The sequence below is a fragment of the Schistocerca cancellata genome, chromosome 10, assembly GCF_023864275.1.
Source record: "Schistocerca cancellata isolate TAMUIC-IGC-003103 chromosome 10, iqSchCanc2.1, whole genome shotgun sequence".
NCBI lineage: Eukaryota > Metazoa > Arthropoda > Insecta > Orthoptera > Acrididae > Schistocerca > Schistocerca cancellata.
The window spans coordinates 175,887,584-176,341,315 of NC_064635.1; the positions used below are offsets into that span (position 1 = coordinate 175,887,584).

Genomic DNA, 453,732 nt, shown 5'->3' on the forward strand with positions numbered 1-453,732 from the left:
AGTGTGTCAGCAGTGCACAAGTGGCAGCATTACTGCATTTACTAGGCAATCTTGTATTTTAATAACCGTTTAAATTTTGTGTCGATTTGTTTGCGCTCTCTGTAGATTAGTTCAGACGTTCTTTGCACAACAGTTTTTAGCATGGATAGGGACTGCAACTGCTGTGTTCGGATGCAGGCTGAGTTGGCATCCCTTCGCTCCCAGCTTCAGGCAGTGTTGGCTTCGGTCACACAGCTTGAGGCTGTTGCCAATGGTCATCACTGTGGGGGTCCGGATGGGGGTTTGTCGGGGACAGCCAGCTCGTCCCACACATCCCCCGATCGGACTACGACTGTGGTTGCCCGGGATACTGCCCACATTGAGGCTGATCCCTCACCTGTGGTAGAGTGGGAGGTCGTCTCAGGGTGTGGCAGGGGGCGAAAGACATTCCGGAGGGCTGAGCGGAAGGCCTCTCCAGTTTGTCTGACGAACCGGTTTCAGGCTCTGTCTCAGGCTGATACTGATCTTCGGCCTGACATGGCTGCTTGTCCTGCTCCAGAGGTTGCCCCTCAGTCTGCAAGATCCGGGCGGTCGCAGAGGGTGGGCTTACTGGTAGTTGGGGGCTCCAACGTCAGGCGCGTAATGGGGCCCCTTAAGGATATGGCAGCAAGGGAGGGGAAGAAAACCAAAGTGCACTCCGTGTGCATACCGGGGGGAGTCATTCCAGATGTGGAAAGGGTCCTTCCGGATGCCATGAAGAGTACAGGGTGCACCCATCTGCAGGTGGTCACTCATGTCGGCACCAATGATGTGTGTCGCTATGGATCGGAGGAAATCCTCTCTGGCTTCCAGCGGCTATCTGATTTGGTGAAGACTGCCAGTCTCGCTAGCGGGATGAAAGCAGAGCTCACCATCTGCAGCATCGTCGACAGGACTGACTGCGGACCTTTGGTACAGAGCCGAGTGGAGGGTCTGAATCAGAGGCTGAGACGGTTCTGAGACCGTGTGGGCTGCAGATTCCTCGACTTGCGCCATAGGGTGGTGGGGTTTCGGGTTCCGCTGGATAGGTCAGGAGTCCACTACACGCAACAAGCGGCTACACGGGTAGCAGGGGTTGTGTGGCGTGGGCTGGGCGGTTTTTTAGGTTAGATGGCCTCGGGCAAGTACAGAAAGGGCAACAGCCTCAACGGGTGCGAGGCAAAGTCAGGACATGCGGGGACCAAGCAGCAATCGGTATTGTAATTGTAAACTGTCGAAGCTGCGTTGGTAAAGTACCGGAACTTCAAGCGCTGATAGAAAGCACCGAAGCTGAAATCGTTATAGGTACAGAAAGCTGGCTGAAGCCAGAGATAAATTCTGCCGAAATTTTTACAAATGTACAGACGGTGTTTAGAAAGGATAGATTGCATGCAACCGGTGGTGGAGTGTTCGTTGCTGTTAGTAGTAGTTTATCCTGTAGTGAAGTAGAAGTGGATAGTTCCTGTGAATTATTATGGGTGGAAGTTACACTCAACAACCGAGCTAGGTTAATAATTGGCTCCTTTTACCGACCCCCCGACTCAGAAGCATTAGTGGCAGAACAGCTGAGAGAAAATTTGGAATACATTTCACATAAATTTTCTCAGCATGTTATAGTCTTCGGTGGAGATTTCAATTTACCAGATATAGACTGGGACACTCAGATGTTTAGGACGGGTGGTAGGGACAGAGCATCGAGTGACATTATACTGAGTGCACTATCCGAAAATTACCTCGAGCAATTAAATAGAGAACCGACTCGTGGAGATAACATCTTGGACCTACTGATAACAAACAGACCCGAACTTTTCGATTCTGTAAGCGCAGAACAGGGAATCAGTGATCATAAGGCCGTTGCAGCATCCCTGAATATGGAAGTTAATAGGAATATAAAAAAAGGGAGGAAGGTTTATCTGTTTAGCAAGAGTAATAGAAGGCAGATTTCAGGCTACCTAACAGATCAAAACGAAAATTTCTGTTCCGACACTGACAATGTTGAGTGTTTATGGAAAAAGTTCAAGGCAATCGTAAAATGCGTTTTAGACAGGTACGTGCCGAGTAAAACTGTGAGGGGCGGGAAAAACCCACCGTGGTACAACAACAAAGTTAGGAAATTAATGCGAAAGCAAAGAGAGCTTCACTCCAAATTTAAACGCAGCCAAAACCTCTCAGACAAACAGAAGCTAAACGATGTCAAAGTTAGCGTAAGGAGGGCTATGCGTGAAGCGTTTAGTGAATTCGAAAGTAAAATACTAGGTACCGACTTGACAGAAAATCCTAGGAAGTTCTGGTCTTACGTTAAATCAGTAAGTGGCTCGAAACAGCATGTCCAGACACTCCGGGATGATGATGGCATTGAAACAGAGGATGACAAGCGTAAAGCTGAAATACTAAACACCTTTTTCCAAAGCTGTTTCACAGAGGAAGACCGCACTGCAGTTCCTTCTCTAAATCCTCGCACAAACGAAAAAATGGCTGACATCGAAATAAGGGTCCAAGGAATAGAAAAGCAACTGGAATCACTCAACAGAGGAAAGTCCACTGGACCTGACGGGATACCAATTCGATTCTACACAGAGTACATGAAAGAACTTGCCCCCCTTCTAACAGCCGTGTACCGCAAGTCTCTAGAGGAACGGAAGGTTCCAAATGATTGGAAAAGAGCACAGGTAGTCCCAGTCTTCAAGAAGGGTCGTCGAGCAGATGCGCAAAACTATAGACCTATATCTCTGACGTCGATCTGTTGTAGAATTTTAGAACATGTTTTTTGCTCGAGTATCATGTCGTTTTTGGAAACTCAGAATCTACTATGTAGGAATCAACATGGATTCCGGAAACAGAGATCGTGTGGGACCCAACTCGCTCTATTTGTTCATGAGACCCAGAAAATATTAGATACAGGCTCCCAGGTAGATGCTATTTTTCTTGACTTCCGGAAGGCGTTCGATACAGTTCCGCACTGTCGCCTGATAAACAAAGTAAGAGCCTACGGAATATCAGACCAGCTGTGTGGCTGGATTGAAGAGTTTTTAGCAAACAGAACACAGCGTGTTGTTATCAACGGAGAGACGTCTACAGACGTTAAAGTAACCTCTGGTGTGCCACAGGGGAGTGTTATGGGACCATTGCTTTTCACAATATATGTAAATGACCTAGTAGATAGTGTCGGAAGTTCCATGCGGCTTTTCGCGGATGATGCTGTAGTATACAGAGAAGTTGCAGCATTAGAAAGTTGTAGCGAAATGCAGGAAGATCTGCAGCGGATAGGCACTTGGTGCAGGGAGTGGCAACTGATCCTTAACATAGACAAATGTAATGTATTGAGAATACATAGAAAGAAGGATCCTTTATTGTATGATTATATGATAGCGGAACAAACACTGGTAGCAGTTACTTCTGTAAAATATCTGGGAGTATGCGTGCGGAACGATTTGAAGTGGAATGATCATATAAAATTAATTGTTGGTAAAGCGGGTACCAGGTTGAGATTCATTGGGAGAGTCCTTAGAAAATGTAGTCCATCAACAAAGGAGGTGGCTTACAAAAAACTCGTTAGACCTATACTTGAGTATTGCTCATCAGTGTGGGATCCGCACCAGATCGGGTTGACGGAGGAGGTAGAGAAGATCCAAAGAAGAGCGGCGCGTTTCGTCACAGGGTTATTTGGTAACCGTGATAGCGTTACGGAGATGTTTAACAAACTCAAGTGGCAGACTCTGCAAGAGAGGCGCTCTGCATCGCGGTGTAGCTTGCTCGCCAGGTTTCGAGACGGTGCGTTTCTGGATGAGGTATCGAATATATTGCTTCCCCCTACTTATACCTCCCGAGGAGATCACGAATGTAAAATTAGAGAGATTAGAGCGCGCACAGAGGCTTTCAGACAGTCGTTCTTCGCGCGAACCATACGCGACTGGAACAGGAAAGGGAGGTAATGACAGTGGCACGTAAAGTGCCCTCCGCCACACACCGTTGAGTGGCTTGCGGAGTATAAATGTAGAAATGTAGATGTAGAAGTTTCAGACACATTGGTCTATTTCTTTGTGTTTGGCATTCGTGTGAATCAAGGAATTCGAGTGATTGTCAAAAAATGGGCGAAAAAAAATTTCGTGTGGTGATTAAACATTACTTTAACGCCTCAGGATACTAAAGAGAAGCTTGATAAACATTACAGTGACTCTGCACCTTCGATTAGAACACTATACAGGATTTCAAAATTTTCGGACTGGCCATATGGGCACAGGTGATGCTGAACGTTCTGGACGCCCAGAAATCATTAATAAAATCCGTGATATGGTGATGTATGACAGAAGAGTTAAGGTGTGTGAGATTGCTAGTGTTGTGGGCATCTCGAATGAATGGGTACATAATATTTTGCATAAACATTTGGATATGAGAAAGCTATCAGCAAGATGGGTTCTGCGATTGCTCACGCTTGACCAAAAACGGAATCGTGTGAAGTGTTGCAAGGATCGTTTGCAGCTGTTCAGGAGGAATCTGCAGGACTTTACAGGTCGTTTCGTCACTGTGGGTGAAACTTGGATACATTACTATACTCCTGAGACCAAACAACAATCTAAACAACGGGTTACCAAGGAGAATCTGCACCAAAAAAGGCAAAGACCATTCCATTCGGCCGGAAAGGTTATGGCGACTGTCTTTTGGGATTCGCAAGGGATAATCCTCATCGACTATCTGAAAAAGGGTAAAACTATTACAGGTGTATATTACTCATCGTTATTGGATAGTTTGAAAACCGAGCTGCAAGAAAAACGCCAGCGATTGTACCGCAAAAAAGTCCTTTTCCATCACAACAATGCACCAGCACACACCTCAGCAGTTGTGGTCGCATAATTAATGGAAACAGGATTCCAACTCATTTCACATCCCCCCTATTCTCCAGATATGGCTCCCTCGGACTACTATTTGTTCCCCAATTTGAAGAAATAGCTGGCAGGACAAAGATTTTATTCAAACAAGGAGTTTATTGCAGTAACTAAAAGCTATTTTGCAGACTTGGGCAGTTCCTATTGTTCGCAAGGGATCAACAAATTAGAACAACGTTGGATGAAGTGTATAAGTCTAAAAGGAGACTATGTCAAAAAATAAAAAAGTTTACCCCAAACACGTAAGTAGTTTTTATTTTTGCACGGACTTTTCAAACGCCCCTCGTATTCTCACTCTCTCTCTCTCTCTCTCTCTCTCTCTCTCTCTCTCTCTCTCTCTCATGTGCCACATGCTTTCGCTTGCCACTGCCAGTCCTGCACGTGCTGTCGGTTGCGGTTGAACAGGACAGCAAACAAAACAGCATTAACCTGGAAAATCCCCACCTGTAGATGTCTTGGAAATATTTCCTCAATCTATCAGATTGATCGACTAATTATTCAACCTATTGCTCTATTTTGATTGACAATTCCTTTGTTATACACGCGCGCGCATATTGAGAAGCGGTAAACACTATGTATGTAATCCTCGTTCCTTTCTGTGGTAGTAGTTGTCACAGCTAGACATCGGAGATGGCAGATGACATTCGATGCGCCCATGCCCCAATGTCCACTGGAGAGGACTGCGTGTTGGTTGGTTTGAGGAAGGAGACCAGACAGCGTGGTCATCGGTCTCATCGGATTAGGGAAGGATTGGGAAGGAAGTCGGCCGTGCCCTTTCAGAGGAACCATCCCGGCATTTGCCTGGAGCGATTTAGGGAAATCACGGAAAACCTAAATCAGGATGGCCGGACGCGGGATTGAACCGTCGTCCTCCCGAATGCGAGTCCAGTGTCTAACCACTGCGCCACCCCGCTCTGTAGAGGACTGGCCACCAGTCGCGGGTGTCCAGGTATGATTTGAATGTTAGGAATGCGGACGTCCAGTACCAACACTTGTTAGTGATTGATACTGAATGATCTCCAATATCCACATAAAAATCAGAGAATTTTCGCAACACACGCAATCACAAAGGCTGCCAAACCTGTATTGCATATTAGGTCTCTATTCAACTATCCAGAGGGCACCACTGCTGGGACTTGCGTTTGCATCTATGGGCAAGAACCGACTAGCCGGCTGGACAAAACTTTTCCTTGTACCCACTGCTTGGGAGGCCTTAAGCTGGAAATCCCAGTCGTTCCAACCACAGGCTATCTCCGCCACTTGCCATGCATCCCAAGTGGTGTTGTCCTAGGAAACCAGCCATATATTTGTCACTGTAATTGCAATTGCAGCCTCAAACTGATGACTTCAACAATGAGCAAAATATCGGAAATATCTCCTCCTGACAGCACAGGCTCTGGAAATATCGATATGTACATCTACTTTATGACTGGACATAATTTTCCACATAAAATCCTTCACCCCTCTTAAGGCTATCGGTGTGCTGAAATCGCAGTCTCCCACTTCAAATCCATACCCCCCCTTACGATCAGATATTGTCATTTTCTTTGAACATGTTGGAAAAATGATCATAGTAACTTTACACACCAACACAAACTTTATGATTCAGCAAATCACAGTGAATCCATCAGACATTCCCTACTAGATATAATACCTCACCAATAACTGAACGCTGGTGGCACCAAACAGTACTGAACAAAAATCCACTATGGATGGACGTGACTCATTTTTCACGTAAATTGTTCCAGTGTGTTTTAGGAAGAGAGACATATTCGTCTCATAAGTGACCAGCTGTTAAAAACACGATCGCAACGACCATGTTACTGCCGCCCCGCATAAAAAGCCGCCTCTGTTCTATAGGTACACACAAGTATCGTTAATGATATTCGGGTTAAAACATGTACATGCTTTATAAATCAAGGTATGGAATTACCTCCGATTGAAGTAGGCTTCCACGTAAATACCACGACATTCAACACACAGTGTTGAAATCACATCGTTTTCTTAGGAATGACTGAGGAAAACATTTCACACACACTGCCGCCAGAATTGGCACGAGAATGTCTCTGGAGGTGGCATAAAGGGCGTCAGTGAAACAACCCATTCCCTTGGAACATTTATTTACACACATTTCATGATGGAAAATAACAGTTTGCAATGTGATATACAACAGAATGACGTTCTTGTAAACCTGTACCGCTTCTGCCATCCTCTGGAAGAATCAACATTTCTACACTCCTGGAAATGGAAAAAAGAACACATTGACACCGGTGTGTCAGACCCACCATACTTGCTCCGGACACTGCGAGAGGGCTGTACAAGCAATGATCACACGCACGACACAGCGGACACACCAGGAACCGCGGTGTTGGCCGTCGAATGGCGCTAGCTGCGCAGCATTTGTGCACCGCCGCCGTCAGTGTCAGCCAGTTTGCCGTGGCATACGGAGCTCCATCGCAGTCTTTAACACTGGTAGCATGCCGCGACAGCGTGGACGTGAACCGTTTGTGCAGTTGACGGACTTTGAGCGAGGGCGTATAGTGGGCATGCGGGAGGCCGGGTGGACGTACCGCCGAATTGCTCAACACGTGGGGCGTGAGGTCTCCACAGTACATCGATGTTGTCGCCAGTGGTCGGCGGAAGGTGCACGTGCCCGTCGACCTGGGACCGGACCGCAGCGACGCACGGATGCACGCCAAGACCGTAGGATCCTACGCAGTGCCGTAGGGGACCGCACCGCCACTTCCCAGCAAATTAGGGACACTGTTGCTCCTGGGGTATCGGCGAGGACCATTCGCAACCGTCTCCATGAAGCTGGGCTACGGTCCCGCACACCGTTAGGCCGTCTTCCGCTCACGCCCCAACATCGTGCAGCCCGCCTCCAGTGGTGTCGCGACAGGCGTGAATGGAGGGACGAATGGAGACGTGTCGTCTTCAGCGATGAGAGTCGCTTCTGCCTCGGTGCCAATGATGGTCGTATGCGTGTTTGGCGCCGTGCAGGTGAGCGCCACAATCAGGACTGCATACGACCGAGGCACACAGGGCCAACACCCGGCATCATGGTGTGGGGAGCGATCTCCTAACTGGCCGTACACCACTGGTGATCGTCGAGGGGACACTGAATAGTGCACAGTACATCCAAACCGTCATCGAACCCATCGTTCTACCATTCCTAGACCGGCAAGGGAACTTGCTGTTCCAACAGGACAATGCACGTCCGCATGTATCCCGTGCCAACCAACGTGCTCTAGAAGGTGTAAGTCAACTACCCTGGCCAGCAAGATCTCCGGATCTGTCCCCCATTGAGCATGTTTGGGACTGGATGAAGCGTCGTCTCACGCGGTCTGCACGTCCAGCACGAACGCTGGTCCAACTGAGGCGCCAGGTGGAAATGGCATGGCAAGCCGTTCCACAGGACTACATCCAGCATCTCTACGATCGTCTCCATGGGAGAATAGCAGCCTGCATTGCTGCGAAAGGTGGATATACACTGTACTAGTGCCGACATTGTGCATGCTCTGTTGCCTGTGTCTATGTGCCTGTGGTTCTGTCAGTGTGATCATGTGATGTATCTGACCCCAGGAATGTGTCAATAAAGTTTCCCCTTCCTGGGACAATGAATTCACGGTGTTCTTATTTCAATTTCCAGGAGTGTATAAGGACATTGAGGAGCTGCAACCACATTGGCCGGTCAGGGTGGCCAAGCGGTTTAAAGGCGCTATAGTCTGGAACCGCGCGACCGCTACGGTCGCAGGTTCCAATCCTGCCTCGGGCATGGATGTGTGTGATGTCCTTAGGTTAGTTAGGTTTAAGTAGTTCTAAGATCTAGGGGACTGGTGACTTTAGAAGTTAAGTCCCATAGTGCTCAGAGCCATTTGAACCATTTTGCAACCACATTGAACATGCTCCGACACCTTTGGAGGGTAGTGTGACCACAATTTTTGTTCTGGTATTCGTGGTGGAACCACTAGGGACCGTACGGCAAGTGAGCCAAACGTGCAATGCAGAATTGATTTCCCATAAGTGTCGGATGATCATAATGGTGTTTGTAGTAACAGACCGAAAGTGCGGGTGCACATCATCAGCAGTGTAAGCTTGTAATAAAATCACCCTAATCACCAAATTTAGAAAGTGGTTCGGCTAATGAACATTGTATTAAGCCGATATTTGCAACTCCCTCGTGCCGTTTCTAGATATTTGCCACACTAACATACAGTATTTGTAACATTCTATCGCGATGCCAAGTAGACAGTGTAACAGGGGTTCTGTGATGTATCTACGGGCTGTAGGCAACGGAGGACGATGGTTGATTGAGAATTATCACATACAGTATATGGTGTGCTATGTAAGGAATCACTTACAAATGCAACTCTAGATCAAAGTCATAAGAAATGTTCAAAATCCTCTGATCAATAGATTGGCCTTTCAGATCCATAGTTTTCTGCTTTCCGGTAGAAACACTATTTGTAATATGGAATCAAGTCTCTATTCAACCACATACTTGCGTTGGATCGTATGGAGATGTCTTTTATTGATTATAGCCATAGATTAATCATACACTCCTGGAAATTGAAATAAGAACACCGTGAATTCATTGTCCCAGGAAAGGGAAACTTTATTGACACATTCCTGGGGTCAGATACATCACATGATCACACTGACAGAACCACAGGCACATAGACACAGGCAACAGAGCATGCACAATGTCGGCACTAGTACAGTGTATATCCACCTTTCGCAGCAATGCAGGCTGCTATTCTCCCATGGAGACGATCGTAGAGATGCTGGATGTAGTCCTGTGGAACGGCTTGCCATGCCATTTCCACCTGGCGCCTCAGTTGGACCAGCGTTCGTGCTGGACGTGCAGACCGCGTGAGACGACGCTTCATCCAGTCCCAAACATGCTCAATGGGGGACAGATCCGGAGATCTTGCTGGCCAGGGTAGTTGACTTACACCTTCTAGAGCACGTTGGGTGGCACGGGATACATGCGGACGTGCATTGTCCTGTTGGAACAGCAAGTTCCCTTGCCGGTCTAGGAATGGTAGAACGATGGCTTCGATGACGGTTTGGATGTACCGTGCACTATTCAGTGTCCCCTCGACGATCACCAGTGGTGTACGGCCAGTGTAGGAGATCGCTCCCCACACCATGATGCCGGGTGTTGGCCCTGTGTGCCTCGGTCGTATGCAGTCCTGATTGTGGCGCTCACCTGCACGGCGCCAAACACGCATACGACCATCATTGGCACCAAGGCAGAAGCGACTCTCATCGCTGAAGACGACACGTCTCCATTCGTCCCTCCATTCACGCCTGTCGCGACACCACTGGAGGCGGGCTGCACGATGTTGGGGCGTGAGCGGAAGACGGTCTAACGGTATGCGGGACCGTAGCCCAGCTTCATGGAGACGGTTGCGAATGGTCCTCGCCGATACCCCAGGAGCAACAGTGTCCCTAATTTGCTGGGAAGTGGCGGTGCGGTCCCCTACGGCACTGCGTAGGATCCTACGGTCTTGGCGTGCATCCGTGCGTCGCTGCAGTCCGGTCCCAGGTCGACGGGCACGTGCACCTTCCGCCGACCACTGGCGACAACATCGATGTACTGTGGAGACCTCACGCCCCACGTGTTGAGCAATTCGGCGGTACATCCACCCGGCCTCCCGCATGCCCACTATACGCCCTCGCTCAAAGTCCGTCAACTGCACATACGGTTCACGTCCACGCTGTCGCGGCATGCTACCAGTGTTAAAGACTGCGATGGAGCTCCGTATGCCACGGCAAACTGGCTGACACTGACGGCGGCGGTGCACAAATGCTGCGCAGCTAGCGCCATTCGACTGTCAACACCGCGGTTCCTGGTGTGTCCGCTGTGCCGTGCGTGTGATCATTGCTTGTACAGCCCTCTCGCAGTGTCCGGAGCAAGTATGGTGGGTCTGACACACCGGTGTCAATGTGTTCTTTTTTCCATTTCCAGGAGTGTATTTGTGGATCTCTCGTATCTTGAAACGAGTCACCTATTTCGAACCTGTCTGCTAAGAACCCCAAAGAGCTAAACTCCAACGTGGCTTTAGACAGTGCCTCTGCATCTTGTACTGTTCCTAAGGCTCTTCCCCACCCTCCCTGCAGCTTTGTCCATATGACCACCACAACTTTAAGTCTGGACTGAGTGAAAGTCAGAGAGCGCTATATCTACCACCTTCCGCATTCCATTGAGAAACAGGGTGAGCCGAGTTAATGCGACAGGACTGTGTTTTGACCACTTGTTGGAAATAAGAATATGTTGTCGTAGCTCTGGCAACCGTGTACAGTGTGTACTGCCAGCACAAATTATGCCTTCTCCTGCCACGTGACATAGTAGAAAAGACGGTATGATCAGTTACGGTGGTGTTTCTTATTGGCAAAATAGGAAGACTCCACATCATACAGGAACTGGAAGGAGGATGAGGTTTTTGCTAATGCATTGCAATGTGTTTCCAAACTACATATAGGTACAACTGTCCAAAGGAGATCTGCGTCCATGAGGGTGCATTCATGTCTGTCACCAAAACTTCCGGTCTATCCTCATTATTTGGAACCGTCCACCAGAGAAAAACTACGAACTATAAAAACACCACCAATGTCACATGATAAGGAACTCGATAAGATGTTACCACGTCCCTCTCATCCAATACGTTGAAAACAAAATACTATCTGTGTGCCAGCATCGAGCATACGTGGCGATCCTATTAAACATACACGTATTGGTCCATTGGAGCAGGGGGTCAGTGATTGTATTCACTTTCACAGACCAGAGTAAAGTTTCATTGGCCGTACTGTAGGAGGACCATACCCCAGAGACCATCAGTTGCAAGAGAGAGTCCCTGTGTTGTTCTTCCATAAGTAGTTTGATACATTGTTTTCCTATTGTAACGCATCCAAGCAGAATATGATTACAGCCTTGTACACCACCATACATTTTGTTTTTCCACCACGACTTTGAGGTCTGTATCAGATGCTAAACCGACATTAACATTTTTCCATCCATGTTGTTGTGGTCTTCAGTCCTGAGACTGGTTTGATGCAGCTCTCCATGCTACTCTATCCTGTGCAAGCTTCTTCATCTCCCAGTACCTACTGCAACCTACATCCTTCTGAATCTGCTTAGTGTATTGATCTCTTGGTCTCCCTCTACGATTTTTACCCTCCACGCTGCCCTCCAATGCTAAACTTGTGATCCCTCGATGCCTCAGAACATGTCCTACCAACCGATCCCTTCTTCTAGTCAAGTTGTGCCACAAACATCTCTTCTCCCCAATCCTATTCAATACCTCCTCATTAGTTACGTGATCTACCCACCTTATCTTCAGCATTCTTCTGTAGCACCACATTTCGAAAGCTTCTATTCTCTTCTTTTCCAAACTAGTTATCGTCCATGTCTCACTTCCACACATGGCTACACTCCATACAAATACTTTCAGAAACGACTTCCTGACACCTAAATCTATATTCGATGTTAACAAATTTCTCTTCTTGAGAAACGCTTTCCTTGCCATTGCCAGTCTACATTTTATATCCTCTCTACTTCGACCATCATCGGTTATTTTACTCCCTAAATAGCAAAACTCCTTTACTACTTTAAGTGTCTCATTTCCTAATCTAATTCCCTCAGCATCACCCGACTTAATTTGACTACATTCCATTATCCTCGTTTTGCTTTTGTTGATGTTCATCTTATATCCTCTTTTCAAGCCACTGTCCATTCCGTTCAACTGCTCTTCCAAGTCCTTTGCTGTCTCTGACAGAATTACAATGTCATCGGCGAACCTCAAAGTTTTTACTTCTTCTCCATGAATTTTAATACCTACTCCGAATTTTTCTTTTGTTTCCTGTACTGCTTGCACAATATACAGATTGAATAACATCGGGGAGAGGCTACAACCCTGTCTCACTCCTTTCCCAACCACTGCTTCCCTTTCATGCCCCTCGACTCTTATAACTGCCATCTGGTTTCTGTACAAATTGTAAATAGCCTTTCGCTCCCTGTATTTTACCCCTGCCACCTTCAAAATTTGAAAGAGAGTATTCCAGTCAACATTGTCAAAAGCTTTCTCTAAGTCTACAAATGCTAGAAACGTAGGTTTGCCTTTTCTTAATCTTTCTTCCAAGATAAGTCGTAAGGTCAGTATTGCCTCACGTGTTCCAACATTTCTACGGAATCCAAACTGATCTTCCCCGAGGTCGGCTTCTACCAGTTTTTCCATTCGTCTGTAAAGAATTCGCGTTAGTATTTTGCAGCTGTGACTTATTAAACTGATAGTTCGGTAACTTTCACATCTGTCAACACCTGCTTTCTTTGGGATTGGAATTATTATATTCTTCTTAAAGTCTGAGGGTATTTCGCCTGTCTCATACATCGTGCTCACCAGATGGTAGAGTTTTGTCATGACTGGCTCTCCTGAGGCCATCAGTAGTTCTAATGGAATGTTGTCTACTCCCGGGGCCTTGTTTTGACTCAGGTCTTTCAGTGCTCTGTCAAACTCTTCACGCAGTATCTTATCTCCCATTTCATCTTCATCTACATCCTCTTCCATTTCCATAATATTGTCCTCAAGTACATCGCCCTTGTATAAACCCTGTATATACTCCTTCCACCTTTCTGCTTTCCCTTCTTTGCTTAGAACTGGGTTGCCATCTGAGCTCTTGATATTCATACAAGTGGTTCTCTTCTCTCCAAAGGTCTCTTTAATTTTCCTGTAGGCAGTATCTATCTTACCCCTAGTGAGACAAGCCTCTACATCCTTACATTTGTCCTCTAGCCATCCCTGCTTAGCCATTTTGCACTTCCTGTCGATTTCATTTTTGAGACGGTTGTATTCCTTTTTGCCTGCTTCATTTACTGCATTTTTATATTTTCTCCTTTCATCAATTAAATTCAATATTTCTTCTGTTACCCAAGGATTTCTATTAGCCCGCGTCTTTTTACCTACTTGATCGTCTGCTGCCTTCACCACTTCATACCTCAGAGCTACCCATTCTTCTTCTACTGTATTTCTTTCCCCCATTCCTGTCAATTGTTCCCTAATGCTCTCCCTGAAACTCTCTACAACCTCTGGTTCTTTCAGTTTATCCAGGTCCCATCTCCTTAAATTCCCACCTTTTTGCAGTTTCTTCAGTTTCAATCTGCAGTTCATAACCAATAGATTGTGGTCAGAATCTACATCTGCCCCTGGAAATGTCTTACAATTTAAAACCTGGTTCCTAAATCTCTGTCTTACCATTATATAATCTATCTGAAACCTGTCAGTATCTCCAGGCTTCTTCCATGTATACAGCCTCCTTTCATGATTCTTGAACCAAGTGTTAGCTATGATTAAGTTATGCTCTGTGCAAAATTCTACAAGGCGGCTTCCTCTTTCATTCCTTCCCCCCAATCCATATTCACCTACTATGTTACCTTCTCTCCCTTTGCCTACTGACGAATTCCAGTCACCCATGACTATTAAATTTTCGTCTCCCTTCACTACCTGAATAATTTCTTTTATCTCGTCATACATTTCATCTATTTCTTCATCATCTGCAGAGCTAGTTGGCATATAAACTTGTACTACTGTAGTAGGCATGGGCTTTGTGTCTATCTTGGCCACAATAATGCGTTCACTATGCTGTTTTGTAGTAGCTAACCCGCACTCCTATTTTTTTATTCATTATTAAACCTACTCCTGCATTACCCCTATTTGATTTTGTATTTATAACCCTGCAATCACCTGACCAAAAGTCTTGTTCCTCCTGCCACCGAACTTCACTAATTCCCACTATATCTAACTTTAACCTATCCATCTCCCTTTTTAAATTTTCTAACCTACCTGCCCGATTAAGTGATCTGACATTCCACGCTCTGATCTGTAGAACGCCAGTTTTCTTTCTCCTGATAACGACGTCCTCTTGAATAGTCCCCGCCCGGAGATCCGAATGGGGGACTATTTTACCTCCGGAATATTTTACCCAAGAGGACGCCATCATCATTTAATCATACAGTAGAGCTGCATGTCCTCGGGAAAAATTACGGCTGTAGTTTCCCCTTGCTTTCAGCCGTTCGCAGTACCAGCACAGCAAGGCCGTTTTGGTTAGTGTTACAAGGCCAGATCAGTCAATCATCCAGACTGTTGCCCCTGCAACTACTGAAAAGGCTGCTACCCCTCTTCAGGAACCACATGTTTGTCTGGCCTCTCAACAGATACCCCTCCGTTGTGGTTGCACCTACGGTACGGCCATCTGTATCGCTGAGGCACGCAAGCCTCCCCACCAACGGCAAGGTCCATGGTTTATGGGGGGGTTTCCATCCATATGCTCTCACAAAAGAAGCAGGACATCACATGGTGTCAACTATACTGCCCCCATAAGACACAGGTTGGTTGAAATAAAAGACAGAGGTGATGTTTCTTATTGACAAAATTGCAGAAGATGTTGCAACCTATGGAAACTACAAGAGTTTGCACCACTGTGGAGCATTTCCAAACAGCTGCCCAGAGGTGATGACCTGTACGTTTAATCTCATCTTTCAGACTGACAGGGTAGTAGATTGGTAGGTGTTCCATTTTGAAGAGACCAAGAGCATAGTTCCTTATATTGCACCAATGTATGTAGTTACATTTTCGGTGCTGTCCATCCCCAAATGTTGTTGCTTGTTGCTTCCACTAAGACACACCCCATCTCAAAGAAGTGATATCAATCAATCATTATGTGGTAATCGATAGTGTACCAGTGGATGGGCGGGTGGAAGATACACCATCAATATGGGATAATGTACTGTAATAAGCATCACAGTTGATAGTGCGACCAATTTTAGCACTTTTACCAGATTTTTGGTAATTTCAATGACACAACAGCATTCTTCCCAGTTTCTGTATTATCATTAAACCACTCCATTGCTACTTTGTGTGTACCATATACTAGACTGCAAATGTAGATAGATGACTGTGCAGTACATCCATTCATGGTTAATTATCGAACATATACACCAAAGCATACGAGACAGTGCCCTATTCGATGCAGTTAGGTTACCTACATATTTCTAGCACTTCGATGATTGTGTGTAATTTACGATTGCTCATCTTTCCCTATGTGGAAGGGAGTCACAGAGCATTCTTGCATTCTTACGATAAAGTTGGAGATAGAAAGATCTTTGCGCATTGTCTTTGATCAACCCTCCACACAACACTGTCATTGATTCAATTTTCATCTGACCAGAAGTAGAAGGGTACTATACCCACTACAGTTCATGTCTTGTGTACGAACGGAGTGAGCTGAGTCCGTAACTGCTATTAAGCAAAGACTGTCTGCAACAGTCTTACTTACGGCCCCATCTCCCCAGATGCACGCATGTCAAGGAGGTTAGCACCACTTGTTGGTGTATAGTAGATATGAGAGTGTTGTGATGATATAACAGACAGTTAAGAACAAACATGTCTGAAGTATTGTTCTAGTGTCTGGCGTCAGTACCAAGAAGATTCTGGTTAGAGATAAATGATCAGAGAACATAAACACATGCAGTGCTAAGGCTACACGGTTGTGCACTTAAACACACTATGGTGTTAAGGCCATGTGATTTACAAAAATTAGTCGTGTGGAGTATAAAGCTCTTAATACTCTAATGCAGGATGTATAACGTCCACCATCTGAGATACATTCATCCTACAAGTTCTCTATCTCACTCACTACAGAGACAAACTTTAAGATGCTAAAACTACTTCCTTCTACACCAGAGAGAAACACAGAGTCTTTGTGATACATGCACAGTATAGCTTTCTGGAGGTTTCAGCACCCAATGTTCACATCCGATTATGGTTCAGAAATTATACTATCCTCTCCTCAGTCCTATAAAATGATTGTCAGCAATGGAGACTGCATCGTAGAAGGAAACAGACAAATGAATAGCAGCGGTGTCTGACGTGTAAAATTACGTGCCATGGTGCACTAACCTCATAAACACTACAACAGTCAAGCAGATGTATACATAGGTTTTGCAGTACTTCACAAACAGCTGTCACTAACTTAAAATCGCTAGAGTTATGAAACTGAAGACTCAATTTATGTCCAAGATGCGGCAGAGAAATGGAGTACTTCGCATACATCTTCATTCGTCTAGAGGAGGGTGTTGAAATAGGTTTTCCATAGATGGACATCATTCATCACACATGTGTTGGAAGCCCTCTGTTAACTATGGTATGGACACATTTACTGTTAACGATTGCAGGTAAATAGCGCTCTAAGTCACACAAAGAAACCGCAATTGTATGTGAGTCAAATGCAGGTAACACCACCCAACTTAAGTACTTTGAGAGAACAACGGAAAAAATGGTTAAATGCGTGATAAATGACCTGGAGCAGCATCTCCCTCTCTCTGGTTTACCATTGAATGATACCTCGTTACAAACCTTGTCGACCAATTGCTCCAATCACCTTCTGTCATCCTTTAATGCAGATCCATGTCAATTTAGAAGCAGATGGTTCTCTTTTCCAAAAAAGTATCAAAGGCAGCAGTCAACTTTTGTGTATGCTTGTGATCCAAGATACATAAATTCATTACTCTACATTCAGTGGTCATCCATGTTAAACATTCTATTCAAGCTGTCTTAGTGTTGTCGACGAAAAACTACTGTTTTTCTGGTTCCCGATGCTTCCGTGTCAATGTTTTCTTGTATTCCTCTTGGTGTCACATATTCGTCCCAAGTACAAGGATTTTCCTGCACCAAGCAGAAGAAATGCAAGTACTCCTTCATCCTCCCTCCCCCAATTTCCCCGCATTTTACCGTATTTACCCTCAATTTATATGTATTTTCCGTCAATTTTCGTAATTTCATCGACTTTATGTCACTTCTGCCCATGAAATCATGACATCACTTCTCGCCATGAATTCTGAAATTCTTGTAAAAGCAGTACAGTTGTCAACACTTAGCGCAAATGCATTACTTTTTCGGTCAGGCGGTTTAGTATAGCACTATATTCAAATGCATCCAGTCACCTCCAACCACATATTCTACAGTTGCAGTGCATTTGCTCTGTTTTCAGTATGTTTGTGTCTGTGTGTATGTTGCATCTACATCTACATCTACATCTACATTCACAGTAGATGGCTCCCATGACTCAGAGCAGACCCGGAGTAGTGTTCAAGTGTCAATCCACCACGCGTTATATCTGGAGCGATGTTCGCATGCAGATCCTAGCTCCATGCTTATATTGCAGAACCTCTGTTACACTGTCTATGTGGTATTGAGGTAGAATGTGTTACAAATACTGTTTGTTAGCGTGGAAATATCTAACAGCGGCATGAGGGAGTTGCAAATATAGGCTTAATTCCACATTCCTTAGCCAAATCACGTTCTAAATTTTATTATGAGGCTACACCGCTGGCGACGTGCACCTGCACTTTGTCTGCTAATACACATCCTGCGATCACCATGTATATTGAAATTCACAGTATTTATGTGGAAGATCACTTCATTCAGAAGCAGTGCGGTATCTTGATACATAAAGCGCATATACCTGTGTGTACCTGTAGAACAGAGACTGCTTTTTATGTGGGGTGACAGTAACATGGTCGTTGCGATCTTGGGGCCTGTAAGGTTACTGTGGTCACTATTCCAAAATGTGCAAAAAAAATGACAATGTCTGGTCATAAGGGGGGGAGGGTATAGATTTGATGTGGGAGATTGCACCAGTAGTCTTAAGGGAGATGAAGGATTGTCCATGGAAAATTATGTCCAGTCATAAGAAGGATATTGATATAGAAATTGTAGTTCCAGAACTACAGCTGTCAGAAGGACGTATTTCCAGTACTTTGCTCATTGTCAAATGACATCAGATTGATGTTGCATTCTTAATTACAGTGATGTATATGTGCCTGGTTTCTTAGAACGGCACCGTTTGGCGTGCAGGTTGCATGGCGGAGGTAGTATGTGGCTGGAAAAAATGGGCATTTCCAGCGTACGACTCTCGTGAGTGGCAGATAACAAAGAAAAGTCTGTCCAGCCAGCTAGTCAGTTCTTGCTCACAGTTGCATGGGGAAGTCCTGCTGCTGGTGCCCTCTGGATAGCTGAAATGATAGACAAATACGCGGTATGGGTTGGGCAGCCCCTGTGAGTGTGTGTGTTCTGAGTACTCCTTGAGTTTTATGTGGATATTTGAGAAGATTCAATATCGATCACTGACAAGTGTTAGGACTGGTATTCATTTATTTATTTAACCTGATCAGATTAGGGCCATCAGGCCCTCTCTTACATCGGACCAGTGTTCCACACATGCAGCATTTCACACATCAGAGTTACATCATGACAATACTTTAAATAAGAAAATTAGATTACTCTAGTGACAATATGAATAAAGATTAATGACTAAGACCTAATAAAGTAAGTACTGGCAGTAGTTTTACAACAGGTGCTATACATACAAATTATAATAAAAGCAATAATAGTAACAGTAAAAAAATCAAATAATTATGATAAAAATGAGAAAAATTGGCGATAGTAATGAAGATTTGTGCAGATTGTAATGGTCGCCTGGTCGTAGATATTGCTAATTGCTATAATCGCACTATTTCACTCCCATTTACGGAGCTTGTTAGCACTTGATGTTAGGTTGGCACCATTAAAATGCATTGTAGTAATCACTGCTGCTTGCTGGATCGCTGCTGTGTCTCGATGTTGATGCTGGCTCTAAATCTGGTTGTCTAGGGTTAAAAACATGAGGTCCCGTGTTTTTTATGTGCTTGTGATGATAAAGAATGAACGAAACCAACAAATATGTAAACTTCAAATATTTTTTTCTCTGGTGGCCATCTTAATTCCACTGCCCACCAAAGACTATGACACAACACTACTTCCTTTACATGTTCTTTGCCTTGTTTATCCACCTCAAACAATAACACACAAACACACTGTACCAAAGTGACATTCTGACTGCTTCTCGACCCTTCTTGCTGCTCGTATTTATAACATTGTCAAAGAACTACTAAAAAGAGATATAGTTTACAAGTCACATGTACATCTGTTATCATAATTTGTGCAGAAAAGTTATTGATTTGCATCAAGTGACATAATTTAACATGTTATTAAAATGACAGACAGATTTGTTGACTTGACAGAATAATTCTTTGTTACAAAAAGTCCGTTTTTTAGAAGTTTGTCAATTGACTTCTCTAATTTGCATAAATAAGTAATTAACATGAATTATTAAGAAATACATTGGTTTTCGTCTAAAACAGGATTGATTTCGTGAATACTAAGTGAAACCGCTCCTAGTGAACAAATAGGTTTCACTGGGTGATTTTTATTTAAGGAGATCCAAAATACCTAAGTTGTACACTATTTTTCGTACTTCATATTAATTATTTAAGATGAATTCAGTGTTTTTACATGATGACATTTGCTGTATCAGTGATCAAGTGATATTAACTTTTGTGTGGGTTAGTAATTCAGTATAATTTAATGGGTTGACTGTTTATGGAGACATGTTACGCAATCATTGTTAACATACACAATAACTTTTCTATAATCATAAATACTCGTTAAACTGGTTGAATTTGGAGGGTATCGCATACTTCGGTACAGTAAAGCCTTTAATATGTTCCGTTACAAGATGTACATTAATATCTTGGTGTTCATAGATGTTTACTAGTATAGCGAGTTTTGGGGAAGGGAGATTTAAGGAGGGGGAAAGAGGGAAGTAATGAGGTGAAGTGCATTCATGTACAGAGGAAGGCATTACTGTTGCTTAAGTAGATACGTCATTAACTGTTTTTTGAAGCCGGACATGTTTTTAAGTTCTCTAACATATCGAGGGAGGTTATTCCAGAGTCGGGTTCCCGCTACTGTAAAGGACTTGGAGAAGGTGACTGAGCGATGCAGTGGAACGGAGAGGATTTTATTATAATGGGAACGTGTGTTTCTGTCATGTTGTTCCGACATGAGCGTTAGGGACGAGGAGAGATATGAGGTACGGTGTACATTTATAAGGCAGTAGATGAGACAGAGTGTATGGAAATCTCTGCGTTTGTCTGCACGCAGCCAGGACAATTTAGCATATGCTGGTGAAATGTGATCAGAAAGTCGAAAGTCACAGATATATCAGACGCAGGCATTCATGACCAATTCCAGACGTCACGAGTTTTCCTGAGAGAGGCCTTGTAGGACAATATCGCTGTAGTCAATGATTGGGAGTGTAAGTGTTTGTACTAATTTCTTTTTCAGATCGAAAGGGAAGAGTTTTTTATATTTTTGTAGGACATGAAGGGATGCTGATGCTTTTTTGCACACTGCAGTTACGTGCTCTGTCCAATTTAGATTTTCATCTATTATTACTCCCAAACTCTTTGCTGAGGGAGAGAAGTTAATATTTGTTCAATTTAGGATAAGAGATGGTACAGATTCCCAATGTTTTGAGCTGATGAGCTTAGAGTGACCAACAAGTACTGCTTGGGTTTTAGATGGGTTTAGTTTTAGTCCTATGTCCTGTGCTCATTTTGATAGTGCATCGAGATCAGTATTGATTTTTCAATAGCTTTCTTAAGATGGCTTGGTTTCGCACTTAGATACAACTGAAGGTCATCAGCATACATATGATATTTGCAATAAGTCAGAACCGATGACACATCATTGACATACAGAGAGGAGAGTATGGGACCTGGTACTGAGCCTTGGGGAACGCCTGACACTACCTGCCGCCGTTGTGATTTTATATCCCCAGACAGGACACGTTGCTGACGAGACGTCATGTATGAGCGAAACCATGGCACTGCACTTCGTGGGAAATTTAGACCGCTAAGTTTGGCTAGTAAGATGTCAAAGTCGACAGTATCAAATGCTTTGCTGAAATCTAAGAAGCAAATGATAGTCGCTTCTTGTCTGTCCATGGCAAGTTTCAGGTCATCTGTCACCTTTATCAGTGCGGATGTTGTGCTTCGATGTTTACGGAAACCTGATTGGCATTCGTCTAGTAGGTTGTTAGTTGTTAGGTAGTTGGTGAGCTGGTTATGAACTATATATTCTAAGGCCTTTGATAGTGCAGGAAGAAGGCAGATGGGGCGGTAGTCAGAGGATACTGTGGCGATGTCCTTTTTAGGCAGTGGCTTAATTTGTCCCAGTTTCCAGGCGTCGGGGAAAACACTTGTGATTAATGAATCGTTGAAAATGTCTGTTATAGCGGGCAGTAGTTGATCAATAGTAAGTTTTACCATCTGGATAGTGATACCATCATGTCCAGTAGATGCTGATCTAATCCGCATTATGGCTTTCTTGACAGTACTTCAAGTGACGTGCTGTAGATAGAATTTTTCTTTGCTACAGTTGTTCATCCCTATGAAGTAATCAATGATTCTCTGAATCTCAGCTCTGAGATTCATGAGCTGTTTTAGTTCATCAGTCAGCCAAGGTGCAGGTTTCCTTTTTACTTTTTTGGTCTTTATTGGAGCGTATTTGTCATATAGTTGAGTAATTTTGTTAGTGAAATCTTGGAGCTCTTCGTTTATGTCCATGAGGGGAGTAGAGGTCATCTCCCAAACTATTTTTTGTGCCTCAGATTCGAGTTCAGGCAAATTTATGCGTTTGAAGTCTCGGTATGTAGACAGTATTTGTTTCTTTCTAGGACATTCTAGTGAATACGTCATGAAAATGATGTCATGGGCAGACATGCCAGGCGCTGATATTTGAGAGGTGCGGATTATTCTGTTTGGAGTTTCGTTGCAAATATATTTATAAAAGTGTGACTGGTAGTCGTGTGATGAGTAGGTGCCAGCTGAAGCAGCGTCATATTTGAGGAAGAAAGCATCCTCTTAAATTTCCCAGTGGAAGGACTATTGCGCAGAAAATTAATGTTAGTGTCACCTGCTATAACTACATGTTCATATGACGATTCGAGACTAGAGAGAGCAGTTTCGAAGAGGGCGAACCCACCTACAAGGCTATTACAAATGATTGAAGCGATTTCATAAATTCACCGTAGCTCCATTCATTGACATATGGTCACGACACACTACAGATACGTAGAAAAACTCATAAAGTTTGGTTCGGCTGAAGCCGCACTTCAGGTTTCTGCCGCCAGAGCGCTCGAGAGCGCAGTGAGACAAAATGGCGACAGGAGCCGAGAAAGTGTATGTCGTGCTTGAAATGCTCTCACATCAGTCAGTCATAACAGTGCAACGACACTTCAGGACGAAGTTCAACAAAGATCCACCAACTGCTAACTCCATTCGGCGATGGTATGCGCAGTTTAAAGCTTCTGGATGCCTCTGTAAGGGGAAATCAATGGGTCGGCCTGCAGTGAGCGAAGAAACGGTTGAACGCGTGCGGGAAAGTTTCACGCGTAGCCCGCAGAAGTCGACGAATAAAGCAAGCAAACCACAGCCGACGGTTTGGAAAATCTTATGGAATAGGCTAAAGCAGAAGCCTTACCGTTTACAATTGCTACAAGCCCTGACACCCGATGACAAAGTCAAACGCTTTGAATTTTCGGCGCGGTTGTAACAGCTCATGGAAGAGGATGCGTTCAGTGCGAAACTTGTTTTCAGTGATGAAGCAACATTTTTTCTTAATGGTGAAGTGAACAGACACAATGTGCGAATCTGGGCGGTAGAGAATCCTCACGCATTCGTGCAGCAAATTCGCAATTCACCAAAAGTTAACGTGTTTTGTGCAACCTCGCGGTTTAAAGTTTACGACCCCTTTTTCTTCTGCGAAAAAAACGTTACAGGACACGTGTATCTGGACATGCTGGAAAATTGGCTCATGCCACAACTGGAGACCGACAGCGCCGACTTCATCTTTCAACGGGGTGGTGGTCCACCGCACTTCCATCATGATGTTCAGCATTTCTTAAACAGGAGATTGGAAAACGGATGGATCGCTCGTGGTGGAGATCATGATCAGCAATTCATGTCATGGCCTCCACGCTCTCCCAACTTTCTTTCTGTGGGGTTATGTGAAAAATTCAGTGTTTAAACGGATGGATCGCTCGTGGTGGAGATCATGATCAGCAATTCATGTCATGGCCTCCACGCTCTCCCAACTTTCTTTCTGTGGGGTTATGTGAAAAATTCAGTGTTTAAACCACCTCTACCAAGAAACGTGCCAGAACTGCGAGCTCGCATCGACGATGCTTTTGTACTCATTGATGGGGACATGCTGCGCCGAGTGCGGGAGGAACTTGATTATCGGCTTGATGTCTGCTGAATCACTAAAGGGGCACATATCGAACATTTGTGAATGCCTAAAAAAACTTTTTTAGTTTTTGTATGTGTGTGCAAAGCATTGTGAAAATATCTCAAATAATAAAGTTATTGTAGAGCTGTGAAATCGCTTCAATCATTTGTAATAACCCTGTACTTTAGGAGGTTTGTAAAGGACACATATTAAGCACTTTCGGTTAAGGGATTTGATCTCTATGAACATATACAGATATCATCAAAATTCTTACCACTCCAATCATCCCCGGACACAGTCCATGACCAGGCAGTCCCCTATGGTGGGCCAAGCCTGTCTGATGACCTGGCACGATCACTGAGACACGCGTACAGTGCGGCAACTATCACTGCACATTTCCCTGGCCTAGGTGGCGCTTGTAGACATTGAAACATGAGTGCAAGGGACGTACGAATATTTCAGCAATCTCTGATGTCTAGTTGCGACAACTACTACTGTGGAACGGAACGAGGATTAAGTGTGTGGTGTTCACTGCTTCTCAATATAGTCCCGTGGAAACTGTCTTGCAGTTATATTTGTTGTTGTTACTATCTCATCACGTGGTAGAACCTTCATCTTTCTCCTCCTCGTGCTAATTCTTCGTCCAGGTGTAGCTAAGAGAACCAACTTTGGGGTTATATAGTGTTTTAAAAACCCAGTCGCAACATCAAATTCCAGATTTATCAATTTATTGTCTCCAATAGTGGAATTGCGAGCACACAGACATCAGTGCAATGACTCCACAGATTGTTTAAAGTCATAGCACGCGACTGAGCTGAAAATTGAAATATTTCAGCTACCTCCAACGTAACGGACTTCCTACCAAATGACCTAACTGTTCCAGTATCCACCGATAGGAGGCCCCAGTAGGAATTGGAAATCGGGTGTTTGCAGGGTTGAATCCCCCCAAATATCCCAATCCTTGTAAGCACCAGTAGGAAGCAAGGAAAACTGTCCCACACAAAGTACGTCGATTTAATTAATAGTCAACCAGCCTGATAGAGTGAGGGAATATTTCCAAGACATCTACAGCTCGGGTTTTACCAGGTTACCCCTGCTTTGTTTGCTGTCCGGTCTGACCACAACCGACGGCACATGCAGGTTCGGCAGTCGCATCTGACAGGACGTCGGCACTTGAGATAGAGAGAGAGAGAGGCCATGTGTTTCGACAGGAATTTCTCAGGTATCAAATATTAAAGTGTTGCCACCACCTGAAGCTTTTGTTTGAGGGATTAGTGCTACTTCAGTGAAATGACATACGGCCAGGAGAGTGGACATGCCCCTCCATATCTGCATCCAGTAACGCTTATGTGCTGAGGGTGACGCGGCGGCCGGTCGGTTCTATTTGGCCCTCATGGCCTGTTTGGCCGGAGTTTAGTTTTAGTTTTTTAGTTTCCTCGAGGTGATGTTCCTGGCGGCAACCTTTTGACAGGTCTTCTCTCAATGACATTTGTATGCTAGTGATCTGCCCAGATTGACACCTGGCTATGCTGATTTGTTTGTATGTTCTAGATTGCTGCTGTTCCATGTCGCATTCAGCTTTCTGCTTGCCTGTTTCGAGCAAAGGTGGAAAATGCTAACTTGTTTCTTCGTGGGATTTGGTTTGAGGGAATTGGTTGCCAATATTCGGATATAATGTTTAATGTGTTTTCCAGTTTACTTTCTACTTCCTCAAAGCTCTTTCTTAGTGCAGTAATAGCTGTAACAGTGGCAGACAAGAAATTCATAATATGGTCTGGTGTTGGTTGATTATTTCTGTACAGATTAAATAAAAGCGGGGCTAGGACATTGCCCTTTGCAAGACCTTCTTTTGTCAATGCCATCGGCTTTTCCTACCCTCGAGTGTTGTATAAAACTGTCTGTTTTGTAACAGAGATTCAACTATTTTTGTGATATGATGGTCTGTAAATGTCTTACAGAGTTTTTCACGAGCATTCTACGGTCTACGGTGTTATACGCAGAGCTCAAGTGTACCAGAACTGCATCTGTGTTTGTTTGTTTTCAAACCCTTCCTCTACGTGTTCTGTGAGGGACAGGATTTGATTGGTGTACCATTATCCAGGTTTTGATCCATACTATTGGGGAACGAGGTTTCGACGTGTGATTCTTTCCTACTCATATGCATTAACTTACATTTTTCAAGCTACCTTTCACCACTGCAACTAGAAACTCTGTCTGAGTCATCCTGCATCATCCTACAGTCGCACAATGATGACTCCTTCCCACACACCACAGAGCCATCAGCAGATAATCACAGAATGCTGATCACCCTGTCCGCTAGATCATTTATGCATACAGAGAATAAGAGTAGTCCCATCACACGTTCCGGGGTCACTCCAGACGATACCCTTGTCTCTGACGAACACTCGCCGTCATGGACAACGTACTGGGTTCTGTTACTTAAAAAGTCTTTGTGCCACTCAGAAATCTGGGAACCCAATCCATGTGATCGTACCCTTGTTAACAGTATACTGTGGGCTACTGGCAGTTCTAGCCTAACGTGGATGGTGAAACACTATGGTTCAGCAATCGATACACAATTTACACTATCTTATCAAAACGATAAGGATACTCCTACGTAGTGCAGAACTGACCACTCGATGCACGAGAGGCGGACCCACCGGCATAACAGGACACGGAGGGTTCTGTGATGTCAATGGAGAAACAGTAACAGCAGAATAGGGCTGTCAAGAAAGTCTATTGACTATGTACGTGGAATAGTCACTGTTGTTGTTGTTGTTGTGGTCTTCAGTCCTGAGACTGGTTTGATGCAGCTCTCCATGCTACTCTATCCTGTGCAAGCTTCTTCATCTCCCAGTACCTACTGCAACCTACATCCTTCTGAATCTGCTTAGTATATTCATCTCTTGGTCTCCCCCTACGATTTTTACCCTCCACGCTGCCCTCCAATACTAAATTGGTGATCCCTTGATGCCTCAGAACATGTCCTACCAACCGATCCCTTCTTCTGGTCAAGTTGTGCCACAAACTTCTCTTCTCCCCAATCCTATTCAATACTTCCTCATTAGTTATGTGATCTACCCATCTAATCTTCAGCATTCTTCTGTAGCACCACATTTCGAAAGCCTCTATTCTTTTCTTGTCCAAACTATTTACCGTCCATGTTTCACTTCCATACATGGCTACACTCCATACAAATACTTTCAGAAATGACTTCCTGACACTTAAATCTATACTCGATGTTAACAAATTTCTCTTCTTCAGAAACGCTTTCCTTGCCATTGCCAGTCTACATTTTATATCCTCTCTACTTCGACCATCATCAGTTATTTTGCTCCCCAAATAGCAAAACTCCTTTACTACTTTAAGTGTCTCATTTCCTAATCTAATACCCTCAACATCACCCGACTTAATTCGACTACATTCCATTATCCTCGTTTTGCTTTTGTTGATGTTCATCTTATATACTCCCTTCAAGACACCATCTATTCCATTCAACTGCTCTTCCAAGTCCTTTGCTGTCTCTGACAGAATTACAATGTCATTGACGAACCTCATAGTTTTTATTTCTTCTCCATGGATTTTAATACCTACTCCGAATTTTTCTTTTGTTTCCTTTACTGCTTGTTCAATATACAGATTGAATAACATCGGGGATAGGTTACAACCCTGACTTACTCCCATCCCAACCACTGCTTCCCTTTCATGTCCCTCGACTCTTATAACTGCCACCTGGTTTCTGTACAAATTGTAAATAGCCTTTCGCTCCCTGTATTTTACCCCTGCCACCTTTAGAATTTGAAAGAGAGTATTCCAGTCAACATTGTCAAAAGCTTTCTCTAAGTCTACAAATGCTAGAAACGTAGGTTTGCCTTTCCTTAATCTTTCTTCTAAGATAAGTCGTAAGGTCAGTATTGCCTCACGTGTTCCAGTATTTCTACGGAATCCAAACTGATCTTCCCCAAGGTCGGCTTCTACTAGTTTTTCCATTCGTCTGTAAAGAATTCGTGTTAGTATTTTGCAGCTGTGGCTTCTTAAACTGATTCTTCGGTAATTTTCACATCTGTCAGCACCTGCTTTCTTTGGGATTGGAATTATTATATTCTTCTTGAAGTCTGAGGGTATTTCGCCTGTTTCATACATCTTGCTCACCAGATGGTAGAGTTTTGTCAGGACTTGCTCTCCCAAGGCCGTCAGTAGTTCCAATGGAATGTTGTCTACTCCGGGGGCCTTGTTTCGACTCAGGTCTTTCAGTGCTCTGTCAAACTCTTCACGCAGTATCGTATCTCCCATTTCATCTTGATCTACATCCTCTTCCATTTCCATAATATTGTCATCAAGTACATCGCCCTTGTATAGACCCTCTATATACTCCTTCCACCTTTCTGCTTTCCCTTTTTTGCTTAGAACGAATAGTCACTATGAGTAACAAATCCATCAGGGACGTTTCAGTCCTTTGAAAGTTGCCCACGTAGACTGTGATGGTGATGCGACTACGAAGTGGTAAAACTAAGGAACAACCACATATAAATCAAGACCAGAGAGACATCATATATTGACAGACAGAGACCATCGAGCACGACGATGGGTGACTGTAAAAAATAGGATGAAATCAGCCGAAGGAACCACTCAAGAGTTCCAAAGTTTTACCAGCAGTCCAAACAACACAATGGCTGTGCATGAGGGGGTGGGGGGGGGGGGGGGTTAAAAAAAGAATGGGGTATGTGATCCAAACATTTCTATAGTCAGTGCTAAGTGATACCATTAGACAGTGGATGACTGGAAACGAGTGATTTGGAATGACGAATCACGCCATACGCTATGACAATCTGATGGAAACGTCTGGATTTGACAAATGCCCGCAGGAAGCTACCTGCCATCGTATGCAATGCCGAAGTGAAGTATGGAAGTGATGGTGCTATGGTATGGGGTTCTTTTATGTGGTCATTTGTTCCCTTACTAAGCTAAAGAAAACGCTGAAGAATATGAACACATTTTGGGGCACTGTGTACTGTGTACAGTAGAGGATTGGTTTGGAGACGATGTCTGTTTATATCAGCATAACAGTCCACCCTATCATGGAATAGAGACACGAGGTCAAGTTTTGTGGACAATAACGTACCTGAAACGGATTGGACTGCTTAGAGTCCTGATCTGAAGCGAATGGAACACGTTTGGGATGAATTACGACGTCGATTTCGCTTCAGACCCCCAACATCCAACATCACTACCTTCCCTGTTTTCAGCTCTTGAGGAAGATTGTGTAGCCATTCCTTCAAAGACATTTAAACACCCTACTGGAAGTGTCCTCAGCAGAGTTCAAGGCATAAGGTTGACAACCTGTATCAGTGTCCACTAGGATGTATCCAGATACTTTTGATCGAATAGTGTATGTTTATTTTGCTGTCATACTGTTAACGTGAAGCATGCAGTTTCCTTCGACACAGTTGGGTTTTTGCTCTGACCTACATTCAAGGCAGACTTCAACCTTTGCAGGAAACCTAAAACGGGCCAAACACAGTTCCGATATGTCCATTCTCATGCGTTTTTGATCCAGTGTCAACAGTCGCGACACTCATCTTGCAGATAAATTTTTCATTTATAATTCTTCAGTTAAAATGTGATATACCCTTTCAGATGACATCTGGCAAGCGTGAACAATTTCACGCACTTTCAATCGGCGATCCTCCATGACCTTTTTGTGCACGTTTCCAATGAATTCTGCAGTAGTGACACACCTCGATCGACCACTGCGCGGATCGTCATCTAAGGTCTACCATCCAAATTTAAATTCCTTTGTCCACTTGGCAACCGTTGAATATCAAGGAGCAGTCTCCCCCCTCCCCCCCCCCCCCCAATGTATTCTGGAAATCAGCATTAATGTCCTTTGCTTTCATACCTTTCCTTATGAAGTACTTAATCACTGCTCGAATCGGGATTTTTTTCCATCTTCGCAAATCACTACGCGGGAACAACTACATAGCCTCGTCACCGCCACAGCGTTCTTCCAAGAACACGTGTTTACAGATAAATGGTTCAAATGGCTCTAAGCACTATGGGACTTAACATCTGAGGTCAACAGTCCCCTGGACTGAGAACTACTGAAACCTAACTAACCTAAGGACATCACACACATCGATGCCCGAGGCAGGATTCGAACCTGCGACTGTAGTAGCAGCGCGGTTCCAGACTGAAGCGCCTAGAACCGCCTTTTTTGTGTGTTTGGTCTGGGCGGACGCCACAGGACATCCGTTCAAGTTGATCGTTGATTCCTTTACTCAGTTTTTTTTAAAGAGGGCGAGCAGCCCTCTGGCCGAACACGCTGAGCTACCGTGCCGGCGAACTGCTCGGCCACAGCGGCCGGCTACAGGCGACAGGCCAATGAATATCACGCGAACAACTCGTGGTGCTAGCGCTGACCTCTCGTGGTGATTCCAAGAACTTTTCGAACCACTCTCGTATATGATTTGAGGAAAAAAAGAACTTAGATCTTGCTGTTAATTGTTTTGTGTTACCTAGACTTCTGTCAAGAGCACAAACAGTTGCTTTTTACGCCTTATGGACCCTTGAATGGGGTATCATTGCGTCCTCTGATTACACTACAAAATATACTTACCTTTACAGTGTGAGTCTATTGCACGGAAGTGAGCTATAGGGAACGACCGGTAATATGTAATACGAGGGCAGTTCAATAAGTAATGCAACACATTTTTTTTCTGAAACAGGGGTTGTTTTATTCAGCATTGAAATACACCAGGTTATTCCCCAATCTTTTAGCTACACAACACTATTTTTCAACGTAATCTCCATTCAATGCTACGGCCTTACGCCACCTTGAAATGAGGGCCTGTATGCCTGCGCGGTACCATTCCACTGGTCGATGTCGGAGCCAACGTCGTACTGCATCAATAACTTCTTCATCATCCGCGTAGTGCTTCCCACGGATTGCGTCCTTCATTGGGCCAAACATATGGAATTTCCGACGGTGCGAGATCGGGGCTGTAGGGTGCATGAGGTAGAACTGTCCACTGAAGTTTTGTGAGCTCCTCTCGGGTGCGAAGACTTGTGTGAGGTCTTGCGTTGTCATGAAGAAGGAGAAGTTCGTTCAGATTTTTGTGCCTACGAACACGCTGAAGTCGTTTCTTCAATTTCTGAAGAGTAGCACAATACACTTCAGAGTTGATCGTTTGACCAAGGGGAAGGACATCGAACAGAATAACCCCTTCAGCGTCCCAGAAGACTATAACCATGACTTTACCGGCTGAGGGTATGGCTTTAAACTTTTTCTTGGTAGGGGAGTGGGTGTGGCGCCACTCCATTGATTGCCGTTTTGTTTCAGGTTCGAAGTGATGAACCCATGTTTCATCGCCTGTAACAATCTTTGACAAGAAATTGTCACCCTCAGCCACATGACGAGCAAGCAATTCCGCACAGATGGTGCTCCTTTGCTCTTTATGGTGTTCGGTTAGACAACGAGGGACCCAGCGGGAACAAACCTTTGAATATCCCAACTGGTGAACAATTGTGACAGCACTACCAACAGAGATGTCAAGTTGAGCACTGAGTTGTTTGATGGTGATCCGTCGATCATCTCGAACGAGTGTGTTCGCACGCTCCACCATTGCAGGAGTCACAGCTGTGCACGGCCGGCCCGCACGCGAGAGATCAGACAGTCTTGCTTGACCTTGCGGCGATGATGACACACGCTTTGCCCAACGACTCACCGTGCTTTTGTCCACTGCCAGATCACCGTAGACATTCTGCAAGCGCCTATGAATATCTGAGATGCCCTGGTTTTCCGCCAAAAGAAACTCGATCACTGCCCGTTGTTTGCAACGCACATCCGTTACAGACGCCATTTTAACAGCTCCGTACAGCGCTGCCACCTGTCGGAAGTCAATGAAACTATACGAGACGAAGCGGGAATGTTTGAAAATATTCCACAAGAAATTTCCGGTTTTTTCAACCAAAATTGGCCGAGAAAAAAAATGTGTTGCATTACTTATTGAACTGCCCTCGTATGTACAATAACCATGAGGGGCAGTTGGAACGGAAGTCCAAGAACGATGTGGTTTAAGACAAGGATGTAGTCTTTCGCCCCTACTGGTCAATCTATACATCGAGAAAGCAGGGTTCAGAAGTGAGCTTAAAGGATATTAACGATGAGATTTGCCGATAAGATTGCTATCCTAAGTGAAAATGAGAAGAATTTCATGAACAGTCGAATGAAAAGAAATATCTACTAAGCATACACGTGGATTGAGAAAATACAGAAGAAAGAGGAAAGTAATGAGGAGCAGCGGAAACGAGGCCAGCGATAAACTTAACGTCAAAATCGGTGAGCACGAAATAGTCGAAGAGAAAGAATTCTGCTACTTTGGAAGCAAAATAACGCGTGATGTACGAGGTAAGAAGGCTGTAACAAGAAGAATAGCACAGGCAAAAAGAGCGTTCCTGACCAGGAGAAGTCTGCTAGTATCAAACCAGTACAGCCCGATACTTTAAACAATCGAACACACATGTATAAAACTGCTTCAAACTTCTGACGGCAGAATGTGTTAAATATTTGCTTTAGCATGTAAGCGAGAAAAAGTTTAGGAAAGGTTTGAAATTACGCGCAATGTTTCTTAGAAGTCGGAAAGTGCTGTGATTATGAACCACTGGAATATAAACCGGGTAATTTGCGCTGTATTTTAAGCAAAGGCTACTTTATCGCCCATCTCAATGTTTATGGCGTCATATCTCCTAAACTGTGTGTCATAAAGAAATATAATTCTGCAGGTACACTCAGTGATATACGTAAATAATGTATGCAAAGGTTGTTGCGGACAGAGTTAGTTGTAAGGAAGTAATAAATTAAAACGTCATGATCGATAGAGTTTTACTGCGCGCCATTTCGCGCAAACGCTACTTTTTCACGCATCTTCATGAACATCTACATCTATACTTCGCAAAGTGAGGTACATGGCAGATGGTGTGTCCCATTGTGCCAGTGATTAGGATTTCTTTCTGTTCCATTCACGTACGGAGCGAAGCAAGAATGATTGTTTGAATGCGTGTAGTAATGATTCTACACTACTGGCCATTAAAATTGCTACACCACGGAGATGACGTGCTACAGACGCGAAAGTTAACCGACAGGAAGAAGATGCTGTGATATGCAAATGATTAGCTTTTCATAGCATTCACACAAGGTTGGCACCGGTGGCGACACCTACAACGTGCTGACATGAGGAAAGTTCCCAACCGATTTCTCTTACACAAACAGCAGTTGACCGGCGTTGCCTGGTGAAACGGTGGGTTCAGGAGGGTAATACGGAACGCCGCGCTGGATCCCAACAGCCTGGTATCACTTGCAATCGAGATGACAGGCATCTTATCCACATGGCTGTAACGGATCGTGCAGCCACGTCTGGATCCCTGAGTCAACAAATGGGGACATCTGCAAGACAACAACCATCTGCACGAATAGTTCGACGACGTTTGCAGCAGCATGGACTATCAGCTCGGAGACCCTGGCTACGGTTACCCTTGACGCTGCATCACAAACAGGAGCGCCTGCGATGGTGTACTCAACGTCAAACCAGGGTGCACGAATGGCAAAACGTCATTTCTTCGGATGAATCCAGGTTCTGTTTACAGCATCATGATGGTCGCATCCGTGTTTGGCGACATCGCGGTGAACGCACATTGGAAGCGTGCATTCGTCATCGCCATACTGGCGTATCACCCGGCGTGATGGTATGGGGTGCCATTTATTACACGTCTAGGTCACCTCTTGTTCGCATTGACGGCACTTTGAACAGTGGACGTTACGTTTCAGATGTGTTACGACCCGTGGCTCTACCCTTCATTCGATCCGTGCGAAACACAACAATTCAGCAGGATAATGCACGACCGCATGTTGCAGGTCCTGTACGGGCCTTTCTGGATACAGAAAATGTTCGACTGCTGCCCTGGCCAGCACATTCTTCAGATCTCTCACCAATTGAAAATGTCTGGTCAATGGTGGCCGAGCCACAGGCTCGTCACAATACGCCAGTCACTACTCTTGATGAACTATGGTATCGTGTTGAAGCTGCATGGGCAGCTGTACCTGTACACGCCATCCAAGCTCTGTCTGACTCAATGCCCAGGCGTATCAAGGCCGTTATTACGGCCAGAGGTGGTTGTTCTGGGTACTGATTTCTCAGGATCTATGCACCCAAATTGTGTGAAAATGTAATTACATGTCAGATCTAGTATAATATATTTGTCCAATGGACACCCGTGTATCATGTGCATTTCTTCTTGGTGTAGCAGTTTTAATGGACAGTAGTGTAATCTTGTTCTCACGATCCCTATGTGAGCGATAAGTAGCGGACTTAGTATATTCCTACAGCAATAGTTCAAAGCCGGTTCTTGAATCTTTGTTAATAGGCTTCCTCGGGATAGTTTACGTCTGTCTTCAGTATTCTGCCAGTTCAGTTCCTTCAGTATCTCTGTAACACTCTGTCGCGGATCAAACCTGTGACCATTCGTTCTGCCCTTCTCTGTATACGTTCAATATCCCCCGTTAGTCCTTTCTGGTACAGGTCGCACACACTTGAGCAATATCCGAGAACTGGTCACACGAAAGATTTGTAAGCAGTCTCCTTTGTAGACTGACTGCACTTCCCGAGTATTCTATCAGCAAACCAAAGTCTACCACCTGCTTTAGCCACGACTGAGCATAAGCCTATGTTGTCATCCCAGTTCATTGCCCTGTAAAGTATAACACCCAGCTGTTTGTATGAGACGGCCGATTCCAGCAGTGATACATTGATATTACAGTCACATGTATAGTCATAGAGTACTATTTTTTCGATTTGTGAAGTGCACAAGTTTACAGTTTTGAACATTTAAAGCAAATCGCCAATCTTTGCACCACTTTGAAAACTTATCAAGATCTGACTGAATATTTATGCAGCTTCTCTTCATTATACACTTCTGGAAATTGAAATAAGAACACCGTGAATTCATTGTCCCAGGAAGGGGAAACTTTATTGACACATTCCTGGGGTCAGATACATCACATGATCACACTGACAGAACCACAGGCACATAGACACAAGCAACAGAGCATGCACAATGTCGGCACTAGTACAGTGTATATCCACCTTTCGCAGCAATGCAGGCTGCTATTCTCCCATGGAGACGATCGTAGAGATGCTGGATGTAGTCCTGTGGAACGGCTTGCCATGCCATTTCCACCTGGCGCCTCAGTTGGACCAGCGTTCGTGCTGGACGTGCAGACCGCGTGAGACGACGCTTCATCCAGTCCCAAACATGCTCAATGGGGGACAGATCCGGAGATCTCGCTGGCCAGGGTAGTTGACTTACACCTTCTAGAGCACGTTGGGTGGCACGGGATACATGCGGACGTGCATTGTCCTGTTGGAACAGCAAGTTCCCTTGCCGGTCTAGGAATGGTAGAACGATGGGTTCGATGACGGTTTGGATGTACCGTGCACTATTCAGTGTCCCCTCGACGATCACCAGTGGTGTACGGCCAGTGTAGGAGATCGCTCCCCACACCATGATGCCGGGTGTTGGCCCTGTGTGCCTCGGTCGTATGCAGTCCTGATTGTGGCGCTCACCTGCACGGCGCCAAACACGCATACGACCATCATTGGCACCAAGGCAGAAGCGACTCTCATCGCTGAAGACGACACGTCTCCATTCGTCCCTCCATTCACGCCTGTCGCGACACCACTGGAGGCGGGCTGCACGATGTTGGGGCGTGAGCGGAAGACGGCCTAACGGTGTGCGGGACCGTAGCCCAGCTTCATGGAGACGGTTGCGAATGGTCCTCGCCGATACCCCAGGAGCAACAGTGTCCCTAATTTGCTGGCAAGTGGCGGTGCGGTCCCCTACGGCACTGCGTAGGATCCTACGGTCTTGGCGTGCATCCGTGCGTCGCTGCGGTCCGGTCCCAGGTCGACGGGCACGTGCACCTTCCGCCGACCACTGGCGACAACATCGATGTACTGTGGAGACCTCACGCCCCACGTGTTGAGCAATTCGGCGGTACGTCCACCCGGCCTCCCGCATGCCCACTATACGCCCTCGCTCAAAGTCCGTCAACTGCACATACGGTTCACGTCCACGCTGTCGCGGCATGCTACCAGTGTTAAAGACTGCGATGGAGCTCCGTATGCCACGGCAAACTGGCTGACACTGACGGCGGCGGTGCACAAATGCTGCGCAGCTAGCGCCATTCGACGGCCAACACCGCGGTTCCTGGTGTGTCCGCTGTGCCGTGCGTGTGATCATTGCTTGTACAGCCCTCTCGCAGTGTCCGGAGCAAGTATGGTGGGTGTGACAGACCGGTGTCAATGTGTTCTTTTTTCCATTTCCAGGAGTGTAGATATCTGCAAAAACCCTGATTATGCTATTAATATTGTCAGCAAGGTCATTAATACACAACATGAAGAACAAGGGTCCCAACACAGTTCCCTGGGACACCCCGGAAGTTACTTCCGCATCTGACGATTACTCTCCATCCAAGATAACATGCTGTGTCCTCACTACCAAAAAGTCCTCAATCAAGTTACAAATTTCACTGGCTACCTCTTTTGATCGTACTTTTGACAGTAAGCGAAGGTGTGCTACTGAGTGAAATGCTTTTAGGAAATTGCGAAATACTGCATTACCTGGTTGCTTTGATCGAAAGCTTTGAGTATGTCGTCTAAATTTGTGTGGATGCATATCTCGTGCACTACTTATCGCACAATGTGGATTGTGTCTGCAATCTCTGTTACGAATAGGGTTAGTACTAAAGACGTTATAAATTAAAACGTTATGCCTGATGCTGTTGCTTTATTGCACGAACAGCAGAAATGTAGTAAGCGGTAAACTTTTCTCTCTTCATCATTTTGTGGGAGGTGCCAGAGAAAAAAAGTTCCGAAAAGATTTGAAATTGTGTGTAAAGTCTGTTGGGAGTCGCCAAGTCCCCTCATTCTCCAATACTGGATGAATAAAGTTCTGGCATTTGCGCGCCGTCCGTTATGTTACCTCGAGACAAACACACAGTAGTTATACGAGGGCGGTTCAGAAAGTAACCTCCGATCGGTCACAGTGCGGGTTGTGGGGGGAGTAGCGACGCCATCTGTGCGTTCACGCACTCAACAGGTCAGTCGGCATCAAGCCGTGGTCGAGTGAACGTCGTACCTGCGCTAGTTTAGTTTTTGTGGCAGTTTGAAATGTGTGCTGCAATATAAAACCCCGCCAAATGTGAAGTGCGTGCTGTCATAAGGTTTTTTACAGCCAAAGGATATTCTGCAGCAGCTATTCATCGTGAGCTTTGTGCCGTGTACGGACCGAGAGTTATGAGTGAAGGAGTTGTCCGTGAATGGGTACGTTTATTTAAAAGTGGACGAGAAAACGTTCATGATGAAGAGAGGAGTGGTAGACCATCATTGGTGACTGACGAACTCGTTCAGACAGTTGATGCAAAAGTTCGTGAAAATCGACGTTTCTCAATGTCGGAGTTATCTACTGGTTTTCCACAGATTTCTAAGACTCTCTTGTACGAGATAGTGACAGCAAGATTGGGTTACCGTAAGTTCTGTGCACGATGGGTGCCCAAAATTCTTACCGACCACCACAAAACTCAAAGAATGGCCTCTGCATTAGACTTTCTGTCACGTTATGAGGACGAAGGAGAACCATTGTTAAACCGAATCGTGACCGGTGACGAAACCTGGATTAAGTACGTGAACCCTGAGACAAAAGAACAATCAAAGATGTGGGCACATTCAAATTCGCCTACCAAACCAAGAAAAGCCTCGCAAGATTTTTCTGCCAGAAAACTGATGGCAACGGTGTTTTGGGATGCCAAAGGGGTGTTGTTGGTTGAATTCATGGAACGTGGTACGACCATTAATCAAGACGTGTACTGTGAAACAATAAAAAAGTTACGACGGGCTATACAGAACAATCGCCGTGGTACTCGTATGCTCACTTCCGGTATCGTTTTTTTGCACGATAACGCCCGTCCTCACTTTGCTCGCAGAACAACGGCCCTTCTTGAGTCCTTCAAGTGGGACGTTATCAACCATCCACCTTACAGCCCAGACCTGGCGCCAAGTGATTATCACCTCTTCATGCATTTGAAGAAATGGCTCGGGTCACAGCGGTTTGATGACGACGAAGAGCTCAAAGATGCGGTCACAGGCTGGCTCCAGGCACAAGCGGGTGATTTTTATGCAGAAGGAATTTCAAAGCTTGTGAAGAGATACGATAAGTGCCTCAATCGCTATGGAGACTAAGAAGAAAAATAGTGCAAAGATGTAGTTGTAAGATGTATATATTAAAATATTTTTATTTAACTTGGTGTATTTTTTTAAATCAACCGGAGGTTACTTTCTGAACGGCCCTCGTATTATTGTGTTAAACTTTTCACGTAAGATTATCATAATACACTATGTGATCGAAAGTATCCGGACACCCCCAAAAACATACGTTTTTCATATTAGGTGCATTGTGCTGCCACTTGCTGCGAGGTACTCCATATTTGCGACCTCAGTTGCCATTAGGCATCGTGAGAGACCAGAATGAGGTGCTCCGCGGAACTCACGGACTTCGAACGTGGTCAGGTGACCGGGTGTCATTTGTATCATACGCCTGTACGCGAGATTTCCACACTCCTAAACATCCCTGGGTCCACTGTTTCCGATGTGGTAGTGAAGTGGAAACGTGAAGGGACACGTACAGCACAAAAGCGTACACGCCGACCTTGTCTATTTACTGGCAGAGACCACTGAGAGCTGGAAGAGGGTCGTCATGTGTAATAAGCAGACTTCTATTCAGATCATCACACAGGAATTCCAAACTGCATCAGAATCCACTGCAAGTACTATGACATGTAGGCGAGAGGTGAGAAAACTTGGATTTCGTGGTCAAACTGCTGTTCAGAAGCCACACATCACGCCGGTAAATGACAAACGACGCCTCACATGGTGTAAGGAGCGTAAACATTGGACGATTGAACAGTGGAAAAACTTCGCGTGGAGTGACGAATCACGGTACACAATGTCGCAATTCGGTGGCAGGGTGCGGGTGTGGCGAATGCCCGGTGAACGTCGTCTGCTGGCGTTTGTAGTGCCAACAGTAAAATTCGGAGGCGGTGGTGTTATGTTGTGGTCGTGTATTTCATTGAGGGGGCTTACACCACTTGTTGTTTCGCGTGGCACTATCACAGCACCGACCTACATTGCTGTCTGGAGCACCTTCTTGCTTCCCACTGTTGAAGAGCAATTCGGAGATAGTGATTGAATCTTTCAACACGATCGAGCACCTGTTCATAATGCACGGTCTGTGGCGGAGTGCTTACACGACAGTAACATCCCTGTAATGGACTGGCCTGCACAGAGTCCTGACCTGAATCCTATACAACACCTTTGGGATGTTTTGGAACGCCGACTTCGTGCCCGGCCTCGCCGAGCGACATCGATACCTCTCGTCAGTGCAGCACGTGAAGAATGGGCTGCCATTCCCCAAGAAACCTACCAGCACCTGATTGAACGTATGCCTGCGAGAGTGGAAGCTCTCATCAAGGCTAAGGATAGATCAACACCGTACTGAATTCCAGCATTAACGATGGAGGGCGCCACGAACTTGTAAATCATTTTCAGCCAGGTATCCGGATACTTTTGATCGCATAGTGTATTAATACGTCAACACGAAAACTGAAGTACCGATTTTTAATGTTAATTATACAAAGAGGCCAATTAAACTTACATAATTCGAAAGATATTTTGCCACAGATGTGCCCAAAGAAAAAAAAAATCACGTGTTTACCGGGCCGTTAAGAGCGGTAAAAGGAAGTAGATCCTTTCATATCATAACTCGGTTGGTATCTTCTCTACCACGCATTAAAATCTCCAGTACCTGAATATCGAAAGTGGAAGTGAACTTCTGCACTGCATACCGATCAGGTGTTTGGTAGAAATGATATTCGAAAGTAAGAACGTTCCGTGAAATCGCATTCTATGGACGTTCATGTTTACCAGGTTCCTTTGCAGTAACACTTGCAAACCGGGCAGCTATAATGCGACGACTGCTAGGTCGATGTTGTCAGCAGCGGATATCAAAATATCATTATAACGAAATAACGCCTTATACTGGCGCCATTAATTTATTATGATGATAGTTTCTCCCTGTGTAGGTAGGCGTCAACAAAATATTTCGCTTTCGGGGGTGAAAGTGGGTGACTGAAATTTCATGAGAAGATTTCGCCGCAACCATAAACTCCTTTGTTTTAACGGTGTCCGTCGCAAATCCTGTCTCACGTCCGTGACACTATCTCCTCTATTTCGCGATAATACAAAACGTGTTTCTCTTCTCTGATCTCTCTCGATACACTCCGTTATTCCTTTGTGGTACGGATCCCAGACAGCGCAGCAGTACGTCAAAGAGGACGGAAAAGCGCGGTGTAGGTAGTCTCTTTAGCAGACCTGTCACATTTTCCAAGTGTTCTGCCTATAAAACGCAGTCTTTGGTTTGCTTTCCCCACAACACTTTCTACATGTTCTTTCGAATATAAGTTGTTCGTAACTGTAATCCCTAGGTATTTAGTTGAATGTACGGCCTTTAGATTTGACTGGTTTATCGTGCAACCGAAGTTTAACGGATTCCTTCTAGCATTCTTGTGGATGACCTCACACTTTTCATTATTTAGGGTCAAATGGTTCAAATGGCTTTGAGTACTATGGGACTTATCATCTGAGGTAATCAGTCCCCTTAGTCTTAGAGCTACTTAAACCTAAGGACAACACACACACCCATGCCCAAGGCAGGATTCGAACCTGCGACCGTAGCAGTCGCGCGGTTCCAGATAAAGCGCCTAGAACCGCTCGGCCACCGCGGCCGGCATTTAGGGTCAATTGGCAATTTTAGCACCATACAGATATCTTTTCTAAATCGTTTCGCAATTTGTTTTGAACTTCTGCAACAGTACTCTGGTCAGTTTTGTGTACCAAGGGGGATCAGCTCCGTCGGTTGTTAATTTATTCGGCATAAATCGCTCAATTGCTGTCGAAACTACATCTTTCAATTCAAGGCACATCTGGTCTACACTTACATTGTTAATTTGGAAGGAGTGGAGATTGTCTCCCAGGAAGGCGTCAAGCGACTTTTTTTTTTTTTTGCTTTTTTGAATAGTTATATTTTTTGTCTACTTTTGCAGGATTTGGGGGTTACAATATTCAATCTTGCCACGACAACCCTGTGTTCACTAATCGCTGCATCCGCTTTGATGTTCGTTATTAGTTGGCTCTGAGCACTGTGGGACTTAACATCTGCGGTAATCAGTCCCCTAGAACTTACAACTACTTAAACCTAACTAACCTAGGGACATCACACACACCCATGCCCGAGGCAGGATTTGAACCTGCGACGGTAGCGGTCGCGCGGTTCCAGACTGTAGCGCCTAGAACCGCTCGGCCCGTTATTAGTTCAGGATTATTTGCTGCTAAGATGTCAAGTGTGCTTTCACAACCGTTTACTATTCGCGTGGACTCGTGAACTAACTGCTCGAAATGATTTTCAGAGAATGGAAAAAATTGGAAATTTGTGGTAAGGTCTTATGGGGCCAAATTGCTGAGGTCACCGGTCCCTGAACTTACGCACTACTTAATCTAAAACTTACGCTAAGGACAACACACACACCCATGACCGAGGGAGGACTCGTACCTCCGAGGGGGGAGGGATCGGGGAGGGGGGGGGGGACCCGCCGGACCGTGACACGGCGCCCTAGACCACACGGCTACCCCGCGCATCTTTTCAGAGAACGCATTTAGCAGAATTTCCGATGATGTGTTATGCCTACCTCCGGATTTAAACATGTATTTTCGCCAGTATATCGAGGATAAATTAAAGTCACCACCGACTATAATTGTAACAGTTGGGTACGTGTTTGAAATTAAACACAAGTTTTCTTTGAACCTTTTAGCAACTGCATCGACAGAGTTGGGAGGTCGGTAAAAGGATCCAATTATTATTTTATTCAGTTTGCCTAGAATGAGCTCTGCCCATACCAACTCATGGAAACTATTTCAGTTTCGCTACAAGATAAACTATTTGTAACAGTAAGAAACAAGCCACTGCCAACTGAACACCGTTAGGTTCTCCGCAAAAATTTCGGCTGAACGTATCTCCGCCTTTAGCCAGTTTTCAGCGCCCATAACGATTTGAGCAGTAGCGCTTTTATTAGCTCTTGGAGCTCTGACACTTTCCATCACAGCTACGACAATTTACAACTGTTATATCGAAGGTTCCTGGATCCACGTTCTTATTGTTTTCGACTTGCATCCTTTGAGATTGAAACGCTTTTTGTATTTCCCCGATACCCTCTGACGTAAAAATCCGCTCAGTCCACGCCCACAGCCCCTGTTACCCACGTAGCCGCCTCCTGCGTGTAGTGGACTCCTGACCTACTTTCAGCAGTATCCGAAACCCAACCATCCTATGGCGCAAATCGAGGAATCTGCACCTTACACGGTCGCAGAACCGTCGGAGCCTCTGATTCAGACCCTCCACTCAGCTCTGTACCAGTCGTCCGCGATCGGTGCAGTTGACTATGCTGTAAATCGTCAGCTCTGCTTGAAAGCAGGACTGGCAGCCTTTACCACTTCTGTTAGCCGCTCGAAACTAGAATATCTTCCAGTCCAAAGTGACGCACATCATTGGTACCGATGTGAGCCACCACCTGCAGTTGGCTGCACCCTGTGCTCTTCATGGCATCCACAAGGACCCTTTCCATGACTCCACCCGATATGCACATGGAGTGGACGCTGGCTTTCTTCCTGTCCTTGACAGCCATGTCCCTAAGGGGCCCCATAAGGCGCCTAACATTGGAGCTCCGAACTAGCAATAAATCCCACCCTCTGTAATTGCCCAGATCTTGCAGGCTGAGAGGTTTCCTCTGAAACAGGACAGGCAAGTGCATGTGGCTGAGCGACAGTGTCAGCCACAGACAGCAACTGGAACCTGTTTATCAGACTCAGGGAGGGCCCTGGGAAGTCTTCCGCCACCTGTCACGCCCCAAGGCTACCTCCCACTCGACCACAGGTGAGTGGTCAAACTCAGTGTGAGCAGGAACTGGACTGAAACTTCCTGGCAGATTAAAACTGTGTGCCGGACCGAGACTCGAACTCGGGACCTTTGCCTTTCGCGGGCAAGTGCTCTACTGGCGGAAGTAAAGCTGTGAGGACAGGGCGTGAGTCGGGCTTGGGTAGCTCAGTTGGTAGAGCACTTGCCCGCGAAAGGCAAAGGTCCCGAGTTCGAGTCTCGCTCCGGCACACAGTTTTAATCTGCCAGGAAGTTTCATATCAGCGCACACTTCGCTGCAGAGTGAAAATCTCATTCAGGAACTGGACTGGTCACTGGTGAGGGCCGATCAGCGGACTCAGACGTGCCGGACGTCCGTCGGATCTGCACAGCTGGCCGACAACAGTAATGCCCATTCACTGCAGCTTCAAGTAGTGCAAACGAAGCCATCACAGCCTGGAGCTGAGCGCAAAGTGTCACCAACTCGGGTCACATCTGCACACAGCCATCACAGTCCCCATCCGTACTAAAGACTGTGGAAAACTATAGTACACTGACAAAGGACAATTGACACGTGCTACGGAACTGTACTGTGGACACGGAGAAAAACGCAAGAGCTGTGTCCAGTAAATTAGATTAACATACAGCGATTCAAAAACTGAATTGCCAAAGCACTCAGGTATGACTAAATAATGTGCTCCTGATAAGGAAGTTGTAATATGTCACAAAATCGATTTACTTTCCGACACAAACGAAAACGTGAGAACTGTGGCTATTAGATATTAAAGTAACATGTAGACACTCAAGAAACTAGACTACCAAAGAACACAGATGATACTACACAATTCACTCCTGGTTAGGAACTCGTAAAATGTCACAAAATCTGTTACTTCCCTGTGGCTGCTTGTGTCTCGGCCGGTTGCTGCTGCCTGACTAGCTGACTAACGGCAACAAGCGGTCACTAGCTTCCAAAACAAACGAAGAAACGACTATTGACACGCGCTGTGATGCTCCATTGTAGACAAGAAGGAAAATGCAAGAGCTGTATTAGTCTTTTTGAGCGGCTGAAAAGTGGATGCCTCTAGTCCACAACAGAAGTCAATGCGTTTGATATTGGTAGGGTGATGAAACAGAAAAGAAAATCAAGGCTCAAAGCTGGGCAGTGTTCAAAATCGTGAAAAGTTAGAAAATTCTACTCATACAAAACTTGCTTACTTTACTTAAAACGAATGTTTGGAAGTTTTTTAAGAGTACCATATGTACAACACTTACTTGCGGTTACATATAATATATTAAGTTGGTACATAAGTTCCGATTGCCATGGGATTATTTATCGATTGTCAATTTTTGTATGTCCAACATCATCATCATCAAAATGGTTTCCTCATTTCGAGGATGATGATTTTGACATTAGTAACTCTCCACATTCGGGAAGACTTTCATGGTTTGACGATGGTCGTTTAAACACATTAATCCACAATGATCCATGTCAGAGTACTCGAGAAGTGGCAAATGTGATGATCTGCAATCAATTCCACCATCAGGCGACATTTGCGTGCAAAGAGAAAAGTTCAAAAATCAGGTGTACAGGTACGGCCAAAATCACAAAAATCAGTGGGTAGCCATACGTTCATTCTGCTTGCTCGTCATTAATTGGATCTTGAACAATACTGACCATTCCTATCCTGTATCGTTACTGGTGATGGGAAATGCTGCCTTTATACTAAAATAAAGAAAAGAAAGGAATGGTTGGGTCCAAACAAAGCAGCAACTCCCTGTATAATGACCTGTGTGCATCCGCAGAAGGCAATGTTACACATCTGATGGAACAGTGACGGCATGAGTAGGGGTGCGAAGATGGTATCAGTGTATTTTGTTAGTGCAGGTTAGATATATTGAGGGGCAAACTGGATTGATTTTTAACGCTTTTCCCCTTCCCTCAACCTATTGTACTGTTAATTGATTTATGACCCCATGGAAGTTGGTCTGTGACCACTCTGAGGAATCTGTCCTTTTGAGAACCGCCACTGGTTCCCCCTTTCCCTCCTCTCGCGCCACTCCGGTAATACTCCTTGCTGATACAGGCAGGCACATCTTTGATGTCAAATCAATTGACCAATTAACAAAATCGATAAATTAATTAAACTCTTCCCCTACTGTTAAATCCCCCCACCCTCCATCCAACCTGTCCACTCCCTTCTCTCCTTCCCCACCTGAAAAATGGTGGGAAAAGGACTCAGTTTCTGCTGAAGAGGAAGGATCCCATGACAGGAAATTCAAATCAATGTCAGTTACATTGCAAACGATATACTGTTTATTTACCGAAATCAGTTCACAGGGATTTGATCTCTCTTTCATTTGATGGGAAAAGCTCATCAGTCTCTGCTGTTTGGCAAGTTGCAGGTCTTGTACAATCCGTCAAAAGAAGTAATTAAAGAGATGGCTTTTTTTCTAATCAGCCAAGGAATACCATCACAAAATTGACGTCAAGATAACTCACCACATGTAATTAGACCGTTAAAAAATTTTCCAATCCTATCTTCACACTCACCACAGGGCAGACGCGCTGGGAGCCATGCTCACCGGGATTTTGCGCTTCCAAGTGCCAGCCACCTCACATGTTACCATACATACAGTGCTGGCTCTTGTGGTGCACAGACTGGAAATCATACCAACCCTCAAGCAAAGCATCAGCTGACAGCAACTCTTTGTGCAGCTGTACCAAAAGGTAAGAGATGGTAGGAAGCACTAGCTTTCTGCTGCCACAAACGATGCCCTGCTCCGATTACAGAGCTACAGATTGGCGGTAGGAATAACATATCATGAAAAAAAACCAGCTTAACACATATACCGTAAATAAACTCTATAAAACATGCACCCCTACAGTTCTGAGTAAATGCACAGTGCTAGAAAAGTGACTCCTCTACTACGCTTCACTTGGACTGTCGGGACAACATGGCTGCTTCCCACGGTGTCTGGAAGCCTTGTGCCCGGGCCCGTGGACAACTAGCGAGTGATCCAGGCATCTGTGGGAACTACTCACTGGTGGTCGCATCACAAAGAGTGACGTCATCCACTCGCACGTGTGCAGACAGACCAGAGCAACTCAAGCAATTAAATTTCAAGAACACTAGACATATATCAGGGGTCTTAAATGCAGAGATGTTTGAGAACACAAGTACACTCCTCCATGTGCTGCCCGGAATCCGTGTGGTTGCGAAGGTAGCCAAACGCATAGTGAACAGCAGTTCACTATTCCTCGAACGTCGCCAACCGGACAGCCCACCGACCTAAGAGCAGAAGTCTGCGTCCTTTAGATATTTGATACCTGGGAAACCACTTCTGCTCTCTCTCTCAGGTGGTTGCGTCCTGTCTGTGCGCGCGCGCGCGCGCGCGCGTGTATGTGTGTGTGTGTGTGTGTGTGTGTGTGTGTGTGTGTGTGTGTGAGTGTGCGTATGTGAACTAACCTGTTGACCAACGTATCCCCAAACACTGCAATCTGGTTGGTTCCCACCAAATTAGTGGGTATTCCACCTATATAAACCCCGCCCTCTCCACCCCCCGCCACATTCTGCTATTGTTCACAGGTCTTCTTGTCTTCTTGCTCATGTGTGTACTAGGAATTTATTTGGAAAAATTTATTTTTTAAAATTTGCCAGTAAGCTTAAGACCCATGTAAACATGCTCTTATTCTCCTATGAGTAAAAAGAGAATTATCTTTATGTTTGGATCAAAGACATGTCCCTCCTCTCACCTCCCAGATGAGTAAACATGGACATTAACAGCGTATTTGCATAATACGTCTGAATTACTTTTCCTGAGACAAGTTATTAGCAGCGTATCTAGTAAATTGCGCTTACAAGGATCCGGTACATATTATTGTGTCTTCTGGGGAAGACAAATTCATAAAGTTTAAAAATGCTCACCATCAACAGCGATGCCCATTTGTGGTGTGCACTAACTTTGAATGTATCCTCGCTCCTGTGACCTGCTGTGAAGATGACCCCAAAGCCTCACTGACCATCTTCACAGAGAAACACTTGCCATACGTGGCAGTGTACCAAATCGTATCGTCCTATGATTCAACTCTCAACCACTATAAACCTTATGCCACATGCATTCCTGCAGTTTAGCTTCTCAATGAGCTTGAAAAACTTTCATGGGATGTTGATAAGCTTTGCAGCGACAACATTCCCACGACCAAATCAAAGGAGAATGAAGATTTATACAATAACATGGTTGACTGTCATATTTGTGGGCTGCTGTTAGATAGAAAAGCGGAAACTCTCGTAGGAAACACCATCGCCTTAAGGAGACGTACTGTAACTCAGCTCATAATACGTGGATTTTCAAGTACCAGTCAGCAAGGCATGTACCCATTTTCTTCCATAATTTAAGTGGGTATGACGCTCAATTTCTTGTTGAGCACTAGGCCGATTATTTCCTCATGGAGAAAGACCAAGCCAGTTTTCTACTTGAGAACATTGAGATATGTGTTCCATTCTCCAACTGAATGACGCTGAGAATTACGCTCTGCCTCCTTCTCACACTACGTTTAATGCAGGCACCACTCCAGAAAGTTGCTGAAACTCTACCTTGGGAGGATATGCGTATCACTCGAGCTGCATCTCCCGATGAGGAAAAATTTCAACTTGTGACTAGAAAGAGGATTTTCCCATATGAGTATCTGGATAGTACGGCAAAACTCAACGAAATCCGGCTACCTGACAACTGCAAAGCGGATGCAGAGTGTGAGCATGTCGTGAATGTCTGGCGGGACTTCAACATCTCCACTTTAGGAGAGAATGCGTGGCCTTACATGGACGCAGACGTGCACTTGCTTGCGGACGTTTTCGAGAAATTCCAGAGTCTGTACATCACCACATACCGTAGCACCTGGGTTGTCCTGGGACATAATGCTCAAGAAAACAAAGTGTAGCATTGAATTATTGACCGATGATGACACGCTTCTTTTCTTTGAGCAAGGGATCCATGGGGGACTTTGCTAATGTGTCAATAGGCACGACAAGGCATCAGCCCATGGATGGCAGGTTCAACACATCCCTTGATTCGAGTTACATCATGTACTTGATTGTAAATAATCTGTATAGCCATGCTATGCAACAATCAGTGCCAGTTGGTAAGTTTCGATGAGTGCCCAAAGACAAATACAAGGGATTATGTGGAAAAACAGCGAGGCTATGGTGGCTGATTCTGATTTAGAGTATGTGGTGGAGACAGAACTCACATATCCTATTAATTTGCATGATACACACGACGATTTGCCATTGTGTCCAGAGCAACTAGTTCCACGAGGAGGTTCCACTCCAGAACTGATGACAAAAAAATGGTTCAAATGGCTCTGAGCACTATGGGACTTAACATCGACGATCATCAGTCCCCTAGAACTTAGAACTACTTAAACCTAACTAACCTAAAGACATCACACAACACACAGTCATCACGAGGCAGAGAAAATCCCTGACCCCGCCGGGAATCGAACCCGGGAACCCGGGCGTGGGATGTGAGAACGCTACCACCAACTGATGACAACGCCAGGGAATAAGCAGAGATATATTATTCATTATCATAATCTCCAGCAGTATCTCAGCTTGGGGATGGAGCTGGTTAGAATCGCCCAGGCTGTCTCCTTTAAGAACTCTCGCTGGTTGAAGGAGTATATTGATTTGAATACGAGGCAGAGAGCTTCCGCGATGTGTGACTTTGAGAAATATTTTTATAAATTAATGAATAATTAAATTTTCGGTAAAACAATGGAGGATTTGAGGGAACGACGTGAAATTTTGATTGAGACCGAATGGGATGGGCGTTATGGCGCAGGAAAATGCATCACCAGACCACATTTTAAGTGGGTCACCATGAAAAAAAAATTTGAATACGTCTTCAGTCCTGAGACTGGTTTGATGCAGCTCTCCATGCTGCTCTATCCTGTGCAAACTTCTTCATCTCCCAGTACCTACTGCAGCCTACATCCTTCTGAATCTGCTTAATGTATTCATCTCTTGCTCTCCCTCTACGATTTTTACCCTCCACGCTGCCCTTCAGTACTAAATTGGTGATCCCTCGATGTCTCAGAACATGCCCTACCAACCCATCCCTTCTTCTAGTCAAGTGTGCCACAAGCTCCACTTCTCCCCAATTCTATTCAATACCTCCTCATTAGTTATGTGATCTACCAATATAATCTACAGCATTCTTCTGTAGCACCACATTTCGAAAGCTTCTATTCTTTTCTTCTCCAAACTATTTATCGTCCACGTTTCACTTCCATACATGGCTACACACCATACAAATACTTACAGAAACGACTTCCTGACACTTAAATCTATACTCGATGTTAACAAATTTCTCTTCTTCAGAAATGCTTTCCTTGCCATTGCCAGTCTACATTTTATATTCTCTCTACTTCGACCATCATCAGTTATTTTGCTCCCCAGTCCGCAGCTCGTGGTCGTGCGGTAGCGTTCTCGCTTCCCACGCCCGGGTTCCCGGGTTCGATTCCCGACGGGGTCAGGGATTTTCTCTACCTCGTGATGACTGGGTGTTGTGTGATGTCCTTAGGTTAGTTAGGTTTAAGTAGTTCTAAGTTCTAGGGGACTGATGACCATAGATGTTAAGTCCCATAGTGCTCAGAGCCATTTGAACCATTTTTTTTTGCTCCCCAAATAACAAAACTCCTTTACTACTTTAAGTGTCTCATTTGCTAATCTAATTCCCTCAGCATCACCCGACTTAATTCGACTACATTCCATTATCCTCGTTTTGCTTCTGTTCATGTCCATCTTATACCCTCCTTTCAAGACACTGTCCATTCCGTTCAACTGCTCTTCCAAGTCTGACAGAATTACAATGTCATCGGCGAACCTCAAAGTTTTTATTTCTTCTCCATGGATTTTAATACCTACTCCGAACTTTTCTTTTGTTTCCTTTACTGCTTGCTCAATATACATATTGAATAACATCGGGGAGAGGCTACAACCCTGTCTTACTCCCTTCCCAACCACTGCTTCCCTTTCATACCCCTCGACTCTTATAACTGCCATCTGCTTTCTGTACAGATTATAAATAACCTTTCGCCCTCTGTATTTTACCCGTGTCACCTTCAGAATTTGAAAGAGAGTATTCCAGTCAACATTGTCAAAAGCTTTCTCTAAGTCTACAAATGCTAGAAACGTAGCTTTGCCTTTCCTTAATCTTTCTTCTAAGATAAGTCGTAGGGTCAGTATTGCCTCATGTGTTCCAACATTTCTACGGAATCCAAACTGATTTTCCCCGAGGTCGGTTTCTATCAGCTTTCCGTTCGTCTGTAAAGAATTCGTGTTAGTATTTTGCAGCTGTGACTTATTACACTGATAGTTCGGCAATTTTCGCATCTGTCAACACCTGCCTTCTTTGGGATTGGAATTATTATATTCTTCTTGAAGTCTGAGGGTATTTCGCCTGTCTCATACACCTTGCTCACCAGATGGTAGAGTTTTGTAATGACTGGCTCTCCCAAGGCTGTCAGTAGTTCTAATGGTATGTTGTCTACTCCCAGGGCCTTGTTTCGATTCAGGTCTTTCAGTGCTCTGTCAAACTCTTCAAGCAGTATCTTATCTCCCATTTCGTCTTCATCTACATCCTCTTCCATTTCCATAATATTGTCCTCAAGTACATCGACCTTGTATAAACCCTCTATATACTCCTTCCACCTTTCTGCCTTCCCTTCTTTGCTTAGAACTGGGTTTCCATCTGAGCTCTTGATATTCATACAAGTGGTTCTCTTCTCTCCAAAGGTCTCTTTAATTTTCCTGTAGGCAGTATCAATCTTACCCCTAGTGAGATAAGCCTCTACATCCTTACATTTGTCCTCTAGCCATTCCTATTCAATAAGAACTTTGTTCCTGTGGGGATGGTGAAGACTGAAGTAGAGTTTATGAAACCTATTTATGTGGGGATGTGCGTACCAGACCTATCCAAACTCCACATGTACTTTTTTCATTATGAGTTTGCAAAAATTCATTTCACAGATTACTTTACATGGGTAGAGATAGCTTCATGTATTGGGTGGAGAACTGTGATCCTTGTGAAGTAATGAGGTACCACAGAAGTGAATTCGACACGTTCTTATACATGACCGATAATCCTTATGGTATTTTTTCACAGAGCAAAAAGGTTATCGGCCTTACGAAAGACGAAGCAAATGGATTGCTGATTGTGGAGTTTGTAGGTCTACAATCAAAAATGTATGAGTATGGCAAATTGAAAGGTGCCACCCAGATGTGAGCTAAGGGCGTGCATCTTGTGGCATCGAGAGCCCTCTCTAACAAACACTATTTGCGGCGCCTGTACAGTGGTGTTCATGGCTCTGCACGGCAGCCACCGCATATGGTACGGCAAACTAGTATTAGGTCTACCGTGCTGCAGCCTAAAATCAGTATGACAAAAGGGTCATTTGTGATGACGAGATTGAAACTCGTCTACACTCACGCTATGCACTTGTAGGGGGAGTAGGCATGGGGGACTAATGATTGAGTGAGAGGGAGAGAATGAGAGAGAGAGAGAGATAGAGAGCTGTGAAAAAAAGTAAAAAAAAATAAAATGTAAAAAGGATAAACAATTATTTGTCATCTAAATATTTATTTATTCATGCCCAAAGTATGTGTACTATGTACACACATGTGAATATATCTATGCACCATCTGCCGAATGTAAACAGAATAGTTTTTAAGTTTCATACGCCGCTAGCTGTCGGAGACTGATAGTTTTTTAAGTGTGCATAGTTCATAGCCCATCGAAATTATTGTTCAGCTAATGCTACTGGGACTGTGGAATTGTAATAAAAAATATCTCTGCATTAGTCTTTTTAGTGTATATTTATAAAACATGTAAATATTCTCATCGAGTGCTACTGGAAAAAAAATGTAAAAAATATTCTCAACCAGTGTTACTGTTGCAAGGTTCTTTTCATTTTCCCTGTTATTAGTAATATCTTAGTAATTGAAACAAAAGAAAAATTCGTAGTAGGTATTAAAATCCATGGAGAAGAAATAAAAACTTTGAGGTTCGCCGATGACATTGTAATTCTGTCAGAGACAGCAAAGGACTTGGAAGAGCAGTTGAACGGAATGGACAGTGTCTTGAAAGGAGGGTATAAGATGAACATCAACAAAAGCAAAACGAGGATAATGGACTGTAGTCGAATTAAGTCGGGTGATGCTGAGGGAATTAGATTAGCAAATGAGACACTTAAAGTAGTAAAGGAGTTTTGCTATTTAGGGAGTAAAATAACCGATGATGGTCGAAGTAGAGAGGATATAAATTGTAGACTGGCACTGGCAAGGAAAGCGTTTCTGAAGAAGAGAAATTTGTTAACATCGAGTATAGATTTAAGTGTCAGGAAGTCATTTCTGAAAGTGTATGGAGTGTAGCCATGTATGGAAGTGAAATGTGGATGATAAATAGTTTGGACCAGAAGAGAATAGAAGCTTTCGAAATGTGGTGCAACAGAAGAATGCTGAAGATTAGATGGGTAGATCACATAACTAATGAGGAGGTATTGAATAGAATGGGGAGAAGAGGAGTTTGTGGCACAACTTGACTACAGGAAGGGATCGCTTGGTAGGACATGTTCTGAGGCATCAAGAGATCACCAATTTAGTAATGGAGGGCAGCGTGGAGGGTAAAAATCGTAGAGGGAGACCAAGAGATGAATCTACTAAACAGATTCAGAAGGATGTAGGCTGCAGTAGGTACTGGGAGATGAAGAAGCTTCCACAGGATAGAGTAGCATAGAGAGCTGCATCAAACCAGTCTCAAGACTGAAGACCACAACAACAACAATCCAAATGAAACCAGATTTCATCGCTAAATTTTATCATATTCACATCAAAGTCCTGTTCCTCAATCCTGTGGACAATAGTGTTGGCGAAACACAACCACTGTTCCATGGCCCTGGTACTTAATGGCTGATGGGTTTGAATTTTGTGTGGGAAGAGACGCAGGTCTTCAACAGCAATTTGTCACAGTGTCTCCTGGTTCATTCCCACCTCTTGTGCAGCTCTTCTGATCGATTTCCTTGGGTTGGTATGAAACACAGCGCTTGTCTTCTCGATGATTTCAGGCGTTTTCACCCTTTTTGGACGACCGACATTGCCAACACTGTCATCACGAACGCTATCCATTCTCTCAAACGTGTGAATCAAATTTGGATTGCTAGCATATTTGAACAGGTTGTCTTCAGCTTGAACTCGGTGGCAAACTTCATTTGAGCCGCAGTTGTGCTGTTATTGCTCGCAAGGTAGGCCTCCACGTGGAATTTTCACGTGCAAGTGGCCAACAACAAGAAGGCGCATGCGCATGTGCATACTAATTCCCATCATGCCCTGCGGCCAACTGTGCAGTTTGAACGTCCTAACGCAAACCGTTCAGAAGTTAGACGATTTTGTTTCATATAGGTCAATAACTGCCAACCTGTATATGAAACTCGTGCATGGGAGTGTTAAAGCGTCTTGGTTTTGGATGACAATCCTAATTCCATCGTTCTTGTTAAATGAGGTTGATGCATAAGGTTTATGCGAGAAGTGTTCCTGGCGTACTATATACTCGTCGTCTTCCAGCAACATATATCGAACGACACCACTGCGTGGCTTCAGACCTACTGACTTCAGAAACTTGTAGTTTGGGCGTGTTGTGTCCTTTTTGTTCTGTTGCGCAGTGCCACAATGTGCACTTTGGTTTTATACCTCACGCCCATCCTGTCTTCATTGACAATACAGGACTGCTGCGATTCCTCACTAGCTGAAGCTCATCGCCGACACTTCCGGTCTGGCAAGTTAAAGGTCATTGAGTCTGCCTCCAACAGGTCCCAGTTGGTAGAAGACTGCCATTACTTCTGAGTCGCTGTACGTACAAGGTCACTGCTGGTTCCGCTTTAGATGTAACCTTAGAATGATTTACTCACTGCAAAAATCAACAAGTTGATTATCCTGTTCCACAATATGCAGCTCCAGATAGACTAAAGCCTGAACTGTTACTGGAAGGTAAATAGCGTCGGTGGGTGTCTCAACGACCTTACACCCTGTTCCCACTGATGGAAAGAATTCGTAAATTGTATGAATCAATCTGTTGTTGAGATATGAGTTCGTTGCAATGTTACGCTCGATATAGAGTGTACTGACGTGGACTATATCCACTGGCTAGTCGGATCTGTAGAATTTATTGGGACCCTTCTTCAAAAGCCGTCCTTTCCTGAAAGCTAGTAGCTGTCCTATTGATCGTTTCTGGTTAAAGTCAGTCGCTACACTCTCTGTCTTCATTTCAGATTTAAGTGTATTGATGTTTGCACATAGCGCAATCCCTTTTCTAGACCGTTTCCAGACTTCGTTTAAGTCGTCAGTATCGTGTGCACCACGTTCTATTTCCACAATTTCTTTTCCACTACTAATTTGCAGAAGAAGTTGATTATTAGCCTCTGTAACATTCGGAATGCTGTTGTAAGTAACCAGGCCAATCACCACAATACTGCACTCCCCGTTGCATAAATAAATCGGTGGAAAGTAATTCACGCATAATACTGACGATCATTCTTTTAAAGTCAGAATATAAAACACTGCATCTGAACCATCACTGATGGGTGAATGTTTAATGCATCTCCTTATATATATATATATATATATATATATATATATATATATATATATATATATATATATATATATATATATAGTGTTACAAAAAGGTACGCCCAAACTTTCAGGAAACATTCCTCACACACAAATAAAGAAAAGATGTTATGTGGACATGTGTCCGGAAACGCTTAATTTCTATGTTAGAGCTCAATTTAGTTTCGTCAGTATATACTGTACTTCCTCGATTCACCGCCAGTTGGCCCAATTGAAGGAAGGTAATGTTGACTTCGGTGCTTGTGTTGACATGCGACTCATTGCTCTACAGTACTAGCATCAAGCACATCAGTACGTAGCATCAACAGGTTAGTGTTAATCACGAACGTGGTTTTGCAGTCAGTGCAATGTTTACAAATGCGGAGTTGGCAGATGCCCATTTGATGTATGGATTAGCACAGGGCAATAGCCGTGGCGCGGTACGTTTGTATCGAGACAGATTTCCAGAACGAAGGTGTCCCGACAGGAAGACGTTCGAAGCAATTGATCGGCGTGTTAGGGAGCACGGAACATTCCATCCTATGACTCGCGACTGAGGAAGACCTAGAACGACGAGGACACCTGCAATGGACGAGGCAATTCTTTGTGCAGTTGACGATAATCCTAATGTCAGCGTCAGAGAAGTTGCAGCTGTACAAGGTAACGTTGACCACGTCACTGTATGGAGAGTGCTACGGGAGAACCAGTTGTTTCCGTACCATGTACAGCGTGTGCAGGCACTGTCAGCAGCTGATTGGCCTCCAGGGTACACTTCTGCGAATGGTTCATCCAATAATGTGTCAATCCTCATTTCAGTGCAAATGTTCTCTTTACGGATGAGGGCTTTATTCCAACGTGATCAAATTGTAAATTTTCACAATCAACATGTGTGGGCTGACGAGAATCCTCATGCAATTGTGCAATCACATCATGAACACAGATTTTCTGTGAACGTTTGGGCAGGCATTGTTGGTGATGTCTTGATTGGGCCTCATGTTCTTCCACCTACGCTCAATGGAGCACGTTATCACGATTTGATACGGGATACACTACCTGCGCTGCTAGAAAAAAATGGCTCTGAGCACTATGGGACTCAACATCTGAGATCATCAGTCCCCTATAACATAGAACTACTTAAACCTAACTAACCTAAGGACATCACACACACCCATGCCCGAGGCAGGATTCGAACCTGCGACCGTAGCAGTCGCGCGGTTCCGGACTGCACGCCTAGAACTGCGAGACCACCGTGTGCTGCTAGAACATGTGTCTTTACAAGTACGACACAACATGTGGTTCATGCACGATGGAGCTCCTGCACATTTCAGTCGAAGTGTTCGTACTCTTCTCAACAACAGAATCGGTGACCGATGGATTAGTAGAGGCGGACCAATTCCATGGCCTCCACGCTCTCCTGTCCTCAACCCTCTTGACTTTCATTTATGGGGGCATTTGAAAGCTCTTGTCTACGCAACCCGGTACCAAATGAAGAGATTCTTGGTGCTCGTATTGTGGACGGCTGTGATACAACACGCCGTTCTCCAGGGCTGCACCAGCGCATCAGGGATTCCATACGACGGAGGGTGGATGCATGTATCCTAGCTGTTGCTGTGTGTTTCCATTCCATGACTAATGTGATTTGAAGAGAAGTAATAAAATGAGCTCTAACATGGAAAGTACGCGTTTCCAGACACATGTCCACATAACATATTTTCTTTCTTTGTGTGTGAGGAATGTTTCCTGAAAGTTTGGCCGTACCTTTTTGTAACACCCTGTATATATATGGCAACGACCTTGCCGCAGTGGGTACCCCTGTTCCCGTCAGATCACTGGAGTTAAGCGCTGTCGGGCGTCGCCGGCACTTGGATGGGTGTCCATCCGGGCGGCCATCTGCTGTTGCCGGTTTTCGGGGTGCACTCAGCCTCGTGATGCCAATTGAGGAGCTACTCGACCGAATAGTAGCGGCTCTGGTCAAAGAAAACCATCATAACGTCCGGGAGAGCGGTGTGCTGACCAAGCGCCCCTCCTATCCGCATCCTCTGCTGAGGATGGCACGGCGGTCGGATGGTCCCGATGGGTTAGGACGAATATGATGCACAAATGCCCACATAAGTAGGTTTTAAAGTCTTGGTAGCGACGAAAATTGTATAACACACGTCTTCTGTTGGTGAAGTATGTTTGTAACTCTTCTTGCGGCTGAAAGTCTCCAAATGAGTCGAAATAGTAGACGTTATTTGTATTTTTCTTAACACACACCACCCAGTGGGTTCCTGGTCCTCCAGCAGCATCTACATTCACAATTCCACATTGACTGGATTTCCACATAGACTTCAGTAATGTATCCTGAATAAACTCACCACAGAATCTTGAAACGCTGAATTTTTTCCTGACAGAATTGAGCTGATCTGTATCTGTAAGCAGTCTATCCAGTAGGATAGGTAATGAATGGGCTTTTCTTTTATTCATGAAGAGGCCTAGCTCTTTGTTGTATGGCTTCAGGTATAGTCCTTTCCTGGTGGCAGACATGCAAGGGCAGGAATGGGGAATGGGGTAATTCCACCTGAAGTCTTGGGAACCAGCAGAACCCTGGGTGCTGTAATTGGGCCTTTATACTTCAGGGTACCTTTAGCTGCACACTTCGCTGTCAGGATACAATTTTATACACACCACTGCCCCGGCTTTTTCATCGCTGTCTTATTCTTCAGTGGACTATGTGCAGTGTTCATAACATGCTTGAAATTCACACCCAAGCCCAACTTAATTTTACCACGCATGGTTTTATCAACCACAAATGCTGCAATGCCCAGTCCTATACCAATATCCTTTCTTGCACATATTGCCTTTGTTTTATAAGCTAAAATTCGTGACGTCCTGGAAGATATTTATACTTTGCATATACTGTGTCGTGTTCCAAACACCCATCATCAAGCAGGTTAATCCCCTTATCACCATTAGCCAAACGTTTTTGAAGCTTTCTATCAGATCCACAGTAATAGTACCCTGGAATGTGCAGTTTGACAAGAAGTTTGTCGAGAATACCACCACCTCCGGAGCCGCGCTGCTGCTACGGTCGCAGGTTCGAATCCTGCCTCGGGCATGGATGTGTGTGATGTCCTTAGGTTAGTTAGGTTTAATTAGTTCTAAGTTCTAGGGGACTGATGACCACAGCAGTTGAGTCCCATAGTGCTCAGAGCCATTTGAACCATTTGAGCCACCACCTCCTATTACACAGCTCCTATCGTGCATGTTATGCTACTGTGCTTGTTGTGCTCTGTGCACCGCATTATACAGCAAATCGTCAGCGTGAATCTAGCTGCTTTGTGTTGCTGGAAAACTAAGCCATTTAACTAGTGCTCTATTCCCTTGACATCATATGACACACTCTGTTCAGAAAAATGTGTGGTTCTGAGCTCTTCTGCATTTCCTCGGTGTAAAAGTATCCTGTAATTTGAGTGCCGTTGCTATACTTTAAGACATAAGTTCTATGATTTGTTCTCTGCACTTCAGAAACTCTGAATATGATGTCACTCGACCAGTTTGGGAGTGTGACTTCTCAAATGCTGTCTTGTGTTTTGAGATCTGTACCAAATCACTACATAAAATTTCTATTTACATGGATACAGCATATTAACACGATAGTACACCATATCCATGATTCCATTATCATGATAATCGATTGGTCTCATTTTTATTGTGCTATGTATGATCTGATTACACTGTGCAATTATTTCTGGGACGATATCTGTCGATTTCTATGAACTGTGAAGATTGAAACCCATCCACATTTGAACTTCTTTTGTTCTGTTAAGACGTTCCATGATACTCGCCTTTAGGTGGTTAAATGTTGAGTAGTGATGTATTTCATACCGCTGCATCACTTCCTTGAAATACCTATTGTAAAATTCTCCACCATAATTGGTTTGGAGGTTGTCTGTGCATCAATTCGGCCCTATCTGCAACAAACGCACAAGCACATCGACATTTCTCACAATTTTTATTTCAACCGATAGTGCTGAGTCAAATTTGAAGTATGTATCAATACCCATTAAAATATATTTGAATCCATTATTCTCATGTGAGTATTCTCTCATATCTGCAAGATCAGTCTGTCGTAAGTCATCCAAACCTTCAATCATAATGTGCTGACGAGGATATGTTTTATGTGCTGGTTTGTGCAGTTCTTGAACTACTTGTTTGATGGTACCTCTCTCTCTAATATCTGAAATTATTGAGACAACTTCATACGAATGAATGGTATTGCTGGCAGCAGCTGGTGCAATAAGCAGTCATAGTCAATGTATTATCTCATTGGGTTCGTCATAGTATATATATTGAAGAGGCTGATTGCTGACTCTTATGCTAAATGTCAATACCATCATCACTACTACTATACTGGCCATCTAATAATAATGGTTTTATAATGTCTCTATATTTCGGACTGCAATGGTGTCTTGCTTTCCTAAGTACACTGGTCAATGGTAGTATTTTTCCAGATCCTTTGGTGAAAATTTTAATGTTTTTGAGGATTTTAGAAAAATGAGGTTCAGTAGACCTGGTGCTCTTTGAAATTGCCTATACCTTATCTGTATTGTTTTCTTCATCTAAAGTAGTAGGCTGTGTAGTTTTTCACCACTGACACCAAATGTTTTGTCTATCCAAGCAGTGTGATGGTTAATGAAACTGAAACAGCATCATCGTCATCATATAATTTTGCTGAGAGTTCATTGAGAGATTCAGTAACTGATTTAAACATTTCTCACGGTGTATGCTCTCGATCCAAATGTGCTAACTTTAGCAACTGTAACTTCTCTCGAATGCCCTTCTGTGCAGTGATGACCTCATGCTTAGTTGACATCTTGCTATATACTAAGCGGGCTGCTTCATACGCTCCAACTTACATGCATTTCCCTCAGTTTTTGCAGTTAGGTCATGTACTTTCTTTTCAAATCCACCAATCTTTACAATGAGTCGTCCAGTTTCCTTCTCAGAACAATGCAGGTGTACATCTCTAGTTCCCTAACACTAGCATCTAATTCGTTGATCAGTCTCAGAAGGGTCTGGGCATACATCTCTAGCTTCATAACTTTATGTCTGAGAGACTGAAATTTTCCATGTACGTACAGACGCATTCTCTGTCTATGCACATCTATCCTCTCAGGCTGAATGCCTGACATACATGCAAACTTGTCCATGGTGTTATGTATACTAACATTCTCATCACTTTATACATAGAAACTCCTGGAAGTTCTGTCTATACCTACTGTCATTCAGTTTTCTTGATTTATTAATAACAAAAAGCCCATACTGTGTGTAATTCCAGCAATCGGCACATATCTTTACAAAATCATTGAATAACATTTCAGCTCCTACATGTACGTGGTAAATCGGTTTTAGACTGAAATTGTCTTGTCTGAAAGCTATAACGAGATCTGCATTATCCCTCACCAACTGTTTCAGGATTATGAAATATGTCTGACTGAAATAAAATATGTCAATAACGATGTGACGACTAAAACAGAAATATTGTAGAATTTATGTTGGTTTTCCACAGCAACATAATCAAATACAAACATTATATTTGGCTTTACTTTTTCTGGCAGAGAGATCTCACTACTGTGACTGAATATCATGTATGTTCCACCACCAGCACTCTGCAGTATCTTTAGTAGTAGCTGACACTTGAGTTGAAACAGCAATTTTGGAAATACATATGCAAGCTCAAAGTGGACTGCATCTGGGTGTGTTAGGAGTGACATGAGAACATTTGCCTTGCCACCGTTGGGTGGACCTACAGTTATTGCTCTTATGTTATTGGGTAGGAGTAGCCAAAGCTTCTTCTTCTGCACCATCACAGTACTAGTCACTTACAACAAAGTCCTGTGTTTCATCCAGCTGGCCATCATACTGACTACATCAGATTTCGATGTGTAATGGGCTCTTATAGAAAAATGAATGCTTGTAATAATAATATATGCATCCACTATAGCACAATCATCTTACCAACTGGGCTAAAATGGCTACATCCTATATTGTATAATGAGGGGATAGTTAAGTGAGGAAAACAACAAAGATTTGCAATTTTATGTATATCTTATTTACATTTCGTCACTGATACAAATGCTGCATTACATCAACAACAGAAACAACTGATTAATGTTTTACAATATTTCCTGAGTAACTGTTTCTTGTATACAGTAAATTCAGCATGTATTTCTCTCAAAATGATGAGTGTTCCTTTAGTTTCTTCTTTTGACATCATATTAATGCACTGTCCTAAATCATGCGTGTGCATACTGTATGTACAGAGATAGTTCACAATGTCTTTATACATACTCTGAATACATGGCAGCCCATGGTTCAATCTTTCTGCAACAAGGAATGACACCATCCATAGGCTAAACAAGTTTGTAACGGTGGGCTGTTTCAGATAAATGGATCGACCTCCAGGTCTCACCATGAGTGTCATGCCATCATACAATAATGTTATAGATAGCATCAGGCTAGCACAGTAAATGTCCAGAAATGGTGAATACTGGAGGGCATCTGTTGGTTGATGTAGTGTTCTGCACGACACAGTTCACTCCATTCTAATTCCATAAATGGCACTTCAACACTTCTTGCTGCATTTTCAATCTCTGATACAACATCCAGTCACTGTCCTCTGATGCTTCTACACTAGTATTTAAGTGCTTTGGACCTACATCTGTTAAATTATAAGTTGAGTGAAAAGCAGTAGAGCACTGGGAGGCATGGGCAGCCTCTCATCCATTGCATGAACACTCTGCACTTGCAGTAACATGAAAATGTTCTGAGATGGTGTGAATGTCAGAGACCAATACCGGCCTGCACCGTGTGGTGTAGGGCCCCAAGCAAAGTTCTTCTGAGAGTCACAGACTTGCTGGGTGTCTTCATTACACAAATCAATGTGCAGGATCGGTAATAGCAACTTGTTGTCCTGCTCCAACATGCTGGTCATGTGCGCAGCAGGTCCCATGGTGCTGCTGTCACTGCCAGTCCTGACAGGTCAGAGTTTGCTGCAGATCCTGATCAGCCAATGGTAGCTGCTGCTACCACAGATACTCTGGATGTTGCTACAGTTCTGGGCATGCCAGTTGTTGCTGATCAAAGAAGAAGAATAAGCAGAAGAAGAAACAATAAGCATCCAAGACAATGACATGGAGTTGAAAAAAGAAAGGACACTTGACAAAGAAGAGGAGGAGGAATCACTACTGCGGTAATAGTAGCAATGACATGTAATGAGTACTTCCTTTTACACTTCTGTGATGGAGAGGCAGATCTTGGCTGCTACTGATACTTCACGGTTCATCTTCTTCCAGAGACTGACTGTGACTGAGATCGGTGAGCTACCGCACCTGCCTTATATCCTTTCCTTCATCATTACATGACTGGAAATTATTAGTAAATCAATTTATTGACTTCGGCAGTATTTCTGAATCGATTCCCTCTCAGGTATTTGTCTTGGGATGAGTTCTGGCATGTCCTCGTATCCTGCAGCAGAGGGTTTGGAGGTTTCCCAGGTAAACACTGCTTTGTTTCTGGTGGCACACTGCAGGAAGTGGGCAGTTGAGAGATAGAGAGGGAGAGAGAAGGAGAGATGGAGTCAGAGAGAGAGAGAGAGAAAGAGAGAGAGAGAGAGAGAGAGAGAGGGAGAGAGTGTAATGGTACTTGAATTACGTAACCATTACGACACCTCACCTCAACCTCTCGACACCAGCAATATTCTACTGTGTTTCTGTAAAATAGTTAACATATTTCTGTGACAACATTCAGATTTGATTTCATTAATGTAGAGGTACTTCGATACATCGATATGTATATTTTGCAAGGATATTATTCTTATGTGTATTCTTTCTTTTGTCACTATGATCTTTGACGTGCTTGTAACTCTGATTTTTGGGCGCGTAAGCGGTAATTAGAGAGTTAAGCTTTGGTCGTCATGTTAAAAAGACGCAAATTGTAGGCAGTTTATGAAATGTGAACTTAAACAGTGAGGAAGATATTTTCAAGTACATTTTACATTTTGAAGTGATGTTTTGGAACGAGTTACGTGATATTGCAATAAAAGTAATAAAAAAGAAGTGTAACTTAAATTCGAAGTGCTGATTACTTTTTTTACATCACCATTGTCCTAACTTGCAAAAGTTTAAACTTCAAGAATGGTTTACGAAACACATCTATAAAACTTTTAAATATCGCAGAATAACACCTAGGCCTATTTGCATCCGAGCTTGGAATCATCACTACCTAAATTTTCGACGATTGAGCCATGAGGTCACAACGAGACCAGCGTGGAAAACACGGAAAGATGAGTGCCTAGTTTATCCATTATTTCAAGAAATGACTTTATTAACTGTGCTCTAATGACACCTGCCACATAATACAACCTTGTTGTTGCCCGAAAGTGCAATATTTAGCAGCATGAGCAACACTACAATCATCATTAATTTTTGACCTTTGTTGTGGTAGGGTTGTTAGAAGAGGGAGAGAGAAAGCACGTGTTTTGACAGCAACTTCTCAAATATAAACATTAATATCAAATGGTTGCCATAACCTGGCACTTTGTTTGGGGATAGCACGACTGCCCTAAGCTTAGTGCAAAGAGAGGATCAGAAAATTATTTAACAGTGTAATTACATGTGATGAATTATGTTGACATCGATTTTGTGACAGTATTCCTTGTGCAATTAGCAGAAAACAATCTACTTAATTACTTCTTTTTTATGTATTTTACAAGACCTGCATCTTCTCAAACAGCAGAGATTGACGAACTTTTACCACCAAATAAAAGAGGAATCCAACCCCTGTGCACTGAATTTTATAAATAAACAGTATATCGTTTGCTATGTAATTGACATTGATTTGAATTTCTTTCTGTCATGAGATCATTCCTCTCCAGCACAGACCGAGTCCTTTTCCCACCATTTTTCAGATGGGGATGGGAGGAGTGAGTAGGGTGGGGGTGAGTGAGGATGAGGGTGGAGAGCTGGGAGATTTCCCAGAGGGCGAGGGGTTAATTAATTTAAAATTTAATTAATTAGTCAGTTAATTTGATATCAAAATTGTGCTTGTAGCAGTGATGGGATTTCCCAGAGGGGTGGGAGTGGAAGAGGAGGAGAAAGAAGAGAAGGAGGAGGAGAAGGAGGAGGAGGAAGTGGGGAGGACAGATTACACCCAGAGGGTCATAAATCAACCCCCAGGTTGTCATAAGTAAATTAACAGAATTATAGGTTGGGGAGAGGGAGGTGTTTGCCCCTGAATGTATGGAAGTGGCATTAACAAAATGCACTGATCCTGGCTTTGCCCATCTACTAGCATGTGCTACTAATTGCTTCCCCAAGGTGTAGCCTCACTGCTGACATTTATTGTCAACCACTGACACGTCTTGCAGATGCAGTCGAAGAACAACAATCAGGAAGACTGTGTGAAGTGATGCTTCTCCATAATAAGCCCACCTGGATTCTGATAATCTGTCAAAAAAGATGTATACATAGGCTGGGTTGGGAAATCATCCTGCATGCACCGTATTCACCTGATCTTCTACACTGTGAAATTTTCGCCATTTCTGTTCTCTATCAAACTACCTTCAATGAACTTCCTTTTCAGATGAAAATGCGCTCGAACATGGTTTGGTGAGCCCTTCACCCTGAAACTATGTAATTTATACAGTCACGGAATCGAAAAGTTATCACAGCATGGCAGACTTGTAAATTGTGAAGGGGAATATATTATTGATGACTAAGGTCTCTGTTATGTGTATCTCTTGTGTTTATTTAACTTATGGAAAAATGCAATTAACTAATGCTCCAATCCAATATAAGTATACACAAGGTAGGCATCTGTAGGATCTTCTCATTGTGCCACGTCTTATTTACTGACTCCAGAACCATTGGATGGACTTTTTCAGCGATTATCCGTCTAGTTTAACTATTAAATAAATACACATTGCAATAAAGTATTCATATCATAAGAAATTACTGTTACAAATAGATCTGTGTTATGGTTCTTTTATATTTCCGTCTACATTTCAGAGAAAAGCTGTTATCCATTTCCCTTAAGTATGAAACTTCAATTGCTTGAAGAAATAAATCTCTTCATTATGTTCTTTGATCGACATAGTGAAGTCACTTATCATCATTAAATCGCTTAGGCTCAATCCTACTGCATGGTGACCAAGTAGCGCACTCAATACAACAGTGTTAGTGTTTAAATCATCCTACAGCCATTATTTACATAATTACATTCAACTCCTAACACAGTTAATACTCCAAGCAGAGCAATGTTTAAGCAAATAGAGCAGTTTGTATGTATAATGTGGAATTAGGAGTGGTGTTTGCTTAACCTTCATTACCCAAAACTTTCTCCTCGAACGTTGAGCTACTTCCAGTATGAACATCTCAAATCTTTCCTTAGTTATTGTTGTGTCAGTGAGGTGGAACTGCATCACGTTGGAAAATGAAGTCATCAGAGTCATCCTGAAGTTGTGGAAAGAGCCTGTTTTGCAGCATTTGAAGATAGCTCATTCCAGTTACTGTGCTTCCCTTAAAAAATGAAAATGGATCCACACCCTTATTCACGGGATACTGGAACAAAAAACGTTCGCTTTCGGTGAGTCTCTCTCGTGCTCAGTAATGTCAAGAGGGTTCTGGACTCCCAGTTTACTTTACTGCTAACATGGAATGCTTCATCACTGAGAATTAACTGTGTTAAAAATGTATCTTCTTCTATGTCCTCTAGCAGAGCATTGCTAAAGTCAACCTGTTTCCTTTTATCGGCAGCCGAAAGAGTTTGCACTAATTGTAGTCTGAATGGTTTATGGACCAAACTCTCGCCAGACAGCCATACTAAGCATTGCCAGTTCTCTGCTTGCGCAGCGAGTAGACTTTCGTGGACTCGGCTCGAGCGTCTGCCGTATTCTTTCCAATGTGTCTTCAGAAGTGCGAAACCGACCTGGACTCTCAGCTTTGCACAAGCATTCTGTGTCTTCAGACTGACAATACCAGCGATGAATGTTTTTGGGATCAGGTGGATCAATGCCAAAACGCCGATGAAAAGCACACTTGGACCGAAATCACTGACTCGCTCTTTGTGAACTGCAGCACACAAAACCCTTTTTGTTGAGCAGACACCATTTTACCTCTGACGGACTGCAGACTGAGAAGACGCATTCACTGACATCTAACGGCGATTTTCTGGAACTCTAGACCACATCCGCTCGAACAACACGCTTTTCCTTGCCAACACATCCTGTGTTTCGTAATTATTACCATCCAAAATCAGGTCATTCTGTATTATCAATTTTCGTACCATTAACAATTCCTAATCCAGATTTAACTGTTAATTAACAGTTACACAAAGTACTAAACATCTATCACAAACCGAAAAATGTTGTCCAACTAAAACATTCATATTTCTTTACGTACTACACGAATATGTAATAAAATGGGAGTTCCTTTTTGAAAAATGCAGTTGATATCCGTTTGACCTATGGCAGCGCCATCTAGCGGGCCAAGCATAACGCCATCTGGTTCCCCCTTCAAGCTAGACGAGTTTCGTTCTTTGTAGTTTTTTCGTTTGATCCTTATTTCGTGAGATATTTGGCCCGGTCACTATCAATGGACCACCCTGTATATATACAGGGTGTCCCACTTATCTTGACCACCCTAAATAACTGTTTGCCTAGGTGCAAAATGTTTCAAGCAAATGTTCTTTAGTCGTCAGGGGGACATCAATCAGTATGATTGCCTTCGTTGTAGCTTTGTTTTTTTACCAAGATATGAACAACGGTATGACTTTTTAAAATTGCAATCTGTATTTTTTATTCAGTGATTCATTTTCTCTCCTAAAGACCTATTTAAATTGGATCACAGTGTACCATTCACTGATTCACAACGTTATTAATTATATAACAGTCCTGGACTGTGCGGCTGATCCCGGCGGAGGTTCGAGTCCTCCCTCGGGCATGGGTGTGTGTGTTTGTCCTTAGGATAATTTGGGTTAAGTAGTGTGTAAGCTTAGGGACTGATGACCTTAGCAGTTAAGTCCCATAAGATTTCACACACATTTGACTCGGTGTAATTGAACACATCCACGTGCCGACGTTTACAGAGAACAAATGTAAACATAAGTGGAATGCACACCCGTCATTCCGTCAACCATCGTCAGGTGAAGAGTTGTGAGAGTAGAATGTACACCAACGAAGAGAAGGTAGAAATGCTATTCATCTGTGGGGGATGTAAGTTAGCAGAACAGTAATTGCCATAGTGTTTTCTTACGCACAGGTACATTTCGTATACTAGTTCAGTCCTTTTAAATACTGTTTTGTAGAGCAGGTATACAGTAAAGGCTGTCCTTCCTACAAACTGCATCGACATAACGTTTCTTTTATTGTTGTTGTTGTTGTTGAAGGTAGGCGAAATGCTACGCAGGCAGCGGAACTGTACGGAGAGCGATATCCTGACAAGAACCCACCTTCCCGACGGATGTTTTCTCGTCTTGTTGCGACACTTCAGGAAACGGCAAATTTCATCCCACGACAACGCAATCTTCGTAGCGCTCGCACAGACGAAGCTGCCGAAGTTACTGTTCTCACTTCTGTTGCTATGAATCCACATGTGAGCACACGACAGCTTGAACAGGAGATTGGCATTCCTAAAACCAGAGTACATTGTATTCTTACACGTCACCGGTTCCATCACTGCCAGGTACACCTACATCAAGAATTGCATGTGTATGATTTCCAGAATCGTGTACAGTTCTGTCAGTGGGCACAGCAGCAAATCCTTGCCAATCCAAACTTCTTCTCCATTATTCTATTTACCGATGAATGTTCCTTCTCAAACAAAGGACAGGTAAAAACAAGGAACATGCATCGTTGGCCCAGCGACAACCCACAATGGCTTAGACAGATGGAACATCAGCAGCAATTGAGAGTTAACGTCTGGTGTGGGATGCTCGGTTCTACAATTATTGGCCCTTTTTCATCAGTGGTAGTCTACACGGCACAGCATTTGCCAGCTTCCTCAGACGAATTCTTCCTCCTCTTCTGGATGAAGTGCCTCTAAGAACCAGAATGCTTATGTGGTATCAACACGATGGATGTCCAGCACATAATGCCTTGCGTGCACATTGTGTTCTGAACCGAAGGTATCCTGCCAGATGGATTGGTCGAGGAGGAACAGTTACTTGGCGTGCTAAGTCTCCTGATTTAAATCCACTGGACTTTTATCTTTGGAGATGCATTAAAGACGTTGTCTATCGCGATCTTCCAACAACTCCAGACGACATGCAGGAATGTGTCGTGCTTGCTTGTAAATCTCTTTAGCAGGCAACACAGGAAGCAGTAAATAATTCTTTCATTCACTGAGTGCACCAGTGTTATCTATGTCCTGAGACACCACTTTGAGCACCTTTGAATGATCTACTCCTGGGCCATGGTACAGGAGAGTCAATATAAATTTTGTTATGTTTTTAATTGGTTTCATTTGTTTTCTGACAACTCCAGCAAGTGGATGAGTTTGGGATCCCGGGCTCAAAGTCAATGTTGAGTTATGTAATTAATAACGTTGTGTTTCAGTGAATAGTACACTGTGATACATTTTTGAATAGGTCTTTAGGAGAGGAAATGAATCACCAAATAAAAAATACAGGTTGCCACTTAAAAAAGTCATACCACTGTTCATATCTTGGTAAAAAACAAAGCTACAACGAAAGCAGTCATGCTGATTGATGTCCCCCTGACGGCTAAAGAACATTTGCTTGAAACATTTTGTAATTTGCATCTGGACAAACAATTATTTAGGGTGGTCAAGAAAATGGGACACCTGAATATCATATATATATATATATATATATATATATATATATGATCAAGTTACTCTTCATGGGTTATATATATACATAAAACCCATGAAGAGTAACTTGATCATTCATTTTTGTGAATAACTGGTGTAGCATTGAAAAATAATGATATTAATAAACATAATACTTTGACTATAATATATAATATATAATATATAATATATATATATATATATATATATATATATATATATATATATATATATATATATATATATATATATATATATATATATATAAATAATCTCAAATGGTGTTTGTGTTTTATTTCATACCTCTCTCATTATAGTCAAAGTATTACACTTATTAATGTCATTATTTTTCAATGCTACACCAGTTATTCACAAAAATGAATGATATAAATAAATTATATATATTATATATATATATATATATATATATATATATATATATATATATATATAATTTATTTAAATATCATACATAGGATGCAGTATTTCAAGAAAATCATTAGATTCTTTCTTTATCTTCTTCTTCGTACCTGTACAGTATTTCCCAAACAAAGCTTTTTTACATGCAATAAATATGGCGCGTATCTCCCTCAAGCCAGTGGATGCCTCCCAGTACCTGAGGTTTTTCATATGCACATTTAATCTGTTTCACTTTCGGTTCAACATTCACGTGCAAACAAAGTTACTTCTTCAAATCATCAACATGTATACTATGCACATGTAGAAAGTTTACAACATCATTGTATGCAGAGTCTATACTCGGCAACCAGCGGTTCAATCTCTCCAAAACAAGACGTAGCGCAGTATCCAGATCGTGTAACTTCAGAACTGAGGCGTGCATTAGAGAGACACAGTTGTCACCCAATTGCACAGTCATCATACACTGTTGTAATAGATAGTGTCACACCAATAAGTTGAATATCTGGGGAAGAATGAGTTGGATAATACTCTGTAGTGATCTGCTGATTGATGTAGCGCTCTGCATGACACCTTTCGTCCCAGTTGAACACAGAAATTGGCACTTTAACACCCTTAGATGCATTTTCAATTTCTATTCTCGCATGCAAGCCCCAGAGATGATGTGCTTCTATGCCAACGTTTACATGGTTCGTTCCACTGGGAGTTAAATTGTATGTGGAACCGAAAAGCATGGGTACACTCGATGCCTTCTGATCCACAGCATCTGCATGCTGTGGTTGCATTGGCACAGGGATGTTCTGCTGGAATGGGTCATATGTTGGTGTTGAGTACTGTCCTCCATCTTGCTGTTGTTTAGGACCACTAACAGCATTCAATGTGTTGGAAGCAGATCGCGTGTCTTCATCACACAAATCGATGAGTGGGACAGACACCAACAACTCCTTGTCCTACTCAAGCAAGTGAGCTACGTGTGTTCCAGGATCCCACATAGTCGCTACAGGTTCAGACAGGCTGGAGGTTGTTGCTGCTGAAAGTCCAGAGGTCAGTGCAGGTCTCAACAAGATGGCAGCCGAAGTTGCTACAGGTCTGGAAGTGGTAGAGATTGGCATGCTGGCGTTCGACCCTGCAGGCTTGGATGCATCGAGGGCTACTGCTGAACGAAGACGAGGAAGCATTACACACAGACTGAGATGCGAAAATAATAATAATCATAATGCTAACCACATAGAAAGATGTGATATGGGATACTTACTTTTCAACTTCTTCCTGTCCTGCAGGGCTGCAGTGGATTTCGACTGCTGTTGACGCTTCACAGTCCTTCTCCTTCTGCTGCTGCTGTGTGAGTGAGGTCCCAGAGCTGCTGAGCCTACCCTACAGCCCCTCTACTGGTTGAAGAGCCATTTGAACCATTTTTGGCAGTAGTGCCCTAATTGTTTAAATAAAGACTCAAAATAAAGACTTATGTCCTATCCAGCACAGGCCGCGTCCTTTTCCCGCCAATTCCTACGAAGAGGTGGCAGTCGGATAACTTAGGTTAGTGGAGGTAGCCCAAGTGCCCTTTTTCCCCGCCATTTTCTTAGGTTAGTAGAGGTAGCCATGGTGTGTTACATTGTCCTGATGGAATTCGAACTTTCAGTCATTTTCTGGGGGAGGGGAGTGGAGGGGGGAGGAGAGGGGGTTAGGTTAGTGAAGGTATCCCAATTGACCTATCTTCCCACCAAAATTAGAACTTCCTGTCATGACGTCATTGCGACATTACCATCTCTATCGCCCCGATCTTGGATCCGCTATCATGAATAATTTGGCAACAATTACCTAATGTTTGAAACTTCCTGGCAGGTAAAAACTGTGTGCCAGACCGAGACTCGAACTCGGGACCTTTGCTTTTCGCTGGTAAGTGCTCTACCAACTGAGCTACCCAAGCACGACTAACGCCCGTCCTTATAGCTGTACTTCTGCCAGTATCTCGTCTCCTACCTTCTAAACTTTACAGAAGCTGTCCTGCGAACCTTGCAGAAGAGCTTCTGTTAAGTTTGGAAGGTAGGAGACGAGATACTGGCAGAAGTAAAGCTGTGAGGACGGGGCGTTAGTCGTGCTTGGGTAGCTCAGTTAGTAGAGGACTTGCCCGCGAAAGGCAAAGTTCCCGAGTTCGAGTCTCGGTCCGGCACACAGTTTTAATCTGCCAGGAAGTTTCATATCAGCGCACACTCCGCTGCAGAGTGAAAATCTCATTCTACTTAATGTTTACTTACAAATGTATGAACGTAGTTTAATTATAAATGTCTCAGTTTTGCTTTTTGCACTATATCAATAGTAGTGCAACCAGAAATATTGCCCATCATTAAGCTTTCTGTTTGTCCAACGTCAACAGATTGTGTAGGTATGCCTCTGGTACACTGTGTTTTTGTCCTAAGAAATGTTACTCTCGAAACCTGGCAGTGTTTATCATGCTCCAACTTGGTTTTTAACAAAGGTAGTATGATTTTCTGGCCACCAGCGTTCGAAGTACATGTCCCCATACAGAAGTCGGTAATTGCATACTTGTCGTGTAAGAAATCTATGCCCACATGGTGACAATATATTCTACCACCAGTTAACTCATTAGGAGAGGACATTTTACTTCTCTTTTTCCTACATTCACCTCCACTTGGGCCTGCATCTTGCCATTTTGTGATGATGATGATGTCTGACTTCTGGTGTGCTCTACTGTGCAGTCATCAGCGCCTGTACGCAGTCCCAATTTTTACACAGTCCAATCTGGCCGCTGTCACGAATGATGGTGAAATGATGAGTACAACACAAACATCCAGTCCCCAGGCAGAGAAAATCCCAACCCGGCCGGGAATCGAATTTGGGACCCTGTGATCCAGAGGCAGCAATGCTAGCCACTAGAACACGAGCTGCGGACTTGCCGTTTTGTGATTTCACTTCAATCGTCCTACAATTTTGATTAGATAGGTTGGTACTTCACTAATCTCACATATGTTATTAAAGAAATTAGGTGATAAAACACTCACCATAGCACTGGTATCTAGTGCGACTGTCACCATTCCACTCGCTACTGCATGGACTGTGGCGTGTACAACGTTTTTGTTAAGATTACGACATTTGAAATGGTTTGCGATTAATTCTTCTCAGAGGTCCACATCATCATTTTAAGGTAACAAATTCACTTGAGCGTCTTGGTAGTCCTTCCCTCTGTTTATTACTTCTTACTATACTTATTGTTGTGAGAGGTGGTTACTTCGCCGTTTCATTTTAAAAGTTGCCACTTCATATAGATTTCTAAATAGTTGTCGGTTATTTATACAGAGTGAAAAGTATTTAAACCGACAAACTCTGGGAGGTTGTAGGGGACATCAAAACAAATATTTTTCCCTAATGTCATTTTTTCGTATGAGGAGTATTTAAACCGGTAGAGGAAGATTTCTCTGGTCGCAAATTAATCAAACCAACAAATACTTTTCCATTTTTTTATGACCAAGAGACAACACATTAACACAACCCAATTTCAGTTACATTAGATTTTCAAAAATGCCTCCATTGACACGTAAACAAAGGCTACACCGTTCGATCATGTTCTGTCTGACACGGGCAAAAACCCCAGGAGTATCCTGAATTGTTCCTGCTGCTGCTACTATCCGGACAACCGGATCCTCTTCTGATGCAACAGGAGTTACGTAAACAGGATTGCGCAACTAGCACCACACAAAGAAGTCCACAGGGGACATATCTGGGGATCGAACAGGCCATGGTACGGGACCACCTCTGCCAATCCACGTCTCTGGGAACCGTCGGTCCAGGAATCGACGCACACGACGACTGAAATGTGCCGGCGCCCCGTCATGTTGGAACCACATGCGTTGTCTTGTAGGGAGCGGGACGTCTTCCAGGAATTCTGGCAATGCTCTGGCGAGAAAATTGTGATAGTGCCTGCCATTTAATGGCCTAGGTAGCAGATACGGCCCAATTAAACAGTCCCCAACAACACCGACCCACACATTAACGAAGAACCGCACTGACTGAAGGATCCCGCTCCACATGCTGCAAGGCAGCTTCCTCAAATTGCAGCGTTCTTACCCTGCGACAATGTCCTTGTCCAGGTAATCTGCTAAATGACCCGGTCTCACGCAGACGTTGGTACACAGCAGCAAAGGTCGTATGATGCGGGATACGGCGATTAGGATATTGTTGTTGATAAACCGGCTGTGCAGCTCGTCCGTTGTGGTGCGCTACGTAGTACGCACCAACCATATCAGTGTACTCACTCCAGGTGTATCGCTCCATTAGTGAACAGAGACAATGCACTACTACACTGGTGGACAGCAGTTGCCTACAACTGAAGAGCGTAATACGCCCTCTAACAAGCGAAGAGCGTAATACGGCATCCACCGGTTTAAATAATCCTCTTAGGAAAAAATGACATTAGGGTAAAATATTTGTTTTGATGTCCCCTACAACCTCCCAGAGTTTGTCAGTTTAAATAATTTTCACCCTGTATTTTGGTTTGTGTTTGTGTCATGATCAGAATAAGGTGTAAATCCGGGATGACAGTAACCGTTTGGGTTTCTGTCACAATAGACTTTCATAAAAACTGGCGGACTTCGCTCAGCATCACGCACGTAACACAGCGGAAACATCTCGGTAGCGTCTACAGATTCACGTTCATGTCTCGTGGCCGTGAAGTTTGAGGCGCCATGTCACGGATTGCACGGCCCCTCCCGCCGTAGGTTCTAATCCTTCCCCGGGCGTGGGAGTGTGTGTTGTTCTTAGCATAAGTTAGTTTAAGTAGTGTGTAAGTCTAGGGACCTATGACCTCAGCACTTTGGTCCCTTGGGAATTCACACACATTTGATACATTTCTTTTTTCCTTTCGTGATGTACCGCGACAACAAAATTTTAAGCGTGGCGGAGAGGAATGTTCTGTGCCGCTATTATTGTTGCAGTTCTTGATGTTGTTATTGATTCTGTCTGTCATGAACACCAGCAATTGTCCTTTGTCAAACAAGTAATCAAAAATGGTTCAAATGGCTCTGAGCACTATGGGACTCAACTGCTGTGGTCATAAGTCCCCTAGAACTTAGAACTACTTAAACCTAACTAACCTAAGGACAGCACACAACACCCAGTCATCACGAGGCAGAGAAAATCCCTGACCCCGCCGGGAATCGAACCCGGGAACCCGGGCGTGGGAAGCGAGAACGCTACCGCACGACCACGAGCTGCGGACCCACTGCGGCAAGGCCGTTGGCTTGTCAAACAAGTAATGACGGATTAAAATTGAATGCAAATATGGTACTGCACTATAGAACTTAGGTTTGGGTAACAGTCTTTTTCCGTCTTGCTACTGAATGTATTACCATAGAATACTACCAACATCTCCATTACGCGGGGTAGCGGTAGATGACAGTGTGTCTTGTGTTGTATCACGGTATAAGTGTATATTTTTTATTTTGATAATTATATATTTTATGATTTTGGATGGGGTGGCTTTAAATATTGTGGGCTAGCATGAGACTTTTAATTAACTTATACCGCGATAACACTCGTACGGACATCGGCTGCCCCGAAGTACGCACGATACAATATTTTTTAAACACAGCGCGCGACTCACCGTCTTCTAATAAATAGTGTGCGTGAGCGCTGCTATTTAGAAAAGAAAATAAGCGTATTCTTACGCAAACTGTAATTATTAATATGGGTCTCAGGGGCTACTGGTCATTTATGTACAAAATTACACAAAGATTAACTGAGATATTGCGTAATGTAATGATTTTTTAATCTTTCTTTTTCGTTATTTGCAAGGCAAAACTGGAGAGAATCTCGTCTGCCGTTAGGCGGCCAAAATCAAACATACTTAACTCACTCAGTATTCTAAATATTAATAAACGAAATCTATTTTGACTCTTTTTAACTTTGAAATTAATGAAGGATCAAAATTGAGAAGTCGCTCGCATTTAAATTTAATATTATGACATGATATTTTAATTAAATAATACAGTCAGCGTAATACAAATCCTGCTAGGGGAGATGAGCTCCCTGTACTGCGAATTTCTGTAAAAACTTTGTTAATTATAATTAATGGTTGCGATCATGAGAGGTGACACTTTCTAATGACAATTTCTATTATATTTTTCAAAATACCGATAAAACTTACGTTAATTATCAGACAGCACTACAATGGCGGCCTACCGCTAGACGAAACAAAACAGGAGAGTTAGTTCAATCAAAGCATTGTCTCTGATCTTCATGGCCTATGTTACACAGAGATTATACAAAAAAACTGTTTTGTTAATTACATCGATATTTGCGTTTTGATAATAATAACTTACGTTCTTTACTATTTGTTATACATCGCGCACACGTACACAGTCTTGAAATAATTTATAATTCACACGTCTCATAACAAAAACTTCCATTCCCTTTCTCCAAATGTCCATTTTATGTGACGTACCGTCATAGTTGCTAGTCTTACATCATATTACTCCAGCTGCACATTGCTGATTCGTGTTGTGTCTTTACGATTGTCTGATGTTTCTAATAAAATTTTGCTCAATACACACTCAGGAACTACTACAAAATCTTCGGGAAACAACTACAACAGTATGAACCCCCGACGCTAATACTGAAAGATGAAGATGGAAGAATGGCACGCAGCAACAACGAAACTGCTGAAATCATGGCAAAAGCATTTAATAAACTTTTGAATTGTGCAGAATCCAAATAACTCCTACAAATCGACGTAATTACCCCAAAACCGAACCTAACACAGTAGCGCACCCCCCCCCCCCCAACTTTCCAAGAAGTAGAAAGAGTCCAAAAAGGACAAAAAATAATAAGGCATGTTGAGAAGATCAGGTTTTTGTTGAAATATGGAAATAGTAAAGTGACACGGTCAAGACCTCCTTACAAAAGTTTCTAATACAAATTTGTACAAGATAACAATTCCCTGAACATTGGATCATGGCCATCATACTTCCACTACACAAGAAAGGGGATAATAGAAATCCAGACAACTATAGAGGACTCTCTCTCCTCGACTGCACATATAATATTTTATCCAATATCCTATATGGAAGAATCAAGGAACAACTAGAACAGGAGGTAGGGGAATACCAGGGGGAAGCTGTGCAGCATATCATTGGTTTAAAATTGACTATGGCATCTACATGAAACGGAACAAACCTCTTGCAATAACATTTGTAGATTTTAAGAAGGTTTATGACTGCAGCCATAGACCTTCAGTACTAAAAACTTTAAGAAATCTGGGATTCCATCCAAAAATAATTAAATTGATAGCACTTACTCTAATCAACACCAAATAGAAAGTTAAGTTTAGAGGAGACATTTCTGAACCACTCCTTATAAAAACAAGTTTAAGACTGTCTATCGTCATTACTGTTCAACTATGCTGTGGAATACATAATGAGAGAATGGTACAAGGATAACCCCCAAAACATAAGAAATGGAACTGTTAAAAATAAGTCTGACCTGCTTGAGACTTGCTGACGATCTTGCTCTCCTGATCAAGAAACGAGGTAAAAAGTTAAATCACTACAAGAAAAGTACAGAAAATTGGCCTGAGAATATCATTTGAAAAACAGAGATTTTGCTAACTGACCCACCATTTGCAAACAAAATTACAATAAGAGAACAAGAAATCCAAATTGTTGATAATCCTAACTTACAGTCTAAATGAGCAATCATAATGGCAGAATAGAATAAAAAGTGAACAAAGCAAATTACTTTACCAAAGCACATACAAAAAAAGCCTGTCCATAGATCAAAATTAAAACAGCTACACAACTAGAAATAACTTACGCAGCTGACAGCATCTTCAAAACAACTAATATAGCAGAAATTGACAAAATATTGTAGACAAATCGAAGAATAATTAGGACATGCATAAATTAACAATAGTTAATGGATGGGCATTGGAGAATAGTTTCAAATGAAACAGTGTACAAAAAACTAGAACCAGTAATGAGCGCGATCAGGAAGAAGTACATCTCATTCTTTGGACATGGTGATGAGAACACCAGAAAACAGAATCAGCAAAGGAATAGCAGAAAAATTGTGGAATAGTAAGAGTAACATTAAATGAATCTAAAAAATTAAGGAAGATATAAGACAACTCCAAATTACAGCAGATGACTTAAAAAACAAAATAGAGAAAACCAGAATACTTTAAGACATACAAATCAGGCTACAAATGAGATCAATAACACGGCTACAGGAAGAGTGATCTCAGACGAAGAAAGAAAGGAAATATCTGAAAGAATGAAGAACTACTTGTCAGACAGAAGAATAAAACACCCTTCATATAACAATAAATTATAACAATCCTTGTGTAACCACTATTCTCTTGAACTGTCTTATAGAATACCTGTATAAACTTTTGGATACGTAACTAGAGTGATCCAACGAAGATCGTAAAATTAAAATAAATAAGAGACTCAGATAGATCCACTTCAAGTTCAATGACCTTTTTCGAAACGTTATTTTGAAATGCAGGCAGAACTGTGGAAGGTTTTACTATGAGTGTTGGTTTTCTCTTTACTACTGTTAATTGGCGCGTTGATTCTTAACTGCTCCTCAGGTAAGCCCTTATATCCTTAATTCGAAGCGGTGACGTCAGTGGCTAACGTGCCATAAGGTAGAGTTAAGTCTGACTCTGTAGTAATCACGTTGGAAATCTGTCTGAGAAGAAGTCTCGTTATGTAAGTCTGTGATTTCACCTTTTCATTACGTAAGCTAGAAATTTCAACTCGTATTTCAGATGAAATGTGCTTTAACATTTCCGCTGAACTATTAAGTGTTCCAGTAGTTGAAACTTGTATTTGGGTAGTGTGCGACTAACAACTCGCTTTTAGTGTGCAATTTGGGTTTGCAAGCTGAAGTGTCTGTATCAGCGGTCGTCAAACTGAGGCCGACCCAATGTAGTTTTTCTTGAATTCTGAATATTTTAACACTGAAATTGGTGTTTTAATGAATTGCAAGATTTTACTATGGGCTAACATTATTGTATATTATTAATACATTGTCACAACAATAAAATGGAATTTTTGTTATTAAGTAATAGCCACATGCCAGTTACAAATGATGAGTTGTACAATAATGAAATTAACATTTTGTGTCCAAAGTAACTAAATTGAAATAACTAAGGCTACAACAACAAAAATGTGTTGTATGTACAGGAATTAATATTTTGTGTCCAAAGTAACTGAATTGAAATAACTAAGGCTACAACAACCAAAATGTGTTTTATGTACAGACGGTACTTCAGCATACTCATTATCCAAAAAAACATTTTCACGATGCATCATCTAATTTCTCCTTATTGACACAATTCTTTTCTCCATTTAGTCGTTCCATTTTTACCCAGATAATAACTATCACTAACTTCATCTTGAACATTTTCATCTCCTTCCTGTTCTGATGTGTCGTGATCACTGGCAATAACATCATCTACTTCATCTCCACCATTTTAGTCAACTGGCCCAAGTACATCATAAGCCAGTGTTAGCATTTGGCGCCCATCAACTCCATAGGGGTCAAACTATATCAATATTTTCTCTTAATTATGGTATCAAACATGATACGTTATGCAAAATACGCACAAAAATGCTATTAAATACCCACCTTGACTTTTTCGTCTTCAGAGAAGAGAGAGGTGTGTTTCAGTTTCTCAAGCTCCAGCAAGCTCAAACTTGTTTGAGCAGCACTTCACTTAATCCTACGCACAACTTAAGTTACAAAGGCATACTCGTAGCAGCTATTTGGAACTACAAAACAGTGTGACATACCATCTATCATTTAATTATAGAAATTTGTCATAAGGGGAATTACACAGCCCCACACACCACTGATGGATTAAGTATTCGTGCGGCCTGCGATTCTCATCCGTATTTCATAACAATATGTCTTTAGCAGCTAACAGCCGAATCTAAAAATCGTCAACTAATGTCAAGAGCTTCTTAAGAGAGTAGTTTCCTACTCAGTAACAAACAAAAATACTTAGAGAGACATTAATATTTTAAGATGTAGTTAATTTTAATTGACGATGGTGAACTCGTCCATGAGCTAATAAAACTGGCCGCCTACCTCAGGGGCAGAGGGGCAAGTAGCACGGCCATTGCCAGGTTACGAGACATGAGAGAGGGAGTTTGTTTGTCTTCCATTCTTGACAAGGTTAGTTAGGTTAGTGTTGTTTAACGTCCCGGCGACAACGAGGTCATTAGAGACGGAGCGCAAGCTCGGGTTAGGGAAGGATGGGGAAGGAAATCGGCCGTGCCCTTTCAAAGGAACCATCCCGGCATTTGCCTGAAACGATTTAGGGAAATCGCGGAAAACCTAAATCAGGATGGCTGGAGACGGGATTGAACCGTCGTCCTCCCGAATGCGAGTCCAGTGATTCTTGACAACTCACAAGCGTGTGCGACTCATACCGACCAGTTACTACTGTATAAATTTTGACACGGAACTAACATGGAGATGGCCATCTTCAAATGCGGTACTTATTTGTAACAAATAACATTGAATTAATTATGGAAGTTGTAATACAATGCAGTGAGTAGCAAAAACTGGTATTTCATTCGTCGGACTTTATAAGGACAACTGCTACGATGACGAAAAAAGTCGCAACATCGAGAAGTAGTTGTGCGACATAAACGAAAGTAGGTAGGCGTGTTGCTACGTCTGCAAGATGATGTCTATTCAAACTTCGAGGCAGTCGCATAGCAGTGGAGCTCGTACCGCAACTTCGAGGATGCATTTGCTTTAAATAACTGTGTAACGGTCGTGAGCCTCAGTTACCTTTGAGATAGGATGTGGCACGTTGATGTTAGTCAAGAATGCCTTTAAGACGACAAAGAAGCCATTATCAGCTCTCACCGAGCTGTGTTTAGTGTATCTGGGGTTTTAAAACAATTAATATCCTTAGACTCCAGAAAGGCATCTGGCCCAGACGGTATCCCCGTCAGACTATATGTTGACTATGCTACAAATATAGCACCATTCTTATCCATTATCTATCAGAAATCATTGGAACATCGGGAAGTTCCACGGTATTTGAAGAAGGCCCAGGTCATAGCAATCTATAAGAAGGGGACAAAATCGAATGCATACAGGCTGTTACAAAAAGGTACGGCCAAACTTTCAGGAAACATTCCTCACATACAAATAAAGAAAAGATGTTATGTGGTCATGTGTCCGGAAACGTTTAATTTCCCTGTTAGAGCTCATTTTAGTTTCGTCAGTATGTACTGTACTTCCTCGATTCACCGCCAGTTGGCCCAATTGAAGGAAGGTAATGTTGACTTCGGTGCTTGTGTTGACATGCGACTCATTGCTCTACAGCACTAGCATCAAGCACATCAGTACGTAGCATCAACAGGTTAGTGTTCATCACGAACGTGGTTTTGCAGTCAGTGCAATGTTTACAAATGCGGAGTTGGCAGATGCCCATTTGATGTATGGATTAGCACGGGGCAATAGCCGTGGAGCGGTACGTTTGTATCGAGACACATTTCCAGAACGAAGGTGTCCCGACAGGAAGACGTTCGAAGCAATTGATCGACGTCTTAGGGAGCACGGAACATTCCATCCTATGACTCGCGACTGGGGAAGACCTAGAACGACGAGGACACCTGCAATGGACGAGGCAATTCTTCGTGCAGTTGACGATAACCCTAATGTCAGCGTCAGAGAAGTTGCTGCTGTACAAGGTAACGTTGACCACGTCACTGTATGGAGAGTGCTACGGGAGAACCAGTTGTTTCCGTACCATATACAGCGTGTGCAGGCACTATCAGCAGCTGATAGGCCTCCACGGGTACACTTCTGCGAATGGTTCATCCAACAATGTGTCAATCCTCATTTCAGTGCAAATGTTCTCTTTACGGATGAGGCTTCGTTCCAACGTGATCAAATTGTAAATTTTCACAATCAACATGTGTGGGCTGACGAGAATCCGCACGCAATTGTGCAATCACGTCATCAACACAGATTTTCTGTGAACGTTTGGGCAGGCATTGTTGGTGATGTCTTGATTGGGCCCCATGTTCTTCCACTTACGCTCAATGGAGCACGTTATCATGATTTCATACTGGATACTTTACCTGTGCTGCTAGAACATGTGCCTTTACAAGTACGACACAACATGTGGTTCATGCACGATGGAGCTCCTGCACATTTCAGTCGAAGTGTTCGTACTCTTCTCAACAACAGATTCGGTGACCGATGGATTGGTAGAGGCGGACCAATTCCACGGCCTCCACGCTCTCCTGACCTCAACTCTGTTGACTTTCATTTATGGGGGCTCTTGTCTAGCAACCCCGGTACGAAATGTAGAGACTCTTGGTGCTCGTATTGTGGACGGCTGTGATACAATACGCCATTCTCCAGGGCTGCATCATCGCATCTGGGATTCCATGCGACGGAGGGTGGATGCATGTATCGTCGCTAACGGAGGACATTTTGAACATTTCCTGTAACAAAGTGTTTGAAGTCACGCTGGTACGTTCTGTTGCTGTGTGTCTCCATATTTGAAGAGAAGTAATAAAATGAGCTGTAACATGGAAAGTAAGCGTTTCCTGACACATGTCCACATAACATATTTTCTTTCTTTGTGTGTGAGGAATGTTTCCTGAAAGTTTGGCCGTACCTTTTTGTAACACCCTGTACATCCATCAGCTCGATACAATTTGAAACGAGACTCGTCCGACCAGGCAACATGTTTCTAGTCAGGCCAATGTTGGTGTTGACGGGCCCGGGCACGGCATACAGTTTCGTGTCGTGCAGTCATCAAGAGTAAACGAGAGGGCCTTCGGCTCCTGAAGCCCATATCGATGATGATTCGTTGAAGGTTTCGCACGCTGACACTTTTTGATGGCCCAGCATTGAAATATGCAGCAATTTGCGGATGGGTTGCACTTTGTCACGATAAACGATTCTCTTCAGTCGTTGTATGTCCCGATCTTGTAGGATCTTTTTCCGGCCGCAGCGATGTCGGAGATATCATGTTTTATCAGATTCCTGATATTCACGATACGGTCTTGAAATGGTAATACGGGAAAATCCCCGCTTCATCGCTACCTCGGAGATGCTCGTGCGCCGACTATAGCAGCACGTTCAAGCTCACTTAAATCTTGTAACCTGTCATTGTATCAGGGGTAACAGATCCAACGACTGCACCATAAACTTGTTGTCTTACATAGGCGTTACCGACCGCAGCGCCGTATTCTGCCTGTTTACACATCTGTGTATTTGAATACGAATGCCTAGACCAGTTTCTTTGATGCTTTAGTGTATTTATAACAACACATAAGAAATTAAGGCTGCTGTAATACGACGCACTGAGTTGAAGAAAAATGACATTCAAAACATTTATCTAATATTGATGATGTGTCTTCTATTCTATAATGAATTTAAATATAAATACAGTTACTGTTATTAACCAGTTAATCATCCGCTCAAACAGACAACACATTGTCGGGCAATTACAGTGTCACTCCTTTAGGGTCGCTCAAGGTGACAGCAATGTGAAGTAGAGAACAGCTGACACGAAGTGTTCCGAATTGATTTCTAAGGACCGTACTTGGGGACCAGGGGCCAACTTATTGCGCCGTTACTATAGTTGGCGTATTGGGGGCTCGTAACATACTAATTGATGTAGGCTGCAAACCCCCAAGCTGTTTGTAATGTACTCGTATGACATATGCATGTGTGGTTCCTTAATGTTGTCTCCGCGATGGAATTGGCTCTGAGCACTATGGGACTTCACTGCTGTGGTCATCAGTCCCCTAGAACTTAGAACTACTTAAACCTAACTAACCTAAGGACATCACACACATCCATGCCCGAGGCAGGATTAGAACCTGCGACCGTAGCGGTCACGCGGTTCCAGACTGTAGCGCCTAGAACCACACGGCCACTCCGGCCGGCGCGATAGAATTCTCACGACGACAAATGACTAAAACGACCCTGCCATTGACGTCCCACACCTGGGGCTTTCTATAAAATGAAGTCGTGTTGTGCTTTTACGTCACTTCACCTAAGCAAATCAAACCAATTATTATTATTGGGATGGGAGTAGAATGAAACACAACTTGGACACCGCAATTACACTGGTGTCCAATATAAACTTGTGATTGCTTTAGTGTTTACTTTACGTAGGTTTTCCTGGAGTTGATTTACTCATGACTTGTGTTCCTCCCACATCTGATTTACCTGAGCACTGATATTTTTGACGTCCGTCCTCGTCTCGTTATTATCTCGTACTAGCTGCATTTGCTTTAGTCCATCACTTTTCTTCTTCATTCCCATTCAGAATGCCACCAGATTGAAGCCCTCTTCCTTTTCCTCAGTATAGTGATCCACCGAACTCATACTTGATTTCTGCGATGTTGTTTCCACATCACTGCGTTCTATTACCTTCCTGTCTTCTCCGTCTGGATTTCTAATAATCACCTCTGCTTCAATATGTTGTGGTATGCTCAAATCTTCCATCACTTGCGATCTGACACTGTCTGTCCCTTCAAGGTAAACCATATCTGTTTGTTCGCTAGCCAGGAACAGAAGTTGGATCAACTATTTTTATATAGAGAAGTATTTAAATGTGTGTCAGTCTCCACAGAGAGATAACAAATCGTCACTTGAATAAAGACAATGACAACTCCGTTCATGGAGAAACGACTTCAGTTCTGAAAATGTAAACGCTTGGTTTCCCACTGTGGCTCTCGCCTGTGAAGTCTCTAGGTTGATCCCCGGAGAGAAGTGTCTTCACTCGATCCCTGTAGGTAAGTCTGTAAGTAGGCTGTTTAGGTTTTTATATTGGTAACGCCACGTAGCGCTCTGTATCAAAATCACTGGCTGTGTTGTGTGCAGTCTGTGGCTGGATGGCATTGTTAGAATAGTGTTGGGCAGTTGGCTGTTAACAGCGCGTAGCGTTGCGCAGTTGAAGGTGAGCCGCCAGCAGTGGTGGATGTGGGACAGAGATGGCGGAGTTTTGAGAACGGATGATCTGGAAGTGTGTCCATCAGAGACAGTAAATTTGTAAGACTGGATGTCATGAACTGATATATATATTACGACTTTTGAACACTATTAAGGTAAATACATTGTTTGTTCTCTATCAAAATCTTTCATTTGCTAACTATGTCTATCAGTAGGTAGTGCCTTCAGTAGTTAGAATCTTTTATTCAGCTGGCAGTATTGGCGCACGCTATATTGCAGTAGTTTAAGTAACGAATATTTTTTTGAGGTAAGTGATTCATGAAAGGTATAGGTTATTGTTAATCAGGGCCATTCTTTTGTAGGGATTTTTGAAGTCAGATTGCGTTGCGCAAAAAATATTGTGTCTCAGTTTAGTGTTGATCAGAATAGGTAAAGAGCGAAATGTCTGAGTACGTTCAGTTCTGCTCAGCTGTTTGAAAATCAAATAATGTAAGAGGTTTGTGAGCACAGTAATTCATTAAGTTTTTTAAGGAGACGTTTCAAGAAACTCCACACCATACGCCCGCTCCCTCCTGGATACATGGCCCTACGTTTATGCCCAGCTAATGAATCCGAGCAGACGTTTCAAAACCATTACCTCCCACTACATGGGTTACGAATCAGCCAGCCACTCACCTGAAGCTCATACTCCTTTCAGAAGATTTTCTGGAAGTTTCCATTTCCCCTGCTACATCCTTAGCACTTCGCCAATCAAATACGCATCTCTGCTTTTCTGTGCGAAGTGTGCCCCGGCAGTCCCCACGAGAAGATTCCACAAAGGCCAGCTCGCGACCATAGTTTGTGACCCTGCGTATTCCTTTGCACTGAAAAGGATGTCCTTTCACCTTTTTCCGCCCCTGACGCTCTTCTGCCAGATAGGCTATTCTGAATTTTTTTTCGGCCCACCAGAGTGCAACCTCTCGCCCGCACCATCCTCACCACGGCTGTTCTGCGGCTAAGCGCCGCCTCCTCACTCCCTTCTCTCACTGGGCAGTAAACATTCGCCCCTGGAGAACAAGACACTTCTCGTCCAAGCCCGTCTTCAGCTGACGGCGGCGTCTAAGAAACGTGTTGCCCATATCGTCCTCTGTCAGCACGCGGCTGTAATCAATTCTCAGCCATGCAGTGCTTCATAAATTGTTAGGGCATGGTGCTGGTCAGTATCAGCCAATGAAACGGTTAATAATCCGATTCCAGAATGAGATTTTCACTCTGCAGCGGAGTGTGCGCTGATATGAAACTTCCTGGCAGATTAAAACTGTGTGCCGGACCGAGACTCGAACTCAGGACCTTTGCCTTTCGCGGGCAAGTGCTCTACCAACTGAGCTACCCAAGCACGACTCACGCCCCGTTCTCACAGCTTTACTTCTGCCAGTACCTCGTCTCCTACCTTCCAAACTTTACAGAAGCTCTCCTGCGAACGTTGTAGAACTGCTGTGCCTAAGCTATGTCTCCGCAATATCCTTTCTTTCGGGAGTGCTAGTTCTGCAAGGTTCGCAGGAGAGCTTCTGTTAAGTTTTGAAGGTAGGATGGTTCAAATGGCTCTGAGCACTATGGGACTCAACTGCTGAGGTCATTAGTCCCCTAGAACTTAGAACTAGTTAAACCTAACTAACCTAAAGACATCACAAACATCCATGCCCGAGGCAGGATTCGAACCTGCGACCGTAGCGGCCTTGCGGTTCCAGACTGCAGCGCCTTTAACCGCACGGCCACTTCGGCCGGCTGAAGGTAGGATACGAGGTACTGGCAGAAGTAAAGCTGTGAGGACGGGGCGTGAGTCGTGCTTGGGTAGCTCAGTTGGTAGAGCACTTGCCCACGAAAGGCAAAGGTCCCGAGTTCGAGTCTCGGTCCGGCACACAGTTTTAATCTGCCAGGAAGTTTCAATAATTCGATTGTGCATCGTAAACAATGATCTAATATAAATATAAATCGAAACAATTTTAAGAATGTTATATCTGTTGGGCAAAATCTTGCTGCCTTACAAGGTTGTCAATTAACAACAAGAGCACAATGTTTACCGTCCGAGGTACCACTCTACAGTGTCACTATTAGCTCTTGAAAACAGAAGTTTTACGACTAATGTTACATGCAGAATGCGGTATCGGCAGATGTTGCTGCTGATGTAAGACGATGTCAAAACCGCCGCTGCGGCCCAAGCTGTACAGGTCCAGCAGAGCCTGTACTTCGGCCACCAGTATTTCCTGACGTCAACAGACAAAAATTACTAAACCTGTTAACAGACCATACATGGGAATTACATCCTCCCAGCATCTTCTACAACTATAAAAGACCTATCCAATCCATCCTCATCTCTGTCCAGTCTCGGCACATAGTTTTAATCTGCCAAGAATAGATCAGCACACACACTGCTGCAGTGTGAAAATTCATTTTGGAAACCGTCAATATACAGGGTGAAAAGTATTTAAACCGACAAACTCTGGGAGGTTGTAGGGGACATCAAAACAAATATTTCATTTTTTCCTATGAGGAGTATTTAAACTGGCAGAGGAAGATTTCTCTGGCGACAAATTAATTAAACCAACAAACACTTTTACATTTTTTTATAACCAAGAGACAACAACTAGATAGCAGATACGGCCCAATTAAACAAACACCGATCCACACATTAACGAAGAACCGCACTTGATGAGCGCTACTAACTGTGGCATGTAGGTTATCCTCACTCCAAACATGCGAATTGTCCATGTTGAAGACTCCGTCATGCCCGAAAGTTGCTTCATCGGTAAACAACACAGAGGATAGAAATCTAGGATGTATTTCACACTATTCCAGTTACCACTGCGAAAACTGTGCTCTGGGTGGATAATCAACTAGTCCCAGGTTGTGGACACGCTGTACGTGAAATGGACGTAACAGTTGCTCTCGAAGGACTGTTCTTACAGTCGTCTGATTCGTCCCCATGTGACGTGCAATTTCACGAGTGCTGATTGAAGGATCCCGCTCCACATGCTGCAAGACGGCTTCCTCAAATTGCAGCGTTCTTACCGTGCGACGGCAACCCGGTCCAGGTAATCTGCTAAATGACCCGGTGTCACGCAGACGTTGGTACACAGCATCAAATGTCGTATGATGCTGGATACGGTGATTAGGATATTGTTGTTGATAAACCAGCTGTGCAGCTCGTCCGTCGTGGTGCGCTACGTAGTACGCACCAACCATATCAGTGTACTCACTCCAGGTGTATCGCTCCATTAGTAAACAGAGACAATGCACTACTGCACTGGTGGACAGCAGTTGCCTGCAAATGAAGAGCGTAATACGCCCTCCAACAACTGAAGATCGTAATACGGCCTCTATCAACTGAAGAGCGTAATACGGCCTCCAACAGTTTAAATAATCCTCGTAGGAAAAAATGACAGTAGGGAAAAATATTTGTTTTGATGTCCCCTACAACCTCCCAGAGTTTGCGGGTTAAATACTTTTCAGCCTGTATAAAAAGAAACGTATGTACAGTACGTCACATGGTTCATTCTGAATATGGCTGGATGTGCCACAAGAAGCGGTTTGGTACCAGTCCTAGAACTTCATGGATCAATAAATAACAGTTGTACATAAATTATATTTTAAGAAAAACACATTGAAATAAGCTCAAAACAAGTGTATCGCCTCCCATGAGTATCATTACATTCTCAGTGACTGTTAGCTTCGGCTACTGTGAACTATACGCTGAGGTGACCAAACTGATACCATAGCGGTATGCTAATATACAGATGGCGATAGTATCACGTACACAAGCTACAGAAAGAGCAGTGCATTGGCGGAGCTATCATTTGTACTCAGGTGACACATGCGAAAAGATTTCCGACGTCATTTGGCCGTACGACGGGAATTAACAGACTTTGAACGCGGAATGGTAGTTGGAGACTAACGCATGGGACAATCCAATTCGAAAACCGTTGTTGTTCTTGTTGTGGTCTTCAGTCCTGAGACTGGTTTGATGCAGCTCTCCATGCTACTCTATCCTGTGCAAGCTGCTTCATCTCCCAGTACCTACTGCAAACTACATCCTTCTGAATCTGCTTGGTGTATTCATCTCTTGGTCTCCCTCTACGATTTTTACCCTCCACGCTGCCCTCCAACGCTAAATTTGTGATTCCTTGATGCCTCAGAATATGTCCTACCAACCGATCCCTTCTTCTAGTCAACGTGTGCCACAAACTCCACTTCTCCCCTATTCTATTCAATACCTCCTCATTAGTTATGTGATCTACCCATCTAATCTTCAGCATTCTTCTGTAGCACCACATTTCGAAAGCTTCTATTCTCTTGTTGTCTAAAGTATTTATCACCCATGTTTCACTTACATACATAGTTACACTCCATACAAATACTTTCAGAGACGACTTTCTGACACTTAAATCAATACTCGATGTTAACAAATTTCTCTTCTTCAGAAACGCTTTGCTTGCCATTGCCAGTCTACATTTTATATCGTCTCTACTTCGACCATCATCAGTTATTTTGCTCCCCATATAGCAAAACTCCTTTACTAATTTAAGCGTCTCATTTCCTAATCTAATTCCCGCAGCATCACCCGACTTAATTCGACTACATTCCATTATCCTCGTTTTGCTTTCGTTCATGTTCATCTTATACCCTCCTTTCAAGACACTGTCCATGCCGTTCAACTGCTCTTCCAAGTCCTTTGCTGTCTCTGACAGAATTACAATGTCATCGGCGAACCTCAAAGTTTTTATTTCTTCTCCGTAGATTTTAATACATACTCCGAACTTTCCTTTTGTTTCCTTTACTGCTTGCTCAATATACAGATTGAATAGCATCGGGGAGAGGCTACAATCCTGTCCCTCGACTCTTATAACTGCCATCTGGTTTCTGTACAAATTGTAAATAGCCTTTCTCTGCCTGTATTTTACCCCTGCCACCTTCAGAATTTGAAAGAGAGTATTCCAGTCAACATTGTCAAAAGCTTTCTCTACAAATGCTTTTCCTTAATCTTTCTTCTAAGATAAGTCGGAAACCGTTAGGGAATTCAATATTCCGAGAGCCACATGTCAAAAGTGTGCCGAGAACATCAAATTTCAGGCATTGCCTCTCACCACACACAACGCAGAAGCCGACAGTCTTCATTTAACGACCGAGAGCAGCGTAGTTTGCGTAGAGCTGTCAGTGTTAACAGACAAGCAACACTGTTGCAGTAAGGGCAGAAATCAATGTAGGACGTACGACGAACGTACTCGTTACGACAGTGCGGCGAAATTTGGTGTTAACCGAGACCGACGCGAGTGCCTTTGCTAACAGCACGGCATCGCCTGCAGCGCCTCTCCTAGGCTCGTGGCCACATCTGTTGGACCTTGTACGACTGGAAAACCGTGGCCAGGTCAGATGTCTCCAGCTGGTGGTGGCTCCACAATGGTGTGCGCTGTTTTTACATGGGATGGACTTAGCCCTCTGGCCCAACTGAGTCGATCATTGACTGGAATTTGTAACGTTTGGCTACTTGGAGACCATTTGCTGCCATTCATAGACTTAATGTTCCCAAACAACGATAGAATTGTTATGGAAGACAATGCGCCATGTCATCGGACCACGATTGTTCGTGATTGGTTTGAAGAACATTCTTCACAATTCGAGCGAATGATTTTTCCACCCAGATCGCCCGACATGAATCTCATCCAACATTTATGGGACATAATCGAGAAGACAGTTCGTGCACGAAATCCTCCATCAGCGACACTTTCGCAGTTATGGACGGCTATAGAGGCAGCGTGGCTCAATATTTCTGCAGGAACTTTCGACGACGTGTTGAGTCCACACCACGTCAAGATGCTAAGCCGGACGAAAGGACCTCAGACTTGATATTAGGAAGTGCCCCATGACTTTTGCCACTTCAGTGGGTACTGAACGTATTATCGTAGCCAAAATAGACACGAATCCAACACTTTTGAAAAACATGATGTTTGTAAGTAGGCTGTTTAGGTTTTTATATTGGAACATGAAAGGGAAGCAGTTGTTGGAAAGGGAGTAAGACAGGGTTGTAGCCTCTCCCCGATGTTATTCAATGTGTATATTGAGCAAGCAGTAAAGGAAACAAAAGAAAAATTCGGAGTAGGTATTAAAATCCATGGAGAAGAAATAAAAACTTTGAGGTTCGCAGATGACATTGTAATTCTGTCAGAGACAGAAAAGGACTTGGAAGAGCAGTTGAAAGGAATGGATGGTGTCTTGAAAGGAGGGTATAAGATGAACATCAACAAAAGCAAAACGAGGATCATGGAATGTAGTCGAATTAAGTCGGGTGATGCTCAGGGAATTAGATTAGGAAATGAGACACTTAAAGTAGTAAAGGAGTTTTGCTATTTGGGGGGGCAAAATAACTGATGATGGTCGAAGTAGAGAGGATATAAAATGTAGACTGGCAATGGCAAGGAAAGCGTTTCTGGAGAAGAGAAATTTATTAACATCGAGTGTAGATTTAAGTGTCAGAAAGTCGTCTCTGAAAGTATTTGTATGGAGTGTAGCCATGTATGGAAGTGAAACATGGACGATAAATAGTTTGGACCAGAAGAGAGTAGAAGCTTTCTAAATGTGGTGCTACAGAAGAATGCTGAAGACTAATGAGGAAGTATTGAATAGGATTGGGGAGAAGAGAAGTTCGTTTCACAACTTGACCAGAAGAAGGGATCGGTTGGTAGGACATGTTGTGAGGCATCAAGGGATCACCAATTTAGTATTGGAGGGCAGCGTGGAGGGTAAAAATCGTAGAGGGAGACCAAGAGATGAATACACTAAGCAGATTCAGAAGGATGTAGGTTGCAGTAGGTACTGGGAGATGAAGAAGCTTGCACAAGATAGAGTAGCATGGAGAGCTGCATCAAACCAGTCTCAGGACTGAAGACCACAACAACAACGCTACATAGCGCTCTGTATGATAATCACTAACTGTGCTGTGTGCAGTCTGTGATTTTTTTCCATCGTGTCTAACTGTTGCTGTGTTTGTCTCTGATTTTGTTTCATTTGTTGCATTAATTGCAATAATAATGTATTAGTGTCTGGAATCTGTTCCTCTACACATTTCGGCAGTGCATTTGCACCGGCAACATTCACATTTTGACAAGCAAAAAATGTGTCTTGACTCATTTGAGAAAACGGTGAGGACCCAAAACCTGAATCTGCAATGTTTGCAAAATTGTGTCTTATCATTTCGGATTCCTGAGGCGAGCTGTTGCCGACCGATCGATCGATAATGCTTCCCTGTTCACTAATTGTCTTACTGTCTACGCCATTATTTGCCGCCCGCTCCATTTCCTTATGCGCAATTACCAAATTACTAGTTTGAACATTAGTTAATTCATTACACGGTGGCGCTAACACACTGCTTTAGTCTTCATTGTCATTTCTCAGTTTACTTTGGAGCCTAGTATTACGTTTTTCACATGCCATAATTATCACAATATTTCACACGATAACACAGAAAAGCACAATTTGAAGAGCAAAAATAAGAAAACACATTAACATAGCACTGAAAATAATATCTAGTTAATTGCAAGCGCAGCTGCGAAATACTTGGTGCAAATCTACATGCATGCCACAACTGTTTTACTGTGCAACAATGAAAGACTGCAACTGCAAAGGAGATTCTCTGTACAATTACGCGCTAGCAATAAACAAAAGCTACACTAATTACACAAACTACAAGAAAAAATCAGAAGATTCCAGTGAGGTATCCTCGGCAAAGGGTCGACATATGAAACGTCCCCTTAGAAAAATTATAAATGACTGTGCTGAAAAACCTCTTACATTATTTGCTTTTCAAAAAGCTGAGCAAAACTGAACGTACTCAGACATTGCTCTCTTTACTTATTCTGACCAACACTAAACTCACACACAATATTTTTAGCGCAACGCAATCTGAATTTCAATAATCCCTACAAACGAGTGGCCCTGACTAACAATAACCTATACCTTTCATGAATCACTTACCTCACAAAAATCTTCGTTACTCAAACTACTGCAATACAGCGAGCGCCACTACTGCCAGCTGAATAAAAGATTCAAACTACTGAAGGCACTAAGTACTGATAGGCATAGTTAGCAAATGAAAGATTTTGATAGAGAACAAACAATGTATTTACCTTAGTAGTGTTCAAAAGTCATAATATATATATATATATATATATATCAGTTCATGACATCCAGTCTTACAAATTTACTATCTCTGATGGACACACGTCCAGATCATCCGCTCTCAAAACTCCGCCATCTCTCTCCCCACATCCACCATTGCTGGCGGCTCACCTCCAACTGCGCAATGCTACGCGCTGTTAACAGCCAACTGCCCAACACTACAATAGCGACTGTTCGAACAATACCACCCAGCCACAGACTGCACATAGCACAGTCAGTGATTTTCATACAGAGCGCTACGTGGCGTTACCAATATAAAAACCTAAACAGCCTACTTACATGTTTTACCTCGCCGCGCGGGATTAGCCGAGCGGTCTACGGCGCTGCAGTCATGGACTGTGCGGCTAGTCCAGGCGGAGGTTCGAGTCCTCCCTCGGGCATGGGTGTGTGTGTCTGTGCATAGGATAATTTAGGTTAACTAGTGTGTAAGCTTAGGGACTAATGACCTTAGCAGTTAAGTCCCATAAGATTTCACGCACACTTGAAAATTTTGTTTTACCTCCAAGAGGTGCTGATAAATATTCTCTATTGAGCAACCATTTTCGGTCCGAGGACCATCATCAGGTTCATAAAACACTTTCAGCATACTAGGCGATATAAAATGAATGGCATCAAATAGTAAAATCCATGTATTCGTCACTGTTGTCAAATAGTAATACAAATTACATCGTCTGTCATAAAAATCTGCCAAGCAGTGCACTGATTCATATTATACAAACAGTCAACATTAACGTTACTGTGGCATTCTACATACTCTAATATTGACAATATCATGTATTTCATTATTTGACGCTATTGATCGCCAGGATGAACAAACGTTACGAATTCTGTATAACTTCCAACAAGAAGTTGTACCAAAGAACGGATTATTGTAAAGGAGCCTGAATTAGGGGCGGTTCTAGAAGTTGGTCAAGGGGGGGGGGGCTAACTGGGGGAGGGAGGGTATTGGGGAAGTGGAATATCACCTAACAAAAGGAGAGTTGGGGTCCTCCGCCGACAAACTGGTAAAGTTTGGTGTTGCTTAAAGTAGTTTTGGAGTTCAACGTAAAAGAAACTTATTTTCACATGGGAGATTTTAAAATTACGTAAACCATGAAAAAGGCCGACTTACAACAAATACGTTTCCATTAATTTTCTGGATACAGAACGTGACATGAATGTAGAAACTTGAACTTGACATGAATATAAAAAAAATCTGCAACAAAATTCACTGTATATTTCAGTCTTCTGCCCAATTTGTCATGCTCATTCGCCTCTGTTTCTTTTTACTGAATATGTCAATGAGATTTTCAATTTCCAAATCTCTTTCTTTATGGATATTTGCAAGAGACAATCCATTTAGTCTCACCTGCCCCATTGTGTTACGCAAATAAGTCTTTATTCGTCTCAAAGTAGAGAAGCTTCGTTCAGGAGTGCTTGTGGTGACAGGAATAGTCCCAAATATTTTGAGTAAAACATATACATTTGGGAAAAACTGCTTGTCACAGTTCTTTAATGCTTCAGTTATTGTTTCAGGTCTTTTACTTTCATCAACCCATTTTTTCTTCCATAGTTTCAGTTCTCCTTTCATTAAAAGCGAAGAACTCTCCAAAAACTGTTCATATTTCTCGGATGCCTGGATCACTTCATCCTCACTGTATTTTAAACAGTATGCAGGAATAAGTCCTTCAAGTGGTAATATGGTGCGAAAATCTTGGTGAAATCTTGTTTCTAACTCGGCAATAAAACGATCAACAGGTAAAAATACTGTTCGCCCGAAGTATTCCTCGGCGTTAGAAGCAGGAACGTTGTCTCTTTTGGTTTGTGTTGAAATAGTTATTGGCATTGCTATTACACTTCCAATATCTTCTGCCAGTTTAACAGCGTCTTCAAAAATACTTCCGAATTCTATTTCCGAATCCGTCCTTATATTGTTGAACACCTCAAGCACATAACTGACATGATTTAAGGCAGTTGTTAAATCCATTTTAGGACTTTGGAGCTGTTCGCTTAGTCTTAGAGTTAAAGAGAAGCTATATGCTGCAGTTGCTAACGCTACTACGAAGTCTCCTCTTCGGACAGCAGAACTAAACATGCAAGCTTTACTAGCCGTTTCTGCGTTGGTTTCACGACTACTTGAAAGTTCATCAAGCAAGGTCACGACTGAGACAAATAGCTCCTTGAAAGTAATAAGGGTATCGTGTCTTTCCACCCATCTTGTTGGACACATTGCCTTCAACTTTGTTTTCTTTGACTCCGTGAACGGTACTCGTGATATAACTTCCTCTAGGGAACTTTTTCTGTTTGCAGAGACAGACGAGAACGCTGAAACTGGTTCTACAATTCCCATCATATTGCTAACTATTGGAGTATCACAAGACTTAGAAATGCACAAGTTCAAAGAGTAGCTAAAACAGTGGGTATAAACAGCCAACGGTTGTTTACTTAAAATAAGAACTTGAACTCCTTTAAATCTCCCAGCCATGTCTGAGCCGCCATCATAGCCCTGTCCACAAAGATATTGATAGCTCAGCCCCAGTGTCTTGAGTTCTTCATCGATGGCTTCTGCAATCGAAGTGCCAGTAGCTGATTTAAGCTCAGTAAAACCCAGAAAGTCTTCTTTCGTAACAAAGGTCTCTATGTCAATGTACCTAACACAAAATATCATCTGCTCCTTACAAGGGAACCTCCCCATCGCACCCCACTGAGATTTAGTTATAAGTTGGCACAGTGGATAGGCCTTGAAAAACGGAACACAGATCAATCGAGAAAACAGGAAGAAGTTGTGTGGAACTATGAAAAAAGTAAGCAAAATTCACAAACTGAGTAGTCCAAGCGCAAGATAAGCAATATCAAGAGCGATGTGAGCTAAGGAGTGCCGTGGTCCCGTGGTTAGCGTGAGCGGCTGCGAAACCAGAAGTCCTTGGTTCAAGTCTTCCCTCAAGTTAAAAGTTATTTTTTCTATTTTCAGGCAATTATTATCTGTCCGTCCGTTATGTTTTCATCACTTTTTTGGGAGAAACATAAATCGGGCAATGTAGAAGAATCTTTTTACCCATTCGCCAAGTCTACAAGTTAGGTGGATCAACAACATATTCCTGTCATGTGGCGCACATGCCGTCAGCAGTGTCGTATAGAATATATGAGACGTTTTTTTTCCTGTGGAGGAATCGGTTGACCTATGACCTTGCGATCAAATGTTTTCAGTTCCCATTGGAGAGGCACGTCCTTTCGTCTACTAATCGCACGGTTTTGCGGTGCGGTCGCAAAACACAGACACTAAACTTATTACAGTGAATAGAGACGTCAATGAACGAACGGACAGATCATAACTTTGCGAAGATAAAGAAAGTAAAATTTTCACTCCAGGGAGGACTTGAACCAAGGAACTCTCGGTCCGCAGCCGCTCACGCTAACCACGGGACCACGGCGCTCATCAGCTCACCCTGTCCTTGATGTTGCTTATCTTGCCCATGGACTACTCAGTTTGTATATTTTACTAATTTTTTTCATAGTTCCACACAACTTCTTCCTGTTTTCTCCACTGATCTGTGTTCAGTTTTTCAAGGCCTATCCACTGTGCCAACTTATAACTAAATCTGAGGGGGGGGTGCGATGGGGAGGTTCCCTTGTTAGTGGTGACATCAGTTGTTTCATCACATATAATGCTAAAAAATTTAGCCTTTTTCACATCCCTCGATATTGAGGAGCGAATAGCGTCACCAATGCAATGTATGACTTCGCTTTGGACTGCGTTACTTATCATAGAACTGTTTCTGCCACATGTACTGAAATGATGTTTTAAATCTTCATCTCCAGCATCCATACGAAAAGCCAAAAGCCTCTGAAACACTCCATGTTTACCCTCTAGAAGATCATCAGTTTTTTCTTCTTTTAGCTGGGGAATTAAACCATGATCACGATGTCCTCATAAAAGTAGGTTATTTCTAGCACACGGACTATAGTCTTTATAATAGGCCTCAAGCGTTTCCGGTTTTCTTCAATAACTGAAGATTTCTTGGTATCGAGGACAACGGTAATACTTTTTTACTTGATTCCATAGACTTTGTGAACTCTATAGCCTTCTCCATGGAAAATTTGTGATATTTTGTGTTTTCATGGTGACGAGGATCTTCCGTAGCCTTCTTGTATTTGACCAATGGTTCTTTTACCAGTGTTTTCAACGCCTATAAAAATAAATTAAAAATGTCTTAGGTAAAGAATTAAGTAAAGAAAAAATAGCGCGAACACCAAACCTTGCAAGCACTCGAAATGTTAGCAACATAGAAATTTTTGCTGAGAAAGCAAGCCTGAAAACCATTTGAATAATTATATTTTTGTATCTGAAGTGTTTCCATTTAAAAACGACACCTCCAAGTTATTTACGTTTTTTATCAAGCCAGTTAAAGGTTTCAGTTATTTAGAATAATCGGAAGCTGTAATAAGTACCTGCAGCAGAAACCAGAACACATGCAGTATAAAATGCACCACGCAACATTTTACTGTATGAAAGCCAGTAGTACTGGCTCATCCATTCATGCTTAAATCTGCGGTTTTGCTTCCCTTCTAATTGAGTAGGAAAAGAAAAGTGTGCAGGAGGCTTCCAAGTATTCTTTAAAAACTTAAGCTTCTCATCATCACGTAAAGCGCCTTTAACAGCTCTTCCTATGTCATATGGGTCATAATATGTTTCAGTCCTTTCTTATCTTTCTTCCTGTGAATTAAATATGCTTTAAATGTCAGTATTACGTACAAGTGGCTCAACACAAAAGTATCACTCATGATGTGTTTACCAGGAGATCCAGCACAAGATTGTCTGGATTATCTGGTTGCCTTTAGTGCTAGTTCATTTAGCGTTACCCAGGGTGCACGTGTAGTATTCTACTACGGACGCGAACTAGCCTTACGAACTGTTGCACAGCTTAGACGCAGCTCGACGGGAAAAATGGATGGACACCGTGGAGAATCTAGATTTCACTAAATCCAGTAGGCAAGCACCCTACTTCGTAACCTGGGAGGCAGTAAACGTAAAATAAAAGACACCCACCCGATAACTCCTAACAATGTGGCCGCACACATAGTTAGAACCTCAAGAGCACCAAGGGACAGAACACACACCACGACCGTCAAACGTGAATTACGATCCTTAAAACGAAGGGCATCGCCTACCTCCGAATTTTCCCAGCCTATCACAGCGGAAGAAGTTGCAGCAGCCTTGTCAAAAATCAAAAGTGGCAAGGCTCCCGGCTTCGATGGCATCCACCCGGAATTCCTACTTCACTGTGGAAAATATACTAGAACATGGCTCGCAAACTTCTTAACAGATATTTTAGAATCGGGTAATATCCCACACCAGCTTAAACGAGCAAAGATTACAGCGATACTAAAGCCAGGCAAACCTAATGACATGCCCCAAAACTACCGCCCTATCGCTCTGCTGAACTGTGTCTATAAGCTGCTGGAACGTATCATCTACAACAGAATAAGCGAAAAAATTCTTGAAGTGGTACCGATTGAACAGGCAGGTTTTCGACCCAACCGCAGTTGCACCGACCAGATCCTCTCCCTAGCAACTCACATAGAGGCGAGCTTTCAGAAAAAACTCAAAACATCAGTAGCCTTTATTGACCTATCAGCCGCTTATGATACCGTTTGGCGACAAGGCCTGATATTTAAGTTGCTGCGGGTCGTACCATGTAACAAGCTGGCCAACCTCATTGATAACGTGCTCACAGATAGAAGCTTCAGAGTCATAATGGGCGACTTAAAAAGTGACCAAATGAAGTTCAACAATGGTTTACCACAAGGCTCCGTTCTGGCGCCATTGATGTTTAACCTCTACATATCTGACTTACCTGAAACCACTTCTCAAAAATTCGGATATGCCGACGACTGGGCAATAGCTGCAAGAGGCAGATCAATGGAGGCAACAGAAAACACATTAACTGCGGATCTAACAAAGCTGGGAGATTACTTCCGAAGGTGGAGATTACGGCCAAACGCGACAAAAACGGAGGTGACATACTTTCACCTCGCCAATGCCCAAGCAAAAAGAAAGCTCAACGTTCATTTCGAAAACAGGCTGCTAAACCATAATAATTACCCCAGATATCTAGGCGTCACCTTTGATAGAACCCTAACATTCAAGGAACACCTACGTAATACAGCCGCAAAACTTAAAACTCGAAATAATATCATACAGAAGCTATGTGGGACTACGTGGGGCTCTTCCGCGGCTGTACTGAGATCTTCGGCTCTGGGACTTGTCTACACAACAGCAGAATATGCCGCACCGGTATGGCTAAACAGTAAACACACAGGCCTGATCGATGCTCAACTAAACTACACAACGAGGATGATATCAGGAACAATAAAGCCAACGCCTTTACACTGGCTACCTATACTGAGCAACATTCCCCCACCGGACCTGCGCAGAGAGAACGCTCTCTTACGCGAGTATGGAAAAGTGCTGAACAACGAGAAACTGCCAATCCATAAGGATGTTCCTGCCCTGGAGATGAACAGATTGCGCTCCAGACACCCCTCTTTAAAAAAGGCAAAAAATACGCATCCTCTCAACCCGGATTATGGCAACCTCTGGAAAACGCGGTGGAGAGAATCTGTGCCCCAAAACCTGCAGAATATGCCATGTATCAATGTCCAACCACCAGGATTCCATTTGCCAAGGAAAACTTGGACGACCTTGAATCGAATTCGGACAAATAACGGCAGATGTGCAGACAGCCTCCACAGGTGGGGTAAAATCACCACCCCGAGATGTGACGGCGGTGCGAACCGGCAGACGATTCGTCACATCGTGGAAGATTGCCCTCTGAGATGTTTTGCAGGAGACCCCAATGAGTTTCTGACCGCGACTGAAAGTGCAATAGATTATGTCACAAATCTGGATGTTTGTTTGTGAACTTTTGTTTGTTATATACACTATTTTAAACACTTTACAACTATATGTTATACACTGTGACTACTCTTTATTTCTGTGTCTTATGATTTTTATGTCTTTTTTTATATGATGTGTTACATGCCATAAACTAAATAAAACACAAAAGCATATAGCGTGCCGGCCGCGGTGGTCTAGCGGTTCTGGCGCTGCAGTCCGGAACCGCGGGACTGCTACGGTCGCAGGTTCGAATCCTGCCTCGGGCATGGGTGTGTGTGATGTCCTTAGGTTAGTTAGGTTTAAGTAGTTCTAAGTTAAAGGGGACTGATGACCTAAGCTGTTGAGTCCCATAGTGCTCAGAGCCATTTTTTTATACAGCGTTATTTACACATATAAAAAATTTAAATTTATTATGACCACTAAAAAGTCACCATTTGTCTTCCAAAACATTAACATTACCCCATATCCCTCGGTCTTGCTCCCTCCCCCTACAAAAATTCGTATGGTCGCCCTCGGTAAACAGTATTGAAATGGTCTTGTGTATTGACATGCTTAATGAAGGTACTAACTCCAGCAATTCCGTACAAGGAAAAAAGACACAGAACAGTGAAGCAGTAAAGAGTAAGAAAGCAGACAACCATGGCTTCTTCAGACAGTGTTTCAACTACCTAATGTTACCAGCAGCCCGGAACAAGTGACTGCCATCACCTGACTTTTACCAATTCAGGACTGTCAAGATACAGTTTACACACTGTAACTCTTATTTGTTTGTGACTCAGGTCTGTGAACGGTATTTATGAGTCCAAAGATACATAAAATCTAAGTTTCTCTTAATTTAGTGGTCTCTGCCTGGAAGTTTTGTTTGCAAATGTTCCTACAGAAAGGCTTCAAAATTTAGCACGACATTAGCGATCTATGTCAGAGAAGGTCGTTGGTTGGTTCCGCCCTGTGTCATCAGTCGGTCACAGTCAGATTAATAACAGCGAAACCACGAAAGATTCCGCATCACATTATTGACTGCGGGCCTATAAGCTTTCTTCTAGTAGTTTGAAAAGCTTTTTAGAAACTTCAGAAATGCTCTCACAAGTTTATAGACTATTACTGAAAGTTGGTAGATCTTGTTGAGAAAGAAAGCTTCGAATAATTTGTAAGGTGACAGAATAAATGAAGGTCAATTTAGCACCTTACATAAGAGCTTTATATATCGTAGAAGGTGAATATGACACCTAACTTAATTTGGCGGTAATGAGCAAATTGGCCTGTAAGTATGTAATGCAAAAGGGATGACACTCAATCGACGGTATTAACACACCGATCGTGTAATGCATGTCTATGAGCAGAAGGTGAGACAAGCGGCGAGGAAAAACGTTTCGATTTGGAAGCAATCGCGAGGAGAGGCGAAGGCCACACCACAGGGGGTACCACGGAAAGCACTTACGGCGCGACCCAAGGCGGGTCAACGACCGACCGACCAGGGGACTCTGACCCTATTGATCGAAGAAAGCCGTGACACGGAGAATGAAAGAACCCAGGTGTGGAGACAGTTCGGCTACGAGAAAGACAAGACGGAAATTTTCGAGGACTCTTCTCTGACCAGGCGCCAAGTGCAAAACGGGGAGCATAACGCTCTGTACGACGCAGAGGTGAAATTCGTGTGAACACTGCGTTCACAGCGGCTGACGTCCAGCTGGGAATTAGCTCCAACAGCGGAGAAGCGAACCAGACAGTTAGTTAATTGTTCTTGAGAGTACTGAGAGGGGATTATAATATGCAAGCTGCTCCAGCCATGCGCGTGTATATTGCCATATTCCAGAACTAGGGATGAGTACTTATTTGACTGCTACGGTCGCAGGTTCGAATCCTGCCTCGGGCATGGATGTGTGTGATATCCTTAGGTTAGTTAGGTTTAAGTAGTTCCAAGTTCTAGGGGACTGATGACCACAGATGTTAAGTCCCATAGTGCTCAGAGCCATTTGAACCATTTCTGAGTACTTATTTTCTCGCATAACGAGAAACTTAGGGAAAAATACAGCAAACGTTTAATAAGCTTTTATAGGAATTTCAGAGGCAGAGAGCGGCCATGCATATGATAGCTCATCACAGCTGAAGGTAAATACCGCGTGCAGAGGCGTAAACTTGTTGGTTCACCAGCTTGTGTTCACTGTAAACTCGAGCGACCTTGGGTAATCTTTTGCTCAATTTGTCGCAAAACCATCCTCCGTAAACTTGATTTTCATCCTAAATAGAACCGAACTTTGAAACGGAATCGGATATTTTATCGTTGTACTAACCGACATCATAACGTAATTGTAAGAATAGTTTTGTAAAGAAACTTCTAGTTAAAATGTAATATTGTTGTGTTTAGGATTAGTTAAATTTCAGAGGACAAGATGCGTCATTTTCACAACTGTCTTAACATTGTCACATTGTAAACTGTGTAAAAGCGTGTATATCGCTGAAAAGTTCGCAACATTAAGCAAATGTCATTACAGCATACACAGATGTGTCCTCAGTCATAGAATGAACAACCACTATATCACATCTTACACATTTTGTCGATATTATTAATACCAAAAATACCCATGGCCAGCTGTAGTAAAAAAATACAACAATAAAGTGTTATTTTTCAGTGAAATGAAATGAAGTCCCATGCTTCTTTACAGAGCGCAGGGGAACGATGCGGGAGACCCGCACCGCCTTACTAGGCAAGGTCCTAATGGAGGTGGTTTGCCGTTGCCTTCCTCCGACCGTAATGGGGATGAATGATGATGAAGTACAAAATAATTAAATAATGCTGGTTTGTGCAGAAAATATTTTACCTCCTTATAGACGAACGGCGTCTTTAAAAATTGACCTCACTTTTTATGTTTTCAAGCAGTCGTATTCTTATCATTAGTTATCGATTAAACATAATAGCGCTAATCCTACATAATTAAACTAATAACTACTACTAAACAATTTCAGTAACATGAAGGAAGTGTTATTTAAAATTAAAAAGATATAACTCTTACCAACTGTTTTGTGTTGTCGAAATTGTAAATGTAAGTACAATTATTGTTACTGATATCGCCCATGGTCGAAACTCCCTTATAACACAATGTGAATGTCGTTATATCGAGTACAGTAACGTCAGATGCGAAATTATTTGCATTACAAAATCATCAAATGGCAATTAAAACTTTCAAAATTATCCGGAATTACGTGCGGTGAACATTTCAGTTTATCTTTCAGTGCAACAATAGAATTATCATCATACTTTGTCTACACAAAAATTGTATCTCTTTAGCTCTTCGTCTTTCAGTGTGACTCATTAGTGCTCTTCTTCGAGGTACAGCCTCAAACAAATATTGTTTCCGTATGACAAGGAAAGTTGTAGTTATTAAGAGTGAAGGAACTGAAAATTAGAAACACTTTAAATGTTGTGGTAACTGCGGCAAACGAACACAAAGTTAGTTCCGTTTACTCTTAGACGAATGTAAGTAAAAACGGGACGTTAATAAACAGCGCGTTTGCTGCCCCGGACGACTTCGTTACTGAGTTTCATATTCCACTGCTGACAGCATCGGTCAGTAAATTGTATTGTAGCATTGTAGGCACCATGTATGCATGAGTTACTGCAAATGAACTTCTGCAACATTTAAACATGAACGTCCCTAAAATGTGATTTGACGGACCTTTGTTACTTTCGTATTTCATTCTACCGTAGCACCTGATCGGTGTTGGTACCACTGTTTAGCAATGTGGAACGAAGAAAAACTTTTCTCATGTATGTCTACTTCCTTTTACCTCTCATATTGGCTATGTACACAAGATTTTTTCTTATTCTTGCATGGCGAAGTTCCTTACGAGCTATATAAGTCTCATCGGCCTCCTTGTATAATTAATTTTAGAAATCGGTACTTCAATTTTCGATTTTCACTTTTTAATATTATTACAGTTCAATAAAACAGTAGCATTATCATTATGAATGTACACATTTCTATTACTTTCTCTATTCAAAAATTGCGTCTGTATAGTTCTGTGTCTTTCATTCAGAATTATTAGTGTTCTCCTTGTAGGCATAGTCTAAAACAACCATGGTTTCCGTAAAATAAAGGAAGTTCGAAGTCATACATATTCAAAATGAAGAAATCAAAAATTAGGAACTTAATTCAAATATTCTGGTAACGGCGGTAAATGACCGCAAAGTTACTCTCACAGAAAAGTAAGTTATATAACGACGGCAATATACTACGCTACTTTACAGAATTCGTCACTACGATATTTTGATTCCCACCGTGGAAACGTGATAGACCTAGCAGTTGTTGCACTGTAGCTGCCTGGTATGCCCGTGTCATTGCAAACGAATCAAGGAAACATGAACGTCCCTAGGTGGCGATTTCATGAAACGTTGTTACTTCCACGTGTCATTTCTACCATAGCGCCTGATCGATATGCAGGGCAGACGTTGGTAGCACTTCAATTTTCGATGTTCACTTACTAGAGATTTTGATGCCCTATTGAGAAGGTGTTACCAGAGCTATGAATATGAAAGCATCTACTTCGTTTTACCAATCTTAATGGCTAGGTATATACATAAATGTTTCTTTCTGCACATTTATGGCAAAGTGTCTTTCGAATCATATTATTCATTGGCCTCCTTGTGTAATTCATATTAAAAATCGGTACTTCAATTTTCGTGTTCACGTATTAATATTTTGATTAATCAGTTAATCATCTGCTGGCACAGGCAACACAGAAACACTTTGTCAGACAGTTACAGTGTCACAGCTTTGGGTGGCCAAATGTAGCAGCAATCTGAAACAGAACAGTTGATACGAAGTGTTCCGAATTGTGCCGACTTTTAACGATCAGTACTCGAGAGCCAGTGACCAATATATTGTAATCTCACTATAGCAAGTCTATTTGGGGTTCGTAACATGCTAATTAATGCAGGTCAGCTCTTTAACAGTGAAGAGTGACGACGACCAGTCTACCTCTTGTTCAACCACGCCAGTATTTTCACTCTCATCATTAAATTGTATCTCCTGTAAATATTCGGGCTCCATCTTAAATAACTACCTTATCTTTACCATAAAACTTACAATCTAACTGAAGTCATATACAGGGTGAGTCACGAAGATATGCAAATATTTTAATATATTATTCTACAAGAAAATCTAAGGAAAAAAGTTCATATAAGACATAGGTCTGCAACTGTTTAGTTGGCAACTTCGCTGATATGAAGCCATCGCAAAACTGTATGAGGTTAAAGTAAAACACAATTCCCATTTATTTTATTGTTATTGGTCTGTTGGATCTAATATAACATGTCCCAGACGTGTCCTCAGAGAACCTGTCTCCCGTAACATTCGAAATATTCCACTAATGGTTCGTGCATTCGGAATCCTGCGAATTGGATAACGTACGCGATATTTGTTAACTGGAGCCGTAGCATTATCATCACATTTGCCACCAATAAACACCATATCGGCGTATTCCTCTGTCGTAAATTTGAATGGCATCCCTTTTTCACTAACTATCTACAAACTACAACAGTTACCATGTGGTTTCACTTAAATACGCTGTTGTTATTACGTTTATTCACTGAACTAGACTTGGCCACTGTTTCTATGTTTCGATACAGTGTACCGATACGTGGAACTGTTTCAGTGTTTCGGAACGGCTGTGGTCCACTGTTTCGAAACAGTGGTTTTTCATTCCGCCCCTGTCTCGCGTAACCGGACCAGATTCGATCTCGAGCCAGACACAGAAACTGTATCGTTGTTCCAAAATAAGGCTGTTTCAGTCCACCTCTGCTTGGAACGGACTAATTGTATCGAAACAGTGATGTTTCATTCCGCGCTGTGTCGGACGAGATTCGGGCTCGGCATAGGTACTGAAACTCAACATACCGCTTCGTGAAACACTTTCAAGAGTGTCGAAATCTTTTTGACAAGCAATAGCATGAAGCTTAAGATATCCGAAAATAAAGCTTCGTTTCTATCTGACTGTCCTATTCTGAAATGGCGTAACATCTGCTTTATAAACACTAACCAAACAATAAAACAACGCATACTATTCACATTCAAAATAATAAATATGTGAAAATCATTCAGTTAAATTAAACTTTTTTTTTACAACATACGTTTCTCTAGTCATGTACAGTAATCATATTAAGAAACGCAAGTAGACCTACAACATTTTGAATAAAAAAAAGCGTAGAGTGACAGTTATTAGACATATACATAAATTTGATGTAGGTATAATTGCAAGCAATCTGTTTGACATAGTGTAAGGGTGAACGGGAAGGGCTAGGAAGCATGGTGAATTTATAGTAACGGTTCGAAACACCTTAAAAGACAAAATTTTCTTCTGTTATATTTTGTTATTTATTCGAATTATTTGGCATTATTTGTGAGTCTATAGTCACGGTGCCTATTATCCACAATGATTCCCTTTGTGTGCATGGAAATTAGCAAGATGGGTATATTACCCATACTAACGGAATGTGGGAATCCCAGTAGCATATCCATTGTTTCTGCAGTTTGCTCCCACCTCCAGTTCCGTTAGTGGTGGTTCTTCTGTCTTCAGCTATGGCTGTCCTCAGCCAATTGAAAAGTATGAAAGTCACACGACACGAAAGCAGCGCATTTGTTTCAGGAAATACGAAACTGCCAAGACGCCTAAGTGATAGTTTCATACTTTCTGCTATATGATTAGCGCTCTCGCACCTTATTTATGTTTATATGGACATACTTATACAGTAGACATTCAAGATGATAAAATGTGTAGGTTTATTAGATTACAAAACACAAACTGTTTCACTGTTTCGAAACATCGTATCGAAACATTACATTGTACTGTTTCATTTGTTTCGAAACAGTTACGTGTTTCAGTTTGCCCATCTCTACACTGAACAATACAGAGAACTAACACGTTTCAAGGTTAGGAAACGACTGAAACAACTCACTGACGGTTGCCAACAATGAAATTAACGTTTCTATATTCTTAACAGTAAATTAACAAATTTACTTATACAGGGTGAAAAGTATTTAAACCGACAAACTCTGGGAGGTTGTAGGGGACATAAAAACAAATATTTTTCCATAATGTCATTTTTTCCTATGAGGAGTTTTTAAACCGGTAGAGGAAGATTTCTCTGGCGGCAAATTAATTAAACCGAGAAACACTTTTCCATTTTTTTATGACCAAGAGACAACACATTAAGACAGCCCAATTTCAATTACAGTAGATTTTCTAAAATGCCTTCATTGACACGTAAACAAAGTTTACACCGTCGGATCATGTTCTGTCTGACACGGGCAAAAACCCCAGGAGTATCCTGAATTGTTACTGCTGCTGCTACTATCCCGGCAACCACATCCTTTTGTGATGCAACAGGAGTTGCGTAAACAAGGTTGCGCATCTCCCCCCACACAAAAAGTCCAGAGTGGACATATCTGGAGATCGAGCAGGCCATGGTACAGGACCACCTCTGCCAGTACACGTTTCTGGGAACCGCCGGTCCTGGAATCGATGCACACGACGACTGAAATGTGCCGGCGCCCCGTCATGTTGGAACCACATGCGTTGTCTTGTAGGGAGCGGGACGTCTTCCAGCAATTCTGGCAATGCTCTGGCGAGAAAATTGTAATAGTGCCTGCCATTTAATGGCCTAGGAAGCAGATACGGCCCAGTTAAACAGTCTCCAACAACACCGACCCACACACTAATAACGAAGAACCGCACTTGGCGAGCGCTACTAACTGTGGCATGTGGGTTACCCTCACTCCAAACATGGGAATTGTGCATGTTGAAGACTCCATCACGCCCGAACGTTGCTTCATCGGTAAACAACACACAGGATAGAAATGTAGGATGCATTTCACACTGTTCCAGGTACCACTGCGAAAACTGTGCTCTGGTGGATAATCAACTGGTTCCAGGTTGTGGACACGCTGTAAGTGAAATGGACGTAACAATTGCTCTCGAAGGACTGTTCTTACATTCGTCTGATTCGTCCCCATGTTACGTGCAATTGCACGAGTTCTGATTGAAGGATCCCGCTCCACATGTTGCAAGACAGCTTCCTCAAATTGCAGCGTTCTTACCGTGCGACGGCGTCCCTGTCCAGGTAATCTGCTAAATGACCCGGTCTCACGCAGACGTTGGTACACAGCAGCAAAGGTCGTATGATGCGGGATACGGCGATTCGGATATTGTTGTTGATAAACCCACTGTGCTGCTCGTCCGTTGTGGTGCGCTACGTAGTACGCACCAACCATATCAGTGTACTCACTCCAGGTGTATCGCTCCATTAGTAAACGGAGACAATGCACTACTACACTGGTGGACAGCAGTTGCCTACAACTGCAGATCGTAATACGGCCTCTAACAACTGAAGAGCGTAATACGGCCTCCACCAGTTTAAATAAGCCTCATAGGAAAAAATGACATTAGGGGAAAATATTTGTTTTGATGTCCCCTACAACCTCCCAGAGTTTGTCGGTTTAAATACTTTTCACCCTGTATAATAATGTTTGCTTCTCTTGATGTTCCGGAAAACTACCGCAGATACACGTCTGGGACATGTTTTATTAGATTCGCCTGACCAATAACAACAAAATAAATGGAAATGTTGCTTTACTGTAACCTCCTACAGTATTTCGATGGTTTCATGTTAGCGAAGTTGCTAAATTTCAAGCACCGTAACCAATCATTTGCGGACCTATGTTTATATGGACTTTTTTGTTTAATTTTACTTGTAGAATAACATATTAAAATATTTGCATATCTTCGTGAATCACCATGTATTTGATTTTGGGTATTAAGAAACCTCTTCAGCTGTATTTAATTCTTTATTATTTAATCACAACCGGTTTCGTGGCATTAAAAGCCTCATCTTCAGGTGAACACCTAATAACAACAAATCCAAAAGGAATAACAACCCTGAGATATACACTGGCATGTAAATTGTTTTAAGATTTAAAAAAATTAAAAATATTAAAAACTTTTACACGAGAAAATCAAAAAGTTTGAACTCACATTACTAAAACGTTACAGCGGAAAAGGTCAGAAGTTTGTACCCAACATTCGTTGTCTGTCAGGACAAAACTTCGCTAAAAGGTGGTACCAGAATGAAGCAGCCAGATTCCAATATAGTGGATGGGTCCTGAACAAATCACGCGATAGTGATACATTGATATGATGAAAATAAGTGAAAAACTATTAATACCTAATTTTGGGCCAGAATGAAAAACCAAGAAGTGGTTGCCACGAAAAGTAGGTATGTTCTACCTGGGTCAATCGCGTCAAGTAAACAGCTAGTGACTGAAAACTAGAACATGAAACCGCACTTACTGCTTTTATTTATTTGGCCCTCCGAGCAGCAACTCAATTTAGCCATCAGTTAGACGTAGTTACAATGTACATAGAACTGAATATAAATGTAGAGAAATGTCAAACCCTCGTAGCTGTATCCACTATATTTTTTCAACAATTGGATTGAAAGGTACTTAAAATTGTGTTGAGTTACAGTTCACACCATTCCTGAAATACTTTCAGAAGCAAGACAGAAAAATAGAATATCTACACCAGCCGCTTCTCCGATCTGTACGGAATCGTCATTCTGACGGCAGAAAACAAATAAACAGCTTGCCTGTGGACGGTCCACGCATGCGCTGAGGATATATGGGCTCGACCGAGTTGTTGGTGAATTTACGTAAACAAAATTATGGCGATACACAATTGCAAAAGCAAGTAAAACTAGAATGTTTTCGAATACGGCTTCAACAAAATGCAACAGTCGACCGTAGCTATGTATTTACGCATGTTTGCGCTAATGATTTCAGCTAGGGTGACCAGATGCAATTGTTTAAAAAGGAGGACAAACAGCTTCAAAAAGGAAGACAAAGGAAGAAAAAAGAGGACACATCAAACGGGTCAATTGCAGATGAGGATACCACCCGTCAGCTTTGGACAAGTCACGTGACTGCCGGGAATTACCAGTAAAACTAGTAGTTAATTGTTACTGATGGTCAGGTGGTGGTTAACTGAGCAGTATAAAAAAAGTAAAAACATTGTGGTGACAGTGTGGCGTCAATTGTTTTTTTATGGCAACAACACGGAATTGTTTACAAAGCGGAAGACATAAGACCATTCACCTCCCTTCATTCGACGCACCGCCAAGTCAAGCAGCAGCTGACGACATGTAAATTGCACTTTAACCTTCCGAATACAAATAAACTGAATGACAATGAAATAAAACCAAGACAGTTAATCTGTCGAGTTATTTCTTACCTTTATTCGCCACTGAGACGTACGTTCCAGCTCCACATATCTTACATTCCGCTTCAGATTCGTTTCTCCCTTTCTTAAAGTCGGATATTTGCAGGAAAGGACATCAGAAAATGTATACTTTCGTTTACGCATAGCCAAATATTTTACGTAATTCACTCGGTTAAAAATTATACTCACAAATGACATGTGCACTACAGGAAGCCAAGCCAATACAAAGCGAAGATACGAAACGAAAATTTTAAATAATCAATATTTGCATTCGCTTATAAGTAGATCAACAATAACATCGACAATCCTGGTGCTACCTACTAACACCGCCTTCGTGCGTGTTTATCACGAAGGCTGTGCCAATAGTTAAAGTATTTAAGAAATGAGCAATAGAACGGGACGAATTGTAAATTTAACTGTATTACGCTCAACTACGCGAAAAATCCGGACACTGTAAAAATCCGCCCGGACCCTGGACAAACAGCTAAAAAGGAGGACATGTCCGGATTAATCCGGACGTCTGGTCATCCTAATTTCAGCCCGCTTGCTCAACTAAGCTGCTGGTTATTGTTAAGTCTAAATACTACTAAAAAAATTTAAAGCAGAACCCCAACCCTGTACGAGTACTCCACACTCGGAAGAGAAGAGGAGGAAAACTCTATACTCAAGCAAAATAATAGACTAAGTCTTTCTTATCTGCTATTTTATAGCGACATATGGACATCGATAATTTTTCTAGTTTTATATTTATGATTCTAATCCAGTACTTCAGATCTTTTGTTTTTGTATATTTATTATTTTTATATTCTTTTTTAATGAATATATACTCTTATCTTTGTCGCAATCGATGTATTGTTTCCATCAAAAGAAATAAAGAATAATTATAGCAATGTGACAGACACAATCATGTAATAATTCCAATGCAGGTGATGACGGGTGTGAATATTACCGAGCTATCAGTTTAATCAGCCATGTTTGCAAAACACTAACAAGAATTCTTTAGAGAAAATGGAAAAACTGGTACAAGCCGACCTCGGGGAAGATCAGTTTGGATTCCGTAGAAAGTAGGAACAAGAGAGGCAATACTGACCCTACGACTTACCTTAGATGGTAGGGGAAGGAAAGGGAAACCTCAGTTTATAGTATTTGTAGGCTCCGAAGAAACTTTTGACAATGTTGACTAGAATATGCTCTTTGAAATTCTGAAGGTAGCAGAGGTAAATGACAGAGAGCGAAATACCATTTACAACTTGTACAGAAACAAACTCATGTTATAAGTGTCAAGGGGCATGAAAGGGAAGCAGTGGTTGAGTAGAGAGTGAGAGAAGGTTGTAGCCTAATCGCCTTGATTATTTAGTTTGTACACTGAGCAACCAGTAGAGGAAACAAAAGAAAAATTTGGAGTAGGAATTAAAGTTCAGCGAGGAGAAATAAAAACTGTGAGGTTTGCCGATGACATCGTAATTCTGTCAGAGACAGAAAAGAACTTATAAGAGCAGTTGGACAGGATCGACAGTGTCTTGAAAGGAGGATATAAGAAGAGCATCAACAAAAGCAAAACAAGGATAATGCAATACTGTAGAATTAAATCTGGGGATGCTGAGGGAATTAGATTAGGAAACGAGACACTTAAAGTAGTAGATGAGTTTTGTTATTTGGGCAGAAAAGTAACTGTAACTGATGGTGGTCGAAGTAGGGAGGATATAACATGTAGACTAGCAATGGCAAGAAAATCGTTTCTGAAGAAGAGAAATTTATTCACCTCGAGTATAGATTTTAGTGTCATGGAAGTTCTTTCTGAAAGTATTTGTATGGAGTGTAGTCATGTATGTAAGTGAAACATGGACGATAAACAGTTTAGACATACACAAAATAGAAGCGTTTGAAATGTGGTGTTACAGAAGAGTGCTGAAGATTAGATGGGTAGATCACGTCACTAATGCCGACATACGGAATAGAATTGGGGAGAAGAGGAATTTGTGGAGCAACTTGACTAGAAGAAGGGATCTGTTGGGAGAACACATTCTGAGGCATCAAGGTATCACAGAGTCAGTATTGTAGGGAAGTGTGGTGGGTAAAACTTGTAAAGGAAGATCAATAGACGAATACAGCAAGCAGATTCAGAGGGATGAAAGTTGCAAAAGTTATTCGGAGATGAAGAAGCTTGCATGGGAGAGAGATGCACGGAGAGCTTATAATGGTACTTCAATTACGTAACCATTACGGCACCTCACCTCAACCTCTCGATACCAGCAATATTCTACTGTGTTTCTGTAAAATAGTTAACATATTTCTGTGACAACATCCAGATTTGATTTCATTAATGTAGAGGTACTTCGATACATCGATATGTATATATTGCTATGATATTATTCTTGTGTGTATCCTTTCTTCTGTCACTATGATCATTGACGAACTTATAACTCTGATTTTTGGGCCCGTAAGCGGTTATTAGAGAGTCAAGCTTTGGTCGTCATGTTAAAAAGACGCAAATTGTAGTTAGTTTATGAAATGTGAACTTTAACAGTGAGGAAAATATTTTCATGTATGTTTTATATTGTGAAGTGATGTATTGGAATGAGTTACGTGATATTGCAATAAAAGTAATATAGAAGAAGTGTAACTTAAATTCGGAGTGCTGATTACTTTTTTACATCACCATTGTCCTAACTTGCAAAAGTTTAATCTTCAAGAATGGTTTATGAAATACATCTATCAAACTTTTGAATATCGCAGAATAACACCTAGGCCTCTTTGCATGCGAGCTTGGAATCATCACTACCTAGGTTTTCGACGATTAAGCCATGAGTTCACGACGAGACCAGCGTGGAAAACACGAAAAGATGAGTGCCCAGTTTATCCATTATTTCAAGAAATGACTTTATTAACTGTGCTCTAATGACACCTGCCACATAATATAACTTTGTTGCTGCCCGAAAATGCTATATTTAGCAGCGTGAGCAACACTACAATCATAATTAATTTTTGAGCTTTGTTGTGGTAGGGTTGTTAGAAGCCGCACCAAACCGATCTTTGCTCTGAAGTCAACAACAGCATCATACATGTGGTCCTGTTAAAAGAAGTCCTGTCTAAGTATGCCCCAGTCTATCTCACCCGATAAAAAGGGGAGAGAGGGAGTGGGAAGGAGAGAAGGAGGGAGAGAGAGAGAGAGTAGCTAAAATGTTTTTCTTTTGTTAAATAACACGAATCGAAGTTCGTTTAATAAATTTAGATTGCAAAGGTTCAACTTTTCTGTAGTGTGCAAATCAGCACAAAATTGCGCGTGGTTTGCGCGCAAATAGACAGCTCATCAAACTGCTCTCCCTCCAACTTCAGTTATGCTAAAATAGAGAAAGTTTTTATATCATTAGTGACAAAAGATAACAACAATGATCTACAAATGAAACATGGACGAAAGTAATGATTACTACTGTTGTTACCAAAGTTCATGCTAAGCTCATCATTATCATCATCATCATCATGATTCATGCTAAGCTGCTGCATGAGGGAAAGAGAGAGGGAGAGGGAGAGAGAGAGAGAGGGAGAGATTTAAAAAAGAATGTCGTACTTCGCATGAGGGATTGCTGTGGAAATGTAACAGCAACACCTTAGGTTTACTTTCCTATCGAAATATTTACTTACAGTATCACAATGTATAGGGATATGAAGTGGAACGATGACAGAGGCTCAGTCGTGCGTGCGGGAGGTGCAGGGTTCGGTTCATTGGCAGGTTAGTGGGGAAAAGCAGACAGTCTACAAAGAGACTGCTTACGAGTCACTCGCGCATCCCGTCTTACAATGTTGTTCAAGTGAGTGGGACCCGTATCGAGTGGATTTAGCAAGTGATACCGAACACATACAGAGGTGGGCGCCGCAAATGGTCACCGGTTTGCTTGACAAATTGGAGAGTGTCACGGAAATGCTGAAAAACTTGAAGTAACATATGTTTGATGATTAGACGCTGGTTATACCGCGAAAGAGTACTTACGAGGGGCGTTTGAAAAGTCCGTGCAAAGTCCAAGAAATGGCACCAAAGGCGCGTATCGAGGGCATGTTTAGTTTGTAGTCTAGAAGCCAATTAAAAAAAAAGTTAATAGCATCTTTGGAAAGAACGCACACCAAATTTCAGCCATATTGGTCTATTTCTTTGTGTCTGGCATTCGTGTGAATCAAGGAAGTCGAGTGATTGTCAAAAAATGGACGAAGAAGAATATCGTGTTGGTGATTAAACATTTCTTTACGAAAGGCAAAACGCCTCAGGAGACTAAAGAGAAGCTTGATAAACATTACGGTGACTCTGCATCTTCGATTAGAAAAGCTTGTAAGTGGTTTCAAAATTTTCAGAGTGGCCATATGGGCACTAGTGATGATGAACGTTCTGGACGCCGTGTGGAGGTTACGACTCCAGAAATCATTGATAAAATCCATGGTATGGTGATGGATGACAGAAGAGAAAAGGTGTGTGAGATTGCTAGTGCTGTGGGCATCTCGAATGGACGGGTACATAATATTTTGCATAAACATTTGGACATGAGAAAGCTATCCACAAGATGGGTTCCGCGATTGCTCACGCTTGACCAAAAACGGAATCGCGTGAAGTGAAGTGTTGCAAGAATGGTTTGCAGCTGTTCAGGAAGAATCCGCAGGGCTTTAAGCGTCGTTTCGTCACTATGGATGAACCATGGATACATTACTGTACTTCTGAGACCAAACAACAATCTAAACAATGGGTTACCAAGGGAGAATCTGCACCAAAGAAGGAGAAGACCAGTCCTTCGGCCGGAAAGGTTATGGTGACTGTCTTTTGGGATTCGCAAGGGATAATCCTCATCGACTATCTGGAAAAGGGTAAAACTATTACAGGTACATATTATTCATCGTTATTGGACCGTTAGAAAACCGAGCTGCAAGAAAAACGCCGGCGATTGGACCGAAAAAAAAAGTCCTTTTCCATCACGACAATGCACCAGCACACACCTCAGCAGTTGTGGTTGCAAAATTAATGGAAATAGGATTCCAACTAGTTTCACTCCCCCCTGTTCTCCAGACTTGGCTCCCTCATACTACTATTTGTTCCCCAATTTGAAGAAATGGCTGGCAGGATAAAGGTTTTATTCAAACGAGGAGGTGATTGCAGCAACTAATAGCTATTTAGCAGACTTGGAAAATTCCTATTATTCGGAAGGGATCAACAAATTAGAACAGCGTTGGACGAATTGTATAGGTCTAAAAGGAGACTATGTCGAAAAATAAAAAAGGTTTACCCCAAACACGTAAGTAGTTTTTATTTTTGCACAGACTTTTCAAACGCCCCTCGTACAAAGTTTCTTCATGCGTGGATCCAAAGGCTCGACGTAATTTCTGAATGATAAAACTGTTTTGAGGGGGTAGAAGGATGACGCTCGATTTTAGAACCGATAATCGTGATTTTTTTTCAATGAAATAACAAACTAATTACAAAACTGACTTTAGAGCTTTATTGTACACCCTTAAGAATGTATTATGTGCTTTATAAGCAAATAACCACCCATAGGGCACTACAGGACGTCGACGAAAGGGCTTCGCGGAGTGCGATGGCGTTTGATGGGAGCTCTGAACGCGACGATTTTCAACCAGGGAACAAAATTTCAAAATCTGCTTTGAAACTGATGATATGGTCTAACGTTCTACATGGGGATTTTTTTTTAAAAAATGGTTTTCAACAAGATGGCGACACTGAAATAACAGCCAATTTTTTCGACAAAAAAGTCGACATAAAAACGTGCACCAAAAATCGAAATTAAAATATATCGCATAAATCCTAAGTACTACAGTAGGGAAAACGCTGACTCACGTGTTTTTGTTATAGAGTAATTGCACGTGTATTTCATGAGTTATGGCTCCTGCCAACTCGAAAAATGTTGATTTGAAAAAAAAAAAAAAACAAGACTTTAAAGTTTCACCTTGTGTTTTTTAATATTCAGATTTAACAAACCGCCGCGCGGAATGGGTGTGTGTGTGTTGTTCACAGCGTTAAGTTGGTTTAAGTTAGATTAAGTAGTGTGTAGGCTTAGGGACGGATGACCTTAGCGGTTTGGTCCCATAAGACCTTACCACAAATTTCAATTTAACAAACCTTTTGTCGGAAATGCCAACATCGTACAGTTTCCGCTTTTTCGACGATGGCGAAACAGTCTCATTTTGACGAAATTATATCAATTGTCTTTCTTTCCCCAACCAAAGCGTTTTTTGCACGACTGGAATTACTTTTTCGAATCTTTTCTATCCGTGTAAATAAGCTTGTTCGTCATTTTTGAGCACTCTCGTTTTACTTCGTATAAAGAACAAGCTAAATGACAAGTTAAGCAGACGCGTGACAGTCACGTGCTTTCAGACTGTTTACCATAAAGTATTGTTGAGAATAGTATTTTGGTTGATAGTAATGCCCTCTGTGATACTGTCCAAAATTGACAGGAGCCCATTACAGTATTACATTTGTTGCATTCTGGCACTCGGATGCGCCACATCTCCATGCAGTAAATCGCGGCCTTAACATATTTTGACATTTGTTTCGAAACTCTTGAAATGTGCTACGCAAGATTGCTGAAGATTAAGTGGTTAGATTATGAAATTAATGAGGAGGTACTGAATAGAACTGGGAAGAAAAGAAATTTATGGTGCAACCTGAGTAGAAGAAAGGACATCAAGGGATCACCAATTTAGCAGCTGCTGAAAGAAAGTGGCGTGGGGGGGGGGGGGGGGACAAGGCACTCATCTTTTCGTGTTTCCCACGCTGGTCTCGTTGTGAACTCATGGCTTAATCGTCGAAAATCTAGGTAGTGATGATTCCAAGCTCGGATGCAAAGAGGCCTAGGTGTTATTCTGCGATATTCAAAAGTTTCATAGATGTGTTTCATAAACCATTCTTGAAGATTAAACTTTTGCAAGTTAGGATAATGGTGATGTAAAAAAGTAATCAGCACTCCGAATTTAAGTTACACTTCTTTTTTATTACTTTTGTTGCAATATCAGGTAACTCGTTCCAAAACATCACTTCACAATATAAAACATACTTGAAAATATCTTCCTCACTGTTAAAGTTCACATTTCATAAACTGATTACAATTTGCGAAACATGACGACCAAAGCTTGACTCTCTAATAACCGCTTACGCGCCCAAAAATGCGAGTTACAAGTACGTCAAAGATCATAGTGACGAAAGAAAGAATACACATAAGAATAATATCATTGCAATATATACATATCGATGTATCGAAGTACCTCTACATTAATGAAATCAAATCTGAATGTTGTCACAGAAATATGTTAACTATTTTACAGAAACACAGTAGAATATTGCTGGTATCGAGAGGTTGAGGTGAGGTGCCCTAATGGTTACGTAATTCAAGTACCATTACAAGCTGCATCAAACTAATCCTCGAACTGAGGACCATATGTAGCGTTTCTCAACAAAAAATAAATTATTTTATACTATTGTTGGTTAGATAGATATCAATGAATTAATTAAAATTTAAAGTTAATAGATTTTATTTCTGCTAGTAAACATGACATTTAAGAAAGCATTGAATAATTGGGTAAGTACTGGTTGAGAACACTACAGTAATGTTCCTTGCTTTGCTGGAAGCAATACTACTGAAATGATAACACATGGCACAGAAAAAAATTTACTCCCTTTTCTAATTAAGCCGAACTCTGCCTTCCAGCTTCGTCATTACATCAGACAGGCGAATGCGTTGGTACACGACACTGTTTGGAGGCCAATGACTGATATGAATATTACGCGGTTCGCGTAACTACATTGCCCGGATTATGAGAGAAAATGATCGGTAAAAATGATCTCAGGGACGTATGAATTGTGATCTGACGGATTAAACGGCGAATGAACAACAACAAAAGAAAAAGTGTTCGGCTGGGATCTCCAAACAATGCGCCAGCACCTTCTCTTCGATGCAGCCTGAAACTGGAGTAAAATAATGCATAATAAAATCACATATAACATGAAATTAACGTAATTATTCATCAAAAATGTACAAGTAACACATACACAGGTTATCTCGGTAGCGGAGGGCGAAAGAGGGAGTGCGAAGTCGCGTCCCTCTTTTTTATATCGTTAGACAAACGGATGTACCTATAACATTTTGTTTCACCGAGTTCTTTACACATTTTAAAGCACAGACACTTCTTTACAAAATAATTCATGAATGATTAAAAATAAATCATCTCATTAGTATACTGTTTCATTCTATTAATATACAGATTTATTTATATATGTAAAATTATTTATTATATTTTCAGGGGTTAATTAAAATTGAGGCTACTTTTTTACACATTTATAAGATAATATTTCACACAACAAACAAAACTTGACCTACTTTGTAGACGTGAATCTCAGAAATAGACTCTCTAAGTAACACTTAAAGCCAATAAAAAAAATTAGGTTAAAAAAATTCTGCCCTGGTCCACTCCCTTCAAATGTCCACCGGAAGCTGCCAGATATTTTTAATGCAGATAAATTTTATTGCATTACGTACAGTATTGCATTACTGGCCTGTTTTTGCCCGTGGCCATTTTCAGATTTAGCTGCGTCGGCGAAATGTGTCTCATAGCACTAAATAGTTTTTTAATGACTGTCACAGCACTAAATAGTTTTTAAACATGACACATGTATCGCCAATGCAACGAATCTGAAAATGACAACATGCCGAAGCTCCTCAGTAGTGTAATACATGGTGCGATAAAGTTCATATGTATAAAAAAATATCTGAATGTCTCTGGTGGATATTTAAAACGGGTTTATCTGTTTACAAAGTTTCGAGAAGCAATGTTAAGTGAAGAATTTTAAGATGTACGTATTGACCCCGTAGAGACCAAGATGACAATATTAAATTACGACACGAATGTTGACATTTAAATAGTCAGTGATCCTTCCCGAGGTCCATACTCAAATGGAACGAACTAAATGCTATCATACTTTCTGGTAGTGGACCATGCGCATCACCGCCAGGGGTGGGGTGGGGGTGGAGAAACGTGTCTTCCCCCCACTCCGCTAATATTTGGTGGAATAAAATTACAAATTTTTGAGTCTTAGTTGACAAAAAATGACACCTCTGAACGTATAAATCCATGCTTAACTAATTATCCATACTAAGAGCTCTTGTGCAGTCAGAATTAAGGGTTGTAGGATATGCTAACGCGTCAGTAAATCAAATCCGCTTATATTATTCACTAAAGCGACAATATTCGAAATTTTAATTAATTGTGTTCGTAAGGCCACGAGTGACGAAGGAACGAGGTATGTAAGCAATAATCTGATTACTTTTGCTATGTGTAGTAATGGTGGCCAGACGGCTAACAATCATACGCTCCATGACAACCACTCACAGTTAGACATGGGCAAACTGAAACACGTAACTGTTTCGAAACAAATGAAACAGTACAGCGTTTCGAAACAGTGAAACAGTTTGTCTTTTGTAATTGTATAGGCCTACACATTATATCATATTGTCTACTGTATAAATATTGTCATACAAACACAAATGAGGTGCGAGAGCGCCAATCATATCGCAGAAAGTATGAAAATTTCACTTAGGTGCCTTGGAAGTTTCGTATTTCCTGCAGCAAATGCGCTGCTTTCATGTCATGTGACTTTCATATTTTCCAATTGGCTGTTTTTTTGACATAACAGATTTTGCCAAACTCGTTTCCCTGTATTCCAGTGCCTAATTCTGATAGGTTTCATGAGTGATGATCTGTATGTGCTCTTGAAAAGGCATATCATGGGATATAATTTACTGAGATAGCATGCTGGGAAGTGAGGCAGTGAATTAACATTGACTGTGCCACTCACACTTTTCTTACTCACAGCTAAATTTTCCGTTGTTTTCGGTATGTTTCCTTGAAGTATAAAATCCAGACTAAAATTTAAAGCAATTCATACAGTGTAATGCCTTTGTGATGCGTATATCACGGCGCAGATCTGGCTCTACAACACTTACAATTTTTGTTAAGGAAGTTTGTTCGATGTACAGGTACATGGAGTGCCCTCAAGTACTCACAGCAAGCAGATATATTATCATTTTATTACAAACTTCCACAGGAAATCAGGGATAAAGTTAAGTTGCTGTTGAAATTCAATTTTTATCACAGTATCTGAAAGTCAAAAATGAAAGTATCAAAGTACCGTTCGAAAAGTAAAAATGGCAGCATTAAGCCTTTGAACAAGATCCTGAACGTGGGGTTTCCACGACAGTTTACTATCTATTTGAACACCCAGAAATTTGAACTGCTCGGTTTTACTAATCATAAGCTTATTCTGTGAAATTGAAACGTCAGGTTTTGATGAATTGTGAGTCAGAAATTGCAAAAACTGGGTCTTTCTGTGATTTAGCGTCAGTTTATTTTCTGCAAGCCATGTACTTATGCCATGAACTGCACTATTTGAAATCGAGTCAATGTTGCAGACAACATCCTCTACTACCAAGCTAGTGTAATCAGCAAACAGAAATATTTTAGAGTTGCCTGCAATACCAGAGGGCCCCAACACTGATCCCTGGGGCGCCCCCACGTGACTGTACCCCACTCAGATCCCACATCACAGGCATTCCCAACATTGTAGATAATGACCTTTTGCTGTCTGTTGCTAAAGTAAGAGGTGAACCAACTGTGAGCTGATCCCCGTATTTCGTAATGATCCAACTTCTAGAGCAATATATTGTGATCAACACAATCAGACGTCATAGTTAAATCAAAAAATATGCCTAGCGTTCGAAACATTTTGTTTAACCCATCCAGTACCTCATAGAGAAAATAGAATATAGCATTTACAGCTGTTAAACGACAACTGAAGCCGAACTGTACATGTGATAGCAAATCGTGTGATATAAAATGATCAATTATCCTTAAATACATAGACTTTTCAACAAATTTAGCAAACTGATGGCATAGAAATATGTCTAAAATTGTCTACATTATCTCTCTATCTTTTTTTTATAAAGCGGCTTTACTACTGAGTACTTTAATCTTCAGGAAACTGACCATTCCTAAAGAAAAAATTACAAATATGGCTAAATACAGGGCTAATATGTGTAGCACAGTACCTTAATATTCTGCTAAGCACTCCGTCATAGACTAGAGATCCCGTTGAAAAAAGTTGAAAAACTGAAACCTAACACCACTTTCTAGCATTCTGGTTGTCTCAGACCATATATTTCAATGGCACTAAAAATTCCTAAAGCATACCAATTTTCTGGCCTGGTTAAAATATTTTGTGATTACCGAGTTTAAAAAAGTTACATAATGTTAAGATTTAAATTTCTCGGCGGAATGTGTCCGATTGTTACGTACTATGTCACAAACAACCGTGGAACCTATTTCAAACAAAACTTTTTCAAACTAAATTCTGCCTGATTTTTATTGGAAATGTGGACATTAAGTCTATTACATACACGATTTTATTTATTTCATTCTTCAAATATAAAAAATACATTTAAAATCATAAACGGAAAACCATGAGAACTAGGAATAAAACTGTAAGCAGAAAAAAGGCAGAAACGGAAATTAAGTGCTTCGTCAAGAGCATAAAATAAACGCAATGTTCATTCTATGGTGTTCCAAACACATTTCTCCTGTTAATTAACTGTGATTCCATAGACTGTAAGGAAGGAGACGCACACAGCGGCCAGTCGCAATCCCATTATTTCAGCTGTAGATAGCCATTTTCCATGCGTTTACGTTACTGTTACCGCCGTGTTGAATTGTAACGAAAATGCACTGAATGTAGCTATTTATAAACGAAATCTAGATCTGCAAGAATAATAAAAGATAATGGGAGTGCGACTGACTTGCTACGAGCCTCTCCTGTTGTCAAAACTGGATGTAAATATTTTTGCAACATTTCTAAAGTCTGTTTGATCCAACAACAAGTCGCGCACACTGAAAACTGCTACACGATTGAGCCATTGCTGTCTCATTGTTGAACGCAAATTGTTCCTCTGTTGCCGCACAGCAGTAAAATATTAGTGTTCTGTGAGTAAAACTGCGTTTTGCTTCGCACTTTGAAGCTGGGCACAAAAGCGTAAGTTTTACCAGTCCTTCAGCAGTAGCAAATAATTACGGGCTTTCTTTTTCATAGCAACCAAAACGTCTTCTGCATCTTTCAGGGCCGGCCGCGGTGGTCTAGCGGTTCTAGGCGCTCAGTCCGGAACCGCGCGACTGCTACGGTCGCAGGTTCGAATCCTGCCTCGGGCATGGATGTGTGTGATGTCCTTAGGTTAGTTAGGTTTAAGTAGTTTTAAAGGTGCGTTTACACTGGGATTTGTATCGGCACATGTATGAGATACATGTATATGCGACTTTGCGACATGTATCGCGATTTGTATGAGTTGACAAGTATCAACCTCATACATGTATGAGCGTGCGTTTACACTGGTTGATATGTATCACTGTGCGATAGCTTTCGACGACGATTTGGAAGATTTCACATTTTTATGTGCTGGTACACTTGCTCTTTTGGAAGATGATAGGAAGAAATGGCGGAGGAAGCGTAGATGCTGGCAGAGAGAGTTTCTCGCGATTTAACGCGAAAGGATGGCGCATATTTTAGAAATTATGTTAGGATGAGTATGGAGGATTTCCGCGGTTTGTTATCACTTGTGGCTCCTCTTGTGTCCAAAACCAACAAAAACTTTCGGGAAGCGATTCCACCAGAGGATCAGTTGGCAGTAACACTCCGTTTTTTGGCCACTGGGGATTCCTCCTGAAACGAAGATTTCATTGCAAAACATTTGCATTGTCGCGCGATTGCTAATGCCAACGTCTCACACACGATTGTCGGCATCCGTTGTCAACATTATCACGCGAGGCCGCCGGAATAATAGCAAAAAATTGATATACGTGCCAGATGCATGAAAAAATTATAGAATGTATTACATACTCTGATATATATAAAACTTTTACCTTCACTTCTTGGAATAAAACTTGCACAATGGCCTCGCAAACACGAAGAATAATGTTGCATATGGCACTTTTTGATGTTCTATCCAGATACATTAACGTCGAAACGATAGTCGGCACCTCCAAAACTCAAACAGCCGCCAAAGAGCCTGGTACTAAGCATGCGCTAATCGTCAAAATAAGCGGCAGGCGACAAGACGACAGGAAATGGTAGTACTGCGCATGCGCGAGTGCAAATGTCGCTCATACATGTCGCGTATATGGCCAAAAAGCGATATACAAAATGTATACGCGACATGTATGAGCTCGAGGATCCGCATACAAGTTCCGTGAATTTTTGTATGAGGTGATGTATCGCGACATGTCAAATTGACATGTCGCTCATACATGTCGCGATACATGTATCCCAGTGTAACCGTACCTTAAGTTCTAGGGGACTGATGACCACAGATGTTAAGTCCCATAGTGCTCAGAGCCATTTGAACCATCTTTCAGGGATCTTACGTTGTATCCTACATGAAAAAGTTCAAGGTCCGTTTTCAAAAATCGAATATTGGTTTTCGTGTATGGAGCTACTATATCCTGTCGTTTTTTCTGCAACAATAATTTTTCCAATGAAACCTATTTCTTCATGCCAGGTTGGCCAAGTATTCCATGCCTAACTACTTGGACAGCCATTTCAGAATATTCTTGCCTGTAAAGTTCTTCAAGCGACGGAAATTCATATGGAACCATGCCTTCGGACAACCGCTTAGTATCTCCTGTTTTGGTTAATTCCTATAAACCAGGTGTTATACTACACTGAAGAGGCAAAACGAGTAAATTGGAATATATTTTATAATATATATTTACTTACCACCTGTCCTTTGCCTTTTAAAGCTAGACAGTACTGATGAAGTGCCTTGGAACTCTCTTCATAGCTTTCGTTCTTGACAAGTGCAGTATAACACAGGACTGTGAGTAGACTTGGCCATTGTTTCGATACAGTGTATCGATACGTGGAACTGTTTTAGTGTTTCGAAACGGCTGTTTCACTGTTTCGAAACAGTGGTGTCTCGGATACCGGGATCAGATTCGATCTCTTGCCAGACACAGTAGAGCACTTGCCCGCGAAAGGCAAAGGTCCCGAGTTCGAGTCTCGGTCCGGCACACGGTTTTAATCTGCCAGGTAGTTTCATATCAGCGCACACTCCGCTGCAGAGTGAAAATCTCATTCTGTTGTATTGTTGACTGAAATTGCTTAAACTTATGGCTTGACCTTTTTCGGGTTCATAAACATTTTATTTTTATCTGTTATTACTTTCATGTCGTAATTTAATGTACTGACACGTTCCATGACCTTGGAGATTTGCTCCTCAATTTGGTCCTATGGAACTTGACGTGTAAGTAACATAAAAATAATAAGAAACCCTTGTTATCCATACCTTATCTATCGAATCGTCGTCCCCAATAATTTAGTGCTGGTGACGCCCGTGGGTAGCACTCTCTGCCGTGCATTTCACAGTCGTTTGCAATCAAGTACACTTTTCCGCAAAAGCGCTTTTCCCCGAAGCTGAAGTCCCTGTCGCTTTCGAGGCACGCCTGCCGTTTCATGCAAATGCCGGCGCGCGAGCGTTGTTTTCCCTCTCTGTCCCCCCACCACTCGCCAGCCCCCACCCCACTTAACTGTGACGTCGCTGGCTTGCCAGACCTCGGTCTCGTGAAAACGGCTAGCGGCAGTCGGTGAGAGAGAGAAGCCGAGTGAGGAGATTGTCAGTTGCCCGTGTTTCAGCGCTGTGCAGTGCAACCTTGTCAGCTTCTAGCATTATTCATCCGGAAACCAGTTCTACCTCCTTCTAAGGTACGTAACATGACGACGTCATTAAACAATCGATCGCGTCGAGATAATCCTAGGAAAGACAGTACGTTCTTTGACTGTAATATCTTTGTGGGTTTGATATTTCAAACCGTATAGTTGTGAAGTTCAAGACGGCTGTGGTGTCGTTTGTTGCAGAGATGCGCTGATTAATAACAAATGCAGCTGGGGAAAGATATTCAATTGTTCTCCTATTAAGGCCTGTATGCTAGGATGTGTGCATGTGACGGGGAAATATTGATTTGCTGATGTGTGCGTGGGCGAGCTGAAAGGAATATATTGTGAGGTACCGGCAGTTTTGTTTTCATGACATGACTTGTAGTTTTGTTTACACCTTTAGTGTATTATATTTTAGTACCGTGGCTGTGACAGCATGGAACTGTGAACGTGAAATCAAAACTTTTTGTAGCCGTCCGCTGTCACGCTTTTCCGTTCGTAAACGTGGAAATGTTTTACGATAGAAATGTGAGAGTACATTCAGCAGGAAGAAGTATTGAGAAAGTTTATCGGTTGCATGTCCTTGACATAATGTAGGATATTTGCTTATGTACGGATGGACCTGTTTTGGTAGAAATGGGTTCATATTACGTTCTTATAATGGTTAATAGTCTAATAAATTGCGTATTACATTCATTATGAAAGCTCGCCTCCGCGACCGTAAACGGTTGTCTGTTCATTGTCATCAGTACTACAAACAAGAAGCAGAAAATATCGCTTGAATTTAATTGTCCCTTGCTGCAGATTCTTGTTCTACAGCATTCCCATGCAAGTTAATCTTTCTGAACTCCCACGTCATTTTACGTGGAATGAATCAGCCAGTAAAGACGTGTGTGTGTGTGTGTGTGTGTGTGTGTGTGTGTGTGTGATGCTGTGGAAGAATTCGAGTAATGGAGTTTTAACTGTGGTGCCTAAGATTATTCATTGCAACAGAACTTCTTTGAATAGCAGTGCAATCAGTGTCACTGTTTTGCCTCCCGTCTAGGCAAATCGCCTTTGCATATTAGCAGGCTGTAGGAGAAACGTCCAGTTCTGAAGCTCGTTTCATGGCTAAAATTTGTATCTTATTATTAACGTTTGACGGTGTTTAGCAAACACTTGCTTACTGCTTCAGCTGTACTTTATTTTGAAAATGCAGTCGGAAAAATGACATACAAACTTGAATAGTACCACATCAGAAGTCTGTTCGTAGGCAGGTAGAACCAAAATCAGAGCATTACGAAATTTGTTATGTACGCGAATGCCTCTCCCTCCTTCCCCATGAGAAAGAGGGTAAGAAGGGGATGGGTGGTGAGACCCCCCCATTACGTATACGGTACACATCAAATGTCGTGTTGTTCCCTTGATTTTGCCTGTTTGTAAGCACGCTTCTGATACTACTGTTAAATGATATGCCCTCTCTTATTTCATTTCAGTTTGTTTACAAAATCTTTCAGATCGCTTCACAGGTTGTAAAGAACTCCGCCTGTTACCATGTATTATGCACAGGACGGTTTTATTTATAAAAGCTTAGGTGTTGTAACTTTTAGTTATTGCTCTTATCAGCCAGTATCTCCTTGCAAGATCTAGTTGATTCCCCTACATCTTGCCGATAATCCAAATCTTTTTAGTTTTCCCTCTAGCGTAACAATGACACCCCCACCCCTCCAAAAAAAAAAAAAAAAAAAAAAATCTTATAAGTTTCGATGCCAGACTGGTAGCTCGAGGTGGTTGCAACATCAGTTCCACTGTGCCCTTTTTGAAAATCCAAAATCTTGAAGTAAATTCAATGACCCTGTATTTAAAGAATCTTCGCTTATTTTGTAGAATATTACGCGCGACATTGAACATAAGGTCGATACAAGGAGGCATTGCATTTCATTGGGCTACTTTTCACTGGTAAACGTTTAGACTTCGGTTTTTCTCTTAACAGTTTCTTGGGAAATGTTCGCTTTGCTCACAACTACACAAATGATTCCGTCGTTTGAATTTTGTATATATTGTCACTCACCCCCAGCAGAAGTCTCACCACCCATTAAAATATGTGATATGAATCTTAGTGTAGTGCTAGATATAAAGTATTCCTCGCGAAAGACAAAATAAATTTTAAAGTGTCACAGTTATTCACTGGCGCCGGCCGGATTGGCCGAGCGGTTCTAGGCGCTTCAGCCTGGAACCGCGCGACCGCTACGGTCGCAGGTTCGAATCCTGCCTCGGGCATGGATATGGGTGATGTCCTTAGGTTAGTTAGGTTTAAGTAGTTCTGAGTTGTAGGGGACTAATGACCTCCGCTGTTAAGTCCCATAGTGCTCGGAGCCATTTGAACCTTTTTTTTTTTTTTTCACTGGCAGACAAACCCTACCGGCTCATTAATATACAGGAGGTGAAATGGCTAAATATCTTAAATTACACTTCCTCTACTTTTCGGTGAAAATTAAATTTTGTGGTATGTTCCTGTGGTACCAAACTGCTAAGGTCACCGGTCCCTAGGCTTACACACTACTTAATCTAACTTACGCCAAGGACAACACTGGCAGCCGTGCCCGAGGGAGGACTCGAAACGTGGCAAGCCGCCTAAGACCGCACAGCTACCCCGCGCGTCTGCAAATTAAAGGATAAGTGCGGTCTCTTAATGTGTCTTGGGTAGCACTGACTTATTTTTTTATTTATTTACCCTTTGACCATTTAACACAACAATTACATACATTACATATATAATTTATACATATATAAAAGACACACAAACTTAGGTCGAATCTGGCAATGATGGGGCAGGAGGCAGGCCATAGTCTTTTCAGTGAAGTCATAGGAAATAAGTCAGGGGTTCTAACTTCTTGCGGTTGAAAGTCCAGTGCCGAACACTACCTTAGCAACCTCGATCGCTATATGATTTGGGAAGAACGCTGTTCTGTTAGTAGAACCACGTGAATTTAATCCACTGTCAGCTTACACCATACCCAAGGGGTACAAAGAATACCATTACTAGAACACTAAACTCTGATGTATTACACACACGAATGCCTACCAACAGTACGTCCTTCACAATTCTACTATTCAGACACCTATTTCTGGCTATTGATATGGAGTGTGTCCACACTTCGCCTTTATGATGAACTCTGCTGAGAAAACTTTCAAAGCGGTGTCGGAATGCCTGTGGAGGAAGAGCAGTGCATTCCTCCTGAAGAGCCGAAACCGGAGGAGGTACTGATGTTGGATGCTCTGTAGTGAAATCGACGTTGTGACTCATTCCAAGGGTACTCATTGGGTTCAGGTTGGAACTCAGGGCAGGCTAGTCCACAAACCATTGCCTCGCAGATTATGCTTTATGACAGGGTGCATTGTTATGCTGATACAATTATCGTCTCCGGCTGTTCCTATACCGTACAAAGCACACGATGCCGTAACATGTGTTCATATCCTTCCACATCTTCTTAAGGACAATAAAGGGACAACATCCTAAACACCTCTATAGCACACCCAAGTGCTCCGCACTTCATTGCTGGCACTACACATGATGGCAGGTAACGTTCTCCACGCATTTGCCAAACCGAAACTGGAGCGAAATCGACATTCTGGGTCATTCCAAGGGTACTCATTGGGTTCGGGTTGGTACTCAGGGCGGGCCAGTCCATTTCATTTCAGGGATATTATTGTCCACAAACTATTGCCTCGGGGAGCGGTCTTGCCGCAGTGAATACTCCAGTTCCCGTGAGATCACTGCAGTTAAGCGTTGTCGGGTGTGGTTGGCACTTGGATGGGTGACCATCCTGGCCACCATGCGCTGTTGCCATTTTTCGGGGTGCACTCAGCCTCGTGATGCCAATTGAGGAGCTACTCGACCGAATAGTAGCGGCTTCGGTCAAGAATACCAACATAACGGTCGGGAGAGCGGTGTGCTGAACCCACGCCCCTCCTATCAGCATCCTCCACGGAGGATGACCCGGCGGTCGGATGGTCCCGGTAGGCCACTCGTGGCCTGAAGACGGAGTGCTTTTTTACAAACCGTTGCCTCACATATTATGCTTTATGACAGGGTGCATTGTTATGTTCATACAATCATAGTCTCCAAACCGTTCCTCTACTGTAAACAGTACACGACGTTGTAAAATGTGTTCATATCCTTCCCCACATTGCGTTGTCTTGAGGATAATGCAGGGACAACATTCTAACACGAAAAATACCTCCTTAGCACACCCATGTGCTCCGCACTTCACCTCATTGCTGGCACTACAATTATGGCAGGTAATGTTCTCGAGGCATTCGCGAAACTCAAACCCTTCCATCGGATTGACACATAGTGTGATCAATCACTCACTGTCTAGTGGCGTCACCTTATCAAGCACCACTTAGCATTGACTACAAAATAGTACCGCCTAGGAGCATCTGTTCGACCATTGTACTCCATTCTTTTCAACTCACCATGCACTAGATCGTTCGTAGCACTTTGGAACTCAAGTGTGATTCCTTCCGCTGATTCCATGACATTTTTGTACAACCACCCTCCGCAGTACTCGATGGTCCCCGTCCGTCAGGACACGCGGTCTGCTTGGTGACGTCACCACAGCGACCTGGGCAGCTTTAGAAGTGGTGAAATGTCCCTGACTGATTTGTGACTTACTGACGTCCAGCGACTAGTTCACATGCTCCTGGCCCACGCACTCTGCTGTTCCTCGTGCTCTACTTCAAACATAATACTCCCTGCCACCCTTGGCACTTCCAGATCCGTCCCTCATGACATCGAGTCGTCAGCTCCGCATTACATATGGCTGTCCGGATTCTTTTGATCAGGGAAAACCGACTTTTCTGGCATTTGTAGACTCAGAGGAACAATTTGTACAGAAACCAGATGGCAGTTATAAGAGTCGAGGGGCATGAAAGGAAAGCAGTGGTTGCGAAGGGAGTGAGACTGTTGTAGCCTCTCCCTGATGTTATTCAATCTCTATATTGAGCAAGCAGTGAAGGAATCAAAAGAAAAATTCGGAGTAGGTATTAAAATCCATGGAGAAGAAATAAAAACTTTGAGGTTCGCCGATGACATTTTAATTCTGTCAGAGACAGCAAAGGACTTGGAAGAGCAGTTGAACGGAATGGACAGTGTCTTCAAAGGAGGGTATAAGATAAACATCAACAAAAGCAAAACGAGGATAATGGAGTGTAGTGGAATTAAGTCGGGTGATGCTAAGGGAATTAGATTAGGAAATGAGACACTTAAAAGTGGTAAAGGAGTTTTGCTATTTAGGGACCAAAATGACAGATCATGGTCGAAGTAGAGAGGATATCAAATGTAGACTGGCAATGGCAAGGAAAGCGTTTCTGAAGAAGAGAAATTTGTTAACATCGAGTATTGATTTAAGTGTCAGGAAGTCGTTTCTGAAAGTATTTGTATGGAGTGTAGCCATGTATGGAAGTGAAACATGGACGATAAATAGTTTAGACAAGAAGAGAATAGAAGCTTTCGAAATGTGGTGTTACAGAAGAATGCTGAAGATTAGATGGGTAGATCACGTAACTAATGAGGAGGTATTGAATAGAATTGGGGAGGAGTTTGTGGCACAACTTGACTAGAAGAAGCGATTAGTTGATAGGACATGTTCTGAGGCATCAAGGAATCACCAATTTAGTACTGGAGGGCAGCGTGGAGGGTAGAAATCGTAGAGGAAGACCAAGAGATGAATACACTAAACAGATTCAGAAGGATGTAGGCTGCAGTAGGTACTGGGAGATGAAGAATCTTGACAAGGATAGAGTAGCATGGAGAGCTGTATCAAACGAGTCTCAGGACTGAAGACCACAACAACAACAACATTTTATACCATGTCTGCTTCGACCATCGTCAGCTACTTTGGTGCCCAAATAGCTAACACCACACTTATGTATGCAAAGGTACTCTATAGGTTTGCTACTTTCAACTAACGAAGCGAAAGCAGACTGCCAAAAGAACTTCGCTAACAACTCTCACACGTCATTGTACATGGCAGAAAAATGTTTTCCCACATAAAAATTTCATGCGTAATCTGTTAAAGAAAAAATCGCCATCAGCGGGTTGCGAACTCGTCACCTTTTTTACGAGGATCCGACGCTCTACCACGTCACCTAGCAGAGATGTTCGCAATTAGAGCTCACAGAGAGCGTTTACCTATACTACGTAGTTCTCGTGTAACTTTTTATTATCGTTTTCGCATCTTCTACTGGGCGACGGCACACAGCACGAATTAAATCGGTGTTTTGGTTGGTGCTCTATCGCCACACAAGGTTTGGTGCCAGTGTGAGTGCCTGACATCTGGAGGTTTGGGTGTCAGAGATTTAAACGGTAACATGAGACATGATTTTAAATGTTTAATAAACACACTGACTGAAAATAATCGCAACAGCAAAAAATAATTAAATAGGGCAATGAAATTTCCGGAATATATTTGACTTTGTAACATACGAGCGTTCGAACTTTAATAGTGGCAACTATTTAGTTACAGCTTGTACAGATACGGATTTCAAAGTTTTACTGACCTTCAGAGTAGTCACCAGCATTGTGTATAACCCGTTACCAGCGATGTTGAAGTCGTAGGATACTCTTAGCAGTGCCAGTTGTGTTCACGGTTCGAGCGGAGCGGTCTATTGCCCGACGAATTTGTAGCAGTACTGAAGTGAATGCCGTGAAGTGTTTCCTTCAGTTTAGAAATCTACTTGAACTTACGAGGGCTTACGTCAGAGGAGTGCAGTAGGTGGTATAGCACTTAGCAACCCCATCAGTTAAACTAATCAGTAACAGCTGGCACTGTACGTGCTTGAGCATTATCCTGCAAACTGATGGTCAGGTCCTGCAGAAAGTGTCATCACTTCTGTCCTTATGCTGTTCATTTCTGGAACACGACCTATGACCATCTTAGTGACGGAAGTGATGACACTTTCTGGAGGACCTGAGCATCATTTTGCTAGACAATGCTCAAACACGTACAGTGCAAGCTGTTACTGATTTGTTTGACAGATGGGGCTGCTAAGTGCTATACCACCTACTGCACTCCCCTGACTTAAGCCCTCCTGAGTTCAACTCGATTTCTAAACTGAAGGAAACACTTCACGGCATTTGCTTCAGAACTGCTACAAATTCGTCGGGCAATAGACCGCGCCGCTCGAACTGTCAACACAGCTGGCACTGCTAACAAGGGAACCTCCCCATCGCACCCCCCTCAGATTTGGATAAGTGGATAAGCCATGAAAAACTGAACACAGATCAGTCGAGAAAACAGGAAGAAGTTGTGTGTAAGTATGAAAAAAATAAGCAAAATATACAAACTGAGTAGTCCATGCGGAATATAAACAACATGAAAGATAATGTGAGCTCAAGAGCGCCGTGGTCCCGTGGTTAGCGTGACCAGCTGCGGAAGGAGAGGCCCTTGATTTAAGTCTTCCCTCGAGTGAAAAGTTTACTTCCTTTATTTTCGCAAAGTTGTGATCTGTCCGTTCGTTCATTGACGTCTCTGGGCACTGTAATAAGTTTAGTGTCTGTGTTTTGCGGCCGCACCGCAAAACCGTGCGATTAGTAGACGAAAGGACGTGCCTCTCCAATGGGAACCGAAAACATTTGATCGCAAGGTCATAGGTCAACCGATTCCTCCACAGGAAAACACGTCTGATATATTCTATACGACACTGGTGACGGCATGTGCGTCACATGACAGGAATATGTTGTCTACCCACCTAACTTGTACACTTGGCGAATGGGTAAAAAGATTCTTCTACCTTGCCCGATTTAGGTTTTCTTGTGGATGTGATAATCACTCCCAAAAAAGTGATCGCATCTACCCACCTAACTTGTACACTTGGCGAATGGGTAAAAAGATTCTTCTACCTTGCCCGATTTAGGTTTTCTTGTGGATGTGATAATCACTCCCAAAAAAGTGATCGCATCGGACGGACGGACGGACAGATAATAATTGTCTGGAAATAAAAAAATAAACTTTTCACTCGAGGGGAGACTTGAACCAAGGACCTCTCGTTCCGCAGCTGCTCACGCTAACCACGGGACCACGGCGCTCCTGAGGTCACATTATCCTTGATGTTGCCTATCTTGCGCTTGGACTACTCAGATTGTATATTTTGCTTATTTTTCTCATAGTTCCACACAAATTCTTCCTGTTTTCTCGATTGATCTGTGTTCAGTTTTTCAAGGCCTATCCACTGTTCCAACTTATAAGTAAATCTGAGGGGGGTGCGATGGGGAGGTTCCCTTTGAAGAGTATCCTACGACTTCCCCATCGCTGGCAACGGGTTATACACAATGCTGGTGACTACTCTCAAGGTTAGTAAAACTTTGAAACGCGTATCTATTTTTTACGAGCTGTAAATAAATAGTTGCCACTATTAAAAGTCCAACCCTCGTATTTAAGTTATTAATATTGCAAGATCACAGTTTAATGTGAGAACGAGATAAACCATTGTAAATATGAAATGGTGGTAAGTTAATAACTTGTCCAACTGCCAGAATGTTGAATATATGCATGCAAACAAGCACGGATTGGGTTTTACAGGTGCAGAATGTCCGTTTGTGCGATGTAGTTCCATGCCTGTTGCACGTAAATGCTGTTTGTGGATGATGCTAGAGTTTTTGAGCGATGATTTGCCAATGTACTTGATTGGAGACCGATCTGGCCGAGGCTACACGCTGACACTCTTTAGAGCATGTTGGGCTACAACAGTGGTATGTGGGCGAGCGTTATCTTGTTGGAAGACACCCCCCCCCTATTATCCTGTTGGAAGACACCCCCCTAGAATGTTGTTTGTGAATGGCAGCACAACAGGTCGAATCGCGAGATTGACGTACAGATTTGCAGTCAGGGTGCGTGGAGTAACCACGAGAGTGGTCCTGCTGTCATACGAAATCGCACCCCAGAACGTTGACTCCGGGTGTAGGGCTAGTGGGTGTAGGCCGCCGACAGGTTGGTTGCAAGCGCTCACCTGGCCCCTTCCTAACCAGCATACTGCTGTCACTGGCACCGAGGCAGAACCAGCTTTCAACAGAAAACACATCAGACCTCCAGTGAGCTCTCGCTTGACATCACCGAGGTAGCAAACAGCGGTGGTTTGGGGTCAGTGGGACGTACGCTACAGGGCGTCTCGCTCGGGGCTGTCCTTGAATTAACCCTTCTGTAACAGTTCGTTCTGCCACTGTGGCGCGAACTGCTGCTCGAATTGCTTCTGCAGACGTAGCACTGTACGAGGCAGGTCTTCCTTCTCGGTAGTGCCACATGACCGACCAGAACCCTGTCTTCTTGTGACCATACCGTCTCATGACCTATTTTTTTGGATGGGGCCCCTCCACGCCCACACCAACGTGGTGACCAAACCAAAAGTTCTACTGTCACCTCCGTATAACAGTTAGTTTTTGAATCAGGAGTCACAGGAAGCGGGCTGTGATGTTATCCGTGCGTCTGGGTAAGATTACTCATTAACATGGTCCATCAGGAGATAGAAAGTGGACGAAAGCGATCGAAGGGTAGCGGCTGTAAGGGCAGAGGAAAGAAAGCGCCAAGGCAAGCGCCAAGGGAAAAAAACCTCTGCGACAGTAGGACGGGTAGGAAGGGCAGTAGCGGCTTGCTATCTGCGACAGTGCATTCAACGTGTGGTTATTTTAGTGCGAGGTATCGTGCATCGTTACCTTTGTCGTTGCTGGAGCTCGTTGCGGGGCTTGCTGCAGTTGCTGCGTCCCTGCAACAGTTCAAGGTCGTTGTGCATTAGTGGGCGGTCGGTCATAGATCGGCTCACAGACAGTGTAGGGGGTGTGTGTGGTTAGTTTGCGTGCTGTGTACAGTACGGTTTCCCTGCGGTTGCCTGTTTTTCGGCGGGTCGTGCATCTGGGGTTACCAGTAGTAGCTGTGTTGCAGCGGCCCGCCAGTACTGTCTTGTTAGCGTGCTGTGGACCATAGCTGTTTAGTTCCTAGCCAGTAGTCTCTTTGGTCTGTTATGTTTCCATCTATGATTGTGGTCGTAGTTACCCAGGGAAAGGATAAACGGGTTGCGCGAGTGTCTCGTGTTAGTGTACAGTCGTGTGGAGAGTTTTTGGAATACCTGCAAGATGGTATCTAGCCGGTATTCCCGGTGAAGGTCCGCGATGCGTGTGTAGCGCGGAGCGTTGCTTATGATTCTGAGTACTTTGTTTTGTATGAGCTGCAGACGGCGCAGGCGAGTGGGCGCAGCGTATCCCCAGACAGGGGCTGCGTACGTCATCAGGGGTCGAATAAGTGTCATGTACATGGACCTAGGCACCCTCCTATTCAGTGTGCTACGCCTGTTAAGCATAGGGTAGAGTTGTTTGAGCCTCGCGTTTGCTTTGTTGGTCACGTGTTGAATGTGGTCTCCCCCCAGAGTAGTTTCCTGTCCAGCCAGACACCGAGGTATTGGGCGTGTGTGTAGTGTTATTGGGTTGCAGTGCTGATCTTTGCGCAGTTTCTTCGGTCTTCTAGTGAACAGAACGGCTTCGCACTTGTCGACGTTTACTCTAACACGCCATTTCACCAGCCAAGGCTCCTCCGTTCTGAGTGCACTCTGTAGTCGTGAATTAATGTTAGACGTCTTCCAATCTTGCGCAAGGATGGCGGTGTCATCCGCGTAGATTGCTACCGTCGTGTTGTGTGTAGCTGGGAGGTCGTTAATGTAGAGGTTAAACAGTATGGGCCCTAGGATGCTTCCTTGGGGTACTCCTGCCTGGATACCATGTCGTGTCGATTGTTTGCCCTGCACGTCGGTGTTGAAACTCCTGTCCGTGAGATATGAGTGCATGAGACGTATGGGCTCGTCGGGGAACCCTGCGTCGCTGAATTTGCTTATTAGGCCGTTGTGCCATAGACGATCGAAAGCCTTTTCGATGTCCAGGAAAACCGCCCCAGTCGCTTCGTTTGTGTTGTATCCGTGTGTTATGTATTCAACGACGCGGAGGAGTTGTTGTGTTGTTGAGTGGTGATTCCTGAAAGCGAATTGCTCCGGTCTCAGGGTGTCGTTTGTGATACAGTGCCTGGTGAGTCGTTTTAGTATTACCTTCTCAACGATCTTGCTGACCGCGCTCAGCAGACTGATGGGTCGGTAATTTTGTACCGCCGCTGCCCTCGCTCATGCACGATGCCTACATTCTTGTCAAGTCTTTCTGCAGTATCACGGAAGGAATATCCACCTTCTCGTAGGTCTGTTACACGACCTCGTTCAAACTTAGCGAGTTCGTGATAATGGAGTCTTCTTCGTCTTACAGGAATTTTTGACGAACATCAACTCACTGCGTCCGATCTTACAAAGAACTAACGCTCACGACCGTTACAGCGCGTAATGAAAGCAAATCTGATTTGAATCCTCATAGTGGCGCTGCTAACGCCACTGCTTCGACCATAGATACTAGTAGACTGGCCTTGCTGTGCAGAAGCTATAGAGCCGGTGTGGCTCCAACATAAACCACGTGACTGTTGGCAAAACGTGGCGTGATTTCAAATCAGCGGTCTGCCATCCTATGTTTGTATCGTATTTTGCCCACATTTCTCAATTGACTGCCAAACGCTTCTAACAAAAATTACTTTTTTATTTGGGAAAAATTAGCCAGAACTACATTTGACCTGGATTTGTTCACAGCAACATTTATAAAATCTAACAAATACATCGAGCGCCACTCTGGTGGGCAGCGGGACGAAATTACTATAAACTATCAATTAATCCCAATATTTTTAACTTCCTCTCTGTTAGTACATTGTCATTTCTTCCATTTTTCCATTGAGGGTTAATATATTAAGGAGAGAACCCCTCAGAGTGGTAGAAAGTTTGACTTATTTAGGGAGTGAAATATCTAGGGATGGAAGAATAACTAACGAAATTAATAGGAGGTTACAGTAGGGAGGCAATTTCTACCAAACAATAAAACACCTGATTTGGAATAATGAAGTTTCAGAAAGAGCAAAACTCCTTATGTATAAGAATTATTACATCACTATTTTCACCTATGGTGGAGAAACGTGGACAATGACAGAGAGGGACTGGAGCAGACTGCAAGCAGGGGAAATGAAATTTCTCAGAGCAGTTAAGGGAAAAACAAGAGTGGACAGAGTAAGGAATGTAGAGACTAGAAAGGTCCTCAAACAAGAAAGTATGAGAGAAGAAATGGAAAGAAAGAGATTAAGATGGTATGGGCATGTTAAGAGGATGCATGGGCAGAGACTCCCCAAAATTATGGAAGAACTAAAGATGGATGGGAAAAGACCTAGAGGGCACCCAAGAACACGGTGGAAAATGGCAGTGAGAATATCTGTTGAAAGGAGAGGTGTGACCTGGCAGCAAGTGGAGGAAGAAAAGTGGTGGGAGGACCGAGACAAATGGAGAGGACTCATCAGCACCCAGACCCGGCAGTAGCTGGAGCCGGATTCGGAGATATATATCAATTAAAGTAAAATGTCGTTAAAATTCTTTTAAACAGTAAGAGTGGGCTCGTGTCAAAACTTTAAACATTCTATTCGCCGCGTTTTGAGCTCTAGTCACTTATAAAAGAAAATGGGATATGAGAATTATGTCAACTATAGGTGCCAAAATTGTCGACTTCAGGAGCACGTCCATTTTAGAGTATCAACTTTAGGTGCACTTCAAAGGTTCAGTTTCCACTATTTTTACAAAAGTTTAAACTATCAGTTTTTAAAAAAAATGATATTTTAGATGAAAAGTGAGACTTTGAAGTTTTTCCGTTTCAGGGCCTGTATCCCAAGCTGCCTTCGGTTTTTTTCATCCTTAGGGAACCTATGAGTAGGAACGAGGAACAGTTATACTTACTTCTGTAACTGAATTATCACAGATACTTTCCAAAATGTAATATGAGTCTGACTTTACAGGCATCACTTTCAACACTTTAATTTACGTGATACTCTATTTCAAGTGTCAAAAACATATAAAAGTCGCTTCAGCAGATTTCAATTAACGCATCTGCACTATCATAGAAACACTTACACGTGAAATGTAATGCCGTTTCCCCCGACAAAACGTGGCCGTGCGGTTCTAGGCACTGCAGTCTGGAACCGCGCGACCGCTGCGGTCGCAGGTTCGAATCCTGCCTCGGGCATGGATGTGTGTGATATCCTTATGTTAGTTAGGTTTAAGTAGTTCTAAGTTCTAGGCGACTGATGCTCTGAGAAGTTAAGTCCCATAGTGCTCAGAGCCATTTGAACCATTTTAACCCGACAAAACGCTGAGTACAGCGATAAGCGCAACACGAAACAACCATGTTTTGCGAACATTTACGTGACTTTAGCCCAGAGATGTTGGAGCCACGAAAATGACGTCAGGGCCAGTCTATTATATTTATGGTCGAAGCGCCACTGTTATATGACAAGCGTGAAATCCGAAAAGACGTGATCTGTCAGATGTAGAAACACGCCTACCAACTTTCTCTTATCTTGCACAGCTTCTGTTTGCTGTTGGGATTATTTTTTTTCTGTCAGTGTGTTACAACTGACTGAATTTGAGCTCATATTCATTAATACAAATAAGTACTTCATTTGAACATGAATGTCTGCATAATGCCCTTTCACAAATCCATGTTACTTTTGTGTGTATTTTACATCATAGCTGCTGATGGGTGCGAAGCTCGCGTGTCCTGACGTTTTCAGGACTGAAGCCGAAACGAAGAAAGATCTCTCTGTCCTGTGCTCTCTCCCTGCGGTGAACGCTGATCTTCGGCGTAAGTATCGTCGACAGACTGTTTGTTCCGGCGAAACAATCCGACTTGACCCAAAGGTCCAGGGCTATCGAAGTCTTTGTTTGGGGTCCACAGCACAGTATAAATATCTATGGAGTGAGCATTCGGATGCGCAGAACGAGAATCCTACCCGCAGCATCTCCTGCAGTAAAGTCACGTGTTTTAGGGACGGCCCCTATTGCGCTTAGAGTATTTTGAGTGTTATTATTTCGCTGATATAGATAAATCACTTTCAGAAGTGCAGCGAAACTTTGTAAGCGTGTATTATAGACATCTTTACAGTTTGATACTTGGAACTTGAAGCTACACTATGTGATCAAAAGTATGGGACACCCCCCTGCAGTGTGCTGCCAGGTACTCCATATCAGCGACAATCAGTAGTCATTATTGTGAGAGAGCCGAATGGGGCGCTCCGCAGAAATGACGGACTTTGAACGTGGTCAGGTGATTGGGTGTCACTTGTGCCATACGTCTGTACGCGAGATTTCCACACTCCTAAACATACGTAGGTCCACTGTTCCGATGTGATAGTGCAATGGAAACGTGAAGAGACACGTACAGCACAGAAGCGTACAAGTCGACCTCGTCTGTTGACTGACAGAGACCGCCGACAGCTGAAGAGGGTCGTAATGTGTAAGACATCTGTCCAGGCCATTCCGAACTCTATCAGGATCAACTGCAAGTACTATGACATTTAGGCGGGAGGTGAGAAAAATTGGATTTCATGGTCATAAGCCACACATCACGCCAGTAAATGCCAAACGACGCCTCGCTTGGTGTAAGGAGACTAAACATTGGACGATTGGACAGTGGAAAAACGTTGTGAGGAGTGACGAATCACGGTACACAATGTGGCGATCCGATGGCAGGGTCTGGGTATGGCGAATGCCCGCTGAACGTCATCTGCCAGCGTGTGTAGTGCCAACAGTAAAATTCGGAGGCGGTGGTGTTATGGTGTTTTTATGGAGGGGGCTTGTACCCCTTGTTGTTTTGCGTGGCACTATCACAGCACAGGCCTACGCTGATGTTTTAACCATCTTCTTCTTTCCCACTGTTGAAGAGCAATTCGGGGATGGCGATTGCATCTTTCAACACGATCGAGCACCTGTTCATAACGCACTGTCTGTGGCGGATTGGTTACACGACAATAACATCCCTGTTATGGAGTGGCCTGCACAGAGTCCTGACCTGAATCCTGTAGAACACCTTTGGGATGTTTTGGAACGCCTACTTCGTACCAGGCCACACCAACCGACAATGTTACCTCTCCTCAGTGCAGCACTCCGTGAAGAATGGACTGCCAATCCGCAAGAAACCTTCCACCTGATTGAATGTATACCTGCAAGAGTGGCAGCTGTCATCAAGGCTAAGGGTGGGCCAACACCATATTGAAGTCCAGCATTATCGATGGAGGGCGCCACGAACGTGTGAGTCATTTTCAGCCAGGTGTCCGGATACTTTTGATCACTTAGTGTAGCATAAATATGTGAGCACAGGAGTATTGTGCTATTTTGCCACAATGTCATAGCTCAGTTTCCACTTTATTTGCGTTTATTTCGGTTACGGAAATATGTGACCTCCAACAATAGCTTCTTACTTTTTCTATTTCACTTATTCAAATTGTCGAAACTCTGTTCTAATTAATTACGTTACAGTAACACTGTATAGGGCACCGAAGTATCACGAAGAAAGAACGCATTTGGAACTGTAAAATTGTTAGAGTTAATAAGCTGACCACACCACCTCTTTGTCCGTTGTTATTTTGAATTTTGGACTCATTGTTCATCATCCGGGAAACTAGAATCCAAAAAAGCCAGTAATGTAGAAAACATGTAGACTACTTCGATACACACAACTGCCTAAGAACCTACATAAATTGGAGGAAATTAATCAGATTGCCACGTATAAATTTTATCAAAATGTTCAAATGTGTGTGAAATCTTATGGGACTTAACTGCTAAGGTTATCAGTCCCTAAGCTTACACACTACTTAACCTAAATTATCCTAAGGACAAACACACACACCAATGCCCGTGGGAGGACTCGCCCGAGGGAGGACTCGAACCTCCGCCGGGACCAGCCGCACAGTCCATGACTGCAGCGCCTTAAACCGCTCGCCTAATCCCGCGCGGCATAAATTTTATCAGCATATGAACATACCGTGAATATTTATACACTGACTGGCATTTTATTCAAAAGCGCCTTTAAAATTCGTCTAGCAATTGTCTCGTAACCACATGGCCAAAAAATCGCAGAAATTCTTTCTACAGAACCAGACATGATAATACTGTTTTTTCAACATATAAAGTGCCGCATATCAAATGGCTCTGAGCACTATGGGGCTTAACATCTGAGGTCATCAGTCCCCTAGAACTTAGAACTACTTAAATCTAACTAACCTAAGGACATCACACACATCCCTGGCTGAGGCAGGATTCGAACCTGCGACCGTAGCGGTCACGCGGTTCCAAACTAAAGCTCCTAGAACCGCTCGGCCACTCCGGCCGACCGCATATCAATATGAAACAATTTTACATTTCTTGTAGTTACCTTTGAAAGGCTTCTCCATGCACATACTTTTTACATCCGTAGCAATAACAATATCGCACCATAGCTGTTACTAATACTCAGACATGCAGAAACGAATATGAAACAAGGTGTGTACGTGTAATATCCAAGTTCCGCTACTACCGCAAAGTGTAGACAAACAGCTTCGTCCCAAATACACGTGACCAGCCCGGTTTAATGTTTAAAACATGCGCAGCAGGCCATGCTCACTCCGTAGAAATATGTGCACTATTGTCGGCAGCTTACGTGATAGTAGGCCTAATCAGGGAAGCAAGGTCACTCGTAGATATGTTTCGTCCTTGAGACTTTGTGACTCGTCCCACGAGGTGGCCGCCGATAGTCCCCACCCGTACGTTGGCAGTCTGAAGCATCTACGCCTAGGTGATTACTCTGCTATTCACAGTAATGTGCCTGGCAGAGATTTCAATGAACCACCTTCAAGCTGTCTCTCTACCGTTACACTGTCCGACGGCGCGCGGGAAAAACGAGCACTTAAGTTTTTCTGTGCAAGCCCTTATTTCTCTTATTTCATCGTGGTGATCATCTCTCCCTATGTAGGTGGGTGCCAACTATAAAAACTCAGTACTGCTACCTGCACCTAAAATGTAGAGAGAGTTATTATATACACTCCTGGAAATTGAAATAAGAACACCGTGAATTCATTGTCCCAGGAAGGGGAAACTTTATTGACACATTCCTGGGGTCAGATACATCACATGATCACACTGACAGAACCACAGGCACATAGACACAGGCAACAGAGCATGCACAATGTCGGCACTAGTACAGTGTATATCCACCTTTCGCAGCAATGCAGGCTGCTATTCTCCCATGGAGACGATCGTAGAGATGCTGGATGTAGTCCTGTGGAACGGCTTGCCATGCCATTTCCACCTGGCGCCTCAGTTGGACCAGCGTTCGTGCTGGACGTGCAGACCGCGTGAGACGACGCTTCATCCAGTCCCAAACATGCTCAATGGGGGACAGATCCGGAGATCTTGCTGGCCAGGGTAGTTGACTTACACCTTCTAGAGCACGTTGGGTGGCACGGGATACATGCGGACGTGCATTGTCCTGTTGGAACAGGAATGGTAGAACGATGGGTTCGATGACGGTTTGGATGTACCGTGCACTATTCAGTTTCCCCTCGACGATCACCAGTGGTGTACGGCCAGTGTAGAGATCGCTCCCCACACCATGATGCCGGGTGTTGGCCCTGTGTGCCTCGGTCGTATGCAGTCCTGATTGTGGCGCTCACCTGCACGGCGCCAAACACGCATACGACCATCATTGGCACCAAGGCAGAAGCGACTCTCATCGCTGAAGACGACACGCCTCCATTCGTCCCTCCGTTCACGCCTGTCGCGACACCACTGGAGGCGGGCTGCACGATGTTGGGGCGTGAGCGGAAGACGGCCTAACGGTGTGCGGGACCGTAGCCCAGCTTCATGGAGACGGTTGCGAATGGTCCTCGCCGAAACCCCAGGAGCAACAGTGCCCCTAATTTGCTGGGAAGTGGCGGTGCGGTCCCCTACGGCACTGTGTAGGATCCTACGGTCTTGGCGTGCATCCGTGCGTCGCTGCGGTCCGGTCCCAGGTCGACGGGTACGTGCACCTTCCGCCGACCACTGGCGACAACATCGATGTACTGTGGAGACCTCACGCCCCACGTGTTGAGCAATTCGGCGGTACGTCCACCCGGCCTCCCGCATGCCCACTATACGCCCTCGCTCAAAGTCCGTCAACTGCACATACGGTTCACGTCCACGCTGTCGCGGCATGCTACCAGTGTTAAAGACTGCGATGGAGCTCCGTATGCCACGGCAAAGTGGCTGACACTGACGGCGGCGGTGCACAAATGCTGCGCAGCTAGCGCCATTCGACGGCCAACACCGCGGTTCCCGGTGTGTCCGCTGTGCCGTGCGTGTGATCATTGCTTGTACAGCCCTCTCGCAGTGTCCGGAGCAAGTATGGTGGGTCTGACACACCGGTGTCAATGTGTTCTTTTTTCCATTTCCAGGAGTATATATATATATATATATATATATATATATATCCTCTGACAGCTTATACACGCCCTTGTCAAGTGCATGTGAAATGTTTAGCTGTCATCTACTACAGCTAGGTAGCAAGCAGAAAGTTCACTAAAGCTACTTATTGAGTTTCCATTAAATTTTTCAAGGATAACTTAAAATTGTCTTCTACGAAGGAAATGTTTCTGTCTGAGCTGAATAATCAGATTTTGAAATGAGGCTCGTTACAGGTGTTTCAGTGGGCTAAGTGCAGAGGCAAAGGAGGTTATTCGCAAGTTTTAGTCCTGTTGTTGTAACAGCTTTTACTAGTAGAAATATTCTTTGTTTTTAGTGTAGCAAGCCCAGTAAATTTATGTTAAATCTTGTGTTTTTCTGAATTACTGCACTGTTCAACAAACCAGCAGAAAATATTTTCAGTAACAGTGGTGACTGTCACTATTTTTACACTACTGGCCATCAAAATTGCTACACCACGAAGATGACGTGCTGCAGACGCGAAATTTAACCGACAGGAAGAAGACGCTGTGATATGCAAATGATTAGTTTTTCAGAGCATTCGCACAAGGTTGGCGCCGGTGGCGACACCTACAACGTGCTGACATGACATGAGGAAAGTTTCCAACCGATTTCTCATACACAAACAGCAGTTGACCGGCGTTGCCTGGTGAAACGTTGTTGTGATGCCTCGTGTAAGGAGGAGAAATGCGTACCATCACGTTTCCGACGTTGATAAAGGTCGGATTGTAGCCTATCGCGATTGCGGTTTATCGTATCGCGACATTGCTGCTCGCGTTGGTCGAGATCCAATGACTGTTAGCAGAATATAGAATCGGTGGGTTCAGGAGGGTAATACGGAACGCCGTGCTGGATCCCAACGGCCTCGTATCACTAGCAGTCGAGATGAAAGGAATCTTATCCGGATGGCTGTAACGGATCGTGCAGCCACGTCTCGATCCCTGAGTCAGCAGATGGGGACGTTAACAAGACAACCATCTGCACGAACAGTTCGGCGACGTTTGCAGCAGCACGGACTATCAGCTCGGAGACCACGGCTGCGGTTACCCTTGACGCTGCATCACAGACTGCGATGGTGTACTCAACGACGAACCTGGGTGCACGAATAGCAAAACGTCATTTTTTCGGACGAATCCTGGTTCTATTTACAGCATCATGATGGTCGCATCCGTGTTTGGCGACATCGCGGTGAACGCACATTGGAAGCGTGTATTCGTCATCGCCATACTGGCGTATCACCCTGCGTGATGGTATGGGGTGCCATTGGTTACACGTCTCTGTCACCTCTTGTTCGCATTGACGGCAATTTCAACAGTGGACGTTACAGTTCAGATGTGTTACGACCCGTGGCTCTACCCTTCATTCGATCCCTGCGAAACCCTACATTTCAGCAGGATAATGCACGACCGCATATTGCAGGCGCTGTACGGGCCTTTCTAGATACAAAAAATGTTCGACTGCTGCCCTGGCCAGCACATTTTCCAGATCTCTCACCAATTGAAAACGTTTGGTCAATGGTGGCCTAGCAACTGGCTCGTCACAGTACGCCAGTCAATACTCATGATTGACTGTGGTAGCGTAATGAAGCTGCATGGGCAGCTGAACCTGGACACGGCATCCAAGCTGTGTTTGACTCAATGCCCAGGCGTATCAAGGCCGTTATTACGGCCAGAGGTGGTTGTTCTGGGTACTGATTTCTCAGGATCAATGCACCCAAATTGCGTGAAAATGTATTCACATGTCAGTTCTGGTATAATTTATTTGTCCAATGAATACCCATTTATCATGTGCATTTCTTCTTGGTGTAGCAATTTTAATGGCCACTAGTGTAATTCATTGAAGTGATAGATGCTGAACAATTAGTGTATACATTAATCTTCAGTCTACTCTGCAGTATGGCAGTGAAATGTTTTCAAGGACATGGTTTCGTAAAACTTACTGGTGGGTGTTACGAACATTGATGGTACCGCCCCTCTTAAACGTAGCCTTATCTGTAAATAGGATGAATGACAGAAAATCCAGCATCCTGGTGGCCTGTGCGACGTACCGACGACAAAGTCGCCTCCGCGGAGGCACGTCTGTAGGTAATAAAGCCTGCACGTGTTGCTAAGTGATACGGATAGCAGCAGTTGTGCAGGACGTTCTTCACTGTCGTCTGGCTTAGGCCCGCCTCACACTGTGCGCAGCGGAGGCAGAACAGAGGCAGCGCGGGTTTTAAGGCATGCTTTCCAATAAGGCAGGGCACACTGGACGCAGAGCAGTTTACTTCTGTCCCGGTGTTGTAAATTGGCGAGCTAGGTTCAAAACAGTACAGACTACGTCTACCAGTCATACGGACATACTACTGCGCGCTTCTCGAATCCGTACTTATGTTCGCTGCTAGCACTTGAACACAGACTGAACGCGGTTACCGACAAGCATCAGTGAGACGAAGGCAGAGAAGTGTCCTACTTCGGCTATCTGGAGCCTTTGGGACCACATCAATGGATGCACTATATGTGGAACTCGGAATATGCCACATAGGTATCGCGATCAAATACAGAGCTGCAAGGTACTGATTAAATTTGTTTATTTGCAGGTGGGGATATTCAGCTGCTAAGTAATTGTTAAAATTCATGGTGAAACCTTCGGCTGTCATTTATTTTGCACAATTCGCTACTTGTTTCGGTCAGTGACCATCATCAACTGTAGCGTAAAACGAATAAATCAAACCATTAGAGATTACACAGTTTACAGGCACAGTGAGGTTAAATAGTATTTCACTTACTGGCATTAATGGCAGGAAAGTGATGCCGTAATTTGAACAAAACTAATTTGCTCTCTTAAGCCCCACCATGGTACGTAAAAAAATGTTCACCATAATAACTGTTCAAAATGGCTCTGAGCACTATGGGACTTAACTTCTGAGGTCATCAGTCCCCTAGAACTTAGAACTACTTAAACCTAACTAACCTAAGGACAGCACACACATCCATGCCCGAGGCAGGATTCGAACCTGCGACCGTAGCGGTCACGCGGTTCCAGACTGTAGCGCCTAGAACCTCTCAGCCACTTCGGCCGGCAATAATAATGTGTACAATAATTTTCCTCAAGAAACAAGTCAACATTGACACCTAGTAACACACTCCCAGAACAACAAGAAAAGAAAAGCGGAATTCCGGTGTTACAAGAGGGAAATACAGACGGGTAGCAGCGCCCCTAGTGGTATGGAGATGAACTAAAAAAGGGTAAACATTGCGGGTTTCATCCCTCCTAGCTTATGTACGTTGTTGTCTTTTTTTTTCTTATCTCAGTTTTCTTCCATGCTTTGTAATTATTTTAGCTGGCATCATAGTAAAATAATTTAAACACAGCTACAACACATTGGAATACAACAGTGACATAACTATTATTCAGCAATATTTGTAGTTCAATTTAGCTGCAACAATTTTATTTAGCTTCAGTTATTAAAACTACAGGCTTGTATCGACTTGTTGTCAGTTTCAAGTCTTGCGTCTTTAAGACGCACAAAACATCCTGGAGCTTTTATATGTTCATAGAAACCAATATAAGTGTGTCACCTCACAAGTCTATTTTTGAAGTTTGCTTCTGACACTCGCTGCTCCCATGATGTTTTCTTCAGCAGAAACTGTCAGGTGTAAACTTCAAGAATAGGCTTGCAAACTGACACACTTCTTTTGATTTCTATCAGCATACAGACATCGAAAAAAGTTTTGCATCCCCCAGGTTCCCAGAACGCCTGAAGATGGATGTTGACTGTGGATATTGTATCACAGACGCAGTTCCTTTGACTGTTATGTCACTAAACCCGCCCAAAAACGTAAACAACCATGCATGAGCAGCGCCTACTAGACGGACGGGGTCCGACAGCCGATCAGTTCCAGTCATTCCACCGGCAAGGAGGTACACGGCTCGTGTTGTCTGCAGTTCACCCATGCCTAGACGGTCAATACCGCGGTTCGATTGCCTCCGCGTTGCTACTCTGTGCCAGGAAGGGCTCTCAACAAGGAATGTGTCCAGGCGTCTAGGGGTGAACCAGAGCGATGTTGTTCGGACATGGAGGAGATACAGAGAGACAGGAACTGCCGATGGCATGCCTCGCTCAGGCCGCCCAATGGCTACTAATGCAGTGGATCACCGCTACCTGCGGATTATGGCCCGGAGGAACCCTGACAGCAACGCCACCATGTGGAATAAGGCTTTTCGTGCAGCCACAGGACGTCGTTTTACGACTCAAACTGTGCGCAGTAGGCTGCATGATGCGCAATTTCGCTCTCAACGCCCATGGCGAGATCCGTCTTTGCAACCACGACACCATGCAGCGCGGTACAGATGGGCCCAACAACATGCCATATGGACCGCTCAAGATGAGTGTCGCAGATGCCTTCAATCAGACAATCGTCGGAGACATGTTTAGAGACAACCCGATGAAGCTGAACGCTTTAGACACACTGTCCAGTGAGTGTAGCAAGGTGGCATTATGTGGGACCGACGTACGCCGCTGGTGGTCATGGAAGGCGCCGTAACGGCTGTATGATAATGTGAATACCACCTTTCGACTTCCTGAGGCATTCGTCTTGATGAACGACAATTCGCCCCCACATCGTGCACATCATGTGAATGACTTCCTTCAGGATAACGACGTCGCTCGACTAGAGTGGCCATTATGTTCTCCAGACATGACCCTATCGAACATGCCTGGGATAGATTTAAAAGGGCTGTTTATGGACGACGTGACCCACCAACCACTCTGAGGGATCTACGCCTAATCGTCGTTGAGGAGTGGAACAATCTGGGCCAACAGTGTCTTGATGAACTTCTGGGTAGTATGCCACCACGAACACAAGCATGCATGAATGCAAGAGGACGTGCTACTGGGTATTAGAGATACCGGTGTGTACAGCGATCTGGACCACCACGTCTGATGGTCTTGCTGTATGGTGGCACCACATGCAATCTGTGGTTTTCATGAGCAATAAAAAGGGTGGAAATGACGTTTATATTTATCTGTATTCCAATTTTCTGTACAAGTTCGTGAACTCTCGGAACCGAGGTGGTGCAAAACCTTTTTGATGTGTGTATGAAAGCTCCAGGACGTTTTTTCGCGTTATAATAACTAGACGCAACACTTGAAACTGACAGTAAGTCGAAACAAGCTTGTAGCCTATATAACTATCACAAGCTAAATAAAAATTGTAGCAGCTGAATTGGACTACAAATATTCCCGAATAATGTCATACTTTGACCTCATACAAGCTGCGGCGTCAATGGAGGAAAAAAAAAACCTATTGTTAAGAGAATAATCGGCAGTTAAATAGGTTCAGTTAAGAAATCTTTATCACAGTGTTATATTAATGAAGAATTCTAAAATTTGTTACAACTGTGTTTCAGGACCATAATTTCTGAGTAATTGTCCAGGAAACTTGGACTACTGACCATTAATTTCTTAAAAAATTTCCTATGTCTTAAGATTGTAAATGCTTCAACACAAAAAAGAAGACATCAATACTAAGTACCAAAAATAAGAAAGGTGGATAAAAGTAGTGTAATGAAAACAAAACGTGCTTTTTATGCCTCAAGCACACACAATAAAAATTTCATTATTAACAAATTTCACCTGCTTCACTGATGACATTAGAAATTTCGCCGGAATACCTGCCACCTGTTAAGGAAACACAAAAAAATGGTTCAAATGGCTCTAAGCATTATGGGACTTATCTGAGGTCATCAGTCCCCTAAACTTAGAACTACTTAAATCTAACTAACGTAAGGACATCACACCCATCCATGCCCGAGGCAGGATTCGAACCTCCGACCGTAGCGGTCGCGTGCTTCCGGACTGAAGTGCCTAGAACCGCTCGGCCACCGCGGCCGGCTAGGAAACACACGCCTGTTTAGCGCATGCCTAGTTTTATTCATAAAATCTTCTTCGAAAAAATTATCTTCACAAACGAAATAAGCAGCACAGGTCACATCAGCTGACAGTTTACAAACACTTTTCCACTTCAGAAGCAACGCTTGAGGTTGTTTTGGAAACCTGTAGAAATGCTTGTTGCTAACTTCCTCTGTTGAATCCATGTAATATCCAGATGAGTTGCCAGGGAATTTACAGGAGTATTTCAACGTCAATTTGTTGTGTTGAATATTCCGAAAAAACGTAAAATTCTTCATTATATAAAACTGCTACTGACATATCAAAGTTATTTAAATAAACAAACGGAAACCACATAGCTCTTAATTCATGGTAGGCTCCGAGATTATTTACAGTAAATTAAATGTGTTACCTTAAGATTCATTGCAGACATTTTTTCAGCAGGAAATCTGTTCAGTTCCAAGGTGAACATTATGAAATTTAAAGTAAAAAACCTTCTTATAATGAAGAGCAGTGGTATGTAAATTTCAAACGAATATGAAGACGACTGTAACCGTACACTGCAGTACAGCGCAAGACGATACAATATCAACAATCTCCATTGGACAGTTCTCATTGGTTAATTCCAGCTTCGATTGAACCCTAGTGCCTCTATTGGTCTGGAAGGAACTACGTGGTTTGTTGCACCTTCTACCGTATAGCTTTCACCCCCGTGAACACACTGACAGATGTAACTAGGCCGCAGCGTCAAGGGTACAGTCACAGACAAGGCCATGTCAAAGATAAACCTATAGTACATGCTACCAATTGTAGTGTCAGTTTACTAAGAGCTATATTGTAAACTTTGGTTCCAAGTAAACACTGTACATTAAAGTGAGCTAGATCGTGAAATTCCATAAACACAAACATAATACATCGTAACTGTCGAAAATAAATCAGCTTAAACCATAGAAAACTAATTAATGACAACAATACACATTTGCGAAACTTTGTGTAGAACAATGTGAACTGATTTACATGGAAAAAAAATTACTTTCAATCTTGTGTTGCACAGCATCTCGTCGACGTCTCCAGTACATATATTGAACAAATTGTGTAAGCGGCGTTTCATAACATCAAAATTACACCTTTCTCACTTGTTTAGCCTTTACCGCCCACATCCCTTCTTTAACCCATTACATACGGAAACATTTCTATATGTCTTCGTTGCATCCACAATGCCAGATTTGCGCCTGGGGAGCAAAATTTAAACTAAATTTTTTCTAAGGTAAATCGTTTCTACATTAACGCATTACAATATCTACCAAGTTTCGTTGTCACAAGAAAATTTTGACAGCCGACACAGGATCTGTGTGAGTAGTTACAATTACAACCACGCGGCAGTCGGCCAGTCGATACACTCTAAGGCCAATCCCTGATTGGTGTTACGTTTACATTTAACAGTTTGAAACGTTGATGATGGAATTCGGGTTCGCCCAGTATATTGTACAGATCATTGTGAACTGTGTGCCAGAGGGTACTTCTGTCGTACCGTGTATAAAGGTTCCCTCAGGTTACAATCACGTATGAATGACAGTTTGTATCCTCTATGCGAATTGTCGTTTCTGTAATTTTATCTGCACAATCGCTACGTTATACTTGCATAAGGGATTGAAAAATATTTCCAGTTTCTGCCCTGAAAGATAATTTTTGAAATTTGCGAAGATTCTCGCAAGATGTTCGGTGTCTTTATGTTGAAGCCATCTATTCCCCTGTCGTCCTACATCCCTTTCCTACTGGTTTATAATTGTGTATTTAATCCTGTATTACAAAAACTGGGTGTGGAATTCCAACATTGGGGTGGCAGAAGGGCTAGCAACATTATTTAACGTTGCTATAGGGTGTCCATAAAGAATACAACTTTCGAAATGCGCGCCATTGCTCATGTCGAAAGTTGACAGCACTGAACGTGGCACGATTTTCATCTGTTTTCTTTGGATAGGTGACGGAGCGATTCACGACGAAGCAGCGAGCTGCCATAATGAAAACTTGCCACATAAATTGTATGGTGAGTGTTGTGCAAATTTTGAGAATGTTTTGGTCGACATAATACACCGAGTAAGTCGACTGTGGCGAGTCCGTATGATAAAAATGAAAAAAACCGTTTCCACTGTGGACGTTCCTTGGGGGGTGTCCGCGGGAAACATCGTCATCGTGAGTGATAAAGTTTTTGTAAATCCTATGAAATCTATTCACCGACGTTGACGACAATTGGATTTTATCAGAACCAGTATGCAACGAATTTTAAAAGATGATCTCTACCTTTGGTCTATAAAATCTGACACAAGATCTGAAGCCTTACGACCACGAAAGCCGCCGAGCATTTAAGCATTGCGTTGTTGCGAAACAAAGAGCGGATGACAATTTCATCACGAAAACAATGTTCACTGGTAACACGGACTTTCTGTTAAATGGCTTCGGGAACAAGAAAATTACAGGATTTTGGGGCACAGGAAACACTAGAGTAGTTACGAAGAACCCATTACATCGACAACGAGTGACTGCGTGATGCGACTTTTAGGCCGAGAGCGTAATTGAGTTGTAATTCTTCGAAGATGGCACCAGAAAATCATTAACAGTGGACTGCGAACGCTACAGCAATAACGTAGGAGAGTCTTTTTGGTCTGAATTGGATCGTATGAAGGCGGAAGACGTATGGTTTCAACAAGATAGCGCAACCTGTCACAAATAGATGTCAACAATATAAAGGGTGATTTATCGCAAATGTGACGTAAACTGGCCTCCTAGATATCGTGATTTGATTCCATATGACTTCTTTATGTGGGGGAAAATGGGAGTGCCCGCCAAGAAACTACGATCATTTAGAGAGCTTAAGGCCGAGATTTAGCGTGTGATTTCAGAATTGATGGTGCAAGCGTACCACAAAGTTGTGCAGAATTTCGTCGATTGATGAGGGCTTGCCTGGAGAGTCCTGGAGGGCATTTGAATAATCATATTTTGTACATGTAACACACTCTTCAATAATACGTAAATTACTAAGGTTCATCAACAAATTTGTTATGACGCACTCGAAAGTTGCGTTCTTTATGGGACACCCATTATTTCTGTAATTTTCCGTCGTAGCTGCATTTAGATATGAATTGATGGTGACTAGTTTCAAACGTATTTATAGCTGTACGTACTACTTCTCATCTGAACTTTTAAAATGTGAACTGCTGAGAACAGCTCGAAATAAATAAATGTTATACAATGAAATTAATGAAATGATCACTTAAGAACGATTCAGGTAGTGGTTTGAAAGTGTACAAACACGTTCGATATTAGTCACTTTAACTCAAATGTGAACGCAAATATGGCAGAATACTAAGAAGTAATCAGAAGAAAAGGGTCAACTGAACCTATCGATACTGGATGTCGCTTTTGACCCCTGACGTTGTTGTCGCAATTTAGTTCATACGTCCGTTAACAGAAAGAGAACATCTCACTGACAATATTTATTTCGCGTATTGTGGAACACAGTTTGTGGCGACAGTCTGATCTGTAACGTAGCCCGAAGTCTAGGTTACACTTAAAGTCGGCAGTTTGATTGTGAGTTGGCAAAGTGCACTAACATGTCACGATAATTATAATTCCTGTTATGGTGCTACGTGAGACATATTTGATTTCAATGAGTCGGTTATCTCCGCTATTTGGATGACGTTGTCGATTAAAACCGACAGCCAGTTTTGAAGGCTTCAATTATCCTTACTCGTTCCATGTAATTTTGATAAAAAAAAATCTTGCGGAAGATGTAGCCAATTAGTTGATTACGAGCGAGCCCACATAGGTGTGCACAGTGTTCCAGCAAAGTTCTTTGTGAGCAGTCTGTCTGGTTGACAGATTGTAATTTTACCAGTTTGTTAACAATGTAACGAAATCTGCCGTCTGCTTTTCCAAATGCCGAGTCTGTGTGACAGGTCCATCTCACATTTCGTTACAATTTTTAGACGATACCAACACCAGTAACACTTTTTACAACCCATAATTAAAGTCTTGCTCACTGTGCACAGGGAGTGGCTGCAACCTTGCCTCACTCCCATCTCAACTACTGCTTCCCATTCCATGTCACTGGAGTGTTGTTACTGCAGTCTGGATTCTATAGGATTTGTAGAGAAACTTCCTGTATTTTGGATGTGCTACGTTCACAGTTATAAAGAGTGTATTCCAGTCAAGATTGTCAAAACCGTTATTAAAATCTACAAATACTATGAACGTAGGGTTGCCTTTATTAAGTCTGTTTGACAAATGGTTCAAATGGCTCTGAGCACTATGCGACTTAACTTCTGAGGTCATCAGTCGCCTAGAACTTAGAACTAATGTAACCTAAGTAACCTAAGGACATCACACACATCCATGCCCGAGGCAGCATTCGAACCTGCGGCCGTAGCGGTCGCCCGGTTCCAGACTGTAGCGCCTAGAACCGCACGGCAACTCCGGCCGGCCTGTTTTACAAGATAAGTTGCATTCGGAACTCAGAATGATCTTCCCAGATGTCAGCTTCTACCAGTTTTCGCATTCTTGTGTCAATAACCCGAACCAGTATTTAGCATCCATGAAATATTAAACTGATGGTGTCAGCATCTTCTTTCTTTGCAGTTGGAATTATTACATGCTTTTCTCAAAGTCTGAGGGTATTTCGCCTGTCTCACGTATGTTGAGTAGAACACGGAATCGTTTTGACACGGATGACTGTCCCAAGTATCTCAGTAATTAAGATATATCTATTATGCGTGTTTCGAGTTAGGTCTCTCAGTGCTCTGTCATATTCGTCTCGCAGTATCATATCCACCATTTCATCTTCCTCTACTTCCTCCTCTCATCTCATAATATTATCGTCTAGTTTGTTTCCCTTGTTTATAGCCTCAGTATGTTCCTTCCCCCTTTCAGCCGTAGCTCTTTTGTTAAGTACGAGTTTTCCTTACGAGTCGTTAACAGTCATACACGTGTTTCTCTTTTCTCTAAATGCCTCTTAAATTTTTCTATAAGGGGCGTCTGTCTCTCCCCTAGTTGTACATGTTTCTACAGCCTTGCATTTCTCGCCTAGCCGTTCCTGTTTCGCCAATTTTCACTTGCTGTCAATTACGTTTTTAGTGTTTATATTTCCATCCAACAGCTTCATTTTTATTTCTCTTGTCGGCAGGTAAATTCCATATATGGTATCCTGAATTATCACTGGTCTCTACAAGGCCTTCTCTTTTTCACACTGAAGTGTATTCAAATACAGACATATGTAAACATGCAGAATACGGCGCTGCGGTCGGCAACGCCTATATAAGACAATAAGTGTCGGGCGAAGCTGCTAGATCGGTTAATGCGGCTACAATGGCAGGTTGTCAAGATTTAAGTGAGTTATAGTCGCCGCACGAGCAATGGGACTCAGCATCTCCGAGGTAGCCGTGAAGTGGGGATTTTTCCTTACAACCATTTCACAAGTGTACCGTGAATATCAGGAATGCTGTAAAATATCAAATCTCCAACATCGCTACGGGCGGAAAAAGATGCTGCAAGAACGGGACCAACGACTGAAGAGAATCGTTCAACGTGGCAGGAGTGCAACCCTTCTGCAAATTGCTGCAGATTTCAATGCCGGGCCATCAACGTCAGCGAGCGAACCATTCAGGTAATCATCGATATGGGTTTTCAGAGCAGAAGGTCCACTTGTATACCCTTGATGACTACTCGACGCAAACCTTCACGCCTCGCCTGGGCCCGTCCAACACCGTCATTGGACTGTTGATGACTGGAAACATGTTGACTGATCGCACGAGTCTCGTTTCAGATAGTACCGATCTGATGGACGTATACGGGTATGGAGACAGCCTCATGAATCCATAGATCCTGCATGTTGGCAGAAGACTGTTCAATGTGATGGAGGCCTTGTAATGGTGTGGGGAGTGTACAGTTGGAATGATATGGGTCCCCTGTTACATCTAGATACGACTCTGACAGCTGACACGCACTAAGCATCGTGTCTGATCATCTGCATTCATTCATGTCCATTGTGCATTCCGACGAACTTGAGTAATTCAAGCAGAACAAGGCGACACCCCACATCTCCAGAATTGCTACAGAGTGGTTCCAGGAACACTCTTCTGAGTTTAAACACTTCCGCTGGCCACCAAACTCCCCAGTCATGAACACTATTGAGCATATCTGGGATGCCTTGCAACGTGCTGTTCAGAAGAGATCTCCACACCATCGTACTCTTACGGATTTATGGACAGTCCTGCAGGATTCATGGTGTCCAGCACTACTTCAGACATTAGTCGATTCCATGCCACGTCGTGTTGCGGCACTTCTGCGTGCTCGCGGGGACCCTACAGGATATTAGGCAGATGTACCAGTTTCTCTGGCTCTTCAGTGTACCTACTGGAACTTTGGTAAGGGGGTTGAAGTTCAGCGAGAACAAATAAAAACTTTAAGGTTTGGCTAAAATTGGTTCAAATGGCACTGAGCACTATGGGACTTAACGTCTGAGGTCATCAATCCCCTAGAACTTAGAACTACTTAAACCTAGCTAACCTAAGGACATCACACACATCCATGCCCGAGGCAGGATTGGAACCTGCGATCGTAGCGGTCGCGCGGTTCCAGACTGTAGCGCCATTAAGGTTTGCCGATGTAATTCCATCACAGACGTCAAAGGACTTGCAAAGGTGACTGAACGGAGTGGATGGTGTTTTGAAAAGAGGTTGTAAGATGAACATCAACAAAAGAAAGACAGCGGTAATGTTGGTAAAAAGCTCAGCTTTCCAGCCAGGTTGCAGTGTTAAAGTACCATGACGTTTCGACGATTGTCGTAGTCATTATCTACTGGCGAAGCGGTGACGATGTTGAAATGTCGCAGTATTTTAACACTGCAACTACACACATAAAAAAATTTTTGCATCACTTTGATTCTGAGAGTTCCGGAACACGTACGGAAAATTAGAATAGATATCAACATAGACATCATTTTCGCCTTTTTTATTGCTCATAAAAACCACACATTGCATGTTGTACCACCACACAGCGAGACATTCAGAGGTGGTGGTCCAGATTGCTGTACACACCGGTATTTCTAATACCCAGTAGCACGTCCTCTTGCATTGGTGCATGCCTGTATTCGTCGTGACATACTATCCAGAAGTTCATCAAGGCACTGTTGATCCAGATTGTCCCACTCCTCAACGGCGATTTGGCGTAGATCCCTCAGATTGGTTGGTGGCTCACGTCGTCCATAAATAGCCTCTTTCAATCTATCCCAGGCATGTTCGATAGGGTTCATGTCTCGAGAACATGCTGGCCACAGCGATGTCTTTATCCTGAAGGAAATCATTCATAACATGTGCACGATGGGGCGCGCGAATTGTCGTCCATGAAGACGAATGCCTCGCCAGTATGCTGCCGAAATGGTTGCACTATCGGTGGGAGGATGGCATTCACGTTACTGTCCAGCCTTTACGGCGCCTTCCGTGACCACCAGCGGCGTACGTCGGTCCCACGTAATGCCATCCCAAAACAGCACGGAACCGTCACCTTGCTGCACTAGCTGGACAATGTGTCTAAGGCGTTCAGCCTGACCTGGTTGTTTCTAAACATGTCCCCGACAATTGTCTGGTTGAAGGCATATGGGACACTCATCGGTGAAGAGAACGTGATGTCAGTCTTGAGCGGTCCATTCGGCATGTTGTTGGGCTCATTTGTAGCGCACTGCATGGTGTCGTGGTTGCAAGGATGGAACTCGCCATGGTCGTTGGGAGTGAAGTTGCGCATTATGCAGCCGATTGTGCCCAGTTTGAGTTGTGACACGACGCCCTGTGGATGCACGAAAAGCATTCTTCAACATGGTGGCGTTGCTGTCAGGGTTCCTGCGAACCATAATCCGTAGGTAGCGGTCATCCACTGCAGTAGTAGCCCTTGGGCTGTCTGAGCGAGGCATGTCAGCGACAGTTCCTGTCTCTCTGTATCTCTTCCTTGTCCGAACAACATCGCTTTAGTTCACTCCGAGACCCCTGGACACTTCCCTTATTGAGAGCTCTTCCTGGTACAAAGTAACAATGCGGGCGCGATCAAACCGCGTAATTGACTGCCTAGGCATGGTTGAACTAGACAACAAGAGCTGTGTACCTCCTTCCTGGTGGAATGACGAACTGATCGGTTGTCGGACCCTCTCCGTCTAATAGGCGCTGCTCATTGTTGTTTACATCTTTGGGCGGGTTCAGTGACATCTCTGAACAGTCAAAGGGACTGTGTCTGTGATACAATATCCACAGTCAACGTCTATGTTCAGAAGTTCTGGGAACTGGTGTGATGCAAAACTTTTTTTTGATGTGTGATGTGTGCATTAGAGCTTCATGAGCGGAACGGCAATGGCTGCATTGGGCGCAGTAAGCATGCTCACAGACTCCAAGATGGTGGCTGGTCCCGAACTCAGGACCGTCGTAACTGCTCACTCCGTTCAACCTCGATCAGCTAGTCACAACTGGGCGATTATCCCTCGTCAGTCCTGTGACCGGGGAAGCTCCGATACAGTAAGCCTCCCAGCACGGATTTAGAAACATTGTTCTTGTGAAACCCAACTTCACCACTAGCTATGTACCCACAGGAAGTATTGAGTGCTATTGAGAAGGGATTTCAAATTGATTCCGTATATCTAGATTTCCAGAAGGCTATTGAGACTGTACCACACTAACGGCTCGCAGTGAAATTGCGTGCTTATCGAAAACCGTTTCAGTTAAGTGACTGGACTCGAGATTTCCCGTCAGAGACGTCACAGTTGGTAGTAATTGACGGAAAGTCATCGGGTAAAACAGAGGTGATTTCTGGCGTCCCTCAAGGTAGTGTTATAGGCCCTTTGCTGTTCCTTAGGCAGTTAAACGTTTTGGGACACAACCAGAGCAGCCATCTTAGGTTGTTTGCAGATGACGCTGTAGTTTACCGTCTAGTGAAGTCATTAGGAGATTTAAAACAGTTGCAGAATGATTTAGGTAAAATATCTGTAAAGTCCGAAAACTGGCAATTGACACCAAATAATGAAAAGTGTGAGGTCATCCTCGTGAGTGCTAAAAAGAATCCATTAAACTGCGGTTACACAATAAATCAGTCAAATATAAAGGCCCTCAATTCAACTAAATGCAGAGTATCAAGTAGGTAAAAAGACGAGGGCTAGTAGAAATCCTTGAGTAACAGAAGAAATATTGAATTTAATTGATGAAAGGAGAAAATATAAAAATGCAGTAAGTGAAGCAGGCAAAAAGGAATACAAACGTCTCAAAAAAGAGATCGACAGGAAGTGTATATTGGTTAAGCAGGGATTGCTAGAGGATAAATGTAAGGATGTAGAGGGTTATCTCACTAGGGGTCAGATAGATACTGACTACAGGAAAATTAAAGAGACATTGGAGAAAAGAGAACCACTTGAATGAATATGAAAAGCTCACATGGAAGCCCAGTTCTAAGCAAAGAAGGGAAAGGAGAAAGGTGGAAGGAGTATATAGGGGGTCTATACGAGGGCGATGTACTTGAGGACAATATTCTGGAAATGGAAGCGGATGTAGATGAAGATGAAATGGGAGATATGATACTGCGTGAAGAGTTTGACAGAGCAGTGAAAGACCTGAGTCGAAACAAGACTCCGGGAGTAGAAAACATTCCAATAGCACTACTGATAGCCTTTGGAGAGCCAGACTTGACAAAACTCTACCATCTGGTGAGCAATATATATGAGACAGGGGAAATACCCTCAGACTTCAAGAAGAATATCCCAAAGAAAGCAGGTGTTGACAGATGTGAAAATTACCGAACTATCAGTTTAATAAATCACAGTTGCAAAATACTAACGCGAATTCTTTACAGACGAATGGAAAACCTAATAGAAGCTGACCTCGGGGAAGATCAGCTTGGATTCCGTAGAAATATCGGAAAACATGAGGCAATACTGACCCTACGACTTATCTTAGAAGAAAGATTAAGGAAAGGCAAACCTACGTTTCTAGCATTTGTAGACTTAGAGAAAGCTTTTGACAATGTTGACTGGAATACTCTCTTTCAAATTCTGAAGGTGGTAGATGTAAAATACAGGGAGCGAAACGATATTTACAATTTGCACAGTTATGAGTCGAGGGACATGAAAGGGGTAGCAGTGGTTGGGAAGGAAGTGAGACAGGGTTGTAGTCTCTCCCCGATGCTATTCAATCTGTATATTGAGCAAGCAGTAAAGGAAAGAAAAGAAATGTAGGTATTAAAACCCATGGAGAAGAAATAAAAACTTTGAGGTTCGCCGATGACATTGTAATTCTGTCAGAGACAGCAAAGGACTTGGAAGAGCAGTTGAACGGAATGGATAGTTTCTTGAAAGGAGGATATAAGATGAGCATCAACAAAAGCAAAACGAGGATAACGGAATGTAGTCGAATTAAGTAGGGTTATGCTGAGGGAATTAGAATAGGAAATGAGACACTTAAAGTAGTAAAGGAGTTTTGCTATTTGGGGAGCTAAATAACTGATGATGGTCGAAGTAGAAAGGATATAAAATGTAGACTGGCAATGGCAGGAAAAGCGTTTTTGAAGAAGAGAAATTTGTTAACATCGAGTATAAATGTGTCAGGAAGTCGTTTCTGAAAGTATGTGTATGGAGTGTAGCCATGTATGGAGGTGAAACATGGACGATAAATAGTTTAGACAAGAAGAGAATAGAAGCTTTCGAAATGTGGTGATACAGAAGTATGCTGAAGATTAGATGGGTAGATCATATAACTAATGAGGTACTGAATAGGATTGGGGAGAAGAGAAGTTTGTGGCACAACTTGACTAGAAGAAGGGATCGGTTGGTAGGACATGTTCTGAGGCATCAAGGGATCACCAATTTAGTATTGGAGGGCAGCGTGGAGGGTAAAACTCGTAGAGGAGGACAAAGAGATGAATCTACTAAGCAGATTCAGAAGGATGTAGGTTTCGGTAGGTACTGGGAGATGAAGGAGCTTGCGCAATATAGAGTAGCATGGAGATCTGCATCAAACCAGTCTCAGAACTGAAGACCACAGCAACAATAACGTAGAAATTACAATTACGAACAACTTAACACATGGAAAATGTTGTGGGGAAGGCAAAACGAAGACTGCGTTTTACTTGCAGAACACTTAGAAAATGTAACAGATCTACTAAAGGGACTTCCTACACTACGCTTGTCCGTCCTCTTTTGGAGTAATGCTACGCGCTCGGGGATCCCTACTAGATAGAAATAACGGAGTACATCGAGAAAGTTCAAAGAAGAGCAGCATGTTTTGTATTACCGCGAAATAGGGGAGAGTGTGTCACGGGTGTGATACAATATTTGAGATGGACACCACTAAAACAAAAGTGGTTTTCCTTGCGGCGGAATCTGCTCAAGACATTTCAGTCACCAACTTTCTCCTCCGAACCCGGAAATATTTTGTTGACACCGACCTACATAGGCAGGAACGATCATTATAATAAAATAAGGGAAATGGCTGGTTCAAATGGCTCTGAGCACTATGGGACTTAACATCTGTGGTCATCAGTCCCCTAGAACTTAGAACTACTTAAACCTAACTAACCTAAGGACATCACACACATCCATGCCCGAGGCAGGATTCGAACCTGCGACCGTAGCAGTCGCGCGGTTCCGGACTGCGCGCCTAGAACCACTAGACCACAGCGGCCGGCGAAAATAAGGGAAATCAGAACTCACAGGGAGAGATATAGGTGTTCGTTTTTTCCACGCCGTTCGAAGTTGGAATAATAGAGACTTATTGTGAAGGTGGTTCGACGAACCCTCTGCCACGCCTTGAGTGTGGTTCGCAGAGTATTGATGTAGATGTAGAGCAGAAGAGAACCGTACAGCCATGGCCAACCAAACTATGGCTGCTGTTACCGTTAGCTGGCCGTGCCGCGGTCAGTGCCCGCTGCGGAATACTGGAGAGGCGGCGACTCCGTGGGTTCGGCGGACACTCCCGCGTCCCTCCGCGGCAAGAAGCCACGGCCTGAATTGGGCACTATGGGTGGCTAGCCTCTCCCAGTATTCTCTGTCTTGCGGTATTGTAGAATTAATCAAATAGTTGTAGAGGAAGCTAAAATCAACTAGCACTTACTTGTTGTTGTTGTTGTTGTTGTTGTTGTTGTTGTGACCTTTAGCCCAGAGACTGGTTTGATGCAGCTCTCCATGCTACTCTATCCTGTGCAGGCTTCTTCATCTCCCAGTACCTAATGCAGCCTACATCCCCCTGAATTTGCTTAGTGTATTCATCTCTTGGTCTCCCTCTACGATTTTTACCCTCCAGGCTGCCCACCAATACTAAATTGGTGATCCCTCGATGCCTCAAAATATGCTTTACCAACCGATCCGTTGTCAAGTTGTGCCACAAATTTCTCTTCTCCCCAATTCTATTCAATATCTCCTCATTAGTTATGTGATCTACCCATCTAGTCTTCAGCAATCTTCTGTAGCACCATATTTTGAAAGCTTCTATTCTCTTCTTGTCTAAACTATTTATCGTCCATGTTTCACTTCCATACATGGCTACACTCCATACAAATACTTTCAGAAACGACTTCCTGACACTTAAATCTATACTCGATGTTTACAAATTTCTCTTCTTAAGAAACGCCTTCCTTGCCATTGCCAGTCTACATTTTATTTTATATCCTCTCTACTTCGACCATCATCAGTTATTTTGCCCCCCAAATAGCTAAACTCCTTTACTACTTTAAACGTCTCATTTCCTAATCTAATTCCCACAGCATCACCCGATTTAATTCGGCTACAGTCCATTATCCTAGTTTTGCTTTTGTTGATGTTATATCCTCCTTTTAAGACATTGTCCATTCCGTTCAGCTGCTCTTCCAGGTTCTTTGCTGTCTCTAGTAGAATTACAATGTCATCGGCAAACCTCAAAGTTTTTATTTCTTCTCCGTGGATTTTAATTCCTACTCCGAATTTTTCTTTTGTTTCCTTTACTGCTTGCTCAATGTACAGGTTGAATAACATCGGGGAGAGGTTACAACCCTGTCTCACTCCCTTCCCTTTCCTTTCATGCCCCTCGACTCTTATAACTGCCATCTGGTTTCTGTACAAATTGTAAATAGCCTTTCGCTCCCTGTGTTTTATTCCTGCCATCTTTAGAATTTGAAAAGAGAGTATTCCAGTCTACATTGTCAAAAGCTTTCTATAAGTCTACAAATGCTAGAAATGTAAGTTTGCCTTTCCTTAATCTATTTTCTAAGACAAGTCGTAGCGTCAGTATTGCTTCACGTGTTCCAACATTTCTACGGAATCCAAACTGATCTTCGCCGAGGTCGGCTTCTACCAGTTTTTCCATTCGCCTGTACACAATTCTTGTCAGTATTTGGCAGCCGTGACTTATTAAACTGATAGTTCAGTAATTTTCACATTTGTCAACACCTGCTTTCTTTGGGATTGGAATTATTATATTCTTCTTGAAGTCTGAGGGTATTTCGCCTGTCTCATACATCTTAGCACTTAGATACATGTATAAATTGAGTAACAGTAGACTAGACATCCCTGTGAAGGTATAGTATTATGCCTCTACTCTACCTCTACTGTTAGAAGTTAAGCTGCAGAAATGTAAAATAATATGAAATTAGGATCCACTAATTTACTTAGGTAGTGGGCTGATATGTACAATTATACAAAAATGAATAAAGATTAAAAAAAAAAAAAGAAAAGAATAAAGTCCCACAAAATTCGTCCGCCTCCACGACGTCATAGTTCGCTGGTTAGGCAATCCGATGGTGATCTCAGATCATCGGGGAAAAATAGTCTGATAGCGAATAAGTAAACATTTATTATGACCATAATTTGGAATAACAATTTAAGCAACCCGAGATCCATGTCAGACGAAAGGTAATTTTCTGAGTAACATGAATCTGATGGCAAAGAAATTGATTTAGTTTACTTACATCCCCCTCAGATTTAGTAGTAAGAGGGTCCAGTGAACAGGCTGTCATAAACTGGACACAGATCAAGCGTGAAAACAGGAAAACGGTGTACTGAACTGTGGAAACAAAAAGGCAAAATAGAAACTGTGAAAGGTCCAAGCAAAGGAAGTCTGGTACAGCTAAGGCGATGTAGTTAAGTGATCAAAGCTCACTCACGCCGACTTTTTTCCCCCGCTGTTCGCTATATTCAAATTTGTCTCTGTGTCGTGCTGTAACGTCCGTTTGCAACAGCGAGGTGTAAGGAAGGGACCTATAATGAAAGTTGATTCTGCACAACTACTCTATTAGCAGCCGAAAGGACACTGCATTCGAATGGAAACCGCAAACATCCTCCACCGAAAAACACTTCTGGTGTCTCATGCATTGCATTGGTGAGAGTACGTGTGTTACGTTATACACTGAAGCGCCAAAGAAACTGGTATAAATATATAAACAAGCAGAATACGGCGCTCCGCTCGGCAACGTCTATGTAAGACAAGAAGTGTCTGACGCAGTTGTTGGATCGGTTATTGCTGCTAAAATGGCAGGTTACCAAGATTTAAGTGAGTGCTGCTATAGTCGGCGCATGAGCGATGGGACACAGCGTCCTAGAGGTAGCGATGAATTGGGGATTTTCACGTACGACCATTTCACGAGTGTACCGTCAATATCAGGAATCTGCTAAAACATCAAGTCTCCGACAGCGCTGCGGCCGGGAAAAGACCCTGCAAGAACGGGACCGACGACGACTGAAGAGAATCGTCCAACGTGACAGAAGTGCAACCCTTCCCAACGTGACAGAAGTGCAACCCTTCCGCAAATTGCTGTAGATTTCAGTGCTGCGTCATCAACAGTAGTAGCGTGCGAACTATTCAACGAAACATCATCGATACTCGTGTACCCTAGATGACTGCACGACGCAGATCTTTACGCCTCGTCTGGGCCCGTCAACACCGACATTGGACTGTTGATGACTGGAAAAGTTGCCTGGAACGTGTACGGTTGTGGATACAACCTCAATGAATCCATGTATCCTGCATGTCAGGCGTGTGCAGTTGGGGTGATACGCCTAGATACAACTCTGACATGTGACACGAACATAAACATGCTGTCTGGTCACCTGCGTCCTATCACGTGCATTGTGCGTTCCGTGGAACTTGGGCGATTCCAGCAGGACAATGCCACACCCCACACCTCCAGAATTGCTACAGAGTGGTTCCAAGGACACTTTTTTTTAATGTTATGGGACGTAACTGCTAAGGTCATCAAAACCTAAATTATCCTAAGGACAAACACACCCACCCATGCCCGAGGGAGGACTCGAACCTCCGCCGGGACCAGCCGCACAGTCCATGACTGCAGCGCAGGAACACTCTTCTGAGTTTAAACACTTCCGCTGAGCACCCAACTCCCCAGACTTAAATAGTATTGAGCATTCAGAATGAGATTTTCACTCTGCAGCGGAATGTGTGCTGATATGAAACTTCCTGGCAGATTAAAACTGTGTGCCGGACCGAGACTCGAACTCCGGACCTTTGACTTTCGCGGGCAAGTGCTCTAACAACTGAGCTACCCAAGCACGACTGACGCCCCGTCCTAACAGCTTTACTTCTGCCAGTACCTCGTCTCCTACCTTCCAAACTTTACAGAAGCTCTCCTGCGAACCTGCAGAACTAGCACTCCTGAAAGAAAGGATATTGCGGAGACATGGTTTAGCCACAGCCTGGGTGATGTTTCCAGAATGAGATTTTCACTCTGCAGCGGAGTGTGCGCTGATATGAAACTTCCTCAGATGGTAGAGCACTCTCTTTCTATACATGTATATGCTATTTCAAACTCCCAATAAGATCTTTTCTTTTAATCTAGTGCCAAGCAATTCAGCTTTTTCTTTCGTTAAGCCCATATCCCTAAACAAATCATTAAGCTCGGTATGAGTACACGATTTGGGATCTAAACGTTCTGTATTACAGTGGAATTCATCATCATCTGGTTCATCTAAATCAGACTGTACATCAGAATATACTTCTGTTGGAATAGAATTTAAATCATCTAGTGGTTCGGGAACCGTTAAATCTACACCATGGCCTACTGGTCGGATGACTGGCGGAAGCTTTTTTTTTTTTTTGGTCATCAGTCTGCTGACTGGTTTGATGCGGCCCGCCACGAATTCCTTTCCTGTGCTAACCTCTTCATCTTAGAGTAGCACTTGCAACCTACGTCCTCAATTATTTGCTTGACGTATTCCAATCTCTGTCTTCCTCTACAGTTTTTTCCCTCTACAGCACCCTCTAGTACCATGGAAGTCATTCCCTCATGTCTTAGCAGATGTCCTATCATCCTGTCCCTTCTCCTTATCAGTGTTTTCCACATATTCCTTTCCTCTCCGATTCTGCGTAGAACCTCCTCATTCGTTACCTTATCAGTCCACCTAATTTTCAACATTCGTCTATAGCACCACATCTCAAATGCTTCGATTCTCTTCTGCTCCGGTTTTCCCACAGTCCATGTTTCACTACCATACAATGCTGTACTCCAGACGTACATCCTCAGAAGTTTCTTCCTCAAATTAAGGCCGGTATTTGATATTAGTAGACTTCTCTCGGCCAGAAATGCCTTTTTTGCCATAGCGAGTCTGCTTTTGATGTCCTCCTTGCTCCGTCCGTCATTGGTTATTTTACTGCCAAGGTAGCAGAATTCCTTAACTTCATTGACTTCGTGACCATCAATCCTGATGTTAAGTTTTTCGCTGTTCTCATTTCTACTACTTCTCATTACCTTCGTCTTTCTCCGATTTACTCTCAAACCATACTGTGTACTCATTAGACTGTTCATTCCGTTCAGCAGATCATTTAATTCTTCTTCACTTCCACTCAGGATAGCAATGTCATCAGCGAATCGTATCATTGATATCCTTTCACCTTGTATTTTAATTCCATTCCTGAACCTTTCTTTTATTTCCATCATTGCTTCCTAGATGTACACGTTGAAGAGTAGGGGCGAAAGGCTACAGCCTTGTCTTCCACCCTTCTTAATACGAGCACTTCGTTCTTGATCGTCCACTCTCATTATTCCCTCTTGGTTGTTGTACATATTGTATATGACCCATCTCTCCCTATAGCTTACCCCTACTTTTTTCAGAATCTCGAACAGCTTGCGCCATTTTATATTGTCGAACGCTTTTTTCAGGTCGACAAATCCTATGAAAGTGTCTTGATTTTTCTTTAGCCTTGCTTCCATTATTAGCCGTAACGTCAGAATTGCCTCTCTCGTCCCTTTACTTTTCCTAAAGCCAAACTGATCGTCACCTAGCGCATTCTCAATTTTCTTTTCCATTCTTCTGTATATTATTCTTGTAAGCAGCTTCGATGCATGAGCTGTTAAGCTGATTGTGCGATAATTCTCCCACTTGTCAGCTCTTGCCGTTTTGGGAATTGTGTGGATGATGCTTTTCCGAAAGTCAGATGGTATATCGCCAGACTCATATATTCTACACACCAACGTGAATAGTCGTTTTGTTGCCACTTCCCCCAATGATTTTAGAAATTCTGATGGAATGTTATCTATCCCTTCTGCCTTATTTGACCGTAAGTCCACCAAAGCTCTTTTAAATTCCGATTCTAATACTGGATCCCCTATCTCTTCTAAATCGACTCCTGTTTCTTCTTCAATCACATCAGACAAATCTTCACCCTCATAGAGGCTTTCAATGTATTCTTTCCACCTATCTGCTCTCTCCTCTGCATTTAACAGTGGAATTCCCGATGCACGATTAATGTTACCACCGTTGCTTTTAATGTCACCAAAGGTTGTTTTGACTTTCCTGTATGCTGAGTCTGTCATTTCGACAATCATATCTTTTTCGATGTCTTCACATTTTTCCTGCAGCCATTTCGTCTTAGCTTCCCTGCACTTCCTATTTATTTCATTCCTCAGCGACTTGTATTTCTGTATTCCTGATTTTCCAGGAACATGTTTGTACTTCCTCCTTTCATCAATCAACTGAAGTATTTCTTCTGTTACCCATGGTTTCTTCGCAGCTACCTTCTTTGTACCTACGTTTTCCTTCCCAACTTCTGTAATGGCCCTTTTTAGAGATGTCCATTTCTCTTCAACTGTACTGCCTACTGCGCTATTCCTTATTGCTGTATCTATAGCGTTAGAGAACTTCAAACGTTTCTCGGCATTCCTTAGTACTTCCGTATCCCACTTCTTTGCGTATTGATTCTTCCTGACTAATGTCTTGAACTTCAGCCTACTCTTCATCACTACTATATTGTGATCTGAGTCTATATCTGCTCCTGGGTACGCCTTACAATCTAGTATCTGATTTCGGAATCTCTGTCTGACCATGATGTAATCTAATTGAAATCTTCCCGTATCTCCCGGCCTGTTCCAAGTATACCTCCTCCTCTTGTGATTCTTGAACAGGGTATTCGCTATTACTAGCTGAAACTTGTTACAGAACTCAATTAGTCTTTCTCCTCTTTCATTCCTTGTCCCAAGCCCATATTCTCCTGTAACCTTTTCTTCTACTCCTTCCCCTACAACTGCATTCCAGTCGCCCATGACGGAAGCTTATGGTAGCTTATTACCTTCTTGTTTTTCGAATTATAACCAGTAATGTCAATACTGCAAAAGTAGCAATGATCGGAATGATTTCTTGGCTCCCTCCATATCATATGAACAGCAAATCAAAAGGCTTTTTTCTCCTCTTTGGACAATTATCTCAGATCTTCAACACACACGTAACATACCTTATGCGGCGCCCAAGATTCATCTTGATCACTAAGTTTAGATCCAAAGTATGATAGATAAATCTTTTTCACAAAGTCTAATGTTTCTTGGTGTTGTTTTAATCACAAATTTAACAAAAATTATCAGCAGAAATTTTGCAACCACGATTAGACATTGTACTGAGCACATTTCAGGAAACGGGAAAGTGATGTTAGGCTGACAGTAAACAGAACACCATCTCCAGAATGATATTTTCATTCTGCAGCAGAGTGTGCGCTGATATGAAACTTCCCGGCTGATTAAAACTGTGTGTCGGACCGAGACTCGAACTCGGGAGCTTTGCCTTTCGCGGGCAAGTGCTCTGTCGACTAAGCTACCCAAGCACGACTCACGCCCCGTCCCGAGTTCGAGTCTCGGTCCGGCACACAGTTTTAATCTGCCAGGAAGTTTCATATCAGCGCACACTTCGCTGCAGAGTGAAAATCTCATTCTGGAAACTTCCCCCAGCCTGTGGCTAAGCCATGTCTCCGCATATCCTTTCTTTCAGGAGTGCTAGTTCTGCAAGGTTCGCAGGAGAGCTTCTGTAAAGTTTGGAAAGTAGGAGACGAGGTACTGGCAGAAGTAAAGCTGTGAGGACGGGGCGTGAGTCGTGCTTGGGTAGCTCAGTTGGTAGGGCACTTGCCCGCGAAAGGCAAAGGTCCCGAGTTCGAGTCTCGGTCCGGCACACAGTTTTAATCTGCCAGGAAGTTTCAAATCCATTTTCCATCGCCAGTAACAATTAGATGCAAAACTGATTTTCTTTCATGTCTTTGAAGCAAAATTAGACAAACGGTTTTTCGGTTTCCCATCTGTCTTTCATTCAATTCATGTGGCACCCATTTTCCACACTTTTGGATCTTTCCCATAGCTTTCAAACGGTCAGAAATTGTTTGTTGTGCAACATTTAGCATTGCTGCTATTTGCTTCTGACTCAAAGTATCATCTTCATCCAATATTGCTTTTTGGTGGTCTTCCACGTTCTTCTTCTCTTACATCAAAATCATTATTTCTGAACCGTTGAAATCATCTTTTGCATGTTGCTTCTGATAGAGCATGATCACCATATGCCTCGACAAGCATTCGATACGACTCTGCAGCACTTTTTTAAAAATGAAAACAAAAAATTAATGCTTTTCGCAAATCATCACTTTCTGGTACAAAATTCGACATTGTTAACACGATGAAAACATATGATGTTGTTTGTTCCATGACTCGATGTATACTAAATATCTTTGACAGATGTCATACCAACCAAACAAAAAAAAATTAAGGCTCGTTCACAACAAATGTTCCCTATCGACACATTTGTATCTTAACGCTAATTTCATACCGGTACACCTGGTGCAATATTACATCAAAATATTACGCCACACTGTATAAAACAGCAGAGAATCCAAATGAAATAGATATTGTAGAAATTCACGTGAAATATAACAAAAAATGTCATCAGATACGGCCACAGCAGATGTTATATATACGTCAGGACAACGTAGACGTAAGTATCCCTCTTACTTGCATAATTTATGAACATAAAAATTAATTAGGATGTAGTTGTTTGTTTATTGGTGATAATGAAAATGACTGCAATTTCAGTTGTACCTCAATAGATCACCAAATTCTTCGCTTGTAAAAAAATTAAGTCCAAAATTTCTATAGAATTGAATTCTCAAACTTTGTGTACGCAGTCAGTTGAAAATGTCAATCTTCCGAAACAGCTGTCTCAATCGTCAATGGGCGTTTTAAGCAGTGATACTGGAACCATACTTACAATGTCCTTTCAAGTTACGTATTTCACTGCAGGCCCAATCATCAAGAAACCAAAACAGACATGTAAGAGAGAGCCGATTCCTTAACACAAGTCTTTCTTTATTGGAACGTGATTCCGCGTCCCGAGAACACTTGCAGTATTTGGCGCCGTAGTTCCCGGTACACTTTCAGTGTTCTGCGCCGTAGTTTCTGCCTGTGCCGCTGTTTGTGCGCACGAGGGCGGCGGCTGACACGCCCACGCCCACACGCGGCCGCAGGTCGCTTCCACAGAAATCGATGCTCGTCCGCTGCGCATTACCGCCCCCGACGTGCGACGTATCTGAGTTGGCTGCTCGCCCCTCAGACCTTCACCATCACTTTAAATGACCCAGTCGGCAGAGTGAAATTGTCAAATATGAGTATTTTTTGCTCTCGAGAAAGACACAGGTGGCAGCCTTTGACTGTTGTTGTCCCGCTTTCCTAGCACTTCCCCGCCTTTGCAGCTAGTGCCGATTGCAGCAAGACAGCCACAGTGCGTCCTCTTAGACCAGATTTTTCGTGGACTGGTTCCTAGCTGTGCCTGCAGTCTCTACTACCGCATGGTCCAACTCACAAGCGAAATTTTCCATCCTCCCCCCCCCCCCCCCCGTCAGTCGATAGCCCGTCAAAAACTGAGTACGGATCAAGCATGAAATCAGGAATAACTGAGGAAAAGAAAGCAAAATAGAAACAGTGAACGGTCTAACATGAACAAGTGGAACACAGCGTAATGCAATAGCCATGGCATCGAGGTTAAGTAGTCGCGGTGTTGGACTGCAAAGTGAACGAGCCGCGTTGTAAACTCTCTCGTGCCACTTCTTTTCACAACATTTTCCAATCATTGAAACATCTGTTCTCTTTCTGTAGTCTTCGCAGCTGTCCTACTATTATACTGATTATACAGGCCAACGATGGAAAAACTTTTTGCTGAAAATACCTTGTGCTTACGTTTTTTAGGGTGGGAAAGCCAAATATGATACTTAAACTATTAGCCACCATTTCTTCACATTTTACAGTTAAAGTTATTAAATTAAGCGATTTTTAAAGAATTTAACAGCTTTTATATAGTTAAAATAATTTAAAAAGGTGTAATGAATGTAGATGACTGCTGAAAAACATTTGCTGGCAAAACAAGGTCGATTCTATTTTTGTGTTAACAGATGGTGTTCTGAAACTTCCTGGCAGGTTAAAACTGTGTGCCGGACCGAGACTCGAACTCGGGACCTTTGCCTTTCGCGGGCAAGTGCTCTAACAACTGAGCTACCCAAGCACGATTCACGCCCCGTCCTCACAGCTTTACTTCTGCCAGTACCTCGTCTCTTACCTTCCAAATTTTACAGAAGCTCTCCTGCGAACCTTGCAGAACTAGCACTCCTGAAAGAAAGGATATTGCGGAGACATGGCTTAGCCACAGCAGTTCTACAACGTTCGCAGGAGAGCTTCTGTAAAGTTTGGAAGGTAGGAGACGAGGTACTGGCAGAAGTAAAGCTTTGCAGAAAAGAGAAGCAGCTGTATGACCACCAAGCTAGAACTGCCCAAATGGAGGCGGGCCTCTGAATGCGAGAAGAATGTAATAATACCAATTCCAAAGAGGGTAGGCCAGGATCGTCTACATCTACATCTACATACGTACTCCGCAATCCACCCTACGGTGCGTGGCGGAGGGTACCTCGTACCACAACTAGCACCTTCTCTCCCTGTTCCATTCCCAAACAGAACGAGGGAAAAATGACTGCCTATATGCCTCTGTACGAGCCCTAATCTCTATTATCTCATCTTTATGGTCTTTCCGCGAAATGTAAGTTGGCGGCAGTAAAATTGTACTCCAGTCAGCCTCAAATGCTGGTTCTCCAAATTTCCTCAGTAGCGATTCACCAGAAGAACGCCTCCTTTCCTCTAGAGACTCCCACCCGAGTTCCTGAAGCATTTCCGTAACACTCGCGTGATGATCAAACCTACCAGTAACAAATCTAGCAGCCCGCCTGTGAATTGCTTCTATGTCGTCCCTCAATCCGACCTGATAGGGATCCCAAACGCTCGAGCAGTACTCAAGAATAGGTCGTATTAGTGTTTTATAAGCGGTCTCCTTTGCAGATGAACGACATCTCCCCAAAATCTACCAATGAATCGAAGACGACTATCCGCCTTCCCCACAACTGCCATTACATGCTTGTCCCACTTCATATCGCTCTACAATGTTACGCCCAAATATTTTCAGTCTGTATATTGAGCAAGCAGTAAAGGAAACAAAAGAAAAATTCGGAGTAGGTATTAAAATCCATGGAGAAGAAATAAAAACTTTGAGGTTCGCCGATGACTTTGTAATTCTGTCAGAGACATTAAAGGACTTGGAAGAGCAGTTGAACGGAATGGACAGTGTCTTGAAAGGAGGATATAAGATGAACATCAACAAAAGCAAAACGAGTATAATGGAATGTAATCGAATTAAGTTGGGTGATGCTGAGGGAATTAGATTAGGAAATGAGAGACTTAAAATAGTAAAGGAGTTTTGCTATTTGGGGAGCAAAATAACTGATCATGGTCGAAGTACAGAGGATATAATATGTAGAATGGCAATGGCAAGGAAAGCGTTTCTGAAGAAGATATATTTGTTAACATCGAGTATAGATTTAAGTGTCAGGAAGTCGTTTCTGAAAGTATTTGTATGGAGTATAGCCATGTACGGAAGTGAAACTTGGACGATAAATAGTTTGGACAAGAAGAGAATAGAAGCTTTCGAAATGTGGTGCTACAGAAGAATGCTAAAGATTATATGGGTAGTTCACATAACTAATGAGGAGGTACCGAATAGGATATGGGAGAAGAGGAGTTTGTGGCACAACTTGACCAGAAGAAGGGATCGGTTGGTAGGACATGCTCTGAGGCATCAAGGGATCACCAATTTAGTATTGGAGGGCAGCGTGGAGGGTAAAAATCGTAGAGGGAGACCAAGAGATGAATACACTAAGCAAATTCAGGGGGATGTAGGTTGCAGTAGGTACTGGGAGATGAAGAAGTTTGCACAGGATAGGGTAGCATGGAGAGCTGCATCAAACCAGTCTCAGGACTGAAGACCACAACAACAACAATAATAATCATCATCATCGAAGGAGGAATGGCGCGCCGTGGCCTTCAGCGATGATAGGAGAGTCTGGCTGCACGCAAGTGGTGGTCGTTTGCGCCTACGGCGTACACCTGATGATGGCTGTCTCGTAGAGTGCGTTCGTCCAGGACAGACTGGCCCCACCTCAGGCCTCGTGAGTTGGGGTGCGAGAAACTGCAACACTCGTCACCTTTGGTGTTTATCGAGGGGAAGCTAATCAGCGCTCGGTACGTGCAGAGTGTTGGTAGAAGCGTTCTTTTGACGTTCTTGCAACAGGAAGATGTGTGGTCGCATCGAGGTAATGCTCACTCACACACTCTGCTCCTGAAACTCAACGTGCAGCAACTTCCCAGGGCAGCACGACCTCCGGACTTGTCTCCAGTTGAGCAAGTTTGGGATTTGATGCGATCTGAAGTGACTCTTGCTGCTCGTCAACAAGTACTCTTACAGAACTACGTGAACAGTTCGAGCAGACGTGGCATAACGTAACCCAGGACAGTATTCACCATCTGTACGGTCTGTGCCGGATGCCAGTCAACACCTGAATTGACGCGAATGGATTCTACACCACGTCCTCGGCTGATACTCGTATTCGAGTTTTCATTTCTCTCCTGAGATTTCCTTCGCCACGGTTTAGGCGTGGAAGTGTTGTTGATGGCTTAGCAATCCAATCCTAGCGTGGAACGGGCGGCCACAGACATTACAGCTGATGGAAGGTGGATGACGTGGCTGAGCCTGGAGGAGTTTACGTCTCTGGCGTTTGTCATTCTCCATTCTTCGACGTTCCAGCTCAAAGTTTTGAAGAGCATTTGAGGTAACTGAGCGCCAGCGACTTCGGTCTTCTGCTATTGTGGACCAGTTACTCGGATCGATGTTCAGTTTTTCAGATTTTTCTCGTACTGATCCTTATAACGTTTGAGAGGGGCACCTCGTGGCCTTTTACCTGTGCTCACTTCGCTGTACTGCATTTGGCGTGGAAGTCTGTCATTTTTCATCCGCTGGACATGTCCGACCCATCTGAGTTGATGCCCAATGATAAGAGCTTCCGTGCTATACATTTTTGCTTTCTCAAGAACAGCCGTGTTGGATATGAAGTCATCCCATTTCAGGTTCATGATATATCTTAGCTTCTGTTCTTCAGATCACAGCAATATAACGTCAAGGTTTTGCAACTATATATCAGGGTGGAAATGACTACAGCTTTGTACACCATCAGTTTGGTGTACAGTGTTAGGACTTTATATTCAGGAAGACACGCTTTGTAAGACGTCAAAATGCTACATGGGCAGCACGTAATCTATTCTCCACATCTTTTCCAGGTGAGCAGTTAGATGACAGTATGCTTCCTAGGTAGAGGAAATGGTCCACTTGTTCCAAGGGTGTATCATAAATGGATATGGTGAAGTCAGGAACGGAGGAGCCAGGAGTTGGCTGCGCCATCACCTTTGTCTCTCGAATATTGATGGAGAGACCAAATCGTTCGTACGCCCTGCTGAAGGAATCAACTGACAGCTGCAACTCTGCAGGTGAATGAGCTGGAGAAGCATTGTCATCAGCATACTGCAGCTCTGTCACACGAGTGGTACTGGTGAACCTTTTTGAATGGAGTCTAGACTGGTTGAATAATCCTCCATCGAACCTGTACTTTAGTTCTATTCCTGCATTGTTAACGGATGTCTCGTAAAGCACCTTGTACTAATACACGATACCTATGTTTCAACATGGGTCGATACCTGGAACCTCAGAACCGCTTGTGCTACTGATCTGTAAATGTAATCGTGTACTCCATATGCACTGTTGCAACAGTAAATTTTCAGTGAATTGGAAACCTATAAAAGGGTGTACTAATTTGTTTTTTGGAAATTTAGCTTTTGAAATGTAATGCTGCAGCAGAATCTCGAATTCTAAATTGATAGATAAATCGCATAACTACTGTCCCGAATTGGGAGAAACTAAATTCATGGTACGTGTTGTCTAAAAGAAGGTATGGGTTGACAGAACAGGTCCTGAGGTATCAAGGCACTTTAAATTTCGCAGTGGAGAAATGCATGGGGAGGACGTAAAAATAGCACAGGGAGATTATGGCTTGAATACAGTAAGCAGTTTCAAAAGGATGTAAGTTGCACTAGTTATTGGGAGATGAAGAGACTTGCACAGGATAGAGTAGCATGCTACATCAAACCAGTCTTCGGACTGAAGACAACAACTACAACAACACGATAAATATGAGGGTCCATAAAATGAAAAAGAGACAGATGAAAAAAAGCGAGTAAAATGTTTATTATTTTAGAAGTAATCGCCAAAACTGTTAACACATTTATCCTATTGTGAGACAAGACAGGTCAGTGCCTTCATGGTAAAATGTGCCTTTTCGTCCGAAGCAAATCGGCGCCCGCAAACGTCTTTCTTGCGGGCTCCAAAACTACGGAAATCGCATAGGGAGAGTTCGGGACTATACGGAGGATGTGTAAGGGCTTCCCAGCGAAACTTCTGTAGCGTGGCCGATACCTTTGCAACCTGTGGACCCACCACAGTTTACTTTCTGTTTTTCCCATCTGTCTCGTTTACATTTAACTGACCTTTATATAATGTGTGAGTGAAGGAAACTTTTTAATCCGAAAATTTCTATTAAGATATGGCGCAACAAGCATGATCAATGGATTTTTAAAAAAAGCTTTCCAATTAAGCTGCAGCTATTCTAGTCATGTTACGGCTGCTGGCGTGCGTTATCGTCACTGGCGGTGTGCCATCTCAGTGTGTTCCTTCCAAATATCGCTGCCTGAGCATTGCAGTCAAATAAACGGAACAAAACTTCGTAGTGTTTGCGGACAACTTTCTGTACCCTTCCTTATCATAGCCGAATAGTCTAGTGAACCATAAAAACTTCTATGAGAGCTTACAAACCACGTTCTTTTCTGATTATATCGTTTTAGAAGTCCGCAAAGGACAGTTCAGTTTTAGCGTCTAGTAAACATACCTCCTAGCTCTCGAGTATCTACATCTGTATCTATACACTGTAAACCACTGTGAAGTGTATGGAGGAGAATAATTCCCGTTCTACCACGTAGTGGAGTATTTCTTTCAGTAGTCCGCGTCTGGAGCGTCGGAGGAATGACTGCTTAAGCTTGTCGCAATTGCATGTCGAAGTTAGCGGTGGTGCCCACTCTATATCACTAGACATCACAAACCTATATTAAAATATCCCTGTTAAAGAAGCTATGGACGTAATAAAGAACAACTTACTAGAGCACAAAAAGTGTTCACAAGCTGAAATTATTGAAGTTGTAGAATTACTTGAAATAATTCTCAACTACAACTACTTTGGATTCATTTATCAACAACAAGATGGACTAGCCATGGGTTTATCCATATCTAACACAATAGCAGACATTTTTATAAACCACGTAGAACAGAAAATACTGAGCACCCAGGAACACTGCTTAAAAAAACATTGTATGCTACAAAAGATATGTAGATTATACCTAAATTTTACTCAAAGGAGACCCCAAAGACACCAAGATCATCATAAATTTGTTTAATAATGTATACAAGAAAACAAATTTCACACCTGAATACCAAAAAAGCATTAATTTTCTAGATCTGTGCATAGAAACAAAAACAGCTTGCACAATTTTAGGACATCCAAAAAAAGACAACCTCCAGCAAGACAATCCCTGGCACATCATGTCGCCCACATGTACACAAGAAAGCGGCACACACAACGAAGATACACAGAGGAAAAAAATGAACAAAGAGAACAGGAAGAAAGAACTAGACATCATCCAGGATATTGCAGTGGTCAATGACTTCCCCAGCTCAGTGATAGGCAGTATGCAGAGAAAAAATAAAAAACAAGAAGAAATTCCTAGCTATTCAGAAGGAGCCAATAATGCAATCAAACGTATGGCTGGCAAACCTTACGTAGGTAACATTTCTTAAAAAATAGCAAACCTACTTAGATCACATGAAGTGAAAGTACCTTTCTCCACAAACAACAAGAAACAATAGAAACTAGTCCACATCTTAAACAATAAAAAAGGTAAATTCTCAGACTCAGGAATATACAAAATAACGTGTGAAACTTACTCAAGCTACTACATAGGATAAACTGGCAGGCGTTTTCAAATTAGATACAATGAACTTAATTGTTACGTGCATAACAATTTACAAATTCAGCAATAGCAACACACACAAAAAACACTGGACTCCCATCCTAAAACGTAGAAGATATTAAGATACTCCAACACTTCCAAAAATGGCATGCAGTCGATTTAATGGAGGAGCTCGAAATTTTTGAACACCAGAAAAAGTCCTCAGTGACAAACTAGATATTTCTTCATATGTTTTTTTCTGCATATGATAACAGTAACAATTATTATAAGTATGTACGTTCCCTCATTAGAAAAAAATGCAATCGATAATTCAGTAGTCAATAGTGGTTAAACACGTTTTATAATTGGCAATATAATCCAAAACCCGCCATGGTAGCCGAGAGGGCTAATTCGTTGTTTCCTGGACTGAGGTAGGTGTGCCAGCCCCGGATCGAATCCGGTCGGCGGATTGCCGACGAGGCCCGGTATGCCAGCCAGCCTGGATTTGGTTTTTAGGCGGTTTTCCATATCCCGCTAGGTGAATACCGGGCTGGTCCCTACCTCCGTTACACGACTCGCAGACATTTGAAAACGTTCGTACTATTCCATGGCTTACACTAGACGCAGGCAGCTGGGGTGCACTCATTCCGCCCCTTTGGATTCGGGGTGGCGGCAGGAAGGGTATCCGGCTACCCTCTGCAACTAACACTACCACATCAATACTAACAAGGCCGACCCCGCGTTGCAGCGGGACAGTGAGTTCAAGAAAGAAAGAAAAGACAGAAACATTATATAATCCAAAAACACTGTAACACTTCAGACTGTGTACAAACTCTTTGTGAACCATAGTGACGAATCTTTTACAGCATGATTTGTAAACATAGTGTATGTGATGATTTGCGTCTTCGTGATATTCTGTATAATGGAGGAGGCACAATACCTGCAAGTAGTCAAACAAAAATGCTGTTACCAACATAAGCGTTTAAAAACACTCAATGATTCATTTTGTTCAATGTTCCAATTGCAGTCAACTTCAAAAAGACGCAAGAGCACACATGCAAGCATCACCAATCATTCATGTAAACAAATGTACTTGACAGTGAGAATAAATTCTCGAAACGGTTTCTGCCAAGCATCAACAAATAAGTAACTGGTGTGCAGTTTTAATCATTTAAATCATGAATGAAATATGTTTCAGCTTTTTTTGGAAATTCGAGCACTAAAAGGGTAAATAAGTGGGCGAAAGTGGTTTTGAAAATAAATCGTTATTAAAGAACTACTAAAGCATTTTTAAAGCTACGTTTATGAAAATTGGTGCTTCTCGGTTACGAGGGTGGTTCGAAAAGTTCTCAGAATCACGACGAGAGGTCAGCGCTAGCGCAACGAGTTGTTCACTTGGTATTCATAAACACGTGCCACGTCAGTGCTTTTGGAAGAGAGCTGTGCCGGTGACGTGGTTCTGTTGTTCCCGCGTAGTGATCTGCTAAGATGAAAAAATCGCGATTCGAACAGTGATTAAGTACTTCATAAAGAAAGGTGTGAAAGCAAAGGACATACATGCCGATTTCCAGAACACACGAGGGGACTCTGCTCCTTCATATTCAACTGTTGCCAAGTGGACAAATGAATTTAAGTTTGGTCGGGAGAGCTTAGATGCTGATCCGCGCAGTGGTCGGCCAATATGTGTCACCACTCCAGGAATCATTGCAGAAGTGCACAAAATGGTGATGGAAAATCGCCGATTGAAAGTGCGTGAAATTTCTCACGCTTTCCAGATGTCATCTGAAAGGATATATCACATTTTAACTGAAGAATTAGAAATGGCAAAAAATTATCTGCAAGATGGGTGCCACGACTCTTGATCCTGGATCAAAAACGCACGAGAATGGACATACCGGGACAATGTTTGGCCAGTTTTAGGAGAAACGAACAAGATTTTTTGCGCCGGTTTGTGTCCACAGATGAAACTTGGCGCACTTCTATACCCCACAGACAAAACAACAGTCAGAGCAGTGGAAACATGCTGATTCTTCGCCACCAAAGAAAGCAAAACGGTTCCTTCGGCGGGGAAACTCATGGGATCAGTGTTATGGGACGCGAAGCGGATTCTGTTTGTAAATTATCTTCTCACTGGGCAAACAATTACTAGAGAATACTATGCCTAATTCCTGGACAAATTGCAACAAAAGACACGCGAAAAAAGGCGAGGTTTAGCAAGGAAGAAAGTAATCTTCCATCAAGACAATGCGCACCCGCACACTTGTGCCGTCGCCATGGTAAAATTACACGAACTAAGGCATAAATAATTGTTGCCACACTCGCCTTGTTCATCTGGTATGACTCCGTCAGACTTGCATCTCTTCCCAAAACTGAAAATTTTTCTTGGTACACGAATATTCACTTCAAACGAAGAATTGATAGCAGGAGTTGACAACTATTTTTCAGGCCTGGAGGAAACTTATTTTCGAGATGGGCTGAAGGCACTGGAACATCATTGGACCAAGTGCATTAATCTACTAGGAGACTACATTGAAAAATAAAAAATAGTTTCAGGGATGTAAGTACTTTTTTTCTCTTCCGTTCCGAGAACTTTTCAAACCACCCTCGTAGGAATAAAGAAATACTTGTTTCGGAGTTTTTGGAAATTCAACCCCCGAAGGGAATGAAGTGGGGATGAAAAGTTTTGCGAATTTTTTTCATTATGAAAGCATTTTCAAAGGTAAGTCTGAGAAAATTTGTATTGGCTTCTGTAGGAAATTAAAAAAAAAATGTTTCACTGTTTTTGGAAATACAATGCCTAAGGGGGTGAAATGTTGTTGTTGTTGTTGTTGTTGTTGTTGTTGTGGTGGTGGTGGTGGTGGTCCTCAGTCCTGAGACTGGTTTGATGCAGCTCTCCATGCTACTCTATCTTGTGCAAACTTCTTCATCTCCCGGTACCTACTGCAGCCTACATCCTTCTGAATCTGCGTAGTGTATTCATCTCTTGGTCTCCGTCTACGATTTTTACCCTCCACGCTGCCCTCCAATACTAAATTGGTGATCCCTCGGTGTCTCAGAACATGTCCTACCAACCGATCCCTTCTTCTCGTCAAGTTGTGCCACAAACTCCTCTTCTCTCCTATTCTCCTCAATACTTCCTCATTAGTTATGTGATCGACCCATCAAATAGGGGACGAAAATTTTTAGGGAGATATTTCGTTACATTAAAAAAAAATCGAAGTTAAATCTGAGAATGTGGTATTTCACTTCTCGGTTAGATGCAAAGGAATATGTGTTAGGAAGATGAAAGTTTCTATGGAAATGCCACCTCAAGAACGGAAAAGGCCATGTTTCTATGGCCTTAATTAACGTGAAAAGTTTAGAAGGCACTGCAGTTTGTGAACAAAATAAAAATTTTATTAGAGAAAAACAAAAAATCTGTGCAGACCATACACACTACGCGAGCGAAGCAGGGGGCGCTAAGCTTATTTTTGTAAGTATGGAGTCTGTAAAAAGCCAGAGGTTACTGTTGTGTAGTGAGCCAGTCGCTAATGGAAAGAAATGAAATGATCGTGTGGCCTTCGTGGCCAGGAGGCCCCATCTGGGGAAGAGTTCGGCCGCCGAATTGCGGGTCTTATTTCAGGTGACGCCACATTGGGCGACTTGCGTGTCAGTGGTGACGAAATGATAACACAACAGCCAGTCCGCAAGCAGGAATTGAACTCGGGCTCCCTGCATGGTGGGCAAACACGCTACCGCTCAGCTAAGCAGGCGGTCAGATCGCTAAAATACAACATGAACAGCAAGAATGCCACCGGGGAACACCTGAATTTACTTCTGCTTTTGTCGGTGACTCTCTAGCGAAGATACTATAATGCGTCATTTCTACCAAGAAATCCTCCATCTAATCACAAATTTGGATTGATACCACATACGACAGTATTTTCGGTAGTGGAAATGCCGTGTGGCTAGAGCCTCCCGTCGGGTAGACCGTTCGCCTGGTGCAAGTCTTTCGAGCTGACGCCACTTCGGCGACTTGCGTGTCGATGGGGTTGAAATGATGATGATAAGGACAACACAACACCCAGACCCTGAGCGTAGAAAAATCTCCGACCCAGCCGGGACTCGAACCCGGGCCGTTAGGTGTGACATTCCGTCACGCTGACCACTCAGCTACCAGGGGCGGACTGTTCGGTAATGAGCGTTCTTGTGGTATTGAGTCAAATGCCTTTGGGAAACCATGAAATACTGCGAATCTGAGTGCCCTGACTCATGGTTTTCAGGATGCCATGTGAGAAAAGCCCGAGATGGTTTTCGCACGACTGATGTTTCCAGACTTCATGCTTTGCGAGATACCTCATTGTGTTTGAATTCGGAATATATTCTAAGACTCTACAACAGAAGTCAGTGATGTTGGACTGCGGTTTTGTTGATCACTGTCTCCCTCACTGCAGATGGAAGTGACGTGTTTCCATGCAACTACTGGGTAGAGCTTTCTTTAGTTAGAGAACGCCACGTTATGTTCAGTAAGAGCTAATATTTCATAAACTGAATTTCTTTTCATAGTATTTGAGCACGCCTTTCAATATTGGTCGCTTCTTAAGAATGCTCAGTGAGACAGGGTACAGCAACAAATACACTCCCTGGCTAAAATTGAAACATGCAGAAGACACAGCTGTCAGCGTAACTTCGTACACAAACAAATCGTCAAGCGAGTATCTAAATGACATCAAGTGAGAATCTGAATGATTGCAGTTCTCTGAGAAACGTACAACGGCCACGAGAGTGCATTACTGTTGCTCGAGTTTAGTGTTGATATCAGGCTTGGTAGAGTGCGTGAAGAGCGTCAGATTTTGAGTGATGACTGAAATACACGGGGATGCAGTGTACTCGTGTGAGGCAGCATTATCAGCTCCTGACAGAGTTTTAACGGGGCCTCACTGTGGGTCTCCATTTCGCCGGCTGGTCGAACTGCAAGGTATCCAGATTTGAGGAGCATCCTCATGTGACAGTGACGCTACGTTGGACTTCACGGGAACGTGAGGGGCCGGCCGCTGTGGCCGAGCGGTTCTAGGCACTTCAGTCCGGGGCCATGCTGCTGCTACGGTCGCAGGTTCGAATCCTCCCTCGGGCATGGATGCGTATGATCAAAAATGGTTCAAATAGCTCTGAGCACTATGGGACTTAACTTCTAAGGTCATCAGTCCCCTAGAACTTAGAACTGCTTAAACCTAACTAACCTAAGGACATCACACACATCCATGCCCGAGGCAGGATTCGAACCTGCGACCGTAGCGGTCGCGCGGTTCCAGACTGTAGCGCCTAGAACCGCTCGGCAATCCCGGCCGCCTATGTGTGTGATGTCCTTAGTTAGGTTTAAGTAATTCTAAGTCTAGGGGCCTGATGACTTCAGATGTTAAGTCCCATAGTGCTTAGAGCCATTTGAACCATTTTTAACGTGTAGGGAGGTGTACTCGTCTTCAAGGTTCCGTGACAACGTCTCACCACCGCAAGGGGGGGGGGGGGGGGAGGGGATTCCCGTATTTTGCTCAAGCATATCTTAACCCCTCTACATCTACGCCTGCCATCCGAGAACGAGGAATGGACTATCTGCAACATCCCCCCCCCCCCCCTCCAATTGGTCGGTACTAGTAAATGGCTGATTTCATATTCCTAGATTTCCGGAAGGCGTTTCACAAGTTGCCTCATTATACAGGGTGAAAAGTATTTAAACCGACAAACTCTGGGAGGTTGTAGCAGACATAAGAACAAATATTTTTCCCTAATGTTATTTTTTCCTATGAGGATTATTTAAACCGATGGAGGCCGTATTACGATCTTCAGTTGTTAGAGGGCGTATTACGAACTTCAGTTGTAGGCAACTGCTGTCCACCAGTGTAGTAGTGCACTGTCTCTGTTCACTAATGGAGCGATACACCTGGAGTGAGTACACTGATATGGTTGGTGCGTACTACGTAGCGCACCACAACGGACGAGCTGCACAGCGGGTTTATCAACAACAATATCCGAATCGCCGTATCCCGCATCATGCAACCATGCTGCTGTGTACCAACGTCTGCGTGAGACCGGGTCATTTAGTAGATTACCTGGACAGGGACGCCGTCGCACGGTAAGAACGCTGCAATTTGAGGAGGCTGTCTTGCAGCATGTGGAGCGGGATCCTTCAATCAGAACTCGTGCAATTGCACGTAACATGGGGACGAATCAGACCAATGTAAGAACAGTCCTTCGAGAGCAATTGTTACGTCCATTTCACTTACAGCGTGTCTATAACCTGGAACCAGTTGATTATCCACCCAGAGCCCAGTTTTCGCAGTGGTACCTGGAACAGTGTGAAATGCATCCTACATTTCCATCCTCTGTGTTGTTTACCGATGAAGCAACGCTGGGGCGTGATGGAGTCTTCAACATGCACATTTCGCATGTTTGGAGTGAGGATAACCCACATGCCACAGTTACTAGCGCTCATCAAGTGCGGTTCTTCGTTAATGTGTGGGTCGGTGTTGCTGCGGACTGTTTAATTGGGCCGTATCTGCTACCTAGGCCATTAAATGGCAGGCACTATTACAATTTTCTCGCCAGAGCATTGCCAGAATTGCTGGAAGACGTCCCGCTCACTAAGAGACAACGCAGTGGTTCCAACATGACGGGGTGCCGGCACATTTCAGTCGTCGTGAGCGTCGATTCCTGGACCGACGGCTCCCAGACACGTGGATTGGCAGAGGTGGTCCTGTACCATGGCCTGCTCGATCCCCAGATATGTCCACTCTGAACTTTTTTGTGTGGGGAGAGATGCGCAACCTTGTTTACGGAACTCCTGTTGCATCAGAAGAGGATCTGGTTGCCCGGATAGTAGCAGCAGCAGGAACAATTCAGGATACTCCTGGGGTTTTTGCCCGTGTCAGACAGAACATGATCCGACGGTGTAACCTTTGTTTACGTGTCAATGAAGGCATTTTAGAAAATCTACTGTAATTGAAATTGGGCTGTCTTAATGTGTTGTCTCTTGGTCATAAAAATGGAGAAGTGTTTGTTGGTTTAATTAATTTAAGGCCAGAGAAATCTTCCTCTACCGGTTTAAATATTCCTCACAGGAAAAAATGACATTAGGGAAAAATATTTGTTTTGATGTCCCCTCCAATCTGCCAGAGTTTGTCGGTTTAAGTACTTTTCACCCTGTAGATTGTTGAAGATCAGAGCACACGGGGTAGGTAGGTTTTCAGATGTGGATAGCTCGAAGACATTTTAAGAAATAGGGCCCACACGTTGTCGTCGACGGCGAGTGTTCCATCAGGGTATCGGCAGAAGTGCTCCAGGAAAGTGTGATAGGACCGCCATTATATTCTGTATACATAAATGATCTGACGGACAGGTTAAGCAGCAGTCTAAGGCTGTTTGCTGATGCTAGGGCGTACAGGAAGCTGTCGACTGACTGTGGGAGGACACAAGATGATTCAGACAAAATTTCCAGGTGATGTGATGAATTGCAGCTTGCTCTGAGTGTAGAAAAATTATAAGTTAATGCGGATGAGTAGGAAAAATAATCCTACAACGTTCGAATGCAGCATTTGTAGGCTGAGGCTGGACACAGTTTCTTTGATTAAATACCTAGGCAAAGCGATATTAAATTAAATGAACACGTTAGGTTGGTAGTAGGGGAGGGGAACGCTCGACTTCTTTCGCTGTAGATTTGACTCGGTTCTGTACTCACCGAAATAACAGCACATACCCTCCCAGCTACTGAAGTTTTATGTCATTTCCTCTTCTTGTTTGTGTTTCACTTCGTTTGTCAGACTGTGTACAGGTTATTCTAAGGCTTGCGTGATAGGTCTATGCACCTCATGTTCCGCGCATGCGGGAGAGTTGCGTGTATGTCCAGATATCTTACTTCAGAATCATCGTGAGAAATACATGCAAGGCACGTTTCTTCGTTTACTGGCGTAGCGAAGGGAACTGTTGAGCTTTTAAGAAGGAGAGTATCAACTAACTTTCGTACTTGCAGGGTTTATTAGCCCCATTACAGAGGTCTGCAAAAGATATTTTTTGAAAGTTGTTTGAAATTTAATAACTGACTATGTACTTTTCAACGCTGATTTCAAAAATGCAATCCATTTTTTTCTATCACGTCAGGTTTTCTCACAAAAAAGGGAGTATTTTTGGGTATAATAACAAAATTTAAGCAATTTATCACATTCCTCCCAACGTTATAAAATTTTATTTTATTTATAAATCATGTTCCTAACTACATTTCCAGTACACTTCTATTTCTATTTAAGCTCATAAGTCCTTATAATAACGCTTTCGCTTTCTGCCCAAGCTTCTTTCATTGCTTTTCCGGCTGTGGACTCGATGAGGATCATCTCTTTTTATCATCCAGCAGTAGTCCGCTATCATGTTGACGTTCCATTTCTTTGATGTCTCGGTGGAATCTTTCGCCCTGCTCTGCACTTAAATCACCAAGGTTTCCAGGGAAGTAGTCAAGATGTGAGTGGAGAAAATGAACTTTAATGCTCATGTTACAGCCCAGCTTGTTAAAGTTGTCGAGCTTGTCTGCGACGATTGTCTTGTAGTTTGGATCTCTTTTGTTTTCTAGGAAACTGCTAACAACTAACTGAAGCGCCTAGAACCGCTCGGCCACACCGGCCGGCAATTTAGATTCTAAAACCTCTGCCGATTCTTTAGAAAGGCCTAGGTCTCTAACTAAATCATTCAGTTGACATTCTGAGAATGGAATGGCATCGGTTGTGCCAGGGTCGTAGCAGTCTCTGTCTTCTTCACTAACGCCTTGCTGAGCCAATGGCTCGTGATCGTCTGTATCATCCAAATAATCTGGAGCAGAGGGTATTGGTACTACAGGTCTATGAGAAACAGGGCGAATGGCTGATTGAATGCTAGGGTAAGAAATATCCTTTTTGTTTTTCAAATTGAAACCTCGTATGTTGCAAGAACAAAAACAGCAGTCACTACTATGATTTTTGGTCACCCTCCAAACCATTGTTGTTCCAAAACGTAAGGACTGCTTTTTGCGTTGAAACCATCGGCTCAGTTCTTCAACACACACTGGACAAACTTTCTGTGGGGCCCTAAGGCTTATCTTGATCGCCTAACTTTGTACCAATTTAGGCGAAATATGCTTTTTCAACAAAATCGGAAATGTTTCTTTGTTGCTTTTTGACGGTATAGTTACCACAAATGTAGCAGAAGCAATCTGGCGAGTTCATACATCCTCTGGTAGCCATTGTCCATAAAACAACGTCACAACACAAGAAAACAGTCACTACTTTAAAGCACCAGTAACAACACGTGAACAGCACAGAGAGAAGAGGTACTGTGAACTGAAGGACAACTGCAGAAGCTCACTGCTTGGTGATGGCGGGGGAAGGGACAACACTACAGACAGGCACTGACATGAAAATACTGCTGTTTTCTCCAAATTACTCTTCATTTTACGTGTATCTCTGATGATGGTCGAAGTAGAGAGGATATAAAATGTAGACTGGCAATGGCAAGGAAAGCGTCTCTAAAGAAGAGAAATTTGTTAACATTGAGTATAGATTTAAGTGTCAAGAAGTCATTTCTGAAAGTATTTGTATGGAGTGTAGCCATGTATGGAAGTGAAACATGGACGATAAATAGTTTGGACAAGAAGGGAATAGAAGCTTTCGAAATGTGGTGCTACAGAAGAATGCTGGAGATTAGATGGACAGATCACATAACTAATGAGGAAGTATTGAATAGGATTGGGGAGAAGAGAAGTTTGTGGCACAACTTGACCAGAAGAAGGGATCGGTTGGTAGGACATGTTCTGAGGCATCAAGGGATCACCAATTTGGTATTGGAGGGCAGCGTGGAGGGTAAAAATCGTAGAGGGAGACCAAGAGATGAATACATTAGGCAGATTCAGAAGGATGTAAGTTGCACTAGGTACTGGGAGATAAAGAAACTCCCACAGGATAGAGTAGCATGGAGACATGCATCAATCCAGTCTCAGGACTGAAGACCACAACAACAACAACAACAACAACAACAACAACAGTATAAAAACGGCTAAATAACAGTTTATGGAGATCCTAAAAACCAAAATTCAAACTCACTAGAGTGCTGAAATATCGAAAAAGCTATAAATAGACAAGCAGTTTGTGAAATAACTATACGTGGTGGATTTTTTCAATATTTTTCGGAAATCAGCGTTGAAAACACTATAAAATCACTTGATAAGTTTGAAACAATTTTTATGTCGCAGACGTGTGTTATTAATCGAATGGAGAGCCAAGGGAGAAGTGCTCGGATTTGACATGCCGTAAAGCGAGGATGCAGTCTTTCTCCCAAGCTGTTCATCACGTACATCGAAGAAGCGATGATGGAAATCAGGCAGGTTCAGGAGTCGGGTCTAAGTCCGAGGTGAAAGGACATCCTTGATAAGATTCGGTGATGATCCTGGTTTCCCCAATGAAGGTGCGAAAGTATGGCAGGACTAGGTGAATGGAATGTACAATCTAACGAGCACACATTGTAGGTTGAGAGTCAACCGAAGAAAGACGAAGTCTTGAGGAGTAGCATCAGTAACACTTGCAATAAACTTAACAACAAAACAATGCAGTTGATAAAATGAATTAATTCTGGCATCGTTCTCAATTAGAGGCAAAAATTTCTGAGATTTTATCTTTTGGAGCACAGCACTGTACTATATGGGAGTGAATCACGGACTGTGACAAAAAAACGAAAGAGAATAGAAGCAATTGAGATGCGGTTCTACAGCTTGTGACGAAAATTAGGTGGACTGATAAGATAAGGAATGAGATCCTTACTAGAATAGTTGAGGATAGGAATATGTGGAATCAAGTGACTAGGAAAAGGGTTAGGATCATAGAACATGGGTTAATACGCCCGCAAGCGCCAAAGAAACTGATATAGGCAAGCGTATTCAATTTTCGAAAGTAGACGCACGCCTCACTGCAACTAGGACTTCCATTAAGAAATTAACAGCAGTTATGGAACCTGGAACCATACATAATAGAATTATATTAATACCTTCAGATGCTAACGGGCGTTGATATAAGGTATTAATATAATTCAGATTTCGTTCTAGACGGCTGCAGGTCATCAATGGTGTCTGTTCTTTCGGACATGTCCATATAATCATATAGTTCTGGCAATACCGGCCATGACCTCCTTCTTCTGTGCAGATGCACACGTATTACCCGAACTCTTACGGGACTTGGTAAGAATGTCTTCCACGAGTAAAGAGTGTGTTGGGTAGGGACACTACGAATATACTGTGTGGACATATAAGGTGAAAATGTGAACTCGCAGGAGGCGTGCGCGAGATAGTACCTGCAGTCGCACTATCCTCTGTGTCCTCGGTGGCTCAGATGGATAGAGCGTCTGCCATGTAAGCAGGAGATCCCGGGTTCGAGTCCCGGTGGGGGCACACATTTTCACCTGTCCCCGTTGATATATATAAACGCCCGTTAGCAGCTGAAGGTATTAATATAATTCTAATACATAATAAAGGCTACATGGAACCATGACTAGTAGGCCCAGTGCTGTGTTCAGATCAACCTCCGGGTTGATGACGGCAGGAGTACATTTGTTTTTAATGAAGTTTTGATTACACCTGTCATTTCCTGCCAGCGCGTATTCTGTTAGCTAGGCATCACTTTGGAAGGGTTCCGCCATCTGCAGCCTTCCGGTACCGTGATTTCCTAACTACATCCTCCCCGCTCGCACAATGGGAGTGCCAAACTGCGCACACTGCGTTCCGGCCTATAGGTTAACAACAACAACACCTGCTCTCGCCAGACGCAAACATTTCTGCATCTGCCGTATACTTTTAAGTGTAGTAACCTGTGCTGCTATGCTTCCGCATTATCGGTAGCAATGTTTGTTCTTCTCTGATCGATCACTCACGTACAGTTCATCCGTAAATAATCCACTAACACAGAATGAATATTTCACTATGAAACTTCCTACCTGTCTAAAACTGTGCTGGGTGGGGACTCACACACGGATCCTAGCTTTTCCACACTGTACTCGCATTCGGGAGGACGACGGTTCAAACCCTGTCCAGCCATCCTGATTTAGGTTTTCCGTGATTTCTACCCATCCTTCCCTAAAAGGATGGAATCGATGACCTCACTGTTTGGTCCCCTTCCCGAAATCAGCCAACCAACCTCCGTTTTCGCGAGGAACTCTCCGCCGGCTGACTTACTCAAATGGTTCAAATGGCTCTGAGCACTATGGCACTTAACTTTTGAGGTCATCGGTCTCCTACAACTTAGAACTACTTAAACCTAACTAACCTAAGGACATCACACACATCCATGCCTGAGGCAGGATTCGAACCTGCGACCTTAGCGGTCACGCGGTTCCACACTGTAGCGCCTAGAACCGCTCGGTCACCCCGGCGGGCTGACTTACTCAGGCACCAGCCACTGGGCTGTCAGAGGCGACTTGAACCTACCGAGTTCAGACAGGGACGTATGGGATTCAATGCAGAGGGAACGGACAGGCAGTCTGATGAATCACCTCGAAGGGAACGATCTATTGGATACGTAATCAGCTTGGTTTCAGAAAACATCGTTCTTGTGCAACGCAGCTAACTCTTTATTCGCACGAAGTAATGGCCGCTATCAACAGGGGATCTCAAGTTGATTCCGTATTTCTAGATTTCCGGAAAGCTTTTGCCACCGTTCCTCACAAGCGACTTCCAATCAGGCTGCGGGCCTATGGGGTATCGTCTCAGTTGTGCCACTGGATTCGTGATTTCCTGTCAGGAAGGTCGCAGTTCGTAATAGACGGCAAATCATGGAGTAAATTTGAAGTGATATCAGGTGTTCCCCAGGGAAGCGTCCTGGGACCTCTGCTGTTCCTGATCTATATAAATGACCTGGGTGACAATCTGAGCAGTTCTCTTAGGTTGTTCGCAGATGATGCTGTAATTTACCGTCTAGTAAGGTCATCCGAAGACCAGTATCAGTTGCAAAGCGATTTAGAAAAGATTGCTGTATGGTGTGGCAGGTGGCAGTTGACGCTAAATAACGAAAAGTGTGAGGTGATCCACATCAGTTCCAAAAGAAATCCGTTGGAATTCGAGTACTCGATAAATAGTACAATTCTCAAGGCTGTCAATTCAGCTAAGTACCAGGGTGTTAAAATTACGAACAACTTCAGTTGGAAAGACCACATAGATAATATTGTGGGGAAGGCGAGCCAAAGGTTGCGTTTCATTGGCAGGACACTTAGAAGATGCAAAAAGTCCACTAAAGAGTCACCTTACACTACACTCGTTCGTCCTTTGTTACAATATTGCTGCGCGGTGTGGGATCCTTACCAGGTGGGATTGACGGACGACATCGAAAGGGTGCAAAAAAGGGCAGCTCGTTTTGTATTGTCACGTAATAGGGGGGAGAGTGTGGCATATATGATACGCGAGTTGGGATGGAAGTCATTAAAGCGAAGACGTTTTTCGTCGCGGCGAGATCTATTTACGAAATTTCAGTCACCAACTTTCTCTTACGAATGCGAAAATGTTTTGTTGAGCCCAACCTACATAGGTAGGAACGATCATCAAAATAAAATAAGAGAAATCGGAGCTCGAACAGAAAGGGTTAGGTGTTCGTTTTTCCCGAGCGCTGTTCGGGAGTAGAATGGTAGAGAGATAGTATGATTGTGGTTCGATGAACCTTGTGCCAAGCACTTAAATGTGAATTGCAGAGTAATCATGTAGATGTAGATGTAGAAGTACCGTTGCCCACGTTTTCAGTAAACTGTAGACGGCTTGTTCAACAACCCAAACACGCTGGTAATATTTCAGACATTGGAATTACAAACAGGCCTGACCTTTTCGACGGAGTCAGTATAGAACAGGGATCAATGAGAATGAAGTCTTCGTGGGGACGATGGTTACTAAAATTGTCTCGCATTTTACTAACCACTGCACAGTGTGGATTTAGAGCGCGCTGTTCTGCAGTTATCTCGTCACTTTATCCACCCATCTCATGAATGGTTTTCTGCAGAGATCCCAGCCTGTGGTCGTGTTCTTCGATTTGGAGAAGGCCTACGGCACCTGCTGGAAAACTGGTATTCTCCATACTCTTTACACGTGGGAATTCCGTGGCCACCTGCCCTGTTTCCTTCAGGAATGTTTAGAAGACCTTGTTTTCAAGGTACGTGTGGGTTCTGTGTCGGACACCTTTATCCCGGAAAACGGTGTTTCTCAGGCTTCCGTCCTGAGCGTTGTCCTCCTTGCTGTCGCCATTAACCCTATACTCGCCAGTCTCCCGCCGGGCATCTCCGGCTCCCTCTTTGTTGACTATTTTGCCATCTATTGCAGTCCTCCACCGACTTGTCTCACTGAGCGGCGTCCTCAGCGATGTCTCGATCGCCTTCACTCGTGATGCATCGACATAAGCTTTCGTCTTTCCACTGACAAAACCGTTTGCATGAGTTTCTGGCGGCGCAATTGGTTTCTTCCATCGTCTTTGCATCTTGGGCCTGTTGCTCTTCCGTTCGTTGAAACTACGAAATTCCTGGGGCTCATGCTCGATAGGAAATTTTCTTGGTCCTCCCACGTGTCTTTCTTGGCAGCCCGCTGTATGCAGTCCCTCAATGTCCTACGTGTCCTCAGTGGTACTTCCTGGAGACCAGATCGTACCACCCTTCTCCGTTTGTATTCGTTCCTTGTCCGTCCTAAACAACACTTTGGGTGTTTCGTTTCGAATCTGCACGTCCGCGCCTCTTACGCTGTCTCAATACAATCCACCATCGTGGCATCCCTTTGCTCATTGGCGCCTTTAACACCAGCACGGTTGAAAATCCGTATCCAGAAGCTGCCTGCCGAATTACCGCTGTCCGACCACCGTGACTTTCTCCTCAGCAGGTATGCACGCCGTTTGTCTGTCATGCCTGGCCACCCATTCTACGAGGGGCATTAGAAAAGTCCGTGCACAGTCCGAAAGATGGCACCACCGGAGGTCATGTTTAGTTAGTAGCATGTTTCGAAAGCACGCACATAAAGTTTCAGCCTCATTGGTCTATTTCGTGTGGTGATTAAACTTTACTTTATGAAAGGCAAAAGACCTCAGGAGAAAAGAGAAGCTTGATAAACGTTCGGTGACTCTGCACCTTCGATTAGAACGATTTATAAGTGGTTTCAAAATTTTCGGAGTGACCATGTGGGCACAGGTGATGCTGAACGTTCTGGACGCCCTGTGGAGGTTACGACTCAAGAAATCATTGATAAAATCCACGATATGGTGATGGATGACAGAAGAGAAAAGGTGGGTGAGATTGCTAGTGCTGTGGGCATCTCGAATGAAAGGGTACACAATATTTTGCATAAACATTAGGACATGAGAAAGCTATCCGCAAGATGGGTCCCGTGAGGGCTAACGCTTGACCAAAAACGGAATCGTGTGAAGTGTTACAAGGATGGTTCGCAGCTGTTCAGGAAAAATCCGCAGGACTTTAAGCGTCGTTTGGATGAAACATGAATACATTACTATACTCCTGAGACCAAACAACAATCTAAACAATGGTTTACCAAGGGATAATCTGCACCAAAAAAGGCGAAGACCATTCTTTCGGTCGGAAAGGTTATGGCGACTGTCTTTTGGAATTCGTGAGGGATAATCCTCATCGAATATCTGGAAAAGGGTAAAACTATTACAGGTGCATATTATTCATCGTTATTGGACCATTTAAAAACCGAGCTGCAAGATAAACGCCGGCGATTGGACCGGAAAAAAGTCCTTTTCCATGACGACAATGCATCAGCACACACCTCAGCAGTTGTGATCGTAAAATTAATGGAAATAGGATTCCAACTCATTTCACATCCCCCCCCCCCCCCCCACCTATTCACCAGACTTGGCTCCCTCTGCTAGTATTTGTTCCTCGATTTGAAGAAATGGCTGGTGGGACAAAGATTTTATTCAAACGAGGATGTGATTGCAGCAACTAATAGCTATTTTACAGACTTGGACAATTACTATTATTCGGAAGGGGTCAACAAATTGGAACAGCGTTGGACGAAGAGTATAAGTCTAAAAGAAGACTGTCGGAAAAACACATAAGTAGTTTTTATTTTTGCACGGACTTTTCAGACGCCCCTCGTATGCCTCCTCCTTCAGTCACTCCTTTGATCGTCATTTCGTGGCGCGTCCCTCTTCTGTTACCTCCTGGAGTCCGCTTACGGGGCTCTTGCTCCTTCAGCTTAACTTCACGTTACCAGCCACTTTCCCGGTGGGTGTGAACCCTTCACCACCTTGGCTTCGTGCGGTGGCCCGTGTTCACCTTGGCCTTCATTCGCTTCCTAAGGGCACTACTCCAGCCTCGCTCTATCGCCTTCAGTTTCAGGACCTTCACGCGGAACTTTTCGATAGTACCTTTGTGTACACTGATGGCCCTCGGACTGACCGTCGTGTCGTGTGTGCCTTCGTCATTGGCATCGACGTTTTTCGATATCGGCCTCCGAAACACTGCTCAGTGTTTAGAGCGGAGCTCTTCGCCCTGTATCACGCCACGCAGTACATCGGCGGCAAAGGGTTTTCAATTGCGTCATCTTCTCTCTGTGCCCTTCAAAGCCTCTGTGTGCTGTACACCGTCCATCCGTTAGTGCAACACGTCGAGGAAAGTATTACTTGGTCGTTCTTGATGGAGCCACTGTGATGTTTATGTGGGTTCCTGGCCACGTCGGTCTGACAGGAAACGAGGTTGCTGACGCTGCTGTCAAGGCAATAGTCCTCCTACCTCAGCCCACTAGTTCTTCCATTCCCTCCGATGATCTCTGTGTTGCCGTCTGTCAGCAGGAGGTGTCGCTTTGTCATCACCACTGGTCCTCCCTTCACGGGAACAGACTCAATAACCCTGAGCTTCTCCCAGCGGCTTGGACGGGCTTCTCTCGGTTTAGCTAGGTTGCGCATCGGGCACTGTCTTCTTAGTCATCGCCATTTGTTAAGTGGTGCTCCTCCACCAATTCGTGCTCGTTGCGGTCAACCTTTGACGGCCCGCCATTTCCTGATGGAATGCCCTGTTTTTAACCACACGTTCTCGTTTGTGTTTCTACATCTACATTGACATACTCCACAATCCACCATACGGTGCGTGGCGGAGGGTACCTCGTACCACAACTAGCATCTTCGCTCCCTGTTTCACTCCCATACAGAACGAGGGAAAAATGACTGCCTATATGCCCCTGTACGAGCCCTAATCTCTCTTATCTTTGTGGTCTTTCCGCGAAATGTATGTTGGCGGCAGTAAAATTGTACTGCAGTCAGCCCCAAATGCTGGTTCTCTAAATTTCCTCAGTAGCGATTCACGAAAAGAACACCTCCTTTCCTCTAGAGACTCCCACCCGAGTTCCTGAAGCATTTCCGTAACAGTCGCGTGATGATCAAACCTACCAGTAACAAATCTAGCAGCCCGCCTCCGAATTGCCTCTATGTCCTCCCTCAATCCGACCTGATAGGAATCCCAAACGCTCGAGCAGTACTCAAGAATAGGTCGTATTAGTGTTCTATAAGCGGTCTCCTTTACAGATGAACCACATCTTCCCAGAATTCTACCAATGAACCGAAGACAACTATCCGCCTTCCCCACAACTGCCATTACATGCTTGTCCCACTTCATATCGCTCTGCAATGTTACGCCCAAATATTTAATCGACGTGACTGTATCAAGCGCTACACTACTAATGGAGTATTCAAACATTACGGGATTCTTTTTCCAATTCATCTGCATTAATTTACATTTATCTATATTCAGAGTTAGCTGCCATTCTTTACACCAATCACAAATCGTGTCCAAGTCATCTTGTATCCTCCTACAGTCACTCAACGACGACACCTTCCCGTACACCACAGCATCATCAGCAAACAGCCGCACATTGCTATCCACCCTATCCAAAAAATCATTTGTGTAGATAGAAAACAACAGCGGACATACCACACTTACCTGGGGCACCCCAGATGATACCCTCACCTCCGATGAACACTCACCATCGAGGACAACGTACTGGGTTCTGTTTGACGTCTGAGTTACCATTTTAGCGAATGACGCGCGGACTGTCGACCGCGTTTTCCTTTTTATCCGTCGTATAAGTATGGCGAAGGCCATTTAATTTTTAGTTCAGGATCTCCGTCTCTCTATAGCGTATTTTATAGACGTTTCTCTACGTCCAAGGTTTTAGCTGTCTTCTCTTCCGTCATTTAGGATTAACGTGTAGTCCTTTTTGACGCCTCTCTTTGTCTTCGTGTTCTACAGTTCCGAAAGGGGGCGTACGACCCTAGTTATTTTTGCGCCCTAAAACAAAACAAACAAAACTCAAATTAATAAACCCATCAAGCAGGCTAGGAGAGTATACAAGCTAGAAAAAGCATATAAGCAGTTATTAGAATCTCAGACAATGAATGAATATGATTTAGCGCCAAGATGGCGGACGTAGAGGAATTACGTGCAAAGTTTAAAGTGATTGTAAGTAGGGCTCTGGAGACGCATGTGCGAAGTAAGTGGATTAAGAATGGGAAGAACCCTCTGTGGTTTAATAATCAACTTTAGAATATACCGAGGAAACAGTGTGTTGCTCTGTCGACTCAAAAAAAGAACGCACAAATGTAGAGAAGCAAAAGTTAGTAGATAATTGTGCGTACGTAGGGAGATCAATGCCCAAAGCGCACACTGGACTCGCATTCGGGAGGACGACGGTTCAATCCCGCATCCGGGCTTCCCGATACAGGTTTTCCGTGATTTCCCTAAATCGCTCCAGGCAAATGCCGGGATGGTTCCTTTGAAAGGGCAAGGCCAACTTCCTTCCCCGTCCTCCCCAATCCGATGAGACCGATGACCTCGCTGTCTGGGCTCCTCCCCCAAACAACCCAACCCAACCCAAAACGCACAGTTACTTCCGCCGTCATACCATAGCGCAAGACCTTGTCGAGAAGCCGAGAAAATTCTTGTCCCTCGTAAAATCGTTAAGCTGGTGGAAGGCTTCTATCCAGTTAGCCGCCGACCAGTCTAGCGTGGCTATAAAATCAGGAAAGCTGGTTTTAAATTTCACGTTTAAGTCGTCGTTCTACATCTACATCTACATCCATACTCCGCAAGCCACCTGACGGTGTGTGGCGGAGGGTACCTTGAGTACCTCTATCGGTTCTCCCTTCTATTCCAGTCTCGTATTGTTCGTGGAAAGAAGGATTGTCGGTTTGCCTCTGTGTGGGCTCTAATCTCTCTGATTTTATCCTCATGGTCTCTTCGCGAGATATACGTAGGAGGGAGCAATATACTGCTTGACTCTTCGGGTAAGGTATGTTCTCGAAACTTCAACGAAAGCCCGTACCGAGCTTCTGAGCGTCTCTCCTGCAGAGTCTTCCACTGGAGTTTATCTATCATCTTTCGCCATTACTAAATGATCCTGTAACGAAGCGCGCTGCTTTCCGTTGGATTTTCTCTATCTCTTGTATCAACCCTATCTGGTACGGATCCCACACTGCTGAGCAGTATTCAAGCAGGGGGGCGAACAAGCGTACTGTAACCTACTTCCTTTGTTTTCGGATTGCATTTCCTTAGGATTCTTCCAATGAATCTGTCTGGCATCTGCTTTACCGACGATCAACTTTATATGATCATTCCATTTTAAATCACTCCTAATGCGTACTCCCAGATAATGTATGGAATTAACTGCTTCCAGTTGCTGACCTGCTATATTGTAGCTAAAAGATAATGGATCTTTCTTTCTATGTATTCGCAGCACATTACACTTGTCTACATTGAGATTCAATTGCCATTCCCTGCACCATGCGTCAGTTCGCTGCAGATCCTCCTGCATTTCAGTACAATTTTCCATTGTTACAACCTCTCTATATACCACAGAATCATCCGCAAAAAGCCTCGGTGAACTTCCGATGTCATCCACAAGGTCATTTATGTATATTGTGAATAGCAACGGTCCTACGACACTCCCCTGCGGCACACCTGAAATCACTCTTACTTCGGAAGATCTCTCCATTGAGAATGACATGCTGCGTTCGCGCAAGACAACTGTACAAACACACCATCGGTTGACTGTCGCACAGACTCCTGCATAGACGACATAGAAATTGGAATCCGTTACATAGGGAGGCACCTGAAAGAGTTGTCCATGTTGATTCCATGTCGAGATGGAATCCCAGTTCGGTTTTACAGAGAGTACGCTGGGGCATCGACCCCATACTTAGCTTGCATTTATAGCGAATCTCTCGCCCAGTGCAGGTGACCCCTGCGTATCAGAAAGGTGAAAGAGTGGACCCCGAAAATTACAGACCAGTATCCCTAACATCGGTGTGCTGCAGAACTCTTGAACAAATTCTGAGTTTGAAGATAATAAATTTGATCCGGAAAAGCTTCTATCCAAAAATCAGCTCGAATTTAGAAAGCATCGCTCGTGCGAAACTCAGCTTGCCCTTTTCTCACATGATATTCTACAAACTATCGATGGAGGGCAACCGGCTTGTTCCACATTCCTAGAGTTCCCAAAAGTGCTTGACACTGTGCCCCACTGCAGACTGTTCACTAAGGTCCGAAAACCCAGTTTAGGTTCCCAGATATAAGACTAGCTCGAAGAATTTAAGTAATACAACGCAGTACGTTGTCCTCGACGGCGAGTGTTCAGAGACAGGGTACTGTTGGGAGCGCCGCGGGGAAGAATAGGACCATAGGACCGCTCTTGTTCTCTGCAGGCATAAATCGTTCTGGCGTAACCACAAACGCCGGAACGAAGATACAGAACGCAAGAGCAGAGAAAACAGTGAGGAAATGGCGGCCAATGATGCGCGGAATTGGATCATGCCGCGCCAGGCGCGCCCCCTGCGAGACGTGAATAAAAGCGATGCCCCTGCTAACCTCAGCCGCTCAGATAGGCCCGAGTCTGCAACGTGATTAGTGCTGCGCTGTCAGATTTTCGTGATCCGTATAGTGCTGCACTGTCAGATTGTTGTGATCCTTATAGTGCTGCATGTCGTGATCCGTATAGTGCTGCACTGTCAGATTGACGTGATCCATATTGTGCTGCGCTGTCAGATTGTCGTGATCCGTATAGTGCTGCATGTCGTTATCCGTATAGTGCTGCACTGTCAGATTGTCGTGATCCGTATAGTGCTGCACTGTCAGATTGTCGTGATCCGTATAGTGCTGCACTGTCAGATTGTCGTGATCCGTATAGTGCTGCACTGTCAGATTGTCGTGATCCGTATAGTGCTGCACTGTCAGATTGTCATGATCCGTGTAGTGCTGTGCTGTCAGATTGTCGTGATCCATATAGTGCTGTGCTGTCAGATTGTCGTGATCCGTGTAGTGCTGTGCTGTCAGATTGTCGTGATCCGTGTAGTGCTGCACTGTCAGATTGTCATGGTCCGTATAGTGCTCCATGTCATGATCCGTATAGTGCTGCACTGTCAGATTGTTGTGATCCGTGTAGTGCTGCGCTGTCAGATTGTCGGGATTCGTATAGTGCTGCGCTGTCAGATTGTTGTGATCCCTGTAGTGCTGAGCTGTCAGATTGTCGGGATTCATATAGTGCTGCACTGTCAGATTGTCGTGATCCATATAGTGCTGCGCTGTCAGATTGTCGTGATCTGTATAGTGCTGCGCTGTCAGATTGTCGTGATCTGTATAGTGCTGCGCTGTCAGATTGTTGTGATCTGTATAGTGCTGCGCTGTCAGATTGTTGTGAGCCGCATCAAGTGTTTCCTTTGACTCGCTGTGTATAGCAAGAAATGTACCGTTTTCATGTCACCTCTCGCTAACGACATTTGCTGTAGTAAAGTTAAGTATTGCAAATCTCCTTTCTGGAAATAAAACTACTAATGTTATTTGTTTGAGTTGTTGTATAGCATTCCTAGAGGGTGAGTCAGGGTGAGCGGCAGTCTGCAGATGTTTGCTGATGATGTTGTGCTGTACGGGAAGGTGTCGAAGTTGAGTGATGGATGGATGATGCAAAATAGACAAAATTTCTAGTTGGCAAATGGCTCTAAGCACTATGGGACTTAACATCTGAGGTTCAAATGGCTCTGAGCACTGTGCGACTTAACTTCTGTGGGCATCAGTCGCCTAGAACTTAGAACTCTTTAAACATAACTAACCTAAGGACATCACACACAGCCATGCCTGAGGCAGGATTCGAAACTGTGACCGTAGCGGTCGCCCAGTTCCAGACTATAGCGCCTAGAACCGCACGGCCTCTCCGGCTGACTAACATCTGAGGTCATCAGTCCCTTAGACTTAGAACTACTTAAACCTAACTAGCATAAGGACATCACACACATCCATGCCCTAGGGAGGATTCAAGCCTGCGACTGAAGCAGCAGTGCAGTTCCAGACTGATGCGCCCAGAACCGCTCGGCCACAGCAGCCATCATTTCTAGTTGGTGTGACGAATGGCAGTTAACTTTGAATGTAGAATAATGTAAATTAATGCAGATGATTAGGAAATGTTCGAATACAGCAATAGTGGCCTGTTAATTGACACAATCACATGGATTAAATATCCAGGTGCAACGGTACAAAGCGACATGAAATGGAACGAGAATGTAGGGAGTGTAATATAGAAGGCGAATGGTCGTTTTCGGCTTATATGCAGAATTTTGGGAAAGTGTGGTTCGCTTGTAAACGAGAACGTATATAGGACACTAGTGCGATCCATTCTTGAGTACTACTCCAGTGTTTGGGACCCGCAATAGGTCCGACTAAAGGAAGACAATACAGCAGTTCCGGTATATTCTAACATCACACCAGTGTGTAAGAGATGCTTCGTGAACTGAAATGGAAATCCGTGGAGGAACTCTGACGACGTTCTTTTCTCGGAAAAATATAGAGATCCATCAAAATTGAAGGTGAGTGCAGGACGCTTCTTCAAGGTGTGACGAAAATGTACGGCACAAATTGCAAGACACAGTCCCCACACGTAGACGAAGAAATTACATGAACATGTGTCTAGAAACGCTTTGTTTTCACGTCAAAACTCATTTTCCCCACCTCATTAATCATGGGAAATACACACGAATAGAACCACCAGCGTACCACATGCAACCCTTTCTCAGAGGAGATGTTTAGTATACCCTCCATCGTGAGGATTGATACCCGCATCAAACGGCCGTCGTAATGAATCACTGATGCGCTGATGTATGTTTCTCTAATACGGGCACGGAAACTCGAAGAACATCTCTTACTGGGGTTCAATACCCAAGAGCTTTTGATTGGCAACTGTTTCCATACACCGTATTAGGCATGTTAATTTGTTTGGTTTTACCACATTTTCGTGCCTCTCTCACAGACACACTATGTGATCAAAAGTATCCGGACATCCCAAAAACATACGTTTTTCATATTAGGTACATTGTGCTGACAACTACTGCCAGGTGCTCCATATCAGCGTGCTCAGTAGTCATTAGACATCGTGAAAGAGCAGAATGGGGCGCTCCGCGGAACTCACGGACTTCGAATGTGGTCAGGTAATTGGGCACCACTTGCGTCATACGTCTATGCGCGAGATTTTCACTCTGCTAAACATCCTTAGGTCCACTGCTTCCGATGTGATAGGAAGTGAAACGTGAAGGGACACGTACAGCAGAAAAGTGTACAGGCCGACCTCTCTGTTGACTGACAGAGACTGCCGACAGTTGTAGGGGGTTCGTAATGTGTAATAGGCAGACATCTATCCAGACCACCACACAGGAATTCCAAACTGCATCAGGATCCACTGCAAGTACTGTGGCATTTAGGCGGGAGGTGAGAAAACTCGGATTTCATGGTCGAGCGACTGCTCATAAGCTACACATCATGCTGGCAAATGCCAAACGACGCCTCGCTTGGTGTAAGGTGCATAAAAACTGGACAACTGAACAGTGGAAGAACTTTGTGTGGAGTGACGAATCACGGAACACAATGTGGCTACCCAATGGCAGGGTGTGGGTAAGGCGAATGCCTGGTGAAAGTCATCTGCCAGCGCGTGTAGTGCCAACAGTAAAATTCGGAGGCGGTGGTGTTATGGTGTGGTCGTGTTTTTCATGGATAGGCTTGCACTCCTTGTTGTTTTGCGTGGCACTATCACAGCACAGGCCTACATTGATGTTTTAAGCGCCTTCTTGCTTCCCACTGTTGAGGAGGGGGATGGCGATTGCATCTTTCAGCACTATCGAGCACCTGTTCATAATGCACGGCCTATGGCGCAGTGGTTACACGACAATAACATCCCTGTAATAGACTGGTCTGCACACAGACCTGACCTGAACCCTATAGAACACTTTTGGAATGTTTTGGAACGCCGATTTCGCGCCAGGGGCCCTATTCTGTATCGTTCATATCGATCGGTGTAGTAGGTTAGTTTCGGTAGTGACGTCATTTTCGGTTCTTTATCGAAATATCCCATTCAGTAAGCTTCTGAGACCTGTTACGAACCGGTTCTCCCACCGATTTTATGACAATTGTACCGAGAGGTTTTGGATTTCGGTGTGGCGCTGTCGATCGGTGAGCTGTGGTTTATATATTGGAAAACTTCGTAACTATCACGCATTTATGACTTACGCAGCACCGTTTGGCAACGAAGTCGGACTACGTTCCTCGAAGCAATAGTAAGAGATTTTGAGCATTATGATTTTGTTGTTTGGCGTGGCCAAGTGGTTAGCGCCAGAGAATGCGACACGAAACGACTCGGGCTCGCGCACGGATGGGTACAAAAATATTTTTTTTTTCCTCTTCATATATGCAACACGTTCTGAGACATTGTTATTCGTGTAAGTTAAGATTTTTCTGCAATATTCTTTATTCCTTACATGTAAGAGCGCACTTTCTCCGTAACGATTTCGTGATTTCTGTGTGTTTAACAAACGAAATAGGAAATTGCTGGAGAAGGAATTGCTGTGAGTGAAACAACCGACAGTGACCTTTATATTTTTTCTTGTCAGAAATAATTCACCATTTCTTCCGAATATGTAGCGATTTTCGAGTATGCGGTCAGTCAGGAATCTAAGAGCACAACTTAAATTACTGGGAATGTAACTAGCAACAGTCATCTTCATAATCTTGCTGGTGACAAGTATTTATCTGCGATCGAATCCTCAACAGCAGTAGACAGAGATGAAAGAGCTCCGCCATAATATTTTTAGACTGTAGCACCATGTACGGAACATTTTCATTCGTGAGATGCATGTTATAAACTTCGACGAACTGCAGGTGCTCTCGAAAATGCGTTTTTTCGGTTTAGTTTTTAAGACCCAAATTGTTAACGTATTGTATAGGGAAGTGGGCTACCTTATCATTTGGATCTCTAGGAGCGAGTCATAACCACATTCTGTTTATCTTCTTAATCTTTGAAACTCTCAGAGTCAATTTTTCGTGTGTTTTTATAGATGTATTAGTACAATGTTGTACTACACACTATTCCTAATTAATTTTCCGACACGTAAAATCCAAAACACGATATCAGTGTGAATGAGAATAAGATGACATAGTGCGGCATTTACGACAATCTGCAGAATACAATCAAATACGCTGTCGTTATTATGCATGCATGGAAACATGCAGTCAGGCAAACTAAAAATTTCTATGCATTCCAGGTGAGAATCATGGAAATGGATGTACTGCGCCTGATACTGTTAAGGAGGAGGCAAGAGCGATGAAGGCGGGCACGTCAGCTCGATGGAATGCGGTGTCATGCGTTATGGAAACGTAAACGCAATTTTCGGTACAATAACGCGCCTGTGTCGCCTGCTAGCCGTCTTGTGTTCGTGGCGCTGTGGGCGCAGCAGTGCGCATGCGCGGATCTGCGGCAGCTTGCTTTTGATCGGCTTGGGCGACCCGAACAGTATCGCTACCGAAATGCATACTGAATAATGCTGGGGCTCTCATTCGAGTACCAGACCTTTCGGTGCTCTTGAGTACCGAAACAATCGGCACAATAGCGGAAAGATACAGAATAGGCACCCTGGCCTCACAGACCGAAATCGCTACCGCTCCTCAGTGGAGCAATCCGTGAAGAACGGGCTGCCATTGCCCAAGAAACCTTCCGGCACCTGATGGAACGTATGCCTGCGAGAGTAGAAAATGTCGTCAAGGCTAAGAGTGGGCCAACAGCATGTTGAATTCCAGCATTACGGATGGAGGGCGCCACGAATTTGTAAATCATTTTCAGTCTGGTGTCCTGGTACTTTTGATGACATAGTCTATGGTGAAACATGGATAGGCAGAGTACGGCTTGTGCCATGGCTTTCAAGGTCACCTGTTCTCAGGATCTTGCTGTCTGAAGTCATCGCAGAAGTGTACAGTGCTCCCGTTGATACGGTAAAAGAACTGGAGCAGTCTTGTCAATACTTAGGAAATGAGACGTCGATGTTTTGAGGAATTTCTAACACATTCCAGAGAAGAGTGCAGTACTGCATTTAAATGCGGGGACGACACGGGGAACACATTCTTGTAGCATGGCAGTGTACAGTAACAGCCGCACGGAGTGGCTGCACGGTTTGAGGCGCCATGTCACGGATTGCGAGGCCACTCCCGCCGGAGGTTCGAGTCCTCTGTCGGTGTGTGTGTGTGTGTGTGTGTGTGTGTGTGTGTGTGTGTGTGTGTGTGTGTGTATTCTTAAGATAAGTTAGTTTAAGTAGTGTGTAAGTAGAGAGTCCGATGACCTCAGCAGTTTTGTCCCTTAGGAATTCACACAAATTTGACTATTTTATTTTGTACAGTAACATGAGGAATTTCCAAGAATCGTTACCTATCGAACGCACGGACAGCGAACGATATATATCGAATGACGAAATACGTCGAACGCAGATATGGAAAGCGTTCAGTGCGTTGTCAAGGGTGTATCGTGTAACGTTTAGCGTTGTGAATAGCAATGAGTTGCGCTTTTCCAGTTTCGATTCCCCATACTCTTATCTGACGAAATTTAATTCTTGTTATTTGGATTTCTGTTGGGAATATAGCTTGCTGCCAAATGACATTTTCAGCAATTGTGTGAATTTTCATGGCGACCACTGTGCGAAACGTCGTAAGAAATACGCCAATGCTGATTTCCCTTTTCAGTTGTACTGCGCGCCTTGTCAGAAAAGGACATGGTTCGATAGTTGTAAGCTGCCCATCGAAAAGCGTATTACTTTAGTCTCATCTTGGGTAAGAAAAGCGACCCCTTCCGAAACTGACAAACACCGTTTGTGACTACTGCAGGCTCTGTCGAAGAATCTGCTACGTGATAATCACGAATGATAGTGTGCGTGTCAGCGGAAGGAAACAAGATAGTTGTAACAGACGGATCACATATGGCCACTCCGAAATACAAGACAGAACGACCACTAAAAGATCATACTGAATACTTAAGGGTCTTCGGAGACACTGAAAGGAAATCCCGGAAGGCCTTCATAGTTAGAATATATTCGAGAGGCAGGAAAACTAGGTGTTTCTTTTAATACATTTTGTGTGGGATCTAAAATTTAAAAACCTCTGTCACACCGGCCTGATTTAGCTTCACTGATCAGGATAGTAAAAACATGCGTATATTAAGGTAATTTTCATGACAAAGTAGGCTTATCACATTCACACAGTTCAATACTGTTCTATCCTGATTAAATTGAGGTTAAATTCCATAAGGCAGTGAAGCAATTTCGAAGTCTCGGTGCGACGAAAATTGTTAGTCGATCTCCTGGAAACATTTGTAATAATTATTAACTTTCGGTGATCACATGGGGAAGACCGGAGATCTGCTGGTAAGACCGTGTTAGCCTATTTATTTGAAGTAACTGGATATCTTGAGCATACAAATCGGCAGGTTCGTCCAGTGTAAATCAGACGTTCCCCACTGATCCCGTGCAACACAGCGTAGTAAGCAGACACTGTCAATAATAATCAGTTAAATAATACGCGAACACACTTACTTTACTTTAGTTTAGTTCATGTATTAAATTCCTTCTCATACAGAATCTCATCAAGATGGCGATTAGCTCAACAATACGTACATATACATCCTCCTTCTTTCACGACTCATCGGCAAGAAGTCCTTCCTTCTTTTCATAAGAGAAAACATAGATAGCAGAGCAGCTATTCCATGGAGTAAATGAACGCTCCAAGGAATAATTGAGCTTGAAACTACTTTGCATTGATAATCGGTAAGATAAGAAGAGATATTTCGAGATATGTACTGAGTTATATAATTTATAAAATTTCTGAAAATATCGTGGAGAGACCGCTGTATGAGACATTACATTCTCATAAAGCACTTCGTTTTGCCAGGGGCTAAAGTTAAAACTGCCGGCATTAGGTCCTACAACACCTAGAGGAAGGAGTCCAACATGAATTTGTGAATTCAGTGGAATTTGTCTCTTCGGACAGTCCATCTGCCTCCACACAGAATATATAGAGCGCTTGTGGAAATCTGTCTAAACGCCGAGTAAAAGAGAGGGCCGATTGGGAGACGGGGACGAACTGTTCCTCTTCCAGTACCTGTACTTCCACAATTTGCGGTTTACATGGGAAGATTCAACCTTCTGAGACTCTCCAAATATTTCTCCGAGACACGTGTAGAGTGTGTTCGATTTACGGGAAACAACGATTGCTTCTGGCGATGTATGCAACCCACGGAATAGTCTGCAGAGAAGATGTGGCTGACGAGCAGAGGAAGACAAATTACTAGTTCCCTTTGTAATTAGTGTTCATTTAATAAACGTTCGCCATCTATCGTTGCCCTAGTCACAACAATAAACATTATCCACGCGCGGCTCTCGTCGCGACGACAGTCGCGCGGTCGATATATATACACACATCAAAAAAAGTTTTGCATCACCTCGGTTCCCAGAACTCCTGAAGATAGACGTTGACTATGAATATTATATCCCTTTGATTGTTCAGAGATGTCACTAAACCCGCCCAAAGATCTAAACAGCCATGCATGAACAGCGCCTATTAGACGGAGTGGGTCCGATAGCCGATCAATTCCAATCATTCCACCAGGAAGGTGGTACACGGCTCGTGTTGTCTGTAGTTCAACGATGCCTAGACGGTCAATACCGCGGTTTGATCGCGACCGCATTGTTTCTTTCTGCCAGGTAAGGCTTCTCAACAAAGGAAGTGTCCAGGCATCTCGGAGTGAACCAAAGCGATGTTGTTCGGACATGGAGGAGATACAGGGAGGCAGGAACTGTCGATGACATGCCTCGCTCAGACAGCCCGAGGGTTACTGCTGCACTGGATGACCGCTACCTACGGATTATGGCTCGGAGGAACCCTGACAGCAACGCCACCATGTTGAATAATGCTTTTCGTGCAGCCACAGGACGTCGTTTTACGACTCAAACTGTGCGCAATAGGCTGCACGATGCGCAATTTCGCTCCCGACGTCCATGGCGAGGTCCGTCTTTGCAACCAAGACACCATGCAGCGCAGTAGAAGGGCCCAACAACATGCCGAATGGACCGCTCAGGATTGGCATCACGTTCTCTTCTCCAATGAGTGTCGCATATGGCTTCAACCAAACAATCGTCGGAGACGTGTTGAGAAGCAACCCGGTCAGGCTGAACGCCCTAGACACACTGTCCAGCAAGTGCAGCAAGGTGGAGGTTTTATACTATTTTGGGGCGGCATTGTGGGGCCGACGTACGGCGCTGGTGGTCATGGAAGGCGCCGTAACGGCTGTACGATACGTGAATGCCATCCTCCGACCGATAGTGCAACCATATCGGCAGCATATTGGTGATCAATTCGTCTTCATGGACGTCAATTCACGCCCCCATCATGCGCATCTTCTGAATGACTTCCTTCACGATAGCGACATCGCTCGACTAGAGTGGCCAGCATGTTATCCAGACACGAACCCTATCGAACATGCCTGGGATAGATTGAAAAGGGCTTTTTATGGACGACGTGACCCACCAACCACTCTGAGGGATCTACGCCGAATCGCCGTTGAGGAGTGGGATAATCTGGAGCAACAGTGCATTGATGATGTTGTGGATAGTATGCCACGACAAATCTATGCAAGAGAACGTGCTACTGGGTATTAGAGGTACCGGTGTGTACAGCAATCTGGACCACCCCCTCTGAAGGTCTCGTTGTATGGTGGTACAACATGCAATGTGTGGTTTTTATGAGCAATAAAAAGGGCGAAAATGATATTTATGTTGATCTCTATTCCAATTTTCTGTATAGGTTCGGGAACTCTCGGAACCGAGGTGATGCAAAACATTTTTTGATGTGTGTATATAGTTTGGAGATAGCGCGTTCGATAGGCAACGCTTCTCGGAAATTACCCTAATACTGCCTGAAAAACCGCACAAGAGACAGCACCTAGCACTACAATGGACATTAACTGTTGTTGACAATATGTTCTGTGAGTGAATAGAACAACTTTGTTTCTGAACAAGACTCACAGCGCATAACGTCGGTCTGCAGATATTTTCAGTGCAGTACAGATACAGATCATATCAAACGAAATGCAATTAGTCAGTAACGAGCCACCGAAGATCATTGGCGCCTTGTACCAAAATACATAGAAAATATCCCGGAACCACCTCCGAAATTTTGTCTGTAATGTTCGGACTCAATCAATAGCCGCGAAGGTTGAATGTAAGTACACCTGCAGATAGCTCCGCAGGATTCGAAATTCATCGTACAACACGACGGACGTGAATATTTGTAACGGAATATATCGTTTATTGTGTTCCCTTTGCAGTTATTTAGGCAACTGGTACTCATCGCTAACTCCAACCCGGAAGGCTCAGCGCAGTGTTATTACACGCCGTATCCTGCAATAACGAAGGCCTACTTCTCTTGGGGAGGGGGAGGCTGAAGGGAGATCAAATTATAGTGATTTGGCGAGACGCGGATCTTGGCCTGGTACAAAAAGGTAATGAGACTGCGCATCGAGCAGTTACGCCTGTGGTAAGGGTGACGCGGGGATTGCAGGAAATCCTTGAGATAAGTGGTACTGTGGACACCGCCAAGAACTGGTTCTGTCCGGTCCGTAGTTAACCTGTCGAAGCGTCGGAGAAACTAACGCAAATTCGAAATCCGCAGAGAAAAATATTTTCTCCTGAATGGTAATTTTACTTGCATAAATGTTCATCCTGTAGAATTCTTTTTGCTAAGTACTTCACTTAATCCAGTGATGTGAAAATTAACTTTGTTAGCGTAAAGCTCAAACGGAAATCATACCTGCTTGTTACCTCTTTCTGCTACAGAGAAGTGTATCTAAATGTGTAGTATTATAGTGCATGAGAGAGAGAGAGAGAGAGAGAGAGGGGGGGGGGGGAGAAAGGTGGGATCCCTAATAGCGTTAAATGTAAATCACCATAAAGAAAAGCTGTCATCGAATCGAAAGTTGGTCCGAATACCACGGCGCTACGCTAAACGACGATGTTTGGTTTGTGGGGCGCTCAACTGTGCGGCCATCAGCGCCCGTACGAAGTCCCAATTTCTAGACGGTCCAATTTTTTTACACAATCCAATCTAGCCACTGTCACAAATGATGATGATGATGATGATGATGACACAAATACCCATTCCTCGGGCAGAGAAAACCTCCAACCCGGTAGGGACTCGAACCTGGGACCCTGTGATCCAGGCACTAGATGTAGTCCCACTGTAAGTGATTAGTCCTAACTTTCGTCTACCCTTTTTTTTTTTTAAATTTATTGGATCTCGGGACGTGTTCGCACATCCGTGTCACTTATGGAATGTCAGTTCGCACGATAAGAACGTGAGGACAACCCCCAGTCCCCGAGCGAAGAAAAACTCCCACTTTACCGCGCAGCTACATAAGCGGACATTCATCTGACCTTTGAACTGTCTTACCCAGACAGTTTTGGGGTGACCTGCACTTCAAAGAGGGCACCAGACCGCGGTACAAAAACAGTAGCTTACGATTGATGTAAAGCGCGGTCAAGTGCACTCTACCGTCAAAAGTGTTCGGACACTTATCAGTGGTCGTTAATATGGGGTTCCCCCACCCCCCACCCCCACCCTTCCCTCCTTCATGACGGCTTAAACTGTTCTGAGGACACTCTCAATGAGGTGGCTGAATGTCTGTGGAGGAGTGGCAATCCATTCTTCCTCAAGAGTCGATGAATCGACACCACAAAAGGTAACGGTGTTCGATATTGGATGTGGAGCGAAGTCGACTTTCTGACTCCACCCAACAGGTCGTGACTATGGGCAGGCCACTCCGTTCCACGCGGCTTTCGAAGGTTATTCCTTGGAACGAACAGCTATGAATTAAAATAAAATATTGACTAAATTGTTGATAAAACAAAAATTTCCGTCTGCAGATTGTATTTTCAGGAGGCTAACGTCACCACACAAGTCACCCTGAATAATCTTGGCGTACGTCGGTTCGGTGACTCATTGTGTAAGTGCCAGTCTGTAGTTCAAAAGGCATGTCGTTAGATTCCTGGTGAGTCCGAGCAGTTTTTCATTCTCTTATCACTTCTTTCACTTCAGGCATCGATTTAGTAATGAGAAAATTGCTAAGATTCACTATGGGCTAGAGTCCATGTTAAACTGTACGTCTGAGTAAGTCAGTTCAAAGATTGGAGGGAGGCTAGGCGTATCTTCTCCAATAGTATCTTGTATAGTATAACACCCATAATATTCAAACCAACCTTCGGCTTGACGACAGCTCTATTTGATTAGGAGTGTAAGCTAATGTCAACAATATATGTGGAAACAACGTATATTAATGCAAGAAATGAGTGGGAAAAATAATCCTGTGATGCTCGTTTAGAGCAGGGGTCTCCAAACTTTTTAGTTCGCGGGCCGCATTGACTCCTCCAAGAAGTCATAAGGGCCAAGATCTACCTAGTGGGATTAAAGCACCCTAGCACTCCATGATCACCATAATGTAAGGCTAAAGAAAAGATGAAATCGCAAAAATCTAAGGTCGTGGGAATAGCTAGCACTGAAACGAACTACGATTTTTATTTAATTACATAATTTTGATTGGTGGACGTACCTGACAAATTCTGGCGTATTTTATTCTGGCGAATTTCACCGACAAAAAAGTATGTCGGTGCACATTCTTCACGAAAGCGTCCTGCAATGTTAACGAAATCTCAAAATCATTGTTAGCAACACTATTACTGCAAGACGTAACAGAGGTAGAGTATGTCAACGCATTGTTATTTCAAGCGGCGCAACAATTAGTTATGTAGTCTTGTAGCGAGTAGTAGAGCCAATGTCGCGGTGTATTGGTCGCGATAGGCCTCGAAACTCAATTGCTGGCAGTATAGGCACCACCTCAAACATTTGGCGGGGCGGATACCGGGGATATCCGGCCAGCTAACGCGGGCCGGTTTGCCGGCCCTCGCGGGCCCGTTTCGGCCCGCGGGCCGTAGTTTGGAGATCCCTGCTTTAGAGCATTAGTAGTGTGGTGGTTGACACAGACATGTCGGCTAAGTACCTAGTGGTAACGTTGCAAAGTCCAATAAAACGTAAGGTCGGTAGTAGGGAAGGGTAATGGTACATTGGAATAGCTGTAGGAAAATTGTAGTTCATTTTTATAAAGGTTGTGCGACCCATTCTTGAGTAATGTTAGAGTATTTTGTTAAAGGAAGACATGAAGACAATTCAGAGGCGTATTGCTGGGTTACCAGTAGATTCGATCAATATGCTGTTATTACAGATACTTCGCGAGGTTAAAACTCGAATCCTTGGAGGGAATATGTTCTTTTCGCGAACCGACATTTGCGACATACTGCCTAACGATGCTACTGTCACTAACTTACATCTCGCGTAATAACAACGAAAACTAGAGAAATTACGGCAAGTACCGAAGCATACACACCGTCGTTCATATCTCGCTCAGTTTCCGAGTGGACCCGGAAGGAAAATGGCTATAAGTGGTGCAAGATATCGTCAGCCATGTTCAGTGTTGTGGCTTGCGGAGTATGTATTTAGATGTAGAATGTATAGTAAAGAACATTTTGTATTTCAAAGTATGAAAACTGTGTTACGCGACTCTAACGTAAACAAAATAATGTACAGTGTAAGTTAATATGTTGTTTAACATCAGCAGGTGTCTGCTTACGTGTGAAAATTGTAGAAAGTATTAATAGTAACAGCTGTAAGCTATGCGCGTGGATGTATACCATGTGATCAAAAGTATCCGGACACCTGGCTGAAAGTGACTTAAGAGTTCGTTTCACTGTCCATCGGTAATGCTGGAATTCAATATGATGTTGGCCCTCCCTTAGCCTTGATGACAGCTTCCACTCTCGCAGGCATAAGTTCAATCAGGTGCTGGAAGGTTTCTTGGGCAGTCCATTCTTCACGGAGTGCTGCACTGAGGAGAGGTATCGATGTCTGTCGGCGAGGCCTGGCATGAAGTCAGCGTTCCAAAACATCCCAAGGTGGTTCTATAGGATTTAGGTCAGGACTCTGTGTAGGCCAGTCCATTACAGGGATGTTACTGCCGTGTAACCACTCCGCCACAGACGGTGCATTATGAACAGGTGCTCGATCGTGTTGAAAGATGCAATCGCCATCCCCGAATTAATCTTCAACAATGGGAAGCAAGAAGGTGCTTCAAACATCAGTGTAGGCCTGTGCTGTGATAGTGGCACGCAAAACAAGGGGTGCAAGCTCCCTCCATGAAAAACACGACTACAGCATAACACCACCGCCTCCGAATTTTACTGTTGGCACTACACACACTGGCAGATGACGTTCCCCGGGCATTCGCCATACCCACACTGTGCCATCAGATCGCCACACTGTGTACCGTGATTTGTCGCACCATACAACGTTTTTCTGAGCTCCCGCCTGTCATAGTACTTGCAGTGGATCCTGAAGCAGTTTGGAATTGCCGTGTGATGGTCTGGATAGCTGTCTGCCTATTACACATTACGACCCTCTTCTACTGTCGGTGCTCAGACGAGGTCGTCCTGTACACTTTTCTGCTGTACGTGTCCCTTGACGTTTCCACTTCACTATCACATCGGAAACAGTGGACCTATGGAGGTTTAGGAGTATGAAAATCTCGCGCACAGACGTATGAAACAAGTGACACCCAATCACCTGACCACGTTCGAGGTCTGTGGATTCCGCGGAGCGCCCCATTCTGCTCTCTCACGATGTCTAATGCCTATAGAGATCGCTGATGTGGAGTACCTGGCAGTAGGTGGCAGCACAATGCACCTAATATGAAAAAAAGTATGTTTTTGCGGTGTCCGGACACTTTTGATCACATAGTGTATGTACTCGATTTCGAGTGCCATATAAATAAATAAAAAATTAGCTGGTTTTGTTTTGAGTGAATAAATCCATGTTATTTTGGTGTCAGTGTACTCCGTATTCAACAACATCACAGCATTATATCCCATATGAAATTTTGGCAGAGACGTCGACGTTGCTCATGCATGTCGAAAGGAACAGGCACTGCGGCGACTACAGCCATTATTAAATACAGTAAATGTATTCGCACTTATGAATAAGGACAAACATCAGCTGTGGAATGGAATGATGATAATGAAAATTTGTGGCTGAGCGGAACTCGAACCCGGATTTCCCGCTTACGGCTATCCGTGAACGGCTCACCGCGAGATCCAAACTTCCATGTACGTCAGCCATGCGTCTACGACCTGTACTCGTGCGTCCATTATGTATACTCCCGTGCAGGTCAGACGTTGTACTTGAAAGTCTCTTGCCCGGTATCGGCAGACAAATGCGATATTGCAGTACCTTTATGGAACTTTGGGTGTGACCGTGAGTCGTGCTCGGATTCCCAAATGGTAAGGCCGCTCGCCATAAGCGGGAAATCCGGGTTCGATTCCCGCTCATGCCCTTGTCTTCATGGCAAGTCATCCTGGTCTTACATTTCAGCAAGATAATAACCGGCCGCTCATCTCTTGGTCTCCCTCTACGATTTTTACCCTCCACACTGCCCTCCAATGCTAAATTTGTGATCCCCTGATGCCTCAGAACATGCCCTACCAACCGATCCCTTCTTCTGGTCAAAGTTGTGTCACAAACTCTTCTTTTCCCCAATTCTATTCAGTACCTCCTCAATAGTTATGTGATCTACCCATCTAATCTTCAGCATTCTCCTGTAGCACCACATTTCGAAAGCTTCTATTCCCTTCTTGTCCAAACTATTTATCGTCAATGTTTCACTTCCATACATGGCTACACTCCATACAAATACTTTCAGAAACGATTTCCTTACACTTAAATCTATACTCGATGTTAACAAATTTCTCTTCTTCAGAAACGCTTTCCTTGCCATTGTCAGTCTACATTTTATATTCTCTCTACTTCGACCAGCATCAGTTATTTTGCTTCCCAAATAGCTAAACTCGTTTACTACATTAAGTGTCTCATTTCCTAATCTAATTCCCTCAGCATCACCAGACTTAATTCGACTACATTCCATTATCCTCGTTTTGCTTCTGTTGATGTTCATCTTATATCCTCCTTTCAAGACACTGTCCATTCCGTTCAACTGCTCTTCCAAGTCCTTTGCTGTCTCTGACGGAATTACAATGTCATCGGCGAACCCTACAGTTGCCAGCACAGTCGCCAGATCTCTCCCCAACTGATAACGTTTGGAGTATTACGGGCAGGGCCTTCCAACAACTCGGGATTTTGACGCTCTAACACGCCAGTTGGACAGAATTTGGTACGATATGCATCAGGAGGGCATCCAACAACTGTGTCAACTAATACCAGGCTTACATACGGGCCGGAAGTCGATCAACGATTTATTGACTTACTCAATTTGCTCTTTCTCTTGAAGAAATCATCCATTTGTCCGAAATTGTAGTCGTTTATTTGTACCTGTACATCACGTCTACCGATTTCCGTCCAATTCGGATAATTCATTCGTGGTGTGTGTGTGTGTGTGTTTCTTTCTCAGTGTATGGTGTTTCCGTTCTTTGATATTAGCACACGACATTTTATTTCTATCGTATCGGAAATTGACCACGAAGAATCGTTGTAACGCTTTTTTCCAACTTTGCCATGAAAATCTTATGTTATGAGCTGCTTGTTGTTGTTGTTTTTTTAAATTTTCATTGGAGGCTTATTGTTCGTCCTTATTCTGTGTCAGGTCAGTATGCAGCTACTGGCTCCTGTGTAAAGAATTGTGGTTGTCGTGCCTGGGTAACCTTACGCTTAGTTTGAAACTCGTGTTGGAGATTCAGCATTCTGCTGCAGTCAGCTGGGTAAGTGGAGTTTACTGGTGCAAGATAATTTGTAACGTAATTATTCATGTCGGTGTCTTGATAATTTTTACTTTGTGGAGCGTCTAATTACAACTCAATGAAACTATTTCTGTGCCATACGTGTTCCGCCTTTGCTCTTTGCAAGGCACCTTCAGTGGCATAGAATATCTACATACTTTTGCTTATACTATTTATTTTACATTAAGGACAATACAAACAGTTGGGGCACGTTTTGCTTTTCTATGATGCAGTAATAATTTAAAGCTCTACTTGGGAGATTTCATGAATGTTGGTTTACATGTTGTGTTTTTGTTCCTTTGCTGCCACTGTTCTGCTTATTATATGCACCATTTGAAATTTTGTTTCCACGCTTCACAGCATAGGAACTGAACACTCGTTTTAATGTCATGTTTTGGTTGGTGTTGCCAACAGTTGAATGTTATTGCCTACTATCGACTGTGTTTTTCGGTTGGGTTCAAAAATGGTTCAAATAGTTCTGAGCACTATGGGACTTAACTTCTGAGGTCATCAGTCCCCTAGAACTTAGAACTACTTAAACCTAACTAACCTAAGGATATCACACACACGTCGATGCCCGAGGCAGGATTCGAACCTGCGACCGTAGCGGTCGCGCGGTTCCAGACTGTAGCGCCTAGAACCGCTCGGACACCTCGGCCGCCTTTTGGGTTGGGTTGTTGCCTTACTATTGACTGTGTTTTTGGGTTGGGTTGCTTTTTTTTTGGGAGGGGGGGGGGGGGAAGACGCGAGGTCTTCGGTCTCTTGGATTAGGGAAGGACAGGAAAGGAAGTCGGCCGTGCCCTTTCAAAGGAACCATCCCGATATTTGCCCAGAGCGATTTAGGGAAATCATGGAAACCCTAAATCAGGATGCGAGTCCAGTGTGCTACTACTGCGTGTGTGTGTGTGTGTGTGTGTGTGTGTGTGTGTGTGTGCGCGCGCGCGTCCGCGCGCATGTAATGATATTTGTTTTAGGGGGGAAAATATGGTCACCTAATCATTTAAAAAAACCATTACACACACACACACACACACACACACACACACACACACAGAGAGAGAGAGAGAGAGAGAGAGAGAGAGAGAGAGAGAGACCACAAAAAGACATTCGGTAATTGGCAATAAAATTCAATACAAAAGAAAACATCAAAACAAGCGTTCAGGTTCTAAAGCTGCTAAGTCGAAAAACAAAATTTAAAATGACAGGTGTAAGGAGCAGAGCAGCGATAACAAAGGAAAAAAAACACAGTATGTAGATCAACAACCATGAAACCTGTAAGTAGAGCTTTAAAATATTACTGTGCTATATAAAAGCAGAAAGTACCAGAACTGTTTGTAACAACGTCCTAAATGTAAGCTAAATAGTATAAACAAAAATATGTAGATATTCTAGACGACAGAAGATAGTTGTAAACAATAAAGACGAAACGCGTATGGCACAAAAAAAGTTCCATTCAATTGTAATTAGGCGGTCCACAATGTAAAAATTATCTACGTACTATAATATTACTCGCAACTGAGGACGACAGGACAATAAAAGTTGCTGTAATCATTCATCTTTCCGCGGTAGTAGCTGAGAATTCGTATTTTGATGTGATTCATTAATTAGTATGGTGACCTGTCGTTTATCAGAGGGCCGAACAGCCGCGTTTTCTTTCCTGTCTCTTCTTAGATGTTAGCGGTTTTATTTATGTATTATATCTCCTGAACTGTGTGTCGCACAGTGATATAATTTTGCAGTGACATTGATTGCTATTTGTGGATACCGTCTGCAGTCTGTGTTGCGAATAGAGTAATAAATTAAGACTTTGTCTCACGCTAAATGCACTCTTTCTCAAATAGTCCGGATTAATTGCGCGCGATGAGTTGAGATGCCTCAAGACGTATATACAGTTTCTAACTTACATACTTGTATTATTCTGTGGAGTCCTTAACGTAAAGTTGGACCACTTATAGACTACATTTTGACAGCATTTCAAATTTGGTCAATTAATTACTATGTGAAATAATGAAGGCAGCAGAGGATCAAGCAGGTAAAAAGACGAGGACTAGTAAAAATCCTTGGGTAATAGAAGAGATACTGAATGTAATTGAGGAAAGAAGGCAATACAAAAATGCAGCAAGTGAAGCAGGCAAAAAGGAATACAAACGTCTCTACAGGAAGCGCAAAATGGCTAAGCAGGGAGGGCTAGAGGACAAATGTAAGGATGTAGAGGCTTATGTCACGAGGGGTGCACTAAGCAGATTCAGAAGGATGTAGGCTGCAGTAGGTACTGGGAGATGAAGAAGCTTGCACAGGATAGAGTTGCATGGAGGGCACAGTTATTAAAATGCGGCGTCTAGTCTTTTGGAGACAGCACAGTTCGACTGAACATACCGCCCACTAATAGCATCTAAATTACGTGGAAAACTTTGACGGTCGTTTTCTCGGAAACAGTTGAGTATCTACAGATAACCCGAGACCGTGCTCGCTTGTTTTGGCTCCGCTTCCACTTGCCGTGCTATCCTCGCTAGGAGGAAGCAATATATCAGTTGAGTCTTCTAGGAACGCACGCTCTCCGAACTTGAGCAGTGCTAACCGCGCCGTGATGCACAGCGTCTCTATTGTAAACTGCCACTGCAGTTGGCCGAGCACCTCGTGAGGCTTTCGCGCTCACTAAAACGAACCTGTCATGAAACGCGCTGCTCTTCTTTGGATCTTCTGTACTTCATGTATCAGTCCTGTGCGTTAAGGTTCAAAGTCTGTTAAGTCCCGTCGTGGGGCCGTAGTCACGTCAGAAAGCTTTTCATACGAATCACCTGGGTACAAATGACAGTTCCGCCAATGCACTGCCCTTCTATATCTTGTGTACGCGATACAACCGCCGCTATGCGGGTACATGTCGCTATCCCACGAGGTGTCATCCCAGTGTACTTTTATGGCATTAATAACAGAGTACGCGAATGTGTTACACACGCCAAGACGGAAAAAAGAACATTACAACATAACAGGTCCCGGACCATAAACTTTTACTTTCCGATTGTAGAGGTCTGGAACAGTTCCAAGTAATTCGGCTGTTTCTTTACCACATAGTGTTCTTTTGCGATATACTGTAGGTATTTCTGCGTTGTTGCTGTAGGATAAAGACTACCGGGTGATCAAAAAGTCAGTATAAATTTGAAAACTGAATAAATCACGGAATAATGTAGATAGAGAGGTACAAATTGACACACATGCTTGGAATGACATGGGGTTTTATTAGAACCAAAAAAATACAAAAGTTAAAAAAATGTCCGACAGATGGCGCTTCATCTGATCAGAATAGCAATAATTAGCATAACAAAGTAAGACAAAGCAAAGATGATGTTCTTTACAGGAAATGCTCAATATGTCCACCATCATTCCTCAACAATAGCTGTAGTCGAGGAATAATGTTGTGAACAGCACTGTAAAGCATGTCCGGAGTTATGGTGAGGCATTGGCGTCGGATGTTGTCTTTAAGCATCCCTAGAGATGTCGGCGATCACGATACACTTGCGACTTCAGGTAACCCAAAGCCAATAATCGCACGGACTGAGGTCTGGGGACCTGGGAGACCAAACATGACGAAAGTGGCGGCTGAGCACACGATCATCACCAAACTACGCACGCAAGAGATGTTTCACGCGTCTAGCAATATGGGGTGGAGCGCCATTCTGCATAAACATCGTACGTTCCAGCAGGTGTTTATCAGCCAGGCTACGGATGATGCGGTTCTGTAACACATCGGCGTATCTCTCACCCGTCACGGTAGCAGTCACAAAAACAGAATCACGCATTTCCTCGAAGAAAAATGGCCCGATAACGGTAGATGTGGTAAATCCAACCCATACCGTGAGTTTCTCGTTGTGCAATGGAGTTTCTACGACAGTTCTAGGATTTTCGGTACCCCAAATTCTGCAGTTGTGGGCGTTGACAGACCCTCGGAGCGTGAAATGAGCTTCGTCGGTCCACAACACGTGACTCAAACAATCGTCGTCTTCCGCCATCTTTTGAAACGCCCACACCGCAAATGCCTTCCGCTTCACTAAATCGTCAGGTAACAGTTCATGATGCCGATGGATTTTGTACGGATAGCATCGGAGGGTACGCCTCAGTGCCAACCGAACAGTAGTGTATGGAATGCCGGTGCGACGTGCGACTGCACGAGCGCTGACTTCCCAGTGCATAGACGAACCCGCTACAGTCTCCATTTCTTCCTGAACTGTCTCAGCAGCATTACGCCTTCCACGTACGTTTCTTGCCGTTTTAAGTTCATGGTACATACGTACGCAGCGTGATCCGAATATATACTGGGCCATAACTCTATTTGGAGGACGTGTGTTTTCAGGTCGCCTTGTGCTCGGTCGGCCACGACGGGGTCTATCGTCCAAACAACCCGTGGCTTCGAAATCATTCTCGCCACAGCTGCATTTGTCAACGGACCTTTGTCCGTTCGAATCCCTTTCCTATGGCGATAGGATCGTAAAGCTGAACTAGCACTTTCCGCATTCTGATAATACAGCTTCACTAAAAGCGCCTTTTCAGGTAACGTGAACATGCTGCGACTGCTGGCGCATCTGATTCTCTCTCTCTCATTACAGCTCCTTTTATACACGATTGTAATGCGCAGTCACTGACGTTTTGCTGTCCAGCGCCATCTGTCGGACAATTTGTGAACTTTTTTTTTTTTTTTTTTGTTCTAATAAAACTCCGTGTCATTCCAAGCATGTGTGTCAAATTGTACCTCTCTAGCTACATTATTCCGTGATTTATTAAGTTTTCAAATTTATACTGACTTCTTGATCACCCGGTACATATTCTCGTAAGAGTCATATCGTGCTGCTGTTCTTCGCTACCGGGTAGTAATTCCACACTGGTCGGATTACATCGTTTAAATGGATTGCGTTTTCGCGCGTCCAATTGATAATGGCCACGAGATGCGGAAAAACACACACACACACACACACACACACACACACACAGAGTCCGTAATTAGCTGAACGAGCTAAAACTGACCGACTCACTGGGTGACTAATTGTCCGGTTGACGTCCTTGGCAGCTCTCTGACGCTCGCCGTACTTTGTGATGACTGTGTGTGGCACGTCATCTCTGCCTCGGCGGGATACACGTTACCGGTTTCAAAGATTATGAAGAAAGCGGGGAGGAAGTTTAGCCAATTGTCCTGCTAGAAGTGCCACGGCGTTCGGCGAAGCAAGTAGGCAGGCAGAAGCTTTTTCACTTCCGTCGCCACACTGCCGCGTCTTGATTCTGAATTTCTTCACTTCTCATGTACACAGGATATTCAGTATTTGAGGATATGACAGGAACGATCATTCGAAACAAAGATGTACAGCAATCATAGACTCTAAAATACCTAAACCCTAGAAAACTACACTGAGGTGACAAGTCATGAGATACCGATATGCACAAACACTATGTGACCAAAAGTATCCGGACGCTCCAAAAAACATACGTTTTTCACATTACGTGAATTCTGCTGCCACCTGCTGCCAGGTACTCAATATCAGCGACATCAGTAATCATTACACATCGTGAGAAAGTATAATGGGCCGCTCTGTGGAACTCACGGACTTCGAACGTGGTCAGGTGATTGGGTGTCACTTGTCATACGTCTGTACGCGAGATTTTCACACTCCTAACAAGAGGCCGCCGACAGTTGAAGAGGGTCGTAATGTGTAATAGGCAGACATCTATCCAGACCAGCACACAGGAATTCCAAACTGCATCACAATTCACTGCAAGTACTACGACAGTTAGGCGGGAGGCGAGAAAACGTAGATATCATGGTCGAGCGGCTGTTCATAAGCCACGCATCACGCTGGTAAATGCCAAACGACGCCTCGCTTGGTGCAAGGAGCGTAAACATTGGACGACTGAACAGTGGAAAAACGTTGTGTGGAGTGACGAATCACGGTACACAATGTGGCCATCCCATGCCCGGTGAACGTCATCTGACAGCGTGTGTAGTGCCGTCAGTATAATTTGAGGGCTGTGGTGTTGTGGTGTGGTCGTGTTTTCATGGACGAGGCTTGCACCCCTTGTTGTATTGCGTGGCTATCACACCTTAGGCCTACATTGATGTTTTAAGCACCTTCTCGCTTCCCACTGTTGAAGAGCAATTCGGGGATGATTGCATCTTTCAGCACTATCGAGCACCTGTTCATAATGCACGGCCTGTGGTGGTTACACAACAACATCCCTGTTATGGACTGGCCTGCACGGAGTCCTGACCTGAATCCTATAGAACACCTTTGGGATGTTTTGGAACGCCGACTTCGTGCCAGGCCTCACCGACCGACATAGATACCTCTCCTCAGTGTAGCACTCCGTGAAGAATGGGCTGTCATTCCGTAAGAAACCTTCCAGCACTTGATTGAACGTATGCCTGCGAGATAGGAAGCTTTCATCAAGGCTAAGGGTGGGCCAACACCATACTGAATTCCAGCATTAACCGATGGAGGCAACCACGAACTTGTAAGTCAATTTCAGCAAGGTGTCCGGATACTTTTGATCACATAGTGTATACAGATGGCGGTAGCCTTGCGTAGACGAGGGATAATAGGGCAGTGCGGTGGCGGAGCCGTCCTTTGTACTCAGATGATTCAGGTGAAAAATTTTCCGATGTAATTATGGCGCCGGCCGCTGTGCCCGAGCGGTTCTAGGCGCTTAAGTCTGGAACCGCGCGACCGATATGGTCGCATGTTCGAATCCTGCCTCGGGCATGGATGTGTGTGATGTCCTTAGGTTAGTTAGGTTTAAGTAGTTCTAAGTTCTAGGGGACTGATAACCATAGATGTTAAGTCCCATAGTGCTCAGAGCCATTTGAACCATTTTTGGACTGGGTACTAGAGGTATCGGTGTGTACAGCAATCTGGACCATCACGTCTGAAGGTTTCGCTGTATGGTGGTACAATATGCAATGTGTGGTTTTCATGAGCAGTAAAAAGGGCGGAAGTGATTTGTTGATCTCTATTCCAGATTTCTGTACGGATTCCGGAACCGATGTGATGGAAAACTTTTTTTGATGTGTGTATATCTACCAAATTTCGCAGCTGTATCATACTTAGAGCCCACACTGGGCGTCCGTGAGTAGCTGCATTTCGACCACCGTGATGATGAACGAGTTCAGTGATGATGTTTGAAGGAGGAAACCCTTTAGAAGCACTTCTTTAAGCTGGCCGTTTCCACAGGCCGCTAGTGGGCAGAGTCGATGTCCTTGCGTTCGCCGAGTCAAGGTAGTGAAAGCTGAAGGTTTCCGCTAACGCGACGTGCCTGCGAAACAGATCGGCGTTGCCCTGTTTAGTACTTCGTGAGACACTCACTGCTCACATAATTTTACACAAGTGGCAACAAGAGAATCAAATAAATTAGTCTAATATCTTGGTTATTGCGATGCAGGCACGATTAGTGAACTCCGTAGACAGCGAGAGTGAACTAGGATTGTTTGTGTGCCTTATTGCGAGCAGACAAGTTTCGTGATTATGTACACAGGTAGGACGAACCAAAGCAAGACAAAAAGGTGGACTGCAAAATGCATACCTCAAGAGCTAGGAGTATTTATTTATCTTCGCAACTCTGAAGTACTTCTTCTGCAAGCTATTTGATATTACGAGTATTCTCAGAACACAGAAACAATAAGCCTCCTTTGACTTAATGTTGCGTCATACTGCAAAACTTTCCTAGTACCGTTTATTTCTAATAGAAGCAGGTTGTGCTATGTTTAGCTTATGGACTCCTTTGGATTGTAGTCTTTTTTATTTTTACACTTACCATCATAATGGGAACCTGTTATCACATGGGAATGATCTGTGATGGTGTGGCAAATGGAACCAACCGTCTAGCCCGTGTACCGTATACTGAAAAATATCCAGAACGCACAATTATGCAGCCGTCTCTTCCAGAGACTAACAGATTCCAGCTCCGTAGCTCTCACATCGGCAGATCGTCGCGGACCTCGCACCTTGCGTGTTCCTGTTGTGGAGGAGCGAATGTTGCAGTGTGGGAGAAGATCCTGGATCTGTAGTCCGATCCACTAACGATGGCTGTTCGCGCACATCGAGGCACGGACGGGGATTGCATTGTTGACAATTCCAAGCGACAGGTGTCGTCTGCTTGAAGAAAGCGTATGTCCTGCAAATTGTGTCTGTCGCTTGCTTATACAGAATGTATCACTTACCCCACAATCAGCGATGACATCTCGCAACAAATAGAGTCGAAATCCATTAATCAACTCGCTACGATCACGTTTAATACTCGCATTACTTACGGGACTCAGAGCAGAGCGCTCAGAACATGCTGAACGCTCATTGGCTGTCGGAGAATGCGTGACGTAGATTCGCAGGACAAGCCTAAACTCGACCGCCATCGTTCGTGACTCCAGCTATAGTGCATCTAGAATTACAGCATCTAGCCTGGGCATACTGAATGAGCACTTGCTATACTCAAATTATATACAGCGTGTTAAAGCTCTTTGGCCACAAGATCAGCCTGGCAGAATGGAGTTCTGCCAGTGGCTGTTGTAGAGATGTGGTGAAGATCCACTTTTCACAACAAAGATATTACTACCAGACGAGGCTGGTTTCATGCGAGACGAGATTGTCAGTCTTGACAAGCAACATGTGTGCTGATGCAAATCCACACGCAGGTGAAGAAGCAAGCTATCAGCTCAGATTTTCAATTAATTCGTGCACAGAAATTATTGACGGTACACATAGGATAGAAGGCCGATGATTGCGCACATCGCAAGAGCCTGCTCAACTGTTTAAGGGAGTTTGGCATAGCAGAGAAACTCATCAATCTGATGAAGATCTGTCTGAACGAAACACGTGCAAAGGTGAAGATGAGAAATCGCGTAACTGAGGAGTTTGAAATTGTGACAGGACTTAGGCAAGGAGATGGGTTGTACTCTATGCTGTCGAACTTTGCCCTCGAGAAGATCGTACGCGAGACCTTCCAAGAGAACGAAGGGATTGAAATCTAAGGAAAGAGACTGGCATACTTAGCCTATGCAGACGACATCTGTTTAATCTCTAGGTCGGAAGAGGAGTTGGAGCAAATGACCAAAGCACGAAAGGAGGCTGCCAGCAAATCTGGGCTAAACATAAACGAAGCCAAGACATAGTACCTCGTTATGACACGTGGCCATTGTCAGACTGCTGATCATCTACAATCACTGCGGGTTGGGGACCATTCCTACAAGAGAGTGCAAGAATTCAAATACCTAGGGGCACTTTTCACTGAGAACTCGTCATGTGAAGCAGAGATCGATGCCAGAATACAAGCAGGAAACCGATCTTACCACAGCCTAGCACAACTGCTTCGGTCCAGATCTCTCTCCAGACAGTTCAAGATTCGACTCTACAAAACCCTGATCCAGCCTGTTGTTCTATATCGCTGTGAGACATGGAGTATCCGGAAACAGGACTTCCATAAGCTCCTTGTTTTCGAGAGAAAAGTGCTTCGGAAGATCTTCAGTCCGGTTCTGGATGCAGATACAGGAACGGAGGATCAGATACGAGGTGCATTCCAAGTTCTAAGGCCTCCGATTTTTTTTTCTAATTAACTACTCACCCGAAATCGATGAAACTGGCGTTACTTCTCGACGTAATCGCCCTGCAGACGTACACATTTTTCACAGCGCTGACGCCATGATTCCATGGCAGCGGCGAAGGCTTCTTTAGGAGTGTTTTGACCACTGGAAAATCGCTGAGGCAATAGCAGCACGGCTGGTGAATGTGCGGCCACGGAGAGTGTCTTTCGTTGTTGGAAAAAGCCAGAAGTCACTAGGAGCCAGGTCAGGTGAGTAGGGAGCATGAGGAATCACTTCAAAGTACTTATCACGAAGAAACTGTTGCGTAACGTTAGCTCGATGTGCGAGTGCGTTGTCTTGGTGAAACAGCACACGCGCAGCCCTTCCCGGACGGTTTTGTTGCAGTGCAGGAAGGAATTTGTTCTTCAAAACATTTTCGTAGGATGCACGTGTTACCTTAGTGCCCTTTGGAACGCAATGGGTAAGGATTACGCCCTCGCTGTCCCAGAACATCATCATTTTTGCAGCACTGGCGGTTACCCGAAATTTTTTTGGTGGCGGTGAATCTGTGTGCTTCCATTGAGCTGACTGGCGCTTTGTTTCTGGATTGAAAAATGGCATCCACGTCTCATCCATTGTCACAACCGACGAAAAGAAAGTCCCATTCATGCTGTTGTTGCGCGTCAACATTGCTCGGCAACATGCCACACGGGCAGCCATGTGGTCGTCCGTCAGCATTCGTGGCACCCACCTGGATGACACTTTTCGCATTTTCAGGTCGTCATGCAGGATTGTGTGCACAGAACCCACAGAAATGCCAACTCTGGAGGCGATCTGTTCAACAGTCATTCGGCGATCCCCCAAAACAATTCTCTCCACTTTCTCGATCATGTCGTCAGACTGGCTTGTGCGAGCCCGAGGTTGTTTCGGTTTGTTGTCACACGATGTTCTGCCTTCATTAAACTGTCGCACCCACGAACGCACTTTCGACACATCCATAACTCCATCACCACATGTCTCCTCCAACTGTCAATGAATTTCAATTGGTTTCACACCACGCAAATTCAGAAAACGAATGATTGCACGCTGTTCAAGTAAGGAAAACGTCGCCATTTTAAGTATTTAAAACAGTTCTCATTCTCGCCGCTGGCTGTAAAATTCCATCTGCCGTACGGCGCTGCCATCTATGGGACGTATTGACAATGAATGCGGCCTCATTTTAAAACAATGCGCATGTTTCTATCTCTTTCCAGTCCGGAGAAAAAAAATCGGAGGCCTTAGAACTTGAATGCACCTTGTACAACCAAGAGCTTGAGGTACAATACCAGCAGCCCAACATAGCAGGAACTGTCAAAGCCAAACGAATGCAGTAGGCTGGCCATGTGGCCCAGATGGAGGATCACAGATGGCCTCGGAAGCTCCTGGATTTCACACCTACAGGAAAGAGACCGCCAGGGAAACCCAAGAAGCGTTGGAGGGATGGACTCCATGAAGATTTAAACAAAGTGTCAATAGATGTGGACGAATGGCGGATAGCAGCAATGGACAGAATACAGTGGAGGAGGAAACTTGTAGATGCGTGCGGTCCACTGGGCCTGATCACGTAGTAGTAGTAGTAGTAGTAGTAGTAGTAGTAGTAGGCTGATAGGGCGTGACGTACTACCAAACACGCAGACTGGTGCAGCGTATCGACAGTTCCAATCAGACCGACTTGTGCTTGTTGTGCTAGAGGAGGGCCCATTCCAGCAACAGCTGGAGATGTTTATGTACCTGCCGATTTCCTCCGAAATGCCCGCGAACACCTCACACAGACATGCGACTGCCTTTAAAAACTTCCATATTGAAATTGTTTACGCATTGGCACAGTCGTACGAAATTTCGACTTAGGTTACATGTTCCCGTCGTCATAGGTCATCTTCAGATTTGGAAGAAACAACTGCGAATGAGGCTTAACAAGATACGTCATAATAGAAATATGTGAAATGTAATGATAAAAAACGATACAGAAAAATTATATGAGGCCCTACAATTTAACATGGACCTCGAAGTACCGTGCAGCTCGGCAGTTTTCGCGTTAGCAAACATTGCGATAGATGGAAGACGTGGTAAACGACTTAAAACAGGCGACAGGGCTCCTTAGATTGAGAATTTAGGCATAAAGAACCGGTGACCAGAAATTAATATTTTTGTTGTTTATTTTGTGACAAAAAGAAGAACAATCATCTGTGATATACATATGTAGACTGAAACGACGAGTGAAATGTGTACCAAGGCCGGGATTCGAACCCGGGTCTCCTGCTCACTGCGGCACCCCGGCGCCGTGGCTTTGCACAACTGCACGGACTAGCCTAACACTCGTCCCTTTCAAATTTCCTTTCACGCCTCAGCCCACTTGGTTTTTCCCAATATGTGTGAGACTTGAAAAGCTCTCTTTAATAACAACATAGTTCCATTTTATTAAAGTATATATCCTTGGGTTTCGGGCGTGATCACCCCGTTTCTTTCGATGCTGAGGTTCTGTTCCAATTCAGTGGCACTGCCAACAATGCTGTTAGAGTTTAAGGGCAATACAAAGTGGGCTGGCAAGTGAATGGAAATTTGGATTGGGGAGGGAGGCGTGCTGTAGCAGTCCGTGCCCTTCAACGAAGCCACTTTGTGAGGATGACGTAGTGGTTAGCACACCTGGGCCAGTGAGCAGGAGACCCGGTTTCGAACCCGACCTTGGTACAATTTTTTCATTCGTTTCTTCAGTCTACACATGTACATCAAAGATGATTGAGATTTGGAAACGTCTTTGGAACTCTATCGTTTCATGTGATCTATATTTTAAAAAAAGAACAGTTTACACGTTACGCTTACAGCAACAACCTGAGCTCGTAGCAATCGTTGCAAGTTACGAGCTCCAATCTCTATGCACATGTTACAGCATGATCCAGTGGCAGTACTGAGCTGTGCATTCAGTAGTACTCTCTGCCACACGCCTTACACTAATAAGAAGAGATCCTCCAGTAGTGTGATCGACTTTTGAAACTATCTATGTCGTGATGTAGACTAAGATTCCATGTAAGGCACGCTGCAGTTGTTCACCCTGGTGGACCCTCGTTTGTGAGTAATTGGCGGAAAAACAATTGAGAATTTTACGTGACAATCAGTAGCCTTAAAGTTGCACTGTATGGGCCGATTGTGTGGTGTAATGGATATGGTCGCAGCTTCGCATCCTGAAAGTTGTGGTTTGGAATCTTGTCACGAGATGAAATTGCTTTTTATTTTTCAATCTTTATCGAAATGGCATTGAAAACCACTTTTATTCAATTAATTGATTAAATGTGATTTTTTTTTAATTCCATTTCTTTGTCACATAATTTTAATCATGGTATCAGCTTTTTCAATTGCTCTCATTTTTCTTCCTATCATTCTTTTGTGTTGTCTCGTTGTCACCGTAGGCAAGCAAGGAGACTATTTTGATTGGTGGCTGGTATCCTCTTTCTTTAACACAAACTCCTTGCATATATTAACTGGGTTCTTTATTCATAAGAATATAAAAAATGGTTCAAATGGCTCCGAGCACTATGGGACTTAACTGCTGAGGTCATCAGTCCCCTAGAACTTAGAACTACTTAAACACTACTTAACACATCCACTACTTAAACACATCCATGCCCGAGGCAGGATTCGAACCTGCGACCGTAGCGGTCATGCGGTTCCAGACTGAAGTGCCATAAGAATAGAAAAGTATTTAACTGAAGATAGCGCAGGTGTTGTGCTATAAGCTCTCTGTAATAGTCCACGTTAGTAGCCTCACTGCTGGTGAAGTACAAGTCCGCTATGTGCTGCCAGTCTCTGAGCCAGAGGCTCAGCTAACTGCGACTGCGACTCCCACTGGGCTGCGACTGATGACTCTACTCATTGACTCACTGGGTGACTGACTGGAACTGGCCGGGGGGGTCTCCGGTCTGCGGCAGCGATCTAAATACTGGCGGCCGAGAGGGCGTTGGCGGCGCGTTTCCTGCGAGTCTGTCTTTGGCGTCCATCGCTCTTCTTGCAACCTCCTTGCTGCGTGCTGTGCTGGCGCCAGCTTACATTCTTTCTCCATTTGAAATCATTATTTATGTATTAATTTCGATTTAAATTCTACTGTTTTATCACCCTGTTGTCCACCGTGGTAGCTGAGTGGTCAGCGTGACAGAATGTCAGTCCGAAGGGCCCGGGTTCGATTCCTGGCTGGGTTGGAGATTTTCTCCACTCGGGGACTGGGTGTTGTGTTGTCCTAATCGTCATCATTTCATCCCCATCGACATGCAAGTCACCGAAGTGGCGTCAAATCAAAGGACTTGCATGGTTTACCCAGCGGGAGGCCCTAGTCGCAACTACGATCACCCTGAATGAGATTTTCACTCTGCAGCGGGGTGTGCGCTGATATGAAACTTCCTGGCAGATTAAAACTGTGTGCCGGACCGAGACTCGAACTCAGACCTTTGCCTTTCGCGTGCAAGTGCTCTACCAACTGAGCTACCCAAGCACGACTCACACCCCTTATGATCACCCTGTTTCTTCGTCCAAATTATAGCGTTCATTATATGTTTCTCATTTTGCTCGAATTTCGTATTATTTATAAACCTGTCTTTCATTTAAATTTTCATCTGTGTTATTTTGTCCTTTGTGCGATAGGTATTTAGGCCATATTTGAAATTGTTTGACGATTACTGCGTAAAAAACTTGCACATCTGGTGAAAAAATACATTTTTCACACCATTGCACAAATATGAGTAGATTATTTCGTCTTTTGTTTTATGACTGACAGATCGGAATTTTTAAATAATTGAATATTATAATAGATACTTATAATTAAATTCATATTTCCAAAAAATCCGGTTGGAAATAGAATGATCTAAAGAAAAAAAATGAAAAAGTTCATTTGGTGAATAAAATGATGTGTTAGAGGAATAGAAATGAAAAATTACATTTAAACCAATTAACTGGATAAAAATGATGCTCAAAGTCCTTATGATAAAGATTTAAAAATAAATTGTTTTTGCACCTCGTGTGATTGGAACCCGCCTCCTCCTGCATGCGACACTGTTATCCTATCCATCTTTTCCTTTTTTTTAAAAAAAAATATCTCATTTTGTCGGACAATGTTGTTTGTTGCATTTGTTCGGGGCGGACGACCCGTGATGCCCATTCGAGTTCGCTGTTGGTCCTTTCATTCAGGTTTTGATTACATAGGGTAGCTAACCCTCTGACTGAACACGCTGAGCTACCTTTTTTTAGTCTCATTTTGTTCGCTTTTGTCCGTTGCATCTGCTCGGTGCGGACGTCGCAAGACACCCGTTCCAGTTCCTCGTTGATCCATTAACTCATTTTTTTTTTTTTTTTTGTTACATATGCAGCTAACCCTCTGACCGAACACGCTGAGCTACCGTGCCGGCAATAATGAGATTTTCACTCTACTGAGCTACAGCTACAGTATATTAGAGGCCTTTTAGAAAGCTATTATCGCACAAAATTACGAATTTTTTTTCCGCCAATTACTCGCAACGAAGGTCCACCAGGGTGAATGACTGCAGTGTGTGATGTACGAGATCTTAACCTGTATTACCGCATAGATAGTTTCGAAAAGTCGGTCGCGCCGCTGGGGACCTCTCCTTGCAAGTTGCTGACAAGGGAACCTCCCCATCGAACCCCCCTCAGATTTACTTATAAGTTGGCACAGTGGATAGGCCTTGAAAAACTGAACACAGATCAATCGAGAAAACAGGAAGAAGTTATGTGCAACTATGAAAAAAAAGCAAAATATACAAACTGAGTAGTCCATGCGCAAGACAGGCAACATCAAGGAGAATGTGAGGTCAGGAGCGCAGTGGTCCCGTGGTTAGCGTGAGCAGCTGCGGAACGACAGGTCCTCGGTTCAAGTCTTCGCTCGAGTGAAAAGTTTACTTTTTTATTTTCACCTAGTTATGATCTGTCCGTTCCTTCATTGACGTAGACAAAAGGACGTGCCTCTCCAATGGGAACCGAATACATTTGATCGCAAGGTCATAGGTCAACCGATTCCTCCACAGGAAAACACGTCTGATATATTCTATACGACACTGGTGACGACAGCATGTGCGTCACATGACAGGAATATGTTGCCCATCCACCTAACTTGTACTCTTGGCGAATGGGTAAAAAGATTCTTCTACCTTGCCCGATTTAGGTTTTGTTGTGGATGTAATAATCACTACCAAAAATGTGATGAAAATATAAGAGATTGTCGCATAAACTGCAACAAATGAATGCAAGTTTCACAGTCACATTTTCCCTGTGCTCTGTCAAAACGTATGTTTTTAACGTTTTCAAATTTTTCCGTGTGTAGACTGTCAAATCCTGCATATGTCCAAGCAAATCTGAACATATCCTGAGGTCGCAGGTTCGAATCCTGCCTCGAGCATGGGTGTGTGTGATGTCCTTAGGTTAGTTAGGTTTAAGTAGTTCTTAAAGTTCTAGGGGACTTACGACCTAAGATGTTGAGTCCCATAGTGCTCAAAGCCATTTTGAACATATCCTGAAAATAAAAAATTTTCACTCGAGGGAAGACTTGAACCATGGACCTCTCGCCCCGCAGCTGCTCACGCTAACCACAGGACCACAGCTCTCCTAAACTCAAATTGTTCTTGATATTGCTTGTCTTCCACATGGACTACTCAGTTTTGTGTATTTTGCTTATTTTTTCATAGTTCCACACAACTTCTTCCTGTTGTCTCGATTGGTCTGTGTTCAGTTTTGCAAGGCCTATCCACTGTACCAACATAACTAAATCTGACGGGGGTGCGATGGGGAGATTCCTTTGTGAGTACGCCTGTAGCTGCAGGTGCGGCGCACAGCCATTTCTGTTACTCCCCTCCTCCCCCCCCCCCCCCCACTTTTCTGCATTCTACGCTCCACAGCACTGGTCGAGCTGAAGGGCTGCTTTGAAAAAGGGAAAACGGGTTGAAGACACGTGGCACGTCGCGTCCTTGGCGTATGGCGCCGAGTGAGAAGGCGCGAAGGGGATTGCGTAAAACGCGGGCTCGCTTCCAGACGCGGATGCACTGGCTACATCAAACGCCGACGGCTGCAGAAATAGCCTGGCGCCAGCCGGTTCCTATCCTCTCCCACTACTCCAGTTCTCGAGACACAGCTGTGAGCCCATCCCCACTCGTAAACTTGACATGGTTCAGTCAGTCAATTAAACACACACACACACACACACACACACACACACACACACTCCGTAACCAACTCCAGTGATCACCTTCATTTCCACTTATCGCAGACTTCTACTAGAGGCAGTCATAAAGTTTTGATTATATCTTCGAAACATTATTTTCTTTATTTACTCGTCAAGTTCCGTAGGACCAAATCTCCAAGGTCATGGAACGTGTCAGTACATGAAATTACATCGTAAACGTAATGTTGTTGTTGTTGTGGTCTTCAGTCCTGAGACAGGTTTGATGCAGCTCTCCATGCTACTCTATCCTGTGCAAGCTTCTTCATCTCCCAGTACCTACTGCAACCTACATCCTTCTGAATCTGCTTAGTGTATTCATCTCTTCGTCTCCCTTTACGATTTTTACCCTCCACGCTGCCCTCCAGTACTCCAGAAACGACTTCCTGACACTTAAATCTATACTCGATGTTAAAAATTTCTCTTCTTCAGAAACGCTTTCCTTGCCATTGCCAGTCTACATTTTATATCCTCTCTACTTCGACCATCATCCGTTATTTTGCTCCCCAAATAGCAAAACTCCTTTACTACTTTAAGTGTCTCATTTCCTGATCTAATTCCCTCAGCATCAGCCGACTTAATTCGACTACATTCCATTATCCTCGTTTTGCTTTTGTTGGTGTTCATCTTATACCCTTCTTTCAAAACACTGTCCATTCCGTTCAACTGCTCTTCCAACTCCTTTGCTGTCTCTGACAGAATTACAATGTCATCGGCGAACCTCAAAGTTTTTATTTCTTCTCCATGGATTTCAATACCTACTCCGAACTTTTCTTTTGTTTCTTTCACTGCTTGCTCAATATACAGATTGAATAGCATCGGGGAGAGGTTACAACCCTGTCTCACTCCCTTCCCAACCACTGCTTCCCTTTCATGTCCCTCGACTCTTATAACTGCCATGTGCTTTCTGTACAAATTGTAAATATCCTTTCGCTCCCTGTATTTTACCCCTGCCACCTTCAGAATTTGAAAGAGAGTACTCCAGTCAACATTGTCCTTAATTTAGCTTCTAAAATAAGTCGTAGAGTCAGTATTGCCTCACGTGTTCCAATATTTCTACGGAATCCAAACTGATCTTCCCCCAGGTCGGCTTCTTCTAGTTTTTCCATTAGTCTGTAAATAATTCGCGTTAGTATTTTGCAGTTGTGACTTATTAAAATGTTAGTTCGGTAATTTCAACATCTGTCAACACCTGCTTTCTTTGGGATCGGAATTATTATATTCTTCTTGAAGTCTGAGGGTATTTCGCCTGTCTCGTACATCTTGCTCACCAGATGGCAGAGTTTTGTCAGGACTGGCTCTCCCAAGGCTGTCAGTAGTTCTAATGGAATGTTGTCCACTCCCAGGGTCTTGTTTCGACTGAAGTCTTACAGTGCTCTGTCAAACTCTTCACGCAGTATCATATTTCCCATTTCATTTTCATCTACATCCTCTTCCATTTCCATAATATTGTCCTCAAGTACATCGCCCTTGTATAGACCCTCTATATACTACTTAGACCTTTCTGCTTTCCCTTCTTTGCTTAGAACTGGGATTCCATCTGAGCTCTTGATATTCATACAAGTTGTTCTCTTGTCTCCAAAGGTCTCTTTAATTTTCCTCTAGGCAGTATCTATCTTACCCCTAGTGAGATAAGCCTCTACATCCTTACATTTGTCCTCCAGCCATCCGTGCTTAGCCATTTTGCACTTCCTGTCGATCTCATTTTTGAGACATTTGTATTCCTTTTTGTCTACTTCATTTACTGTATTTTTATATTTTGTCCTTTCATCAATTAAATCCAATATTTCTTCAGTTACCCAAGGATTTCTAGTAGCCCTCGTCTTTTTACCTACTTTGTCCTATGCTGTCTTCACTATTTCATCCCTCAAAGCTACCCATTCTTCTTCTACTGTATTTCTCTCCCCCATTCCTGTCAATTGTTCCTTATGCTCTCCCTGAAAGTCTCTACAACCTCTGGTTTAGTCAGTTTATCCAGGTCACATCTCCTTAAATTCCAACATTTTTGCATTTTCTTCAGTTTTAATCTACAGTTCATAACCAATAGATTGTGATCAGAGTCCACATCTGCCCCTGGAAATGTCTTACAATTTAAAACCTGGTTCCTGAATCTCTGTCTTACCATTACATAATCTATCTGAAACCTTTTAGTATCTCCAAGATTCTTCCATGTATATAACATAAACGTAATAACAGATAAAAATAAACGTTCATGGACCTTAAAAAAAGTCAGTCCATGTGTTTAAGTAAACGCTATCAACAATACAATAAAAAGAAAATCAGCTTAATTTTTCAAGGAACTCCTCGACAGAATAGAAGGAGTGACCCATCAGGAAACTCTTCCGTTTCGATTTGAAAGCGAGTGGCTTACTGCTAAGATTTTTGAATTCGAGTGGCAGCCTATTGAAAATGGAACAGCAGTATACTACACACATTTTTGCACAAGAGTTAAGGAAGTCCGATCCAAATGCAGGTTTGATTTCTGCCGAGTATTAACCGAGTGAAAGCTGCTTATTCTTGGGAATAAACTAATATTGGTAACAAGAAACGACAATAAGGAATATGCGTATTGAGAGGCCAATGTCAAAATACCCAGACTCGTGAACAGAGATTGAGAAGAGGTTCGTCAACTAACACCGTTTATTGCCCGAACCGCCCGTTTCTGAGTCAAAAATATCCTTTTAGAATGAGAAGAGTTACCCCAAAATATAATACCATACGACAATAGCGAATGAAAATAAGCAAAGTAGACTAATTTTCGTGTCGAACGATCACTCACTTCAGATACCGTTCGAATAGTGAAAATGGCAGTATTAAGTCTTTGAACAAGATCCTGAACGTGGGCTTTCCACGACAGTTTACTATCTATCTGAACACCTAGAAATTTGAACTGTTCAGTTTCATTAATCATATGCCTGTTCTGTGAGATTAAAACGTCAGGTGTTGTTGAATTGTGTGTTAGAAACTGTAAAAACTGAGTTTTACTGTGATTTAACGTTAGTTTATTTTCTACAAGCCATGAACTGAGGCCATGTAGCTGTACGAGGTCGCCCTGATCGACCTTTATGCACATCACACACTGTTCCACGAATTTCGAATTTGTCTCGTAGACGTGTAATTGTTAACCCTGAAGGTGGTTCTGTACCATACTCACTTCTCCACTGTCTTCGAACAACATTCTCAAACTTCCAGTACCACTTAATTATCTGCTTCAAAGCTCAAACGCTCGTCCGCCATGTTGCAGTTACTTCCTTGCCACTGCTGCCACATGTTGAAGAAACATAACATTACTTTCTCACAGATATTTAACCTTGTAGAACGGGAAATAAATTGTCTATGACAGTTAAAAGTGTGTATACATTTTTGACGCACCCTGTATATATTTACAAGGCAATTATTTACACTTTTGCCGCGACCTCTATTGCATTTGGCGTTGCATGTAGCACGTCTTCTGTTGTTTATGTTGCTGGACATTGGGTACACTGGAGCAGCTGGAAGGTCGTCTGCGTTGCTCCACACTCACAGAATGGCGGCTCCTTTAGGAAATCACATTTAGTTAAATTGCTCTTACATTTCGTGACATCCGAGCGTAGTCTGTTGAGGGATCTTCATGTACTCCAATTCTCTGTGTAGCCGGGCGGTAGTCTCTCGCTTGGTGTAATCCATCCCACACTACTGGTAAGCCTTGCACGCCATAGTTGGATTCGGCATTGCTGTGGTGCCCCAACTAGAGCCTCGGTAGATCTCAGGAAGCAGTTTCTGGATTTTAGTCGCTTGTTTGCTGGTTGATAGCCATATAGGGGGTGAGCTTCAGAAGTTCCTGATTTTTTTTTTTTTCTTCTCACTTTTTGGTGCTACCTCTCGACGGATGCCGGGAGGGACGGGGGGGGGGGGGGAGGGGTGCAATACCGGCGAGGCTGTGCAGTTTATCCAGAGGAGTAGGCTTCAGGCACCCGATTATGATACGACAAGTATCATTAAGAGCGACATCTACTGTTTTGGCATGGCAAGAATTGAATCGCACTGGGCTTGCGTATTCTCCGGCAGAATAACACAGTCCAAGGGAAGAGGTTCTCACAGTGTTGGCGTGTGCTCCCCACGTTGTGCCTGTTAGCTTTCTGATGATATTGTACCTGGCTGCCACTTTTTGCTTGGTATTTAGGCAGTGTCTCTTATACGTTAATGCACGGTCGAGGGGGACCCTAACGTATTTGGGATGCGTAGTGTTCTAGTGATGTTTCTTCCCAGGTGATTTTCAGGGCTCTAGCTGCCTGCCGGTTTTTAAGATGGAAAGCGCAAGTCTGTGTTTTTCCAGGATTTGGTCTCAACTGGTTTTTCCTGTAGTAAGCTGACAGTTATCTCAATGCTTGGGACAGATTCTCTTCAACAGTTTCAAAGCAGCGGGCTTGGGCGGTGATTGCACATTCATATGCATAGATGAAACTCTGTGTTCCTTCAGGTAGTGGTTGATCATTTGTGTGGATGTTAAAACGAAGCTGGAGCAAGCACACTTGCCCGGGGTAATCCGTTTTTCTGTGATCTCCATCTGCTTCTCTTGCCCTGGAATTCAACAAAAAATCTTCTATTTTTAAGGAGATTCCTTATGAAACAGGTTAGCTGGTGGCATTGTACAGCTTCGTAAGAAGTCTTCTGTGATTAACTGTGTCATAAGCTGCTGTTATATCTACCGGGTGATCAAAAAGTCAGTATAAATTTGAAAACTTAATAAACCACGGAATAATGTAGATAGAGAGGTAAAAATTGACACACATGCTTAGAATGACATGGGGTTTTATTAGAACCAAAAAAATACAAAAGTTCAAAAAATGTCCGACAGATGGCGCTGGACAGCAAAACGTCAGTGACTGCTACTGTGACGGGTGAGAGGTACGCCGATATGTTACAGAATCGCATCATCCCCAACCAGGCTGATAAACACCTGCTGGAACGTACGATGTTTATGCAGGATGGCGCTCCACCCCATATTGCTAGACGTGTGAAAGATCTCTTGCTTGCGTCGTTTGGTGATGATCGTGTGCTCAGCCGCCACTTTCGTCATGTTTGGTCTCCCAGGTCCCCAGACCTCAGTACGTGCGATTGTTGGCTTTGGCGTTACCTGAAGTCGCAAGTGTATCGTGATCGACCGACATCTCTAGGGATGCTGAAAGACAACATCCGACGCAAATGCCTCACCATAACTCCGGACATGCTTTACAGTACTGTTCACAACATTATTCCTCGACTACAACTATTGTTGATGAATGATGGTGGACATATTGAGCATTTCCTGTAAAGAACATCATCTTTGATTTGTCTTACTTTGTTATGATAATTATTGCTATTCTGATCAGATGAAGCGCCATCTGTCGGACATTTTTTGAAGTTTTGTAGTTTTTTGGTTCTAATAAAACCCCATGTCATTCCAAGCATGTGTGTCAATTTGTATCTCTCTATCTACATTATTCCGTGATTTATTCAGTTTTCAAATTTATACTGACTTTTTGATCACCCGGTACAAATACAGCTCCCGTGATCTCTTCCCTTTCAATCTTCGATGTGCTGTGTTAGTTTCAACACTTGAGATGGGCAGCTCTTTCCGTCTGAATCCAGCCTGCTGTGGAATGTATATTGTCTCTAGCTTCTCCGTTAGTCGGTGTAGGGTGAGTCTTTCAAGAAGTTTATACAGACGACATAAGAAAGATATAGGGCGGTAGCTTTTAGGATTCTTTTGGTCCTTGCCTGGCTTGCAGATAGCTATAACTTCGGCTTTCCTCCAGAGTTTAAGAATCTTGCAGGATTGGGCACAGTTGTTCATCAGGCTCAACCATGCATATCTTATCGGTCCAAAGTTCTTTATCTTATGAGAAGTGTAATTATTATCTTTAAATAAAAGTATCGTTTATGTTCGTCTCAGTGCGTAGTTCTTTCAGTTACCTTCTGCCTTATGCTGTGGAACTTCTTTGCATGTGTGGTTCAAGTTCCATTCTGCTACATTATTTAGCAGTGTAACACATTATGCGAAAGTTACTCTCGTCCTTAACCCTTTCTGCATCTGCGATTCCAAATGGCATTATTAAGTATTCCTGGCGTTTTTGAGCTTCCCAATGCTTCAATGATACCGTTTGGCATCGCTTCACGTAGTTCTAAGTTTGGCCAACAGATCACAGTGGCGTTTGCTTTCATGACTCGCCGTTTGTTTGAAATACAGAACAGAGAAGTGTCGTGAGTTGTGCTAGTGCATTTGGGAGTGAACAATAACTGTCGTGTTTAGTTTTCTTCTGTGTATACTGAAATTCTTGGTTATGGAACCAACTTTACCTAGTTCGTCAAGGGCAAGGGAAAGAAATACAGTAAATTTACAATGCACTTACGTATGCATTTTTTGGAGTATTTATTAAGTAATTTATAATGATGCCATTTGGAATCATTATTTTATTTAGTAACCAATAGCTTCAAAAGAACTTTTGCAATGGATATGGCATATGTGCGACATATACAGTAAATGTTCATCACAAAAACAATTTTCCCCAATTTTTTTCTAAGTGTGACGCCTAAAGGGTTAAGTTTTGGACGCCAGTGTACTGTCTCATTTCGGTGGTCACGTGGTTACCGTCATAATACTCTCGCATGTTGCTGGACAATGCGAAGTAAAGATTGCTACGGAAGGGTGGCTTGGCTGTGTTGCCTGTGCCACTCTGGCAGTAGCGCATCGGCGGCCTGTACCCAGCGGCGGTGTACTGCTGCAGCGCAGTTTTCTGCTGCAGCTTCTTTATACTACTGAACCCGAGTCAGGTGGAGCGCCTGGCTGACGAAAACGCGTAGCCCCCTAGACTGGCGACAACCACACAGTACAAGAAATCACCATAGTGTTTTAGTTATTCTTAGTGTTTCATAACGATACGGCTTTTAATGCCCAAAATTATTGTATTGAAACACGCTGTAAGAAAAAAAAGAGCTTCTTTCAAATGCCACAGAAAAGTGTGTATAGTTACGTCAGGGGCAAAAAAGCAAGTTGGTGTCGCAACTAGGCGTCTATAAGCGGTAAAATTTACATGCGAACGTCAGGAAATTCTCCATACTTGCCGCTATAACTTAGCGAAAATAGCACCTTGATATATTTCTTCTTGCTGTTGATATACGACGGCTGTTCAGTAAAGAAAGATCACAATTTTTTTACGGTCATAACTTCTCATGCTAAAATTTAATCTTATGATATTCTGTTTAGCTTAATGTGCAACAAACGCGCCGTAGTAGTCTCATTGTTGAGACTCCTGGTTGCCGCCTGTGAGAGGCAGGCAAGGTCAGACACGTTCAGTAACTGTATCGGCTACCGCTGCAATGGAGGAAACACGCGAGGAACAATATGCGGCTTCGAAATTCGGATTTCGTCTCAACAAATGTTCAGGTGAGGCCTATACAATGCTACAGGCCTATGGAGAATCTGTTCTTCCCTACACCACAGCTCGAAGGTGCTCTAAAATGTTTAAATAGGGGACACAATCAATTTCAAAGGAGGGTGACCCGGTGCTCCAGTTACTGCTCTTAGGAAGAAAGCATTAACACTGCTGCTGTCATTGTGAGAGAAGATCGTCGAATTGCCTTAAGATCACTTTCTGAAATACTGAACAATTCATTGGGTGCCACCCACACGTTGGCGACAAAAAAATTACACATGACACGTGTTTGCCCGCGATGGGTTCCAAGACTGTTGATTCCCGAACAAAAGAACATCCGCGTGCAGGTCTGCATACAGTTAAAGTTGATGTTACAGGAAGATCCGGAGTTCCTTTCAAATGTAAGCACTGCTGATGAAACTTGGCTACATCAGTTTGATCCTGAGAGCAAACAGCAAAGCTCTGTGTGAAAATCTCCCCCATCACCAACCCCCAAAAGGTAAAAGTGATTGCTTCTGCTGGGAAAGTTACGGTCAAATCATTCTTCGATATTCGTGGAACGGTTTACCAGCATGTTGTACCTGCACACACATCAGTAAGTGGACAATACTACAGGGATGTTCTGAAAACATTGCAAGTACATATCAGGCGCAAAAGACCACATTTCCGTAAAGCAGGCTGGATGCTGCATCACGATAATGTACGATCGCGTATTGCCAACGTTGTTGCTGAATGTCTTGCAGAAATTAACGTGATGAGCATCCGTCACCCTCCCTATAGGTGCAGATGTAGCCCCCACGTAACTTTTTCTATTCCCTAACATGAAAAAACGTCTTCGTGGGAGGCATTATCAATCATCAGAAGCAGCGGTGAAGGCTTTCCAGCACGTATTTTAAGACAGGCAAAACGCTGGGACAAGTGCATCGCATTCATGGGAGACTACTGGGAAGTACCATCTACGTTATGAGAATGAGTAAAGCTATGTTATAAAAAAAATATGATCATTCTTTATTGAACAGCCCTCGTATTTGGGATGGTCTGCCTTAGATGGCTCTCGCTGTATATACAGGTTGTAACGGGCATAAGTGGAGATATTTGTCATTGTGACTCAGAGCGATGCACTGAATACTATTTACGCCAGATACAGACAAAACGTTTTAGCTATTATAAGTCGTATGATAGGCCTTGAAAAACTGAACACAGATCAATCGAGGAAACAGGAAGAAGTTGTGTGGAACTGTGAAAAAATAAGCAAAATATACAAACTGAGTCGTCCATGCGCAAGATAGGCAACATCAAGGATAATGTGAGATCAGGAGCGCCGTGGTCCCGTGGTTAGCGTGAGTAGCTGCGGAACGATAGGTCCTTGGTTCAAGTCTTCCCTCGAGTGAAAAGTTTAATTTTCTATTTTCAAACAATTATCATCTGTCCGTCCGATGGATTCGACAGTCTACACACGGAAAAATTTGAAAACGTTAAAAACATATGTTTTGACAGAGCACAGGGCAAACTGTGCGACTGTGAAACTGTTGCATTCATTTGTTGCAGTTTATGTGACAAACTCTTATGTTTTCATCACTTTTTTGGGAGTGATTATCACATCCACAAGAAAACCTAAATCGGGCAAGGTAGAAGAATCTTTTTACCCATTCGCCAAGTGTACAAGTTAGGTGAGTCTACAACATATTCCTGTCATGTGACGCACATGCCGTCACCAGTGTCGTGTAGAATACATCAGAGGTGTTTTCCCGTGGAGGATTCGGTTGACTTATGACCTTGCGATCAAATGTTTTCGGTTCCCATTGGAGAAGCACGTCCTTTTGTCTACTAATCGCACGGTTTTGCGCTGCGGTCGCAAAACACAGACACTAAACTTATTACAGTGAACGGAGACGTCAATGAACGAACGGACAGATAATAACTTTGCGAAAATAAAGGAAGTAAACTTTTCACTCGAGGGAAGACTTGAACCGAGGACCTCTCGTTCCGCAGCTGCTCACGCTAACCACGGGACCACGGCGCTCCTAAGCTTACATTCTCCTTGATGTTGCCTACCTTGCGCATGGACTTCTCAGTTTGTATATTTTGCTTATTTTTTTCATAGTTCCACATAACTTCCTCCTGTTTTCTCGATTGATCTGTGTTCAGTTTTTCAAGGCCTATCCACTGTGCCAACTTGTAACTAAATCTGAGGGGGGTGCGATGGGGAGGCTCTGAGCACTATGGGACTCAACTGCTGAGGTCATCAGTCGCCTAGAACTTAGAACTAATTAAACCTAACTAACCTAAGGACAGCACACAACACCTAGTCATCACGAGGCAGAGAAAATCCCTGATCCCGCCGGGAATCGAACCCGGGAACCCGGGCGTGGGAAGCGAGAACGCTACCGCACGGCCACGAGCTGCGGACTGCGATGGGGAGGTTCCCTTGTAAGTTGTTTCGTACCTCCAAGTAATGTGACAAAAGCAAGCCATTCTGTGCTCATTTTCCCCTGAGCATCAGGTCAGGTGTGGAGATGTGGACCAAAACGGTTAGTCTGTACTGACAGATGTAGTCCACTTAGTGGTGTAATTACAGCCGTGCAAGGAACAGCAGATCGTAAAGTTTGTGGCGTGTTTGTGGGAAGACTGTTCGACGCTGAGAGAAAACAATCAACGCAGTGATGTGTGTACATGTCAGGCTACCTCATACGAGCATAAAAATATGTGCCTTTGTACCCGTCACACCCTGTATACTTCGTGACGCTGCGTGCCCACTGAGCTCTCAGTGTGGTGTTTAGAACGGATGTGGTCAGGGAGTGTGCCAGACGCCGGCGCCACCTCTTGCAGCGTCGGTGTTTGCAAACTGCTGCGGCTGTCAACACTCCCGAGTTGCGTCTCCCTGCGCTGGAGCACTCGGCGGTACTTTGAACAGCGAAGGCGGTTAACTACCGCGCCGCAATTACTCGTGTGACGGCTGCAGTGTCACGCGAGTAGGAGTAATCACCGTTTGCGAACGCAGCAAAGAAGTCACGCAACAGCAACTGCGCGCTTTCTTCCGCGCAGCAGTCAGCGACACCAAAGTAGGGCGTGTTGCTTTCTGCTGCCCATTTCAGTGATACATACAGCGGTCAAAATAAATGTTGCAAATTGCTTTATTGTTAAGACTGGAGATAATTTGAAGCAAATCTGGTTTTTGTGCGAACAGATTTCGGGATTGCAACCGGTCGTCGATACCTTCATTCCACGTGAAACTTCCTGGCAGATTAAAACTGTGTGCCAGTAGAGCACTTGGCTGCGAAAGGCAAAGGTCCCGAGTTCGAGTCTCGGTCCGGCACACAGTTTTAATCTGCCAGGAAGTTTCATATCAGCGCACACTCCGCTGCAGAGTGAAAATCTCATTCTGGAAACATCCCCCAGGCTGTGGCTAAGCCATGTCTCCGCAATATCCTTTCTTTCAGGAGTGCTAGTTTTGCAAGGTTCGCAGGAGAGCTTCTGTAAAGTTTGGAAGGTAGGAGACGAGGTACTGGCAGCTGTAAAGCTGTGAGGGCGGGGCGTGAGTCGTGCTTGGGTAGCTCAGTTGGTAGAGCACTTGCCCGCGAAAGGCAAAGGTCCCGAGTTCGAGTCTCGGTCTGGCACACAGTTTTAATCTGCCAGGAAGTTTCATATCAGTGCACACTCCGCTGCAGAGTGAAAATCTCATTCATTCCATGTTATTTCAACTTTACACTTGCCAGTCATCTTCGGGTGAGCCATCAAAGACTGACGATACTTTCTCCGCTCTGCCTTAGATTTGTCACGCACAGTGACAAATCTGGTGTTCAGTGGAAAAAAAATACGTGTGCTACAATAAGAAAGCAGTGGGAATGTATTCACATCTGTTGGACGAATGTTATGAAAACAAACACTCCAAACGGACATTTCACGACAATTAATCTTTAAAAAACACATCACATGGCATAAAGAAAGCTTGTAAACCGTCTGAAGATGAATCATAACGATTCGAAAGCGGCAACGGTACCCTTTGAATGAAGGAAGTGAAAGTAAATTTTTGGCTGGTTGCTGTCCCAACACCATCAACATTTGTCTTCAAACAACAGCCACCGTCTCCGTCATGTCATCATATGACAAAATTGCATTGTAATCGTTTGTTCATCTGTACGTGAACATCTCATCTACCTATTTCCGTCCCAGTCGAATAATTCCTTCATGGTGCGAATTTTTTTTTTTTTTCTTAGACTGTATTTTCGTTTTTATTACAGTTGACATTCAGCACACCGTGTATCGGTAATCACCTGTCCTAAACGTGAATGATCCGTGGATTGAATGAATATGGTTGTAATTACGGACGCATGAAACTGGGTAAATTCAGGTAAACTGTCTGGGTTTAGCTTGACAGCAGAGGCCTGGAAACAGCAGCTGAAATTACAAACAAGTCTTGAGGCGCCACTCGGGTTCGGCGTCAGAGCGTTATCAGAAAACGTAGGCATCCATACGGTACTGGTTAAGGATTGCTAAAGCCAAGAAATGTATTTGTAGTTGCAAATGTGATCAAATTTCAGGTGCACAGCATAATGGTGACAATTAAAATTTGTGTTGGACTGGAACCCCGAATTCCAGCTTTACGCAAGCTTTCGCCTTAACCCCTTTTCTGTTGCTCTCCTTTTGTTCGTTGCATTTATTATTCGAGGCGGACGTCCCATAACACCCGTTCAAGTTCGTCGTTGATCCATTCACTCAATCAATATATATGGCAGCTAACACTCTGACCGAACACAAGGACCGACCCGAAACTTCCACATGTCACCGTATATCTACAGGGAGAGACTTACGATCATCGTCGTGGAATTATCTTGGCATGAAATACTGTTTTGTAGTGCCCGTGTTTTTACGATGTATTCCGCAAGGTCCTTCAAACACGCATGCATTCCCTGACTCATTCCGCATTTCTAAAGCTCCGTGTCATGGACATTTGTTCGAAAGACTGAGCGAGCGAGCGCGCGCGTGTGTGTGTGTGTGTGTGTGTGTGTGTGTGTGTGTGTGCGTGTGCGTGCGAGAGAGAGAGAGAGAGAGAGAGAGAGAGAGAGAGACTACGTTGTATCTGTTTACGCATCATTACTCTGCCAACAGTATCTTAATGGCAAGTTCAGGAATCCGTTTCCTCAGTCCTTTGATGTTCGACCCGGAAGAGCAACGAATGTTCGCTGTTTTAGGCAGAGCTATGGGAAAATGAATGATGATAAAGCTGTCTTTTCAGCAGTTGCAATGGTATAGCAATCTAGCGGACAATGCAGAGAGAGCACAAAAGTAGATATAATTACTTACACAACGGGATATAACATTCTTACTCATATTGCTTAGTAAAATTCCTTTGAGTAGTGGTAAACAACTGAGGCATTGAGAATCATAAAAACCCAAAGCAGAGACACAAAGTTTTGAGAAAAATAGATGTCGGATAAAATCTAATTTCTAGACAAATGAGCAGTATCATTTGTCTGAAAAGTTCCTTAACCAAGACTCGACACACTATATTTCTTGGGAAAAAATTATACACCCACTTTATACTATGAAATATTAATCAATATTTAGGATTATATTTATTATTGATCTTAAGTCACAGAATTTCCATTTATATGATATTAATTGCAGTGTTTTTTGACAGTCGTAAAGTTTGTAATTAATGTGAAACTAGAATCGGAACATAAAGAAAAGATACTGAATGCACAACATACACTGTTAACAGCACATTTGAACACCTAATAGTCCTCGTAAACACCGGGTGATCAAAAAGTCAGTATAAATTTGAAAGCTTAATAAATCACGGAATAATGTAGATAGAGAGATAAAAATTGACATACATGTTTGAAATGACATGGGGTTTTATTAGAACAAAAGAAAAAGAAAAACGTTCACAGAATGTCAGACAGATGGAGCTGGACAGCTACCGTGACGGGTGAGAGGTACGCCGATATGTTACAGAATCGCATCATCCCCAGCCTGGCTGATAAATACCTGCTGGAACGTACGATGTTTATGCAGGGTGGCGCTCCCCCCTATATTGCAAGACGTGTGAAAGATCTCTTGCGCGCGTCGTGTGGTGATGATCGTGTGCTCAGCCACCACTTCTGCCATGCTTGGCCTCCCAGGTCCCCAGACCTCAGTCCGTGCGGTTATTGGCTTTGGGGTTACCTGAAGTCGCAAGTGTATCGTGATCGACCGACATCTCTAGGAATGCCGAAAGACAACATCCGACGCCAATGCCTCACCATAACTCCAGACATGCTTTACAGTGCTGTTCACAACATTATTCCTCGACTACAGCTATTGTTGAGGAATGATGGTGGACATATTGAGCATTTCCTGTAATGAGCATCATCTTTGCTTTGTTTTATTTTGTTATGTTAATTATTGCTATTCTGATCAGATGAAGCGCCATTTGTCGGAAATTTTTTGAACTTTTGTATTTTTTTGGTTCTAATAAAACTATATGTCATTCCAAGCATGTGTGTCAATTTGTACCTCTCTATCTACATTATCCCGTGATTTATTCAGTTTTCAAATTTATACTGACTTTTTGATCACCCGTTATATTTTTTATGAAGGAAATTCTATGGCTTGAGGCTCATATAAAACTGCCAACATGCCTCCGACTACGAAGTACCAATACTGCCGGTTCCAGCCGCTTCAGTCCGGAACCGCACTGCTTCTACGGTCCCAGGTTCAAATCCTGCCTCGGGCATGGATGTGTGTGATGTCCTTAGGTTAGTTAGGTTTAAGTGGTTCGAGGTCTAGGGGACTGATGGCCTCAGATGTTAAGTCCCATAGTGCTTAAAGCCATTTGAACAAAAAATGGCTCTGAGCACTATGGGACTCAACAGCTTAGGTCATAAGTCCCCTAGAACTTAGAACCACTTAAACCTAACTAACCTAAGGACAAACACACACACCCATGCCCGAGGCAGGATTCGAACATGCGACCGTAGCAGTCCCGCGGTTCCGGACTGAAGCGCCTGAACCGCTAGACCACCGCGGCCGGCAGCCATTTGAACCATTTGAATCAATTCTGCATACATGATGCAAGAAACTAAATTACGTTGGCAACACTAGATGACAATTGAGCAGCGCAGAGCAACAAAATTATACTTTGTGCTTTCGGGCCATATGGAAATGAATATCCAAGGAATTGGTGAGGCACCATGTCGTAAATCTTCATGTGAACAAAGTAGGGCTATAATGCAGATGAAACTGGTTCTCCGTAAGATCAACAGGTGGCAGGATCGCATGCTACAATCTCAGAATTGATGACGGTGTACTTTGGGCCCTGAATGTCCTCAACGTCTCAATTTCTTTTTCCTTGCAGCCTCTCTCTCTGCTTCGGGACTTAGAATGTCTAGACAGTTAATTTTTTCCAGCCGCGCGCGATTAGCCGAGCGGTCCTGGGCGCTGCAGACATGGACTGTGCGGCTGGTCCCGGCGGAGGTTCGAGTCCTGCCTCGGGCATGGGTGTGTGTGTTTGTCCTTAGGATAATTTAGGTTAAGTGGTGTGTAAGCTTAGGGACTGATGACCTTAGCAGTTAAGTCCCATAAGATTTCACACACATTTGAATATTTTTTTTTTAATTCCAGGATACAGGTCTGGGAACAAAAAACTCACACTTTAATAAAATTAATAAGAAACAGAAAATAATTTGAAATTAGCCATTAATGTATTTTTTTGTCGCACCAGTTCATTCATATGCGAGCATGTGCAGTAATTTCTCCATCATATATATGTTATTGAATCTGCCGCCACGTCTACAGATTTATAGTAATCGAGCAGTATAAACTGGGAGCGACTTGTGTAAACTACGTCTAACAAAGTGACCTGACATTATCAACACTATTAGTATAGGGACGAAGATAAAAGATAACGATAACAACATAGCCTTGATGGTTACTAAAGTTAAAAACTACACCAAGGAGGTTGGAAAGAACAAATAAGCTGTAGTTAGCATCCTTCTTAGACAATGAATTTGGCATCATTTAGTTCCAATACGATGGACAGAAAAACTCGGAAAATGCTGACGAAACAGACTACCGCTGTCTCGGTTTAGAAAAGAACCCCGAAATGTCGACAGGGAAAAGTTAGTAGAATTGCTTGCGTCTATCAAAAGATCGATGCGGAAAGCAAACAGCTACTTCCATCATCATATGTTAGCGAAAGCTCTTGCTGCGTAAAATCATTAATCGGGTTGAAGGCTTATACGAGGGTGGTCTGATAAGTCTGGTAAAAATTCAAGAAAAATACCCTTTCAGGGATACACACTTTGTCCAACGATTGTCCACCTTTTTCATTCCATCGAAAGAATAGTTCTGTCAAACTTTGCAAAGTACTCGTTGACTGCAACTATCACTTCATTTGATAAAAATGTCCTTCTGCCAATCCAAAGTTTCATGTTAGGGAACAGGAAGACGTCCCTTGGGGGGGGGGGGGGGGGGGCAATTAAGGTAAACAGGGTACAGGAGGAACCAATTCAAACCCCAGTTCACGTACTTTGGCCATTGTTATCGCTGGCGTGTGGGATGGTGCATTATCGTGGTGAAAGAGCACTTATTTACGTGCCAACCTTGGTCTTTTTCAGTCAACGGAACTTTCAGTCGATCCAACAATGAAGCATAATAGTATCCACTTAAGGTTCTGCTTTACTCTAAGAAATCTGTGAGGACTATTCCTTGGGAATCACAAAAACTTTGCCCATCACCTTATCAGCTGACATAATTGTCTTTGCCTTGTTCAGTGCACTTTCGCCAGCCTTTGTCCATTGTTTTGATTTACGTTTTCGCTCTGACGTGTAATGATGGATCCAGGTTTCATCAACAGTCACAAATCGGCGCAAAAATTCTTGCGGATTGCGATTAAACATCGTCAGACATGGCGTTGAAGTCCTGTACCGGATGCGCTTTTGGTCGACTGTGAGCAATCGCGGCAGCCACCTTGCACACAGCTTCTTTATAACCCGTTCTCCGTGCAGGATATTATACACTCGCTCATGCCTACAGTCTCAACAATCTTAGGAATTTTTATTCGATTGTCTTGTGTAAATATATCATGTATTTTTCAATAGTTTCCTTTGTGGTGACCTCTATTGGACCGCGGGAGCGCACTTCGTCGTAATGCATGTCTGACCACGTTTGCATTCATTACTCCAAACGTAAATGGTCTTCAATGAGAGTGCATAGCCCATTGAACTTAATCCAATTCTGCTTTGATTTGTGCGTCAGTGCAGCCCTTCAATTGGAAATGTTTAAGGACAGCACGAGTGTTGGTTTTCTCCATTTGCAACTGCAGTCGACGCACGAACTCAGACGACTGACGACAATGAACTGTGCGTTGTAAGCATGGAGGTAGAAAAGTAGGGAGTTGGCGCTATAGGCTTAGCACTGTGCGTTGTTTTGAGGCCAGAGTGGGCGGGGCCCGCCACCATCTTAAATAGCCCAAAACATTAGCACACTATTGTTTACAATTGTTGCTTGTTCATTATTTCTGTTCTGGGCACGGAACAGCTGTTTTAAATACTAAAAATTACAAACGTTTTTTCTGTTCTTGAATAGGTATTTTGCTGTTAGTCCAGTCAAATTGCAGATATACCTTGCAAAAGGTGGGGTAGAAGATTCTATTTTTTTAACTTTTTCATATTGTTGGAAAGGTTAAAAAACCAAGTTTTGCCAACAAAATTTCTCTTGGGAAAACTTTCTGCAGTCAAAAAATTTCGAAAATTTCGGATTTTTTTCAGTTGTTTCAAAATATCTCAGTTTCATTAGCTCCTATCGCTTTAACGTCTATTTTTCTTTTTTAAAGAGCACAAAATTCTCTACAAATTTGATTCTTACCATTTTTTTCTACTCCCAGTATCTAAGGCGCTACAGCGTGTCAAAAAATACCAATTTTTCAAATTTTGAGCATAGTGGCAAGATACCTTATTTTTGAACACTATTTTTTTCAGTTTCTGTTTGTGTAGTATAAATACATTATACATCATGCTATATGTTGGAATTTACCACCTCACTTTCAGGTATTCAATTTCTCTGCATGCAACATGAGGATTGCTGGGCACCCAACTATTGTGATTCTTACATCACTACCTGAAGTTCACTATGGGCCACCTCAGCCCTGGTATTTGTAAAACTATAAATATAAAAATACATCATTAAGAGACGTACATACACACACACACACACACACACACACACACACACACACACAAAATAAATTGTCTCAGGAAACTGAACTATTATTAGTGCAATAGGCAACCTAATTAGATAGGTAATTATTCTTGTGTATAAAGGCCACACAGTTGACATTAAAAATAAGTAGCTTTATTACAATTAAAATGCATTGTCAGTTACTAAAAAAATGTTGACAGTTCTGGGTGTGTAATACTTGTAATATCGCACTTTAGCGCACTTGAGACAGGTATGAGCATCACTTCCAACGTTTTGATGTGCCAGGTTCAGTGTCACCAGAAATACCTTGAGTTACGGATTCAGGGTCTGTACATAGAGTTGATCCCAGATTGACCTCCTCTTTAAACAGCGAGTCAGCCTCAGCAAGTTCGTTGATTTTGTCAGCGGTTTCCTCAACATCCTCCATAACATCATCTTCACTGTCTTCATATAAAAATTTTGGCACGTTTTCACGGTTGACCCCAATACATTTCTTGCAAATTGAAGAACATTTCAAACCCGCTTTTCTGCAGGAGCACGCTCCGCCACAGTTCAGCTTGCATGAGCATGAAACAGTGTGAAGAAGTGCTTCAGGTGCTGGATCTTGGCTCATTATAACGAATATTGGTCGGTGGTCACTGTGATTCCAGCCCCATTTCTCAGGAGGTTTCCAGTTTCCCATCCAACTTTGGACTTGTTGGTAAGTCCGCAACTAATGACGTTTTGCAGCATCTTGTGTAGTTGGCAACCGTGCGAGATTCAGTTTGCTTTTTGTGGCAGACTTGGCGAGTAGCTGGTACCGCAAATGGTCTAGTGTGTGGGAACTGCTGACACCTCCACTATACAATGCCATAGTAACCCGTTCTCCTGCTGTTTTTATTTCTTCACGGGTAGCATGTGGTTTATTGAACGTGCAAAGGGCTGAGGTTTGGTGTTCATTTTTCGCAACAATATTGCAGCACTTAAGTTTTCCTTGACCAAAAAAAGCGGATGTTGCATCACATCCGCTAAAGGCGTGAGTGAACAGAATACATTCACTGTCAAACTTGTAAGATGCAGTGGAAAACCACTTGTTTTCTGCATTTCCTCTTCTTGGCTTTAAGAAAAATAAGTTTTCAATGCCTTGCCCCAAACCGGTCATGAGCAAAAGCAGGACAACATCTTCTCCTACAATGACAACACTTCAAAAATCTTTGGTTCTTGAAATGACAGATGTTACAATCATAACGTCAGCATCTTCTTGTGCCTGGCTTTGAAGCTGTTTCAGCTATCACCACATCGTCACCATATTTATGGAAAAGGCGAGCCTTGACAGTTCGAATATCAGGACGAGGCGATGTGGGTATTTGCTCTAACAGATCTTCCATAGAAAACTGACATTCTTCCGTATTGGTTTCCAGGTAGGCAAATATAGCCTCCATGCCTTCATCTACTTGTGTTGCAGGTCGGTAACCTCGATTCTGTCCAGTAGCTGAAACACGGTGAAAGAAATTTCTGTAGCAAAATCTGCAGCAACCAAATAATTTACATTTTGAATTCGCTCTATCACTTGTTGACCGAATTTATCACCACGTCGTTTAGCCCGTTCTAATACTGTCGATTGCACTTCCAATATCATTACTTTGTAAAGAAAATTTCGTTTGCCATATGGCAATCTTAACTGCTTGCTTACAAAGTCATCAGAATTCCCTTTTGCAAATAAGAAGCATTTCTCTTTGAAATTGAACTGACCTTTTTCCTGCGACCGACGTAGCACGCCAGTTGGTTCCTGAGGATGTCGAAGGCTAGCTGGTATCATTCTCTCATTAATGTACTTCTTGTAGCATGCTTCATGCAACATCACTTCACTGAGCGTTTTAAAAAAAACGGGTGTGGGCAGACTCCCTGCGTTTAGCACTACAATCGATAAGTGTGCTGAGTCCTTTCTTTTCACAAATGGTTCAAATGGCTCTGAGCTCTATGGGACTTAACATCTATGGTCATCAGCCCCCTAGAACTTAGAACTACTTAAACCTAACTAGCCTAAGGACATCACACACATCCATGCCCGAGGCAGGATTCGAACCTGCGACCGTAGCGGTCACGCGGTTCCAGACTGAAGCGCCTAGAACCGCACGGCCACACAGGCCGGCTTCTTTTTCACATTGCGTCCACCACTCACCACAGTTTTTTCGCAAATGAAACACAAATTCATGTCAGACATACTCATTTTCGGCACCACAACATATACTGAATGGAAGCGACTCCAAACTGTACGACCCTTATTGTTGTGTGCTAATAGCTGTCAGCGCGCTGTGAACAATCACCAGAGATAATCGCGTTCCGCCCGCCAAAGAATAAATACGCTTTTGACCACTAAAGAACAATTCCTACATACTTTTTCTTATAACTGGTCATTAACGTCAATCAACTGTACAACCTGCATGCAATCGTATTACATATTGTAACATAAATAAACTTCACGTAATCCGACGTGAATGTGTTCGTAGTTACTGAATATGGTGCAGTTTGTCCTGGCCCTGCAGCAGAGTGAGATGGTAAATTCCAATGAATAACAGAACCTGAAAAAATAGTGTTCAAAAATAAGGTACCTTGCCACTTTGCTCGAAATATGAAAAATTGGTATTTTTTGACGCGCTGTAGCGCCTTAGATACTGGGAGTAGAAAAAAATAAGAATCAAATTTGTAGAGAATTTTCTGCTCTTTAAAAAAGAAAATAGACGTTAAAGCGATAGGAGCAAATGAAACTGAGATATTTTGAAAAAACTGAAAAAAGTCCGAAATTTTCGAAATTTTTTGACTGCAGAAAGTTTTCCCAAGAGAAATTTTGTTGGCAAAACTTGGTTTTGTAACCTTTCCATCAATATGAACGAGTTAAAAAAATAAAATCTTCTACCCCACCTTTTGCAAGGTACAGGCTTTTTTTCTGACAGTTTCACTGGACTATGTGGTAATACGACACATTTGGCCCGGTGAATGTAACTTGGTTTTTGTTGGTGTATGTCGAATAACCAAGAGAAGCAGCAAGTGTTGTAAAAAGTATGCATTTGAAATCCATTTAATTCCACTTTTACTGTAATTGTATCGATAGTAAATGAAGCTGGTACTCCGAAACCAGTGCTTGTTTGCTTATTGGTATTGTTTCCTGTTCGTTACATTTTTAGGTTTCAACTAGTATGCGTAACGTTTTTAACTTCACGTTTTCCAAAAAAAATACGTACGTGTTCTTTGTTAGCCCATAAACGTGTGAAGCGAGGAAAGAAGCAAGGCATCGTATCTTGAACATGTCATCAAAATGAACGATTATTTAAATGTCGTAGAAACGGAACTGCATAGAGATATGCCTTCACAATGAATAGAGTTCATGTTTTATTAGATTGTCAGTGCACTAGTGTCACTGTAGTTTACATAGTTTACACATTTTCCCACTTTGAAATCCTATCTTCACACATCAAAAAAAGTATTGCATCACCTCGGTTTCGAGAGTTCCGGAACCTGTACAGATAATTGGAATAGAGATCAACATAAAAATCGTTTCCGCCCTTTTTATTCCTCATGGGAACACACGAGACCTTCCGAGGTGGTGATCCAGATTGCTGTACACACCGGTACATCTAATACCCATTGTTGCATTGACGTATGCCTGTATTCGTCGTGGCATACTATCCACAAGTTCATCAAGGCACTGTTGGACCAGATTGTTCCACTCCTTAACGGCGATTCGGCGTCGATCCCTCAGAGTGGTTGGTGCGTCACGTCGTCCATAAACAGCCCTTTTCAATCTATCCCAGGCACGTTCGATAGGCTTCATGTGTGGAGAACATGCTGGCCACTGTAGTCGAGCGATGTCGTTATCCTGAAGGACGTCATTCACAAGATGTGCACGATGGGGGCGCGAATTGCCGTCCATGAAGACGAATGACTCACCAATATGCTGCCGAGATGGTTGCACTATCGGTCGGGGGGGGGGGGGGGGCATTCACGTACCGTACGGCGCTGTCCATGACCACCAGCGGCGTACGTCGGCCCCACGTAATGCCAGCCCTAAACATCGGGGAACCACCTTGCTGCACTCGCTAGACAGTGTGTCTAAGGCGTTCAGCCTGACCAGGTTGGCTCCAAACACGTCTCCCACCATTGTGTGGTTGAAGGCATATGCGACACTCATCGGTGAAGAGAACATGATGCCAATCCTGAGCGGTCCATTCGCCGTGTTGTTGGGCCCAACTACGCAAAGTTTGAGTCGTAACACGACGTCCTGTGGCTGCACGAAAAGCATTATTCAACATGGTGGCGTTGCTGTCAGGGTTCCTCCGAGCCACAGTCCGTAGGTAGCGGTCATCCACGGCAGTAGTAGCCCTTGGGCGGCCTGAGTGAGGCATGTCATCTCCTCCATGTCCGAACAACATCGCTTTGGTTCACTCCGAGACGCCTGGACACTTCCCTTGTTGAAAGCCCTTCCTGGCACAGAGTAACAATGCGGACGCGATCGAACGGTGGTATTGACCGTCTAGGGATGGTTGAACTACAGACAACACCAACCGTGTACCTCCTTCGTGGTGGAATGACTGGAACTGATCACCTGTCGGACCTCCTCGGTATGCATGGTTGTTTGCATATTTGGGCGAGTTTCGTGACATGCATGAACAGTGGAAGAGGCTGTCTCTGTGATACAATATCCACAGTAAACGTCTATCTTCAGATGTTCTGGGAACCGGGCTGATGATGTGTGTACTATGCGTCATTCAGTGTGTGACCACAAACAGCAATTCACTGGGTTAAAAATAGAGGTGATTTTTTAAACATGTTCTAGCATTATGCAATACTATAAATGTGGTAAAGAGGATATTCTCAAACGCTCAGATCCCTTAAAATGGATATTTTGCTTTAACATGTGTGCCTAACCAGGGTAACATGTACTCTTACCTTTTCAACATTAGCCTATTTGCTTCTCCTGGAATGTTTCTCATCAGTAATTCTGTCAATTTTTCAGGAATAACCAAACATCAACATTGGAATGAACGTCTACTTTGATCATGTCTTATTTTATTTTAAAATTTCATTTTACGGCTTTCGAAGTATATAATATTATACCATGCTTTGTAGTATGGTTCAAATGGTTCAAATGGCTCTAAGCACTATGCGACTTAACTTCTGAGGTCATCAGTCGCCTAGAACTTAGAACTAATTAAACCTAACTAACCTAAGGACATCACAGACATTCATGCCCGAGGCAGGATTCGAACCTGCGACCGTAGCGGTCGCTCGGCTCCAGACTGTAGCGCCCAGAACCGCACGGTCACTCCGGCAGCCACTGTAGTATGGCAATAGTTAGTTAGTTTCATGTTGAATGTATCATTAAGACGATATTACCTTTAGGTAGACAGATGTTAATAATTTCTACCGTCACCATTTACACATTACAATACATAGTGTTCTGCGGAATTGGACGAGTTACAAAAAGAAAAGTTTTCAGTTTAGTTTCATATACTACTTTGCTACCTGCCAGGCATCTTACATCACTGGGTAAGTGATCAAAACTTTTGATTGCAGCATTGTGAACGCCTGTTTGTGGTGCAGAAATCTAAATGTGGCGTACATGATGGCATTCTTTTTTCTGCTGGTATTGAACATTGTTCCTATTAAAGTGAAGCGGATTATTTACAATAGACTTCATGAATAAATAACTATACCGTGAAGCTGATGGATTTCTATTCACACGCCGAGCAACAAGCAGGCAGGCACCGAGAAAAGTGTGTTCGCGTGTTTTCGGCGAAAGGAAAGGAAGCAAAGAACACACACACACACACACACACACACACACACACACACACACACACACACACCTTCATGCAATGTTACACACACAAGACAGCTCGGGGTGGCCGAGCGGTTCTAGGCGCTACAGTCTGGAACCGCGCGACCGCTACGGTCGCAGGTTCGAATCCTGCCTCGGGCATGGATGTGTGTGATGTCCTTAGGTTGGTTAGGTTTAAGTAGGTTTAAGTAGTTCTAAGTTCTAGGGGACTGATGACCTCAGAAGTAAGTCCATCTTTATTAAAGAGGGAGCAAATGTAAACTATGAATAATTATCGGTGGTAGGAATTTAGACATGAGATTCTGCACAATCAGCGCGGTTACGTAACCGTATGTTGTCCGATACGAGACTATTGATACATTGTGGCTCAGATGTCGGAGTGTTTTAGGTTTGGAAGACAATGAAAAACACAAGAAAGAATTGCCCAACCATAATTCGTGTATACTAAATAAAATATTGCTTGAACAGCACCACTTACGAATGAAATGTGATTCCTCTAAACTTTAGATGACGATCGGATCGATTAGCACATACGTAAACGCCGCAAACTGGCATTTTTGATGAAACAGCTACGTCTCCATACAATCAAAGCATCAGATACTGTTTTGGATAGGACCACAAAAGTCGATACATATCCCAAAGGTCAGAACTGGGCACGGGCACGTCGGCGTGACATCACGTGGGAGTATCACTGTGTGACCCATGAAGTTACGAATGCGGTGAACCTAACGTTTGGCCTACGTAAAATGGCGGACGTCGCCTTCAAGTTTGTGACCTCCATGGTCACCTCCATGGTCCTTAGAATACTCAAGCTTACCAACCATGAAGGCGCAACGAAAGTGTTCGATTTTTTCAGGGAAATTACCAGACTGACCAAACGACACTCTTAAAGCAAGTAACGATACTTCGATGGTGTCGGAACATCACTATTTTCGGTTTTGTTGCTAGATGCCTCTACTGCCTCGGAGACTCGTTTACCGTCTGGATAACGCTGCCGGCAACATGTGCTTCGGCATTGTGTGTGCTGTAAATTTTGCGTAATGTGGATTTCCGCGCCAGAAAAGGATGACGCAAGACCTCTAAGGCCTGTTTTGCTAGTAGCAGTCAAGGCCGCACGTGAGTTTATTCTTAAGAGTTTATCTCGCGAGGGTGTTAACCCGCTATTAAAAAGCAGTACAGAAGCAACGGTGGTCTGTTTGGGTAGTTCAGAACTCACTTTACTGCTCTCCCTGCGTCCTCGGCTTATGTAAGTATTGCACACCTTCACGACAAGCAGTGCCTTCACACAGCGTTGCCAATGCAAATACTCCAAATTCCCCAAAAGTCTAGGTGAAATTCCTCTAATTTGAGGACAATAATTTCCCGATTCCCCGCAATTCCCCAACAATCATAGGGCATTTGAGTGTTTTCTGGTACTCGTCTTGAGTATAAATTGTCGATTTCATTCTTTCATGCTCATAATATGCTTTTATCCTTCGTACATTTAGGTATTTACAAGAGAAAAAAACAGATATTCAAGTAATTCGAAAGGTCACAAAAACTTTGTTTGTGGCGTGATGCCTACATCTACATCTACATTGATACTCCGCAAGCCACCCAACGGTGTGTGGCGGAGGGCACTTTACGTGCCACTGTCATTACCTCCCTTTCCTGTTCCAGTCGCGTATGGTTCGCGGGAAGAACGACTGTCTGAAAGCCTCCGTGCGCGCTCTAATCTCTCTAATTTTACATTCGTGATCTCCTCGGGAAGTATAAGTAGGGGGAAGCAATATATTCGATACCTCATCCAGAAACGCACCCTCTCGAAACCTGGCGAGCAAGCTACACCGCGATGCAGAGCGCCTCTCTTGCAGAGTCTGCCACTTGAGCTTATTAAACATCTCCGTAACGCTATCACGGTTACCAAATAACCCAGTGACGAAACGCGCCGCTCTTCTTTGGATCTTCTCTATCTCCTCCGTCAACCCGACCTGGTACGGATCCCACACTGATGAGCAATACTCAAGTATAGGTCGAACGAGTGTTTTGTAAGCCACCTCCTTTGTTGATGGACTACATTTTCTAAGCACTCTCCCAATGAATCTCAACCTGGTACCCGCCTTACCAACAATTAGTTTTATATGACATCTTGATTAAGCAAACTTTCACTATAGCCGTAAAGTCGCTTGAAGTAGCACACTGTTTTGCAATTTGTTGTGAAAAATGAGCTACAAATGATGTGTAGTACCACTTTGTAGAAATGAATCTATAACAACTCTGGAAAATTGTTTGTGAATGTTACATAAATTCAGAAGATGCTTCAAATGTGTTTGCAGCTCTCGTAGAGATCAGAAAGATATAGTTGTGATTCCCAGTTTCTTTCTCTGTGAGGATCATTTCCAGATATGTAAACACAGCGTATCATATATACTATTCCACTAATTCCCAATGGATAAATGTGCACACGCTGGCCGGGCTGGGTGCCCGAGCGGTTGTAGGCGCTACAGCCAGGAACCGCGCGACCGCTACGGCCGCAGGTTCGAATCCTGCCTCGGGCGTGGATGTGTGTGATGTCCTTAGGTTAGTTAGGTTTAAGTAGTTCTAAGTTCTACGGGACTGATGACCTCAGAAGTTAAGTCCCATAGTGCTCAGAGCCATTTGAACAATTTTTTTTTTTCCACGCGCTGTGTGGGCTGAAGAGTGTCTGGAGTGGCGAGAGATTACTGCCCAGCAAACGGAATGTGGAAGGGCAACAATACTTTGCTCTACGCGTGCGCTCAACAGCCCAGCCGTTACGTTTATTCTCACTTAAGTAATACCAATGTAAAAAAGAATATTTATCATCCCTGTTTGTATGGTATTGCTTAAAATCTTCTCTATGAAATTCATTCTGAGCTTAAGATCTTGAAAAGCATTAGAATCCACACCAGCAACACACCCACCCACCAACCAACACATTATCGATGTAACAGCTGCGATATGTTAATAATAGTAAAACGTTAAAATTCCCGCATATTCCCCACGTAATGGCAATCCCCACAAAATTCCTAATTGAATTTAAATTCCCCACAGTTTTGGGAATTCTCCACAAATTGGCAACGCTGCCTTTAAGCAGCGATAAACAGGCAGCTGTTAGCAGCAGTCTCATATTGAGTGCGTATACCGGGCTGTTTTACGTCAACATACGTGGCATATTCACAAAAGTATGCGTAATAGAGTTGAGTTTTGTGTAGCAGTGAAGTCGCATTGCAATACTACTTGTATGAGTACTCTAGTCTATACATACAAGGGTTATTTGATAAGTCTGGTAAATGTCTATGAAAGAATGGAACATTTTTGGTGTGCCTTCACGACTGGTAAGCTTGATTGTGCCATTGTTTGTATTAAGAATTTCTACAGTATACAGTGTACAGTTTGTTGACAGCCGTCAGTTGGTGAGTATGTCGACTGCGATTGAAAATGGAGAAAGTAGAGTTTCGTGCTGTTATTAAACATTTTCATTTCAAGGATGTCCGCCCCTGGTAGCTGAGTGGTCAGCGCGACGGAGTGTCATACCTAACGGCCCGGTTTCGATTCCCGGCTGGCTCGGAGATTTTCTCCGCTCAGGGACTGGCTGTTGTGTTGTCATCATCATCATCATCATCATCATTATTATTTCATCACCATCGACACGCAAGTCGCCGAAGTGGCGCCATCTCGAAAGACTTTCACCAGGTGAACGGTCTCCCCGACGGGAGGTCCCTAGCCACGTGGCATTTCCATTTCAAGGATTGGACTGCCACACAAATCAGAGCAGAACTGGGTGAAGTTGACGCCAGTTCTAAAAGTGTATTTGAAAAATATTATAGGATATTCTTGATTTTTTTCGCATAATCCCCATCCTGTTCAGTGCATGTGGTGAGCCGTAATACAAGCATCTTTCTGCCCACCACGAAAAACTCACCTGGTACCTCCTTCCCCTAATTCACGACCTCCTTGTGCATGTCATTCTCCTTGTTTGTATGCCAAAACGATATTAAAAATGTTTATTACTGAATTAAATTTACGTTTATGTAATTTTAAATTTCACCGAACAAAATATTGACGTACATGCCTATAGCCGACCGGTGTGGCCGAGCGGTTCTAGGCGCTTCAGTCCGGAACCGCGCTGCTGCTACGGTCGCAGGTTCGAATGCTGCCTCGGCATGGATGTGTGTGCTGTCCTTAGGTTAGTTAGGTTTAAGTAGTTCTAAATCTAGGGGACTGATGACCTCAGATGTTAAGTCCCATAGTGCTTACAACCATTTGACCCATTTTGAACCAAGCCTATAAAAATATCGGCAGCACACCTGTAAATATACTTTCGGTTTTAAAGCTGTATATTTAAGTATTGATTTATTATCAGATACTCTGTACATCAGCAAGCTAGCAGTCTGCCTATCCCCTTTAGAGCAAGAATGCCGCGCGGGATTAGCCGAGCGGTCTAGGGCGCTGCAGTCATGGACTGTGCGGCTGGTCCCGGCGGAGGTTCGAGTCCTCCCTCGGGCATTGGTGTGTGTGTTTGTCCTTAGGATAATTTAGGTTAAGTAGTGTGTAAGCTTAGGGACTGATGACCTTAGCAGTTAAGTCCCATAATATTTCACACGCATTTGAACATTTTTTTAGAGCAAGAATTGAAGGGAAAACGATGCACGTTCACACTTGGCGATAAGCATTTGCTAACAATGGAACTGTATGTAAGTGGCACAGTAAAAGGTGTCCGATGGGTCGTCCGTCGTTCGGTTTCACCACATATCGGATTTGTCCGGAACTCTACATGTCGACTTCCCTATTTTTTCATTTCTGCCAACGCCAGTGACCTAGCAGCTGTAGCGTCAAAATAGCGTGTGGTGAACCTGAACTTTGCAATTTCTGTTGGTAGCGCCGGTTACGTCAGCATTTCACCTCACACGTGTCCGCCCACCGAAAAGACTAGTCTTGTCATGTAGATTTTTGTTCATCCTTCTCACAAGGGAACCTCCCCATCGCACCCCCCTCAGATTCAGTTATAAGTTGGCACAGTGGATAGGCCTTGAAAAACTGAACACAGATCAATCGAGAAAACAGGAAGAAGTTGTGCGGAACTATGAAAAAAATAAGCAAAATATACAAACTGAGTATGCGCAAGATTGGCGACATCAAGGATAGTGTGAACTCAGGACCGTCGTGGTCCCGTGGTTAGTGTGAGCAGCTGCGGAACGAGAGGTCCTTGGTTCAAGTCTTCCCTCGAGTGAAAAGTCTACTTTATTTATTTTCGCAAAGTTATGAACTATCCGTTCGTTCATTGACGTCTCTGTTCACTGTAACAATTTCAGTGTCTGTGTTTCGCGACCGCGCCGTAAAACCGTGCGATTAGTAGACGAAAGGACGTGCCTCTCCAATGGGAACCGAAAACATTTGATCGCAAGGTCATAGGTCAACCGACTCCTCCACAGGAAAACACGTCTGATATATTCTACACGACACTGGTGACGGCATGTGCGTCACATGACAGGAGTATGTTGCCCACCTACCTAACTTGTACACTTGGCGAATGGGTAAAAAGATTCTACCTTGCCCGATTTAGGTTTTCTTGTGGTTGTGATAATCACTCCCAAAAAAGTGATGAAAACGTAAGAGTTTGTCGCATAAACTGCAACAAATGAATGCAACAGTTTCACAGTCGCACAGTTTTCCCCGTGCTCTGTCAAAACATATGTTTTTAACGTTTTCAAATTTTTGCGTGTGTAGACCGTCGTGTGCTTCGATGTTTGTTTATGTGTAGCGTCCCCATACTACGGCGCAGTTACCTCGCATCGGACGAACGGACGGACAGATAATAATCGTCTGAAACATTAAACTTATCACCCAAGGGAAGACTTGAACCAAGGACCTCTCGTTCCGCAGCTGCTCACGCTAACCACGGGACCACGGCGCTCCTGAGTTCTCACATTCCTTGATGTTGCATATCTTGCGCATAGACTACTCAGTTTGTATATTTTGCTTATTTTTTTCATAGTTCCACACAACTTCTTCCCGTTTTCTCGATTGATCTGTGTTCAGTTTTTCAAGGCCTATCCACGGTGCCAACTTACAACTAAATCTGAGGGGGGAGCGATGGGGAACTGTTTTCGATACACCGCCATCCCCCCAGTGCAATCGGACGCTACACACACTCAAAAGAGAAGGATTGGACGTGTAAAAAGAAGTAAGACTCCTTCACACAGTGACATTAAAATTATGTTCTACTACAACTTCAAAAGAACAACTTCATGTATGTACCAAAATGATGAAAAATCTGTAATACAAAATAAAAATATCGGCACTCGATATTGCTGCTTTGATATCGATACATCAGAAGTATTTACCGCTGACTTTCGATAATTTTGAAGGGAATTTTTATATAGATGTGTCGATATTTTGCCAAACGCCCTAGTCTCCACGCTGATCAAGAACAAGACCGCGACAAGTGTAGGCCGAGAGCCGAAACGATGGAGCTCGCTACGTTGCGGGACGGACTCTTGAGGAAGTAGCACTGCTATGCCAGAGTCACGTGACTACTTCTGTTCGCTGCTGGCGACAAGCGCGCTGCATGTTGTCAACATTAAACCAGGATTGTCACGTGTTTTCGGGACTTCGCTGTGCGTGTGCGCTTTCTGCAGCGTTTGAAGTTTATAATATCAAGAGTTTTTGTTGTATTTCACCGTTTGTTGATAATGTAATAGTGATGGTAAATTACTGTTGTTGCTACGGATGCAAAGAAAAATATGTGAAAGGAAGAATAGTAACTTTTCATGGGTTCATACCATGGAAGTAAGAATAAGGGGAGATGGCGCTACGTATCCCAGCCGTACTACGTTTTGAAGCCATGGGGGCGTGGCTCGCTGCCATGACACTCTGACCAAAACATTGCCAGTATGCTATAGCGCTGCGTGTATTACAGTCGCTAATTGCACCATATACGCATGTAACGTCATCAGATTGGTTGTTTCAAAGTTTTTGTTTCAAATAAAATCTCGTAAAGGCGAAATTCCGCGTTTCTTCTGATTAAAAATAGTTTTTAGTGTAATATTACGAATAGCTAGCCTTCAATGTAAACGATACAATTTTGTTAATTCAGTAATAAACGTGTATCACAAACTAAATAATAGAAACTGAAAACTAAGTTAGCTATACCCTCCCTCCAAAGCCCCATAAATTCATCTTGTTTGTAATAAGTACTGGGACATTTCAGTTACGTTACACTACTCGGAAACACTGTTCATTACCATCAATATTTACTGAAATACGGTACATCGAATGGCAAATCTACGCAGTGTCCTGTTTAGGCCTATACTTTACGCCAGTTAATGTAGTGTTAGCTTTTAATTTGGTGCCCGCATCTCGTGGTCGTGCGGTAGCGTTCTCGCTTCCCACGCCCGGGTTCCCGGGTTTCCGGGTTCGATTCCCGGCGGGGTCAGGGATTTTCTTTGCCTCGTGATGGCTGGGTGTTGTGTGCTGTCCTTAGGTTAGTTAGGTTTAAGTAGTTCTAAGTTCTAGGGGACTGATGACCATAGATGTTAAGTCCCATAGTGCTCAGAGCCATTTGAACCATTTTTTTTTTTTTTAATTTGGTACATGATGAAGACAAAGTGAGTTACTCAATACTTCGATTATCGACGATACATACGTATTATACTGAAACGTGGACTTGAAAATTAAGAATTTAATTCTTTGAATTAACATACCTTTTGCAAACGTTTTGGGTGTGTAGGGAAAACTGATGGTACAGCATTTTCTCGGAGCCTTACTGTTGAAAGGGAAGTTCGGTCTATGTCCTCTTCTCGGAAATGCTGAGAACATATAGTGCTCCATTTAGACGCACGCCAATTCTTCCTCCTCACGGCATTCTCCCACAGAGCTTTCAGACTTTCATTTTTAGGAAATCTAAAATCATACAGGAGAAAAACACGCTATAGTACAAGTACCGATGTAGCACACGTTCATTCACAATGAAGTTGTAAAATCACACTTAACGAGACAACTTACACATTAAATGTTATTCCCTTCGATTTGGCATCACAATCAGAACGATTCGTACATCCGAACACCACACAAGTCACCATAATAGCGCAAAATCCTTCCAAAAGCGAGCGACAAGCCTATGCACACAAGCTTACAGCAGCAATGTTTTGGTGGAATTGAGATGGCTACCCACGGCTTCACATAGCTTCGCAGCTGTGACGTCACGGCGTCTCCCTCTATTCTTACCTCCATGGTACATACAATGTAGCTCTAATTATAGTTATCATATTAATAAGACACTGTATATGTTTAAAAATTTCGAGACGCATTATAATTAAGGCTTGATTCTGTAGACCTATTTTTCTACGATTTTATGACTATGTACGCTTTTGTACGAGCCGTAATATCGATTATAAACAATCGCTTCCTCTCGTAAATTTGCTAGTGGAACAGGAAAGGGAATGGTTAGTTGTTTCAGCAAATACTATCCTCCATGCATTTATCAGTGACTTGTCGATTACGTATATAGATTACTCAGTCTACTATTTATTTAATAAGCTGGGAGCAAGTACGTAAAATGCATTAAATAAATACTTCAAAGTGTCACCAGTAAGAAAAATTGTGCTTTAGTTCGCAAAAAACCAGAAAATAAATACGTAGAAATAGCAGAAAAAAAGACGAATTAGCAGGGATATAATCGCTAATGTGTGGCAAATTCGGTGTTTTTCGGAGACTTGCAAAAGTACTAGCGTACTACAATATAATTGCGTAGGCTTCCGCGGCCAGAGTCAGTCGACATAAAAGTTTTCTGGGTTTGGTACCGCGTCATAATGTAAAAACTACTGCTGCTATAGAAAAGCCAACGTTTCGGCCACGATTGCAGCGGCCTTCTTCTGGGTCTACTAGCGTACTGTCAAGTCGTTTTGCAAGACTATCACTGCAAAAATGTACGTCACGCTCCGTAATACTATACAGTGCCGTATCATACCGAAAACTACAAAAAATCGAGTGCATCTGAACTGTGACACCTATCGCAAAGAAGCAGAATGTAATATCACTTGCCCTTAAAAGTTACGTAGCTGGTTTGTTCCCAGTATCAAATGGATACTGTTAAAATGTCTGCGCAACATATATAAATAATCCACGGCACGTACGAATAGAATCCGTCTGTACTAGGGATGTAGTGACATTCGAAATATACAGGGCGCTATACGGACAAAGACACGACGTCCCGAGAACACGTGACCAGGCCGGCGATGTACGTTGACAACACAAAATCTGTTCTGCGCATGCGAATGCTCACTCCACAGATATTTACTGTATGTACAAGGCCACTAGCAGTGCGGTATTACACAGGTGGGTAGCGGTTCTGTCTGTGCGTGCAGAGAGATGCCCTCGTGTGAGCGCCCGCACCTCGCTTGCGTGTCGCGTTCCACTTTCCTCGATTCTCTGACGCACCCAACATCAGCTTGTCTGGCGCACCTCAAAGCCCGCTTCACGCGAGGGACTTTCTGGTCTAACAAGAGCACCTTATCGACTTGGCGCTCTGTAGTCGTAGAAAGATCAGCTAATAAAATATTTATGGACATTAATCACTGGCTCCTAGCCAATTCTTTGTCACTAAACTTTGAAAAAACACACTACATGCAGTTCAGAACTTGTAAGGGGTGTCCCACGAGTATATGTCTAACATACGATGACAAGAAGATAGAAGAAGTGGACGGTGTTAAATTCTTGGGATTACAGCTAGATAATAAATTCAACTGGGAGGAGCACACCACAGAACTGCTGAAGCGTCTTAACAAATCTCTGTTTGCAATGCGAATTTTGTCAGACGTAGGGGTTATAAAAATGAAAAAGCTGGCATACTATGCTTACTTTCATTCCATAATGTCATATGGGATTATTTTTTGGGGGTAATTCATCAAGCCAAGCTAAGGTTATCCGGGTACAAAAACGTGCAGTAAGAGTTATATGTGGTGTGAACTCAAGAACATCCTGCAGAAGCCTGTTTAGGGAACTAGGGATACTAACTACTGCTTCCCAATATATTTATTCCTTAATGAAATTTGTCATTAAAAATATATCACTTTTTAAAACCAACAGCTCAATTCATGGAATCAATACTAGAAATAAGAATAATCTTCACAAGGATTTAAAGTCACTTAGTCTTGTACAAAAAGGTGTGCATTATTCAGGAACACACATTTTCAATAACTTGCCAGCAGCCATAAAAAGCTTAACAACCAATTAAATTCACTTTAAGAGAAGCCTAAAGGATTTATTGGTGGCCAACTCCATCTGCTCCTTTGAGGAATTCCTCAGTAAAACCAACTGATATATATAACTTCTGCACCATTTCAATGCAGTAATGTGTTCATTGTAAATATGTGTGTGTGTGTGTGTGTGTGTGTGTGTGTGTGTGTGTGTGTGTGTGTAAGTACAATCTAACTTCTGCACCATTTCAGTGCAGTAATGTGTTCATTGTAAATAAGTATTATAGTAGTTGTATTGCATGTTTATTACCTTATAAATAAATAAAAAAAGCTTTTTAATTTTAAATTCAGTGCATTAGTATTTGTAAAATGACTCTTTCATATAGTGTTCATTAAAAAATGACGATCATTCCACTTGGGACCTGTGGAATGGTACATTAACTTATTTGTTTTAGTTGTAAATATTTGTCATGTATTGTTGTTTTCTGACATGTTCCACATCCTGGAGGACCTCCTCACTACGGGTCAATTGGAATGAAAGCAAATCTAATCTATTCTAATCTAATCTAATTCATACGTATGGTACTTCAACGTTGGTCTCCGAAAAAAAAATCGTTTCGTTCGAAAATTATATTTCCGAGCGCAGTTAAGTACAAAATATTGGATTTTTATACCATTGGTGACATACCGATTGTGTACGTGACAGAGACAACCACGAGCAATAGACGTTAACACTTTTTATTCTTTTATTAAATGGTTCAAATGGCTCTGAGCGCTATGGGACTTAACATCTGCGGTCATCGGTCCCCTAGAACTTAGAACTACTTAAAACTAACTAACCTAAGGACATCACACACATCCTGCCCGAGGCAGGATTCGAACCTGCGACCATGGCGGTCGCGCGGTTTCGCACTGAAGCGCCCTAGACCCGCTCGGTCACCGCGGCCAGCCACGAAGGATCGATCGTTGTAACGCTTTTGTCCAACTTTGCCATGAAAATCTTATGTTATCAGCTGATTGTTGTTGTTGTTTTTTTCAATTTTGATTGGAGGCTCATTGTTCGTTCTTATTCTGTTTCAGGTCCAGGTCAGTATGCAGCTACTGGCTGCTATGTAAAGAATCGTGGTTGTCGTGCCTGGGTAACCTTACGCTTAGTTTGAAACTCGTGTTGGAGATTCAGCATTCTGCTGCAGTCAGCTGGGTAAGTGGAGTTTACTGGTGCAAGATAATTTGTAACGTAATTATTCATGTCGGTGTCTTGATAATTTTTACTTTGTGGACCGTCTAATTACAACTGAATAAAACTATTTTTGTGCCATATGTGTTTCGCCTTTGCTCTTTGCAAGGCACCTTCAGTGGCGTAGAATATCTACATACTTTTGCTTATACTATTTAGTTTACATTAAGGACAATACAAACAGTTGGGGAACTTTTTGCTTTTCCATGATGCAGTAATAATTGCAAGCTCTTCTTGAGAGATTTCATGGATGTTGGTTTACATGTTGTGTTTTTGTTCCTTTGCTGCCGCTGTTCTGCTTATTATATGCACCATTTGAAATTTTGTTCCCAGACTTTACAGCATAGGAACTGAACACCCGTTTTAATGTCATGTTTTGGCTGATGTTGCCACCTGTTCAATGTTATTGCCTACTATCGACTGTGTTTTTGGGTTGGGTTGGTTTTTTTTTTTGGGGGGGGGGGGGGGGGACCAGACAGCGAGGTCATCGGTCTCTTGGTTTAGGGAAGGACAGGGAAGGAAGTCGGCCGTGCCCTTTCAAAGGAACCATCCCGACATTTGCCTGGAGCGATTTAGGGAAATCATGGAATACCTAAATCAGGATGAGAGTCCAGTGTGCTACTACTGCGAACTCGTCGGCAGCTTGTGGTCGTGCGGTAGCGTTCGCGCTTCCCACGCCCGGGTTCCCGGGTTAGATTCCCAGCGGGGTCAAGGATTTTCTGTGCCGCGTGATGACTGGGTGTTGTGTGACGTCCTTAGGTTAGTTAGGTTTAAGTAGTTCTAAGTTCTAGTGGACTGATGACCATAGATGTTAAGTCCCATAGTGCTCAGAGCCATTTGAGCCATTTGTTCAACTGCGAACTGCGAACTCGGCCCGGCACACAGTTTTAATCTGCCAGGAAGTTTCATATCAGCGCACACTCTGCTGCAGAGTGAAAATCTCATTCTATCGTATTGACGTCTGCGATGTCACGCATGGTTCGCATATCGAATGTTTGTTAAAAACTTTCAGCGTTTCTCTTCAAAATGCAATATGTATGACATCTGTACAATGTTTAGTTCTTGCGCAATAGATAATTGAAAGCGTTCCCGACTTTATGTGCACACTGTATTATTTGGAGCTTTAATGCCGGCAGTGTGAAACACGTAAATGGTTCAAATGGCTCTGAGCACTGTGGGACTTAACTTATGAAGTCATCAGTCCCCTAGAACTTAGAACTACTTAAGCCTAACTAACCTAAGGACATCACACACATCCATGCCCGAGGCAGGATTCGAACCTGCGACCGTAGCGGTCGTGCGGCTCCAGACTGTAGCGCCTAGAAACGCTCGACCACCTCGGCCGGCCGAAACACGTAAAGAGCAGTGTGAAGCACCGTACTAGCTCGTATGTTAACAAAACATCTCCGGTTCTTTCTGCATTGCAATTTCATTGAAATTAATGCTGTTTTAGTTTCATAGGTTTGCGCAGAGAAATATTATTGTGTGACATATTTATCACTGATCATTTCGGCGTAATGTTATTTCTGTGAACGCAGCTGAGATAAACGATAGTCTTTATGCGGCAATCACAGGAACTTAATGAAAACCACTATTAATCTTTGCAAATAAATTAAAATGTTAACTTTGTAACTTATTTCTTCAGCTCTGTGCCGCTTAGCATTGGCAACATTCTAATAAAACGTCGCGACCGGTGCAAATGGCCCACTGCAGTCAATCATTGGCTCGCGCTACATTGGGTATTCTGATAGTTATAGCTATTCGTTTCCTAACATGTAGGGATGCTAAAGATACATAAATAAAGGTTTTAAGAGCAAATGAACACACTTATTTAACCAAAAATGCGATGTAAGTACACTTACAATGTGTCTCGCGCCTGTCCTAATCCCAAGATGAAGACCAGAGCAAGTAATTACACAGTCATTCGACTGTTCCACAGATATTAATATTTTTAACATAGAACAAAGAATAATATGCATAACACACTGAAGAGCCAAAGAAACTGGTACACCCGCCTAATATCGTGCAGGAACCCCCTGAGCATATAGAAGTGCAACACGACGTGGCATTGACTCGACTAATGTCTGAATTAGCGCTGGAGGGAATTGACACCATGAATCCTGAAGGGCTGTCCATAAATCCGCATGAGTACGAGGGGGTGGAGATCTCTACTGAACCGCACGTTGCAAGCATCCCAGATATGCTCAATAATGTTCATGTGCGAGGTGCCGGGGCAAGCAGTGTATTTAACACTAAATTCTTCTAGAATCTACATATATAAATGATGCTCTAAGCCCCCCCCCCTATTCTAACTCCGACTTTTGCTGTTGCACAAGGATTAAAAAAAAAAAAAAATACGCGAACTGACTCTAATCAACCCTGCCAGTGGAGTAGAAGAGAGTTTGGCACCTGCAATAATTTAATTTGATAAATAAGTTAAATAAACGAAGGTTTCATTAACATAGTGAGGAATGATAGGGTTGCTCTACCGATTAACAGAATGAAAGTTCTGTCCAAAATAACAATATGATTTATTAAGACTAAACACAAAATAATAAACAAAAACACATGAAACATTTACAATACATCAAATTTGTTCAAATTGGATACTCAAACAAACGCTGTGAATGTGAAGTTGTCCCTAAACTAGATTGTGAGAATTATGACGAAGTGGTATGTGCAGCCAATTCCTTGCAACTCAAATCTTAGAGAAAACACATAGCCAACCCAACATAAATTGCTGCTACCCAAGACAGAACAAAGTTAGAAAAAGACGAACAGGTGCGCTCTGCTGAGCTCTGATTATCACCTAGGAAAATCCCTGTCTGCCGGTGCTGCGGACATACCTTACCAAACTGTCTTCTTAACTGCCAGAACACGATCTGGCGTACCGGAGGCGGTGGCTGGTTGCTTCGACGTCCTCGACCGAAAGGCGAGAGCCGACTACTCACAAGAGCACCCGTACAAAACCGAACACAGAACATTCCCGCCCCCACGACAGTGGCCGTGGTTAAACGTTCCAATCAGCAACTCGAAAACCGGCGGAAAATTCCACTCCATTGCCGGAACGCTACCATTCCACCAATGGAGATTCTTGGCGCCAATTTCTGCGCCGATCTTGCTACGTCACGGAGCTATGCCCTGAGCAAGCCAATCACAGTTACTATTTTGCAGAAAGCGCGGGAATTTTCCCGCCACAGCTGCCAGGGTACACAAGTCATTCCCACACCTCGCTGGTAGCCCGCCAGAAAGTGTTTTCGCTAAGTTTCTGCGAAGTAACGGAACCTCTAGCCCAGCCGCTACTTCAGGCCCTGCGGGCGTGCCTCTTGACAATGTCGGCGTCTGGAAAGCATTCACTCGACTCCCTCACACCTGTCGGCTTACCCTTTCAAAGTCAACAGAGCCCGCCTGTCACTGGACCACCCGGGTGACGAGAGACGCTGCGTGGGAAGTCCGCGTGTGAAGGAATAGCAACTTTCCACCGCATGCAATTAGAGAGGAGAATCGTAAGATAGAAATATGAGAGGGGGCTCATGCCACCTCTCACATGTCTGGGGAGTTTGTGGCCAGCGGAAGGGTTTAAACTCAGAAGACTATTCCTGGAGCACCTCTGTAGGAATTGTGGACGTGTGGGATGTCGCATTGTCCTGCTGGAATTTCCCAAGTCCGTCGGAATGCACAATGGACATGAATGGATGCACGTGATCAGACAGAATGCTTACGTACGTGTCACCTGTCAGAGTCGTAACTAGACGTGTCACGGGTTCCATATCACTCCAACTGCACACGCTCCACATCATTACAGAGCCTCTACCAGCTTGAACAGTCCATGAATTCATGAGGTTGTCTTCATACCCGCACACGTCCATCCGCTCGATACAATTTGAAACTAGACTCGTCCGACTCCGCAATTTGTTTCCAGTCATGTCGGTGTTGACAGGCCCAGGCGAGGCGTAACGGTTTGTGTCGTGCAGTCATCAAAGGGGCTCGAGTGGGCCTTCCACTCCGAAAGCCCATATCGATGATGTTTCGTTGAATGGTTCGCACGCTGACACTTGTTGATGATCCAGCATTGAAATCTGTAGCAATTGGGGGAAGAGTTGCACTTCTGTTATGTTGAACGGTTCTCTTCGTCGTCGTTGGTCCCTTTCTTTCAGGATCATTATCATTGACATGGAAGACTAATGAATTTTGTCAAATGTATTTCTGTAGATAGAATTCGAAACAAGGGCACTGTTTGTGTCCAGTCTGGTCTCCCAGTACATATGTCTATGCATGACCTTACAATATCCAGATAACAGCAAACTAGCGATGTATTTGTGGATGTCATCATGACTTATTTGTATGTTGTGTCCCTTTTGAGCGGCATATTTTACCGCCTCTCTCGTCAGAATCTCAACCAAATAAGCATCGAAAAACTTTACGATAAAGGTCTACTGGAGTCGAGTTTGATGTGCGTAGATGTTCTGTCACGTGTAGGATCACGAGATACCTCAAACTTTTGTGAAGAGCCTAGCCTTTCTTCTATCCTGTGTCTTGCTTTCCTAACTCGGGACCGCGATCGTGATTTGGAGCAGCAGGGATTTTCCTCTTGAGTGGATAAAGATGTAACATTTTCAAGAAGGCCGTCGGTATTTACTGATCTTATCTGTGCAGTTTGTCCCAGAACCTTCTTCCCTAAACCAGCAGCAGTTGCGGGTTGTCCTTCTGCATCACTACCTACATCATCTTTATCAGTGTCCCCACCATCATTTGGCGGAACAAGTGCAAAGTTTCATCATCTTCAGTGGGGAATAGGACATTTGGAACCTCCTCCTAAGTCCCTCGCCTTTTCCAAATTACATCTGAAATAAATTGGACCACCTGCGAGAAAATGACCCCTTACTGCCCACCGCATGATATTTCATACGTAAACATATATATGCCAGCACCATAGCAAAGCAAGTAAAGTACTCTTTCCCAATTTGTGCTTATTTATTGCATTTAAGTATTCAAATTACTGTACTAATCCGAAATAATATGACCGAAATTATGAACCTGCACAAAAAAAATGGTTCAAATGGCTCTGAGCACTATATGACTTAACTACTGAGGTCATTAGTTCCCTGGAACTTAGAACTACTTAAACCTAACTAACCTAAGGACATCACACACATCCATGCCCGAGGCAGGATTCCAGCCTGCGACCGTAGCGGTTGCGCGGTTCCAGACTGTAGCGGCCACCCAGGCCGGCGAACCTGCACATCATAATTTTATTATTACTTATCGCCTGTCCATCACGAGAAGCAACATAATCAATAGCACTAGAACAAATGTTTTCCACCAGGAAATAAACTATCCTGATCTCCACTGTTAGTTTCAACAATGCACTTTCAAACTAACAATAAAACACAAGAGAAATATTTCGTATGTTGACAAAGAGATTCTGAAAACAAATATGCCTGACAAGAGCAAGCGTATGTTAAATCATAGCCGGCCGAAGTGGCCGTGCGGTTAAAGGCGCTGCAGTCTGGAACTGCAAGACCACTACGGTCGCAGGTTCGAATCCTGTCTCGGGCATGGATGTTTGTGATGTCCTTAGGTTAGTTAGGTTTAACTAGTTCTAAGTTCTAGGGGACTAATGACCTCAGCAGTTGAGTCCCATAGTGCTCAGAGCCATTTGAACTATTTTTGATAAATCATACTATGGGATAAAATGGGTTAAGATACACGTGTATGTGCAGTCAGCAAGACTAGACTCCCACCTGGTCTATGCGGCAGTTTCTCGCTGTCGTTGTACTGCAGAATGGCACCAGTCCTATTCTGGAAATACACTATGTGATCAAAAGCATCCGGACACCCCCAAAAACATACGTTTTTGATATTAGGTGCATTGTGCCGCCACCTACTGCCAGGTAAGAGTGAGAGACAAGAATGGGGCGCTTCACAGAACTCAAGGACTCGAACGTGGTAAGATGATTGGGTGTCACTTGTGTCATACGTCTGTACGCGAGACTTCCACACACCTGAAGATCCCTAGGTCCACTGTTTCCGATGTGATAGTGAAGTGGAAACGTGAGGGGACACGTACAGCAGAAACTTGCGCAGGCCGACCTCGTCTGTTGACTGACAGAGACCGCCGACAGTTGAAGAGGATCTTTAAGTGTACTCGGCGGACATCCGTTCAGATCATCACACAGGCATTCCAAACTGCATCAAGATCCACTGCAAGTACTGCGACGGTTAGGCGGGAGGTGAGAAAACTTGGATTTGATGGTCCAGCGGCTTCTCGTAAGCCACATATCACGCCGGTTAATGCCAAACGACGCCTCGCTTGGTGTAAGGAGCGTAAACAATGGACGATTGAACAGTGGAAAAGCGTTGTGTGGAGTGACGAATCACAGTACACGATGTGGCGATCCGATGGCAGGGTGTGGGTATGGTGAATGCCCAGTGAACGTAAACTGCCAGCATGAATAGTGCCAACAGTAAAATTCGTAGACGGTGATTTATGGTGTGATCGTGTTTTTCATTCAGGTGGCTTGTTTTGCGTGGCACTATTTTAGCACAGGCCTACATTGATGTTTTAAGCACGTTTTTGCTTCCCACTGCTATAGAGCAATTCGGGTATGGCGATTGCATCTTCCAGCACGATGGAGCACCTGTTCATAATTCACGGCATGTGGCAGAGTGGTTACACGACAATAACATCCCTGTAATGGACTGGCCTGCACAAAGTCTTGACTTCAATCTTATAGAACAGCTTTGGGATGTTTCGGAACGCTGAGTTTGTGAGAGCCTTCACCTATCGACATCGTTTCCTCTCCTCAGTGCAGCATTCCGTGAAGAGTATGTTGTCATTCTCCAAGAATCTGACAACGTATGCCTGCGAGAGTGGAAGCTGTTGTCAAGGCTAAGGGTGGGCCAACACCATACTGAATTCCAGCATTATCGATGTAGGGCGTCACGAATTTGTAGCCCATTTTCAGCCAGGTGTCCGGATACTTTTGATTACATAGTGTATTTTTGCGAAGTGACATAGGAAGGTATCAAAACGTTTCATTTGCTGTAACAGGCTTAAGATTCGTGTGCCATTTCTGTGAAACAATAAAAGAGGAAGGAAATTGTGGTGACAGTAATAAACTAAAAACTTGACAACAATGCAGTCATAGTATAAAAACAGAAAGCAGCTGGTTTTACTACCTGTTTATGCATAGTATGACTTTATGTGCTTAAAGCCCTTGAAAATGGACAAATTAACACGAGAAATAGCGTTCTTCAACTTGAGTTTTCACCCTATAGCACTGACTGTTCTTAATGCCCAAATAGTGGTACGATGCCCGATTGTAGCATGATTTTTGAGTAAGAGTTTCAAATCACTGGAATCGACAGGAGAATGCTGGTGATTTTTGTGTAGTATTCAACCACTTGCACTTTCCGAGAAAAGCAACGGACGGTGGAGACACTAAGTTTTCTTTTTTTTTTTTTTGTTTGCCTGTTTAATTAAATATTTTGATTCTGAATGTCTCGAAACTGAGTAAATCGAAATTTTTCAATCTTCGTTCCATTTCTAAGTTTATTACAGGAAATAATAGGATTTAAAAAGCCGAAAATTTTGAGCGGTTTTACCAGTCCAGCTGAAACGGCGTTGAAAAAAAATCTGATACATCGGAAAATCGGAAAATTGGTTGTTTCAGCCATAACGGCCCCACCAATTGAGGTGCGGAGCCGTAAAAGTGAAGAAGAGAACCTGCTATAACCGAGACCAAACAAATACCGAAAAATGCCGGTTAGTCAGAACTAAAATACTGGTGAGAGTTTTAACTGGTCGGTTTTTTTGTTTCTGTCGCCGGTCCAGACTGTGTGTGTGCAGCGGAAACGGCCTCGTATGAGCCTCTACGCGTCAGGCCCGTGTTTCGCTCCACTTCGCACGGCTGGTTGTCTGCTGCGCAGAAACAACGGCCTGTCGGGAGCACCTTAAAGCGGCGCTCTCCCTCTGACTAGGGCACCCCTCACACTGGCGGTAGCCGTGGCGGTTGTCGCCGAAACAACCCATTTTCTGTTTACTGTTGTTTGTTCAACACCAGTTTAACCGAACTGTTAAAACCGCTCAAAATAACCGATTTATGAAATAACCGATTTTTGGTTTTTTTTTATTCCTATGTCCGGTAATAAATGTAGAACTCGAACAAATATTGAAAAATTTTGACGCCCCCAATTCTAAGATAGGTAGAAGCCAAATATAAAGTCAAACAGCCAAATAAAAGAAAACGGAACACAGCATGTTGTTCTCAATGGAAAGAAGTCTACAGACGTTAAGGTAACCTCTGGCGTGCCACAGGGGAGTGTTATGAGACCATTGCTTTTCACAGTATATATAAATGACGTAGTAGATAGTGTCGGAAGTTCCATGCGGCTTTTCGCAGATGATGCTGTAGTATACAGAGAAGTTGCAGCATTAGAAAATTGCATCGAAATGCAGGAAGATCTGCAGCGGATAGGCACTTGGTGCAGGGAGTGGCAACTGACCCTTAACACAGGAAAATATAATGTATTGCGAATACATAGAAAGACATAGAAAGAAGTGAAACGTCCCCTTCGAACAATTTATACACGACTGTGCTTAAACTGACACACAATATTTTTAGCGCAACGCAATCTGACTATCAAAGATCCCTGCAAAAGAATGGCCCTGAGTAACATTAAACTATACCTTTAAATCACTTACCTCACAAAAATCTTCATTACTCGAACTACTGCAATACAGCGAGCGCCACTACTGCCAGCTAAATAAAAGATTCAAACTACGAAAGGCACTAACTACTGATAGGGATAGTTAGCAAATGAAAGATATTAATAGAGAACAAACAATGTATTTACCTTAATAGTCATAATATGTACAGCAGTTCATGACAAATTACAAAACTCCGCCATCTCTCTCCCCACATCAACCACTGCTGGCGGCTCACCTCCAACTGCGCAACGCTACGCGCTGTTCACATCCAGCTGCCGCTGCCCAACACTACAATGGCAGACAACAATGCAAGCCAGCCACAGACTGCACACAGCACAGCCAGTGATTTTCATATAGAGCGCTACGTAACGTTGCCAATAAGAAAACATAAACAGCCTACATACACAGCCCCCATGCTCCCCACAAAAAAATTTTACAAATGGTTTTGGGCAGTGGCCAATAATGATTTGAAAAAATTTTTCATAATTACAGTAAGAAAAATATCAAATGCACACACTTATTGATACAATGTTGGTCAAAATCTAAAATGTTCTCACAGTCCATAAAGACAGTCCTGATCATTTATCACAGTAAAACTGCCGTTTCTTTTATCAAAGTCTGAGCAGTAAAAGACAATGCACACGGAAGTAGTGGATGTCCATGCAGTCTTGAAGAAGTAGTGTTGTCCTTCCAACGGAAAGACAGTGCTGACTCTTGACATGCTGACAGGTAATGGGCCACAACAGAGCAAACCCACAGCAGAGTCATTCGACGTTTTGAGGAATATTGGTAGGTAGGTCATCACAGAGTAGACCCACTGTAGTCCTGGTAGAGATTACGGTATTGGTGGGCCACCAGAGGTGCAGACCCACTGCAGTCCTTGTAGAAATAATGGTACTGGTGAGTCAGCAAAGGTGTAGACCCACTGTAGTCCTTGTAGAAATAATGGTATTGGTGGGTCATCAAAGATGCAGACCCACTATAGCAAGTTCATAACCACCACTTGTGCACTCACAAAGTTTTTGGAATTGTCCTTAGAACCAGCAATGCTGTTAACCAGTCCCTTGCTGAATTATTAACACACGTGCAAACACTAACAGTCCCAACTTCTCTCATATTGTCCATATACTATGACCAACAGAAACGTGTGCAGTGAAATGTAACTTACAACTCACTTAAATTGATGAACTGGTGTCAATTACAATATTATAACATGAGAATACAATTACAAAGGTACAAAATACATCATTAAAGAACATAACAATACAGATAACATTTGTAGTACAGGCTTTACAACAGAATAGAAATAAACATATACATCAATGTTACAGGAATTATGAGAGAAGTAGATACATAAACGATCAGAATAACTTTTGAAACATTAACTTTACACATGAGCATTAAAACAAAACAGAATAAATAATGTCTAAGCATCTTTACAAGGTAAATAACATATTATTAATGCCAATTATATTTGAGGATAACAGTATTCCTCATCATAGTGAATATAGCTTAGTATTAGAAGAAGAAAAAATTCTATGAAACTACACAGAGACAGGAAGAAAACAACTACACAAGGGTACACAAACACATAGTGGGATTACACAAAAGGAAAGGACAGGGTTCGTTTTCAGTGTAACATTTGGTACTGCAGTCCATCCCAAAACTTCATTCCATAGATCTTTCGTCTTATTTCAACCTTTGCTTCCACCAAAAAAATCCTATCCAAGCATGCTTTCTGTATTTTTCTCGCATAACCTCTCAGTGCATTTCTTCAAATTCATCGCAACTCATTCTCTTATATAGTCTACCCCTTCTTAAGCTAACTTAAATCTACTGAGCTCAGGTGCTAAACTAAGGGACGAGGCAATGCAGCAGCATAAAACAATTAACACAAACATCAAGGACAAAAATTTTAAATAGGCAAAGCAATTGCAGTACTACAACTAATATAAGGCACTGTGCAGCAAACAAGAAAACTAAATCCGTAGTAAAACTGGCTTAACAGCGTAATACAAAGTCAAAATCTGTAACATTATGCCTGGCAAACAGCAGCAGCAAATATAAAAAATAAAAAAATATAAAACTTATATCTATACATGACAAAGCTCAAGCAGAAAAAATATTACAGTAAAAACAACAATGCAGATAAGGGAAATGTATATTCACATCTTAATGTCTATGTAATTAAAGTGGTGCACCACAAAAACTAATTCTACAAAAAATTACCAAGTACTCGAAAAGAAAATTATATATGCAGTTACTGTTATTAGTCCCTTCTTATTGTTCTTTCCATTCCAAAAGCTCCTTTTTCGAAGAATGTGGATCATAAAATAATTATTTAATAGATCTGTTGACAGAAAGTGTTCACATTAGCAAATGCATCTAAGTTTATTTTATAAAACTAATGCTGCAACACAGCTGGAAACCAGATATTAAATGAAATAAGCAATTACGCAAACCAAAGCATAAAAATATCATTCAGTAGTCATGTGACATTTCATAAGTTAGTAGAAATTCTCTCAACTCTCGTAGAAAGACGCTTGTCATAATCAGGTGTGCAGATGTAAGTATCTTTCCAAGTAATGAGGGTGTCGCATTTGCAATGTTTTCTCTAAAGGAATGTCAATGGCGAGGATAATGGCCTCCCTTTTTTTTCACCTAATGGCTTTCTTTTGTCAGACGACTACCTCTCAGCTAACCTAACCTAACCTAACCTAACCTAACCTAACCGGGCGCCCAAAATGCATTATGTCAAGGTCACTTACCTTTCTTAATGAAATATTTATGACAACAGTTTCCGCTACAGTGACAGTCTCATATACAAAATTTCACGGGTCGAGAATTTGCGTTGCAAATATGTAGAAACAAAATCCTATGAATATAACAGTGTCCAAAAAAATTTTCGCCGGCATTGTGATACATTCACGCATTTACACACACATTTAATAACTCTTAAAGTACGTTTCTTGGTTTCCAACATCCTTCTCATAAATCAGAGTCCCTAAACACTACTCATTATTCCTTACCTTATTCGTCGACACTTCTTCAATATTTCATCATAACAGATACATAGCATAATCAAATAACTCATAGCATCAGCTTATGGATCATAAACTTACCGCAATAGCATAATACACATAGTCATCATAGCAATAACATCATAACACCTCAGTCAACTCTCAAAATCGTCGTAGCTTCCTCCAATAATTAAAAAAATTCTCTCCTCATGTCAAAAGTGTCATCTGCCTCAAACGTACTTTAAAATCATTCTCCCTTACCAAATACATCATTCAAAGCTCTCATAGTATCACAATGATTCCGAAAAAATATGAACAGTTCACAAAAAACAGACAAAATACAATTTCGTAAGTGTGAAATTATCCAACTGTGTAATTGCGTAAACATGTATCACTGATGTTGTAAAAAAAATGTTTGTTTCTCTGTTAAATGATCAGATAGCTGTGTAATTATGTGTTAGAGAAATATGGTACCGATGTGTAAAGTTGTATAAGCAAATACCATATTAGCTAGGGGTCCTTGTGCTTGCCAAACACATGGTACACAAAGTAAGCGTGTACCCCCCTGAGGATTATTGTAATTATACCCTCAGGTGTTACAGATTACAGCAATGGAATGAAATGTATCATGGAAAACTTTCTTTGTAATTCAAAAATCTTTAAAAATAAATGTTTTAAGTACAAAATTAATCACTCAAATACGTGTCCTGTATCGCTAAATGTGCATCTTGCTGTAAGATAATCTCTGTGGAAGTGTCGTAGTTATTGTCCTCCGAAAGCTAAGTTCTGCAGAAGTCAATGTACTTACCTCATGATAAAGAAAAGTGAAATGCTTTGCGTATAGATATCTTAGTTATTACGCTTATTGCCGTGATGAAGAAAGTACTGTGCTTTAACGTATTGTCCGTGATGAAGAAAGTACTGTGCTTTAACGTATTGTTGTGCTACGGAAAAGGCTGTCTCATTGTAGCTGTACCACAAAAGTTACTACTAAACATGTTTTACTTTCCAGAAGAATTCAGAAGAACCGTGCAGATATAAAACAGATACTCCGCAAAAGCAACAATGTAAATTGTGTCACACATTAGTAACGTCGTGATATAATTGTGTAGCTGTCACATTAACTAACCACTGTGTCATCTGGTATCTCCCAGAAAGTACTTTAATTCAGAATGTATTTTCAAGTACACCAAAATGTTGCATTAAAATCTCATTAGCAGTACTGGTAAATGTATGCAGTATGTGAGCCTTATAGTTGTTACATAATCGTGCAACTAACAAGCAAGAATGTACACACACAATAACACTGTGTCATCTGTTAGCAGTAATAATGCATTCGTAATTTCTGTTTGAATAAGTTCTCTTGGTTCTTGACTGGATATTTAACTTTAAACATTGTTGCATGGTAACAGTTTCTAAAGCATACTAGTAACGTGAAGTGAAACGTTTTATGGCAAAGACAAAGTTAAAAAGCAGATTATCTCTCAATAAATGGTTTTACATGTGAAATGTGGTGTAAACCTTTACTCTTCCTAGTACGCAGAGTTTCGACTTCAATGCAATTATCATGTGGTATACGTCGGTAAAGAATACTGTTGTTTTTCTCTGAGCCAGCGGGCGCACGCGGCAGTCTGCGGTGCGAGTCATTGTCTGTTCCTTTGTTGGCGCGCGTCGTTACTGGGATTAGGAGACCTAGCTTCTACAAATTCACGTTGTCGAAAGTGCCCTGCTCTATTTAATTCCCGCCAGTTCTGATGAAATTCAGGTCTGTTGTTATGATTATATCGTCTGTCGTCATGTCGGTAATTCCTGTAGTTTCTTTCTTGTCGGTTAAGTGGTGGAGAATTTCTCCCTGAATTATCACTACACGGTGGACCGTTGCGTCTGAAGTTATTCTGTCTCCCGTGATAATAATTGTACTGGTTGCCAAATTGTCTGTTTCTATGAGTGTCTCTGTCATATTCATTACTACGGAAATGCGATCTCTCTCTGTAACTATTACTATGCCAGTGGTTGTCATACGGGTGGTGTCTCTTTTGGTCACGATTTACGTTGTAAGAATAGAATTGTCGTGTCCAGTTATTGTTTCTGTCGTCACGGAATTGTGACGGATGTGACCTGTAGTGATTGTTTTCCTTTTTTCGCATCCCGCGACTGTCTGTGCCAATTTCTAATTCTTGTAAGAGTCCCTGAAAAGCTTCAATGTCGTCTTTGCAACGTCCTGCCAAAATAATATTTCTTAAATGTTCAGGCAATTTCATTAAGCAAATGCGGATGAGTTCTGAAGGGCTGTATGGGTTTGAAAGATATTGATTCTTGTGCAACATGTCTTCAAAATATTTCACAAGACTGGAAAATTCAGATTGTTCGAAATGTTTCATCATTATGATGCCATGTTTTACTCGGTCTTGTGTGGCTTGAGACCAATATGCTGAGAGGAAGGCATGGTAAAATTCTCCTTCACTGTGACAATCGTGAATGACCGATCGCATTCTTACAGCTGGTTCATTCTCCAAGTAGCCACACATAAATTCTAACCTGTGCTCCAATGACCAGTTGGGAAGAAAACAATGAGAGAATTGATGGAGCCACGCTTGTGGATGAATGTCGTTGGCAGAATTCTTAAACGTTTTGAATTTACGTGTAGTAATGAACAGCTTATAGTCAAAATCATCGTGTCGGCGAGTAGCATATCGGTCATTGTTACGTCGTGTCGGCGGTTCCATCTCAAAATTCGGTGTACCTTGCCAATTTCTTTCATAATTACCGAAATGGCCTGTGTTATTATTTTGTGGCCTTTCCGTATTTCTAAGTTCCTCTTCCCATGTTGGAGCGCGAGTGTCCTCTGAAATATGTAATTCTTGTATTACCTGCGTCAACTGATCTTGTACTTCCCGGATTTCTCTTTTGTACTGTGTATTGATTTGATTTTGATTTTGTTTGACAGTTCATGACAAATTACAAAACTCCGCCATCTCTCTCCCCACATCCACCACTGCTGGCGGCTCACCTCCAACTGCGCAACGCTACGCGCTGTTCACATCCAGCTGCCGCTGCTTAACACTACAATGACAGACAACAATGCAAACTAGCCACAGACTGCACACAGCACAGCCAGTGATTTTCATATAGAGTGCTACGTAACGTTGCCAATAAGAAAACATAAACAGCATACACAGAAGGATCCTTTATTGTATGAATATATGATGGCGGAACAAACACTGGTTGCAGTTACTTCTGTAAAATATCTGGGAGTATACTTGCGGAACAATTTGATGCGGAATGATCATATAAAATTAATTGTTGGTAAGGCGGGTACCAGGTAGAGATTCATTGGGAGAGTCCTTAGAAAATGTAGTCCATCAACAAAGGAGGTGGCTTACAAAACACTCGTTCGACCTATACTTGAGTATTGCTCATCAGTGTGGGATCCGTACCAGATCGGGTTGACAGAGGCTTTTTTTTTTAATAGAGGTGGAGGCCCTCCACGCCCACACCGGCATGATGTCCAACACAATAGGTCTACTGCCATCTCTGCATAAGGGTTAGTATTCACTAAAGTGAGGTGTCGCAGGATGTGGGTACTGCGATGTTTGCGTACGTCTGGTTAGGATTAACCATTAATACGCGCTCATCTGGAGATAGATTGGTCGAAATCTGACGAAGGGTAGCGGTTTGAAGGGCAGAGGAAAAAAAGTGTCAAGGCAAGAGCGAAGGGAAAAAAACCTCTGCGATAGTTAGGTCGGGTGGTAAGAGCAGTAGCGGTTGTCTTGCTGCCTGCGATAGGTTGTGCAAGGATAGGCTTTCTTAGAAGTGAGTATCATGCATGTCGATACCTTGACGTTGTGCGGTTGTGCTGCTCGGCGGCTGGCGCTGGGTGCTGGTACAGAGTCCTCGTTCAGCGTCAGCAACCTGCAACAGTTAGGTTTGTTATCGATCTTGTGTCCGATAGGTCATATACTGGAGGCACAGTGTGAGGGAATGTTGGCAGATTGTTTGTGCGTCTGTGGGCGAGCTCGTCGGTGTCCCTGCTGTGGCCTGTTGGTCGGCTCTAATAGCAGCTGGTAGTTGCCAGTCAGTGTTGCTGATATGCAGGGGCTTACCGACGTTTGTCGCTGTTTGCGTATGTTAGTTTACCATAGGTGACTATGCCCTAGCTAGCAGTGTCTTTGGCCGCTTGTGCTTCCACCTGTGGTTGTGATCGTAGTTTCCCAGAGTGAGGATGAAAGGATTGTTCGAGTGTGTCGAGTTCCTGTATAGTCGTGTGGCGTGTTTTTTGAATACTTCCTTGAGGGTATCAAGGCGGTATTCATGGTGAAGATCCACGGTGCGTGTGTAGCGTGGAGCGTTGCTAAAGATTCGTAGCACCTTGTTCTGTATGATCTGCAGGCGGCGCAGTCGTGTAGGAGCTGAGTATCCCCAGACGGGAGCTGCGTACGTCATCAGAGGTCTAATCAGTGTCATGTATATGGACCTCGACACCCTCCTATTCAGTGTGCTGTCCCTGTTGAGCATTGGGTAGAGCTGTTTGAGCCTCGCGTGCGCTCGGTTGGCAACGTATTCGATGTGGTCCCCCCATGTAAGTTTCCGGTCCAGCCAGACACCAAGGTACCTGACTTTCTCTCGGAAACGTATTGGGCGTATATGTAGTGTTATTGGTCTACAGTGTTGGTGTTTGCGCAGTAGTTTCGGTCTGCGTGTGAACAGAACTGCTTCGCACTTGTCGACGTTTACTTTAATATGCCATCGCTCCAACCAAGGCTCAGCTGTTCTGACTGCTGTCTGTATTCGTGAATTAATGTTCGACGGTTTCCAGTCTTGCGCGAGGATGGCTGTGTCATCCGCGTAGACGGCTAACGTCGTGTTTTGTGTCGCTGGGAAGTCGTTAATGTACAGGTTAAACAAGATGGGCCCTAGGATGCTTCCTTGGGGTACTACAGCTTGGATACCGTGTTGTGTTGATTGTTTATCCTGCACGTTAGTGTTGAAACATCTGTTCGTGAGATATGAGTGTATGAGACGTACGAGTCCGTCCGGGAAACCAGCTTCGCTTAGTTTGCGTATGAGTCCGTTGTGCCAGAGACGATCGAAAGCCTTTTCGATGTCTAGGAACACGGCCCCTGTGGCTTTGCTCATGTTGTAGCCGTGTGTTATATGTTCGACTACGCGGAGGAGTTGTTGTGTTGTCGAGTGGTGATTCCTAAAGCCGAATTGCTCCGGTCTTAGGGTGTCGTTGGCGATGCAATGCCTAGTGATACGTTTTAGTATTACCTTCTCAACAATCTTGCTGAGCGAACACAGCAGACTGATGGGTCGGTAATTTTGTGGGAGGGTCTTTCCCTGGCTTCCTGAACATCAGGACCTTGGCCGCCTTCCAAAAGTCAGGCAAGTGTTGGTGTGTCAAGATGGCATTCGTTAAGTGTGTGAGGTATTCTACGGTTTTATCCGTGAACTCCTGGAGGACACGGTTTTGAATGCCATCAGGCCCAGGGGCTTTTCTAGCGTTGGTGTGCTTGATAGCCCATGTGATTTCATTTGTGCTAGTACGTCTTATTTGGTTGCGCGAGGGCTCCGCTACAAGTCGTGTAACCTCCTGGTCCGTTTCAAGTGTGAATGGCTCTGAGCACTATGGGACAACTTCTGAGGTCATCAGTCCCCTAGAACTTAGAACGACTTAAACCTAACTAACCTAAGGACATCACACATACCCATGCCCGAGGCAGGATTCGAACCTGCGACCTTAGCGGTCGCGCGGTTCCAGGCTGTAGCGCCTAGAACCGCTCGGCCACTTCGGCCGGCGTTCAAGTGTGAATGCTGGGTCTGAAGGAACCAGATTCGGCATGAAAGACGTTGCAAGTGTTGTGGCCATAAGCTCTGCCTTCTCCGTCGCGGAGTAGGCTGGGCCGTCTGGTCCTTGTAACGTGGGAATGTAATGTTTCTCCCTGGTGAAGTGTCTGGCCAGCTGCCACACGCCAGGACGTGTGGTATCCAGCCCAGCGAGTTTCTGTCCCCATTGCTCGTTTCTGAATGTTTGTATTTTATTCCGTAGTATGCCCTGGAGTCTGTTGACGTGCAGTTTATAGAACGGGCGCCTGGTATGCTGCCAGTATCTCCTGAGGCGGTTCCTCATTGAGATAAGGCCCAGGATTTCCTGGGGCAGGGCCGTCGAGTGTTGTCTTGGTGTTGTAAATGGAATGGCGTCAGTCATTGCGTCGTGGACGGCAGTTGTGAGAGCCTCCACAGCCTCATCGATTTGCTGTGTGTTGTTAATTTCGTGGGTGTCAGGAATGCGACAATCAAGCGTTTCCTTGAACAGTGTCCAATTCGCACGCTTGTAGTTAAGCATCCTGCGTGGTTCGATGTCCTGCAGTGTCTCTTCCATGTGCAGTATTACAGGCACGTGGTCTGAGTCCAGATCGTTTTCAACCGTAAGGTTGAGTGTGCATGTGATGCCCTTTATGAGGGCTATGTCTAACACGTCTGGCCTATGTCGAGCCTTCTGCATCGCTGTGTAGCTCGCTGTTCAGGTTTCGAGAGGGTGCGTTTCTGGATGAGGTATCGAATATATTGCTTCCCCCTACTTATACCTCCCGAGGAGATCACGAATGTAAAATTAGAGAGATTCGAGCGCGCACGGAGGCTTTCCGGCAGTCGTTCTTCCCGTGAACCACACGCGACTGGAACAGAAAAGGGAGGTAATGACAGTGGCACGTAAAGTGCCCTCCGCCACACACCGTTGGGTGGCTTGCGGAGTATAAATGAAGATGTAGATGTAGAGTTTGTCCACTGTTTGCTGCTTTTCTCGAAAAAGATAAGTGGCTGACTGCTATAAAAAATAACTTGGTGTTTTTTTTTTTTACTCTGCGTGGCGGATCCATCTTCAAACCCTGTCCTGAACATGGCATATTGTGGATCCGCATCCCAACATCGCTCTGGATGTAACGCGTTGTGGATCCACACTTGAACCCTGATTCGGGATTACTCTGGGTCATAGGAGCCGACCACGACACACACACACACACACACACACACACACACACACACACACACACACACACACAAAAGTAAATGCACTGCAGCTGTCGAATGTCTGGTTGGAGATGATTGGATATATTCGACTACAGTGCTATACTCTGCCGTCCGACCAGAAAAATAGTGCATTTGCGGTAGGTGTTGCCAACTGTGCTTACAGACAATTTTAGAATACGGAGCGAGAAGTGATGTCATGATGAAGTGACATAAAATTACGAAGAAACGATGGAAAATACGTGTAAATTGAAGGAAAATATGCCGAAATGCGGGGAAATTGAGGGAGTTCTTTTATGTCTTCTGCTTGGTGCTGTGCAATTCTTGTACATGGAAACGAGTATGAGACAGCAAGAGGAATACGAGAAGAAGATGATATGAAAGCAGCAGGAACCAGCGTCGGTATAAGAGGGTTGGAATAGTAATGGTTCAAATGGCTCTGAGCACTGTGGGACTTAACTTCTGAGGTCATCAGTCCCCTAGAACTTAGAACTACATAAATCTAACTAACGTAAGGACATCACACACATCCATGCCCGAGGCAGGATTCGAACCTGCGACCGTAGCGGTCGCGCGGTTCCAGACTGTAGCGCCTAGAACCGCTCGGCCACTCCTGTCGGCTCTGGAATAGTATGTTTAACGTGGTTGACCACCAAATGTAGAGTAATAAATGTATATATGTCGGATCACAAGCTCTGGTGTGACCTCAGAGTTATTGGCAAACATCTTATAGATTTTTATACAGTGTCCTTACCTAAAGAGCGTTTTATTACCAGCTGGGGTGACTGCAGTATACAACTACAGAATGGTTCGATTGTTTGACCCTGTGCAGGACTGTTCACACGCAGCTAACAAACGGTCGCTGCATGGTTTTTTTAACAACATTCTGCTGTATGTCTGTTGAGGTAATAGTGATACATGCAAGTTGACTGCTGTCTTTGATGCTTTCCTGGAAAAGAGAGCCATCTGCCTCTAAAGTGAAATGGATCCACGTTAAAGGACTGTAGAAAGCAGATGGAGTGATCGGTTGGGAAGGAGAGAGGAGTATGTTGCTGCAAGCCATTTATCACGAATTTAACCATTTTTTCCGTTGTTCTCTCGGGGTGTATCAGTTGTTTGGTATAACACCCGATCGACTCGAATACAACTGCCTATTCTGTGTGTGACTTACAACACTATCTACCTACGACTGTTAACAGTAAACCTCTCCGAACCGCAGTCATCAGAGGACTTCCAACTCATGTGCGATGAAATACGTCGATCGGTGGAAAACCTGTTCCGGTTCCCTCCTCTAGACGAACGAAGATGTATGTGAAGCAGTCCATTTCACTGCCCATCGTGAATGTAGATTGAGTCTTCAGTTTCATATAGGTACGAAGCAACTGTTACTATACTTTTCATGCTCGTCCTGTCCTAAATGCATGCAATGGATCATCGGGAAGAGGGCAAGTCTTAGGATTTTTTAGTTGGTTGGCGTCTAAGATGCGCAAATATTCTCGTATAAAATCAAACGGTACATGGGTATGTCAGCAGTGTGGCCATATGCGCACGGAAAGCTGTGAAAAAATTGAAAATTACATAAAATAGGTAAAATTCGAGGAAAACCTGATATAACCACGAAAAATTGAAGTGAGATACGTAAAAATTGAGGGAAATATCATGACGCATGTAAAATCGCGAAAAAGTGGTGAGATATGGAAACTGACTGAGAATACATAAAATTAGAGACAAATACGTTGAAAAGGGTACTGAGCAAAATCAATGAAATTGCGTGTTCTGGAGGAGGAGACTTGACTGATGCTACATATAGTGGAGAAAGGAGGCATTCTAGAGATGTGAAGTAAAGGCGAAACGGCAATATTATCCCGCACGTGAGCACTGCAGCGTAACATGGCCGTGACTTTTACGTGCAAGAGGAAGGTTACCGGAGGCAATGGTAAACTGTGGTAAGACTATTACATCTCCTCTGGCTGCTGATCATGGTGTTTATTTATATCCGCCGGCCGCGGTGGCCGAGCAGTTCTAGGCGCTTCAGTCTGGAACCGCGCGACTGCTACAGTCGCAAGTTCGAATCCTGCCTCGGGCATGGATGTGTGTGATGTCCTTAGGTTAGTTGGGTTTAAGTAGTTCTAAGTTCTAGGGGACTGATGACCTCAGATGTTAGGTCCCATAGTGCTCAGAGTCATTTGAACCATTTGTTTATATCCTCGTAAGATGTCACTGTTTCTTGGTACGCATTTTCGGCTGTCAACTATCATTTTGTAGGGCTACTTTGAAAATATCATAATTTCCTAACCGTAATCATGTTTGAACTTCTTAAACAGCAGGCGTCGTGCACATCTGGAAGCCTATCTAGTGTTTGTGTTACGAAGAATCGATGTTTTCTTTGGTGTGCAAACTTTACAGTTTGTTATCATGGTTTATCGTAAAGAAATTTGCAGGGAGAATGTATGTCATGCGCTGGGAATATATTTCTTACATTGGAATGTTGCATTCCTCACGACTAATAGGTTGGAAGCCGCACTGCCCTAGCATTATAGCATGTTTTGAGTACAAAACAGTGTATCCTTAGGAATGTATGTGTTTATGTTCCATAATCATTTCTCTCTTACCAATACGTTCTTGATACTGACCCAAGGCAGTAGAATTGATAGCGCAGTTGATTTACGTAAAATGCTTCGAACTATGTCAGTCTGGAGCTTCCTCGTGCATAAAAACCACATGTTTCTTCTTCCTAACCATCTGTTATAACATCACAACATTTTAATATCTACTATACACCGATAAGAGGTGCTAACCTTCCTGGTGTGCACGCATCTGGAGAAATCTTGCGCACTTGGATGGCTGCCGTAAGATTGGTGTGGAACATCAGTTACAGACTCGGCGCACCCAGTTCTTTCACGAGATGTGCAATGTAGCCTCCTACTTTCGGTCACCTGCATATTAAATCGGTAACAGTGTTGCAGAAAAGGTTGGTCAAGTACAATGCAGGGAGAGCTTTCAGTCTCTAACTTTATCCTAAGATAGCAAGAATGCTCTGTGACTCCCATTCGTATCGCGAAAGATAAGCAATTGTAATCGTAAATTACATACTATGATCGAAGTGCTAGAAATATGTAGATCGGTATAGGATGCTGTGTGGTATACTTTGGTATATGTATGTTACAGGATTAACAGTGAATCAACGTACTCCACAATCATCTATCTACAATTGCAATCTAGTATGTGGTGAAACTTCCTGGCAGATTAAAACTGTGTGCCGGACCGAGACTCGAACTCTGGGCCTTTGCCTTTCGCGGGCAAGTGCTCTACCAGCTGAGCTACCCAAGCACGACTCACGCCCCGTTCTCATAGCTTTACCTCTGCCAGTACCTCGTCTCCTACCTTCCAAACTTTAAAGCTCTCGTGCGAACCCTATCCGTTGTGGCCGAGCGGTTTTAGGCGCTACAGTCTGGAACCGCGCGACTGCTACGGTCACAGGTTCGAATCCTGCACCGGTCATGGATGTGTGTGATGTCCTTAGGTTAGTTAGGTTTAAGTTGTTCCAAGTTCTAGGGGACTGATGACCTTAGAAGTTAAGTCCCATAGTGCTAAGAGCCATTTGAACCATTTCTCCTGTGAACCTTGCAGAACTAGCACAGGATATTGCGGAGTCATGGCTTAGCCATAGCCTGGGGGAGGAGACGAGGTACTGGCAGAAGTACAGCTGTGAAGAAAAGGGGTGAGTCGCGCTTGGGTAGCTCAGATGGTAGATCACTTGCCCGCGAAAGGCAAAGGTCCCGAGTTCGGGTCTCAATCCGGCACACAGTTTTAATCTGCCAGGAAGTTTCATATCAGCGCACACTCCGCTGCAGAGTGAAAATCTCATTCTAGTATGTGGTGCTCGCGAAATAGTGGAGTGGTGGTTTAATTAGGAAGCATGCTGCTGTGTCATTGGCCAGCATTGAAATTACGGAAAAAAACTGGTAAAACAGTTAAAATTTATCACCCTATGAACTTTGGTGCTTATTACGGTACATAAACCAACCAACCATCCCTCCACGGGTACGCTGTTGATCACGACATAGTGAATGAGTGATATCACTTTTTTGAGATGGAGGGAGAGCCCTAGTGGGAGGAACACTCTCTGGGGATGGCCTGCTCCGTAACAGTGATCACGTATATCTCTGAAATATGGGGGATCAATCTTAATGGTAAACCTAGACATCTCTACCATGTCACTGTGAAAACTAAATGTAGAGGTCTTCAACGCCCTCCCAGATAGCTGTTTGGAAACATCCGACAACACCGCAAAATTCTTCCAGTTTCCATACAGGGTAAAAAGTATTTAAACCGACAAACTCTGGGAGGTTGTAGGGGACATCAAAACAAATATTTTTCCCTAATGTCATTTTTTCCTATGATGAATATTTAAACCGGTAGAGGAAGATTTCTATGATGGCAAATTAACTAAACCAACAAACACTTTTCCATTTTTTTATGACCAAGAGGCAACAAATTAACACAACCCAATTTCCATTACAGTAGATTTTCAAAAACGCCTCCATTGACACGTAAACAAAGGTTAAACCATCGGATCATGTTCTGTCTGACACGGACAAAAACCCCAGGAGTATCCTGAATTTTTCCTGCTGCTGCTACTATCCGGGCAACCACATCCTATTCTGATGCAACAGGAGTTGCATAAACAAGGTTGCGCATCTCTCCCCACACAAAAAAGTCCAGAGGGGACATATCTGGGGATCGAGCAGGCCACGGTACAGGACCACCACTGCCAATCCACGTTTCTGGGAACCGTCGGTCCAGGAATCGACGCACGACGCCCTGTCATGTTGGAACCACATGCATTGACTTGTAGGGAGCAAGACCTTCCAGAAATTCTGGCAATGCTCTGTCGAGAAAATTGTAATAGTGCCTGCCATTTAATAGCCTAGGTAGCAGATACGGCCCAATTAAATAGTCCTCAATAACACCGACCCGCACATTAACGAAGACCGCACTTGACGAGCGCTAGTAACTGTGGCACGTGGGTTATCCTCACTCCAAACATGCGAATTGTGCATATTGAAGACCCCATAACGCCCCAGCGTTGCTTCATCGGTAAATAACACAGAGGATGGAAATGTAGGATACATTTCAGACGGTTCCAGGTACCACCGTGAAAACTATGCTCTGGTTGGATAATCAACTGGTTCCAGGTTGTAGACACGCTGTAAGTGAAATGGACGTACAAATTGCTCTCGAAGGACTGTTCTTACATTGGTCTGATTCGTCCCCATGTTACGTGCAATTGCACGAGTGCTGATTGAAGGATCCCGCTTCACGTGCTGCAAGACAGCCTCCTCAAATTGCAGCGTTCTTACCGTGGGACGACGTCCCTGTCCAGGTAATCTGCTAAATGACCCGATCTCACGCAGACGTTGGTACACGGCAGCAAAGGTCGTATGATGCGGGATGCGGCGATTAGGATATTGTTGTTGATAAACCCGCTGTGCAGCTCGTCCGTTGTGGTGCGCTACGTAGTACACACCAACCATATCAGTGTACTCACTCCAGGTGTATCGCTCCATCAGTAAACAGAGACAATGCACTACTACACTGGTGGACAGCAGTTGCCTACAACTGAAGAGCGTAATACTCCCTCTAACAACTGAAGATCGTAATACGGCCTATAACAACTGAAGAGTGTAATATGGCCTCCAGCGGTTTAAATAATCCTCATAGGAAAAAATGACGTAGGGAAAAATATTTGTTTTTATGTCACGTACAACCTCCCAGAGTTTGTCGGTTTAAATACTTTTCACCCTGTATATCATGATGTCTTCCGCATTTTTTTCAATAAGAAACGCTGCCACTGTCTTTTATTTCAATCATCCTGTGTATTGTGGAAGAAGCATCTGCATACATACTGTGTGTTGTCCAGTTTTGTGTGAGAGCCTGGGATTAAAACGTGTTAATGTGATTTAGCACCTGACACAGGTCTCTGAGTCATTGTGGAAAAACAAAATGATGACGGTGTATGTAGCTGTAGTCATAGACTGCTTGTAAGTGTTACAGCAGAAAAAAAGTATCAAACAACAACACAGGGACCCTCTCTTGTGAATGATAGTCTGTGGGATATGGTCCTCGCGCACTACAGGTGATGAAGCTTTACACAGGGCAGTGGAGGCGACTTTGATCGCTGCCCACCTGCTACAGTGAACCAGTACCTGTGTATGTAATAGGATCGCCATGTATGCTCGCTGCAAGCATGAAGACGGTATTTGTCTTCGATATATCGGAAGAGAAGGGATCCGGTTATATCATATTGACTTCTCTATCGGCTGACGTTAGCGGAATTTTTATAGTTCGTAGTTTATCTCTGTTGGATGGTGTAAAATAATGCTAGAGGGAATGTTTTGGTGACAGACATGAATGCACCCTGAGGGACGCAGATCTCCTTTGGACGGCAGTACCTGTATGTAGTTTGGAGACACATCGCAGTTCAGTGGCAAAATCCTTGTCGAAAGGCAGTTCCTGTTTGATGTAGTGCCTTCGTAATCTCCCAACAAGAAACACCACCATAAGTGGTTATGCTTAAAGAAGTTGTGATTTACATAGCGGATGTTTTCCCAGCGGATTTGACTGCTCTTTTCAGACGCTGTCTCAGCTTTATGGGCAGATCGATGGTGTGGCCATGGGTAATCCATTGAGTCCTACGATCGCCAATTTTGACATAGAAAAATTCGAACAATAGTTCTGGAAAAAGCGAATAAGAAACCATGTCGATGGTATCGATACGTGGATGATACATCTGTGGTTTGGCCACATGGCAAAAAGCCTTAGAGGAATTCTTTTGTTGTTTAAATAGTTGTTGTTGTTATGGTCTTCAGTCCTGAGACTGGTTTGATGCAGCTCTCCATGCTACTCTATCCTGTGCAAGCTTCTTCATCTCCCAGTACGTACTGCAGCCTACATCCTTCTGAATCTGCATAGTGTATTCATCTCTTGGTCTCCCTCTACCATTTTTACCCTCCACCCTGCCATCCAGTACTAAATTGGTGATCCCTTGATGCCTCAGAACATGTCCTACCAACCGATCCCTTCTTCTAGTCAACTTGTGCCACAAACTCCTCTTCTCCCCAATTCTATTCAATACCTCCTCATTAGTTACGTGATCTACCCATCTAATCTTCAGCATTCTTCTGTAGCACCACATTTCGAAAGCTTCTATTCTCTTGTTGTCTAAACTATTTATCGTCCATGTTTCACTTCCATACATGGTTACGCTCCATACAAATACTTTGAGAAACGACTTCCTGACACTTAAATCAATACTCGATGTTAACAAATTTCTCTTCTTCAGAAACGCTTTCCTTGCCATTGCCAGTCTACATTTTATATCCTCTCTACTTCGACCATCATCAGTTATTTTGCTCCCCAAATAGCAAAACTCCTTTACTACTTTAAGTACCTCATTTCCTAATCTAATTCCCTCAGCATCACCCGACTTAATTCGACTACATTCCATTGTCCTCGTTTTGCTTTTAAAATCCAGTTTACCATGGAAATGGAGAAAGACAATGCAATATCCTTCTTGGATGTCTTCGTTATGAGTCAGATTGATGGCAGCTTAAAACATAAAGTCTTTCGGAAGGTTACACATACCGACAGATACTTGCATAAGGATTCTAATCATCATCCACAGCAAAAAAAGGGTATAATTAAAAGTCTAGTGGACAGAGCTAAAAGGATTTGTGCGCCGGAATACGTGGACGCTGAATTAAAACATCTAAAGCAGGCGTACTCTAGTAAGGAAATAGAGTTTTGCGACTGAATAACAGAAGGCCTCAGGACAACGATAGGACCCAGCGATGGAAGAACACGGTTTCTCTACCATTCATCAAAAAAGTAACGGGTCAAATCGGCAAGATTTTAAGGAAACACAACGTTCGACTAATTTTCAGACCAACTAAGAAAATAGGCCAAGCACTTCGTTCCGTTAAGGATAAACGGCTCCTTCTGTCTGCAAGAGGTGTATACAAGATTCCATGTACATGTGTTAGGGTTTACATTGGAACTACAAAGAGAAGTGTGAATACACGGTTGAAGGAACATGAAAGTCTTTGCCGACTAGGAAAAACAGTCAGCCGTGGCGGAACGTGTTCTTCAGTCGGATGTCCAAGTAGTGGAATTTTCGGAAACAGAAGTTTTATGTACTATGACGAACTATTATCCACGGCTATATAGAGAAGCCATCGAAAATATAAACATGGGGATAATTTTAACAGAAAAGAAGCAGCTATGAAACTCAATGATAAATGGACGACAGTGGCGCTACAGAATCGATGAGAAGTTTTTATCTTTGATGTACTATAATCGATATTTATATTTTATCCTTGACAAGGTTTATCTTTGCTATCACGTGTAATCCAGACCACGCCCACTTTCCACGGTATTTAGGCCATTCTTCGACGTCCGACTCGTCGGTCGGCAAGACTCAGCACAACCCGGAGCACCTTCGAATACGTCCAACGTAGCTTTGCACGAAACGTCGGGGATTGGAGAATTCCATGGACCACGGCCATACAACCTGTTTGAATCATAAACCGGGACTTTTCGGGACACTTTTTTTAATGTTAATAAAGTGAAATATTTTTGCAAATTACTGATGTGTTCAATTTATTGAGTAAAATAAATAAATCAACACTTTGTACTGTAATTAATTAATAAAACCCAAGGGAGTGCATTCAAATAGTAATAACATTTTACAATATTGGTATTCGAAACACACGAATTTTTTATTTTGAAACATTAATATGAGATACAAAATTGTCTACTGAAACACTGTATGTTGAAGTGAAAAGTTCACAGATTTGTTATCCTACGCCCCATATTTATCTGACTTCTGAGCTTTGGACAGAAGATCTCTCCGTTGTGTGACGTACTCATAAAACTTAGAGCAACTCATTTGATAATTAAAAACACACTTAATTATTGCTTCGACCGTTGGTACTTGTAACCTGTTTCGTTCTTCAGGCCACTGAACATTTATGAGAGAAAATACTCGTCCCACGTTTGCATTATGCCCTGGAACACTGAAGACGAATTCACACAGATTCAGTAGTTGACAATACTGTTCTTCGCAGCTAGTCTGTCGAAAGAAATAAGTTATTGCAATTTTTGTTGATTTCTGATTCAGTGAACTGCTTGAGTAAAGAAAACTGGTCAAACAATAAACCACCATTTACTGACAATCCTCTACCTTGTACAAATGTTTTTATCCTTGTGACATTGCTGCACTCAGGTTCTGCGTCCAGCAACATCCATTTAAAAATGGGAAAACTCATTGAGATTTGTTGACCATTTTTCTAAATAAGCTGTACACGTGTCATAAAACTGTTCTACATCAACGTGAAATTTTTGAATTTCACTAGTTAATGCGACCTCGCTGTTCTACAAGAGAGATGTCATTTTGAGTGGAATAAAAATTTCTTCTTTACGGCGTTCTGTGATTTTGCTAGTATTTTCCAAAATCGCAGCTACTTCTATAATACTGCTGTCTGCTTTCTCAAGTTTAAGTATTTGTCTCTGAAACACTCTCAACTGACTATGCAGGAACAACAGATTTGCTTCCGTTAACGGATTCTGAAAGAAGGTTGTTAGAAATTTAGGTGCTTCTTCTAAGAGGAAGAAAGATTTAACAGTATCATACAACTTCACTACTCTCTCTACAGCAATAAACAAAGATAACCACTTTGTTTTTGTATGTGAAAACAATGATGATACTCTGTCCACAAATGGAGAAGCAATTGTAAAGTTTATAAATAAAGTTTTCTACGTCAACACCCATTACGTCAGCGGCTGTATTGGCAGCACTGTGTAGTATGCGAGCAGGGCAGCCAACTTCTGAAAGATTTTTGTTTACTTCAAGTATCAGTCTAGCAAATACATTGTTTGTATCTGCTTGACGCACTACTCCAAAATTAGTGTTCGCATTCTCACCGCAAAATGCAAAACACTTACTCTTATAAATTTTATTTTCTTCTAAAGCAGTAATGCAGTACGTACTTATTGTAGAGCCGGTTCCATTTGGCAGCGAAACTACTTTAAGAAATTTCACTTGAATTTCTTTCTGAGGTGTGAAATAATGAACAATTAATGGAAATATTATTTCCAGCCTTGTGATTACTCGCATCTGTAGCTATTGAATAACAGCGGACCAATGAAAGGTCGTCACATATTTGTTTGACAGTGCCAGGTGCCAAATCTGCTTTCAAAAGTGCTGTTGCTTTGGTTCTGCCCAACGTCACACTCTTCGCTGTGACAGAATCGTTAAAAAGATTTGAGCTGAGCTAGAAGTATAGTATACAGACTTCGGAGACATGATGTTTAACGGTATGATAACATATTGTTAATTCCGCTGCTGCTACTGATTGGCTCTGTTTTGACGACTTCGAAAGAAAGAAGCTGTCAATTTTTTTAAGTACTAGCAGAGCACGTGTCTGATTTACGCTTTTGGCTGCCTAAAAGATCTGTAATATCTGCCCTTCCTCGATGACTTACACATTCCACATTCCACTTCATAGGCACATCTTCCTCGTTTGATGATGATGATTGGTTTGTGGGGCGCTAAACTGTGCGGTCATCAGCGTCCGTGCAAAGTCCAAATTTTTTCCACAGTCCAATTTTCTTCATAGTCCAATCGATCCAGTGTCACGAATGACGACGATGATGATGATGATTATGATGATGATAATGAAAAAGACCCAGTCCCCGGGCAGAGAAAATCTCCCACCTGGTCTGCAAACGAACCTCGGACCCCGCGATGCAGAGGCAGCAACCCTTGCCACTAGACCACGAGCTTTCCTCGTTTGATGTAAGACCATTCTTTGCCATTTGGCAAGCAGTAAAGGAAACAAAAGAAAAGTTCGGAGTAGGTATTAAAATCCGTGGAGAAGAAATAAAAACTTCGAGGTTCGCCGATGACATTGTAATTCTGTCAGAGACAGCAAAGGACTTGGAAGAGCAGTTGAACGGAATGGACAGTGTCTTGAAAGGAGGATATAAGATGAATATCAACAAAAGCAAAACGAGGATAATTGAATGTAGTCGAATTAAGTCGGGTGATGCTGAGGGAATTAGATTAGGAAATGAGACACTTAAAGTAGTAAAGGAGTTTTGCTATTTGGGGAGCAAAATAACTGATGATGGTCGAAGTAGGGAGGATATAAAATGTAGACTGGCAATGACAAGGAAAGCGTTTCTGAAGAAGAGAAATTTGTTAACATCGAGTATTGATTTAAGTGTCAGGAAGTCGTTTCTGAAAGTATTTGTGTGGATTGTAGCCATGTATGGAAGTGAAACATGGACGATAAATAGTTTGGAGAAGAAGAGAATAGAAGCTTTCGAAATGTGGTGCTACAGAAGAATGTTGAAGATTAGATGGGTAGGTATTGAATAGAATTGGGGAGAAGTGGAGTTTGTGGTACAACTTGACTAGAAGAAGGGATCGGTTGGTAGGACATGTTCTGAGGCATCAAGGGATCACCAATTTAGTATCGGAGGGCAGCGTGGAGGGTAAAAATCGTAGAGGGAGACCAAGAGATGAATACACTAAGCAGATTCAGAAGGATGTAGGGTGCAGTAGGTACTGGGAGATGAAGCAGCTTGCACAGGATAGAGTAGCATGGAGAGCTGCATCAAAGCAGTCTCAGGACTGAAAACAATAACAACACAAAAGCCTCGGACAGAGAACCAGGTACCTGAAACTCCTTAACCGAACTGAATCTCAAGACAAGAGTTAACAATAGAAAGAAGCATTGTACACAATAAAGGTCCTTGATAGACGGTGGCAGGTGCAACTGTGAAATAAATCATTATTTTGCTTGACACTGACAGTTGAAATACAAATCCACACCAGAATTTGGAAAGAAGCAGATGGTGTGAGAGTATTTCTTTGGCATTACAAAACCGGGGCTAAACTGGCGTCCCGAAAGCAATTTTCGGAACGCTCATTTTTTAAAATCTGAAACCGTGGCTGTCCCAGAAAACCGAGACCTCTGGCAAACCTGTTTAGGTCTGAGAACTAAGCTACATCCTAGCGTTCAACTCGTGGAAACAGTCTCTGCAAGAATTTTAAATAGTTTTGCTGTATAGCTTTGTAAATTTTCGTTGAAAAATCTGCCTCGCCAAAGAGCGAAGCATCGAACAATCCTTAATAGTTTATTACTGGCGGAAACTGTTGCCAGTTTTGAATTACGTACATATATGAAGCTGAGCATGAATGAGAAAGAACGGAAGACTTTTCAGTTAATATTTTCCTGAATTTCTGCACATATTTTTGCGCGGTAGATATATAATGACCTTTACCATTCAATTGGTAATATTTAGACAGAAATAAATATCCTCAAACAGATCATTCGCATCTGCTTGGCAACGATATCACTCCTTGGATTCAGCCTGACCGGAACGGTCGCAGGTTCGAATTCTGCCTCTGGCACGGATGTGTGCAATGTCCTTAGGTTAGTTAGGTTTAAGTAGTTCTAAGTTCTAGGGGACTGATGACCTCAGAAGTTAAGTCCCATAGTGCTCAGAGCCATCTGAACAGCCTGTAGATTCACTGACTTAATCTCAAAACATATGTTCGCAAATATATTCGTATTTTTAAACCAACTTCACATGTGGAACGAATTATTACTTCCTTTCAAGCATCTTCCGGTGTAACCAAACGTTGAGTAACATTTCACCATTTCAGTGAAGAAACTATGACGGAATATACTACAGTTAACGTAAAAATAAATGAAACGCCATTCCAGACGTCGCCTGCTAATGGATGCTACCACCAGTCAGCTTATCGAGACGTTGGTTTCAGTGTAACGAGATCGTGCGCGGTTCATATCGTCTGTGGTCTTGAGTTCCGTGGAAGGACCGGATTGTTGAGCTACCGTATCACGATGAACCTCAAACACACGAGGAAGCAGCTCCAGTGTGTTCTTCCTACGTTTGTTCGGGGAACGCTCGTGACGTCACTGTGCGGTTCCGAGCAGCCAGCGGTAGCCTCGTGACGTCAGCGCGATTATCGTGTGTCACCATCAAAGACGCCGACCGGTCTCGGGTTACAGTCTCCGTGGACCTCTCTGGTGGCGTTTCCGACACTTCCGTAGGTGGCGCAGCTACCTAGCAATTTTGCATCGTGGCATTTCCGGCGGAGCATCTCCCATTGTTGCGGCTTCCTTTGACGCGGAACGTAAGTGTACTATTAACGCTGTTCGTTTCACTAGCAACAATATAAGCTGTGCTCTTCTTAGTTTCCTGCCTCATCTACATGTATCCTCTGCAAATAACACTTAAACGCGTGGCAGAGGGTTCATCAAACCACCATCAGAATAATTCTTTATTATTTCAATCTCGAACAGCGCGCGGAAAAAACGAACACACATCTTTCCGTGCGAGCTCCGATTTCCATTATTTTATGATGATGATCGTTTCTCCCTATGTAGGTCAGTGTCAATAAAATATTTTCACATTCGAAGGAGAAAGTTGGTGATTGAAATTTCGTGAGAAGATCCCGCTACAACGAAAAACGCTTTTGTTTTAACTGTGCCCATCCGAAATCCTGTATCATGTCCGTGACAGTCTTTCCCCTATTTCACGATAATACAAATCCTGCTGCTGCTCTTCTTTGAACTTTTTTCGATGTACTCCTCTCCGGTAAGGATCCCACACCGCGCAGCAGTATTCTAAAACAGGACGGACAAGCGTAGCGTAGGCACTCTCTTTCGTAGATCTGTTGCATCTTCTAAGTGCTCTGCAATAAAACCCAGTCTTTGGTTCGCCTTGCCCTCATTTTCTGTGCGTTCTTTCCAATTTAAGTTGTTTGTAATTGTAATTCCTAGCCATTTAGTCGAGTTTACGGCCTTCAGATTTGACTGATTTATGGTGTGACCGAAGTTTAACGGATTCCTTTTGTAACTCATGTGGATGACCTCACTCTTTTCATTATTTAGGGTCAATTGCCAATTTTCGCACCATCCAGATATCTTTTCTAAATCGTTTTGCAGTTTGTTTTGATCTTCTGATGACTTTCCTAGACGATAAACGATAGCATATTCTGCAAGCAACAAGACGGCTGCTCGACTATCACCTAAATCCTATATATAGATAAGGAAGAGCAGAGGGCCTATAACACTACTTTGGGAGGCGCTAGAAATCACTTTCGTTTTACTCGATGACTTTCCGTCAGTTACTACGAACTGTGAGCTCCTTGACAGGAAATCACGAATCCAGTCGCATAACTGAGACGATATTCCATAGCACGTCGTTTGACTACAAGCCGCTTGTGAGGTGCAGTGCCAAAAGCCTTCTGGAGATCTATAAATACAGAATCAAATTGAAATCCCTTGTGAATAGCCCTTACCCTCGAAAATCGCAACGTATTCGGAAAAAAAAACAGCCATACACTTGCGACAAACAAGAATACAATGTCTTTGCTGCTCTTTTCTTGATTTTTAAAAGAAATTTCCCGCATTTCACTGTTAATCTTCCATTTATTTTACACAGTGATGATTTAGGCTTTATAGTCATTCTGAAGTGCAAGTTCAGCTGAAAATTAATACAGCGTGTATGTCACACAGGCAGGCCATAGAAGATGTTTTCGGAAACATTACTTACATGTTGAAATACGGTGTGTCCAAAAAGTCTCTCCGCAGTGCCGTATGATTGTTAGCCGCGCGTGCCGTATGATTGTTCGCCTGCCTGGGTTACTTCCCTTCGAGTGGACTCTCCCAACATTCCACTGTTTCGTTTATCTCAGGCAGCGTCAGTAGTACCGTTGGTGTGCGTTGTTAACGTGTTGTGAACGTTTTAAGTTTAGTTCCTTTACTCGTTTGTTTCGTTTCTGTCACTGTTAAAATGCTAACCATTGAAGAACGTGTGTTTTTAGTCGAAAAAGTGTTCAAAGCTGGCGCTTAATACACAGTTTCAGTTCGTCCAACATTTAATTCAGTTTTCCCGGAGACAACACTCCCACATCGCTATACTGTACTAGATTTGATTAATAAATTTCGAAGTACGTGTTCAGTGACAGATGCACCAAGAAGTGGTCGTCCTAGCGTTTTGTCTGAGGATAAACTACTCGATATTTCCGATAAAATGTCCATGAGTCCGAAGAAAACTCGCCTAGGAAATCGATGTTAGTGTCGGAGCGGCCCACACAGCTGTAAGGAAAGAATTAGAACTTTTCCCATACAAAGTGACAGTTGAGCAAGAACTGAAAAGTGCTGAGACTGCATTATTGTCAATGGTTCAAAAATTTCGTTCAACAAAATGGAAGGGATATTCTTAATAAAACATTTTTCACTGATGAGGCGTGGTTTCATTTATCAGGGTACATGAACTCGCAAAATTCTCGTATGTGTAGTAGTGCAAATCCATTGTGTATTCACGAGGAACCAATTCATTCTGTGAAAATAGGAGTTTGGATTGCAATTTCTATAGGTCGGATCGTGGGTCCCATATTTTTCAACGAAACAATAAACGCACAACGATACTGCAGTGATATTCTGTACTCATTCGTAGTAGAACTTGTGTTAAGTGACATACTGAACGGTTATTTTCAACAAGATGGTGCCACCGCGCATACAGTTCGCGTTTCAGCGTTTCAATGTCACTGCTTGCTGATGTTTTTTGTGACACAATAATTTCACAGGGACTTTGGCCTCCACGATCGCCTGACCTAAAACCACCTGACTTTTTCTTCTGGGGTGCAGCGAAAGCAACTGTCTATAAATACCGTCCAAAATCCATCGATGAATTGAAAACTAGAATATCCATTTTCACTGCTTCTGTTACAGAAGAAATGTTACAGTTTGTGTTTGGAAACATGATTAGACGAATTGAATTGTGTATTCAACAACAGGGGGGACACTTTCAACGTTTAATGTGAAAATTTGTAAGTAAAAATGAATATTCAATAAATTAATAACTTGTATTTCCTTGAGTTTCATTTCGGTATATTCACTCTGTGTATTGAGCAAGCAGTAAAGAAAACAAAACAAGAATTCGGAGTAGGAATTAAAATCCATGGAGAATAAATAAAAACTTTGAGGTTCGCCGATGGCATTGTAATTCTGTCAGAGACAGCAAAGGACCTGCAAGAGCAGCTGAACGGAATGGACATGGTCTTGAAAGGAGGATATAAGATGAACATCAACAGAAGCAAAACGAGGATAATGGAATGTAGTCGAATTAAATCGGGTGATGCTGAGGGAATTAGATTAGGGAATGAGACACTTAAAGTAGTAAAGGAGTTTTGCTATTTGGGGAGCAAAATAACTGATGATGGTCGACCTTGGGGGGCCCCATTTTTTTATCAGTTGCTGACCCTCGAATCATGAAACGACGCCGACGCGACGCATCATCTTTCGATTCATGAGGGTCAGCAACTGATAAAAAAATGGGCCCCCCCCCCCCCGGGTCTCAAGGTCGCGATGGCGGCGTCACTGTCCCGCCGAGATAATTTGTCCTTTTAGGACAATTATCTGAGCAAGCACCCACGCCAGCAAAAGGTTGGCGCGTGCAAAAGTTGTCGTTTTGGAGTGACAGTATTGATAACTGAAGTTGCTTAGCAACCAATCCAGTTTATAAGGGGCATGGAATTGTTGTCTACACATTGTCCTCTGAATCCACTGCGAGAACGTCTATTGTCTCTGACGAGCTGCCAGAAACAGTAAGTACATTTCTGTATAATGGACACTTTGTACAAACTTGCACGAATTGCCGTTTGTGGAAGACTTCAAAATGCCTTGGATGTTTATCAATTGGAGTTACCACAAACTATACGAGAAGATATTTTATTGAAATTCCGTGATTCAAAATTCAATTACATGTTAAATTCATATAGACTGCCAGAATGTTATATATTTGATAGAAGTGGAAATGTACCCATGATTAATGAAATAGTAAATGATGCAGTAGAAGCTTCTTCAAAAATAAGAGCCGGAATTCCAGTTGCGTGGCAAACACTCGCTTTGATTACAATGTCTTTTTTTGATAATATTACTGCATTCTGGCAAAGTAGATTTAAAATTAAAATGTTTTTTTATGAAGTTACTTATAAACAATTCGTATATACTATTTGTGAGAATTGCTTATACAAATTATCAGATTCATGGCAAAACCAGCAACTACAACCACTTATAATTGATATGAAAATTAATATTGTAACCAAGGCACCATATTTTTCATATGGTGTAACTTGCCCGCCACACATTAAACAATATAGCCATTGGTGCATGTTCTGTGCAAATAGTCCATTATTCAGAAGTGTACGTTGTGGTGGCTCGTTAAGCCAAGTATCTGATTCAGAAGAAGACGATGCTGGTTTGGCTGATATGTTACTTGCAGAGCTGTAATGGAGACCCTGGCCGACATCTTCCAATCCATCTTCAAGCTGGTTCAAGCACACGTGACGAATCCAACGCTGAAAACCTTCATTTGGATAGCTACGAGATTACACTGCCAGTTGGGAGCAACCCTTAGGGACATACATATTCACCATTTTGAATTGTTTGACGAACTTCGAAGATTCCTGTTCACAATTATCGTTTGGTTGCCAGAACTTTTGCGAACATCTGAAATCTCAGAATATAGAGGATATAAAATGTAGACTGGCAATGGCAAGGAAAGCGTTTCTGAAGAAGAAAAATTTGTTAACATCGAGTATAGACTAGTATAGACTTAAATGCCAGGAAGTCTTTTCTGAAAGTATTTCTTTCGAGTGTAGCCATGTATTGAAGTGAAACGCGGACGATAAATAGTTTAGACAAGAAGAGAATAGAAGCTTTTGAAATGTGGTGCTACAGAAGAATGCTGACGATTAGATGGTTAGATCACATAACTAATGAGAAGGTATTGAATAGAACTGGAGAGAAGAGGAGTTTGTGGCACAACTTGACCAGAAGAAGGGATCGGTTGGTAGGACATGTTCTGAGGCATCAAGGGATCACCAATTTAATATTGGAGGGCAGTGTGGAGGGTAAAAATTGTAGAGGGAGACCAAGAGATGAATACACTAAGCAGATTCAGAAGGATATAGGTTGCATTAGGTACTGGGAGATGAAGAATCTTGCACAGGATAGAGTAGCATGGAGAGCTGCATCAAACCAGTCTCAGGACTGAAGACCACAACAACAACAACAACAACAACATAATATTCACTGCGGCGTACGGCACGTGCGGCTAACAATCATACGGCACTGCGGTGAGGCTTTTTGAACACCCAGTATATCTGATATGTCTGTGACATGTCGTTGTCGGAAAACATATTTTTGTTTCATAATAGACCAGCTCTATTACAGGATATGAGTACACCTCGAAGATTAGTATTACGGCTAATGTGCACGGTGGAAAATCTTTATCACACAGTCTGGCGTATTTAACAGCCAGTACATTCCAGCGACCTGCATTCGTCACTTTTGTTCATAAAACGACGTTAAGATACGTCAGAACAATGACAGAGATGGCAATTGGGCAACACTACCTTGCATTAGCAGACGTATTACCAGGAAAGGGGATATTTATTTAGCTAAATGTTTAACATGTACTTGTAATACAAGTTCGAAACAGCCTCTTACTGAGAGAAATTGTAATACTCCTTGCTTAGAGTATAAATAGAACTATTTTAGAGGCACAATAAAATTTTTGTTATCAAACCACAATATTATAAAATTGTAATTTCCAGTTTTATGGAAACTTAATAAGAGATGTGGGACACTTCGCATCTGTGCAGCAGATGATTTAAGTTCTGGGAACAGATGAAAATCGGATGGGGCCAAGTCGGGACTCTGTGGAGGATGGTCGATGATGTCGTTCCTCTTGTGTGTGTCGTGCTGAAGCAAACGGTGCTCCATGCGTGGGCCAAGTTTTCGGATCAGAAACTAGATTACAGCACGCTATTTCCCAACACCGGCATAGTTAACGGTACACACCACCGTGTTATGCGCTACAATTCGAAGCACTGTAGCGACACAGTAGAAATGAGGAATAAAGATATGTTTTTGTTGTTGTTGTTGTGGTCTTCAGTCCTGAGACTGGTTTGATGCAGCTCTCCATGCTACTCTATCCTGTGCAAGCTTCTTCATCTCCCAGTATCTACTGCAGCCTACATCCTTCTGAATCTGCTTAGTGTATTCATCTCTAGGTCTCCCTCTACGATTTTTACCCTCCACGCTGCCCTCCAATACTAAATTGGTGATCCCTTGATGCCTCAGAATATGCCCTACCAAACGATCCCTTCTTCTATTCAAGTTGTCCCACAAATTTCTCTTCTCTCCAGTTCTATTCAATACCTTCCCATTAGTTATGTGAACTACCCATCTAATCTTCAGCATTCTTCTGTAGCACCACATTTCAAAAGCTTCTATTCTCTTCTTGTCCAAACTATTTATCGCCCATGTTTCACTTCCATTCATAGCTACACTCCATACAAATACTTTCAGAAACGACTTCCTGACACTTAAATCTATACTCGATGTTAACAAATTTCTCTTCTTCAGAAACGCTTTCCTTGCCATTGCCAGTCTACATTTTATATCCTCTCTACTTCGACCCTCATCAGTTATTTTGCTCCCCAAATAGCAAAACTCCTTTACTACTTTAAGTGTCTCATTTCCTAATCTAATTCCCTCAGCATCATCCGACTTAATTCGACTACATTCCATTATCCTCGTTTTGCTTTTGTTGATGTTCATCTTATATCCTCCTTTCAAGACACTGTCCCAATCAGTGAATTAAAAGTTGCTTGGTAGTCATTGTTGAAACAACAGTAAATATAAATTTCTTCCTCACATTAGAACTAATTCTCCTTGCATGTCAAAATTATTGTAGTTATTTTATGTAGTTTTATGTATTGTTATGAGACTAGATATAAGACAGTGACTAATAAGAGTATTTTGTCGCGGAATATGGCGTCGCGCGAAAATTACGGCGACCGCCATAATTGCTTGCGTTCTGACCAATAACGTAAAAGCTGCTATTCCCGTAATGGTGCATTTCCTGACTTCAGCGTGAATTATAAATGTCAGCTGTCAAATCACGTAGGGACTGTTTACTAGTAATAAAAGTTTTTAATATTGTATTGCTACGAGTCGTAGTATCAAGAGACACTGGTTATACTCAAAAGTGGGTGATGTATGGTGAACCCTCCCCCCCCCCCCCCCCCCCCAGTGTTAATGCAATTATTAGCAGTATTGTGTGTGATTCACGAAAAATTTGTCACTTTTTCCAATTCCTTTCAGATATTGTCTTATGCAGATTTGCAGTTGCAAGAATAATACGCAAAATTTGACTTATTGCCTGTTGGCTCCTGCACCGGAACCTTCGGACGATGTTTGACGATGTTTCTGACGTTTCACTAGCATGAGTGGCTGGCGTTGTCGAAGGATCACTGCTGGTGGCGGACTGCAGCATAGGAGGGTAACAATGCCAGCCACTCGTGCTAGTGAAAGTCAGGAAAACCATCAAACAACCGTCGCTCGAAAATCCCGATACAAAAGCCAACAGGGAGTAAGTCAAGAAGTGGTCCCGAAAGATTCGACAATTCTGTAAGGAGAAATTTGCTAGCATCGAATATAAATGTATCAGAAACTATTTGGAGTGTAATCTTGTATGGAAGCGAAAGGTGGACGAGAAAGAGCTCCGATAAGAGGAGAATACAAGCTATTGAAATGTGGTGCTATAAAAGAATGCTGATGATTAGATGACTAGATAGGATAACTAGTGAGGAAGTACTGAATCGAATAGGGGGAAAAAAGAAACTTGTGGCACAACTTCACTAAAAGGAGGGATCGACTGACGGGACGCATTCTGAGACATTGAGGAATCTTCAGTATGTAATTTGGGGCAGGGAATGGGGTGGGGGGGTCGGGGTTAGAGTGCAGAGTGGGGGAGGGGAGTAAGCATTGCAGAGGGACACCAAAGCTTCACTAAAGTAAGCAGGCTCAAATACGTGTAGGTTCTCTTTCCTTTTAAATCATAAAATTTAATTTTTTCTGTTTGTGATACTAATTATCCCATTTTTCTTAAAATTCGATAGATCAAGTCAGTCATGTTCTTGGTCAAACAAAACGAAAAAAGGGGGACAAAACACCTTTCCAGACTCTCGGAGAGACAAAATTATTGTTTTATGTTCAAAATAAAGCTATTGACTCACAGAAACTTCACTGTTATCACTTGTCTTTTTCTTCCTTTAATCTACATAATACACTACTGGCCATTAAAATCACTACACCACGAAGATGACGTGTTACAGAGGCGAAATTTAACCTACAGGAAGAAGATGCTGTGATATGCAAATGATTAGCTTTTCAGAGCATTCAAACAAGGTTGGCGCCGGTGGCGGCACCTACAACGTGCTGACATGACATGAGGAAAGTTTCCAACCGATTTCTCATATACAAACAGCAGTTGACCGGCGTTGCCTGGTGAAACGTTGTTGTGATGCCTCGTGTAAGGAGGAGAAGTGCGTACCATCACGTTTCCGACTTTGATAAAGGTCGGATTGTAGCCTATCGCGATTGCGGTTTATCGTATCGGGACATTGCTGCTCGCGTTGCTCGAGATCCAATGACTTAGCAGAATATGGAATCGGTGGGTTCAGGAGGGTAATACGGAACGCCGTGCTGGATCCCAACGGCCTCGTATCACTAGCAGTCGAGATGACAGGCATCTTATTCACATGGCTGTAACGGATCGTGCAGCCACGTCTCGATTCCTGAGTCAACAGATGGGGACGTTCGCAAGACAAAAACCATCTGCACGAATAGTTCGACGACGTTTGCTATCAGCTCGGAGACCGTGGCTGCGGTTACCATTGACGCTGCATCACAGACAGGAGCGCCTGCGATGGTGTACTCAACGACGAACCTGGGTGCACGAGTGGCAAAACGTCATTTCTTCGGACGAATCATGATAGTTGCATCCGTGTTTGGCGACATCGCGGTAAACGCACATTGGAAGCGTGTATTCGTCATCGCCATACTGGCGTATCACCCGGCGTGATGGTATGGGGTGTCATTAGTTACACGTCTCAGTCACCTCTTGTTCGCATTGACGGCCCTTTGAACATTGGACGTTACACGAAACCCTACATTTCAGCAGGATAATGCACGACCGTATGTAGCAGGTCCTGCACGGGCCTTTCTGGATACAGAAAATGTTCGACTGCTGCCCCGGTCAGCACATTCTCCAGATCTCTCACCAATTTAAAACGTCTGGTCAATGGTGGCCGAGCAACTGGCTCGTCACAATACGCCAGTCACCACTCTTGATGAACTTTAGCATCGTGTTGAAGCTGCATGGGCAGCTGTACCTGTGCACGCCATCCAAGCTGTGTTTGACTCAATGCCCAGGCGTATCAAAGCCGTTATTACGGCCAGAGGTGATTATTCTGGGTACTGATTTCTCAGGATCTATGCACCCAAATTGCTTGAATATGTAATCACATGTCAGTTCTAGTATAACATATTTGTTCAATGAATACCATTTTATCATCTGCATTTCTTCTTGGTGTAGCAATTTTAATGGCTCGGACTGTATATTATTTTAGATGTCTCCATACATGGATATCCAGCAGACGTTTTTCAGAGTTCCCAGAACGAGATTTTCATTCCAGCGGAGTGTGCCCTGATACGAAACTTATTAGCAGATTAAAACTGTGTGCCAGACCGAGACTCGAACTCGGGACCTTTGCCTTTCGCGGGCAAGTGCTCTAGCAACTGAGCTACCCAAGCACGACTCACGCCCCGTCCTCACAGCTTTACTTCCGCCAGTACCACTCCTCCTACCTTCCAAACTTTACAGAAGCTCTCCTGCGAATCCTGCAGAACTAGCACTCCTGAAAGAAAGGATATTGCGGAGACATGGCTTAGCCACAGCCTGGGGGATGTTTCCAGAATGAGATTTTCACTCTGCCGCGGAGTGTGCGCTGATATGAAACTTCCTGGCAGATTTAAACTGCTTGCCCAATGAGTGACCATCACTGCCGACATTTATTGTCAACTGAGGCGTGTTGCAGACGCAGTCGTAGAATAACGACCAGGAAGACTGCGTGATGCAACTCCACGATGGCGCCCGCTCGTATTATGCTAGACTGACAAAAAGCCGCGTTCTATTCGGTTGGGAAGTCATTCCGGACCCACCTTATTCAAAAGTTCTCGTGCCCTCAGATTTTCACGTTCCCCCTTCAAACAACCGTCATGGAACTTCCTTTCTAGATGAAAATGCACTCCGAACATTACTCGACAAGTCCTTCGCGTCCAAAACCACGTGATTTCTACAGTGGCGGAATCGAAATGTTATCCCAGCGTCGGGGGGACTGTATTAAATATAGAATATATTATGCGTATTTGTAGTGTTTATTAAACGTACGGAAAAACGCTACTAACTTATGCACCGACCGTATAGTATGATTCACCGGATTGCGAAGGTACGAAGCAAACTAAAAACAAATTCTGCTTTATTTTTCGAATATTTCTTTATTTCTATTTTAAATATATTTATTCTTTGTGATCTTGTCCGAATCACTAGAAGAGGCAGTTGACCAAACCACAGAACTGCGGAGACAGCCAGCTAAAGCAGGCCTACAGATATCTATCGATAAGACACTATGTATGACAAACATCACGACAGCTCCTAGATGGATGACAGTAGGAGGTAAAATTCAAAAGGTGGAGGGATTCAAATACGTTGGAGAATGGACAGACATTGGGCTGACCGAAAAAGAAGCAATGGGAGCACGAATAAACAGAATGAACTTAGCATATAAACTATTGATACCTACAGTAAGAAGAATATTTTGCTAAATGCAAAATTGAAACATTACCAAATAGTGATCCGCCCTGAACCTCTATATGCAGCAGAAACTCTCAACTTAACAAGAACCGGAGTCGTCAAGAGGCTATGACTGATAGAACGAAAGATTCTCAGGAGAATATTAGGACTTCGAAGAACAGAAGATGGTTAATTTAGAAACCGAGCCAACCAGAAACTGTATACCAAGATAGAAAAAATTTCTAACGCCATCTGGAAAAGGAGCATCTTCTTCGGACATATCCTGAGAAAGGACCACGGGAGATTAACACAGCGAATCACACAATTTCTGATGAACAAGAAAACCAAAGCACGATGGATCCAAGAGATACAAAGAGATCTGGAAGAAATGAGAATACAGGAACCAGAGATATAGAATAGGTTAAATAAAAAATTGAGGTCTTTAAAGCTATTGGGGATAGAAAGAGACCCGGAACGAAGAAGGTTCTAGAGTATGAGAATGAAATAATATTGGGAAAGATGAAAGACCAGAAGAAACGAAGCTGAAGCGAATTAACGTGGTCCTAAGATAGGCAAAACGAAAGAAGAAGATATTTATTCTTTTTATAAAGTCTCAGAACGTACATTCGTATTTATTCCCAAAATGCACTCGAAATTAACATTAGTGCGAGATGACAGGTCAAAGTGTTCCCTAACAACTCTTGTTCCTTCTTATTACCCATCTGCACTCCCCCACTGTCCCTCCATCACTTCCCCCCTCCCCTCTTCGTCACGACTTCGATGCTGCGCACGACCTCTGCCTGCCCCTGCGCCCTTGACCTCCATCTGCCATACGCGCTCAGAACCGGATCCTGTACACTTGCAACGTTGTTTCTCTGCCATAGTTGCTCGTCGCAAACTCTTGGCAGTGGGCGCGCAGCCAGCGCATCAAAATACATTTAATTTCCCCGCAACGCTTGCGACAGGTACAAACCTGAGCTAAAAGATTGTAATTCTCTTGCCAGGCAGAACGCAGCACTTTATCCTGGATGTAGCGTCATCTGCGGACACTGAAGTGATATTTCTTTGCCAGTGTTCCGCGAAAGCTTTTCAGGAAGTGATATTTCTTTGATGGGAGTGTTCTGTGAATGCGTTGCAGGAAAGTGATATTTCTTTGATGCCAGTGTTCTGCGAATGCTTCTCAGGGAGTAAAACATAGCAATGACATATATATATATGTATCAGTGTTCGTGATTGGTAGTTAGATACATATACAGGGTGGTTCACGAAGATATGCAAATATTTTAATATGTTATTCTACAAGTAAAACTAAAGAAAAAAGTTCATACAAACACAGGTCCGCAAATGTTTACTTACGGAGTTGCGGCTAATATAAGATTTTGCCTGAAATTTAGCAACTTAGCTAAAATGAAGCCGTCGCAAAACTGTACGAGGTTAAAGTAAAGCACAATTTCCATTTATATTGTTGTTATTGGTCTGGTGAATCTAATAAAACATGTCCCAGACGTGTACATGTAGTATTTTTCCACAACATCCAGAGAAGCAAAGATTATTATATAAGTAAATTTGTTTACATTTCGTTAAGAATGTAGAAATGTTTGTGTCATTGTTGGCAACCGGTAGTGAGTTGTTTCAGTCGTTCCGTAACATTGAAACGAGTTAGTTCTGTATTGTTCAGTGAAAGAAAATAATAACAGTGTATTTAAGTGAAAGCACATAGTAATTGTATAGTTTGTAGAGTATTTATGAAATAGGGATGGCTTTCAAATTTAAGACAGAGGAATACACCTATATGGTGTATATTTATGGCAAATGTGACGGTAATGCTACGGCTGCAGTTACCGAATATCGCTACATTATGCAACTCGGAGGATTCAGAAAGCACGAACCATTAGTGGAGTATTTCGAATGTTGCGGGAGAAGGTTCTCTTCCTAGCGTTCTGGAAAACTACTGCTGATACACGTCTGGGACATGTTTTATTAGATTCACCAGATCAATAACAACAAAATACAAGATTTTCACTGCGCAGCGGAGTGTGCGCTGATGTGAAACTTCCTGGCAGATTAAAACTGTGGGCCGGATCAAGACTCGAACTCGGGACCTTTGCCTTTCGCGGGCAAGTGCTCTACCATCTGAGCTACCCAAGCGCGACTCACCCCTTTTCTTCACAGCTGTACTTCTGCCAGTACCTCGTCTCTTCCCCCAGGCTCTGGCTAAGCCATGTCTCCGCAATATCCTTTCTTTCAGGAGTGCTAGTTCTGCAAGGTTCGCAGGAGAAATGATTCAAATGGCTCTGAGCACTATGGGACTTAACTTCTAAGGTCATCAGTCCCCTAGAACTTGGAACAACTTAAACCTAACTTACCTAAGGACATCACACACATCCATGCCCGAGGCAGGATTCGAACCTGTGAGGTAACAGTCGCGCGGTTCCAGACTGTAGCGGCTAGAACCGCTCGGCCACACCGGCCGGCGTTCGCAGGAGAGCTGTAAAGTTTGGAACGTAGGAGACGAGGTACTGGCAGAAGTAAAGCTGTGAAGACGGGGCGTGAGTCATGCTTGGATAGCTCAAATGGTAGAGCACTTGCCCGCGAAAGGCAAAGGTCCCGAGTTCGAGTCTCGGTCCGGCACACAGTTTTAATCTGCCAGGAAGTTTTAACAACAAAAATAAATGGAAATCGTGCTTTATTTTAACCTCGTACAGTTTTGCGACGGCTTCATATTAGCGAAGTTGCTAATTTTCAGACAAAATCTTCTATTAACCACAACTCCGTAATTAAACAGTTGCAAACGACGGGATGAGAAGAGTAGATATTTTCTTTGATTTAACAGAAGCATGTGAGTGTGTGGACCATACACTAGTTCTACTGAAGTTGGACATTAAGGTTCTGGGGAGAAATTCAACGATGTTCAATTCGTACCGCGATGACAGGAAGCAGTAGGTTCCCCCTCCATTGTCAACAACCTGGGAAGAGATTTGAATCAGGCTGCGATTGACACAGGCCACCGTTCTGTTTCCGCTACTTTTCATGATATACAGGGTGACTCTTACCAACGTTTAAAACCCCCAGAAGAGATGTAGATAGCGCTGCGACAAGTAATTTAATGTAGCGATACACAGGGTCGCAAATGTCAGGAATACCCCAGAAAAGAATGAGAGATGTTGAACATGTGACGTCGCTAGATGACGTACACTATGAGATCAAAAGTATCCTGACACCTGGTTGAAAATGACATAAAAGTTCGTGGCGCCCTCCATTGGTAATACTGGAATTCAGTATGGTGTTGCCCCACTCTTAGCCTCGACGACCACTTTCGCAGGCATACGTTCAAGCAGGCGCTGGAAGGTTTCTTGGGGAATGGCAGCCCATTCTTCACGGAGTGCCCCACTGAGGAGAGGTATCGATGTCGGTCGGTGAGGCTTGGCGCGAAGTCGGCGTTCCAAAACATCCCGAAGGTGTTCTACAGGATTCAGCTCAGGACTCTGTGCGGGCCAGTCCATCACAGGGATGTTTCTGTCGTGCAACCACTCTGCCACAGGCCGTGCATTATGAAAAAGTGCTCGATCGTGTTGAAAGATGCAGTCGCCATCCCCGAATTGCTCTTCAACAGTGGGAAGCAAGAAGCTGCTGTTGGAAGATGACGTTCAGCGGACATTCGCACCCTGCCATCAGATCGCCATATTGTGTACCGTGATTCTTCACTTCACACAACGTTCTTCCACTGTTCAATCGTCCAATGTTTACGCTCCTTACGCCAATCGGGACGTCGTTTGGCGTTTACCGGCGTGATGCGTGGCTTATGATTAGCCGCTCGACCATGAAATCCAAGTTTTCTCACCTGCCACCTAACTGTCATAGTACTTACAGTGGATCCTGATGCAGTTTGGAATTCCTGTACGATGGTCTGGATAGATGTCTGCCTAGTACACATTATGACCCTCTTCAACTGTCGGCGGTCTCTGTCAGTCAACAGACGAGGTCGGCCTGTACGGTTTTATGCTGTACGTGTCCCTTCACGTTTTCACTTCACTATCACGTCGGAAACAGTGGACGCAGGGATGTTTAGGAGTGTGAAAATCTCGTGTACAGACGTATGACACAAGTGACACCCAATCACCTGACCATGTTTAAAATCTGTTCCGCGGAGCGCCTCATTCTGCTCTCTCACGATGTCTAATGAGCGCAGAGATCGCTGATATGGAGTACCTGGCAGTAGGTGGCAGCAAAATGCACGTAATATGAAAAATGTATGTCTTTGGGGATGTCCGGATACTTTTGATCACATAGTGTACCTCTCCGTTCGTGCAGTGGTTGGACTTGGACGTGAAGGAATGCTTGAGCGATGTAATACTTGCGTTCGAGCAAATGTGCAAATTTTGAATATCTTTCGTAAACGTGATCTATTGTAAACGTAGAAGTAACAAAATTATTGTCCTCGCTCTAACCAAGTAAAAACTTTTTACTTTATTTATGTTTATTTTTATTTTAATACGTTCTGTTGCGCCCGCAGCGTAGTATATGTCAATATAAGATATTATTACGTTATTGCAGCTTGTTTGGAGCATTCATTTTCTTAATGTCTTATACATTCTTATTTTGTGTTTCTTTGCTTCTTCCCCATCTTTTTTTGGGTAGGTTATTTACTGCTAAGAACGCAAGTCGGAAGATCATACTCATTCACTTGTCACGCAAACCAGAAGATTTTTGTTGTTCTGTAGTTCAAAACAAACCAGAAAAGATCGGTGGATCGGTAAATAAAATAATAAATCGCATCTCAATGTAAACGCACTATTGTGTAACACGTGACAAAAATACTGCCTGACAGACAAATAGGCTCAAACGCTGCACGTGCGATGAGGTGCATCTTATGGTGACCGCACACGTTCGACATTTGCCATCCACTTTTGGGGTATTTCCCGACATTTGCGACCCCATGTGACTTGTATTAAATTAATGAGCTCATCGTCATGTGAGTCCCATCGGTGCTTTTTAAACGTTAATAAGAATCACATTGTATGACAATGATCTGTCACTAGATGTGAGGGAGGAATAAAAATAGTGGTCACAATAAATGTTGCGTATTGGCGAAACGTTAATAGTGAACGTTGTGATCCAGAAAGACCTTACGATATGACCACACTGGTTTCTTTGTAATGTAATTCTAGCGAGAACTGTCCATTTCTCTACTGTGAGGGGGGAATAACTTATTTATTTATTTTAAATCAAATTTTTGTATTGAAAACATTCCACTGGAGTGGTTGAAATCAGAGTTCATTACTCTGCCCAAAAAGCCAAATGCAAAACAATACGAAGATTATTGTACGGTAAGTTTAATGAGCCATATCTTGAAATTCGTTTTGAGAGTGAATAGTATGTAGACCATGTGAGGAACAGATAGCCCCTAATGAGTTTGGATTTGTTGATTCTGTGGGTACGAGAGAAGCCTTGTTCAGTATACAAGTATTGTTTCAGAGATGTAGAGATATAAATAAAAATGTATTTGCTTGCCTAATAGATGACCAGAAGGGTAAACACGACAAATTGATGGAAATTTTGATTGGAATGGAGGAAAGTGATCTGCGAATCATCAAGAACTTGTGCTGGAGTCAAACAGTGGTGTTGCGTATTGACGGAGAACACACTGAAGCAGTCACAATTCAGAGGAGAGTAAGACAAGGATGTCTTTTGTCACCCATACTGTTCAATATATGCTCAGAATTCATATTTAGAGAATCCCTGGAAGAAGTAGAAGAAGAAATTTTTATAAATGGAATAAGATTAAACAACATTCGATATGCTGATGATACTATTTTATTTGTTGATAGTATTCAAGAGTTACAACTATTAATGGATAGAACTGTAAGAGTTAGCAGTCAGTATGGGCTTGAAATAAACAACACAAAGACAAAACTCGTAAACCATTGACTATAGGAAGGGTAAAACAATATGCATACCTTGGAGCCATAACAAATGAAAATCGGGATAACTCGCAAGAAATAAAGGTTCCCATCGGGAAAGCAAGAATTGTGTTTCAGAAAACGAGTGTTGTCTTCAAAAGCCATAACCTAGCTCTTACGAACAAAAATTAGCCTTTCCCACTGCTATGTATATTCGCCCTCCTATGTGGGGTGGAGACATGGACCTGAAATAAAAACACGTAGAAGAAGCTGGAGGCCTTCGAATGGTGTCGCTACAGGCGGATCTTGAGAATACCTTGAACGAAGAGAAGAATGAACATAACAACTAAATTAATCAAGATAGTGAAATGCTGAAAGTTGCAATATCTAAGACATATCACGAGTAATACAAATAGGTTTGATTTGCTTCAAAAAATACTTCAAGGGAAAATCAACAGCAAAAGAAGTCTTGGAAAAACACGAATGTCTTGGTTTGACAACCTTAGATGCTGGTTCAATACGTCTTCACCAGAACTATTCCGTGTTTCTACCAACAAGAGAAGAATAGCCATCATGATCACCAACATTCGAAACAGGTAGCCTCGAAAGGAGCAGAAGATGGAGTAGTATATGCAGTTCAGGGTATCCGTGTCACCTGTAATCTCTGCTGTGCATGTGCTGTGTGTCATTACGAGAGCTGTGTTGCTTTCGGATGGTTCTGACAACAAAACGTTCGATCAGAGGCTCCATGTAGTCACTCCAGTGGAGCAGGGAATGAACAGGTGGATCTCGCAGCGAATGTCGCTGTGAGTCAAAGTGATGTCTCTAGAATCCGAAACAAGTATTAGGCGACAGGATCCGTTGACGATCGTAACACAAGTGACCAAGGAAGAAAAACAAGTGTTCAGGATCGATATCTGCTTGTAACAGCAAGCAGAAACCCTCAACACATTGCAACACCTCTCCGGCGGCAGTTCCAAACAGCTGCAGGAATGCAGGTGTCCTACACGAACGATGCGAAATGGGCTCCGTGAACAAGGATTACGTGCAGAAGTCCTCCTCTAAATCGAGTGGGGTTCGAGTCGCAGGGGCACAAAATAGCTCTTCGTGGGCTAGGCAGCAGTGGGGCATAAAGCTAGTTTGTGACGACACCCGCATCAGTTTCCACTCTGAAAATGCTGATATTCCCATGTGAAGGCGACGAGGACAACGTTTACACCCTAACTGCATCATGGACCACCACCCGTATCTAGACGCTTCAGCCATGTTTTGGCGTGGAATCATGTGCTGCTGCAGGACACACCTTGGGCCAAAACATTGGAGGATGGCCGGTGTGAAGTATCGAGACGACAACCTCGGTTATGTGGCCACATCTGGTGAACATGTTGGAATGGTATTCGTTCTGATGGAGGACAATGGACGGCCCAATCGTCACAATTTTATGAACACATTCCTAATGGAGCAGAGAATCAGTCGGATGGAATGGACACCATATTCTCCAGATCTCAGCTGCATCGAGAATGCATGACTTACGCTAAAACGAGCGGGTGCTGTCCCACCAAAGGTCTTTGAGGGCCTAATAGAGGCCGCTGTGGAGGAAAGAGACGATATTCCACTGGCTAATCTGGCCAAGTTGGGAAGGAGTATGGCTAACTGCACTTAAGTGTTTCAGGGTCAGCTGGTTCGTAAATAATGTGTTATGCAAGATGACGGGGGGGGGGAAAACTGTAGTGTTTGCAGTGGAATCTTTATAAGTTCTTGTTTTTTTCTTTGTTTGTAGCAAGTAGAAATATGGTGTTTTATTGCTGTACTGATAGAACAAAATCAGTTTTGTTTCCTGTTATGTCCAGTATTGACAAGAAAGCAATATGCAATATTTATTTTCACCACTGTATCTGTGGAAGGCCAAGAATAAATCGTGGTTCCTGAAGAGAACAACAGCATTTCCAGTACTTGCAGAGACGACAAACAGTATGGATGATCGGCTGGTCGGCCATTTACACACACATCAAAAAAGGTTTTATATCACCTCCGTTCCGAGAGTTCCGGAACCTGTACAGAAAATTGGAATAGAGATCAACATAAATATCATTTCCGCCATTTTTATTCCTCGTGAAAACTGTTGTGGTTGGCAGGAGAGCCAACACCGTGTTACTAGGAGGAGGCCGAAAGGCACGCGTTTTAGCTCACGCAGGCTGGCGTGAGGTCTGGAACAGGACAAGGAAATTAGAATTTAGAAAAAACGGACGTAGTTGGTGGAATACTTTAATCCATTAATGGTGAACGTCGCTCTTGACGGTACATTATTCTCAGTATCAATAGTAACTGGTAATGGCGCCTTGCTAGGTCGTAGCAAATGACGTAGCTGAAGGCTATGCTAACTATCGTCTCTGCAAATGAGAGCGTATTTGTCAGTGTAGCTTCGCTAGCAAAGTTGTCTGTACAACTGGGGCGAGTGCTAGGGAGTCTCTCTAGACGAGAGCTGTCGTGTGGCGGCGCTCGGTCTGCAATCACTGATAGTGGCGACACGCGGGTCCGACCACCACCACCTAAAGAGAAGGCCGCGGCGCGCTCTTGTGACGTCACGCAAAGCGGGCCAGGGTTGGCTTGGCGCTGCGCTTAAAGAATCGAGACGCACGGCCTGCAAATCTTTGTCAAACGGTTTTACAGAACCTATTCCGTAAAAAATAATTAATTTCTGAAATACTTTTAGCTTTATATGGCAGCTTCATGATGAAGTGCCAATCATTTCGATAATGGTCGTAACTATTGTGGTATTTCACAGATGACTATCAAATTTGAGAACGTTGCCATCAAAAATAGGGGTCGCTATGAATTTGTGTTTGATGCATATTACACATTCTATTGCTGAGTATGAAATACAGATGAGGTTTTGAAATTTTCGTTAAACTTTGGATCAATATCTGCTTCCAATCTCGAAAAAATTGAGCATCTGCAGCAACTTCACTTCCGATCGCAACGCGCGGGAATGAAATATTCATAACGCCTGTCATATCTCGTAAACCGCTGGAGATAACGAAACGAGATCTTGGCAAATGATACCACGCAAAGAGAAGAGTACTTTGCCGAATGGTTAAAATAAGTAACTTTATCAATCGCGATATAGCAGAAACTATAGTTTATAATTCTTTTTTACCGGTAATGTAATTGCATAAGACTTATCAATAGCCAGTGAAAACGTACGAGTGCGGGATGTAAATAATATTGCGATATACATGGTAAAACAAGGTACATTTGTGAAAAATGCACTGTGATAAAGTACATTCTTTCTGGACCAGACAACTATTATTTACACTCACTTGAAAAATTCTGCACTAATACAGTGTATAATATTAAATTCCTCTGCCTTTAGTATCCTAAATAAATATTGTGTAGCTGTTTATAGAGCTCCCTCAGGAAAGCTGAGTACATTCCCCAAGCAAACAATCACTTTTAACTCACCTCGCATAAACAATTATGCGTTGTTATTGTAATGTAAATTTTCTTTCCTGTAAAAATATGGCAGATTTTGAGCATAAGTCAACAGTGAAAATCTACAAACCTTCAGCAGACATTTGCAGCAGTTGGAATGAGACAATGTGTCAAGCTAAAAACGTCAATAATAAATTTAACCTATTTCTAGATTAATTTGTTCCATTGTTTGACACATCGAAAAATAAAACAGATATGCTTCATACAGAGAGATCGCTTTTTAAACATGAAAACAGCAGTTTCAACATTCGTTAGCACTCATGCTAACTAATGCGAGAGTGAAAAACAACACCCACTCACAAATAGAGAATAAAACGTAACGGTAATGCGTAACAAAATACGAACTGCAAAGAAATTTAAACACGAATAAAAAGTAACACGAGCCACAAATTTGTATTTCGTTTTCAAAATCAAAATAAAGCCACTTGATAACGAATACTAGGCCTATTTACTGCGAACTTTTGCTCACAATTTTAGTCAAATGTATCCAAAATGCAAGATATTCCACCAGAAAAAAATAATAATTGTACTAGGTATATAGTTTTTACATACCTTCGTGTGCTCAGTGGGTTGTAAATTGTCCCGATGAATCGCTGAAAGACATTTCCAACGTAGATTCGCATCTTTCGGAAAAGAAAACAACATTACTTTCGGTCGAGTTCCGTAATTCCCACGACACCTTGGCACACAACACTTGTAAACCATGTTCACAGTAGCTTCACTACCCGTAAACACTGTAATCGCTAGTTTTAAGCATGAATATAGCACTCGATCCAACAAACGTGTACATAAACAAACGCTTCGAAACACAACATGGTGGCCCGCTTGGAGTGACGTCACGACCTGCTATGAATTTCGCGCCGCGGCCTTGTCTCTAGGTGGTGGTGGTCCGACGTATACTAGCGGACCGCGGCCGATTTAAAGGCTACCACCTAGCAAGTGTGGTGTCTGGCGGTGACACCACAAAAACCACACATTGCATGTTGTACCACCATACAGCAAGACCTTCGGAAGTGGTGGTCCAGACTGCTGTACACACCGGTACCTCTAATACCCAGCAGCACGTCTTCCTCTTGCATACATGCGTGGCTGTATTCGTCGTGGCATATTATCCACAAGTTCATCAAGGCACTGTTGGTCCAGATTCGGCGTAGACCCCTCAGAGTGGTTGGTGCGTCACGTCGTCCATAAACAGCCATTTTCAATCTATCCCAGGCATGTTCGATAGGGTTCATGTATGTGGAACATTTTTGGCCACTCTAGTCGAGCGATGTCATTATCCTGAAGGAAGTCATTCACAACTTGTGCAGGACGAGGGCGCGAATTGTCCATGAAGACGAATGCCTTTTCCAAAGGTACTTCCGACCAAAAAGCGATTTTGGTAACCGGAGTTGTAGGTGTCTATTAATCATACCTTTTGCATTCTTATGGTGATATTTCCACAGAAACTTTCATCCTGTAACATGTATTTCTTTATATCTAACGGAGAAGTGAAATACCAGTTTTCATTGTTTAGCTTTACAAAGTTTTTAATTCGAAGAAATATTTTCTTAAAAATTTTCATCCCCTATTTCACCCTCTTAAGAGCTGAATTTCCAAAATAGTGTAATGCTAATTTTTTAAATTTATAACAGGGAAGTCAGATACCAATTTTCATAGATGTAGCTTCTAAAAATACAGTAGTAGTTCTTTAATAATGAATTGTTTTAAAAAAATTTCACCTAATATTTGTCTCCATTGGGGTTAAATTTCCAAAATTTCTGACACACATTTCTTTATTTCTGACGGAGAAACAAAATACCAATTTTCGTATGGCTAGCCTTAAAATTGCTTTAATAGCGACATATTTTTCAAAAAAACTTTCATGCACTATTTCACCCCTTTGGGGGTTGAATTTCGAAAAATTTCTTCATAGCCGACGCTTAGAGTATAAGATCAACACGCACTCCGAATTTCAAGTTTCCATCTATAGCGGTTTGGTCTGGGCGATAATGAGTCAGTCGGGCAGGAAATTGCCTTTTGTATTTATCGATGGCAGCTTTAATGAAATTGGCGATTATCTCTCCGTCGTCAGTAAGGCGAAGCGTAGACTTGAGAAGAAAATTAAGAATTTCAGTGACAGTAGTAAACAGATTTTTCACAAAGTGGTATCGGATTTCGTAATGCAAGTTTAAAGTGTTAGGTTGGTTCCTGCACTGATCATGAGATAGGCGTTTAATGCTGCTACAGCGGCAGCTGATCAGTGGTAGTAAGGCGACCGACTTGATTCGAGCTCTCCGACAAATTGGTGAAAAAAATTAGAAAACAAATTAGGACAATCAGTGTTCAAAAATAATAAGTAACTGTAATATGCATCTCACTAAATTCGTAAATATGAGAAGATATATGATGAAAAATGAGACCACCTTGTGCCTAATGTGCAGTCAGGAGGAGCGCCATGGAGAAGAAAGACAGCAGTAGTTACTGCGACGCCAGCATTTGTTTTTTAAACAAAACACAACTGGAAAGTGAAGATAGAGTACTTTTATACTACACATACGAGGGGCGTTCAATGAGTACTGCAACACATTTTTTATCTCGGCCAGTTTCGATTGAAAAAATGCAGAATTTGCTGTGAGACATTGTGGAATATACCCACTTCAGTCCCTTTAGTTTCATGAAGTTGAGATAGGTGGCGGCGCTAAACATAGTCTCCAAAATGGCGTCAATAACCGAGAGCTGCCACTGAATTTCTTTTGGCGGAAAACCCAAAGACCTTGTAAAAATAACTAGACTCACTTATGGCGCTGCAGTCGCGGGATAATTTGAACCTTCGGCTGGACGCCATTATAGTGGTTGTAGTCTGATGTGTTGTGTAGTATTGTTGTTTATGAGGACCCTGATTCAACGTTGTATATTTGTTGGGGCGTACATACAGTATTTGTTACTCGTAATTCTACTGTCTGTACGTTCCAATCACAAGAAGTACAATGGTGAAGAGTTGTGCAGCGATTAATTGTACAAATAAATTCGAGAAAGGAACGAATATTACATTTCACAGGTATGTGGATATTTTAAGTTGTTTTGTATGTCAGTGCACTTGGTTCAAATGGCTCTGAGCACTATGCGACTTAACTTCTGAGGTCATCAGTCGCCTAGAACTTAGAACTAATTAAACCTAACTAACCTAAGGACATCACACACATCCATGCCGAGGCAGGATTCGAACCTGCGACCGTAGCGGTCACGCGGTTCCAGACTGAAGCGCCTTTAACCGCACGGCCACACCGGCCGGCCTCAGTGCACTTGCTTAATAAATGTTTTTGTAACACGGTATTAGCATAATGTCTGTGCATCTATTTGCAGGTTTCCTTTCTCAAAACCACAGCTATAACAAAAATGGTTACACGCTGTCAGGAGGCAAGATTTCCGACCGACAGAATACCATTTTATATGTTCTGATCATTTTGAAGAAAGTTGGCTGATCGGTAGTGTTTTCATGGTCTAGGTTAGGTTGAAACTTGATAATTTGGTCGTGAGTTGCCAAAGCACTATGCCATATATAACGCACTTCTCGTCATAAAATCTAAAGCAAGGTAGAGTCAGAAAATATCTATTAATATAGTGAGCAAATCTTTGAGTATTTTGATGCATTTTGCGTACATCTATCGTAAATGAACTACGAAAAATGCTAGGGGTCCAGTACATAACTTTTAGCAATGGCAGATTCCATGTAGTACGTAAGATAAATTCATAAACAGTGACTAGTTGCTGTTTGTTCATAAATTGAAAAGTATATTGTAGTAACGTATTTAAATGATGCATTATGTTTGTGACCTAACTCAAGGGAAGGCATTTTATAACCAAAAGCGATGTATAAACATTCGAACTCCGCGCGTCAGTTTACCACTCTAATGGCCGCCGCCCAGCTATTCAATTTGTCCGCTCTTCACAGTCGACCACTCGTGCGGTTGTGGGGGCCTGGGAAAACCAGAGCCTCGGAGCTAATCGTAGGTGCTCCCAGAATGTCAACGGAGACCTAGCAGTGAACAAAAGCACGGCGAGTCGTTGAACAAAAGCACGGCGAGTCGTTGGGCGAGACGTCTGTCATAACCGCCACCTCCCCCGTGCCGGCTGACCGCACGCAGCTGTGACTCCTGCGAAGCTGGGGCGTGCGGACACACTGATTCGAGATGATCTGCGGATCACAATCATAAACCTCCTCGTACACGAGCTGGAGTACTCGGTGTGTGCCCGCTATGTTCCTCGCCGCCTAACAGAAGACCATAAAGAGCAACGAAAGACCATCTGTGCGGAATTGTTTACGGCATATGGCCTATAATGCGACACCCGTTATTAACCGCCTGGGTAGCAGGGCGAGTCGTGACGTCGCTTCCGGGATCCATCGAATCCGCAAATTAACGACGAGGGCTGATGTGCCAGCCAACCTGGATGCGGTTTTTAAGCGATTTTCCACAATCCAGTAGGTGAATACCGAGCTAGTGCCACGGCCTGCTTCAGTTAACGATTCGCAAATGTTTAGAGGAGGTTAGCACACGCTTTCAGATGCAGAACAGTACATTCAGACAGAAGGAAGAGCATCTAGCCACCCTCTACAACTAAAATTGACAAATTCAATGACAAACAAGCCGCCCCCACGAAGACACGGCTCCCGCGAAGACACGGGATAAAGAAGGAAGAATAAAATTCTTCCTTAACCACATGGTTCCAGAGACCTTTCCAATTCTCAGCCGTCAATGATGTATACATGAAGACTGAAGCGATGAATGAATATTTGTACCGTGGCTGAGATTCGAACCCGTGTCTCCTGGTCTCTAGGCAGACGTGCTAACCACTACGCCAACTCGCACAATGACTTCGCGTAACTGCATGGACTTTCCTAGCACGTTCCCTCCTTAATCCAAATTCCCATTCCGTTATGTTGATCTGAAGACGGCAGCTGCCAAGGGACGGGACTGGAGAAGTGTGTGTAACCAATGATTGAAACAACTGCACTCCTTCTGCCATAGTGATGATGTTTTCCTCCGCTACGTGCATCCCACCCGACTCCCGTCGAATTCAGCGCCATTCCTCTATCTAACGAGGCTGAAGCACTTCAGCAACCAGCTTCCCGTCACGTTGCATATTACCCGCCATTATAGCCGTCACACTCCAGGAACATTGTTGGCCTTCAAACTGAAGGTTGACGCCATTGCAGGCACACAGGATAACAGCTTGCGTCACACAGGGAATGGACGTCCTACGGCCTGCAGTAGGCATATGCTTCCCTCATTCTCGAACGCACTGTCCACTGCAAAACATTACGTACGCGAGACTCATAACCTCTTTTTTTTTGTTGCTGGGTACCACAGCAAGGAATGTATCAAAAGAAAGTGGCATTATCCCACTTTATATTGGTTTACTTAACGGTTTCTGCCTTTTAGACCATTTTGAAGTGATTTTCCGTCCGAAAGACAGCACATTACTTACCCCCCCCCCCCCCTTTCTCCGAACAGAAACACGATGATGTGTACGTAACTTTATTAGAAAGACAGTTACCTGCAGTGTAAACATGTGCAACATGCACTGAAAAACCCTATATGCTGTCTTGTTGGTGGAATTTACAAAGATATTAGACAACATTCCATTAGAGTTACTGATACCCATGCAAGAGCCAGCCCTGACAGAAATCTACCATCTGGTGAGCAAGATGTATGAGACAGGTGTGCAAATTGACGAACTATCACTTTAATAAGTCACGGTTACAAAATACTAACACGAATTATTTATAGACGAATGAAAAAACTGGTAGAAGCCGACCTCGGGGAAGATTAGATTGGTTTCTGTAGAAATGGCGGAGCACGCGAGACAATAGGGTAAGGAAAGGCAAACCTACGTTTCTAGCATTCGTACACCTAGAGAAAACTTTTGACAGTGTTGACGACAGTACACTCTTTCAAATTCTGAGGGTGGCAGGGGTCAAATACACCGAGCGAAAAGCTATTTGCAATTTGCACAGAAACCAGGTGGCAGTTATAAGAATCGAGGGGCACAAAACGGAAGCAGTGTTGGAGACGGGAGCGAGACAGGTTAGTAACCTATCTACGATGTTATTCAATCTGTATATTGAGCAAGCAGTAAAGGAAACAAAAAAAAAATTTGAAGTAGGAATTAAAATCCATGGAGAAGAAATAAAAGCTTTTAGGTTTGACGACGACATTGTAATTCTGTCAGAGACAGCAGAGGACCGGGAAGAACAGCTGAACGGAATGGATAGTGTCTTGAAAGGAGGGTATAAGATGAACATCAACAAAAGCAATATGAGGATAATGGAATGTGGTCGCATGAAGTCAGCTGATGCTCTGAGAATTAGATTAGGAAACATAAAGTAGGAGATGAGTTTTGCTATTTAGCGAGCAAAATAACTGATGATGGTCGAAGTAGAGAGGATATAAAATGTAGACTGGCAATGGAAAGGAAAGCATTTCTGAGGAGGAGAAATGTGTTAACATGAATATAGATTTAAGTATCAGGGAGTTTTTCTGAAAGTATTTGTACGGAGTGTAGCCATGTATGGAAATGAAACATGGGCCATAAATAGTTTAGACAAGAGAATAGAAGCTTTCGAAATGTGGTGCTACAGAAGAATGCTGAAGATTAGATGGGTAGATCACGTAACTGATGAGGAGGTACTGAATAGAACTGGAGAGAAGAGGAATTTTTGGCACAACTTGACTGGAAGAAGGAATCAGTTGGTAGGACACGTTCTGAGGCATCAAGGGATCACCAATTTAGTATTGGAGGGAATTGTGGAGGGTAAAAATCGTAGAGGGAGACCAACAGATGAACACACTAAGCAAATTCAGAAGGATGTAGGTTGCAGTAGTTATTCGGAGATGAAGGCGCTTGCACAGGATAGAGTAGCTTGGAGAGCTGCCTCAGACCAATCTCTGGACTGAAGACCACGACAACAACAACACCATTACATTGACCAAAGAATAAGACTAAGCATGGACTATTAATTTCAAATAACTGTGACTATTAAATAACAAATAAGCTATGCAAACTTTCACTTGTTGCGACAATTTACTTGTCAATGTTTTTGGACTCCAGACGTAGTCGTGCTCGAATATCCGCGGTCACAGAAGATGCATGAACGGTGTGCGGGCATGAGCACTTCCAAACACAATACCTCCTTTCTGCTACTCCAAGTCTCCCTGTTGACCCGTCCCACGTATTCCACACAACCAGCTGGACACTACTCACTCCACTTCCATTAGTAGTCACAGATGGAGCGTCACATGACCACCTGATACCAGTCCTGCAACATATACAGTTCTCCAAAACAATTCTTTTTTGCGTTTGCAGCTAACCCTGTAGTACGCCACGTTGCCACCAAATGCTGTATATTGCTCTTTGCTGCTGTGGAAACGCCAGGAAACCTCTTTGCAAAAACGTTCCGCGTTTCCTTAACTAAACCGGCAGACACGTACACCTCCACTATTGTGAGTCTTGAAGAGGATACCTTTACACGTCTTGACCCTTAACGTTCGAGGATCACTCTCACAGACCGCTAGCGTATATTGCATTCGTGGAGACAACAAAATTTTTAGGTCTTACAGTGGACAGGAAAGCTGGTCTCCACATGTGTCATATTTGACTGCCCGTTGTACCCGTTCTCTAAATGTCCTCCGTGCTCTCAGTGGTATGTCGTGGGGAGCGGATCGAACCGTCCTACTTCGCCTATATCGGTCGATCGTCCGCTCCAAGCTGGATTATGGGAGCTTCGTATACTCCTCTGCACGGGCGTCCATCTTACGCCGCCTCTACTCCATACAACATCGGGGTTTACGTCTTGCGATCGGAGGGTTCTATACTAGTCCCGTCGAGAGTCTTCATGCTGAAGCCGGTGAATTGCCACTGACCTACCGGCGCGATATACTGCTTTGTCGGTATGCCTGTCGGCTACTGTCAATGCCCGACCACCCGTCTTATCGTTCCTTTTTTGACGACTCTCTCGACCGTCAATACGGGTTGTATGTATCTGCCCTACCCCCTGGAGTTCGCTTTCATCGCCTCCTTCAGCATCTTGATTTTCCACTGTCTGCAACCTTTAGAGTGGGCGAGAGCCACACGCCACCTTGGCTCCAGGCTCAGGTTCGCGTTCACCTTGACCTCAGCTCGCACCCAAAGGAGGTTACCCCAGCTTCAGTATACTGCTCATCGTTTGTCGAACTTCGTTCGAAGTTCGTTAATACGATCTTCATTTATACAGATGGCTCTAAGACCAATGACGGTGTCGGGTGTTCTTTTATTGTCGGGGCACACGGTTTCAAATACCGGCTCCATGGCCATTGTTCGGTCTTCACCGCTGAGCTATTTGCCCTTTAGCAGGCTGTTCTTTACACCTGCCGCCACCGACATTCTCCTTATGTCATCTGCCCTGATTCTCTGAGCGCCATCCAGAGCCTCAGTGATCCGTATCCGGTTCCTCCTTTCGTGCACCGGATCCAACGCTCTCTTCAGCAGCTGACGGACGACGGTTCTCCAGTTACCTTTATGTGGGTTCCTGGCCATGTCGGTATCCCTGGGAATGAAGCTGCAGATCCCACGGCCAAGACTGCGGTCCTCCAGCCTCGGACAGCTTCTTGTTGTGTTCCTTCATCTGATTTTAGCAGGGTCATTTGTCAGCGCATTTTATCGCTGTGGCATGCCGATTGGTCTACTTACTGAAAACAAGCTTCGGGCCTTGAAACCTCTCCCCACGGCTTGGACGACCTCTTCACGCCCTTCTCGGCGGGAGGAGGTCGTTTTGGCCCGGTTGCGGATTGGACACCGCCATCTGCTGACGGCTGCGCCGGCGCCGTTCTGCCCATGTGGGCAATTGCTGACGGTACGCCACATTTTAACGTCCTGTCCGAATTTTAATAAACTGCGCATTGATCTTGGCCTGCCATGTACTCTGGATGCCATTTTAGCGGATAACCCAGGAGCAGGTCCTCGCGTCCTTCGTTTTATCCACTTGACAAATCTAAGGACATTTGATTATGCTGTTTTCTTTTAATCCCTTGTCTGTTAATGTGCCTTTTATAGTGTTGTCCTTTTTAATTGCTGTTTTAACCTTGTGCCTCACAGTGCATTCCTAGCGTAGTCTGGGCGCTAATGACCACTGTAGTTGTGCGCCCTAAAACCACAAAAAAAGCGTATATTGTTACTTAAATCACTTAATAAAAGCAAGTCTTCTGGTCCAGACTGTATACAAATTAGGTTTCTTTTAGAGTATATTGATGCAATAGCTCCATACTTAACAATCATATATAACCGTTCGCTCGACGAAAGATCCGTATTCAAAGACTAGAATGTTGCACATGCCACACTAATATTCAAGAAAGGTAGTAGGAATAATCCGCTAAATTACAGGCCCATATCATTAACGTCGATATGTAGCAGGATTTTGGAACATAGATTGTGTTCGAAGATTATGAGTTACCTCGAAGAGAACGTTCTATTGACACACAGTCAACACGGATTTAGAAAACATCGTTCCTGTGAAACACAACTAGCTCTTTACTCGCACAAAGTGTTGAGTGCTATTGACAAAGGATTTCAATTAGAGTCCGTATTTCTGGATTTCCGGAAGGCCTTTGACACTGTACCACACGAGTGGCTTGTAATCAGAATATCAGTTAGTCCACAAGATTCTGCACCAGCAACAGTTTCGAAATTGTGGACGGCTATAGAGGCAGCACGGCTCAGTATCCAACGCGCACGCCCCCCCCCCCCCCCCCCCCCCACACACACACCGACACCGACACCGACACACACACACACACACACACACACACACACACACACACACACACATACACCCACACTCATCTGCTCCCGTGCCCGCTCACTAGATCTGATGTCACTACCTTGATGATAACCCTTCCTTTCCATTTCTCTATGAATGATACTTGAGCAAATGGTGGCAATCCATTTAGCTACGTTTCATGGCTCAAGACACGAAGCATATTTTGCATGGTTTTCTGTCTCTTTCTTCTCTGTTGTAGTGTACACTTGAAATTTGATGGGAAGGAAATAAATATGCAAGTGATGTTGCTCTCTATTGGACCAATGAACTGAAAGCAGTTACAGGTCTTCTCGAATGCAACACTTCACGCGGCTTCCTCCGTCGGAGGCTCGAGTCCCATCTCGGGCACGGATGTGTGTGTTGTCCTTAAGCGTAAGTTAGTTTAGTTGATGATGGAGAAAGTGAGCCACTACAGAGCTGTTGTGTGGTGTGTTGCAGGTGGCGATGGACTGGCGAGTGAGGATAGCGTGGTGGCTGCTGGTGGCGCTCCTGCTCGCATCCGTCTCGACCCCCGCAGAGGGGGGCAGAGGAGGGGGTTCCCGCGGCGGGGGTTCGCGAGGCGGTGGCAGCCGTGGTTCGGGGTCTACCTGGAGCAGGAACAGGAACAGGAACAGCGGCAGTGGCAGTGACAGCCACAGTTACAAGCACGTCACCTCGAAGCCCGTCACGCAGAGGTGAGTCTCGCCCAGTGGTGCCGTCTTTTGGAGAGGTTGCAACTCGTGGTTCTCGGTTGGGTACACTACCGTGTGTTAGGTACACGTCAAGAAAACAAATGAGTGAAATCGCAAAGTAGCACACGATCTTGAAGGCCAGCAAGTCGTGAAATGCACGAGAGCTACCACTAAACGTCGTAGCTGTAATCCCAAATGGCCCAGGCGTGATCCTGAGTAATCTCGATTTCTCTCGAAACGTTCTGTGTGGGAGTGCTTACCAGACGACTGTGTCAAAAAGTTGCTGTCCGTCCACACCCTGGCCGTGATTGTGTAGGTCAGGTGCTCCAGCATTCTTCAGAGAAAGCTTGCCCATTCCTTCTCACGTTATCGGGCATTGCTGTGCTGAAATATGGAATAATCGTGGAGACAACCAAATTTTTAGGCCTTACATTTGACAGGAAACTTAGCTGGTCTCCACATGTGTCATATTTGGCCGCCCGTTGTACCCGTTCTTTAAATGTCCTCAGTGTTCTCAGTGGTATGTCGTGGGGAGCGGATCGAACTGTCCTACTTCGTCTATATCGGTCGATCGTCCGCTCCAAGCTGGATTATGGGAGCTTCGTATACTCCTCTGCACGGCCATCCATCTTACGCCGCCTCAACTCCATACAACATCGGGGTTTACGACTTGCGATCGGAGCATTTTATACTAGTCCCGTAGAGAGTCTTCATGCTGACGCTGGCGAATTGCCACTCACCTACCGGCGCGATATACTGCTTTGTCGGTATGCCTGTCGGCTACTGTCAATGCCCGACCATCCGTCTTATCGTTCCTTTTTTGATGACTCTCTCGACCGTCAATACGGGTTGTATGTCTCTGCCCTGCTACCCCCTGGAGTTTGCTTTCGTCGCCTCCTTCAACACCTTAATTTTTCACTCCCTGCAACCTTTCGAGTGGGCGAGAGCCACACGCCACCTTGGCTCCAGGCTCAGGTCCGCGTTCACCTTGACCTCAGCTCGCTCCCAAAAGAGGTTACCCCCGGTTCGGTCTACCACTCCCGTTTTTTGGAACTTTGTTCGAAGTTCATCAACATGACTTTCATTTATACAGATGGCTCTAAGACCAATGACGGGGTTGGGTGTTCCTTTATTGTCGGGGCACAAAGTTTCAAATACCGGGTCCATGGCCATTGTTCTTTCTTCACAGCTGAGCTCTTTGCCCTCTACCAGGCTGTTCTTTACATCTGCCGCCACCGACATTCTGCTTATGTCATCTGCTCCGACTCCCTGAGCGCCATCCAGAGCCTCAGTGATCCGTACCCGGTTCACCCTTTTGTACACCGGATCCAACGCTCTCTTCAGCAGCTGGTGGACGTCGGTTCTCCGGTTAGCTTTATGTGGGTTCCTGGCCATGTCGGTATCCCTGGGAACGAAGCTGCAGATGCCGCGGCCAAGGCTGCGGTCCTCCAGCCTCGGACAGCTTCTTGTCGTGTCCCTTCGTCCGATTTTAGCAGGGTCATTTGTCGGCGCATTGTGTCGCTGTGGCATGCCGATTGGGCTGCACTTACAGACAACAAGCTTCGGACCTTAAAACATCTTCCCGTGGCTTGGACGTCCTCCTCACGCCCTTCTCGGCGGGAGGAGGTAGTTTTGGCCCGGTTAAGAATTGGACACTGCCGGTTCAGCCATCGCCATCTGCTGATGGCTGCGCCAGCGCCGTTCTGCCCATGTGGGCACTTGCTGACGGTTTGACACATTTTAATGTCCTGTCCATATTTTAACACACTGCGTCTAGATCTTAACCTGCCAAGTACTTTCGATGCCATTTTAGCGGATGACCCACGAGCAGTTGCTCGTGTTCTTCGTTTTATCAATTTGACAAACCTCTCTCAGGACATTTGATGATGCTGTTTTTTAATCCTATGCCTGTCAGTCTGTCTTTTATCGTGTTTTCCCTTTTAGTTGTTGTTGTCCACTTGTGCCTCGCGGTGCATTCTTAGGGTAGTCAGGGCACTAATGACCATTGAAGTTGTGCGCCCTAAAACCACAAAAAAAAAAAATATGGAATATGAGGTTGCCCAGACGAGAAATATTCTGTGGGCTCTAAAACCTTCCCGACTACTGCTCAGGTTACCTTCGATGCATAGGGTCAATATCTCTTATTGTAATCAGAGGCAGCATATGTACAGTCTCGGCACTGTCATCAACATTATTTTCGTCACTGTTATCAGCATCATCACTTTTACGACATTTTTTGTCTCACGTCATCATTATTAGCATCATTACCATACTCATCAATGTTGTCATTGTAGTCATCACATTATCTCTGTCATTATTGTCATCATATCATCATCATTGTCATATCATCACCATTGTCATCAAATTATCACCACTGTCATTATTGTCAGCACATTTTGCTAATTATCATCACATTACTATTAGCGTCACTGTCGTCGAATTGTATGGGTCCCTGTCGCAGGCTGTTAACAGCGCACACATCCCAGGGGCTAATGTGAAAGGAACTCGTGCCAGTTTGCAGAGGCGGCAAAGATCAACAGGCTGCCAGGATTCTACTAATGGTTAACTATTGTCTCCGACCGCGTAAAGAACTGAAAACCTCCTTGCAGCTGGGCCTTGATTAGTATGGAGACTAAGGAAGATTAGGGAGGGTCTGCAGAAATCACAACTAAAAAGGTATAGTAGGAAAATTGGTCATATAGAATTAAGAGATTATATGTTTACAATATTCAGCTGAGGGCAGCCTTTGCTAATGTGAAGCATTGCTGAATGACAGTATATGAATTGAAAACTTAGCTAAGAGGCACTATAAATACACAGCTCAGTGAAAACTTCCTTGGGCAACACAAAGGGCAGTGGTGAGCTAGATGGACTATGTTGTGGGGTATTCAAATAAGGCAGAGGGAGAGAGCATTGATCCATACTACAGATTCACATGACAGGGGCCAGGTCACGGTGGAAGCTTACTCCGTGGGTGGCGCCATCAAACTGTCATATTAGCCCGAGATGGTTGCACACACCGTGTGAATGAAGTGGCGTTCCTATGCGAGAGACTCTGCCAAGTTTTTCTCGAGTTAAATAGTTACTAAATTTGTGCTAATGATACCACCCTCACTGGCGTCTTACAGTTGGCAATGGAAATGCCTGTTTCTGACAGATGCTGATAGCGAACACACACGGGGATTTGGCGGATCCAGTGATGCTTGCCCGCTGGGCCAAGCCTACAGTGGCGTTGACTGAGAGTGTCCCGTGCTACTGCGATATAAGATGCCGGTGGCAGCTACATGACCCAATCTGTCACAGTACTACTTGGGCATTATTGCTGTTTGTTCTTTGTAAAGTTTCTTCGCAGTGCTTGGAGAAAGCTACAAGTTAAATAAAATTTAAATGTTTGCCAATCATTCCTGCCCTGTCCAACTTCCCTAAATGACAGCTTGTCCAATTTCCCTAAATGACAGCTGCTACACTGCTCTTTAGCCCACCTCTCCTTACCTTTGTTTTTGAAGTAGTGCACAACAAAATGCAAGGCAGCAAGTGCTTACAGCAAAACACGTCTGTGATGGACACAAAGCTTCATCTGTTGGTCCACATCTAATCCAAAACTGAATGGGGGGGCTGGCGTCGTGGTGGTCCGACCTTTTATGACTTCAGAAGTGCCCCCCCCCCCCCCCTGCACCCTCCAGTGGGCTTCTGACAAAAATAATGGAGGGGGGGGGGGGGGGAGGGGCACTGACCATATCTTTTGCTGACAGTATCTCCACATTCTGGGTCAGTCGCAACTGTGGGAAAAGCAGTTTCCATTATGTTCCTCCACCTCTGCTTGGAAGAAAGGAGTAACTGTTTAAAACTTGAAGAGTATTTAATGATTGCCACCATTTTCAGTGAATTAAGAATTCTTTAAATGTTTCCAGCTGAAATCTGGTTCTGATTTTCATTCGTCATCACTTGTGGATACTTATAATATTCTCTCTTTTTCCTTGGAAATTTTATTAACGACTTAAACCGCAGTTGAAAAATCAGAATAACTTGAAATAAAATTCATACAAATAAATGGTGGTGATGATGATGATGATTTGGATTGTGGGGCACTCAGTGCCATATTTATCAGCACCTGTGCAAATTTCAAATCTTGTCAAGGTCCAGTCTCGTCATTTTCCTGAGTGATAATGAAACGACAGCACAGGCACCCAGCCCCTGGGTGGAGAGAATCCCCAACTTGGTCGGAAATCAAACTGGGACCTAATGATCCAGAGGCAGCAATGCTAACCACTAGGCCACAAACTGTGGACTGCAAACTAATGAGTACACTGCTGGAGTCTCTGTTATCGAAGAGTTACGAATCTGTAAGAAGATTGCACGAGTTTTGATTATCACTATTTTCGTTCTTTGCATGAGGTACAGTGTGGCCACTCACACGTGCATCTCGAAATGTGACATTACGACATCATTCTTATTGTGATTCTCACTATAATTGTCATTGTCATCATCATCATTATTATCATTATTATTGCCCTTGTGGTGACATCACTTTCATTATTGTTGCAGCCACTGTTGTTTTCACATCATCTCATCATTATTATTATTATTATTGGTATTTGGAGGTACTTGATTGTATCGCTGGTGAAATCTTCTCTGCTCTTCGATGAAATTCTAACACACAGAATGTTTTCCATATCGGATTCCCCCATTTCACTTTCACGGTGGAATCTGTCACTTATGTATCGTTGCACATGTGCTGGCTTCAATTTCACTGTGCTTTCTCTGCATTTGAAATTTACATTTTTAAAATTTTCTTACATTCTCTGTGTTGAAAACTTGACATGACGTCAAGTAGAGATACATCTACAACAGCTGAATTATATAATCTAATATTATTTTGTATTGCAGTCCTTTGTTGCATTTGATTTTATAATTATTACCAGCCTCATTGAAATTTTGAGCATCTTCAAATCCATTGTTGTCACTGAAAGCCGTCAATTTTATATGCCATGAGTGGCCACCATTAGTGGGTTACAGAGGTTGTGCACAGCACATAAAGCTAACTGGTTGCTCTGCAACTATAGTGGATCTGAAAACGCTCAAAATCTGAACGAAACTGATAATCATTATAAAGACAAATGAGCCATTACACTGCAATAAAAAATTAGAATAAAAGTTCTCTGTATTCGTATCAATGTATCACTATGTATTTTAATATTTATAACTACTACATTCATTTGGAATTTCCTTGTACTTTGTTCCAGTAGCTTAAAGCGAAAGTTATTGTGGCTGAAGTTTTTGGCAAAGGGCTGCGGGAGAGGGGGGGGGGGGGGGGGGAGTGCTGCTCTGAGTGAGAACTTATGCTAGAGTCACTAGGGGACGTTAACTGACAAGTTGCAATGTGCTCAGGTACAGTGGCAAGCTGAAAACGACCCCGAAGAGCAAGGACTATTGGTCTTCACACTACACAACCAGCAGACCTATTGGATGGAAAATACCCCCTCCACGCAAGGAAGACAGTGGTAGTGCAAACAGCATCGGTGGCCATCGGTACAAGCCGACAGGAGACTCCCGAAAAGCTGTCACGGAAAAGTACGACCGGCGCTACAAGCCGACCGAGGCCGTTCCCGTTGCCACGACACACCGTCACCGACACGGGCACCAGAACCACACCAAGCCCTCGATCTCGAAGCATGACACTATGAGCTCACATAACGTTTCCAGACACGGGGGAGATCTGTTGCCTTTTCAGCCGACACAGCGGCCGAGCCTCCACACGAAGGCTCCGGTCACCAGTTCGTACGACAGGTCTCGTGATGCATTCCAGGCTGGAGGAATTTCAGGTCACCTCCGACCGTCACAGGAACCCGGCCACCATGTGAACCACTGGCCACCACTTCCTGCATCTACGACTGGGTGAGATTTGAACAGAGGAGGCATGTGTTGCTTTAGAATGTCGTGTGCTGTGAAATACAAGTGTCCTGCTCATCCATGTTTTGTCCCTTGGAGTGATGGAATGTCACTTCACTGTGCTGTCAGTTTCTTTGGGGGAGAAACATTGTAATATGTTATGTTATTAGCAGACATTTTGTCAGAGGCAGTCAGAGACTGTGTATAACTTAAAGGTTAGGAATATTTTTGTCAGTAATATGCCTTGTTCAGAGACAATATTTTATTTTCCCATTTTGGTCAGAACCTTTTCAGAGCTACAACTTTGTTCTCAATGACTTTTTAGGCATTACATCTGTTGCAGTTTATCACCTAGCAGTAAGTGAATGATATAGTTGTTTGTCTTGTCACAGATGCCTCTTCATGTAAATCTAACTATATCATTTATATCTAAAAACAAAGATGATGTAACTTACCAAACGAAAGCGTTGGTATGTTGATAGAGACACTAACAAACACAAACACACACACACAAAATTCAAGCTTTCGCAACCCACGGTTGCTTCATCGGGAAAGAGGGCAGGAGAGGGAAAGACGAAAGGATGTGGGTTTTAAGGGAGAGGGTAAGGAGTCATTCCAATCCCGGGAGCAGAAAGACTTACCTTAGGGGGAAAAAGGGACAGGTATACACTCGCACATACACATATCCATCCGCACATATACAGACACAAGCAGACATCTGTAAAGGCGAAGAGTTTGGGCAAAGATGTCAGTCGAGATGGAAGTACAGAGGCAAAGATATTGTTGAATGACAGGTGAGGTATGAGCGGCGGCAACTTGAAATTAGCGGAGGTTGAGGCCTGGTGGGTAACGGGAAGAGAGAATATATTGAAGGGCAAGTTCCCATCTTCAGAGTTCTGATAGGTTGGTGTTAGTGGGAAGTATCCAGATAATCCGGACGGTGTAACGCTGCGCCAAGATGTGCTGGGTGTGCACTGAGGCATGTTTAGCCACAGGGTGATCCTCATTACCAACAAACACTGTCTGCCTGTGTCTGTCATGCAAATGGACAGTTTGTTGCTGGTCATTCCCACATAAAAAGCTTCACAGTGTAGGCAGGTCAGTTGGTAAATCATGTGGGTGCTTTCACACGTGGCTCTGCCTTTGATCATCATTTGTTTACTGCCAGGTGACAAACTGCAACAGATGTTATGTTCAAAAAATGAATGTAGTCAATGAGAATAGAGTGGTACATTCTAAATATGTTGGAATAAAGCAAGAAAATAGAATATATTAACTGAAGAGGGTATATTATTATTATCACAAATATCCCTAACCTCTAATCAGCCATTCAGCTGGTTTAATGCAGTCTTCAACTTCAATCTAACCTGTGTCAGCCTCCTATTCTTCCTGTTGCTGTTACATAAAATGCTATGTGCTGCAATCTTTGTGAGCTCCTGCAACTATTCTGTTACTATTCCCCACATTTCTAAATGAGAAGCTTTTTTTGTTATCAGTCTTCTGTCTTGCTTGATGTGCTCTGCCATGATCTGCTCCCCTCTGGCTCATCTCAGAATGGCACTTACACTAGAGTGTCCTCAAATATTTTTTGTATATATTACAATCTTCCCATTTAATTTTTGCCTGTCACGAGTCACTCCAGTTTCATTGATGCTCTTCTCTGTTGTCATAACACATGTCATATCATCACCTCCCTTTTTCAAGTTAATATTCTCTACATTTTCTTTTCCTAACTGACTCTTCAGGTATTGTCCTAATTTCTTATCAGTCAATTTAATTTTTAACACCTGACTGTACTATCATATCTGCACTACTTTTGTTCTTTTATTTTCCAACAGTCCATGATTCAGTTTCATACAATGATGTCCTCCATATGTACATTTATGAACTTCTTTTAGTGATTAATGCCCTGTTTGCCTATTCTAGTGCGCTTCTTATGTCTTCATTGATCATCTGCTGTGCATAATTTTGCTTCCAAGGTAGCAGTATTCCTTCATTTATTCTACTCCGTGGACCCAAATGGTGACTTTAAGTTTGCCATTAATCTAGGGTTCATTTCAAATAACTGCCTGCTTTTGCACCAATACTGTTGTGTGTCTTCTGTAGTCAAGTACCTGGTTTTTAAGTTGCTTTGGAACCATGAAGAATTCTCACTAATATTGTATAGTCTGTTCCTATCTTATTCAAGGATATTATTTTTCGCAGTCCTACTGCCACATATGCCACCCAAATGTATTACAGTTTCTTAATCTTTCACATTTTTCACTATTTTCTTGGTTTCCTCATGTGTTTCCTGCATTTCATCATCAGCTTGTACAAGAATGACTTTTAGTGGTACGTGGTGATGGCTTCATTACTTACAGACTGATAAATAAATGCATTACCCCCATTCTCTAATCATCTTAGCCTCTCTGTCATCTTAACATAGCTTAAATTTTAGCTTTCTAACAAGCTTGTAATATGTAAACATGTTCATTTTTGAAAGTCCAAAGTATTCAATATTTACATCCTCAATCATCAGTGCTGTTATTCAGTGCCTAGAATTATGTCAGGTCAGTTTGACGTATGTGCTTGCAAAAGCAAAAGTTCTAGGTTCCGGTTCGAGTCTTGCACACACTTTTGATCTTTCAGGATGTTTCACTATAGGTGATGTCAACTGATAATAACAAAGAACTTATTCTGTGCAGGCAGAGGTGGCTATCAACATTTCCAATTAACTAAGATCATATCTGTTACCTGTGTGAGGAACTTATGAAAGTATTCTCAATCACATTTGAATGCCTCTCTAACAAATATAGATGTATTTATCATTGGAATGGATGATGTATCAAAGTTCTGATAAGATCTATGTTCCTGTGTTATGGTTCTATGAAGAATGGGTACTGAGTAGTGTGTAGCTGCCAGAAAATTTCATGAAGCCAATACATCAACCACTTCTAATGCAGTGACCAGCAGATGACATGCCTGGTCATCACAGAGGTAATTTATGAAACCACTAAACTGGCCAATATAACTTAGTTAATCAGTTACTGTTTCTGCCTTGCAAACTGATGTGGTGGGTGCACATTTCAGCCAGTGGCGTCGTATTACATCTCTTGGCTCTGAGTAAGTTTGAATTTCTCATTTCTACAGTACTGTAGCAACATCCTGGATATCTGATATGATGTGCAATGCAATATACAAACTCACTCACATTATACTTTTTATTCATTCCTGTTTCCTTATTAGTGCACTGAAGACCCATCCCTGGTGCCATATTGCCTATGAAAGTCATATCCCTGCCGTACACATTCTCTTGAAATTTTTGTTCAAAGTCACTGGATCAGCCACCTCTTAATACAATTACTGTTAACTCTTGATGATAAATGACCTCACAGAGTTGTTGGATTAACAACAAAAGTTAACAGTTGCACTTGTACAACAAGAACTCCTTAAGTGTACTTACCAAGAAGTAAGTGGATAAAAGAAAGGGCTACAAAATAAATCCAAGAGTTCGTCGTCACAAATCTTAAAATTTGTTATAATTTCTGAAAAAATTTGTGTTCTAGAGACATCCTCGGCAGAGATGGATTATAAAGACTGCATAAGACAACAGATGAAGATACTGTTGTTATTAAATCAGTTTCACAAACTGTTGGGATAAATAACAATTCGTTGTGTAACACTAAAGGTACATTGGAAAGCCATACCTTTGCAGTGAAAAGTATTGTAACAATGTGATGTAAGCTCTCAATATTGATAATTTTAATATCTGCAAAAAATGAAGTATTCTTATTAGTTTAGTACATATGGTCTCACAAGAGTATTTGTTACTTGGTTTTAAATTTTTTTTAATGTTGTATGGAGTTTGACTGTTTTTGTCCATCACCCCAAATGACTGTGTTACCATTGATAATATATGTGCATTGGTGTGCTTATATTGTCCAGCATTACCCTCATATTGCATTAGGATTGTCAGGAAGATAGATAGACTGGACACTAAATTAAAAAAAAGTGTTCACAGAGATTTGAATTTTCCATTGAATCATGCATTAAATATTCTGCTATAATTACTAGCAGACAGGATGTATAGTAAGTCCTTAACTTCACAACGTGAAATTACTAGTACCACAATACAAACTGAGTGGCAAGCACACTGGACTCGCATTCGGGAGGACGACGGTTCAATCCCACATCCAGCCATCCTGATGTAGGTTTTCCATGATTTCCCTAAATCGCTCTAGGCAAATGCCGGGATGTTGCCTTTGGAAGGGCACGGCTGACTTCCTTCTCTGTCCTTCCCTAATCCGATGAGACTGATGACCTCGCTGTCTGGTCTTCTCCCCGAAACAACCCAAACCAACCCAACCCACAATACAAATGTGTGAAGTAAAAAATGCTAATCCTGCCTTTTAGTACTTGTGTGATGCTCTGTCGGGGAAAAACAAACCTGTAATCATTAGATACATAATTAGTGGTGTCCTGCATGACACAGTCACACTGTTTAAATATCTGGGCATATTGCTGCAAGCAAAATGAAATGTGAGGATTGCAGTAGGGAAGGCAAATCATTGACTTCAGTTTATTCTGGGTACCGGTACTGCTTGAGTGTTTGCAATCCACACCAGGTCAGATTACAGAAAGACATTGAAGTAATTCAGAGACGGGCTGCTACTTGTTACTGGTAAGTTTGAACAACACTGAAGTATTACAGAGATGCTTTGGAAACTCAAATGGGAATCTTGAGACAAAAGGCAACATTGTTTTTGAGGAACATTGTTGGGGAAATTTAGAGAACTGGCATTTGAAGCTGACTGCAAAACTACTGTCACTGAGATATATTTCACATAATGATCATCAAGGTAAGATACGAGAAATTAGGGCTCATTTGGAGGCATATAGACAGTTGTTTTTCTCTCATTCTATTTGCGAGTGGAACAGGAAAGGAAATGACTAGTAATGTGTGGGGTATCCTCTGCCGTGCACCATTCGGTGACTTGCAGATTATGTATGAAGATGTAGAGGAAAGATGGGTTGGCTGGGGAAAGTTTTGAGGGGGTTTAGGGAAGGAAGAGAAGAGGGGAGCTGATGGCAAGACTTTCTGATCCTAGGACAAGAATGAGAGTAGAGAAACATAAAGAATGCAGAAGGCATGACTGTTGCTTTCGGTATCACTCACAACTGCTGCAGCATCCTCGACAAACCATATAATGTTTACACACCATTACCTCTACCTGTGCTCCCCCCCCCCTCCTCCTCTCCCTCCCCCACAATGCCCCACCCCCTTGCTGTCATTCCTCCTTTAAAACTTACCCTTACATGCTCCCTTTACTACTGTCCTGTCTTATCGCTGATAAACACTACAGCAAAAAAGCCTGAACGACATATGAAATCACTAATGTCATTTAGTCACTGACATATTCATTTCATGGCTGTTTTTACAGGGTGTATACCAAGATCAGAGCAGGGTAGGAGACGTGGACACTAGCAAAATTTTCCAAATAACCAAAGACCGGAAATGCACTGTTGTGAAGCTACTGCCATAAACCGACGGCTGAGCAGCTACAAGTGCGTGGAAATTAGCGTAATTAGTTATCAGCAGTGCAGTTTTGTCCACCTAAGCTGCAGCTGTGTTATACTGTGCACTGTGCTACATCAGAATTCATTCATATTCTACATACATTAAAACATACAGGGAGTCCATAATTAAAGTTCCAGTTTCAGAACACTGTAGAAAGAGAACAACTGCTCAGAATGACATCAAATTTGGTTGGCATATTATTGTCACATCGGGAACCACCATGGAACAAAAAAATTTTACCAATGTATGGCAGTGCAAGCATCTTAATGTAAATGGAGTCAACTACAAATGACAGATGAACTGCAATGCAACGGCTACGGTTTGAATTACACATTACACCATCTGTACTCTTCGATCTGCAAGACTTCGCAAGTTTGGCAGGTAACAGTTGTGGCACTATTAGCTAAGTACGTCTATCCACCACGGCGAGGTCGTACCGCACTGGATCGGAAAAGTCAGTTCACTGGCTGTGCAGTGTGCAGAGGAGCACCATCATGCATAAAAATGATCCTACCCTTACATCCACACCATTGAAGTTTTGGAATGACACTGATGCTCAAAAGACTCTCAAAGCATTTACCAATGTTGGTACAGGTAATAGGACCCCCAGGACTCATCACCTCAAAAAAAAAAAATGGCACTATGGTAAACAGTGCCTCACACATTTACCCTTGCAGAATGAAGCTGTACCAGTTGATGTGCGTGCAGACTGTCCATTGCCCATATTCTACAATTCTGTATATTGACATGCCCTTGGACATGGAAATGGGCTTCATCTGTCCACAAAATGTTCCTTGGCTTTCCTCTGTCCACTTCCATGCAAGCAAGAAATTCCAGAGCAAACATTTGTCTTGCTGGCAGGTCAGCAGGAAGCAACTCCTGAACATGGGTGATTTTGTATGGACAGCTATGCAGAATGAATCGTAGGATTTTATGCGCCGTGCTCATTGTCGTGTCCAGTGTTCGGGCAATTTCCTGTGCACTGCATGTCTGCACACCACTATTTGCCCCTCCTACAATGCTATGGTCACATCTTTGACAGAAGTCTGATCAATTGCTTTCCACCCTCTGCCATATTGCACCTCAGAAGCACCTGTCTTTTTGAATTTTGTAATCATTTTCTACAGACCCTTATGAATGCCCTTTTTCATCCCCCTCAGCATCCTGAAATCCTGCCATCACTATTCTTGTAACAGAGGTTTGCCAGTGAGTGTGATCCTTCATGGAGATAGTCATGGTAGGTGCAGACAGAGGAGCAGCTGTGTGCTGTGTGTCGGTTAATGTGCATATTCTGACGTTTACAGTGCCATCTGTTGCTCAATTTAAAAAAAAAAAAAAAAAAAAATTATTCCGTGACGTTTTGCCCTGTGTCAGTAATATCCATTCAAATTTGACGTCATTCCAAGCAGTGGTTCTCATTTTGCAGTGTTTTGAAACTGGAACTTTAATTGTGGATGCCCTGTTTTTCCTTATTAATAACACTGCTCCTTACAATACCACATGTTGACTAATGTACTGCACTGCTTCAGCGTAATTGATTTAACAGTGCACAGTAAGTATGACAGAATATCCAGCACTAACATAACCAGTTGTGGATACATATTGAAGGTTTGCCTAGTTTTGACTGTTGAGCTAAAACCATTTCCTTTAGCCAATTCAATTTGTAACTGATTTACTTAGCATAACAGATATTAGCTGGGACTATTTAGTTTAAATGCACACACTTCTGCATGCTAGTCACTGTTTTTCTGTCATTTTATGGCTGTAGCCCACAAGTCTGTTTTTATGGCTCGTCATTATCTGGAGAATTTTGCTCAGTTTGATGTCCCACCCATGCTCAGATATTATCGGGTTGTTTTTCTGTACCCTGTATAAGAAAGACCACAATGAAACTGGTCCAATGCATGACTGGATACATAGCTACTGTCCACCTTGGGGTCATCCAGCACCCAGTCGCTGAATGTGACTCCAGGACCCTGGGTTCCTTTATCAGAGCACTAAGAGATATATTTCCTACTTGTGATGAAAGGAAATGTAAGTTACAAAAAATAAGATCGTTTTTCCAACATCCAGTTTTTATTAACAATAATAGGGACTTTTTTTTTTTTTTTTTTTTTTTTTTTACAGGAGATAAGGCCATTCTCTCTCCTAATTGTAACAGTTGTCTCAATTGAATTTTTTCATTTGATACAATTAAGTACACTATAAAACACAAGACCACATGGAGTCGCAAGTACCATGCATTTAAAATAGTTAACCGAACGACCATCAGAAGTGACTATTAAAGTTAGTGAGTAGAATCTAGTTTGTGAAGTATGGGTGAATTCTGGGTAGTAATTTTGAAAAATTGACTTGATTTCTTCTGCATGTATACTATCTGATACGAGAAGAACTGATACAAACTGTTACTAATCCAAGCAGATGAAGTGCATGTTATTGGTAGTGAGATCACATTGGCATGAGTAGGACAGTGGTGTGATTTTAACCCAGATTTACTGCAGTTCATAATGTTTATTAGTAAGCAGCAGTTTTATTTGCTGTATTCCTCACTGTGTACAAAATTTTGGCAAAAGAATTTGGAATGCAGTAACTAGCACAGTGTGTGTTATTTCACATGGTTAAATTTCTGTTGTGACTATTTACAGTGTGGATAGTATGCTAAAACTTCATCTTGTTGTTTAATTGCAGTGTATTTCTATGAGGCATTGTTGTCAGTTATTGTGCTTCTTCAGATAAGGAGAAATTGTGTGCTTTGTACACTGTGCAATTTCTGGAACTTCTGCAGCCATACATTGTTGCCCATGTCAGATACCATGTATGCTTGTGCAAAATTATGTATGTTTGTTTTTTGTGCCAAAAGTAATACCAGTGATGCCTGTCCTGTTGTGAGCTTCATAACAAGATGTTACCATTGTTATGTTGTTGCAAGTATTGTTATTATTTAATAATAATAATAATAATAATAATAATAATAATAATAATATTGCAGGTCTGTGTTAGTATTTAGTAGTTTTTGTGCTTTTTCTGATTTGGCAACACCTCTCAATTTCTCATTTCCAAGACTATTACATGGTTTTGACTGAATATGTACATGTTCAGTTCAGTAGGATATAAAGTGTCACACTACTAATTGTGTTGCTTTCAGAAAAACAGAACTGTATGAAAGGATTATCCTGGGGGCTCTAAAATGATACAGAGGGCATAAAAAATGTTGGGGAAGTTTTCAGAACACACACCTCATAGAGGTAGAAACTTAACATTATGTGCATTATCCACAAGTCTTCATAGTACATTTTTTATGCAAACGCAGGAACAGAATATATTAGCATACCAGTTGAAACTCTTCCTTAAGTAAAATGTTCAAAATGCCTTCCATTAACACTGTTACATGCATCAGTTCACCATTGCATTGAATCCTGGATGCGGTGATGATATATCCTTGGGTTTTGTGAGTGGTTTCATAGCCTTTGACAATACATTCAAGAATGCTCTCTCCATGTGGTAGCAGGGATCAATAAACGAAATTCTTCAAATGTCACCTCATACGAAAATAAAGTTGCTTTAGGTCTAGAGAATGCAGAGCCCAGAGAGTAGGTCTATTTCTTCCTGTCCAGCTGTTTCATTGGGGAGGATATAGGGATATGTTGGCGAGGTTTAAAGAAAGTAAGATGGGGTGTGTGGTGTAGGCGGGGGGGGGGGGGGGGGGGGGGCAGTGCTTTCAGATCCCACAGAGTTGTCTCACCCTGGGATTTGAGTGATGTGTCCTTCATTTTTATCCTTCCCCACACTATATGCCTATGTCCTCTCTGACGAAGGAACCATTATGAAGGTCACCCAGAAAGTGATGCACCACATGTTTTTTCTTCAACAATTATTTATTGAACACTATTAAACACACACACAAGAAAGAATGATATCTCTTCTACACTCCCTATTTTTTCACAAAGCCTCTTTTTCATTCTACAGCTTTCCTCTAGTGAAACACGACGACATGTATAGCCTGTCAGTACCACTCCTTGTTCTGGTCACGAAGACATTTGTTCAGTGTGCAAAAAACCACACTGTTATTATCAAAATGCCTTCCACAAATGGCATCCTTTAATTGCAACTCTGAGGGACCTAGGTCAGGACTGTAGGGTGGCTAGGCCCACACTGTCTAACTCTGTTTAGTGACGTGTTCCAAAGTCTTCAAACTTGTGTGAGGTCGAGCATTATCATGTTGAATCAATCAATCACCTGGATTGTTATAGCCCAGAAGTCACTGGAAGTGCTTCTTGAATTTAGTTAATGTGTTCACATATGCTTCAGAATTAATGGCGCTTTACTGTATGCATTATATGCCTGTGAATGAACGTGTCAGCAATCTGCTTCCTGTCAGGCGTGACAGCCATAGATGGTCACTCTGAACACTGCAAATCTTGGAGCTCTGCCAAGCCACATTCTTGTAATGGCCTTGCCCTCTTTGCCCAGTTACTAACTGTAAAACTGTAGCTTAAGGTGCTCCAGAAATTGCACACAAACATTTGGGGATGATCCCAACAGTTTCTTTCTCTGCAGTGAGAAATTCAGTGATAACACACTGCTTGTAAAGTACATCACTTACCAATGCCATAATGAAACACTGCTGCAACTATGCTATCTGTCAGAGGAAACTGAAAGTTTGCATGTGCACACTGTAAACTTCAAATAATTCTTACCTAAAGTTTCACATTTGTACCATTGTTGTTTGAGAAAAAAAATTGTGGTGTATAATTTTCTTGGCGACTCTTGTAGGTCTGAAAGGTAGGTAGCATGCCAGTTTAATTTTTATGTGGACACTTACTGGCAGTACTACCCCAAGATAAATACTGACCAACAATTCTGTTTCTTAAATTATAAGTGTTCTCAACTGACTTTTTGTTTCATAAGGTTTCAGAAATTTTTCTTGTTTACAGAGGCAGAAGAGTATCCTGCCTTGTAGGACAGTAATATTAGCTGAATACTTAACACTATTTTCCACATGTGACAGGCCCATTGGATGGAACGTACCAGGGACAAACCATCAAGGTTCCCATGCTCAGCCCCCTGGTCCAGGTTGGAATTTGCCAGGAACAAACACGAACAAGCAGCCTCCTGGACCAGGCTTTAACATCCCAGGGACAAACACAAACAAGCAACCTCCTGGACCGGGCTTCAATGTGCCAGGCACAAACCCGAACCAACAAGGTTCGCACGCTCAGGCTCCTGGTCCCGGCTGGAATGTTCCAGGTGGCAGTGCCAAGCAGCAGCCTTCAGCCTCTGACCTCAACCCACCCCATCAGGCACAGCAGGGCTGGAATGTAGGAAGGTGAGTGCTGTGTTGCCTTTGGTATCAGTTAAATCTATCATACATAGGGTACTCAGTTTTGCAAATGTGCCTTGCTCCAGAATTACTTTTTTCATAAAGATCATTGTCATCTCTGCCCCCACAGCCATGCTCCTGCCTCTGTATCAACACCCTCACCACCTCTAGCTAAATGTTTCATCTACTTTTGAAAAAAAAATGCAAGTATTATTAATAATTCCATTAAGCAGGTGATTTTGTTGGTAAGATAACAGAATTTGGTGAAACTAATCTCATCAGAACAGCAATAACATTGATACTTATCTTCCATGGTGAATAAACAACTCCAAGGCCCTTAACTGTAAGAAATAATCTGACTTAGAATTTTTATATTTTTCCATTTATCATTCCAGGTACTACAAACAAAGTTCACAATTTCAGGTAATGATCAATTTCCAGTTTGTACATAAATTAAAGTCCAGTCTCCATCAAAAACAATCTGAACTGAACTGAGCCATGCTTACACAATACTGAGAGATCAAATACAACCAAACAAACACGGCTGAACAGTTAAATGTGCATTAGCTATTTATAAAATTTTTAATAATATAGGAGCATGTATCATCATTAACAAGATCAAATACAATTAAAGCTGTCACTTTACAAAGAATTATTAACTTCGTGTAGTGTTTTTGAGTGATTAATGTTTGAAAGTAAATCTGTTTGTAATCGTAAATACTGAAAAAATAACCAGTGAACTATAATTATAATGGTTTGTCAATTACAAAATAATTTTTCTGATTGATAATTTTGCATGTAAATTCATTCCAAACTTAGTGTTAACATTTTTAGAAGAATTTCATGATATTCATTATATTTGTGTGTAAATGATTTCTTAAACACGTTTTTCATTATTCCTGAAAGGTTATTGAAATGCTGTTGAAATGATGGTTTCCTTTTGTTTACTTGCAGCTATTAACAAAATGTGAAATCTTATAAGAACTGATATTGGCACAAAATAAATATAAAATGTTTAGTAAACATTTAATTATAGCTCGGAACTAGCAAAATAAAAAACCTTTTGTTAGCAGATTAATATAAATATGAAAAAATACACATAATTAGAATGTTTACTAATTGCAAACAGTCTTCTCCAGTACTACCAGACATTGGCAGTTATACTGTACATTGTTGCTGTGACTCCACCATTTGACACCCAGTGCTGGAAAGGGTCTCCTCCAGATGTTTCCTTGTGTAATGTAATGGAGCTAATTGCATATATATTGCTGCTGTATGTTTTCTAATCTATCACTTTACATTGGGTTATTTCACCATTCACCATTCTTTTCTTATCTCCTGTAGCCCAGCAAAGGATTTCCTTTGTTCAGGTTCCATGTATTTGCCAAGCTATATGCCCCTCCCACATCTCCTCTCAACTTTGTTCCTGATGCATTTGTTTACATTCCTGTCTCTCCTATTGATTCACATCATGCACGTCTTCAGTACTCACTTGGAACTCCTTAGTTTTTGAATATTTTTCCCATTGAAAGTCCATGTCTCACTACCATAAGTAAAAACTATAATAGACATTGATTACTGAACTACTTTTTCAGATTCATTTGCAGCTTTGTTTTTCATTTTAACCCTCTGTCTGCCTTTTCCTTTTGCTGTCCATTCAGTCAATCTTTTCAGCTTCCCTAAATGAAAAGAAACTCGTCAACAACTGATTCTGTCACTTCAGACTTTTAATATATCGATTGTACCTCATTACAGTTCTATTACGGTTGAGTTTCAGTCCTAGTTTAAATGTGTTCTGGATATAGTGTATCAACTCATTGTGTTCTTTACAACCTATAAAGAAGATAAATGTTTGAGGATTTACAAGATGATGAGTTTTATATTAGCAGTGACAAACAGCTGTTCGTAACTACCTCTCCAAGCCGTTATAGAATGTCTGAAAAGGAACTGTATTTAGGGATATTCTTCCCCTCAGAAATTCCAATTGAAATAAAACAATTCCAATGCTTGCAAACACATAATTGTACAAAGTTTCAGGTAGTCTGTGTACAAATGTGGGGGTAATATATCCCTCCTCAGTCACACAGGCATTTGATTTATTATACTCATTGAGTATTGAAGGTATCTTCTTCCTAAATTGTAAGTTGGTGGATTAATTTATCTATTCTACAAATTTGAAATTTGGTTCTTTTGTTGTGGAATTATGTTTATGTTAAAGATGAAACATGACTATACCATTTTTCTTTGATGCAGAAGTGACCTTCATGTGAAATTTTCTTGAGTGGCACTTTTTTTAAAGAGAAACAGTGTTTACTTTGCAGTTCACTGTGCGTAGATGTTTCAAAATGAGTCAATGATTTTATACAAAATACAGATATTATGTTATAAAAGGTATAATGTACATTGCTGATAACAGAGACTGTTTGAATTTATACGATAAAAATTATGTTTCCTGAAACCTCAGAGCAACTGATTGCTGAAAATTTATTTTTCAGATTGCTATCACCAATACAAAAATAGAAGTCCCCCCTGCGGGTCCGGGGTTTAGAATAGGCCCGAGGTATTCCTGCCTGTCGTAAGAGGCGACTAAAAGGAGTCCATCCCCCTCACGGGGGTAGTTAGCGCCTGCGTTCGGAGACGGACGGTTCCACGACCTATAATTGTGGTCTTTCTGGTTTTTCACTTCTCGTTTCTTCCTCCCTTTTGTTGGTTCCTTTCTTTGCTCTTCTCCACCTCGCTGTCTTCCTTACTCTTTCCCTTGACTTCTCCTTGCCTTCTCATTGCCTTTTTCTCCTTGCCTTCTCATTGCCTTTTTCTCCTTGCCTTCTCATTGCCTTCTTCTCCTTGCCTTCTCATTGCCTTCTTCTCCTTGCCTTCTCATTGCCTTCTTCTCCTTGCTTTCTCATTGCCTTCTTCTCCTTGCCTTCTCTGGTCTCCGCCTCGGCGTTTGAGACAGTCTGTCCTCTTTCTCCCTCTCTCTCTTCTTTTTCCTCTTCTTCCTTCCTCCCTGTGCGTGCCTGAAGGCCGACCCACGCGTTCGCACGCGTAGCCGGTGACGGGGTAACGTGTAAGTCCCCGCCCTGGGTAGACATGTAAGGCACGCGCGTACCCCTTGGTAAAGGCCAGGCCCGGGGAGGGGTGATTGCCTGAGCTGATACCTTCTGACCATGCCGATTGGTCCCTCCGTCTGTTTCTCGGGAGGTGTGACCTGAGGTGTAAACATTCACCTAAGGCGGGAGTGCCCTCTGAGAGGGTCCCCACAAGGAAGGAGCGCGCCATCGGAGACGCTGGCAATCATGGGGGATTCCTCCGCAATGGATTCTACTCCATCGCTTTCGACTTCTGCCCAAAAACTGCAACGTGACCAGCCACCAGTGACAAAAGTACTACCGCCTGCCCCACAGTTCCTCGTCGTTTCTCGATCTGAGGACGGAAAGGATTTTTCCTCTGTCAACCCTTTCGTTATCCAGAAGGGCGTAGATGCCATAGCCGGATCTGTCAAATCTTGTACCAGGTTGCATAACGGTACCTTATTACTAGAAACTGAGAGTGCCTTTCAGGCACAAAAACTGCTTCGGGCCACACTCCTGTACACGTTCCCTGTCCGGGTGGTGTAGTCTATACTAGCTCGCTCGACGGATTGACTGACGAGGAGATTCAATCTTTCCTCGCTGAGCAGGGCGTGACGGCTGTCCATAGGGTCATGAAAAATGTCAACAATGACCTTGTACCGACCCGGACACTTTTCTTGACCTTCGATAGTGTTAAGCTGCCATCGCGCATCAAGGCGGGCTACGAGGTTATTTCTGTTCACCCCTATGTCCCGACACCTACGCGTTGCTACCAGTGTCAGCGTTTCAATCACACTCGACAGTCTTGATCCAATGCGGCTAAATGTGTCACTTGTGGCAGGGATGCCCATGAGGGTGACTGTCCACCTCCGTCTCCTCGTTGTGTGAACTGTCAGGGTGACCATGCCGCATCCTCCCGCGACTGTCCTGTCTATAAGGAAGAACGCTGTATCCAAGAAATTCGGGTCAAAGAGAAAGTGTCCACCTCGGCTGCTCGCAAGCTATTGGCTAGTAGGAAGCCCGCGCTGCTCCCAGCGGGGAAATACAGTACTGTCCTCGCCTCTCCTCGGACTACCAGGGAGGTAGCAACCCAGACATGCGATCTGACCTTCAGCACCACGGTCGTCCGTTCGGCCAGTGCTAAGATCGCACGGTCGACGTCTCCTCTTCCTCCCATCACCCCACAGACACCAGCCCCTTCATCAGCTTCTGCTAAGATGAAGACCCCGAAGTCAGATGCACGGGCCTTCAAGAAGGAACCATCCCGTGCAGACTTCCTACGTTCCTCGACCTCCCAGCCTTCGACCGGTACTTCCACCAAACGTCCTTCCAAAAAGGCTCATAGGAAGCACAGTTCTCCTTCTCCGCCACGGCGCATTTCTTCTCCTGCGCCACCCAGCGGTTGCCGCCCCAGGCCGTCATCCGTTTCACCTGGCCACACCGCTGGTAGCCGAACATCTGGCCGTTCACCGGCGGAGGAAGCTCCCCCTCCCGGCCATCCTCCCGAGATGGCCGATGAACCTATGGACCCAATGGACGATGACTGTCCGCCTACTGATAGCGGCGGCGGTGCTCGCTCGAAGCCATGCCCTCAGCGGCCTTCGAGGTGACCCCTTTTTTCATCTTCCTTTTCTTACGATGGCACTTATTCACTGGAATATTCGCAGCATTCGCTCCAACCGAGAGGACTTGAAGTTGCTGCTCCGCTTGCACCGTCCGCTCGTCGTAGCCCTCCAGGAAACGAAGCTACGCCCATGCGATCAAATTGCCTTGGCACACTACACCTCTGTGCGTTTTGACCTACCCCCTGTGGTAGGTGTCCCAGCTCATGGAGGGGTTATGTTGCTGGTCCGGGATGATATTTACTACGATCCCATCACGTTGCACACCGGCCTGCAGGCAGCTGCCATCCGCATTACTCTCCCCACTTTTACGTTTTCCTTTTGTACCGTTTACACTCCATCGTCATCTGCCGTTACCAGGGCAGACATGATGCAACTTATTGCTCAGCTACCTGCACCATTTTTGTTAACTGGAGACTTCAATGCCCACCATCCCCTTTGGGGCTCTCCAGCATCCTGCCCAAGGGGCTCCTTGTTAGCAGACCTTTTCAACCAGCTCAATCTTGTCTGCCTCAATACTGGCGCCCCTACTTTTCTTTCGGACACATCTCACACCTATTCCCATTTAGACCTCTCTATATGTACTCCCCAACTTGCACGCCGGTTTGAGTGGTATGCACTTGCTGATACATATTCGAGCGACCACTTCCCGTGTGTTATCCATCTCCTGCATCATACCCCCTCTCCGTGCTCCTCTAGTTGGACCATCTCCAAGGCAGACTGGGGGCTCTTCTCTTCCAGGGCGACCTTTCAGGATCAAACCTTCACAAGCTGCGATCGTCAGGTCGCACACCTCACGGAAGTCATTCTCGCTGCTGCTGAATATTCCATCCCTCACCCTACTTCTTCTCCACGTCGCGTACCGGTCCCCTGGTGGACCGCAGCATTTAGAGATGCTTTACGTGCTCGTCGACGTGCTTTACGCACCTTTAAACGCCACCCTACAGTGGCGAATTGTATTAATTATAAACGATTACGTGCTCAGTGTCGTCGTATTATTAAAGAAAGCAAGAAAGCCAGCTGGGCTGCTTTCACAAGCACCTTCAACAGTTTTACTCCTTCTTCTGTTGTCTGGGGTAACCTGCGCCGGCTATCTGGCACTAAGGTCCACTCCCCAGTTTCTGGCTTGAAGGTCGCGAATGACGTCCTTGTGGCCCCTGAGGCTGTCTCCAATGCCTTCGGCCGCTTTTTCGCAGAGGTTTCGAGCTCCGCTCATTACCACCCTGCCTTCCTCCCCCGCAAACAGGCAGAGGAGGCTAGGCCACCTAACTTCCGCTCCTCGAATTGTGAAAGTTATAATGCCCCATTCACCATGCGGGAACTCGAAAACACACTTGGCCGATCACGGTCCTCCGCTCCAGGGCCTGATTCTATTCATATTCAGATGCTGAAGAACCTTTCTCCTGTGGGTAAAGGTTTTCTTCTTCGTACATACAATCGCATCTGGATTGAGGGACATGTTCCCGCATGCTGGCGCGAGTCTATTGTTGTCCCGATTCCTAAGCCGGGGAAGGACAAGCACTTGCCTTCCAGTTATCGACCTATCTCGCTTACCAGCTGTGTCTGTAAAGTGATGGAGCGAATGGTTAACTCTCGATTGGTTTGGCTGCTCGAGTCTCGACGCCTACTTACCAATGTACAATGTGGATTTCGTAGGCGCCGCTCTGCTGTTGACCATCTGGTTACCTTGTCGACCTTCATTATGAATAACTTCTTGCGGAAGCGCCCGACCGCGGCTGTGTTCTTTGATTTGGAGAAGGCTTACAACACCTGTTGGAGGGCGGGCATTCTCCGCACCATGCATACATGGGTCCTTCGCAGTTGCCTCCCTCTTTTTATTCGTTCCTTTTTAATGGATCGACAGTTCAGGGTACGTGTGGGTTCTGTCCTGTCCGACACCTTTCGCCAGGAGAATGGGGTGCCACAGGGCTCAGTTTTGAGCGTCGCTCTCTTCGCCATTGCGATCAATCCAATAATGGATTGCCTCCCAGCTGATGTATCAGGCTCCCATTTTGTGGACGATTTTACCATCTATTGCAGCGCGCAGTGTACACGTGTCCTGGAGCGCTGTATTCAGCGTTCTCTTGACCGTCTTTACTCCTGGAGTGTCGCCAATGGCTTCCGTTTTTCTGCCGAGAAGACGGTCTGTATTAACTTCTGGCGCTACAAAGAGTTTCTCCCACCGTCCTTACGACTCGGTCCCGTTGCTCTCCCAATCGTGGAGACAACCAAATTTTTAGGCCTTACATTTGACAGGAAACTTAGCTGGTCTCCACATGTGTCATATTTGGCCGCCCGTTGTACCCGTTCTTTAAATGTCCTCCGTGTTCTCAGTGGTATGTCGTGGGGAGCGGATTGAACTGTCCTAATTCGTCTATATCGGTCGATCGTCCGCTCAAAGCTGGATTATGGGAGCTTCGTATACTCCTCTGCACGGCCATCCATCTTACGCCGCCTCAACTCCATACTATATCGGGGTTTACGACTTGTGATCAGAGCATTTTATACTAGTCCCGTAGAGAGTCTTCATGCTGACGCTGGCGAATTGCCACTCACCTACCGGCGCGATATACTGCTTTGTCGGTATGCCTGTCGGCTACTGTCAATGCCCGACCATCCGTCTTATCGTTCCTTTTTTGATGACTCTCTCGACCGTCAATACGGGTTGTATATCTCTGCCCTGCTACCCCCTGGAGTTCGCTTTCGTCGCCTCCTTCAACACCTTAATTTTTCACTCCCTGCAACCTTTCGAGTGGGCGAGAGCCACACGCCACCTTGGCTCCAGGCTCAGGTCCGTGTTCACCTTGACCTCAGCTCACTCCAAAAAGAGGTTACCCCCGGTTCGGTCTACCACTCCCGTTTTTTGGAACTTCGTTCGAAGTTCATCAACATGACTTTCATTTATACAGATGGCTCTAAGACCAATGACAGGGTCGGGTGTTCCTTTATTGTCGGGGCACAAAGTTTCAAATACCGGCTCCATGGCAATTGTTCTTTCTTCACAGCTGAGCTCTTTGCCCTCTACCAGGCTGTTCTTTACATCTGCCGCCACCGACATTCTGCTTATGTCATCTGCTCCGACTCCCTGAGCGCCATCCAGAGCCTCAGTGATCCGTACCCGGTTCACTCTTTCGTACACCGGATCCAACGCTCTCTTCAGCAGCTGGTGGACGTCGGTTCTCCTGTTAGCTTTATGTGGGTTCCTGGCCATGTCGGTATCCCTGGGAACGAAGCTGCAGATGCCGCGGCCAAGGCTGCAGTCCTCCAGCCTCGGACAGCTTCTTGTTGTGTCCCTTCGTCCGATTTTAGCAGGGTCATTTGTCGGCGCATTGTGTCGCTGTGGCATGCCGATTGGGCTGCACTTACAGACAACAAGCTTCGGACCTTAAAACCTCTTCCCGTGGCTTGGACGTCCTCCTCACGCCCTTCTCGGCGGGAGGAGGTAGTTTTGGCCCGGTTAAGAATTGGACACTGCCGGTTCAGCCATCGCCATCTGCTGACGGCTGCGCCAGCGCCGTTCTGCCCATGTGGGCACTTGCTGACGGTTCGACACATTTTAATGTCCTGTCCATACTTTAACACACTGCGTCTAGATCTTAACCTGCCAAGTACTTTCGATGCCATTTTAGCGGATGACCCACGAGCAGTTGCTCGTGTTCTTTGTTTTATCAATTTGACAAACCTCTCTCAGGACATTTGATGATGCTGTTTTTTAATCCTATGCCTGTCAGTCTGTCTTTTATCGTGTTTTCCCTTTTAGTTGTTGTTGTCCACTTGTGCCTCGCGGTGCATTCTTAGAGTAGTCAGGGCGCTAATGACCATTGAAGTTGTGCGCCCTAAAACCACAAAAAGAAAAAAAAAAAAAAATAGAAGTAATGCATATGATATTCTTCAGCTGTATGCAAGCACACTTTTCACATTTGTTTCTTCTCTCCATGCTGGTCTCTAAATCCCTGCATAAGAACTGCAACAAATACACGGTCCAGGCACATTAATGTGACCACGTACAATAACCACTCGCAGATGGCAGTGGCAGCACTAGAAGTGGAGAAATCATGTTAAGGAGATGTGGAAAACAGTGCAGCCGTTGTCCTAATGTGGAAACAGAGTGATTTATCTGACGTCCAAAACGGCATGATCAGTGGCTTTCGGGCCAAGGTTGCCACTATCCATAACTGGTGCCAAGGCTTCTGTGGCTCACCATGGGCCATAGATGACAGGTGAATGCCAATACTGCAACTGGGCATCCACTGACAGGTGACAGATGGCCTTTTCAGATGCATCACATTTTATGCTCGATGGGACAGATGTCCGTTTGCGTGTATGGCATGAAACGCCTGAAAGCAAAGACGCTGCAAGCAGGAGGTAGCATTATGGTCTGCAGAATGTTTTTCGTGGCATTCCCTGGGTGATCTCATCATTCTGGAAGACACAGTGGCTCAACATAAGTATCCATCCATCCTTGGGGAGCGTGTCCATCCCTATAAGCAGTTTAATGTAATTGGATAGATAAAAAGTCTGCTCACCAAGCGGCAGCATAACACACATATAAAAGAAGGTTATAACTAGGCAAACTTTTGGAGCCAATGGCTCTTTCTTCACGCAGAAGGGTTGAAGGGGAAGGAAGAGGGGTTAAGGAGAAGGACTGGACAGGTCTAGGAAAAGGGATATATTTTGTAAAAGTCACCCAGACTGCACTGGATGAGATTTGAAAACCTGAGAGCTTAAAGGTGGAAGACATGGTAATATGTAAGACAGAGATTACTGCTAATGTGCACTGCTACTGTGGTACTGTGTGCATTGTATGTAACAGAGGTGGGAGGGGGACACCAAAAAATAGACAAATAAGAAAATGAAAGATGTGGAAAACTAAAATGGAGTGAAGGAAGGAGTAATTACTGTGAAGAAATGCTGACACAGAAGAAATTGACATAAATTAAGGCCAGGTGACGGGAATCCATGACATTGTAGTGCGTTCCCACCTGCAGAGCTTGAGAAACTGATGTCTGTGGCAAGAATCCAGATGGCACATGTGGTGAAACAGGCACTGAAGTCATGACTGTCCTGTTGCAGAGCATGCTCTCCAACAGGATATTGTGTGTTGCCAATACACATCCTCTGCCTATGCCCATTCATCTTAACTGATACCTTAGTGGTAGTCATGCTGATGTAAAAGGCTGAACAGTGTTCCATAACAGCTGGTACATGGCACATGTTGTTTCACAGGTGGCTCTCCCTTTGATAATGTATGTTTTGCCAGTTACAGGGCTAGTATAGGTGGTGGTAGGAGGTGCTTAGGGGAAGTCTTGAAGTGAGGATGTTCACAGGGGTAGGAGCCATAGGGGAGGGAGATTGGTGCAGAAGGAGCATAGGATTTGATAAGAATATTACAGAGATTGGGAGACAACAAAAAGCTATGCTAGGTGTGGTGGGCATAATCTTAGAGACAATGGATTTCATTTTAGGACACGATTTTAGGAAGTCACGGCCTTGTCGAAGTAGCTGATTAATACATTCCAGACCGGGATAAACCTAAGTTACCAGTAATGTGCTCCAAAGCTGGTTTTTGGAGGGATCAGCAGTACCAGGAATGGACGTGAGAATGGTGGTGTATCGGTGTAAAGACTCTGCATCCGAACAAATACGTTTGCCTCTAATGCCAAGGCTGTATGGGAGCGAACATTTGACGTGGAAAGGATGCCATCTGTCAAAATGTTAAGTACTGTTGTTTGTTAGTAGGTTTAATGTGTACAGAAGCGTATAGCTGGTCTTCAGTGCAGAATATCACCATCGTGGGAAGTGGCACAGAATTCAGAATAGGGCCATCTGATGTAATTGGGTGAAGATATTCAGAGGTTCCAAGAATTTTAACAGATCAGCCGTACCATGAGTCCAGGTGGTAAAGATGTCATCAGTGTATCTAAACCAAACCAGGGGTTGGAGACTTACAGATCGCAGGACAGTCCCCTCCAAATGACCCACAAAAAGGTTGGCACTGGAAGGGAGTCATCCCGGTTCCCATGGCCGTAACCCTGATCTGTTTGTATGTCTGCCTCTCTCTGGTGTAGGAAGGATGTCATAGTTTTGGAATCGGGTGGGCACTGACTGAGGAAATGGTCAGCAGTAGATAGACCGTGTCTGTGGGGGATGTTGGTACAGAGGGAAGTGGCATCAGTGTTGACAAGAAAGGTGTGTGGTGGGAGTGGGACGGACAAGGATTTCAGATGATCTAGGAAATGGTTGGTATCTTTGATATTGGAGGGAAGTCTTTGTACTATGGGTTGCAAGTGCTGATCAGCTAAGGCAGATGTACATTCAGTAGGTGCTTTGAAGCCAGCAACTTTAGGATGGCCCGGATGATTGGGTTTGTGGATCTGAGGATCTGGTGGTGCATGCTTTGGGAGGGTGAGAAGTTCTGTGGATTGAGGTGTTAGTCCTTGTGAGGGGCCTGAGGTTTTAATGGGAGACTGCAGGTCAGTTCGAATCACAGTTGATATTACTTGTGAAAAAGTAGGTCCTTCACCAAAGCAGCATGATCAACAGTTGGTCTAGGGTTGAAAGTGAGAACCGTGGATAATACAGGAATGCGGAGTACTTTAGATGAGAGGTTGGACACTGCACTGTTGTGACTGGTTCTTATGATTATGGCTTATTCTTGGTCTGGGAGGCAGTGTGATGTTAAGGAGGTTGGCCAAGTTTGGTATGTAGGAGAGGAGTGGCTGCTTAAGGAGCTGCAGGGGGACAGGAAAGGAAACATAGGTAGTTTAGGAGAAGGCGGGATAGTTTTTTGAGGTGAAGTCGGGCATGTTGTTGCAGTTTGAAGTTCATGCCAGACTTCACCCCAAAAAGCTATCCATCCTTGTCCTAAACTACCTCAACAGTGGTGTTTCCCTTCCTGATCCTTGGAAGCTTCCTAAATGGCTAAGAGCTAAGTGCATTGTATGTAACAGAGACGGAAGGGGAATGGCGAGAAACAGACAGGTAAGAAAATGAAAGATGTAGAAAACTAAAATGGAGTGAAGAAAGGAGTAATTATAGTGAAGAAATGCTGAGACAGAAGAAATTAACATAAATTAAGGCAAGGTGGGTGGTGAGAACCGAGAAAATGTTGTAACGCTAATTCCCACCTACGGAGTTCTGAGAAACTGGTGTCTGGGAACCTCTACAGTCCTTCCCCTTCAACCCTTCTGCCTGAAGAAGAAGCCACTGGCTCTGAAAGCTTGCCTAATTTTAACCTTCTTTCACATGTGTGTTCTGCCACTGATTTACAAGTAGATTTTTTACCTATCCTACAAACATCTACATCTACATCTACATTTATACTCCGCAAGCCACTCACCGGTGTGTGGCGGAGGGTACTTTACGTGCCACTGTCATTACCTCCCTTTGCTGTTCCAGTCGCGTACGGTTTGCGGGAAGAACAACTGCCAGGAAGTCTCCGTGCGTGCTCGAATCTCTCTAATTTTACATTCGTGATCTCCTCGGGAGATATAAGTAGGGGGAAGCAATATATTTGATACCTCATCCAGAAATGCACCCTCTCGAAACCTGGCGAGCAAGCTACACCGCAATGCAGAGCACATCTCTTGCAGAGTCTCCCATTTGAGTTTGCTAAACATATCCGTAATCCTATCATGCTTACCAAATAACCCTGTGACGAAACACACCACTCTTCTTTGGATCTTCTCTATCTCCTCTGTCAACCCGACTTGGTACAGATCCCACAATGATGAGCAATACTCAAGTATAGGTCGAACGAGTGTTTTGTAAGCCACCTCCTTTGTTGGTGGACTAAATTTTCTAAGGAATCTCAACCTGGTACCCACCTTACCAACAATTAATTTTATATGATCATTCCACTTCAAATCATTTCGTACGCATACTCCCAGATATTTTACAGAAGTAACTGCTACCAGTGTTTGTTCCGCTATCATATAGTTATACAATAAAGGATCCTTCTTTCTATGTATTCGCAGTACATTACATTTGTCTATGTTAAGGGTCGGTTGCCACTCCCTGCACCAAGTGCCTATCCGCTACAGATCTTCCTGCGTTTCGTTGCAACTTTCTAATGCTGCAACTTCTCTGTATACTAGAGCATCATCTGCGAAAAGCCACATGGAACTTCCCACGCTATCTACCTCACAATCTACTAGATAGTTTTTCTTGGCACGATGGCATCTACCTGCAGGACAAAGCAACAAGTCACACAGCTTGCATTGTACGTGCCTGGTTTTAAGAGCACCTGGATGAGTTGACCATACTCCTCTGACCATCAGACTCCCTGGAGTTAAATCCATTCGAGAATCTGTGGGACCAGCTCGATCGGGCTGATTACGCTTTGGATGTTCATCTGAGAAACCTAATGCAGTTGGGCTCCACATATCTGTTGGTACCTTCTACAATCTCACGGACTCTCTACCGGCACGTCTCGCAGCAGTCTACATCTACATCTACATCCATACTCCGCAAGCCACCTGACGGTGTGTGGTGGAGGGTACCTTCAGTACCTCTATCGGTTCTCCCTTCTATTCCAGTCTCGTATGCACTGTGAAACGTTGTTATTCAGGATTTTGACAGATGGTCACCTCGATGTGGTTGGACAGTGCGTAATTTTAAGCCTGCTTACTTTATTCAAGCTTTGGTCTCCCTTCACTCCTCCCTCCAAAACTAAACTGACTCTTCATTGATGCCACACAGAATATAATCTAATTAATGTAAAATCCGCAACTTAAAAGCCTTGTGTTCAGCTAGGAGAGATAGACTGGCTGTAAAATGTGACAAACACTTTCTGTGGCCTCAAGCCTACTTTGCACAAGTTTTTGGTGAAACTTTCAGGATCCATCACCCACTAACTTGTAAGTTTGTGTTGATAACAGCCATCACAAGAGGTGGTGGAAACAGCTTATTGGTAGAGACAATGTATTGCGACGAGCCAAAACTACTTTCGTGTGCCCACAATAGTGGGTTCTTTGATTGCTCTGGAAGAAGGCTCATCATACTGGAACACATGAAGCATTAGTTCACTTTATTACATAAATGAATAAAAGATTTACTTTGGCACTGTTCTTTGTGACAGGAGCAGTGGATATTTTACAACTGTCATTGACTATTACTTGATGCACTAAGTAACAGACTGTTCTCTTGAGGTAGAATGTTCATCATTTATAACAGAACATTTCATCCCAAACTTTAACTGTCACTGTCCTGCACTATGATGTTGACTACTGTAGCTGAGGTCTCAAACGGGGCGCAGAGCTCTTGCATGCTTGAAGTTTATTGACCTCAGTGTGAAGGTACTTCTGTGCTTAGAGGGGAGGTGTGGTCTCCAGGAGTGTTTCCCATACATCCTTGTGGATTGCAATGAGACCTCCCTCATGTCTGTGATATTGATTTGCATTGCTGACTTTGGTGTGGCACAGCGATCTTTGGGTGCTACTACACGTTGATGTTACAAAGTTTTCATTTAGATCGCGGGAGTAATATTCAACATAACAACTACCTCAACACACTATGTGCTAACAGTGATCAAACTGAATTTTTGAAGAAGACCATGTCATTTTCATGGGAAAATACACTCAAAGACTTTATAAGAAATTTAATGTGAAATTTTCTTCTTATTCTTTTGCTGTATCTTGGTAGATTTCAGGCTCAAGCAAACATTAAATAATGGAAGATGAAACTTTCAGCTTCTAGGCTAACACAGGTAGCTGGCTACAGGTCTGTATATCATCACAATCTAGATTCCACTTTCAAGTAAATTGGTTTTGCCAAAATGCAACTGAATTAACTCCTTTCAAACTAACCTAAACCTTGGGCTACACTACAGATAAATTGTCTTAAATGTAGAGTCTGCCTTTGAGATGGAACCATTAATAATAGTTAAAGACTGACAGTGTTAAAGTGCTGTGTATACTAATAAAAGAAAGTGCTGCAAATGGCAGAAACAGAAATTGAAAGTACCGTCCATAAAAGGTGCGTAGTTCGTATCATTTTGTCATCACAACCAGTATTAGTATTTCAGATGACATCATTAAGAACATACTAATAGAACAGGCACAGGTACAAATCGTGCATATATTTTATTGGTTACCATATAATATCCTCCCGTACACTGTTTCAGGTGTGACACTTTGATACTTTTGCACCATATTGTGAACAAGTACAGCACAGTGATGGCCCATGTAAAGTTAAGCCCCGATTTTATCTGGTGCTGTTTCACTTTTGTTACTCAAAAATAGGGCAGTAGTAGTACTTTGAGAGAAAAGGTATTTTGAGCAGTTGTGTAGCAGAATATCAACAATGTAGGAAAACATAGATTGCTACAAATCGTAAAGAAGACATGTCAAATTGCAGACAGGCACATTTAAAAGACACTCACGCAACGCTTTTGGCCACAGCCTTAGTCGGCGAAAGAGAGACATACACACCGTTCTGGCCTGAGATGCTGGAGTTGGCAATTATATGTGCATGAGGTGTGATTTTGTGTGTGTGTGTGTGTGTGTGTGTGTGTGTGTGTGTGTGTGTGTGTGTGTGTGGCTGAAAGCTTTATGTGAGTGTCTTGTAATTGTGCATGTCTGCAACTTGATCTGTCTAAGTAGCAATCTGTCTTTTCTTAAGTTGTTGTTATTCCTACCTGGAGTTTCCATTGTTTGTATAGCAGAATATTTTTGTTGCAGTGGTACGGGAAGCAAGACAGCAGACTACCCACGGCAGCCACCGTACAACCCCAATTATCACGGGACACAACAGGCACCACCTCCTTATAACCCAAATTATCACGGCACTCAGCAGGCACCGCCACCGTACAACCCAAATTACCACGGCACGCAGCAGGCCCCACCACCGTACAGCCCGCCAGGCCACGCGCCCCCTGCCTACAATCCGAACCAGCCACCTCCAGCGTACAGCCCCGGCCACCCGCCAGCCTATCCGGGCTACCCGACACATCAGGCTGGATACCCTGGCTACCAACAGGGCTACTCCGGCTATCAAAACCATCCGGGTGGTTACTCTGGGTATCCCGGCCATTACGGAGGCTACCATCAGGGTTACCCGTCGTACTCGGGTGGTGGTGGTTATTATGGCTACCAGCAAGGTTACCCCGGATCTCCAGGCTTTGGGCATTATCCGGGTGGCTACTATCCTGGTGGTGGCTCACAGTGGAGTCCTCCGGGCTACACCTCCAGCTACAGTATGATGCCAGGGCTCTTCGGTGGATATGGCGGTGGAGGCGGCGGCTTTTTCTCGTCGAGCTACCATTCCAGCCCATTTGGATACTCGAAGAGCTTTTTCAGGCCGAGCTTCCCGACGATCATCTTCTTGCCGATTCCACAGTGAGTACTGCTAAGGATATCAGTTTAGTTTTATTTCTAAAATTATCTTATTTCTTTTATTATTAAGCACACTGAACAAAATATTAGGCATCTGATTGAAAGAGCCTGCTGATTCTTTTGGAGAACTGTAGATGTGGGACTGGTACCAGATGGTCATGTGACCCTCCACCTCTGACGTAAGTCAGGGCAGTGTAGTGCATAGTGTCCAGATGGTCGTGTGGAATCCGCACAGTGAGACAGGTCAGCATGGAGACTTGATAGAATGGCAGAAAGGAGGTATCGTGTTTCGAAGTGCTGATGCCCACATCGTGAATGAAGTGGCCTAATTTGTCAGTGTATGAAGGGAGGCCATCCAACATATCTACAAGGTATGGTGTACCATTGCAACCCTGTAACACGGTGGTCATAAAAAGATACCAACAGACAGGTACTGTTGTCTCTAGCCAATGACAATCAGTTTCAAACAAGTCAGGAATGGCTACTGTCAGCCAATGCAGTTCCATCTCAGTCAGTTTACGAGTAAACATTGTGAAGGGAACTGCATGCAGTGGATATTTGGAATTGGGTACCTCACAGAAGACCTTTGGTCATGATGACCATAACACTTGAAATCTTTACTGAAACAACCAAAACAGAACAATAACTGACTGAACTGACTGGAGAGGGGTAATCTGGTCCAAAAAGTCACCATTTTGCCTCTTTTTCACACGATTCAGGGTGTCTAGCTCACCAATGCCCCTCTGGGGCATTTAATCTACATTGTGTAGTGAGTGTAATTCAGGCAGGAGATGACTGTGATGTTTTAGGGGTGTTTTTCATAACGTGTCTTGGACCCACCCACTCATCAGGCTACTGTTTCAACATTCTTGGTTACAAAGTTCTGCTCTTTGTTCATGATGAGCATGCTGTAGACACTGCCATTCGTCAAGATGACAACAGTTATGCTCACAGGGCTGCACACATACATTCCTAGTTTGATGAAAACTAAGGCATGCTGTCGAACCTCAAATGGCCAGCTCAGTCACCCAGTTGTAGTCCCATACAAAATGCCTGGGATTATTTGGAAGGATGAAACATAGCAGTCAGCATCAAAAAGTGACTTCGCCTGGATATGACATATGGTACCTGAAAGAGCTTATGGGTGCTCTTTCTTACCACACTGATGTCATTACCAGGGCCAGAGGACTCTTGGTGGTTAATTACCCTCTTCATAATGATTGACCCTTGACTTTGAGCTCATATTCAATTTACATCAAATGGCAAATATGAATGTGTTGCACCTTGCTGGAATTGTGGAAATATCTACTTTTATTTGGTGTGTGAATACTGCATTTTAATTGCAAAGTGGGCTACATACATGATGATATTCAAGAGAAAGCTTGCTTTTTCAGTCATTTTTTGCTGATTGTCAACTTCGGGGAGCCATAGGAGTCAGACCGTAACTAGGAGAAAAATGTCCTTTGCACAGTTTAAAGACACAACTGTCTGTAATTACAGTCATATATTCATTGCTTTCCAACCAACCATTTTGTCCTAATAATGTTGGATGTACATTGCCACAGTTCACATAATGCATAATAATATGTTTTAATATGTATCAATATGTATTAACAAGATGAACTGTGTAAATACAAACTCTTTTGTTGCCGTACACAGCTGTTATGGATTTATGCATATAAATCTACATAAGGCACTAACATCTACATCTACATCTACATCCATACTCCGCAAGCCATCTGACGGTATGTGGCGGAGGGTACTTTGAGTACCTCTATCAGTTCTACCTTCTATTCCAGTCCCGTACTGTTCGAGGAAAGCAAGAATGTCGGTATGCCTCTGTGTGGGCTCTAATCTCTCTGATTTTATCCTCATGGTCTCTTTGCAAGATATACGTAGGAGGGAGCAATATACTGTTTGATTCCTCGGTGAAGGTATGTTCTCGAAACTTCAACAAAAGCCCGTAGCGGACTACTGAGCGTCCCTCCTGCAGAGTCTTCCACTGGAGTTTATCTATCATCTCTGTAACGCTTTTGCGATTACTAAATGATCCTGTAATGAAGCGCGCTGCTCTCCGTTGGTTCTTCTCTATCTCTTCTATCAACCCTATCTGGTACGGATCCCACACTGCTGAGCAGTATTCAAGCAGTGGGTGAACAAGCGTACTGTAACCTACTTCCTATGTTTTCAGATTGCATTTCCTTAGGATTCTTCCAGTCAATCTCAGTCTGGCATCTGCTTTACCAACGATTAATTTTATATGGTCATTCCATTTTAAATCATTTCTAATGCCTACTCCCAGATAATTTATGGAATTAACTGCTTCCAGTCACTGACCTGCTATATTGTAGCTAAATGATAAAGGATCTTTCTTTCTATGTATTTGCAGCACAGTACACTTGTCTACACTGGGATTGACTTGCCATTCCCTGCACCATGCGTCAATTCGTTGCAGATCCTCCTGCATTTCAGTACAATTTTCCATTGTTACAACCTCTTGATATACTACAGCATCATCCACAAAATGCCTCAGTGAACTTCCGATGTTATCCACAAGGTCATTTATAAGTATTGTGAATAGCTATGGTCCTACAACACTCCCCTGCGGCACACCTGAAATCACTCTTACTTCAGAAGACTTCTCTCCATTGAGAATGACATGCTGCATTCTGTTATCTAGGAACTCTTCAATCCAATCACACAATTGGTCTGATAGTTCATATGCTCTTACTTTGTTCATTAAACGACTGTGGGGAACTGTATCAAACGCCTTGTGTCAGTCAAGAAACATGGCATCTACCGGGGAACCCGTGTCTATGGCCCTCTGAGTCTCGTGGATGAATAGCGCGAGTTGGGTTTCACATGATCGTCTTTTTTGAAACACATGCTGATTCCTACATAGTAGATTTCTAGTCTCCAGAAAAGTCATTATACTTGAACATAATACGTGTTCCAAAATTCTACAACTGATCGATGTTAGAGATATAGCTCTATAGTTCTGCACATCTATTCGACGTCCCTTCTCGAAAACGAGGATGACCTGTGCTCTTTTCCAATCTTTTGGAATGCTACGCTCTTCTAGAGACATACGGTACATTGCTGCAAGAAGGGGGGCAAGTTCCTTCGTGTAAAATCGAACTGGTATCCCATCAGGTCCAGCGGCCTTTCCTCTTTTGAGTGGTTTTATTTCTTTTTCTATCCCTCTGTCATCTATTTCAATACCTATCATTTTGTCATCTGTGCGACAATCTAGAGAAGGAACTACAGTGCAGTTATCCTCTGTGAAACAGCTTTGGAAAAAGACATTTAGTATTTCGGCCTTTAGTCTGTCATCCTCTGTTTCAGTACTATTTTGGTCACAGAGTGTCTGGACATTTTGTTTTGATCCACCTACCACTTTGACATAAGACCAAAATTTCTTAGGATTTCCTGCCAAGTCAATACATAGAACTTTACTTTTGAATTCATTGAACGCCTCTCGCATAGCCCTCCTCACACTACGTTTCGCTTCATGTAATTTTTGTTTGCCTGCAAGGCCTTGGCTATGTTTATGTTTGCTGTGAAGTTACCTTTGCTTCCATAGCAGTTTTCTAACTCATTTGTTATACCACAGTGGCTCTTTTCCATCTCTTATGATCTTGCTTGGCACATACTCATCTAATGCATATTGTATGATGGTTTTGAACTTTGTCCACTGATCCTCAACACTATCTGCACTTGAAACAAAACTTTTGAGTTGAGCTATCAAGTACTCTGAAATCTGCTTTTTGTCACTTTTGCTAAACAGAAAAATCTTCCTAGCTTTTTTAATATTTCTATTTACGGCTGAAATCATCGATGCAGTAACCGCTTTATGGTCGCTGATTCCCTGTTCTGTGTTAACTGTTTCAAATAGTTCGGGTCTGTTTCTTACCAGAAGGTCTAATATGTTATCGCCACGAGTCGGTTCAGATTATGCACTTAAAAAAATGTCACTGGAATCTTTGTCCCTGCCACCCGTTCGAGATTCCCAGTCTATATCTGGTAAATTAAAATCTCCACCCAGAACTATAACATGGTCGGGAAATCTACTCAAAATATTTTCCAAATTTTCCTTCAGGTGCTCTGACACAACAGCTGCTGAGCCAGGGGGCCTATAGAGACATCCAATTACCATGTGTGAGCGTGCTTTAACCATGAACTTCATCCAAAATAATTTCACATTTTGGATCTCCGTTGATTTCCTTCGATACTATTGCACTTTTTATCGCTATAAACATGCCTCCCCATTCACTGTCCAGCCTCTCTCTGCGGTATACATTCCAATCTGAGTTTAGGATTTCATTACTGTTTACGTCTGGTTTCAGCCAACTTTCTGTCCCTAGTACTATATGGGCGTTGTGACCGTTTATTAATGAGCAGTTCTGGGACCTTTCTATAGACGTTCCTGCAGTTTACTATTACCGCATTACTATTGTTATTCCCTGTTGCATTTTGCCTACTACTACCTTGTCGCATCTCAGGAGGCTTATTGTCGGGCCTAGGGAGGGAAATCTCTAACATAAAAAACCTACATGTGCACTCCAGACTTACTCCGCTATCCTTGTAGCCACTTCCTGCGTGTAGTGCATGCCTGATTTATTTACGGGGACCCTACATTTCTAGACCTGATAGTGGAGGTTGAGAAGTTTGCAGCCCAGATCTCCGCAGAATCGTGTGAGCCTCTGGTTTAAGCCTTCCACTCGGCTCCAAACCAGAGGACAGCGATCGGTTCTGGGAACGATACTACAGATAGTTAGCTCAGATTCCACCCTGCGAGCAAGGCTTTCTGCCTTCACCAACTCTGCCAACCGCGTGTATGAACTGAGGGTGACCTCTGAACCCAGACGGCAGGAGTCATTGGTGCCGACATGAGCAACAATTTGCAGTCAGATGCACCCACTGCTCTCTATCGCTGCCGGCAGGGCCTCCTCCACATCTCGGATGAGACCCCCCGGCAAGCAGACAGAGTGAACACTGGCCTTCTTCCCCGACCTTTCCGCTATTTCCCTAAGGGGCTCCATCACCCACCTAACATTGGAGCTCCCAATAACTAATAAACCCCTCCCCCCGTGTGCCTGCTCGGACCTTGCTGAAGGAGCGGCCACATGTCCACTCACAGGCAGAGTGGGCGATGCCACACGGCCAGCCTCCACATTGACCCTCTGCCTCGTGCGACGTGAATGCCACTGAACCTGCCACTCCTCTTGGGGAGAGGGTGGCCCAGCCGCGCCCGGTACCCGCGAAGATGTCTTGACAGCAGGGACCGTGGGTGAAGCATGTAACACCTGGGGAGTACCATGCAATGCTCCAGACTCCCTACTGCTGCTACACTCTGAGGCAGCAGCCTGAAGACGGCTGACCGCGGTCATCAACACATTCAGCTGTTCGCGAACAGTGGCCAGCTCCTCCTGCGTCTGTACACAGCAGTCACACATCCTATCCATCCCAAGAAATCAACAATGTAGTGTAGAGAGTTAATCAACTTTTAACTAGACTGCTAATTCACTAAAGGCGGCTGATAGCTGACTAAACTGTAGTTACTGGACACTTCTTGTTGGAAGTCGTCACCAGCATCATCATCTTGAAGCGTATCTAACCACAGGCTGGGTCTGTTTCTAACGTAAACCTCACCATCTAACATAAACCTCACCATCTTGTCCTGTTTTCCCTCCATCTTTCTACGTTCACTCTGGTCCAGCCCTCACTTCATTTTTTCAGCACACTCCTGCTTACCTTTCAGCCATATAATCCTTGGCCTTCCCTCTTGGTCATTTCCTTCACATCCGTATTTCATATGTAAATCATCATGGGAATTCTATTGTTTTCCATTCTCTTTAAATGTACTAATATCACATGTTTAATTTATTTGCTTTTGCTTCCTTATGCGCCTCATTCTGGCATATGCTATGTTGCTGGACCTCTGAACAGTAGATTTCAATTTCATTGTTCACTGTTGTAATATTACCCTGTATGTTGCCCCATTTCAACTAAAATGATCGATTAAATAAAAGTAGACATTTACACAATTCTGGCAAGGTGCAACATGTCGACGTTTATCATGTGATGTGACCAGAATATGAGATCAAAGTCAAGAGTCAATCATTACGTAGTGGTTATATTAACAAAACCAATCAATTTTTGAAAATATAATGTATCTGGATAAATAAAAAAAAATCTGCTCACCAAGTGGAATATTATTCCATATAGATTATCCATGTTCAAAAACCAGTGAAACTATTGCTTATCGCTAGTATGTCTCAGCTGAGAGGAAAGAAAGAAAATTCATTATTGTGATATGACTGCCCCATCCCTCCTGCTCACCATTAATTTATCAGGAGCACTGTGGCACCATCTTTGTCCTCACACCTCACATTCTCAGAGATTCTTTTTTAGTATGTTTTTTATTTATTTTTATTTTTTATTTTATTTGTTTATGTTTGAGTAGCTGCCTCATTCTCATTCCCTCACCTCTCTTGTCCTTCCTCCCTTGAAGAGACCTACACTTCCTAAAGCTAGCAATACTATTTTATTCAGAATGAATCTATGACTCTGCAGCCAATTGTGCATTGCTTTGAAACTCCCTGGCCAATTAAAACTGTTTGACAGACTGGGACTTGGACCCAGAACTTTGCCTTTGCTGGTGATGGCTTTCCTAACAGAGCTATCCAGCCGTGGCTTATAACCCAAGGTTCTGCAGTCAAGTCCTGGTCTGACAAGACAGTTTTAATGTTTTTGAAGTTTTGAAACGGAGTACATTGTGCTGTAAATTGGAAGTATTAGTCTGAAAGTGACCTCTAGTCTAGTCTGTGGCTTAGCTGTTCCTCAGAGATAGTTAGGAGTGCTGATCCTGCAGGGTATGCAGGAGGACTTGTTGAAATTTGGAAAGTCGAAAATAGGTTGAGGCACACACTGAAATACACATACTGATGTTTCACAGTAATATTTAGTTTATATTTTTTGTGAACTGGCTTGTGGTTTTCTAGGCCAGACAACTTAAGACTGTTTTACTTTTTTATGTATGTTTGTGTTGGCTGCACTGAGAGCTGCATCTTCTACAGATTGGTACTGGCAAACACATTTGTCTCTTTATGTACTTTACATATTTTTAAAGGGGATTTCCATTCTTGCACAGTTAACTTTAAAAATTAAATTTAATATACTGGTAAGTTAGTAACATGCCCAGAAGATAATATTTACTATAAACATTATGATGTGAAACAGGTCATCTGGAAAACTTAGATCACATTTTTTTAAAAGCGTGGAAATTGTTTACATGGCTGCATCTTGGCCATTTACTGTGTTTTTTTTCTGTATAAATATTAGCTTCATTGAACCATTATGCTATGGTATTCAAGATGTTGTTAAAGAGAAACATTTTTAATCTACATACGAAAACACTTCTGCTATCTGTCAGATGTTTTACTTCCGCAGAAAGTTGTCAAAGAGTCTTATGGCTGTATAAGTCACCACTTTATACGATGAAAATCCAGGATAGAATGTAACAATATATTGTTACTTTACATACCGAAGTTAGAAACACTAGATGGTAATGCAAATCATTTTTTCTTCTAGTGTTGTACTTGTGAAAATCTCAGCTACTTTCCATCTCAGGCAGATTGTTGATAGCAAATTTTGAAAGTGAAAGTGAATAAAAATACGATGTGGCTGTGTTAATTATTCCCAGCTGCTTCAAGAGATATTTCTTGTATTTGCCTTTGGAAATTCCTACAAAAGAAAAGTAATTTAAACTAAATGTGTTAAGAGAATCTGCCTACATATTTCTCACCTGTTTTGCAGCTACCACTACCCTTCAAGCATTCCATCGAGGAGGACTTGGGGCTGTGACTGCTACGTCCAGGACAAAACAGCGGTGTGCACATACAAGCTGAAGGATGACCACATACCTTCATGTGTGAGTTCGTCTGTCACTGCAGTGTTCATCCAGTCGAGGGAGGTGGACCGGCTGTCTGTTGACGCATTCAGGTTAGTGCTTATTTTGTAGTAGGTTGCTACCTGTATTCAGGCGACACGCTATCACTGAAAGTGGCCTCTTTGACTCTAGTCTGGAATGGGTCCAACCACCCTAATGGTCTCTGTACTTCAGTCCATCGGCTGCAAGCAGCATACTCATTCTTCATAAGGACGATAAGAATGATGACTTTTATACCTTATGTATCTGGTACTGTCAAAACACATACTTTTACTACTGTATTATGAGTAAATCTTATTTTAAAATTTGTCAACCTTCTTCTGCCTGAATCTGACAGTTAACAAAAATTACTCTTTGCTTCATTTCTTGTCTATTCTCTCAACAACAACAAAAATCACCCTGCTTCTTTCCTCCTTCATGATTGTTGCAGTATACAATGAGAAAATGTGGTAAGTAATCATTAATATGAACTCATATTAATAGTACAGTGGGTTGTTGTAAAATAAAAATGATCTTTACACTCAGCTCAAATAAATTTAATGTTTAACATTGTACTGAACTTTTAGATAGGTATAACTGATATATGTTGGATACTTACAGTTTCCACGCAACTCAAGACAGTGAATTTGAATTCACAAGAAATAGTGTGTGGGATGTGTCTAAGAGTAAGGAATCCGAGGATTATGAATACCACCAACTCTGTCTGAGCTCGACACATACTACATGTGGGAAAGAAAGCATGGAAAGTGAAGAAATGTATTCAGTACTTAGTGTCACTATCTGCTCGCCCCACAGAGGATAAGAAATTGAATGAATTAAAAAAGTACCAATATGACACTAACTATGAGCAGGGAAGAAAACATCTGAATAACAAGCTGTTTCAGACAGTAACAAAACAGTTCTAGGCATCTCCTGGCATATTTATTACACAGTAATGATTACATATGTTATGCAAACAGCTCTGGTTGTCATCTGTCCTTGATTTCTTTTCCAAAGTTAACCTTAGGCTTGGTCAGGTTGCATTTATTTTGTGAATCTATACTCATCTGTTCTTGTAGTGTTACACTTTCCTTCTCATGACAATTTCCTTATTTGGTGCATTTAAATTTAACAGCCTGTTACAGTATTGGCCCTAGTACCGTTTCTTAATGCTTGGTGTTGTGAAACAAGCGACACACCATGTCTTTGTGTGATACTCACTCACAGATCATAGTACTGAGTAACATTACTGTGCTGCTTTACAGATGCGATCCACAACATTTCTGTTCTGATTTAATTAAAAACTGCTAATTAATCAGTTCCTTCTGTCCTCAATGTGGATAGAAAAGTTTGATCCAAATAGTAGAACTGCCTTTCACACAGAAGTTCTAATGCGTTGGGTTCCCCCGCCCCCCCTCCCCCCCCCTGCCCCCCCTCTCCCTCCCCCCCTCCATAGGTTACTTACATAACAAGTAGTTTTGCTGATGAACTTTTGGGGATCGTTGGTTATCCTTTCGTAACTTTTCATGTCATTTGACTGAAAGAGTCAGTTTCTATTATATAGACAGGGTTGGTTTGGAGCATTGGCATAAAAGGATTTTCACTGATAATTTGTATCAAAATACATACCCTCTATTCTTGAGTTCAAGACTGCAGAATGTGCATGCACACAGATATAGTGTCCACCTGTACCGAAAGAAGTTCCAATTGCAGTCGGAAATCTTTTATTTTAATTTCAAATACATTATCACAATGACAGAACACTGGCAAGTTATCCGTATCAAAAGTAAGGTAGCTTTCCCTTGTGTTCCCAGCATTTTGCTTTGTTGCTCTTTCTTCTGTTTAGAGTTGCTCGGTGGAGTTTTTTGCATGAGAACTCCCCCTTCCTGTTATACTGTTTATAATTTTACACTTCCCTTTAATTCTATGCTACTCACTCTAACTCCATGTGCTTGTCCATCTTTCAGTGCTCTGTCTTTACGTTTCTAGCTTTTTTGATCCATATTTCAATTTTGTGATATCGTATATTTGTTTTTGTATTACCTTCCTATTTGCTGTAAATGTTCTCCCTAACTGTTATTTCTGTCTTCCTTTCCAAATTCTTCACCTAACCCTTGCCCTTATTGAGAAAACTGTTTACTCTGCTCCCAAATGATCAACTATTTTACAAATCTCCAGATCACAAATAGGCCATGCAGAAATAAACTAGGTGTAAGACATCTGCAATTATCGTATTGTCACATTGAAACTACAATCAGTTGAAATCCAAAGCCAGGGTCGTCAGTGAAGTACAGATAACACTGAAAGCTCGTTCATTACTGACATCAATGCACAGCCACAGCAGACCTGAACTTCTGTATGGAGAGAGGCGTTATTACAAGAAACATTGATTATGCCAGACTGCTTCTATGTTTACATACACTGAATATTTTAGAATAAACAAACATAAAATATTTCGAGAACTTTCTGTAAAAGATAAGTACTAAATAATAAACAGATGCTGGTGTTAGGGTTTGAACTGGCAACCTGCAGCATGCCACACAGTGACACCTAGCCATCATACTACTACGCAGTAGTATAATATTTGTGATTCATATAAGGTTCTGCAATGTGCTTACATTCTATGTATCTAAAATAGGAGCTGTCTCTGCTGAGGCATGCATTTCATGATACACTGTACTTGATTTAGGATTCTGAATGACATTGTTGTTATTGTTTTATTTATTTACTTACACATTTAAACAAAGCTTTCAGGTCCCTTCTTGCATGTAACCAGACATCCTCAGTGAGTTAACATTACAGTATCTATATTACACGAGCAATAAATAATAGATAGTAATAAATACAGTAATTATAATAAACACACTAATTAAATCCACACACATTATATAAGGGGATAAACGCATGCACGTGTGTGTGTGTGTGTGTGTGTGTGTGTGTCCTAAAGTACATCTTCCTTGTATAGACTCTCTATATACTCCTGCCTTCTTTCTGACTTCCCTTCTTTGCTTAAGACTGATTTTCCATCTGAGCTCTTGATATTCATACAGGTGGTTCTGTTTTCTCCAAAGTTCTCTTCAATTTTCCTGTAGTTGGCATCTATCTTACCCCTAGTGATATACGCTTCCACATCCTTACATTTGTCCTCTTTCCATTCCTGCTTAGCCATTTTACACTTCCTGTTGATCTAATTTTTTAGATGTTTATATTCCCTTTTGCCTGTATCATTTACTCCATTTTTATATTTTCTCTCTCCATCAATTAAATTCAATACCTATTCTGTTACCCAAGGATTTCTACTAACCTCGTGTTTTTACCTACTTGATCCTCTGCTACCTCCACTATTTCTTCTCTCAAAGCTACCCATTTCTCTTCTTCTGCTGTATTCATTTCCCCTGTTCTTGTCAATCATACCCTAATGCTTCCTCTGAAACTCTCTACAACCTCTGGTTCTCTCAGTTTATCAATGTCCCATCTCCTTAAATTTCTACCTTACTGCAGTTCATAACCAATAAATTGTGGTCAGAGTCCACATCTGCCCCCCTGGAAATGTCTTACTCTTTAAAATCTGGCTCCAGAATCACTGTCTTACCATTATATAATCTATCTGAAACCTTCCAGCATCTCCACGTCCCTTCTCCATATAGTCTTCTTTCATGATTCTTAAACCAAGCGTTAGCTATGATTAAATTGTGCTCTGTGCAAAATTCTACTGGGCGACTTCCTCTTTAATTCCTTTCCCCCAGTCCATATTCGCCTACTACTTTCCCTTATCTTCCTTTTCCTACTATTGAATTCCAGTCCCATGGCTATTAAATTTTTGTCTCTCTTAAAGATCTGAATAATTTCATTTACCTCATCGTACATCTCTTCCTCATCTGTGGAGCTAGCTGGCATATAAACTTGTACTACTGTGGTGGGTGTGGACTTCATGTCTGTCTTGGCTACAATAATGTGTTCACTATGCTGTTCATAGTAGCTTATCTACAGTCCTGGTCTTTTTTATTTTTTTAAAATTCATCATTAAACTTACTCCTGCATTACCCTTATTTTATTTTGTATTTAGAACACTGTATTCACTTGACAAGAAGTCCTGTTTCTACTGCCACTGAACTTCACTAATTCCCACCATATCTAACTTTAACCTATCCATTTCCCTTTTTAAATTTTCTAACCTTCCTGCCCGATTAAGTGATCTGACATTCCACACTCCGATCCGTAGAACGCCAGTTTTCTTTCTCCTGATAATGACGTCCTCCTGAGTAGACCCCGCCCGGAGATCCAAATGGGGGCTATTTTATCTCCAGAATATTTTACCCAAGAGAATGCCATCATCATTTAACCATACAGTAGAGCTGCATGACCTCGGGAAAAGTTACGGCTGTAGTTTCCCCTTGCTTTCAGCTGTTCGCAGTGGCAGCACAGCAAGGCCGTTTTGGTTGATGTTATGAGACCAGGTCAGCCAATCATCCAGACTGTTGCCCCTGCAGCTACTGAAAAGGCTGCTGCCCCTCTTCAGGAACCACACGTTTGTCTGGCCTCTCAACAGATACCCTCTGTTGTGGCTGCACATACGTCAAGGCTAACTGTATCGCTGAAGCATGCAAGGCTCCCCACCAATGGCAGGGTCCATAGTTCAAGACGCGGGGCCTGGGGAGTGTGACATGACATCATAAACAGTAAGATGCATGAAAAAGTGCCGCGTCATGATGCATGGTGTTTAGATTTATTACTTCTGTGCTACTCACTCTATTTGCAATAAAGTTTACAGACATTATCCACATATTCCCCACCCCACCACAAACAATGTGTCTTGTCATTGGTGGGGTGTCTTGCATGCCTCAGTAATACAGATAGTTGTATAGGTTCAACCATGTTAATAGTGTATCTGTTGAGAGGCCAGACAAACATGTGGTTCCTAAAGAGGGGATGCAGCCTTTTCAATGATTGCAGGGGCAACAGTGTGGACGATTAACTGATACGGCCTTGTAACATCAGCCAAAATGGTCTTGCTGCACTGGTACTGCCAATGGCTGAAAGCAAGGGGAAACTACAGCTGTAATTTTTCCTAAGAGCATGCTGCTCTGCTGTATGGTTAAATGTGATGTTGTCATCCTGAGTAAAATATTCCGGAGGTAAAATAGTGCCCCACTGGGATATTCAGGTGGGAAACTGTGCAGGAGGATGTCACCATGAGAAACAAAACTGGTATTCTTCAAACTAGAGCATGGGATGTTAGACCCCTTAATCACAGAGGTAGGTTAGAAAATTTATGAAGGAAAATGTATATGTGGAAGCTAGATATAGAGGGAATTAGTAAAATTTGGGGTCAGCAGAAACACAACTTCTGGTCATGTGAATACAGGGTTATAAATACAAAATCAGATAGGGGTGATGCAGGAGTGGATTAATAACTAATAAGAAAACAGGAATGTGAGTAAGCTACTATGAAGAGAATAGTGACCTCATTATCATAGCCAACATAGACACGAAGCTCACACACCCCATGGTAAAAAAAGTTTATGTGCCTACTAGCTCCACAGATGATGAAGAGATTTAAGGAAAATTATTCAGATAGTTAAGGGAGGTAACAGTTTAATTATGGTGGGAGACTGGAATTCAATAGTAGGAAAAGAAAAAGAATGAAAAATTGCAGTTGAATATAGACTGGGGGAAAGGAAAGAAAGAGGAAGCCGCCTCGTAGAATTTTGCTCAGAGCATAATTTAATCATCACTAACACATGGTTTAACAGTCATCAAAGATGGTTACATATGTGCAAGAGGCCTGTAGACACTGGAAGGATTCAGACTGATTGCATAATGGCAAGGCAGAGGTTTTGGAACCAGATTTTCAATTGCAACACATTTCCAGGGCAGATGTCTTTTCTGACCACAATTTATAATTATGACCTGTAAATTAAAACTGAAGAAACTGCAATAAGGCAGGAAATTAAGAAGATGAGACCTGGATAAGTTGAAAGATTCAGAGGTTATTGAGAGTTTCAGAGGGATCATTAGGCAATGATTGACTAGAACAGGGGAAAAGAATACAGTAGAAGACAAATGGGTAGCTTTAAGAGAAAAAGAGTTAAGGTAGTTGAGGATCAAATAGGTAAAAATACAATGTGTAGTAGGAATCCTTGGATAATTCTGGAGATAATGAATTTAACTGATGAAAGAAGGAAGTATAAAGATGCAGCAAATGAAGCAGGTGAAAGGAATACAAACCTCTAAAATATGAGATTGACAGGAAGTGCAAAATAGCTAAGCAGGGATGACTAGAGGACAAATGTAAGGATTTAGAAACATATGTCAGTAGGAGAAAGATAGATACTGTGTACAGGAAAATTAAAGAGGCATTTGGAGAAGAGAGAAGCAGCTGTATGAATATCACGCTCTAAGATGGGAAAGCTGAAAGATGGAAGGAGTACATAGATAGTCTATACAAGAGATATGAAGTTGCAGGCAATATTGTAGAAATGGAGGAGGGAACAGATGAAAATGAGATGGAGAAATGATACTGAAAGAAGAATTTGACAGAGCATGGAAGATCTAAGTCAAAACAAGGCCCCAGGAGTAGGTGACATTCCATCAGAATCATTGATAGCCTTGGGAGAACCAGCCATGACAAGACTCTTCCAACTGCTGTGTGAGATACAAAACAGGCAAAATACCCTCAGGCTTCAGGAAGAATATAATAAATCCAATTCCAAAGAAAGTAGATGAGAACAGTTTAGTTAAGTCGTGGTTGCAAAATACTAATACAAATTCTTTATTGAATACCGAAAAAAAACTGGTAGACGTTGATTTCGGTGAAGATCAGTTTGGATTCCAGAGAACTCTAGGCACACATGAGGCAGTACTGATAAAAAGACTTATTTTAAAACATAGGTTAAGGAAAGGCAAACCTCTGTTTATAACTACAAACTTGCAGCATGCTGGAGGTGAAAAACAAGTCCTCAGCTTGTCTTTTAATTGAAATAAATGTTTGTGGCTTCATCGTAAGTTGCATTGAGAAGTATGCATTTTTTATTTCTTGATGTTGACTAGTTTTGGACACTTGTATCCATTTTCAGACAATCCATGCTGTAAGTGTGACAAATACCATGTACAGAAAGTGCCCCTGTAGTAATCAAAGCGTTATGGGGCTGACTTAACAGCTGCAAATTACACCACATGGGACAGAGCTTAGAGACAGACATTTATAGCATTTGTAGGCTTACAGAAACCTTTTGGCAGTGCTTACTGGAATACTCTCTTTGACATTCTGAAGGTAATAGGGATGAAATACAGGGAAAGGCTATTTACAACGTGTACAGAAACCGGATGGCAGTCATAAGAGTCAAGGGACATAAAAAAGCAGTGGCTGAGAAGGGTGTGAGACAGGGTTGTAGCCTCTCCCCAGTGTTGTTCAGTCTGAGCAAGCAGTAAAGGAAACCAAAGAAAAATTTAGACTAGAAATTGAAGTTTGGGGAGAAGAAATATAAACTATAAGGTTTGCAGATGGAATTATTATAATATCACAGATGACAAAGGACTTGGAAGAGCAGTTGAATGGAATGGGCAGTGTCTTGGAAAGGTGGATATAAGATGAACATCAACAAAAGCAAAATGAGGATAACGGCATGTAGTTGAATTAAATCAGGTGATGCTGAGGGAATTAGATTAGGAAATGACACACTTTGGGATTAGCTACTTTGGCAGTAAAATAACAATGATGGTTGAAGTAGAGAGGATATAAAATCTAGACTGGCAAGGGCAAGAACAGCGTTTCTGAAGAAGAGAAATTTGTTAACTTTTAATTTTAGTAATCAACAGCCTCAGTTGCACCGTTTACCTAGAATTTACCTAGGTTTCAGTCGGGTAACCCAGACTTCTTCAGAATAACAGTAACTACCGTTTGTCCATAGTGGACACCGTCAAGCTAAAACTGTAAATCAATAAATTATCGTCAGACTGTAAAACTTACCTGAAACTGCCTTGGCCCCAGTTTGTGACCATGAGGCGGCAGCCATGAGTGCTGTACTGGAACTCGGTGATGAAGAAAACAGAGTGTGTGAAAATCTCTACAATTTTTAGGCCCCAGAGTTCCTTCCTAGATAGCTCAGAATGCATCCTATCAACTGATTCCTTCATTTAGTCAAGCTGTGCCACAAATTCCTTTTCTCTATAATTTAATTAAGCATGTCTTCATTAGTTACTGGATCTACCCAAATAATCTAAAGCATTCTTCTATGACACCACATGTCAATAGGTTCTATAATTTTCTAGCCTGAGCCGTTTATCATTGGCATATCAGTTCCACGTTTCACTTCCTTACATGGCTACACACCTTACAAATGTCTTCAGAAAAGAGTTCATAACACTTAAATTTCTATTACATGTTAACAAATATCTCTTTTCGGGAGTCATTTTCTTGGTATTGCCAGTCTGCATTTCATATCCCATCTTTTTCGGGCAGCTCTAGTTAACTTGCTGGCCAAAGAGCAAAACTGATCTTCTACTTTTAATGTCTCATTTTCAAATCCAATTCCATTAACATTACTGGATTTAATTTTCCTATACTGCATCAGCCTTGTTTCACTCTCGTTGATGTTCATATTATAAGCTCATTTTAAGACACTAAGTAGTCCATTCAGCTGGTCTTCCAAGGCCTTTACAATCTCTGACGGAAGTACAGCGTCATTGGCAAACCTCATCCCCCTTGAACTTTAGTTTCCTTTGCTGCTTGCTCAATGTACATATTCAGTATCATAGCAGGTAGACTACAACTCTGTCTCACTCTCTTTTCAACCACTGCTGTCTTTTTACAGCTACAATTGCACTCGGTTTCCTGTAGAAGCTGTAGATAAGCTTTTACTCCCTGTATTTTATTTCAGCTATCTTCAGAATTTCAAAGAGTGTATCAGCTAACATTGTCAAAAGATTCTTCTAAATCTCAAATCCTATAATTGTAGCTTTTACTTTCTCCAGTCTACCACTACTATTAGTCATTTTGTGATGTTTTAATGTTCAGAAGAGTAAAATTATGCAATTCACAAAATGGAAAAAAATGTAGTATTCTATGACTATAATATCAGTGGGTCACAATTGGAATCGACCAACTCATGCAAATACCTGTGTCCTCTGCCTTGAAGGGATATGAAATGGAGTGATCACATAGGCTGTGGCAGACCTCGGTTTATTGGTAGAATACTGGGAAAATGCAATCAGTCTGCAAGACTACTTACAAATCACTCATGCAAGCCATTCTAGAAGATCGCAAAAGTGTTTGGGACCAATACCAACTAGGACTTAACAGGAGATACTGAACGTATACAGAGAAGGGCAGCACGAATGGTCACAGGTTTGTTTGACCCATGGAGAGTCACACAGTGATCCTGAACAAACTGAACTGGGAGACTCTTGAAGATAGATGTTAACCATCCTGAGAAAGCATACTTACAAATCTTCAAGAACTGGCTTTAAATGATGACTATAGGAATATACTAAATCCCCCCCCCCCCCTATATATCTCTCCGATAGGGATTGTGAGGACAAGAATAGGTTAATTACAATGCACAAAGAGGCATTTTAACAATCATTCTTCGCAGGCTCCATACATGAATCAAATGGGAAGAAACCTTAATAACTGGTACAGTTGGATGTACTGTTGTCATGCACTTCACAGTGGTTGGCAGAGTTCAGATGGAGATGGTGGAAGTATGTACAGGTATTTTAGTAGTAGATGTAAATGTTGGCTTACATTGTCTTCTGCTATAAATAATTATGAGTACTCTGCTTTCTGGCACATCAAATTTTCTTTCCACAGGCACGTTCCTCGTCTGGAATATTTAAACATAACGGACACAAAGCTCCGATCACTCCCGAGGGATCTCTTCCGTGACACCAGAGACTTGAAGCATCTGCTTGTTCAAAACAATCCTAACTTGAGATCTTTGGACAATGATGTCTTCAGAGATGCTAGCAAGCTTGAGGATGTAATTCTGGACCGGAATGACATCAGTTCACTGGACCGAGATGTGTTCACACACCTGACGAATGTCAAGAGGCTGAACCTTGCCTACAATAAAATCAGGAGTCTGCCTGAAGGGATCTTCAGAGATAACCGTGAACTACAGGAGCTAGGGTTGTCAGGGAACCCATTGCGCATTACGGCAGACACAGCGAGGTAAGTTTCTGTGTTGTTTTCTCAAAGTTTTCGACTTAATTAATATTGTGGAGAAGGATTCCTAAAAGAACAACTTTTTTTGAGAATTGGGTCTTAATAGTATAGGATATTGACAAGTAAACACCACCCTCCCCCTCCCAGTTCCTTAAAGAATTCATCTCCCATCTATAAAACAGACTGAAACATCTGATTGGTTTACAAATGAGTTAATGTGTTACATCTTTCATGTTAAGCCTGTAAAACATTAACAGTGAAGACACAAAAATCAAATTATGTTTATTTTATTTGTTTTGGATTATTCACCCACAGCGTAATGAAAAAGTCAAAACCAAAACTGGTAAACCTCTTAATATGTTCATTTAAGACTTTTTTGGCAAATAGTGTATAGTGTCAAACTGTTTTGTTAAGGATTGATCATAGCAAAAGTAAGGTATAAAAATAAAGTCATAACATACAATTTCATGCAATATTACAATGTTAATTTTATAATTTACATTATGGGTATTTTACAAAAGATTAAGGCATTTTATTATACATTTAATATAAGTAAGTGAACAAACAAAGATTAAAAAAAGAACAGTGTGTGTATTTGAAAACTAAAAATATCCTTAAAATATTTCACATTAAGATTCTGGTAGCTGCAGTAAAAAAAAAAAAAAAGAAAAGATACTTTAAGAATGATTCTTAAATGTTTAACCGTAAGCTGTTTTAGATTTGTGTGAATCAGTTTTCCATGATGATGAGTAGGTAAAACCTTTGTTTTTATGTCACTTGAATGTCAAACCTTTGAGAATATAACATAAAGCTGCCCATGCCTGAAAACTGGTTTCTAACAGAAACATTCCTACTGTGTTCACTGTTTGACCTGTGGAATTGTTGGTCGTCATGGCAAAAGAATCCTTAATGGGAAACTGTTGTTGCTTAAATGTGAAGGATAATTCAGCATTGGAACCTATCTTTTCTCAGATTTAAAACTATTTCTCCTGTATGAAAATCAGTAAGACTATCTGCATAAATCACATTGTCTTTTATACTTTCGACAACCGATCATATACTGTTGCATTATCCCACATTTCTGTTAAAATTTCATTGTACCATTACTGAGTTCAAACTTTAAGATGTAGTTAACATTGCTTTAAGCCTGCAGGATTGTTGGTATTTAAAAATTCCAAGGGGAAGTTAGTACACTCATTCATGTCTTCCACTTCAATTTCATCAGTATTTAAGATAGTTGCAGTTGTTCCCTGGAAGTACAGAGAAGTTTAGGTTGTTAGGTTGTATTATATGGCTGTTGGCTGCAACTTGTAGATTCGCGTCTGAAGGTCACCTCCATACTCTGGAATCATTGTTAGGTCAGCCCCATATACAATGAAGCACAAAAGAAACTCGTATGTAAACAGGCAGAATACGGCAATACAGTCAGCAATGCAATCCCACAACTGTCAGATCAGTTACCACTGCTACAATGGAAGGTTGTCAAGATTTAAGTGAGTTTGAATGTGGTGTTATAGTCAGCGCTCGAGCGATGGGACACATCATCTCCGAGGTAGCAATGAAGTAGGGGTATTCCTGTACGACCATTTCATGAGTGTACTGTGAATATCAGGAATCTGCTAAAACATCAAATCTTTGACATTGCTGTGGCCAGAAAAGGATCCTGCAAGAACAGGACCAATGACAACTGAAGGAAATTGTTCAATGTGACAGAAGTGCAACCTTTCCACAGTTGCTGCAGATTTCAGTGCTGGGCCATCAACAAGTGTGTCTGTGCAAACCATTCAACGAGACATCATTGATATGGGTTTTTGGAGCCGAAGGCTCACTAGTGTATCCCTGATGGCTGCACGACACAAAGCTTTACAACTCACCTGGGCCCCCTCAACACTGATACTGGACTGTGGATGGCTGGAAACAAGTTGGCTAGTCGGACAAGTCTTGTTTCAGATTGTATTGAGCGAATGGACATGGATGTGTATGGGTGTGGAGACAATCTCATGAATCCATGGATTCTGCATGTCAGAAGCAGACTGTTCAAGCTCATGGAGGCTCTGTAATGGCATAAGGTGTGTGCAGTTGGAGTGATAAGTGACCCCTGATACATTTAGATACGACTCTGACAGGTGACATGTATATAAGCATCCTGCCTGTCACCTGTATCCATTCATGTCCATCACACATTCTGACAGACTTGGGAAATTCCAACAGGACAATGCGACACCCCACAGGTCCAGAATTGCTATAGAGTGGTTCCAGAAACCCTCTTATTAGTTTAAACACTTCTGCTGCCCGCCAAACTCCCCAGACATGAACATTATTTAGCATAACTGGGAAGCCTTGCAATATGCTTTTCAGAAGAGATCTCAACACCCTCGTAATATTACGGATTGATGGACAGCCCTGCAGGATTCATGGCGTCAGTTTTCTCCAGCACTACTTCAGACATTAGTAGAGTCCATGTCATGTTGTGTTGCAGCACTTCTGCATGCTCACGGGGGCCCTACACAATATTACGGAGATGCACCAGTTTATTTGGTTCTTCAGTGTAGTGTCATAATTAGTCTAGTTTCATGATCTAAAAATACTCCTTTTTTTAACTTGTTGTAGGAAAGTTCTGGTAGAATGTAAATACTCCTGTATTAAAGAACACCACTCACTGAAAATCAAAAACACTGGGTTGTCGATAGGCATACACAAAATGGAAGAAAACCTAGTCAGTCACACACACACCCACACACATACTCTCTCTCTCTCTCTCTCTCTCTCTCTCTCTCTCTTTCTCATTTTGTAGATATTTAGGTGGATTCTTCTAAATGAGAAAAGGAAAATATCTAGAATGTGTAAAATCTGTTACTCAGATAGTGGCTAAAATTATGCATAAGATTGTTCATGCTGGCACTGCTGACTGTAAACAACTATTTCATGTGTTGCAGTCATACCACGAAGGTATTTTCAGTGCCTTTGTGGGATTCACTGTCAGTGTCTGGGTGCATTGCCTTAGACTAGGCAGCTATGAAACAATACTGCAACGAATTCAGCAGAGCGTACGTCTGAGGCCCACCAGTGCCTTTTGCACTGCAACTGTAGAAGATTTACAGGTGATTTTGGATGTCATGGTACCGTACAGGGCAGCATTGTATTCGTTGGGGCATGATCAATATGATCACATGTATGAGATCAAAGGAATTCATATCAAGGGTAAGAGATCTATGAGTTCGGAAGTTAGATGAATGGCAGTATGACTGAGACACTAGGAGCATTGCAAGGTGTGTGTCTCCATGTACCTAGGCATCAGGAACAGGCTCAAACTGTGCAGCATTGACACTTCCAGGCAGATTAAAACTGTGTGCCCAACCGAGACTCGAAAACTCGGGACCTTTGCCTTTCGCAGGCAAGTGCTCTACCATCTGAGCTACCGAAGCACGACTCACGCCCGGTCCTCACAGCTTTACTTCTGCCAGTATCTCGTCTCCTACCTTCCAAACTTTACAGAAGCTTAGCATTAGATAAGGATAGTTGTCAGTATTTCCACAGTTCCATATTGATAGCATTTAAACCATTGGATTTCCTATTTTTTGTAGCTTTTAGAGCAGTGTTTCCCAACCTTTCTGAGGCCATTACCCCTGTGTGCAATAAGACATTATCTAGTACCCCCCCCCCCCCCCACCACCACCACCACCACCACCACCACCACCACTAATGGCATCAACATCAGTGCCTAACCAGACTGTAGAAATCTATTTGAACAATTTTATTGTTAGAATGATGAAAGCTAGTTTCTGTAGGTGCTTCATTATGTAATGAAATAATGGTTCTGCTTATTTCTAACAGGCTTTTTTTAAAAGAATTATGAAGCACTTTTTAGTGCACCGCAAGTGTTACCTGTAACACCTCTTCAGAAAAGGAAGATGGACATTTGTTGCACCACTTGTCCCCCTAGCAACTCTTGGTTCACCCACACTCTACACCCCTATTAGAAAGCAAGTGAATTAAATGGATGCACTAAACTTAATGTTTGTAAATTACTTCATTGCTGGAAGCCTTCCTTCTGAACCGGTAGAAACCGAAAGACCAAAGCTTTATGTCTGACAATTACTAATAATAATAACACTGTGAAGGCCCTGCAGCAATTTAATAACCATTATGTAGTTGCTGTTGTGTTGTGTTATCAATTAGATGGATTATCTGTTGCAAAGTGGATAATGAAACAGTTTGTGGTCCATTGCGGGAACTACCTACAACATAGAGACAGTATTTTTATGAGATATGTGGCGTGTTTGTCTCAGTTTTACTGTCATAGATGCATGGCACAAAGTAAAAAGAAGTTTCTGTGTAAAAAGTGGACAATGTGAGTAGAACATTTTCATACATTTGTTTCATAAGCTTTAACCTCAACCAAATTGTGTCATGGGTTAATGCTTGTATTTGATGAAAAAAGATAAGGACTGGGAACCTAGTAACCAGTATTACAGTCTTAAAAAATAGTGAAATAAAAATGATCTTTAAGAAATAATTTAGTTACAAAGGCATAACACAGTCAAATTCTTTTGTTTTTAACCCTTAGAAAATTTATTTTACCCCTCAGAGGATAATTATCCCCAGGTTGGGGACCACTGTCGTATAGGTTCCATAATTTTGTCATATCAATATCATCTAGCCCTCTGTGTGATTTAGTTCAGGTAATGCGTGACTTACACTATCATAATACCATATATTTTACAATGATCTAGTCATTCCTTCAGACCTATACTATCGACACATATATAGTTCTTTCTTATCTACTGAGTATTTTCAACACTTTATAAGCTATAATTTGTCTGTCATTATCTAAATTGCTAATAAAGCATTCCCATGGTTCTGCATGTGCTTTCCAAGTTTGTTCCTTTTCTCTTGTTATTCATTACAGTTTTCATTTGTGGGTTATTATTATTATTATTAGTATTTTTATTAGTATTATTTCATATTTTTTGCCTCCAGGACAGTGATAACTTGAATGTTACATGATTATTCAATTTTTATTGTTTCACTCCTCTTTTTCTCTTCCCAAAACCTCTTCATTCTGTGGTTTTGTTCCTGGCTGCTCTGTCAATTTTTTGCGTGCTTTCCTACTTTTCTTTTATTTCAAATTTAATCTTCATAATTTCGTGTCTGAATTTGTCTCTTTCATTTATCATTTCAATACTGATTTTATGTCTATTTTTTTTCTGTCTCTGTGATGCCTGATGCTCAATTTGTGGTTGTTTCTGATTTGTAGAATGCTTCTGGTAGTATAACTGTACTTCTGTGCCCAAGTTTACCCTATCTTGACATATTTCTCTCATTGTAGTGTGTCCATGTCAGTTTGTCTGCTGTCTGAAGATTTTCTGTTCTTTGTATGTTGGATGCCTCCTATTCATATATATTTCCCAAAATATTTGAATTTTTCCACACTGTTAACCTTTCCATATTTTGTGTGCATGGCTTGGATGTTATTGTTCTTTCTTTCCATGTATTGTATCTTCTCATATGATATCTATAAACCTATTTTTGCAGAGGCTTCTTGTAGGTATTCTAGTGTTTCGTGTCTATTGTTGCTCAGTATTGCCAAGTAATCTGCAAATGCCAGGCATTTTATGATTGTCTTTTTTGCATATGTTCTCCTTAATTGAATTCCTTTTACTTTTTCTTGCCATTGTTTTATAATTTTGCAAAATCCAGGATGGAATGTAACAATATCATGAAAAGGATATAGGTGCAACAAAAAGACTGTCATAAAATAAGCTTTCAGTCTTCAAGGCCTTTGTCACACACACACACACACACACACACACACACACACACACACACACAAACTGCATGCAGTGTCTGGTAGCTGAAGCCACACCCCAACACATTGCATTCTGAATTGTCTTCGCGAGATCTGTCCAATTTTCTGTTGAACTTTGATTAATTTCTTCAGTAATTTTGTCTTTGTTTATCTTCAAGTATTCTGGATCTGATCTTAGAATTTTTCTGTGTTGTCTTTCTGTTTCTTGGGATTGGTCTAATTTTTACTTGTAGCAAGTGATGGTCGGACTTGAAGAATACGTGTCCTCACATTCAGAATTTTGCTTTTATTTTTACTTGTGATGGTTACCTGATTGATTTGAAATTGTCCTCATATATTTTTGGGCTTTTCCATGTTGTGGTTTTTCGTTTTGGCTTTCGAAATTGCGTTGACATAATTTTTAAGCTAAAATTTGGACAGTAAGGTATGAGATGTTCCCCATTCTTGTTGGTGCATTTGTGTGCTGCACGTAATCCTGGTGCATTTGTGTGCTGCACGTAATCCTGTGATTTGCTTGTACTTCCTCTCCTTGCCAAGTTGTGTATTGAAGTTTCCTACTAAAATTTTAACATGTATTTCTGGTTTTTATTTGTTATTTCTTCCATGTCTTCCCAAAAGTAATCAACTTCTTTCTGTTGTGATCATTTCTCAGTGCAATTTCAAAATGGTTCAAATTGCTCTGAGCACTATGGGACTTAACTGCTGAGGTGATCAGTCCCCTTGAACTTAGAACTACTTAAACCTAACTAACCTAAGGACATCACACACATCCATGCCAGAGGCAGGATTCGAACCTGCGCCCGTAGCGGTCACGCGGTTCCATACTGAAGCACCTAGAACCGCTCGGCCACCCCGGCCGGATCAGTGCATGTGCATTGATGATTGTGTATCTTTTGTTTCCTGATTTGAAGGGTGTTGTGTCTTTCTGATGCTGAACTGAAATATAGGATGTTGTCTGTGACTGATTTGTGAACCGCAAATCCTGTGCCAAACATTGTAAGTGTTCATCTTCTGACTGCAGACTTTCTTTTGTATATCCTGTGGTTTTCTGTGTTGAAGTGGTTTTTGTCTGTGAAATGTGTCTCTTGTATTATGAGAATCTAGATGTGAAATTTTTCCATAATATCTGTAAGCTCTTTGACTTTGCCTGTCTTGACCAGCATATTTGTGTTGAGCATGTCAATATAGTGTTTGCAAAGAGGTTTTGAGCAGCTCTTGATGCTCCTGGTCCCTCAGAATCCGATGACCAGGGAAGTCCAGTGTATTTACTAGTGCCTGGGGTAGTGGATATTTTTCCTATTGTACCATCATGATTATTTCAAGTTAGTGGCCGTGGTTATGTGTTTTGGAGACGACATGTGTTAAAGACTTGAACATTGAGATCAAGACAAATTTGTAACAGCTGTGCCAACTTGGTGAACAGATGCTGACCACTAGCCACTGAATGCCAGAACAGAGAACAATGGGCTTAGGGCTAAGTTAGTGTTTGGCCCACCCTGGGTATAGGTAGAAAAACCACATAGCATTTTGCTGTTTTCATTGTGTATCAGTTCTACAAATGTGTCTGCTGTTTTTGAAGTGGTGTATTTCCAGTTCTAGAATTGAGATCTCCCATGAGTAAAATATGATTTTTATTGTATCAATTTAATATCATTTGCTATTGTTTGTAAGAGGCCTTGAACTCATCAGTTTTTCCTTTTTCTGGGGCATAACTTGCTGTATTATTCTTAGGATTCCTGTTGGACCTGCAATTCCTACTAGCACAACGTTTTCATTTACAGTTCAGTATTTTATCTTTCCATTCTTTATAAACACAGATGACAGTACATTTACTTGCTCATTGTTCCTGTTCAGCTTTCCTGTAGGTCACAATATAGATATCTACATATTAGCCCTGTATATTTTCTTCATTGTTTTTATAATTTCCACAAAATATGTTTCCTTTTCTTGGTAACTTTCCAAGTTCCAATAGATCATTTTTTCTTGTTCTGTTTCTTGCCTATGTTGTACTCTAGTAATCAGTTGTCTTTCAGAGACTGCATTCTACAAGTACATTGATCCACATTTTCCTGCGGCTGGTTCAAGGTTAGCTGCAAATTGTTTTATTGGGCACATTTAGATTACATTGATTCACAACAAACTCATTTTGGTGGAATTGCCATTTTTGAGTGATCCTGCTGAATTGTTATAACTGTTATAGTGTACTTATGTCTATGTGTTTTCTATGTCATATTACATTATACTGTACTTAATGTTTAGGTGGAATGACATCCATAATGCATCTTGATCTGATTTTTCTGTCTGGTAGTATGTTGTTGTTACTGTGAATCATTTTTTTCATTTGTATTAGACTTTTAGTGGTTTTATATAGTATATTTTGACAGTTGTTTGACAGTTTTAGCTCCAGCTAAATTCATCTCTTCCAGCATAACAAATTTATACAAATTATGCTGGTATCTGAAGCAACTGAGATTGTGAAGAACAACCTCCCTTGTTATAGAAAAATATATGCTGTTGAAGCCTCTGAAATTGTAAACCTCCTACAGCTTACTCTATCTCAAAATTATTTTAAATATGACAAGAAAATTTACTCAGAAGTAGATGAAATAGCAGTGGAGAAACTGTGTTGCAAGCACCATCACAGATATATTTACTAACTCACTAGAAGAAAAATTTTTCAGCTCAACCTGGCCATTTCTGAACATAATTATCTATTACCAAATAGACAACACGGTACATCTGAGAGATGGAGATAATACTGACTAGAAACAATTCATCGGCAATTTAACAGTTACCATCCATAAATAAAATATTCATATGAACAGAGCAGAACAAATTCATAAATTTTCTGGATCTAAAACAAGCAATGGTAATAACCACCACAAATTCAAAATTCACAGAAAACCTACAACAATGAACATAATTGTAAATAAAACCTCATGTCACACAAATTCCCATAAATACACTCCTGGAAATTGAAATAAGAACACCGTGAATTCATTGTCCCAGGAAGGGGAAACTTTATTGACACATTCCTGGGGTCAGATACATCACATGATCACACTGACAGAACCACAGGCACATAGACACAGGCAACAGAGCATGCACAATGTCGGCACTAGTACAGTGTATATCCACCTTTCGCAGCAATGCAGGCTGCTATTCTCCCATGGAGACGATCGTAGAGATGCTGGATGTAGTCCTGTGGAACGGCTTGCCATGCCATTTCCACCTGGCGCCTCAGTTGGACCAGCGTTCGTGCTGGACGTGCAGACCGCGTGAGACGACGCTTCATCCAGTCCCAAACATGCTCAATGGGGGACAGATCCGGAGATCTTGCTGGCCAGGGTAGTTGACTTACACCTTCTAGAGCATGTTGGGTGGCACGGGATACATGCGGACGTGCATTGTCCTGTTGGAACAGCAAGTTCCCTTGCCGGTCTAGGAATGGTAGAACGATGGGTTCGATGACGGTTTGGATGTACCGTGCACTGTTCAGTGTCCCCTCGACGATCACCAGTGGTGTACAGCCAGTGTAGGAGATCGCTCCCCACACCATGATGCCGGGTGTTGGCCCTGTGTGCCTCGGTCGTATGCAGTCCTGATTGTGGCGCTCACCTGCACGGCGCCAAACACGCATACGACCATCATTGGCACCAAGGCAGAAGCGACTCTCATCGCTGAAGACGACACGTCTCCATTCGTCCCTCCATTCACGCCTGTCGCGACACCACTGGAGGCGGGCTGCACAATGTTGGGGCGTGAGCGGAAGACGGCCTAACGGTGTGCAGGACCGTAGCCCAGCTTCATGGAGACGGTTGCGAATGGTCCTCGCCGATACCCCAGGAGCAACAGTGTCCCTAATTTGCTGGGAAGTGGCGGTGCGGTCCCCTACGGCACTGAGTAGGATCCTACGGTCTTGGCGTGCATCCGTGCGTCGCTGCAGTCCGGTCCCAGGTCGACGGGCACGTGCACCTTCCGCCGACCACTGGCGACAACGTCGATGTACTGTGGAGACCTCACGCCCCACGTGTTGAGCAATTCGGCGGTACGTCCACCCGGCCTCCCGCATGCCCACTATACGCCCTCGCTCAAAGTCCGTCAACTGCACATACGGTTCACGTCCACGCTGTTGCAGCATGCTACCAGTGTTAAAGACTGCGATGGAGCTCCGTATGCCACGGCAAACTGGCTGACACTGACGGCGGCGGTGCACAAATGCTGCGCAGCTAGCCAACACCGCGGTTCCTGGTGTGTCCGCTGTGCCGTGCGTGTGATCATTGCTTGTACAGCCCTCTCGCAGTGTCCGGAGCAAGTATGGTGGGTCCGACACACCGATGTCAATGTGTTCTTTTTTCCATTTCCAGGAGTGTATGTATATTTCAGGTCAATGATCAATAGAAATATATATTTACCTCTCAACACTAATGCTATACAAAATGAAACAACAACACTACAGTATGTAGCACAAAGAAATGATTTTAACCCCGTCACAGTGCTGAAATATATTTAGGAAGGAGAAATTCTGATCTATGCCATGTTCAGGCAATGAAAGAATTCATTGACAACAGCCAGGATTCAAACATGGGTCTCCTACTTACTAGGCAGGTACATTAACCATCTACATCACTTTGGGGCAGTGGTTAGACACAACTTTATGGACTACCCAAGCACACCTCTTCCCTCAGTCCAAATTCCCATTTGCTCCACACTACCAAGGTAACGTGTCCTATCGCTTTTTCCTCTGTTTACTTATCGCATCAGATGAAGTCCTGCACGAGGTCAGGCGAAGAGTGCTCTGCACTGAATGATCGTATTAGCCTTAGATTACATGAACAATAGACAATGTCTCTGACAGGTAAACTGACACAAGGAAGAGAAGATGAAAATGAAATCAGGCCAACCAATGTACCAACAACATAAATAGGCCACATATTGGACAAATTGATCACTTGCTAAAGAATACCAAAAAAACTTGTGTTTCATACAAACAACCTGAAAACAAAAATAAGACGAGGACAAATGAGGTCCCCATTTTTTCTAATCCACAGATTTGCGGAATTTCCTGTGATGACTGCACTCCATTCTATATCGGACATACAAGAAGAAACTTTGGAATCAGATTTAAAGAATGTACAAGAAACTGTGACAGTAACCAATCAAAACAAGAAGAAACTTTGGAATCAGATTTAAAGAATGTACAAGAAACTGTGACAGTAACCAATCAAGTTTTTACTTAACACCTCAAAAGCAAAAATCTTAAGACAGAACAAGTCAAAAATGCTTTGTAAATTCTACATAAAGTACCTAAAGGTCATGCTATTAACATCTTAGAAGAACTGGAAATTAACAAAAAAATATCCAGATGACATCCTTAATGAACAAACAGATCTGAAACATAAAGTGGTTCCAATACAAAAGAAACTACGTGATTCATTATAACACACCACACAGAAAACTCACTCCAATATCGATTATGGATGTCATTCCACCTAGATGTAAGTACAATTTAATGTAAAACAATGTAATAGAAAATCTCATCCGATGCAGTTCCTAACAATCAGTCTTTCCTTCTCATCCCGTACAGTAAGTCTCCCCTGACTCGAGGTTCTGGGTGACTTTCCCAAAATCTACCCCTTTTCCGAGACCTCTCCTGTCCTTTTCCTTCACACTACTTCTTACCCTTTCCACTCTTCTGCCTGAAGAAGGAGCCACTGGCTCTGAAAGCTTACCAATCACAACAGTCTTTTATGTGTGTGTTCTGCTGCCACTTGGTGAGTATATTTTTTATCTATTCAACTAAATAAGTTCACCAACAGAAAATACATAGACATAAATATACTATAACAATTATAACATCTCAACAGGATCACTTGAAACTGGTGGCTCTGCCGAAATGAGCTCACTGTGATTCAATGTAATCCACATGAATCAAACACAACAATTTGCAGCTAACCTAGAACTATTGAAAGAAAATGTCATATTTTGACCTTATGTATGCTGTGGGCTCAATAAAGATGTAGTAATGTTTATTGAGTCCTTGAGTGGGATAATGGTCCATCACAGATAAAACTGGTGTTGGGACTGTCATCTATGAGCTTTAGCAACCGCAGTTCATAATTAACCTAGCTGAATAGGGTACTGCACTTCCTCTGCATTCGGTGTTCTATTAATCCTCCAGTACTCAGTCCTCGGAGCCACATCTGCTAGACGGACTACACCATGTTAAGGTAAAGTTGACATTTGGATGAGTGGGGCTCTGTATTCACATCATTATTCCTGTAACACCTGATTATTGTCTGTGACAACATTAATTACACAAAACACAAGATTTGCTAAATGGTTGATGTCTCTACAATCAGGCATTTTGGATCATAAAAAATATCAGTTATTGACAAGTAGGTGAGAATTTTAGGCTTTCTCCAGAGATTTAACACACACACAAACACATGCCTACAAAGAGAAACTATCTGCAGATTGAACAATGGAAACTCCAGGTAGTAATATCAACAATGTAGGGAAAAACAGATTGCTGTTTACCATAAAGATAACACACTAAGTTGCAGACATCACAATTAAGAAATTAAATGACTTCACAATTTTGAATAAGAACAACTATTAACTGTAGAATGGAATGACGACAATGCAAATTTGTGCCGGATCAGGACTTTGTGAACCTGGATTTCCTGCATATCTCGAGTGGTCACCTTACTATTTGGCTATCCGTGTACGACTCACGGCCACACCCAAACTTCCATATGTCGTCAACCGTGCGTCTACAACCAGTACTCCTACATTCATTATGTATATTCCTGTACAGGTCAGACATTTTACTGGAAAGTCACTTGCCCGGTTTTGGCAGATAAATACAATATTGCAGTGAGTGTGTTATTCTGATTACAATGCAAAGTTCGTTTGGACATGCATCATAATCAGAATAACACAGGTACTGCAATATCATACAATTAAGACATTTACGCATAAGCTTTTAGCTATAGCCTTCATCATTAAATGAACAACACACCCCATTTGTTCGCAAAAGCAAGCACACCTCATGCACACATGACCACCAACACTGGCAGCTCGGGCTAAAATGCAGTTATCAAGTGAGATGCAAGAAACAATGTGGAGAGGGTTGGGAAGGAGAGAAAAGATCAGTGTACAGTTGGGAGGAAGGGGGGGGGGGGGGGAGAGGAGCACTCTCTGGGCAGAGTGCACAGGGACTAGAATACCCACAGATGCAGCATCAGGAGGTTGTGTGGCAGGGAGGTGGGGAAAAATGGAACGAGAAAGGAGAGGAGTGGGAAAGAATGGGCAGATGTCTTGGGAGAGGGCAGAAAACAATGAGTGTGGGAGGCGAGAATGGGGAGGATGTGATAGGACAGAGGGGATGGAAACTGGTGGGTGGAGGGTGTGGGGACAGATTGTTACCTTTGGTTGAGGCCAGGATAATTATGGGAGCAGAGAAAGTGTTGTAAGGATAACTCCCATCTGCACAGTTCAGAAAAGCAGATGGTGGAGGGGAGGATCCAGATGGCTGGGGTTGTGAAGCAGCCATTGAAATCAAGTATATTATGTTCAGCTGCATGTTGTGTTGCAGGATGATCTTCTTTGCTCTTGGCCACAGTCTGGTGGTGGCCATTCATCCTCATGGACAATTCGTTGGTAGTTACATTAAAGCAAAAAGTTGTGCAATGGTTGTAGCAGAGAGTTGGTAAATGACATGGCTGCTTTTGCTGGTGCCCAGCCCATGGTGGGGTAGGATAAGCCTGTGACAGGAGTCTAATAGGAAGTGCTGGGTGGGTGGATTGGGCAGATCTCAACCTTGGATCTTCCACAGGCATATTATCCTTGTGACAAAAGGCTGTGACAGCAGAATAAGGATGGACCAGGATGTTGTGGAGGTTGGGTGGGTGTGGAACACTACTTCAGGAGGGGTGGGAAGGATCTCGGGTAGGTTGTCCCCCATTTCAGGGAATGATTATAGGTAATCAAAGTTCTGCTGAAGAATGTTGTTCCAGTCTGGGATGGTATTGGTTGATGAAGTGGGCACTCCTATGTGCTGGTTCTTGGAGATGGTGGAAGGATTTTGGTGTGAGGGAAATGGAATGGGAGATCTCTTTGCAGACTATGTTTCGGGGGAACAGGAGGTGGTAATGTCTGTCTGTGAAGGCCTTGGCGAGACCCTCAGCATACTGGATAAGAGAGTTCTTGTCACTGCAGATATGCCATCCCTGGGGGGGCCAGGCTGTATGGGAGGGATTTTTTGGTGTGGAAGGGATGACAGCTGTCGAAGTGCAGGTGATTGGTAGATTTGTTGCAGACAGAGGTGTGGATGGAGCCATCGGAGAGGTGGTGGTTCAATGTCTAGGAAGGTGGCATGCTGCGTTGAGGATGACCAGGCGAAATGGATGGGAGAAAAGACATTGAGGTTGTGAAGGAATTAAGATAGGGTGACGTGGCACACCTCTCTTCTCCTACTTGTGCTCTCTCTTACCTCTTCCCTATCCCCTCCAGATTGCTGATCCTGTCCCACGTGATAGTTGCATTCTGGCTCGAGCTGCTGGTGTCGGCAGTCATCTGTGTGTGAGGTGTGCTTGCTCGTGTGAATGAATGACGTACGTTTATCTTTTTCTGCCGAAGGCTGTGGCTGAAAGCTGTAAGTCTCTTTTCATTGTGTCTGTATGTAACTTATCATCTTTACAGTAAGCTGTGCTCTATCTTTTCCTACATTGTTCATATGTGCAGACTTATACTGGGATATGCGTGATACTGCTAAATAAGAGACAGACTTTGGAACCACAATGTCTTCACCAACACAGTTGACACAAAGGTTAGGAAACTCGAATTGTATTTGGTAGAAGGGAGTTCAACCAATCCAATTATCGTTTTCCTTCATTCCAAAAAGTCTCTTACGGTATTGTTAATGGTGCCACATTTGTTTTTGTGTCACATACTCTTCCAACCTGAGTGTGTTCTCCACCTCTTATGACATCAATGACATTGACACATTTAACTCAAAGCTCCCTTGTTTTGATACAACAAGATACATTACTGTCACACCTATAATATGTATAGTGTTCACTCTGTGCTAATCAAAATGTGAACATAGAAATTTGCTATCAATAGAATATTTACTGTTCTAATAATTCAGTCATGGTTTTAGTATACACCAGTAAACTGCTGGTGGCTTGTTAACAGTTGGTATTACGTAAGTAATTATTATTCATGTTTGGATCCTACTGGACCATAATAAGGGGCATTTCCAGAGTTTTATTTTATTTTTTCTTTGTACCCACATTACTTTCATTGTCACAGAATGGGTTTTTTTACATTCATCAGGTCAAGTTATTCCTGTCTTATTGGGTTTTTTTTCTGCCAGTCCGAGCTGTCCAGTCATGAATTTCCTGTCTGGCATATCCAGGGCTGTTACTCTTCCTTCCTTCAGGCCATATTTCATTGCTTCAATCCATTTTATTGTTTCAATTTTAGTTTTGCTGCAACTTTCATACAATTCCACGTCTGTCTATGCAATCTGGTTGGTTACAGTCTTTTAATATGTTCATAGAATTTTAGCTTTTTTTTTTCAAATCTGAATTAACGCTGGTGTAATTTTCACTTTCTTTATTTGCTCTTAATCTGTATGTTCCTTCATCAGAATAATTTGGACTTAAAATTTTTCTGATTACTTTTTGTTCTCCCAATTGGATTTCAATGGTGTCTCTCTTTTCCTGTTTGGAATGAGTGTTTCAGTCCCATAAACACACTCCAGTTTGATGAGTGTCTTGTAGTCCCTATGTTTTATGTATTTTGTAGTACATATGTTTCGTAAGTGTTGTAGTCATTTTGTGGCAATGACTTTCATAATCAGTCTTTTCCAGGACAATCTCGTGAATGATTTTGTCTAAATTTTTGAACTGAGAAACACTCAATTTTTGTCCGTCTCCATCTTCCACCCCCCCCCCCCCCCCCCCCCCACTCTCTCTCTCTCTCTCTCTCCCTGTGTGTGTTTTTTTAGAATTTTGGCTGCCAGGTTGGTGTTGGACATGTATATTTTATTTTATTTTTTTTTCTCTCAAATTTTATTTGCAGACCTGCTGTTTCTTTAAGAATTTCTATTTGTTTTTGTGCTTTTTCAGTGCACTGACGTAGAACTTCTACATCATATGGGAAGTCTATCCCACCCAGTATTGGTTCTTCCTACTTTCTGGTTCATTGATTGTAAGCTAAGATTTTGCTCAGATTACTTTTGTTAACAGTTGAAAAATAATGGGGCAATTCATCCCCTTTTGCCATTCGCATTTTAATTTCAAAATGTAAGATGTCTTCGACAAATTTTACCTTATTTAACATGTCACTAATTACTGCTGTAATTTTGATGTCCTTGCCATATTCTTTCAGAATTTGGAACAGAGACTTACGATCCACTTAGTCATAAGCTCCCCTTTTTTCAATCTACAATGGTACAGGCTACATTCTTATTACAATTTGATATCAGAGAATTAGTTTTACTTATTCATTTTGCAGAGGATCTGTTTTGTCTGAAGCCTGACTGATACTCACCGATTTTGCATTAATGATGTTGCTGTTCACAGATCAGGAGACATTTGTTATATCTTGTAGTTTCCATTGTGCTGAACATCTTAGTGGATATCAGCATGGAGGAAAAACAAATATATGTTTCTTATATTACTGTATTTTCCTTTTTCTTTTTCCACTCAGCTAAGCACACTAATATTTTGTGTGGCAAACTTATTTCAGAACTGACAATAAGAGAGTTAAGATGTTTCGAGATTTTTCTTTTACATTTCATAATGTAATTTCTATTTACATCTGGTGCAAGAGACATTAATGGCACCTGCTTTTGTACTATATTTGCAGGGACCTGCTGAGAAACAATGCCAAACTGCGAGTGCTTCTGATGCGCGACTGCAAACTGGAGGACCTTCCGACTGGCCTTCTGAGAAATGCGTCTAATCTGGAATGGCTGGACCTGTCGAGTAATGACATCTCACAGTTCCCCTCAGACTTCATTCAGGATTGCACGAAGCTGGCCTATTTAGGATTGGCCTACAACAAGCTTAAAGTTCTCAGTTCAGATGTACTGCACCAGCGTGGTGGATCTCTTGCAACGTAAGTGTGCCTCTAATTTAGTTTTAATCAACCTGTCTCTTGGTATCAGGCTAACTTCTATCCTTGCCTATTATATACTTCTTCTAATCTCTATGAATCACTGTGAATGATTCCATTCTTTGAATTTACTTCCTGAAATATCTCTTCATGGGATGTGGTGATCATCTTGATGCCTCTCTTGTCCTTCCATTTCGTCAGCATCTGCTTGCTCCTATATACTGTTGAGTATTCACCCTACTTCAGACTTTTTGTTTTCTTTTCTGTTTTACTGTATTGCACTGGCAACTTTAGTGTTCTTACCCGCCGGCCGCGGTGGCCGTGCGGTTCTAGGCACTTCAGTACGGAACCGCGTGACTGCTACAGTCGCAGGTTCGAATCCTGCCTCAGGTGTGGATGTGTGTGATGTCCTTAGGTTAGTTAGGTTTAAGTAGTTCTAAGTTCTATGGGACTGATGACCTGAGATGTTGAGTCCCATAGTGCTCAGAGACATTTGAACCATTTGTCCTTACCCCTTAGTTTGTCGATCAAAATGGAGTGGTATACCAGTTGTTAAGATAAATGCAATAACTGTTTCCAAACATATTACGAGCAAGCTCCAGTACAGTTAGACTAGTTAGTTTCTCTTCAGCATAATGACTGCCATTATTCGTTACCTCATCAGTATGAACAGTGAAAACCTTGTAACTAACTGAGAATAAATTATCTTGACTGATGAGGGGTACTATCTGGTGGAGAAAGGATTGTAACACCTGTGAGCCAGAAACTCATCATTCTCACTAGTTAAAAGTTGCAGAAGGCTGTGAACAATAATCTGAGAATGAGGTGATTACAGGTGTATATACCCATGATGCCAACTTGATGGCTTAAACTCATTCTTGCTATTTGCAACCCTAGGATTCAACAAAAAAAAAAATTTGTAATTTTCTTTCACCTGTTACAGTTTGGAACTGGAAGGCAACCCTTGGCGCTGTGACTGCAACCTTCTGCCCCTTGCCGGCTGGGCCACGTTGAGAAAAGATGCGGTACCGGGACGGCCCAAGTGCAGCTCGCCACACGATGTCGAGGACGAGCCGCTGCAGCGCTGGTTCCACAGCAAAGACGCGATGAAGTGCGGTGGAGCCACCACGTCACTGCGCACGGACCTGAACCGAGTACTGTCTGTGGCTCGTGCTGTCGCCAAGCAGGGACCGAGCTTCTTCGCAAACCTGCTCCCCGTCTCTGACGAGGAAGTCGGCTTCACCGCCACAAATTACTTTTCGTACGCCATGGCGGCCCGGACCGATGCAGACGTCGACAGCGTGGTGTGGCACTGGGCGCGGTTCCTCGAGAAGGTTCTCGACAGGCGGCACCTCCGCTACAGCAAATTGGTTGCCGAGAAGGGCATAGACCAGATCGGCATGGACAGGATGCTGCTGCTCAGCAAGGAGACTGAGAAAGATCCTCTGAAAGTTAACATTGACGTCCTGATGGATCCACTCACAACCACCACCTCGAAGCCACCGGCAGCCAGAGCTATCGAGCGGCCGCTGCGGCCGAAGGGCTTCGAACCTCTCGTGAATTTCACTTACATTATGAACAATGTCCCAGAGAACATTACAAAAGTAGTTGATGACGGTATTGAGGAAGAGCTGAAGATTCTGTTCGGAGTCATCAACGGCACTAATGCCACCAGCCCGAATGCTACAGCAGCCAATGCGACGACATCGAATTCTACAGGTAATGTCACGACTGGCTCCCCAAACACTACTATTGCTGCCAAAAACGTGACCCTGGCTCCTTTCTTGCAAAATAGTGCTGCTGTCACAACAACACCTGCAAGTCTGGCCCCTGCCGTTACCTCCACTCCACCTCCTTCCAATCTGTCTTCTGTAATGGCCGTATCCACGAGTACACCTCTTTCACCTAACGCTTCCAGTGTGATGCCTGTCAACACGATCCCAAATACAACCTTACTTGTTAACGGTACTTCTCCCGATAACCGGAACGTAACGAACTCTACTTCATCCCTGGCAGGTCTCAATGCGACTGCTGCATCTGCCAATGGCACATCGGTGCCACCGAAAAAGCTGAATGCCACAGAGCAGGTCGTGGCTGGCCTGCGTTCTGAGCTTCGCGAGGTGCTTTCCACTCTGCTGCTGAGCATCGATCGGGCCAAATGGGATGCGGCGTACCAGAAGTCCATCAAGGAGGAAGAGGAGAAAGCTAAGAAATCACCACAGCCGCCAAATTTTGCACAGCAACCAAAACCACCCACTGCTGAGATGAACACGAGGGTTGCAGGAAGTAGTGCAGAAAGCTGTGTATTGATGCAACCTCGACTTACTGTACTTATTGCTTTTCTGACTCTATTGGCCCATCCTCTTGTATAACTGCTCTGTAGAACTGAGCATGCAATAGCCAGCTTTTGGTATTTCAGCCACAATTTAATATAAAATGCATTTTCGTCATCCGTGTGCATGTCATTGTCTTTATTCCTCTTTCGCTGCTTATGAATTGAAAATTCGGGTGTACTTTGCTGAAGGATGTCCTGGGAACAGTTGTTTCTTTGACTGGAATCATTTAGGAAAAGCTGCCTGAATGAAATTCTAGGTGCCTGTGAATGACTTCTGGCTTGATGCATTATATCTAATCCTTTGATTTAAAGGATTTATTCATTAGGAAAGGAACATAAACAAGCAGCAACTGGCAGGCTTCATATTCTATCCGAAGACCTATTTCTTGAAAACAGTGCCAACTGCAGTACATAATTGACTGAAGAGCTAATTTTATTATTTAATGAATCACTCATGAGTAAATAAGAGATCAGGTTTGATTGCATAATATTGGATAACAGACTTCATTGTTTGATTACTTGGCCCTGTACAATAAGGTAACTTCTGTTGTCATACTGCTTAGTTACTGCATGTTGAAGGAAGTTGATGTTATGCGTAGACCACTCACTGTTCAATTGTTCACACAGCAGTGGCTTGCAACCTTATCAAGAATGAAGCATGTACAGTTTCTTGTGAACATAAATGCTGTACTATAATGATTGTATCACATATTGTAGCACATATTTGTTATTTGTGCTGAAAATATTCCATGAAAGGTGCTTTGTTCATAAATTACTTACTTATTACTATTCAGTATCTATGTTGTTGTTGGAGAACTTCCAAATGTTAGCACTGTTTGAGAAGTGTCAGTCTTGGTGTTGTAGTTTTGTCTTTCCCATTCCCATTTGCACAATCACCACTTATTTACATAGATGTGTTGTAATAGAGAGCATAAACCACATAAAAAACTTATAAAAGAAATTTACATGCTTTGAGGCAGTGACCACAATCCAGCAGTAAGGAGTTGAGAATGTGTGTGCACATTTGTGTAGGTGTGTTGCACGATTCTGTAGACTTAACAGTATTCGTAAATGTGTGATGCCTGTTACATGTTTTAGATTCTTTACTTGTTATTCAATAAGCACTCCTACAGCTTTTATATTTCTGTTTTTTTTTTTAAATTTGTTTGTATGTGTGTTCTGGATTTTTTAAATATTATATGGAATGAGAGAAACTAGGTCTTGATGCAAACTTTTGATACACTTGGAAATGGTTGAAATTTTTTTGTTGCATATATGACCTCCTCCAGGAGGCCTAACACTTTCAAAATTTGTTTGACATTCAAATAAACTTTGGAGCAATGAAATTTGTTACTATTTTTCTCATTATAACTGAGATGTTGGTGAAGCATCAAACTTTGTTCAACTATTATATAATTAAAAATGGTTTTCCATTGAATTTGATCTGATGGTCTGATTAAATTCAGGAATTTATATAGAAATAATTCAAATTTCAATTATAGAAACATTTCATTTAATATGTATAGACCTGATATGATTAAATTTAATATGGTTCACTGCTACAGAAGTGGATGTAGTAGCTTCTACTGTCTGTTGCTGAATAATGTGGCCCATTCCATATGCCTGATGGGCGATGCCTCTTCTTTGTGAGACTCTCTGTGAACGAATTAATGTTAAAACACATGTAACTGTTATTGCACATTCAGATAGGTACTTAAAAGTGAGAATAAGTTTGTTTGGGAAAAGGAATGGGAGTCTCAAGTTCCAAAGGTTATTTCTTTTTCATATTTTTAAAGTTGTAAGAATGAACCAATGAATAGTGGTAAATTAATTAGTGGTAAATTAAATTTAATGATTGCTTCCACTATCTATGTCAAAGCTACCTTCAACAGATACACCCCAAATATAACACATACATTCTTCACTTTCATTATGTTCCTTCTGTTTGACTTACAAAATCACCTTAAGGTAAAATTTCCTGGAGATGGTAACATATGAACAAAATAAGAAACTTACAGGAAGGTGGTCAGAGCAGCTACACTTACACAGAATATTCTACATGTTACTGTAAACTATTTCCCATATAGTTTTCCATTACATTCTCTCACTCCCTCCTTTTCCAAATCCCTAGTAGCCATTATTCCATTAACTCTCTCTCTCTCTCTCTCTCTCTCTCTCTCTCTCTCTCTCTCTCTCTCATCCGAGTGCTAATTACGTTATTTCAGAAAACTACAAATTAATCATTTTCCAAATACCCTGCCATAGACCTACATGGTCATGCATGGTATTGTGCTGAGATGAAATAAGAGGTGTTGACTTTTAGGATTTATACTATATTTTGTCATTCCCTGTTAATTGTACAGGAGAAAGATATTTTTTATGTTAAAGATATACAATACTCATTTTAATGTAAAAGACTGTAAACCATAGCACTTACGAAACTATGCGTTGTTTGCATGTGAATCTTGCCTCTTTTCTGTTGCTTTGTTTTGTTTTGTTTTGTTTTGTTGTATATTTGGTTAATTCTAAAAGAGAAAAATTTGATAACGCTTTTAAGAAATGATGAATATCAAGTGTCTAGTGTTTACATTCCTCACAGTGATTGAAATATGACAAAAATTAAGCTAAACACTGTTTGAGACTAAGGGAGAATATGCAATAGCTAACATATGGGACTGTATGCAGGTACAGAAATGGAAAATGAGATTTATCTCAAGTTGCAGGAACTTGTATCTCAAACTTTTTATGTTCACTTTAATTGTCTCTTGATGTAGGAACTGGAAGATTGTAAAGATAAAGTTGTGAGGTTTTAATTTTTTTGTTTCCTGTGATACCTGACTTACCAGCCTACCTCCAACTCTTTTATTGAGACAAGTGTCACAAATTTTTTATTTCACAGGATCACATGTTTGTGATAGTATTAAAGCGTTTAATGTTGATGTTAACAATTCCTGTGACAGTATGTTCAGAAATTGTTGACAATATTTCATGAAATCTTTTTAAAAAACAAAGAATAAATAAAATATTTTTATGATTTCAGAAAAACTGTGATTTAAAACAATCTCAATCAGAACTACGTAAAACTTTGTATGTTTTAGAGGTATTTGCTACGGAAGAAATGGGTGACCATTAGTAATAAAATATATTTTGGTTAGCAAATTTATTGGATTGTGCAAAAGGATTGACATACATTTTCAGCATTTTTCACAGCATTACAAAGGAAGACATTTTTCTGTTGTTAAATGTTATTGCCTATTATCATTTCTGTTTTCCTGTTTGTGGATATGATGTGTTATGAATTGCAAATATTCAATACTCTCAAATTGAAGTATTTTCATATTGTATTGCATTGTATTGAACTTTTCTAAGCAAATGCAATTAAAATTGGTGGATTTCTTACTGTATTGCTATATTTACAAACTTTAAAGTATATTTTAAAATTTCAAAATAGTTTTTCATTTAAATATACAAAATTGTCCAGAATCCTTTTATACATCTTCTGTTATGAACTTGTGTTTGGCTTTAAAATAAGAATTTGGGGATTACTATCAATGGATCTTTGACGCAATCAGAGATTCATCACTGTCAATACACATTTGTGTGGAAGCTATATCGTCACATTACTAACTGAACAGTTACAATCAACAAATGAGTGGCTCTGCGGGCATGTTTCTTACTAAAGATCAAAAGGGAAACGGAGGTGGTGTATTTGTCATAGTAGATAAGAAACTCAGATCCACCGAGGTACAAATTGAAGCTGCATGTGAGATTGTTTGGGCAAGACGTAGTATCAGGGATGAGCATAAAATGATGACTGCATCCTTCTATCGCCCACCAGCCTCATCTCCTGATGCAACTGGAAACTTCAGAGAAAACCTCAGTTCACTTGTACATATGTACTGTAATCATTGGTGGTAACTTTAATTTTCCAACTATTAACTGGGAAAATTACAGTTTTGCTAATGGTGGATGTGATAAGACATCATGTGAGTTTTACTAAAAGCCTTCTCTGAAAACTACCTAGAACAGTACTTAGGAACCCCACTCATGAAGGAAATATTTTAGACCCAATGGCAAAAAATAAAGATGACCTCTTTGAGGGTGTCCACATCAAAACTGGTATCGGTGACCATGATGCAATTGTGGCAAAAAATGATTACCAAAGTACAAAGGACCACTACAACTGGTAGAAAGCCATATATGTACAGTAAACTTGATAATATGTACCCAGTACAATTGAGAGAACCTCCATGATAATATGTCACTGTAGAGAAACTTCTAAAGAAATGGGAATTACTGCATAATAGGTGAAAAAAAAAAAAAAAAGCATAGGGCTACAGACATAGAGGAGATGCTGAATGGAAAGCATCTAGCTGTCAAAAGAACAATACATGCTGCCTTAAATGATTACTGTAGCAGAATATTGTTAAATGATATTTCGCAAAACCAGAGTTAGTGACCAATCCCCAGCAAATGAGGCAGGCATTGAAACTGAAGGTAGCAAAGCAAAAGATGAAGTGCTTAACTCTATTTTAAAATGCTCCTTTACAAAGGAAAACACAGGAGAATTGCCACAATTTAATCCTCGTACCACTGAAAAGACAAATGAAATAAGTATTAGTGTTAGTGATGTTGACAAACAGTTGAAATCAATAAAATTGAACGAAGCTACAGAGTCCGATGGAATCCCTATCAGACTCTACACTGAATTCGTGACTGAGTTAGCTCCTCTTCTAACTGTAATCTATTGTAGATCCCACAAATGAAAAACTGTGCTCAGTTTATGGGAAAAAGTAAGCGACCCACAAAACTACCATCCAGTATCCTTGACATCGATTTTTTGTAGAATCTTAGAACATTCATAGCTCAAACATAGTGAGGTATCTTGTGCAGGATGACCTCCTCAGTGCCAATCAGCATAGATTCCAAAAACCAGTATTTCTTGATTTCAGAAAAGTATTTGACACAGTACCACATCTATGCTTATCGTCAGTATGATCATATGGGGTACCAAATGAATTTTGTGACTGGACTGAGGACTTTTTTGTAGGGAGGACCAAGCATGTTACCTCGAAGAGAGAATGATCGTCAGATGTAGAAGTAACTTCAAGTGTGCCCCAGGGATCCCTGCTGTTCATGTTGTACATTAATGACCTTGCAGACAATATTAATAGTAACCTCAGACTTTTTGCAGATGATGCAGTTATCTATGATGATGTACTGTCTGAAAGAAGCTGCATAAATATTCAGTCAGATCTTGATAAGATATCAAAGTGGTGCAAAGATTGGCAACTTGCTTTAAATGTTCAGAAATGTTAAATTGTGCTCTTCACCATACAAAAAAAACATAGTATCTGATGACAATAATATCAGCCAACTCATGCAAATACGGGGGTGTAACACTTTCTAGCGATACAAAATGGAATGATCAGATAGGTTCAGTTGTGGGTAAAACAAGTGGTAGACTTCAATGTATTGATAGAATACTGGGGAAGTGCAATCAGTCTACAAAGGAAATTGCCTACAAATCACTAGTTCTAGAATACTGCTCAAGTGTGTAGGCTCTGTACCAAATAGGACTAACAGGGGACATTGAATGTATCTGGAGAAGGGCAGCATAAATGGTCACAGGTTTGTTTGGTCTGTGGGAGAAGTCATAGATATACTAAAGACTGGAAGACTCTTGATGATAGAAGAAAAGTATCCCGAGACAGTTTAACAAAGATTCAAGAAATATATTTAGATGATGATTCTGGGAAGATACTACAATCCCCTACATATCATTTGCATAGGAATTGTTAGGGTAAGTTTACAATAATTACTGCATACACAGAGGCCTTCAAAAAGTTATTCTTCCCATGCTCCATATGTGAATGGAACAGGAAGAGCTCTAATAACTGGTACAATGGGGTATACCCTGTATCATACACCTCGCAGTGGTTTGCTGAGTACAGGGGTAGATGTAGATCTTGCCAGTATGATGATAGTTGCAGTCTTCCAGATCATGAAACACTGGCATTGGGAACAGTTTAATTGAACCACTATATTTCCAAAGTTTTAATATTATTATGCAACCTCTCAAAATCAGTCCTAGTTAGTCAATATTATTGCATATCTGGGAAATACTGTCAGTATTATTGATGGTCTGGAAGCCACTTAAGTGAAAGCTTAAAAATGGAGAATAAACGAAAGTACAAATTTTTATCCTAGTTACATAAATGAATTTACATTTTTGCCACCATAATGTAAATAAAAATACATTTTTATGTCCTAGACATAAGGAAAAGTATCATATTTCTTCTTTTAAGAATATGTGTTTACCTGAGTAGTTTCCTGTACAATAAGAAATGCCGTATAACTCCAAGAATTGATTGATTCTATAAAAAAGTTTGATGTATGAGGAATGTTTTTAGTTACCTTTTGAATATTTGTAAATTATTGCTTTTATACCTGACACAGTAACACTCTTTTGTAGTTTCGGACTCTTGGTGGAATTTTTCCACCTGTCTTGTATTGTGGTTGCAAATGTCACAATTTCCCTCAAAGAATTCCCTTTTGATGGCTGCAAAATCATGAGCGAGTGATATATAGACATATAATAGTAAGTATCCTGAGACCTCTGCAGGATATAATATATATTAAGCTCAGGCTTGTCTTTTGCAGTTTGGAAACTTTTCCAATTCCTGCTGCACTCCCCAGCAGATTACACCATGGAAGATTATAGAATGGAAATATGTAAAATATGACAATGGCATTATTTATCTGACAACAAAGTAAGAAATGGCTCCAGTGCAAAGTATGCTGGGCTACATTTTTTGAGCAGTTGTTAATTTTTCTCTTCCATCTTAACTGATTGTCATATTCAGAAGCCTCAAATTTCTTATATATGGTTTCATTAATTTTCTAATTGTTAATATGTCTGCAGTTGTCGTTACCAGAAGGAAATTCACTGTGACTTACGGTGGCACAGCTATGTGACAAGCATATGTCACAGAAGAAGAGAAGGACAAACAGAGAAATCGGGTCGTAGTAAGCACATACATGCAGTATTTTCATCATATAGGGTCTATGGTAGATAAGTTCAGGGCAGTAGCTCCATGCATGAGATGTATGTCTCCTTGTGGCAACAGATGCATGTGAAAAATCCTCAGTGTGGCTCAGTAGGAAAACTGACAAACGAGGTGATACAATAGGGGACAGGAACTGGACTTAATTGTTTTAAATCTAGTGGGCCAGCCAAGTTTATTTGAGGGATGATCAGTTGTTGCTACTAATACAGATGTCACTTTAGCAAAGTGGACAGCAGCAGCTAAGATTAAAAGCTGGCATGTGCCCCAAGTCTAACATCTAGTGAACCTAATGCAATTTTCATCAAAGGGAAAGTGGCAACAATAGAGGGAGACAAGCAGAGGGAAGCATAATTGGGTTAGACAATTTCCAATGGAATCAATTCCAGTACATATATACTTGAGTGTGCAGCCATTAACTGAATTATTGCAAAGAGCACAGGATATTTATATCCCAAAGAAAAAAATAAACAGTTACTGTACTGTCCCAGGAAGCCCTGAACTTTCCATACTCAGGCAGAAAGTAAGATCAAGAGAAGAGCTTACTAGTGTACTTAAGGCCAATCAGAGCATACTGTGAAGCTTTATGAAAACAGGGTAATTAAAATGTGCTACAAAACAATGCTTCAGGAATATAAAATAATGCATTGGGACAAGTTTTGTCGAAGGTAATTGCAATTTGACATGTAATCTGTTGATTAAAAAGATTAAAAGTTCATAGATAGGATGGTCAATGACAGCTGGATGGATGGAGTGAGCAGAATCTCTGCAAACTGTCCCACTTCCTGATGTAACACGAACAGGTGCACTGAAATGCTTGCACAACTTAGCAATAAGTGAACTAGATAATGAATATGGCAGTCAGATGTTGGTGTTACCTTTTGTTCAGGAAGAAGTTGCTATCACATTCCAAAGCCCAAATCTGGAAAAGCACCAGGTCTGGATGACATCTACCCTGAGGTCGCATGAATGATAGGTCCACTGACAGTACCCTATTTGGCAGTATTATTCAATGAGGTGTTGCAAATAGATAAGATCCTGGCAATTTAGAGTAGTGATTCAAAAGGAAAAGGATAAAGACTCCGTAAGTGGTTCATTGTTTTGGGATCTTAGTACTGAACTCCTTAACATTTATTAGATGAGACAGATATTGTTGAAGGTGTTGTATATGTGGATGATGTCCTAGATGCTCTGTCTGCAGACTCCAGGGTGAGACCAGAGGAAAAGAAGAATGAGGTGCCCGTTCAGATGCAGTGTGGTGTATGGGCAAGAAACTGGCTACAGTTGTCCATAAAACCATATACGAGGGTCATTTCAAAAATCATGCACACTGCACATGCGTGACCATTAAGGTGGCGTGATCAAGCTGAAATTCATGTCACTCATGACTGAGACTTTACACGTGACAGTCGTATATGTGTCCGCAGGTTCATGTGGCTGTGTTGTGAGTCATTCAGTTTTAAAATGCAAGCTGAAGCTGAGTAAAATCAGATTACAAGAGGTGACAAGTGTTCCTATATCAAAATCGAATCCTGACGTGTAAAGAAAACAATGGAAATTTATAACGCTTTGAGAGAGGCATCTGGTAATAGTGTAATGGATCGTAGCACAGTATCATGACAGTGGTCTGCTCGTTTCCATGAAGGTTGTGTAAGTACTTGTGAGAGAACAACCCAAGAAGTGGAAAGCCAGCAAATGCAAGAGACTACTCATCTCAAGTTACTGTTAATGACATTTTGAGAGAGGATCAACAAAAACATGTGAGGAAGTTGTATATGAGGCCAAAATGTCAGTCCCTTTAGTTTACAGAGTCGTGACTGAAAAGTTAAAATGAGAAAAGTCGCTGCAAGATGAGTTCCACACGACCTGAATAAAGAGCGAAAAGGAGATCGCAAAAGAATCACAGAAGAATTGTTTCAGCATTATCGAATAGAGGAACAGTTTCTGCAAAGGATTGTTGCACTTGATGAAACCTCGTTACGAGAGTTTGAGCCACTACTGAAGAATCAGTTGTGACAATGGAAAAGTTTCGACTCCCCTCGCCCGAAAAAATTCCGCCACCAACAATCAAAGGTGAAACTGATAATGATCTTTGAGTATGACATGAATGGAGTCATAGCTACAAATACAGGGGTGCTCGGGACATCTGTAACAGGCGCGTACTACAAGCTGTTTCTCCAAAATGTTTTGCACTCGAAAATTTGTCAAAGAAGGCCCGATGTGCTTGCAGCTGGTGTCCTCATTCTGTACAATAATGCAAGACCTGTATTGCCCTACAGGTGAGAGAAACACTCGACAAGTATGGATGGGAAACACTTCCCCACCCACCATACAGTTCTGATATGAGCCTGACAAGTTTTGATTTGTTTTCCAGACTGAAGGGACAACTCTGTGGAAAAGGTTTTCATGCAACTAATGGAGCTTCCAGTGAGGTGACTCATGTGATCAGACAACTCAACAATGAAGGTGCCTATCCGGAATACAGACGGTGCCAAAACATTGGATAGCTGTCATAAGCAGGAATGGAGATTATGTTGAAGACCTTTAGAGGTACTTTGTAAAATAAATTATTTTCGATTTTATATTACAGTGTGCACTACTTTTGAAATGACCCTTATACATACCTCTGAAGGGAAGACTTTCTCCCACCAGATATCCTTACCTAAGGTTGGACTGGATCCTTCTAAAATGCAGCACTGTTTTTATGTCTCTTGGTATTATTCTGAGTGAGAAAGGGAACCTTCTACAACATGTAAAATCCCCTACTCAGAAAGCGGCTGAAATTATGCATAAGACTGCCCATGCTGGTAGTGTCAACTGTAATTTACTTCTGCACGTTGTGCAGTCATATCATGAAGTTGTCTTCAGCGCTATTGTAAGCTTTGCTGCTGGCACCTGCTTGAATCACCTTCGACTGGAGAGATGCAGAACAATAGCGCAATGAATTCAGTGGAGCTTCTTTCCTGTCCCACTTGTGCCTTTTTCACTACTTGTGTTAATAGTAAGTGATTCTTGGGATCTTTCTGATGATTATCATGGTACATTGGAGGGGGGGGGGGGGGCAGCATTGTTTTTGTTAAGGCGTGTAGAATATAACCACGTATATGATATGACAAGAACTCATATTACTAATAAGACTCGTAAGCCTGGAAGTTAGACAGAAAGTCAGACTGGAACACCAAAAACATTGCAAGGTAAGTATACAGTATATTCCTGAGCATTAGTAAAAGGCTCAGTATGGATGACATAGCTCCAACTCGATGTGCATCTATTAACAGCCCGTGGCCCATATCTCAAACATCTACATCTAATGGGATGTAGAAACATACCAATCTCTGATTGTGGAGGAGAAGGTTGTGCCGATCGTGCCTGTTCGAGGTGCCCCATTTCCAAGTAGGGAGAGAACACACACAATTAGACTGCGATCTGCAAACAGTTTAAATGACCAAATTATACACTGCAGGTAATATTATTAGACATCAAATAAGTGGACACTGAATAACCAAATAATTTCAACAGACTAGAAGGAGTGTTTTCTCCATTATAGAGAGTGGCAAGCATGAACAAAATATGATTAAGAGAAACTATAAAAAATATACATTGCTGTGTAAAACTTAAGGACAAAAGTAGCTTTTGCATGAAGCATCACTACCAAGCAGTGGTGGCTGCTGTGTAAGACCACAAAAGCACATGAGCACACGAACACCCAACTTTTGACACCCTGTGCATTTTTGGGCTATTTTTCTTTGAATGCTGTTAAGCATAACACAGGTACTGCAATCTGAAAGATATGGCATGTAGATGTACCACGCTACTGCTCCTCTAGGCTCCGTGAAACTGGACATCATGATTGTGAGCATACCTTCAGTTATGCATGTTTTTAGAAGCTTCTGCACATGTGCAACTTGTGTGACGTAATTGTCTTACGGCCAAATACATACGGATTTAACAAACAATGTGCTCGGTTCATAATGTGCACAGATAGCCCTTGCCACTCAACTGGAAGTTCACATCAGTGCCACTAGGAGGTAGCGATCTGCAGCATACTTTTATCCCCGTTTGCTCAGCATAAATACTGCTAGATGATAGTACACTCCTCAGATATACTATTCACTCACTATATACTGTATTAAAATTAGATTGGACATCAGTATATATTAAAGTTATGCTGACAGTAAACATATTTTGTGGGTTTCTGAATGATTTATTGTATATTATGTTACAAGCATTATTGTATAGTAATCCATTTGAGACACTGAGAATCATAAGGGCCTAAAGCACATCACCGTCGATTGTGACAGTATCGAATTTATTCGTGCTTCTGAAATCTGTTGATTTTATGGTGACTCAGGTTTATCTGTGCTGTAGGGCCACATTCTATATATGAAACCAAGTTCGTAGACATTACTACTTGAGTTTAATCACTTCAACAAATAGCACTTTGTGTTTGGAGTTGGTTGTTCACTGTGCAGGAATTGGCTTTCATGTGCACTGTAAACATGAACTATGTTGAATCTATTTTAAACACTAATAGAAAAGTACAGCTGTGTGGACAGGTTGCAAGTTGTGCTTAGGTAGCTCAGTTATTAGAACATTTGCCCAAGAACGACGAAGGTCCCGAGTTAGTGTCTTAGTTTGGCACATGGCTTCAATGAGCCAGGACTTTTCATAACAGCACATACTCTGCTACAGAGTGAAAATCTCATTCTGTGAACAGAAAAGTAAATCACCAGGAGAAGTTAGCTGTGAAGGAACTAGGGACTCCAAGAACAGATCCTTTGATTGAGAGAGTCACAAAATCAAATAAGCATGACTTTAACTGAACATTTGAACAAGGAAGTGTACTGTTACTGCAAGTTATTGTGTGGGTGCAGCATAAGAGTATCTGATTTAGAGCCCAGAAGTAAATTTTTGAACTAATGCATGTGTTGGGATCTTGTTCATTTGTCCGGAAAAAAAATGGAAGAGCATGATAACTCCTATTTATGCAAAAACGCGAAATGGAGAATTGCGAAAGCTTACACATCATTTAGTTATTGCCCTAAACTTTACTAAAATATGTATAAAACAACAAAATTCCACAAAATAATTCTTTCTTTTGTCAGATAACTTATATACATATTATTATTATTATTGACTTTTTTTCTCAGACTTAAGTCTGGTTAAAAATGGAACGTTATGCGGACCTCGGTCAAGCGTGACTTCCTTGTAACTGTATGGTATATGTTATATTGCATTTAGGAACTTTCGGGTAATTGAACATGTATCAATAATTACAGATTTTTGTAGTTGTATATATATGTTTGGCTGTAGCTGTATTGCATTGATGTACTGGTGAATATTGTGAGGTATGACTCCTGTAGTTGATAGTATAATTGGGATAATGTCGACTTTATCCTGATGCCACATGTCCTTGACTTCCTGAGCCAGTTGAATGTATTTTTCAATTTTTTCTCCTCTTTTCTTCTGTATATTTGTTGTGTTGGGTATGGATATTTCAATTAGTTGTGTTAATTTCTTCTTTTTATTGGTGAGTATGATGTCAGGTTTGTTATGTGGTGTTGTTTTATCTGTTATAATCGTTCTGTTCCAGTATAATTTGTATTCATCATTCTCCAGTACATTTTGTGGTGTGTACTTGTATGTGGGAACGTGTTGTTTTATTAGTTTATGTTTTATGGCAAGTTGTTGATGTATTATTTTTGCTACATTGTCATGTCTTCTGGGGTATTCTGTATTTGCTAGTATTGTACATCCGCTTGTGATGTGATCTACTGTTTCTATTTGTTGTTTGCAAAGTCTGCATTTATCTGTTGTGGTATTGGGATCTTTAATAATATGCTTGCTGTAATATCTGGTGTTTATTGTTTGATCCTGTATTGCGATCATGAATCCTACCGTCTCACTGTATATATTGCCGTTTCTTAGCCATGTGTTGGATGCGTCTTGATCTATGTGTGGCTGTGTTAGATGATACGGGTGCTTGCCGTGTAGTGTTTTCTTTTTCCAATTTACTTTCTTTGTATCTGTTGATGTTATGTGATCTAAAGGGTTGTAGAAGTTGTTATGAAATTGCAATGGTGTAGCTGATGTATTTATATGAGTGATTGCTTTGTGTATTTTGCTAGTTTCTGCTCGTTCTAGAAAGAATTTTCTTAAATTGTCTACCTGTCCATAATGTAGGTTTTTTATATCTATAAATCCCCTTCCACCTTCCTTTCTGCTTAATGTGAATCTTTCTGTTGCTGAATGTATGTGATGTATTCTATATTTGTGGCATTGTGATCGTGTAAGTGTATTGAGTGCTTCTAGGTCTGTGTCACTCCATTTCACTACTCCAAATGAGTAGGTCAATACTGGTATAGCATAAGTATTTATGGCTTTTGTCTTGTTTCTTGCTGTCAGTTCTGTTTTCAGTATTTTTGTTAGTCTTTGTCTATATTTTTCTTTTAGTTCTTCTTTAATATTTGTATTATCTATTCCTATTTTTTGTCTGTATCCTAGGTATTTATAGGCATCTGTTTTTTCCATCGCTTCTATGCAGTCGCTGTGGTTATCCAATATGTAATCTTCTTGTTTAGTGTGTTTGCCCTTGACTATGCTATATTTCTTACATTTGTCTGTTCCAAAAGCCATATTTATATCATTGCTGAATACTTCTGTTATCTTTAGTAATTGGTTGAGTTGTTGATTTGTTGCTGCCAGTAGTTTTAGATCATCCATGTATAGCAAATGTGTGATTTTGTGTGAGTATGTTCCAGTAATATTGTATCCATAATTTGTATTATTTAGCATGTTGGATAGTGGGTTCAGAGCAAGACAGAACCAGAAAGGACTTAATGAGTCTCCTTGGTATATTCCACGCTTAATCTGTATTGGCTGTGATGTGATGTTATCTGAATTTGTTTGGATATTAAGTGTGGTTTTCCAGTTTTTCATTACTGTGTTTAGAAACTGTATCAATTTAGGATCTACTTTGTATATTTCCAAAATGTGTAGTAACCATGAGTGGGGTACACTATCAAAGGCTTTTTGGTAATCAATGTATGCGTAGTGTAGGGACCTTTGTTTAGTTTTAGCTTGATATGTCACCTCTGTATCTATTATCAGTTGCTCTTTACATCCTCGTGCTCCTTTGCAGCAGCCTTTTTGTTCTTCATTTATAATTTTGTTCTGTGTTGTATGTGTCATTAATTTCTGTGTGATGACTGAAGTTAATATTTTGTATATTGTTGGTAGGCATGTTATGGGGCGATATTTAGCTGGGTTTGCTGTGTCTGCTTGATCTTTAGGTTTCAGATAGGTTATTCCATGTGCAAGTGTATCGGGGAATGTGTATGGGTCTGCAATGTAACTGTTAAATAATTTAGTTAGATGTGAATGTGTTGAGGTGAACTTCTTTAGCCAGTAATTTGCTATTTTGTCAATTCCAGGGGCTTTCCAATTGTGTGTAGAATTAATTGCTCGGGTGACTTCATGTTGCAAAATTTTCACTTTAGGCATTTGTGGTATCATCTTGTATGTGTCTGTTTCTGCTTGTATCCACTGTGCATGCCTGTTATGTTGTACCGGGTTTGACCATATGCTGCTCCAGAAGTGTTCCATGTTTGTTATGTTTGGTGGATTGTCTATTTTAATGTGTGTGTTATCCATTGTTTGGTAAAATCTCTTTTGGTTTGTGATGAATGTTTGGTTTTGTTTCCTTCTATTTTCACTTTTTTTGTATCTTCTAAGTCGTTTGGCCAATGCTTGCAATTTCTGCTTTTTTTCATCTAATTGCTCTATTGCTTCTTGTTGTGAGATTTTACCTAACCTTTTTCGTTTTTTGTCTGATATTTCATTTCTTATAAATTGTGTTAGCTGTCCGATGTCTTTTCTCAGTTTTTCTATTCTGATCTGTAACCTGTGTTGCCATGCTGGTTTTGTGCGTTTCTTCTGTGTGTTGGTTTGTTCTGATCTCTGCCTAGTGTGTATATTTAGTGTAGTGAGTGCTCCTATATAAACCAGTAGCTGTAACTCTTCCATAGTTGTGTTTTCATTTATTTTGTTGTGTATGATTGTGTTGATAGTTTTTATTGTTGTTTCGACTTGTGGGTTATTTGGCGGTCTATGCAAGAATGGTCTAATGTCTGTATTTGTGTCTTTGTATTCTATATATGTCAGCTGAAATTTCTCTTCTATATCTAACACGTGTCTCTCTTCGTGTTCTATTTGTGCTTGTTCTGGTGGCTGTCTTAAGATTTCGTTTTCCTCTGATTGTTTAATTGATGCGTGTTGGTCTTTGTTTGTTTGCTCTGGGATGTTCGAGTCCATTACTGTGTTTTCTTCCTCTTCTGATTGCACATTATTTTGTTCCAGTATTTGTTGTACTTGTTGTTTGATGTTTTCTAATTCTGACTGGGGTATCCTGTTATTTTTTATTATTACACGGATCTGATCAGCTAGTCGTTGTTCTGTTAAAAATTTTAATTCCGGGTATCTGGTAATAAATGTTGTGTATACTTGTGATCTGTATCCAGTTGTGTTGGTTCCTAGGTTTGTTGCTTGGTAATAACAGAACATGAGGTGTCGATTAACTTCATCTGACCATCTCATCCTCTGTCTTTGTTTTCCTTCTAGGGTGGTTGCAGGAAGCATATCCTGCAAAACACCTATATTCAGATTTAAATCCTTTTCCAGTTGGCTAGCAGTGTCGTTACCATTGTGGGCGGGCATAGGGTTCAAGCGTCGTCCCCGACCATGACGGCGCTTGTCCGAGGCTTCTTTAGTTCTGTCCTGAACCAAGTAATCACACTAAAAGGGGGGTTAGCCCTATTAGTGGTTTGTTCTTTTCGTCGCCTTTTACGACTGGCAGAACATACCGGGGGCCTATTCTTTTATTATTATTACTACTGTTGTTATTATTATTGGCAGTGACTGTAGTTGCATAAACTTGTTGATAAGCATAACTGTTATACAACAGATACTATTGAGCTCACACTCTCAAATTTATCTGAATTTTAAAGTTGGTGAACACCCAGAATGTATACTCACGAGCTGCCACTTCTGGCAAGTAACATAGCTCAATGAAACTTGGATCGTGCATAGAAATAACTGCTACAGTATACCACAGAATGTGACTGAAATAAATATGCAATAAGACAGACAGAAATGACACCTTTAATTCAAACACAATGTTTACACTGAAATCACCAGAATTCATGATTGGCGACTGGACATTACACCACCAACATCAATGCATGCTCTGCAATGTGTTACCATGCTGGCACAAGGGTGATAAGGAGTTTTTGTGGTAGAATGTTCCATTCCTCCTCCAGTTCAGTTGACAGTTGCTGGACAGTCATTGACTCGTGTGGACGTGCTGTAGTACCTTTCCCCAATGCATCCCATACATGCTCCATGGGATTTAAGTAAGGGGAATGGGCAAGCCAGTCCATTCATAGAATATCCTCTTCTTTTAAGTCCTCCTCCACCTGCACTGCCCAATGGGGTCATGCATTGTCATGCATAAAAATGAACTCGGGGCGAAATTTTAATATGGCCTACTACTGCTAATGTATAAGTAGTTTCCACCTTTCCTTAATTAAAAGTTATGATAGAATGGGCAGACCATACTAAAGAAAACAATGAAATTAATCTTTGCCTTCACTACAAGTCCAAGTGCAATGACTGTAGTTGATATATAACTCTTTTTAAATATCTGTGACGTTTTCATCCGGATTTTATGAAATTAAGTAACATCAGCTAGACACACAGCCTTTGTGGAATCAAACCATGTAACAATGCATGACCATGTGGTTATTAAACAGTATTCCTTACATGAGAGAAAGTCTTATTTAGCGTAACATTCAGAATCTGCCTCATAATTGTGTAGGTTCAGTTTTTAAAATGATAGTGAATAAACTCCTCCCTCCATGAACCATGGACCTTGCCGTTGGTGGGGAGGCTTGCATGCCTCAACGATAAAAGATAGCCGTACCGTAGGTGCAACCACAACGGAGGGGTATCTGAGAGGCCAGACAAAGATGTGGTTCCTGAAGAGGGGCAGCAGCCTTTTCAGTAGTTGCATTGGCAACAGTCTGGATGATTGACTGATTTGGCCTTGTAACACTAACCAAAATGGCCTTGCTGTGCTGGTGCTGCGAACGGCTGAAAGCAAGGGGAAACTACAGCCATAATTTTTCCCAAGGGCATGCAGCTTTACTGGATGATTAACTGAAATGTGGTGCTACAGAAGAATGCTGAAGATTAGATGGGTAGATCACCTAACTAATGAGGAGGTATTGAATAGAATTGGGGAGAAGAGGAGTTTGTGGCACAACTTGACTAGAAGAAGGGATCGGTTGGTAGGACATGTTCTGAGACATTTAGTATTGGAGACATTTAGTATTGGAGGGCATTGTGGAGGATAAAAATCATAGAGGGAGACCAAGAGATGAATACACTAAGCAGATTCAGAAGGATGTAGGCTGCAGTAGGTACTGGGAGATGAAGAAGCTTGAACAGGATAGAGTAGCATGGAGAGCTGCATCAAACCAGTCTCAGGACTGAAGACCGCAAGAACAACAGTGAATAAACTAGAGCCAAATGAAACTCAAAATTATCACACAAAATTCTGTTTTAAAGACAGCTGCATTTCACGTAACATCATTATATCTCTCATTAATTGTTATCAAAGGTAATTTTAAATAAATTTTCTGATACAATTAATCTTGAAATCAAACATTATTTTGTTTGAGAGAACAGTACATTTATCTCGTTTAACCTGGGTGATATCCAATGAAACATAAGAAAACACCAAAAGCGAATTATTCATTTTATTCTCTCAAAAAGACATAGGCATTCTCTCTTTACTGCCAATTATAGAATCACGATTTGATTATCTCAGCATACACTTTCGGTTGTAGCATGCAAATGAAATGAAATTGTATTAGGGGGTTTTACTAAAAAATTTGAAAAATAATATTTTAAGGCCCCCTTTCGAAATTCAACTGTGGCTACCACATTTTTTGGAAATTTTTTCTTCAGTTGTTAAGAGTCCTTTAATTTGAATGATTTGGTTGTATTGACAATAAATAGAGTTAGCTTCACCATACAGAAAATTGCACAAAAACTGCAGGAAGAGTTCAGCCCCAAACTTTCTTTCCTATCAGTAATATTTTCGACATAATTCAGTTCTCGTTTTCTTCAGTCTGAAGACTAGTTTGACGCAACTCTCCATGCTACTCTTATCCTGCGCAAGCCTTTTCATTTTGGAATAACTACTGCAACTGATATTCTCCTGAATCTTCTTGCTGTATTCATCTTTTGGTCTCCTCCTACAATTTTTACCTCCCACACTTCATTCCAATACTAAATTGGTGATTCCTTGATGTCTTCAAATGTGTCCCATCAACCAATCCCTTCTTATAGTCAGATTGTGCCACAAATTTATTTTTTCTCCAGTACTATCAGTACCTCCTCATTACTTACATGATCTACCCATTCAATTTTCAGCATTCTTAAGTAGCACATTTCTTGTCTAAACTGTTTATCATCCATGTCTCACTTCCATACATGTCTACACTCCGTGCAAATACTTTCAAAAAAGACTTGCTAGTACTTAAATCTTTATTCAAGGTTAACAAATCTTTTCCCTTTAGAAACGCTTTTCTTGCCATTACCAGTCAACATTTTATATCCTCTCTACTTCAGCCATTATCAATTTCTTTGCTGCCCAAATAACAAAACTCATTTTCCACTTTAAATTTTTCGTGTCCTAATCTAATTCAATCAGCACCAGCTGATTTCATTCGACTACATTCCAGTATCCTTGTTTTACTTTTGTTGACGTTTATCTGATATCTTCCTGTTAAGACACTGTCCATTCTGTTCAACTGCTCTTCCAAGCACCTTGTTGTCTCTGACAAAATTTCAATGTCATTGCCAAGCCTCAAAGTTTTTAGTTTTTCTTCCTGAACTTCATTTCCAACTCCAAACTCTTCTTTGGTTTGCTTTACTGCTTGCTCAATGTACAGATTGAATAACACTGAGGATAGGCTACAACTATGTTCACTCCCTTCTCAACCACTGCCTCCCTTTTAATGCCCTCGACTCTTATAACTGCCTTCTGGTTTCTGTTCAACTTGTAAATAGCCTTTCTCTCCCTGGCTTTTGCTACCTTCAGAATTTTAAAGAGTATTCCAGTCAACATTATCGAAAGCTTACTCTACGTCTACAACTGCTATAAACATATAATTGCCTTTCCTTAATCTACCTACTGAGATAAGGCATACACTCTACTGTGAAGAATTCTGGTTAGTATTTTGCAACCATTACTTATTAAACTGATAGTTTGATAGTATTCTCAGCTAGTTTCACCTGCTTTCTTTGGAATTGTAATTATTACATTCTCCTTTTAGTCTGGGGTATGCCATCTGCTTATACATTTTGCACGCTAGATGGAGGAGTTTCGTCGTGAGTGGCTCTCCCGAGGCTATCAGCTGTTCTGACTATGTCATCTACTCTAGGGACCTTGTTTCAGCTTAGGTCTTTCAGTGTTCTGTCAAATTCTTCTTGAAGTAACATATCTCCCATCACATCTTCATCTATGGTCTCTTCTCTTTCTGTAATACTGCCTTCAGATTCATCTTCCTTGTATAAACCCTCTATATACTCCTTGCACCCTTCCCATCTTTGTATAGTACAGGTTTTCCACCTGAGCTCTTCATGTTCATACAGCGACGTCTCTTTTCTCTAAAGGCCTCTTTAATTTTCCTGTAGAAAGTATCTATATTTTCCATAGTAAAATATGCTTCTAAATCCTTACTTTTGTCCTCTAGCCACTCCTGCTTAGCTATTTTGCACTTCCTGTCAATTTAATTTTTTTAGACATTTGTCTTATATTCCACCTACTTCATTTGCCTTTTTATATTTTCTTCTTTAATCAATTAAATTCAATATATCATGTGTTATCCAAAGTTTTCTGCTAGGCCTTGCATTTTTACCTATTTGATACTCTGCTGCCTTCACTATTTCATCTCTCAAAGCTACTCATTCATCTTCTACTGAATTCCTTTCCCCTGCTATAGTCAATCATCACCCAATTTTCCATTTGAAAAGTCCAAAAACCTCTGGTTCTTTCAATTATCCAGGTCTCATCTCCTTAATTTCATACTTTTTTGCAATTTCTTCAATTTTAATGTACAGTTCATTATCAATACATTGTGGTCAGAGTCTACACCTGGCCCTGACATGTCTTACAATTTAAAATCTGCTACTGAAATTTCTGCCTTACCATCACATTGGGAATCTGAAACTTTCTGGTGTCTCCATGTCTCTTCCACGTACGAGGTGGAATCCAAAATTTTTGGGACTGGTGCTGCCGTCTGTAAAGTAGGAGTAGTAGATCTTTGCACCGCTAGGCGGCGAGAGCTGCATATCTGATGAGTCAGTGTGTGAGTGGCATTCAGGTGGGAGGACGTGTTGGATGTTCACAGTGATTTCCATAATACTCTGCGTTTGGTGTGTGGCGATTTTTACAATGGATCCGCGAAAACAACAGCGTGTGTGTATCAAATTCTGTGCGAATCTCGGGAAAAGTGCTACAGAGAACCTTGCAATGATTCAGCGAGTGTTTGGGGGACAGAGCACGAGCAGTACACGTGTGTTTGAGTGGCATGTTCAGTTCAGGGCCAGCTGTACAGACGTCGAAGATGATGTTCACACTGGAAGGCCCGTTAGCCGCACAACGCCAGACATTGTTGCCAAACTTCAACAGTTGGTTCATGCAGATTGACGTCGAACCATTCGAGACTTTGCGGATGAAGTGTGTATTGGTTATGGGACATGTCAAGGAATGTTGACTGATGAATTGGGCATGCATCGTGTCGCCGCAAAATTTGTGCCAACAATCTTGACTGCCGATCAGAAGTCATAGCGTGTTGAAGTCTGCACGGACCTTTTTCAGACTGCATCTGGTGGTCCAACCTTCTTGTCACAGGTTATCACCAACGACAAGAGCTGGATTTATGGTTATGACCCAGAGATAAAGCCACAATCGTCCCAGTGGAAGAGCCTGGGCTCTCCAAGACCCAAAAACGCGAGACAGGTGAAGAGCAAAGTGAAGAGCATGATCATCGTTTTCTTTGATACCAAGGGAATTGTGAACAAAGAATTAGTCCCACCCAACCAAACCGTGAATTCTGCATACTATTGTGACGTTTTGCGATGGCTCCATGAAAACGTGCAGCGACGATGGTACGAACTTTGGCGTCAAGGGAACTGGCTGCTGCGTCATGACAATGCACCCTCTCACACATCCTTGCTCACCAGGACCTTTTTGGCAAAAAACAACATGGCGAATGTACCCCATCCACCAAACCCGCCAGATTTGGCACCTTGCGACACTTCGCACTATTCCCACAACTGAAACTCAAGTTGAGAGGCCGTCGGTTCGACACTCTAGAGAGGATTCAAGGCGGTGATAAACACCCTCAAAGAACAGGACTTCCAGAAAACGTTTGACCAGTGGCAGAAGCGGTGGGACTGATGTGTATGTCCGGATGGGAACTACTTCGAGGATGATGGTGACCATTAATCCAATGGTAAGGTTTTCAACAGATGGCAGCACCAGTCCCGAAAATTTTGGATAGCACTTCGTATATAACCTTCCTTCATGATTTCTAAACCAAGTGTTAACAATGATTAAATTACGCTCTTGGGAAAATTATACCAGGTGGCTTCCTCTTTCACTCCTTTCCCCCAGTTCCTATTCATCTGTAATTTTTCCTTCCTTTCCTTTTCCGTCTGTCGAATTCCAGTCGCCCATCACAATTAGATTTTCATCTCCCTTAACTATCTGAGACATTTATTTCATCTCATCATACATTTCTTCAATCTCTTGGCATATAAACTTGTACTACTCTGATGAGTGTTGGGCTTGTGCCTGTCATGACTATGATAATGCGTTCGCTATGCTACTCAAAGGAGCTTAATCGCACTCTTATTTTCTTACTCATTGTTAAACCTGCTTCTGCATTACCCCAATTTGATTTTGTATTTACAGCCCGCTATTCACCTGACCGGAAGTCTTGTTCCTCTGCTGAACTTCACTGTTTTCCATACACGTAACTCCAATTTTTAAATTTTCTAACCTACCTCGGTCTAACATTCCACGTTCTGGTCCATAGAACACCAGTTTCATTTCTCCTGTTGACGACATCCTCCTAAGTAGCCCCCACCCGAAGATTCGAATGGGGCACCTATTTACCACCGGAACATTTTACCCTAGAGGATTCCATCATAATTTAACCATACGGTAGTGCTGCATGCCCTTTGGAAAAAATATAGATGTAGTTTCCCCTCGATTTCAGCAGTTCGCAATACCACCACAGCAAGACAGGTTTGGTTGATATTACGCTGCCAGATCATTCAATCATCCTTACTGCTGCCCTTGCAACTAATGAAAAGGCTGCTGCCCCTCTTCAGGAACCACATGTTTGTCTGACCTCTCGACAGATAAAATTCTGTTGTGGTTGCACCTTCACTTCACTTCGCACATGGCTGAGGGATGGACCCTCTTCAGTGAACGAAGTTCTAGCGCTTTATGCGCTTCTCCTTCTTAAATGGTGTGGTGGTAAAAAGGGGTTACATGGTGGGTGTTTTTTGGTCTTGACTTTTGTGCTTGCATTTTTTTTTTAAATAAAAGAAAGATTAAAGGATAGTGAGAGGGATAGTGAGAGAAGTAGAAAACGAACGGCCGAAGTGACGGGCCGGTGGGTTTTGCATGGGTCCCGCTACAGTGGTGATGGCCTCGCAATTCATTACTGGAACTGTCGCTGGTTACGTTCAATTTCTGCTATGGCTTCCAGGTCTTCAGGGGTCAGCTTCCTCCTACCAGACCGGTACTCTTCCTTCATGTATAATTCTATAACGTCCACTAATTCGTCCCACTGTGAAGGCGTGAAGATGGGGTGTGAGTTTACCAAGGTTAGTTCTTTCTTCGTCATCACTTCCATAAATGCAGCACGGTATCTGTACGTGCGAAGGTGGAGCGGTCGATGGGGAAGGGGAGGTATGGGCTGGTCTGGCGGGGTGAAGGGGTATGGTTGGTCGGAATAGAGGTAGGATCCGTTCTTCAGAGCCGCGGCAATGTCCTTCAGGATGACCTGTACGTTGTTCATGTCGGGGAATGGGAGGCTAATCCTCCTCTTCTGCGCTGGCTTCCCGTCTAGCGTGGAGTCAGGAGGCGCCTTGGCGCCCTTCCTTGCGGCTGCCACCCTGGAGGGGGGCAGCCCTGGCGGCACATCATCTGTTTCCATAGGCGCCACCTCCTGCAGTGCTGCAGGAGGGGGAGCGGCGGTTGTTTGCGTGGTCGCGTCGACCCCCACCGGACGACTCACGGCGGGGGCGGCGGCGGGAACTGGCGGCTTCTTCTTGATAGCCCGCAGCTCATCGCGCAGCTGTTGGAGCTGGCGGTGGACCGCTGCGAGCTCCTCCTTCAGTGCGGCCCTTTCGGCCGCAAAGGCGGCTTGGAAGCCGGCCAGGGCTTCATCGCTGGCAGCCTCGCGTCGGCGCGGATCGCACCCCACGCCGGAGCGGGGGGGCGGGGCGGCCGTTGAGGCGCTTGGCGTCACCGCAGGGCGTGGTGCGGCGGGTGGACGGCGTGACTTGCGGAGGTAGCCGCAGCTACGCGAGTTGGCGGCGTGTGGTCCGCCGCAGTTCGCGCAGCTGTAGGCCACCTCACGAGGTTTCGTGCAGCTGCGGGTGTCGTGGGCCGCCGCGCACTTTAAGCACACGACGGCGTTCTTACACCCGCGCGCGGTGTGCCCCAGCTGCTGACAGTTGTAGCACTGGAGCATCGTCCCGTTCCGCTGCGTTCGCTTGCGCCGTGGCTGCCGTTGGCGGCCGCCGGTGAGACCCATCGCGTTGATGAGCACTTCCAATGAGGCGGCAATCTGCTTCCCAGCCATGGCGTTGCGTGCGCGAGACGATGTGCGTCGCAGCGAGTCGAGCGGCGGAATGCCTTGTGGTTGCACCTGCGGTACGGCTCTCTATATCGCTGAGCCACGCAAGCCACCCCACCAACGGCAGGGTCCATGGTTCATAGGAACGGGGGGGGGGGGGAGGTATGGATAATTCAATTGTGAAAAGTAGTATTTCAGTTTGAATAGAAAATTGTTCCATAATAGGGAGAGGTACACATGTTTGATTGACGCTGATACAGATTTGCTATAAATATCACCAAATTCTTAACTCACATTTCATAGCAGTATGCAAGGGATCCTGGTTCACATATACAAAATAGATATTTCATAGTCCATTATCAACAATGTTTACTACGTAGAAGTTCGGATCGCTGCATACCGACGCAGTATTATAGAATACAAGATGTTGGTTGTTCACAAGGATAACATAATAAGATACAATACGTCTGTTTCTTGATACCTGTAGCTGTGGGGGTGTTTTTCGTTTGTATTGTCATACCGACTGATTGTTGTGTTCCGTATTTCATTCTTGCTTGAGACGCATTACATAGACAGTTTCCATTTCCTACAATGTATAAATTTTTCAAATTTATGCAGGTTAATAAGTACATACACAATGTGTAATTGCCTTTTGTTAGGTGGAAAACTGCAGAGAGTTTCGTAAATTGTCATATTTCCAATAATCGGACGGTTGGCGCACCTTGGCAACAATCCGAGGTAAAGGGCTCCTTACAGCCGCATTCTACTGGTACAGCGGGTTTCCGAAGTTCAGTGTACGGTGCAGGCAACACGCGATTTCTGAATAGGAGACTGAATTTGTCTACATTGACGTCGCTTCACGCACTTCTGCAGGCTAGACATACTATACCGTGACTACAGACAAGGTAAGTGAAAAGTGTCACTGGTGTTAAGAGTTCGCAATAGATCTGCTGTCCATTCCGACTCACTAGATTGAAAATTTCTTGTTCTTTACACAACACAGAGTAACTGTGGTCAAGATAGCACTTACTCTGTTTTTCACTTTGATTGAGGAAGTCACTGTGAAAGAACGTCCTTTCGTTTTCACTGCATGGCTTATCGCTATCAGCTTCTTGTATAAAGCCCTTCATAGGAGTGCACGTATTCTATTCACCTAGAATGTCATCCAGAAGTACAGTCTTATTTTGTCCTCACAGATTGTTTATGTCGTTACATACAAGTGGTGTACTGAACACAATTGTCATTAAACATTTAGCATGTACAAAAGTTTCTCCATTCTCAATCAAAATTATGCACGTGGCCGTGTTTGACTATGAGGCCTAACTTGACGTAAGTATACCGGAGTGTATATGCTGTGTTCAATAAATTCTGTAAAAGCTAAGGAAATCACTGTCCTTGTACGACAATTGAAAATCTTTTCGTGTGTGTATGATCTATCGTGTTAGATAAACATCAGTGAGCTTCACATAAATGAAGCACAACTGAGGTACAAAACTGCCACAGCTAGCACCGAATTAACATTATGCGCTACTTCGACACACTCTGAGATAGGGGTGTACGAATGAAGAAAAACATAATTAGTATACAAACCCGTACTACTGGACAAGTATGGTATTTGCTCGAAAGATTGCGGTAGATGTAGAAGGTGCTTGTAACGTCGATGCAGGATACGCAACATGCAACGCCATGTGTGAGACAATCTTGCAAAATAGGGACAAAATTGTGTCTTGTCGGGGCAAGAAAGTCCTTAACAGCGACGGTCCCGATACATAGGGACAGATGCCAACCCTACTCATGACGCACTTTAGCACATCTTACGCATATATAAGGACGTGTACAGCGATATTTACACAAAATTTAAAGAAAATGAAATGAAGACCACTATAATTATGCATAAATATATGTACAAGTGACAGTAGATTATGACATGTCTTTACAGTAGGGCCTATCATTTTTCTTCAACAATAATAATCAAATGAGTTACCACATTGTGGTTTATATTAACATGAGCCCTATCAAAGATGCAAAGCATTGACGCTTAGTGTTTTCAGAAATTCTTCTTACTTTGACTAACATGTGCTTTTGCATAGCAATCTAATGAGTGACTTATAGTTCACTATGTACGGACAGAAAATTTATTATTTTTGAAATTAGTTTTTACATTGTTTTTGTGACATTTTCTTCACAGAATCTGTGCTTTGATATTCGTTTACCATTAGTACACATATATATGTAACTAGATTAGTGCCCACTGGTTTGCTGGCATAAACTGTATGGTATGTTCTTTAATCGTACTTCTTCAAATTACAACACCTCCTAAAGTTTTCGCGCTAATTAAGGCCCGTGAAGCATGATCTTTCCGAATGTACGTCTGACCAAACAGCGATTCTGTTAGCTGGATTCCAAGATTTTTGTTAATCATTCTTGTGGTGATATTTACTTAAAAACTTAAGTCTCCTAATACGTTTCATTATATCTAACCGAGAAGATAATTACCAATTTTAATAGATTTAGATTTGAAAATGCTTTCATAATGGAATAATTTCGTAAAATTTTTCATCCCCTTTAGAGGACTGAACTTCCAAAAACGCTGAAACACGTCCTTTTTTTAATTTCTAATCAAGAAGTCAAATACAGTTTCCATAGATGTAGCTTTAAAAATGCTTTAGTAGTTATTCGGTAACTATTTGTTTTTTTTAAAAAAAACAACCTTCACTCCCTATTTTACGTCACTAGATAGCGAATTTCTAAAAGTGCTGAAACAAGTATTTTTTAATTTGTATCAGAGAAACCAAATATCAGTTTTTGTATTCCTGTCTTGAAGTTTGCCTTAATAGCGACATATTTTCAAAAATCTTTCGTTTCCCATTTCACCACCTTAGGAGTGGAATTTCGAACAATCCCTTCGTAAACGGTGGCTGCAGTATAACATCCACACGCTCTCCAAATTTGAAGTTTCTATCCTTTGTGGTTTCGGCTGGACGATGATGTGTCACTGAATCAGTCTGGTACTATTTCACCCCAGTAAGGGTTGAATTTCCAAAAACAGTGAAAGACACGTTTTTTCGTTTCTAACCGAGAAAGAAAATACCAGTTTTTAAAGCTTTACCTTTACAAATGCTTCCAGTATGAAATATTTTCATAAAACGTTTCATCCCTTATTTCACCTCTTTAAGGGTGGAATTTAAAAACAAAAAACACTAAAACATGCATTTTTAAAATTTGTAACCCAGTAATCAAATACCAGTTCTAATAGTTCCAGCTTTAAAAATTCTTTATTAGCTTTTTGATGATGATTTATTTTCAATAAAAACTTTCACTTACTTTTTCAGTACCATAGGAATTAAATTTCCAAAATGCTGAAACACGTATTTCTTTATTTCTGACCGAGAAACCAAATACCAATTTTCGTAGGTTTGGCTTAAAAATTGCCTTAATAGCGATATATTTTCAAAAAGCATTTCATTCTCTATTTCTAAAAAAATCCTAAACGGCGCCTACGGTGTAACATCAACGCCCTCTGCAAATTTCATCTTTTATCCTAAGGAGATTGGGCTGGGCGATGAAAATTGAGTGCATGAATATCTGAAATTGCCTGTATCTCAAAAGACTCTCCTGGATAAGTATAGAGAATAAACACCAAATAATAATATAGGGTAATGAAATTTCGGAAATACATTTGCCTAGGTAAGACATTTGAGTGATTTACATAACAGTGTCACAGATTCATGTAAGCACGGGACAAGCCATTGCAAATGGGAAATGCTGGAACATTAATAACCGCTGTCACCGCCAGTATGTTGAATGCAAGCTTGGCAAACGTGCCTGCATTTTGTGTTGAACAGGTGCCGGATGTTAGTTTGTGGGACAGACTTCCATGCCTGTTGCACTTGGTCGTCAGTACAGGGACGGAATCCTGTTTGTGGATGACGCAGAAGTTGTGTTTCCATAATGTCCCATATGCGCTTGAATGGAGACAGATTTGGTGATCCAGCAGGCCAAGGCAACATGCTGACACACTGTAAGCCCACATAGCAGTATGTGGGCGAGCTTTATCTTGTTGGAAAGCACACCATGGAAAGCTACTCACGAAGGGCAATACAGCATGTCAAGTCACCAGATTGACGTACAGATTTGCAATCAGAGTTTGTGGAATAACCGCGAGAGAGTTCCTGCTGTCACACGAAGTCGTACCCCAGATCATAAATTCAGGTGTTGGTCCAGTGTGTTTAGCATGCAGACAGGTTGGTTGCAGATCCTCAGTTGCATCTATGACAACACCGCTGAAAGTTCTCTTTTAATTTTATTTACCTCTTAAGTCATGTCATTACGCCATTGTGATGATATAGTGTCATTCATTTCGTTAAAGTCAGTCCGTCCTAACAAAGTCTCATCAGTAATTTGCGCTGTACTATTACCGGGAATTCTTTCTGCAGGCACTCTTAAAACTGGTCTTCCTATTGATTGATTGATTCATTCATTTATTTATCGGTCCATTTGATTCAGTACATACTTAAACAGTACACTGAATATAGGACAAGTCAAAAATGCGAAAGGAGCAGAAACACACACACACACACACACACACACACACACACACACACACACACACACACACACACACAGAGAGAGAGAGAGAGAGAGAGAGAGAGAGAGAGAGAGAGAGAGAAAATTAATTACAGATAACAATCATAAATTACAAGTCACAAATATAGCAATTTGAATTTAACCATTATTACATAATCATTGTTTACAAGGCTATTTTTTGTAATTTAAAAATTCCTTTACAGAGTAAAAACATTTTTCCACTAGAAAGGACTTAAGATTATGTTTAAAAAATATTTTATGTTGCTGCGATTTTAAATCAGTGGGTAGACTGTTATATAGCTGAACTGTTATCTGTGATACACTATTTTGGTACAGTGCTGTTCTACACTGTGACGTGGATATTATGTGTGTTTCTTGTGTTGTGACTGTGTATATGTATATTTTGTTGAAGATGTCCAGTTTGGTTTAAAAGATGCTCATTTGCGAACAGGATACACTCATATTTGTAAAGGCTCGGTAGGCTCATTATTTTCATCTGGAGGAAATGTGGTCTACATGTTTCCAGTTTTCTTAGGTTGCAGATAGCCCTGATTGCTCTTTTCTCCACCCTAAAGATCTTTATGCTGGTGGCTGAATTTCCCCAGAAGATTAGCCCTGAATAACTGTTGACTTGCTTGCACTTTTATTTAACACACGCAGAGCATCCAGTGAATGAAATCAAGCGTGATCATGTTACTCTTTTCGTTAAACTTATCCTGTTTTTGTTTTTCTTGTTCAAGAGCAAGGTTCTGTACGTGACCAGCTAGCTGCTGAACCGTTCCCTCTAAAGTTGCCAAGTTGCCTGTGCTTTTTTTTTTTTTTTACGCGTTCGAAATTAGTATTCATCTCTGTACTTAGCTGTACTGTTACTTCAGTATGTATTTCAGATGCAGCACGTTCAAAATTCGAATTCATATCTGAACTTTGCAGTTTAGTATGCATTTCAGATGACACACGCTCAAAATTTGCGTTCATTTGCGGCACGCTCTAAATTCGAGCTAATATCTCTTCAAACAATCTACAAAGATCGATCGACAATCCTGTGCATTCTGCAGGTAGTTCGCTTCTGCATATCACAGAATCCACCATTTCGATTGAGGTAACTGGTATTTCTTGTTCGTCAACCCCTGATTCCAGGTCACAGCGGAAGCCATCTCTTCAGGCCTTCCGAATTTTTTCATATTTAATTAATTAAAATAATTTTGAAAATTGATAAATACGCTAGGTACTATGTTAAAGTCAGTTCCGTCTGTTATTTCGCGCGACTTACAATAAAACAATCTAACGACGCTACGGATTGGAAGTTCTGCTCGAATATTCGGCCATCTTATCGACCGTAAACTCGATCGAAAATTCCTTTATCCTCCATGCGCAAAAATTTTGGAAAAAAAAAATTCTATGCCATTGTGGGGCACATTTAATCATTTATCACGTCCTGACTGCACGAAACAAGCAAAGATAAGTAATAGAACATTAATCACCCTTATCTGCCGTTGTAGGTGATGCACACAAACGCATAATTTATTACTGCAAAAAATCGAAAGATTTTTCAGTTACCTTCAGGATGGATTTGGTCTATATGCTATCTCTTACATTTTGTTTTCATTTGCTGGACATGAAAAAAAAGAAAACAAGTTTTTAAATACACAATAATGCAAGACATGAAATTACATACGTACGTAAGATTAAATTCAGTACATCCTGATTTACCGACGCCATTTTAATATGGCCTAGTTCTATAATGGATAAGTAGTTCCCACTCTTCTTTAATTAAAAGTTATGATAGAATGGACAGACCTTATTGAAGAGTCAGTGAGTTTTTCATTCAGCTTTGACGAAATTAGAAAATATCAGCTAGGCTCATAATCTTTATGGAATCGATCAGTTGAATAACTGTGCGACCCCGTGTTTATTAATCAGTATTCATCACACGAAAATCTCATTTATCGTACCTAATATTCGGACTTCGACTCTTCATTCTGCAGGTTCAATTTTTAAATTGGTAGTCAATAAACTAGAGCCAACTGGCACTCAGAACTATTACACTAGACGAGTCGATTCCGTTTTAAAGACGGCCATATTTAACATTCCGTGATTACTGCTCTCATTAATTTTTTGAAAGGTAATTTTGAATAAATTTTCCGAAAAAATCTTGAAATGGATGATTATTATTTAAGGGGAGCAGTATGAGACACCACAGGACGTTTTAATTTCCATTGTTTACAATTTTACAGCTAAATTTATAAAACTTTGTCAGCTTGACCAGGAAGGATTCACACTCATAGGAGTGGAAGTTCAAAAACATAACAAAATAAATTTTTTTACATGTGAAATTACATCATTTTTACTTACTGAAGTGCAGTTTTACGTGCACTGTAATGCACGGGTCGCGCTGGCCCAGCGCATATTGCGACGCGTAAATCAAACTTCTCACGCGCTGACTGGCGACGCTCTGCACTGACAGAACCGAAGGGCGCGCATCCTGTCATCTTTCTCAGACGATTTTACAGAAACTATTCAGTGAAAATATTTGATTTTCGCCTTACTTGTAGCGTTATATGTCAGCTTCGTGGTGAAGTGCTCATCATCTTGTGATGTACACATTTTAGTAAGACACTACGCAAAACTCAAAAAGTTTGCAACGAAAATTAGGTGTCGCTATGATTTTGCGTTTGGTGCGTACACCATAAGTTGCTGCGTGTGATATTTAGCTAACATATTGAATTTTTGTTTAGACTGGGGAGGAGGCCTCGATCTGTCCCCGGTCTCAAGAAAATGGATTCTATGTAGCGCTTCACTCCCGATCTCACGCCCACGGGAACGATATATTCCTACATCCCTCATATCTCCTTAACCGCTCGAGACATCTAACCGAGAATTTGGCGAGCGATGGTACACAAGAAGGAAAGTACTTCGCCAGTTCGTAAACACACTGAACTTTCTAATCTACGACGATATATCAGAAGTACTTTCTGTTTTATTTTTTCCATTGCAGTGACTGTAATTCTTTAAGAGTTATCGAAAGCTAGTGATACAAGAGTTTCCTAGTATGAAAATAAACATGGAATTCCTTCTCTTATGTCACTACAAACCGACACAATGAGGTTTTTCGTAAGCTGTTGAGCTCTCCGGTCGCCATTTAGTTGTTTAATGAGACACTCTGTTTCAGAATTCTGTCACAATAGTTGCCGCAAAAAAGAGTTCGTGCAAATTATACTGTGTACTATCAAACCTGTCAACAAGAGAAATTTCGCCGTTACTCGTAAATGGTGATGCTCCTTCGAATGAAAAACGGTTAACAGTTCACACAAACATAAATCGCCAATTTTGTTGGTATTTTGGTTGAATCCCATAACCCATCGTATTTTTAACACTGAGCGACTGGAATGGAAACTTAACAGAGGATTTTAATCCTTTTCTTCGTCTGAGCAGTATCAAAGTCATGATAAGCGTATCCTTCAGGTGGAATGACACGCACGTGCCTGATGCTGGTTATTCATCTGCGCCTTGCCAAACTGACAATGCGTGATTCGCGAATAAAATAGTTATTATTGGTAGAAGTAAACAATTGGTACGTGGCACAACACAATGGTCAGTGTATCGTCAGCAGCTGAGAATAATGCGTGCGATAGTTATGCGGAAGTTAGCCAAGTGTGCTTTGTGGGAGGAAGAGTGCACGTCGTTCGGAAAACATTGTCATGAAAGTAGATCTGCCTTTGTCAGCAATGCATTTCAACAAATTAAATATATCACACTCTTTCACGATACTCACACTTTCGTAATAATACCAGCCACTACCATTTGTGTAGCCTGTTGTACGAGGGTGAGTCAAATGAAAACCTTAAATATTTTTTTAAAATATTATTTATTGTGCAGAAGTGGTACAAAGCTGTATCACTTTTAAACATAATCTCCCCCACGCTCAATGCAAGTCCTCCAGCGCTTACAAAGAGCATAAATTCCATTAGAAAAAAATTCTTTTGGTAGTCCGCGCAACCACTCATGCACCGCGTGGCGTACCTCGTCATCAGAACGCAAATTCTTTCCTCCCATTGTGTCTTTGAGTGGTCCAAACATTTGTAAATAACTCGGGGCAGGGTCTGGTGAGTATGGTGGATGAGGAAGTCACTCAAAATGCAGGTCTGTGATTGTTGCAACTGTTGTACGGGCAGTGTAGGGCCTTGCATTGTCATGTTGCAAAAGGACACCTGCTGACAGCAATCCACGTCGCTTCGATTTGATTGCAGGCCGCAGATGATATTTTAGTTCTGTGTATGATGCACTGATGACAGTGGTCCTTCTGGGCATGTAATGATCCAAAATTACGCTTTTTTCGTCCCAAAAGAGATAATCAGTGTAACCTTCCCTGCTGATGGTCTGTTCGAAACTTCTTTGGTTTTGGTGATGAGGAATGGTGCCATTCCTTGCTCGCTCTCTTCGTTTCCGGTTGGTGGTTCAAAATGGTTCAAATGGCTCTGAGCACTATGGGACTTAACAGCTATGGTCATCAGTCCCCTAGAACTTAGAACTACTTAAACCTAACCTAAGGACAGCACACAACACCCAGCCATCACGAGGCAGAGAAAATCCCTGACCCCGCCGGGAATCGAACCCGGGAACCCGGGCGTGGGAAGCGAGAACGCTACCGCACGACCACGAGATGCGGGCCCGGTTGGTGGAAGTGAACCCAGGTTTCGTCCCCAGTAACGATTCTCGTCAGGAAGCCGTCACCTTCTCTTTCAAAGCGCCGAAGAAGTTCTTCTCAAGCATCAACACGTGGTTCTCTCATTTCAGGAGTCAGCTGCCGTGGCACTCGTCTTGCAGACACTTTGTGAATCTGGAGCACATCATGCACAATGTGGTGTGCTGACCCATGACTAATCTGTAAACATGCTGCAATGTCATTCAGTGTCAGTCGGCGGTTTTATTTCACTATGGCTTCAACTGCTGCAATGTTCTGTGGAGTCACAACTCGTTGTGCCTGACCTGGACGAGGAGCATCTTCCACTGAAGTCATACCATTTGCGCCCTTCCGACTCCATTCGTAGACTTGCTGCTGTGACAAACATGCATCACCGTACTGAACCCTCATTCGTCGATGAATTTCAATAGGTTTCACACCTTCACTACGCAAAAGCCGAATAACCGAACGCTGTTCTTCCCTGGCACAAGAAGCAAGTGGGTCGGCCATGTTTATACTGATACTGCGACGGTATGTGTGCATCTGCACTATGCTGCCACCTACAGGCCATTCTGCACGCTGTTTGTAACACGCTTACCAACTTACAGGATAACGGCGCGAAATTTCGATTTGTTATTACAAATTTATGGTTTTCATTTGACTTACCCTCGTATAATTAGTTTATTAATGCTGATAGTGTGTATGCGACCACTGAAATGCTATTTATCCTCGCGACGATCCGATGAAACATTCTTACTCATGAGGGCTTCTCAAACTGTTTCTAGCTCGTAGTGGAAATGTGATGTCCACATGTACGTAGTATAACGTCTCTTATTACATCCATATCCAAATAATGATAGTGGAACTTGTGTACTTCACATCTCTGACGCTAATTACCAGGAGCACAAAGGGGTCATACCTGTGGAAATTATGCCTTTTCGACTTTTTGTAATGGATTGTAGACACTCCAGCATAACAGGCAGCAAGTATATAATCCTGTTTTACTCTCCTGCCTTGCTTGTAGATCACAGGGCTTTATAATATTCCTTACTTCCTTATTCACTACCCTCGCGATGAAATCGTCTGTCCCTTCTTACGATCTGAAAACATTGTGCAGCCAAAAGATATACTTCCAGTAGCTAACGGTTCACCAGTTATTGAACTCCGCATTGTTCTTGACAAAAGAATACAGAAACAAAAAGTATACTGATATGTGAAGTGATAACTATTAAAAATAGTTCAAACGGCTGTAAGCACTATGGGACTTAGCATCAGAGGTCATCAGTCCCCTAGACTTAGAACTACTTAAACCAAAGTAACCTAAGGGCATCACATACACTCATGCCCGAGGCAGGATTCTAACCTGCGCCTGCAGCAGCTGCGCGGTTCCGGACTGAAGCGCCTAGAACCGCTCGGCCACAGTTGCCGGCTTGATAACTACGAGTATTATGAGTTAACGAAAAGTGACAAGTCTACCGTAATGCTGATTATTCGCATGGGCAGTACATACGCATCCACTGTCGATATGCGCCACGCCGAAGTGAGGAAGTGAGCAGGACTGCCTTCCCGCTCCCAGCCCCCCTCCCCCCCCCCCACCACTCCACAGTGCTCGCGCGGCGCAAGAAACTGTGCCGCAAAGGCGAACAGCCGCGTCGCGCATCTTCCGTGTTCCATTTCGCCGTAACTCACGATGGCAGACACACCACCAACTGCAGAAGTGTCTACTGGCGCAGTGATTAATCACGTGACTGTAAAACCGCCACCGTTTTGGCAACACAATCCCGTGCTGTGGTTTGCTCCAGTACAAAGTCAATTTGTGCTAGCGCATATAGCCGCAGACGAAACGAAGTACAGTTATGTACCCTACTGGCCATTAAAATTGCTACACCATAAAGATGTGCTACAGACGCAAAATTTAACCCACAGGAAGAAGATGCTGTGATATGCAAATGATTAGCTTTTCAGAGCATTCACACAAGGTTGGCGCCGGTGGCGACACCTACAACGTGCTGACATGATGAAAGTTTCCAACCGATTTCTCATACACAAATAGCAGTTGACTGGCGTTGCTTGGTGAAACGTTGTTGTGATGCCTCGTGTAAGGAGGAGAAATGCGTTCCATCACGTTTCCGACTTTAATAGAGGTCGGATTGTAGACTATCTCGATTGCGGTTTATCGTATCGCGACATTGCTGCTCGCGTTGGTCGAGATCCAATGACTGTTAGCAGAATATGAATCGGTGGGTTCAGGAGGGTAATACGGAACGCTTGCTGGATCCCAACGGCCTCGTATCACTAGCAGTCGAGATGACAGGCATCTTATCCGCACGGCTGTAACGGATTGTGCAGCGACGTCTCGATCTCTGAGGCAACAGATGGGGACGTTTGCAAGACAACAACCGTCTGCACGAACGGTTCGACGACTTTGCAGCAGCACGGACTATCAGCTCGGAGACGGTCGCTGCGGTTACACTTGACGCTGCATCACAGACAGGAGCGCCTGTGGTGGTGTACTCAACGACGAACCTGGGTGCACGAATGGCAAAACGTCGTTTTTTGGATGAATCCAAGTTCTGTTTACAGCATCACGATGGTCGCATCCGTGTTTGGCGACATCGCGGTGAACGCACATTGGAAGCGTGTATTCGTCGTCGCCATACTGGCGTATCACCTGGCGTGGTGTTATGGGGTGCCATTGCTTACACGTCTCTGTCACCTCTTGTTCGCATTGACGGCACTTTGAACAGTGGACGTTACATTTTAGACGTGTTGCGACCTTTGGCTCTACCCTTCATTCGATCCCTGCGAAACCCTACATTTCAGCAGGATAATGCGCGACCGCATGTTGCGCGACTGCTACGGTCGCAGGTTCGAATCCTGCCTCGGGCATGGATGTGTGTGATGTCCTTAGGTTAGTTAGGTTTAAGTAGTTCTAAGTTCTAGGGGACTGATGACCACAGCTGTTAAGTCCCATAGTGCTCAGAGCCATTTGAACCATTTGACCGCATGTTGAAGGTCCTGTACGGGCCTTTCTGGATACAGAAAATGTTCGACTGCTGCCCTGGCCAGCACATTCTCCAGATCTCTCACCAATTGAAAACGTCTGGTCAATGGTGGCCGAGCAACTGGCTCGTCACAATACGCCAGTCACTCCTCTTGACGAACTGCGGTATCGTGTTGAGGCTGCATGGGCAACTATTCCTGTATACGCCATCCAAGCACTTTGACTCAATGCCCAGGCGTATCAAGGCCGTTATTACGGCCAGAGGTGGTTTTCTGGGTACTGATTTCTCAGGATCTACGCACCCAAATTGCGTGAAAATGTAATCACATGTCAGTTCTAGTATAATATATTTGTCCAATGAATACCCATTTATCATCTGCATTTCTTCTTGGTGTAGCAATTTTAATGGCCAGCAGTGTAGTTGCTGCTCTCAATGAAGGTATGGCCGCAGAAGTACAAGATAATCTGGGGTCACCACCGAGTACTGATCGTTACACAACCATCAAGAACGCTCTGATTACTCGGCTCTCGCAGTCCCAGGCGAAGAGATTGGAGAAGCTACTCAACACGGTCAGTGACGCCATTTTGCGGAGTGTTTGGCTATCGCGCCTGCCACCCGACTCGCAGAAATTATTGGCAGTGTGCGCGCGATCTTGATGCACTCGCGCAAACCGGCGATCGCATTGCGGAAATGTGTTGTGGTAGATTCTTTTTATGTGTTTGTCTATTTTTCGTTTGTCTGTTGTGGATGTATTATGCTCGCAGGTCGTAACAACGTGATAAAATTGTCTCTGATTTAAATGTCGACTGTGATTCTGCTATTTGTTTTTGCAGAGCAGACTGTAGTTCGTTATGAGACGCAGCTTGGCTTTCTCGAAATTCGTTTCAGTAAAATTGTCATAGGGTCAACTACCTCCTGCACATTAGGTTGAGGCACACTAGTTTCACCCATTGAGCCATCTTGGTCTGAGATCGTGCCTTAACCATATAATCTCACAATAATACTAAATGATCCGTTAAAAACGTTTGTAACATATACTGTGTACGCAGTAGCTAATGACGTGCTAATGGTTTTGCAGATGACCGTTTTGTGACAAACAGCTAATCTACTAAGGAAGTATGTGCCTATCTACATCTACATTTACACTCCGCAAGCCACCCAACGGTGTGTGGCGGAGGGCACTTTACGTGCCACTGTCATTACCTCCTTTTTCTGTTCCAGTCGCGTATGGTTCGCGGGAAGAACGACTGCCGGAAAGCCTCCGTGCGCGCTCGAATCTCTCTAATTTTACATTTGTGATCTCCTCGGGAGGTATAAGTAGGGGGAAGCAATATATTCGATACCTCATCCAGAAACGCACCATCTCGAAACCTGGACAGCAAGCTACACCGCGATGCAGAGCGTCTCTCTTGCAGAGTCTGCCACTTGAGTTTGCTAAACATCTACGTAACGCTATCACGGTTACCAAACAACCCTGTGACGAAACGCGCCGCTCTTCTTTGGATCTTCTCTATCTCCTCCGTCAACCCGATCTGGTACGGATCCCACACTGATGAGCAATACTCAAGTATAGGCCGGACGAGTGTTTTGTAAGCCACCTCCTTTGTTGATGGACTACATTTTCTAAGGACTCACCCAATAAATCTCAACCTGGTACCCACCTTACCAACAATTAATTTTATATGATCATTTCACTTCAAATCTTTGCACATGCATAATCCCAGATATTTTGCAGAAGTAACTGCTACCAGTGTTTGTTCCGCTATCATATAATCATACAATAAAGGATCCTCCTTTCTATGTAATCGCAATAAATTACATTTGTCTATGTTAAGGGTCAGTTGCCACCCCCTGCACCAAGCGCCTATCCGCTGCAGATCTTCCTGCATTTCGCTGCAATTTTCTAATGCTGCAACTTCTCTGTATACTACAGCATCATCCGCGAAAAGCCGCATGGAACTTCCGACACTATCTACTAGGTCATTTATATATATTGTGAAAAGCAGTGGTCCCATAACACTCCCCTGTGGCACGCCAGAGGTTACTTTAACGTCTGTAGACGTCTCTCCATTGATAACGACATGCTGTGTTCTGTTTGCTAAAAACTCATCAATCCAGCCACACAGCTGGTCTGATATTCCGTAGGCTCTTACTTTGTTTATCCGGCGACAGTGCGGAACTATATCGAACGCCTTCCGGAAGTCAAGGAAAATAGCATCTACCTGGGAGCCTGTATCTAATATTTTCTGGGTCTCATGAACAAATAAAGCGAGTTGGGTCTCACACGATCGCTGTTTCCGGAATCAATGTTGATTCCTACAGAGTAGATTCTGGGTTTCCAAAAACGACATGATACGCGAGCAAAAAACATGTTCTAAAATTCTACAACAGATCGACGTCAGAGATATAGGTCTATATAGTCTGGGAGACGAGTCTTTGGTATTGACAGCTCGGTAGCGTCTTTCCGTTGCCTAGCGACCGCAGGCAGGCAGCCAATGACGGCCTGACTTTGAGCGGGTATCAAGGGCCACGTTGCCGCTCTGAGACCCGGTCGCGCGCGCTTATGAAACTTACCAGTGTCTCGCGTGCAGGCGGTGCGGTCGTTCGTCGTTTGTCTGAAGTTGAATTCGCAGTTTATTTCGTTTTTGTTGTTTTTAGTGTTTCTTTGTTTATGTTTCGTTGTAAACAATGTCTAGTGCGGCGGGTGGTACCAGCCCAACACAAGAAGTGAAACGGAGGAAGAAAAGTGTGCTACACACCCAGGCCCGTGAATTCGTGTGCTCTGTGAGGGATTACTTTGAGAAAGAAAAGGACAAAGGTGAACCCTTAATTCCTGTTGTTCAGGTTGTGAAGAGAACTCCAGCAGCATTGAAAATAAGTAAGAACACTGTTGTAAAGATAGGGAAAGAACAGTATAGTGTAGATTGTGACGAGAGTGGCACAACAAAGCTGCACACACCAGGAGAGAAGCGACCGAGAAATAAGCAGGTGACAGCTTTGGACGATTTTCAGAAAGACGCTATTCTTCGTCATATATACAGCTATTATAAGGGAAGGGAACATCCCACTCTATCTAAATTACTGGTGTCGCTTCAGAAAGACGATCTTTTCAAGGGAGCAAATTTTCATTGCGTACAGTGTTGAAAGACATAGGCTTCAGCTATTCACTGTTTAACGGACGCAAAATATTAATGGAAAGGACAGATGTAGTTGCATGGCGGTGCAGATTTCTGCGCAGGATCATGGGTGTGGAATTCGAAAGTATAGTGTGGTTAGATGAAACTTGGGTCAATGCCAGCCATTCTTTACGTAGAGGCTGGAATGATGGAACGCCCGAGGGGACAATGGCAGTGCCTGCTGGCAAAGGAGGGCGTATTATTGTCTTACATGCAGGAACATCGAAAGGTTTTGTGCCAAACTGCTTGAAAATGTTTCGGTCAAAAAAGACGGGAGATTACCATGACGAAATGAACAGTGTAGTATTTCAAGAATGGTTCGAAACATTGCTTATGACGAATCTGACTAGTCCATCAGTGATTGTTATGGACAATGCGCCTTATCATTCCGTTGTTCACGATAAGGCACCAACCTTGGCAACAAAAAAAGACGATATCATTCAGTGGCTGAAACGGCGAAAAGTAGATCTCAGAGAAGATTTAAGGAAGGCGGAACTGCTCGAAATTGTGGCACAAAAGAAACCCCAATTTCCAACATATGTAATTGACGAGATTGCTAAAAGGCACGGGCATGAAATCGTTCGGCTTCCTCCATACCACTGTCACTTCAATGCAATTGAAGGAGTGTGGGCGCAGATAAAAAATTACATTGCTGCAAACAATAAAAAATTCACGATCTCTGAAGTGGAAACTCTCCTTCCAGCAGCTATCAATAAAGTGACAAGCGAGACGTGGGCTAAAATTGTAAACAGCCCTGCAAGTGCCATCAGAGAGGGGGCCAAAACCGAAGGGGTTGTGGAAGAATGCATCGAAAATTTAATTATACATCTGGGAGAGAGCAGTGATAGTTCGAGTAGTGCTGAGGAAGAAATTGTCAAATCAGATTCTGACAGTGATGTGAGTGGTGTTTTTCCATTACAGTAACTACAACGTATTCAGGAATGTAAGGAGGGAGTTTGCTATCGATCTACAACCAGATCATCATATTGTGAGTACTTTCTTCAGATTATAACTCTTAATACACTGACCAATTATTCTGTAGCTTGTAATAGAACAAATTAATAACGCTAATACTTAACAATGGAAACCAAAACTGCTAATGTTCAACAACTTGCGAAAATAGTTTTCATTTCAGTTGTGAAGTTTAACAAATAACTTTATTATGTTTCAGCATCTTAGGTACTTGTACTAAATAGTTCTTATCAGTTTTCGAGTTAATATATTTCAAGCATCAACTTTAAATAAATTCACGCGTACCAATACGACTTATATTTTGTCTCGCTTTTATTTCTGCTGCTAGAGAATGCGTGTAGCGGACAGGGCGCCGCGTGCTGTGTGCCACGTTCGGCAACAGCGCCGTCTGCCCGCCGGAACTGTCAGTACCAATCACTCGTCTCACGGACTATAGTTTTGCGCATGTGCTCGACGACCTTTCTTGAAGACTGGGACTACCTGTGCTCTTTTCCAATCATTTGGAACCTTCCGTTCCTCTAGAGACTTGCGGTACACGGCTGTTAGAAGGGGGGCAAGTTCTTTTGCGTACCCTGTGTAGAATCGAATTGGTATCCCGTCGGGTCCAGTGGACTTTCCTCTGTTGAGTGATTCCAGTTGCTTTTCTATTCCTTGGTCGTGACGTCTACACTTAACTCTTTGCTACTACCCATAGACGAGTCGGCAGCATAGAATATGACAACGTACACTTAGTCCTTGTACATAACTGCGATATAGACTGGCATATCTCCCCTATTTATCTCCTTTGTTGTAACTTTGTTCTCTCGTTTCGTCACAAATGGTTACATGAAAAAGAAAATACAATTAACATCATAAAATATTAATAACAATACACATACAAACTTTAGTTGCTATGACAACCGTGTGTGTGTGTGCTGATGTATGGTGTCCTGATCATCTGTCGCCAAATGTGATAGATTCTTTTATGTGTTTGGCCGGCCGCGGTGGCCGTGCGGTTCTGGCGCTGCAGTCCGGAACCGCGGGACTGCTACGGTCGCAGGTTCGAATCCTGCCTCGGGCATGGGTGTGTATGATGTCCTTAGGTTAGTTAGGTTTAAGTAGTTCTAAGTTCTAGGGGACTTATGACCTAAGATGGTGAGTCCTATAGTGCTCAGAGCCATTTGACCCATATTTTTTTATGTGTTTGTCTATTTTTTGTTTGTCTGTTGTCGATGTATTACGCTCGCAGTAAAAGGTCGTAACAACGTGATAAAATTGTCTCTGATAGTGATGTTAAAAGAATTACAGTTTGTTGCGCGTATGAAGATTCTTGGGAGAGACGGCTGGATATTTTTAGCAACTATTCATACATGAGATTGCAGGTTCGAGTGCTGTTGTACACGTCTCTTCCCGTACACGTCGCATTCAATCTGAAACAATTCTGCTATTTCATTACTGCAAAAAATACTAATAAAGGTCGTGACACTCACCTTTGTTCTCATGAAATAATAACGGTTTATTGTATCTCTTGTACACTTTACCACATAACATCAAAAGAAGCGAACAGAAAACTCTAGTTACCCTTAGTTACGATTAAACCACAGAGAGAGTAATATTCCGAGTCAACGATATAATTATCACAGAGTCTCTCAGATAACGTCTTTGCCACTTAGCTTTCTCACAGTCGATTCAGTACATTACATATTTATTACACTACAGCATTTGTAGCATTTGTAGACTTATAGAGAAAGCTTTTGACAATGTTGACTGGAATACTCTCTTTCAAATTCTAAAGGTGGCAGGGGTAAAATACAGGGAGCGAAAGGCTATTTACAATTTGTACAGAAACCAGATGGCAGTTATAAGAGTCGAGGGACATGAAAGGGAAGCAGTTGTTGGGAAGGGAGTAAGACAGGGTTGTAGCCTCTCCCCGATGTTATTCAATCTGTATATTGAGCAAGCAGTAAAGGAAACAAAAGAAAAATTCGGAGTAGGTATTAAAATCCATGGAGAAGAAATAAAAACTTTGAGATTCGCCGATGACATTGTAATTCTGTCAGAGACAGCAAAGGACTTGAAAGAGCAGTTGAACGGAATGGACAGTGTCATGAAAGGAGATTATAAGATGAACATCAACAAAAGCAAAACGAGGCTAATGGAATGTAGTCGAATTAAGTCAGGTGATGCTGAGGGAATTAGATTAGGAAATGAGACACTTAAAGTAGTAAGGGAGTTTTGCTATTTGGGGAGCAAAATAACTGATGATGGTCGAAGTAGAGAGGATATAAAATGTAGACTGGCAATGGCAAGGAAAGCGTTTCTGAAGAAGAGAAATTTGTTAACATCGAGTATAGATTTAAGTGTCAGGAAGTCATTTCTGAAAGTATTTGTATGGAAGTGAAACATGGACGGCAAACAGTTTGGACAAGAAGAGAATAGAAGCTTTCGAAATGTGGTGCTACAGAAGAATGCTGAAGATTTGATGGGTAGATCACATAACTAATGAGGAAGTATTGAATAGGATTGGGGAGAGGAGAAGTTTGTGGCACAACTTGACCAGAAGAAGGGATCGGCTGGTAGGACATGTCCTAGGCATCAAGGGATCACCAATTTAGTATTGGAGGGCAGCGTGGAGGGTAAAAATCGTAGGGGGAGACCAAGAGATGAATACACTAAGCAGATTCAGAAGGATGTAGGTTGCAGTAGGTACTGGGAGATGAAGGAGCTTGCACAGGATAGAGTAGCATGGAGAGCTGCATCAAACCAGTCTCATGACTGAAGACCACAACAACAACAACACTACAGTGTCCATCCGCATGCGTCGCAACAGTTTGCTCGCAACCGCGGGCTGATAACACTCTGGCCGCGCTACGAGCACAGGTTCACCGCGCAAGCAGCTGCATTACGGACCCAGACCACCAGCCGCCGACCTCGTCGCCACCGATCACCAGGTAAGCGCAGCCGCTCACCTTCGTCAGCAAGAATCTGTCGGTATCACCGACGGTACGGTTCCGAGGCACGCAAGTGTAAACTGCCGCGTGAACGGGGAAACTCACAAGGGAACCTCCCCATCGCACCCCCCTCAGATTTAGTTATAAGTTGGCACAGTGGATAGGCCTTGAAAACCTGAACACGGATCAATCGAGAAAACAGGAAGAAGTTGTGTGGAACCATGAAAAAAATAAGCAAAATATACAAACTGAGTAGTCCATGATCAAGATATGTAACATTAGGCATAGTACTGCCTCAGTAGCGCCGTGGTCCTGTGGTTAGCGTGAGCAGCTCTGGAACCAGAGGTCCTTGGTTCGAATCTTCCTCCGAGTGAAAATTTTAATTTTTTATTTTCAGACAATTATCAATGTTCAGGCACACACACACAATCAACTTCGTTCTCCAAAATTCCTGGACATGTTGAGACATATGCAGGATTTGACGGTCTACACACGGAAAAATTTGAAAACGTTAAAAACATATGTTTTGACAGGGCACAGGGAAAACTGTGCGACTGTCGCAGTCATTTGTTGCAGTTTATGTGACAATCTCTTATGTTTCCATCACTTTTTTGGGAGTGATTATCACATCCACAAGAAAACCTAAATCGGGCAAGGTACAAGAATCTTTTTACCTATTCGCCAAGTATACAACTTACGTGGGTCGACAACATATTCCTGTCATGTGAGTCACATGCCGTCACCAGTGTCGTATAGGATATATCAGACGTGTTTTCCTGTGGAGGAATCGGTTGACTTATCACCTTGCTATCAAACGTTTTCGGTTCCCATTGGAGAACCACGTCCTTTCGTCTACTAATCGCACGGTTTTGCGGTGCGGTCGCAAAACACAGACACTAAACTTATTACAGCGAACAGGAACGTCAATGAACGAATGGACAGATCATAACCTTGCGAAAATAAAGAAATTAAATTTTTCACTGGAGGGAGGACTTTGAACCAAGGATCTCTCGTTCCACTGCTGCTCACGCTAACCACGGAACCACGGCGCTCCTGATCTCACACTCTCCTTGATGTTGCATATGTTGCACATAGACTACTCAGTTTGTATATTTTGCTTATTTTTTTCATAGTTCCACACAACTTCTTCCTGTTTTCTTGATTGATCTGTGTTCACTTTTTCAAGGCCTATCCACTGTGCCAACATATAACTAAATCTGAGGGGGGGTGCGATGGGGAGGTTCCCTTGTCAGCAGGAAGTCAGTGATGACGGCCATTGGCTCTCCAGACGGCAGCCGTCGGCTGTTTGTAACGGAACGTAGCACAAAGTTACAGTATTTGGTAGCCACGGGTGCTGACGTGTTATCTGCCTGTCTGCCACGTTGCAAATGTGATGACTGCCACCTTTTCGCGGCCAATGGTTCCACAATAACAACGTATGGTCGTGTCACATTAGTTTTGAACTAGGGCCTGCGGAGCAAATTTGAATCTATATGAAGATGGTATCTGTTCTTTCGGACAAGCTGTGCATTAGTGCCCCTGCCCATTATACTAATTACTCGCGGCTTTTTGCCGATTCCTGTAAGAGTTCGGGCACTGTCTGTGCATCCGGCGGTCAAATGGCCGGTGAGCCTTAACTAATGTATACATATACAGTGTGGTCAGAAAATGTCTTGAAACGCTTGTAGGGATGCTGCAGGGCAGGTTGTACTGAGATATGAATGTTACAAAAATAAAAAAAAATAAAAAAGAAAAAATCGATACGTTGCGCCGTTTCCGAGTTATTTAGCATTGAAGTTAGCCAATCAGATCGTCGCGCGTGTAAATTCAAGTTTCAGCTAACGAGTCAAAGCACTCGTTGGGCAACACCGCCCCTGGCGGGCCGCTTGAATGTGAGCGCGCGACGCCCCGCTTGGCTAAATTCTATGCTAAATAACTCGGAAATGGAGCAACGTATCGAATTTCTTTCTTCACATTCATGTCTCAGTACAACCTGCCCTGTAACATCCCTACAAGTATTTCAACTATTTTCTGACCACCCTGTATATATATATATATATATATATATATATATATATATATATATATATACACACTCCTGGAAATTGAAATAAGAACACCGTGAATTCATTGTCCCAGGAAGGGGAAACTTTATTGACACATTCCTGGGGTCAGATACATCACATGATCACACTGACAGAACCACAGGCACATAGACACAGGCAACAGAGCATGCACAATGTCGGCTCTAGTACAGTGTATATCCACCTTTCGCAGCAATGCAGGCTGCTATTCGCCCATGGAGACGATCGTAGAGATGCTGGATGTAGTCCTGTGGAACGGCTTGCCATGCCATTTCCACCTGGCGCCTCAGTTGGACCAGCGTTCGTGCTGGACGTGCAGACCGCGTGAGACGACGCTTCATCCAGTCCCAAACATGCTCAATGGGGGACAGATCCGGAGATCTTGCTGGCCAGGGTAGTTGACTTACACCTTCTAGAGCACGTTGGGTGGCACGGGATACATGCGGACGTGCATTGTCCTGTTGGAACAGCAAGTTCCCTTGCCGGTCTAGGAATGGTAGAACGATGGGTTCGATGACGGTTTGGATGTACCGTGCACTATTCAGTGTCCCCTCGACGATCACCAGTGGTGTACGGCCAGTGTAGGAGATCGCTCCCCACACCATGATGCCGGGTGTTGGGGTTGTGTGCCTGGGTCGTATGCAGTCCTGATTGTGGCGCTCACCTGCACGGCGCCAAACACGCATAAGACCATCATTGGCACCAAGGCAGAAGCGACTCTCATCGCTGAAGACGACACGTCTCCATTCGTCCCTCCATTCACGCCTGTCGCGACACCACTGGAGGCGGGCTGCTCGATGTTGGGGCGTGAGCGAAAGACGGCCTAACGGTGTGCGGGACCGTAGCCCAGCTTCATGGAGACGGTTGCGAATGGTCTTCGCCGATACCCCAGGAGCAACAGTGTCCCTAATTTGCTGGGAAGTGGCGGTGCGGTCCCCTACGGCACTGCGTAGGATCCTACGGTCTTGGCGTGCATCCGTGCGTCGCTGCGGTCCGGTCCCAGGTCGACAGGCACGTGCACCTTCCGCCGACCACTGGCGACAACATCGATGTACTGTGGAGACCTCACGCCCCACGTGTTGAGCAATTCGGCGGTACGTCCACCCGGCCTCCCGCATGCCCACTATACGCCCTCGCTCAAAGTCCGTCAACTGCACATACGGTTCACGTCCACGCTGTCGCGGCATGCTACCAGTGTTAAAGACTGCGATGGAGCTCCGTATGCCACGGCAAACTGGCTGACACTGACGGCGGCGGTGCACAAATGCTGCGCAGCTAGCGCCATTCGACGGCCAACACCGCGGTTCCTGGTGTGTTTTTCCATTTCCAGTAGTATATATATATATATATATATATATATATATATATATATATATATATATATATATATATATAAAGATGGACATGTCCGAAAGAACAGATACCATCGGTGACCATGCAGCTCGTTAGAATGAAATTACAATGAAATGAATACCCCCAGCTGCATACAGGCGTTGATACATATCAATGGGGACAGTTGAAAATATGTGTCCCGATCGGGACTCGAACCCTGGATCTCCTGCTCACAGGGCAGACGCTCTATCCATCCTTCTTTTTTTTAAAAAAAAAATCTCATTTTGTTCGTATTCGTCATTTTGTTCGATATAGTTCGTTGCGTTTGGTCGGGGCGGACGTCACAAGACATCCGTTCAAATTGATCGTTGGTTCCTTGACTCAGTTTTTTTATTACAGGGAGCACGCAGCCCTCTGACCGAACACGCTGAGCTACAGTGCCGGCACCCTCATTAAGCTCCGTTTAACGTGTGTTGTTCCTCGTTGCCAGTTCCACTGGGCATAGCAGTTGGTTGGTTGGTTGGTTGGTTGGTTTGGGGAAGGAGACCAGACAGCGTGGTCATCGGTCTCATCGGATTAGGGAAGGTTTGGGAAGGAAGTCGGCCGTGCCCTTTCAGAGGAACCATCCCGGCATTTGCCTGGAGTCATTTAGGGAAATCACGGAAAACCTAAATCAGGATGGCCGGACGCGGGATTGGACCGTCGTCCTCCCGAATGCGAGTCCAGTGTCTAACCACTGCGCCACCCCGCTCGGTTAAAATCTCATTTTGTTCGTTTCCGTTCGTTGTATCTGCTCGGGGCGGAAGTCGCAAAACACCCGTTTCATTCGTCATTGATCCATTAACTCAGTTTTTTTTTTATTACAGAGGACAGCTAACCCTCTAACCGAACACGCTGAGCTACCGTGCCGGCAACTGAGTTACCGCGCAGGCGTCCATCTGAGCCACCGAGGACACAGGAACTTAACTCTGGCACCCCCCCCCCCCCTTTCCCTTCTCCCGTGAGACCCACATTCCCAACTTATTGTCCACACTATATTCATAGTGCCCCTGCCCATTATACTCATTACTCGCGGCTTTTTGCCGATTCCCGTAACAGTTCGGGCACTGTCTGTGCATCGGCACAAAAGAAGATGGTCTAATGGCCGGTGAGCCTTAACTATATATACAGGGTTATTACAAATGATTGAAGCGATTTCACAGCTCTACGATAACTTTATTATTTGAGATATTTTCACAATGCTTTGCACACACATACAAAAACTCAAAAAGGTTTTTTAGGCATTCACAAATGTTCGATATGTGCCACTTTAGTGATTCGGCAAACATCAAGCCGATAATCAAGTTCCTCCCACACTCGGCGCAGCATGTCCCCATCAATGAGTTCGAAAGCATCGTTGATGCGAGCTCGCAGTTCTGGCACGTTTCTTGGTAGAGGAGGTTTAAACACTGAATCTTCCACATATCCCCACAGAAATAAATCGCATGGGGTTAAGTCGGGAGAGCGTGGAGGCCATGACATGAATTGCTGATCAAGATCTCCACCACGACCGATCCATCGGTTTTCCAATCTCCTGTTTAAGAAATGCCGAACATCATGATGGAAGTGCGGTGGAGCACCATCCTGTTGAAACATGAAGTCGGCGCTGTCGGTCTCCAGTTGTGGCATGAGCCAATTTTCCAGCATGTCCAGATACACGTGTCCTGTAACGTTTTTTTTCGCAGAAGAAAAAGGGGCCGTAAACTTTAAACCGTGAGATTGCACAAAACACGTTAACTTTTGGTGAATTGCGAATTTGCTGCATGAATGCGTAAGGATTCTTTACCGCCCAGATTCGCACATTGTGTCTGTTCACTTCACCATTAAGAAAAAATGTTGCTTCATCACTGAAAACAAGTTTCGCACTGAACGCATCCTCTTCCAGGAGCTGTTGCAACCACGCCGAAAATTCAAAGCGTTTGATTTTGTCATCGGGTGTCAGGGCTTGTAGCAATTGTAAATGGTAAGGCTTCTGCTTTAGCCTTTTCGGTAAGATTTTCCAAACCGTCGGCTGTGGTACGTTTAGCTCCCTGCTTGCTTTATTCGTCGACTTCCGCGGTCTACGCGTGAAACTTGCCCGCACGCGTTCAACCGTTTCTTCGCTCACTGCAGGCCGACCCGTCGATTTCCCCTTACAGAGTCATCCAAAAGCTTTAAACGGCGCATACCATCGCCGTATGGAGTTAGCAGTTGGTGGATCTTTGTTGAACTTCGTCCTGAAGTGTCGTTGCACTGTTATGACTGACTGATGTGAGTGCATTTCAAGCACGACATACGCTTTCTCGGCTCCTGTCGCCATTTTGTCTCACTGCGCTCTCGAGCGCTCTGGCGGCAGAAACGTGAAGTGCGGCTTCAGCCGAACAAAACTTTATGAGTTTTTCTACGTATCTGTAGTGTGTCGTGACCAAATGTCAATGAATGGAGCTACAGTGAATTTATGAAATCGCTTCAATCATTTGTAATAGCCCTGTATATATGGACATGGCCGAAGGAACAGATACCATCGGTGACCATGCAGCTCGTTTGAATGAAATTACAATGAAACGAATACTCCTAGCTGCATACAGGCGTTGATATACGTCAAGAGCGTGCCAGAGGTAAGTCCCTGCAGTGGCACTATCCTCTGTGTCCTTAGTGTCTCAGCTGGATAGGGTGTCTGCCATGTAAGCAGGAGATCCCGGGTTCGAGTCCCGGTCGGGGCACACGTTTTCAACTGTTCCCGCTCTTCTGTGCGGATGCACAGGAAGTTACCGAACTCGTACGTGAATTGGCAAAAAGCCGCGAGTAAGGAGTATAATGGGCAGGGACACTATGAATATAGTGCGGGACAGTAAGTTGGGAATGTGGGTCTTACGCGGGGCGTGCCAGAGATAAGCCCCTACAGTCGCACTATCCTCTGTGTCCTCGGTGTCTCAGATCGATAGAGCGTCTGCAAGCAGGAGATCCCAGGTTCGAGTCCCAGTCAGGGCACACATTTTCAACTGTCCCCGTTGACTTACATAAACGCCTGTATGCAGCTAGGCGTATTCATTTCATTGCAAATTTGAATAGAAATTCGTTGTAGCAGATGTGACGCAGCCCATACTTGGAGCGGATTTTTTATCATTTTATGGACTCCTGCCTGACCTCCGTCACCGACGCCTTCTTGACACTACTACCAACCTATCAAGCCAAGGTCGAGTGCGTTGTGCGGAAGACACAGCAGTACCAGTGGTTTCTGGTGATTCTCCATTTACACAGCTCCTCAGACAGTGCCCAGAGATCACATGGCAGAGTCCCACACCAGCACCTGTGCAGCACTCGACGGTGCCCTATATTTTGATTTTTGACTACAGCTGGGCCACCACTACACGCTCGACCGCGCCGCTTGACATCCCAGAAACTAAAGATAGGATTTGTCGTACATGGTAGCACAAGGAATCTGCCGCCCATCGAGCAGTACTTGGTCATCTCATCTACACATGGTACCAAAGAAGAATAACGGATGGCGTCCATGCGGCGACTACAGACATCTCGGTAATTTCCAAGAATGATTGCCTATCGAAGTTGGAGGGCTCCAAACTGTACATATCGAACGTGAATAGTAAATCGATTATGGAAGTCTCGTTGCGCGCTTTACGAGTATGTTTCAAGTTGTCACTACAGAAACGACAAAAGAAAAGCACTTGAAAATTCAAAGGAGACGACTTACCTTACTCGTCGTCGGTGTTATCGTCTTGTGACTATCCACGTGATGTATAAGCTGCAGGGGCAATTCCTTTTTTCCCATACCCAAGGTAAACTCTGCCAATATCGTGCAGGAATATCGGCAGAGTGTCGTTAGCGTCGACTTTCCCCTGCAGATGCAAGTTGTGAAAGTATGGGCACTGGAACAAATACAGTTCGTCCCTCTGTCCTGGACGCCTTTCTCTTTTTATGGTAGACTTGACAGACATCCACAGCCGTTCTGTATTCTGGGTGTGGACACTGGCGTCATCTGAAGAGACGAACTCCACAGAGTGGTTCACGAATTCGTGGTCGAACCCTTCAGCTTTGAGAGTCTGGTACGACTGAAACCCGTCTGTGGTGACTTTTGTTCCAGGCAGTATGAAGTGTTTTACGAGACCCACTAAAGTCACCTTGTCTCGGGACAATACCCTCACAACGAAACACTTCCGTGACTCCCTTCCTATCCCACCAAAAACCCAAATATGATCTACTTCACTTTTAGAAGGTCGCCCTCTCTCTGTCGTCTAGCAATATGAGATTCATCTACTTCTAATTCTCGGCAAAACCCTCAGTAGTCACACACGGTATTTGGCGATAACTCAGTTTATGATGCTGTGGCTTGCAACGTGTAATCTCGAATCCAGCACGACACAAGAATTACGCTCGTCTTAATCGATAATTTGGAGGACTGAAACCACGTACAGGGTTATTACAAATAATTAAAGCGATTTCACAGCTCTACAATAACTTTATTATTTGAGATATTTTCACAATGCTTTGCACACACATACAAAAACTCAAAATGTTTTTTTAGGCATTCACAAATGTTTGATATGTGCCCCTTTAGTGATTCGGCAGACATCAAGCCGATAATCAAGTTCCTCCCACACTCGGCGCAGCATGTCCCCATCAGTGAGTTCGAAAGCATCGTTGATGCGAGCTCGCAGTTCTGGCACGTTTCTTGGTAGAGGAGGTTTAAACACTGAATCTTTCACATAACCCCACAGAAAGAAATCGCATGGGGTTAAGTCGGGAGAGCGTGGAGGCCATGACATGAATTGCTGATCATGATCTCCACCACGACCGATCCATCGGTTTTCCAATCTCCTGTTTAAGAAATGCCGAACATCATGATGGAAGTGCGGTGGAGCACCATCCTGTTGAAAGATGAAGTCGGCGCTGTCGGTCTCCAGTTGTGGCATGAGCCAATTTTCCGCGGGCTACGCGTGAAACTTGCCCGCACGCGTTCAACCGTTTCTTCGCTCACTGCAGGCCGACCCGTTGATTTCCCCTTACAGAGGCATCCAGATGCTTTAAACTGCGCATACTATCGCCGAATGGAGTTAGCAGTTGGTGGATCTTTGTTGAACTTCGTCCTGAAGTGTCGTTGCACTGTTATGACTGACTGATGTGAGTGCATTTCAAGCACGACATACGCTTTCTCGGCTCCTGTCGCCATTTTGTCTCACTGCGCTCTCGAGCGCTCTGGCGGCAGAAACCTGAAGTGCGGCTTCAGCTGAACAAAACTTTATGAGTTTTTCTACGTATCTGTAGTGTGTCGTGACCATATGTCAATGAATGGAGCTACAGTGAATTTATGAAATCGCTTCAATCATTTGTAATAGCCCTGTATTTTTCCTGATGCTGGTTCGCTTTCCGCAAATTTCGCAATGAAATTGAAACGGAATCTCAGTGTCCACACTCCTCTTACGGAGTTTCGCAGACATCGCAGCACCATAGTCAACACAGTCCCTGCTTTCCTCGTCCGGCAGAAGTCCATATTTCCGGAAAAACGTCAAACATTTGTCTATGCTGGAAATGTATGGGATTATAGTTTTCAATGTGAGGCAATCCGCAGAAGAAACTTGAGAAGCAGCACACATTACACTCGTTATCAAGAGAAACCGTGTCGATTTCCCAATGGAATCACGAAAAATTACGGCGGGAATGTAATATGCATGAACTGAAGAAACGACGCAAAGCTGATAAAAATGACGATCACAAATAATTTATCATAACACGCACCACTAGACTTCCGTAACCGTTTTACTATCGCACTTTCGATATGTATCGTTTGGAGCCCTGCAACTTCGATAGACAATCATTCTTGGAAATTACCGACATCTCAGTGCCAGAACCATTCCAGATCGTTATCCAGACCCGCATATCGAAGATTTTACATTCAGTGCCCACGGTAAGCGAATCTTTTCTACGCTGGACTTAGTTCGTGCGTTTTACCAGATACCTGTGGCACCTGGCGACGTGGCTAAGAGTGCCGTCTGCACGCCGTTAGGACTCTTTGAATTTACCCGAATGCCTTTTGGACTTTATAATGCTACCCAAACGTTTCAACAGCTGGTAATTTCCAAGAATGATTGTCTATCGAAGTCGCTGGGTCCAAGCGATACATACCGAACTTGCGATCGTAAATCGATCACGCAACACTGGTGGTGGGCGTTACGAGTGTGTTTGCGGTGGTCACTACAGCAATCATAAAAGAAGAGCGTTACAAAAATACTTGCAATTGCAAAGCAGACGACTTACCTTACTCTTCGACGGTGTTGTCGTTATGTTAAAGTCCATTACGGTGGTCTGGACGGATAATTTGGAAGTGTCGAACCATGTATTCTTCCTGATACTCGTTCGTTTTCCGCACTGTCCGCAATGAAAATGTAACGGTATTTCAGCATCGAAACTGTTCTTAGGAAGTTTTACACACTTCGCGCCACCACAGTCTACACACTCCCATCTTCCCTCATCCGGTAGTACTCCATATTTGCGACAATTGTCAAACAATTTTCTACCCTGGATAAACATGGAATAAGATTTTTCCATGTGAGAGAATCCGCCGAAGAAACATCAAGGAAACCAGACATCCCACTCAACTAACGACATAAATCGTCTGTGTTTCCCTAGGAACTTACAAATAATTCGCGGAGGTATGTAATTTAGAGCAACTACGAAAACAACGGGAAACAGATAAAAATGACGATCACAAATAATCGATCACAACGCTCGCCACCGGAGTCGCAGTATCGCTTTACCATCGCATGTTCGATATGTATCGTTCGGACCCAGCGACTTCGATAGGCAATCATTCTTGGAAATTATCCCTATCTCACTTACGACAGATTGTGAGCGTGCGGGGTTGATCTGCTATTCTGTTATTCTGCGCAACGGATGAATCTGAGATGTACCCTTTACCCTGTGGCTCCTGCAAGATGCAATTTCCACCCCCACACTACTACAGAACTCAGACAGACGCTCCTAACGTTCTAAAGAGAAATGGCTGAAAAACTTTCAGCAATAAATATCTTTTGGAGTCGTCCGCTGTAAGGAAATGACACAAAAATTCACAAAATTTCTTACGTAACTAGTGGGATACTTGGGTACTGGAGTAGTGCTAGTTAGTGTAAGAAAAACATGAAACTAACGAAAATTATTATTTATTTTGCAAAAATTCTGAGAAATCACAATGGCACTTTTAGTTATGAATCGAACAAGTTATATCCTGGTTCTTTTCGGAATGTGAAGTTACCTCTCAAGGATAGGATTCGCTAATGAAATTTCTATACAAAGTTTAAGATTGTTATTGACTTGGCAGAATGGCTGAGAGGCGCACCTACTCAACTTGAATAGTTATCCTTTAGAATGTTGCTAGGTACGGTCAAGGCTGTCATGTGTGAAATGCAGTGAAGTGTGCTGTTGTGGAGGAAATATGGAGCTCGCAAGAGCCATAGCGCACAATACTGTAAGCCGCAATGACTGCTGTCTGCGCCGCTCGCTGCTGACAAATAAGACAACTCTCGTTCTATCTGGATTGACCTTCGCCAATCAAACTCTCCCTACGCCTTGATGAAGTCAAGGATTCCTATTCGCCCCTAGTCTAACTATTGGCGTGGTACACCAGTCAGATAACGAGTCCACCGCGATGCCACTCAAAAATTCGCTTGCAGGCGTTTAACTATAACTCTGTCTGTTCACACCGCACAATAAGTGTGTCGGCCAACACAGTGAATAACGCTTAATCGCAAGGAATCAATATAGAGAGTCACACTTCGATTCGCTCACGACAGAGGTGCTCTCCCAGTGAAGTACTGAGGAGAGACTTGTTCCTCGCACCAAGAGCGACAACGGAACGCCCCTCTCCACACCAGACGTGAAGGGGTATATCTTTCGGTCTCTTCCATTACTCCTTCAGCTCAAGACGTCAGAAATATCGTCTGCCAATCAGCATTGCTCTTCTAAAACGGGAGAATGACGTTTCGTTTAAGGCAACCAATCCGGAAATCTGTAGTATTGGCGTTTGACGTTTGCTGTCTCCCTGTGAAAACCTCTGAAACTGCGTGCTATGTGTAAAGAATGCATAGGTTGGACGCTCCCACACAATGTAGCGGAATTTGCTTTTAAGCCAAACACGGGGTCGTTCCCCTTTTCACTCGGGCACACCCTGTCTGCTCCACGGGCGGCCGAGGTTGACTCGTCCTCTGAAGGGACCAGCCTCCCTGTGTGTGGTCTGCCTCTCTCGAACTAAAAGCTCCTGTGACCGTCGTGTCTGGAATGTATGTGTGTACGCCAGCCTCGAGTATTTCAACCCCAGTGTGCACTTGTTATTTGCATATCGTTTGCATGAATTCATACAACATTGACTTATCTTATCGAGATCAGATTCGAATGAAGCGTCTTGATGTGCAGAATATGATTGTGAGGGCGGAATATGTAAGCAATGAAGGTCAATAGTCCACGACATCTTACAAGATCTTCACTTGTTTATGTGCACACGGCCTGCTCATCAACCCGTCAAAGTGCATTTTTGGGGCAGCTGAAGTACAGTTCCTAGGCTACACCGTCAACGCTTAAGGCATACGGCCACCACAGGAGAAAATAGACGCCATACTGAATTTTCCCCAGCCTACGACGGTTAAAGAATTACGTAGATTTCTTGGCATAACCAATTTTTACCGTCGATTCGTTCGCAATCGTGCCTTCCTAGCTGCACCGTTGAATAAATTCTTGCAAGGTTCACCGAAGCCGAAAGACAAACTCCAGTGGGGCAGTGAGGCCGAGTTGGCATTTTACAAGCCATCGCAGAAGCTACACTGTTAGCGCACCCAGTTCCGTAGGCGCCTCTCTCCCTGATGGTTGACGCATCTGCAACTGCAATGGGTGCTGCACTGCAACAGCAAACAGACAGGCACTGTCAGCCCTTAGTCTTTTTCAGTAAAAAGCTATCGCCATCTCAACAGAATTGGTCGATATATGATCGCTAACTGTATGCTGCATATGCTGCTATTCAGAAATTTCGTCACATGTTGGAAGGCCAGCAGTTTACTCTCATCACACACCATAAGCCAGTAACAAATGCTTATCGCCAGCGGCCTGAGAAGGCATCGCCACGTCAGCTGCGACACCTTGACTACAGGGTGTTCCAAAAAGGTACGGCCAAACTTTCAGGAAACATTCCTCACACACAAATGAAGAAAAGATGTTATGTGGACGTGTCCGGAAACACTTAATTTCCATGTTAGAGCTCATTTTAGTTTCGTCAGTATGTACTGTACTTCCTCGATTCACCGCCAGTTGGCCCAATTGAAGGAAGGTAATGTTGACACTTCGGTGCTTGTGTTGACATGCGACTCATTGCTCTACAGTACTAGCATCAAGCACATCAGTACGTAGCATCAACAGGTT

The 453,732-nt window shown here is 42.9% G+C and overlaps 1 protein-coding gene and 1 non-coding gene across 4 annotated transcripts; both read left to right on the forward strand.

Moving 5' to 3' along the window:
• The first annotated feature begins 124,033 nt into the window (after window positions 1-124,033).
• LOC126106891 (uncharacterized) lies at window positions 124,034-400,939 on the forward strand. Of its 3 annotated transcripts, XM_049913303.1 has the most exons (10): window positions 124,034-124,153; window positions 327,118-327,353; window positions 332,739-333,245; window positions 343,808-344,125; window positions 359,492-360,148; window positions 367,964-368,149; window positions 377,887-378,246; window positions 394,931-395,182; window positions 396,123-396,898; window positions 397,196-400,939. In XM_049913303.1, the coding sequence occupies exons 2-10, from the start codon at window positions 327,124-327,126 to the stop codon at window positions 397,549-397,551; spliced, it is 3,642 nt and encodes a 1,213-aa protein (XP_049769260.1). In that variant the 5' UTR covers window positions 124,034-124,153; window positions 327,118-327,123; the 3' UTR covers window positions 397,552-400,939. The 3 variants fall into 3 exon arrangements, with proteins under 3 accessions (XP_049769260.1, XP_049769259.1, XP_049769261.1); XM_049913302.1 differs by having other exon boundaries at window positions 396,123-400,939; XM_049913304.1 differs by lacking the exon at window positions 332,739-333,245 and having other exon boundaries at window positions 396,123-400,938.
• Trnat-ugu (transfer RNA threonine (anticodon UGU)) lies at window positions 187,429-187,503 on the forward strand. The gene has a single exon. It is a non-coding gene; the product is annotated as a tRNA-Thr (tRNA).
• Window positions 400,940-453,732: the final 52,793 nt, after the last annotated feature.

Coding starts and splice junctions, on each gene's coding strand:
- LOC126106891 (XM_049913302.1), top strand. CDS start 327,124: ATGGACTGGCGAGTGAGGATAGCGTGGTGGCTGCTGGTGGCGCTCCTG. Junction 368,150..377,886: donor CTGTCTGTTGACGCATTCAG/GTTAGTGCTTAT, acceptor TTCTTTCCACAG/GCACGTTCCTCGTCTGGAAT. Junction 378,247..394,930: donor ATTACGGCAGACACAGCGAG/GTAAGTTTCTGT, acceptor CTATATTTGCAG/GGACCTGCTGAGAAACAATG.